The following is a 576,716-nucleotide window of genomic DNA, read 5'->3' as shown; positions in this document are numbered from 1 at the left end:
GTGTTAGACTTCACCGCCGGCTCCAGGGACCGGTCTGGGGACAGCAGCGATGACCAGACCGGCGACGACGACGACAGCTTCGACCCCACAAAGAGCAGCCCAACCTATGACAACGAGGGCAAACTTACCGCCAAGAAACCCAAGGAACAGCGCTCCCTGAGACTGAGCATCAATGCCAGGGAGAGGAGGAGGATGCACGACCTCAATGATGCCCTGGATGGACTCAGGTCGGTTATCCCTTATGCCCACAGCCCTTCAGTCAGAAAACTGTCCAAAATTGCCACCCTGCTCCTTGCCAAGAACTACATCCTCATGCAGGCCCAAGCCCTGGAGGAGATGAGGAGGCTGGTGGCCTATCTGAACCAAGGACAGACTCTCAGCAGTAACCTCACCACTTCCTTGCCTCCCTTTGGACAATCTTCAGTGTACCCCTACCCTGGAACCAATGTGCCCAGCACCCCCGACAAATGCTCAGCCTTCCCTGCTGGCACCTCCAACCTGTGCAAACACTGCACAGACAAACCTTGATGGACCTTCTCATGCCTAGGACTACTCCAACCCCCATCATTGTCCCATCATCTTCTCAGGACTCTCGGTAATATTTCTCCCTACACCAGGGTTTTCCCAACCAGTGTGCCTGCAGCAGTTGCAAAACTACAACTACCAGCATGCCTGGAGTCGTAGTTTTGCAACAGCTGGAGGCACACTGGTTGGGAAATACTGCCCTACACTAAGCTGTGACTGGATGGAGATTTGGGGTTGGGGGGATGGGGGGTCATCATCATCATGATCATCATCATCATCATCAGGACCACAATCCATGTGCAGAGATGTTCATACATTGTAGGTGTGGAATCATTTACTCGGGTTAACATCAAGCGACATTTTCTTATACGATTGGGGCAACGAATCGGTAATAAATCGGATGTCAATGAAAGAAAAAGTTTGGAGTTTTGCTTTCTTCTATGGCTTATTGCATTGAGGGGTGTTTCAGTAGAGCAGTGTTTCCCAACCAGGGTGCCTCCAGCTGTTGCAAAACTAAAACTCCCAGCATGCCCAGACAGCCTTCGGCTGTCTGGGCATGCTGGGAGTTTTAGTTTTGCAACAGCTGGAGGCATCCTGGTTGGGAAACACTGCAGTAGACCATTAGGCTGTCTGGGCATGCTGGGAGTTGTAGTTTTGCAACAGCTGGAGGCACCCTGGTTGGGAAACACTGCAGTAGACCATTAGCTTCCATTATGTTTATGTAAGCTTTATGATAAGGATGATGGTGGTGATGATCATTGTCATGATGAGGGTAATAATGAGGTTGATACTAACAAAAGGTGGGATAAGGAATACATAGACCAAAGCTTATTCTTCTAATATATTTACTCATTCTACTACCTGTGGCTGATACCAGAGAACACTAGCAGACTTTCATGATTTTCTTCTGTATGGTAACTTTTTGAGAACAAGTCAGATTGCTTACTGTCCAGGATATCTGAATATATATATATATATATATATATATATATATATAGCAACAAGAGAATACAGCAGCACACTGCTAGCACAAAGATATAGACATATATTTGTGCTAGCAGTGTGCTGCTGTATTCTCCTGTTGCTGTATATTTAGCCCTGCAAGCCAGGTTTTTACAATAGTTTGGATCAATAGTGCTGGCCAATTTATCCTTTGGTTTTATATATATATATATATATATATATATATATATATATATATATAAATATATATATATATATATATATATATATATATATATATATATATTTATATTTATAGTGTTAATATGCATATTAAATAGCAATTATTTCTAAGGGTGTTCTCACACTACAACATTGAATGCAGTTTTGGATGCAGATTTAAAAAAAAATTAATTAAATTAAATAAAGTTGTAAATTGTTCCTTTCTACCTTCTATCCCCTTTATGACCCACTCCTGGCATTGGTTTTTAAAACTGCAAGTGTGAATGTACCCTAATAGGCATTATTACCCTAATAGGCAAAAATTATATTACCAGGTATTATAAGTAGCATTAAATCTGCGAAGAGCTTTATAATTGTACTGTCTATATTAGACATAAATATGTAGCAGTGCTGAGTTTGTCATTTGATAGGTGTCCTGACATCACTATGTGCAATCTGCAGTTTTCCATAGAAATAACTGCTCAAAAATACATCTGTACATAACAAATCCAGCTCTGCTATCTCTGTGGCTAAAGGCACAATGTTATGGCAGCCTATATTATTATATTTCATCAGTAGTTTCCTATAATGGACCAGTATGTGTATCCTATTATTATAACTCTTGGGTTAGCAAAAAGAAATATATATATATATATAAGCACTTTGACTCTGCTTAGTTGTAGTTGTACTGTAAAACAGTGTCTTTATGTTACTTGGAGCAGTAAGCGTTACTTCTGTATGACGTATGTGGCAAATTCATCTCTGCTACATCTGTAATGTTCATAGATGAATAGAGAACGAGAAAATGTTATTATAATTAGTAAACATTAAAATGGGCCACGCTTGTGTTTTCAGAACGCAGGGCTCTCCATGAAACTCATTGGGGTTTAGTGCAGTAGAGCTGTCTTTGTCATTTGGCACTTTTCATTATAGCATTGTGATTTGGTAAAGTGGAACAGAAAAAAAAAAAAAAAAATATATATATATATATATATATATATATATATATAAGAGATTCGACCTCTGTGCTTGTGTCTACCCAGGCCGCCAGCCCAGGAAAATTGTACACAAAATCCAAGGAACACAGCACCAGTCAGGTGGTCCTGGATCTTTAAAAAGCTGGGTTGTCTTTATTAACAGCTTTTTAAAGATCCGTGACCTGACTGGTGCTGTGTTCCTAGGATTTTGTATGTATATATATATATATATATATATATATATATATATATCACAGATCAAGCTTTGCAATATCTGTGTATAGACATGGCAGAGATGAAGCAGTATTGGGTTTTCAGAAGTAGTGCAGGGGAGTTTGCCAAATATAGTAAAGCCAAGTTTGTCAGCCATATTCATCTGGGTACAATAGGTTCACAAGGGCTTTAATACAATGTTTATGCCCTGTGCACAGGCTATGTAGACAGATTTAGAAGAGGTAAGTTTATTATCTGGCATGGTGACATTGCTGTCTGTGCTTCTCATAGAAATGCAGGTAATTCTACTGCATTTTCTTACATTATTGACTTATGGCGCACAAAAGGAACAACCTTTATTTAACTCTAACGCTATATTATAGATATATTATGTATATAGTATAAACTATATGCACCTTCCGGAGCATAGAACATGTCTCATATCAGTTAATATGGGGCGGAAATGATGGGAGAGAATCATTGGTCCACATGAGTGCAAGTACCATACTGGGTGACCATAAGTAGCATTCCTGCAAAAACTGGGCGAACATACACAAGTTGACTGCATTATCGGAAGAAAGAAAGAAAAGAAAATAGATATTAGGTAAATAAATAGACAGACATACAGGCAGATAGATAAATAAGATAGAAAGTAACATTTAATAGATATGAGATAGATGATAGATAGATTGATGATAGATATGAGATAGATAGATATGATATAGATAGATACATAGATATGAGATAGATAGATATGAGATAGATAGATATGATATAGATAGATACATAGATATGAGATACATAGATAGATATGAGATAGATAGATGATAGATAGATGATAGATATGAGATAGATAAATAGATAGATATGAGATAGATACATGGATATGAGATAGATAGATATGAGATAGATAGATGATAGATATGAGATAGATAGGTATGAGATAGATATATAGATAGATAGATATGAGATAGATAGATAATAGATAGATATGAGATAGATAGATATGAGATAGATAGATAATAGATATGAGATAGATAGATATGAGATAGATAGATAGATATGAGATAGATATGAGATAGATAGATAGATATGAGATAGATAGATAATAGATAGATATGAGATAGATAGATAGATATGAGATAGATAGATATGAGATAGATAGAAGATAGATATGAGATAGATAGATATGCAATAGATAGCTAGATATGAGATAGATAGATATGAGATAGATAGATAGATATGAGATAGATAGATAGATATGATATAGATAGATATGAGATATAGATATGAGATAGATATGAGATATAGATATGAGATATAGATATGAGCTAGATAGATAGATAGATAGATATGAGATAGATAGATATGAGATAGATAGATAGACATGCAATAGATAGCTAGATATATATGAGAGATAGATAGATATGAGATAGATAGATATGATATAGATAGATATGAGATATAGATATGAGATAGATAGATAGATAGAAACAAACAGAGAAGCACAACCACTAAAACATCAAGTCAAGGAGAGTAAGGTGCACGCAGTGTTATGAGCCCTGGTGAGAGGCTTAGATATTCAGAAAATCCAAGAAGTCCGCAGCAAACAACTATGCTGTAAAATACGGTGTGTTTATTCCATTTTCAGTGCAGATAACAAGTGCTACGTTTCAGCAGCCTAACGCCGTCATTCTGAAGCAATGCTAGAGAATGGCGGCGTGAGGCTGCTGAAACGTAGCACTTGTTATCTGTACTGGAAACTGAATAAACACACCGTATTTTACAGCATAGTTGTTTGCTGCGGACTTCTTGGATTTTCTAGATAGAAAGATAGATAAATAGATATAGATAAAAGGAGATCCAAGAAAAGGGAGATGAATCGCGCTGCCACAAGAAGTAAATATGGGTAAATGTATTGCACACAAAGGATCCACGCAACGCGTTTACGTGGATCCTTTGTGTGCAATAAATTTACCCATATATACTTCTTGTGGCAGCGCGATTCATCTCCCTTTTCTTGGATCTCCTTTTATCTATATTTGCGCCTGGACGCTGGGAGCCGCAGCAGCCGCGATGACAGGATTCCTGATCAAGCGCATTGAGTGTTGTACCTCCATTCGCACAACTCGCATAGGTGAGTGCGTTTTGATTGGGCTCCTCACTATCTCATCCATCAGCTTCCATCCAGGGGTGCCCACCCTGTTCTCTTTTGTAGATAAATAGATATGAGATAGGTTTTAAAAAAAAAGTCCAGAAAAGCAGCACATCCGCCCATCTAATATAAGTATATGGTGCACGCCATGATGGGGTTCTTGGTCAGGGAATACATCTATCCATAGGAAAGGATCGCAACACACACAGGAATTTCAATAAAGTGCGGAATTGAATCCATCCTCCTCAAACAAAAGTACTTATTGAAATTCCTGTGTGTGCTGCGATCCTTTCCTATGGATAGATAGATAGAGCAAGAGATGGTAGCACTCCTCAGTCAATGGTGCACGGGTGCCTTCCCTCTGTCGGTCCTGGTAAGGGACCCCACAAAATATTGGAAGAAAAGTCTGTGGCACTCCAGTATAGGTGAAAAAATGACGTGTTTATACACTCCCAAAAAAAAGAGCTACGTTTCGGCAATCTCACGCCGCCATTCTCAAGCGCTTGAGAATGGCGGCGTGAGGTTGCCGAAACTTAGCTCTTTTTTTTTCACCTATACTGGAGTGCCACAGACTTTTCTTCCAATAGATAGATAGATAGATAGATAGATAGATAGATAGATAGATAGATATGAGAGAATGAAACTGAGATAGATTGAGGTAAACAGAAAGAATGGCGGATGGACCCATAGATGTTAGATAGATAGACAGGTATGAGATAGAAGTTGTGTATGAAGAACCAGAGCAGCATTACACACCACATACTTGTGTCACCAGAACTTACACACCACATACTTGTGTCACCAGAACTTACACACCACATACTTGTGTCACCAGAACTTACACACCACATACTTGTGTCACCAGAACTTACACACCACATACTTGTGTCACCAGAACTTACACACCACATACTTGTGTCACCAGAACTTACACACCACATACTTGTGTCACCAGAACTTACACACCACATACTTGTGTCACCAGAACTTACACACCACATACTTGTGTCACCAGAACTTACACACCACATACTTGTGTCACCAGAACTTACACACCACATACTTGTGTCACCAGAACTTACACACCACATACTTGTGTCACCAGAACTTACACACCACATACTTGTGTCACCAGAACTTTCCAGAAGAACCATTTGTATGAATGTAGAGCCACCGCTTTCCTGTTTGTCATTGAAGTAAGAAGTTCATATTTGTTATAACATTTTTACCTCAAGAGTTAGGTAGTACAAAATGTTCTAGTGCTAAGTTTGTCATTTGGCAGTATTTTTGGCAGTTTCTCCAGCGTGGCTCATGAATCCAGCTCTGCTACATCTCTATACGACCTGCTGCTTCCTCCAAGAGACTTCTAGTGCCCCTTGAGATGAAATCCCAGACACAGAGGGGTCTCCGGAGCTCACTATGTGTTCATTAGCAGCTCCCTGGTTGTGTAGAAGGCCCAGGGCAGGGACATGTCTCTCTGGATCTGTCACACACCCAGGGTGGGACTAGTTAAGGTTATTAAATTGATTTCCAGAGCTGTCTTCCACCCGGTGCTAATTGGAATAAGAAGGATTTTGTCCTGGGACCTGATTCTTTTCTGGTATTTAATGACTAATCAAGACGTTAGTGAAGCGTCTAGTGCCAACGAAGGAGACAACAGTCATTCTTATCATTCCTGACATCTTCCAAGCCTTGTTCTTTGACCTTCTATACATCGGAAACCATGAAATGAGGCACCTAAAAACAAAAACTGTATAGTTATTATCCTAATTTTATTCATTTCTACACTAGTTTAATGCTACAATCATTCTAATTTTTTATGTTATGGGCATTCCTGTGTTATTTGCTATGGCACAGGTTCTGAAAGAAAGGAACCAAATTCTGGTTTCTATAGGGTAATCTTCAATATTGGTTTATTCTTTATTCCACCGAATAGTTTTGAGCACATTCACACCCTTTATCATGAATGACAATGTTAATCACACTTTTTAGTACAAGCTTTTATGTGTGTGCATTGGGAATAGCACCATCTTTGGCCGTTATATAACTTGTATATGTCACTTTTTAGCAATCTGCCCCTCTGCAGGCTTGTACCCAATTTGGTGAGTGTAGACTATCTGCTATGATGTCTCCATACACTACACACACACACAAGAGGGATACTGCTCCTATATATCTCTATAGCGCACCCTCAGAAGCAAGAGACCAGCTTCTATGATGTCATAGATGTCCCATACACTGCACACACAGAACAAGGGATCCTGCTCCCCTATATCTCTGCAGCACACTCTCGGGAGCAGGAGACTAGCTGCTATGTTGTCTCTCTACACTGCACACATAGAAGAGATAAGGGTAACACAGGCAAGGATTTCTATGTACTCTAAGGCTGCCTTCAAATCACGATTTCTCCATCCGACCTGAGTACACGATTTTTATAGCTTAAAATGGTATGAAATCGTATATAAAGTCGGATCCATTGACCTCCATTAAAAAACCGGATCCATTACACACATCTGATTTGATCCGCATCCGATTTGACACGATTTTTGTTTGGGTCTGAAATCAGGGTTGACCACGATTTCAGACCTGAACAAAAATCGTGTGAAATCGGATGCGGATCAAATCGGATGTATGTAATGGATCCGTTTCTTTAATGGAGGTCAATGGATCCGACTTTATATACGATTTCATACGATTTTAAGCTATAAAAATCGTGTACTCAAGTCGGATGGAGAAATCGTGATGTGAATGCAGACTAACTTTTATTATTCCTTTTTCTCCTCTCTCTTTCTTACTTTCTTATATTCTTCATTCTCAACACCATTTACTGCCTACTCCTATTCATTCTCTTTTCATTACTTTTTGTTATAAAGTTCTCGCTCTTTCTCAGTCTTACACGACATCATGATTCAAGATGTTATATCTGAATTCTGAGTATAGGTTATGACAAAGACCTAAAGTTTATACTACTTATAGTTTCACTAACCAGATAATGTTGATATTATTTATACCACTGCATATTACACATCCCACTCTTACTGTCATGAGCCACTACCTTTTTAATGGGATTGTTCCCTTGAAAAACCAGACGGAATATCCATGAACATAGTTATGTATACTATTGAAATGTTTGGGTTTAACTTATGACCTGCCATATTATCTCCATTATGTTTCTTATTTGTCTTTCATTATCTTTGTTCTGTAATGTGTTGTAAAATGAAAAATGTCTAATGAAAACTCCTATGTCATTTTAGCACATTCTCACAAGCTGCTATGATGTCTCTCATATCCTGCACAAACAGATAAGGAGTATTTGCACCTTTTATCAATATAGAACACCATCAGAAGCATACCTTACACACACAGGAGGGCATCATTATGCTATAATGTCTCCCGTATACTGCACATATACAGAAGAGGGGATCCTGCTCCTCTATATCCCTTTAGCACACCCTCAGAAGCGAGACACTATGAGGTCTCCCATATACTACACATGCATAAAAGAAGGGATCCTGCTCCTCTATATCTCTATAGCACACTCTTAGAAACAGTATACTGTCTGCAATAATGTCTCTAATACACACAGAGAAGAGCGAGTACTGCTCACCAGTAGACATGAGCGAACTTACAGTAAATTCGATTCGTCACGAACTTCTCGGCTCGGCAGTTGATGACTTATCCTGCATAAATTAGTTCAGCTTTCAGGTGCTCCCGTTTGCTGGAAAAGGTGGATACAGTCCTAGGAGACTCTTTCCTAGGAATGTATCCACCTTTTCCAGCCCACCGGAGCACCTGAAAGCTGAACTCATTTATGCAGGATAAGCCATCAACTGCCGAGCCGAGAAGTTCGTGACGAATCGAATTTACTGTAAGTTCGCTCATCTCTACTCACCAGCATCTTTTAGCACACCCTCAGAAGCTACAGACTGCTGCTATGATGTCATACACTGCACACACACAGAAGCCGAAACCCTGCTCCCCTATATCTCTATAGCACACCCTTAGAAGCAGCAGCATGGAAGACATTTTAGAGCACTGCTAAGCTGTTTAAACTCTGAATCCAGAACTGGGTATAGTTACTCCGTGTTTCTGCGTCTGTTTCCGCGCAATACTCCCTCCTTCCTCTCTATACACTTTTATGGGCAGCTCTAATCTGATACTTCCCTAGATAGAATTGAGCAGTTTAGATTTTTGGAGTGTATGAAGAGTTAAGGAGGAGGAGCAGGAAAGATTCATAAGTAGAGGAAAAGGCATTTTCTCTTAAGAGCTACTGTATTTTAACAAATGACTGTATATGTCCTTGTACTAAATGTTTGTCATGATAATTTAGGTTTATTTCTCTTTCCTCCTTAAAGTGTTAGTTCCCATTCTCTTTCTTCTAGCCTTCCTGATTCTACAGCTTCTTTCTACGTATTTCTTCTGTTGCTTCCTTAAGTCTACAATTGTACTAATCCTCATTTCTGTGTTACCTTACCCGGTATTTTTCTTTTGTTATCTCATGTGGTCTACATCTTACTTCCTTCTTCTTTACCAGTTACCTTCTTGTGTTCCATGGTTTTAGCTTTCATCCTCTTTTAGCTTTTGTTGTCCACCATGCTTTTTACAAGCACTATTTGCTTCCTTCAGTTGGTTTCTAAAAAATAAAGTCTTATTTAAAGGGGTATTCCAAATTTAGACATCATATTCCTTATCCAAAGAATAGGGGATAAGATGTCTAAGATTGTAATTAGAGATGAGCGAACTTACAGTAAATTCGATTCGTCACGAACTTCTCGGCTCGGCAGTTGATGACTTTTCCTGCATAAATTAGTTCAGCTTTCCGGTGCTCCCGTGGGCTGGAAAAGGTGGATACAGTCCTAGGAGACTCTTTCCTAGGAATGTATCCACCTTTTCCAGCCCACCGGAGCACCTGAAGGCTGAACTAATTTACGCAGGGTAAGTCATCAACTGCCGAGCCGAGAAGTTCGTGACGAATCGAATTTACTGTAAGTTCGCTCATCTCTAATTGTAATACCCCATTAAAGTAAAGAAATACCAACACTTCTTGTTATATGGGTGTTTATGTACAGTGATCCCTCAACTTACAATGGCCTCAACATACAATAGTTTCAACATACAATGGTCTTTTCTGGATCATTGTAACTTGAAACCAGACTCAACATACAATGTACAGACAGTCCAGATCTGTGAAACGTGTCACAACTGGAAGAACTGACCAATGGGCATTTTACTGGGCATTTTACTGGTAAATCACCTCTATTACTGAAGTGTATGTACTGAATGGCTGTCTGGTAGCGCCCCCTGCAGTACAGGGAGGAACTACAAGTTCTGTACTACGCCTTACCTGTGCCAGGCTTAGTTGCTCCTTTGGACACCAAGTAAGGGTAGCTTCATTTAAGACACTGTGTGTACTGTGTAGGACCCCGAAGAAGCTCCTGTCCTCTACATAAACCATTGTTTCCCAACCAGGGTGCCTCCAGCTGTTGCAAAACTACAACTCCCAGCATGCCCGGACAGCCAGCGGCTGTCCGGGCATGCTGGAAGTTGTAGTTTTGCAACAGCTGGAGGCACCCTGGTTGGGAAACACTAACATAGACAGTGATTACGGCTCCCAGCAGATCTTTATTACTTTTATATGTAAGGATTTGCTTTATCTATATTAGTCATCTACTTATTTTTCTTTAATCCTCACTTTTTTCCTATTTTTGGATGACATGTTGGTGGCTTCAGAACCAATTACCAGGTTTCCATAGAGTTCTGGTCTCAACATACAATGGTCTCAACATACAATGGTCGTCCTGGAACCAATTAATATTGTAACTTGAGGGACCACTGTATATGTATGTGTGGAAAGATGTTAACATGACTGTATTCCAGACATTACTCCTAATCACCATTTCAGTGACTCTAGGTCCCTATAAAACTCTAAATTTATTTCAGTAGAACCATGAAAATATGAGTGTTTCAAATATTAATGCAGGAATATATTCTGTTTTCCATTATTTTATTATCATCATTATTATTATTAATATTATTATATTACAGTATTTGTAAATATATATATATTTATAGGCTGCAATACTACTACTTATTCTTATTATTTGTTGATGTAGTTGTATTTTGTCTATTATTGTTAACATATTATTTGTCAATTAACGTTATTTCTACTACAGCATGGCAATGATTTTTCTATGTGTTATTTTGTATTATTATAAGTATGAATATTGCTATAATTCGTAATTATATGATTCTATTATTAATACATTACTATTGTTTACACTTTAGTTTTAATGCACTAATCATTTTTGTCTATTATTTTTATTACATGATTATTATGTCTTAGTATCTTATTGTTAATTTGGATCATTGTGTTGTTATTATTATTATTATTATTATAATTGTGGTTATTATGGTTTTACAGTCAGTGTCTGCAGTTGGTTCTGTACACATTGCCCGGAGACGTCTTCCTCGTATTGCGCCTCAATCTGTGGCGTTCGCCGATGAGCAGCATGACATGTGGGTGGGTGAAATCCACAGCTCCAGGGCCGCGAGCATGTGAGGAATATCAGTGCGTTCGCACAAATCTGCACAGTATCTTTATGATGGGGAACAGAGCAACCCCTATAGAGAAGCAACTTACAGCACAAGACATTATACACTTCACTACAGGCTAATATAACGAAAAAACTGGATGTCCAGCACCAAGGTTCGTGCAAAACAGATTCTTTAATGCTTAAAATGCCATAGCAGGGGGTCATGCAGTGACGCGTTTCAGGTGCGTTTCAGGTGCGTAATCAGGTACGATTAAGGGTGCTAACGCACCTGAAACGCGTCACTGCATGACCCCTGCTATGGCATTTTAAGCATTAAAGAATCTGTTTTGCACGAACCTTGGCGCTGGACATCCAGTTTTTTCGTTTTGCAAAGTCCGTGCGCCTGGGGCCCTGGAGGGTGAGCTGAGAATTCCATTACATCCTCTAGGCTAATATAATATATAAACCTTCTGCCTCCACCCTGTGGCTCTAAATCTGTCACAAAACTACAAGTCCCAGCATGGCTGGGATCTGTCGTTTTGCAACAGCTGAACATAAAATGTGTATCTAAAATTAATAGAAGACAGTCCTGCCCTTAGGAGCTTACAATCTAAAACATTTCTTTTTAACTCTCTGCTCTCTAACAGTTGGGAACTACACCTTACCCTGATCATAGTTCTTATTTCACAACAGCTGGAAAGCCACAGGTTGGAGACCAATCTAAATAGAAAGGGAATGTAGACAAGGGTGGGAGGGGGTAAAATGGATTCATGATCATCATCACTGGGCAGTGGAAATAATGGAGGTGGTTTTTCCAGGAATGGAGTTCATTTAAATGGGTTTTCTTAAGGTTATCTTTCAGACCTTTGCCTGTGCAGACAAAAACCCTTGCACCAGCCCTATATAGAAATGAGAGAAGAAGGGGATTGTGCTATTTCTCTTTCTGTCCATTTCAGGGGTTGGTATTAGAGTTGGGCTGTTTGCCAGTAGTACACACACAGGCATTTCCTTTCCCTTACTTCTATACCCCCTACTCTTCTTTTCTATGCCATGACATAGTGCTGGTGAAAGAAACTATAGCAAGGAAGGGGTTATAACAAAAAACTAAGTACTGCATAGAGATGGGAGGGAAGCCTTGATTTACCTTTCAAGGAATGTCTAAAAAGTTTTCTTGAGGACAGAGTCAAGCCCAGCTTGCATGCACACAGTGCACAGTGGCTCCCTCCCTGTCTCCTGCATGTAGTGCTGGCTAAGCTCTTTCCTGGTGTCTGTTACTAGACAGATTTCTCATTAAAGGGATATTGCAGGAATTTTTTTTTTACTATGCTACAGGGTCTGTAAAGTTAGTGTAGTTCATAATATAGTGTCTGTACCTGTGTGTAACGGTTTTCTTACAATTCTTCTGTGATTTTCCCCCCAATATTTATTTTTAACAGCATACAAAATGACTGTTGTCTCAGATTTTTCCCAGCTTGCAATGCGGCCGAGACCGGACTCACTAGTCAGCTGATGACAGGGAGCCTGTCTGCTTCAATGGGTGGAGCGATCATTGGTGGGAGAGAAATCAATCTGCCACTAATGCAACAGCTGTAGGCACCCTGAAAACCCCTTTTGAATGGATGCAGCTCATTTATGTTTCAATGGGTGGGGTGGCTGATGTGTGGGAGGGAGGAAAATGGAATTATGGGATTTGTAGTCAAAAAGAGAAAACTGAAACAGGAACCAGTTCACAAAAAGCTAGCCACAGTGTTATGGTAATCTCACAACATAGCCATTACACTTATGAGCGCACTGGTCCTTTAAATCATAACCCCTTGGGGACAGAGCCCATTATAACCCTAAGGATGGGAGCATTTTTTTTTATTCTGACCACTGTCACTTTAAGCATTAATAACTCTGGGATACTTTTACTTTTCATTCTGATTCCGAGAATGTTTATTCGTGACATATTCTGCTTTATGTTAGTGGTACATTTTTGCGGATACTTGCATCATTTCTTGGTGAAAAATTCCAAAATTTGATGAAAAAATTGAAAATGTTGCATTTTTCTAACTTTGAAGTTCTTTGCTTGTAAGGAAAATGGATATTCCAAATAAATTATATATTTATTCACAAATACAATATGTCTACTTTGTGTTTGCATCATAAAATTTACGTTTTTACTTTTGAAAGACATCAGAGGGCTTCAAAATTCAGCAGCAATTTTCCACAAAATTTTCAAAATCTGAATTTTTCAGGGACCAGTTCAGTTTTGAACTGGATTTGAAGGGTCTTCATATTAGAAATACCCCATAAATTACCCCATTATAAAAACTGCACCCCTCAAAGTATTCAAAATTACATTCAGAAAGTTTGTTAACCCTTTAGGTGTTTCACAGGAATAGCAGCAAAGTGAAGGAGAAAATTCAAAATCTTAATTTTTTACACTCGCATGTTCTTGTAGACCCAGTTTTTGCATTTTTTACAAGGGGTAATAGGAGAAAAAGCCCCCCAAAATTTGTAACCCAATTTCTCTCATGTAAGGAAATACCTCATATGTGTATGTCAAGTGTTCGGCAGACGCAGTAGAGGGCTCAGAAGGAAAGGAGCAACAATGGGATTTTGGAGAGTGAATTTTTCTAAAATGGCTTTTGAGGGGCATGTCACATTTAGGAAGCCCCCATGGTGCCAGAACAGCAAAAAAAAAAAAAAAAAAAAACCACATGGCATACTATTTTGGAAACTACACCCCTCAAGGTACGTATACAGGGGGTCCAGTGAGCCTTAAAGGGGTAGTCCGGTGGTTAATTTTTTTTACTATATGGCATCTTTGTAAGTTTAGTTTTTTTTCAATATACATGTGTTATATGTTTTGGCAGCATGTATGTGTTTTTCTTACCTGTTTGTTGGGCAGGAAGTTCTGTAGTTCAGAGGGATTTCTTTTACTGTTGTCCACAGTTCTGAGTCTGTTCTGGACAAGATGACACAGCTTTTTTTTTTTTTCTCTGTCTGCATGAGAGATAAGCCACGCCCCCTCATCTCATCCAGCTGAGTACACAGCTCCTCACCTCCCCCTGCTCTGTATTATAAGGATGCAGGTCTGCACAGGAGAAGGAACACAGAGAAGATAAGTGTTATCTGAAGGGGAGGATGAGACGGTGCACAGGCTGGGGATGTATGGACTGCAGGGAAATAAATCTCATACTGGGAATGATGTCTATATGTGAAGGGGGAGGGGAGTGAATGACACATGCTGGGAGTTGTAGTCCCTGTTGTGTGTGTGTATGCTAGTGTTTACAAACCAGTGTGCCTCCAGCTTGTTACGCCTAGCGCTCCGGGTCCCCGCTCCTCCCCGGAGCGCTCACGGCGTCTTTCTCCCTGCAGCGCCCCGGTCAGTCCCGCTGACCGGGAGCGCTGCACTGTTTTGGCCGTTGGGGATGCGATTCGCACAGCGGGACGCGCCCGCTCGCGAATCGCATCCCAGGTCACTTACCCGTCCCGGTCCCCTGCTGTCATGTGCTGGCGCGCGCGGCTCCGCTCTCTAGGGCGCGCGCGCGCCAGCTCTCTGAGACTTAAAGGGCCAGTGCACCAATGATTGGTGCCTGGCCCAATTAGCTTAATTGGCTTCCACCTGCTCCCTGCCTTTATCTAGTCTCCTCCCTTGCACTCCCTTGCCGGATCTTGTTGCCTTGTGCCAGTGAAAGCGTTTAGTGTGTCCAAAGCCTGTGTACCTGAACTTCTGCTACCCATCCTGACTACGAACCTTGCCGCCTGCCCCCGACCTTCTGCTACGTCTGACCTTGCTTCTGCCTACTCCCTTGTACCGCGCCTATCTTCAGCAGCCAGAGAGGTGAGCCGTTGCTAGTGGATACGACCTGGTCACTACCGCCGCAGCAAGACCATCCCGCTTTGCGGCGGGCTCTGGTGAAAACCAGTAGTGGCTTAGAACCGGTCCACTAGCACGGTCCACGCCAATCCCTCTCTGGCACAGAGGATCCACTACCTGGAAGCCGAATCGTGACAGTAGATCCGGCCATGGATCCCGCTGAGGTGCCGCTGCCAAGTCTCGCTGATCTTCCCACGGTGGTCGCTCAGCAATCGCAGCAGATTGCCCAACAAGGACAGCAGCTGTCGCAGTTGACCGCCATGTTACAGCAAATTCTGCCTCTGCTACAGCAGCAACCATCTCCTCCGCCAGCTCCTGCACCTCCTCCGCAGCGAGTGGCCGCTCCTAACCTCCGCTTGTCCCTGCCGGACAAATTTGATGGGGACTCCAGACTCTGCCGTGGATTTTTGTCTCAGTGTTCCCTGCATATGGAGATGTTGTCAGACTTGTTTCCTACAGAACGGTCTAAGGTGGCGTTCGTAGTAAGTCTTCTTTCAGGAAAGGCCTTGTCTTGGGCCACACCGCTCTGGGACCGCAATGATCCTGCCACAGCCACAGTCCAGTCCTTCTTTGCTGAAGTCCGAAGTGTCTTTGAGGAACCTGCCCGAGCCTCTTCTGCTGAGACTGCCTTGCTGAACCTGGTCCAGGGTAATTCTTCCGTTGGCGAGTACGCCATACAATTCCGTACTTTTGCTTCTGAACTATCCTGGAATAATGAGGCTCTCTGCGCGACCTTTAAAAAAGGCCTATCCAGTCGCATCAAGGATGTGCTGGCCGCACGAGAGATTCCTGCCAACCTCCAAGAACTCATCCATTTGGCTACCCGCATTGACATGCGTTTTTCTGAGCGACACCAAGAGCTCCGCCAGGAAAAAGACTTAGATCTCTGGGCACCTCTCCCACAGCATCCTTTGCAGTCTCCGCCTGGGCCTCCCGCCGAGGAGGCCATGCAAGTGGATCGGTCTCGCCTGACCCAGGAAGAGAGGAATCGCCGTAGAGAAGAAAATCTCTGTCTGTACTGTGCCAGTACTGAGCATTTCTTGGTGGATTGCCCTATCCGTCCTCCACGCCTGGGAAACGCACGCACGCACCCAGCTCACGTGGGTGTGGCATCTTTTGCTTCTAAGTCTTCTTCTCCACGTCTCACGGTGCCCGTGCGGATTTCCCCTACAGCCAACTCCTCCATCTCAGCCGTGGCCTGCTTGGACTCTGGTGCCTCCGGGAATTTTATGTTGGAGTCCTTTGTTAATAGATTCAGCATCCCGGTGACCCGTCTCGTCAAACCGCTCTACATTTCCGCGGTCAACGGAGCCAGATTGGACTGCACCGTGCGTTACCGCACAGAACCCCTCCTGATGTCTATCGGACCCCACCACGAAAGGATTGAGTTCTTCATTCTCCCCAACTGTACCTCTGAAGTCCTCCTCGGTCTGCCTTGGCTCCGGCTTCATTCCCCCACCATTGATTGGACCACCGGGGAGATCAGGAACTGGGACTCTGCCTGCCACAGGAAGTGCCTCTCCCCCCCTCCCAGTCCCATCAGGCAAGCCTCTGTGCCTCCCCATGGCCCCCGTCCTGGTGTCACACTGCCCCGTGCCAGGCCTCGCCCTCTGCCCTCCCTCCCCATTCCCACTCCTGCTGTACTGCCTGCCGTTGAGGAAACCCTCCATTCTTTCCCGGTGTCCTCATCCCAGGGGAGGCAGTTACCGGACAAAGAGAAGGGGAGACCTAAGGGGGGGGGTACTGTTACGCCTAGCGCTCCGGGTCCCCGCTCCTCCCCGGAGCGCTCACGGCGTCTTTCTCCCTGCAGCGCCCCGGTCAGTCCCGCTGACCGGGAGCGCTGCACTGTTTTGGCCGTTGGGGATGCGATTCGCACAGCGGGACGCGCCCGCTCGCGAATCGCATCCCAGGTCACTTACCCGTCCCGGTCCCCTGCTGTCATGTGCTGGCGCGCGCGGCTCCGCTCTCTAGGGCGCGCGCGCGCCAGCTCTCTGAGACTTAAAGGGCCAGTGCACCAATGATTGGTGCCTGGCCCAATTAGCTTAATTGGCTTCCACCTGCTCCCTGCCTTTATCTAGTCTCCTCCCTTGCACTCCCTTGCCGGATCTTGTTGCCTTGTGCCAGTGAAAGCGTTTAGTGTGTCCAAAGCCTGTGTACCTGAACTTCTGCTACCCATCCTGACTACGAACCTTGCCGCCTGCCCCCGACCTTCTGCTACGTCTGACCTTGCTTCTGCCTACTCCCTTGTACCGCGCCTATCTTCAGCAGCCAGAGAGGTGAGCCGTTGCTAGTGGATACGACCTGGTCACTACCGCCGCAGCAAGACCATCCCGCTTTGCGGCGGGCTCTGGTGAAAACCAGTAGTGGCTTAGAACCGGTCCACTAGCACGGTCCACGCCAATCCCTCTCTGGCACAGAGGATCCACTACCTGGAAGCCGAATCGTGACACAGCTGTTGCAAAACTACAACTCCCAGCATGACCTGACAGACTTTGGGCATGCTGGGAGTTGTAGTTTTGCAAGACCTGGAGGCACCCTGGTTTGGAAACACTGGTGTATGCCCTACAGAGGTGTGGTGAACTACAACCCCCAGGACACTACAGAGGCAGCATGCTGGTGTTATACCACAGACTGAAGACTCCTGAATGACACATGCTGGGAGTTGTAGTCCCTTTTGTGTGTGTATGCCAGTGTATCCCAACCAAGGCTGATTATATTAGTGTGCTGTGTATAAGGGGGCTGACCCGGGAAAATAGTAGGGTGGGTAAAGTGCGGAACAAACAAACAAAAAAAAGGAGCCGCCCCAAACCAGCAAAGCATGTGGCATGCTGGAATTTGTAGTTTTCAGCACAGCAAGAAACAGGAAATAGAAGCAAAGATGGGAAAACAAAGTGGGGGATAAAAAGACAACAAAGAACGGAAATAGAGTAGGCTAAACAACAAGAATAGAAATGAAACAAAACAAATAGGGTAAGTCAAAAACAGAAAAACACATTGACCACCGGAGTACCCCTTTAACACCCCACAGGTGTTTGACAACTTTTCGTTAAAGTCGGATGTGTAAATGAAAAAAAAAAATTTCACTAAAGTGCAGTTTTTTCCCCCAAATTTACAATGGGGAAAATGGCCACCAAAATTTGTAACCCCATCTCTTCTGAGTATGGAAATACCCCATGTTAGGACGTAAAATTCTCTGCGAGAGAACTACAATGCTCAGAAGAGAAGTAGTCACATTTGGCTTTTGGAAAGCAAATTTTGCTGAAATGGTTTTTGGGGGGCATGTCGCATTTAGGAAGCCCCTATGGTGCCAGAACAGCACAAAAAAAAAAAACACCATGCATACTATTTTGGAAACTACACCCCTCAAGGCATGTAACAAGGGGTACAGTGAGCCTTAACACCCCACAGGTGTTTGACGACTTTTCGTTAAAGTCGGATGTGTGAATGAAAAATTTTATTTTTAACACTAAAATGCTGGTGTAATAGGAGAAAATTACGCACAAAATTTGTAACCCCATTTCTCTCGAGTAAGGAAATACCTCATATGTGGATGTAAAATGATCTGCGGGTGCACTAGAGGGCTCAGAAGGGAAGGAGTGACATTGGGCTTTTGGAGAGCAAATTTTGCTGAAATGGTTTTTGGGAGCATGTCGCATTTAGGAAGCCCCCATGATGTCAGAGCAGTAAAAAAGAAAAACACATGGCATACTATTTTGGAAACTACACCCCTCACAGAATTTAATAAAGGGTGCATTTACACCCCACTGGCATTTGACAGATCTTTGGAACAGTGGGCTGTGCAAATGAAAAATTACATTTTTCATTTTTAAATTTTTACGGACGACTGTTCAAAAAATCTGTCAGACACCTGTGAGGCATCAATGCTCACTGCACCCCTTGTTACATTCCATGTGGGGTGTAGTTTCCAAAATGGGGTCACATGTGGAGGGGGTCCACTGTTCTGGCACCATGGGGGGTTTGTAAACGCACATGGCCTTCAATTCCAGCCTAATTCTCTCTCAAAAAGCCCAATTGCTCTCCTTCTCTTCTGAGCATTGTAGTTCGCCTGCAGAGCACTTTACATCCACATATGGGGTTACAAATTTGGGGGGCTTTTTTCCTATTGCCCCTTGTGAAAATGAAAAATTTGGGGTAACACCAGCATTTCAGGGGGAAAAAACAAATTTTTAATTTTCATGTCCCACTTTAACGAAAATTTGTCAAAGGCATGTGGGTTGTTAAGGCTCACTATACCCCTTACGTTCCGTGAGGGGTGTATTTCCAAAATGGGGTCACATGTGGATGTTTTTTTTGCGTTCATGTCAGAACCGCTCTAACGATCGGCCACCCCTGTGCAAATCACCAATTTAGGCCTCAAATGTACATGGTGCTCTCTCACTCCTGAGCCATGTAGTTCATCCGCAGAGCATTTTACGTACACATATGGGGTATTTTACGTACACATATGGGGTATTTCCGAAATTGTGTTAGAAATTTTGGGAGTTTTTTTCTCCTTTTACCTCTTGTGAAAATGAAAAGTATGGGGCACCACCAGCATGTTAGTGTAAAATTGTAATTTTTTTTACACTAACATACTGGTGTAGCCCCCAACTTTTCCTTTTTATAAGGGGTAAAAGTAGAAAAATCCCCCCAAAATTTGTAACGCAATTTCTCCCGAGTGCGGAAATATCCCATATGTGGCCCTAAACTGTTGCTTTGAAATACGACAGGGCTCTGAAGTGCGCATTTGAGGCCCCTGAATAAGGAATTTGCAATAGGGGTGGACCCGGTTACAAGGATGGCGCTTGTCTCCACCAAAACCCTACAGCAGTGTTTCCCAAACAGAGTGCCTCCAGCTGTTGCAAGACTCCCAGCCAGCCAGGACAGTCTATGGCTGTCCGGCAATAATGGGAGTTGTGGTTTTCAACAGCTGGAGGCTCCGTTTAGGAAACACTGCCATATGAGATGTTTTTTAATTTGTATTGGGGAGGCATGTAAGGGGGTGTATATGTAGTGTTTTACTTTTTATTATTTGTTAGTGTATTTAGTGTTTTTAGGGTACATTCACACAGGTGGGGGTTCACAGTAAGTTTTCCGCTGGGAGTTTGAGCTGCGGCGGAAAATTTGCCACAGCTCAAACTTGTAGAAGGAAATCCCCTGTAAAACCGCCCATGTGAATCTACCCTGTACATTCACATGGGGGGGGGGGGGGGGGGGCGCCCCGGGGGGGGGCACCCCAAACCTTCAGCTGTGGTAAAATGACAACTCCCAGAACTCCCACTGACAGACCCAACATGCTGGGAGCTGTAATTTTACAACAGCTGTAGGCACACTGATGGGGAACCACTGAGTTAGAAAACAGACTCTAGCTCAGTGATTCCAACCCGTGTGCCTTCAGCTGTTGCAAAACTACAACTTCCAGCATGTACGGTCTGTCAGTGCATTCTGGGAGTTGTAGTTTTGCAACAGCTTGAAGCACACGGATTGGAATCACTGAATTAGGAAACAGACTCTAGCTCAGTGTTTCCCAACCAGTGTGCCTACAGCTGTTGCAAAACTACAATTCCCAGCATGGCCAGACAGTCAGGGATGCTGGGCGTGTAGTTCTGCAATATCTGGTCCTTCAGATGTTGCAGAACTACAACTCCCAGCATGCCTGGACAGTCTGGGCAAGCTAGGAGTTGTAGTTATGTAACAACTGGGGAAGAACAGTTTGGAGACCGCTAAGTAGTGGTCTCCAAATTGTAGCCTTCCAGATGTTGCAAAACTACAACTCCAAGCATGCCCAGACTGTCCAGGCATGCTGGGAGTTGTAGTTCTGCAACATATGAAGGGCCAGATATTGCATAACTACACGCCCAGCATCCCTGACTATCTGGCCATGCTGGGAGTTGTACTTTTGCTAAATCTGGAGGGCTACAGTTTGGAGACCACCGTATAGTGGTCTCCAAACTGTGCCACTTCAGATGTTGCAAAACTACAACTCCCAGCATGCCCAGACAGTCAGAGCATGCTGAAAGTTGTAGTTTTGCCACAACTGGAGGACCACAGTTTAGAGACCACTAGACAGTGGTCTTCAAACTGTGACCCTCCAGATGTTACAAAACTACAACTCCCAGTATGCCCAGACAGCCTTTGGCTGTGTGGGCATGCTGGGAGTTGAAGTTTTGCAGCTTTTAGAAGGCCACAGTGAAGATCACGCCATGCCGCACTTCCCCCCGCACTCCACCTGCTGCCGTCGATGCTGCCGATGCTCCAGGATGCCGCTTCCGCCGGTCCGGTAAGCCGGCCATGCTCCCCACCTCACCGCCCGTCGTGTCCCCCCCCCCCCCTCGCTCTGCCCTGAACGGCGAGTGGCGCTGATCGGAAATGCGGAGGGCGTATCCATACGGGGACACGCACGCCGGAGCAGAGAGGCAGAGGCTGGGGCAGGAGAAGTACCAGGTGAGTGACGGATGCGAGTCCCAGCCCCGTCGGCAGCAGCAGTTAACGGGACCATGCGCTCATGGCCAGTGTGTGCGGCCGGAACGTATAACGGAACAACGTGAATACAGACATAAAGAAGGTGCTGCAGATCTGCTGCCCGAGTCCATACTGACCACCTGCCGTCCACATAACTCTCCAGGTTGTCAATCTTACAAGCAGAAAAGGGATTAAAATGAAACATGGCTGAAAGCACAATACACAAATGTACATGATTAAATGCCCACTAATCCTGTAACATTGACTCTTCTGAAAGTACCAATCACATGGTGCGGATAAGCCGCCTGCCGGACCTGTGATTACAGAAAGTGCGCAGACCTGATACAATTATATGGCGGATTTGTATTGTCTGAAGATTAAGGCCTGTAATGTGCCCAGCACTGGGTATGGTACAATCACAGAGACAGCTTCTAGTCTATATACAACGGGGACAGATAGATAGATAGATAGATAGATAGATAGATAGATAGATAGATAGGAGATAGATATGAGATAGATAGATAGATAGATATGAGATAGATAGATAGATAGATAAATAGATAGATAGATAGATAGATAGGAGATAGATATGAGATAGATAGATAGATAGGAGATAGATAGATAGATAGATAGATAGATAGGAGATAGATAGATAGATAAATAGATAGATAGGAGATAGATAGATAGATAGATATGAGATAGATAGATAGATAGGAGATAGATATGAGATAGATAGATAGATAGGAGATAGATAGATAGATAGGAGATAGATAGATAGATAGGAGATAGATATGAGATAGATAGATAGATATGAGATAGATAGATAGATAAATAGATAGATAGGAGATAGATAGATAGATATGAGATAGATAGATAGATAGATAGATAGGAGATAGATATGAGATAGATAGATAGATAGGAGATAGATAGATAGATAGATAGATAGATAGATAGATAGATAGATAGGAGATAGATAGATAGATAGATAGATAGATATGAGATAGATAGATAGATAGGAGATAGATATGAGATAGATAGATAGATAGATAGATAGATAGGAGATAGATAGATGGGAGATAGATAGATAGACAGATAGATAGATATGAGATAGATAGATAGGAGATAGATATGAGATAGATAGGAGATAGATAGATAGATAGATAGGAGATAGATAGATAGATAGATAGATAGATAGATAGATAGATAGATATGAGATAGATAGATAGATAGGAGATAGATAGATAGGAGATAGATAGATAGATATGAGATAGATATGAGATAGATAGGAGATAGATAGATAGATAGATAGGAGATAGATAGATAGGAGATAGATAGATAGATAGATAGATAGATAGATAGGAAATAGATAGATAGATAGATAGATAGATATGAGATAAATAGATAGATAGGAGATAGATAGATAGATATGAGATAGATATGAGATAGATAGATAGATAGATAGATAGATAGGAGATAGATAGATAGATAGATATGGCCATTTCTGTGATGAAATAAAGCTACATTCCTTGCTTTTTTCATATTCATGAGTGCTGCAGTGGTTCTTCCATTGACTATCTACATTGGGACCCTTGAATCTGGGGCCCTCACTGGTCATCCATTTCTATTGGTGTGCTGCTCTTCTTTGGTTTTTATATAGATTGATAGATATTAGAGAGAGAAAGAAAGAGAGCGAAGGCATGAGATAGATAGTAAGATAGATAGATAATAGATCATTAGAAAGAAAGATAGATAAATAATTAGATAGATAATTAGAAAGATAGATAGATAAATATGAGAGAGATAGCTATGTGGTGGCCCAGTAGGGGAGGTGTTACCCCGTGCCCTTGCTTCCCTGTCAGTGTCCCCCCCCCCCCCCCTTGCATCTGTTCTACTGTAATTGTATATTATCCCCTATGTTATGTTTATAAGAATGTTGTATCTTTAAGAAAGGTTAACATGTGATCACCAGTTGTCATGTGAGTTGTCATGTGATTGTTACCCAGGAGGTATCAGTGACCAGGTGACTTAAGGGGGACCAATGGGACCCCACCAGAGTCTCCCACATAAAAGCCCTGGGAGGAGTCTCTTCTCTCTCTTAGTTCCTGAATCTTTTCTGAGGTGCAGTCGAGCCTAAGAGTCTGGAGTCATAGGAGCCTCAAGTCACGTCTGCAGCCACAAGCTACAAGTCTACAAGTAAGATAAAGTCACAGCTTAGTCTGTCTCCAGTCAAGTCAGTCACTGTCATCTATTGTCAAGTCAGCGTGTCCTGCACTAAATTGTCCAAAACCACTGCAAGCCCCAGCAAGCCCTTAAGGTCTCTGAAGTCACTGGTCAACTCCTGGCTGAACTTTATAGAATGTACCATCTGTTACTCAGTAAAGCTACCTTTTTCTGTAACTTGGCGTCAGAGTCATTATTGCCGCTGTGCCTAGCCCAGGATCCAGCCCTTCGGGTGGCATTGAGGATGAACCATGCCCTGGCGTCACGATTACAAGGAGTTAATGTCATCTGCCCTGCATCACACCCCATACCACAGATAGATAGATATGGAATAAATAGATAGATAGATGCATAGATAGATACATAGAATAATAGATAGAAATGAGATAGATAGATAGATAGATAGATAGATAGACACATAGATTTTTTTACATTCATGTTTATATTCGGTTTCTCCACTTTTTCAGTGTCATAAACTTCACAATTCTTCCTCGGCTGAGATGCACAGCACACAGTTACCTTCACATCCCATCATGGAGCTGGCGGGCAGCCAGAGTCTATCTGTGTGTGTGATGCGCCCTGCGTTCTGCCGGAGACATTCTTGGAAAGTCATCTATCTCATCTCCACTTTTAAGTGTTTGTAATATTCATTGGATTGAATTTATTTATGACCATGTTTGTTGGCTGTCATTTCTGATCTGCCAAGCTGCCACATGTCCAGTCTCTGGTGGTCACAAAAGCTGAGAGATTGGTGACCCCCCAAAATCAATGGCAATGAAAGAACAACTCCAGACACAACAGATATTAACATCACTGCAGCCAAACTTACCTCCAGAGACACAGTATAATATAGGGTTTAGTAAAGACCTTATATAGGCTAAATGTCCCTCCTATCATGCCTCAGAATAGAAAACAGATTTTGTATTTTGTAGATTTTGTATATTCTTGTACATGGAAGGCAGTATTACAGTCTCTATATTGTTGTACATAGGGGGCAGTATTATAGTAGCTATATTCTTGTACATAGGGGCAGTATTATAGTAGCTATATTCTTGTACATAGGGGCAGTATTACAGTCTCTATATTGTTGTACATAGGGGGCAGTATTATAGTAGTTATATTCTTGTACATAGGAGCAGTATTATAGTAGTTGTATTCTTGTATATAGGGGGCAGTATTGTAATAGTTATATTCTTGTACATAGGAGGCAGTATTATAGTAGTTTTATTCTCGTACATAGGAGGCAGTATTATAGTAGTTATATTCTTGTACATAGGAGCAGTATTATAGTAGTTATATTCTTGTACATAGGGGCAGTATTATAGTAGTTATATTATTGTACATAGGAGCAGTATTATAGTAGTTATATTCTTGTACATAGGGGCAGTATTATAGTAGTTATATTCTTGTACATAGGAGCAGTATTATGGTAGTTATATTCTTGTACATAGGAGACAGTATTATAGTAGCCATATTCTTGTACATAGGAGACAGTATTATAGTAGTTATATTCTTGTACATAGGGGCAGTATTATAGTAGTTATATTCTTGTACATAGGAGCAGTATAATAGTAGTTATATTCTTGTACATAGGAGACAGTATTGCAGTAGTTATATTCTTGTACATAGGAGCAGTATTATAGTAGTTATATTCTTGTACATAGGGGGCAGTATTATAGTAGTTATATTCTTGTACATAGGGGCAGTATAATAGTAGTTATATTCTTGTACATAGGAGACAGTATTGCAGTAGTTATATTCTTGTACATAGGAGCAGTATTATAGTAGTTATATTCTTGTACATAGGGGGCAGTATTATAGTAGTTATATTCTTGTACATAGGGGCAGTATAATAGTAGTTATATTCTTGTACATAGGAGACAGTATTGCAGTAGTTATATTCTTGTACATAGGAGCAGTATTATAGTAGTTATATTCTTGTACATAGGGGCAGTATTATAGTAGTTATATTCTTGTACATATGAGACAGTATTACAGTAGTTATATTCTTGTACATAGGGGAGCAGTATTAAAATAGTTATATTTTTGTACATAGGAGACAGTATTATAGTAGTTATATTCTTGTACATAGGGGAGCAGTATTATAGTAGTTATATAAGTAATCCAAACAGAAGAAGGAGTGGCACTGTTGTGTGGAATCCCACCGGGTACTGGTATACAGGTATGTGTGAGACCGGGCTACAGAGAGACTGCTGGATTCATGTGCAAATACTGGGAAGTACTGGTATTAGAAAGTGAATTGTAAGTCCATAGAGGTATCAGAAAAAAACACGCTCACCCACTGTAGATGCTGAAAACTTGTACTTTTATTCCAAGATCTTCTGTATGATCAGGGCAGGTGGGGGACACTGAGGAGCAAAAAAGAGGATGCAACTCAAGCTAATACACCTGTGACAGCTTGACAAAGCGCCTTATGGCGTGAAACTAGTTGCATCCTCTTTTTTGCTCCTCCACGTCCCCCACCTGCCCTGATCATACGGGAGATCATGGAATAAAAGTACAAGTTTTCAGCATCTACAGTGGGTGAGTGCGTTTTTTCCCCTGATACTTCTATGGACTTATAGTGGTTATATTCGTGTACATAGAGGGCAGTATTATAGTAGTTACATTCTTGTACATAGGAGGCAGCATTATCATTTTTATAACACTGCCCCTATGTAGGAGAATAGAAGTGCTATCTTCTCAGCAAGAGCAGAGCTGAGAGACACACAAGCAGTTTTGGCAAAACCCAGGCCTCAACAATTGACTAGCAGATTTTGATCAAACTGCGATTCAACTGTGTACATTAAAGGCAAAGAATATACATTAAGCAAAACTCTCATACTTGATATACACATTATACATCATACAAATCTTTTAGTCTCAGCCACCCGACAACTCTCTAGTGCATTGGTCTCTAAATTGAGGGCCTCCATGTTGTCAGTTGTAGTTTTGCAACATCTGGATGTCCACAGTTTAGAGACCGCCGCTCTAGTGTATGATAGCTGGCTCATCTGTACAGGGACACTACAGCAACATTATAGAATGTACCAGTATTTATTCCTATAGGTTCTCATCCTGGTATATTCCTCTTGGTGTCCTCTCCAGTTAGCTTTGCACCTCCATGTAGACCTCTTCCTTTGCTGGATGCATTTAATTCTAGACCCCTTATGAGCACAAGTCCAGCGGCTATTGAGCTCCTCCTAGACACCGAACGCTTTATGACCCTATGGGCAAAACCCAGGGCAGAGCAGAGGACAGCAGACCAGCTAACCACAATGCTCAGAACTGACTGCTGCTGCCTCAATGGCAAATCCACCTAGTGATATGGGAGCCAGCGGGCATCACTACATTACTGTTGTCATTGTCATTTCCCTGGTAGATAAATGGTGCCTGGTAGACACTTCTCTCCTCTTCTCTATCAAAAGTACAATTAAATAATTGAAAAAAAGTGGGGTGGAGCCCAAACTAAACACAGTGGCCACTGCCTTGCACTTGACAATAAGCAAATTTCATCTAAATACATGCTACGTAAATACAAGGCCGCCGCACACAGTCATCCACATGCCTGCAGTCAGTTGTTCGCACAGAGCTGGTGCACCCCCTCCCCCAATAACTACACTGATCCATTGTGACGCTCAGCAGCCTTGTCGCTCTTTATAACACTCTCTTTGGGGAAGGGGGGGTCATAATCATCTCTGCTGCTTGCACTTTAAATGGTGGGATTGGGTGATACCCCTGCAAACCTTCACACAAGGCTCCTGGCATATCATGAACTAACCCCCCCCCCTCACACACACACACTATGCTCCATTCGGAGGCCCACTACCCTGCATGAGACTGGTCTACAAAATGCTGCCTTAGCTTATGACAATCTCACCTAAGGATATAAATGCTGTGATACAAATAGGGATCATGGAGGCAGGGAAGTTTCTGGACATTATGTGACTTACCCCACAAAAGTATACCGTCAGGTTCTCCTAAGCCTATGATGGCTGATAACAGAGACTAATAGATAGTTTCAAGCTCCAATGCCAATGATAAGAAAGTTTAATACCATTGTATGCTGTAAGTTCTGAATCTTTGTAGTTCATGTAATTTTAGTTCCTCGTGATTCCTAAGATCTCTGCATGTGGTCAGCAAGGAAAGGAATCTGTAAGCTGTAGATCATGCTCAGAGTTTGAGTGTCATGGAGACTCTGTGAGCCACCGAATACACGCCAGTATATGCCAGTGCTAGTATTTCTGCAACAGCCACACTTGTTGGTTGTTCCTGAAGCAAGGTATCAAGAGTGCACAAAGACTGGATGAACCATATGCAGACATTGAACAGGAGATAAGACAAAGGCAACTTATTGTTGATCCAAGAGGTGAGCATCAGGTGGAAAGTTTGGTATCTCAGCAGCAACGTACCACAACCAACAAACCCAGCAGTACAACAGAGGTCAAGTAAGAAAAACTTCCACAATAAGAATGTGGCATGGATTGGGGTATCTCTGGCCCTTGGACGCATGGCAGAAGGTCATCTGGAGTGGCAAGTCTTGTTTCCTGCTAAACCATATGGATCTTCTGGTCCACAACTGGCATCAACAGCATGAAGCCGTATCCTGTGGGTGCACTGTTGGGGTTCAATAGGTTGGTGGTGGTTTCATTGTTCAGCGAGCATTTTCTTGGCATGCCCTAGGAACATTGGTCATCATACCACAATCCTAGAATGGTGACCACAATAGGAAACTGTTAGTTGACCATCTGCTTCCGTATCTTTAGGAGGACAATGCTCCATATCATCAGACTCAGATCACTAGGGAGTGGTTGGAATGTGACAATGAATTCTCCACACTGCCCCACTTGACTAACACAATTGAATATGTTTGGACTAAAATAAAAGTGCCTTGGTAAGAGAGGTGACTAAGAACCCAATGGTCACTCTGAGCTCCATAGATCTTTTGTGCAGATGGAGGAAATTTCCAGATGGTTAACATCACTGCAGCACTCCCCCTGTAGTTTGCAATAAAGGACCTGAAGGACTCTCACACTGTGAGAAACAAGACCCTCTGGTCTGATCAAACCAAGATTGAACTTCTTGGCCTCAATTCTAAGAGTCATATCTAAAAGAGACCAGGCACTGCTCCTAACCTGCCAAATACCATCCCCTACAGTGAAGCATGGTGGTGGCAGCATTATGCTGTGGGGGAGTTTTTCAGCAGCTGAAATAGTTGAATAGAGTACAGAGTACAGAGTTATTCTTAATGAAAACCTGATCCAGAGAGCTCAGAGAGAGAATGGGGCATAAAGAACTGTCAGAGAGAAAAGGACATGAGGAGCAGAAGTTCGTTAAGAAGCCCTTTGAAGAACTGTCCACTTGGAGAACCATCCAGAGTGACAGTCGAATCTTGGGTGAACCAAGTGACTACCTCACAGAGGGGAGAGTACCCATACGACTACGCCAGGCTTCGCCAGACATTGAGCTCCATTGACTTTGGCGACAGAGGAAGCAACTGTTTGATCAGAAAGCGATGTTGTATCACTACACTCTAGACCCTGTCTCTGGCAAGAGGCTATAACAAATTCTGATCCCCAGGAGGGATGCCAGTATGGTCCTTGATGCATATCATGACCAGTCAGGACACTTCAGGGTCCACAAGACAGAAGCCATCATCAGAAGACTGTTCACTTGGATCGGAATGCGAGGGACTATAGACCGTTGGTGCAACGAGTGATCCATCCTCAATGTCCCGAAAAATGGGCGAAAGAATGGCAGAGCACCACTCCATCCCATCTACAGTCAGAGACCGAACCAGCTTGTGGTGTTGGAGCATGTGAAGTTATCTCCTACCCATGCAGGGTACACCCATTCTTTGACGATAGTCAGGGCCGCCATCAGGGGGGTACAGCCAGTACCCTCTTGTTGTGTCCCTTCAGTGTAGCCCTGAGGTGTTCTCAATGTTCTTCAGTGGTGGAGAGAGGATGCTATAAGCCAATGGGCCCTGTGGCACAGTCTCATTTTTGTGAAAATGTGCACAACCAAAGGAAGAGCTTCAAGAATTGTTACATGTGTGTCCGTCTCATGTTGGTATGTCTTAAGGTATGTCCATTATTTCAGAGCCAATAAAAAGAATGGTAAGTAGCAGTGTGAAGTAGTAAATTCTAATCTCAGGTAAAAATCTATGGCATTTAAAGGAAAACTGTCAGCAAGCTCACCCACACTAAACCCACACTAATACAGGGGTCACTTACATTTGTTGGGATGCCGCTGAGTTTTCGTCCTGTAAAGTCCCGTAATTCACCCCCTTAGTTGAGCGGGGAAGGTGCCTAAGCCTGCCCACTTATTTGCATATGCATATTCTTCAACTCCACGTCCTCGTGACGTGGCATCACACACACCCTGATCGCTGAGCTCTGTATGCAGAGTGCATGCGCTGAAGATTTTATGCAGCTCTCACGTCCTGATCACGTGAGAGGTGTGCGTCCCTGGAGAGTACTCTGCGTAGTGGAACTGCGCATGTGCTGTCCCTTTGATACTCCCGAAGCCGGGCCCGGCGCATGCGCAGTTATACTGTACAGAGCACTCTCTGGGGATGCACAGCTCTCACGTGATCAGGACATGAGAGCTGCGTAAAATCTTCAGCGCATGCACTCTGCATACAGAGTGTAGAACTCAGGGGGTGTGTGACTCCACGTCACTAGAACGTGGAGTTGAAGTAAATGCATATGCGAATAAGAGAGGCGGGCTTAGGCACCTTCCTCCGGGACCCAAAGTATGACTGCTAGCGGGGGACACGCCTGCAGAGCACAACTAAGGGGGTGAATTACGGGACTTTACAGGACAAAATTTTGGCGGCAACCGAACAAAAAAAATTTAAGTGACCCCTGTATAGACTCCTGTTCACCCACACTATAACCCAGTGTATTGGCTTTAGCGTGGGTGAACTTGCTGACAGTTCTCCTTTAAACAACATGCGAGTGATCAACATCAAAGGCACCAACCACACAGTGTTATCTCTCAGGAAGGAATTTTTTGCACTTTCTACAAACCTGTACTACTTCAAAGAACTTTGTTTTACCCCTGTGAAGGACTGCATCTAGATAAGGTTCCAGAGACTGTATGCACTAATGTCTATATCTTTGCACCTTTAGCAATATTCACCCTCCAGGACTGGCCGCCGAGGGCAGCTGGTTTTAAGAGGTGGAGTTTGTGGTATTCCAGTACCGGAGTGCGTCCTGTCAGGCGGGGCCAGATTAAGGCTGCCTGGAAGATGGAGCACTACATTATGATGGGGCCCCCCGACAGTTCCCCCACATTAGGTGCAGTATAGTTCCCCCGCATTAGGTTGTAGTTCCCCCACATTAGGTGCATGATAGTTCCCCATATTAGGTGCAGTATAAGTCCCTGCACATTAGGGGTACAGTACAGTTCCCCCACATTAGGGGTGCAGTACAGTTCCCCCACATTAGGGGTGAAGTACAGTTTCCCCACATTAGGGGTGAAGTACAGTTCCCCCACATTAGGGGTGCAGTGCAGTACAGTTCCCCCCCATTAGGGGTGCAGTACAGCCCCCCCCCCATTAGGGGTGCAGTACAGTTCTCCCCATTAGGGGTGCAGTACAGTTCACCCCCATTAGGTGCAGTACAGTCCCCCCCATTAGGTGCAGTACAGTTTCCCCCCATTAGGTGCAGTACAGTTCCCCCCCCCCACCACCATTAGGTGCAGTATAGTTCCCCCACATTAGGTGCAGTATAGTTCCCCTATTAGGTGCAGTATAGTTCCTCCCTTCCCCCCACATAAGGTGCAGTATAGTTCCCCACATTAGGTGCAGTACAGTTCCCCTCATTAGGTGCAGTATAGTTTCCCCCACATTAGGTGCAGTATAGTTTCCCAAATTAGGTGCAGTATAGTTCCCCACATTAGGTGCAGTATAGTTCCCCCACATTACATGGAGTACAGTTCCCCCACAGACATACAGCCTTCAGCCATATAAAGTGTATGGCTGGAGGCTGGAGGCCTGTTTACTGCCCTACTTCAGTGTTCCGACCACCACTCCTCCGGTCCGGGGTCACAATCTACTGCTATAGCCATAGCAGTAGGTCCCGTGACCAGAGAGAAGCGGTGGTCGGAACATTGAAGATGACGTGCTGGTGAGTGGTGACTTACCATGTGCGTGTCCTCCTCACTGCTCCGCTCTTCTATGGGCGCACGCACGGGACGTCAGTGACGTCCCTATGTGCACTACCTCCTGGCGGCCCCTGCATTTTTTAAAGTTAACGCGGGGCCGCAGAGAGGTAACCGGGGTATCCTTGTGTCCTGAAAATATTTTTCGGGACACAGGGATGTCCCGAATGTGACGGCGTCCCCCTGCGGGCCCAGGGCCCCGGAGCAGGCGCACCAGGAGTGCCAATGATGATCCGGCCCTGCTGTCAGGTAAACATTTCTTCAGGTGCCTGCGCTAGGCCCTGCTGCTCAGGTGATGCTTTGATATTCATTGTAGTCTTTGATTGTTAATTTATGTAGTTTTGCACTGTACGTTTAAGAAATGTAAAGGATATCTGTACGGAGGCATGATAAACCTGATGGGAGGCCCCCTAGCTAAGCAATATATAGTGTAGGGGAGGAGAGCTATTCAGTTTATTGTGTGTGCAGGGCCCATTGTGAGCTGCAGTATAGAGAAGAGACAGCAGGAGTGTGAGGTGATTCCAGGCAAGCCTAAAATAAATCTTCAAGTAAGCGACCGTGCCATTCTGTAAGTGTTCCCCACCCTGGTGGATTCAGAAATTCCTAGTTGTGAGCATAATACCCAGTCAGTCGACAGAGATGGGGACATAAGGAGCAGAGATGGGGATATAAGAAGCAGTCTGTGAAAGATGAGTGCATATAGAGCAGTCTGTGAGAGATGGGGACATAAGGAGCCGAGATGGGGACATAAGGAGCAGTCTGTGAGAGATGAGTGCATATAGAGCAGTCTGTGAGAGATGGGGACATAAGGAGCAAAGATGGGGACATAAGGAGCAGTCTGTGAGAGATGAGTGCATATAGAGCAGTCTGTGAGAGATGGGGACATAAGGAGCAGAGATGGGGACATAAGGAGCAGTGTGTGAGAGATGAGTGAATATATAGCAGTCTGTGAGAGATGGGGACATAAGGAGCAGAGATGGGGATATAAGAAGCAGTCTGTGAGAGATGAGTGCATATAGAGCAGTCTGTGAGAGATGGGGACATAAGGAGCAAAGATGGGGACATAAGGAGCAGTCTGTGAGAGATGAGTGCATATAGAGCAGTCTGTGAGAGATGAGTGTATATAGAGCAGTCTGTGAGAGATGAGTGCATATAGAGCAGTCTGTGAGAGATGGGGACATAAGGAGCAGAGATGGGGACATAAGGAGCAGTCTGTGAGAGATGAGTGCATATAGAGCAGTCTGTGAGAGATGGGGACATAAGGAGCAGAGATGAGGACATAAGGAGCAGTCTGTGAGAGATGAGTGCATATAGAGCAGTCTGTGAGAGATGGGGACATAAGGAGCCGAGATGGGGATATAAGGAGCAGTCTGTGAGAGATGAGTGCATATAGAGCAGTCTGTGAGAGATGGGGACATAAGGAGCAGCCCATAAGAGACTAGTGCATATGAAGTTGTCTGTGAGAGAAGGGGAAATAAAACACAGGAAATATAAGGAGCAGTCTATGAGAAATGAAGCATAAGGAGCAGTCTGAGAGATAAGGCATAAGGAGCAGTCTGTGAGAGATTGAGCATGAGGAGCAGTCTGCACTGCCTGCTTATGGTACTATTTATTTTTATTTTTTACTGAAAATTCTAGTTATGCCACCCATATTTCTCAATTAGAGTATAATTGGGCATACAGCAATTACAGTTATAGATAGAGATGCAGGGGAAACAGCCACAGAACCGTCCATATCCACAGGATAAGAAATTAGGAGTAAAGGTTAGGAATAAATAGGTAAAAGTGACGAGGCTGAGAAGTCTGGGCATCAAACTCTACAGACAGTTTGTAGCTGAAAAAAAATCATGGCAATCTGAACTAAATAGATGGAAAAAGTGAATTACTCCAGTCAGAGAAGACCTCACCTGTAATTACTGGATGTTAACTGCACTGTAATCACTTATACATTGTGTAGTAGTATTGATACTTGTCCAACAGTATAAAAGAGGAGTAAAGCTGGCACTGTGTTCCAATAGTCTGGACCCCTCTGAATGCTCTAGCCACCAGGTTCCTAAGTGTGTAACACAGCTAATGAAGCGCCCAGCGTACCTCGTGTGTGGTACTTGTCATGGTGCACTGTATAGCGGTAATAATGGTAACAGCTGTCTTTATATAGTGCATTTTGTTCAGTAACAGTAGGGGTGTGATGATGTAAATATCATAGCATGTAGCTCATTTATCTCATATTTGGAGTTTGCCTGAAGTTGGTAGAGATCCTGTGTCAGTTGAAGGGCTCTTATAGGTTAACAGCTTCATAACCTAGACAAGCGTTTCCCAACCAGGGTGCCTCCAGCTGTTGCAAAACTACAACTCCCAGCATTCCCCCGACAGCTGAAGGCAAGTTGGGAGTTGTAGTTTTTCAACAGCTGGAGGCACCCTGGTTGGGAAACGCTGACCTAGACTCTTGATCTGGCTCTGGGCAAAAACCGCAGCAGTATGAGTGAGCTTTATCAAAACCTGTGCAGAGGAAGAGTGGTGCAGTTGCCCATAGCAACTGATCAGATTGCTTCTTTCATTTTTAAAGAGGTCTGGGAAAAATGAAAGAAGCGATCTGACTGGTTGCTATGGGCAACTGCGCCACTCTTCCTCTGAAAAGGTTAAGATAAATCTACCCTATGTGGCTAAATTTTTAGGTGAGACACAGGGAAACATTTTTGCCCAAAGCAAGCTCTATAGGGAACAACATACCCACCTGAAATGAAAGGTCCTACATACTGTAACTGCTGGACTTTCCATGGTGTCTCAATCGTGTAATCAGTTACATGCCTGGGAGAACTCACACAGCAACTTCAAGTTACTAAATACCAAGGGTAATAAGTGGTAGGTCCAGCTTCCAAGCGAATATTCTGTTAAAATTCAAATGTTAATGATTCCTATTAAAACATGGTAGGATCCAAGGGATAAAAACATACATGCCGACGCGTTTCGGGCTTAATGCAAGCCCTTAGTCATGGCTAAGCCATGACTAAGGGCTTGCATTAAGCCCGAAACGCCTCGGCATGTATGTTTTTTTTCCCTAGGATCCTACCATGTTTTAATTGGAATCAGGAAAGTTTGAATTTTAACAGAATTTAAAAAAAATACACCCCAACGAGTTTCGGGCTTAATGCAAGCCCTTAGTCATGGCTAAGCCATGACTAAGGGCTTGTATTAAGCCCAAAACACGTCAGCATGTATGTTTTTATCCCTTGGATCTTGCCATGTTTTAATAGGAGTGATTACAGTTTGAATTTTAACAGAATATTCGCTTGGAAGCTAGACCTATCACTTTTTGCTCTATATTTTACACGGGGAGGCAGCCCGCTTTGTCCGAGCTCCAGCGCTGCACAAATTGAGGAAGTCCATCTACATCTGGTTAAAATGGTGAGTGAGCTGAGTTGCAATCCATACTATTTTGCCCTAAATACCAAGGGACTTAATTAAAATGAATGTGTGCATGTATGTATATGTTAATGCAGTCAGTACTGTGTGAGTATGTGGTTGCAGCAGAGCTTTGTGTTTTTTGTGTTTAGCAGAGCTGTGTGTATGTGGATGCAGCAAAAATGTGTGTAGCAAATATGTGTATGTGTACTGAGCTGTGTATATGTATAGCTGAGCTGTGTATGTGGATCCAGAAGACCTGTGTGTATAAATAATGTGCATGTAGCAATCCGGTGTGTGTGTGTGTGTGTGTATAATGTGTGTGCAGCAAATCTCTGTATGTGTGGTTATATCGTAGTTAACTGCTGTGATTTCAGAATGCTGCTGGCAATAATGGTGCCAATCATTAAAGGGTCACTCTCATTAAAACTAATTTTTGCTATTGCACTCCTTATGGTAAATGAAAAAGATTTCTAATATAATTTTTTTTTAAATGAAGTTTTCTATGTTTTATTTGTGCTTAAAAAAGCTCAAGAGCACATTTTCCCCCAACTCATACACAGACTTTGGACCAAAGTCCAAACACAGGAAGTGCTGAGGGGGGGGGGTGTCCAGCCTCATCCAATCATAGCTCCTCTCACACATAACTGCCATAGGCTGTTGGTTGGACCCCCCCCCCCCCCCAGCACTCCAGACGGCACTTCCTGTGTTTGGACTTTGGTCCAAAGTCTGTGTATGAGTTGGGGGAAAATGTGCTCTTGAGCTTTTTTAAGCACAAATAAAACATAGAAAACTTCATTTTTTTTAAACAAAGTATATTAGAAATATTTTTCATTTACCATAAGGAGTGCAATAGCAATTTTTTTTTTAATGAGAGTGACCCTTTAATAAATGAGCAGCACACCATGTCCATCCATCACATTTTTTTTTTACTTTTTATGCCATTCTTGATTTTTATTTTAATATTCATCATTTAAATTTTCTGTATGTAATGTAAATATTACCATAGTTAGTTAAAAAATAACAAATTTTACCCTTCAAGCTGGCTTTTTCAACAATGGCCCTCATTTACTATGAGTGGAGGGTTGTTTTCTTAGTTTTTTTTCCCAACAAGTATTTTTCCATGATATTTACTAATGTTTCTTGTATTTGGTGGTTTTTGATATTATCAGGAATTCCAGAACTGTCTGTGCATTTCCCTTTCGTGTTTTCGTTTTTCACGGTCATGAGTAAGATGGTGGCTGCTGACATCCTGGAGGGGGCACATTACATAGAACAATGGGGAAAATAAGAACCACAGAGGTGAAGGTAAAAGGTCAGGCAGCCTATTGAGACAGAAGCAGTTCTGCATGATGAGGTATTGGAGCAATGATCCAACCTGCTAACAGAATGCAGCCACAGACATCTCTATATGGCCAACGCCTCCTCTGTCATCTTATGTTCTCTGTTCACCTTTAAACAGTTTCTATATAAAATTGATCAACATTATATTACTGAGAAACAGAGTTCATCAGCTCACCCCCAATTACGTTCAGTGTCCGCACCCGGACAGGTGCAGCCCGGCACCAAGGCAAACCAGAATTAGAAAGATGAATCCAGCGCGGGCTTCGTGCAAATAATAGCTTCTTTATTCAGGTACCAACCAAAAGTATCCTGTTGTCGTTGGTAACTGAATAAAGAAGCTATCATTTGCACGAAGCCCACGCTCGATTCATCTTTCTAAAATTATATTACTACCTCACACATATCTTCAATTATTTGCTGTAAATCTTTGATTAAAATTTAAACATAATACATAATTACAGAAAGAAACATAGCATATCTGACGGAATATAACAATATAATGAATCATAAAACCAACACCATAGCATCAAATACAACACTGGTCCACCCCACACTCATTCCTCCACACAAATATATACAACATTTACAAGACATTTTCCTATAATACCCATAACATATTAATACACTATATACACTAAAAGGAAACATTAATTCTCTGGCCCAGGTGCAATATCAAATACCAAATAAATATGCAAAACCCAATACCAGAATGAATAATAATAATAATAATAATAATAATAATACAAACCAAGACAAACTTAATAACACCACTTTTTTGGCCCTGAACTGGTCTCGCATCTCATGCCCCTGGTACAATAGTATTATTTCCTGTATTATATTTCAGAGCTGTACTCACTATTCTGCTGGTGAGGTCACTGTGTACATACATTACATTACTTATCCTGTACTGATCCTGAGTTATATCCTGTATTATATCCCAGAGCTGCACTCACTATTCTGCTGGTGGAGTCACTGTGTACATACATAACAATACTTATCCTGTACTGATCCTGAGTTATATCCTGTACTATATCCCAGAGCTGCACTCACTATTCTGCTGGTGGAGTCACTGTGTACATACATAACATTTCTTATCCTGTACTGATCCTGAGTTATATCCTGTATTATATCCCAGAGCTGCACTCACTATTCTGCTGGTGGAGTCACTGTGTACATACATAACAATACTTATCCTGTACTGATCCTGAGTTATATCCTGTATTATACTCCAGAGCTGTACTCACTATTCTGCTGGTGGGGTCACTGTGTACATACATTACATAACTTATCCTGTACTGATCCTGAGTTATATCCTGTATTATACTCCAGAGCTGTACTCACTATTCTGCTAGTGGAGTCACTATGTACATATATTACATTAGCAAACCTGTGGTGTACGTATTACTGACTGGGTACAACTAATGTCTGTGGCATACCAGGAATTTGATTGAATCACACTGAAATCAATCAGCTTGTATTTTAAAAACTATGGGTGAAAACCACACTGTTGTGCAGGCAGTATTTTCAGGAGGTTTATTCACCTGTTTTTTGTTAATCGTGGGAACGTACCATTAGATGTCTGGCTAGAAAATTGTAGACAAATTGAGACTAGAAGAAGTCATTATGCTAGTCTGGGCCGGTGTGGTAAAGTTTCCTGCGAGTTTTAGTAAACCCAGAGGGTATGCGCAGTTTACTATGGACACCACAGTTAGCGTAAGGGCTAGCGTAGTCAGCAAGTCCATAGTAAACTGCGAGTACATGTGCAGTTTACTACTACCTAATTAGAGTAGGTAGCGTAAAAGAGCAGGCGGGAAGGGAGGGAGACAAGTGTAGTGTAGCGTAGGGTTAGCGTAGTTTAACATCAATGTAGCATAGCTAGCTTAGATTGCTGTCCAAGGATGAGAGTTGCAGTTTTGCAACTGGAGACAAGTGTAGTTAGCGTAGCGTAGGGTTAGCGTAGTTAGCTCAGCTTTACAGGCAGATGGGGCGTAGTTTAGAGAGCGTAGCATAGGGTGTAGCATAGCTTAGTCTTACATTGAAGGGACTACAACTCTCAGCATGCCCAGACAGCCAAACGCTGTCCAGGCAAGATGGGAGTTTTAGTTTTGCAACAGCAGTAGAGGGCATCGCACTCTGCTACATTAATGCAGAAGAGGCCATTGCGCTCTGCTATGTTAAAGTAGCAGAGGCCATTGTTCTCAGCTACATTAACATAGCAAAGGCAAGTACGTCCTTCTACGTTAATGTAGCAGAGGCCATTGGGCTTGACTATGTTAATGTAGCAGAGGTAAGTGCGCCCTGAACTGTGCTAGTTAATTCATTAGGGGTATACATACAGCCATCTACACAGATGGCTGTATACAGTGATCAGAAGACCACTTACCCACCTCCGTTCCTGCTCCGTTACTAGATGTGGAGCAACACATCTTCCTGTTGGAACGGGGGTGGAACGGGGGTGGTAAGTTAGGCTCTCCGGGGGGTACCCAAAAATTTACTAACCAATTTTTTGGTGTATAAAATGGTGTGGGGGAATGTTTTAATAAAATGCTTTAACTTGTGTTTTTTTTTATTTTTTTATTACTTTTCAGGCTTAGTAGTGGAAGCTGTTTTATAGAGTCCATTACTAATCCAGGGCTTAGTGTTAGCCCCAAAAATAGCTAGTTCTTATCCCAGTACCCACCACCACAGGGTATTGGGAAAAGCCAATACCAACACGCCCAGAGCGTCAAACTTGGCGCTCTTGGGCCTAGGCAGTAACAGGCTGCATTATTTGGGGGGGGGGGGGCAGTAACAATGGTCCTCGCCCACCCTGGTCAGACTGTTGCTGCTTGGTTGGTATCTGGCTGAGAATGAAAATTTGGAAAACCCCACACATATTTTCTTTCATAAATGAATGAATACATGAAAAAAAACATGGGATTCCCCGTATTTTCCATCTCAGCCAGATACCAACCAAGCAGCAACATTTACAGCAGCAACATTTACAAAACTACAACTTCCATCTTGCCATGACAGCCTTTGGCTGTCTGGGCATGCTGGGAGTTGTAGTCCATACACTTTAAGACTAAGCTACTCTACACCCTATGCTACTTTCCCTAATCTACACTTCATCTGCCTGTAAAACTAAGCTAGCTATGCTACATGCGTAAAACTACACTAACCCTAACTACCCTTGTCTCCAGTTGCAAAACTACAACAGCAATACCCGCGAATAGACCACAAGCAGCTGGGAGGCGTTCACCCCTATGAAGACGGACATAGCTCCGAAACGATCATAGGGGTGGACGCCTCCCAGCTGCTTGTGGTCTATACATGGGTATTGCTGCTGTTTTGCTGCTCTATATTACTATTGCACTTTTTTGTTTGGCAGTTGCCATATGCACTTTATTGTTATGTAAGATGTATTGACTCCGCATGCATGCCCTTTACTCATTGCACTTTGCTTTGTATTTTATGGGATCAATCTTGTACCACCTATATAGCATTCTGGGGATGTCCATTTCAGTTGCTCTCATCTCTGTTTTTATCCTTTTTTATTATGTCACATTATCGCCATGTCTAAATAAAGGTTTTGTTTTTTTGCATACGTAATGTCTGCTGCAGTGTTTTTTGTAGGTTTTGTATGTTTCTTACTGCGGATGGCAGATTTCCGATAGGTCCTATATACTTAAATTAAGGGTTACAATAGGTGTTAATTTAACCCGCCCTACGCTACTGTCTTCTTTATAGCTTGTTTTTTTCATATACATCAACATTTTATTATATATCCTTATTATACTTCTTCTATCCATGTGTTTGGTTTTGTACTTTAAGACTAAGCTACGCTACACCCTATGCTACCCTCCCTAAACTACGCTCCATCTGCCTGTAAAACTAAGCTAGCTATGCTTCACCTGTTTAAAATCTACACTAACCCTACCCTACCCTAACTACACTTGTCTCCAATTGTAAAACTGCAATTTCCATCCTGCTTGAACAGCCTTTGGCTGTCTGGGCATGCTGGGAGTTGTAGTTCATTCACTGTAAGGCTAAGCTATGCTATACCCTATGCTATGTTCCCTAACTTATGCTCCATTTGCCTGTAAAATTAAGCTAGCTATGTTACACATGTGTAAAGCTACGCTAACGACGCTACACTGGTGTAAAACTATGCTATATGCTAATGTGGTGCCGGGAGAATAACGGTGACTGGTGTGTTGCAGTGGTAGTGTAGGGTCTGGTGGTATTAACCCTTGAATGTCGTGACGCCAGGGAGTGGTTTCCTCAATAGTAATGTTCCTACCGCCAACCGTCCCACAAACGGCAGGGAGAAATAACAGAATGTCCAAGGCAGATTTTATGAAGTAAACTGAAGAAACTTTACTTGCAGATTTTATGCAACGGTATTGAAGATAACAGTCTTTTCAAGAGTGAACCGGGATACAGGTTCCTCACAGGTTTGCTGGGACTTGGAAGCAATGAGCTTTTGATGCTAGCCACTGTGCTACTATTTTAGAATATTTGAGCTGATAGTAGTCACACAGGATTCCATAGTTTGAGCTTTGAGTAACTCACATTTTGTGGCTGCAGGTTCTTAGGCTTTGGGCCTAGATGAATTGATGACGCTGAGATGTTTGTGCTTGCTTTGTAGTCCGGCAGGAAGAGAGAGAGTTGATTGACTACAGCCCTTTATATAATAAAGCTAACGACTAAGCTCATTGGTCAGCAAACCTATAAGTTATGAACCCAGTGAACTCTGGGTACATCACAAGACCTTCAAAGGTCCTTAAGCATTTTATGCATTACAACTGTGTATCACGTGACCACTAAGGTCCTATACATATATGTCCTATACATTAAATTAATATGTACACACTTTACTTAAGATGACTAAGGGTAAGCCCTACAGGAGAGCCCTATAGACATGGAGGGACTCTAGCTGCGGGGACCTTAGACAAGGGACAGGACCAGGTCCTGTACCGGGACACCTCAAACCCCCTTACTTGACATAAGTCATCCTCGATGTACGTCCCCTAGGATAGAGGAACGGAATGGCCATAGGGCTGGATGCAGTCCTGAGCATTAATACAAATGTCCATATTCAGGCTGTAGATGAGTAACAGTATAGAGTCTTTGTGCATAGTTAAATGTCCATACAAGCACCAAAAGTCCCATGAAAATGAGTTATAAGCAAGAAATAATACTATATAAAGATAAATAATACTATATAGAGATGAAACAATACTAGTACTATTTTCACTAATAGGATTCCATAAACAGGATTATATTACCTTGCGTTTTTTTTTCTTGGTTTAGCATATAAGACTATGCATTATTCACTATGCATAACATTAAAGGGGTATGCCAGGCAAAACCTTTTTTATATATATCAACTGGCTCCGGAAAGTTACAGATTTGTAAATTACTTCTATTAAAAAATCTTAATCCTTCCAATAGTTATTAGCTTCTGAAGTTTTCTGTCTAACTGTTCTCTGATCACTCACGTCCGGGAGCTGTGCAGTTCCTATGGGGATATTCTCCCATCATGCACAGCTCCCGGGATGTGGCATCCTCATTGAGCAGTTAGCCAGAAAACTTCAGAAGCTAATAACTATTGGAAGGATTCAGATTTTTTAATAGAAGTAATTTACAAATCTGTTTAACTTTCCGGAGCCAGTTGATATATAAAAAAAAGTTTGGGCCTGGAATACCCCTTTAAGGATATATGACTCTTGATATTTGACTGACAGATTTTTTACTGTTTAATCACTGACTATGAAGTATGTACAGCGACAGCAAGGCTTCTACACAATTTAACAGATCTCACTATTTTTTTCTTTTTCCTTTGACAGATAGCAAATATTAGACCAAATATTTAATATACCACATATTTATTTTCTAGAGTGATACACTGGTTGCGGATTGGGTTGCCTGAGGCTTTTTTGCCCAATGCCTTGGTTACTAGGGTCTATAGGTATTACACACTTACCCCTAGAACTCTCTGAACTAGATAACAATGACATAATGTTACCTTACGGGATACGTGCATTTTTTTATTGAGCTACAGGAGCACCTTCTGGCCAGGAAGAGCATCCTGAACACGCAAGAGACAAAAGAACATACTATTGCATAAACAGTGGTATAGAACTGAGATATAGCATGTTACAGTTCCTAAGAAATATGTTGTTGTGTGTGAGATATATACAGGGTGGGCCATTTATATGGATACACCTTAATAAAATGGGAATGTTTAGTGATATTAACTTCCTGTTTGTGACACATTAGTATATGTGGGGGGACTTTTCAAGATGGGTGGTGACCATGGTGGCCATTTTGAAGTTGGCCATTTTGAATCCAACTTTTGTTTTTTCAATAGGAAGAGGGTCATGTGACACATCAAACTTATTGGGAATTTCACAAAAAAAACAATGATGTGCTTGGTTTTAACGTAACTTTATTCTTTCATGAGATATTTACAAGTTTCTGACCACTTATAAAATGTGTTCAATGTGCTGCCCATTGTGTTGGATTGTCAATGCAACCCTCTTCTCCCACTCTTCTGGCGGCACTGGGACATATTGAGAATGGACCCGGATTTGAGGGAAGTGGTAGGCCCGAGACCATTAATTACATATCGGAAGGGACCAAGTGTGGGCGACAAACTAGTCCACAGTCATCTTCAAAATACAATCCCACAAACATGGTTGAGGGCGGGAAGCACGAAGGGTTGCTTTCAATGCGGCCACTGTCGTGCGTGTTCTCATATACTTAAAACTAAATTCTTTGAGGACACGGTATCAGGTACTAATATCTCTATTATGCATTTTATAAACTGTAGTTCTTGAGGGGTCATTTACCTAGCCCTATGCAAGTGTGGAAAGAGATACATTGGCAAGACGATACAAGAATTTCGTCGTAGAGTGCTGGACGTAGGAGACGTTCGAAATGCTAGAAATACTCCAGTTGCAGTACATATAAACACCATGCACAATAGTGATATATCTCAAATTAAATTTATCGGCATTGATCTTGTAAAGCCATCACAAAGGGGCGGAGATTGGGATAGATCCATCTTACAACAAGAGTGTAGATGGATCTATATATTGCAAACCATGGCCCCAAGAGCCCTTAATGAACAATTATCGTTCACCTGTTTTATATAAAGTGTATGGGAAGGTATGACTAACCCTAGGGTGGCTGGGTTAGGTAGTCAGGGCAGATCCCAGTGGATCTGTCGATCTAGGCACCACATCTATAGTTAGGGTGAATTAGGGCATTAATAGGAGGTTCCTGAAATCCGGTACCGCCCTTATTAGGGCGTCCATGCCGCTTAGGTTGAGGTGACACACGTTAGGATTTAATAGGGCCAAAGTAGGTATCCCTAGGCCCATATCATGTCTCCCCTGCCGCCTCCCCCCACAAATTTCTCTATAGGGTCATCCATTCCCATATACCTAATCCCTGTGGGCCCCCCTCTCCCCCCCCCCCCATACATTTAATATATTCCATCTTTATACACCTAATATTAATGTTGTTCATTAACACTTGTGTAGGTCTCTTTGTCCCACAAATTTATTGACATGAACTATTCATTGACACTTTGCAGGGTTTTTAGTGTCTATTGACAAAATTGATCCTATGTTTCTAAATCCGATTGGGACATTAATTGCCCCTAAAGAGAGGATCTCTGACCTTATCTCCGCCCCTTTTCTTGCGTTCGAGACTATCATGCATTATATCTTATATACTTCTTTGCCAATAATGGAGAAATTAATATTTACTGCTGCAGCATTTCTTAAGCGTCACTATGTCTTCCAGCAATAATCTCTGAGAATCATACAGAATATGGGTATCCTGCATAAACGCTGATTCATTTTTAACAGTGGGGTTAAGATTTATGCATGCTTAATACTTACCTACTTTTGGTCAGCTTAAGTCTGACCCTCAGTGGGCCATTGTGTGATGACTTCTTATGCACAGACCCACTGACAGCCAGTGTTTGATTAAGAGAGACGGCTACAACGTAGTGCAGACCTACTGACAGCTATGACTGGACTATGAGAGACGGCTATAACATTGCGCAGACTAGGGAACAATAGACCTGGTACTGGGCAAATTGTCTAATGTTTAAGTTTTAACCTTCCAATACCTGTCACCTTACTTAGCCTAAATCAGTGATTGATCTTATACTTTGTTACACTCAAGCCGGTACCGCATCAGACGTATGAATGATACCAAGCCCGACTTACCCTGTCCTCGGGATTCCGGGACTTGAGTGGAGGTCACGCCCCAATGTGCGGCGTCATGGGGACGGGCCTCCGATGACGTAAATAGGATGCGCGCCGGCTTCATGGAGACGCCGGCGTGTTTACCTGACACACAGATACTCCGGACACCGCTCCGGCACTCGCTGCCACTGCAGCGATTCATGCATACTTCTTTCTGAACGGCTGTATGTAAGTAAACTACATAACATACTACTGCCTAGTTTTTGTTTGTTTGTTATTATGCGACTATCTTGTCTATATGCTCCATGTATCCTGCTTGAATAAGGTATTAAGTATGGGCATATTGTTGTGGCAGTGCCCGGTGCTCTCCCACTATACTTGATTCAGCAAACAGTGAGTACCCACTTGCCAATGCATGATAAACAGCTAAAGGGGTAAGTTATTCACTGGTTGCTAAGGGAGACGCCTATGATTTTTTGTTGTTACAGTTTTTTTTGTCTCTACTGATCTCTGGACACAGTTGCTATTTGGAGAGCCGGGTGTTTACTGACGCTGGTTGTTTGATGTTGGTTCTTTATTTGGGTGTCACTGTTTGTAATCAGCCCATTTAAAAGGGGATATATACAGTGACATCTACTAGTGTGATATATGACTCCGGAGCATTTATTAATTGTATACCTAAATCCCCTGAAGAAGTGTGGGGGGCAACTTTATATACCATACCCCTACATGGAAACGCGTTGGGATAAGGGAATTGTTGTTTATACTATATGAAAGTGATAATATCTTCTACTAAGGAGCATACAATCACAGAATGGTGATGGTTTCATAACCACTGCTGTAATAATTAGTTTTTCCGCATCATTGATTGCTTGAATATCTTTCAAAAGTCGCAGGTTACGTGTAAACGCACGACCTTTTTATTAATGAATTTTTTCTTTTTCTTTCATATTGATTGTTGTTGGACTAATATTTTAACCAATATAATTAAAAGCTATATTTTATAAGGCACCTCAGTCCTTGGTAGGGACAACTTAATTTTCTTCAATAATTGCCGAGAGGTAGTGTGTACTAATATCTGGGCACGTGTATGGCCTATATTCTTCATACATTTACATTTCCACACTGATAGCAACACCGCAGGAGAAATGCTAGCACAGGCTTCCAGTATCCGTATACACTGCTATATACTACTATATACACCGCAGGAGAAATGCTAGCACAGGCTTCCAGTATCCGTAGTTTCAGGTGCTGCAGAATGGGCAAAGCAAAAATTGGAACAGGACCCTCAGTTTACGCAGAAGATTTTGTTCAGTGATGAGGAAAACTTTTATGTGAATGGTGAAGTTAACAAACAAAACCACCGCTATTGGTCTGACACTAACCCACATTGGATAGATCCCTCCAAGACTGTAGGAACACAAAAATGTATGGTATGGTGTGGTATATGGGGTTCAAAGATAGTGGGCCCATTCTTCATCAATGGAAACCTCAAGGCCACTGGATATGTGAAATTGCTACATGATGATGTGTTTCCCTCTTTATGCACTGAAGCTGGCACGTTCCCTGAGTTTTTCCAGCACGATGGTGCCCCACCACATTATGGGTGTCAGGTCCGAGCATTCCTAGATGAACAGTTTCCTGGAAAGTGAATTGGTCGTCGTGGGCCAGTCAATGCCCCCCCCCCCCCCCCCCCAAGGTCTCCCAATCTGACCCACTGAGACTTTTATCTTTGGGGTCATCTGAAGGCAATTGTCTATGCTGTGAAGATACGAGATGTGCAGCGCCTGAAACTATGGATACTGGAAGCCTGTGCTAGCATTTCTCCTGTGGTGTATATAGTAGTATATAGCAGTGGATACGGATACTGGAAGCCTGTGCTTGCATTTCTCCTTGCGGTGTTGCTATTAGTGTGTGAAGAGTGGGAGAAGAGGGTTGCATTGACAGTCCAACACAATGGGCAGCACATTGAACACATTTTATAAGTGGTCAGAAACTTGTAAATAACTCATGAAAGAATAAAGTTATGTTAAAACCAAGCACATCATTGTTTTTCTTGTGAAATTCCCAATAAGTTTGATGTGTCACATGACCCTCTTCCTATTGAAAAAACAAAAAAGTTGGATTCAAAATGTCCGACTTCAAAATGGCCACCATGGTCACCACCCATCTTGAAAAGTTTCCCCCTCACATATACTAATGTGCCACAAACAGGAAGTTAATATCACCAAACATTTCCATTTTATTAAGGTGTATCCATATAAATGGCCCACCCTGTATTTCTAAGTTATATGTACTGGATTCTGAATGTACACTAATGAATTTTGTATAATTTACTATGTGTACATTGTAGTGAATGAATAGTGTCAGTCTTGGTACCTGATGGAAGCTGGAAGGGCACCTTTAAGTAAACACTATAACACCTGAAAGAAAATAAGTATTTTGTGTACAGGAATTGATACTTCTGTACAATAACCACGGCCATTGGTTTGACATTTTATGATAACAGACATTTTATTTATGTGAACACAAAGGATACTTGATAGCAGCACAACGTTTGATGCATTCAGGTACATTAACCTGTTGTATATGTGCAACATTTAGTGCACAAAAATATATTACTGTATGGATATGTACAACAAACAGGCACGTAAGGATCAGCAGTCCACCTACGTTACGAGTCCAAAAACATCATGGCTGTACGGGAGCCGGGCATAAACTTACAAGAATCTCCTCGGGCAAGGAGTCTCTCGGCCAAAGGCCGGGCACAAGCTTAGGTGGTTATGTTACTGAACAGGTGAATGAACTTCTTGGCATAGTCCTGCCAGGCACTTCTTCTTGAACAGGTTACAACTGGAACAGAACAGTCTGTAGAGAAACAAAGGTACTGGCGTACCACAGAATTAATGGTAAGCAAACAAAAGAAATTAATGACTTTAAACGGGATATCTTCTTGACTCCCAACCTCGCCGGTCAGTGTGCTTCCTGCTCTGGGACCTGTAGTGAGGAGCACGAGGTTGGGACTCTCTCAGGGGATGAATAGCAGTGTCCCATGAGACATTAGTGAGCTTTGATTGTGAAACAGAGGGGTTAACACTCACTACAAAATTAATAGCAGCTGCTGAGGCCACTGGTACCCCCGTTTGTGCCGGTTGATCCGGCACACCTCCTTGGGTGGAGCAGGCCGTGGCACTTCTGTTGGTGCCTGTTGTTTATGCCACACCTCCGGGCATGGAGTAGGCCAAGGCACATCTGTTGGTGCCGTTGTTTATGCCTCACCTCCTCAGAGGGAGTAGGCCTGGGCACATCCTATGCTAGAGCTGCTGCAGAAAGATAGGACTTTGGCAAATACTTGGGGTGCATGACAGGTGCTCTGAATCCTTCTTCATCGGCTGTGTTGGGTAGCCTCAATGGAAAATAGGGGATCTGCGTCGGGTTCTTGGGCCTGGTGACTACGGCAGCCCATTCACCCCGCAGATTCTGCACTGGGGTGTATTCAACGATCTCCCCTCACTCCAGGGAGAGGTAACTTTTGGGCATATAGTCCCGTTGCATGGCCCTTCTGTTGACTAAAATTGTCCCACCGTGTTGGCAGTCCAGGAGGGTCCCGAAGCCTCTGGACTTGTCAAACTTGACCTCCGTGGCACGTCGGCGCTCCAAGGGTGCTTCACCCTCTCGTGGGTAGTCCAACATTCTTAGGTACAGAGCCTCCAACCTTTTGGTATCACTCTGCTGTTACACCCTGTCTTCATATGAGAAGCGTTTCGGCCCATATCGCTCTCTGTGTTCAGCCTTCAGCTGCTCAATTATGCTGTTAATTTCAGCCTCCCTGCGGACCATTTCTATATGAGTTGTGGGGACCGGTGGATGGGACTTCGCCGGGTTGGGGAAGAACATGGTCCCACATTTACTGAATCAGCTCAGGCTCGTCGCCGAACACCCATTTCTGGAGAGGGGTGAGCGCAAGCGTGCGCTAGGCAGGGTAACTTGGGACAAGGGGACCTCTCTCTCCGGGCTGGATGAGGAAATCGGCTTCCGCCGGGGTATTCACATCCGAGTCTGCCGTTGGGATCTCGGCTCAGGACCCCCATGTCCGGTGGTGAGGGGACAGTCTCACCGGTGATGCCGTCTCCGATGTCCCCGGTGATGCCCCTTCCGGGGTAGCCAGCCACTCATCGTCTTCCGGTAGTGGGGCTAGGTTGTAGGCCTCCTCGGCCCTAAAGGACAACTGCTGCAAGCGGTCAGCAAGATCTTGAAAAAATTGCGCTGCGGCCGTGGCAACTTTTCTCTGAGTCAGCGCCATCTTAGGACTCTCTTCACGTGTAGCAATGGGCTCTGCCATGTCTGTGCACCTCGCTGCCATCTCCAGACTTTAGAGGTCTGGCCGCATGGCTTCTTTTATAGTGGACTTCCACAAGATGGCCGCCAGCAGGAAGGGCATCATCAGTGCAGCTCTGAATTCCTGTCCCCCGGCAAACACAAGCAAAAAATTACAGTTCCACTGTCGCAGACCAGCGCGGGACATTTTCGCGCGCTTCTCTGGTACATTTTTAACCCTTTCAGGTACTCGTTGCAGTGGAGAGTGCAGCATGGCTTCTCTGCGAATTGTACACATGGCAACAGAAAGACAAACTTCACCTCCCCCCTTACTTTTTCGTTTGCCCCAGTTAAGCACAATCTCAACAGCAAAGTCCCGTACACTTCTGGGCTTAATTTTAATCACTACATGCGATACTTCCGGACAGTTCATATATAGCACATTTCTGTATAGGGAGGAGCTGTCAGGGTAACAAAGTTCTTTAAGGCACACATCCCTATCCTGTTCGTGAGACGCCAAAAGATTTGTGGGGCCGGGAGAGTAACGGTGACTGGGGTGTTGCAGTGGTAGTGTAGGGTCTGGTGGTATTAACCCTTGAATGTTGTGATGCCAGGGTGCGGTTTCCTCAAAAGTAATGTTCCTACCGCCAACTGTCCCACAAACGGCAGGGAGAAATAACGGAATGTCCACAGCAGATTTTATGAAGTAAACTGAAGAAACTTTACTTGCAGATTTTATGTAACGGTATTGAAGATAACAGTCTTTTCAAGAGTGAACCGGGATACAGGTTCCTCACAGGTTTGCTGGGACTTGGAAGCAATGAGCTTTTGATGCTAGCCACTGTGCTACTATTTTAGAATATTTGAGCTGAAAGTAGTCACACAGGATTCAGTAGTTTGAGCTTTGAGTAACTCACGTTTTGTGGCTACAGGTTCTTAGGCTTTGGGCCTAGATGAATTGATGAAGCTGAGATGTTTGTGCTTGCTTTGTAGTCCGGCAGGAAGAGAGAGAGTTGATTGACTACAGCCCTTTATATAATAAGGGGCTGGACTAAGCTCATTGGTCAGCAAATCTCTAAGTTGTGAACCCAGGGAACTCTGGGTACGTCACAAGACCTCCAAAGGTCCTTAAGCATTTTATACATTACAACTGTGTATCACGTGACCACTAAGGTCCTATTCATATATTTCCTATACATTAAATTAATATGTACACACTTTACTTAAGACGCCTAGGGGTAAGCCCTACAGGAGAGCCCTATAGACATGGAGGGACTCTAGCTGCGGGGACCTTAGACAAGGGATAGGACCAGGTCCTGTACCGGGACACCACACTAACTACGCTACACCTGTGTAAGGCTACGCTACCCGACTATACACTAACTACACTTGTCTCCTGTTGCAAAACGACAACACCAATCCTACCTGGACAGCCTTTGGCTGCCTGGGCATGCTAGGAGTTAGTCCCTCCACTTTAAAGAGTACCTGTCATAAAAAAAAATGTTTCATCTGTGATAGATCATTACATATTAAACAACTTTTTAATATGATTTTATAAAAAAAAATGCTTACTTGTATGTCTTTTTACATTTTTGAAAATGTGGCCCTGGCCCAGGGCTGGATCATCATTGGCGCTCGTGGAGCGCCTTCTCCGGGCCCCGGGCCTGCAGGGGGCCCCTGTCACATTCGGGACATCCCTATGTCCCGAAAAATCTTTTCAGGACACAAGGATGTCCCGGCGGTTACCTCTCTGCCGTGGCCCACACGTTAACTTTAAAAACGCAGCGGCCGCCGGGAGGTGGCGCACGCAGGGACGTCACTGACGTCCCGTGCGTGCAGCCATAGATGAAATGTAGAGCGGAGCATAGAGGAGGATGCGCTCGCATGGAAAGTGACCTGCGGCACGTCATCTTCAGTGTTACGACCTCCGCTCTTACGGTCCTGGGACCTACTGCTATGGCCCATAGGCCATAGCAGTAGATCGTGACCCTGGTCCCCGGGGTCCCTGGACCGGTGGAGCGGTGGCCGGAACACTGAAGTGGGGGCAGTAAACAGGCATACAGCCTCCAGCCATACACTGTATATGGCTGAAGGCTATATGTCTGTAGGGGAACTGTACTGCACCTAATGTGGGGGAACTATACTGCACCTACTGGGGGGAACTATACTGCACCTAATGTGGGGGAATTAAACTGCACCTAATGTGGGGGAACTATACTGCCAATCTAATGTGGGGAGAACTATACTGCACTTAATGTGGGGAACTGTTCTACACCTAATGTGGGGGAACTATACTGCACCTAATGTGGAGGAACTATACTGCCAACCTAATGTGGGGAACTATACTGCACCTAATGTGGGGAACTATACTGCACCTAATGTGGGGGAACTATACTGCACCTAATGTGGGGGAACTATACTGCACCTAATGTGTGGAATTATACTGGACCTAATGTGGAGGAACTATACTGCACCTAATGTGGGGGAACTATACTGCACCTAATGTGGAGGACTATACTGCACCTAATGTGGAGAACTATACTGCACCTAATGTGGAGAACTGTACTGCACCTAATGTGGGGGAACTATACTGCACCTAATGTGGAGGACTATACTGCACCTAATGTGGAGAACTATACTGCACCTAATGTGGAGAACTGTACTGCACCTAATGTGGGGGAACTATACCATCACGTTCAACCTATATCCCTAATGAGTCCCTACTGAGTTAATCCAGAGGAAGGCAAAAAAAAAAAAAAACTCATACTAGAGGTAAAAAAAAATTCTTCCCAACTCCAAATATGGCAGTCAGAATAAATCCCTGGATCAACGTTCTGTCCCTATAATTCTAATTTACATAACCAGCAATGTTCTTACTCTCCAATAATGCATCCAGAGCCCTTTTAAATTCTTTTACAGAGTTCACCATGACCCCCTCCTCCGGGAGAGAATTCCACAGTCTCACTGCTCTTACATACAACCCCCATCTGTGCTGGTGGAGAAACCTTCTTTCCTCTAGATGTAGAGGATGCCCCCTTGTTATAGATACAGTCCTGGGTATAAATAGATCATGGGAGAGATCTCTGTACTGTCCCCTGATATATTTATAGTTATTAGGTCTCCCCTAAGACTTCTTTTTTCTAAACTAAATAACCCTAATTCTACCTAATGACTGGGGAACTGTACTGCACCTAATGACGGGGGAACTGTACTGCACCTAATGTGGGGGAACTGTACCGCACCTAATGTGGGGAAACTGTACCTCACCTAATGTGGGGGAATTATACCTCACCTAATGTGGGGGAACTGTACAGCACCTAATGTTGGGGAACTGTACTGCACCTAATGTGGGGGAACTGTACTGCACCTAATGACGGGGGAACTGTACAGCACCTAATGTGGGGGAACTGAACTGCACCTAATGTGGGGGAACTGTACCTCACATAATGTGGGGGAACTATACCTCACCTAATGTGGGGGAACTGTACAGCACCTAATGTGGGGGAACTGTACTGCACCTAATGTGGGGGGGAACTGTACTGCACCTAATGTGGGGGAACTGTACTGCGCCTAATGTGGGGGAACTGTACTGCGCCTAATGTGGGGGAACTGTACTGCACCTAATGTGGGGGAACTGTACTGCACCTAATGTGGGGGAACTGTGCTGCCCCTAATGTGGGGGAACTATACTGCACCTAATGTGGGGGAACTATACTGCACCTAATGTGGGGGAACTGTCGGGGGAGGGGGGGGCCATCATAATGAAGTGCTCCGTCTTCTAGGCAGCCTTTATCTGGCCCTGCCCTGGCCGCAAGCTTTTGCATTGATTTCGGACTCACACCGGCCTGGCAGGAAGTCCGTAATCACGGACCGCTGGCTGAGCACGTGATCAACGCAGCGCAGCTCCCTGCCTGTCAATCAGACAGGCGGGAGCGCTGTGCTCACTCACATACCCCGCAGGGCTCTGAGGACAAGCAGGGCTCTGTGCAGTGAGGACAAGCAACGACCTGTGCTGTGAGGACAAGGGGAGCTCTGTGCTGTGAGGACAAGGGGAGCTCTGTGCTGTGAGGACAAGCGGCGATCTGTGCTGTGAGGACAAGCAGGGCTCTGTGCTGTGAAAAGAAGGTACATATACCTAGTTACAGTGTTCCTCCTCTGTTCAGTTCAGCTGTAATCCTGTGTCCTGTCCAGTCAGATCCTGCTACAAGCAAGTCTCAAATCCTGTTCCAGTCCTATATCACTAGAGTCCTGATCTAGGTTTTTATTGAGTAACAATATTGAGTATTATTGAGTCACTATATGGCGGTAATGTAATGGACAGGGTGTGGTTTTCTTCATCAGGCATCATATAGTGGTATAATTAATATTATTCAGTTACAGATTGGAAGTACTATTTGGTCCTGGTATAGCGGTATTATTTTAATTTGTACTCTGAATATACTATTTCAATATTTATTTAATGGGGAGGGGGGGGGGGGGGATATGCTGGTGGCCCCAAGGCTTTGCAGATAACAGCAGTGTCCCAGAGCTCTAGATCCGCTTTTGCATTGCCTTATGAATTGCCTGAATGTGACTGTGTTGTTGGCACAATATTTCAGTGCTTCAGGCCCCACTTTTTCTAAAACCAGCCTTAGATCTGAAGAGATGGAGACCGAGGACTACACAGAGTTGTCCTAAGTAAATAGATATAATCCTCTCCCATGTATCCTGGTGCAGCACACCCCAATAATTCATGCAGCTAGTAAAAACAGGTTCCCTCCCCCTAATAAAGATTCTTGGGGGGTGATCGGTCGGTGCAGACAGGACACTAATCTCTTCATGTATGTGATGAGCGGTTTGCTAATTAAAGATGTTGGCACGCGGGAGCGGCCGGGGATCGCTGCCTCTTAATGAGGATGTTGTAGGGTGATTTAGGTCTAATTTTCTGCTTAATAAGGCTGGTATAAAAAGCTATTTTCCTGGCACGGGAGCCCTGGAAGCTCGTTCATTAGGGGTGACAGTCGCCCTCCCCCTCCCCGCACAGCCAAATCTTCAGTTTAATTAATATTTTGTTGGGCAGCTTCGGTGATAGACGAGGGACGAGGGATGAAGACATTTCAAGGACATTAAGTTCATTAAGCGCCTCGGTTCGCTATAAGGTTTCCTTTCAACCCAATGCATTTCTTAAGGTGTCATCCCAAGGTTCCCTCCGCCGTCTCCTCTGAACTCAATAAATTATCACTAATGGTCGTTAATGATGATTTGCGCAGCTTCCATCTATCATTTGCTAAATACATTGTATGGATGTATGTCAAAGGAAGGAAAAGCAAGGGAGCAAATCAGGGGTGTAAACTTTAGGAGAGGAGGAGCCTATTGGCATTTCTTCCTCCTTTTTCCTCTAACACTGGCAATCTTGGTACTCATACACATATGTCAGGTTTTCCCAGTTACCCCATGCTGGTTATTTCAAGAAACCCCTACAGTCATAATGTTTCTTATACAGTGATCCCCTGACATACGGTCATTTCAACATATCATGGCCTCTCAGAGGCCATCGCATGTTGAATGCAGCATCAACATACGATGCTTTTGCATGTCGGGGCCATCGCATAAATGGCTATCCGGCAGTGCAGACTGCTTCAGCTGCCGCAGGATAGCCGTTTAATGTTCCCTGTGTGCTCTGGTGAGTGTCACTCACCTGTCCCAGCGTTCTGGACAATCTTCTTCATGCTCCGCTGCATGGCCGTTGCTCTCCTTTGTTGTCATCATGTCGTTGCGCACGCCGTCCCATAATCCAATAGGAGTGGCGTGCGCAGCGACATGATGACGGCGATGGAGAGCGACGATCCAGGGCAGCGGTGATGGTCCAGAGCAGTGGGGACACGTGAGTATAACATTCTATATTATTATTGCACGAATCCCTCAACAAACGATGGATTCAAGTAACAATAGTTCATTTGGAACGAATTACCATCATATGTTGAGGGATCACTGTATTTATATAATTTGCTAAGTAACTTGTATAGTTGTCTTAGGAAGGAAGAGCAAGAGAAAAAAGGCGGGGATGTAATTCAAGGAGGAAAGAGCCTGTGTAGATGCTTCTTCCCCTTCTCTGGGAAGATGATGTTGGGAGATAGTTGTGGAAACAATGGGGGAGAGTTATCAAAACCTGTCTAGAGGAAAAGTTGCCCAGTTGCTAATAGCAACCAATCAGATTGCTTCTTTCATTTTACACAGGCCTTTTCAAAAATGAAAGAAGTGATCTGATTGGTTGCTATGGGCAACTTTTCCTCTGGACAGGTTTTGATAAATCTCCCCTAATGTGTAGGTCATTTAACATTGCTGCAATGCTCTACAGTGCTCTAGGTGGTGTGGTGGCCCAGTACAGGAGTTTATACCCCGTACCCTTGCTGCCCTGTCAGGCAGCCTCCGTGCAGTGTCCCCCTCCCCCCCCACCTTGCATCTGTTCTACTGTAATTGTATATTATCCCCTATGTTATGTATATAAGAATGTTGTATCTTTAAGAAAGGTTAACATGTGATCACCAGTTGTCATATGAGTTGTCATGTGATTTTTACCCAGGAGGTTTCAGTGACCAGGTGACTTAAGGGTGACCAATGGGACCCCACCAGAGTGTCCCGCATAAAAGCCCCAGGAGGAGTCTATTCTCGCTCTTAGGCTTGACTGCATCTCAGCAAAGACTCAGGAACTAAGAGTGTGTCTGGAGTCATAGGAGCCTCAAGTCAAGTCTGCAGCCACAAGCTACAAGTCTACAAGTAAGCTAAAGTCACAGCTTAGTCTGTCTCCAGTCAAGTCAAGTCAGTCACTGTCATCTATTGTCAAGTCAACGTGGCCTGTACTAAATTGTCCAAAACCACTGCAAGTCCCAGCAAGCACTTAAGGTCTCTGAAGTCACCTCCGTGGGCCCGGCTATACTGTATAGACTGTACATCTGTCACTCAGTAAAGCTACTGTTGTCCGTAACTTGGCGTCGGAGTCATTATTGACCCCGTGCCTAGCCCAGGATCCAGCGGTATACCTTTGGGTGGTATTGAGGATAAACCACGCCCTGGCATCACAAATACAAGGGGTTAATGCCATCTGCCCATATGCCCTGCATTTCACACCCCATACCACAACTTTTGGCATCCTAGGAACAGGATACAGGTGTGTGCCTAATGCGACAAGTCCTCCCCCAGTCTGAACTGTGTCCACTATTGTCAGAAAATCGCATGCCGATGCGAATAAAATTTGCGCCAGAAAGTGTACAGGACTCTGTCAGTAGAAAGTTTTTTACCTGAGGTGCTTGTGAAATAGAGGGAGAGGTGAAGAAAAGACTGTTGTCCGAAATTGTGAAGTGTTCAAGTATTGTCAACCATGTGTAAGATCAGGTCTGAAGCTATGTTGCGTTACAAAGTGTTGCCTGTACCTGCAAGGGTTAGAGATGTGCCAGAGATGCGCGCGAAAATGTCCCGCACTGGTCAGCGTCCCGCCCCTGGGCATGAAAACCGTTTTGCTGTATTGATGCCGAAGTGGAACTGTAAAGATCCGCCCCTTGTTGCCAGGGGAACGGAAGTCAGGGCTGACACACTTCCGATCCTCTCAGTTTGCCGGAAGTCAGTGAGTGGAGCAACATGGCAGAACAGGCAAGCACGAGGTCGGAGAGTCCCAAGATGGCACCGGAGGCCCGTAAAGTAGCTGCGGCGCACATGTTTCAAGAGTTAGCTGACTGTCTCCAGAGGATCTCCATTGGGACTGAGGAGGCCTGCTAACAAGTCCTGCTGCCCAAGGACAATGGAGAGTGGCCAGCAACCCCGGCGGAGGGAATGCCAAGATCTTCAAGAGGATCGTCACAGGTGAGGCTGTCCCCTCACTACCGGACCTGAGGGTCCAGGGCCAAAATCCACACCGAGGAGTCAGAATTGAGTACCCCGGCTGAGGCCGCTTTCTCTACCCCTCCTTCTAGCCGTAGCCCAGAGCAAACCCCCCCCCCCCGGTCCAGAAGTCTGCTGTATGTCCCCGGTCACCACCATTACCTAAGTGGTTGAGCGTTGACTGATACAATAAATGAGGAAGCACCGTCTTCCCCTGCCAGGGAAGTCCCATCCCCGAGTTCCGATGGCCCAGTCCGAGAGGGTCAAAAGAGAAGCCAGGTGGCAGAGAATGTATAAGGGCTGAGTTCCGAAAAAGTGGAAAGATATGGGTCAAAGCTGCTGCCATATGAGGTGCTACAGACGCAGCAACAGGACACTAAAGCATTAGAGGCCCTGTACATTAGAAAGCTGGAACATCCCTGACAGGGAGAGCCACCCCTGGAATGCTGCCGAGCCACAGTCGTGAAATTTGACAAAGTGCAGGGGTTTAGCACCCTCATGGACTGTCGTAATGGTGGGACCATCTTGGTCAATCATCGGGCATTGCAGTGTGACTATCTCCGTCAATCATTGCATTCTCTAGAGAGTGGGGAGATCGTGGAGTACACTCCTGTACAGAGCATGAGAGGAGAGTGGGCAGCTGCGGTGACCGTCCAAAGAATACCACTCAAGTTCTGTTTGCCTTCTTCCCATCGGACGACTGGGAGGCAGATCCCTTTGGTTTGCTGCCACCTAAAGTCAGAGGTACCGTCCAGGAGGAAGAGATCTACATGCCAGAAGTGCCTGTCGTGGCATCAAAGTATCTACCACAGTCGTCTGTGAATGTGCATAGGCCTACTCCTGTGGTCGAGGAGGTTTGGCCTAACAAGCAGGCACCAACCAAAGTGCCTCAGCCTACTTCTGCAGAGGAGGTTTGGCCAGCCCAACAGGCACAAACTGCTGTTCCCCCAGTGGTGCAAACTGCTGCGGTGAAAATGGTGGTCACCATCAGCCACACCATTACAGAGTCTACCTTGTCCCGGGTGAACAGGAACACCCGAGTGAGTCCATTAGAGGGGCACAGTCCCGTGAACCCCGTTACATGTCCCAGCCTCAGAAACAGTCCGGCAGGCGAGGTTGGGATGGCAAATATCCAGTCTGAAGAAGTCTACCACTGATAATTCTGCTATCGGTCACTAACTTTGCTTTGTAGAGTACTTATGTTGTTACAGGTTATGCAACGTTAAAAAAGTGCCTTGCAAACTTGTCAAGAAGCTTATTTATAACAATATACATAAGCATGTGCTTGATTCTTTACTGAGAACTCAGAACATACCAGAACTGTGGAAAAACATGTATATACTGTCAGAGTAATATATTTTCATTTATATTTTTGCACCAGTGAATGCACATGGTGGTGCACTATAATGTTTATGGTGTGCTGTAATAAAATGTATATAATGTGTTTGTACAAAAAAGTTTAAAGGGGTTATCCATCATAAGGTGATTTTAGTATGTACCTGGCAGGCAGTAATGGACATGCTTAGGAAGGATCTGTGCTTGTCTTTGGGTTAAATGGCTATGTTGTGAGATTACCATAATACTGTGGCTAGATTTTTGTGAACTGGTATTTCCTGTTTGACTTTTCTTTTTTGGACTCACAATTCCATTTTCCTCCCTCCACACATCAGCCACCCCACCCATTGAAACATAAATGAGCTGCATCCATCCAAAGACCTGTGGTTTTCAATCAGGGTGCCTACAGCTGTTGCATTAGTTGCAGATTGATCTCTCTCCCACCAAGCGATCCCTCCCCCCATTGAAGCAGACAGGCTCCCTGTCATCAGCTGACTAGTGAGTCAGGTCTCGGCCGCATTGCAACCTGGGAAAAATCTGAGACAACAGTCATTTTGTATGCTGTTAAAAATAAATATTGGGGTGAAAATCACCTAAGAATTGTGAGAAAACCGTCACACACAGGTATAGACACTATATTATGAACTACACTAACTTTACAGCCCCTGTAGCATAGTAAAATAAAAAAATTCTTGGAATACCCCTTTAAGTATACAGTGTCTTTTGCTCATGACAATTTATATAGGAGGTATCCTGACCAGATAAGGAGAAGCGTAGCCACTACCTCACCGCCATGATAACTACCAGCTAGGTATATGGAATAATGGTAGTGCTGTATACAAAGTTGTCAGTATAACACATAGTCTAATTCAGTCAGCTTACATAATGTATTATATAAGCTAGTCAAATGCCTAGTTAGGACTGTATCTAACATGTACATTTCCAGTCCATAATTTACCTGTCTAACATTTTTCCTGTCCATGTGTACAGGGTACTCTCCTGGCCAGAGGGTTCACCTGAAAATATAAATAAAGCACGTAGAGTTGCTGTATATAAAGGTAACACAGGTGTGTTATATAAAAACATGTATAGAGTTCTGGGGAGAAGTGGTTAGTGCTGATTTGCCCCTGTAGCTAAGGCATCAGGTAGAGAGCCTCAGGCAGCCTGATCCGACTCAAGTATATTAAATGTGATAAAAGTTTAGTTTTAAAGGTAAATAATCCCATTATTGTACCATTATTGAAAGGAAAATGTATGGACGTTTTCATAAAAATGCTACATGGACTTGTCTCAGTTCTTTTTATTCAGACCTGTGAAGGACATTCGACAATAATGCCCCAGGAACTGTCAGTCTAGACCCCAGTGGCCACTTCCAGTCGTCCGCCCTCCAGGACTGGGCACTGAGGATGTCTGTGTTTAAGAGGGGGAGTTTGTGGTGGCCCATTATGGGAGTTGTTACCCCTTACCCTTGCTGCCCCCAATGGGACCCCACCAGAGTCTCCCCCATAAAAGCTCTGGGAGGAGTCTATTCTCGCTCTTAGTTCCTGAGTCTTTGCTGAGGTACAGTCTAAACTAAGAGTGTGTCTGGAGTCATAGAAGCCTCAAGTCAAGTCTGCAGCCACAAGCTACAAGTCTACAAGTAAGCTAAAGTCACAGCTTAGTCTGTCTCCAGTCAAGTCAAGTCAGTCACTGTCATCTATTGTCAAGTCAACGTGGCCTGCACTAAATTGTCCAAAACCACTGCAAGTCCCAGCAAGCCCTTAAGGTCTCTGAAGTCACTGGTCACCTCCGTGGGCCCGGCTACACTGTATAGACTGTACAATCTGTCACTCAGTAAAGCTACCATTGTCCGTAACTAGGCGTCGGAGTCATTATTGCCCCCCGTGCCTAGCCCACGATCCAGCGGTATACCTTCAGGTGGTACTGAGGATAAACTACGCGCTGGCGTTATAAAGACAAGGGGTTAATGCCATCTGCCCCTAGGGTAATTCCATCTGCCCTGCATCTCACACCCCATACCACCGTGGGAAATGGGACTGGTTGCAGCATATTGTTGGGCACCATTCTACTCTTCTCAGACCTCTACTCCTATGGCTGGTACAATCCTGGAGCCAATTGATGGACAATACAGGACAGCCAAATACTGCTTTCTAATTTATTACCATGCTTTTTTATTCAACTTCTAAGCAAGTGTTCCCAAACCTGTGGCTTTTCAGTTGTTTTTATACAGATAATTGAAAAACCAAAATTATATATTAAATGGATGTGTTTATTAAGAGATCACACATACAATCTTTTCTGTTCTGAACAAGACCCTTTGTCAGGTAAGGTGCAATTTGTATGATGAAGGGTCTTGTTCAGACCAGAAACAAGTTGTATGTGCAATCTTTAATAAACATATCCATTTACTTTTTTATTGTTACCCTATTTACGGTAGTTTTTTCATTGATCTACATTTTACAGACAGTCTATATGCACCCAGCACGGATCAGGAGGCTGCCATCCCTTGCTTACTTACATGTTTATAGAAACATTGCACTCTTGGCACATCGACAGTTGATGAGTGTATTACTTGTTTACCCTGCCCTTCGGTTGCTGGCTTCATTGGGGCACAGAATACCTGTAACATGGGTCTCTTTATCCATTCACTGCATGCTGCCCGTAACCCCCTCCTCTCTGTTTTCAGACCGGAGTCTGATAGACAGGACAGGAGTGAGCACAGTGCTAGTCCCACACTCAATTCCTCTACTTTGTTCCTGCCTGTGGTTCAGCTGGGACAAAGATGATGCTGCTGCCAGACAGGATTATGTTCTGGATGGTATGAGGACCCATAGTGGTCTTTTTATAAGTCACAATTTCTATAAAAAGATTTAGATATAGATTTTTTATAATGTATATTAAAAATGTTTATGTTTTGCCAAGATGAACAACATGTAAAAAGTTTTTGATTCTAACAGTGCTCATTTAAATATGACATCTCTCATAATGCCAAGTACATTGCATGAATAACAAAGAAAGGGAAAGCAAGAGAACAAAGTAGGGGCATAAACCTTTATTAGGGGAGGAACCTATTGCCTTCCCCTCCCCCCTTTCTCTTCTAAAATTGGGGCTAATACACATATGCCAACTGTCAGGTCTTCTCAGTTACCCCATGGGGGTAAGCAGCTAGACCCATGATGCTGCTGGGAGGAGCCTTTTTTCCCCTTATCTCCTCTATCATCGGCATGTAGGGCTGATATACATAAGCTGTAAGGTTTTACCAGCTACCCCATGGGGATAAGCAGCCACCACCCATGATGCCTCTTATCTTTATAGAAATGCAACCAGTCCCGTCAATCATCATGTTGGGCCACAGATGTCGAAATAAATGTATCAATCTGCATGTGACAAAAATGCTTCTGCTTTGCCTATAGCAACCAATCACAGCTCAGGTTTCATTTTACCAGCGCAATCTGAGAAATAAAAGCTCAGCTGTGATTGGTTGCTATTAGCAAAACAGACCCATTTTTGTCACATGCAGATTGATAAATTGGAGCCAATGTGAACAGGCATGTAACACAGTGCTATAGTGCTCTGCCAAGTGGGAAATGAGTATCAGTGATCGGTGGCAGCACCTTTTTTAGCCCCCCCTCCTGGTAAAGCCATTTAGCACAAATCCTGTTTTCTAATTTCTCTCTTTGCCTTCTATCCGCCATCTAAGGGAGTGTTCCCCAACCTGTGGTTTTCCAGCTGTTATAAAACTATCTTCATGCTAAATATATTGAATAAGTGCCAACAAAAGGGAAAGCAAGAGCAAAGCAGAGGTGGAAACCTAGAAGATGGTGCATATAGCCACTTATTTCCCAATCTCTTCTAGTATATGGCAGTACTGGGGCTCACACATGTATGACGTCTGTCGTGTTCCCAACTTAACCCATGCAGGTTGTTTCAATTGTGATACACATATGATGCCAGCATATTACTAAATAGACGGGAACAAATCATGAGACAAACAAGAGGGGAACATTACAGCAAGAAAATTCAAGCTACTGGTTAGTTGGTGGGTGGAGCCTAAGGTGGATTAAAGTTGCGGGTGGGTGCAGTTGAGCCATCTGTGTATTTTATTGATCGCACCTCATACCAACAGACTGCAGTTAGATGTGACATTTACATTCCCCTGTATTTCTCCCCCACTGCTCTGTCTTATAGAAGACCTGTGCCCCCCCCCCCACCCCAAAATTAGATTGTCACTAATGACAATAAGATTGCTATTTAATGAAATTATCATTAAATACCTTAGGCTGTTCTGCTCACACAACTTTTTACAGATTCTTCAGTTCCTGAGATATGAGGGTTTATAGTTTGTCTGATAATTCAAGGAATCAGTCAGATAGGCGTGAACTTAATTTTAATAATATGAGTGAGCATCAGGTGATGGGTGGAATTATACAGTCAGGGGGTGTGTGTTAGGCATACACCCCCCTCAATGTACACCTCCCGACTGTATAATCCCACCCATCACCTGATATTCTCTTTTTTTTATTTTTTTTAACCTCTTCAGGACATAGGGCGTATGGATATTCCGTGGGAATTCCGGCCCCCACCGCTAGCCGGTTGGGGACCGGAGCCGGATGCCTGCTGAAATCGTTCAGCAGGCATCCCGGCATATCGCCCAGGGGGGTCATTATGCCCCCCCATGTCGGCGATCGCCGCAGATCGCTGGACAATTCAGTCCAGCGATCTGCGGCGATTCCGGGTCAATGGGGTCTCCAGTGACCCGATGACCCGGAATAACAGGCTGTTCGGGGCCATCTCTGACGGCCCCGAACAGCCAGAGCCTGCAGGGGTGAGGTGGCACTGGTGCCACCTCACGATCGCCCTGATTCGTCGGCCGGATTACCGGACGACCAATCAGGGCGCTTGCTGCGGGTGTCACTCCCGCACCCGCTCCGCCCCTCTTCTGGAGGACGTGAGCGGGTGCAGGACGTGCACCCCGGGTGCTGGGGACCCCGATCCCCGGCGCCCCTGTTGGGATCGGGGCCCCAGGAGCAGCTGCGGCGGCGGGACTGACCTGCAGCGTCTGGATCGTTGGAGGTGAGTGACAGCCTCCTGCTGTTGCTTAGCAACAGCTCCCAGCATGCAAAAAGGGCATGCTGGGAGCTGTAGTTATGCAACAGCAGGAGGCAGACCACCACAACTCCCAGCATTCCCTTATGGGCATGCTGGGATTTATGGTTTTGCAACAGCTGGAGGCACATTCTTTCTATGGAAAAGTGTACCTTCAGCTGTTGTATAACTACAACTCCCAGCTTGCACAAACAGCTAAAGTGCATGCTGGGAGTTGTACTGGTGCATCTGCTGGTTGCATAACTACAACTCCCAGCATGCCCGTTGGCTGTCGGTGACTGCTGAGAGTTGTAGTTTTGCAACAGCTGAAGGCACACTGGTTGTGAAACTCAGAGTTTTTTTTTACCTAACTCAGTGTTTCACGACCGGTGTGCCTCCAGCTGTTGCAAACTACAACTCTCAGCAGTCACCGTACACCATGCACCGTACATGCTGGGAGTTGTAGTTTTGCAACAGCTGGAGGCACACTGGTTGTGAAACACTGAGTTAGGTCACAAACTCAGTGATACATAACCAGTGTGCCTACAGTTGTTGCAAAACTGCAACTCTCAGCAGTCACCGACAGCCAACGGGCATGCTGGGAGTTGTAGTTATGCAACAGCTGGATGTCCCCCCCAATGTGAACGTACAGGGTACACTCACATGGGCGGAGGATTACAGTAAGTATCTGGCTGCAAATTTGAGCTGCTGCAAACTTTCTGCTGCAGCTCAAATTGCCAGCGAGAAACTACTGTGAACCCCCGCCCGTGCGACTGTACCCTAAAAACACTACACTGCACTAACACAAAAAATAAAATAAAAAGTAAAAAACACTAAAAAACACTACGTATACACATACCCCTACACAGCCCCCCTCCCCTCCCCAATAAAAATGAAAAACGTCTGGTACGCCACTGTTTCCAGAACGGAGCCTCCAGCTGTTGCAAAACAACTCCCAGTATTGTCGGACAGCCGTTGACTGTCCAGGCATGCTGGGAGTTTTGCAACAGCTGGAGGCACCCTGTTTGGGAATCACTGGCGTAGAATACCCCTATGTCCACCCCTATGCAATCCCTAATTTAGCCCTCAAATGCGCATGGCGCTCTCACTTTGGAGCCCTGTCGTATTTCAAGGCAACAGTTTAGGGTCACATATGGGGTATCGCCGTACTCGGGAGAAATTGTGTTACAAATTTTGGGGGGTATTTTCTGCTTTTACCCTTTTTAAAAATGTAAAATTTTTGGGAAAACAAGCATTTTAGGTAAAAAAAAATTTTTTTTTTACATATGCAAAAGTCGTGAAACACCTGTGGGGTATAAAGGTTCACTTAACCCCTTGTTACGTTCCCCGAGGGGTCTAGTTTCCAAAATGGTATGCCATGTGGGTTTTTTTTTGCTGTCCTGGCACCATAGGGGCTTCCTAAATGCGGCATGCCCCCAGAGAAAAATTTGCGTTCAACAAGCCAAATGTGACTCCTTCTCTTCCGAGACCTGTAGTGCGCCAGCAGAGCACTTTTCACCCCCATATGGGGTGTTTTCTGAATCGGGAGAAATTGGGCTTCAAATTTTTAGGGGTATTTTCTGCTATTACCCTTTTTAAAAATAAAAAATTTTTGGGAAAACAAGCATTTTAGGTAAATTTTTTTTTTTTTTTACATTTGCAAAAGTCGTGAAACACCTGTGGGGTATTAAGGTTCACTTTATCCCATGTTACATTCCCCGAGGGGTCTAGTTTCCAAAATGGTATGCCATATGTTTTTTTTGCTGTTCTGGCACCATAAGGGCTTCCTAAAGGTAACATGCCCCCAAAAACCATTTCAGAAAAACGTACTCTCCAAAATCCCCTTGTCGCTCCTTCCCTTCTGAGCCCTCTACTGCGCCCGCCGAACACTTTACATAGACATATGAGGTATGTCCTTACTCGAGAGAAATTGGGCTACAAATACAAGTAAAAATTTTGTCCTTTTACCCCTTGTAAAAATTCAAAAATTGGGTCTATAAGAACATGTGAGTGTAAAAAATGAAGATTGTGAATTTTCTCCTTCACTTTGCTGCTATTCGTGTGAAACACCTAAAGGGTTAAAATGCTGACTGAATGTCATTTTGAATACTTTGGGGGGTGTAGTTTTTATAATGGGGTCATTTATGGGGTATTTCTAATATGAAGACCCTTCAAATCCACTTCAAACCTGAACTGGTCCCTGAAAAATACTGAGTTTGAAAATTTTGTGAAAAATCGGAAAATTGCTGCTGACCGTTGAAGCCCTCTGGTGTCTTCCAAAAGTAAAAACACGTCAATTTTATGATGCAAACATAAAGTAGACATATTGTATATGTGAACCAAAAAAAAATGTATTCGTAATATCCATTTTCCTTACAAGCAGAGAGCTTCAAAGTTAGAAAAATGCAACATTTTCAAATTTTTCATCAAATTTACGGATTTTTCACCAAGAAAGGATGCAAGTATCGACAAAAATTTACCACTATGTTAAAGTAGAATATATCACGAAAAAACAATCTCGGAATCAGAATGATAACTAAAAGCATTCCAGAGTTATTAATGTTTAAAGTGACAGTGGTCAGATGTGCAAAAAACGCTCCGGTCCTTAAGGCCAAAATGGGCTCCGTCCTGAAGGGGTTAAGCTCACGCCCATCTGACCGATTCCCTGAATTGTCAGACAAACCATAAACACTCATATCTCAGGAACGGAGGAATATAACTATTGAAAGGTGTTTGATCAGGGCTCAATAAGCTATTTACTGACAGTAACATCTAAATGTTGTTGTGTTGGTCTTCTTTAAGTGTCAGTCTTCAGTGTACATATTGCATTCTATTTACTAACCAGAGAACTTAAGAATTAGGCACTATGGAGCCCACTTGGTGTATTCAGGGTCAACGTGATTGAGTCTCCCCATACTGGACATTAATGCATGAACATAATCAGCAATCATATACAAAGACCTTAGATCAGTGTTTCCTTAGTCTTTCACAGATGATATAATTATGATCCGTGAATCAGGCATCACCACAGTTATATCACCTGTGAAAGACCAAGGAAATCCAGAAAACATGACTTGATGGGGGGTCTTGAGGACCGCGCTTGAGAAACACTGCCATAGAGGATAAATTGCACCAAATAAGTAAAGTTTAGTGCCTACCTTGGATAGTTTAGGAAACCCACCTTTCTCTTATAACCAACAGCCTATCCATATATACTATGTAGCTTATTTCTCTAAGATCTGTTTATTCTGATCCTCAATGGGCTTGAACAGAATTCTATTTCAATGAAGACTGGCACATTAGCTGAAAATCAGATAATAGAAAGTAGGGACAATGCAGGTTGAAAGTGCAAGTGCAGAAAGCTTGGTGACAACCACATCATCATTGGAAAGCCCTTAACCCTTTAAGGACCAAACCCATTTTTACCTTAAAGGGGTACTCCGCCCCTAGACATATTATCCCCTATCCAAAGGATAGGGGATAAGATGTCAGATTGCCGCGGTCCCGCTGCTGGGGACCCCCGGGATTGCCGCTGTGGCACCGCGCTATCATTACTGCACAAAGCGAGTTCGCTCTACACGTACTGACGGGCAGTACAGGGGCTGGAGCATCGTTACGTAACGGCCCCGCCCCTCGTGACGTCACGGCCCGCCCCCCTCAATACGAGTCTATGGGAGGGGGCGTGGCGGCCGTCACGCCCCTGCCATAGACTTGTATTAAGGGGGCGGGGCGTGATGTCATGAGGGGCGGAGCCATGATGTCACATTGCTCCGTCCCCTGTATCGCCCGTCATTACGCACAGAGCGAACTCGCTCTGTGCAGTAATGATAGCGGGGTGCCCAGCAGCGGGAATGCGGCAATCTGACATCTTATCCCCTATCCTTTGGATAGGGGATAAGATGTCTAGGGGCAGAGTACCCCTTTAAGGACCAGAGCATTTTTTTTTTCAAATCTGACCACTGTCACTTCAATCCCTTGCCTCAAAATTCCGTTTGATGCTGAGCTCGCATCATACCCGCACGGTCCCGGCTGCTATCAGCAGCCAGGACCCGTGGCTAATGCCAGACATTGCCATTCAGGCAGATGTCCGGCATTAACTCTTGAGACGCGGTGATCAAAGTCACCACCGATAACACTGATCAATGCATTGCAATGCAATGGCATTGATCAGTGTATTGAATCAATGTACTGCATGTTATTGTCCCCTATGGAGGCTGTAAAATTGCAAAAAAAAAAGAAAAAAAGTGAAAAAAAAAGTTAATAAAGATGATTTAACCCCTTCCTTAATAAAAGTTTGACCCCCCCCCCTTTTCCCATAAAAAAAAACTATGTAAAGAAAAAAAGAAAAAAACATATGTGATATCGCCTCGTGCGTAAATGTCTGAACTATAAAAATATATTGTTAATTAAACCACACGGTCAATTGCGTACACGTAATAAAATTCCAAAGTCCAAAATAGTGTATTTTTGGTAACTTTTTATACCATAAAAAAATGAATAAAAAGCGATCAAAAAGTCTGATCAAAACAAAAATCGTACCGATAAAAAAAACAGAGATCAGATCACGGCGCAAAAAATGAGCCCTCATACCGCCCCATACGTGGAAAAATAAAAAAGTTATAGGGGTCAGAAGATGACAATTTTAAACATATAAATTTTCATGCATGTAGTTGTAATTTTTTTCAGAAGTGCGACAAAATCAAACCTATATAAGTAGGGTATCATTTTAATCGTATGGACCTACAGAATAAATAGAAGTGTAATTTTTACTGAAAAATGTACTGTGATAAAACGGAAGCCCCCAAAAGTTACAAAATGATGTTTTTTTTCTTCCATTTTGTTGCACAATTATTTTTTTTCTGTTTCGCTGTAGATTTTTGGGTGAAATAACTGATGTCATTACAAAGTAGAATTGGTGGCGCAAAAAATAAGTCATCACATGGATTTTTAGGTGCAAAATCTAAAGGGTTATGATTTTTAAAAGGTAAGGAGGAAAAAACGAAAGTGCAAAAACGGAAAAACGCAATGTCTTCAAGGGGTTAAGCAGTAATAACTCTGGAATACTTTTACTTTTCATTCTGATTCTGAGATAATTTTTTCGGGACATATTCTACTTTATGTTATTGGTAAATTTTCGTCCATACTTGCATCATTTCTTGGTGAAAAAGTCCCAAATTTGATGAACATTTTTGCTTTTTTTTACTTTGAAACTCTCTGCTTATAAAGAAAATAGACATCTCAAATAAATTATATATTGATTCACAAATACAATATGTCTACTTTATGTTGACATCAGAAAGTTGACATGTTTTTACTTTTGGAAGACATCAGAGGGCTTCAAAGTTCAGCAGCTATTTTCTAATTTTTCACAAAAATTAAAAAATCATAATTTTTCAGGGACCAGTTCAGTTTAAAGTGGATTTGAAGGGCCTTCATATTAGAAATACCCCACAAATGACCCCATTATAAAAACTGCACCCCTCAAAATATTCAAAATGACATTCAGAAAGTTTGTTAACCCTTTAGGTGTATCACAGGAATAGCAGCAAAGTAAAGGAGAAAATTCAAAATCTTCATTTTATTACACTAACATGTTCTTACCCATTGAAAAAACATTTCAAGTGGTAAAAGGAAAAAAAAGCCCCCAAAAATTTGTAACCCATTTATCTCATATGTGTATGTCAAGTGTTCTACTGGTGCACTACAAGGCTCAGAAGGGAAGGAGCGACAATGGGATTTTGGAGAGTGAATTTTGCTGAATTGGTTTTTGGGGGGCATGCCGCATTTAGGAAGCCCCTATGGTGCCAGAAAAGTAAAAAAAAAAAAAAACCCCACATGGCATACTATTTTGGAAACTACACCTCTCAAGGAACATAACAAGGGGTACAGTGAGCCTTAACACCCCACAGGTGTTTGACGACTTTCCGTTAAAGTCGGATGTGTAAATGAAATACATTTTTTTCACTAAAATGCTGGTTTTTCTCCAAATTTTTTTTTTTACAAGGGGTAATAGGAGAAAACGCCCCCCAAAATTTGTGACCCCATTTCTTCTGAGTATGGAAATACCCCATGTGTGGATATCAAGTGCTCTGCTGGCGCACTACAATGCTCAGAAAAGAAGGAGTCACATTTGGCTTTTGGAAAGCAAATTTAGCTGAAATGGTTTTTGGGGGTCATGTCACATATAGGAAGACCCTATGGTGCCAGAACAGCATTAAAAAAATGCTGGTTTTCCCCCAAATTTTAACATTTTACAAGGGGTAATAGAAGAAAATGCCCCCGAAAATTTATAACACCATTTCTTCTGAGTAAAGAAATACCCCATATGTGGATGTAAAGTGTTCTGCGTGCGAACTACAATGCTCAGAAGAGGAGGAGCTCCATTAAGCTTTTGTAGAGAGAATTAGTTTGGAATGGGATCGGGGGCCATATGCACAAAGCCCCCATGGTGCCAGGACAGTGGACCCCCCCACATGTGACCCCATTTTGCAAACTACACCCCTCACAGAATTTAATAAGGGGTGCAGTGAGCATTTACACCCCACTGGCGTTTGACAGATCTTTGGAACAGTGGGCTGTGCAAAACTGAATTTTATATTTTCACGGACCACTGATCCAAAAATCTGTCAGACACCTGTGGGGTGTAAATGCTCACTGCACCCCTTATTACATTCCGTGAGGGGTGTAGTTTCCAACATGGGGTTACATATGAGGGGGGGGGGTGCACTGTTCTGGCACCATGGGGGCTTTGTAATCACACCTGGCCTTCAGTTCCGGACAAATTCTCTCTCTCCAGAAGCCCAATGGAGCACTTTCTCTTCTGAGCATTGTAGTGCACCCACAGACCACTTTATGTCCACATATGGGTTATTTCCATACTGAGAAGAAATGGGGTTACAAATTTTGGGGGGCTTTTTTCTCCTATTTTCCGTTGTGAAAATGAAAAACTTTAGGGTAACACCGGCATTTTAGAGAAATTTTTTTTTTTTTCATTTTCACATCCAACTTTAACGAAAATTCGTCAAACTACTGTGGGGTGTTAAGGCTCACTATTCCCCTTGTTACATTCCGTGAGGGGTGAAGTTTCCAAAATGGGGTCACATGTGGGTATTTATTTGTTTGTGTTTATGTCATAACCGCTGTAAAATCAGCCACCCCTTTGCAAATCACTAATTTAGGCCTCAAATGTACATACTGAGCTCTCACTCCTGAGCCCTGTTGTGTGCCGCAGAGCATTTACATAGAGCGTCCACATATGGGTTATTTCTGTACTCAGGAGAAACAGGCTGGTGTAGACCCCAACTTTTCCTTTTCATAAAGGGTAAAAGGAAAAAAAGCCCCCCAAAATTTGTAACGCAATTGCTCCCGAGTACGGAAATACCCCATATGTGGCCCTAAACTGTTTCCTTGAAATATGACAGGGCTCCGAATTGAGAGAGCGCCATGCACATTTGAGGCCTAAATTAGGGATTTGCATAGGGGTGGACTCGGATGCAAGTGTTACAATTGCCTCCGCTACCAAAAATATTCTACGCCAGTGATTCCCAAACAGGGTGCCTCCAGCTGTTGCTAAACTCCCAGCATGCCTGGACAGTCAGTGGCTGTCCAGCAATGCTGGGAGTTGTTGTTTTGCAACAGCTGGAGGCTCTGTTTTGGAAAAACTGCCGTACGATACGTTTTTCATTTTTATTGGGTGGGGACAGTGTAAGGGTGCTATTTATTTTGTGTTAGTGTATTGTAGTGTAGTGTTTTTAGGGTACATTCACACTGGCGGAAGTTTACGGTGAGTATCCCGCTAAGAGTGTGAGCTGTGGCGGAAATTTGCTGCAACCAGACTTGAAGCAGGAAACTCACTGTAAACCCCCGCCCATGTGAATGCACCCTTTACATTCACATGGGGGGGGGGGCAAACCTCCAGCTGTTGCAAAACTACAACTCCCAGCATGCACTGATCGCCGAAGGGCATGCTCGGAGTTGTAGTTATGCAACAGCTGGAAGCACGCAACTACAACTCCCAGCATGCCGAGACAGCAGTTTGCTGTTTGGGCATGATGGGAGTTGTAGTTTTGCAAGATTAAAGGGCCCCGGTTTAGAGACCACCGCATAATGATCTCTCAACTGTGGCCCTCCAGATGTTACAAAACTACAAATCCCAGTATGCCCAGGCAGCAAACTGCTGTCTGGACATGCTGGGAGTTGTAGTTTTGCAACATCTGGAGGGCTACAGTTTAGAGACTGTATGGTAAAATCGCCACACCAGGGAGCTGCACCTCATTGTCGCTGGCGCACCAGGGAGAGGATTACCGCCCACCACCGATCGTCGCTGCTGGTAAGGGACCTCCGTCGTTGCCGCTTACAGGACAGTTCCCCTGCTCTGCCCAGACTACCGTGGGTGGGCAGAGCGGGGGAACCGAACTTTAACCCCCCCCGCCCCTGATCTGCTTTTGGTCGGTTGCTTCTGACTGACCAATAGCAGGGGTCTGACTATCCCATCAGGGGGATCAGGGCTGTCTTGGACAGCCCCGATCCTCCTTATTTTCTGGGTCACCGGAGACCCGTATGACCCGGAATCGCCACAGATTCTGAATTGACCGGCAACATGTGGTGATCGCTGACATGGGGGGGGGGTCTCAGGACCACCCAGGCATTGGCAGGGGATGCCTGCTGAATGATCCGCATGCACCGTTCCGTTCACCGCCCGGTTACCGGTGGTGAACGGAAACGCTGAGGGCATACAGGTACGCCCTTGGTCCTTAAGTCACAGGACGCGAGGGTGTACAGAGGAAATTCTTTTCTTTTGAGATTTATTTTCTGTCATGACCACAGTACTGACACCTCTGTCCATTTTAGGAACTGTCAAGAGCAGCATTTGTTTGCTATGCTCTGCTCTGGACAGTTCCTGACAGTTCCTCTCAGCAGAGAGCATTGTGGTCGTGACAGAAATGAAATCGAAAAATAAAAGAATTTCCTCTGTTGCATACAGCTGCTAATAAGTACTGGAAGGATTTAAAAGAAGTAATTTACAAATCTGTTTAACTTTCTGGCATCAGTTGATTTAAGGGCCCATTCATAGTCTGTATTTTCCAAGGGAGGAGATTCCGTAGTGTGAATGAGCCCTTACCCTGCACTTGCAAGGAGTATCTGATAGGTGAACATCCTCTAATCTAGAAGATATTTTTGTTCGGTTATTTATAATCTCTCGGATGGCATTTCAATTACGAGAGTCGTTGCCATCATAACAGAGCTGGGATTGGGCGGGGGGGTGGGGAGGGCGAACATTATGGACGAGGCTATGATTAATTTTCCCAGTATAATGACCCTAGGTAAATCTTTACAATTTTCATTTTGTTCAGATTTAATATTAGATGTGCTCAGGTTTTTTTTTAGCTGACCCCCCTTCCTGCCCCTGCCGCCCCCCTCACTCATACAGCTTAATCCCAAACCACTCTGCAGAGTAAACATCTCGTGATGAGGGGTGAGGCCAGAAAGATGAATTTAACATATTAATTCCTGCCATCCAGATGGAAGGCGGCATCTGTTCTCATTATGAATATTGGTGTTAATCTCAGATTGCTACGACCATTACACATATTAAAAATCATAGGTCACCCAGCTTACACACCGAGAAAACCCCAATGTTCAGGGGTCTGTGTCTGGAAGAAGGGTCTAGGACCTTTCAAGAGTAAAACTGAAACACCAGCATATAAGTAAATAAACCACGATACAAACAAAAGGGAGAAAAACCAACAGCAGGATAATTCCAACTCTTGATTGGTTGGAAGGCGCAAGGCAGATTCAAGTCGCAGGTGGGGGCACGAGAGCCACCAGTGAATTTTGTTTAGTCACCTGTTAGTCTTTATGTAAAGGTTTATTACATTGTTTTTCTAAACCATGGAAAAATCCCATCCTTTTGTCTGTTTTGGAAAAAATAATGGGAAGCATAATAATAGTGAATAAACCCTTATTTACCCCATGGGTGTTAACGCCAAAATGGGCCCTAGTGAGGGGTCCATCATTGGGGGCCGTCTGACAATAGGGTCAGTTCCTATTGGTCAGTGCAGCTTGTAGGCCGAAGCCTAGCTGAGCACAACAGGTAGCTGTCAGGTCAGAATTGCACATAATTGGGGCGAAGAGAGAGTCCACCAAATATGGATGGGTACTATGACTGGCACCAAGGCCTAAACACAATGGGGGGACATTTACTAATCTAGTCTATTCTGGTTATGCTTATAGACCAGCGTATGTGGTAGTCTCCTGTCTATTGTGCTCCTAATTTATCAAAGGTCTCACAGCCCTTGATAAATTCTGTGCTCAGACTTCAGGGTCTACAGCTTAAACTGCATTTAGACCTGCTCCAACATGGTCTGACATTTCAGCGTATTTTGGGCAGATGCGACTTGTCGCACAAAAGTCGCACTTGATAAATTCAGCACCAATGCATTTTCCAATGCATTTCCGTCTAAAATAGACTTGCATGCATCATGTTCTAAAAATCCTCTACAGCAAAAGTCTCAGAAAAGTCGCACATATTTAGACTGCGACTTTCTGTGCGACAAATTTAGACAGGAAAAACCAGTCTAAATCCTTTGATAAATCTCCCCCAATGTGTAAATACAGCTCATAAGGGCCCACCACATTTGCCTTAATTCCCTGGGTTTGGAATTTATGCTGCACCCTATTTATAGTTTTTTTTCATCCTGAGCACCCTGATTCATGTATATTAAGAGAGATTTATCAAAACCGGTGCAGAGGAAACATTGACCAGTTGCTCATAGCAACCAATCAGATCGCTTCTTTCATTTCTCAGAGGCCTTTTCAAGAGAGATGAATGAGAGAAGCGATCTGATTGGTTGCTATGGGCAACTGGGCAACTTTCCCTATGCACAAGTTTTGATAAATCTCCACCATTGTATTTTCAAGTAAGCATGAAAGTGGCATGAGGTGGAATAAAAATCTGTTGGATAACATTAGGGTTGCCACCCTGCCGGTATTTTACCGGCACAGCCGGTATTTTCATCTACATTCCGGGCTGTGCCGGTAAGTTTGGATGAAAAATACCGGCCATGCAATGGCCGGTATTTTTCATTCACTGACAGGGGCGGACGGAGCAGCATCCCCAGAAGAGCACTTCTTTCATGCCGTACAATGCCCAGGTCTGACACCACCAGCCTGTGACAGGGAGAGCTCCGTGCGATGACAGGAAGAGACTGTACAGTGCTGGGGAGGGGGCTGCACCTCCTGTCTACTCTCTCCCCCTCCCCCGCCTTCTCTCTGCCCCGTGCATTCTTACAACCCTCCATAGGCAGAGCAGGGAGGGGAGAGGCCGTGTATCCTGTCTCCCTCTGCTGCGCAGGGCGGGTGAGTGTCTGTGTATATATGTGTGTGTGTATATATGTGTCTGTGTGTATATATGTGTCTGTGTGTATATATGTGTCTGTGTATATGTGTCTGTGTCTGTGTCTCTATGTGTCTGTGTATATATGTGTCTGTGTATATATGTGTCTGTGTATGTGTCTCTATGTGTCTGTGTATATATGTGTGTGTGTGTGTGTGTGTGTGTAGGGGGGGGGGGGGGTAAACTGCCTAATCTGGGGGACAACTATGCTGCCTAATCTGGGGGACAACTATGCTGCCTAATCTGGGGGACAACTATGCTGCCTAATCTGGGGGACAACTATGCTCCTAATCTGGGGGACAACTATGCTGCCTAATCTGGGGGACAACTATGCTGCCTAATCTGGGGGACAACTATGCTGCCTAATCTGGGGGACAACTATGCTCCTAATCTGGGGGACAACTATGCTGCCTAATCTGGGGGACAACTGGGGGACAACTATGCTCCTAATCTGGGGGACAACTGGGGGACAACTATGCTCCTAATCTGGGGGACAACTGGGGGACAACTATGCTCCTAATCTGGGGGACAACTGGGGTACAACTATGCTCCTAATCTGGGGGACAACTGGGGTACAACTATGCTCCTAACCTGGGGGACAACTATGCTCCTAATCTGGGGGACAACTATGCTCCTAATCTGGGGGACAACTATGCTCCTAATCTGGGGGACAACTATGCTGCCTAATCTGGGGGACAACTATGCTCCTAATCTGGGGGACAACTATGCTCCTAATCTGGGGGACAACTATGCTCCTAATCTGGGGGACAACTATGCTCCTAATCTGGGGGACAACTATGCTCCTAATCTGGGGGACAACTATGCTCCTAATCTGGGGGACAACTATGCTCCTAATCTGGGGGACAACTATGCTGCCTAATCTGGGGGACAACTATGCTCCTAATCTGGGGGACAACTATGCTCCTAATCTGGGGGACAACTATGCTCCTAATCTGGGGGACAACTATGCTCCTAATCTGGGGGACAACTATGCTCCTAATCTGGGGGACAACTATGCTCCTAATCTGGGGGACAACTATGCTGCCTAATCTGGGGAAAAACTACCCGGCCCTCCACAATATTTTTAGTTTCTCATGTGGCCCCATGGGATAAATAATTGCCCCCCCCCATTCCTCCTCAACCCCGGACATTCCTTAACCTGGAGCCGCCCGGGGAAAGGAGAAAGTGAATACAAGAGACTGGTGAGACCTCTCTGCAAAATTGTGTATTTAATGCAGTGTTTCCCAACCAGGGTGCCTCCAGCTGTTGCAAAACTATTACTCCCAGCATGCCCAGACAGCCTTTGGCTGTCCGGGCATGCTGGGAGTTGTAGTTTTGCAATAGCTGGATGCACCCTGGTTGGGAAACACTGATTTAATGTTTTAATGTGTGAAACTATCTGCTGCGCTCTGTATGTAATCCTGTCATGTGCGATACTGTCTGCTGAGCCTGTGTATCTAATTCTGTCATGTGTGATACTGTGAGCTGAGCCTGTATATCCAAATCTGTCATGTGGGATACTATCTGCTGAGCCTGTGCATCTAAATCTGTCATGTGTGATACTGTCTGCTGAGCCTGTGTATCTAATCCTGTTATGTGGGATACTGTCTGCTGAGCCTGTGCATCTAAATCTGTCATGTGTGATACTGTCTGATTAGCCTGTTTATCTGACGTTGCGCAGGGGGACGTCACTCGTCATCAGAGAGAGCCAGCGTTGCTGTCGCGCACCACCACTACCGCCGCTGCTGGCATAAATAGGGTTTTGGTAGGTATTCTCTAAATGTAATTTTTTTTGTGCGATATAGGAAAATTCCCCCCACATATATATTGTATCCCTCCAATCCCCTATGCCATTTCTTAAACCCCCCTCCCATCCCCCATGCCATTTCTTAAACCCCTGATCCCTCAGCCCCTGTGCAATCTGGCCCCTCCCCTTTTGTAGCTCCACCCCCACATAGCCACACCCATGACCGGTATTTTTCTGAGGGAAAGGTGGCAACCCTAGATAACATGGGTATATTTGTTGTTCAGGGTCTGTGGAAAGCAGGGTGACAACCGTTAATGAAGACCACTACAGTGGAGTTAACCAGTCTTCCATAGACATGGAATGACAGGTAGTCCGGTCTACATTGTTCCAAGTCCAACAGCTCTGTGAGCAGCAGGGCCGGCGTTAGGGCGGGGCAACCTAGGCTATTGCCTAGGGCCCCCATCTCCAAAGGGCCCCGTGTCAGGAGCGGACTCCATCTTCATAAGGGCCCCTGTGTCACGACGCCTTTGCTGCCTGTCCTCATTGAAAGCAAGCTGTCAAGCACGGCACAGCAGCAGTGATAGGAGGCAGAGGCTAAAGTGTGCAGAAACAACTGCAGCAGGGACACCTCGCACTGTCAGTGTCTTCTTTCTCCCCTCCCCATCCCCCTTCAATCCCTACATACTTTCTCTGACTGCTTCTCACTCTGCTGATGTTCTGGCTCCTCCTCCTCCAGATGATGACGTCCCCTGAGCTGCGTCCTGTCACCACAGCACAGACTCAGTAGTGTAAAGCAGACGCAGTGCAGCCTCAGGGAGCATCAGTCAGCAGAGCCAGGTCAGGCTGGTGGTCCAGCAGTACCAGGAAGCCAATGGCAGCCAGAGTCAGTTCAGGGACATTACAAGGTAAGTGTTACAGTAAAAAAAAAAAAACACTATACACTAATACACACACACTGATAACCTAGGTGTCCAATCTGCGTCCCTCCAGCTGTTTGTAAAACTACAATTACCAGCATGCCCAAACAGTTTTTGGCTGTCTTGGCATGCTGGGAGTTGTAGTTTTGCACTAGCTGGAGGGCTACAGACTGGTCACCTTGGATGTATAATAGGGTGCATTCACATGCTGGTAACTAGCAGTGGGTCTCCCGCTGTGGATAATCCACTGCGAGTTACACTACCATTCATTTCAATGGGTCTGCCAGCAGCCTGCAAATCTGCCACTATTGCGTTGAAAGGTAGTGTAACTCATACTCGTACGATTTTCCACAGCTGGAAACCCACTGCTTGTTACCAGCATGTGAACGCACCCCGATACATGTAAGATAAAGTCTTAATTACCCCTGATAGTAGTTCCAGTTCCACATATTAATGGCCTATCCCCAGGATGAGCCATCAATATCTTATTGTTGGGGTTCTGAGACTGATCAGCTGTTCTGCGGAGCTGCCGCAGCTGGATCTGCGCTGTGAACGGGGCCGGAATCAGATGGCGCCATCCACTGTGTAGTGCCCGTGCTGAGTTACTGCAGCTCTGCTCCCATTCACTGGATCTACATCTGTTTCTGGCCCCATTGACAGCGTAGATCCCGCTGCGGCAGCTCCGTAGAACAGCTGATCAGTTTCAGAACCCCACCCATCAGATATTGATGGCCTATCCTGCGGATGTTTTAAGATAATGAAAATTCAAATCACACCCCCCCCCCCCTTCCCTTTTTTTCAAATAAAATAATGTAAGCAAAAATAAACATAACCACATGTTATGCGTGCAGAAATTTCCAAACAATGAAAATATAACATTAATGAAACCGCACGGTCAATGGCATAAACGTAAAAAAAATACCATAGTCCAGATTTGCATATTTTTGGTCACTTCATATACCAGAAAAAAAGAAAAAAATGATTTAAAAAATCCCAGCAAAACAAAAATTGTACCAATAAAAACTACAGATCACAGCGCAAAAAAGAAACCCTCATACAGCCCTGTTTACCTAAAAATAATAGGTTATAGGGGTCAGAAGGACAATTTTATGCATTCTAATTTTCTCACAAAAAGTTATCATTTTAACTTAACGACAACGAATGTAAATGTACGTCCTGATGCGCTGGTACTTAAAGGGGTATTCCAGGCAAAAAAATATTTTTATGTATCAACTGGCTCCAGAAAGTTAAACAGATTTGTAAATTAAAACTTAAAATTAGGTGCAGCTCACAACAGAAGGACCGAGGTAATCAAAGCTAAAGCCGGACCCCACCGGCGACACGAATAAATTACAAATAGAATATATAGCTTATACCTCTAGGACCTCACCAAATTGGTGCATAATGATAAGGGTATAAATGGAATATGGCAGCGTTAGTCAAAAATTATTTTACATTTTAATTCAGTATAATAAAATATAAATGAATAAAACAATGACAAAGAAACACATTAAACTGGCATTATCTAGTGATAATCCCACTGGGCCCTAGTGGGATATCAAAAATATAAAATATAAAAATAATGTCCTACGTACTAGTGTTCCGATATATGTAGAATATGGTCCATTGATCTGCAAACAAAAAATGAAATCCGCAAAAAATTGAATAAGTGAATATTCAGTTTTGTAGCAGAGTGTGCTTGTAACATAAAGTCAATGATCAAATAAATGATACAAAGTATCTCTCACCACTGCTTCTGGCGGCTTGATGGATTTTTGCTATAGATCGCAGCCTTATGTTCCTCGCATGCACCAATATGGAGAAGGGGGGCACTAGTTCTCCCGTCTCCCTAGCAGCCCCGATGGCAGGGGGGATCAAAATGATGTTCCGTACCGTTGGCTCCGATGTCAGAGGAGCGTGCAGCGATGTTCTGTGCTGAAGACTACACTTGCTACCCGGCTTGCTGTAGATGGCACTATTCTGACACTCCGGCAAGAGTGTCAGCTCGGGAGCGACAATGGGTCTGGCGGTGATGGTACGTTCGGGAGCGGTGGATGATCCGGGGATGGCGTCCCACGTGGAAGCTTGAGTAGCGTGAAGTATAGGCTGTGCGAGCTGGTTGAAAGTGTGGTTGCGGCCAGGCAGGGCGGAATGTAGCTGAATTAACACCTCTGTTGCCGGAACATATAGGTTTGCAGATGGACACTAGTACTGACTGTGTGAACAGTGCCAGACTTCTAAACGCATTTCGGGGTGCTGGGAACTGTGGACCTCCAACCCCTTCCTCAGTAGAAATGTGTACATTACTTCTATTAAATCCTTCCAATAATTATCAGCTGCTGAAGTTGAGTTGTTCTTTTCTGTCTGTCAACAGTGCTCTCTGCTGACATCTCTGCTTTCTTCGGGAACTGCACAGAGTAGAAGAGGTTTGCTATAGGGATTTGCTTCTACTCTGGACAGTTCCCGATACAGGTGTCATCAGAAAGCACTTAGACAGAAAAGAACAACTCAACTACAGCAGCTCATAAGTACTGAAAGAATTAAGATTTTTTTTATATTTTTTTAATAATTTAAGTAATTAAATTAATAAGTAATTTACAAATCTGTTTAACTTTCTGGAGCAAGTTGATACATAATGTTTTTTCCTGGATAACCCCTTTAACGCACCAGGACGTACATTTACATCCTGTACAAGAAGCGAGCACCAGATCATGCATGCTCGCTATATGCATGGTGGGTCGCAGCTGGTATCAGCAGCCAGGGACTCGTCGGTAATGGGGGACATCAGTGATCGTGCTGATGCCCGCCATTATCCCCTCAGATGTCGTGATCAATACAGATCACAGCATCTGCAGTGCTGCACTTTGAAGAGCTGATTGGATCGCCCACAGCGCTGCTGCGGGGATCCTATCAGCTAAGATGGAGGTCCCCTCACCTGCCTCCGCTGCCTTCCCGGGGTTTTCTGCTCGAGGCGATTGCACTAATCAGTGTTATGCCTATGCATAGCACTGATCTGTATTAGCAATCAAGTTATTGCTATAAATAGTCCCCTAAGGGGACTATATATAAGTGTAAAAAAAGTAAAAAAAAAATGAATAAGCCCCTTTTTTTTTTTTTTTACAAAAAAGGTTTAAATGAAATAAATAAACATATGTGGTATTGCCGCGTGCGTTAATGTCCTAACTTTTAAAATATAATGTTAAAGATCCCTTGCGGTGAACATCGAAAACATAAAAAAAAAAATATATATATATATAGCCAAGATTGCTGCTTTTTGTCACATCACATAAAAATTTATTAAAAAGTGATCAAAAAGTCACATATACGCGTATATATAAGTGGAACAAAAAACCTTTTCAGACCAAGTTATAGGGGTCAGAATCGGGTGATTTGAAACATTTCAACAATTCAACACTATTTTTGTTGAAAAAGTTCGATTTTTTTTTTTAAGTGGTAAAACATGTAAACATGGGTAACATTTTAATCATATTGAACCACAGAATAAAGAGAACATGTAAAATGTAAGTGTAAAGTGTACTGCATCAAAGCGAAATCCTCCAAAAAGTGCAAAATTTTGTTTTTCTTTTCAATTTCCCCACAAAATAATATTTTTTTGGGTTGCGCTGTACATTTATGGTAAAATAAAAGGTGTCATCACAAAGTACAACTGGTCACGCAGAAAACAAGCCCTCATATGGGTCTGTAGATGGAAAAATTGAAAAATGGAAAAAGTTATGGATTTTAGAAGGCGAGGAGGAAAAAACGGAAAAAAAAAACGTTAAAATGAAACTGGGAACATTCTTAAAGGTCAAAATGGGCTTAATCCTTAAGGGGTTAAATGTAAAATAAAACAAAACCTATATAAATCGGGTATCGTTGTAATCGTATGGGCCACATTTTTAATTGGTTGAATATTAATATTTGGGGCCCCATTTTTAGGTTTGTCTAGGGCCACACTTTGTCTAAAACCGGCCCTGGTGAGCAGGATTGGAGCCTCCAAATGTGCATTTAGATTTTTTCATTCACTAACAGCAAACAGTGATCTTAAAAATAATTAGAAATTGAAATTTAAATATTGAGATTCAACAAACATTGTGCAACCAATTAGATTCAATTTTTCAGAGGCCCTTTTTAAAAATGGAATCTGATTGGTTGCTATGGGCAATTGCTTCACTGTTTCTCTGCACAATATTTGATCAATCTCCCCAAAGTCTTTTCGAAAGTTGCAGACTATATAGCAGAGTTAACTATGTTGACTATGTTGACTATGCTACTATGGCTGTAAAGTTAGTGTAGTTCATAATATTATTAGAGATGAGCGAATTTTTGAAAAAATTTGGTTCGGTCACTATTAAAAACGGCTATTTCTTGCCTGCAGAAAGGCTCAATAGGGTTGTAGAACACTTTGCCATGTCCTAACATGCATATGGAGTGTGGTGGGGTAGTGAAATAATACTGTTATTCAGTATGACAAGCAGATTACAGGCATCGCTTTTAGAATCACTGCCGTAGAGTGTCTGGATGTTGCAGATTTTTTTGTAATTTTTATTTTATTTAATTTGAATTTATTTAAATTTTTTGATTACCCATTCTGGTGAGCATCGAGCTGGCGGTCCTCCGCCAGGCAAGAGACCACCAGTTCCAGCCTCTGACTCTCGGCGACCCCCTGACTGTGAAAGTGCAAATGTTTCATTTAATCAGTTATCGTTCATTGTTATCGCTCCAAGCTGTTTAAATGGATTCTTGTGATAATTCCACAGGTAATATGACGTAGACGACCATAGGGCCTCAGTCTTGAAAAGATTACATCGATTTTTTTAAATTTAAGATTTATATTAGATTACCAAGTTTAATGTCCCAGCCTTTAATTTGAACTAATACTGTATGACCACAAAACCCAATCTATCAAGAAGTCACATGGCGGCACAATGACAATGCCTAGAGGTGGCAGCAGCATGAGGAGACCATAATCTGGCAGAATGACACAGCCTGGAGTTGGTGGCAGCATGAAGAGAACATATAGTGGCTGAATGACACAGCGTGGAGGAGGTGGCAGCATGAGGAGACCATATAGTGGCTAAATGGCACAGCCTGGAGTTGGCGGCAGCATGAGAAGAACATATAGTGGCTGAATGACACAGCCTGGATGTGGCGGAGGCATGAGGAGACCATAGAGTGGCTGAATGGCACCGCCTGTAGTTGGCGGCAGCATGAGGAGAACATAGAGTGACTGAAAGACACAGCGTGGAGGTGGTGTCAGCATGAGGAGAACATATGGTGGCAGAATGAGACAGCCTGTAGGTGGCAGCAACAGCATCAGGAGTCCTGAGAGTGACCCGGTGACAGAGTGGTGCGGTGGGTGGCAATACCAGTACCCGGTGACGAAGGTGGGGGAAAAAAGGTCTGATGCGGAGGAATGTTTGTAACTGGGGAGCAGCACCTTAAATCTGTTTGGCACTATCCATATTTGTGACGTGCTGGTGTGGCACCATGGTCAATCTACTCTTATGCATCAGGCATTGGTGGGTGGAAATCCTTGCTGATCCATGCCTGATTCATCTTCACAAAGCTGCGATTAGAAGACAGAACAAGCGGCAACTCTCCGGTGAATACAAACAGAAATTCTTTATTCTTGAAAGATCAGACAGACATTTCTAAAATCAGGAGAAGGCAGAGGCTGTGATACTTCATGCAGTGAGAACAGGTAATGCCATTTCACACAACTCATATGCTTCTACAGGTCTGTAGAAGCACACGAACTGTGTGAAATGGCATTACCTGTTATCACTGCATGAAGTATCACAGCCTCTGCCTTCTCCTGATTTTAGAAATGTCTTTCTGATGTTTTAAGAATAAAGAATTTCGGTTTGCATCCACCAGAGAATTGCCGCTTGTTCTGTCTTCTAATCGCATTTATTGGACTTCTCCTGTTTCCAAGCTGAGCGCCACCAGAGGACCTGCAGCTGTTGCTAGGACTGCATCGCTCTGCACCAAGGGGTTAAGGTAGTGCCGACATTTTCTTTTTATGCTTATCATCTTCACAAAGGTCAGTCTCTCCACATTTTTCGTGGACAGACGAGTTACCCTTGGGGTGACCATGGCCATCACCGCACTAAACACCCGCTCTGATGCCACACTACTGGCTGGGCAGGACAACTTTTCCAGGGCAAACTCTGCTAGTTGCGGCCACAAATTGAGTTTGGTTGCCCAGAAGACCAGCAGATCTTCAAGGTGTGTTGGCATGCTTATGTCAAGGTATGCCACCACCTTCTGGTTCAGGTCCTGATCCAGGTCTACCTGCTGCCGATGAGTTGCTTCACTATGCGGGTGAAGAAAGGTACTGTTCAGCGACTGTAGACTCAGGCTGCTGCTGATGGTGATGGTACTGCTTCTGCCACCCCACCCCTCCCCAGCAGCCATGGCAGTGGAAGGTGAGCGCAGAGGGCCTCCCGAGTCAGACTTGCGAAAGGATGGACGATGGCGCCGATAGGCATCGGCCAACTGACTACGTAGGATGTCTCTGTAGTAGGTCAGTTTGTCCTCCCTCTCAATGGGTGTAAATAAGGCCACCATTTTGAGCCGGAATAAAGGGTCCAATAAGGTGGAGAGCCAGAAGTCATCCCGATGACGAATTGTGACAATTCGTCTGTCACTACGCAAGCAACTGAGCATGCATCGTGCCATTTGTACAAGTGACTCAGATGGACTCCCTGCCTCCATCTCCACTGCATACTGCCATGGTGTGTCTGGGTCCTCTGTCTTGCCTTCCTCATAACTCTCTAGCTCCTCTGGCTGCTCCTGCTCCTCCTCTCATGTCAGATGACTAGAAAAAACGCCCATTTTGCAAAACCTAAACTGTGCTTCACTGTGCCCCTCCCCTCCAGTTCAGCCCCCACAGGGCTCATGTGGCCGTAAGATGCAGGTGCCACATCTCTGCCATTGTGTCAAGTGCCCTCACCAGCCATTGTTTCCCACATGTGTTGTAGGAAATGAAGCAGTGGAATGACATCGTTCATCCCTTAATCCTGGAGACTGACTAATAATGTGGCTCCCTCAAAGGGTCTGAGCAAACGGCAGGTGTCACATATGAGCTGGCACTGGTTGACATTGAAGTTATACAGGGGAGTCCCCCTATTCTCTTGGATCATCAATAAATCGGTGATGGCTTTTCTCTGTTCGTATAGGTCCAACATATTGAGGGTGGTATTCCAACGTCTGGCAACATCGCAAATCAGACTCTGTTGGGGGATACCGTTCTGACGCTGCAGCTCAAGGAGGGTGTGCTTTGCGACGTACGAGTGGCTGAAGTGCATGCAAAGTTTCCTTCCCATTGTTATGATGTCTTGTAAATGGTGGGAACACTTCAAGGGTTACTCAATGTTCCGGACGCTGGGTAGCGGAGTAACCATTTCAAGAACCACTTGACAACCACATTGAACACGTGTGCCATGCAGGGCGCATGGCTCAGCCTTCCTTGTCACAGAGCAGACAAGATGTTCTTCCTGTTCCAGTTTTCGTGGAGTAAGCCATGCTCCGATTTCTTTATGAATTACTTTTAGCAGTTCCTCCCCTGTGTGACTCCGTTCACCATGGCAAACCATGTGAAGAACAGCGTGACACCACTGTGCCCTGCACACATGGGGCACTGAGACTTGTCCTTGCAGTGAAGGCTGAGGACACGGTGGAGGATGAGGAGGCGGAGTTGCACACTTTCAGAGGACCCGAGAGCGTGGAGGAGGAAGCGGCGTGACCTGTCCAAACTGGTGTTGCGGCTGTGCAGGAACCACATTCACCCAGTGGGCCGTAAAGAACATGTATTGCCCCTGACCATAGTTACAGCTCCAGATGTCGGCACTGCCATGCACTTTGGTACACACCGACAGGCTAAAGGACTGGCCCACCTTCTCTTCCACAAAATTGTGTAGGGCTGGTACTGCCTTCTTCGCAAAGAAATTATGGCTTGGGACTGTCGACCTCAGCTCAGCACAAGCCACCAGTTCTCTGAAAGATGCAGAGTCCACCACTTGAAAAGGGAGGAACTGCAGCACCAGCAACTTGGACAGGAGCACATTCAGCTTCGGCGCTGTCACTGGGAGATGCAGCAAGCTGGACCACCACATCAGAGCCACAGTTCTCCCAGGCCGCTTTATGGTGGCATAGCATATGTTGACGCAGGGCCGTGGTGCCAACATTGGGACCCTGGCCACGCTTCACCTTCTGCCGACACATATTGCATGTGGCTGTGTTGACCTCCTCCGGATGCTTTATGAAAAACTGCCACACCGCCGAGTAGCTGATTTTCCCACCAACAGTTCGCACTAATTGACTGCTACTGCTGCCTTCTCCAGGAACCCCTGTTCCACTACCTCCCAGGAAGGTAGGCTGCCACGAAGCAGGTGGTCTCCCCCGGGCACATTTGGGTCCAGAATTTCCACTTCTGCCACCAGGCTGACTGCCAACCATGCTACCACCATGCTGGCTTAGCTGCTGCCTCACAGGCAACCTGCAACCCTCTTCTCCTGATGATAATGAAGACCCTTCTACACCCGGCTCCTAATTTCAATCGGCTTCATCATCATCAACAAGTGTTTGCACGTCACTGATGTTCTCCTCAGGTCCCTCAACAGTGTCTGCTTCAGGACCCTGAACGCTGGCAACACCACCTCACACGTCACTCTCCTCATCACTACTTGCCCGCCTAGCAGAGGAAGCGGCGGGTATCTCCTCCACTTCTTGGCTGGGCAGTAGCTGCTGACTGAACCCACAGCATAAGATACTTCTGTAGGGGAGGGAACAGCAGGGGACAGAGGGATTGGGAGGACAGGGATTGCTCCCAGGCCATGCTAACTGAGGGTTGTGTCTAAGGAACCCAGCGACTGTTGACTGGGGGTATCAGATGTCACTTGTGATGAAGTGGATGACCGTGTTAACCAATCAATGACGGCAGATGGGTTGCTGGTCAAGACACGACCGTTAGCTGATACCGGAAGATCAGGCCTCTCGTTGCGACTCCTGCTAAGGCTCGCCCCTAGTCTGCTGTGACCTCTGCCTGATGAATTTAGGCCTCTGCCACTCCTCTGTGCATGTCCTGGCACTTCTCTGCCTGACATACTTAGCGCGTATATGAGGGGAGTACAATACGCTTCACTACGCTTAAAACAGTATTTGTCTAGAACAGCAGCAGGTGTGTACTTCTGGCTGGCCTTTTACGGTAACTAGGTCCTTAAGACTTTATCAGGATGGTAAAACACTTAGTGGTACAACACTTAGATGTACGTATGTGGTATACACTTATGAGGGCAGAAAAATGCGCTACAAATTGCATTGATTCTCAATCTCACTCCCTTCCCTATCAGTGCTTCTATGCAGGATTTGTGCTTGAGATGAATCGCTGCTGTTCTTCTGTGCAACACACCACTCTCTGATCCTCTCTATAATAGAACACTGTAGACAGTGACTGGGAGGTGAATCGCTGCAGTAAGAATGCTTTTCTGTGAAAAACAAACTGCTCTCTGTCAACAGAATCCTGACTTGACTAGGAGGTAAATCGCTGCTGGAAAAAGCTTTTCTGTGTAACACACAGGGCTGTCTGTCCTGAAATGACTGACCGCAATAGGACTGCCGATTATATCGGGCTGTGACATCACAGGGGTGACTGGCTGCTGATAGGCTGCATCCTGCATGTAAATTCAGGGTCATCCCGTCTACCCTTCTTCCCGCCTTCCCAGGATTCCATGCCCCATGTACTCACATGTGGATCTGCCATTTTAGATGCCCTGGAGCTTGGACCGCACTAAATGGAGTTTAATGAAGCGATTTGCGTGATAGAATCGCGTTGATATTCGCATTCATTGCGAATCAAATTTTTCCTGAAATTCGTAACAAATTCGGATTTGTCAGATTCGATTCGCTCATCTCTAAATATAGTGTTTGTACCTGTGTGTGACAGTGATCTCCCAATTCTTCTGTGATTATCGCCCCAATATTTATTTTTAATAGCATACAAAATTACTCATGTCTCGGGATTTCAGAGGATGCAGTGCGGCCGAGACATGATGTCACTAGTCAGGTAATCAGAGGGAGCCTGTCCTGCTTTAATTTAGCAACAACTGATTAGAAAACACTGTGTTTCAATGGGTGGGGTGGCTGATGTGTGGGAGGAAGGAAAGTGACCTCAAACTTTCAAGCATGGAACTTTGGAATTTTTAGTTTAGAAAATAAAATCCAACAGGAAATACCCAGTTCTGGCAGGTAAGTACTAAAATTACCTTATGGTGGATAACCTCTTTAAGTGTCTTAGTGGTAGCAGGGCTGAGCTTCCCCACAACGCAAGTTAGTTTAACATACAACAATTTAAAATAGTGCATTCAGCTCTGCTACATCTGTATATATCAAATATCTATGATTCAGAGGATCCACCAGTATGCCCATTGACTTGTGTGCTGTCCAGCTTCCATCGTGCATGAAATCGCCGCTTTTGCCTTATTAGGAGTAAGTCCGGCAGACAAAGGGTTATGTTCTTGCTTTATTTAAAGGAAACAGATGGATGATTCTTTTAAAAGCCCAACGTATGCAAATCTCCATACTAAAGTGTGCGGGATGTATTTAATAAGAGACCACAGCCTGGGGCCATGATTTACATCCATCTCACCGAGGCTCTGAGCTTTTTATCAGTCAGATGCCTTGAGCGCACAGTCAGTGCGGACATCTGGGGGTCTTTCTATGCTCTTCCCTCACATGCTGCCAGAAACTGGAACTGGAACAATGTCTTTAAAGCAAACATGGCGTTTGCATTTCCTCGCCCTTCCAACCCAAACACTCAAAGAATCTTTGGAGGTTTGCATTAAAGGGTTAACGGTTTCAACAAGAATTGGCAGAATGCAAGCTAGCAAGAGGGGTTGCAGTGGTTGTAATAGGGCAGCCGGAATGATGTTTTTCTGATACAAAGCTGCAAATCCCCTGCATAGATATCAATGGGTTTTTCCTCCTTTATGGCTGTAGACCATTGATTCCCAACTTATGGCTCTCCAGCTGTTGCAAAAACTACAATTCCCAGCATTGTCGCTTTCACTACATGCTAAGAGTTGCCATTTTACAACCTAAACAGTACTTATTGGTTTGAAAAATGTCTGGGGGTCAAAATCTAGATGTGATCCTAAATTCTGGAAGCCTTTCTGGCTCACACATGATGACATCCAAACCTCCAGGCCCCCAATCTATGGCCCCTCTATAATTTGGCACTTGACATCATCAGATAAAAATGATGTAATTGATAGGGCTCTTGTTCCCCAAAGCCCTAAGCTATAAACCCCCCTAAAAGTCAGGGAAGGGCAATGGTGACTTATACATGTATCCATTATCAGCAAAGAAGTCATATTGAAAGCTATCCACACCTGTTCTCTATTTCTAAGCAAAATTAATTTCAAATTTCATCTAAATGTTATAATTTTTACATTGAATGAAAACAGTCAACAAGATCCTATTAACAAATTCTGCGTACTTATGTTTCTATGTTAAACACTGCTCCTCCTATTTTCACCATAAAGCTTCCAGGCAACCCCTAGGAGAATTTACATTCCTTAACAAAATAAACTTTTAACATTTTCAAATTTTTCTTCAAATGTTCTTAAACTTTTATGTAAAATAGAAACAGTCAAAAAGATGCTTTTGACGGATCCTCCATTATTGCATTTTTTTTATTAGCATTGATGGCCTGTAGATCTGGTTGTAATGTTATTATTAGCAGAAAGGTCATGTTAAAGGCTGCCCCCTCATGTTGTAAAGAAATATAAAGGGGTACCACATTGATACTATGGGTAACATACAATAAGTGTATATATTTTCATATTGTATTGTGAAATGGAAACAATAACAAGATAATGTTGACAGATTCTCTATTAGGCTGGGTTCACATATGTCCGGCATAATTTATCTAATTCTCGATGCAACTGATGCCATAACTGATGACAACAAACATCAGTTGTCACCCCTGTCCGGTGCCGTCCGGTGTGTCCAACCACCTGGTTTCGAAATTGAGATTGATTGTGAACTGTCGCATTCAAATGATTAGGGGGAGTGGCACCCACTCTAGCCGTGCACCCCTCCCCTTTTTCACAGGAGGTTTTTAAATTGATAGTGGATCCAGCATGTCACCCAGTCAGAGGGTCATTATACAAGTCCCTTGGCAAACTCAAGCATTTCTGAGCAAAATGTTTCTGGTCAAAAAGAAAGATGGCGGTCACAGACCGGTCATAAACCTCAGATCTGTCAACCATTTCGTTATTTACCACCATATCAGCATCAATATAAGCCATATTTCTTGCACCCCTACACTACAGAGCTCTTCAGAGATTGAAGACTCGCCATTTGCAGGAGGTTCTACTTTATTCAGACGAAGTAGCATTAACCCCGGACACCAAGGAAGAACTCCTATGGTGGTTACAACATATCCAGTCCTGGAACGGCAAAGCCATCTTCCATTCCATACCAGATATGATTATACAAGGACGGTAGGATCCAGCTCAAATGCAAATAAAATCCAATTTATTTAGGACACAGACAGGAACAAGAAGGTAGTTACGCGTTTCAAGCGTCAAACGCTCTTAGTCATACAACACATAAAAGATGACAATGATATATATAGGTGGGGTAATCCCAGCTGAGTGCAGGAACTGCAATCACGTGGTATTTTAACCCCTTACAAACTTCTTCAAATTGCAGAAGATGTGTAAATAGACAATACATTAGTCAGGTTAAAAACCAATAAGAGGTGGTAGATTAAAACAGAAAGAAAGAATGAATGGAGGCACATAGTGTCACTTTAAATGCCAAAAAACATGCTGATAAAAATGAATTCAATTATCCATATACAGATCAATATAAAAACAACAATAATGATATTTACAATGTACATGAGTTGGCATAAGGAAACGTATATCACTGGTAAGGAACCCACAGGATCGAACAAAGAACCTGTTCAGGGTAGTAATAAAACCCAATATGTGAATCCATGTTCACATATTGGGTTTTATTACTACCCTGAACAGGTTCTTTGTTCGATCCTGTGGGTTCCTTACCAGTGATATACGTTTCCCTATGCCAACTCATGTACATTGTAAATATCATTATTGTTGTATTTATATTGATCTGTATATGGATAATTGAATTAATTTTTTTCAACATGTTTTTTGGCATTTAAAGTGACACTATGTGCCTCCATTCATTCTTTCTTTCTGTTTTAATCTACTACGTCTTATTGGTTTTTAACCTGACTAATGTCTTGTCTATTTACACATCTTCTGCAATTTGAAGACGTTTGTAAGGGGTTAAAATACCACCTGATTGCAGTTCCTGCACTCAGCTGGGATTACCCCACCTATATATATCATTGTCATCCTTTATGTGTTGTATGACTAAGAGCGTTTGACGCTTGAAACGCGCAACTACCTTCTTGTTCCTGTCCGTGTCCTAAATAAATTGGATTTTATTTGCATTTGAGCTGGATCCTACTGTCCTTGTTTTCTCCATTGTGTGGTGTTGTCCAGCACCTGGATCCGTGCTCCTTCTGTTCCGGGTGGGGTGAGCTGGCTGGAGTTTTCTCCTTCCTTTCTTCCAGATATGATTATAGAATCAGACGCCAGTCTCTTAGGCTGGGGAGCTCGTTTCGGATCACTTTCCACAGGAGAGAAGTGGTCTGCAGAAGAATCTTCTTTCCATATCAACTGCCTCAAACTATTGGCCAGATTTTTTGCCCTCAAGAGCTTTGCGAGGGACAAATCACACTGTTGCATTCTGCTGAGGATGGACAACATCTTGGCAGTGCAGTATGTCAATTGTCTTGGAGACACCAAATCGGAATGTCTTCCCACCATTGCCAAAGAATTTGGGCATCATTCTCAAGACATCATTCTCAAGGAAGAACAGTATGGGAACTTTATGGGGGACTATTGGTTCTACTGGTCTTTGCAGTATATCCAGTATATGTGGAGAGATTATTTGGCCCTTATATAGTGCTATTAGAAAGTGCAGAACTGTATTATGCAGAGATACACTGTTGTAACTGTATAAACATTATTTATGGATAGAGCTGACATATCTATGGGTACAGGATTCATAATTTAAAAAAATTTATAATTTTTTTTTTTGGGGGGGGGGGGGGGGAGGCAATATTCATGTGCACCCTAGGTCAGGTATACTAGTATCAATCCACTTTTCTGGCTGCTTTTTTTCAAAAACAGCACCACCCTGTCCACAGATTGTGTGTGTATTGCAGCTTAGGCTGCATTCACATCTCGTTTTTGCAATACGGTTCCCGTATCAGGTTTTTTGTAAAAAAGAAACATATGTCTGAAAACCGAACCGTATACAACTGTGTACAACAGTATATACCTCTATATGGTTTTAATACGTTTTATGTTTGTCCTTAAAAAAATAAGTTTTTCTGTGGGAAGAACTTTCGGCGTGCACTGCGCATGTGCAAACTGCAAAACCGTATTGTGCAAACCAGATGGAACCGTACACATATACAGTTCAGTACGGTTCCCATAGACCACCATTAAAAAAAAAAAAAAACGTATACCAGTTGTATACGGTTTTTCACCTGGACATAAAACGGTAGTAGACAGATAAAACCGTAAATGATGCAAAACGTACACAACCGGATGCCACGGTTGGCATTTAGTTTTCTATGAAATGTCTATACATACGGTTTGCAATACGGTTCCATATGTTTTTTTCACTAAAACCGGATACGGGAACCGTATTGCAAAAACGAGATGTGAATGCAGCCTTTGCCCTATTTACTTTAAGTGACGCTTTTCTCAAATGAAGCAGCCATGTTTTTCTAATTCTGAATAACTCTTTTAAGGCTAGATTAACACAGCTGTTCTCTTCCGTCTCGCTTTTCTCCCGCTATTGAGGTTTACCGACCTTTCTTTAAGGGTTCACTGACCTTTCTTTCAACAGACAAACAAACTGAAGTAAACGGATTCAAGCGGATGTTATCCGTTTGTATCCATTTGAATCTGTTATACAGGGTGGGCCATTTATATGGATACACCTTAATAAAATGGGAATTGTTGGTGATATTAACTTCCTGTTTGTGGCACATTAGTATATGTGAGGGGGGCTTTCAAATGTGATTGACCGGGCTGCTATACACTTTTCCAAGTGTCGACACAAAAAGATATACACCACACAGGATATGTTGGTATACACTCTTTCTTGGCAGGAAGCTCTGCTGCTCCCAAAAGAGTTCTCTTTTATTCAGGAAGAAACAGTTGGTTTTAACATTGTGCAAAGTAGGAGGATTAATTATAACATCACAATTAATATGTTACAGTTTGATTGGTTGTTCAAATATTGCGTCTGTATATATTATCATATCTAGTGTCCATTAATTTCTTGGAAAAAGTTCTCTGCTCATCAGATGTTTAGTCTTTGCATGGTGTCATGACAAGGCCTCGGTCCAGAGTCACAAGCAGATAACATTCTGAGTATATGGGTTGAAGGATAAAACTATGCGTCATTCTATATGCTGATTAGTTATTTGTGGCGTAGCATAAGTCTTTATCTTGCAAGACTTCTAGCTTGAGATTTCGTCATCTTTCCACGAAGTCCAATGTTTAAACATCCTGTATTCAGAGTCTCCATCCCAAGGTTTCTTAGTTACAGGCAAAGCGATAAGATGAAATGTTTTGTATTTAGCATTCTGATGTATCTGGGTTAAAGGGTAAGGGAACAGATATTTTTACAGCAGCAATGGCATTTTAATATTAATGTATTGATCAGTCATTAGAAAAATAAGGGTCATCCCTATCAACCATGGTGGCCATTTTGAAGTCGGCCATTTTGAATCCAACTTTTGTTTTTTCAATAGGAAGAGGGTCATGGGACACATCAAACTTATTGGGAATTTCACAAGAAAAACAATGATGGTGCTTGGTTTTAATGTAACTTCATTCTTTCATGAGTTATTTACGAGTTTCTCTTTGTTTACAGCCATTGACATGTCGTCGAGGTTAACACGTGAGGAGCGGATAAAAATTGTGTTGATGTCTGGTGAACAGAGTAACCGGGTCATTGCAGCAGATTTCAATGCAAGACACCCTACGAGACCACCCATCTCCCATGCTACAGTTAGGAAACTGCTTGCTAAGTTTCGTGAAACTGGTTCAGCTTTGGATATGCCAAAATGTGGACGCATGAAATCTGTCACTAATGAAGAAACATCAGTGGCTGTCCTAGCTTCATTCAGCAAGAGCCCACAGCGTAGCACTCGCCGCATGTCACTGGAGAGTGGCATTAGTCGAACATCCCTTCGGCGTATATTAGCTACTCACAAATGACACCCTTACAAACTCCAGCTACTGCAGCATCTCAACGAGGATGACCCAGATCGGCGCACTGAATTTGCAGAATGGGCAAAACTAAAATTGTAACAGGACCCTCAGTTTACGCAGAAGATTTTGTTCAGTGATGAGGCAAACTTTTATGTGAATGGTGAAGTTAACGAACAAAACCACCGCTTTTGGTCTGACACCAACCCACATTGGATAGATCCCTCCAAGACTGTTGGAACACAAAAATTTATGGTATCGTGTGGTATATGGGTTACAAAGATAGTGGGGCCATTCTTCATCAATGGAAACCTCAAGGCCACAGGATATGCAAAATTGCTACATGATGAGTGTTTCCCTCTTTATGCACTGAAGCTGGCACGTTCCCTGAGTTTTTCCAGCAAGATGGTGCACCACCACATTATGGGTGTCAGGTCCGAGCATTAATAGATGAACAGTTTCCTGGAAAGTGGATTGGTCGTCGTGGGACAGTTGAATGGCCCCCAAGGTTTCCCGATCTGATCCCCTTAGACTTTTATCTTTGGGGTCATCTGAAGGCAATTGTCTATGCTGTGAAGATACAAGATGTGCAGCGCCTGAAACTACGGATACTGGAAGTCTGAGCTAGCATTTCTCCTGCGATGTGTGTGAAGAGTGGGAGAAGAGGGTTGCATTGACAATCCAACACAATGGGAAGCACATTGAACACATTTTATAAGTGGTCAGAAACTTGTAAATAACTCATGAAAGAATAAAGTTACGTTAAAAACAAGCACATCATTGTTTTTCTTGTGAAATTCCCAATACGTTTGAGTCACATCACCCTCTTCCTATTGAAAAAACAAAAGTTGGATTCAAAATGGCCGACTTCAAAATGGCTGCCATGACCACCACCCATCTTGAAAAGTTTCCCCCCCAACATATAATAATGTGCCACAAACAGGAAGTTAATATCACCAACCATTCCCATTTTAATAAGGTGTATCCATATAAATGGCCCACCCTGTAGTTCATTTAAACAACAACAACATTTTTTTTTTGTTCTGAGCATGCTCAGAAATAAAAAACAGATAAAAAAGGGATTGAAAAAAAAATGGAAGTCTTGTGCAATCAATGCCAAGGTCAATACATGTGTGTGTGGGGGGGGAGGGGCTTTACAGGTTGTCAAATTCTTCAGGTTGATAGACTACTCCCCTAACTCTAGGTTGAATTAACCCTTTCCTCCCTAGCTGCCCCCCACAACGACTTTGTGTCGTTTATTTAACTATAGCATTCATGGTGGCAATATTTTCCTGTAACTTCAGATGGCGGGCAGCAGGGAAAGTTATTTTTTATTTAAAACTAATTTGGGTCTCTCTCTCTCCGAGGAGCTTATAATCAGCGCAAAGAGCCCGAGGCGGAATCCTGATTGACAGGGCAACTTTACCGCTTCTGAAAAGCAAATTGGCTATTGACAGAACAGTGTACAAAAGGAAAATGCTAAGCGTGTGTTATTTAGAAGCTATTAGGGAAATGCTGGGAGCATCTGTTCTACACATGTGCCAGAACACCTGTCATCCAGCTCCACATCACATACAAAGCGCTCCCCTCTGAAGCTCCCTCCCCCCCCCCCTCCAGTCTTTTAAGCAGCGGCTTTGTTGAAAAGTTATTAAAAATTGAATGTCATCTTAAAACAAACTTTGCAGATCAGTGGGACCCCCCTACAACCAGCATCGCCTTTCATCTCCATCTTCAGTTGTAGTGTTTGCTTTAAGGACACGTTCTTGTGGCGAAAAGACAATATTTACAGTGTTTACAGAGTTAAAGGTGCGTGACCCAATGTGTCAATGTTCCTGAATGCATAGTCAAAATACTTAGCTCAGTAAGTTTGACACCATGGCAGATGAGTTGTAGTGCCCCAGTGCTAGGCTGGTGACCTTTGACCTTCTTGGTGCAGAGATCATTGATGATCCTTCAAAGATCGCATAGAAACATTGTTCTGTCAATAGTCAAAAAGTTCTTGTCAAAGTATCACCTAGATTTTTTTTTTAAGCAAATAACTTACCCAATGGGCTGGTATTTGGAATGTCCAATCAAGGTGTGTGACCCAATGTGTCAATGTTCCTGAATGCATAGTCAAAATACTTGGCTCAGTAAGTTTGACACTATGGCAGATGAGTTGTAGTGCCCCAGTGCTAGGCTGGTGACCATTGACCTTCTTGGTGCAGAGATCATTGATGATCCTTCAAAGATCTCATAGGAACATTGTTCTGTCAATAGTCAAAAAGTTCTTGTCAAAGTATCACCTAGATTTTTTTTTTAAGCAAATAACTTACCCAATGGGCTGGTATTTGGAATGTCCAATCAAGGTGCTTGACCCAATGTGTCAATGTTCCTGAATGCATAGTCAAAATACTTGGTTCAGTAAGTTTAACACCATGACAGATGAGTTGTAGTGCCCCAGTGCTAGGCTGGTGACCATTGACCTTCTTGGTACAGAGATCATTGATGATCCTTCAAAGATCGCATAGGAACATTGGGGGGAATTTATCACTGGTTTTACCCTGGTTTTGTGGTGTACATTTGTCTCACAGTTTGTCTCAGATGCTGTTTTGAGACTTTTCATTGCGACTTTTGCTTTAGAAGGTTTTTCTAAAGGAACATAGCAAGTCATGGTTTCAGTTGAAATCATGCAGTGGTCAGGAATTCATGAAATGCGGCTTTTCAGTTTGTCGCATCTTTTGTCGCAACTGTGCTCAGTTAGGCGCAAATCTACACCAGCCCTGACCTGGCTTACAAAACTGACTGTTGACAGCATTATTAAAAAGTCACACATTTTGTCGCACAGGATAAAAAGTTGCACAAAAAGTCGCAGAGGAATCATCCTACAAAGTGGTGTACTGAAGTAAGAAATATGATCAGCACCAGATTTATCACATGTCCTGCACCATGTAGTACATTTGGTGCAAGTACACAGTTTCCTCCACATGAATTAATGGGGTAAAAAGACGTTCACCTACACTACTCTTGATGAATAACCCCCATTGTTCTGTCAATAGTCAAAAAGCTCTTCTGAAAGGCAAAATATCCCCTAGATTTTTTCCTGATTAAATAAAGATACTGAAACATGTTCTTTTTTCTAATCTGTTTCATTTTCTGTTTGTAACTTTTTAATTTAATTTTTGGGCAGCCATCTCGCCTGAGCTGTTTGTAACAGCATTTAGAGATATGCTTTACAGCAGGCACCATGGACATAGGCAACAATAAACTAAAGCTGTCCAATTGATATGAATAGGAAAGGTGTCTGGGCATGCTCAGTTACTTATGACACCAAAAAGAGAACCACACCACAAATTAAACAGAAAAGTAATAGAATGTAAAAAATAAACTTTATTAATGCAATTTAGTAATAAAAAATAGATAGTAGAATTAAAACAAAAAAAGTAGTAGCAATAAATAGGCACTAGTAGACATACAAAGATATAGGACAATGGTAGGACCCAAATACATCAAAATATACAAGTATAAAGAGTAAATGCCGCAGTAGCTTGTAGGATACAAGAATAATACCTGCCAAAAGTATAAAATAAAGGGTGCCAAACCATACCTACACCTGAACCCCAACGATCGTTTCGCTATCATGCCGCTTCTTCAGGGGGCGTGACTAACCTGAGAGAGTCTGTAACCTTTATATCCTGCCCTAACCAATGGGATCCTCCATATTATGATCGGCATCTATATACACCAATTGTAGCATAGCCCATAGTTTACAAACAGGTGCTTCCTCTAACCTCACTTCACCATGGACATAGGCAACAATAAACTAAAGCTGTCCAATTGATATGAATAGGAAAGGTGTCTGGGCATGCTCAGTTACTTATGCCAGGGTCATTCTAAAGGAAGAGACTGAGCTGTGAGCAGCAGCTATTGTGTTTACCTGTTATCTATACCTTCGTGCTTGAGTGTACAGTCAAGATCCTGGACTAAGTAGGTTTTTTATTTTTTATTTTTTTTTAGACAGTCAAAAGGTTGACCCAATAGGTTTCTTTTTGTAATCCCTACAGAAAAATCTTGGCCCAGAAGGACAATTTTTAAGCAAATAACTTACCTAATGGGCTGGTATTTGGAATGTCCAATCAAGGTGCGTGACCCAATGTGTCAATGTTCCTGAATGCATAGTCAAAATATTTGGCTCAGTAAGTTTGTGTTTCCAAATGACTAGTTAAGATGGGTCTATCTATCAATGTCCAGTCAAAAAGCTATTAGTCCCAAAAGGACTATTTTGTAATGTCAAATTAAGGCTAGAGTTACATATATCCAGCGTCCGGCTCCGGCGAACTGGGCAAAAATTGCCACAACTGATTGCTTCATTTTTCCTCCGGTGCATTTTCTGCAGTGCCGGAGGGAAAAAAAACGCATATATGTAAGTCTAAGCAGACAAGAAACCTGACCCAATAGATTGGTGTTTGGAGTAACCATTCAAAACTGTTGGTGTTTTTTGAATGACCAATCAATGTACTTGGCTCAATACATCTGTGTTTGGAATGTCCAGTCAAGGTGCTTGACCCAATAAATATGTCTGAAATGTTCAGTCATGATGTCTGACCCAATAGGTCAGTGATTTTAATGGAAAACCAAGATGCATGACTTAATAGGTTGACCATTCAAGGTGCTTGAAATAAGCCCATGTTTTTAATGCTCAGTGAAGGAGCTTGACCCAATAGAACTGTTTTTCAATATGCCCGGTGAAACTTGATTCAATACATCGGTGTTCAGAACGCCCAATTAAGGTATTTGACCCAATAGGTTGGTGTTTAGAAGGCCTACAGACCCAGATGGCAAGAGGCTTGACATCGTAGGTCAAGTGCTTGTATTAAGGTTCCTTTTAGCCATTACGAGTCTGGCACAATCAAAATACTTGTCCCAACCTGTAGCAACTGTATTTTTGAGACAATCTATTTACTTTATCCAACAAGGGTTTACTTGAAGTACTTGATCAGGTAGATTGGTGTTTTTGAATGGACAATATTGGCCCAGTAGGTTTATTTGTGCAATGTTCAATCAAGTTTTGACCTACTAGCTGAGTGTTTGGAATGCCCAGTAAAGAGGTAAACCCAATAGATCAGTGTTATGATCTGTGCTCCGGCTGCACACGCTCGCCTTGAGCGCATGACCCCGTCTCCTTCTGCTGCCGGCGGGTCTGGGATTCGCAACGCGGGACGTGCCCGCATGCGAATTTTAGTCCGTCACTCACCTCCTGCTTCCTCCTCTGCTTCTCTGCTCCGGTGCGTGTGTCCCTGTCCCCTAGGGCACGCGCGTGCCTTAGCTCTGAGATTTAAAGGGCCAGTGCGCCCATTAATTAAGTAACACCTGTGGCTCAGTTAATAAATTCCTCTACTTCCCACACTTCCCTGCTGGATCTTTGTTGCCCTAGTGCCTGAGAGAAAGCATTTTTGAGTATTGCATACCCTTTGCTCTTTGTCCTGACCTTGCTCCTTTCCCCCCTGCCTGCTGACTACCTGCTACGTTCTTGATTACGCTACTGTGCCGCCTGCCCTGACCTTCTGCTATCCTGACCACGAGTTGCCATATACTACCTGTGCCTCGAATTTCCTCCGCCGCCTGTGTGGTCAAGCCGTGCCAGAGGTAGCGACCTGTGTGCCACCTGCCTCAGCAAGTTCATCCCGCTTTGCAGCGGGCTCTGGTGAAAACCAGCAGCACCTTAGGCTCCACTCCCTGGTGTGGTCCATGTCATTTGCCACACAGGTCCAGCAGATCCACTACCACTAGTGTTCCAGTCTACTGAAACGTGAGTGTTACAAGAAGCTTTTCGAACGTTCACTCAAGGGGCTTAGTTCTATAGGTTACTATTTTGAAAGTTCATACAAGGTGCTTGACACAATGGGGGAGATTTATCAAAATCTGAGCAGAGGAAAAGTTGACCAGTTACCCATAGGAACCAATCAGATTGCTTCTGGTCAACTTTTCATGTGCATTTTATAAAATCTCCCCCCATAAGTCTGGGTTGTTTTGACCAGACAACAGCTCCTCCATTTCAATACACAACCAAAATAATCAATTTCTTTTTTGCTAGTTTTTGATTTGGTAGTTTTTTTGTTTTTGCTTTGGCTTTTCCCTTTTTTGCCTTCTAAGAGCCGTTCATTTTTCTATAAAAAAAAAACATATAAGAGCTTGTTTCTTGTTGGACCAAATTCACTTTATACCAACACCCTTCATTTCACCCTAAAATGTACTGCAAAAAAACAATAAAAATTTGAAACCACCAAAAATGTATTTGTTATGTGTATTCCTCCCCCCTACCATGTCCTCTCACTACTTTCTGGTTGAGTGGCAGCTCAGTACTACAATTTCTAGAATGCATTGCTTTCCTTCAACTCTTTGTCACAGTCTTCCTACCCTGCCTACTCCTCTTCCACAGCACTTCTGCCAGTTCCCGCCCAGAGCGGCTGCAGAACATTGCATAACTCAGCACAACAGTCTGCAGCAGCTGCCTTCATTCTCTGCCAGCTCTTCTGTGGCATTGGTCAGCGCAAGGCAGCATGCTGTAAACACAAATCATTCTTCCTAAATTTCCTAATAAAAATACACTGCTCAAAAAAATAAAGGGAACACAAACACAATGTAATTCCAAGTCAATCACACTTCTGTGAAATCCCACTGTCCACTCAGGAAGCAACACTGATTGACAATCCATTTCACATGCTGTTAAGCAAATGGAACAGACAACAAGTGGAAATTATAGGCAATTAGCAAGACACCCCCCAATAAAGGAGTGGTTCTGCAGGTGGGGAACACAGACCACTTCACAGTTCCTATGCTTCCTGGCTGATGTTTTTGGTCACTTTTGAATGCTGGCGGTGCTTTCACTCTAGTGGTAGCATGAGACGGAGTCTACAACTGACACAAGTGGCTCAGGTAGTACAGCTCATCCAGGATTGCACATCTATGCGAGCTGTGGCAAGAAGGTTTGCTGTGTCCAGAGCATGGAGGCACTACCAGGAGACAGGCCAGTATATCAGGAGATGTGGAGGAGGCCGTAGGAGGGCAACAACCCAGCAGCAGGGCCGCTACTTCCGCCTTTCTGCAAGGACAAGCAAAAGGAGCACTGCCGGAGCCCTGCAAAATGATCTTCAGCAGGCCACAAATGTGCATGTGTCCACTCAAACGGTCAGAAACAGACTCCATGAGGGTGGTATGAGGGCCCGGCGTCCACAGATGGGGGTTGTGCTTACAGACCAACACCGTGTAGGAAGTCTGGCATTTGCCAGAGAACACTAAGATTGGCAAATTCGCCACTGGCGCCCTGTGCTCTTCACAGATGAAAGCAGGTTTACACTGAGCACATGTGACAAACATGACAGTCTGGAGACGCAGTGGAGAATGTTCTTCTGCCTACAATATCCTCCAGTATGACAAGTTTGGCGGTGTCTCAGTAATGGTGTGGGGTGGCATTTCATTTGGGACCTCCATGTGCTTGCCAGAGGTAGCCTTACTGCCATTAGGTACCGATCCTCAGACCCCTCAGACCATATGCTGGTGCGGTTGGCCCTGGATTCCTCCTAACGCAAGACAATGCTAGAACTCATGGGGCTGGAGTATGTCAGCAGTTCCTGCAAGAGGAAGGCATTGATGCTATGTACTGGCCCGCCCATTCCCCAGACCTAAATCCAATTGAGCTCATCTGGGACATCATGTCTCGCTCCATCCATCAACACCACAGACTGTCCAGGAGTTGGCGGATGCTTTGTTCCAGGTCTGGGAGGGCAATGCTCAGGAGACCATTCACCACCTCATCAGGAGCATGCCCAGGCATTGTAGGGAGGTCATACAGGCACGTTGAGGCCACCACACTACTGAGCCTCATTTTGACTTGTTTTAAGGACATTACATCAAAGTTGGATCAGCCTGTAGTGTGGTTTTTCACTTTGATTTTGAGTGTGACTCCATATCCAGACCTACATGGATTGATAAATTTGATTTCTATTGATAGTTTGTGTGATTTTGTTGTCAGCACATTCAACTATGTAAAGACGAAAGTATTTCATTCAATTAGTCCATTCATTCAGATCTAGGATATGTTTTCTTAGTGTTCCCTTTATTTTTTTGAGCAGTGTATATACACACTGACGGTTCAGTAGACAGGAACACTTGTGGCAATGGATCCGCTGGACCTTTGTGGCAGATGACTCAGGCCCTACCAGGGAATACCAGGAGTCTAAGGTGCCGCTGGTTTTCCCCAGAGGCCTACGCAAAGCGGGATGGACTTGCTGCGGCAGGCAGCACCCAGGTCGCTACCCCTGGAAACGGCTCAACCACAGGAGGAGATTCGAGGCACAGGTAGGATACAGCAACTCGTGGTCAGGATAGCAGGAGGTCAGGGCAGGTGGCACAGAAGCGTAGTCAGCGATGTAGGAGAAGGTCAGTAGGCAGGCGGCAAAGGAACAAGGTCAGGTCACAGAACAAGGGTCAGAAACACGGCAAGGCAACTCTCTGGAACACTTTCTCTCAGGCACAAGGCAACAAAGATCCGGCAGGGAAGTGTGGGAGGTGCAGGAACTTATAGAAGAGGCACAGGTGTTTCACTTAATTATGAGCATACTGGCCCTTTAAATCTCAGAGCTCCAGCGCATGCACTCTAGGAGATGGGGACACACGCCCCGGAGCCAAGAGATAGGAGAGGAGGCAGCAGAGGAATGAGGTAAGTGACGGGCTGGGATTCTCATGCGGGCAAATCCCAGCCCCGCCGGCAGCAGGGGAGAGGGGGACAATGCGCTCATGGCTAGTGCGTGCGGCCTTAGCGCAAGGCATTACAGTACCCCCGCCCCCTTTGGTCTCTCCTCCTTTTCCAGTTTAAACATTTCTTGAGAATGTCACGGTCCAGGATTTTCTCCTCTGGCTCCCAAGATCTTTCCTCAGGACCATAACCCTTCCAGTCCACTAGGAAGACCACTCACAATTTTTGTGGCAAGAATCTCTTTGACCTTATAAACATCAGAAGAGACAGGCGTGGGAGCAAGATTCCTTTGAGAAAACCTGTTGATGACAAGAGGCTTAAGAAGGGAGATGTGAAATGAATTAGGAATACGTAAAGTGGCATTCAAACAGAGTTTGTAGGAAACAGGATTAATCTTTTGCAACACCTGAAAAGGACCAAGGTGTGGGGGGGGGGGGGGGTGAGGGCAAGCTTGTAGCAGGGAATCTGGAAATGAATATATTTGGAGGAATGCCAAACCTTGTCACCAGGAGAGATGGACGGAGGAGGTTTTCTACTCTTATCTGCCTGTTTCTTCATACGTGAGGAAGTTCGAGATAAAGACTGTCACGTTTGTTGCCAAATGGAAGCGAAGTCATGGATAAGCTCAACAACAGCTGGCACACCAGAAGAAACAGGCAATGGAAGAGGGGAACGGAGATGGAGTCCGTAAACAAACAAAAAAAAGGGAGAAGACCTCATAGACTCAGAATCTTTATGGTTATATGAGAATTCTGCCCAAGGGAGAAGGTCGACCCAATCATCCTGGCGAGCTGAAGCAAAATTATGAAGATAAGTCTCCAGAATTTGATTAACCCTCTCCACCTCACTGTTGGACTGAGGGTGGTAGGCAGAGAAGTCCAGATTAATGTCGAAACGGGTACAAAGAGCTCGCCAGAACTTAGAAACAAACTGGACTCCGCCATCCGAAACAATATGCTGTGGAAGACGATGTAGACAAAAGATATGTAGCAAGAAGTACTTCGCCCAGCTGTGGAGTGGATGGAAGACCAGGTAGAGGGATGGAATGAGCCATCTTGGAGAAGCAATCAACTACGACCCAAATGACCGTGTTATTATGGGATGGTAGCAGATCGGTGATAAAATCCACAGCAATGTGGGACCAGGGAGTCTACGGAATGGGCAAAGGTTGTAAGAGTCCAGCAGGTCTCTGCCAAGCGATTTTGTCACGGGTGTCACAGGAACGAACAAAATCAGAATCACATTCAAGATGCGGCCACCAGTAATGCCGAGAGATTAGGAGTAAAGTCTTACGTACTCCAGGATGACCTGCCAGCAAAGAATAATGACCACATTTCAGTACCTTGCGTCTCAATCTGGAGGGCACAATGGATTTTCCAGGAGGAGCTTGCTGAATATCGGCAGGAGCGACAGAAAACAAGCGATCAGGAGGAATGATGTGCCTTGGCGTGGAGTCCAAACCTAAGATGTCAGAGGACTGGGAGAGAGCATCAGCTCTGATGTTCCTGTTAGCTGTACGGAAATTAATATAGAAATTGAATCGAGAGAAGAATAATGACCACCTTGCCTGGCAAAGATTCAGTCGCTGAGCAGTCTGAAGGTACAGAAGATTTGTGTGGTCTGTGTAGATGCTGACCGGATGCGATGACCCTTCTAATAAATGTCACCATTCCTCCAAAGCAAGCCTAATAGCGAGGAGTTCTCAATCACCAATGGAGTCTTTTCTTTCAGCTGGCGAGAAAGTCCTGGAAAAGAAACCACAAGTTACAGTTTTGCCCATGGCGTTTTTTGGGGTAAGAACGGCTCCGGCTTCAACAGAAGAGGCATCAACCTCCAAAATAAAAGATTTCTCCGGATCAGGTCTAAAAAGCACTGGAGCAGAGGCAAACGCAGACTTTATACAAAAGAAGGCTTGTTCGGCCTCAGGAGGCCATGTCTTAGGATTAGTGCCCTTTTTAGTCAGAGCCACAATCAGAGCAACCAAGGTGGAGAAATGTGGGATCAATTGACGATAATAGTTTTGCGAATCCCAGAAAGCATTGAATAGCCCGTAGGCCCGAAGGACGAGGCCAATCCAATACCGCAGACAACTTTTCTGGATCCTTCTGCAGGCCTTGATGGGAAACAATATAGCCAAGAAATGGGAGACTAGTTTTCTCAAATAGACATTTCTCCAGTTTGGCATAGAGATGATTCTTCTGAAGGCATTGTAGAACCAGACAAACATAAGTACGATGCTCCTCTAAGTTGCTAGAGAAGATCAAGATGTCATCTAGGAACACAACAACACAGGTGTAGAGAATATCTCGGAATATATCCTCAACAAATTCTTGAAAAATGTCAGGAGCATTGCAAAGACCAAAAGGCATCATGAGATTTTCAAAATGTTCATCACGAGTATTAAAGGCCGTTTTCCATTCATCTCCCTCGCGGATACGAAAAAGATTATATGCACCCCACAAGTCCAACTTGGAGAAGACCTTGGCTCCACGGAAACGGTCAAAAAGTTCGCAGATAAGAGGAAATGGATAACGATTTTTGACCGTGATTTTGTTAAGTCCCCTGTAGTCAATACATGGGCAGAGAGAACCATCCTTTTTCCCCACAGAGAAAAAACCTGCTCCGGCAGGAGAAGAGGACTTACAGATGAATCCCTTTTGAAGGTTCTCCTGGTGAAGGCAGACCAGGCAAAGGAGGAGGACAAGAAACAACTTTAGGCTGGACTGACCTGAGACAAAGAATTTGACAGAACTGTCCCCAGCGTAAAATTTCTCCAGTTCTACAATCTAGTTGCGGAGAATGACGTCGGAGCCAAGGAAGGCTAAGAAGAAGCTCTGAAGTACAGTGAGGCAGCACATAGAATTCAATCTTTTCTTTATGCAAGACTCCCACTTGCTTGATGAGAGGCACAGTACGGAAAAGCACCTTACAGTCCAGGTTTTGTCCGTTAACAGAGGAGATGAACAAAGGCTTGGCTAGCCAAGTAACAGGAAGATGATGTTTATGGACCAAAGAAGCGGAACCGGAGTCCAAAAGTGCTGTAGCGCTGAAGGAAGACTTGGCAGAAGTGGAGACTTGTACTGTAATGGTCAAGCGAGGAGAGGTAGTATTCACACCTAGGGACGCCTTTCCCACGTGCCCTAGGTGCGTGTGTTTTGCGGCTGCTGAGGACAAACAGTACGGTCTTTGAGGAAGTGCTCCGGGCTAGCACAATACACGCACAAATTCTCTCTGCGACATCAAGATCTCTCCTGTTGCGTCAGGCAAGAACGATCCACTTGCATAGCCTCTTCAGCAAGAGGCACAGGGGACTGTAGAGGAGGACATTGGAACAAAGGCACCAAGCGAGGATATCGCCATGTTTGGACAGGTTCTCTCTCCAAATGAAGCTCCTCCTGTCGCTCAGCAAAACGCACATCAATACGTGTAGCCAGGTGGATACGTTCAGTCAAGGAGGAAGGAGGATCACGTGCAGCCAGAGCATCTTTTATCCTGCTAGACAGTCCTTTTTTGAAAGTATCGCACAAGGCCTCGTCATGCCAGTTCAGAGGCTAGAGTGCAGAATTGAACTGCATAGTCACCAACTGAGGAATTCCCTTGACAGAGATTTAATAAAGCTGTCTGTGCCGAAGAAGCACGTGCGGGTTCCTCAAAGACACTGCGGAATTCAGCAAGAAAGGCCATCAGATTGGAGGAGATCGGGTCCCAAAGAGGCGTAGCCTAGGCCAGGGCTTTCCCGGACAGAAGACTGAGGACAAAGGCCACCTTAGCTCGTTCCATCGGGAACTGGTCAGACATGAGCTGCAGATGCAAGGAGCACTGTGTAATGAAGCCTCTACACAACTTTGGATCTCCATCGTACTTCGAGGGTAAAGGTAACTGTAACTTGGACCCAGAAGACGTTGCAGGAGTAGGTGGAGAAACTTGAACTGGTTGCAGCTGCTGCTGCTGTTGTATGGCCAATAACTGCTGCATCATTGTAGACAACTGAGTGAGCTGCTGTGCCTGTCGTGCCAACTTCTGAGACTGTTGCACAACAATGGAGGGAAGATCTGCAACTTCAGGCTTGGGTACCTCATCGGCATCCATGACCGGATCTTACTGTAACACTCACGGTTCAGTAGACAGGAACACTTGTGGTAGTGGATCCGTACCGTACCAGGGAGCGGAGTCTAAGGTGCCGCTGGTTTTCACCAGAGCCTACATCAAAGTGGGAAGGACTTGCTGCAACCCTGCAGGGCTACCCCTGGCACGGCTCGACCACACAGGTGGCTGAGGAGATTCGAGGCACAAGTAGGATACGGCAACTCATGGTCAGGATAGCAGAAGGTCAGGGCAGGTGGCAAAGAAGCGTAGTCAGGGACGTAGCAGGAGGTTAGTAGGCAGGCGGCAAAGGAACAAGGTCAGGCCACAGGACAAGGGTCAGAAACACAGCAAGGCAACTCTCTTGAACGTTTTCTCTCAGGCACAAGGCAACTAAGATCCGGCAGGGAAATTTCAAATAATTATGGGTGTACTGGCCCTTTAAATCTCAGAGCTTCGGCGTGTGTGCACCCTAGGAGACTGGGACATGCACGCAGGAGCTGAGAAACAGGAGTGGAGGCAGCAGAGGAATGAGGGAAGTGACAGTCTGGGATTCGCATGCAGGCGCATCCCCCGATGCAAATCCCAGCCCAGCCGGAAGCAGGGGAGAGGGGGACAATGCACTCACGGCCAGCGCTTGCGGCCGGAGCGCAAGGCGTGACAATATGACAGGGAGAGGGTGATGTAGTCTGTTTGGGCAGGTCAAAAGTGGTAACAGGGGGCTCATTTTAAGCTCAGAGACAACATCCAGCCAAGTCTCCTGAGACAGCAGATAATAATGCATCATCTCATGAGGGAGGAGCTGATGAGACACCACCACACTGAAAATGAAAGGCCTACGCAACTTCTTGTCTTTTGTATTTTAAACAAAAACATGCAAAGCCAGTGCCATTTGTGATAACACTATATTTGTAAGTTATATATCATGGGGTAGTTGGGATTGTTGTATTTAAATACAATTTTCTGTTATCGGAATAATCCATTGAATCTGACCCCAAAAAATTGTGTCTGCATCATTGGTCACTCAAAGTATTTGACCCAACCCCTGTAGTCACTGTATTTTTGGGACCATTCACATACTTGATCCAATAATAAGGTGAGAATTTAATTTACTTTTCATGTTGTTGGTCAGTTTACTTTCCCAATAAGTGAGCATTAAGGAGTCATTATTAAGGAGTACCTCTCATTAACTTCATGAATTTTATAATCCTCCCAGGTCACTGCCCCCATCATGGTAAACCACCCCCTGCCTTTATTTTTTATTATTTATTAGTTTTCTACCTTGATATTGCTCTATTTTTTCTTCTCAGCCTCAAGTTCTGGTTCACAGACTTGGAAGGGGCATTACCCAGCAGGCGTGACATCATCTTAAGCCATACAGGGGAGAACTTCCTCCCTTACTCTGCAACCAAAAGCAAACAGCAATTTAAGTGTGAGAGGAGCTCACTTCTGCCATGCCAGCAGGAGTCCAAAGTCTGTGCAAAAGATGGGGGGAAATGTGCTCTGGACAAGTAGGGAGACACCTAGTGGCAGCTTTTTTAAACACAAATAAAACATAGAAAACATCATTTTTTTTTTTTAAAACAAAGTATATATAAAAGTATATATAACAAAGTGCATGTTACGCCGAGCGCTCCGGGTCCCCGCTCCTCCCCGGAGCGCTCGCAGCATCCTCGCATTCGCAGCGCCCCGGTCAGACCTGCTGACCGGGTGCGCTGCAATATCTCTCTCAGCCGGGATGCGATTCGCGATGCGGGAGTCGCCCGCTCGCGATGCGCATCCCGGCTCCCGTACCTGACTCGTTCCCCGTCTGTCTTGTCCCGACGCGCGCGGCCCCGCTCCTTAGGGCGCGCGCGCGCCGGGTCTCTGCAGTTTAAAGGGCCACTGTGCCACTGATTGGCGCAGCAGGCTTAATCAGTGTGTTCACCTGTGCACTCCGTACTTATACCTCACTTCCCCTGCACTCCCTCGCCGGATCTTGTTGCCATTGTGCCAGTGAAAGCATTTCCTTGTGTGTTCCTAGCCTGTGTTCCAGACCTCCTGCCGTTGCCCCTGACTACGATCCTTGCTGCCTGCCCTGACCTTCTACTACGTCCGACCTTGCTCTTGTCTACTCCCTTGTACCGCGCCTGTCTTCAGCAGTCAGAGAGGTTGAGCCGTTGCTGGTGGATACGACCTGGTTGCTACCGCCGCTGCAAGACCATCCCGCTTTGCGGCGGGCTCTGGTGAATACCAGTAGCAACTTAGAACCGGTCCACCAACACGGTCCACGCCAATCCCTCTCTGGCACAGAGGATCCACCTCCAGCCAGCCGAATCGTGACAGTGCAATAGCAATAATTAGTTGTAATGAGAGTGCCCATTTAAAAGGTGAGTGTATAGATTGATGTGAATTGCAATAAAAATGTTAAGATACATAAAAAAAATTAAGCAGAACTACAAAGAAAGGCCAGATCACACTGAAGGCAAGTGTAAATTACGGTATGTCCAATATACCAACATTATATACCAAGCACAATGTGCATAACAGTTCATCATTAAAATAAATGCAGGGACAAAAACAGCCCACAAAAACATTCGAATACATCAAAAACACATTATACATAGCCCCCAGAAAACTTACATTCAGTCATCCCTGCCTTCAGTGTGATCTGCCCTTTCTTTGTAGTTCTGCCTAAACTTTTTTATGTATGTTAATATTTTCATTGCAATTTGTTTCTTCAATAAAGATGATGTACTCTTATAAGTATGGTGTGCTCCCTATTGGTGTTTAGGTTCTGAAAGTGGCACTACATAGATTGTGTGTATTAGGCTTTTTTAGGAGTTATTATATTTAAAAGAAGAAAAACTACCACAAGGGGACAAAGTTTTTGTTACGCCGAGCGCTCCGGGTCCCCGCTCCTCCCCGGAGCGCTCGCTACACTCTCGCTACTGCAGCGCTCCGGTCAGATCCACTGACCCGGTGCGCTGCGATACCGCCTCCAGCCGGGATGCGATTCGCGATGCGGGTGGCGCCCGCTCGCGATGCGCACCCCGGCTCCCGTACCTGACTCGCTCTCCGTCGGTCCTGTCCCAGCGCGCGCGGCCCCGCTCCCTAGGGCGCGCGCGCGCCGGGTCTCTGCGATTTAAAGGGCCACTGCGCCGCTGATTGGCGCAAGTGGTTCTAATTAGTGTGTTCACCTGTGCACTCCCTACTTATACCTCACTTCCCCTGCACTCCCTCGCCGGATCTTGTTGCCATTGTGCCAGTGAAAGCGTTTCCTTGTGTGTTCCTAGCCTGTGTTCCAGACCTCCTGCCGTTGCCCCTGACTACGATCCTTGCTGCCTGCCCCGACCTTCTGCTACGTCCGACCTTGCTTCTGTCTACTCCCTTGTACCGCGCCTATCTTCAGCAGTCAGAGAGGTTGAGCCGTTGCTAGTGGATACGACCTGGTCACTACCGCCGCAGCAAGACCATCCCGCTTTGCGGCGGGCTCTGGTGAAAACCAGTAGTGACTTAGAACCGGTCCACTAGCACGGTCCACGCCAATCCCTCTCTGGCACAGAGGATCCACCTCCTGCCAGCCGGCATCGTGACAGTAGATCCGGCCATGGATCCCGCTGAAGTCCCTCTGCCAGTTGTCGCCGACCTCACCACGGTGGTCGCCCAGCAGTCACAACAGATAGCGCAACAAGGCCACCAGCTGTCTCAACTGACCGTGATGCTACAGCAGCTACTACCACAGCTTCAGCAATCATCTCCTCCGCCAGCTCCTGCACCTCCTCCGCAGCGAGTGGCCGCTTCAGGCCTACGACTATCCTTGCCGGATAAATTTGATGGGGACTCTAAATTTTGCCGTGGCTTTCTTTCTCAATGTTCCCTGCACTTGGAGATGATGTCGGACCAGTTTCCTACTGAAAGGTCTAAGGTGGCTTTCGTAGTCAGCCTTCTGTCTGGAAAAGCTCTGTCATGGGCCACACCGCTCTGGGACCGCAATGACTCCGTCACTGCCTCTATACACTCCTTCTTCTCGGAAATTCGAAGTGTCTTTGAGGAACCTGCCCGAGCCTCTTCTGCTGAGACTGCCCTGTTGAACCTGGTCCAGGGTAATTCTTCCGTTGGCGAGTACGCCGTACAATTCCGTACTCTTGCTTCTGAACTATCCTGGAATAATGAGGCCCTCTGCGCGACCTTTAAAAAAGGCCTATCCAGCAACATTAAAGATGTTCTGGCCGCACGAGAAATCCCTGCTAACCTACATGAACTCATTCATCTAGCCACTCGCATTGACATGCGTTTTTCCGAAAGGCGTCAGGAGCTCCGCCAGGATATGGACTTTGTTCGCACGAGGCGTTTTTTCTCCCCGGCTCCTCTCTCCTCTGGTCCCCTGCAATCCGTTCCTGTGCCTCCCGCCGTGGAGGCTATGCAGGTCGACCGGTCTCGCCTGACACCTCAAGAGAGGACACGACGCCGCATGGAGAATCTCTGCCTGTACTGTGCCGGTACCGAACACTTCCTGAAGGATTGTCCTATCCGTCCTCCCCGCCTGGAAAGACGTACGCTGACTCCGCACAAAGGTGAGACAGTCCTTGATGTCAACTCTGCTTCTCCACGTCTTACTGTGCCTGTGCGGATATCTGCCTCTACCTTCTCCTTCTCTACTATGGCCTTCTTGGATTCCGGATCTGCAGGAAATTTTATTTTGGCCTCTCTCATCAACAGGTTCAACATCCCGGTGACCAGTCTCGCCAGACCCCTCTACATCAATTGTGTTAACAATGAAAGATTGGACTGTACCATACGTTTCCGCACGGAGCCCCTCCTAATGTGCATCGGACCTCATCACGAGAAAATTGAGTTTTTGGTCCTCCCCAATTGCACTTCCGAAATTCTCCTCGGACTACCCTGGCTTCAACACCATTCCCCAACCCTGGATTGGTCCACTGGGGAGATCAAGAGTTGGGGTTCCTCTTGTTTCAAGGACTGCCTTAAACCGGTTCCCAGTTCTCCTTGCCGTGACCCTGTGGTTCCCCCTGTAACCGGTCTCCCTAAGGCCTATATGGACTTTGCGGATGTTTTTTGCAAAAAACAAGCTGAGACTCTACCTCCTCACAGGCCTTATGACTGTCCTATTGACCTCCTCCCGGGCACTACTCCACCCCGGGGCAGAATTTATCCTCTCTCTGCCCCAGAGACTCTTGCTATGTCTGAGTACATCCAGGAAAATTTAAAAAAGGGCTTTATCCGCAAATCCTCCTCTCCTGCCGGAGCCGGATTTTTCTTTGTGTCTAAAAAAGATGGCTCCCTACGTCCTTGCATTGACTACCGCGGTCTTAATAAAATCACGATAAAGAACCGCTACCCCCTACCTCTCATCTCTGAACTCTTTGATCGCCTCCAAGGTGCCCACATCTTTACCAAACTGGACTTAAGAGGTGCTTATAATCTCATCCGCATCAGAGAGGGGGATGAATGGAAAACGGCATTTAACACTAGAGATGGACACTTTGAGTATCTGGTCATGCCCTTTGGCCTGTGCAACGCCCCTGCCGTCTTCCAAGACTTTGTTAATGAAATTTTTCGTGATCTCTTATATTCCTGTGTTGTTGTGTATCTGGACGATATCCTGATTTTTTCTGCCAACCTAGAAGAACACCGCCAGCATGTCCGCATGGTTCTTCAGAGACTTCGTGACAATCAACTTTATGCCAAAATGGAGAAATGTCTGTTTGAATGTCAATCTCTTCCTTTCCTAGGATACTTGGTCTCTGGCCAGGGATTACAAATGGACCCGGATAAACTCTCTGCCGTCTTGGATTGGCCACGCCCCTCCGGACTCCGTGCTATCCAACGTTTTTTGGGGTTCGCCAATTATTACAGACAATTTATTCCACATTTTTCTACCATTGTGGCTCCTATCGTGGCTTTAACCAAAAAGAATGCCAATCCTAAGTCATGGCCTCCTCAAGCGGAAGACGCCTTTAAACAGCTCAAGTCTGCCTTTTCTTCGGCTCCCGTGCTCTCCAGACCTGACCCATCTAAACCCTTCCTATTGGAGGTTGATGCCTCCTCAGTAGGAGCTGGAGCGGTCCTTCTACAAAAAAATTCTTCCGGGCATGCTGTTACTTGTGGGTTTTTTTCTAGGACCTTCTCTCCGGCGGAGAGGAACTACTCCATCGGGGATCGAGAGCTACTAGCCATTAAATTAGCACTTGAGGAATGGAGGCATCTGCTGGAGGGATCAAGATTTCCAGTTATTATTTACACCGATCACAAGAACCTCTCCTATCTCCAGTCTGCCCAACGGCTGAATCCTCGCCAGGCCAGGTGGTCTCTGTTCTTTGCCCGATTTAATTTTGAAATTCACTTTCGGCCTGCCGATAAGAACATTAGGGCCGATGCTCTCTCTCGTTCCTCGGATGCCTCGGAAGTAGAGCTCTCTCCGCAACACATCATTCCTCCTGACTGCCTGATCTCCACTTCTCCAGCCTCCATCAGGCAAACTCCTCCAGGGAAGACCTTCGTCTCTCCACGCCAACGCCTCGGAATCCTCAAATGGGGTCACTCCTCCCATCTCGCAGGTCATGCGGGCATCAAGAAATCCGTGCAACTCATCTCTCGTTTCTATTGGTGGCCGACTCTGGAGACGGATGTTGTGGATTTTGTGCGAGCCTGCACTGTCTGTGCCCGGGATAAGACTCCTCGCCAGAAGCCCGCTGGTCTTCTTCATCCTCTGCCTGTCCCCGAACAGCCTTGGTCTCTGATTGGTATGGACTTTATTACAGACTTACCCCCATCCCGTGGCAACACTGTTGTTTGGGTGGTCGTTGATCGATTCTCCAAGATGGCACATTTCATCGCTCTTCCTGGTCTCCCTTCAGCGCCTCAGTTGGCAAAACAATTTTTTGTACACATTTTTCGTCTTCACGGGTTGCCCACGCAGATCGTCTCGGACAGAGGCATCCAATTCGTGTCAAAATTCTGGAGGGCTCTCTGTAAACAACTCAAGATTAAATTAAACTTTTCTTCTGCCTATCATCCTCAATCCAATGGGCAAGTAGAAAGAATTAACCAGGTCCTGGGTGATTATTTACGGCATTTTGTTTCCTCCCGCCAGGATGACTGGGCAGATCTTCTACCATGGGCCGAATTCTCGTATAACTTCAGAGTCTCTGAATCTTCCTCCAAATCCCCATTTTTCGTGGTGTACGGCCGTCACCCTCTTCCCCCCCTCCCTACTCCCTTGCCCTCTGGTTTGCCCGCTGTGGATGAAATATCTCGTGATCTTTCCACCATATGGAAAGAGACCCAAAATTCTCTCTTACAGGCTTCATCACGCATGAAGAAGTTTGCTGATAAGAAAAGAAGAGCTCCCCCCATTTTTTCTCCTGGAGACAAGGTATGGCTCTCCGCTAAATATGTCCGCTTCCGTGTCCCTAGCTACAAATTGGGACCACGCTATCTTGGTCCTTTCAAAATTTTGTGCCAGATTAATCCTGTCTCTTACAAACTTCTTCTTCCTCCTTCTCTTCGTATTCCTAATGCCTTTCACGTTTCTCTTCTTAAACCACTCATCATCAACCGTTTCTCTCCCAAACTTGTTTCTCCCACTCCTGTTTCCGGCTCCTCGGACATCTTCTCCGTAAAGGAGATACTGGCCTCCAAGAAGGTCAGAGGGAAAACTTTTTTTTTGGTCGATTGGGAGGGTTGTGGTCCTGAAGAGAGATCCTGGGAACCTGAGGACAATATCCTAGACAAAAGTCTGCTCCTCAGGTTCTCAGGCTCTAAGAAGAGGGGGAGACCCAAGGGGGGGGGTACTGTTACGCCGAGCGCTCCGGGTCCCCGCTCCTCCCCGGAGCGCTCGCTACACTCTCGCTACTGCAGTGCTCCGGTCAGATCCACTGACCCGGTGCGCTGCGATACCGCCTCCAGCCGGGATGCGATTCGCGATGCGGGTGGCGCCCGCTCGCGATGCGCACCCCGGCTCCCGTACCTGACTCGCTCTCCGTCGGTCCTGTCCCGGCGCGCGCGGCCCCGCTCCCTAGGGCGCGCGCGCGCCGGGTCTCTGCGATTTAAAGGGCCACTGCGCCGCTGATTGGCGCAAGTGGTTCTAATTAGTGTGTTCACCTGTGCACTCCCTATGTATACCTCACTTCCCCTGCACTCCCTCGCCGGATCTTGTTGCCATTGTGCCAGTGAAAGCGTTTCCTTGTGTGTTCCTAGCCTGTGTTCCAGACCTCCTGCCGTTGCCCCTGACTACGATCCTTGCTGCCTGCCCCGACCTTCTGCTACATCCGACCTTGCTTCTGTCTACTCCCTTGTACCGCGCCTATCTTCAGCAGTCAGAGAGGTTGAGCCGTTGCTAGTGGATACGACCTGGTCACTACCGCCGCAGCAAGACCATCCCGCTTTGCGGCGGGCTCTGGTGAAAACCAGTAGTGACTTAGAACCGGTCCACTAGCACGGTCCACGCCAATCCCTCTCTGGCACAGAGGATCCACCTCCTGCCAGCCGGCATCGTGACAGTTTTATATTAGAGGACAAAGGTTTGTGCAGTAATATCAGGAAGTATTACTTTACTCAGAGAGTAGTGGATGCATGGAGTAGCTGCAAATACAGTGAAAGAGTTTAAGCATGCATGGGATAGGCATAAGGCTATCCTTTATATAAGATAGGGATAGGCATAAGGCTATCCTTCATATAAACTAGGGCCAGGAACCATAGGGCCAACGGGTGACACCAGCCTGATGGAGTGACACCATGATGCTCAAATCCCCCCCCCCCGTCTTCAGATAGCTCCGTTCATGCTACAAACACGACCCCCCCCCCCCCCCGTTTTCAGCTGCGCTCGGCCACCCGTCCGATAGCAAACAACCGCCCAACCCCCCCCCCCCCCCGTCTTCTTGAGCTGTGCCCTGCCGCCCCACCGTGTGTCTGTGTGTCGGGGGGGGGGGGGTACGCTACCTAATGTGGGGAAACTGCTACCTAATGTGGGAAAACTGATACCTAATGTGGATAATCTATGCTACCTAATGTGGGAAAACTGTTGCCTAATGAGAGGAGACTGCTACCTAATAAAGGGAAACTGCTACCTAATGTGGGGAAACTGCTACCTAATGTGGGGAATCTATGATCCTGCCAATGGATGATGGGGTGCTACTGCCAGGGGGTGGGGGGCAGTAGCACCCTTATCTTCCACCAGCAACACCCCCCCCCAGCAGTAGCACCACCATCATCCATCAGCTACACCACCAATCTGCCCCCTCCCGTGGTACAAGCATCAGCTAATGGATGATGAGGGGGTGCTACTGCTGTTGTGGTATTGTATTCAGAGGGTGCACTGTATGGCAAGGTTATATTCAGAGGGCACAGTGTGTTGTAGTATATTCAGAGGGTGCAGTGTATGGTAGTATTGTATTTAGAGGGTATGGTGTGTGGCAGGTTTATATTCAGAGAGTGCAGTGTGTGTTGGTGTTATATTCAGAATGTATGTATGGAGGTAGTCCGGCACTGCGAGGATATTATGGAGACTGTAGGTAGGGATAGATTTACTGCTAGCTGCGGATGAGTGCCGGTGCTCAGGTAGATAAAGAGATGTATAAACTTTGTGTAAATGCGAGGGAAAAGGAATAATGGCAACTCACCAACTGCTTTCAATCCGACTTCTTTATTGAAGCATATACTCACATATCTTCATATGGAGGGGACATAGGACAGGGGGGAACCACAGGCGACAAGCTCCGTTTCGTACTTAACTAGTACTTCATATTCAGAATGTACAGTGTGTGGTAGTATTATATTCAGAATTTACAGTGTGTGGTAGTATTATATTCAGAGGGTACAGTGTGTCATAGTATTATATTCAGTTCGCACAGTGTGTGGTATTAAATTCAGTGGGTACAGTGTGTGGTAGTATTATATTCAGAGGGTACGGTGTATGACAGTATTATATTTAGAGGGTACAGTATGTGGCAGATTTATATTCAGAGGGTACAGTGTGTGGAACGTTTATAATAATTATTATTTTCATTTAGAGGATCAGAATCCGCTGACATAGTGAGGAGCCAATGCCCTTTGGGCATCACATTCTGCAGAGAGAAGATTTAGCTGGAACAAGTCATGGCAGTATGTTCCATCTGAATTAGATAAGGAAAGACTATAGAGAAGACGACACCTGTAGTCACTGATATTATTGTGTATTCTCCTCACAATGTCCTATCAGAGCTGTAGTCACTTGTAAGTTCTGCAGTTATGATGAGTGAAACTACAACTCCCAGCATAACCTTACCACTGCTCTGTGATTTTAGTACGCACCTGCCAGACAGTAATGGACATGGTTAGGAAAGATCTGCGCTTGTCTTGGGTCTAAATGGCCATGTTGTGAGTCCACCATAATGCTATGTCTCGCTTTTTGTGAACTGGTATTTCCTGCTTGACTTTCCTTCTTTGCCTACAAATCCCATAAAAATTTAATTTTCATCCCTCCCACACAACAGCCACCCCACCCATTTAAACATAAATGAGCTGCATCCATTCAAAAGACCTGTGTTTTTAAATCAGGGTGCCTACAGCTGTTGGAAAAATACAATTAGTTGCAGATTGATCCCTTTCCCACCAAGCGATCGCTCCACCCATTGAAGCAGACAGGCTCCCTGTCATCAGCTGACTAGTAATGTCAGCTCTCAGCTGCATTGCAACCTGGGAAAAATCTGAGACAACAGTCATTTTATATGCTGTTAAAAATAAACATTGGGGTGAAAATCACAGAAAACCACCGTCACACACAGGTACAGACACTATATTATGAACTACACTAACTTTACAGCCCCTGTAGCATAGTCAAATAAAAAGGGGTACTCCGCTGGAAAAAAAAAAATTCAATCAACTGGTTCCAGAAAGTTAAACAGATTTGTAAATTACTTCTATTAAAAAATCTTAACCCTTCCAGTGCTTATTAGCTGCTGTATACTACTGAGGAAATTCTTCCCTTTTAGAATTTCTTTTCTGTCTGACCACAGTGCTCTCTGCTGGCACCTCTGTCCATTTTAGGAGCTGTCCATAGTAGGGGAAAATCCCCATAGCAAACCTATCCTGCTCAGGATGTGGTCAGACAGAAAGGAAATTCAAAAAGAAAATAACTTCCTGTAGAGCATACAGAAGCTGATAAGTACTGGAAGGATTAAGATTTTAAAATAGAAGTAATAACAAATCTGTTTAACTTTCTGGCACCAGTTGATTTAAAAGAAAATGTTTTCCAGTGGAGTACCCCTTTAAGTCATTCTGGGAACTTTAGTTTTAAATGGTGAAAACTTCTTCAGCGCTTTCCCGTTCTGTGACAATTGGTATATTTGATTATTATACTGGAATTTTTCACAATGTGCTACACCAGTGGCATCTGTCACAACAGGCTAAATACTTACTTTGGGGGGGGGGTTTAGATATGGGGTGACACCATCTTCTACCGCAGGGGTGACACCAACCCAAGCAACACCACTGTTTGTAACCATGGAGACCCAAAGACCTGCAATGGGGCTGTATTTGTAAAACGCATTTTGTCAGACTTGCTTCCGATATTAATCTGCAAAAACTAAATATATTCCGTGAATAGATTTTGAAAATGTATAAAACCTTATCTTGTAATGCAGCTGTTATCTTATTATTGTTATAGTTATTATTACATGCAGAATTAATGAAGAACATCTCTGTTTCTCCACGTTTTGTTATCAGATCCATTATAGATGTTACTTCTTGTGTATTGAGCCATAAGGTCTCCACTCATTACACAATGGGAGGAACCGCTCATTAGGGAACCAGACCAGAATCACTGTACAACCTCAGATACTGATCATTACATGGACAAAGAACATCCCACAGCCAAAGAGCTGAGGGGATAAAGAGGGAGTCCAGATTATAGGACACAACTATTGCATGAAATAAGTATACAGGTGCACGGTGCAGTAGCTGTATACTAATTTCATAAAATAGGTACCACCAGGTACGTGTATATCAACCAGTACCTTTAAATTTGTGTTACCTAAGGTAACGGCACAAGACAGCGCCGCCTCTGTCTGTTTTTCTCTCCTGCATGCAATCTTCTATTTCATACAATAGTGTATTAGGATGCGCTGACCAATTTTTGCTTTTTATGTTACATAGTGCTAGCCTAGGAGGCATATTAAAGAGGTACTCGGGCGCTTAGACATCTTATCCCCTATCCAAAGGATAGGGGATAAGATGACTGATTGTGGGGGTCCCGCCGCTGGGGACCCCAGTGATCTTGCAAGCCGCAGCCCGTTAAAATCAGTCCCAGGAGCGTGTTCACTCCGGGTCTGATTACTGTCGATCACGGGGCCGGAGCATTGTGACGTCAAGGCTCCGCCCCGCGTGACATCACGCCCCGCCCCCCTGAATGCAAGCCTATGGGAGGGGGCGTGATAGATGCCATGCCCCCTCCCATAGGCTTGCATTGAGGGGGCGGAGCGTGACGTCACACGGGGTGGAGCCTTGACGTCACAACGCTCCGGCCCCGTGATCGACAGTAATCAGACTCGGAGCGAACACGCTCCAGGGACTGATTTTAATAGGGTGCGGCGTGAAAGATCACGGGGGTCCCCAACAGTGGGACCCCTGCGATCGGGCATCTTATCCCCTATCCTTTGGATAGGGGATAAGATGTCTAAGCGCCGGAGTACCCCTTTAATAGTGTAGGGTCCATCCCAAAGAAGTCACCTTATGGTGGTGGGGTGGTACGCACTATTTGGCCAAATGGTAATCTAAAAACCTCTTTTTTTCATGAGAGCAGTGTTGCAAAGTAAAACATGTGGGGGTAAATTATTAAAAACTGCTCAGAGAAAAAGTTGCTAAGTAGCCTATAGCAACCAATCAGATTGCTTCTTTCATTTTTGAAATAGCCTGTGAAAAATGAAAGAAGTGATCTGATTGGTTGCTATGGGCAACCCAGCAACTTTTCCTCTGCACAGTTTTTGATAAATCTCCCCATTCATATTTTACCTATAGCTTAGTGCTTGCAGTATGCTGCTGTTATCCTCTTGGATAGATGGATGGACGGATAGATAGATTCAAAGAAAGCAGCACTCCCAAACACGATATGCACGGGTGCCTCCTGTTGTTGATCCGGCTCAGGGATACAAATAGCTACAACTTGAAGAAGCAGTGGCACTCCATATAGTGCAAAATGTGGTCTTTATTCACTCCTTAGTGAGCTACATTTTGGCAACCTCTAGCTGCCATTGTCAAGCAAGGCTTGAGCAGCGTGAGGGTGCCAAAATGTAAATCACGAAGGAGTGAATAAAGACCACATTTTGCACTATATGGAGTGCCACTGCTTCTTCAAGTTGTAGATAGATAGATAGATATGAGATAGATATGAGAGATATATAGATAGATAGATATACAGCAACAGAAGAATGCAGCAGCACACTGCCAGCACAAAGATATAGTTGAAACATGAATATGCAGTTAAAACATGGAGAGCTATACAGCTATGGTGTAATAGATGCAAATGTGAAACTATGAAATAGTGAGGCACTTAGCTCGCAAATTTGTCTCCGCCAGCGGTCAAATAGCTTGGACCGTCCCACCGCGATAAGGTGGCCTCATTGGCACTGTGAATATGCCTCTGTGTGAACAGTTCAGTAAGCATGGCAGTGTCTGGAACATCCAGTTCATTGTTCACACAGAGGCATATTCACAGTGTAGGGTCCGTCCCAATGAGGCCACCTTATCGCGGTGGGACGGTCCAAGCTATTTGACCGCTGGCGGAGACAAATTTGCGAGCTAAGTGCCTCACTATTTCATAGTTTCACATTTGCATCTATTACACCATAGCTGTATAGCTCTCCATGTTTTAACTGCATATTCATGTTGCACCTATATCCTTGTGCTGGCAGTGTGCTGCTGCATTCTTCTGTTGCTGTATATCTAGCCTAGTAGTGTGCACCTGTAGGCCAGGTCCATATAATAGTTTGGTATCAACTAAAGTGCTGGCTGACTTATTCTTTGTCTGTAGATAGATAGATAGATAGGAGAAAGATATGAGAGATAGATAGATAGATAGATAGATAGATAGATAGATAGATAGATAGATAGATAGAGAGATATGAGATAGATGATTGATTGATTGATAGATAGATAGATAGATAGATAGATAGATATGAGATAGATAGATAGATAGATAGATAAATATGACTTCTTGGCAGATGGTGCACGCGGTTTCTGGAGCCCGGATCAGTGGCTCACCCTTTCAGACAGCAAAAATAAATCTCTCCGCAGCACACAGGATATTTGTGAAAAAATACTTGTGTTTTTATTCCATGGCACAAAAAAGTGTTAACTCTCACAGCAAGCTTGCTGTGAGAGTTAACACTTTTTTGTGCCATGGAATAAAAACGTAGATAGATAGATAGATATGAGATAGATAGATAGATAGATAGATAGATAGATAGATATGAGATAGATTGATAGATAGATATGAGATAGATAGATAGATATGAGATAGATAGATATGAGATAGATAGATATGAGATAGATAGATAGATAGATAGATAGATAGATAGATAGATATGAGATAGATAGATAGATATGAGATACCAAATAGAAGAAAGGGAAGACGGCATTCCGGTATTGGTGTCCAAAATCAAGAAAGGTGGTTTATTGATCCCAATACATACAAAGTGATGCAACGTTTCAACCTAACAATAAGGTCTTTATCAAGGTGCTTGATAAAGACCTTATTGTTAGGTCGAAACGTTGCATCACTTTGTATGTATTGGGATCAATAAACCACCTTTCTTGATTTTGGACAACACTACCGGAGTGCCGTCTTCCCTTTCTTCTATTTGGTACGTTTTTGCCTTGGTCAAGCCTGAGGTCGGGCACCCACCAACCCTTGTAAGGGTTTGAACACTGTGCATCTCCCATCTTTTGCATTGGATAGATAGAGATAGATAGATACAAAATGCAAAAAATACTGCAGCACTCCAGTAGATAGGTGAAAAAAACTTGCAGAAGTGATTTATTCCATCATGGTGCAATAGGCAACGTTTCAGCTGCAGGCATGCAGCCTTTTTCAAGCAATTTACAAAGTGCAATACAAGAGGTATACATATGGTGGATAGGTGACATCATTGCTTACATCACAAATTTACATAATTACAATAACAAACAAAGTGCATCAATACAGTGCATGATCAAAACCAGATCTAAAGTGCTGCATGGTGTGTTACTAATACATATCAGGAATACATAATATACAGATAGAAAGCCTGACATGATTGGGGATATATAAAAAAAGAGATTAAAAGTCATAAACTTATAGAGGCGGGGCTTCATGGCTGACCCGGCATGTAAAGGAAGTTCACGTTGGCAGTGCTGTCATAATTAGACGCGCGCAAGCCGGCGTTCCCGGATGTAAACACAAGACACGAGGGCCGGCCGGAAACACACGTCAGCGCATGCGCCCAGAAATACCGGGTGCAGCGCAGACCTAATGGATGTCGGCGCATGCGCACAGAAATCTGAAGCACAGCGCGGACATAATAGGTGTCATCACACAGAGACCAGAATGTATTCGCAAGCGCATAACAGAAAATGAAACAAGTGAGGGCAACAAGAAAGGGCAGAGCTATATTATAGCAAAAACATGCCCTACAATGGTGTTAAACCAGCAAGGAAGGTACTCCATTAAGTGCACAATGGGCATGTAGTGATGGGGCATAAATTTATAACCATTTGGCACGGTTCCGGCGATTCACTTTTGCAATTCCACAGTTTTCTCAACAGCATTAACACCAATAGTCAGTTTACTCTCAATTATTCACACACATCAGTGCAGTTTTTAGACACCTTGGTTTCTATTAAAGATAACAAATGATCTACCAGCTTGTTCACTAAATCAACGGATTGCAATTCCCTTTTACACTATACCAGCAGACATCCTCGGCCCATGATTCAATCTCTACCACGGAGCCAAATGCTCCGTGCTAGACGTATTGTAAGTGATGAATCCCAGATTTCCAATACTCTTGACACCATGGCCTCCAACTTTACTCAGAGGGGCTATCAACGTTCACTCATCTCACGTTGCAAGAACGAAGTACTAGCCACCAATAGAAAAGATCTGATCTATAAATCTTCGGTTAAGTCACATGATAAGAGGGTGGCATTTGTATCACAGTTCCATGATCAATCCCCTGCTGTTGCACGCGTTCTTAGGCAACATTGGCATTTACTACACTCTGCTTTTCCGGAAATACCTGAATTTTCCTCACCACCTTTAATGTCTTACAAGCGTTCTCCTAATTTGCGCAATAAAATAGTTAAAGCTGATTGTTCCACAAAAACTTCAGGACAAAGATATTTAACTGTCAAAAATAAAGGGTGCTTCCGCTGCTGCAACTGCATTAATTGCTCTAAGATGATTAAAGGACCTTCTTTTATTCACCCTGGCACTGGTAGAGTGTATAACATTAAACACTATCTAACATGCACCTCCAGTTTTGTCATTTACATTCTCTTATGTCCATGCAATTTGTTATACGTGGGCGAGACTACAAGTGAATTTCGAGTCCGGTTCAATCAACACCGGTACACGATAAGAAAAGGTCGGCCTCCCTGTCCCTAAACATTTCGTCGAGGCCGGCCATTCCGAATGTGATCTTAGATTTGTTATTTTTGATCACATTCCACCACTCAAGCGAGGCGGTAACAGTGTTGCGGCTCTACACCGCTGTGAGATGCGATGGATTTTTGAAAACACTCAAACCTCATGGCCTTAATGCTGAATTCCCTATTATGAATATTTCTTAATTCTCTATCCTCTACTTGCACGCAATCCTGTAGATTGTCCGATCTGTATTGCTGAGATTTATATTGTGTATTGTTCTTAATGATTTTATTGCACTTAATATGAGCACTTTAAGTCTCAATTGTTTTTTCTTTCTTTTTTCTTCAGAGACGGCGAGACGGACCCGACATGTTCAGATTCATCTGTATACATGTTGTATATCTTTTTATTCTCTACATTGGGGACCAGCTGAAAACAGTGAAAGAAGCGATCAAATTACGATTTTTCCTTTCTGTGACTTGTCAACTTAACTCTACTATATGGGCATGCTATAGCTATTTTTGCATATATTGTGAGCATGTTTTAGTGATCCTTGTGGGCACGCTCTTTTTCTGTTAATCTTTTATTAAATGCAGGTGGGTACTGTTAGCAACGGGTCGATGTGAGTGTTCTCCATGTATGTGACACTTGTGGTTTAGGCTCATTTTGCCACCCCCAATTATGGGCTTTATGGCATGCCCAACTGTTTTGCCCGGATGGGTATTCCAGTTGCGCTGCCAATTAGCCACCAACCGGGTTTACCCACTGGTGATGGCTATATTTCCCTAGGGGGTTCCAGATTGCTGTGTCCCGGTTACGTGTGTACTGTGTATCTGTGACTCTTTTTGCTTCCTTGCCCCTGCTTTTATTTTCATTTATAAATTTATGCCCCATCACTACATGCCCATTGTGCACTTAATGGAGTACCTTCCTTGCTGGTTTAACACCATTTTAGGGTATGTTTTTGCTATAATATAGCTCTGCCCTTTCTTGTTGCCCTCACCTACATTCTGGTCTCTGTGCGATGACACATATTATGTCCGCGCTGTGCTTCAGATTTCTGTGCGCATGCGCCGACATCCATTAGGTCTGCGCTGCACCCGGTATTCCTGGGCGCATGCGCTGACGTGTGTTTCCGGCCGGCCCTCATGTCTTGTGCTTACATCCGGGAACGCCGGCTTGCGCGCGTCTAATTATGACAGCGCTGCCGACGTGAACTTCCTTTACATGCCGGGTCCGCCATGAAGCCCCGCCTCTGTAAGTTTATGACTTTTAATCTCTTTTTTTATATATCACCAATCATGTCAGGCTTTCTATCTGTATATTATGTATTCCTGATATGTATTATTAACACACCATGCAGCACTTTAGATCTTGTTTTGATCATGCACTGTATTGATGCACTTTGTTTGTTATTGTAATTATGTAAATTTGTGATGTAAGCAATGATGTCACCTATCCACCATATTTATACCTCTTGTATTGCACTTTGTAAATTGCTTGAAAAAGGCTGCATGCCTGCAGCTGAAACGTTGCCTATTGTACCATGATGGAATAAATCACTTCTGCAAGTTTTTTTCCCCTATCTACTGGAGTGCTGCAGTATGTTTTGCATTTTGTATCGTTCGGGGCCCTGTGACCTAGGACTCCTACTGAATTGCACCCACCTTCTACCTCCACCAACGGTGTGCGGCTACCTTCTGTGTTTTCTAGATAGATAGATAGATATGACATAGATAGATAGGAGATAGATAGATAGATATATAGATAGATATGAGATAGATAGATAGATAGATAGATATGAAATGGATAGGTGATAGATAGATAGATATGAGATAGATAGATAGATGCATATGAGATAGATAGATAGATAGATAGATAGATAGATAGATAGGAGATAGATAGATAGATATGAGATAGAGAGATAGATAGATATGAGATCGATAGATATGAGATAGATAGATAGATAGATAGATAGATAGATATGAGATAGATGGATATAGATAGATATGAGATAGATAGATGATAGATAGATATGAGATAGATAGATACTGTAGATAGATAGATAGATAGATAGATAGATAGATAGATAGATAGATAGATAGATAGATATTAGTCCTGTTGACTGCAATGCAGTTCCAGGCAGTATCCAGCAAAACAATGAACATGTTCATTATTTCAGAAGAATTGGTATCCACCTTGTAAGTTCAGAACAGAACTTCTGCAGGGTACACAGAGCAGCAGAACCCTATTGAAAACAAGAGAGGCTGCAAGTGGAATTCCATTTAAAATAGTGGAATAGTGGAATTTCTGCAGTGTACGTGGGCCCCATCTCTTCTTATTTCTTTAGGTTGGGTTGTGTATCCCCTACAAAAAAATAAAAATAAAAAATGGTTCTTTATCATTCTTCTTCCTTTGACAACCAAGACTTCAAATTGATACATTTTATTTGGACTGATATATTGTAGTAAACTATGAGGATAGGGGGAGATTTATGCTGATTGGTCACATTTATCATTGTTGTGTAAGTGAAGCATTTTTTTTTACACTTTTTTGTGTGCCGGTAATGTGTAGGAGCACCAAATTTATTAAATGACCACAGAGCATTTGATACATTTTGTGCAGGTCACATTTTCTGAAATCTCTCTCTTCACGTACACCAAAAAGCAAAGTCTGGGCTGGTGTAGTTTTAGAGACTTTTCAGTGGCTTTGCCCCTTTTTTGCTCCTTTTCATTGCAACTCAAAATCAGCAGAAATGTGTAAATAAAAAGGGGCAAAAAAAGGCACAAAAAACCCTGCTTGCTCCTTTTTTTGCCCCTTTTTTAGACACAAAAGACAGTCTAAAGACAACGATAAATGTGGGCTATTATGTCTTTAGCTAACAGAGGATGTCTAGACCAGTGGTCTCCAAACTGTGGACCTCCATATTTTACAAACTACAACTCCCAGCATGCCCCCACAGGCAATGGCAGTAAAAATAAACAGAACCCATACTCACCTGCCCCATTTTCCACAGCTGCCATCCTCACAGCTGGTCCCCATGTACAATACCTACAGGGAATACAACAGAAACTGCAGGATTGGGGCAATAGAGTATCATTTCTTCTTTATGACTTTTACAGTTCCCTAAGCCAAATATAAAAAGAAAGTGTGCCTGAACCCTTAGGTTACATTCATACGTGCATATTTTGCTGCAGGTTTTCCGCTGCTGAAATAGCTGCAGCAAAATCTGCAGATAAACACGTAATTAAAAGTACTTTTGAAATAATAAAAAAAAAGTCTATTAGGAAGTTGCAGAGCTGGTTATTGTTGGTTCTCACTACTCGCGCACTCTCTGTCCTTGGCCAAGAAGGAATCAAAGTCACATGACGGGCAGCTCTGCGATTCACCATCTCCTCCTCATCTGGCTGGTCCCTGAGGGCCTGCTCCAATAGAACCCCAATCATATGAGTTCCCCGTGGGCACAAAACCGCTGCGTCCCTTTCAAATGCAAATGTGTTTAGATCAAAATAAAATACAAAAACCGCTAACCTGATTTACTTCCCTGCTTTCTTTATCTTAGAATTTCAATCAAAGTTATGTCTCCTTCCCCCACATCCGAGGACACTTCGCTAGGGATTCAGCAGACATAGGGTTAAGGGAAAAACACAGGGAGTAAAGAATGGTGCATTGCAGCTCATACCTCAGCTGCACATAGTGTAAGGTGGGCATTGTCATGCCAGGAATTAGGCTAACCCAACCATTCACACCACATGTAGCAATGCCAATTAGATTTTTAAAAAAATTGTGAATAAAAGTATGGGAAAAAAATGGATAGGAACCACTATGGATCAGAGGACCTGTGTGGACAACCAGTAGCCTATTAAATCTACATGACAAGCTCTGTGGATGCCCCTTTCAGATAGTTCCCTTTGTTTTGTCACCAAAACTCATGGGGAGCAGCTAACAGAGCTTTCTGTATTACCAGTATTAGGCTGCATTCACACCACAATTGCCAGATCTGGCTGGGGGTGGGGAAAACCGGGCGCTCCCGTACCCTAGCCGGACCGGCGCTGAAATCCATTCACTTTAATGAGCCGACTGGAGTCAAACAGTGACTCCGGTCGGCTCATTTCTTCCCCGTATCCAGTTTTCAGGTCCGGTCACAAAACCTGATACGGGTTCCCTGATCCCCCGATCCCTGGAACAGAGACAGTGGCGGCGGTGGCAAGAGGTGGCGTTTGTGCAGCAGCAGGAGGTAAGGCTGGCCTCCTGCTGTTGCTTAGCAACAACTCCCAGCATGCACAAAAGGGCATGCTGGGAGTTGTTGTTATGCAACAGCAGAATGCACTACTACAACTCCCAGCATGCCCGTTGGTAGTTTGTGCATGCAGGGGGTTGTAGTTATGCAACAGCTGGAGGCACAGTTTTTTCTATGAAAAAGTGTGCCTCCAGCAATTGCATAACTGCAACCCCCAGCATGCAGAAACTACCAACGGGCATGCTGGGAGTTGTAGTAGTGCATTCTGCAAATTAAATTTTTCATTTGCACAGCCCACTGTTCCAAAGATCTGTCAAATGCCAAGGGGGTGTAAATGCTCACTGCACCCCTTATTAAATTCTGTGAGGGGTGTGTTTTCCAAAATGGGGTCACATGTGGGGGTCCACTGTTCTGGCACCACGGAGCTTTGTAAATGCACATGGCCCCCAACATCTATTCCAACCAAATTCTCTCTCCAAAAACTCAATGGCGCTCCTTCTCTTCTGAGTATTGTAGTTCACCCACAGAGCACTTTACATCCACATATGGGGTATTTCCATACTCTGGAGAAAAAGCCTCCCAAAATTTCTAACCCCATTTCTTCTATTACCCATTGTGAAAATGAAAAATTTTAAAAATTTCAAATCGAATTTTTCATTTTCACGTCCAACTTTAGTGGAAATTTGTCAAACACCTTTGGGGTGTTAAGGCTCACTGTACCCCTTGTTACGTTCCTTGAGGGTTGTAGTTTCCAAAATAGTAGGCCATGTGTGTTTTTTTTTTTTTTTTTTTGCTGTTCTGGCACCATAGGAGCTTCCTAAATACAACATGCCCCCCCAGACCAAACCCCCCCCCCCCCCCCCCCAGAAACCATTTCAGCAAAATTTGCTTTCCAAAACCCAAATGTGATTCCTTTTCTTCTGAGCATTGGAGTGTGCCCGCAGTGCACTTGACATCCACACATGGGGTATTTCCATACTCAGAAGAGGTGGGGTTACAAATTTTAGGGGGCATTTTTTCCTATTACTGCATTTTAGTGAAAAAAAAGAATTCATTTACACATCAGATTTTAACGAAAAGTCATCAAACACCTGTGGGGTGTTAAGGCTCACTGTACCCCTTGTTACGTTCCTTGAGGGGTGTAGTTTCCAAAATATTATGCCATGTTGATTTTTTGTTTTTGTTTTTTTGCTGTTCTGGCACCATGGGAGCTTCCTAAATGTGACATGCCCACCAAAAACCATTTCAGAAAAACTCACTCTCCAAAATCCCATTGTCGCTCCTTCCCTTCTGAGCCCTCTAGTGCACCCACAGAGCACTTTACGTTCACATATGAGGTATTTCCATACTTGAGAGAAATTGGGTTACATTTTGGGGTCTTTTTCTCCTTTTACCCCTTGTAAAAATTCAAAAACTGGGTCTACAAGAACATGTTAGTGTGAAAAATGTTGATTTTAAATTTTCTCCTTCACTTTGCTGCTATTGTGAAACACCTAAAGGGTTAACAAACTTTCTGAATGTCATTTTGAATACTTTGAGGGGTACAGTTTTTATAATGGGGTCACGTATGGGATATTTCTAATACAAAGGACCTCAAATTCACTTCAAAACTGGACTAGTTCCTGAAAAATTCAGATTTAGAAAATGTTGTGAAAAATTGTAAAATTGCTGCTAAACTTTGAAGCCCTCTGATTTCTTCCAAAAGTAAAAACATGTCAACTTTATGATGCAAACACAAAGTAGACATATTGTATATGTGAATCAATATATCATTTATTTGGCATGTCTATTTTCCTTACAGGCAGAGAGATTCAAAGTTAGAAAAATGCTAAATTTTCATATTTTTCTTGAAATTTGGGAATTTTTCACCAAGAAATGATGCAAGTATCGACAAAAAACAATCTCGGAATCAAATTCATAAGTAAAAGCATCCCAGATTTATTAATGCTTAAAGTGACAGTGGTCAGATGCTCTGGTCCTTAAGGTGAAAATGGGCTTGGTCCTTAAGGGGTTAAAAATTCTTAATCCTTCCAGCGGCTGTATAGTACAGAGGAAATTCTTTTCTTTTGGGATTTCTTTTCTGTCATGACCACAATGCTCTCTGCTGACACCTCTATCCATTTTAGGAACTGTCCAGAGCAGCATATGTTTGGTATGGGGATTTTCTCCTGCTCTGGACAGTTCCTGACATTGACAGAGGTGTCAGCAGAGAGCACTGTGGTTGTGACAGAAAATAAATCTAAAAAGAAAAAAATTTCCTATGTAGTATACAGCCGCTAATAAGTACTAGAAGGATTAAGATTTTTTAATAGAAGTAATTTACAAATCTGTTTAACTTTCTGGCAAAGTAGAGATTCTATTGAGTGACTGCTCTTGCAATAAAGACTTCATATTGTGACTACTCATTAGTAGTGACTTTTTTCAGTAGAGCCTCCATATGGTGATTGCTCTTACTGTAGAGACTCCATATTGCGGCTGCGCTTACAGTATAGACTCCACAGTGTGACTGATCTTAAAGTAGAGATTCTATAGATTGACTGCTCTTATGGTAAAGGCTTCATAGTGTTACTGTGTGGTGCCGGTGGAGCAACAGTGACTAGGGTGTTGCAGTGGTAGTGTAGGGTCTGGTGATATTAACCCTTGAATGTCGTGACACCAGGGTGAGGTTTCCTCAATAGTAATGTTCCTACCACCAACCGTCCCACAAACGGCAGGGAGAAATAACGGAATGTCCACAGCAGATTTTATGAAGTAAACTGAAGAAACTTTACTTGCAGATTTTATGCAATGGTATTGAACATGACAGTCTTTTCAAGAGTGAACCGGGATACAGGTTCCTCACAGGTTTGCTGGGACTTGGAAGCAATGAGCTTTTGATGCTAGCCACTGTGCTACTATTTTAGAATATTCGTGGATTTCGAGGTGTTTTTAGGATCATTATGCATTTGTAGAAGCCATCCTCTCTTTAACTTCAGCTTTTTCACAGATGGCATCAAGTTAGCATCCAAAATTTGCTGAAATTTTATTGAATCAATTTTTCCTTCTACTCGTGAGATGTTCCTTGTGCCACTGGCTTCAATGCAACCCCAAAGCATGATTGATCCACCCCCATGCTTAACAGTTGGACAGAGGTTCTTTTCATTAAATTCTGTTCCCCTTCTTCTCCAAACGTACCTTTGCTCATTCCGGCCAAAAAGTTCAATTTTAACCTCATCGGTCCACAGAACTTGTTTCTAAAATGCATCAGGCTTGTCTATATGTTCATTTGCAAAGTTCAAATGCTGATTTTTGTGGTGAGGACGTAGAAGAAGTTTTCTTGTGATGACTCTTCCATGAAGACCATATTTGTACAATTATCTCTTTATAGAGGAATCACAACTCCAGTGTCTGCCAGATCTTTCTGGAGGGATTGTGCAGTCAAACGTGGGTTTTGAATAGTTTTTCTCACAATCCTGCGAGCGGTTCTGTCTGATATTTTTCTTGGTCTTCCAGATCTTGCTTTAACTTCCACTGTTTCTGATGACTGCCATTTCTTAATTACATTCCGAACAGAGGATACTGACATCTTAAAATGTTTTGCTTTCTTCTTATAGCCTTCTCCAGCTCTGTGAGCGTCAACTATTTTCCGTTTCAGATTTCTAGACAACTGCTTAGAAGAACCCATGGTGCTGATTGTTGGGGCAAGGTCAGATGAGACTGGGCATTTAAAACCTTTGAGATTGACATCACCTGGTCTTCCCAGATGATGATTGAGAACAATCCATGACACTGGCAGGTCTCAGTTTTGCAAAGGAGGCAGTGCATGCTATAAATTCTGCAGGGTGCCCAAATTTTTGCAGACGCCATTTTTTTGTTTTCTGTTTTGAAAGTGTAAATGATGGAAATAAAATCTAACTTTTGTTGACATATTATAAGAATGTCTAATCTGTAATTCGATGCCTTTTGGAAAGTTTTCCATCTTTTCTTGGCTTCTTTATGCACATTAATACAAATTTTTACCTGGGGTGCCCAAACTTTTGATCCCCACTGTGTATATATATATATATATATATATATATATATTAGCCCAGGGGGATCGGAGGTTGGGGGGGGATGAGGGAGAGGGATAATGGCAAAAGGGAATTAATATGGGGGGGGGGGTGATGATTATCCCCCGCCCCACTGCATCTTAATCCCCTTGTGCCACTATCCCTCTCCCCCCCCTCCATCTTAATGCCTTTGTGCTATTATTCCCCCCTCCCTCTGATCCCATTGTGTCATTATTCTGCCCCCCCCCCTCTGATCCCTGTGTGCCATATTGGATAATAATGGCACAAGGGGATTAAGATGGGGGTTGTGGCAAGTAATGACTATCCCTCCCCCCCCCCCCCATCTTAATCCCCTTGTGCTATTATTCCCCCCTCCCTCTGATCCTCTTGTGCCATTATTCCCCCCTCCCTCTGATCCTTTTGTACCATTATCCCCCCCCCCTCCCTCTGATCCCCTTGTGCCATTATTCCTCGCTCCCTCTGATCCCCTTTTACCAGTATTCCCCACTCTATAACCCCTAATGTTCATGACGCCAGAGTGTTTTTTGGGTACCAGAACCACACGAACGGTATCTCCGCTATCCCAATGGCCAGGCAGTGAAAAGAGAGTCCACAACCAAGTTAACTCAGTAAAGCCTCCGTTAAACCATAAGACAAGTGTTATTGTCTTCACAGCTAGGCCAGAATCCCAGAGAGGTGGCCAGGAACACAGAAGGACCTTGCAGCTTGCTGGGACCAATTATACTTGAAATAGACTTTAGATAATTGACTTGAGGCTTGACTAGGCGGTAGGTAGTGACAGCAGACATAGACTTGACTTACTGGAATGACTGTAGATTCAAGGCCTTCCAGGTGCTGGACACTATAGCACTGAAACATCTGGTCTCTACTGTTCCTCAGCAAAAGCATGAGAGATAAGTGTAATGGCCACTCCCTTATATAGAGGGGGGCTGAGCCAAGGCCCATTGGTCAAGCTGCGGGTCATGTGTTTATCTGGTGCCCTCTGGGTAACATGTGATAACATAAACATAACGTGACCTCTCACAGGTCCTTTATACTAACTATACATTAATACACTGACTACAATTCTATTACAATAAATGACAGTATAGTAACAGCAGGGGATACACTGCAGGAGAGCCCTAGGTCACTGAGGGACTCAACCTGACAGGGCCTAAGTGTAGTGCAGGACCATGTCCTGTACTGGGACATCACAACTGCTCTTACAGTAGAGGCTTCATAGTGTTACTGCTCTAACAGTAGAGGATCCATAGTGTGACTTCTCTTACAGAAGAGCACTCCGCAATGTGACTGCTCTTACAGAAGAGAGCTCCACAATGTTACTGCCCTTACAGTAGAGGATCCATAGTGTGACTTCTCTTACAGTAGAGGACTTACGGTTTGACTGCTCTTACAGTAAAGAGCTCCATAGTGTGACTGTTCTTACAGTAGAGAGCTCCACAATGTGATTGCTCTTACAGTAGAGACACTATAGTTTGACTGATTTTATAGTGAAGGCTCCATAGTGTTATTACTCATTAGTAGGGACTTTTTTTCCGAAGAGGCTCCATATTGTGATTGCTCTTACTGTAGAGACTCCATATTGTGGCTGCACCTACAGTTTAGGCTCCACAGTGTGACTGATCTTTAAGTAGAGCTTCTATAGAGTGACTGCTCTTACAGTAGAGGGTCCATAGTGTAACTGCTCTTACAGTAGAGGGTCCATAGTGTAACTGCTCTTACAGTAGAGGGTCCATAGTGTTACTGCTCTTACAGTAGAGGGTCCATAGTGTAACTGCTATTACAGTAGAGAGCTCTATAGTGTTACTGCTCTTACAGTCAGGGCCGATTTTAGGCTTAGCGTGGCTAAGGCACAATCAAAAGAGGGGCCCCAAAAGTTGTAATAGTGCACTAACCAGATTTGCACATTTTTGGTCACTTCAAATACCATAAAAAAATATCTAAAAAGCAATTGAAAAGTCCCATCAAAACAAAAATGGTACCGATAAAAACTACAAATCACAGTGCAAAAAAAACAACCCTCATACATCCCCATATACAGAAAAATAAGAGTTATGGGAATCAGAATAGTACAATTTTATATTTTTGTATAGTTCCCCCACATTAGGTTGGCAGTATAGTTCCCCCCACATTAGGTTGGCAGTATAGTTCCCCCACATTAGGTTGCCAGTATAGCTTCCCAAGATTAGGTTGGCTGTATAGTTCCCCCACATTAGGTTGTAGTTCTCCCACATTAGGTTCGCTGTATAGTTCCCCCACATTAGGTAGGCAGTATAGTTCCCACACATTAGGTACAGTACAGTCCCCCACATTAGTTGCAGTACAGTTCCCCCATGTGGGGGAACTGTACTGTACCTAATGTGGGGGAACTGTACTGCACCTAATGTGGGAGAACTGTACAGCACCTAATGTGGGGGGACTATACTGCACCTAATGTGGGAGAACTATACAGCGAACCTAATGTGGGGGAACTATACTGCACCTAATTTGGGGGAACTATATTTCACCTAATGTGGGGGAACTATACTGCACCTAATGTGGGGGAACTATACTGCCAACCTAATGTGGGGGAACTGTACTGCACCTACCTAATGTAGGGGAACTGTACTGGTGCAGTCTCCTACAGTAGTGGCTTTATAGTGTGACAGTTCTTACAGTAGAGGATACATAGTGTGACTGCTCTTACTGTAAAGGCACTATAGTGTGACTGCTCTTACAGTAGAGGATCCATAGTGTGACTGCTCTTACAGTAGAGGATCCATAGTGTGACTGCTCTTACAGTAGAGGGTCCATAGTGTGACTGCACTTACAGTAGAGGGTCCATAGTGTGACTGCTCTTACACTAGATAGCCCCATAGTGTGACAGCTCTTACAGTAGAGAACTCTACATTGTGACAGCGCTTACATAAGAGAGCCCCATTTGATCCGATTGTCTTCAAATTGCCCACTATTAACATCTTTCATGGCTAGTTTGCATATCTCTAATCCAAACCCAATGACCAAATTACATGATATTTAACCCTTTAACGACGCAGGACGTATATTTACGTCCTGCGCCGGCTCCCGCGATATGAAGCGGGGTCACGTTGCGACCCCGCATCACATCGCGTCGGTCCCGGCGCTCATCAACGGCCGGGACCCGCGGCTAATACCACACATCGCCGATCGCGGCAATGTGCAGTATTAACCCTTTAGAAGCGGCGGTCAAAGCTGACCGCAGCTTCTAAAGTGAAAGTGAAAGTATCCCGGCTAGTCAGTCGGGCTGTTCGGGACCGCCGCGGCGTCCCGAACAGCTTACAGGACACCGGGAGGGCCCTTACCTGCCTCCTCGGTGTCCGATCGACGAATGACTGCTCCGTGCCTGAGATCCAGGCAGGAGCAGTCAAGCGCTGATAACACTTATCACAGGCGTGTTAATACACGCCAGTGATCAGCATAGGAGATCAGTGTGTGCAGTGTTATAGGTCCCTATGGGACCTATAACACTGCAAAAAAAAAAGTTTTAAAAAAAGGTGTTAATAAAGGTCATTTAACCCCTTCCCTAATAAAAGTTTGAATCACCCCCCTTTTCCCATAAAAAAAAAATAAAACAGTGTAAATAAAAATAAACATATGTGGTATCGCCGCGTGCGTAAATGTCCGTGCATTAATTAAACCGCACGGTCAATGGCGTACACGTAAAAAAATTCCTAAGTCCAAAAAAGCGTATTTTGGTCGCTTTTTATACCATTAAAAAATGAATAAAGAGTGATCAAAAAGTCTGATCAAAACAAAAATTGTACCGATAAAAACTTCAGATAACGGCACAAAAAATGAGTCCTCATACCGCACTTTATGTGGAAAAATAAAAATGTTATAGGGGTCAGAAGATGACATTTTTTAAACGTATAAATTTTCCTGCATGTAGTTATGATTTTTTTTCCAGAAGTACGACAAAATCAAACCTATATAAGTAGGGGATCATTTTAATCGTATGGACCTACAGAATAAAGATAAGGTGTCATTTTTACCGATATATGCACTGCGTAGAAACGGAAGCCCCCAAAAGTTACAAAATGGCGTTTTTTCTTCGATTTTGTCGCACAATGATTTTTTTTTCCGTTTTGCCGTGAATTTTTGGGTAAAATGACTAATGTCACTACAAAGTAGAATTGGTGACGCAAAAAATAAGCCATAATATGGATTTTTAGGTGGAAAATTGAAAGGGTTTTGATTTTTAAAAGGTAAGGAGGAAAAAACGAAAGTGCAAAAACGGAAAAACCCTGAGTCCTTAAGGGGTTAAAGTAGATCTTGATTTAATATATCATTATTAAAGCAAATTATAAAACCGTTGCCGCTTTCTTCCACAAACCCGTGACTTGACAGGTTGAGTGGTATTGCCACTCACATTAAACTGATTTCAACTAAGCCAAGTTGCAGTACCAGACACAACTTGTGCTTGGTGTAGCGCAGTTTTTGTAAGAGAACAGCAGTGTATTTTCCTAATGTTGGTCAACCCTGTTCATCCGAACTATGGCCCTGTCGGCAAACTTCTTCCCCCCCCCCCCCCCCCATTTGCAGCCTTTGTGGAGGCCACAGGCCAACCTTGGCATTTTAATTAAAATGCATATTCTTTAATTACAGGCGGTATAACACATGAAGGGCACTCGGCGGATGGGACGTGCGACACACTCATTACCCGCTGTTAATTACTAATTAATGAAGCTATTTCAATTAATAGCCTTCCTGCTGTCATTCCAAGTCTGACAGGCCTCCTAGCTGTGAGTCAGAAAGGAATCACAGAACATCAGGGTAGCTGGAATGCCACCAAACGGGACCGCATTGAATATTCATGCTCCGAGTCTGCACTTCTTTTCAATTAAACATAATAGAGACAACCCCTTTGTCAAATGCGCAAATCAAACGAATGTCAGGACAGGGGCCTTTGTAACAACAAGAAAAATAGAGCCCGAGGCTTTCTTCTCAAACTCCCAGACAGGAGAAGAGCGAGGGCGGCTGCCGACTGCAAGCTCTTTGGTTGAGTTAACACTTTAAGTGACTAGTATTGACCTGCAATGTATGACTCCTCTGTTACTATGGAACTAAATATCCTGTATCTACTGTTCCCCTTTGCCAGGATTTGGAGGTCCTTATAGCTACTGGGCCAAAGGTTACAGTGCCATTCAAAAGTACTCAACCCATTTGGTGTTTTTTCTGTTTTTACCACTGAGACTCCCAGTCATGACAGCTGAGGTCAATGGAGCAGCAGTTTGTATGGTCGACCCACACCCCATTCATTCTCGATTAAGAGTTCTGAACATTGCTGAACTTAGTTATGTACCGAAGTGTCAGACACTGTATGGAGAGGTATCTGAGCATGGATACTGCCTCTTCATTCACTTGGGAGTCATAACCTTCATTCTCATGATAAGTAAGGGCTAGTTGTCACAGATCCTATTGACAGTGGATCATTTTCAATCTTGGGATAACCCATTTAGGGTAAGTGCAGACTAAACAGGTATGCTGCGAATATCTGCATCAAATCCAAAAGGAAGAGAAAACGTTGTGGGTTTGGTGCAGAAATGCTGCCGTTTTCGTGCAGATTTGACCTTTCCTATTGATCTCTGTATTGAAAATCCACAACAAATCATGACATAAATTGACATGCTGCAGATTTTAAATGGGCACCATAGCCAGGGGTGGACTGGGCCAGTCCCCCAGTAGATATGGGGGTCACAGCTGCCAAGTACACCCTCTGCACTCACAACCACCATTCCCATGGCTTCGGTGGCGCCTAGGTGGACCTAATATATTGAGACATAGAAGTGGGTTTAACTACTATATTGGGGCACAGAGGGGGTCCTAACTAGGGGCTCAAAGTGGGTCTCAAAGTGGGTACTATTATTGTGTAGGGCAGTACAGATAGAGGGTTTTCATAGAGAAGAAGGTGTACAGGAGTGAGAAGTTTGTCTGGCAGAGTTTGCAGAGAAGAGTCATGGCCAGGAGAAGTCTTCATGATCGCCCATACCGGATGGAGAAAAAAAAAAAACTAGAATAAGGCTGGATTCCATTACGTTTTTGCAATACAGTTTCCGTATCAGGTTTTTGATGAAAAACAGATTCCTCAAAACTCGACTGTATCGAAACGTGTGTACAAATTTTTAAAAAATTATATCCGGTTGCTTCCGTTTTTAAGAAAAAAAAAGTGTATGTTTCAATACTGTTTTTCACCTGGACCAAAAACCGTGGTAGGCTATGGTTTTCAGTACAGGAAAAAAACTGACAAAACGGACACAACCTGATGCATCTTTTGGCATTCGGTTTTCAATACGGTTCCGTTTGGTTTTCAAATTGAAAACGTATACGGGAATTGTACTGAAAAAATGTGGTGTGAACCCAGCCTTTTACTCTGATCAGCAAAGATTTCACCTGTGAGTCACTACGTATAACTTGATATGTATGGTGATAACATTGGCTCCCTATATACTGGTGTTATTTGGTAACTGATTTATTATATTTAGAGGTATATAGTAACATACATGGGGGTATGGGGAGGTGACATTTACTATGAAGCCCAAAAAGAGCTGACTGTGGCCCCAGTTTGTGATCAAAATATCACTTGACCTGTCACATGATGACAGTATAAATCCATCAGCCCCCGAGTCTGCACCACCACTGAGCAAACAACATAAAGACCAAGGAGCCTCCAAACAAAGACACAAAGTGGTGGAAAAGCAGATATAAAACATATCCCAAACTTTACCATTCATCATAACAAATTGAAAGAATATAGCAAAACTACAACATTTACAAGAGATGGCCCCAGGAGATCTCGCAGAGCAGGAAAGGAGGGCATCACCCAGAGATTCACCAAATACACCAATGATAACACTGAGGTATCCACATATGGACAACAGGGATGGAACGATCTGTCCATAGGACATTATAAGCTGTACACTTCACCGAGTGGGAGCAGCCAGAGGTCAGACATTGCTTCAAGTAGCTGGAATTCTCCAAACATCATGAGGCCAACTCTCCAAACACTTAGAAGACTCTTCTCTGCTAAGAGGAGACTAGAAATTAACTTTTTGCCAATTATCAGGCACCACTTTGTGTGGCACAAACCCAACACTTTCTATTACTGTAAGAACGTGATTCCCACAATACAGCATGGTGGTAACTGGGAGAAAGGACTGGAAAACAGCTCAGCTTTCACTTTACCAGAGCTCGTTAGCTGAGCTGTGATTGGTTGCTATGGAAAAATCACTCAATTTTTTTCTCACAGTGTCTGATAAATCTGGGCCAATGACTCTAAGACTATGTTCACACCTCAGCATTTCCATGCGGAATTCCGCATTGGAATTTCGCAGGGAGATTCTGCAGCAGCAGAGTCCCATTGTATTCAATTGGATTCTGCTGAGCTGTGCACACAGCGGAATTTTCGCCCCAGATGTTTCTCGTGCAGAAATTCTGTTTTCCATGTCCACAGAAAGAATTAACATGCCATTCTTTCTGCAGACTCTGCACAAAATGCATGGCTGTCTATGAAACTGTGCATTCCCATGTAGTCCTAGCTCCGGCATGTTATTCCGGCACCCGCAGTCTGCGTATGTCCCCATGGAGATTTTCCGTGCGGACATTCCTAAGGTGTGAACATAGCTTAAACATACAATGGAGGGGAGAGGGTAACTGTCTTAGAATGACCCAAGACAGCCCAGACCTCAATCCAATGGAGACGCTCTTGCATATACTAAAAAATATACTAAGACGACTCTTAATGCTAAGGTCCCAACCTTTCTCAGTCTCCAAGGAAAAGCTGTTATACTCAGAGACTGTTGTATTATTGAAGCTTGCAGAAAATCTTCAGTAAACATTAATGCTGTTTCAGAAACTCTCCGGTTGTGGACAATCTATTCTTCTTATTTACCTCCCTATCGCTCTTGGGAAGGGTGGCAGTAGGAAAAGCGTTATTGAGGAACCCCCACCCTGGCGTCACGAACAGCAAGAGTTAACACGCACCCTTTAATTGCTGCACAGCTACACTCCCCATACCCTACACCCCCAGGCTATCACAATAAACACCAATTGAAATAAATGTAACTGATCTAATGCTGGGTTCACATTACAATTGTGCAATACATCAAACATGTACCTTTCAACGCATAAAAGTGTATTGAAACATATTGCTTGACATACCTATAGACTTCTATTGGCAAAACGTTGTGAAAAAGTGACTACTTTTGAATATATTTTGCCTTCCTTAAGTTGTTTTTTATTTTTATTTAGAGGAAATAGTGTAACATACCATGCTTTTCTATCCGACTTAAAGAGAATCTCACAGCAATTTCACCCGCACAAAACCCAATATATTGGGTTATAGTGCAGGCGAATAGTTGTACAAAGAAGGGTCACTTATGGTTTTACTTTAGGTATAGTCATGGCTGTGCCCGTTAGAAGCTCTTTGTCATTGGACATTCTTGGACTCCTCCTTAACTCTTGCAGTTACAATTCGCAATGGAGTGCGTAGCATTGCTTTGGCCAGAATCTTACACATGGTAGCCTCAGCGGTCACAGACTTAAGCACCATATACAGTGTTCTTCACCTCCCCCCTTACTTTTTTTCAGCACCCCGGCAAAGCACAATCTCACAGACAATGTAGGCGCAAGCTTGCGACAATTCCAGACAATTCCTTGAGTACAGTTCTGACTAGGGGGAGGACTAGTGGCTTTGTGGCAATGGCACACACCCGTATCCTGTTCGTGACGCCAAATAAGGTTCTGGTACCTGGGTGGCGTAGTGCAGGTAGTACTAGGGGCAGGTGGTAATGGCCCAGGCACAGATGGTAGTATAATCCCTTATAGTGTTCATGACGCCAGGATGTGGTTGTATGGTGTACGGCACCGCCGACAACCAACCCAGAAATGGCATATATTAAATGAGAGTCTAAAGCAGGTTTTGATGCAACTGGAACTTTACTGAAGAAGGCAGTATAACATTTCTTACAGATAGCCAACTTCCACAGAGGGGACCTGGACACAGGGAACCTCTCAGGCTTGCTTGGACTTGTAGTAGTAATAATGATGACGCAGGCCACTGTACTACTGTTATGACTTTGGTAGGGACAGTAGAGACTCCACTTGTAGACATAGATGAGACTTACAGATTAGATGTGGCTGCAGCCTTGTAGACATTGTCCTAGCTTTGCACATAGCTTATATTTACTGTACAGTACCGATAATAAACATACATAATTAATGTACAATCATAATGACCTAGGGGGATCCTGAAGGAGAGCCCTGTGGACTTGAGGGACTCTACCTGAGGGGACTTTAGGAACCGTGCAGAACCACGTTCTGTACCAGGACACGACATCTGTTTTCAGGCTTGAATTTGTATTAAATGAATCGTTAATTTCTAACGATAATTTGTTTTCCCTTAGTCCTAACAGTGGCACAGATGCGGGGTATTCCGCCCCCCGTGGACTGGTTAGGACCGGTGGAAATTTATTGACAACCTAATAAATCAAAGCAATAGACCCTCCCACCCCCCCCCCCCCCTATAAGTAGGGGAAAGGAACCCCAAACTCTTGTGTAATTACAAGTAGAAGAAGTAAAGAATAGTCAGTAAGGGAGGGATTGTTGCGCCACTGTTAGGACTAAGGGAAAACAAATTATCGTTAGAAATGAACGATTCCCTTACGTCCTAACCAGTGGCACAGATGGGGATTAAGCAAGTAGATACCCCCATGGGAGGGCACTCATGCCTGGCGGAGGATAATACCGACCGCCCAAATGAGGAACAGCTAGCTATTCTGGAATCAACTCTATAGTGAGAGATGAAAGTGGAGTGAGAACTCCAAGAAGCAGATTTACAGATGAGTTCCAAAGGAATCGAGCTTCTTTCTGCAAAAGATGTAGCTACTGTTCTAGTAGAGTGAGCTTTAACAAATTCAGGGGGCTCCAGACCCTGGGAAATATGAGACTCCCAAATGACTTCCTTAATCCAGCGACTAATAGTTGGTTTGGAAGCCCTGTGTCCCTTATGGACCCTAGAAAAAAGGATTAGAAGGTTTTCATCCTTACGGACTTCCTTGGATCGATCCAGGTAGATTCTGAGACATCTCAACAGGTCGAGGGTGCGAAGGCCTCTAGTATCTTCTGAGGAGTGGAGCAGAGCTAACACAGAAAGAGAAATAACCTGGTTGATATTAGTAAATGTTGGCACTTTGGGAATAAAAGTGGGCAAAAACTTAGAAGAACCCTATCCGGAAGGAACTGAATATAAGGCTGAAAGGCAGAAAAAGCCTAGAGTTCACGACTCATTTTGCAGAAGTTATGGCCAACAAAAATGTAACCTTGAGTGTAAGGAATTTTAAATCCACCTCCTCTAAGGGCTCAAAGGGGGGAGATGATAATCCCCTGAGCACGACCGATAAATCCCAAGCAGGGATGGGTCGAATTATAGTAGGCTAAAGGCTCCTTTCAGGAACTTTCTAATTAGGGGGTCTTGAGAAAGAGACTTATTGAGGAAAGCCGAGGTAGCTGATACTTGCACTCGTAAGGTGGAAGGAGATAGTCCTTTGTCTAATCCATCTTGCAGGAATTGTAGAACAGTAGGAATGGTAGGATCCTTTGGAGACAGTTGGCGTAGCCGACACCAGGATGAGAATGTGCTCCATATTCTTCCATAAGATCTAGTTGTAGCCTCAGATCTGGAGTGCGACAATGTTCTCAAGACCGACCCTGAGAGCCCTTCTACTCTTGGAAGGGACCGATCAACCTCCAGGCTGTCAGGTTGAACATTTGTATGTTGGAGCCGCTGTGAGTGTCCCCTGACACTATTGCTTGCTCTGGGGGAAGCCTCCAAAATTGACCCTGACTCATCTGAATGAGTTGAGTGAACCAAGCTTTTTTGGGCCAATATGGAATGATGGCTATCACAGAGGCTTGGTTCTGCCTGATTTTCATCAATACCCTCGGGATCAAGGAAATAGGAGGGAAGATGTAGGCCAGCCTGAACATCCAAGGGATTGACAGAGCATCTACCGCCAAGGGATTGTCCTCTCTGTAGATGGAACAGAATCTGTCTACCTTGGCGTTGAACCTCGTTGCCATGAGATCGATCTCTGGCATGCCCCACCTGAGCGTGATCTGATGGAAGATCTTTGGATGGAGAGACCACTCTCCGGTTGGAAGGCCTCTGCTCAGGCAATCTGCTATTTCGTTGTGAGTACCCCGGATATGAACGGCGGATAAGTGGGTGAGGTTCAATTCTGCCCAATCCAGAATCACACCCATCTCTCTCAGGAGACTTTGTGACTTCGTGCCGCCCTGTTTGTTGATATAAAGTACAGCTGTCATGCTGTCTGACTGGACTCTCACAGCCTTGCCCTGAATATGAGGAGCAAAGTGAAAGAGGGCTAGTCTGATGGCCTGGATCTGTAGGAGATTCGAGGATAATAACGTTTCCTGAGGAGACCAAGTCCCTTGGACCGTCATGTCCAGAAGATGCGCTCCCCAACCTACAAGGGACGCGTCTGTGGTAAATATGATCCAGACAGGTTGGATCAGAGATTTTCCGTCCTGGAGGTGAGCCCAACAACGTAGAGAGGACCGGACTTGAGGAGACAGGGAGTGCCCGGAATTTAGTCCCCTTGGACTGTGATCCCACTTGGCTAGTACCTCCGACTGAAGCGTGCGTAGGTGCCACAAAGCCCAGGCTACCGCTTCCGCGGTTGCAGACATTAGTCCCAACATTTTCATTAGATAGCGGAGAGTTACCGCTTGGAAACTAAGAGAGATTGGGCTGTGTCCTGTACCCGTAGCTTACTTTCGGGAGTTAGATGAATAGTCATCGCTACAGAATCTATCATAAAACCCAGGAATCTCACAGATGTGGCTGGTTGGGGGTTGGATTTGTTCCAATTGATTATCCAACCTAGTTGATGGAGAAAGGACACAGCGGTCTGAATATGTTGGGAAAGGATTGCTTGGGAGGAGGCTTTGAGAAGCCACTCGTCTAGGTAAGGGACTATACACAGTCCCTGGAGTCTTAGAGCGGCTACCACAGAAACTACTACCTTGGTAAAGGTATGAGGTGCAGAAGAGATCCCAAATGGGAGGGCGACAAACTGATAGTGTCTTAGAACTCCCTGAATTTGCACAGCGATCCTAAAGAATCTTCTGGACCCAGGATGGATGGGGATATTGAGATAAGCATCCTTGAGGTCCAAGGTTGCCAGGAAGTCCCCTGGCATAAGAAGATTGATAACTGACTGAATGGTTTCCATTTGGAAACGCTTCCGTCTGACAGACTGTTGAAGAACCTTAAGTCTATGATCATCCTCAAATCTCCTGTGGCTTTGGGAACCAGAAACACTGGAGAATAGATGCCCGCCCCTTGCTCTTGAGAGGGAACTCCCTCCAAGGCACCCTTCTGGAGATATTCCAGAATATAGGCTTCCAAAATCTTTTGTTTGCTGGAAGGAAGAAGTCTCGTTCTTGCGAATTTGTCTGGAGGAGTATCCTCCAGATCCACTTTGTACCCTTACGAAATAATTCGGAGGACCCAGGGATCTTGGATATGTGTCCTCCAAGCATCTAAGAAATGGTGGAGACGTCCACCTACAGGAAGAGAAGGGAAGGGAAGTGGGGATAGAATGGGAGCACTGGCTGGAATCCAAGAGCCTCGAGGAGGCCCGTAGTCAGGGCGCCGAGGATCTTCCACCCTTGGAACCCCTGGGGCATCTACCGCCCCTTTGCTTTTGGGACCCCCAATCTTTTTGGGGTTTAGCTTGGGAGCCAAATCTGGCTCCATACCTTTTACCTCGACCACGAAAGGACTGCTGAGGAAGGGATTTCCCCTTCCGATCAGACAGTCCCTCCATAATGCGGTCGAGCTCAGTCCCAAAAAGAATGCCAGGTTCGTATGTCATGGCACACAAGGTGTGCTTAGAGGAGGTATCCAACCTCCATGGCTTCAACCATAAGGGGCGACACCCCGCAGAGGAAAGGGCCATGGTTTTAGTGGCCAACTTAAGTTGTTGAGGGGCAGCATCAGTGAGGAAATTGATGGCTAAACTAGCCGTCTTACAAGAAGCCAAAATGTCATCCCTAGAGACCCCCTGGTCTAGGTCAGACTGAATCTGAGAATATCTGTTTCTCAGAAATTTAGCCACCTCAGAAGAGGCTATCGCCGGACGCCGAGGTGGAGGAGTAAGAGCGCCGTAAAGCGCAATCGGCCTTACGGTCCATGGCATCCTGGAGGCTGGAGCCATCGTCAGAGGGCACCAAGGTCTGTTTGAATAGCTCGGAGATGGCCAAATCCACCTTGGGCACAGGTCCCCAGGAAAATACATGGTCTTCCTGCATAGGGAACATGCTCTTAAAGCGCTTAGTAAGCACGGGACCCTTCTCGGGCTTTTTCCATTCTGTCTTCATTAAAGACAGCAGGGACTCATCCGCTTTAAAGGTCCTAGGCCCCTTAGAGGCGGAGGTAGAGGCTTCACCCCCTTCGGCATCACGGTCCCACGACCTGATAGACCTCAGCAGCCATTGTGTTTTCTCCGGAAAGAAGAAGTACTGGAACTTGTCTCCTTACTTATCTGAAGAGGACTGGGAGTCATCAAGGGCTGCTTCCCCAGACACTTCCATCGATCTTGAAGGCGAAGATGGTCTTGAACGCTTCGCGGACATCATATGTTTTAATTCGTCGATGGAAGCTCCCATGGTGTTCATGTTAGAGGACACGAAATCTTTGACCCAGACCACCATGTCCTGGATAGTGGGTTCTTGTTGGGTCTGGTATCTGTCACGGCATGAGGGACAGCTAGAAAATTGATAGTTGTCCTCTAGCAAGGCCTGACAGTCGTAGCACTGCAAATGCTTCCTCTTGGAGGACGTTTTCTTTGAAGAAACCTCCCGGGAACCGTCAGTCGACGACATGCTCTGTAAGCTGTAAGATAAGAGCAGTTAAAAAATGGGAAGGAAAAAAAAAGGAGAAAACTGTGCTAATCCAGTGATTAAAGCTTTACCAGAAGGAAAGCAGGAAAAGCAGCGGAAGAAATCGCAGGTAGCAAGCTAAGAAGCCGCAAGGCTAGATAGCAATTCTCAAGATAGTAGGCTGTTGAAACAAGCAAGCACTACCGCTCTAGGAGGCTGCCTAGACCTTCTGAGAAGGTTTATATAGGGCCCAGCACTAATTGGGCCATAAGCCCCTCCCAATGGGAGGATTCAACATAAATTTCTATATGGCAAGATAAATATAATAATAATAATAATAGAGGCTTACCAGCCTCAGTAGATATGAAGGGGTTAAAAAAACCCATCACAGAAATTCAAAAACAAAAATAGCCTTATTATAGAAACAAAACTAAAGGGCCGAAGGGGACGTCAGACGCCACCTCCGAACCGCCCCCTACCTGAATAGAGCGCGCAGAGCGCACACAGAAGGAGGCAGAATTCAACTCCTGGAGACGGAGGTGACGTCAGACGCCACCTCCGACCCACCTCTTCCCCGAAGTGACGCGTGTGAACGTGCCCAGAGGAGGAGAGACGGCGTAACCCACGCCAAGCTGGAGGCGACGGGAACGCCGAGCACAGAAGAAATGCGGCACCGAGAAGGGAGCCGACACCAAGGTAGGCAGAAAAAAACATCTGCAGAAAAAAAGAGGGGCTAGGAGAAAAAAAGCCCCAGGCTGTCAAAATACAAAAAAGGGGGCCTGGAGTAAAGCTCAGACAGGACCCCACCACCAGTCCAACCTCTGTTCGGGAGGACAGAAAAGAACACAAGGGGGTGGGGTTCCTTTCCCCTACTTATAGGGTGGGTGGGAGGGTCTATTGCTTTGATTTATTGGGTTGTCAATAAATTTCCACCAGTCCTAACCAGTCCACGGGGGGGGGGGGGGGGGGGGGGGGAATACCCCGCATCTGTGCCACTGGTTAGGACGTAAGGGAAAGGCAGGTTGGTATGGGCTCTTTCATTCCCTTCCTGGCCAGTCCAGGTTTTCAGTGTGGCCAAAATCAGCACATGTGCTTTAAAGTAATTTGTAACTAAGTAACTCAGTCTGCAGGATACAACTTTATAGAGCCACAGAGACAGAGGGGGCAGCTATATATGAGGGCACTACTACTGTGTGGGGCAATAGAGATGGAGAGTATGTAAAGAGGTGGGCATTGTTCTTAAGAAAGGAATCTGCCCTCTAGCTACATTCCTGGCTACATATGATCCAGCCCATGTAGACTTGCTGGTACTGTGGTGTCCATAGAAAATGGCTTATGTGGGAGAGGAGGGGGCAAATGTTGGTGCATCTGATCAAGCTTTCTGAAGGAGAGCCCTATTAGAGTTTTTCTATGGGGCCCAGAGTCTTTGATGTATGCCCCTGCTTAAAAGGAGAAGTCTCAATGTTACTAAAAAAACGTATCCCCTATCTGCAGTGTAAGGGATACGTTTTAGATTGTGGGGAGCTCTATGGGAACGGCTCTCCCACAGAGAATGTTGGCACCCCTGAAATTTTTCAAGAAAATGAAGTATTTCTCGCAGAAAAGGATTGCAGTAACACATGTTTTGCTGTACACATGTTTATTCCCTTTGTGTGTATTGGAACTAAACCAAAAAAGGAGGGGAAAAAAGCAAATTGGACATAATGTCACCAAACTCCAAAAATGGGCTGGACAAAATTATTGGCACCCTTAACTTAATATTTGCTTGTACACCCTTTGGAAAAAATAACTGAAATCAGTCGCTTCCTATAACCATCAATAAGCTTCTTACACCTCTCAGCCGGAATGTTGGGCCACTCTTCCTTTGCAAACTGCTCCAGGTCTCTCTTATTAGAAGGGCGCCTTTTCCCAACAGCAATTTTAAGATCTCTCCACAGGTATTCAAGGGGATTTAGATCTGGACTCATTTCTGGCCACTTCAGGACTCTCCAGCACTTTGTTGCCATCTATTTCTGTGTGCTTTTTGACGTATGTTTGGGGTCATTGTTCTGCTGGAAGACATAGAAGACAAGCGTATATAGATCCATAGTGAAAATAGCAAAATTTTTAATTGACATATAAATACCAATTCAATTACATACATTTAAAATCAAGTAAAACACAAATATATGTTGCAGAAGCAGCTGCATATCCACAGAAGCCCAGAAAATGAAGGGTGGTCAGGAGGGACTGTGTTGCTACCGTAATTGAGACTATAATAAGAAATATACAAACACCTACACAAAAACCCAGGGGAGAGGAATTTTTAAGAGGAGTGTGTAGGGGTGGAGATAACCAACCCCCCAATAAACCTAGTGGTCAAAGCAATATGAGAGGTAGGTGTGTGTAAAGTGTGCAAGTCTAGCAAAACAGTACCATGCACAAATAATACATTAGATAGTTACCAGTATACAGAGTGACACACGTGCACCAGACCACCCTCACCCAACATTTCACCAATAAGGCTTCTTCCGGGGCGCTTCTGAAATCGTATCTGTGCAGCGGACACTCAACTTGTGGTGTAAATGAGATGCCAAAGTATACTGTGGTGAAGAGAAGCGGTTGCCATTTCAAATTAATTACCCGAATAGCGTCCCCTAGTGACTCAGTTCTGGCCATATATGCCTTTTTAATTGGAGAGCGCAGCAGACTGCGCATTTAGGTCTGGTAAAATGACATATACAGCCAGATTGGAGTCACATGGTAACCCTGTTCAGGCAATTGAAGTAAATGGCACCCACTGCTTTCCACCACAGTATATGTCAGTATTCAGTTCTTGGCTGCATGCTGACAGATACTTGTGACATGGATTCAAAGAAAAGATAAAGTGAGCAAAAAGGGTTAATTAAGTGACATGAGGCCTGAGCACATGGTCTGCCCACCCAATACAGCATTGTCTGGTCTGCTGGTCAGTCAGTAAATCCCCTTCAGTAATTAATCAGATAGTATGGGGGGGGATGTCACTGTTACAACTATTTACTGACCTGCACTGCAGCCCCAGGATTTCATGTGTTAATTTGCCTGTGATACCTGGAAGAGGAGGAACAGAAAACTTCCCCTCACACCTCTGTCCGACTCTGAGACCTCCACTGAGGAGTTTCCACTGACGTTCCAGCAGTGAGCAGTCTGACAGGGGGGTGGGCAGTACTTCCTCAGCGGAGCTCCCTGTCAGTGTTCAGGCTGAGGGATGTTATTAGGGGGAGAAGCCTGCAGACTGCCGCTCCACACCACAAAAGAGGGGGAGGTTCAACACTTGTTTCCCTCACTACCTCTCTGTTGTACCGACCGTACTCATAGTGATCTATCCCGGCAGTTTTTCCAGACAGCCACTGCTGCACTCTGGCTGCCCCGAGGAATGACCTCTCTCCTGCTTCGTGTAGAAATAAAACAATAAGCGCAGCAGACGACCCTGACTGTATGCGCAGAAGCAGGAGACCACTGGTTATACATCTGTCTTCTGCTTCTGTGCTCGGGTGCTGCAGGGGGGGGGGGTGCAGCAGGGGCCCAGGCCCCTTACTGGGGTACTGACTGTACCCCCCTGATGGCGGCCCTGTCCTCAGATTTCATGATGCCTTGTACACATTCAAGGCACCCAGTGCCAGAGGCAGCAAAACAATCCCAAAACATCATTGAACCTCCACCATATTTCACTGTAGGTACTGTGTTCTTTTCTTTGTAGGCCTCATTCCATTTTCGGTAAACAGTAGAATGATGTGCTTTACCAAGAAGCTCTATCTTGGTCTCATCTGTCCACAAGATGTTTTCCCAGAAGGATTTTGGCTTACTCAAGTTCACTTGGGCAAAATGTAGTCTTGCTTTTTCATGTCTCTGTGTCAGCAGTGGGGTCTTCCTGGGTCTCCTGCCATAGCGTTTCATTTCATTTAAATGTCAGCGGATAGTTTGCGCTGACACTGATGCTCCCTGAGCTTGCAGGACAGCTTGAATATCTTTGGAACTTGTTTGGGGCTGATTATCCACCATCCGTACTATCCTGTGTTGACACCTTTCATCAATTTTTCTCTTCCGTCCACGCCCAGGGAGATTAGCTACCGTGCCATAGGTTGCAAACTTCTTGATAATGCTGCACACTGTGCACAAAGACAAATCTAGATCTCTGGAGATGGACTTGTAACCTTGAGATTGTTGATATTTTTCCACAATTTTGGTTCTCAAGTCCTCATACAGTTCTCTTCTCCTCTTTCTGTTGTCCATGCTTAGTGTGGCACACAGACACACAATGCAAAGACTAAGTGAACTTTTCTCCTTTTTATCTGCTTTCAGGTGTGCTTTTTATATTGCCCACACCTGTTACTTGCCCCAGGTGAGTTTAAAGGAGCATCACATGCTTGAAACAATCTTACGTTTCCACAATTTTGAAAGGGTGCCAATAATTTTGTCCAGACCATTTTTGGAGTTTGGTGTGACATTATGTCCAATTTGCTTTTTTCCCCCCCTTTTTTGGTTTAGTTCCAATACACATAAAGGGAATAAACATGTGTATAGCAAAACACGTGTTACTGCAATCCTTTTCTGTGAGAAATACTTCATTATCTTAACCCCTTCACGACGAGCGACGTACATGTACGGCGCCGCAAAGTGTCACTTGGCGCGCGGCGACGTACATGTACGTCGCGGGGTTCCGGGAGCGCCGCGTCACCGGTAGCGGTGATCGGGCCGGGATGACTGCTGTTATCTAACAGCAGGCATCCCGGCACATCGCCGAGGGGGGTCCTGAGACCCCCCCATGACCGCGATGCGCGCAAATCGCAGGTCAATTCAGACCTGCGATCTGCGCGATTCCGGGTCATACGGGTCACTGGTGACCCGGTGACCCGGAAAATAAGAGGGATCGTAGGTGTCCGAGACACCCTAGATCCCCCTAAAGGGATAGGAGTTTTGTGGCAGGGTTGCCACCCCTCCTATCCCTGCTATTGGTCGGCCGAGCGACCGACCGATAGCAGACCGGGGGAGGGGGGGTTAAAGTTCGGTTCCCCCGCTTTGCCCACCTATCGGTGTCCGGGCAAAACGGGGGAACCGTCCAGGGAGGGTCGGCGCCGAAGGTCCCTACCTGGATCCCGGATCGCGATCCTCCATGCGGGGATCCCCCACGTGCGGCGGCGGCTTCCGGGTCCTGCTAGGTGAGTTGTTGCCTAGCAACATCCGGAGGGCCACAGTTTACAGTGGTCTCTAAACCGTGGCCCTCCAGATGTTGCAAAACTACAACTCCCAGCATGCCCAGACAGCTGTTTGCTGTGTGGGCATGCTGGGACTTGTAGTTTTGCAATATTTAGAGGGGTTCAGGTTGTAGATCACTAAGTGGTCTCAAACTGTAGCCCTCCAGATGTTGCAAAACTACAACTCTCAGCATGCCCAGACAGCAGTTTGCTGGCTGGGCATGCTGAGAGTTGTAGTTTTGCAACATCTGGAGGGCCACAGTTTTGAGACCACTGGACAGTGATTTACAACTTGAACCCCTCTAAATCTTGCAAAACTACAACTCCCAGCATTCAGGAACAGCATAAGGCTGTCTTGGCATGCTGGGAGTTGTACTTGCGTGCCTCCAGCCATTGCATAACTACATCTCCCAGCATGCCCTTCCGCAATCAGTACATGCTGGGAGTTGCAGTTTTGCAACAGCTGGAGGCACACTGGTTGGAAAATACTGAGTTAGGTCATAGAACCTAACTCAAGGTTTTCCAGCCAGTGTGCCTCCAGCTGTTGCAATACTACAACTCCCAGCATGCATGGTCTGTCAGTGCATGCTGGGAGTTGTAGTTTTGACCCCCCTCCCGTGTACAGGCTACATTCACACTGGCGGCAGATTACAGTGAGTTCCCCGCTGCAAATTTGAGATGCGGCAAATTTTCCGCCGCAGCTCAAACTCCTAGCGGGAGACTCAGTGTAATCTGCCGCCAGTGTGAATGTAACCTAAAAACACTACACTAACATAAAATAAAGAGTAAAACACTACATATACACACGTACACTGCCCCCCCCCCCCCCACCCCCCATCTCCAATAAAAATGAAAAACGTATTGTACGGCAGTGTTTCTAAGATGGAGCCTCCAGCTGTTGCAAAACAAAAACTCCCAGCATTTCTGGACAGCAATTGACTGTCCAAGCATGCTGGGAGTTTAGCAACAGCTGGAGGCGCCCTGTTTGGGAATCACTGGCATAGAATACCCCTATGTCCACCCCTATGCAAGTCCCTAATTCAGGCCTCAAATGCACATGGCGCTCTCACTTTGGAGCCCTGTCGTATTTCAAGGCAACAGAATAGGGTCACATATGGGGTATCGCCGTACTCGGGAGAAATTGCCTAACAAATTTTGGGGGGCTTTTTCTCCTTTTACCCCTTATGAAAAGGAACAGTTGGGGTCTACACCAGCATGTTAGTGTAAAAAAATAAAAATTTTTACACTAACATGCTGGTGTTGCCCTATACTTTTCATTTTCACAAGAGGTAAAAGGGAAAAACGCCCCCCAAAATTTGTAACACAATTTCTCCCGAGTACGGAGATACCCCATATGTGGGCGCAAAGTGCTCTGGGGGCGCACAACAAGGCCCAGGAGGGAGAGTGCGCCATGTACATTTGAGGTGATTTGCACAGAGGTGGCTGATTGTTACAGCGGTTCTGACAAACGCAAAAAAAAAAAAACCACATGTGACCCCATTTTGAAAACTACACCCCTCACGGAATGTAATAAGGGGTGCAGTGAGAATTTACACCCCACAGGTGTCTGACGGATCTTTGGAACAGTGGTCCGTGAAAATGAAAAATTTTGCACAGCCCACTGTTCCAAAGATCTGTCAGACACCAGTGGGGGGTACATGCTCACTGTACCCCTCATTACATTCTGTGAGGGGTCTAGTTTCCAAAATGGTATGCCATGTGGGGGTTATTTTGCTGTTCTGGCACCATAGGGGCTTCCTAAATGCGACATGCCCCCCGAGCAAAATTTGCTCTCAAAAGCCAAATATGACGCCTTCCCTTCTGAGCATTGTAGTTCGCCCGTAGTGCACTTCAGGTCCACTTATGGGGTACCTCCATACTCAGAAGAGATGGGGTTACAAATTTTGGGGGGTCTTTTCTGCTATTAACCCTTGCAAAAATGTGAAATTTGGGGGGAAACCCACATTTTAGTGAAATTATTTTTTTTTTTTTACATATGCAAAAGTCGTGAAACACCTGTGGGGTATTAAGGCTCACTTTATCCCTTGTTACGTTCCTCAAGGGGTCTAGTTTCCAAAATGGTATGCCATGTGTTTTTTTTTTTGCTGTTCTGGCACCATAGGGGCTTCCTAAAGGTGACATGCCCCCCAAAAACCATTTCAGAAAAACGTACTCTCTAAAATCCCCTTGTCGCTCCTTCCCTTCTGAGCCTTCTACTGCGCCCGCCGAACAATTTACATAGACATATGAGGTATGTGCTTACTCGAGAGAAATTGGGCTACAAATATAAGTATACATTTTCTCCTTTTACCCCTTGTAAAAATTCAAAAATTGGGTCTACAAGAACATGCGAGTGTAAAAAATGAAGATTTTGAATTTTCTCCTTCACTTTGCTGCTTTTCCTGTGAAACACCTAAAGGGTTAAAACATTTACTGAATGTCATTTTGAATACTTTGGGGGGTGCAGTTTTTATAATGGGGTCATTTATGGGGTATTTCTAATATGAAGACCCTTCAAATCCACTTCAAACCTGAACTGGTCCCTGAAAAATTGCGAGTTTGAAAATTTTGTGAAAAATTGGAAAATTGCTGCTGAACTTTGAAGCCCTCTGGTGTCTTCCAAAAGTAAAAACTCGTCAATTTTATGATGCAAACATAAAGTAGACATATTGTATATGTGAACCCAAAAAAAAATATTTGGAATATCCATTTTCCTTACAAGCAGAGAGCTTCAAAGTTAGAAAAATGCAAAATTTTTAATTTTTTCATCAAATTTTGGAATTTTTCACCAAGAAAGGATGCAAGTTACCACAAAATTTTACCACTAAGTTAAAGTAGAATATGTCACGAAAAAACAATCTCAGAATCAGATTGATAACTAAAAGCATTCCAGAGTTATTAATGTTTAAAGTGACAGTGGTCAGATTTGCAAAAAAGGGCTTCGTCCTAGAGTTGAAAATGGGCTCCGTCCTTAAGGGGTTAAAGAATTTCAGGGGTGCCAACATTTACGGCCATGACTGTATATGGAGGGGGTGTGGTGGCTCCCGCTTTGGGCAGGGGTCATGATGCGTGGCTCTGGGGAAGAGCCAGGGCTCCATACGATTGTACGGGGGGGGGGGGGGGGGGTCACAGTTATCCTGCAGATAGGGGATAAGTTTTTTAGTAACATTGAGCATGAGACTACTTCTCCTTTAATAGGGTTTTAGGTATAACAGGTAATGCTTAATGATTGCATAATAAAAATGCATGCAACTTTACTAGCTATTTTAGTTCTTAACAGTTTTAAAGATCTCTGACTCTTGTCAGCAAATGGAACAGTTTTAAAGATCTCTGACTGTTGTCAGCAAATGGAAACATTTTTTTTTCTACATGAAAAGACTGAATCTGTCCGGTTTGCTGTCAGTGAATGGGAATAGGACTTTTTATATCCAGAGATTGCATTTGTCCATTTCGGACACATTGTAACAAATGATGCATATGCGTTAGAGATGATCAAGTTCTTACCCTCTATAACAATGTTTGCAATCACTAACAGCAAGCAGAGATTTTGACAATAGCAATAATCTGAAACACCAAGTATATATTAGAACATTTCAGAATATTTTAGGATGCCAGGATTAAGCTTTATGTGCATGAAATCTTGTGCTGTATAAGGTTTGCATTATAATCTAGAACTTTCTGTAATATACAAAAACTTAGAAGAAGAAACATCAGGTCATAGGCAGACAGTAGTAATAGAAATGCCCTGGGGCCGAGTGAAGAGCTATTTCTGGCTGATCTAGATGTTTACACCTGACTGTAGTCTCAAGGTCAGGCGGCAGCAGTGATCCCCCTGCAAAAGTAACAGAAACAAGAGTGTGATTGGACGCGAGGGACAAAGCTGCAACCAGATCTGAGCAGAGTGCACAGAATATTACAAGTGGGGAGTGGGGACCCTCCATCAGGCCGGTCGCGGCTGTGCAACATCTGTTCAGCAGAGCTGGCCACTTACTTGCACAACAGCTTGACCTTCCACACTCTGGTTTGCAAATATACAATGTGTATTCACAGTATTGGTATCCCCCCACCTCCTGGCATCACACTGGGCAGGACATAGCTGTATATATATCACAGGAGATGACCATTCACTCTGTCAGTGTCCAAATAGCAGGACAGAGTTGTGCGAGTGAATGGCCCGGCACCATCTGTCCACTTGGCACAGAGCAGAGGCCTCTGGGATAGCGCCATTGGCTTACATTAGCTCATCCACAGTGCCACTAACACTTCCATACGGCAGACAGGAGCCTGGCCATATGGGCTCAGCTCTTAGTGGGAACTGAGGGAAAAATCATGCAGGTCTATCAATAATGTCCAATCACCGGGGCATAAAGGAGTGCAAGGCTTATGTCTGTAACAATGTGCAGCCCCCGCTCTCCGCCGCCGCAGGAGCCAACACGGGCACATTACCTCAGTCCAGTGACTCCAGATTTTATCCAGAAATGGCTGCAGCCCATGTCAAACAATAGTGTTACTGACGCATTGCCCTATCCAGTTGTACACGTTGGGAAAGGAAATATAGACTGGAGCACTGTATAGAAACAGTACAAAGATATAGTATAGAAGTACTGTATATAGTTGTTAGTGCAGAGATACATTGCATTCAGAAAGTATTCTGACCCTTTCACTTTTTTGTACATTTTGTTATGTTGAGGCCTTTTGCGAAAATAATAAAAGTCTATTTTTTCTTCCATGATTTTTTTTTTTTGCTAATTTATTAAAAAAGACAAACTAAGATAAACATATAGGGGGATATTTATCAAAACCTGTCCAGAGGAAAAGTTGCTGAGTTGTTCATAGCAACCAATCAGATCACTTCTTTCATTTTTGAAAAGGCCTCTGAAAAATGAAAGAAGCGATCTGATTGGTTGCTATGGGCAACTCAGCAACTTTTCCTCTGGACAGGTTTTGATAAATCTCCCCCATAGACCCAATACTATGACACTTTAGCTCTGGCTCCTCCCATTTCTCTTGATGTTTCTTCACCTTGATTGGACTCACCTTTGGTAAATTCAGAGGATTGGACCGGATTTGAAAAGACACAGCCCTGTGTATATATAGGGTCTCACAGCTGACAATGCATATCAGAGCACAAACCAAGCCATAAGTTGGAAAGAACTGCCTGTAGAGCTCAGAGACAGGATTGTGTAGAGCCACAGATCTGGAGAAGGGTACAAAAAATGTCTGCTGCACTGAGAACTTCCAAGAGCACAGTGGCCTCTATTATTCCTAAATGGAAGAAGTTTGGAACAACCAGGACTAAGCCACACCACTAACCATGCCCTTAGTCCCACCCCTAACCACACCCTCATCCACACCCACACAGCCTCCTTCTTCAGTACACTCACTACTACCAGTGGGCAACTGTACAGCATGGTTTCAGTAATCACACTCCTATCACTTTCAATCAGTGCATACATGCTGATATCTAAGAGTGATAGGAGTGTGATTGCTGCAACCATACTATCACCCTCCACAAGCTGTACATACTTTGTACATGCTGAGATCTCAAAGATAGTTTAAAAAAAAAAAAAAAATGCTTGCTTTATAAGTAAAAAGAAAAGTAAGGAAATATATGTAACAGTAACATAGTACCAGGGCCGGCGTTAAGGTGGGGCAAACCGGCAATTGCCCAGGGACCCCATCCCACAGGGGGCCCCCTGCGGGCTGCTTAGTGGCAGATCCAGGGGGGGGATCCGCCACTGAGCAGCCCGCAGGGGGCCCCCTGTCACATTCGGGACATCCCTGTATCCCGAAAGATCTTTTCGGGACACAAGGATGTCCCGGTTACCTTTCCACGTTAACTTTAAAAGCGCAGGGGCCGCTGGGAGGTAGGAACGGCAGAGCAAAGCATTGGAGCATCGAGGAGGAGGACGAGCGCTGGCATGGTAAGTTACCAGCGCCGTGTCATCTTTGGTGCTCCGACCAACGCTCCTCCTGTCCCAGGACCTACTGCTATGGCCTATAGGCCATAGCAGTAGATCATGACCCCTGACAGGAGGAGTTGAGGATGGAGCACTGGAAGGAGGTAGTACACAGACATACAGTTATACACTGTATATGGCTGAAGGCTGTATGTCTGTGGGGGAACTATACTTCCAACCTAATGTGAGGGAACTATACTGCCAACCTAATGTGGGGAGGAACTATACTGCCAACCTAATGTTGGGGAACTACAACCTGATGTGGAGGGAACGATACTGCCAACCTAATGTGGGGGAACGATACTGCCAACCTAATAAGGGAGACATATACTGCCAGCCTAATGAGGGGGAACTATACTGCCAACCTAATGTGGTGAGACCTATACTGCCAGCCTAATGTGGGGGAACTATACTGCCAGCCTAATGTGGGGGAATTGCAACCTAATGTGGGAGAACTATACTGCCAGCCTACTGTGGGGGAACTACAACCTAATGTGGGGGAACTATACTGCCTACCTAATGTGGGGGACTACAACCTAATTTGGGGGAACTATGCTGCCAACCTAATGTGGGGGAACTACAACCTAATGTGGGGGAACTATGCTGCCAACCTAATGTGGGGGAACTATGCTGTCAACCCAATGTGGGGGAACTATACAAAAATATAAAATTGTACTATTCTGATCCCTATAACTCTTTTATTTTTCTGTATATGGGGATGTATGTGGGTCATTTTTTGCGCTGTGATTTGTAGTTGTTTATCAGTACTATTTTTGTTTTGATGGGACTTTTCAATTGCTTTTTAGATTTTTTTTTAATGGTATTTGAAGTGACCAAAAATGTGCAAATCTGGTTAGTGCACTATTACGACTTTTGGGGCCCCACATTTGATTTTGCCCAGGGCCACGCCAAGCCTAAAACCGGCCCTGCATAGTACCCCTAAAAGATAGTCACACGGTTACAAAATAAATAGGATATACAAAGAGCAAATATCACCATATACATTACTTGATACTGTTTCTGACCAGATCCTGTATACTGAGACCATTATTACCAATAATATCAGTACACAAGGAATATTATCACCATATATATTACCATCAAACTTTTACAGACCAAATACTGTACATTGACCAATATTACTAATAATACCAGTAAACAAGGAGGAATATTATCAGAATACATATTACCATCATATAGTTACTGACCAAATCTGACCAAAACTGACAAATAAAGCTAATATTACTAGTACAAAAGACAAAAATGGTTATTGCCTCCAAACAAAATAAAATACGTGCACAGTGCTAGATTTGTTTGTTACCAGTAAGGGAAAAATAATACCATACCACCACACCATAATCACCACCACCATTACCACTGACTAATACTGCCACACCATAACTACCACTTCCATTACCATTGACTAATACCATTATACCATTACTAAATAAAATCCTCACATTTCCCATATAGAGGTATATCCAAGCGTTACACAGAATCTGTATACCATATAAGTGATTATATAGAGGACCAAATAGGAGGTAGATACCAGCTATACACAGGATCTGAATACCATATAAATGATTATATACAGGACCCTATAGTGGCAGATACCAGCTGTACACAGGATCTGTAAACCATATAATTGATTATATACAGGACCATATAGAGGTAGATACTAGCTGTACACAGGATCTGTATCCAATATAGGTGATTATATACAGGACCATATAGAGATATATCAGCAATACACAGGATCTGTATACCATATAAGTGATTACAGTAATATGTAGCGACTTCTTCTCCTAGCCAAAATGCATTTCTTCAGCATCGTCAGGACAAACATCTTAGACTCCACATTTTTTCAGTGCCCTCCCTACCTCTACACAATTTCCCAATCTATAGGCCCTAAACTGTTACAATGCCCCGCTTGGTGTCCCACACAATTAAAGGGCAGGTAGTCAGGTAGGTAGCTAGCTAGGTAGTTCAGTAGCCAGTTATGTAGGTGGATAACTTGCTAGGAAGTTAGGTAGCCTGGTATGTAGGTAGGCAACAAGCTAGGTAGTTAGGTAGCAAGGTATGTAGGTATATAGGTAACTAGCTGGGTAGTTAGGCATGCAGGTAAATAACTAGCTAGGTAGTTAGGTAGTCAGGCATGTAGGTAGGTAGCTAGCTAGGTAATTAGGTAGCCATGGATGTGAGTAGGTAACTAGCTAAATAGTATGGTGGCAGCACATAAAGGTATGTAGCTAGCTAGGTAGTTAGATAGCCAGGTATGTAGATAGCTAGGTAATAAGGTAGTCTTGTATATAGGTAGTTAGCTAGGTAGTAAGGTATCCAGGCATGTAGGTGGGTAGCTAGCTAGGTAGTCAAGTATGTAGGCTGTTAGCTAGGAAGTTGGGTAGCCAGGTATGTAGGTAGGTCCTTTAGATAGCCAGGTATGTAGGTAGGTAGTTAGGTAAACCACCCCTGTTACGCCGAGCGCTCCGGGTCCCCGCTCCTCCCCGGAGCGCTCGCTTCACTCCCTCCGCTGCAGCGCTCCGGTCACGTCCTCTGACCCGGGGCGCTGCGATCCTGCTGCCAGCCGGGATGCGATTCGCGATGCGGGTAGCGCCCGCTCGCGATGCGCACCCCGGCTCCCCTACCTGACTCGCTCCCCGTCTGTTCTGTCCCGGCGCGCGCGGCCCCGCTCCCTAGGGCGCGCGCGCGCCGGGTCTCTGCGATTTAAAGGGCCACTGCGCCGCTGATTGGCGCAGTGGTTCCAATTAGGGTTTTCACCTGTGCACTTCCCTATATTACCTCACTTCCCTTGCACTCCCTTGCCGGATCTTGTTGCCTTAGTGCCAGTGAAAGCGTTCCTTGTGTGTTCCTTGCCTGTGTTTCCAGACCTTCTGCCGTTGCCCCTGACTACGATCCTTGCTGCCTGCCCCGACCTTCTGCTACGTCCGACCTTGCTTCTGCCTACTCCCTTGTACCGCGCCTATCTTCAGCAGCCAGAGAGGTGAGCCGTTGCTAGTGGATACGACCTGGTCACTACCGCCGCAGCAAGACCATCCCGCTTTGCGGCGGGCTCTGGTGAAAACCAGTAGTGGCTTAGAACCGGTCCACTAGCACGGTCCACGCCAATCCCTCTCTGGCACAGAGGGTCCACTACCTGCCAGCCGGCATCGTGACAGTAGATCCGGCCATGGATCCCGCTGAAGTTCCTCTGCCAGTTGTCGCTGACCTCACCACGGTGGTCGCCCAGCAGTCACAACAGATAGCGCAACAAGGCCAACAGCTGTCTCAACTGACCGTTATGCTACAACAGTTGCTACCACAGCTTCAGCAGTCATCTCCTCCGCCAGCTCCTGCACCTCCTCCGCAGCGAGTGGCCGCTCCTGGGATACGCTTATCCTTGCCGGATAAATTTGATGGGGACTCTAAGTTTTGCCGTGGCTTTCTTTCCCAATGTTCCCTGCATCTGGAGATGATGTCGGACCTGTTTCCCACTGAAAGGTCTAAGGTGGCTTTCGTAGTCAGTCTCCTGTCCGGAAAAGCCCTGTCATGGGCCACACCGCTCTGGGACCGCAATGACCCCGTCACTGCCTCTGTACACTCCTTCTTCTCGGAAATCCGAAGTGTCTTTGAGGAACCTGCCCGAGCCTCTTCTGCTGAGACTGCCCTGTTGAACCTGGTCCAGGGTAATTCTTCCGTTGGCGAGTATGCCGTACAATTCCGTACACTTGCTTCAGAATTGTCCTGGAATAATGAGGCCCTCTGCGCGACCTTCAAAAAAGGCCTATCCAGCAACATTAAAGATGTTCTGGCCGCACGAGAAATTCCTGCTAATCTACATGAACTTATTCACCTAGCCACTCGCATTGACATGCGTTTTTCTGAAAGGCGTCAGGAACTCCGCCAAGATATGGACTCTGTTCGCACGAGGCGTTTCGTCTCCTCGGCTCCTCTCTCCTCTGGTCCCCTGCAATCTGTTCCTGTGCCTCCCGCCGTGGAGGCTATGCAGGTCGACCGGTCTCGCCTGACACCTCAAGAGAGGACACGACGCCGTATGGAGAACCTCTGCCTGTACTGTGCTAGTACCGAACACTTCCTGAGGGATTGTCCTATCCGTCCTCCCCGCCTGGAAAAACGTACGCTGACTCCGCACAAAGGTGAGACAGTCCTTGATGTCTACTCTGCTTCTCCACGTCTTACTGTGCCTGTGCGGATGTCTGCCTCTGCCTTCTCCTTCTCTACAGTGGCCTTCTTGGACTCTGGATCTGCAGGAAATTTTATTTTGGCCTCTCTCGTCAACAGGTTCAACATCCCAGTGACCAGTCTCGCCAGACCCCTCTACATCAATTGTGTAAATAATGAAAGATTGGACTGTACCATACGTTTCCGCACGGAGCCCCTTCTTATGAGCATCGGATCTCATCATGAGAGGATTGAACTTTTGGTCCTCCCCAATTGCACCTCGGAGATTCTCCTTGGACTTCCCTGGCTTCAACTTCATTCCCCAACCCTGGATTGGTCCACTGGGGAGATCAAGAGTTGGGGGTCCTCTTGTTCCAAGAACTGTCTAAAACCGGTTCCCAGTAACCCTTGCCGTAACTCTGTGGTTCCTCCAGTAACCGGTCTCCCTAAGGCCTATATGGACTTCGCGGATGTTTTCTGCAAAAAACAAGCTGAGACTCTACCTCCTCACAGGCCTTATGATTGCCCTATCGACCTCCTCCCGGGTACTACTCCACCCCGGGGCAGAATTTATCCTCTCTCTGCCCCAGAGACTCTTGCCATGTCCGAATACGTCCAGGAGAATCTAAAAAAGGGCTTTATCCGTAAATCCTCCTCTCCTGCCGGAGCCGGATTTTTCTTTGTGTCCAAAAAAGATGGCTCCCTACGTCCTTGCATTGACTACCGCGGTCTTAATAAAATCACGGTTAAGAACCGCTACCCCTTACCCCTCATCTCTGAACTCTTTGATCGCCTCCAAGGTGCCCACATCTTCACTAAATTGGACTTAAGAGGCGCCTATAACCTCATCCGCATCAGAGAGGGGGACGAGTGGAAAACGGCATTTAACACCAGAGATGGACACTTTGAGTATCTGGTCATGCCCTTTGGACTGTGCAATGCCCCTGCCGTCTTCCAAGACTTTGTCAATGAAATTTTTCGTGATCTGTTATACTCCTGTGTTGTGGTATATCTGGACGATATCCTAATTTTTTCTGCCAATCTAGAAGAACACCGCCAGCATGTCCGTATGGTTCTTCAGAGACTTCGTGACAACCAACTCTATGCCAAAATTGAGAAATGTCTGTTTGAATGCCAATCTCTTCCTTTTCTAGGATATTTGGTCTCTGGCCAGGGACTACAGATGGATCCAGACAAACTCTCTGCCGTCTTAAATTGGCCACGCCCCTCCGGACTCCGTGCTATCCAACGCTTTTTGGGGTTCGCCAATTATTACAGGCAATTTATTCCACATTTTTCTACCATTGTGGCTCCTATCGTGGCTTTAACCAAGAAAAATGCTGATCCCAAGTCCTGGCCTCCTCAAGCAGAAGACTCCTTTAAACGACTCAAGTCTGCCTTTTCTTCGGCTCCCGTGCTCTCCAGACCTGACCCTTCCAAACCCTTCCTATTGGAGGTTGATGCCTCCTCAGTAGGAGCTGGAGCTGTTCTTCTACAAAAAAATCCTTCCGGGCATGCGGTCACTTGTGGTTTTTTCTCTAGGACCTTCTCTCCAGCGGAGAGGAACTACTCCATCGGGGATCGAGAGCTTCTAGCCATTAAATTAGCACTTGAGGAATGGAGGCATCTGCTGGAGGGATCAAGATTTCCTGTTATTATCTACACCGACCACAAGAACCTCTCCTACCTCCAGTCGGCCCAACGGCTAAATCCTCGCCAGGCCCGGTGGTCTCTGTTCTTTGCCCGATTTAATTTTGAGATTCACTTTCGTCCTGCCGATAAGAACATTAGGGCCGATGCTCTCTCTCGTTCCTCGGATGCCTCAGAAGTTGATCTCCCTCCGCAACACATCATTCCACCTGACTGCCTGATCTCCACTTCTCCTGCCTCCATCAGGCAGACTCCTCCAGGAAAGACCTTTGTTTCTCCACGCCAACGCCTCGGAATCCTCAAATGGGGTCACTCCTCCCATCTCGCAGGTCATGCGGGCATCAAGAAATCTGTGCAACTCATCTCCCGCTTCTATTGGTGGCCGACTCTGGAGACGGATGTTGGGGACTTTGTGCGAGCCTGCACTATCTGTGCCCGGGATAAGACTCCTCGCCAGAAGCCCGCTGGTTTTCTTCATCCTCTGCCTGTCCCCGAACAGCCTTGGTCTCTGATTGGTATGGATTTTATTACTGATTTACCCCCTTCCCGTGGCAACACCGTTATTTGGGTGGTCGTTGATCGATTCTCCAAAATGGCACATTTCATCCCTCTTCCTGGTCTTCCTTCTGCGCCTCAGTTGGCTAAACAATTTTTTGTACACATTTTTCGTCTTCACGGGTTGCCTACGCAGATTGTCTCGGATAGAGGGGTCCAATTCGTGTCTAAATTCTGGAGGGCTCTCTGTAAACAACTCAAGATTAAATTAAATTTTTCCTCTGCATATCATCCCCAGTCCAATGGACAAGTAGAAAGAATTAACCAGATCCTGGGTGATTATTTGCGACATTTTGTTTCCTCCCGCCAGGATGACTGGGCAGATCTCCTTCCATGGGCCGAATTTTCGTATAACTTCAGGGTCTCTGAATCTTCCTCCAAATCCCCATTTTTCGTGGTGTACGGCCGTCACCCTCTTCCCCCCCTCCCTACCCCCTTGCCCTCTGGTCTGCCCGCTGTGGATGAAATTTCTCGTGACCTTTCCATTATATGGAGAGAGACCCAAAATTCTCTCTTACAGGCTTCTTCACGCATGAAGAGGTTCGCGGATAAGAAAAGAAGAGCTCCCCCCGTTTTTTCCCCTGGAGACAAGGTATGGCTCTCCGCTAAATATGTCCGCTTCCGTGTCCCTAGCTACAAGTTGGGACCACGCTATCTTGGTCCTTTCAAAATTTTGTGTCAAATTAATCCTGTCTCTTATAAACTTCTTCTTCCTCCTTCTCTTCGTATCCCTAATGCCTTTCACGTCTCTCTTCTCAAACCACTCATCCTCAACCGTTTTTCTCCCAAATCTGTTCCTCCCACTCCTGTTTCCGGCTCCTCGGACGTCTTCTCGGTCAAGGAAATTTTGGCTGCCAAAAAGGTCAGAGGGAAAAATTTTTTTTTAGTAGACTGGGAGGGTTGTGGTCCTGAAGAGAGATCCTGGGAACCTGAGGACAACATCCTTGACAAAAGTCTGCTCCTCAGGTTCTCAGGCTCCAAGAAGAGGGGGAGACCCAAGGGGGGGGGTACTGTTACGCCGAGCGCTCCGGGTCCCCGCTCCTCCCCGGAGCGCTCGCTTCACTCCCTCCGCTGCAGCGCTCCGGTCACGTCCTCTGACCCGGGGCGCTGCGATCCTGCTGCCAGCCGGGATGCGATTCGCGATGCGGGTAGCGCCCGCTCGCGATGCGCACCCCGGCTCCCCTACCTGACTCGCTCCCCGTCTGTTCTGTCCCGGCGCGCGCGGCCCCGCTCCCTAGGGCGCGCGCGCGCCGGGTCTCTGCGATTTAAAGGGCCACTGCGCCGCTGATTGGCGCAGTGGTTCCAATTAGGGTTTTCACCTGTGCACTTCCCTATATTACCTCACTTCCCTTGCACTCCCTTGCCGGATCTTGTTGCCTTAGTGCCAGTGAAAGCGTTCCTTGTGTGTTCCTTGCCTGTGTTTCCAGACCTTCTGCCGTTGCCCCTGACTACGATCCTTGCTGCCTGCCCCGACCTTCTGCTACGTCCGACCTTGCTTCTGCCTACTCCCTTGTACCGCGCCTATCTTCAGCAGCCAGAGAGGTGAGCCGTTGCTAGTGGATACGACCTGGTCACTACCGCCGCAGCAAGACCATCCCGCTTTGCGGCGGGCTCTGGTGAAAACCAGTAGTGGCTTAGAACCGGTCCACTAGCACGGTCCACGCCAATCCCTCTCTGGCACAGAGGGTCCACTACCTGCCAGCCGGCATCGTGACAACCCCCCTTTATGCTAGATTGAAAAAAAAAGCACATAAACAAAACAAAAACATATATTCACCTCCTGTCCAACACAGCGATCAGCATAACAGCCTGCCCGCATCCTTCTTCCTCCACAGAGCAGGTGCTGATGAGTGACATCATTGCGCCAGCACTGCGCTGGATAAGAGGTCACAGTCTCTTTGCATTGTAAAGCACAGATTTGTGGCTTACACCTACAGGCAGCTTTCACCTGTGTGCGCACATATGTGAAAGTGGTGCTTGCTTGCCTGGGGATCCAGTACAAGTATCCTGCCAGACATGAGGTTACAGACCACTTATCCCCAGTGGTGACGCAACTGCTTCTTGGTCTCAATTCTCAGCGTCATGTATGGTTGAAACCAGGCACTGCTCATCACATGGCCAATAGCATCCCTACAGTGAAGCATGGTGGGGGCAGCATCATGCTGTGGGGGGTGATTTTATGCACCTAGGATGTGGAGACTGGTCAGGGCTGAAGGAAAGCTTAATGATGCAAAGTACAGAGATATTCTTAAAGGGACCTTTTTTCCAACACTTCTAACTTGGTGAAAATGAGAATTGGTGAATGTACAAAACTTTCTCCTGCCCGCTCTGGACAATAACTCTGCCCCTCCATAAATATTCATCCCCTCTTCCTCAGAATGTCCCTGACAGAGGCAGAGTTATAGAGAGAAAGGGGCAGAGTTATCATATTTATCAAACCTGTGCAGAGGAAAAGTTAAACAGTTGCCCATAGCAACCAATCAGATCCCTTCTTTCATTTATCAGAGGCCTTTTGTTAAATGTTCCCTGACCATAAGCACACAGCCAGGACAGCACAGGAGTGGCTGAGGGCATGGCCGAATTAAAGGAAAATGGCACCCTGATCACCCACACTAAACCCAATACACTAGGTTATAGTGTGGGTGACCAGGAATCCAAAGAGGGGTCACTTACTATAATCGGTGCTGTGGTTCGGCTGGCGAAGTTCCCCTTCTGAATTCAGCAAGTTGCGTGCAGGAGGCGGGGCCCCACCGGCTGGCCGCCCCTGCTTCTTTCCGTCTTCTCAATCAGCCATCCCCTTAGTTAGCATATTCTGCGACTACATGTCCTAGTGACGCGAGTCGCATGTTATGTGAGCGCTGCGCTCTGTCGGTAGAACGCATGTGCCGGCAACTCAAGAGCTCTCACATGACTGCTTTCAGCAGTCAGAGCTCAGGACATGAGAGCTGTATTTTAACTGCTGGCACATGCGCTCTATAGACAGAGCGCAGCGCTCACGTGACATGCGACTCACGTCACTAGGACGTGGAGTCGCAGAATATGAATATGCTAACTAATGGGACGGCTGATTGAGAAGACGGAAAGAAGCAGGGGTGGCCAGCCGGTGGGGCCCCGCCTCCTGCGCACGACTCCCTGAATTCAGAAGGGGAATTTGTCAGCAAATATTTCAGGAACCACAGCACCGATTATAGTAAGTGACCCCTCTTTGGATTCCTGGTCACCCACACTATAACCCAGTGTATTGGGTTTAGTGTGGGTGATCAGCGTGTCAGTTTTCCTTTAAGAGCATCATGGGCTTGGTGCTGAAGATTTTGATGGGCCTTTTTATCGAAGTATATAAAATGAAAGTGCAACACAAAGAAATTTTGTTTAACATAAATAAAGCGCATCTGTCGTATGTTTTATGCACATTAAATTACCAGGATAGCTGAATATGTTAGTGTACGGAAACTTTGCATATTTTTATAGAATCTGTTCTTTAGCTAAAAAAAAAAAAAAAACTCACTCATGGGGGCCCAGAGTGTCAAAGAGGTGTGGTAGAGGGGCTGCTATGCCCCCCAGACTGTAGCACCAATCTGATGTGACATCACACCCACTGCTTCTTTGGTCGACACGCAAGGCTTGCTTGCCAGTGACGTGTTGGCATCCTGTGCATGTGCTGTGAATGGGGATTGTGGTTCACAAGTGGTAAATCTGAGATAAAACCTGTCAGACTCCTCATGCATCACATATTTTTGTTTAGCAAAATAAAAGGAACAAACAACATCTATGAAGATATGCAAAGTATCCATGCACCAACATATTTTTTGGCTATGCATAAAACGTACGACAGATGCACTTCAAACAATTTTAATTTTCAGAAGTGTGAACCCCGCCTATCTATAGTGCCCAAATGGTAATGCCATTTCTTTGTGGGACTCACAGACAATATCTTCTCTCATTAAAGTCGTCCTCTTTTATTTTCCATCTAGCTCGGACCGCTGTGACGATTCCTTCCAGACGTATATCGTTTCTGCAGAATTGGGAGCGAAACTGTTTAGGCCCAGCAATTACCCAGCACCACATAAAGTAGTACAGCTATAAGAAGATATGTCATTCAGAAACAAGGAAAAGCTCATCACACCTAGCTTTTTCATGCTCCTGAATGGCAATATCTATTTATAATAGCTGAGCTGATATAAGTAGATACGCCATTGAGGAGCATGAAAAAGCTAGACATTGTGAGAAATTGTCACCAAGCTTTTCTGTGTTCCTGAATTGCATATCTGTCTTATAGAAAATCTATTATGAGCAGATATGCCATTCAGGAGCATGGAAAAGCCACATGAGAAATTGTCACCAAGCTTTTTCATGCTTCTAAATGCCATTGCTGCTTATAGCCTTTAACCCTTTCAGGATCGTGGTTTTGTTTTTTCCTCTTGGCCTTCTAATAGACATAACTCTTATTTTTCCACCTACAGACTCATAAAAGGGCTTGTTTGTTGCATTACCAATTGTACTTTGCAATGGCATCACTTATTTTACCATGAAATCTACAATGAAACTCACAAAAAAAATATTAGTGGGACAAAATAGAAATTTTTTTTTTGCATTTTTGCTAATTGTAAGGGCTTTCTACACAGTGCACTTTTTGCAAACAGTGACACATTGGGGGAGATTTATCAAAACCTGTGTCGAAGAATAGAGGTGCAGTTGCCTATAGCAACCAATCAGGTCGCTTCTTTCATGTTTCAGAGGCCTTTTAAAAAAAAAAATGAAAGAAATGATCTGATTGGTTGCTATAAGCAACTGCACCTCTCTTCTACACAGGTTTTGATAAATCTCCCCCATTAGCTTTTTTTTTTTTTTGCATTTTTAATTGGGAACATGAGAAGGGGGATTCAAACTTTTATTAGCGAAGGGGTTAATTCAATTGTATTACTTGTTTTATTTTTATTAATTTTTTTAACACTTTTTTGCAGGAAGGGGTTAAGCATGAGGTTAAGATGAGCTATTATACGCAGATATGCCATTCAGGAGCATGAAAAAGCTAGGCGAGAAATTATCCCCTAGCTTTTCTGTGCTCCTGAATGCCATTACTGCTTATAGCCTAAGTGGGGTAACCTTGATGCTTCAACTAAGTCCTGAGAAAAGGGTCTGAATACTTATGTAAACACACGATTTTAGTTTCTTTTTCTTTCCAATAAATTAGCAAAGAATTCTAACACTTTGTCCTTCTGATGTATTGTGTGCAGAATGATGGTGAAAAACTGGGATTTTTTTAAAATTTATTTTGGCACAAGACAGCAACATTACAAAATGTGAAAGGGTCTGAAAACGTTCCAAATGCACGGTCCATAGTAAATTCCATGAACATGTACACAGAAAATAGGAGACCCCTGAGGTGTGTATATCTCTATACATGGAGGAGACCCATGAGGTGTATATATCTCTATACATGGAGGACACCCATGAGGTTTATATATCTCTATACATGGAGGAGACCCATGAGGTGTGTATATCTTTGTACATGGAGGAGACCCATGAGGTGTATATATCTCTATACATGGAGGAGACCCATGAGATGTGTATATCTCTAAACATGGAGAAGACCCATGAGGTGTATATATCTCTGTACACGGAGGAGACCCATGAGGTGTATATATCTCTGTACATGGAGGAGACCCATGAGGTGTGTATATCTCTGTACATGAAGAAAACCCATGAGGGATGTATATCTCTGTACATGAAGAAGACCCATGAAGGGTTGAGGGGTGTATATCTCTACATGGCGAAGACTCATGAGGTGTATATATCTCTATACATGGAGGAGATCCATGAGGTGTATATATCTGTACATGAAGGAGACCCATGAGGTGTATATATCCATGTACAGATATATACACACCTCATGGGTCTCCTCTATGTATAGAGATATACACACCTCATGGGTCTCCTCCATGTACAGAGATATATACACCTCATGGATCTCCTCCCATGAGGAGTGTATATCTCTATACATGGAGGAGACCCATGAGGTGTGTATATCTCTGTACATGGAGGAGACCCATGAGGTGTGTATATCTCTATATATGGAGGAGACCCATGAGGTGTATATATCTCTGTACATGGAGGAGACCAATGAGGTGTGTATATCTATACATGGAGGAGACCCATGAGGTGTATATATCTCTATATATGGAGGAGACACATGAGGTGTGTATATCTATACATGGAGGAGACTCATGAGGTGTATATATCTCTGTACATGGAGGAGACCCATGAGGTGTGTATATATCTATATATGGAGGAGACCCATGAGGTGTATATATCTCTGTACATGGAGGAAACCCATGAGGTGTGTATATCTCTGTACAAGGAGGAGACCTGTAAGGTGTGTATATCTCTGTACATGGAGGAGACCCATGAGGTGTGTATATATCTATACATGGAGGAGACCCATGAGGTATATATATCTCTGTACATGGAGGAGACCCATGAGGTGTATATATCTCTGTACATGGAGGAGACCCATGAGGAGTGTATATCTCTGTACATGGAGGAGACTCATGAGGTGTATATATCTGTACATGGAGGAGACCCATAAGGTGTGTGTATATCTCTGTACATGGAGGGGACACATGAGGTGTATATATCTCTGTACATGGAGGAGATCCATGAGGTGTATATATCTCTGTACATGGAGGAGACTCATGAGGTGTATATATATCTGTACATTGAGGAGACCCATGAGGTGTGTATATCTATACATGGAGGAGATCCATGAGGTGTATAGATCTCTATACATGGAGGAGACCCATGAGGTGTGTATATCTATACATGGAGGAGACTCATGAGGTGTATATATCTCTGTACATGGAGGAGACCCATGAGGTGTGTATATATCTATACATGGAGGAGACCCATGAGGTGTGTATATCTCTGTACAAGGAGAAGACCCATGAGGTGTGTATATCTCTGTACATGGAGGAGACCCATGAGGTGTGTATATATCTATACATGGAGGAGACCCATGAGGTATATATATCTCTGTACATGGAGGAGACCCATGAGGTGTGTATATCTCTGTACATGGAGGAGACCCATGAGGTGTATATCTCTGTACATGGAGGAGACCCATGAGGTGTATATATCTCTGTACATGGAGGAGAACTGTAAGGTGTGTATATCACTGCATATACTATACACAGCTCCACCACTGCATAGAAATAATCCAGAACAAACCCATAACAATGCAACATTATTAAGAAACATTTATTCACCTGACAAAATGTGTTGAGTCCTGACAGGATTTCCACTTGTATGATGTAATGTGTGTGTGTATTCACAGTGTCGGCTTCCATTGGGTGTCATGTCAGTCATGTACACTTATACAATTTTAATATCAAGTCCTTTGTGTATAAAATAAATTAAAAACATCTTTAAAAACAAAACAAAAAAACTCTGCCCTCCTGAGTTCTCCTTTATATCTTTCATGGAGTCATTGTGCGATTGTACCTTCCCGTTCGCATCTTTATCGGTTTATGGCCAATGTAACCCATCTGCCAGTTGTGGTGCTATAATCCAGGCTGCTTCATTGACTTCGCTGTTTTGGTGTCCCCAGGAGCTGGCAGAGACCAAGAGGGCAATCCTGATACCACAAATGTTCTGGAGTTCCCCTCACTCCCAGGCCACCATGGTTTCTCCATCTCATCTCGCCCCTTTACATATGGATTATGTCCACATCCATTCGCTCAGATTTGGCAAACTCCAGAAATACAATTAAACCTAAAATGTTAACAGAAACCACAAGGTGGAACATGGGTCCCCAGGAGCCGGTGCTTTCAATGAGGTAACCGGAGAGATAGACCCAGACTACACCTAAGGCCAAAAAGAAAAATAATTTAGTACATATCTGCCAAACCTTCTGTAGCTGGTACAATGGATGTCCCGGTCCTCATACCATGTGACCACCACAAATGTTATTAATTATATAGCAGTATTGGTAAGACTTGTATTAATATGCTTGTGCACTATATGGCACTATTATTTAAGCACCATATTAGATTACAGTATTTCTACAGAAGTAAAAAAAAAAAAAAACATGGCTGCTTTCTTCCAGAAACAGCACCACTCCTCCTATTGCGTCTGGTATTGCAACAGCTACACTATAATGAATGTGGCCGAATAGGAACACCTGTTACAGCTTGTGGAAGAAAAAAAGCTATGCCCCCCCCATGACCAGTATCAGGAGGAACACCGATCCACACCGCATGCCCAGTACAGTGCCATGTGGAGATCACTTGTCATGTTATGGAGACATCTAGTGGTCATAGAGAGTATATATCCTGACGCGTGCACCATAAATCCAGGATCAGAAATATACACAGACCTAATACTATTGTCTCCAGTCTAGATAATCCGTTGTGATCTACAGTCTATACTCCAGGAAGATACACTGTAAATATATCAGAAGAGAAGAGATATTGGGGTTGTTGATATGTTTATCTCACAGAGTATTGTCTACACCAGTGGTCTACAACCTGCGGACCTCCAGATGTTGCAAAACTACAACACCCAGCATGCCCGGACAGCCGTTGGCTGTCCGGGCATGCTGGGTGTTGTAGTTTTGCAACATCTGGAGGTCCGTAGGTTGAAGACCACTGGTCTATACTGTATGCAAGTGCAAAAAGTATGTGGTGACTAAGGTTCGTGCACAGAGGACCAGAGAACCCCTTTAAGATTTCTATTACAGATTGTTGACAACTAGTGAATGGCTTACCAAGTAATGCTCCTCCTGTGTTGGCCACACCTAAGATTAGAAGAGAAAAGAGGGAGAAATAATACAATCTGGATGGATGAAGTAGATATAAAAAAATGGAGATCTGGAGTAGGGCTGCACGATATCGATATGCAATGCGATATAATAAATAAATGGTGAAATCCCATCATTTCATGTCCAATCTCCTCCTATTTAAAACTATCCACACCGCCCATTTCACATCTCCACCCCACATCTTTCCCCTATGTCACATTCCCCCCGTCACATTCCCCCCCTCACATCCCCCCCCCCCCCCGTTGTCAAACCCCCCCTTGTCACATTCCCGCCCCTCCCACCCGTCACATTCCTCCCCCACTGTCACATCCCCCCCCCTGTCACATTTCCCCCCCCCATGTCACATTCCTCCCCCCCTGTCACATTCCTCCCCCTGTCTAATTTCCACCCACCACCCCGTCACATTCCCCCCCCTGTCACATTCCTCCCCCCCCCCGTCACATTCCTCCCCCCCCGTCACATTCCACCCCCCCTGTCACATTCCACCCCCCCTGTCACATTCCACCCCCCCTGTCACATTCCACCCCCCCTGTCTAATTTCCACCCACCACCCCCTTGTCACATTCCCCCTAGGGCTGCACGATATATGGCAAAAGCAGAGGGGGGGGGGGGGGGAATGTGACAAGGGGGGGAATGTGACATAGGGGAAAGTTGTGATGGGAGAAGATGTGAACATGAGGGGAGAATGTGACGGGGGGGGATAGAAATTAAATGGGGAGATGTGAAATGGGCGGTGTGCATAAAATGTGTGGATAGTTGTAAAATGGAGAAGATTGGTCAGGAAAGAATTTCACCATTTATTTATTATTATATCGCATCGCATATCGATATCGCAATATTTAGGCCCATAATCGCAATCGCTAATTTACCCCATATCATGCACCCCTAGTATGTACACAGTGGCCCAGATTTATCAAACTTTGTGAGTGAAAAACTGGAGTGATTTTCCCACAGCAACCAATCACAGCTCAGCTAACAAGCTTTGGTAAATTGAAAGCTGAGCTGTGATTGGTCGCTGTGGGAAAATCACTCCAGTTTTTTCTCTTACAAAGTTTGATAAATCTGGGCCAGTGACTCCACCAGAATAGTGAGTACAGCTCTGGAGTATAATACAGTATGTAACTTAGGATCAGTACAGGATAAGTAATGTAATGTATGTACACATTGACTACACCAGCAGAATAGTGAGTACAACTCTGGAGTATAATACAGGATATACCTCATGATCAGTACAGGATAAGTAATGTAATGTATGTACACATTGACTACACCAGCAGAATAGTGAGTACAGCTCTGGAGTATAATACAGGATATACCTCAGGATCAGTACAGGATAAGTAATGTAATGTATGTACACAGTGACTCCACCAGCAGAATAGTGAGTACAGCTCTGGAGTATAATACAGGATATAACTCAGGATCAGTACAGGATAAGTACAGGATAAGTAATGTAATGTATGTACACAGTGACTACACCAGCAGAATAGTGAGTACAGCTCTGGAGTATAATACAGGATATACCTCAGGATCAGTACAAGATAAGTAATGTAATGCATGTACACAGTGACTCCACCAGCAGAATAGTGAGTACAGCTCTGGCGTATAATACAGGATATAACTCAGGATCAGTACAGGATAAGTAATGTAATGTATGTACACAGTGACCACACCAGCAGAATAGTGAGTACAGCTCTGGAGTATACTACAAGATATAACTCAGGATCAGTACAGGATAAGTAATGTAATGTATTTACACAGTGACTACACCAGCAGAATAGTGATTACAGCTCTGGAGTATAATACAGGATATAACTCAGGATCAGTACAGGATAAGTAATGTTATGTATGTACACAGTGACCCCTCCAGCAGAATAGTGAGTACAGCTCTGGAGTATAATACAGGATATAACTCAGGATCAGTTACAGGATAAGTAATGTATGTATACAGTGATCTCACCAGCAGAATAGTGAGTACAGCTCTGGAGTATAATACAGGATATAACTCAGGATCAGTACAGGATAAGTAATGTAATGTATGTACACAGTGACTACACCAGCAGAATAGTGAGTACAGCTCTGGAGTATAATACAGGATATAACTCTGGATCAGTACAGGATAAATAATGTAATGTATGTACACAGTGACCTCACCAGCATAATAGTGAGTGCAGCTCTGGAGTATAATACAGGATATAACTCAGGATCAGTACAGGATAAATAATGTAATGTATGTACACAGCCACTACACCAGCAGAATAGTGAGTCCAGCTCTGAAGTAAAATACAGAAGTAACTCAGGATCAGTACAGGACAAGTAATGTGATTTATGCACACAGTGTAGGACATATTCAAAAAGTACTGTAAATTCTGCTTCAGCAATATCAATCACACTTTTTTTTTCCTCCTCACAATTTTAAAGGTCCCTTGTGCTGCTTTAAAAATATGCAAGGGTAAATTTTTTGGGCGCCATTCTTGTTTTTTTGGCAAGTTTGGTGGCAATTTTTTTGTTGTTGCCGCCACAATTGCCAAGTTTGGCAGCCAAAAATTTTTTGGGATCATTCTCATATAAAACACTCTGAATATCTGATGGAAACTTGTCTGCGCCAAAATGTTGGTGCAAACTGCATCATTTTTTATGTGAACAGTATTGAATTTGTCCTCCAGTGACTGCACTTTAACCTGGGGGACCTGCAGAGTCCTGATAATACACAACAAATATACATACCAAAAAGGAAGCCAGCACATGAGGGAGCGAGGTCCTGAACATTGACTGTTATACCACTGTAAGGAGATAAAGCCTATTACCCAATGTATGCAATTAGGGACCATGTCATTGACAGTATAGGTGCCATGTCTTACCTGTGATTAAAGGTTTGCAGTCCTACTGCCACGGATGCAAACACAATAGCCTGACAATAACTGTTTGTGTGAGCCAAGCAGAGGATGAAGACGCTGGAGATCCCCATTCCAAAAATCTGTGGACATTATATAAAAGCTTTTATGAGAATGCAGCATAAGTACACTATACACCAGTGGTCTTCAACCTGCGGATAGAGATGAGCGAACTTACAGTAAATTTGATTCGTCACGAACTTCTCGGCTCGGCAGTTGATGACATTTCCTGCATAAGTTAGTTCAGCTTTCAGGTGCTCCGGTGGGCTGGAAAAGGTGGATACAGTCCTAGGAGACTCTTTCCTAGCACTATATCCACCTTTTCCAGCCCACCGGAGCACCTGAAGGCTGAACTAATTTACGCTGGAAAAGTCATCAACTGCCGAGCCGAGAAGTTTGTGACGAATCGAATTTACTGTAAGTTCGCTCATCTCTACCTGCGGACTTCCAGATGCTGCAAAACTACAACTCCCAGCATGCCCGGACAGCCGTTGGCTGTCCGGCCATGCTGGGAGTTGTAGTTTTGCAACATCTGGAGGTCCGCAGGTTGAAGACCACTGCTATACACCAAGGGGACAGATCTAGCAGAGCTCAACTTACTTTTTTTTTGTGTCCAAAAGCGATAACTATCTGAATTAGTAAAGAAAGTTTATTTGTCTACACATTTTGAGTGAATAATTTTCCTTGTAAGTCTCATTCAGAGAAGCTGAACTGCTAAAGGGGTACTCCACCCCTAGACATGTTATCCCCTATCCAAAGGATAGGGCATAACATGTCTGAACACAGGGGGGGCCGGCCGCGGCGACCCCCCGCTATTTCCTGGAATGCGCTGCGGTGCTACGGTCACAGAAGCTTGAGGCTTCGGTGATCGTGATGTCATGTCTCGACCCCTCCATTCATGTCTATGGAAGGGGGTGTGACGGCCAGTACCCAGCTGCCACGCCTCCTCCCATAGACATGAATGGAGGGGGCGTGGCAGCTGTGTTCGCCAGCCATCTAGCACGGAGCAGAGTTTGCTCTGCGCACCGGATGACTGGGGTGCCACAGCAGAGATTGCGGGAGTCCGGCCACTGGGGATAACCTTAGGATAGGGAATAACATGTCTAGCAGCGGAGTACCCCTTTAAAGAAATTCCTGCTGTGTGTGAATATACCCTAGAAAGGCCATCACATAATGCTACTGCACCTGACAAGCTCAGGGTTCAGACTGAGAAATATCCTGGAATAATTCCACTTGGGAATTGCGTTTGGAAATTTTGATGCAGAAGACGCCCATTGCCGTCTATGGGATTCCGCTGCACAGTGCACACTACAGAATTTCAGTGAATTCCACTGCTGAAGTTCCACCACCAATAGGATGATCTTGCTCCTTCTTTTGGGGGAATCCATGTGGAATACATTTCCACTGAAATTCTGCCATCAAAAGAGCTCGCTTATTATTTAGGCTGAATCTGCGCCGAAGACATTGCTGTCTATGGGGCGGCGTGGTCCAAGAACCAACTAATTTAGTCGACGCTGGATGGAGTGTCTCCGCCTGGAACCTAGATTTAGAGTTTTCACATAGCAGTCACAATGTCCTCAGCCCTGCTACACCCCATGGACTTTGCTTTTAGTTTAGCTGCATCTGACAAACTCAGCTTAGCTGCACCTGTCAAGTTCAGCTATGTGCACTAGGTAGGTGGTACTGTAGGTAAGCATGTCTGATCCAGCAGAGCTTGAAGGGGTCCGCTGGAAAAAACAACAAATAAGTTAAACAGATTTGTAAATTACTTCTATTTAAAAATCTGAATCCTTCCAGTACTTATCAGCTGCTGTATACTACAGAGAAAGTTCTTTTCTTTTTGAATTTCTTTTCTGTCTGACCACAGTGCTCCCTGCTGACACCTCTGTCCATGTCAGGAACTGTCTAGAGCAGGAGAGGTTTGCTATGGGGATTTGCTCCTGCTCTGGACAGTTCCTGACATGGACAGAGGTGTCAGCAGAGAGCACTGTGGTCAGACAGAAAGGAAATTGAAAAAGAAAAGAACTCCCTCTGTAGTATACAGCAGCTGACAAGTACTGGAAGGGTTAAGATTTTTAAACAGAAGTAATTTACAAATCTGTTTAACTTTCTGGCACTAGTTGATTGACATTTTTTTCCAGTGGAGTACCCCTTTAAAGCCATCTCTCTTAGCTTTGCTGCTTTCAACAAATACAACCTCACTAAACCGTACATGCTCTGCTGCGTGTGACAAATGTTGTTTTCAGCTATGCTGAATCTAAAAGGCTTATTACTGCTGAAGAAAGAAATGGCTGACTAAGCGCTGACATTACCTGCATGAGCTTCCGCACCCAGATCGTTTTGTAACCTGGAAAGAAAAAGAGATGGAAATTTTTATAACCATTAGAGGAGAACCACCAGCAATGAACCCCACCAGGAACATTGCAATAACAACAGCACCACCTACAGGGCAAGACGTGATGTTCTATTTACTCACATAATATATTGCTTTTACAACCCTATCTGGCCAAATGGTTAGATCAGTGTTTCCCAAGCAGGGTGCCTCCAGCTGTTGCAAGACTACAACTCCCCGCATGCCCGGACAGCCTTTGGCTGTCCGGGCATGCGGGGAATTGTAGTTTTGCAACAGCGGGAGGCACCCTGCTTGGAAAACTTTGTGTTAGATAAACCATGATTATTTAACCACTAAAGGTCCTAATTTTTTTCACCACTTAAAGGGGTACTCCGGTGAAAACCTTTTTTCTTTTAAATCAACTGGTGGCAGAAAGTTAAACATATTTGTAAATTACTTCTATTAAAAAATCTTAATCCTTCTTGTACTTATTAGCTGCTGAATACTACAGAGGAAATTATTTTCTTTTTGGAATGCTCTCTGATGACATCACGAGCACATTTCTCTCTGCTGACGTTATTATAATAATAATAATAATAATAACGCTTTATTTATTGTTGTCCTTAGTGGGGTTTGAACCCAAGTCCCCAGCGCTGCAAGGCAGCAGTGCTAACCACTGAGCCACCATGCTGCCCTTAGCATACATCTGCTATGCATGGTTGCTAAAATGGACAGAGATGTCAGCAGAGAGCACTTTGCTCGTGATGTCATCAGTGTTTCAAAAAGAAAGGAATTTCCTCTGTAGCATTCAGCAGCTAATAAGTACTGGAAGGATTAAGATTTTTTTAATAGAAGTAATTTACAAATATGTTTAACTTTCTGCCACCAGTTGATTTAAAAGAAAAAAGGTTTTCACCGGAGTACCCCTTTAAGGACTAGTTTTTTGCAGGACATAATTTTCGTTTTAATGGCCTCTGTTTGACCATACAGTGCACTGTGAAAAATTATTATTATTTTTAGTTTTTTTTTAATGAGGTTTGGTTTTTACAGTGTTTACACCGCAGTAAAAACGGCATTACATTTAGTTCACAATAGAGGTAGTGCGGCACTGCTTGTGGGGTCCTGGGGTGTAAGACGGCAGATGGGTGCTAGTGTAGCTGTGTTGCTGCAGGTGGTGCTCAGATATGGCAAGCAATTTTCTAAATCGGTCCGTAAGAAACAGAAAATATCGGCACTCACCAATTCAGCTTGCAGGTCTTCTTTATTGAAGCATACTTACAAATAGGGTACAGAAGAGAAGGGTAGTGGGGGGACAGTGGATGGCGACCGAGCTCCTGTTTCGCAGGCTTGGCGTGCTTCGTCCGGCCATATCTGTAAGTACCTGTGACTGCTATTTATATGAGTGAACCAAGTGATTCCCGTACCTGCAGACCTCTCACGTGTGCAGGTGACGTGAAAGGTGGGGGAGTGCACTAAAAACAAGGTTTTAGAAGCACGCCGAGAGCTCCGTCCTGTCGTTTAACCCAATATTGCCTGTGGCATTAGTTTTTACTATCCATAGTGTTTCTATGCGCAGTAATTCTTGCTCTATCCGCTCATATTTGTTACTAATGATTTTTTTCTATGCCTACAAAATGTAGAACTTCTGGATTATTATTATGGACCTCTTTTACATGGGTTTGCAGACGAGACGCCCCTGGTCTTCCAGTGCGTATGGTATAGAAGTGTTCCCTGATTCGCATCTGGAGCTGGTGTTTGGTCTGCCCTATGTAAAAGAAGTCGCATGGACACATAATGGCATATACTACGTTTTTGGTGTGGCAGGTGATCAAATCTTTTATGGTGTGAAACACCGGACCCAGTCTAATACGTTTTGTTTCCCAGCAGTATTTACATTGATTGCAGTTTTTACACTTGAAATTGCCTTTAGGTGTAATATCATGTAGCCAAGTTTCATTTCCTTTTTCTGTGTTGTTTCTCTTACTATTTTTAAGTTTATCACCTATGGTGGCATTTTTTTCTATAGGTTATACGAGGTTTCATTATTGCTCTTTTTTTTTTTTTTTTTTTTTTAAAGAGCAATAATAAAAAGAGCAATAATGAAACCTCGTATAACCTATAGAAAAAATGCCACCATAGGTGATAAACTTAAAAATAGTGAGAGAAACAACACAGAAAAAGGAAATGAAACTTGGCTACATGATATTACACCTAAAGGCAATTTCAAGTGTAAAAACTGCAATCAATGTAAATACTGCTGGGAAACAAAACATATTAGACTGGGCCCGGTGTTTCACACCATAAAAGATTTGATCACCTGCCACACCAAAAACGTAGTATATGCCATTATGTGTCCATGCGACTTCTTTTACATAGGGCAGACCAAACGCCCGCTCCAGATGCGAATCAGGGAACACTTCTATACCATTAGCACTGGAAGACCAGGAGCGTCTCATCTGCAAACCCATGTAAAAGAGGTCCATAATAATAATCCTGTAGGCATAGAAAAAATCATTAGTAACAAATATGAGAAGATAGAGCAAAAATGACTGCGCATAGAAACACTATGGATAGTAAAAACTAATGCCACAGGCAATATGGGGTTAAACGACAGGACGGAGCTCTCGGCGTGCTTCTAAAACCTTGTTTTTAGTGCAGTCCCCCACCTTTCACATCACCTGCACACGTGAGAGGTGTGCAGGTACGGGATAGGTGAATCACTTGGTTCACTCATATAAATAGCAGTCACAGGTACTTACAGATATGGCCGGACGAAGCACGCCAAGCCTGCGAAACAGGAGCTCGGTCGCCATCCACTGTCCCCCCACTACCCTTCTCTTCTGTACCCTATTTGTAAGTATGCTTCAATAAAGAAGACTTGCAAGCTGAATTGGTGAGGGCCGATATTTTCTGTTTCTTACGGACTGGCATTACATTTAGGCCACTGCATAGTATAAATACAGCGATACCAGATGTAGAGTTTTTGTAATGTTTGACTAAAGTTTTAGCGGTCAGAATATTTTCTTTTATTTTTTAAGGAGATCTGTAGTGCAATATAACATCCCCTATCCAAAGGATAGGGGATAAGTTATAGATCGCGGGGGGTCCGAGTGCTGGGGCCCGCCGGGATCTCCTGGACAGGGCCGCAGCAGTATGCTGGAAAGGAGGCGTCCGTCCCCGCACGACGCGGAGGCTGACACACCCCCTCCATGTACCCCATAGAGATACATGGAGGGGGCGTGTCTGCCGCGGCTTTCTGCTGGGGACGAAACTTCACTTCCTGCTGACTGCCGCGGCCCCGTCCAGGAGATCCCGAGGGGCCCCAGCGCCCGATCTACAACTTATCTCCTTTCCTTTGGATAGAGGAGAAATTATTTTTTGCTGGAATACTTCTTTAACTTTTCCATCTACTGAGCTGCTGGAGTGCTCTTTTTTTTGTTTGGTGAGCTGTATTTTTGCAGTAGATGGGACTTTTTGGTTACATTGTAGTCCTTTTAAAAAAATATATTTATAAAAAAAATTTTAAGGGGAAAGTAACAGGTAGAGCAAGATGTGCTGCACATCAGGAAGTATGCTGCGCATTCTGTAATGGGCATACACACACGTCTGGGTTTGGGTGCGGGGCCGCGTGCCGGGTGACAAAAATAAATAAATAAAAAGAAAATCAATGTTTATGGCGTTTACCAATTCATACATGACATTATATTTTAATTAGTTCTGTCATTTCCGGATACAGTGAATTTTTTTTTATATGATAAATATGGAAAATAATTTTTTCAAGATATAGATCTTTAAAAAAAATTAAATAAAATGATATGTGTGTGTTTACCTTTTTATACCACTTACACTTTTAATCTTCCCTGGGAACTTAAACAAGCACTTCCTTGATGACTTGTACAGTAAACTGCAATAATAATGTATGTATACTAACATATTGCAGTATACTAACATATTGCAGTATACTTTGCTATTACTATATACTCTGTCTATGGTAGACTGTAATTGAGGCATAATCATGGCTGGTCTGGAGACCCTCACCAAATCCTTGGTCTCCGTGACAACCTTATGGTACCCTGCAATCACGTTGCATGGGAACAGATTGGATGACAGAGCAGGTCCACCACTTTTTCTCTCCGCCTAGATGCCATGGCCATCAATCAGGAGGTTAAACATCTAGAATCAGAGTTCTCTCCAATCCTGGTGCCTGTAAGTGGGTGTTCGCTGTAATACACGGCCTTAAGACACATATTCAGCTCCTACTCCATATTTGCCCAGAGCACTTCAGTTGTACACACACTGCGGACTACATTCAGGAGGAAACCATCAGTAGGTGTAGGTCTACTCGCAGACTATACAAATGTGTGAGTAAACAAGAACTGCTAAGCATGTGTATTTTATTTAATGGGACAGCAATGGTTTTTTTAATGGTCAAAATGGCCTAGTATTCATAATAGTACTGCCTATATTTGTCAGCTTACATTAGTAAACAATACACTGGTCATTTTTCCCCCCAGTTCAGTCAATCATGAAATTTTTAGTCAATAAGTCTGGTCCCTTTAAGGAAGGCTTCCCCTTACCTTGTGTGATGAGGTAGTCAGACAGGAACCCACTAAAAACACCGGATGGGATGGCAACAAGCCAGGGCACAACATTAAATACCCAACCCTGGAAGACAAGAAATAGGTCAAGAATAAAATAAAAGGACTTCTGAGAACTAAGAAACATATGGGGAATTATGGTAGAATTAAAGGGGTACTCCGGTGGAAAACTTTTATATATATTTTTTTTTTATCAAAAAGTTAAACAGATTTGTAAATTACTATTAAAAAATCTTAAACCTTCCAGTACTTATTAGCTGCTGAATACTACAGAATAAATTATTTTCTTTTTGGAACACAGAGCTCTCTGCTGACATCACGAGCACAGTGCTCTCTGATGACATCTGTAGTATTCAGCAGCTAAGTACTGGATTTTTTGATCCGATCATTCATTGAAATCGCGCACTGCCGCAGATGCCGGGATCTGTATTGATCCCGGCACCTGAGGGGCTAATGGCGGACGCCCGTGAGATCGCGGGCGTCGGCCATTGCCGGCGGGTCCCTGGCTGCGATCAGCAGCCGTGATCAGCCACGCATGACACGGGCATCGCTCCGATGCTCGCGGTTATGCACAGGACGTAAATGTACGTCCTGGTGCGTTAAGTACCACCGCACCAGGACGTACATTTACGTCCTGCGTCCTTAAGGGGTTAAGCCATTAACCCCTGTTTTTCCATTTTCATTTTTTCCTCATCACATTCTAAAAATCATAACGCTTTCAATTTTGCACCTAAAAATCCATATCATGGCTTATTTTTTGCGCCACCAAGTCTACTTTGCAGTGACATTAGTAATTTTATCAAAAAATCCACGGTGAAACGGAAAGAAAAATCAATGTGCAACAAAATTGAAGAAAAAATTTCATTTTGTAACTTTTGGGGGCTTCCGTTTTTACGCAGTGCATTGTTCGGTAAAAATGACACCTTATCTTTATTCTGTAGGTCCATAAGGTTAAAATGATACCCTACTTATATAGGTTGGATATTGTCGTACTTCGGAAAAAAATCATAACTACATGCAGGAAAATTTATATGTTAAAAATTCTCATCTTCTAACTTTTTTATTTTTCCGCGTACGGGCCGGTATGAGGACTCATTTTTTGCGCCGTGTTCTGAAGTTTTTATCGGTATCATTTTTGTATTGATCTGACTTTTTGATCGCTTTTTATTCATTTTTTCATGATATAAAAAGTGACCAAAAAGACACTATTTTGGACTTTGGAATTTTTTTTGCGCGTACGCCATTGACCGTGCAATTTAATTAACGATATATTTTTATAGTTCGGACATTTTCGCACGCGGCAATACCACATATTTATTTTTATTTACAGTTTTTTTTTATGGGAAAAGGGGGGTGATTCAAACTTTTAATAGGGTTAAATGATCTTTATTCACTTTTTTTCCCACTTTTTTTTTTGCAGTGTTATAGCTCCCATAAGGACCTATAACACTGCACACACTGATCTCCTATGCTGATCCCTGCAAAGCCATAGCTTTGCACGGAACAGTCAGATAGGGGCTCGAATGCTCAAGCCTGTAGCTCAGGCTTGGAGCAATCAATCGACAATCGGACGCTGCAGAGAGAGGCAAGGAGACCTCCGCCTGCGTCCCAGCTGATCGGAACATCGCGATTTTATCGCGATGTCCCGATCAGCCCGACTGAGCTGCCGGGAACCGTTTACTTTCGTTTTCAGACGCGGCAGTCAACTTTGATCGCCGCGTCTGAAGGGTTAACAGCATGCGGCACAACGATCGGTGCCGCACGCTGTTAGCCCAGGGTTCCGGCTATCATTTCACACCGGGACCGGGATTAGGCCGTACAGGTATGCCTTAAGTGGTTAAATAAAGCCAGAGCTACTTGACAACGCTTTGTTCCCTGTATTGCAGCGGCAAGACTAACACAAGACTGAAATCTCACAATGCAACTTGTACTTCAATAGAGGTAACTGGAAAACGATATCCCCTTAGCCCCCATTTACTTCTACTGGATGTTGATTTGCCATTGCAGTTTTCAGAGTTTACCAACAGGTGGCACAAGATAACCATATCCCGAGCTGAAGAATTCTTTTGGGTCACATGACTCTCACCTTGGCATCTGGGAATTGCTCCTTGAAGAATGTTGGAACCCAGGAAAACAGGGTGAAGGACGTGCTGGCAACGCAGAACTGGGCGATGATTACTGCCCTAAAATTATAAAGGGTTATATTGTTGTAGACAAGATTTAAAGAGACAGTGATAGTGTCTAGTACAGTCTATGTGCCCTAACCTGTGGCTGATGATGGTAGTTGTAATTTTGCAAAAGATATATCGACCTGTCAGACTGGGCATATAAGTTGTCAGGACATGATAGGAGTTGTAGTTTTGCAACAGCTGGAGAGCCACAGGTTGGGAAACACAGGTTTAAAGGGATTAGTGAGCATAGGGGTCTGCGTGGTCATAATATGCATGTGCAACTAGTGGTGCCAGACACTACTAAACTCTCTTAACACCTTTTCCCCACAGCAGTTTTTGGTGACTTTTTGTTGTGTTGTACTGATAAGGCCAGACGCGTTTCGGGGGGGGGGGGGGGGGGTTGTCAGTCCCCCTTTACCGATGCCTCTTCTTTTATACTGTGACATACTAATTGGCACTCCATTCCAGATGATTGAAATACATGGTGTAGATCCTGTTAGTTAGGACTGGGAGTTATTTGTTGGTATAAAAAACAGGGTTTATACTGAATGTGGCATCCTATCGATAATTAGTTAAAACGAATAAGGATATATGATATAACTAATGTTACAGGCTAAATCCTATATATCCCTAAAATATCAGAGAGAGAGATGCAGTGTTTATGTCAATTATTCAGCTAAAGAGAACAAATAATATAACTACATGAAAAAGTAGGAATGAAGTAAAGCGAACATCGATATAAATATAAAGTGAAAAATGAGAATAAAGCAAAATAAAAATAAATCAAATCAAATCATTTTTTTATATTTATATCGATGTTTGCTTTACTTCATTCCTACTTTTTCATGTAGTTATATATTTTTTTTCTCTTTAGCTGAATAATAGCTGCACAAATGGTAGGCAAACAAGCGGAATGTTGGTGCAAAAACAAAAAGGTTTTTTTTAAAAAACAAACCAGCAGGAACATAATAGTTCAGCAAAAGGCTTAAGATCAGTCATTAAACTCAGAACAAACAAAAATGTGACTCCAGCTTAAAGAGGCACTGTCATTATGAAAAACCTTTTATAATTTGTAGTACTACTCATAAGATGACTTTTTTAAATATACATTTACTTAAAAAAATGTAAATTTTACAAAAAAATCTAAAAGGAAAATAGCCACCACTAGGAGTCATCTATCTTTATGCAGACAGACTACTCTGTATTTTGCAGCATACTGGATACCGGCAGTAAAATGTGTTGGTATCCAGTATAGGAGATCACCATTGCACCACTACAGCCTTCAGCTATTCCTAAACTACAACTCCCCTGATGGGAGATGAAGTTTAGCAACAACTGGGGGTACATTCTTTGTAAAACTCCGTTAGAGCTGTGTATTCTCCAGCTGTGTGCACCCAGCTCTTGCAAAACTACAGACAAAGGATGTGTGAACATGCTGGGAGTTGTAGTTTTGCAACAGCTAAAGGCAACACTGCTCTAACACAGTGCTTTACAAACTCTGCAGCTCCAGCTGTTGCAACGCAAAACTACACCTCCCAGCATGCTTTTACAGCCAAAGCTTTCTCTGACTCTTGAATGACAAATAAGCTGATCAGACATTCAGGAGTCTGTGAAAGCTGAATGACACACATAGTGACAGCTATGTTGATTAGCATCCAGCTTTACTAGGAACAGATAGAAAATGTATGCATAAAAACTACTGTACAGTGATTTGCAGACTGCCTAGAGAGGAAAGGGTTACAGAGTGCAGTGATTTGCAGACAGTCATCCACAGTGAGGGAGAGAGATGGACACGCCCCCTCCAGAAGGCAAGAACACAAAGCAAGTGAACAACATATAAATGCTATTTGTTAGGGATATATACTGTAGGTCCTAGACACATAAAAATAGTAACATTTAATTTAATTAATTTTTTTTTTTTTGCACTATGACAGGTACGCTTTAAAGTCCTTATACAACCATGTAGTGGTGGTTGTTCCTGGTGCAGAGATGCCAGTCTATCCTAGTCCTGATTCCCGGGGCAGCTTTGTGTGCTCCAGCTTGTAGCACAATGTGGAAGAAAATGGCAAACAACTCCTCAGGCTCACACTCTCCTCGTCTGAGGTCTAAGAGCCGCAGACTTTAAAGGCCTCAAGAGGTCCAGTAAAGTCTGGACTGTGGGAACGGCCTCTCACCCACACTACAGCCGTTCCAGAAAAAGAGCCCATTTAAGCTGCATGGCGGCTATCCTAACTATGCACAGGTCAGTAACCTACTGCTACTGACTAAAAATGCTCTTTTCCCCACCGAACCACAGTGGCATATATACAATAGCGTGTGATGATTCTGAGGATGGGGAATCACTGTGGGTAGAATTACAAAAGGAAGGAAACACTGAAAATAATTTTTGGTGTAATCTATAGATCCCCTAACACCACTGAGGAGATAGAATGTAGGCTGCATACACAAATAGAGAGGGCTGCCCAGGCAGGTACAGTGATAATAAGGGGAGATTTTAACTATACAGATATAGATTGGGGTCGGGGGGGTTGGCTAAAACTACAAAGGAGAGACAATTCCTAAATTTATTAGAGGATAATTTTATGGGACAGTTTGTGGAAGCCCCAACAAGAAGTGATGCCTTGATGGATCTGGTCATTTTCAACAATGTAGAGCTGGTTGGGAATTTAAAGGGGTATTCCAGGAATTTTTTTTTATTTGACTATGCTACAGGGGCTGTAAAGTTAGTGTAGTTCATAATATAGTGTCTGTACCTGTGTGTGACGGTTTTCTCAAAATTCTTCTGTGATTTTCACCCCACTATTTATTTTTAGCAGCATACAGAATGACTGTTGTCTCAGATTTTTTCCAGGTTGCAATGCGGCAGCTAGTCAGCTGATGACAGGGAGCCTGTCTGCTTCAATGGGTGGAGTGATCGCTTGGTGGGAGAGAGATCAATCTGCAACTAGAGATGTCGCGAATTGTTTGCCCGCAAACAGTTCCCGGCGAACTTAGCATGTTCGCATCGCCAGGCGAACATATGTGAAGTTCGATCCGCCCCCTATACTTTAACATTGCGGTAAACTTTGACCCTGTGAGTCAGAGTGAGCAGACACATTACAGCCAATCAGCAGCAGTCCCTCCCTTCCAGACCCTCCTACCTCCTGCACGGACGCCATTTTACCTTCATTCAGCAAGCTGCAGGCTTAGAAAGTGGAGGGACAGAAGCTGCTCCTGCTGTAATAGGGAAAGCGATAGCTAGGTTGCTGCTAGGTGGTGTATTCAGGGTCCACTCTACTCCTAAAGCACTAGTCTAACATCTGCTTTAAGGACAGCACCCAAAAAAGCCCTTTTTAGGGCTCAAATATCAGTCCGTGTGTCTTGCAACAGCTGGAGGCACCCTGGTTGGGAGGGAACCGCTGGTTAAAAGGGGTACTCCAATGTAAAGCTTAATTTCCTTCAAGCAACTAACTACAGTATTAAAAGGGCTATAAGTTCAGTCCGTGTGTCTTGCAACTGCTGGAGGCACCCTGGTTGGGGACCTCTACTTAAAAGGGGAACTCCGCTGGCAACCTTTTTTGCTCATTGTCACCCTAGTGCAAATCACATTTGGTGTGACACTTGTGCAAATAAAAAAATATATATACCTTTTTTGGCTGTGAAATAAAACCAGTCAGTTCAAGTCACAGTTGTGACTTTTTTTTTGCCTGCAGGGCTAATTGTGTCACCCTAGTGCAAATCATATTTGGTGTGACACTTGTGCAAATTTAACCCCCAAAAAATGACAGGCAGAGGCAGGCCACCCCGCAGGGGGCCGTCGTGGTGCTGGGATTCCCTTTGGCCCTAGAATAATGGCCAGTGTTCAGAGGCCACGTACCCTGAACCCCCAAAGTTCTGAGGACATAGTTGACTGGCTATCACAAGATACCCAATCTACTACAGCTTCCGCTCGGAACCTTGACGCACCATCCTTCTCCTCTAGCTTAGCTTCGGGCACCTCTCATGCTACCACTTACCCGCCTGCCACCACCACCAACACTAGCACCACAGCAGCTTTACTTTATACGTCAGAGGAGTTATTTACACATCAGTTTGAAGACATGAGTGATGCGCAACCATTATTGCCAGAGGATGTAGTTAACAGGGATATGTCTCAGTCAGGCAGCATTACACACATGGACGTACGGTGTGATGATGATGTTGTACCCGCTGCTGCTTCCTTTCTTGAGGTGTCAGATAGCAGTGAAGGTGTTGATGATGACGATGTGTCCGTGGATGCCACGTGGGTGCCCGCTAGAAGAAGAAGAAGAACAGGAGGAAAGTTCAGATGGGAAGACAGAGAGGAGGAGGAGACGAGTTGGAAGCAGGGGGAGGTCGTCGCAAGGAGCTAGTGGCACAGTCAGACAGCATGCATCGGCACCCGGGGTCAGCCAGATGGGACGCCAATCAACGCATGCTGTTGCCACCACCAGAATGCCATCATCGCAGAGCTCAGCAGTGTGGCATTTTTTTTATGTGTCTGCCTCTGACAACAGTGAGGCCATTTGCAACCTGTGCCAGAAGAAACTGAGTCGTGGGAAGTCCAACACTCACCTAGGTACAACTGCTTTGCGAAGGCACATGATGTCATATCACAAACGCCTATGGGATCAACACATCAGTACAAGCAGCACACAAACTCAAAGCCGCCATCCTCCTCCTGGTCCAGCATCTTCAGCCAGGTCAACCACTGCTGCCCTCCTTGCCCCCTCTCAACCATCCGCCTCTCCATCTCTCGCCTTGAGCAGTTCCTGCTCATCTGCCCACAGTCAGGTGTCTGTCAAGGAGATGTTTGAGTGCAAGAAGCCAATGTCTCAAAGTCACCCCCTAGCCCGGCGTCTGACAGCTGGCTTATCTGAACTGCTAGCCCGCCAGCTTTTACCATACAAGCTGGTGGAGTCGGAGGCCTTTAAAAAATGTGTAGCCATTGGAACACCACACCACCCGGACAAAAAATTTTTTGCACAAAAGGCAATCCCTAACCTTTACTCCATTGTGCAAAAGGAAATTATGGCATGTTTGGCACACAGTGTAGGGGCAAGGGTCCATCTGACCACTGCTACCTGGTCTGCAAAGCATGGTCCGGGCAGGTATATTACCTACACTGCACATTGGGTAAGCATGGCTAGGCAGAGGAGTTGGTGACACCGCCACGACTTGCAGGCAGGCCTGCTGCCACCTCCTCTACTCCTCCTACCCCATCCTCTTCCATAACCTCCTCGGCCGAGTCCTCTTCCACTGCTGCATCTTGCTCCACATCACCGCCCCCAGCTCCCCAGGTGCTATTCCACATCCCGGATACGGCAGTGTCACGCCATCTTGGGGTTGACTTGCCTCAAAGCAGAGCGTCACACCACACCAGCGCTCCTGTCAGCCCTGAACGCACAGGTGGATCAGTGGCTGACTCCGCACCAACTGGAGATTTGCAAGGTGGTTTGTGACAACGGAACAAATTTGTTGGCGGCATTGAGGTTGGGCAAGTTGACACATGTGTGTAATCTGATTGTACAACGCTTTGTGCATAAGTACCCAGGCTTACAGGATGTCCTGAAGCAGTCCAGGAAGGTGTTTGGCCATTTCAGGCATTCCTACACTGCCATGGCGCACTTGTCAGATATCCAGCGGCGAAACATGCCAGTGAGGCGCTTGATTTGTGACAGCCCGACACGTTAGAATTCAGCACTCCTAATGTTCGACCGCCTGCTCCAACAAGAAAAAGCAGTCAATGAATATTTGTATGACTGGGGTGCTAGGACATCATCTGCGAAGCTGGGAATTTTTTTGCCATGTTACTGGACGCTCATGCGCAATGCCTGTAGGCTCATGCGTCCTTTTGAGGAGGTGACAAACCTGGTCTGTCGCACCGAAGGCACCATCAGCGACATCATACCGTTTGTTTTCTTCCTGGAGCGTGCCCTGCGAAGAGTGCTGGATCAGGCAGTAGATGAGCGTGAAGAGGAAGAGTAGTGGTCACCATCACCACCAGAAACAGCCTTATCAGCTTCGCTTGCTGGAGCTGCGGCAACGCTGGAAGAGGATTGTGAGGAAGAGGAGTCAGAGAAGGAATGTGGCTTTGAAGAGGAGGAGGAAGACCAACCACAACAGGCATCCCAGGGTGCTCCTTGTCACCTCAGTTCCCGTGGTGTTGCACGTGGCTGGGGGGGAAGAAGATTATACCTTCCCTGACATCACTGAGGACGAGGAACGGGACATGAGTAGCTCGGCATCCAACCTTGTGCAAATGGGGTCTTTCATGCTGTCGCGCCTGTTGAGGAACCCTTGTATAAAAAGGCTGAAGGAGAACGACCTGTACTGAGTATCCACGCTACTAGAACCCCGGTATAAACATAAAGTGCCTGAGATGTTACCGCATTACTGCAATGCGGAAAGGATTCAGCAGGTCCAAAATAAATTAAGAAGTATCCTGTACACAGCGTATAGGGTCATGTCACAGCACACCAGAAATCTAACAGGGGAAGAGGTGAAAGTAATCCTCCTCCTGTAGCAGCGGCTGCGACAATACCAAATTTTCCAGCCATGTGTACATGCCTAATTTTTCTGGCCTCTGGTGCTGCATTTTTTCTGCTCCTGCAATTTTTCCGGCCACTGCTTTCATCTTGATTTGATAAAAAAAATTTATTTTGAAAAGGATTTGTCTGTGATTTTCACCGTCCTGCATCATAGAGTCTTCTGGACTTTCTGAAAATTTAAACTTGAATTTTCCAGAGTACTAACCATTACACAAAGGAACGCTTGTTGCGTGTGATTTTTTAACTTAAATTTTCAAAAATAAAATACAGAGAGGGATGAACTCTGTTTCTTTATTTGATGAAAAATTTTATTTAGAAAAGAATTTCTGTGTCTGTTCCTCCGTCCTGCATTATAGAGAGTTCTGGACTCTTGGATATGCGCTTGTTCTTATTTTTCAGCCATGTGTACATGCCTAATTTTTCTGGTACTCTCTGCTGACATCTCTGTCCATTTTAGCAACCGTGAATATTAGATGTATGGTAAGGGTAGCATGGTGGCTCAGAGGTTAGCACTGCTGACTTGCAGCGCTGGGGCCTTGGGTTAAAATCCCACTATGTGACATCACTATCTGCAACTAATACAACAGCTGTAGGCACCCTGATTAAAAACCACAGGCCTTTTGTTTCAATGGGTGGGGTGGCTCATGTGTGAGAGGGAGGAAAATGGAATTGTGGGATTTGTACTAAAAAAAAAAAGAAAAGTGAAACAGGAAATACAAGTTAACAAAAAGCTAGCCACTGTGGTTATGGTAATCTCCTGACATAGCCATTTAGCCCCAAGACAGGCGCAGATCCTTCCTAAGCATGTCCCTTACTGTCTGCCAGGTACGTACTAAAATCATCTTATGGTGGAGAACCCCTTTAACTGTGTGTGAAAACCTTGGTAATAGCGACCACAATTTACTTACTTTTGACTTAAAGTGTAGAAAACAAAGACAGGCTGGGAGGGCAAAAACTTATAACTTTTAAAACTTCCCTGGGCTGAGAGCTGCACTACAGGACATAGACTGGGGGGAGGTGTTCTCAAATACTGATACAGAAGGTAAATGGGAAATTTTCAAACCAACTCTGAATAACTATACAGCTAAATTTATTCCTAAGGGAAACAAATATAAATGATTAAAACTAAATCCTACATGGCTGACAAATGATGTTAAAAGAGCAATAAACGACCAAAAAATAGCCTTCAAAAAATACAAATCTGAGAGGTCAGCTATAGCATTTAAACATTACAAAGAGCTTAATAAAATCTGTAAAAATTTAATAAAAACAGCAAAAATTTAAAATGAGAGAGAAAAAGAAAGCAAAACAAATCCTAAATATATTTTTAGATATATAAATGCAAAAAAAAAAAAAAAACAACACACAAGGACAGAGCATGTAGGACCGCTTAATAATGATAATGGGAAGGTGATCACTGGTGATCAAGAGAAGGCGGAGCTACTGAATGGGTTCATTAGTTCTGTATATACCAAGGAAGAGGAAGGAGCTGACGTAGGCCGGATCAGTGCTGGTAACACATCAAGTAATGTACTGAACTGGCTTAGTGTAGATATGGTCCAAGGTAAATTAAGTAACGTAAAGGTAAGCAAATCTCCAGGACCAGATGGATTACACCCAAGAGTTCTAAGAGAACTAAGTTCAGTCATTTCTGTACTCTTGTTCATGATATTTAGAGATTCTCTGGTGTCTGGTATTGTGTAGAGGGACTGGCGCAAGGCGATTGTGGTACCAATCTTCAAAAGAGCTCTAGGTCTTCCCCAGATAATTATAGACCAGTAAGCTTAACACCTTAAGGACGCAGGATTTTTCAGTTTTTTCACCATTTTTGTTTTGATCTGACTTGAATAACTTTTTATTCATTTTTTAATGGTATAAAAAGCGACCAAAAATAAGCTATTTTGGACTTTGGAATTTTTTTACGTGTACGCCATTGATCGTGCGGTTTAATTAATTATATATTTTTATAGTTCGGACATTTACGCATGCGGCCATACCACATATGTTTATTTACACTTTTATTTTTTAATGGGAAAAGGGGGGGGAGGGGAATTCAAACTTTTATTAGGGAAGGGGTTAAATGATCTTTATTAACACTTTTTTTTTTTACTTTTTTTGCAATGTTATAGCTCCCAAAGGGACCTATAACACTGCACACACTGATCTTTTACACAGATCACCGGCGTGTATTAACACGCCTGTGATCAGTGTTATCGGTGCTTGACTGCTCCTGCCTGGATCTCAGGAGGCTCCTGCCTCAAGGAGGCAGGTAAGGTCCCTCCCGGTGTCCTGTAAGCTGTTCAGGAAGCTACGATTTCACCGCGGCGGTCCCGAACAGCCCGACTGAGCAGCCGGGATACTTTCGCTTGAGACGCGGCGGTCAGCTTTGATCACCGCGTCTGAAGGGTTAATACAGGGCATCACCACGATCGGTGATGTCCTGTATTAGAAGCGGGTCCCGGCCGTTGATGGCCGCCGGGACCGACCCGATATGACGCGGGGTCACCGCGTGACCCCGCGGCATATCCCGGGAGCCGGCAGAGGACGTAAATATACGTCCTTCGTCGTTAAGGAGTTAAATGGGTACTCAAATCAACTGGTACCAGAAAGTTAAAACAGATTTCTAAATTAGAAAAAATAGGAGTACGCGCTAGGAAAAATAGCAATAGTGAGATGAATTAAATGGAACCGTGTCCTACCTTGCAATGAGTAGTGTGGTACTGAACTGAAGCAGCGGTCCTCTGGAATATGAGCACAACAGAGTTGTTTTAGCAAATAAACGAGTGGTTATAATAAAATGGATAGTAGCAGTGCAAGTACCTATATTAGAATATATGGCATATTATTGTAGAATGTAATTGGATTGCGGCACTTTCTAGGAGTACAAGATGATAAGTCCTTCCACAGTGGGCCCGTTTGGAGGGTACTCCAGCGCTGCAAATTGTAATAAAAAAAAGAAAAAAAGAGAGAGGTTCCTCCGGTTCAGGTAAAATAAAAGCGTTTTAATAGAAATAGGTACCTGATGTCCGTTGCTAGTCAGGGACGTCGCTTTTTCGGGGTGATGGTCCTCAAAACAGGGATAGCGGGAGAACGCTCCGGCCGGTAGCGTCTCAACCTGCTTCCGTCCTCGTGGTAAGTGACTCAATATTGTAAGTAACTGATAGTGACGTCACTATGGGGGCACGGAGAGTCCACAAAACTATCGACGCATTTCGGAAACTTTCGAATTTCTTTCGTCGGGATACGTGATGTGGATGGAATGGCCTATTCTTATAGGAGGACGTGGATCTGATGTTTAACCCTTTGTTTACTCCCCTGGATAGGCAAGTCCTTTGATTTGTATATGGTTCAGCGCTGGAGTTTCATGTTAAAGATATGGGTACTACGATATTTATTATTGCAATGTTTTTGTTACGATAAAAAGCCGAACAGTTCCATTTCTTCATTAAGACCAAATGGGGCTATAGAATTTAGGATAAAAATCCATTTGCTTTCTGATCTGGATAATTGTGCAATAAAATTTCCCCCTCGCCAGTGTGGGGCAATTTTTTCCAGGCCAAAAAAACGGGATCCTATAACTGATTGTTGGTGGAATCGTTTATAGTGTGCTGATAGAGGGTGTCCCTCGAATCCCCGTTGTATATTGTATATGGATATGGCTGCAAATTTTGTATTTGGTCTTATCACTCCCATTTTCCACCTCCATTGTTGGGTTAGTGTTTTTCGTAGCCTTGCAGGCGCTGCATGTTTTACATGGAAAAAAATCCTTTTTTGATGGATAAAAAAATTATTGCTATTATTTTTGGCTGTGTTATTAATTGATTTGACAGTCGGTGCTTTTTTGTATACAAATGAAGGGAATTTTGGCAGAATAACTCCCAATATTTTATCGCTGCACAGAATGTTCCAATAGCGCTTTACTATTTTCTGAAAGGCAAAGCTTTGATTATTGAATTGTGTTATGATAGGTATTTTTATTCTTCTATATTGTTGGGTTTTTCTTGCTTTTCTTTAAGTATTATAGATGATCTCTCCATTTCTTGAATTTGTGCCTGTGTTGTCTCCAGAGGTGCTTCTTCATATCCCTTTTCTATAAATTTATCCTTTAATGTCTCTGCTTCCTTGTCATATTGGACCAAATCTGTGCAATTCCTGCCCAGTCTAAGGAACTGGCTTTTGGGTATATTAGTTAACCATATAGGGAGATGACAACGGTCTATTCCAATAAAGCTATTACTGTCAGTGGGTTTATGATAAGTGGAAGAGAAGATCTGGTTATCTAAAATGGAAATGGTAAGATCAAGGAAGTTGACAGTGGTCTGGCTGTGTGTGGCTGTAAAATTTAAAAAATATTCATTTAAAAACATTTCCAGACTATCTGCTCCCCCTTTCCAAATAAAAATGACGTCGTCGATGGACCTTCGCCAGAGGACGAGGTCCGCACCAAGCTGGCCCTCCGGGAACATGGCGGATTTCTCCAAGAGACCCACGTAGAGATTAGAATAGCTTGATGCGAACCTCGTCCCCATCGCTGTGCCCCATGTCTGATTATAAAAGGAATCCTCATATTTAAAATAATTGTGGTTTAAAATAAAATTAATACAATCTCCAATAAAATAAATTTGATCATCAGGCATGTTTCCCAATGTTTTTTTTTAAATATTCAGATGCCACTCGTCCCTTAGAGTGTTCTATAACTGTATATAAAGATGTTATATCAAGAGTACCGATAATATAATCATTGTTCCATACAGTTTCCTGTAAAAGTTGTAGTATATGTGCCGTGTCCTTTAAATAAGCAGGAAGTTTTTCCACACACGGCTGTAAGTGCGGGTCTATATATTTCGATAAATTTGAGGTAAGACAGCCAATGCCGGAGACAATAGGTCTCCCAGGGGGATTCTGAGCATCCTTGTGGATTTTAGGAATTTGATAGAATACTGGTATTATAGAATCACGTATCAAAATGAAATCTCTTTCCTTATTAAGGAGTATTCCCGCTTGGGTACCCTCCTCTATTAGTTTTATCAGTTCTTTAAATTTAGATGTTGGGTCCCCTCTTAATTTTTCGTATGTCTTTGAATCATTAAGAAGGCGCATACATTCCTTATGGTACATGTCTCGATTGAGGATAACAATGCTACCCCCCTTATCTGCCAGGCGTATTATGATTTCATGATTGGTTTGAAGTGATACAATGGCCTTCTGTTCTTTCATAGTTAAATTATGTTTTTGATATTTCTGATTTATTTTCAATTTTCTCAGATCTGATGTCACCATGTTTTCAAAAGAGTACATGCCATTATATATATATATATATATATATATATATATATATATATATATATACACACACAGCCTGTGCAGAGTTATACACAGCACACTAATATAACTCAGCCCTGGTTGGGATACACTGGCATACACACACAAAAGGGACTACAACTCCCAGCTGCCTCTGTAGTCTCCTGGGGGTTGTAGTTCACCAACACCTCTATTGTATCTCAGTGGTCTCCTGGGAGTTGTAGTTCATCAACACCTCTATTGTATCTTAGTAGTCTCCTGGGAGTTGTAGTTCACCAACACCTATATTGTATCTCAGTGGTCTCCTGGGAGTTGTAGTTCACCAACACCTATATTGTATCTCAGTAGTCTCCTGGGAGTTGTAGTTCACCAACACCTCTATTGTATCTCAGTAGTCTCCTGGGAGTTGTAGTTCATCAACACCTCTATTGTATCTCAGTAGTCTCCTGGGAGTTGTAGTTCATCAACACCTCTATTGTATCTTAGTAGTCTCCTGGGAGTTGTAGTTCACCAACACCTCTATTGTATCTCAGTAGTCTCCTGGGAGTTGTAGTTCACCAACACCTCTATTGTATCTCAGTAGTCTCCTGGGAGTTGTAGTTCACCAACACCTCTATTGTATCTCAGTAGTCTCCTGGGAGTTGTAGTTCACCAACACCTCTATTGTATCTCAGTAGTCTCCTGGGAGTTGTAGTTCACCAACACCTATATTGTATCTTAGTAGTCTCCTGGGAGTTGTAGTTCACCAACATCTATATTGTATCTCAGTAGTCTCCTGGGAGTTGTAGTTCACCAACACCTATATTGTATCTCAGTAGTCTCCTGGGAGTTGTAGTTCACCAACACCTATATTGTATCTCAGTAGTCTTCTGGGGGTTGTAGTTCAACAACACCTCTATTGTATCTTAGTAGTCTCCTGGGAGTTGTAGTTCACCAACACCTCTATTGTATCTCTGTAGTCTCCTGGGAGTTGTAGTTCACCAACATCTCTATTGTATCTTAGTAGTCTCCTGGGAGTTGTATTTCACCAACACCTATATTGTATCTCAGTAGCCTCCTGGGAGTTGTAGTTCACCAACACCTGTATTGTATCTCAGTAGTCTCCTGGGGGTTGTAGTTCACCAACACCTATATTGTATCTCAGTAGTCTCCAGGGGGTTGTAGTCCATACACCAGTGTTTCCCAACCAGGGTGCCTCCAGATTTTGCAAAACTACTACTCCCAGCATTCCCTGGTTGGGAAACACTGGCATACACACACATAACAGGGACTACAACTCCCAGCATGTGTCATTCAGTAGCCCCCCTCACACATATAAATCACCCCCAGTATGATATTTATTCCCCTGCAGTCTGTATGGTAACATTAGGTATACTATATATCATTATTCATTTTAACTAATTATCGATAGGATGCCACATTCAGTATAAACCCTGTTTTTTATACCAACAAGTAACTCCCAATCCTAACTAACAGGATCTACACCATGTATTTCAATCATCTGGAATGGAGTCCCAATTAGTATGGCACACTATAAAAAAGACCATCATGCCGTGGAGACCTATATCTAGCCATTGATAAAGGGGGACTCGCCCAAAACGCATCTGGCCTCATCAGTACACCATATGGTTGAGTACTGTCACCTTATTGCCACTGCATATCAACATTCATACTTCCTTACAAGCGTTGCAGTCCCTCCAATAGGAGACCACCATCAAGTGCGAAACGTGCTTTACAGCCTCCTACCGCACGAGGATGCCACATCTGAAGGCTTTACCTATGACTCCTGCTGCCTGGACATCGCAGCAGTGAGCCGGACGCAGATCCATGCCTTATCACCGTGGAGACAGCCGACAATCCCTCGCATAGCGGAGTCAGCACATCCCAATGTCACACACCACCAAAGCTGCGATCTTCATCTTTCATACAGGTATTTTTGTATCTGCAGCCTGTGCCATCCTGTATAGTTTATCCAGCGGGACAGACTATATCGCCACTATACTGCTACTCTGCTATCTCTGGTTATTTAATTCAGTTATCCTGGTTATCGCTGTATATTGGAGCCAACATAACCCACACTAATATTTGACTTTCATCATAACATCAGAGATAATTCATAAAGGTGGCATATTCTAATCCCTATGTACTTATTTTGTTTTATTTTATACCTATATTTGTTTTCTTAATCCTATCAATATTTAATACATTTTTTATCAACTATTTATTACTGGATCTGGAGCAAGGGCCCTGCCCAGATACCAGTCTATGTATTTAAATAATAAATGACGGTATTTTATATGAAACGTGCTACATCATATTTCTCTAGTTACATTTTCAATTAATTACACAGCATAATATCAGATCATTCCTTGAGGTCTGATTTCCATTATTATTGCTTTTACTTTCTTTTCAGCACTTTGGGTATAGTGCAACTCAGTACCATGGTCTGAACTTAGCATAATTTTTTTTGGGGGGGTAGCCACCCATTTTCTGTTTTATTTTATTAATCTCAATCAGTTTCTGAGACTTCGTAACTGGAACTAAAGCTGAATGCTACCTGTAAAGGTGGTGTGATGAGCTGCTTTGCATATTCCATATACGGTATATATATATTTTTTATCTATCCACTAATATATAAATATATCTATGCATTGGTTGCATACCACACAGGCAATTTCCTAAATAAGCATCTCCAGGGCACACTGGTCTGGGCGGACATTGAGTATACCTTCCCCAGGTCTTCAAAGGTGAGAAATATCTCTAGAAAAAAAATACAGAGCACAATAAGACACATATCCCATCTTAAGAATATCACATATAAAACAAGGTGTTTTTTTCTTTGAGTAGAGATGAAAAGGGTCTGGAATTGGATTTTGGGTTGTGAGGTGCAGGCATGGGATTGGGTTGGGGGTCATTGCAATGACAGCAGATATGAAAACCCTGTTCTCTCTTACCACCATTAATCCAATATGGCTTCGGAAGTGGGAGGATAACCTCACTGACGTTCATACTAGAAGTTTCCCTTTATGAAGCAGTCTCAGTGGTTCTCCTTAGACTTTGACTATACAGCTCACACTCTGAAGGGTCCAGGAGGAGTGTCCTGAAGAGATTGCAGAACTGTACAGAAATTGTCACATCCTGACTGGGAGAAGAGCTGAGACCTGACAACTTCATTTCCGACTCTACTAATACACAAGGAAGACAGCTAGGGGGAGAAGGGATCTTGAAGATCCAAGGCAGACATTGACAGCCGTGGGCGGCATTACACTAAGTTTTGAAAACTTACCTCCTTTCTTCAGTAGGTAGGTGCTAAGGCAATATCCCCAGGTTAGGGTGAGAAACCCAGCAAAATAGAAGACAGACTCCCAGCCGTACCACTCCAGCAACACTGACCCAACCCCACCAATGAGTAATGTCCTGAAACATGGATATAAAAGGACGGGGGTTAGCTGACCACATCAAGCAACCACATAAGTCTTCACAGCCTAGATATGCAGTCATTTCCATATATCTATGCAGGCAGAGATGCCCGGGAAATCTGGATGACAACAAATAATTTGCCGACCCTTAAAATCATTGGTGCATACCCAAACTGGGAGCCACAGCCCACAATACTGCAGATGAACGCTCGCTCGTTTTCCCGCACTCGCTGAGAGAACAGACTTGCCAGAGCAGGAAAGTGCACACCTTACAGAGAAAAAAAAAAAAAAAAGACAAGGGTTAAAAGGGTTGATCACCTAAATTTCCCTGCCACAATTATGCTTGAAGCGTCAGATCCCACAAAAAAACAAAACTGTTTTTATTACCTAATCCTGATCTTGTACATATAATTTTTGTCTCTATTGGCCATATTTCACAAAAAAATAGCATATGAAAGCTGCTCACTGTCTTTTCAATCCTCTCTTGTGGAGGGGAGGGTCCCTTTCTTTTCCACACTATGCATAACTTCTCTTTCTACCTCACTCTGCTCTGATTTATTGGTCTCAGGAGCAAGCCTGGCAGTTAACCAATCACTGCACTTTGCTCTGTAACCCTTTCCTCTCTGGTATTATGCTGCACGTGTTACGCAGAGAGGAGGAATGATTATTGGAGATTGCCTGTACTCTACCACAAAAGACAATATGGTGAGTATATAACGAAGGCTTCATTCACATTACATTTTAAGCGTATGGCTGCCAGATCCGGCTGGGGGAGGGGAAAACCGTGCGCTCCCGTACCACAGCCTGACTCCACTGACATTAACCCCTTAAGGACGCAGGACGTATGTCACGATTCGGCTGGCAGGAGGTGGATCCTCTGTGCCAGAGAGGGATTGGCGTGGACCGTGCTAGTGGACCGGTTCTAAGCTGCTACTGGTTTTCACCAGAGCCCGCCGCAAAGCGGGATGGTCTTGCAGCGGCGGTAGCAACCAGGTCGTATCCACTAGCAACGGCTCAACCTCTCTGACTGCTGAAGATAGGCGCGGTACAAGGGAGTAGACAAGAGCAAGGTCGGACGTAGCAGAAGGTCGCGGCAGGCAGCAAGGATCGTAGTCAGGGGCAACGGCAGGAGGTCTGGAACACAGGCTAGGAACACACTGGGAAACGCTTTCACTGGCACGATGGCAACAAGATCCGGCAAGGAAGGGAAGGGGAAGTGAGGTTATATAGGGAAGTGCACAGGTGAATACACTAATTAAGCCAACTGCGCCAATCAGCGGCGCAGTGGCCCTTTAAATGGTAGAGACCCGGCGCGCGCGCGCCCTAAGGAGCGGGGCCGCGCGCGCCGGGACAGGACCGACGGAGAGCGAGTCAGGTACGGGAGCCGGGGTGCGCATCGCGAGCGGGCGCCACGCGCATCGCGAATCGCATCCCGGCTGGAAGAGGTATCGCAGCGCACCCGGTCAGCAGGTCTGACCGGGGCGCTGCGATTGCGAGGATGTTGCGAGCGCTCCGGGGAGGAGCGCCATTAACCCCTCAGATGCCGGGATCAATACACATCCCGGTATCTGTGGCAGTACGCGATTTCAATGAATGATCGGATTGCCCGCAGCGCTGCTGCGGGGATCCGATCATTCAGAACGCCGCACGGAGGTCCCCTCACCTGCCTCTGTCCGGCTCCCAGCGTCTTCTGCTCTGGTCTGAGATCGAGCAGACCAGAGCAGAAGATGACCGATAACACTAATCTGTTCTATGTCCTATACATAGAACAGATCAGTATTAGCAATCATGGTATTGCTATGAATAGTCCCCTATGGGGACTATTCAAGTGTAAAAAAAAAATGTCAAAAAATGTAAAAGTAAAAAAAAAGTGAAAAATCCCCTCCCCCAATAAAAAAGTAAATGTCAGTTTTTTCCTATTTTACCCCCAAAAAGCGTAAAAAATAAATTTAATAGACATATTTGGTATCGCCGCGTGCGTAAATGTCCGAACTATTAAAATAAAGTGTTAATGATCCCGTACGGTGAACGTCGTGAACGTAAAAAAAAAAAGTCCAAAATTGCTACTTTTTGAATACATTTTATTAAAAAAAATTATAAAAAATGTATTAAAAGTTTTTTATATGCAAATGTGGTATCAAAAAAAGTACAGATCATGGCACAAAAAATGTGCCATCATACCGCTGCTTATACGGAAAAATAAAAAAGTTATAGGTCATCAAAATAAAGGGATTATAAACGTACTAATTTGGTTAAAAAGTTTGTGATTTTTTTTAAGCACAACAATAATATAAAAGTATGTAATAATGGGTATCATTTTAATCGTATTGACCCTCAGAATAAAGAAAACATGTAATTTTTACCGTAAATTGTACGGCGTGAAAACGAAACCTTCCAAAATTAGCAAAATCGCGTTTTTCTTTTTAATTTCCCCACAAAAATAGTGTATTTTGGTTGCGCCATACATTTTATGATATAATGAGTGATGTCATTACAAAGGACAACTGGTCATGCAAAAAACAAGCCCTCATACTAGTCTGGCGATGAAAATATAAAAGAGTTATGATTTTTAGAAGGCGAGGAGGAAAAAACAAAAACGTAAAAATTTAATTGTCTGAGTCCTCAAGGCCAAAATGGGCTGAGTTCTTAAGGGGTTAATGAGCAGACCGGAGTCAAACAGTGACTCAAATCGGCTCATTTCTGCTCCGTCGGTTTTAGGTCCGGTCACAAACCTTAAAGTCAATGGAGTTTGGCGCCGGTACGGCTGGGGTAGGGGAGCGCAGTTTTCCCCTCCCCCAGCCGGATCCGGCAGCCGTATGCTGCAACCGTAATGTGAATGTAGCCTCAGTAAAAGGTGTAAAAATATTAAATTAATCATCTAAATTAGTGAAAAGGTTTAGTGCTAAAAGTACAGTAGTTTTTTATGCATACATTTTCTGTTTTATATGTTCCTATGTCATTCTTGTGTGTCATCCTTTGGCAGTCCTGTAATACTGGGATTTGTAGTTTCGGAATAGTTGGAGTACAAGTGTATGAATAACTTTTTTCTGCAGCAGTGCTGCCTTGAGCTGTGTGACTACAGCTTTAGCAAAACTACAACTTCCAGCACGTACAGACACTGGTTGGCTGTCAAGGCAAACAGTTTTCCTCCTGCAGCCTTGTCCATCAGTCATCTCCTATTCATGACCCATGGACAAGCTGATGCTGCTGTGGGACTCATCAGTGTTCCGGTGGTAGGGTATATACAAGATGTACAACATATAAAAAGTTTTTGCATCTAACAGTGCCCATTTCATTCCACAAATTTTCTGGACCCTACTAGTCATAGTATACAAACACCTGTAGAACAGCCAATGGAAGTCAAAATTAATGTGAATTTACATTTGAGGTCCCGCCCCTGAAAATTACCTTGTAGAAGTCCCTTTAGAAAGCGTAGAAGACTGACCAGGAGGAGGGGGTCTCTGGTCACATGGGCAAGCAGGGGGGTGACTGCCGTAATGAAGCCCCAGGACAGGGCTGATAAGAGAATAACCTTCTCTCCTCCAACCCTAAAAAACAGATCATTTCAGATATTACAGAACAACCAACATTTAAAAACCTTCCCTTAAAAATATGAATATGTCATTGGGATCTGTCAAAAGGCACCATCAGCGTCTTTGATCTGGGGACCAAAGGGTTCTAAGAGGGCATGTGCTCCTCTGTGAGCTACCAGATTGTTATCAGGGGCAGTTAATATAAGCTAAAAATCGGAGGAGAACTTAATATATAGAGGTGCTTTGTGCCACCTTATGCCTTTCAATGAGATGCTCTTTATACTTACTTGTCACTCAGATGTCCCCCTGCTACCTGGGTAATGCAGTACCCCCAGAAGAAGCTACCCAGGACGAATCCAGACTGCCGCTTGTCCCAGCCAAAGTATCCGCTCATTGACACCACACTGATGGGCAGGCAGGTCCGGGCACAGTAGAGGAGACATGTTCCCATCAGAAGGGTCACAGACCAGACACGAGTCTCTAGCCTGTAACAGAGAATTGATTCAAGTAGAGAAAAAACAGACATGGTCGCACATCCACAACATGCACAGTGATCTAAGACTTCTCAGCAAAATGTATTAAACTAACAAGTCGTTAGTGTACTTAAAGATCATGAAGTGCAAGCCCACTAGCCACGTCATGGTCACCTGTAAGTATTGAGTCCTTAACATCCCTAGCATAAAATGGCGTTGCAATGAGTGGCAACCACCACCGCCACAACACCAGTGCCCACAAGGGGGAATGACCCACTGCCAGAGCAGCCCCAATGCTACCCGAACCAGTCCCTGGGTCGCGCCTCCCCACAGACATGGCACCGTGGCAGCAAGGTGGAACGATTCGTTTTTATAGGACATGCTTTGAACTGGCTTAGAGGATTAAAAAAAGCATGACTGATTTCTTTCAAAAACAGCGCCACATCTATTCTCAGGTTGTATGGGGCATTGCAGATCAGCCGCATTCACTTTAATGGAGTTAGTTGTGCTGCAATTCAACACACAACCTGTGGACAGGTGTGGTGCTGTTTTTGGAAGAAACCATCTCTGCTTTTCTACTCATTAGAACCCCATTAAGATCTACTAAATTGCTCTTAGATGGTATTTTAAAACAGAATCCCCAGCTTGGCTAACCCCTTTTGTATATTGTGTAACTGAGGATGGGGGGCCCAATGCTTTCTATTTTAGGTTAGAAGCAGTCCTTTTAAAGGGGAATTACAGTCAGTGAAAATTGTATTTAAATAAGACTATCATCCCAAAATAAATAACTTGGGATGATAGCGATTAAAGGAGTTACAATTGTTTAGTCTTGAGAAGAGACGTTTAAGGGGGGATATGATAAACGTATATAAGTATATTAATGGCCCATACAAAAAATATGGAGAAAAACTGTTCCAGGTTAAACCCCCCCAAAGGACGAGGGGGCACTCCCTCCGTCTGGAGAAAAAAAAGTTTAGTCTCAAGGGGCGACACGCCTTCTTTACCGTGAGGACTGTGAATTTATGGAACGGTCTACCTCAGGAACTGGTCACAGCAGGAACAATTAACAGCTTTAAAACAGGATTAGATACATTCCTGGAACAAAATAAGATTAATGCTTATGAAGAAATATAAAATCTCATCCCTTCCCCAATATCGCGCCACACCCCTACCCCTTAATTCCCTGGTTGAACTTGATGGACATATGTCTTTTTTCGACCGTACTAACTATGTAACTATGTAACTATGTAACTATGTAACTTTCTAAAAAAAAGTGTTCTCACAAATATTACTGCTATACTTTTGCATTATTTATCCATTCATTTTCAGTTGGGTGTTGTCACCAGCTCCCCAGCCCCTACCTCTCCCAAGACAATACATCATCCTCTGCTGTTCTAGAGGTGTGCCTGGATCTGGTCTCTGAGCTCTAGCTCTGCCCTCTGAGTGATGTCATCACCTTCAATCAACCCCTCCAGCCTACATCACCATCTCCCTGTCATATACACTTAAATGTTTATTGAAAAGGTTATCTTTAGGGAAGAATGAGGTGCATTTATAGCGTGCCGCCTTGTTCTGAACAATGCCGCAGGCAGGGAATGAATAGTAGGTGCTGCAACTGGCACGAGTGATGTGGCAGGGGAGAAGGCAAGGTGGGAGGACTGTGATGAAGAGCTGAGGGAAAGAAATGCATTCTGGGAATTGTAGTGCTGAGCAACTACTTAACCAGGAAGTACAGGGCTGAAACACCACACACAAATAGATTTTGATGGGGCAGACAGGTAAGCAATGCTATATGCGTCCACATCATTTTTCATTTTTTACCTTATGTCGGAGTACCCCTTTAATTCTCATTATTGCTATGTCCATGGCTAGGGGATATCTTCTGCTCTTAGAGGATTCCCTTATAGGAAAAATTTAATTTAAAGGGATTCTCTATACCCCTTCAAAGCTCCAACATATCAGTATACACGTATCCATATGAATGTAACAATCAAAGTTCTACTCAAGCTCTTCTCAGTCTTGGAGAGCTGAGTGATGATCAATCTGGCTGATATTACAACTCCCACAAGTGATATACCCACCTTTCCTAGACTCCTAAATGGCAAATATGAATAGTGATACAAGTGGAGAATTTGACACATCACTCAGCAGGTTTTCCATTCAAGAATCTTGGGTGACAATCCCTGTGGAGATTATAGCACTGGCCACATTTGCTGTCATCCAGCTTTCCAAAAGTTAAAAGCTAAACATGGTGTATATGGAGCATTTTCCAGCATCAGAAAGTGTCACTAGACAGGAAGAGAAAGACTGGTATTTTGGCCACCCTGCCGGTATTTATCCAACCAATCCACCAACTCCCAGAGAGTTTCCCAAGCAGAGCACCTCCAGCTGTTGAAAAACTACAACTCCCAGCATGCCTGGACAGCCAACGGCTGACCGGGCATGCTGGGAGTTGTACTTTTGCAACAGCTGGAGGCACCCCTGGTTGGGAAACACTGACCTATACAGTACTATATACTACTATATAGTCTGACATGCTGGGAGTTGTAGTCTTCGTTTGGGGCAGCTGCCAAGCCACAGGCTGTATCAGGGGATGCTAGGATTTGTAGTTAGTAACTAACTGCAACTCCTGAATTTTATTTAAAAAAAGCAATCAAAAAGTCACATCAAAACAGAAATGGTACTGTTAAAAACCAGATCGGGGTGCAAAAAATGATCCCTCATACAGGCCCCTATAAGGAGAAATAAAAAAAAGGTATAGGGGTCAGAATAGGACAAATTTCCCCCGCATATTTGTATCCTGTGATGTTACTCATATATAATTAATTATGCAAATTAGCATGGCTGGTATTTTTTATTTTTTTTTGCAGGAAAGGTGGCAACCCTAGTCCTGTCAGGGTGCCTAGAGTTAGAGGGGGAGCCATGATTGAATCAGGAATGAGAGCGGGAGCCATGTTGGGGGCCAAGAGGCCAGGACTGAGATAGCAGCTATGCTGAGGGCCAGAACTCATATGGGGAGCCATTCTATAGACGCAAAATGACATTTCTAGCCATGTTGGGCTCTAGAAAGGAGATGAAAGCCATGCTGGGGAACAGTAATAAGATCGAGAGCTATGCTTACAATGAGAAGGGAAGCCATGCTGGGGGCCAGGAACCAAATAATGAGCTGAGCTGGGGAGCCATTGTATGGACTCAAAATGAAATGTTGAGCCATGTTGGGGTCTAGGGATGAGACATGAGTCATGCTAAGGAACAGCTATGACAAGGGGGCAAGGAATAAGACAGGTAGCCTTGCTGGGGACAAGGAATAAGACAGGTAGCCTTGCTGGGGACAAGGAATAAGACAGGTAGCCTGGCTGGGGACAAGGAATAAGACAGGTAGCCTTGCTGGGGACAAGGAATAAGACAGGTAGCCTTGCTGGGGACAAGGAATAAGACAGGTAGCTTTACTGGGGACAAGGAATAAGACAGGTAGCCTTGCTGGGGACAAGGAATAAGACAGGTAGCCTTGCTGGGGACAAGGAATAAGACAGGTAGCCTGGCTGGGGACAAGGAATAAGACAGGTAGCCTTGCTGGGGACAAGGAATAAGACAGGTAGCCTTGCTGGGGACAAGGAATAAGACAGGTAGCCTTGCTGGGGACAAGGAATAAGACAGGTAGCCTGGCTGGGGACAAGGAATAAGACAGGTAGCCTTGCTGGGGGCAAGGAATAAGACAGGTAGCCTTGCTGGGGGCAAGGAATAAGACAGGTAGCCTTGCTGGGGGCAAGGAAAAAGACAGGTAGCCTTGCTGGGGGCAAGGAAAAAGACAGGTAGCCTTGCTGGGGGCAAGGAATAAGACAGGTAGCCTTGCTGGGGACAAGGAATAAGACAGGTAGCCTTGCTGGGGACAAGGAATAAGACAGGTAGCCTAGCTGGGGACAAGGAATAAGACAGGTAGCCTAGCTGGGGACAAGGAATAAGACAGGTAACCATGCTAAGGAACAGTAATGAGACACGTAGCCTTGCTGGGGTCCAGGAAAAGGACATGTAGCCTTGCTGGTATAACATGCTGGAGACCCGTAATTCAGCACATGATAAAAAATATGGGCCCAGATCCATTAAAGTTGTCTGAAGTAAAAATGTGTCTGACAGAAAGCAACCAATCACAGTTCATCTATTATTCTCCCAGAGCAATTTCATAGATGAAAGCTGAGCTGTGACTAGTTGTCATCTGTCAGACACATTTTGTCTCAGACAGATTGGTATATCGGGCCATGAATATTTGGCTCTTTTATCATTATTTGTGTTTGTATGCTGCACATGATGCTAACATCAGACAATTTAAACACACATTGAGGGGTATTTATCATTGTATTTAAAGCTTTTTTTTGTGTGTATTTTTTAACAAAAAAATTTGCGCGAGTTTTTTTAATTTTTTTTAGCAAAATCTGATAGAATTCTTCATAGCCATGTCTACGGTTACGTTTACCATAGAACACTTTCTACTGTAAAATCGAATTTATTAACTACGTTTTTTTTAATGCAAAAAAAAATGCGTAAAAGCACTTTTCTTGCGCAAATATACACCACCTCGGAGGACACTAGGGGTGTGAATCGCCAAGAATTTGGCGATTCGATTCGCGATACCAGTGTGGCGATTCGATATATCCCGATATATCGCGATACCGTCTAGGTGACGATACATCGCGATATATCCCGATACATCGCCCACCTGGAAGCATTCATAGATCCCAATAGACGCCGCTGTCAGCTTTGACAGCGGCAATCTAGTACTCCGGTGCTCACTTTTCTCATGTTATCCCGTCCGGGCTGCAAAATAAAAGAAAACGCACTTTATCTTACCTGCCAACGAGCCCCCGGAGCTCCGGTACAGGTGTTCGGTCCCCGGGCTGTATTCTTCTTACTTCCTGTTAGCCCGGCACGTCACATGGAGCTTCAGCCTATCACCAGCAGAGGCGGGACATCACTGCGGCCAGTGATAGGCTGAAGCTCCGTGTGACGTGCCGGGCTAACAGGAAGTAAGAAGAATACAGCCCGGGGACCGAACACCTGTACCGGAGCTCCAGGGGCTCGTTGGCAGGTAAGATAAAGTGCGTTTTCTTTTATTTTGCAGCCCGGACGGGATAACATGAGAAAAGTGTGCACCGGAGTACTCCTTTAATAGTACGGAGCGGGCACGAGTCGGAGCCCGCTCCATACACCCAGAGCGACGCCGTGTCAGATCCGGCCTGCCCGGCTCCACAAATGTGGAACTTTTATCTCCTGATGCCCAGGACATGCTGTTCCGGGCGTCAGGAGATAAAAATTCCACATCCCTAAAAGAATCGATTCAAAAATATTTTGAATCGATTCAGTATCGGCAAATGAAAAAAATCGCGATTATCGTGAGAATCGATTTTTTCTTACATCCCTAGAGGACACGTACCAAAGTGTCAGAAAGCATCTGAGAATGTGAAACTTGTGTTCCCCTTTGTATTTTGGAAACACAATATATTAACTATTTTGGGACAGTTCGGACTACTACTCCCATCATGGACAGACTCTGCCCATGATGGGCGTTATAGTCCAGGGGCTGAGGAACAGATCGCACCAGGTAATTCTCCAGAGACCCTCTGCGATCCGCATTTATTAACTGTAAAAGCCGGCAGCACATGCAGCTACACTGCGCTCCCGCCGGGAAATACTGTATACAGCTCTCATAATTCATAATCCCCGCCGCCGGCGATTATAATATGTGAGAGATGTATACAAGAGCCGGCGCGGAGTGCAGTGTAGCCTCGTGTGCCGCCAACTTGTTAACTTAATAAATGCGGATCGCAGAGGGTCTCAGCAGAATGACCTGCTGCAATCTGCACCTCAGCCCCTGGACTATAACTCCCATCATGGATGGAGTCTGTCCATGATGGGAGTAGTAGTCCTAAAAGTCCCGCAGCCGGGGGATGTGAACGTGCCAACCCTCAGCGCTGTGGTACTACAACTACTCCCATCATGGGACAGATTCTGTAGTCCTCCGCATTCACGTATCTAAAATAAGAAGAAAAAAGAAACTAAAAAAACAAAACGACAACAATTTCTGTGATTTCTACAAAAAACTGGTGTGAATTTTTTTATGTAAACTGGACTCTCACCCCTTTGAAAATATCATGTAAAGCAGACAATATACGTGGACACGCCTACTTTTACAAAACTGACGTGAACAATGTAAACCTCTGCACAAAGCTCTTTGAAAATGTGGTCAATACTTTTCGCGCCAAAATGTTTTTTTGTTTTTTTTTCGGTGCAAACTTCTTTGAGAATCTCCCCCTCTGTGGACTTTATAAAGATTTATGATATTACTATTGTGCAGAGTCTTGTTGGGCACACACTGCTGCTCCAGCACTTCTAGATATGTGAGCGGTGTACTGCGGGGAAATGCCCCAGCTCTGTGAAGTGTGAGGTAGAGAAGGAGTGCACGGTAGAGCGAGGGGGGGGGGGGGGGGGGCTTTTCTATACTTGCACAAAATTTATCAAAAGGACGTGCACAACTTTTGTAAATCTTGAGCAAGAGTGTAAATTAGACAGGCAGTGTAAAAGGGTAGATCTGTGTCTACAATAGACCCGTAATGATAAATCTCCCCCATTCTGTATATATTTTCTCTTTGAGAGGACCACTCCCATAAAAGACCAAATTCCGGGTGGTCAGGTCAAAGAGGTTTCACTGTATGTAACAGAGGTGAACACTATGGCCCAGATTTATCAAACTGTGTGAGAGAAAGAGTAATTTTCCCACATCAACCAATCACAGCTCAGCTAACGTGCTCTGGTAAAGTGAAAGCTGAGCTGTGATTGGTTGATGTGGGAAAATTACTCTCTCTCTCACACAGTTTGATAAATCTGGGCCTATGAATTCAGTAATTCCTTGTAAATGATCTGGTACCACTGGTTTTACAGGCAGCTTCCTTGTAGATGATCTGGTACCACTGGTTTTACAGGCATCTTCCTTGTAGATGATCTGGTACCACTAGTTTTACAGGCATCTTCCTTGTAGATGATCTGGTACCACTGGTTTTACAGGCAGCTTCCTTGTAGATGATCTGGTACCACTGGTTTTACAGGCAGCTGATAGAATGTGGGAAAATGTTAGAGATAAATACTGTAAACCACTTCTCCAATCTGTGGCTCGACAGCTGTTTCAAAACTACAATGACAACCGGCTGTCCAGGTATGCTGAAAGTTGTAGTTTTGCAAGAGCTGGAGAGTTACAAGTTGGGGAACACCCCTCCTCAAAATATGGACTGGGGATAAAAAGGGTCTTCCTACTGCTAACATTTAGTTCACATCCCGTTTTTCCCCATACGTAGTCAACCACGGTTTTAGGTCCGGTAGAAAACCGCATACAGGGAAAAATGAGCTGACCGGTTCAATCCGGTCGGCTCATTGAAATTAATTACATACGGGACCGCATACACAGGGATATGGGAGCTCAAGTTTTTAGCTCCCCCCTGCCGTATGCGCTCCCGTATGGGGAAAAACGTGATGTGAACCCAGCCTAAGGGTGGGTTCACACTACGATTGCTCACCCCAACCGGAGCCGGTTGGGGTGAGTGATAACCGGGCGCTACCATATCCAAGCTGGACCCGGACAGTATCTATTGCATTTTAATGAGCTGACCGGAGTTAAATGGCGAGTCCGGTGGGCACATTTTAGCCCTGTATCCGGTTTTCTGACCGGACCTAAAACCGCGGCAACCATGGTTTTAGGTTCGGTCAGAAAACCGGATACGGGGCAAAATTGTGCCGACCGGAGTCATCGTTTGACTCCGGTCGGCTCATTGAAATGCATTAGATACGGGCCGGGTCCGGCTGGGATATGGGAGCGTCCGGTTTTCGCTCCCCCCCAACCAGATCCGGCATCCGTACAGTGCAATCGTAGTGTGAACCGACCCTAAATCTGGGGACCTTGAGCAACATTGGGTCTCTGTTTACTCAATTGGCTTGACAAGTATAGAGTGTGACTACTCATAGAACATTCAATAAACTGCACTGCTGATCCTATGGTTGTAGTCAGCAAGCAGCCATCTAATAGTTAACTAACCCCCTGTGTATTACAGCCTGGAGGTCATCCAGATTAAACATCTACTACAGCTGACCTAAAACTGGTGACAGCAAGAGAACACGTAACCCAAGTAAAAGACAAACAACAGTGAAAAGCTGCATTCACAATTGTCACCAGGGTTGGCTGCGCTGCAAAAATAAGGACGTTTCCTACAGTGGGTTGTGAAGATCGCACATCAAACATGCAAATGAATAGCGCACATCCTGGACACGTAAGATTAAGCAGAGAGCTGGGAGATTTCAGCTCTGAAGCCTGCAGATACAGGACATCATGTAATGTCCACACATTTACTGACAGATGGATAATTACCTATAGGTATTTTACTGTCACAGACGGTATTTTGGCCACCCTGCCGGTACTTTTAATATAAAAATGCAATGGCGGGTATTTATCCAACCAATCCTCCAACTCCCAGAATGTTGCAACATAACCTATACCAGTGTTTCCCAACCAGAGCGCCTCCAGCTGTTGCAAAACTACAACTCCCAGCATGCCCGGACAGTCAACACTGTCTGGCCGGGCATGCTGGGAGTTGCAGTTCTGCAACAGCTGAAGGCACCCCTGGTTGGGAAACACTGATCTATACTATATACTAGGGATCAACAGATTATCGGTTTGGCCGATATTATCGGCCGATATTCACGATTTTGGACATTATCGGTATCGGCAATTACCTTGTGGTTGGACAAGGGAGGACCCCAGGACAGGCAGGGGGAGAGAAGCGGGTGGCGGCGGCGGTCTCTGGCCCCACAAAAGCCGCTGCAGTTCAATGATTTAAAGCACCCGATTTAAATCGTTGATCTGCAGCGGCTTCTGCGGGGGGTGGGAAGGGGGATATAGCCGATAACTTATACCGATATTCCGGTATAACTTATCACCTATCGGCCTCAAAGTTCACATGTTATAGGTATCGGCCCTAAAAAATCAATATCGGTCGATCCCTAATAAAAATGCAATGGCGGGTATTTATCCAACCAATCCCCCAAATCCCAGAATGTTGCACCATAACCTATCCCAGTGTTTCCCAACAAGAGCGCCTCCAGCTGTTGCAAAACTACAACTCCCAGCATACCCGGACAGCCGTTGGCTGTCCGGGCATGCTGGGAGTGGCAGTTCTGTAACAGCTGGAGGCACCCCTGGTTGGGAAACACTGACCTATCCTATATACTAATATATAGTCCAACATGCTGGGAGTTGTAGTTTTTGTTTGGGGCAGCTGCTGAGCCACAGGCTGTATCAGGGCATGCTGGGAGTTGTAGTTAGTAACAAACTGCAACTCTCAAATTTAAAAAAAAAAAAGCAATCAAAACAAAAATGATACTGTTAAAAACTTCAGATCTGGGTGCAAAAAAATTTTGCCCTCATACAGTCCCATATAAGGAGAAATTAAAAAGTTAGATGGGTCAGAATATATAATTATGCAAATTAGCATGGACAGTTTTTTTTTTTTTTTTTAAAGAAAAGTGGCAACCCTACCTATAGGCAATAGAGAGGGGATCCTAGGTAGAGATGAGCGAACTTACAGTAAATTCGATTCGTCACAAACTTCTCGGCTCGGCAGTTGATGACTTTTCCTGCATAAATTAGTTCAGCTTTCAGGTGCTCCAGTGGGCTGGAAAAGGTGGATACAGTCCTAGGAGACTCTTTCCTAGGACTGTATCCACCTTTTCCAGCCCACAGGAGCAACTGAAAGCTGAACTAATTTATGCAGGATAAGTCATCAACTGCCGAGCCGAGAAGTTTGTGACGAATCGAATTTACTGTAAGTTCGCTCATCTCTAATCCTAGGCATAAGGCAACGCCATTCTTCAGGCGGAAATTTTCAAGTGGATTTTCCGTTCACAAATTCCGCTTCACAGATTCCGAAGTGTGAATTTGTGAACGGAAAACCCCTTCACTACACTAGACATTATAATAAGCGGAATTTCTGCCTGCAATTTCAAAGCGGAATTTCAGGCGGAAATTCCGTAGTGTGAACCTAGCCTAAAGGGGACTTGTCACTGGTTTATGCTGCCCATAAGTCAGGCAGCATGAAGACAGGTACAGGGAGCATGATCTTGACACAGTATATCATTTATCCTGAACTGCTTGAGCATTTCAGAGAAATCACTCACCATCATAGTTGTACTGCGCCATTTGTTTAAACCTAGCACAGCTACATCTATGCGTTTCATTACTTAAAAGTGGTCATGTGATCACCAGTCTGACCCCCCAGAAAGTTCATGGCTTAAAGGGGTACTCCGCTGAAAAACTATTTTTTTTTTAAATCAACTGGTGCCAGAAAGTTAAAAAGATTTGTAAATTACTTCTATTTAAAAATGTTAATCCTTCCAGTACTTATCAGCTGCTGTATGCTCCACAGGAAGTTGTGTTTCTTTCTGGAGTTCTTTTCTATCTGACCACAGTGCTCTCTGCTGACACCTCTGTCCATGTCAGGAACTGTCCAGAGTACAAGCAAAACCCCATAGCAAACCTATCCTGCTCTGGACAGTTTCTGATACGGACAGAGGTGTCAGCAAAGAGCACTGTGGTCAAAAGGAAATTCAAAAAGAAAAGAACTTCCTGTGGAGCATACAGCAGCTGATAAGTACTGGAAGGATTAAGATTTTTAAATAGAAGTAATTTACAAATCTGTTTAACTTTCTGACACCAGTTGATTTAAAAAAAAAAAATGTTTTCCAGGGGAGTACCCCTTTAAGGACTCAGGGTTTTTCCGTTTTTGCACTCATTTTTTCCTCCTCACCTTTTAAAGATCACGACGATTTGAGTTTTTCACCTACAGACCCATATGAGGGCTTGTTTTATGCCCTACCAATTTTACTTTGTAATGACATCAGTCATTTTACAAAAAAAAATCTACCCCAAAACCAGAAAAAAAATATTTGTGGGACAAAGTTTAAAAAAAAAAACACCATTTTGTAAGTTTTTGGGGCTTCCATTTCTGGTAAAAATGATACCTTATCTTTATTCTGTAGGTCCTTACGATTAAAATGATATCCTACTCATATAGGTTTGATTTTGTTTTACTACTGTTAAAAAATACGGGGTGAGGACAAATTTTTTGCGCCGTTCTCTGAAGTTTTTAAGGCTACAGTTTTTGTTTTGATAGGACTTTTTGATCTCTTTTTATAAAAATTTTTAGGAAATACAAAGTTTTATTTATTTTAGTAAATCTTTGCAGAAACAGACAAAACGCGGTAAAACTACAGTAAAAATTCAAGATGCAAACACAGTTTAAGACTTCAAATCTTAATAGAACACCTGAATTGTGATTATGGGTCATATCACTTTCACTTTATGCCTATATGTCTCTAAAAAAAATAAAAAATAAAAATACTATGAATAAAAAATGCCTTGAAACTGTACATTATGTGAAATAACCTCAACCCTCTTATGATTCTAATTATGGTAGTTCACCAGGATGACCATGAAGCAGCCTAATGAGATGACCTGGTGCAATAATCAAACGCCAAAGCCAGAGGATTCATGAAGGTAGGAAAGGTAGGCAGCATTATCAAGTCATTTCAGTGATGGATCCAAAATGGCTGAAAACCCATGAATGCCACATCAGCTTAAACAGGTGAGCACAATGCATACACGAGAACCTCTACTTTATTCACCAAAAAGCCTTTGCTGCAATATCTAAGCAGAAGAAAAAAAAAATAAGGTTGTGCATCAGAATTTGTGGTGCAATGTGCCACAATAAACCTACAAACCCGTAAAGGGGGCGTGGTCAGCCAGAAAATAATAAATTAATAATAAAATTAATAATAGAAACCCAACACTCGTAAAGGGACATTTATCATTGTTGCTTTGGTAAGAGAGTTCTGTAGTCATTTTATTTTATTTTATTTTGCTTATGTGTGACATTTATTATACTATCACAGGGGGTTGATAAAGTCGCAGCTGTAAAAAAAAGATGTGCGATAGATATAGATATGTGTGTGTATTTATTTATTACTTTTTTTTCCCCCCTAAATGTACTAACCCATTTTTTTTTTGTTTGCTTCCTTCTCATTTTCGATCTGCATATGCAGAGGACTTTTCAGCATTAGGTGGACTACGATGACCAGCTTTTTTACTTTTATTTTTTTTTTATTTTTTTAAATATTAATAAGTGTAATGAGTGTTTTTTTTGGAATAAAAGTTTTTTAAATGTGTTTTTTTTTTAATTTTTTTTATTTCCTTTACAGGCCTTTAGTAGTGGAAGCTGTCTAATAGACGGAGTCCATTACTAAGCCGGGAGATGTGCGCAGGCAGGTGACAAGCTTGTCACCTTCCCGCACATCGCCCACGCCGCATAACTACAACTCCCAGCATGTCCTTACTGTAAAGGCATGCTGGGAGTTGTAGTCATGCGGCGCGGGCAGATGAAAAGCAAACCAGGGAAGCGCACAGTATTGTGCTCCGCTCCCTGGTTTCCAGGTGGGTAAAATGAAGTTAAGGCACTGTAAATTCATATTTTCTGCCGGCAGCTGTGATTGGCCAGTTAGTCCGGGCCAATTACGGCTCCGCCTGAGAAATATGAAATTAGTGCTGTAATTTCATATTCCTGTCAGCCAGCCGGCTCCGCTCCCTGGCCACCTGCCCAGAAGCTGTTGGAACTACAACTCCAAGCATATCCTCACTGTAAGGGCATGCTGGGAGTTGTAGTTCTGCAATAATTAGCAGCTGTGTGGTAGATGCGCGCGGGTGGCTGGGGAGCAGAGCTTTAGAAAAAAAAACAGTTGTGTCTTTTTGTGTGACTTTTGAAAAATTCTATCAAAGGCATGTCTGTAAAGGTCTGACCTGACTTAGGCTGGGTTCACACCACGTTTTGTTAAATACGGCTCCCGTATACGGTTGGGAGGAGGGGAGCGGGGCTTAATCGCGGAGCCCGTATTCGGGAACCGTATTTAATGTATGTCTATGAGCCGACCGGAGTGAACCGCAGCCTCCGGTCGGCTTCGTTTTCGGCCGTATGCTGGGTTCACACCACGTTTTTCAAATACGGTTACCGTATACGGTTTTCCTCTAAAAAACGTATGGCAAAAACAGTATGCAACCGTATACAACCGTATGACTCCAAATTAAAACGTATACGGTTTTTCCCCGTACGGTTCGATCCGTTTGCATCAGTTTTTGCCAACGGTTTTGCTATTTTGTTGGAATTAGTTTTCCAGCAATTTAATAAAGTTACTATTGTTCTATTGAAATTCCAATCTGCGCATGTGTCAACTCCAAAAACGGATTAGAAAAACAGTGTGCAACCGTATTCTGAAATTCTGTGTACGGTTCTCATAGACAACAATGTAAAAAAACGCATACGGTTCGCATACGGTTTTCCAACCGGAGGCAAAAACGTGGTCGACAGCGTTTTTGCCTACGGTAGAAAAATCGGCAAAACCGTATCCGAGGCAAAACGGATGCAACCGTACACAAGATTTGGAATACGGTTTACAATGCATTCTCTATGCATATGGTTTCGGATACAGTCGTATACGTTTTTTTTGTGGAAAAGGTTACCGTATTTGAAAAACGTGGTGTGAACCCAGCCTTACACTTGCAACTTTTTAAGGGGGTTTGCAACTCTTTTTTTGCCTAGGTGCGACATTCGCACTTGATAAATTCCCGACTGAAAGTTACTCAGGTAGAGCTATTTGCAACTTTATGCTTACCCACAAACGTCGCACAAAAATGTCCTTAGGCGCATGTGTGACTTTTTATAAGCATAAAGAAAAAGAGCTCTAAATCCCTATGGGGAGAGATCTATCAAAACCTGTGCAGAGGAAAACTTGCTCAGTTGCCCATAGCAACCAATCATATTGCTTCTTTCATTTTTCACAGGCCTTCATAAAAATGAAAGAAGCAAGCTGATTGGTTGCTATGGGCAACTGGGCAAGTTTTCCTCTGCACAGGTTTTGATAAATCTCCCCCTATGTTCTTTTTAAAAAGTCTTCTAAAGCAAAAGTCGCAGTGAAAAGTCTCTAAACTGCATATGAGAAAAACCGTGTGACAAATGTGCACCACAAAACCAGGGTAAAACAATGATAAATTCACCCTCTGTCTCTCTAAATCCCCTATACACATGTATGCTCATTAGAGATGAGCGAATTTACAGTAAATTCGATTCGTCACGAACTTCTCGGCTCGGCAGTTTCTGACTTATCCTGCATAAATTAGTTCAGCTTTCAGGTGCTCCCGTTTGCTGGAAAAGGTGGATACAGTCCTAGGAGACTCTTTCCTAGGGATGTATCCACCTTTTCCAGTCCACCGGAGCACCAGAAAGCTGAACTCATTTATGCAGGAAAAGTAATCAACTGCCGAGCCGAGAAGTTCGTGACGAATCGAATTTACTGTATATTCGCTCATCTCTAATGCTCATCTGAACTGAGAGTGCATGTGTTTCCAATGAATAGATATGAGTAAGAAGCTGTCACGCTATGTGTCCTCTAGACCAGTGTTCTTCAACCTGTGGATCTCCAGATGTTGCAACACTACAACTCCCAGCATGCCCGGACAGCCGTTGGCTGTCTGGGCATGCTGGGAGTTGTAGTGTTGCAACATCTGGAGGTCCGCAGGTTGAAGACCACTGCTCTTGACAATGCTTTTAGTGGTCTGTGACTGGATCACATCAGTCCTGAATTCACTATAAGGTCTTCAGCGAGATGATGGGTGATACCATACAACTCCCAGCATAACCTTACTATGGTACATGTGATGCCGGCAGTTGGAGTTTCCCCATAACCAAATATTCTACAACTATTAGGGTATTAAATTACTGGGGTAACTGGCACGACAATCCACAGGCATCCATCATGCAAAATAGGAAACCTGTTAAAATGTTGGATCCGAATATTAAAGGGGTAGTCCAGTGGTGAAAAACTTATCCCCTATCCTAAGGATAGGGGATAAGTTGCAGATCGCGGGGGGTCCGACCCCTAGGGCCCCCCCGCGATCTCCTGTACGGAGCCCCGACAGCCCGCGGGAAGTGGGCGTGTCGACCTCCGCACGAGGCGGCGGCCGACACGCCCCCTCAATACATCTCAATGGCAGAGCCGGAGATTGCCGAAGGCAGCGCTTCGGCTCTGCCATAGAGTTGTATTGAGGGGGCGTGTCGGCCGCCGCCTCGTGCGGAGGTCGACACGCCCACTTCCCGCGGGCTGTCGGGGCTCCGTACAGGAGATCGCGGGGGGCCCTAGGGGTCGGACCCCCCGCGATCTGCAACTTATCCCCTATCCTTAAGATAGGGGATAAGTTGTAAACCACTGAATCACCACTGGACTACTCCTTTAAGTCCTAAGTTACCAGTTTGTTCTTACACCATCACCGGTCTTATCGCCAGGCGGATCTATCCGGGTGCGGTCAATAAAACAAAACAAGATTTATTATCTCATTTTACACTGTGTATTTTGCACTACTAGATGAGATAAAGGGGTAATTAACTCTGAGATTGCTTTTACTTTGGAATAAAACTGAAAAGGTCACGCTGGAGGGTTTAGCCACATGTAAGTGGGGCCCAGATGGCTAGATACGACATGACATAGATAGATAAATAGATAGATATGAGAGATAGATATGACATAGATATGAGAGAGAGAGAGAGATATGAGAGAGAGAGAGAGAGATATGAGAGAGAGAGAGAGATATGAGAGAGAGAGAGAGATATGAGAGAGAGAGAGAGAGATATGAGAGAGAGAGAGAGAGATATGAGAGAGAGAGAGAGAGAGATATGAGAGAGAGAGAGAGAGAGAGAGAGATATGAGAGAGAGAGAGAGAGAGAGAGATGAGAGAGAGAGAGAGAGAGATAGATATGAGAGAGAGAGATAGATATGAGAGAGAGAGAGATAGATATGAGAGAGATAGATATGAGAGAGAGAGAGAGATATGAGAGAGAGAGAGATAGATATGAGAGAGAGAGAGAGAGAGATATGAGAGAGAGAGAGAGAGATATGAGAGAGAGAGAGATATGAGAGAGAGAGAGAGATAGATATGAGAGAGAGAGAGAGATATATATATATATATGAGAGAGAGATATGAGAGAGAGAGATATGAGAGAGAGAGAGAGATATGAGAGAGAGAGATATGAGAGAGAGAGAGAGAGAGAGAGAGAGAGATATGAGAGAGATAGATATGAGAGAGAGAGAGATAGATATGAGAGAGAGATATGAGAGAGAGATATGAGAGAGAGAGATAGATATGAGAGAGAGAGATAGATATGAGAGAGAGAGAGATAGATATGAAAGAGAGAGAGATATGAGAGAGAGAGATAGATATGAGAGAGAGAGAGAGAGAGAGAGAGAGATAGATATGAAAGAGAGAGAGATATGAGAGAGAGAGAGAGAGAGAGAGATGAGAGAGAGATAGATATGAGAGAGAGAGAGAGAGAGAGATAGATATGAGAGAGAGAGAGAGGAGAGATAGATATGAGAGAGAGAGAGAGATAGATATGAGAGAGAGAGAGATAGATATGAGAGAGAGAGAGATAGATATGAGAGAGAGAGAGAGAGATATGAGAGAGAGAGAGAGAGATATGAGAGAGAGAGAGATATGAGAGAGAGATATGAGAGAGAGATATGAGAGAGAGAGAGAGAGAGAGAGAGAGATATGAGAGAGAGAGAGATAGATATGAGAGAGAGAGATAGATATGAAAGAGAGAGAGAGATAGATATGAGAGAGAGAGAGAGAGATAGATATGAAAGAGAGAGAGAGATAGATATGAGAGAGAGAGAGATAGATATGAGAGAGAGAGAGAGATGAGAGAGAGAGAGATGAGAGAGAGAGAGATGAGAGAGAGAGAGAGAGAGATAGATATGAGAGAGAGAGAGAGAGATAGATTTGAGAGAGAGAGAGATAGATATGAGAGAGAGATAGATATGAGAGAGAGAGATAGATATGAGAGAGAGAGAGATAGATATGAGAGAGAGAGAGAGATAGATATGAGAGAGAGAGAGATAGATATGAGAGAGAGTGAGATAGATATGAGAGAGAGAGAGATAGATATGAGAGAGAGAGAGATATGAGAGAGAGAGATATGAGAGAGAGAGAGATATGAGAGAGAGAGAGAGATATGAGAGAGAGAGAGAGTATGAGAGAGAGAGAGAGATATGAGAGAGGACATGAGAGAGAGATCAGAGAGAGAGAGAGAGTTATGAGAGAGAGAGAGATATGAGAGAGAGAGATATGAGAGAGAGAGAGAGAGATATGAGAGAGAGAGAGATATGAGAGAGAGAGATATGAGAGAGAGAGAGATATGAGAGAGAGAGAGATAGAGAGATATGAGAGAGAGAGAGATAGATAGATATGAGAGAGAGAGATATGAGAGAGAGAGAGAGAGATGAGAGAGAGAGAGAGAGATGAGAGAGAGAGATAGATATGAGAGAGAGAGAGAGATATGAGAGAGAGAGAGAGAGAGAGAGAGATATGAGAGAGAGAGAGAGAGAGATAGATAGAGAGAGAGAGATATGAGAGAGAGAGAGATAGATATGATAGAGAGAGAGAGAGAGAGATATGAGAGAGAGAGAGAGATATGAGAGAGAGAGATGAGAGAGAGAGATAGATATGATAGAGAGAGAGATATGAGATAGATATGAGATAGATATGAGAGAGAGAGAGAGAGATATATGAGAGAGAGAGAGAGAGATATGAGAGAGAGAGATATATGAGAGAGAGAGAGAGAGAGAGATATGAGAGAGAGAGAGAGATATGAGAGAGAGAGAGAGAGATATGAGATAGATATGAGAGAGAGAGAGAGAGAGAGAGAGATATATGAGAGAGAGAGAGAGAGAGAGATATGAGAGAGAGAGAGATATGAGAGAGAGAGATATGAGAGAGAGAGAGAGATATGAGAGAGAGAGAGATATGAGAGAGAGAGAGATAGAGATAGATATGAGAGAGAGAGAGATAGATATGAGAGAGAGAGAGATATATGATAGAGAGAGAGAGATATGACATAGATAGATAGATATGAGATAGATAGATAGATATGAGATAGATAGATAGATATGAGATAGATAGATAGATATGAGATAGATAGATAGATATGAGATAGATAGATAGATAGATATGAGATAGATAGATATGAGATAGATAGATATGAGATAGATAGATATGAGATAGATAGATATGAGATAGATAGATATGAGATAAGATGATAGATAGATAGATAGATATGAGATAGATAGATATGAGATAGATAGATATGAGATAGATAGATAGATATGAGATAGATAGATATGAGATAGATGATAGATATGAGATGATAGATATGAGATAGATAGATATGAGATAGATAGATATGAGATAGATGATAGATATGAGATGATAGATATGAGATAGATAGATAGATAGATAGATATGAGATAGATAGATAGATATGAGATAGATAGATAGATATGAGATAGATATATAATAAATAGATATATGAAATAGATAGATAGATAGATATGAGATAGATAGATAGATATGAGATAGATATATAATAAATAGATATATGAAATTGATAGATAGATATGAGATAGATAGATATGAGATAGATAGATATGAGATAGATAGATATGAGATAGATAGATATGAGATAGATGATAGATAGATAGATATGAGATAGATAGATAGATAGATATGAGATAGATAGATATGAGATAGATGATAGATATGAGATGATAGATATGAGATAGATAGATATGAGATAGATAGATATGAGATAGATGATAGATATGAGATGATAGATATGAGATAGATAGATAGATATGAGATAGATAGATAGATAGATATGAGATAGATAGATAGATATGAGATAGATATATAATAAATAGATATATGAAATAGATAGATAGATAGATATGAGATAGATAGATATGAAAGAGAAAGATAGATAGATATATAATAAATAGATATATGAAATTGATAGATAGATATGAGATAGGTAGATAAGATAGATAGATATATATGAAATTGATAGATAGATATGAGATAGATAGAATGTGCTTTTATCACTGGCTTGTTACACTAGCAGGTGGGAGGTTGGCGTGACCCAGGCATTATGGTGACAGGGAATTCCTGCCTTTGCACGAGTCCTTTGTTGAAAAAAGAAAAGAAAAAAACCACCATGGTGTCGCCATGAGTTGTACCAAAAGACAAACTCCTCAGTACTTGAGTACTGTTACGATTGGTACACTTACCTATGCTGCGTCTGACACAGTTAGCACTGCTACACCAGATATTGATACAAAACAAGCAATACTCCACCTGACAAACACAACTGCGCAGTATCTTAACACAATGAGCACTGCTGCATCTGATAACCTGGTTCTGGCTGCCTATGAAAACATATTGCTCTAGTGCAGTGGTCTCCAAACTGTGGACCTCCAGCTGCTGCAAAACTACAACTCCCTGCATGCTCGGACAGCCAACGGCTGTCCGAGCATGCTGGGAGTTGTAGTTTTGCAACAGCTGGAGGTCTACAGTTTGGAGACCACTGCACTAGAGCATCTAACAAACTCTGATCCACTACATGTAACAAAATAAGCTCTTCATGTAGAAAAAACTGATTGTGCGCTAAAGGCAATATGTGAACAAAGCCATAGACAGAATAAACACCTTTTTATTGTTATAGACAAAATCGTGGTCAACCGTACTGCAACTTTTTTTTTTTTTTTTTTAACATGGACGTCAATGGGAAACTCACATGTATACGGTTTTTCATTTTTGCACATGCACATTTGCATCCTGAAGTTCCCACCCAACACCCCTCCCATTAAAAAATTTTTATAAAAACGGACGGAACCGTATGCACATTTAAAAACAGTATCCGGTTTTAAAACACATACGGTATACTTATACTACAGTTCCATCAGTTTTTTTTCCTTACGGTTTTCTTTAGAAAAACTGATTGAAAACAGTATGGCAAAAATGTGATGTGAACCCAGCTAGAGATGAGCGAACTTACAGTAAATCACTTCTCGGCTCAGCGGTTGATGACTTTTCCCGCATAAATGTGTTCAGCTTTTTGGTACTCCGGTGGGCTGGAAAAGGTGGATACAGTCCTAGGAAAGAGTCTCCTAGGACTGTATCCACCTTTTCCAGCCCACGGAGCACCTGAAAGCTGAACTAATTTATGCAGGAAAAGTCATTAACTGCCGAGCCGAGAAGTTCGTGACGAATCGAATTTACTGTAAGTTCGCTCATCTCTAAACCCAGCCATTAGGCTGCATTCACATCTCGTTTTTGCAATACGGTTCCCGTATCCGGTTTCAGTGAAAAAAACGTATTGCAAACCGTATGTATAGACATTTCATAGAAAACTATATGTCAACCGTAGCATCCGGTTGTGTACGTTTTGCATTATTTGCGGTTTTATCAGTTTTTTTTCCCCGTCTCCAAAACCGTAGCCTACTACAGTTTTATGTCCAGGTGAAAAACCAGATACAGCACACATAAGTTTTTTTTTTTTTTTTAAATAGTGGTCAATGGGAACCGTACTGAACCGTAGGTGCGTATGGTTCCATCCGGTTTGCCCAATACGGTTTTGCAGTTTGCACATGTGCAGTGCACGCCGAAAGTTCTTCCCACAAATACAACAAGAAGAACTTTATTTCATTAAGGACTAACAGAAAACGGTAAAAAAACGTATTAAACCGTATGCAACCGGATATCCGTTTTCAAACTGTAGAGAGGTCTATACCAGTGGTCTTCAACCTGCGGACCTCCAGATGTTGCAAAACTACAACTCCCAACATGCCCGGACAGCCGTTGGCTGTCCGGGCATGCTGGGAGTTGTAGTTTTGCAACATCTGGAGGTCCGCAGGTTGAAGACCACTGATCTATACGGTTCGGTCCGGTTTTGAGACATACGTTTTTTCAACAACAACAACAAAAAACTGATACGGGAACCGTATTGCAAAAATGTGATGTGAACCCAGGTTCACATCACGTTTTTGCCATACGGTTTTCAATCCAGTTTTTCTAAAGAAAACCGTATGGCAAAAAAACCGATGGAACAGTATGGAAAAAAGTAAACCAAATGCATACGGTTCCGTCCGTTTTTGTCTCCGGTTTAAAGACCGTACCGCAACCGCATCTTTTTATTTTTTATTTTACATGGACGTCAATGGGAAACCCTATACGGTTTTTATTTTGCACATGCGCATCTGCATCCTAAAGTTCCCACCCAACACCCCTCCCATTAAAAATGGACAAAATTTTAAAAAACTTTTTTTTTTAATTTAATTTTTTTTATAAAAATGGACGGAACTGTATGCACTTTTAAAAACCGTATACGGTTTATAAACGCATACGGTTTACTTTTTGCCCATACTGTTCCATCCGTTTTTTTTTGTTTTTTTTTACCATACAGTTTTCTTTAGAAAAACTGATTGAAAACAGAATGGCAAAAACGTGATGTGAACCCTACACGGTCTTGTCTACTATCTCAAAACCGTATACGTTTTTTTGTTTTACAGTACTCAGAGAAGCAAAAACTGTGTTTGTTCATATGGTTGTAATACCCCTATGCACAGCCCGTCTACATGGTCACATATAGGGCAGGTAGAGTTGTACCCCATTAGATTGTAAGCTCTGTGGGTTCACTGACCTGGACCAGTAGAGGTCTCCGCTGCTCCTCTTTATCCGCTCCACATGCTGGGGGGGCTGTAATGGGTCATCTTGTAGCAGTCGTGCTAGGTCGCTCCTATGGGCATGTTTGCCCCCAATAGATGCCATTCAGTAAAAGAGTGGGAATTGTATTAACCCAGTGTGGCACCTAGAAGCATGGCACACCAAGCTGCACATTGACTCCCTGTACACAGACCCCCTACAGATGAGTGGAGAGACCTCCTAACTCTCTCCCCATTGACTCTCAGCACTGAGTCCTATGTGTTAGCGCAGGGACTTCTCTCTAGTAGGAGGGACTAGATTTTTTTTCTGCATCACATTGAAACTTTTCTCCACGTTGTCAGTGCTGGCTTCCTGTTCCTGGAGCAGCAGCCCTATAGACAGGCAGGAGGCCAGCCCTGACAATACTGCATTCCAGGTGTGGGAGTCACATAGTCAGCAACATGGGGGGGACCCACTCCCCAAAAGTGACATCTGGGTCAGGGCAGGGCCACCTAACCAAGTGTGTCATGAAGACAATCCAGTGTTACATTGTAGCTCAGCTCTGCTACACTCCACTATGCAGCATCTGACACAGATAGCACTGCTGCACCAGATATTAATACAGATACAATGAGAACTGTTGTTTCTGACAAACTCAGCTCTGCTACACTCCACTATGCAGCATCTGACACAGATAGCACTGCTGCACCAGATATTAATACAGATACAATGAGTACTATTGTCCCTGACAAACTCATCTCTGCTACACTCCACTATGCAGCATCTGACACAGATAGCACTGCTGCACCAGATATTAATACAGATACAATGAGTACTATTGTCCCTGACAAACTCAGCTCTACTACACTCCACTATGCAGCATCTGACACAGATAGCACTGCTGCACCAGATATTAATACAGATACAATGAGTACTATTGTCCCTGACAAACTCAGCTCTGCTACACTCCACTATGCAGCATCTGACACAGATAGCACTGCTGCACCAGATATTAATACAGACACAATGAGAACTGTTGTTTCTGACAAACTCAGCTCTGCTACACTCCACTATGCAGCATCTGACACAGATAGCACTGCAGCACCAGATATTAATACAGATACAATGAGAACTGTTGTTTCTGACAAACTCAGCACTGCTACACTCCACTATGCAGCATCTGACACAGATAGCACTGCTGCACCAGATATTAATACAGATACAATGAGAACTGTTGTTCCTGACAAACTCAGCTCTGCTACACTCCACTATGCAGCATCTGACACAGATAGCACTGCTGCACCAGATATTAATACAAATACAATGAGAACTGTTGTTTCTGACAAACTCAGCCCTGCTACACTCCACTATGCAGCATCTGACACAGATAGCACTGCTGCACCAGATATTAATACAAATACAATGAGAACTGTTGTTTCTGACAAACTCAGCTCTGCTACACTTCACTATGCAGCATCTGACACAGATAGCACTGCTGCACCAGCTATTAATACAAATACAATGAGTACTGTTGTTCCTGACAAACTCAGCTCTGCTACACTCAACTATGCAGCATCTGACACAGATAGCACTGCTGCACCAGATATTAATACAAATACAATGAGAACTGTTGTTCCTGACAAACTCAGCTCTGATACACTTCACTATGCAGCATCTGACACAGATAGCACTGCTGCACCAGATATTAATACAAATACAATGAGAACTGTTGTTCCTGACAAACTCAGCTCTGCTACACTCCACTATGCAGCATCTGACACAGATAGCACTGCTGCACCAGATATTAATACAAATACAATGAGTTCTGTTGTTCCTGACAAACTCAGCTCTGCTACACTCAACTATGCAGCATCTGACACAGATAGCACTGCTGCACCAGATATTAATACAAATACAATGAGAACTGTTGTTGTTGACAAACTCAGCACTGCTACACTCCACTATGCAGCATCTGACACAGATAGCACTGCTGCACCAGATATTAATACAAATACAATGAGAACTGTTGTTGTTGACAAACTCAGCACTGCTACACTCCACTATGCAGCATCTGACACAGATAGCACTGCTGCACCAGATATTAGTACAAATACAATGAGAACTGTTGTTGTTGACAAACTCAACTCTGCTACACTCCACTATGCAGCATCTGACACAGAAAACACTGCTGCACCAGATATTAATACAAGTACAATGAGTACTGTTGTTTCTGACAAACTCAGTTCTGCTACACTCCACTATGCAGCATCTGACAGAGATAGCACTGCTGCACCAGATATTAATACAAATACAATGAAAACTGTTGTTCCTGACAAACTCAGCTCTGCTACACTCCACTATACAGCATCTGACACAGATAGCACTGCTGCACCAGATATTAATACAAATACAATGAGTACTGTTGTTCCTGACAAACTCAGCTCTGCTACACTCCACTATGCAGCATCTGACACAGATAGCACTGCTGCACCAGATATTAATACAAATACAATGAGAACCGTTGTTTCTGACAAACTCATCTCTGCTACACTCCACTATGCAGCATCTGACACAGATAGCACTGCTGCACCAGATATTAATATAGATACAATGAGTACTGTTGTTCCTGACAAACTCAGCTCTGCTACACTCCACTATGCAGCATCTGACACAGATAGCACTGCTGCACCAGATATTAATATAGATACAATGAGTACTGTTGTTCCTGACAAACTCAGCTCTGCTACACTCCACTATGCAGCATCTGACACAGATAGCACTACTGCACCAGATATTAATACAATGAGAACTGTTGCTCCTGACAAAATCAGCTCTACTACACTCCACTATGCAGCATCTGACACAGATAGCACTGCTGCACCAGATATTAATACAAATACAATGAGTACTGTTGTTCTTGACAAACTCAGCTCTGCTACACTCCACTATCCACCATCTGACACAGATAGCACTGCTGCACCAGATATTAATACAGATACAATGAGAACTGTTGTTCCTGACAAACTCAGCACTGCTACACTCAACTATGCAGCATCTGACACAGATAACACTGCTGCACCAGATATTAATACAGATACAATGAGTACTGTTGTTGTTGGCAAACTCAGCTCTGCTACACTCCACTATGCAGCATCTGACACAGATAGCACTGCTGCACCAGATATTAATACAGATACAATGAGTACTGTTGTTCCTGACAAACTCAGCTCTGCTACACTCCACTATGCAGCATCTGACACAGATAGCACTGCTGCACCAGCTTTAATACAAATACAATGAGAACTGTTGTTCCTGACAAACTCAGCTCTGCTACACTCCACTATGCAGCATCTGACACAGATAGCACTGCTGCACCAGATATTAATATAGATACAATGAGTACTGTTGTTCCTGACAAACTCAGCTCTGCTACACTCCACTATCCACCATCTGACACAGATAGCACTGCTGCACCAGATATTAATACAAATGCAATGAGTACTGTTGTTCCTGACAAACTCAGCTCTGCTACACTCAACTATGCAGCATCTGACACAGATAACACTGCTGCACCAGATATTAATACAAATACAATGAGTACTGTTGTTCTTGACAAACTCAGGTCTGCTACATTCCACTATGCAGCATCTGACACAGATAGCACTGCTGCACCAGATATTAATACAAATACAATGAGTACTGTTGTTCCTGACAAACTCAGCTCTGCTACACTCCACTATGCAGCATCTGACACAGATAGCACTGCTGCACCAGATATTAATACAAATACAATGAGTACTGTTGTTCCTGACAAACTCAGCTCTGCTACACTCAACTATGCAGCATCTGACACAGATAACACTGCTGCACCAGATATTAATACAAATACAATGAGTACTGTTGTTCTTGACAAACTCAGGTCTGCTACATTCCACTATGCAGCATCTGACACAGATAGCACTGCTGCACCAGATATTAATACAAATACAATGAGTACTGTTGTTCCTGACAAACTCAGCTCTGCTACACTCCACTATGCAGCATCTGACACAGATAGCACTGCTGCACCAGATATGAATACAAATACAATGAGTACTGTTGTTCCTGACAATCTCAGCTCTGCTACACTCAATTATGCAGCATCTGACACAGATAGCACTGCTGCACCAGATATTAATACAATGAGTACTGTTGCTCTTGACAAACTCAACTCTGCTACACTCCACTATACAGCATCTGGCACAGATAGCACTGCTGCACCAGATATTAATACAAATACAATGAGTACTGTTGCTTTTGACAAACTCAACTCTGCTACACTCCACTATACAGCATCTGACACAGATAGCACTGCTGCACCAGATATTAATACAGATACAATGAGTACTGTTGCTCTTGACAAACTCAACTCTGCTACACTCCACTATACAGCATCTGACACAGATAGCACTGCTGCACCAGCTTTAATACAAGGAGCACTGCTGCACCTGACAAACTCAGCTGCACTGTATCTTGATACAACAAGCACTGCTGCATCTGATAAACATGATTCTGGCTGCCTATGGGGAAAAAAATGTGCTCTAGTGCAGTGGTCTCCAAACTGTGGTCCTCCAGCCATTGCAAAACTACAACTTCCAACATACCCAGACAGCCAACGGCTGTCTGGGCATGCTGGGAGTTGTAGTTTCGCAAAAAATGGAGGTCCAGAGTTTGGAGACCACTGCACTAGAGCATCTAACAAACTCTGATCAACTACATATAACAAAATAATAAATGAGCACGTCTTCATCTAGAAAACCTGAGTGCGCTAAAGACTCTTTTCACAATATGTGAACAAAGCCTTAGACAGAATGAACACCTTGGGGGAGGAAAAGTTGACCAGTTGCCCATAGCAACCAATCAGATTGCTTCTTTCATTTTTCAGATGCCTTCTTAAAAATTTAAAACGTACCCATCAGATCCAACAAAAAAAAACATTTTTTATATATATATACATCGCTCAGAACCTATCCTGTTCGGGATCGCCACGGCGAAATCGCGGCATCCCGAACAGCTTACAGGACAGCGGGAGGGCCCCTTCCTGCCTCCTCGCTGTCCGATCGCAGAATGACTGCTCAGTGCCTGAGATCCAGGCATGAGCAGTCAAGCGGCAGAATCATTGATCAATGGTTTCCTATGAGAAACCACTGATCAATGTAATAGATCAGTGTGTGCAGTGTTATAGGTCCCTATGGGAGCTATAACACTGCAAAAAAAAAGTGAATAAAGATCATTTAACCCCTCCCCTTATAAAAGTTTGAATCACCCCCTTTTCCCATAAAAAAAAAACACAGTGTAAATAAAAATAAACATATATGGTATCACCGCATGCGGAAATGTCCGATTTATAAAAATATATCACTAATTAAACCGCACGGTCAATGGCGTACGCGCCAAAAAATTCCAAAATCCAAAATAGTGCATTTTTTGTCACTTTTTATATCATGAAAAAATTATCAATAAGTCCTAACAATGCAAAAATGGTACCGCTAAAACCTCAGATCAAAAAATTAGCCCACATACCGCCCCATACGCGGAAAAATAAAAAAAGTTAGAGGGGTCAGAATATGACAATTTTAAACGTATTAATTTTCCTGAATGTAGTTATGATTTTTTCCAGAAGTACAATAAAAACAAACCTATATAAGTAGGGTATCATTTTAACCCCTTAAGGACCAAGGGCGTATAGGTACGCCTTTGCTCCCTGGTACTTAAGGACCAAGGGCGTACCTGTACGCCCGTGGGAATTTCGCGCCGATATCTATCAGCAGGCACCCCGCGCAAATGCCCAGGGGGGTCATTAGACCCCCCCCATGTCGGCGATCGGCGCAAATCGCAAGTGAACTCACACTTGCGATTTGCGCCGATTCCGGGTCATACGGGTCTATGGTGACCCGGTGACCCGGAATAGAAGGGGGATCGCAGGTGTCCTAGACACCCACGATCCCCCTGTAGCGATAGGAGTGAGGTGGCAGGGTTGCCACCCCTCCTATCTCTGCTATTGGTGGTCTAGACGCGACCACCAATAGCAGATCAGGGGCGGAGGGGTTTACTTTCGGTTTCCCCGTCCTGCCCACCCACAATAGGCGGGCAGGACGGGGAAACCGACAGGGACCGGCGCCGAAGATCCACTTACCCATCGGCGACGGCAGCGGCGACGATCAGCGGCAGCAGCGGGCGACGATCGGCGGAAGAAGAGGATCCAACGGAAGCCGGTGAGTTACTTAGCAACATCTGAAGGGCTACAGTCTGAGACCACTATAGTGGTCTCTAAACTGTAACCCTCCAGATGTTGCAAAACTACAACTCCCAGCATGCCCAGAGAGCTGTTTAGGCTTGCTGGGAGTTGCAGTTTTGCAACAGCTGGAGGTCTACAGTTTGAGACCACTGCAAAGTGATCTCTGTACTGTGCACCTCCAGATCTTGCAAAACTACAACTCCCAGCATGCCCAGACAGCAGTTTGCTGTCTGGGCATGCTGGGAGTTGTAGTTTTGCAACATCTGGAGGTCCACAGTTTTGAGACCACTATGCAGTGGTCTCTAAACTATAGCTCTACAGATGTTGCAAAACTGCAACTCCCAGCATGCCTAAAAAGCTAACAGCTGTCTCTGCATGCTGGGAGTTGTAGTTGCGATCCCTCCAGCTGTTGCATAACTACATCTCCCAGCATGCCTTTCGGCGATCAGTACATGCTGGGAGTTGAAGTTTTGCAACAGCTGGAGGCACACTGGTTGGAAAATACTGAGTTAGGTAGCAGAACCTAACTGAAGGTTTTCCAACCAGTGTGCCTCCAGCTGTTGCAAAAGTACAACTCCCAGCATGCACGGTCTGTCAGTACATGTTAGGAGTTGTAGTTTTGAAACAGCTGGAGGTTTGCCCCCCCATGTGAACGTACAGGGTACATTCACACTGGCGGGTTTACAGTAAGTTTTCTGCTTCAAGTTTGGGCTGTGGCAAATTTTTCACCGCAGCGCAAACTTCTAGCGGTAAATTCAATGTAAACCCGCCAGTGTGACTGTACCCTAAAAACACTACATTACACTAAACTAACACCTAATAAAGGGTAAAACACTACACATACACCCCCTTACACTGTCCCCCCAATAAAAATGAAAAATGTATTGTACGGCAGTGTTTCCAAAACAGAGCCTCCAGCTGTTGCAAAACAACAACTCCCAGCATTTCCGGACAGCCACTGACTGTCCAGGCATGCTGGGAGTTTAGCAACAGCTGGAGGCACCCTGTTTGGGAATCACTGGCGTAGAATACCCCTATGTCCACCCCTGTGCAATCCCTAATTTAGTCCTCAAATGCGCATGGCGCTCTCTCACTTCGGAGCCCTGTCGTATTTCAAGGAAACAGTTTAGTGCCACATATGGGGTATTTCCGTACTCGGGAGAAATTGCGTTACTAACTTTGGGGGCTTTTTTTCCTTTTACCCCTTATGAAAAAGAAAAGTTGGGGTCTACACCAGCCTGTTAGTGTAAAAAAAATTTTTTTTTACACTAACATGCTGGTGTTGTCCTTTACTTTTTATTTTCACGGGAGGTAAAAGGAAAAAAAGACCCCCAAAATTTGTAACGCAATTTCTCCTGAGTACGGAGATACCGCATATGTGGGCGTAAAATGCTCTGCGGACGCACAACAAGGCTCAGAAGTGAGAGTGCACTATGTATATTTGAGGCCTAAATTAGTGATTTGCATAGGGGTGGCTGATTTTACAGTGGTTCTGACATAAACACAAAACAATAAATACAGACATGTGACCCCATTTTGGAAACGACACCCCTCACGGAATGTAACAAGGGGTATAGTGAGCCTGAACACCCCACAGGTGTTTGACAAATTTTCATTAAAGTTGGATGGGAAAGTGAAAAAAAAAAATTTTCACTAAAATGCTGGTGTCACCCTAAATTTTTCATTTTCACAAGGGAAAATAAAAAAAAGCCCCCCCAAAATTTGTAACCCCATCTCTTCTGAGTAAGAACATACCCCATATGTGGATGTAAAGTGCTCTATGGGTGCACTACAATGCTCAGAAGAGAAGGAGCGCCATTGGGATTTTGAAGAGAAAATTCGTCCGGAATTGAAGGCCACTTGTGGAAGCTACACCCCTCACGTAATGTAATAAGGGGTACAGTGAGCATTTACGCCCCACAGGTGTCTGACAGATTTTTGGAACAGTGATCCGTGAAAATGAAAAATGTAATTTTCCATTTGCACAGCCCACTGTCCCAAAGATCTGTCAAACGTCAGTGGGGTGTAAATGCTCACTGCACCACTTATTAAATTCTGTGAGGGGTGTAGTTTCCAAAATGGGGTCACATGTGGGGGGGGGTCCACTGTTCTGGCACCACGGGGGGCTTTGTAAATGCACATGGCCCCTGACTACCATTCCAAACGAATTCTCTTTCCAAAAGCTCAATGGTGCTCCTCCTCTTCTGAGCATTGTAGTTCGCACATAGTGCACTTCAGTTCCACTTATGGGGTACCTCCATACTCAGAAGAGATGGGTTACAAATTTTGGGGGGTATTTTCTGCTATTAACCCTTGCAAAAATGTGAAATTTGGGGGGAAACACATTTTAGTAAAAAAAAATAATATTTTTTTTTTACATATGCAAAAGTCGTGAAACCCGTGTGGGGTATTAAGGCTCACTTTATTCCTTGCTACGTTCCTCAAGGGGTCTAGTTTCCAAAATGGTATGCCATGTGTTTTTTTTTTTTTGCTCTTCTGGCACCATAGGGGCTTCCTAAATGCGACATGCCCCCCGAGCAAAATTTGCTCTCAAAAAGTCAAATATCACTCCTTCTCTTCGGAGCATTGTAGTTCGCCCGTAATGCACTTCATGTCAACTTATGGGGTACCTCCATACTCAGAAGAGATGGGGTTACAAATTTTGGGGGGTATTTTCTGCTATTAACCCTTGCAAAAATGTGAAATTTGGGGGGAAACACACATTTTAGTGAAAAAAAAATTTTTTTTTTACATATGCAAAAAGTCGTGAAACACCTGTGGGGTATTAAGGCTCACTTTATTCCTTGTTACGTTCCCCAAGGGGTCTAGTTTCCAAAATGGTATGCCATGTGGGTTATTTTTGCTGTTCTGGCACCATAGGGGCTTCCTAAATGCAACATGCCCCCCAAAAACCATTTCTGAAAAACGTACTCTCCAAAATCCCCTTGTTGCTCCTTCGCTTCTGAGCCCTCTACTGTGCCCGCCGAACACTTTACATAGACATATGAGGTATGTGCTTACTCGAGAGAAATTGGGCTACAAATATAAGTATAAATTTTCTCCTTTTACCCCTTGTAAAAATTCAAAAATTGGGTTTACAAGAACATGCGAGTGTAAAAAATGAAGATTGTGAATTTTCTCCTTCACTTTGCTGCTATTCCTGTGAAACACCTAAAGGGTTAAAACACTTACTGAATGTCATTTTGAATACTTTGGGGGGTGTAGTTTTTATAATGGGGTCATTTGTGGGGTATTTCTAATGGGAAGACCCTTCAAATCCACTTCAAACCTGAACTGGTCTCTGAAAAAAAGCGAGGTTCAAAATTTTGTGAAAAATTGGAAAATTGCTGCTGAACTTTAAAGCCCTCTGGTGTCTTCCAAAAGTAAAAACACGTCAATTTTATGATGCAAACATAAAGTAGACATATTGGAAATGTGAATAAAATAAAAAAATATTTTGAATATCCATTTTCCTTACAAGCAGAGAGCTTCAAAGTTAGAAAAATGCAAAATTTTCAAATTTTTCATCAAATTTTGGGATTTTTCACCAAGAAAGGATGCAAGTTACCATAAAATTTTACCACTATGTTAAAGTAGAATATGTCACAAAAAAACAATCTCGGAATCAGAATGATAACTAAAAGCATTCCAGAGTTATTAATGTTTAAAGTGACAGTGGTCAGATGTGCAAAAAACGCTCTGGTCCTGAGGTGTAAAATGGCCTGGTCCTTAAGGGGTTAATTGTATGGACCTACAGAATAAATATCAGGTGTCATTTTTACCGAAATATGCACTATGTAGAAACGGAAGCCCCCAAAAGGTACAAAACAGCGTTTTTTTTCAATTTTGTCTCACAATGATTTTTTTTTTTCCGTTTTGCCATAAATTTGTGGGCAAAATGACTGACGTCATTACAAAGTATAATTGGTGGCGCAAAAAATAAGCAATCATATGGATTTTTAGGTGCAAAATTGAAAGAGTTATGGTTTTTTAAAGGCAAGGAGGAAAAAACGAAAATGCAAAGACGGAAAAACCCCGGTCCTTAAGGGGTTAAGGATGCAGCAATTTTATATTTGTGTTTTAGTTTTTCCCCCCTCGCATTTTAATAGCCGTAACTCTTAAAACTTTCTTCAAATGGTCATGTTCATGAAAAGGCGGCGGGGGGGGGGGGGGGGGGTAAATGGTGCGTGTATGTGGGCATTTTTTCCGGAATTTTTCCACCAATTCTTTAATAGAAATCCTTGACTCACATGATAAAAGTAGCACATGACTAATGAGAGAAACACGGGGGGGGGGGGGGGGGTAACATAAAAACACCTTTACTAATACACACTATTTAAACACCACAGTTTTTGTGGCATTTTTTTTATTTTAGGACAAAGAAATGTCAAATATGATTTGTGTCCAAAGAAATCCTACAGTCATGTTCACACAGCCAAACACCACAGAAGCAGCTCTGTTTTCTACCTCACAAACCCATCTCCCATTTATTTCAGTGAGAAGTGGAACCTGGCAGAAAAAGAACTTACATGTCCCACTGAAATCAATGGGAGAGGACCCTGCCATGTTGACAACAGGGGGTCTTGGGCAAGTAGGGCCCTTAAAGGGATACTAAAAAGCTTGGGGAATAAAAACAAGGCACATCCATCTCCGTTAGGGCATGTTTAAATGGGCACTGTCATTAAACATGATTTTTAATATTTTATTCCTTATGTCAAATAAATAACTTTTGTTATTGGCTTCCATTAAAAAAAATTTAAAAAAAGTTTTAGGTTAGTTTTTATGCTTTATACTTCTGGCCACCAGGGGTCTCCCTTCTTGGCCAGAACACGTTCGCTCTGGTCAAAATCTCCGATTTTGGTCTACCTGCTTGTAATGGCAGGAGACCAAACTCAGGAAGTGTTTCTCAGTGCAGCTTGATTGACAGCTGCAAAGAGCCTCACTGAAAGATACACAGATTTAAAGGGGTACTCAGCCCCTAGACATCTTATTCCCTATCCAAAGGATAGGGGATAAGACGTCTGATCACGGGGGTCCCACAGCTGGTCCCGCGATTTCTGTGCAGCATCCGGCGTTTGTTTAGAAAGCTGAGTGCGGGCGACAGTGGTTGTGACGTTACAGCCACGCCCCTCATGACATCACACCATGCCCCCTCAATGCAAGTGTATGGGAGTGGCTTGGCTGTGACATCACGACCCCCGCTGTCCACTTCAGGCATTCGGAACAGAATGTTCCCAACGCTGGGGCAGCAGAGTACCCCTTTAAAGCTGCTGCACAGACCTTGAGGTTTTCTGTTCATCACAGCACTGCAACCATGAACGTTTCAGTGATGTCGTGCCTGCTGGGAAACACCCACTTTCTCCTGCTGGGAGATTGCACTATGTGAGCAAGAATAAAGGTAAACTGAATAAAAATAAAGGGAACGCTAAGAGAACACATCCTAGATCTGACTGAACTAATAGTATGAAATACTTTCGTCTTTACATAGTTGAATGTGCTGACAACAAAATCACACAAATTATCAATGAAAATCAAATTTATCAACCCATGGAGGTCTGGATATGGAGTCACACTCAAAATCAAAGTGGAAAACCACACTACAGGCTGATCCAACTTTATATAATGTCCTTAAAACAAGTCAAAATGAGGCTCAGTAGTGTGTGTGGCCTCCACGTGCCCGTATGACCTCCCTACAATGCCTGGGCATGCTCCTGATGAGGTGGAGGATGGTCTCCTGAGGGAAGTCCTCCCAGACCTGGACTAAAGCATCCGCCAACTCCTGGCGCAACGTGACGTTGGTGGATGGAGCGAGACATGATGTCCCAGATGTGCTCAATCGGATTCAGATCTGGGGGACGGGCGGGCCAGTCCATAGCATCAATGCCTTCCTCTTGCAGGAACTGCTGACACACTCCAGCCACATGAGGTCTAGCATTGTCTTGCATTAGGAGGAACCCAGGGTCAACTGCACCAGCATATGGTCTCACAAGGGGTCTGAGGATCTCATCTTGGTATTTAATGGCAGTCAGGCTACCTCTGGCAAGCACATGGAGGGCTGTGCGGCCCCCCAAAGAAATGCCACCCCACGCCATTACTGACCCACCGCCAAACCGGTCATGGAGGATGTTTCAGGCAGCAGAACGTTCTCCACGGCATCTCCAGACTCTGTCACGTCTGTCACATGTGCTCAGTGTGAACCTGTTTTCATCTGTGAATAGCACCGGGCGCCAGTGGCGAATTTGCCAATCTTGGTGTTCTCGGGCAAATGGCAAACATCCTGCACGGTGTTGAGCTGTAAGCACAACCCCCACCTGTGGACGTCGGGCCCTCATACCACCCTCATGGAGTCTGTTTCTGACCGTTTGAGTGGATACATGCACATTTGTGGCCTGCTGAAGGTCATTTTGCAGGGCTCTGGCAGTGCTCCTCCTGCTCCTCCTTGCACAAAGGTGGAGGTAGCGGTCCTGCTGCTGGGTCGTTTCCCTCCTACAGCCTTCTGATGTACTGGCCTGTCTCCTGGTAGCGCCTCTATGCTCTGGACACTATACTGACAGACATAGCAGACCTTCTTGCCACAGCTCGCATTGATGTGCCATCCTGGATGAGCTGCACTACCTGAGCCACTTGTGTGGGTTGTAGACTCCATCTCATGCTACCACTAGAGTGAAAGCATCGCCAGCATTCAAAAGTGACCAAAACATCAGCCAGGAAGCATAGGAACCGAGAAGTGGTCTGTAGTCACCACCTGCAGAACCACTCCTTTATTGGGGGTACTTGCTAATTGCCTATAATTTCCACATGTTGTCTGCTCCATTTGCACAACAGCATGTGAAATTGATTGTCAATCAGTGTTGCTTCCTGAGTGGACAGTGTGATTTCACAGAAGTGTCATTGACTTGGAGTTACATTGTGTTGTTTAAGTGTTCCCTTTATTTATTTATTTATTTATTTTTTTTTGAGCAGTGTATGATAAAGAGCTTTTTAAAGCTGTAAAAAAAATTTCAGGGCAGGAGGGGTGTTAGGGAACATAGCCTGAGGTAGTTTAGAAAAGTTTATTTGGTGACAGGTACTCTTTAAATGTCTAAAATTCTGCACCAATTTCCACATCCAAATCAGCTCGATTTTGAATGAAAAACCATCTCCTATTGATTTTAATGGGAAATTCCACAATAAACTAAGAAATCTGCAGCTTTATAAAAAAATACTTTGATACTTATTCAGCAAAAAAAAAAAAAAGGTGACATCACTTTTAACGTCTTTGGGATCCATGTTGAAATCCACACAGGTTTTGAAGCAGCATTTTCCACATCTCTATGTCACATAAATGTCACATTACTGTGCGTTTCCACAAGAAATTGCTGTAGATTTCTCCCTTTGTAAATAAATCCGCAGGTAAATTTGCATCTAAGGGTACATATTTTGCTGCAGATCCGCTGGTGAAGGCCCGCTCTATGCTGTCTTTACATGTGCCTGCTCGTAGCGGCAATACGCCACTAGGAGCAGACACACTGCTTAGCTCAGAGCTGGGAGAGTGGCCACGATGTAAGAGTGCGCCGCGCACATTGCTGCAGTGTGTCTGCTCATCACGGCGTATTGCCGCTATGAGCAGGCACATGTAAAGACAGCATAGAGCGGGGCCTTCACCAGCGGATCCGCAGCGTAAAATACGCTGTAAATCCGCTTGTGTGAACGTACCCTACGTACAGATCTGCAACAGAAAATACGCACCAGTGAAGTACCCTAAAACCACACAGATTAAAGACGTGGATCCTGATTTTGCCATGTGAACAAGCACTTGATGGCTGTGTGGACACGCTGGGAGATTGAGTTTTGTGACAGCTGCAGATTCACAAGGTTGGGAACACCACAGTAGAGGATCCTCAAGGCTGTCAGAGCATGCTGGGAGTGGTAGTTTTGCAACAGATGGAGAGTTAGGCCTTGTCCACACTTCCAAATCTCCAACTGGGTGGAGATCCTGTCTGGAGCATGCGCAGCCAAAATCCTCATCGGTGGGACTGCGCGTATGCGCACATGTACATTCTTTGGGCAGACTCTGGTGGCTAAATTTAATCAGTATGGACGAGGCCTTACAGGTTGCAGACCACACAAAGTGTTGTGATATGATCTGCAGCACCCTGACCTCTTTAAAGAGTACCTGTCATGATCTTGTTAAATTGAGAAACCACCCCCTGCCTTTATTTATTTTATTTTAGTTTTCTACCTTGATATTGCTCTGTATTTTCTGCTCAGCCTCAGACAGATTCACAGACTGGGAAGGGGCGTTCCCCAGCAGGCGTGACATCATCTGAAGCCATGCAGGGGAGAACTTCCTCCCTCACTCTGCTACATACAGCCCAGAGCAGTGTGAGATGAGCTATGATTGGATAAGGCTGCAGATACACACCCTCAGCATTTCCTGATTTTGGACTTCTGCCAGGCCAGCAGGAGACCAAAGTCTGTGCAAGAGATGGGGGGGGGGGGGGGGAAGTGCTCTGGACAAGTAGGGGGACACCTAGTGGCAGCTTATTAAAACACAAATAAAACATAGAAAACTACTTTTTTTTTTTTTTAAAGCAAAGTACATTAGAAAGATTTTTTTACTTACCATCAGAGTGCAATAGCAAAAAATAGTTTTAATGAGAGTGCCCATTTAACATCCTACAATGCCAGGTCTTATCGTCCTAAATCAGCCTCAACCTTCTCGCCAAATGGATACAAATCCCAGTGGTCACGCTCCAAAATGTAGTGGAAAAAGCTTCCTCGGATCCAGTTATAATTCCATATAAAGAAATATTATTGATTAATATAAGTAAATTGTTCAGTGGTTTACACATTTTCTACCACCTGCGGTGGAGAAACAATAAGTGAGACATATTGTTCCGTATTGCGGCTTTCCTGCTCCAGGACCATTGTTTATTCTCCGGCACACTATTGACACTACATGTGTTCACTATGTAATCTGTACGGTCAATATTTACCTAAGAATCCCCAAGGTTTGTAAAGAGAATGTAGCAGAGCTGAGTGAGGAAATCACAGTGTGACGTCACAGGATGGGACTACAATGCATCTTGCCCCCATTATTCTGCACCCAGTACCCCATAATGACAAAGTAATAACAGAACGTTAGAAATTTTTGCTAATTTATTGAAAAGGAAAAGCTGAAATCTTGCAGTGACATAAGTATTCAGACCCTTTACTCAGGACTTAGATGAAGAATCTTCGGCAGAGATTACAGCCTCCAGTCTTCTTGGGGATGAGGCCAGAAGGTTTGTACACCTGAATTTGGGGATTTTCTGGCATTCTTCTCTGCAGATCCTCTCAAGCTGTCAGGTTAGATGAGGCCCATCCGTGGAAGCCATTTTCAGGTCTTTCCAGAGATCTGGGTTGAGGTCAGGACTGAAACACCACCATGCATGCCTGCAGGGATGGTATTAGGTAAGTGATGAGCAGGGCCTGGTTTCCTGATCAGAACCTAAGGGTCTATTCTCACGCCAGAATTTCCGTTTGCGGAATTCCTGCCCAAATTGAAGCCTATAGACTTCTATGGGATTCCACACTCCCATTCACACTTCTAAATTTCCACTTGCGGAATTCCATAGAAGTCCATGGGCTTTAATTTGAGGTAGAATTCTGCAAGCGGAAATTCTGCCGTGTGAATAGATCCTAAGGCAGTCATGGCGAACCTTTTTCAGTCCGAGTGCTCAAACCGTAATGCACGCCAACTTTTTTTCCCTCAAAGTGCCAGCACAGCAATTAAATCAGAATACTGAGGTTTAAGTTTAAAAAAAACAACTCATACAGTTGCCATAACTAATTAACATCTTTTGTTTTAAAAGAAGAACACAACAAAGGTGTTCAATGATCCAAACTTATTTTTTTTTTATTGATAGTTTATAGTTCCCCCACATTAGGATGTAGTTCCCCCACATTAGATTGGCAGCACAGTTCCCCCACATTAGGTTGGCAGTATAAGTCCCCCCACATTAGGCTGGCAGTATAGTTCCCCCACATTAGGTGCAGTATAGTTCCCCCCACATTAGGTTGGCAGTATAGTTCCCCCACATTAGGTTGGCAGTATAGTTCCCCCACATTAGGTGCAGTATAGTTCCCCCCACATTAGGTGCACTTATAGTTCCCCCACAATAGGTGCAGTATAGTTCCCCCTACATCAGGTGCAGTATAGTTCCCCCACATTAGGTTGGCAGTATAGTTCCCCCACACTAGGTGCAGTATAGTTCCCCCCCCCCCCAATTAGGTGCAGTACAGTTCCCCCACAGACATACAGCCTTCAGCCATATACAGTGTATGGCTGGAGGCTGTATGCCTGTTTACTGCCCCACTTCAGTGCTCCGTCCACCGCTCCAGAGCGGTGGTCGGAACACTAAAGATGACATACAGGTAACTTACCATGCCCGCGCGTCTTCCTCCTCACTGCTCCGCTCCGCTGTTGCTATGGGCGCACACACGGGATGTCAGTGACGTCCCTGTGTGCGCTACTTCCTGGCAGCCCCTGCGTTTTTAAAGTTAACACAGGGCCGCAGAAAGGTATCAGGGACATCCTTGTGTCCCAAAAAGATCTCGAAAAGATGGCGAACTATGGCCGCGTGCCCACAGAGGGGTCTCGGCGTGCCACCGGTTCGTCATCACTTTCCTTAGGAGATAGAGCATTACACAGATCTTTACAGAGAATCTGACAACTAGTTCACCTGCACTAAACCCAGTATACTGGCTTATAGCGCAGGTGAAAAGCTGTGAAATGAGGGGTTACTCACTGAAATCTGTTAATCCTGCTTTATGCTTGTAAATTGGTTTATTCCTAATGCGCCCTAGCGTGCATTGGAGGCAGGGAGCTCCTGTCTCCTCTGCTGGCTACGCCCCCCAAATTATTATGCTAACAAAGGCAGCGGGTGAGAGTTCTGCTCTCTGTGCACTCACCCAGAGCCTTTATTAGCATAATAATGAAGGGGCGGGGACACCTAATAGAGTGTTCCTTGAATCTCTTCTTTCCTTCATCAAGATTTTTAACAAGATAAAGATAACTTCATATACACGGCTCAAAAAATATAAAGGGAACACTTAAACAACACAATGTAACTCCAAGTCAATGACACTTCTGTGAAATCACACTGTCCACTCAGGAAGAACACTGATTGACAATCAATTTCACATGATGTTGTGCAAATGGAACAGACAACAGGTGGAAATTATAGGCAATTAGCAAGACACCCCCAATAAAGGAGTGGTGCTGCAGGTGGTGGCCACAGACCACTTCTCAGTTCCAATGCTTCCTGGCTGATGTTTTGGTCACTTTTGAATGCTGGCAGTGCTTTCACTTTAGTGGTAGCATGAGATGGAGTCTACACGCAACACAAGTGGCTCAGGTAGTGCAGCTCATCCAGGATGGCACATAAATGCGAGCTGTGGCAAGAAGGTCTGCTGTGTCTGTCAGTATAGTGTCCAGAACATGGAGGCACTACCAGGAGACAGGCCAGTACATCAGAAGGCTGTAGGAGGGAAACGACCCAGCAGCAGGACCGCTACCTCCACCTTTGTGCAAGGAGGAGCACTGCCAGAGCCCTGCAAAATGACCTTCAGCAGGCCACAAATGTTCATGTGTCCACTCAAACGGTCAGAAACAGACTCCATGAGGGTGGTATGAGGGCCAGACGTCCACAGGTGGGGGTTGTGCTTACAGCCCAACACCGTGCAGGATGTTTGGCATTTGCCAGGGAACACCAAGATTCTCAAATTGGCAGTGGGTCAGTAATGGTGTGGGGTGGCATTTTTTTTTGGGGGGGGGGGGGGGCGCACAGCCCTCCATGTGCTTGCCAGAGGTAGCCTGACTGCCATTAGGTACCGAGATGAGATCCTCAGACCCCTTGTGAGACCATATGCTGGTGCGGTTGGCCCGGGGTTCCGCCTAATGCAAGACAATGCTAGACCTCATGTGGCTGGAGTGTGTCAGCAGTTCCTGCAAGAGGAAGGCATTGATGCTATGGACTGGCCCGCCCGTTCCCCAGACCTGAATCCAATTGAGCACATCTGGGACATCATGTCTCGCTCCATCCACCAACACCATGTTGCACCACAGACTGTCCACCTCATCAGGTGCATGCCCAGGCATTGTAGGGAGGTCATACGGGCACGTGGAGGCCACACACACTAGTGAGCCTCATTTTGACTTGTTTTAAGGACATTACATCAGCCTGTAGTGTGGTTTACCACTTTGATTTTGAGTGTGACTATCCAGACCTCCATGGGATGATAAATTTGATTTCCATTAATAATTGTGTGTGATTTTGTTGTCAGCACATTCAACTATGTAAAGACGAAAGTATTTCATATGATTAGTTCATTCATTCAGATCTAGGATGTGTTATCTTAGTGTTCCCTTAATTTTTTTGAGCAGTGTAGTTGAATGTGCTGATAACAAAATCACACAAAAAATATCAATGGAAATCAAATTTATCAACCCCTGGAGGTCTGGATATGGAGTCACACTCAAAATCAGTGGAAAACCACACTACAGGCTGATCCAACTTTGATGTAATGTCCTTAAAACAAGTCACAATGAGGCTCAGTAGTGTGTGTGTGGCCTTCATGTGCCTGTATGACCTCCCTACAATGCCTGGGCATGCTCCTGATGAGGTGGCGGATGGTCTCCTGAGGGATGTCCTCCCAGACCTGGACTAAAGCATCCACCAACTCCTGTACAGTCTGTGGCGCAACGTGGCATTGGTAGATGAAGCGAGACATGATGTCCCAGATGTGCTCAATCTGATTCAGGTCTGGGGAATGGGCGGGCCAGTCCATAGCATTAATGCCTTCCTCTTGCAGGAACTTCTGACACACTCCAGCCACATGAGGTCTAGCATTGTGTTGCATTAGGCGGAACCCAGGGCCAACCGCACCAGCATATGGTCTCACAAGGGGTCTGAGGATCTCATCTGGGTACCTAATGGCAGTCAGGCTACCTCTGGCAAGCACATGGAGGGCTGTGTGGCCCCCCAAAGAAATGCCACCCCACACCATTACTGACCCACCACCAAACCGGTCATGCTGGAGTATGTTGCAGGCAGCAGAATGTTCTCCACGGCGTCTCCAGATTCGGTCATGTCTGTCACATGTGCTCAGTGTGAACCTGCTTTCATCTGTGAAGAGCACAGGGTGCCAGTGGCAAATGCCAAACGTCCTGCACGGTGTTGGGCTGTAAGCACAACCCCCACCTGTGGACATTGGGCGCTCATACCACCCTCATGGAGTCTGTTTCTTACCGTTTGAGTGGACATATGCACATTTGTGGCCTGCTGGAGGTCATTTTGCAGGGCTCTGGCAGTGCTCCTCCTTGCACAAAGGCGGAGGTAGCAGTCCTGCTGCTGGATTGTTACCCTCCTACGGCCTCCTCCACGTCTCCTAATGTACTGGCCTGTCTCCTGGTAGCGCCTCCATGCTCTGGACACTACACTGACAGACACAGCAAACCTTCTTGCCACAGCTCGCATTGATGTGCCATCCTGGAAGTGCTGCACTACCTGAGCCACTTGTGTGGGTTGTAGACTCCGTCTCATGCTACCACTAGAGTGAAAGCACAGTCAGCTTTAAAAAGTGACCAAAGCATCAACCAGGAAGCATAGGAACTGAGAAGTGGTCTGTGGTCATCACCTGCAGAACCACTTCTTTATTGGGTGTGTCTTGCTAATTGCCTATAATTTCCACCTGTTGTCTGTTCCATTTGCACAACAGCATGTGAAATTGATTGTCAATCAGTGTTGCTTCCTGAGTGGACAGTGTGATTTCACAGAAGTGTCATTGACTTGGAGTTACATTTAGGGAGATTTATCAAAACCTGTCCAGAGGAAAAGTTTCTGAGTTGCCCATAGCAACTAATCAAATTGCTTCCTTCATCTTTCAGAGGCCTTTTCAAAAATGAAAGAAGCTATCTGATTGGTTGCTATGGGCAACTGCACAACTCTTCCTCTACACTGGTTTTGATGAATCTCCCCCATTGTGTTGTTTAAGTATTCCTTTATTTTTTTTGACCAGTGTATTTCTTCAGCTCTTGTAGTGTTTACCTGGGCACATTTCCCACATTTATTATTTTTAATAATAATAATTATAATAACTGTTATGGTCATGGCAGGTGGTGGATCCTTTGTAGATGATGACATGAGCCGCCAGGGAATAGAGTCTAAGGTGCCGCTGGTTTTCACCAGAGCCCACTGCAAAGCTGGATGCATGCGGCACGCAGGTTGCTACCCCTGGCACGACTCACAGGTAGCTGGGAGGTGGTGTGGTACAGAAAGAGACTGGCAGGACGTGGCAAGATGGCAGTAGGTCAGGGCAGGAACACAGGTGCAGGGTAAGAAGGTAGCAAGGCACCGTAATACATTAACTTTAACACAGAACTTTCACTATGGCAATAGACAACCAAAGATCCGGCAGGGAACCAAGGGAGGAGCTGATATTTAAGGACCAGGGTGCAGGTGAAGACACTTAATTAAATGAGCACTGGCCCTTTAAGAGTGAGAGCTCCGGCGCTCGTGCGCCCTAGGAGGCGGGGGTACGCGCGCTGGGGCTACGAGGACATGGAGAGGTGGGAGGTGAGTGACGGGCTGGGATTCGCATGCAGGTGCGTCCCGCGATGCGAATCCCAGCCTCGCCGGCAGCAGGCACATGAGCAGAGAACGCTCACAGGCGGCGTGTCTGGCCAGAGCGCAGGTGTTACAATAACTAGTGTTGATTCTGGAAGTATGATACGTTTCTTAAAACCTCCAGTTATTACGACCTGCTATATTATACTACTAATATTGCACCCCAGTGATTAAAATATTTGTTTAAATGGGCACTGTCAGAAACAAAAACTTTTGATATGTTGTAAAGCCTGTATAACCAATAGGTTTTGCAATTGCTTTCATTAGAAAATTTTCAGTATTTCATACTGAAAAGGCCAGTCAAACAACTGCCCCCCCCCCCCCCCCTGCCTGCTTGGACACATACTAGTCCTGCTGTGTCCATGCGTCATCACCTATGTCATGGACACACTTCCTTGATTGACAGCTGCGAGCACAGGGCTCACAGCTGGAGAAAAAATCCTCCCGCTGTCAGCTTGTGTCCCGCTACTGTCAGTGAGGACAAGCTGGGAGTTGTAGTTTTGCTAATGCTAGGGGAGATGTGAGCAGACAGCATCCTGAGGGAGGGGGCGGAGACCTGCACAGTGAGGCCACGCCCCCTCCCTTTGAGAGGAATTCAGACTAGTGAGCTAAATTAAAAGTGTAATAATAAATAAAGGTGCTAGACACATAAAAATTAGATGTACATGGTCAGGATTAGATACTGAGTGATATATTTTTAAAAAAAAATTGTTGGATCTGACGGGTACACTTTAAAGGGCTACTCCACTGGAAAACATTTTTTTTAATCAACTGGTGGAAGAGATTTAAACAGATTTGTAAATTACTTCTATTACCCATTGCAAGTACAAGGTCCGGTGACCTCATGGGCCAATCAGCAGCCATGACAGTCTGCATATTTAATGAAGAGGTGCCCCGTGTGTGGGTCCATAAGTCCCATAGACTTCAATGTAGACACTGGTAACCACATTGCAGGACTATCACCAATATGACATATCCTGTGCATGATGGGAAGACAGAAAAATAAAGAGTCAGCAGAACAAGTTTCCGGTCTCAGGTTTTTTAATTGCAAAACATTAGACTAACCTCTCTCGGGTTGGATGCACATCTTATACAGCTCACGCACACACGTCAATCAATCGAGGGGTAAAACCTGCGAGAATGTAAAACTATATACAAAGGCAGACTGCTATATACAATGTAATGCACACCTCTCCACCCGCATGGAGGCGTACCACCCCTGCAACTCCTCGCTGACCTGTCCGATGAGGAAAGAAAAGAAGGAGGTAAATGGTTTTAACCATAACCAGACAGGATCCATCTTTACATCCCTTCCACATAGATATTGGGGGGGGGGGGGGGGGGGGGGGGGGAGGGTAATCATTTAGTGACAAACACCTTACGGCAGAGGCCTCAAAGCTGTGGGATGGCAGTGCAGGCGAAACTACAACTCCCAGCATGTCCTGACAGACTTTGGCCAACAGGACATGTTGTGAGTTGTAGCATCACCCATGCTGGAGTCCAACAGCTACTGATTAAAAGGCAATACTACTATACTACTAGGAAAAATGCTCTATGAATCTGCTCTACAACTCTGATAAAAAAAAAGTCCATCAAGCTTTACTCTATTTTTTATTTATTTTTTTAAAGCTGGGTGACCACACCAATGTGAGCTGTAATGGTGGTCAGGTTTCCAAGAAACACACATAACTATAAAATAGTAGCACCTCATACAACATGGCCGTTTCCACCGTTATATAGCTTTCCTTCACCAAAGTAAGCTACACATATAACCCAGCTTTCCCATAATCCAGCTAGCTATGATTACGTATGGCACCGGGGTGATTGCCTATTCGGTTCTATAATTTACAGTAACATGAACGTCCTCTCTGTAGAAAAACAGGATGATGAATGTTGCAAACCTGGCACTTCCCTGCTGGGTACATAATTGCCATCAGCACAATGGGACAATCGCTCCATAGGGAGTGCCTGCTCTGTGTGCCAGTCTGATGCAACACATACCATGTTTAATTGTCGCATAATATGGGAACAATATTGTGGGTGAGGACTGATTGAGAACCTATATAAATTCTCTAAACTTGTTACACAATATAACGGTCTCATCCACGAGAATCCAAAGGGGCTGCAGGAGGGAGGAGATGGTACCTGGTTTCTCTCCTGTTGCCTCCCTGACATACTAAATGATGGCAGCTATTCCCTTATGTTGTCTAAAAATTTCCTCCAAATAAGCATTTAGGGGGTTGTCCAATTTATAAAACCATATTCATATAGCCCACTAGGGATTTCTGACACAATAATGAGGAGCAGGATCGTCATCTTTTGGCCACAACAATTACAAAGGGCATCTTTCTACCTGGAGGACCTGTCCTGTCCTTTATTACACAGACCCCCCCCCCCATAGATGTGAATGGGTCTTGTGTAATGCTCCATTTCTCCTGGAGAGGGGCTGCAGGGAAATTGAACACTTAGGCTAGGTTCACACTGCGGAATCTCCGGGCAGAAAATTTCTGGCCAGAGATTCAGAGTGCATCCAGCGCCGATTGAATCAGTCAGCGCTTGTACCACGCGGACACTGCAGTCTCCAATAGGCTTCAATGTGTTCCGCGAGTATTTCCGCCTGAAGAATGAGGAACGCCTTTCTTCAGGTGGAAATTTCCAAGCGGATTTTCCGTTAACAAATTCCGCTTCACAAATTCCGAAGTGTGAATTTGTGAACGGAAACCCATTCACTATACAATACATTTGAGTAAGCGGAATTTCTGCCTGCAATATCAAATCGGAATTGCAGGCGGAAATTCCATAGTGTGAATCTAGCCTAAGGGTACGTTCATACAAGCGGATCCCCAGCACGTATTACACTGCGGTTCTGCCGAAGAAGGACCGCTGTATGCTGCCTTTACAGGTGCCTGCTCAGAGCGGAAATACGCTTCTACAAGTAGACACACTGAAGACTTGCACACATCACGGCCGCTCCCCCTGATCTACGAGTAAAGCCGAGAGCTGCTGCGATGTGCGAGTATACTGCGCATGCGCACATCAACTTGCACATTGTGTCTGCTTGTAGCGGCGGATTTTCGTTCCAAGCAGGCACCTGTAAAAACAGCATACAGCGGTCCTTCAGTGGCGAAACCGCAGCTGGTGAACGTACCCTTAGGGTCTATTCACAAGGGAGAATTTCCGCATCAAATTAAAGGGGTACTCCGGTGGAAAACTTATAATTTTATTTATTTTTTTTTAAATCAACTGGTGCCAGAAAGTTAAAACAGATTTGTAAATTACTTCTATTAAAAAATCTTCCAGTATTTATTAGCTGCAGAATACTACAAAGGAAATTATTTTCTTTTTGAAACACTGTGCTCTCTGCTGACATCTCTGCCCATTTTAGGAACTGTCCAGAGCAGCATATGTTTGCTATGGGGATTTTCTCCTACTCTGGACAGTTCTAAAAATGGACAGAGATGTCAGCAGAGAGCACTGTGCTCCTGATTCAGCAGAGAGCTCTGTGTTCCAAAAAGAAAAGAATTGCCTCTGTAGTATTCAGCAGCTAATAAGTACTGGAAGGATTAAGATTTTTTAATAGTAATAATTTACAAATCTGTTTAACTTTCTGGCACCAGTTGATTAAAAAAAATAAAAAATTAAAAGTTTTCCACCAGAGTAACCCTTTAAAGCCCATAGACTTCTATGGGATTCCGCACTTACATTCACATGCGTGATTGGGAGTTTGGAATCCCATAGAAGGCTATGGGCTTTAATTTCAGTTGGAATTCCGCAAGCGGAAATTCTGCCATGTAAATAAACCCTTACTTTGGTCTACAGCAAAACACTACTTAGTTATATGCATATTTTCCATGCAGCACACCCTTCAGGAAATGTACAGTACTACAGTTTATTCATTGGCAGTCAGTAAGGCTCTATACTTTATTATTGAAGGACTCTATAGACTGTCAAGCAAAGTGAAAGGGGTTAGAGCTGCAATATTAAGGAATAATGTGGCCTGAAAGAACCCTCAAAGGGCAGCTCACAATCTCCACTTGTCTACAAATAGGTCAGAATCTAAAGACAATGTTTATGTAGTGCCAACATACGTCTGCAATATACACAACCCTAATCACTCACAACAGTAACAGCTATATATGGATCAGACCTCCAGGAGTTAAATACGGGCCACCAAGACTAACAACTGTGTGATCTCAGCTCAGTAACAAACAGATGGAACCCCTAAAAACGCAGCTAGAATAAGGTTTAGTCTTCAATTAGTAAAAGTAACCAAAGAGTCTGATACAAAGTATCTGTACCCCCAAGTTATAGCTGATATATAGATATAACCTACCTAAAAGTTACTTACTGTGTACATACATTACATTGCTTATCCTGTACTGATTCTGTGTTACATTGTGAATTATATATACTTCAGAGCTGTAATCACTATTTCACTGGTGAGGTCACTGTGTACATACATTACATTTACTTATCCTGTACTGATCCTGAGTTATATCCTGTATTATACTCCAGAGCTGTACTCACTATTTCGCTGGTGGGGTCACTGTGTACATACATTACATTACATTACTTATCCTGTACTGATCCTGAGTTATATATCCTGTATTATACGCCAGAGCTGTACTCACTATTCTGCTGGTGGGGTCACTGTGTACATAAAATTACATTACTTATACTGTACTGATCCCGAGTTATATCCTGTATTATACTCCAGAGCTGTACTCACTATCCTGCTGGTGGGGTCACTGTGTACATACATTACATTACTTATCCTGTACTGATCCTGAGTTATATCCTGTATTATACTCCAGAGCTGTACTCACTATCCTGCTGGTGGGGTCACTGTGTACATACATTACTTATCCTGTACTGATCCTGAGTTATATCCTGTATTATACTCCAGAGCTGCACTCACTATTCTGCTGGTGGAGTCACTGTGTACATACATTACTTATCCTGTACTGATCCTGAGTTATATTCTATATTATACTCCAGAGCTGCACTCACTATTCTGCTGGTGGAGTCACCGTGTACATACATTACTTATCCTGTACTGATCCTCAGTTCCTAATCTGAAGTTGCATTTCCCAACTGTCCTCTACATAGAAGCTCAGATGTCTTATAAATCAATACATATAGTAGGGTCAGGATGAACAACATATTGTAAACTATATGGACAAAAGTTTTGAGACACCTACACATTCCACCTACAGAAGATTTTAGGCCATCCCATTCTAATATAAAATGGGAGTTGGCCCCCCCCCCCCCCTGTGCACATGTAACAGAGTTCACTGTTCTGGGAAGACGTTTTACAAGATTTTGGAGGTGTGGGAATTTCTGCTCAATTATCAAGAAGAGCATCTGTAAGGTCAGACACTGATATTGAAAATTTTATTCTACATCACCCCAAATATATGTTGGATGGGGTTTAAGTCAGGATTCTGTTCAGGCCAGTCACATTCTTCTACCTGAAACCCCCAAAACCCATACTTAAAAGGAGTACTCCACCGGAAAAGATTTTTTTTTCAACTGTTGCCAGAAAATTATACAGATTTGTAAATTACTTCTATTAAAAAACCTTAATCCCTCCAGTACTTAGCTGCTGTATGATGCAGTTGAGTTGTTCTTTTCTGTCTGACCACTGTGCTCTCTGCTGACACCTCTGTCTGTATCAGGAACTGTCCAGAGCAGAAGCAAATCCCCATAGAAAACCTCTCCTGCTCTGGATAGTTCCTGACATTGACAGAGGTGTCAACAGAAAACTCAACTTCCTCTGTAATATACAGCAGCTGATAAGTACTGGAAGGATTAAGATTTTTTTTTATAGAAGTAAATTTACAAATCTGTTACGGCACCAGTTGATTAAAATAAAAAAAAATATATATATATATATATATTTATTCCACTGGAGTACCCCTTTGACCCCTTAAGGACATGCGCCAAAAATGTACAGCGCTGCATAGCACCTCTTAGCGCACAGCGCCGTACATTTACAGCATGGCTGTGATATGGAGCGGGAGCTGCGCTCGCTTTATTCCCGGTGGGTCCCAGCTGCTGTCAGCAGCCACAGACCAGCCGGTAATGGCGGACATCAGCGATCGTGCTGATGTCTGCCATTAACCCCTCTGGTGCCGTGATCAATATTACATCTGCAGCACTTATAATGGCTGATCTGATCGCCCGCGGCACTGCCGCTGGGATCAGATCAGCCAAGATGGTGGGCAGAGGTCCCCTCACCTGCCTCTGTCCGTCTCCCGGGGTTTTCTGCACTGATCTGCCTTTCAGCAGACCAGAGCAGAAGATCACCGATAATATTGATCAGTGCTATGCCCTATGCATAGCACTGAACAGTATTAGCAATCTAATGATTGCTATAAATAGTCCCCTATGGGGACTAAAAAAGTCTAAAATAAATGTAAAAAAAAGAAGTAAAAAAATAAAAAAAATAAAAAAGTGAAAAAAGTGAAAAATCCCCTCCCCCAAGTTTTAAATCACCCTTTTCCCCCATATTAATACATAAAAAGCGTTAAAAAAAATACAATAAAATGAACATTTGGTATCACTGCAAGCGTAAATGTTCGAACTATAAAAATATATTGTTAATGATCCCCTACAGTGAACGGCGTAAACGTAAAAAAAAAAAAGTAAGAAAATTTGGTTCCAAAACAAACTAGAGATGATGGCGCAAAAAAATGAGCCTCACACATCCCTGAATACGGAAAAATGAGAAAGTTAGGTTTTTGTAAAAAAAAAGTTTGAGATTTTTCAAAAGAAGTACCATAAGAGAAATGTATGTAACCCTGGGTATCATTTTAATTGTATTGAGAATAAAGAAAACATGTATTTTTTACTGTACAGCACGAAAGTGTACAGCGCGAAAACGAAACCCCACAAATGTGCACAATTATTATTTTCGTTTACATTTCCTTACACAAAATTTTTTTTTGGGGGGGGGGGGGGTTTACTATACATTTTAGGGTATAATGAGTGATGTCATTACAAAGTACAACTGGTCACACAAAAATCAAGCCCTTATATGGGTCTGGGAATGGAAATATAAAAGAGTTATGAATTTTAGAAGGCGAGGAGGAAAAAACGAGGGGTTAAATGGACCTTGCTTTGTGCACTGGGGCACAGCATGCTGGAACAGAAAAGGGCTGAACCCACACTGTTCCCCACAAAAGTTAGAAGCGTACAATTGTCCAAAATATTTTGGTATGCTGAAGCATTAAGATTTCCCTTTACTGGAATGCAGTGCACTAGGCCAACCCCTAAACAGTAGCGCTATAGCATTATCCCTCCTCCACCAAACGTTACAGATGGCACTAAGCAGTCAGGCAGGTAATGTCCTCCTGGCAATTACCAAACCCAGACTTGCCCCTCAGATGCCAGATAGAGAAGCGGATTCTTCACTCCACAGAACACGTTTCCCCTGCTCTATAGTCCAGTGGTGGTGTACTTTACACTCTATATGATGCTTAGCACTGTGCTTGGTGATGTAAGGCTTATGTGCAGCTGCTCAGCCATGGAGACCCATGCCACCAAGGCCCTGACGGGGCAGTGTTTGTGATGATATACTAAATGGAAAAGGATTTAGGCAAACTAGAAGAATGGTCAGAACTCTGACAACTGAAATTTAATGTGGATAAGTGCAAGATAATGCACCTTGGGCGTAAAAACCCTCAGGCAGAATATAGATTATTTGACACAGCCCTGACCTCAGTATCTGAGGAGAGGGATTTAGGAGTAATTATTTCAGAAGACTTAAAGGTAGGCAGACAGTGTAATAGAGCAGCAGGAAATGCTAGCAGAATGCTTGGATGTATAGGGAGAGGTAGAAGCAGTAGAAAGAGAGAAGTGCTCATGCCGCTGTACACAACACTGGTGAGACCTCAATTGGAGTATTGTGCGCAGTACTGGAGGCCGTATCTCCAGAAGGATATAGATACTCTAGAGAGAGTTCAGAGAAGAGCTACTAAACTAGTACATGGATTGCAGGATACAACTTACCAGGAAAGGTTAAAGGACCTTAACATGTATAGAAGAAAGAAGAGACAGAGGGGATATGATAGAGACTTTTAAATACATAAAGGGAATCAACACGGTAAAGGAGGAGAACAAATTTTAAAAGAAGAAAAACTACCACAAGAGGACATAGTTTTATATTATAGGGTTTAAAGGTTTCTGCAGTAATATCAGGAAGTATTACTTTACTGAGAGAGTAGTGGATGGATGGAATAGCCTTCCTGCAGAAGTGGTCGCTGCAAATACAGTGGAGTTTAAACATGCATGGGATAAGCATAAGGCTATCCTTCATATAAGATAGGGCCAGGGGCTATTCATAGTATTCAGATTATTGGGCAGACTAGATGGGCCAAATGATTTTTATCTGCCGACACATTCTATGTTTCTATGATATTAATGCCAGATGACGATTGGCTTCTGCAGTTATCAAGTAGTTGGCATTATCATGCACTATGTGTCTCAGCACCATGTGACCCTGCTCTGTAACTTTACGTGGTTTCCACATCATGGCTGAAGTTACAAAATGTTTGCACTTCTCAATCACTTCTCACAGCAGAAAATGAAATATCAAGGAGGGAAGAAACTTCAGGAACTGACTTGTGGCAGTGGTGGCTCCTGTTACAGGACCACATTGGATTCCAGAGAGCCCTATAGAGCGACTCATTCTATCACTAATGTTTATACAGGCGACTTCATTGGTAGCTACTGGATTTTATACACGTGGCTATGGATAACTCAAGTATATACACAGTAACTTCAACAGGAGAATAGTGAGTACAACTCTGGGGTATAATACAGGATATAACTCAGGATCAGTACAGGATAAGTAATGTATGTACACGGTGACCTCACCAGCAGAATAGGGAGTACAGCTCTGGGGTATAATACAGGATATAACTCTGGATCAGTACAGGATCAGTAATGTAATGTATGTACACAGTGACCTCACCAGCAGAAAAGTGAGTACAGCTCTGGAGTATAATACAGGATATAACTCAGGATCAGTACAGGATCAGTAATGTAATGTATGTACAGTGACCTCACCAGCAGAATAGCGAGTACAGCTCTGGGGTATAATACAGGATATAACTCAGGATCAGTACAGGATCAGTAATGTAATGTATGTACAGTGACCTCACCAGCAGAATAGCGAGTACAGCTCTGGGTATAATACAGGATATAACTCAGGATCAGTACAGGATAAGTAATGTATGTACACAGTGACTCCACCAGCAGAATAGTGAGTACAGCTATGGAGTATAATACAGGATATAACTCAGGATCAGTACAGGATAAGTAATGTAATGTATGTACACAGTGACCTCACCAGAATAGTGAGTACAGCTCTGGAGTATAATACAGGATATATAACTCAGGATCAGTACAGGATAAGTAATGTAATGTATGTACACAGTGACTCCACCAGCAGAATAGTGCGTACATCTCTGGAGTATAATACAGGATATATAACTCAGGATCAGTACAGGATAAGTAATGTAATGTATGTACACAGTGACTCCACCAGCAGGATAGTGAGTACAGCTCTGGAGTATAATACAGGATATAACTCAGGATCAGTACAAGATAAATAATGTGTGTGAACAGTGAATCAACTAACTATGTAGATTAACTCTATATACAAACTGTAAAAACTGACAACCCCTTTAAACTAAAAACTCTTTGGACAGTCTGATACATACACATTAGCTAACTCAGTCACTTAAAACATAAAAATAATCTAGATAATAACTTTGGAGAAGAACAAGGCCACAGCAAATATATCTGATACAATGTTTCTACTATAATTATCACAATGTTACAAAAAAAATATGATATTACAGGGGCCAAATTACTAATAGAGATTATAAATTAAATTTTGTCATATAGTCAGTAGAAGAATATAGTAAAAATGGGCTTCATAAATAGACAGGCCACAGATCATTGTACTGTGGCTTAAATACTCTGTACTCCTGTGGTAAAATGCATAGACTACTACTTTCCTCCTATATCTCCTCTGAAGGGGATAAATCACTGTGATCATATACTGGACAGCCAAGAAGCCATAAAGGGAAAAAAAACTAGACAATATTTATTTATTTTTAACCCTATGGGGCTGTGCTTGGCATGGATAGACCCTAGTCTCCTGTACAGGTCAGTGCCCCATGAGGAACCGCCTCGGTGAAGGAAGTTTCCAGGTTGAATGCTGGTACGAAAAAAAAATGTCTCAGTCACAGACTGGTAATGCAGGAGGTCGCACACGTTCTCGGTATCCCACCCCTTTGGCAGAGGCTTTACTTGGGGTCTTCCACTGTGCCTTTACTGAGGTCAGCCATCTTGGGGTATTTGACTTTCTTCTGGTCGAGCTCATTCTGAGCCCACAGGAGCAGTTTAAGGAGTTTTGCCAGTTTGGGTGTGGATTCTCGGTTCTCGTAGTCTAAGACAGCTTGGTTGACTTCACTCCATACCTGTAAGGACACAATAGTTCAGGTACATAGAGATCCTGGGGACAAGCAATATTGGCAAATAAAGTTGTGGCAACAGTTTGTGTTCTTGGCAAAAGAATGGTGTAAATGCAAGACTATGAATTTAAAGGACCAATGTAGAGCAATTTCCGCAAAAAAGGTTAACCCAGCGGCACAGAGCACCACAGAGCTGTTTTTATTCTTGTTAGGGTATTCCTACCTGGTACAGGGACATCACTTCACTTAAAAATGGTGGGACTCTAACCTCTTGGATCCCCTCTGATTAAGGGGGTCTAACTTTGCTGTATCACTCTCAGTCACTGGTTTTCCCTGCTCAGCCATCAATTCACGTAGATAGGGTAGGAGCAGCGGTACTCTGTACAGTTGGTGGGTAGGAGTGCCGCCGTGCAGGGAAAAAAAAGTTACAAAAAAAAAAAAGCTAATCTCTACACCATTGCTGCATCCCATTCTCAGGGTCGGTGGAGGTCTCAAAGGTCTGACCCACAGTGTTTACAAATATTGCCTTCACTATAACAAAGTGGGATCAGCCTGCAAAGCAAACCTGTCAGCAGAATTTAGCATCTATAACCACTGGAACCGCATTATAGTTATTATTAGCGGTGTTAGGAAAAAATTTGATTCTGTGAAATATCTCGATATTTCATTAGACGATATTAGTATCGATTCAAAATATGTTCGAATTGATCTTTTCAGGGATGTGGAATTCCTATATCCCGACGCCCGGGACATGCAGTTCCGGGCACCGAGCAGGTGAATTTTTCAGATCCCTAGCCCTGCTTCGGGCAAGCAAGGCCGGACCTCAAAGCCCCTGACAAGCGCAGCGGCGCTCAGCAGTCTGTATGGAGCGGGCTCCTGACTCCTGCCCGCTCCATACTCTGCAGCCCGCGGCTGTTTTCAGTAGCTGGGGGCCGCTGATCACAGCCAGCATACGGCGATCGTCGCGGCTGACTATTAACCCATTAGATCGCCCCCCCTGATGGGCTAGTGGGGTGGATCGCCCCCCCCCGCAGTGCGATCACGGGGGGGGGGGGAGGGGGGGGGGGGTTGTGCTCATCCACAACAGAGGTAATCGGAGGGCTTACCTCTGCTTCCCTGGTGTGGCTCTGTCATTGATAGAGCCTGACTGGACTAGGCTCTATCAATGGAGCGTAGAGCACTCAATGGAGTTCAATAGAACTCTATTGATCTGTATGAGGAATCTAATGATTCCTCCTAAAAGTCCCCTAAGGAACTAATAAAGTGTAAAAAAAAGAAAAAATAATAATGATTTAATAAAAGTTTAAAAGACACACATCAACCCTTTCCATATTAAAAGTTCAAATCACCCCCTATTCCTAAATAAAAACATGTAAACATAATAAAAATAAACATTTAGTATCACTGCATGCGTAATTGTATGACCTATTAAAATATAACATTATGTATCCTGTACGGTGAATGACGTAAATATAAAAAAAGAAAAACAAATCACAGAACTACAATTTTTATAACAGCCCAGAAAAAAAGTTAAAAAGTCAGATCAATACCAAAATGGTACTGATAAAAAATAAATAAATAAAATAAAAAAATAAAAAAAAGATTATGGCAAAAAAATTAGCCCTCAAACAGCCTCATGCGGGAAAAAAAAAAAATCGCAATATATCGTCTTTGAGACAGAATCAGGACATATGGTATCGCCGTATTTTTTACCAATTCACACCCCTAGTTATTATAAGCTTCCCCACCATGTCGTAGAGCAGTGTTTCAAAATCATGGGTACGTCCAGCTGTTGCGAAACTACAACTCCCAGCATGCCCGGACAGCCTTCGGCTGTCCGAGCATGCTGGGAGTTTTAGTTTCGCAACAGCTGGAGGCACCCCGGTATGGAAACACTGTCTTAGGGTGCATTCACACAACGTTTTTGCAATACAGTTCCCGTATACGTTTTCTATGTGAAAACCGTATGAAACCGTATTGAAAACCGTATGCTTTGACTCTCCATTGAAAACCGTATGCCAAAAGATGCATCAGGTTGTGTCCGTTTTGCATCCTGTATGGTTTTGTCAGTTTTTTTCCTGTACCCAAAACCGTAGTCTACCACGGTTTTTGGTCGGGGTGAAAAACTGTATCAAACCGTATACGTTTTTTATCTGTATAAGGGTTGAAATTTGTACACACGTTTTGATACAGTTTAGTCAGGGTTTGAGGAATCCGTTTTTCATCAAAAACCTGATACGGGAACTGTATTGCTAAAACGTGGTGTGGATGCACCCTTAGAGTGTAGTTTCAGTTTTCCAAAATGCCAGAAATTATAGTTTTATTTACAAACACGCTGCATGATGAAAACTAGCCCCAAGTAGTCATAGGGGCTACAAGCAGGGCACAGCTTGTCACCACTCTATGCCTGTCAGGCCCACCTGCAGAGCATGATTACAGGCCCTGCTCCCGGCCTCAATGACTACTTTTACATACATTGTGCATGTGAATAAAACTAGAATTTCTGGCATTTTGGATAACAAACTACATTCCAAGACATGGTAGGGAAGCTTGTAATAAGGGTTATTATGTGGTCCCAGTGCTTATAGAAGCTAAATTTAACTGGTACTCTTCAACCGCAGCACACCTACCTTGTGCAGGTCCCTAAACACAAATGTTCTTTTCACGATTAACACAGTTTAGCTACACTTTAGAGGAACCTATCATATAGGGAACAAGATCTTCCAACCATTTAGGGTCACATCAAAAATGCAATACATTCTGGAGCTGGAATATTACAAAGAAAAAGGAGCTGAATTATTTATACTTTTTGGGGAAAGGTTCAGCGTAACCTCTCCTCTTTCTATGTTTAGAAGTCCAGTGGGTGGACCTACTTGGTGACTGACAGCTGTTTCTTGCAGGGGAATATACCTTCTGTCGCTGCATCATGTTCAGCAAATCACCAAATGGAGATTCTTCTGGGTTGTCGAAGGCCAACAGTGCCAGCGTCCGCTCCATTTCTGTCAGACACTCTCGGCTCTCCTCCCCCTGCTCGGCTAGCTGTGTTTGGGCAAACTCCAGGGCGGCTTCAGTCTCCCTCTGTCTAATCAGCTCTATGAGATGTTGTTGCTGAGAAAACAGAAAAAGAGATGATCTCTGAACTATAGTCCCAGTATGCATATCTTTCCTGTAAGGAAGCTGAAATATAGGTTGCTGTTTGCTGGGGTCCTCACACACACATATATATATATATATATATATATATATATATATATATATATATTAAAATATCTCAGGACACAGCATTCTTTTTCCCAAAAGAAGAGCAGCTCTGCGGGTCAAACACTAGTACAAAGGGGTACTCCACAGAAAACATGTTTTGAAATCAAGTGGTGCAAGAACATTATACAGATTTGTAAATATTAACCGTTGTAATACTTATCAGCTGCTGTATGCTCCAGATGGAGTTGTGTAGTTTTTTTCCAGTCTGACCACAGTGCTCTCTGCTGACACCTCTGTCCGTGTCAGGAACTGTCCAGAGTAGGAGAGGTTTGCTATTGAGATTTGCTCCTGCTCTAGACAGTTCCTGACATGGACAAAGGTGGCAGTAGAGAGCAGTGTGGTAAGACTGGAAAGAACTACACAACATTCTCTGGAGCATGCAGCATCTGATAAGTACTGGAAGGCTTAAAGGAGTACTGTAGTGGAATATAACTTATCCCCTATCTGCGGGGACCCCCCGAGATCTCCTGTACAGGGCCCTGGCAGTCCAAAGGAAGGGGGTGTTAAGACCCCCGCATGACGCGGGAGCCGAAACACCCCCTCCATATATCCCATAGAGATACATGGAGGGGGAGTCTCTGCTGCGGCTTCCTGCGGGGCTCGGCACTGCACTTCGTGCTTACTTACATGGTCCCATACAGGAGATCGTCGCGGGGGGTCTCAGCGGTTGGTCTAAGATTTTTAAGATTTATATACATAAGTCACAAGTCTGTACAACTTTTTGGCATCAGTTGATTTCAAAAGATTTTTTTTTTTTCTTACCCCTTTAAGGATTTAGAAAGTCCCGAGTGACCACCATGTAATATTTGACACTGTAATCAGACAGCGGGCCGCACCACAGCTTCCTAGACCCATATGAGTTTGACATATCGGAAAGGAGATGCAGCTTTATATGCAGTGACACTCTAACCATGCACCCCCCTGGTCTCACCAGCAGATGGAAATACAGGTAACGGTGAGTGTCCAGTAACTCTGGATGCAAGGAGTTTATCAGGGCAATAGCTTCCTGGATCTGTCCTTTAAGAATCATTTCCCGGATCTTAATCCTTTCATCTAGGCTCTCCAGGTCTACGCTAGGCTCAATACCAGACTCCATCCGAAACTTTTCTGCCGCCTCCTTGAAGCCCTCTGTAAAGAAAAAAAGAAAACATTATTTGGGTTGATGTGGGAAGTATAAATACTAAGACTGTACACAGTGTACTGCAGAAGAATTGTATTCCTCATAGTGACCAAGTTTTTATTTTATTTATTTATTTATTTATTATTTTTGCATTCCCCTACTGTTTTATTTTTTTTTATTTTTTTATACTTACATAGCCATAAGAGGGCTTTTTTCTTCTGGGCCATAGAATTATTTTTATTTTTTTCACTTTTTTTTTGAGAGGAAGTAAAACAGCAATTGTACTGCTGTTTCAGAGGTGTTTTCAATGTTGTATAAGGTAGAATTAGGGTATGTTCACAGGGGATTGAACTGTTGCAGATTTGACACGAATATTGACTTATTAACACAATGTTTATCGGGTAATTCCAAAATAAATCTACAGCATTTTACTCCTGTGTGCACATACCCTATCATGCAGTATATGGCTGCACCAAGTCCCCCAGAGCAGTCGGAGAAGCTGATTTTTGACACCTACAAATACCGTATATTAAAACGTCTACACAGCACAGAACGATACACGAGTTATAGACAGAAACTGTGATACCCTATAGTTCTGTTTTTCTGTATAATATATGTAATGACCCAAATTGACTACAGCTCTTACACACACCCATACAGGGTGTTACAGGATCTAAAAATAACACAGAAAACAAAAATGCAGCTCAGGAATCCAGACCAAGTGATGTCACTGGGGCAGTAAACATTCTTCTTAGATGTGATCTATGATACTGGGTAATCAATCAATGGAGCAGTGTTCAAACATCCAAAGCCTATGGGACAGAGGAACCAGTTCTTAAAAGAGGTTACCTGATGTTTTGCAAAAATTCAAATAAAATAAAAATATTCTGCTGAGGCCGGAAAAAAATAGAAAACAAATCTTTACTTACCTGACCACGGTTCTCCTCAGTTCCCATTTAGTTCCGCCCAGTCCGAGCGCTCATCGCAGGACCTGCCCGCTCAGCAAATCACTGGCCAAGATGAGAAATTGAGTCGGCAGGCCCTGTTCTGAGCACTCGGCAGATTACCCTTTTAACTTATTACTGTCAGTCTCATAAGCGTTAACCCCTTAACGACGAAGGACGTAAATGTACGTCCTGGTGACGTGGTACTTAACGCACCAGGACGTACATTTACGCCCTAAGCATAACCGCGAGCATCGGAGCGATGCCCGGATCATGTGCGGTAGGGCCCGGCTGCTGATCGCAGCCAGGGACCCGCCCGTAATGGCGGACACCCGCAATCCCGCGGATGTCCGCCATTAACCCCTCAGATGCCGTGATCAATACAGATCACGGCATCTGCAGCATCGCAGTCACTAAAATGAATGATCTGATCGCCCGCAGCGCTGCCGCGGCGATCCGATCATCCTGCACGGTAGGCGGAGGTCCCCTCACCTTGCTCCGCTGCCTTCCCGGCGTCTTCTGCTCTGATCTGCCTTCCCGCAGACCAGAGCAGAAGATGACCGATAACCCTGATCAGTGCTATGTCCTATACATAGCACTGAACAGGATTAGCAATCGAATGATTGCTATAAATAGTCTTCTATAGTCTTCTTAAAGTGTAAAAAAAATAAAAGGAAAAAAAAAAGTTTAAAAAAAGGAAAAAAAAAGTTTAAAAAAAAAAACATGTGAAAAACCCCCTCCCCTCCCCCAATAAAAACGTAAATTGTCCCATTTTCCCTATTTCACCCCCAAAAAGTGTTAAAAAAATATTTTATATACATATTTGGTATCGCTGAACTATTAAAATAAAATGTTAATGATACCGTACGCTGAACAGCGAACGTAAAAATAAAAAAAAAAGTACAAAATAGACGCTTTTTTATAACATTTTATTCTTAAAAATTAATAAAAAAGGGATTAAAAGTTCTATATAAGCAAATATGGTATCAATAAAAAGTACAGATCACGGCGCAAAAAAAATGCGCCCTCATACTGCCGCTTATACGGAAAAATGAAAAAGTTATAGGTCTTCAAAATAGGGGGATTTTAAAAGGGGTACTCCGGTGCTTACACATCTTATTCCCTATCCAAAGGATAGGGGGATAAGATGCCTGATCGTGGGAGTCCCACAGCTGGGGCCCCCCGTGATCATGCACGCGGCACCCCGTTTGTAATCAGTCCCCGGAGTGTGTTCGCTCCGGGACTGATTACGGTCGACCGCAGGGTCGGCGGCGTGTGACATCATGCCCCCGCCCCCGTGTGACGTCACGCCCCCTCCCGTAGGCTTGCATTGAGGGGCGGAGCATGACGTCACACGGGGCGGAGGCGTGACGTCACGTGCCGCCGGCCCTGCGGTCGACCATTACAAACGGGGTGCCGCGTGCATGATCACGGGGGTCCCCAGCTGCAGGACTCCCGCAATCAGGCATCTTATCCCCTATCCTTTGGATAGGGGATAAGATGTGTAAGCACCGGAGTACCCCTTTAAACGTACTAATTTGGTTAAAAAGTTTGCGATTTTTTTTAAGCGCAACAGTAATAGAAAAGTATGTTATCATGGGTATCATTTTAATTGTATTGACCCAAAGAATAAAGAAAACGTCATTTTTACCGTAAATTGTACGGCGTGAAAACAAAACCTTCCAAAATTAGCAAAATTGCGGTTTTCTTTTTAATTTCACCACACACAGTATTTTTTTGGTTGCGCCATACATTTTATGGTAAAGTGAGTGATGGCATTACAACGGACAACTGGTCGCACAAAAAATAAGCCCTCATCCTAGTCTGTGGATGAAAATATAAAAGTTATGATTTTTTGAAGGCGAGGAGGAAAAAACGAAAACATAAAAATTTAATTGTCTGCGTCCTTAAGGCCCAAATGTGCCGCGTCCTTAAGGGGTTAAATGGTAGGAATGTTCCAATACCGATACTGTATATTAGCACGAGTACTTGCACTCGTGCAAATGTCCCAGATACCTAATCTGATACCTGCCGGCGGGAGCCCCGCTGGTAGGTATCACGGAGGTGCGGTAAGCCGCCTGCACTCTCCGCTCTTGAGCTATGCAGGACCCGCATTAACTCTTTAGATGCCGCGATCAAAGTTCAATGCGGCGTCTAAAAGTCCTGAGATGGACTGTCTGTTAGCTCAGGGATGCTGATCGGGGTCACAGCGGTGTAATCTTGGTGTCCCGATCAGCTGTGAGGACGTCCGGAGGTTCCTTACCCTGCTCCGTGCATCCGATCGTTACTCCTTTACTGTTGCCAGCCATGGCAGACATTAGTAAACAAGCGCCGATAACACTGATCACGGCTATGCTATACATTGATCAGTGTGTGCAATCTACAGATTGCATGTAATAGTCCCCAAATGGGGACTAAAAAATTTAAAAACAAACAATAATAAATGTGAATTAACCCCTTCCCAATAAAAAATTTGAATCACCCCCCTTTTCAAAAAAGTTTAAATAAAATAATATTTTTTTAATATAAAAAAGCCCTTTCTCTTAAAAAAAAAAAAAAAACACACCCCTTTTTCCCCATTAAGGGAACGTTCACATGGAACGTTCACGCTGCGGATCGTTCATGCTGCCTTTGGATGTGCCTGCTCGGAGCGTCAATACGCCGCTATGAGCAGACACACTAAAGTGATGTGTGAGTTGCTGTGCAAGCGCAGTGTACTCGCACACATTGCGGCCTCTCCCCCTGCTCCATTAGCTAGGCCAAGAGTTGTTGCGATGTGCGAGTATACTGTGCATGCACGCTGTGACTCGCACATCATAGTGTGTCTGCTCGTAGCCTCGTATTGCCGCTCCGAGAAGGCACATCTAAAGGCAGCATGTAGAGGTCCTTCAGTGGAGGATCCAAAGCATAAAATACGCTGTGCAGGGGGTGTGGAAATTGAAAAAAAAAAATACTTGTCCAAGGGACTAAAACAGAGCACAATCCACTTGTCCTGGTACATAACATAATTTAAACCAAAATAGTCGGTAAATAAGATCTTTATTAACATAAACTTAATAGGCAGATCAGTATGTCAGCCCATTAGGTGGACAGGGCCCCTGATAAGTCCGCCCCATTAAGTAGGTAGTCCCCCCTTCAAGTAGGTATGTCCCTTTATCAGGTAGGTACGTCCCCTCATCAGTTAGGCAGGCATGTAGGGCTCCCCTAGTATGTAAATAAGGCCTCAGATATATATGTCCCCCAGTTGGTAAAAAGGTAGGGCTTCCAGACAGAGTCCCAGATAGAAATGACCCCCATTAGGTAGAGCTCCCCCAGTAGGTAAACAGGCTCCCCAGATAGAAATGACCACCATTAGGTAGAGCTCCCCCAGTAGGTAAACAGGCTCCCCAGATAGAAATGATCACCATTAGGTAGAGCTCCCCCAGTAGGTAAACAGGCTCCCCAGATAGAAATGACCACCATTAGGTAGAGCTCCCCCAGTAGGTAAACAGGCTCCCCAGATAGAAATGATCACCATTAGGTAGAGCTCCCCCAGTAGGTAAACAGGCTCCCCAGATAGAAATGACCACCATTGGGTAGAGCTCCCCCAGTAGGTAAACAGGCTCCCCAGATAGAAATGATCACCATTAGGTAGAGCTCCCCCAGTAGGTAGACAGGCCCCAGATAGAAATGACCCCCATTAGGTAGAGCTCCCCCAGTAGGTAGACAGGCCCCCAGATAGATATGACCCCCCATCAGGTAGGGCTTCCATTCAAACAATTATACCCCCTAAGTCAGAGCTTTCCAAACTTTTCATGGTGACGCCCTTGCATAGTTTGGAGACACACTCCTTGCTATCCTGCCAATTGCATGCGTTGCACGTCGACAACGCACAACATAGTATCAGCATTAGAAATGTGGCTGCTACCATCCTGTGCCAGTTCATCCCCCCCCCTTTATTACGCCCTGTGCCATATCTTTCCCCCCCTTGATAATCTCCTGTGCCATTAGATTTCAGCCCCCCCCCGGTGCCATTAGATTTCAGCCCCCCTCCCCTCCTGTGCCATTAGAGTTCAGCCCCCCTCCCCTCGCCTCCTCCCTGTGCCATTAAATTTAAGCCCCCTTCCCCTGTGCCATTATACTTCAGCCCCCCCCCCTGTGCCATTATATTTCAGCCCCACCTCCCCTATGCCATTATACTTCAGCCCCCCCTCCCCTGTGCCATTATATTTCAGCCCCCTCCCCGTGCCATTATATTTCAGCCCCCTCCCCGTGCCATTATATTTCATCCCCCCCCCCTCCCCCTTTGCCTGTCTGCCTTGCCTGTATATGGGGAATTATGTTACATTTCTAAAACCTATGTTTTTATGGGCTTCACATTGGATTTACAGTGGAATAACGGCTAGATCCATAAAGGTACACGCAATACCCTTTCTATTGAGTACAAACATGCCCCAGTTGTACCTATAGATCCAGCTGTATGCTCCTCTGTCTTTGAATAACACTAGCCCCTTACGCTTCCTGTTGAAGTGTTCTCTTGGACATGGCGGTATAAATGATGGAATCCTATATGTAATATCTTCTGTGCACGGTGGAAGTTTTATAAAATGTAAATGTTATAATCCTTCCTGTGGGCTGACCAAGAAAAAGACACAAATTCCCATCAACCCACCCCTTGCTGGACGGCATTAAAATCGTAGTCCCGCACCAAAACTGGGTCTCGAGGGGGAACTCCAACTAAATTTGCAGGAAGCCATGGCCGGCACACCCCCTCCATTTATCTCTATGGGGTACATGGAGGGGCGTGTCGGCCAGCGCTCCGTGCAGGGGTCTCTTATTTTAATACTGTTTTGCACAATTTTGTATGTCTTGTTTTTTCTTTTATCCCTTTATCTCTTTTTGTAAACTACATATTGTACCTTCGTGATAACCCCTAACAACCCATGGCGTGTCATGGGCAGATGTACCATGATGGGTATACATGTCCTGATAATCTCATGGGTACTGCTCAGGAACTTAGCTGTAACACACAGCTGGGCCCCCTGCTGAACTGCCGGGACCAAAGTAAACTGCTCTGACTGCAGTTGTTAGTCATGCTCCCCACTCCCTGTGCATTGCTCTCCGCTATCTTCAGCTGCATGTACAGATAAGAATACATCTCCCAGCATGTCCTGACTGTAAGGACATGCTGGGCGAAGAAAAAAAACATACTTAGACGGGGTTCACATCCCGTTTTTGACATACTGTATTCAATCCGTTTTTCTAAAGAAAACCGTATGGCAAAAAAAACGGATGGAACAGTATGGAAAAAAGTAATCCGTATGCGTTTTTAAACAGTATACTGTTTTTAAAGGTGCTTACAGTTCCGTCAGTTTTTATAGAAAAAAAACACATAAGTTTTTGAAAATTTTGTCCATTTTTAATGGGAGGGTCTTGGGTGGGGACTTTAGGATGCAAATGCGCATGTGCAAAGTAAAAACCGTATACGTTTTCCCGTATGGAACCATGTACATGTGCGTTTCCCATTGACGTCCATGTTAAAAAAAAAAACATATGCAGTTGCAGTACGGTTGACCACGATTTTGTCTCCGGTTTAAAAACCGTACTGCAACCGCATACTTTTTTTTTTTTTTTTTTTTTTTAACATGGACGTCAATGGGAAACACACATGTACACTGTTCCATACGGGAAAACGTATACGGTTTTTACTTTAAACATGCGCATTTGCATCCTAAAGACCCCACCCAAGACCCTTCCCATTAAAAATGGACAACATTTTCAAAAACGTATGGGGTTTTTTTTCTATAAAAACTGACGGAACTGTATGCACTTTTAAAAACAGTATACTGTTTACTTTTTCCCATACTGTTCCATCCGTTTTTTTGCCATACGGTTTTCTTTAGAAAAACAGTATAGCAAAAATGTGATGCGAACCCAGCCTAGTGCTGGTTCACACTACGTTTTGTCCCATACGGAGCGCATACGGCAGGGGGAGCTGAAAACTTGCGTTCCAGTATCCCTGCCGTATGCGGTCCTGTATGTAATTCATTTCAATGAGCCGACCGGAGTGAAACGCTGACTGTGGTCGGCTCATTTTTGCCCCGTATGCGGTTTTCCACCGGACCTAAAATCGTAGTCGACCACGATTTTAGGTGCGGTGGGAAAACTGCATACGGGACAAAAATGAGCCGACCGGAGTCAGCGTTTCACTCCAGGTCAGCTCATTGAAATTAATTACATAAGGGACCGCATATGAAGGCATACTGGAGTGCAAGTTTTCAGCTCCCCCTGCCGTATGCGGTCCCATATGGGACAAAACGTAGTGTGAACCCAGCCCTAGGCTGGGTTCACATCACGTTTTTGCCATACTGTTTTCAATCAGTTTTTCTAAAAAAAAAAAAAAAAAACATATGCCAAAAAAACTGCCGGAACAGTAAACCGCATAAGTGTTTTTTAACATGGACGTCAATGGGAAACGCACATGTATTCGGTTCTATACGGGAAACCATATACGGTTTTTACTTTGCACATGCACATTTGCATCCTAAAGTCCCCACCCAACACCCCTCCCATTAAAAATGGACAAAATTTTCAAAAACGTATGGGTTTTTTAAAGAGATAAAAACGGACGGAACTGTATGCACTTTTAAAAACAGTATCCAGTTTAAAAACGCATACAGATTACTTTTTCCCATACTGTTCCATCCGTTTTTTGCCATACGGTTTTCTTTAGAAAAACTGATTGAAAACAGTATGGCAAAAACGTAATGTGAACCCAGCCTTATTTTGCTAAAAAAAAAATGTGACTTTTTTTAAACCGGTACAATAATAGAAAAGCATGTAACCATAGGTAACCTTTAAATCGTATTGACCAATAGAAAAAAAGAGAACATGTCGGTTTTAACATAAAGGCCAAAAATAGTCTGCTTCCTCCAGGGGTTTAATGTCAAAACACTTTAAATACGCTGCTTGTGGCTGTAAAGACTCTAGGTCCCTTAGAATATAAGTTGTGGCTTATGTATGTTACCATTTTAATGCTAGAGAGGACATGGTGTGAGAACATTTGCATTGGCACAGTGTCTCCTGTAAGTCATGGGTGGTGGCAGCGTTTTGTGTGTGAGTGTGGACTGGTTTTGGGGTGTGCATAACTCATTTGGGGCCTATTGCCTAAGGTCACATGTGCAGAAAAAAACAACACACGGGGTCAAGACACATGGAGCTACAAACAGTGGTTTATGACCACCATTAGTGGCACATGCTAAGGAAAGCAGCGAACGTAAAAAAAATAGCTGGCAGCACTATTAATTCCTTAAGGACGGAGCCCATTTTCACTTCTATGACGAAGCCCTTTTTTGCAAATCTGACCACTGTCACTTTAAGCATTAATAACTCTGGAATGCTTTTACTTATCATTCTGAGGTTGTTTTTTCGTGACATATTCTACTTTAACATAGTGGTAAATTTTTGTGGTACCTTGCATCCTTGGTGAAAAATCCCCAAATTTGATGAAAAAAATTTAACATTTTGCATTTTTCTAACTTTGAAGCTCTCTGCTTGTAAGGAAAATGGATATTCCAAATCATTTTTTTTTGGGATTCACATATAAAATATGTCTACTTTATGTTTGCATCATAAAATTGACAAGTTTTTACTTTTGGAAGACACCAGAGGGCTTCAAAGTTCAGCAGCAATTTTCCAATTTTTCACAAAATTTTCAAACTCACAATTTTTCAGGGACCAGTTCAGGTTTGAAGTGGATTTGAAGGGTCTTCATATTAGAAATACCCCATAAATTACCCCATTATAAAAACTGCACCCCCCCCCAAAGTATTCAAAATGACATTCAGTGAGTGTTTTAACCCTTTACTTGTTTCACAGGAAAAGCAGCAAATGTTGCATTTTGGAAGCCCCTATGGTGCCAGGACAGCATATAAAAAAAACAAATAAAAAAAAACATGTCATACTATTTTGGAAACTAGACCCCTTGAGGAATGTAACAAGGGATAAAGTGAGCCTTAATACCCCACAGGTGTTTCACGACTTTTGCATATGTAAAAAAAATTTTTTTTTTTTTTTTACTAAAATGTGGGTTTCCCCCCAAATTTCTAATTTTTGCAAGGGTTCATAGCAGAAATGTGTAACCCCATCTCTTCTGAGTATGGAGGTACCCCATAAGTGGACCTGAAGTGCACTGCGGGCGAACTACAATGCTCAGAAGAGAAGGCGTCATCTTTGGCTTTTTGAGAGCAAATTTTGCTCGGGGGGCATGTCGCATTTAGGAAGCCCCTATGGTGCCAGGACAGCAAAATAACCCCCGTATGGCATACCATTTTGGAAACTAGACCCCTCACAGAATGTAATGAGGGGTACAGTGAGCTGTGCAAAATTTTTCATTTTCTCGGACCACTGTTCCAAAGATCCGTCAGACACCTGTAGGGTGTAAATTCTCACTGCACCCCTCATTACATTCCATGAGGGGTTGTAGTTTCCAAAATGGGGTCACATGTGGGTGTGTTTTTTTTTTTAGTTTGTCAGAACCGCTGTAACAATCAGCCACCCCTGTGCAAATCACCTCAAATGTACATGGCGCACTCTCCCTTCTGGGCCTTGTTGTGCGCCCCCAGAGCACTTTGCGCCCACATATGGGGTATCTCTGTACTCGGGAGAAATTGAGTTACAAATTTTGGGGGCGTTTTTCCCTTTTACCTCTTGTGAAAATGAAAAGTATAGGGCAACACCAGCATGTTAGTGTAAAAATGTTTATTTTTTTTACACTAACATGCTGGTGTAGACCACAATTGTTCCTTTTCATAAGGGGTAAAAGGAGAAAAAAATAATAAAAATTTGTTAGGCAATTTCTCCCGAGTACGGCGATACCCCATATGTGACCCTATACTGTTGCCTTGAAATATGACAGGGCTCCAAAGTGAGAGCGCCATGTGCATTTGAGGTCTGAATTAGGGACTTGCATAGGGGTGGACATAGGGGTATTCTATGCCAGTGATTCCCAAGCAGGGTGCCTCCAGCTGTTGTAATACTCCCAGCATGCTTGGACAGTCAATTGCTGTCCAGAAATGCTGGGAGTTTTTGTTTTGCAACAGCTGGAGGCTCCACCTTAGAAACACTGCCGTATAATACGCTTTTCATTTTTATTGGGGAAGGGGGGTGGTAGGGGGGGCAGTGTACGTGTGTATATGTAGTGTCTTACTCTTTATTTTATGTTAGTGTAGTGTAGTGTTTTTAGGTTACATTCACACTGGAGGCAGATTACACTGAGTCTCCCGCTAGGAGTTTGAGCTGCGGCGGAAAATTTGCCGCAGCTCAAATTTGAAGCGGGGAACTCACTGTAATCTGCCGCCAGTGTGAATGTAGCCTGTACATTCACATGGGAGGGGGGGGGGGGGTCAAAACTACAACTCCCAGCATGCACTGACAGACCATGCATGCTGGAAGTTGTAGTTTTACAACAGCTGGAGGCACACTGGTTGGAAAACCTTGAGTTAGGTTCTATGACCTAACTCAGTATTTTCCAACCAGTGTGCCTCCAGCTGTTGCAAAACTACAACTCCCAGCATGTACTGATTGCTGGGGGATGTAGTTATGCAACGGCTGGAGGCACGCAAGTACAACTCCCAGCATGCCAAGAGAGCCTTATGCTGTTCCTGAATGCTGGGAGTTGTAGTTTTGAGATTTATAGGGTTTCAGGTTGTAAATCACTGTCCAGTGGTCTCAAAACTGTGGCCCTCCAGATGTTGCAAAACCACAACTCGCAGCATGCCCAGACAGCAAACAGCTGTCTGGGCATGCTGAGAGTTGTAGTTTTGCAACATCTGGAGGGCTACAGTTTGAGACCACTTAGTGATCTACAACCTGAACCCCTCTAAATACTGCAAAACTACAAGTCCCAGCATGCCCACACAGCAAACAGCTGTCTGGGCATGCTGGGAGTTGTAGTTTTGCAACATCTGGAGGGCCACGGTTTAGAGACCACTGTAAACTGTGGCCCTCCGGATGTTGCTAGGCAACAACTCACCTAGCAGGACCCGGATGTATTGCTGCCGCCGCATGTGGTGGATCGCGCTCAGGGATCCAGGTAAGGGACCTTCGGTGCCGACCTTCCCTGGACAGTTCCCTGTTTTGCCCGGACACCGATAGGTGGGCAAAGCGGTGGAACCGAACTTTAACCCCCCCCCCCCCCCCCTCCGCCGGTCTGCTATCGGTCGGTCGCTCGGCCGACCAATAGCAGGGATAGGAGGGGTGGCACCCCTGCCACCAAACTCCTATCCCTTCAGGGGGATCGAGGGTGTTTCGGACACCCCCGATCCCTCTTATTTTCCAGGTCACCGGGTCACCAGTGACCCGTATGACCCGGAATCGTGCAGATCGCAGGTCTGAATTGACCTGCTATTTGCGCCCATCGCGGTCATGGGGGGGTCTCAGGACCCCCCTCGGCGATGTGCCGGGATGCCTGCTGTTAGATAACAGCAGTCATCCCGGCCCGATCACCGCTATCGGTGACGCGGCGCTCCCGGAACCCTGCGACGTACATGTACGTCGCCGCGCGCCAAGTGACACTTCGCGGCGCCGTACATGTACGTCACTCGTCATAAAGGGGTTAAAGGGGTATTCCAGGCCAAAACTTTTTTTTATATATCAACTGGCTCCGGAAAGTCAAACAGATTTGTAAATTACTTCTATTAAAAAATCTTAATCCTTCCAAAAGTTATTAGCTTCTGAAGTTGAGTTGTTGTTTTCTGTCTAACTGCTCTCTGATGACTCACGTCCCGGGAGCTGTGCAGTTCCTATGGGGATATTCTCCCATCATGCACAGCTCCCGGGACGTGACATCATCATTGGGCAGTTAGCCAGAAAACTTCAGAAGCTAATAACTATTGGAAGGATTAAGATTTTTTAATAGAAGTAATTTACAAATCTGTTTAACTTTCCGGAGTTGATATATATAAAAAAAAAAAGGTTTTGCCTGGAATACCCCTTTAAGTTTAGAAGAATTGTGTGGTGTATAAGCAGGACGGTAGTCATTATTTTCTGATCTAGTGCTCAGATACTGGTTGCAATTGCTATCACCACCAAAACAACAAGAGCATGCTTGACGTTAGGCAAGTTTATGGCACCATGTGTGCCCTATCACCACTCCATCCAAACATGGGGACAGAGGACTCTTGTTCTAGTAATCAGTTGGGGTTCCAGCTATTGGATCCTCCACCAATCCACCAGTTTATAGGCAACAACCTTTTACTGGCTGAAAACCCCCTTTAGTTCCCAGGGCATTCGGAAACTTAAAAGAGTAGTTTCCCAGCTTTAGCAAAACTACAACTCCTAGTAACCCTTAATAGCCTCCGTTGATAGGGTATATGGCAGTTATGCTGTAAAGGCTATAGTTCTGGATCCATCTATTACATAGATAACATCTAGTTGCAAGCAGCTAGAGATTCCGGACCCTTGATGATCAGCTAGTCGGAGACCCGGTGAGCAGCAGGGGTCGAGCACCATTGGGAAGGCAGTGACAGAGGATAATGGCAGGAGCAGCGTTTGTAGCCCAGCCTAGCCACTTTTAAATGGAATGTGTCACCTAAATGTTTTTTATTTTACGCTTTCGATGTAGATGGGAAAAATCCACAGTAAAATACACTGTGGTTTTGTGGTGAAGACCCTAAACAGATTTTCCACCGTTTGCACACTTATCCCTATAAGCCACAGACACAGATTTACTGGCCCTTTCCTTGCACACACACTTAGCACTGACCGGTTACCAGGTAGTTCATGATCAGTCTGTTCATATCAGCCCTCTGGATGTGCAGGTTGTTCAGCTTTTCCATCCATTCATCCTTAGTGATCTCCTCGGGTTTCTCTGAATAGCTCATGGTTGCTGTGAAAGGTAAGGAAATATATTAGGATACATTAGGATTAAAATAAAATAAAATAAAAAAAAACACAACAACCTAATCTTAAAAGGGGTTATTGAGGATTAGAAAAACAGATCAGGTTTTGTAAACAATAATAAAAAATAAAAAAATGGTATTGCAGCCCAGTTTCACTGAAGAGACAAATTGTATGACCACACACAACCTGAGGACAGGTGTGGAGCTGTTTTTTTGAAGAAATTATCTCTGGTTGGATATTCCTGGATAACCCTTTAAAGGGGTTATCCAGGAAAAAACTTTTTTTTATATATCAACTGGCTCCAGAAAGTTAAACAGATTTGTAAATTACTTCTATTAAAAAATCTTAATCCTTTCAGTACTTATGAGCTTCTGAAGTTAAGGTTGTTCTTTTCTGTCTAAGTGCTCTCTGATGACACGTGTCTCGGGAACCGCCCAGTTTAGAAGAGGTTTGCTATGGGGATTTGCTTCTAAACTGAGCGGTTCCCGAGACACGTGTCATCAGAGAGCACTTAGACAGAAAAGAACAACCTTAACTTCAGAAGCTCATAAGTACTGAAAGGATTAAGATTTTTTAATAGAAGTAATTTACAAATCTGTTTAACTTTCTGGAGCCAGTTGATATAAATAAAAAAGTTTTTTCCTGGAATACCCCTTTAATGGGAACAGAAGCCACTTCACTGAGGTCTAGTCAATGCACAGGCCTGGAGAGGATAGGTAAGACATGGTGGCGTAGAACCAGATCAACCAGGAAACATATTTTGTCACTTTTTCCAGGTATGGCTGCTTTTACATGATACAATGACCTGAAGCTTACAGAATAACTTACTTAAAGGACTACTCCGGGATAAGTTTCAGATCGTGGGGGTCCGACCGCTGGGGCCAGGGGGCCTGACCAAACTCAATACTTCTCTATGGGAGAGCCAGAGCGCTGCATTCGCCAGTCTCCGCCTCTGCCATAGAAATGTATTGAGGGGGCGTGTCAGCCGCCGCGTCATGCAGTGGCCGAAATGCGCTATTTCTGCAAAGAACCGAGGGCCCTGTATGGGAGAACACGGGGGGCCCCAGCGGTCGGTTCGCCTGCGATCTGAAACTTATCCCCTATCCTTAGGGTAGGGGATAAGTTTCATATCCCTGAGTACTCCTTTAAGTCAGGGCAGAGGAGGGTATAGCTAACCATACACATTAGATACATGTTGACTGAGGACAGGCTGATGTATATTATTGGGGTCACCAGTCTCTTAAAAATGGTAAATGTCAAAAGTAAGTCGGATGACACATTGGATTTTGAATGCCCGATCCTTTTGTCCTCAGGGGAAATAGGTTGTTGTCAGACCCCACTAGACCCTTCTGGGAGTAGCTTATCTCTCAAGAACAAAAGCGTATTCTCTTCTTCCTACTGGAAACACCCTGTTGAGCCAATATATATATATATTGTACCCCTAAAAACACAAATACAATACCAACAATACCAAAGAATACCAACTCCTGTCGGCTGTGAACACTGTTCCAGGAGGTCACTGAACCGTACAGCAGACATCTGCTTCCTATAGAGCAGTGTTTCCCAACCAGGGTGCCTCCAACTGTTGCAAAACTACAACTCCCAGCATGCCCAGACAGCCGAAGGCTGTCTGGGCATGCTGGGAGTTGTAGTTTTGCAACAGCTGGAGGCATCCTGGTTGGGAAACACTGCTATAGAGGTTATTGACCTACTGGACATGAAGGATGAAATCCCACAACTCCTGCAACTGTTCCATCTACCCGACTGCAAAAATCCTTGTGCTAACCAAAAAAACTGATCCCATTCCGATAGGCCTAAGACCACCAGGGCACAAGGAACTAGACCTACAAATAAACATATAGGCCTGAGACCACCAGGATGTAAGGAACTAGACTTCTACATGGCACACAGAGAACAACCTACATAAGTAGAACCATATTCCCACACCATGAATAAGTCACAAAAAGAAAAAAGGTAAGCACACCAAAATGCTAATAATACCCAACAACGTCTCACCAAAATTAAAGGGCTTATCCATCATAAAGGTGATTTTAGTACATACCTGTCAGGCTCTCTTTTTGTGAGCTGGGTATGGGTTTATGTTGGCGTTCGTTCTCTTAAACTACACATCCCATAGTTCTATGTTTGTAAGTGTGAAGTTCACCCCATCCATTGCAGCACAAATGAGCTGCATCCATTCAAACCAGGGTGCCTACAGCTGTTGCAAGATAATTCCCCCCCCCCCCATCCAGCGGTTGCTCCACCCATTGAAGCAGGACTGGCTCCCTTTGCACACCAGACTAGTGATTTAATGTCTCGACGCACTGCAACCTGGGAAAGCCCGAGACCCGAGTCATTTTGTATGCCGTTTAAAATAAATATTGGGGCGAAAATCACATAAGAATTGCGAGACCACGTCACACACAGGTACAGACACTATATTATGAACTACACTAACTTTACAGCCACTGTAGCATAGTCAAATAAAATAAAAAAAATCCTGGAATACCCCTTTAATCATAAAGTCATCATGCAGCAAAATAGTATACATTTTGAGATACAGTGAATTCATTGAAAAAAGTAACCACCCCTAAAAACACAAATACAATGGACACTTTAAAAACATAGTGGTGGGGGAACACCTTGGTATTACACAGTATACATAGATGTAAATATACCAGTATAACAAAATGCAACTTAGTACGCCTAGATCCCTGTTAGGATTAGGAAGGTAACAAAGAATATCAGTAACACCAAGGCTGCTTTCACACTATAAAAATACCTCCGTTATAAACACCCGTTATAGTCAATGGGATTTTTTCAATAGCCGTTTTAACCCGTTATCACCAGTTATTAAAGGGGTACTCCGGTGGAAAACTTTTTTTTTTTTTTAAATCAACTGGTGCTAGAAAGTTAAAAAGATTTGTAAATTACTTCTATTAACACATCTTAATCCTTCCAGTACTTATTAGCTGCTGAATACTACAGAAGAAATGTTTTTCTTTTTGGAACACAGAGCTCTCTGCTGACATCACGAGCACAGTGCTCTCTGCTGACATCTCTGTCGATTTTAAGAACTGTCCAGAGTAGGAGAAAATCCCCATAACAAACATATGCTGCTCTGGACAGTTCCTAAAATGGACAGAGATGTCAGCAGAGAGCACTGTGCTCGTGATGTCAGCAGAGAGCACTGTGTTCCAAAAAGAAAAGAATTTCCTCTGTAGTATTCAGCAGCTAATAAGTACTGGAAGGATTAAGATTTTTTTTAATAGAAGTAATTTACAAATCTGTTTAACTTTCTGGCACCAGTTGATTTAAAAAATAAATAAATAACGTTTTCCACCGGAGTACCCCTTTAATAATGGCTGTTATTTTGCTGACGGGCGAATGAACGGAAGAAATAGTGCATGCACTATTTCTCCCGTTACTGTCGCCCTTCACAAAATAACGGGCGATAACGGATTAAAATGGCTATTGGAAAAATCCCATAGATTATAATGGGATTTTCTAATGGTCGATTTCCAGGGTTTTTATAACAGAAGTATTTTTATAGTGTGAAAGCAGCCTAATATGGCAGAATAGTTAATATGAAATTATGGTCATAACCCCTTATGACTGTGTCACAATAGCACACACAACCATGGCTGCTCAATGCTGATTATAATAGATAGCAGTAGTGCCCAATGCAATGCATATAATCCTTTTTGTAGCTGCACCGATGTTATCAATGAGCCAAACAAGATAATGCAACCCAATGACCATGTAATCTACTAAAAACACTGGCAATACAAAAATACATGGCTGACGTCTAAGAATTTGGGCACATTTACACCAAAAGCTGTCAGCCAGCCTATTTAAACTTGGTATACACAGCATTAAAAAAAATTGGTAAAATTTATAAAACACCTTGATTAGGTACTTTTTGTCAGTGCGATGTGCTTTCAGTCCAAAATAACAGGTTGAATGAAAAGTGGCACAAATATTGCACATCATGTACAGCACAGCCCATGCGGCAAAATTGTGGTGCAAAACAAGCCATAAAAATGACAGTTTCATTAATTCCCCCCCCCCCCAGTATGTATGGGGACCAAGGAAGCAAAAGCTAGGGCTACACAGCAACATGTGTCACATGACAGCAAATAGCATCTACGTCGCACAACTTTATTACAGTTGCAATGAGAAAGTATTTTGGGCCGTAAAAAAATAAAATAAAAAAGGAACATGACACTTAAAGGGTTATTTTCAGCTCATAAATTCACTTTCCTGGCCTATATTCTGCAATTGGAGATGGTCAGGAAAGCAGATTGAAAACTTTTTTTTTTTTTTTAATTAACTGGTCCCAGAAAGTTAAACAGATTTGTAAATTACTAATATTTAAAAATCTTAATCCTTCCAGTACTTAGCTGCCGCTGTATTTCCCCGCTTTGGCTGTTTTCAGCCACCTCTGGCGGCTGCAAACTAAACATGTCTGTACCACATTATTGATTTTACAACCATAACAACTATATCCGTGTCAAACAGCTGATCAGTGGGGCTGGGTATCGGCACTCTGCCGATAAGAGTCTGTTGGCCATCGGTGACTTTTGTCCAGAAAACCCTTTTAAAGTGTTCGCCATATAGAAAAAACTATTGACATGTCACAGATTGTTTTAATAGCGCTATGTATGTATATATATATAGCTAAGTACACATAGTATTTTAGCAGTCAGCGATATCCGTCTGCATCCTGCCAAAGACAGCATTGCCAATGTGTACTGTAATAGAGGGCAGAGGATGCCATTCATTTCAATGGCCCAAACTGATGACTGCTTAGGCACATTGGCCCAATTTTAAGCAAACTGCAGTTTTAATGGAGATATCCAGTCCTGAAAAACTCATCCTCTATCCTAAGGATAGGGGATAAGTTTCAGATCGCAGGGGGTCCGACCGCTGGTGCCCCCCGCGTTCTCCTGTTCGGGGCCCTGGCAGCCCGCGGGAAGGGGGTGTGTTGACCACCGCACGAAGCGGCGTCTGACACGCCCCCTTAATACAACTCTATCGCAGAGCCGGTGTGAGGTGGTTTTTTGCGCCCCCGTAGATCCATGCGTCCGCTCCTCCCCCAGCTCTCCGAACATTTCCGAAGCTAGAACTGGGGGAGGGCAGAGCAAGGGGAGGGAGGAGGTTCACGCCCCCTCCCTCATCTCCCCGAGCTGAGGATGTAAATCTCCACGGCAGGTCCCCTCCCTCACCTTCCCGAGCTGAGGACGTAGAGCAGTGCTCCCAATGAGCTCTATGTGTAAAGGGGGACATACTGCAGGAGCTAAAGGGGGGACATACTGCAGGAGCTAAAGGGGGGACATACTGCAGGAGCTAAAGGGGGGACATACTGCACGAGCTAAAGGGGGGACATACTGCACGAGCTAAAGGGGGGACATACTGCACGAGCTAAAGGGGGGACATACTGCACGAGCTAAAGGGGGGACATACTGCACGGGCTAAAGGGGGACATACTGCACGGGCTAAAGGGGGACATACTGCACGGGCTAAAGGGGGACATACTGCACGGGCTACAGGGGGACATTTAGCCCCTGCAGTATGTCCCCCTTTAGCTCCTGCAGTATTTCCCCCTTTACACATAGAGCTCATTGGGAGCACTGCTCTATGTCCTCAGCTCGGGGAGATGGGGGAGGGACCTGCCGTGGAGATCTATGTCCTCAGGGAGGGGGCGTGCCGTAGAGATCTGCGTCCAGCCGAGATGAGGGAGGGGGCGTGAACCTCCTCCCTCCCCTTGCTCTGCCCTCCCCGAGCTCTAGCTTCGGAAATGTTCGGAGAGCTGGGGGAGGAGCGGACGCATGGATCTACGGGGGCGCAAAAAACCACCTCACACTGGAATGCTGCCTTCGGCAATCCCCCGCTCTGCCATAGCGCAGTATTGAGGGGGTGTGTCAGATTCGTGCGGTGTTCATCATGCCCCCTTTCCACGGGCTGCCGGGGCCCTGAACAGGACATCACGGGGGGCCCCTTGTGGTCGGACCCCCCGCGATCTGAAACTTATCCCCTATCCTTAGGATAGGGGGATAAGTTTTTCAGGACTGGACTACCCCTTTAAGTCCGCTTAAAATATTGTATATATCCTGAACGCAGTAAAGAGGTGATTCCATTAGGGCCATTGAAATGAATGACCTCCACCTCTGACGGACCGCTAAAACACAGTGTGGACCTAGCCTAACCCAATAGTTCATGTCTAGATAGTGTTTTGGCACATCATGATAATATTTGGCTAATCTTGATCCATTGTATAAACACCTGGTGTTACCGGTGTATAGAGCAGTGCTCACCACCCTGTGGCTCTCCAGCCATATTGCAAAACTATCACTACCAGCATGCCTTGATCATCCCCTAATGATCTGCGGACTCCCTCCTGTACTACATGCATTGTTGCTACCCAAAAGTGTCCCTGTCATTTAGTGGGATCTCAGTGCTGAACCTCCACCAAGTGTAGAGAACTGCATATTTAAAGGGGTACTCCGGTGGAATTTTTTTTATTTTTTTTTTTATTCAACTGGTGCCAGAAAGTTAAACAGATTTGTAAATTACTAATATTAAAAAAAAAATCTTAATCCTTCCAGTACTTATTAGCTGCTGAATACTACAGAGGAAATTATTTTCTTTTTAGAACACAGAGCTCTCTGCTGACATTATGAGCACAGTGCTCTCTGCTGACATCTCTGTCCATTTTAAGAACTGTCCAGAGTAGGAGGAAATCCCCATAGCAAACATATGCTGCTCTGGTCAGTTCCTAAAATGGACAGAGATGTCAGCAGTGAGCTCTGTGGTCGTGATGTCAGCATAGAGCTCTGTGTTCCAAAAAGAAAAGACCTTCCTCTGTAGTACTCAGCAGCTAATAAGTACTGGAAGGATTAAGATTTTTTTAATAGGACGGTTCCATTATATGTCTATGGGCCGTCTAATTAAGATGGACAGAGATCACTGGGAGACGGGAAGCACATGCTTTTCTATGCTTGTTCTAATAATAGCTGGAGGTCTCCAAACAATCAAAACTTTTGACATGGCAGAGAAACTTTAAAGTAAGCAACAATGCATACAGTACAAGAGGGATTCCGGGATCAATAGTGTTAAAGGGGTACTGCAGCCAAAATTAACTTATCCCCCATCCACAGGATAGGGGATAAGTAGCTGATTGCGGAGGGTCTGTCCGCTGGAGCCCCCCCCCCCCCCTCCGTGATCTCCTGAATCCCAGTCCAGCTCAGTCAGGAGTAGTGTTGAGCACAAATATTCATAATGCAAATTTTTATTGCGAATATCGTCGATTTCGCTAATATTTACAATATAATACTATATATTTGTAATGACTAATATAGTTGTTTTTTTCACATGCGAATTTTCACATGGAAAAAAGTGAACAAACATAGCGAAAATGCGAATTTTGCGAACGTAGGATGAATATTCGTCAATATATTCACGAAATCGAATATGGCCCTTGCTGCTCATCACTAGTCAGGAGCGTGTGTTGTCTACCTCTAGACCAGGTTTCCCAACTGGGGTGCCTCCAGCTGTTGCAAAACTACAACTCCTAGCATGCCCGGACAGCCAAAGGCTGTCCGGGCATGCTAAGAGTTGTAGTTTTGCAACAGCTGGAGGCACTCCAGTTGGGAAACAGGTCTAGACGGCATGCACTACTTATCCCCTATCCTGTAGGTTGCGGATAAGTGAATTCTACTCCTTTAAGGTCGTCAGGGCATAGTGGGAGTTGTAGTCTTGCAACGGCTGCAGAGCCACAGGATAGGAAACACTGCAATCAAGGGTCTTCCCAAACTGTCAGGGCATGAAGGGAGTTGTAGTTGTGTCCCAGCTGTAGAGCCACAGGATGGTAAACACTACACTCGAGGGCTGTCAGTGCATGATGGGAGTTGTAGTTGTGTCCCAGCTGCAGAGCCACAGGATGGTAAACACTGCAATCGAGGGCTGTGGGTGCATGATGGGAGTTGTAGTGTTGCCCCAGCTGTAGAGTCACTGCAATCAGTGGTCTTCAAGGCTGTCTGGGCATGATGGGAGTTGTAGTTATGCTGTAAAGCTACAGGTGGTGAGCACTGCTCTATACAGTGCTAACACTAGGTGTTTATACAATGTAATATCAGAATGTGACTAGAGACAGTCTAGACATGAACCAATGTATAATATATAAAACAATAGGTTATTGGTGAATCCTGCAGATAAATACCATAACCGTATGTAGTCCCTGCAGAAAACAGACGAGACACGACCTGCAAATACCGAGGAGACAGAGGCACAGACAGCAGAGTGAATGGAGGAGGTCCCCGGATGTAAACAGGCCACTGACACCCCGGGCACTGCTACCTTGGGCCCCGCTCTCCTACAACGACCGGAGGTGAGTACAGAATCACCGGACGACAGCACCATTGGATAACGGCCAGTCCACAATGAGCCCCCGGTAAACAGATACTTACCGAACTTCCGGCGCTGACGTCACTCAGGCACCGAGCTCTCAGAGTGTGTCACGTGACGCGACAACATCGCGAGGTGTAGTCATGTGATCGGGAGGTTAGTGATGACTGCTGCACAAGCGCAGCGCGGTCCATTATTTTTTTTTTCACTGGTTGCTATAGGCAACTGGTGGAGAGATAAAAGGTCAGGGTATTGCATTACAGCTATGGCAAAACTACTTTTTTAATTCTTTAACCTCTTGGGGACCGAGCCCATTTTGACCCTAAGGACCAGAGCATTTTTTTTGCAATTCTGACCACTGTCACTTTAAGCATTAATTACTCTGATATGCTTTTACTTTTGAATTTGATTCCTAGAGTGTTTTTTTCGTGACATATTCTACTTGTTAAATATTTGTCCATTCTTGCATAATTTCTTGGTGAAAAATGTAAAAATGTCATGAAAATTTCGAAAATTTAACATTTTTATAACTTTGAAGCTCTCTGCTTACAAGGAAAATGGACATTCCAAATAAATTATATATTCATTCACGTAGCTATAGAGGTCGCAAGGGTCGCAATGCTATACTATGCTGCAGCAACAGGTCCCGGGCCCGCCGCTGCCAGAAAGTCGCTCGGGCCCGCCGCTGCAAGTCGCTCTGCCTCCGGCTCTCATTCATTGTGCCGACCTGGCGTCCCCAGTCCGTTTGCATCAGAGCATGAAATACCTTTCACTACTGTGCAGAGGCTCCTCCCCCAGCTTACGAGCGGTGCGCGACCGTGCAGATACGGTACAGATACGGTGGCCGCGTTATGACGTTCCCAAAATCACAGCAAGGGTGCGTCACTACACTCTACATCATTACGCGGCCGCCGTTTCTGTATGGCCGCACACCGCTCGTCATCTGCCCAGCTGCGTAAGGTATCTCAACTCCAATGCGAATGGGCCGGGGACACCGAGTCGGAGCAATGAATGAAAGCCAGAGGCGGTACAACTTTAGCTTTTGCCTCCGACTCCTACAGCAGCAGCATCTTCCTCGATTAAATTTGGTGCACTGCTGGCTGCAGCCACATGGTAAGTGAAGGGGACTGTCTACTGGAGGGGAGGGGGGTCTAATATAAAAATCTGAGGGGAAGAACCCGAAGCGGCAGACTCCTCTGACTACATGTATCTATTTTTTTTTGTAACTTCTTCCTAATCTTTTCTACTTGTTGGTTTTGCTGTGTTAATTTATGCAAAATTGAAATAAAATTTGTTTAAAAAAAATAAAATAAAAATCTGAGGGGACTACCTGACTACTGGGGAGGGAGTTTAATCTGAGGAGACTACCTGACTACTGAGGGGGGTGTCTAATCTGAGGGGGGGTGATATGAGATTTGGGGTCCAGAGGGTTGGGGGGGGTGATATGAGATTTGGGGTCCAGAGGAGGGGGGGGGGGGATTTGGGCTCTGGAGGCAGCGTGTGTATGAATGATGTGTGTGTATGTACTGTATGTATGAATGATAGATGTTGTGTAAGCAAGATATATGTATGTATCATGTGTGTAAGCTAGAAGGATATATGTATGATGTGTGGACATGTATTATGTTGGAGGATCTGGAGGCGGCGGGTGTATGTATGATATGTGTTTATGTATGTGTATGTATTATGCATGTGTGGGGGGTCCAGAGGCAGCGTATGAATGAATGGTGTATGTGTACTGTATGTATGATGTGTGAATGATGTGTGTGTATAAATGATAGATGTCTGTAAGCAAGATGTATATGTATGATGTGTGGAGATGTGTGTAAACTAGAAGGATGTATATATGATGTGTAGAGATGAATTATGCAGAGGAATCTGGAGGCAGCGGGTGTATGTACGATGTATGTGTATGTAAGATGTGTGTGTGTATGTATGTATTATGCATGTGTTGGGGGGGTCCGGAGGTGGCGTGTGTATGAATGATGCGTGTATGTACTGTATGTATGATGACTGTATGAATATTGTGTGTATGAATGATAGATGTGTGTAAGCAAGATGTATGTATGTATGATGTGTGGGAGGGTACAGCGTATAGCATGGTTATTTTTGAGGGTTTATATTCAGTTGGTACAGTGTGTGGCAGGACTATATTCAGTGGGTACAGTGTGTGGCAGTATTATATTCAGGGGCACAGTGTGTGGTAGCATTATATTCAGGGACACACTGGATGGTAGTTTTATATTCAGGGGGTACAGTATTTAGCAGAATAATAATGATTATTGTCCTTATACAGAGGATGAGGATCTACTGACAAAGTGAGGAGCCTATGATGTCCGGGCGTCAGACTCTGCAGAGAAGATGGAGCTAGAAGACGTCCTGACGTCTGGACCAGATGGAGAAGAAAAGATAACAGAGAAGACGTCACTCAGGTCACTGATATCATTGTGTATTCTCCTGACTGTCCCATCAGAGCTGGAGTCACTTGTACCCTAATCTATGGCTCTCCAGCTGTTGAAAAGCTACAACTCCTATAATAATGTCTGAGGCTCTCCAGACATGATGGGAGTTATAGCTTTACAACAGCTGATTGGGTGATTGGTAAGGGTCCCAGCAGTTGGACCCCCACCAGAAAAATGGGCTTCTTATTCTTCAATGCCTGTTTTGTCTGTCTGGCCCTGCCTGTTAGTCACTTATATAGTTGTGTATTCCCCTGACTGTGTGCCATCAGTGCCGTAGTCACTGATATCTTCGTGCAACCGAGTAAGGGGTCGTCCAGGATTGGGGAAGAGGGTCGTCAGGTGGTAGGGGGGCCCAGGGCAATTTTTCGCACCAGGGCCCTGTGGTTTCTAGCTATGCCCCTGGATTCACATATACAATATATCTACTTTATGTTGGCATCATAAAGTTGACATGTTTTAACTTTTTGAAGACATCAGAGGACTTCAAAGTATAGCAGCAATTTTTAAAGTAAATAGGTGTTTCACAGGAATAGCAGCAAATTTTTTACACTAACATGTTCTTGTAGACCCATATTTTTTATTTTTACAAGGGGTAAAAAGGAGAAAAAGACCCCCAAAATTTGTAACCCAATTTCTCTCGAGTAAGGAGATACCTCATACGTGGATGTAAAGTGCTTTGTGGGCGCACTAGAGGGCTCAGAAGGGAAACAGCGACAATGGTATTTTGGAGAGCGAATTCATAGGGTTGTACCCGGATACAAGCGTTACACTTGCCTCCTCCGCCAAAAATACTGTATGTCAGTTTTCCCCAAACAGGGTGCCTCCAGCTGTTGCAAAACTCCCAACATGCCTGGACAGTAAAATGCTTTCCGTTAATACTGGGAATTGTTATTTTCCAGCAGCTGGAGGCTCCGTTTTGGAAAAGCTGACGTACAAGACATTTACATTTTTATTGTGTGTGTGTGGGGGGGGGGGGGGGGTGACAGTCTAAGGGTGTGTATATGTAGTGTTTAACTTTTTATTTAGGGGTTAGTGTAGTGTAGTGTTTTTAGGGTACATTCACACGGGCGGGGGTTTACAGTAGGTTTCCCGCTGCAGCGGAAAATTTGCCGCATCTCAAACTTGAAGCGGTAAACTTGCTGTAAACCCCTGCCCATGTGAATGTACCCTATACATTCAGATGGGGAAGGGGGGGGGCAAAACTACAACTCCCAGCATGCATGGTCTGTCAGTGCATGCTGTGAGTTACAGTTTTGCAACAGCAGGAGGTACACAGGTTGGGAACCACTGAGTTAGGAAACAGACAATGTTTCCCAACCAGTGTGCCTCCAGTTGTTGCAATACTACAACTCCCAGCATGCCCAGACAGCTGAATGGCATGGAGTTGTAGTTATGCAACAACTGGAGGAGAACAGTTTGGAGACCACTGTGTAGTGGTCTCCAAACTGTAGCCCTCTACATGTTGCAAAACTTCAACTCCAAGCATGCCCAGACTGCCCAGGCATGCTGGGGGTTGTAGTTTGGCAACATCTGAAGGGCCAGATGCTGCTGAACTACAACTCCCAGCATGCCTGGACAGTCCCGGCATGCTTTGAATTGACATCTGGAGCGCTACAGTTTGGCCTCCAATGTACAGTAGTCTCCAAACAGTGCCCTTCCAGATGTTGCAAAACTACAACTCCCAGCATACCGAGACTGTCCAGGCATGCTGGGAGTTGTAGTTCTGCAACATCTGAAGGGCCAGTGGTCTCCAAACTGTGGCCCTCCAGATGTTGCAAAACTACAACTCCCAGCATGCCCAGACAGCCAAATGCTGTCTGGGCATGCTGGGAGTTGTAGTTTTGAAACTCCTAGAAGCAGCAGTGAAGATCACTTTACGGCGATCTTCACTGCTGCCTCACCATCCCTGTACCGCATCAGTCAAAGTGATTGTCCTGATGTTTGGATCCGATGATCCTACAATAAAGTACCTGGTTTTACTGCACCAAGCGCTGGACATCCATTTCTGCTATGACAAATTTACTATAAAAGTGCACAGCTTTAATAAATATGGCACCTTTGCTGTCTCCAGCCACAATGAAAAGGTTGCCTTGACATGGAATGTATTAACACACTGCCCCCCAAAGATGCATAAGCACGGCATAAACACAATAGTAATTATCCCCCATATTGCCAGTATTTTCCACCAGTGCCCACTATTTTCAGAATGTCTGCCACTGATCAGCTATCAGGACAATCTGCACACGGGGTATGGTCTGGCCACAAAGTGCAGAACAGTCGCTGGTGGCATGGACCGCAAATGCTCCCCAAAAAGTGCAGGAAAGAAAAAAAACCTGCACTGCAAAAAAAAACGGCCAGTAAACTTAAAAAGCACTACACTGCATATCTAAATAAAGTGAAAACACAACACATTTACACACTTGCACCCCACCCCCCAATCAAATATAAATACCCCGAAGGCTTTTCGGTGAAGGAGTCATATGCCATGCACTTGCCTCCTACACCGTAACCGACAGTGAGGGAGAGGAAAAACACATTGCTTTCTCCTCCCCCTCGTCATCATCCAGTAATGATGAAAGCGGCGCCGCAGGGCAATCCCAGAGTCCGCAGTAAGCATAGACATGTCTATTCTTTCTGCGGAGTCCACACAGAAGTGTATTGCCATCTATGAGACAGGGCAATTTCCAGCACTCATAGCACTCCGCTGTCTGTAGAAAGTATGCACAGAAATTTTCCGTCCGGACATTCCACCGTCTAAACATCGCCTCAGCCGCCCTTATGTAAATCATTCATTTAGGCCTCAAATGCGCATGGCGCTCTCTCACTTTGGAGCCCTGTCGTATTTCAAGCCAACAGTTTAGGGTCACATATGGGGTATTTCTGTAGTTAAGAGAATCTGTGTTACTTATTTTATGGGGCTTTTTCTCCTTTTACCACTTCTACAAATGAAAAAATTGGGGCTACATCAGCATGTTCGTTAAAATATTGTTTTTTAAACGAACATGCTGATGTAGCCCCAATTTTTTCATTTTTTACAAGTGGTAAAAGGAGAAAAAGCCCTACAAAATAAGTAACCCAATTTCTCCCGAGTACAGAAATACCTCATATGTGGGCGTAAATTGCTCTGGGGGCAGACAACATTTCTCAAGATTGAGAGCGCACTATATGCATTCGAGGTCTAAATTGGGGATTTGCACAGGTGTGGCTGATCGTACCAGAGGTTCTGACATAAACGCAAAAAAAACAAATCCTACATGTGACCCCATTTCGAAAACTACACCCCTCACAGAATGTAACAAGGAGTACAGTGAGCAAAGGTGCCTCAGAGATTTCTTGAACAGTGGTCTGTAAAAAAGAAAAATTTTATTTTTCATTTGCACAGCCCACTGTTCCAAAAATCTGTCAAACGCAAGTGGGGTTTAAATGCTCACTGCACCCCTTGTTACATTCCGTGAGGTGTGTAGTTTCCGAAATGGGGTCACATGTGGGGGGGTTCACTGTTCTGGCACCATGGGGGTTTTGTAAATGCACATGGCCACCGACTTCAATTCCAGCCAAATTCTCTATCCAAAAGCCTAATGGCGCTCCTTCTCTTCTGAGCCCTGTAGTGTACCCGCAGAGCACTTTACATGCAGATATGGGGTATTTCCATATGTGCATGTAAAGAAATGGGGTTACAAATTTTGGGGGGCTTTTTCTCCTATTACCCCTTGTGAAGATTAAAAATGTGGGGTAACACCGTTTTAGTTAAAATTTTTCATTTTCACGTCCAACTTTAATGGAAATTCGTCAAACACCTGTGGGGTGTTAAGGCTCACCGTACCCCTTAGTATGTTTTCTGCTGTCTGGCAACATAGGGGCTTCCTAAATGCGACATGCCCCCCAAAAGCCAAATTTTGTTCCTTCTCTTCTGAGCCCTGTAGTGCGCTTGAAGAGCACTTTACGTCCACATATGCGGTATTTCCATACTCAGAAGAAATGGGGTTAAAAATGTTGGAGGCTTTTTCTCCTATTATCTCTTGTAAAAATGAAAAATTTGGGATAACACCAAAATTTTTGTGAAAAAAATTCTAATTTTTCATTTTCACTCCTAACTTTAACGAAAAGTTGTCAAACACATGTGGGGTGTTAAGGCTCACTGTACCCCTTTTTACGTTCCTTGAGGGGTGTTTCCCAAATAATATGCCATGTGGGAGTGTTTGTGCTTTTCTGGCACCATGGGGCTTCCTAAGTGTGACATGCCCCCCAAAAACCATTTCAGCAAAATTCTCTTTCCAAAATCCCAAAGTTGTATGCACGCAAAACACTTTACATCCAAATATGAGGTATTTCCTTACTCGAGAGAAATTGGGTTACAAATTTTAACCCTTGTAAAAATGAACAAAATAGGGTTACATGAACATGTTACTGCAAAAAATTTAGATTTTGATTTTTCTCCTCCACTTTGCTGCTATTCATGTGAAACACCTAAAGGTTTAACACATTTTCTGAATGTAATTTTGAATACTTTGAGGGGTTCAGTTTTTATAATGGGGTAATTTATGGGGGTATTTCTCACTGAAAGGCCCCTCAAATGCATTTCAAACTAAACTGGTCCAAGAAAAATTCAGATTTTTAATTTTTTTAAAAATTTAGAAAATTGCTGATATAATTTAAAGCCCTCTAATGGCTTCACAAAGTAAAAACATGTCAACTTTATGATGCAAACATAAAGTAGACATATTGTATATGTGAATCAATATAAAAATTATTTGGCATGTCTATTTTCCTTACAAGCAGAGAGTTTCAAAGTAAGAAAAATGCTAAATTTTCATGAAATCTTGGAATTTTTGACCAAGAAATTATGCAAGTAAAGACGAAAATTTACCACTATCTTAAGGTAGAATATATCACGAAAAAAATATCCTGGAATCAAATTAATTAGTAAAACCAACTCACAGTTATTAATGCTCAAAGTGAAGGTGGTCAGATTTACAAAAAATGGCTGTGTCCTTAAGGTCAAAATGGGCTATGTCCTTAAGGGTTTAAAAATGAGACAATGTGATTTTATGGATTTTTCTTTTCTCATTTTGTCTCTTATAGTTGAGGTATACCTATGATGAAAATGACAGGCCTCTCATCTTTATAAGTGGGATAACTTGCACAATTGGTGGCTGACTAAATACTTTTTTGCCCCATTGTAAATACAATGATGAATACAAAATAAATAACTTCATCTAAAAATCCTCATAGGAAAAACACTTAACGGTGTGTCTAGGATCCAACAATGATCAATATCAAAAACACAATGCAGAACAACATAAAACCACACACACAGAAGTTTTCTGACAAATGGAAAGTTTTTATTGTTTCCAACTATACAGGGACAGAAATAGCAGACATAGTTAGGCCTTTCAGCCAAATGGAATGGTATTGTCTGGGTGTCCAGGGAGACACACTGGAGGCCTTGAGACTCCTTACCTAGAAGACTTGGTAGAGTTCTGATATTATGCTTTCTTTCTCTTTCCTGGTTTCATAACCATTTTTCCTACAGTTTCTGTCATTACATTGTTGTTCACTATTCATGATCTGAATAGTTGTCTTAAAGAGTACCTGTCATGATCTTGTTAAATTTTATAATCCTCTCAGTTCACTGACCCCCTCTTGATAAACCACCCCCTGCCTTTATTTTTATTATTTTTAGTTTTCTACTGTGAAATTGCTCTGTATTTTCTGCTCAGTCTCAATCAGATTTACAGACTGGGAAGGGGTGTTCCTCAGCAGGCATGACATCATCAGCTGTGTGCACCTGTCTGGTGTGTCCCTTTAATGCTCCAGACGTCCACACAGAGAGAAACAGCATTTTCCATCAGCCTTTCCCTCGGGTGTGGCAGACTCCTGGGGAGGGCTTTCCTGCATGGAGCCCCGGGAGTCCCGGACCTCCACTTCCTGTTCCAGGCTGGTGGGGGGTGGAGAGAAGCCATCTACAGCCAGTCTTCCGGCCTGTGGAAGAAAATCTAGCAGGGATCTCAGTAATGTGGGCCCTGCTCCCCAGGTAATGGCGAGTAGTGAAAAGGCCACTAGAGGCAAGAAGGCCAAGAAAAGCCTGCAGACAGGGGAGATGTGTGGCAACCGAGACCCGAAAGAGTCTGGAAATATATTGCTCCAGGATGACGGCTCGGTTTGTGAAAGAGCGCTGTGGGAAAGAGCTAAGGGCAGCCAGGGAGGATTTGCGTCTGGCCCGAAACATGGCTGACAGGGGTCCCAAGAAGAAAGCTGGACCTGAGCTGAGGGTGAGAATACAAGCCCGCAAAGCAGAGATCGAGGCATTCGAAGAGATTAGGAAGGTCCTCTTGGAAGGCAGTGGATTGTTCCGGGAAAAACTGCTAAATGAGGACAGATTCACCGCCATGAAATCCCCAGGTAAGGAGGTGGTGGATGAATGGGAGAGTAGTGGCGGTGAGGAGTTGGTGGAGGAGCAGTCGGAGGTTGTCGGAAAGGCTGAGGTGAGGGTGGAGAGTATGGTGTTGGATGCTGGGGCCCCTGCTCCCTTTGTCACCTCTGACTACCACCCCCCCCAGTGAAGGCCACCTTGCTGCTGCCCAAATGGTGGCCTTGCCTGTGACATCTGATGAGAGCGAGGAGGACAGTGTTGGCAGGATGCTCCGGGCCATCATCCTGCAAGAATCCCCCACTCACTTCCAGAACTTTTCCTTCGGTGAGGATCTGGGCCCTGAGAGGGAGGAAGAAAGGGCAGAGGAGCAAAAGAAGAGGAAAGTGGGAGAAGTCACCCAATTTGTGTTTAGTCCTTTCCAGCAGTCTGGGCTGGCTGTGAAGTCGCTTCAGGCTGCTGGGCCCCCCACTCTGCAAGACCATGCTTCTGAGGTGGAGCGGGGCCAGCACGGAGGGTACAGTGTTAAATCCAAGATGGTGGAGGGAGATGCTGAGAAGCCCTCCTGTCGGTAGGGAAGGGCAGGACAGGTCTGAAGTGGATGGTGGTCACCTGGGCATTGCTGGTGCTGCAGGGCACTCCCCTGTGAGGGGGGGAGTGTCCGGGCATCAGCTGGACAGTCCGTGCGGTTGGGCGGTGCAAGTGTTGACATCATGGAAACTTCCCCTGAGAGGGAGGGGATTTCCTGCACATCACATGGTGTAGGAGGAGGGGCGGCCCTGCTTACGGAAGTGACATCAGGAAACAGAGCTAGTGACATCAGTGGCAGAGATGTGATGACAGAGGCGGAGTTAGTGACATCGGCACCAGCAGTCTGTCTCAAGCCAGCAACTTTACAATATATTGAGGCCAGCTCAGTCAAAAGTAAGAGTGTAAGAGCTACTGCACTAAACGGGTTTAGTAATACCTTTGTGAATGTTGAGAGTAGTAGTGCTGTGGATGAGAAGTGTGGTAGTGCTGTGAATGGGAGGAGTGGTAGTGCTGTGGATGAGAGGAGTGGTAGTGCCGTGGATGGGAGGAGTGGGAGTGGTGTGGATTGGAGGAGTGGTAGTAGTGTGGATGAGAGGAGTGGTAGTGCTGTGGATGAGAGGGGTGGTAGTGCTGTGAATGGGAGGAGCAGTAGTGCTGTGAATGGGAGGAGTGGTAGTGGAACGGATGAGAGGAGTGGTAGTGCTGTGAATGGGATGAGTGGTAGTGCTGTGAATGGGAGGAACAGTAGTGCTGTGAATGGGAGGAGTGGTAGTGGAACAGATGAGAGGAGTGTTAGTGCTGTGAATGGGAGGAGTGATAGTGCTGCTGATGAGAGGAGTGGTAGTGCTGTGAATGGGAGGAGTGGTAGTTCTGTGAATGGTGGGTGTGGTAGTTGTGTGAATGAGAGGAGTTGTAGTGGTGTGGATAAGAGGAGTGGTAGTTCTGTGAATGGGAGGAGTGATATTGGTGCAGATGAGAGGAGTGGAAGTGCTGTGGATGAGAGGAGTGGTTGTGGTATGAATAGGAGGAGTGTTATGGATGGGAGGAATGATTGTGGTGTAAATGCTGGTGGCTCTGGTGTGTCGGGGTCTGGTCCGGCTGCCCACCCCAGTCGCCAGGAGTTATGCAAGTGTGGCGGCTGGGGGTTCGGGAGGTTCAGCGAGTTCTTTACCTTTGGAATCTGGAAATGGCCACCTGCAACGGCACCTCCTGGAGGCGCTTAGGAGAGGAGAGAGGATGCTCCAGGTAGAGGGGAAGGAGGTGGACCTGTCTTTTTGGGGGGAGAGACATTGTCTTGGTGCATTCCGAGAAAAAGATGGGGAGATCGTATGGTCCCTCGATACACCCAGGCAGGAGGCAGGCCCGTCTGGTGTGGACTGTCAATGATTCGTGCCCCCAAAGGGGCAAGGTGGTGGAGCTTCTTCTCTAGATGGGTTTCAGGGCTAGGGACATCTTTGCCCTGATCCACCTGTTTGGCTCCTCTGAGTTTGACATCAGCTTTGTTAGGCCGGAGGGACTTGATCTTTTCTGGTCTAATTATGAGCTGATGAAGAACGAGCCCGGATGGCGGGATTTTGCTGTAAAAGCGGTCTCCCGCCAAAGCATGCTGAAGAAGGTGACCGTATTAACCCGTAATGAGTCACTTTCATGCTACGATATCATGAACTGGCTGGGCAGGTATGGGGAGGTGACGGACGTCCCCCAAAAGAATTTTGATGAACATGGGATCTGGTCTGGGGCCTGGACCTTTTCTGGCCGTCTCAGGCGTTCAGGGAACATAGTCACCCACTTCCCTTCGGCCACCTTCCTTGGACACGACAGGATTCAGGTCTTCTACCAAGGGCAGCCGAAGCTGTGTCACAGGTTTGGTGACCCAAACCATTTCAGTGCAAACTGCACTCAGCAGATATGCACCCTTTGCTGTGGTGTGGGTCACCTGGCAGCCACCTGTGGGCAGATTAGGTGTAACTTTCAGCCGGTGTCCACGCTCCTTTTCCGACACTGCGATCGCTCCTGCTGGGGAGAGCCTGTCGGTTGCCTCAGTGGGGGAGGGGACCAGCCATGGAGAAGGGGCACCAAAACCAGTGAGGGAGAAGCACAAGACCCCCTCTCAGCTTAGGCGAGAGGAGAAGCGCAGGTTGGAGAGGGTCCAGGAGAATTCCCAGGTGCCAGGGGTATCTCTGGGTCCCTCTCCAGGCATGGGCTCGGTTAGTCAGCAATCTGAGGTTTTGGGTGAGACCGAGCTGGATGAGGAGATCGGGGGAATTTGCAGAGAGGAAAGTGAGATTGCCCTCTCCTCCAGTTCTTCCCAATAAGAAACAGTGGATCAGGAGGAGGAGGGAGGGCAGAAACTTAATGGTGACCGTAAAAAGAAGAGGAGGAGGAAAAAGGGAAAAAGTAAGGAGGCTCTGTCCTCCTCCTGTGTTACAGCCCCAGGTCTCTGAAAGGGGTACTTGCTGTCCTTGGATCAGGCCAAAGCATTTGATCGGGTGAACCATGAGTACCTCTGGTCCGTCCTCCTGAAATATGGCTTACCGAGTACTTATGTTAATTGGCTTAAGATCTTGTATACAGGGCCAGAGAGTTTTCCGCTGGTGAACTGGTGGTCTGGCCGCTCTTTTGAGGTGGGGTCCGGAGTCCGTCAGGGTTGTTCTTTGAGCCCGCTCTTACATGTGTTCGCGATCGATTCCTTCCTTAGGAGGGTGAGTCGCGGACCATTGGCGGGAGTCGGGATGAGTCTGGCGGAGCCGGCTGTCACCCAGAGAGTGGTGGTGTACGCTGACGATGTCACTATTTTCGTTGAAAGAGAGAGGAGGTCGATGTGGTGATGTCGGAGGTGGACCGCTACTCGGAGGCATCCGGGTCTAAGATCAACCAGGATAAGTGTGAGAGTCTCTGGCTGGGAGGGGTATCCCACGTTTGATCTCCCGGACACCTTTCCAGGGCCCCAAGAATTAGCAAAAGTCTTTGGTCAGAGAGGGCACCTCCGTGGGTACTCTCCTGCAGGGAATGGTTTTGGCCTTTCTTCCAGGAATGGAAGAGAGGAAGGTGAGTGAAAGACCTCCGTACGCCCCATGGGCATCTTCCGGCTTACGCTACACCGACTCTGAAGGCGATATGTCGGTGGGGTCTGGGAGTGTGGGAGATCAGGACCCAGTCAAGGCAGTTCCTTGACAAACGGGTTCTGTTGACCCACTTCCAGAAGCCTCTGGTGCTCAGGGACTGCCCAGGTCAGGATCTGAGGGTGGGGTTGTGTCACGGTGCCGGCTGGCAGGTGGTGGATCCTCTGTGCCAGAGAGGGATTGGCGTGGACCGTGCTAGAGGATCGGTTCTAAGTCACTACTGGTTTTCACCAGAGCCCGCCGCAAAGCGGGATGGTCTTGCTGCGGCGGTAGTGACCAGGTCGTATCCCCTAGCAACGGCTCAACCTCTCTGGCTGCTGAAGATAGGCGCGGTACAAGGGAGTAGACAGAAGCAAGGTCGGACGTAGCAGAAGGTCGGGGCAGGCAGCAAGGATCGTAGTCAGGGGCAACGGCAGAAGGTCTGGAATCACAGGCAAGGAACACACAAGGAACGCTTTCACTGGCACTAGGGCAACAAGATCCGGCGAGGGAGTGAAGGGGAAGTGAGGTGATATAGGGAAGTGCACAGGTGTAAACACTAATTGGAACCACTGCACCAATCAGCGGTGCAGTGGCCCTTTAAATCGCAAAGACCCGGCGCGCGCGCGCCCTAGGGAGCGGGGCCGCGCGCGCCGGGACAGAACTGACGGGGAGCGAGTCAGGTACGGGAGCCGGGGTGCGCATCGCGAGCGGGCGCTACCCGCATCGCGAATCGCATCCCGGCCGGAGGTGGTAACGCAGCGCCCCGGGTCCGTGGAACCGACCGGGGTGCTGCAGTGAGGGAAGTGTAGCGAGCGCTCCGGGGAGGAGCGGGGACCCGGAGCGCTCGGCGTAACAGTACCCCCCCCCTTGGGTCTCCCCCTCTTCTTGGGGCCTGAGAACCTGAGGATCAGACTTTTGTCCAGGATATTGTCCTCAGGTTCCCAGGACCTCTCTTCTGGACCACAACCCTCCCAATCCACTAAAAAAAAAGTTTTTCCTCTGACCTTTTTTGAGGCTAAGATCTCTTTGACAGAGAAGATGTCCGAGGAGCCGGAGACAGGAGTGGGAGGAACAGATTTAGGAGAAAAACGGTTGAGGATGAGAGGTTTAAGAAGAGAGACGTGAAAGGCATTAGGGATACGAAGAGAAGGAGGAAGAAGAAGTTTGTAAGAGACAGGATTAATTTGACACAAAACTTTAAAAGGACCAAGATAGCGTGGTCCCAACTTATAGCTCGGGACACGGAAACGGACATATTTAGCGGAGAGCCATACCTTGTCTCCAGGGGAAAAAATGGGAGGAGCTCTTCTTTTCTTATCTGCGAATCTCTTCATGCGAGAAGAAGCCTGTAAGAGAGAATTTTGGGTCTCTTTCCATATGGTGGAAAGATCACGAGAAATTTCATCCACAGCGGGCAGACCAGAGGGCAAGGGGGTAGGGAGGGGGGGAAGAGGGTGACGGCCGTACACCACGAAAAACGGAGATTTGGAGGAAGATTCAGAGATTCTGAAATTATACGAGAATTCGGCCCAAGGTAGAAGATCTGCCCAGTCATCCTGGCGGGAGGAAACAAAATGTCGTAAATAGTCACCCAAGATCTGGTTAATTCTCTCTACTTGTCCATTGGATTGAGGATGGTATGCAGAAGAAAAATTTAATTTAATCTTGAGTTGTTTACAGAGAGCCCTCCAGAATTTAGACACAAATTGGACGCCTCTATCCGAGACGATCTGTGTAGGCAACCCGTGAAGACGAAAAATGTGTACAAAAAATTGTTTAGCCAACTGAGGCGCTGAAGGAAGACCAGGAAGAGGGATGAAATGTGCCATTTTGGAGAATCGATCAACGACCACCCAAATAACAGTGTTGCCATGGGATGGGGGTAAGTCAGTAATAAAATCCATACCAATCAGAGACCAAGGTTGTTCGGGGACAGGTAGAGGATGAAGAAAACCAGCGGGCTTCTGGCGAGGAGTCTTATCCCGGGCACAGATAGTGCAGGCTCGCACAAAGTCCACCACATCAGTCTCTAGAGTCGGCCACCAATAGAAGCGAGAGATGAGTTGCACAGATTTCTTAATGCCCGCATGACCTGCGAGATGGGAGGAGTGACCCCATTTGAGGATCCCAAGGCGTTGGCGTGGAGAAACAAAGGTCTTTCCTGGAGGAGTTTGCCTGATGGAGGCTGGAGAAGTGGAAATCAGGCAGTCAGGAGGAATGATGTGTTGAGGAGAGAGTTCAATTTCAGAGGCATCTGAGGAACGAGAGAGAGCATCGGCCCTAATGTTCTTATCAGCAGGCCGAAAGTGAATTTCAAAATTAAATCGGGCAAAGAACAGAGACCACCTGGCCTGACGAGGATTCAGCCGTTGGGCAGACTGGAGGTAGGAGAGGTTCTTGTGATCGGTGTAAATAATAACTGGAAATCTTGATCCCTCCAGCAGATGCCTCCATTCCTCAAGTGCTAATTTAATGGCTAGAAGCTCTCGATCCCCGATGGAGTAGTTCTTCTCCGCCGGAGAGAAGGTCCTGGAAAAAAAACCACAAGTAACAGCATGCCCGGAAGAGTTTTTTTGTAGAAGGACAGCTCCAGCTCCCACTGAGGAGGCATCAACCTCCAATAGGAAGGGTTTAGATGGGTCAGGTCTGGAGAGCACGGGAGCCGAAGAAAAGGCAGACTTGAGTCGTTTAAAGGCGTCTTCCGCTTGAGGAGGCCAAGACTTGGGATCGGCATTTTTTTTTGTTAAAGCCACAATAGGAGCCACAATGGTAGAAAAATGTGGAATAAATTGCCTGTAATAATTGGCGAACCCCAAAAAACGTTGGATGGCACGGAGTCCGGAGGGGCGTGGCCAATCTAAGACGGCAGAGAGTTTATCTGGGTCCATTTGTAGTCCCTGGCCAGAGACCAAGTATCCTAGAAAAGGAAGAGATTGGCATTCAAACAGACATTTCTCTATTTTGGCATAGAGTTGATTATCACGAAGTCTCTGAAGAACCATACGGACATGCTGGCGGTGTTCTTCAAGATTGGCAGAAAAAATCAGGATATCGTCCAGATATACAACAACACAGGAGTATAGGAGATCACGAAAAATTTCATTAACAAAGTCTTGGAAGACGGCAGGGGCGTTGCATAGACCAAAGGGCATGACCAGATACTCAAAGTGTCCATCTCTGGTGTTAAATGCCGTTTTCCATTCATCCCCCTCTCTGATGCGGATGAGATTATAAGCACCTCTTAAGTCCAGTTTGGTAAAAATATGGGCACCTTGGAGACGATCAAAGAGTTCAGAGATGAGGGGTAGGGGGTAGCGGTTCTTAACCGTGATTTTATTAAGACCGCGGTAGTCAATGCAAGGACGTAGAGAGCCATCTTTTTTGGACACAAAGAAAAATCCGGCTCCGGCAGGAGAGGAGGATTTACGGATAAAGCCCTTTTTTAAATTTTCTTGGACGTATTCAGACATGGCAAGAGTCTCTGGGACGGACAGAGGATAGATTCTGCCCCGGGGTGGAGTAGTGCCCGGGAGGAGGTCAATGGGACAATCATAAGGCCTGTGAGGAGGTAGAGTCTCAGCTTGTTTTTTGCAAAAAACGTCCGCAAAGTCCATATAGGCCTTAGGGAGACCGGTTACATGAGGAAGCACAGGGACACGGCAAGGTTTACTGGGAACCGGTTTTAAGCAGTCCTTGGAACAAGAGGGCCCCCAACTCTTGATCTCCCCAGTGGACCAATCCAGGATTGGGGAATGGAGTTGAAGCCAGGGAAGTCCAAGAAGGATTTCAGAAGTGCAATTGGGGAGGACCAACAGTTCAATCCTCTCATGATGAGATCCGATGCACATTAGAAGGGGCTCCGTGCGGAAACGTATAGTACAGTCCAATCTTTCATTGTTTACACAATTGATGTAGAGGGGTCTGGCGAGACTGGTCACCGGGATGTTGAACCTGTTGACGAGAGAGGCCAAGATAAAATTTCCTGCAGATCCAGAGTCCAAGAAGGCCACAGCAGAGAAGGAGAAGGCAGAGGCAGACATCCGCACAGGCACAGTAAGACGTGGAGAAGCAGAGTAGACATCAAGGACTGTCTCACCTTTGTGCGGAGTCAGCGGACGTTTTTCCAGGCGGGGAGGACGGATAGGACAATCCCTCAGGAAGTGTTCGGTACTAGCACAGTACAGGCAGAGATTCTCCATGCGGCGTCGTGTCCTCTCTTGGGGTGTCAGGCGAGACCGGTCGACCTGCATAGCCTCCACGGCGGGAGGCACAGGAACAGGTTGCAGGGGACCAGAGGAGAGAGGAGCCGGGGAGAAGAAACGCCTCGTGCGAACAGAGTCCATATCCTGGCGGAGCTCCTGACGCCGTTCGGAAAAACGCATGTCAATGCGAGTGGCAAGATGGATGAGTTCATGTAGGTTAGCAGGGATTTCTCGTGCGGCCAGAACATCTTTAATGTTGCTGGATAGGCCTTTTTTAAAGGTCGCGCAGAGTGCCTCATTATTCCAGGATAATTCTGAAGCAAGGGTACGGAACTGTACGGCATACTCGCCAACGGAAGAATTACCCTGGACCAGGTTCAACAGGGCAGTCTCAGCAGAAGAGGCTCGGGCAGGTTCCTCAAAGACACTTCGAATTTCCGAGAAGAAGGAGTGTACAGAGGCAGTGACGGGGTCATTGCGGTCCCAGAGCGGTGTGGCCCAAGCCAGGGCTTTTCCAGACAGCAGGCTGACTACGAAAGCCACTTTAGACCTTTCGGTGGGGAACTGGTCCGACATCATCTCCAAGTGTAATGAACATTGGGAAAGAAAGCCACGGCAAAACTTTGAGTCCCCATCAAATTTATCCGGCAAGGATAGTCGTATTCCAGAAGCGGCCACTCGCTGCGGAGGAGGTACAGGAGCTGGCGGAGGAGATGATTGCTGGAGCTGTGGTAGTAACTGTTGTAGCATAACAGTCAGTTGAGACAGCTGTTGGCCTTGTTGCGCAATCTGTTGTGACTGCTGGGCGACCACCGTGGTGAGGTCAGCGACAACTGGCAGAGGAACTTCAGCGGGATCCATGGCCGGATCTACTGTCACGGTGCCGGCTGGCAGGTGGTGGATCCTCTGTGCCAGAGAGGGATTGGCGTGGACCGTGCTAGAGGATCGGTTCTAAGTCACTACTGGTTTTCACCAGAGCCCGCCGCAAAGCGGGATGGTCTTGCTGCGGCGGTAGTGACCAGGTCGTATCCCCTAGCAACGGCTCAACCTCTCTGGCTGCTGAAGATAGGCGCGGTACAAGGGAGTAGACAGAAGCAAGGTCGGACGTAGCAGAAGGTCGGGGCAGGCAGCAAGGATCGTAGTCAGGGGCAACGGCAGAAGGTCTGGAATCACAGGCAAGGAACACACAAGGAACGCTTTCACTGGCACTAGGGCAACAAGATCCGGCGAGGGAGTGAAGGGGAAGTGAGGTGATATAGGGAAGTGCACAGGTGTAAACACTAATTGGAACCACTGCACCAATCAGCGGTGCAGTGGCCCTTTAAATCGCAAAGACCCGGCGCGCGCGCGCCCTAGGGAGCGGGGCCGCGCGCGCCGGGACAGAACTGACGGGGAGCGAGTCAGGTACGGGAGCCGGGGTGCGCATCGCGAGCGGGCGCTACCCGCATCGCGAATCGCATCCCGGCCGGAGGTGGTAACGCAGCGCCCCGGGTCCGTGGAACCGACCGGGGTGCTGCAGTGAGGGAAGTGTAGCGAGCGCTCCGGGGAGGAGCGGGGACCCGGAGCGCTCGGCGTAACAGGTTGTACCTTTTAAACATGAAAAGAATCCCCCAGAAGTTTTGGGACTTGGCCTGGTGCTGCTTTCAGGGGAAGCTATATGTAAGGGACAACTTGAAGTACAAGAACTCTAATGACCGGGGATGTCCCCTAGAAGAGTGCGGGGACACGCTGGAAAGTATGGACCACTTCCTGCTTCATTGTCCCTTTAATATAGGGGTTTACAACAGGGTGGGTGCTTCCATCGGCTGCAGTCAACTTGCCAGCCTTACCTATCCGGATTGGGCTCATGGGGCATTCAGGTCCCTGGGTGGACGAGACCGGGCACTTTATTCTCAGTTAGTTTAGTGGTTAGGGACTACACGTGGAACGCACGGTGTTTAGTGTCGACCCAACAGAGGTGGAGGTCTGTAGGAATATCAACGGTGACCTTGGGAAGATCAGGTCTTTGGAGTATGGCAGTCTTGATACCAGTAGGGATTCTCTCCTATGGAGAGGTTTTTCTTTTGATGTGCCCTAGGTACTAGGCCCTTAAAGGGGTAGTCCAGTGGTGAAAAACTTATCCTCTATCCTAAGGATAGGGGATAAGTTTGAGATCGCGGGGGGTCCGACCGCTGGGGCCCCCCGCGATCTCTCTGTACGGGGCCCCGGCTCTCCGCTGAGATAGCGGGTGTCGACCCCCGCACGAGGCGGCGGCCGACACGCCCCCTCAATACATCTCAATGGCAGAGCCGGAGATTGCCGAAGGCAGCGCTTCGGCTCTGCCATAGAGTTGTATTGAGGGGGCGTGTCGGCCGCCGCTTCGTGCGGAGGTCGACACGCCCCCTTCCCGCGGGCTGTCGGGGCTCCGTACAGGAGATCGCGGGGGGCCCCAGGGGTCGGACCCCCCGCGATCTGCAACTTATCCCCTATCCTTAAGATAGGGGATAAGTTGTAAACCACTGAGTCACCACTGGACTACTCCTTTAAGGTGAAGTACCTTAATTTTGGCCAGGGATAGTGTATATATGTTAGGGTGAATATAGGGTCAGTTTCATGAAGGGATAGCGATAGGGTTAGAGGTTGAAAGGGAGAGGAATTTAAATTTAAATTTAATTTTATCAGGAGTGCCATCCTTTTTCCTGGTGGGGGGCTATGCATGTCACCTTAGCCTTTTGTTTTGTTTTCTATGGATACATTGTAAAGGGCTTGCAGGCAACCAAACATGGGCCTTGTGGGTTTCTGGTGTATTGTATTGTTAATATTGTTTTGTTGTAGAGTATGTATATATTGTTTTGTATATATTGTTTTGTTTACATTAGGTGGGTAAGGGTGTATTTTAGGTTGGGTGGGGGATTTTGGGGGGTGGTGGTGGTGTGCACCCAGGACTGGACGCTTTGCTGTGATTACTATTTTTGGGGTCTGGTATGGGTCAGTTGTGGACAACAAGTGGACAAAACTGTGACCTATGTCCAGAGGGGGTGGTGGGTGATGGGATAGCTTAGTGTAGGTTGGTTTTCTGTGTTCGTGTGTTATTCTGTTATGTATATTCTGTATAATTTTTTTTTGTTTTGTTTTCTATAAAGTCATAGTTATTTTGGGAGAAAGGCATTCAGACCAGTTTTCAGTTATTATAGTATAGTGTATAGTGTATAGAGTATTTATTACCTTAGTTACATGTGTAATTCCCTTGTGCGTGATTTTCTTTGGTATTTTTATGTTGGTGTCCTAGTGTGGATTAGTTAAAAAAAAATATATATTGTTTTCCAAGTTGGATTATTTTAGTTACAGCAGCTAGCAATATTTTTGTTTTGTTATGGGGAGTAAGGGAAAAAATAAATAAAAATAAAAAATAAATTTTGTGTGAGGTTATGTTTTTCAGTTTGGATATTTTTAGTTTTGATCACAGCGAGGAAAGCTTTATTTATGTTCATTAGGTATGTGTGTGTGTGTGTATATGTGTTGGATTGTAGGTAATATTTACTTTATTTATTTTTTATTTATATTTTTTTATTTTTTTTAGATAATCTGGGCTGACCAGTTAGGAAAGTTTAAGTTGTTATTTTGAGACTGATAGTTTGTTTTTATGTTCAGTTTTGTTAATTTTGTTACAGTGAATTGAACTTGTTTTTGTGCTTTGTAAAGTTTAGTACTTTTATAATAAAAGAGTTTCAGTGTGTGAGATGAGCTCTGATTGGCTAAGGCTGCACCCAAACACCCCCCCCCCCCTCAGCACTCCAGACTGCATTTCCTGATTTTGGACTTCTGCCAGGCCAGCAGGAGCCCAAAGTTTGTGCAAGTGATGGGGAAAATGTGCTCTGGACAAGTAGGGAGACACCTAGAGCCAGGTTTTTTAAACACAAATAAAACATAGAAAACATAATTTTTTTAAACATAGTACATTAGAAAGATTATTTCTTTACCATAAGGAGTGCAATAGTAAAAATTTGTTTTATTGTTAGTAAAAAGGTAGATAAGATACAGCTCACCGTCTCCTATAGATACGTTTTTACCCGGACTGTCAGCTTCTATGCACGGGAAAGCACGTAGCCATAATACGTTAGAAGGAAAACGTAGAAATCCAACTCATAGGAAAATCCTCATGTCGATAAGATCCAGCACTCCAAAGTGATAAAAAATCACATCTTTATTATAATATCATAGAGATAAAAGAGCAAAATACAAAAATGGTATAAGATAAACACTGACTCGTTTCGTTAAATTGTTTGTCAAGGAACGAGTACTATACACCTTTGGAAACTCAAGTAACTCATCCTCATCAAGTACCATCAAGTACCTCCTCATCAAGTAACCACCTGGACACAAATCCCAACCTGTCATTAACTCCAAAAGTGCCAAGAAAAAGTTGTTTAAATGGAATTCCTGTAAGGGTCACGGCAGGTGGTTGTATCCTCTGGGCCTGTGTGGATGATGACGTGAGCCATGCCAGGGAGTGGAGTCTAAGGTGCAGCTGGTTTTCACCAGAGCCCAACGCAAAGCAGGATGGTCTTGCTGCAGCAGGCAGCACCCAGGTTGCTATCCCTCGCACGTCTCGTCCACACAGGTTGCTGGGATGTGGCGTGGCACAAAAGGAAACTGGCAAAACGAGGTCAAGGTAGCAGTAGGTCAGGGCAGGTGGCACAGGAACAGGGTCAGGTAACGGAACAAGGAACAGAAACAAGGATATCAGGAACACAGTATGCTTTCACTAGGGCACAAGGCAACAAAGATCCGGCAAGGATACAAGGGAGGAGCAAGTACTTATAACAAGAGCACAGGTGAATACACTTTTTAGGGAAGAACTGGCCCTTTAAATGAAAGAGCTCCGGAGCACGGGCGCCTAGGAGGCGGGGGCACGCGTACCAGGGCTGCAAGAACAGGAAGACCAGGGAGGTGAGTGATGGACTGGGATTCGCATGCGGGCGCATCCCGCGATGCAAATCCCAGCCCCGCCGGCAGCGGGGACATGTCACGAGAGCGCTCACGGCCAGCGTGTCTGGCCGAGCACTAATGTTACAGTTCCTTATAACATCTTCAAACAATATCATTAATATAGAGATGTCTCAGAATAATCAATATTTCAAAATACGGTGTAATACAAGACAGCAAATATATATGACATCATCAATATATCAGAAATCATATACCATACATAATATGCATATTTAGTTGATCCACAAAAAAACGCATGATCGAGATAACAATATGAACAGGGCTCAAAGAAGGAAGAAAAAACTATACAAAATCAATAATAAATAAAACAATAATAACACAACATAGTGTCTGAACGAAAGTTCATGACTTTAGGGATCCTAATATCCAAATTCAGGATCTAGAAAACTTCTTGAGCCAATTACCACCCCGAATGGGTTTAGATACATGTTCAATATCGGTTACCTGCAAAGACGCAACTGACCCCTGATGAACCTCCCTAAAATGTTTAGAGGCTCCAGAAGACGCTCTAGTATTAACAGCATTGCGGGCTCCTGCTATATGCTCAGAGATGCGTTTCTTGAGGGTCCTGCAAGTGGATCCTACATATTGTTTGGAACATGTGTGATACAGTATACCACGTGTGTCGTCACTCAGGAAATGTGTTGTAGGGTTACAGTGGACGTGACAGTTTGAGTCTGTTGCATGAATTTACAGGTAACGCATCTATAACGACTGCACGGAACATTGCGGGGGAGATGTGACAAAGAGTGGGAGATGTGTCAAAGAGGCGAAGATGTGGCAAAGGGGGGGGGGGAGATGTGACATAGCCGGAGATGTAACAAAGGGGGAAATGTGACATGGGGGGGTGGAGAATGTGACAAGGGGGGGAGGGAATGTGACAGGGGTGAGGGGAGAATGTGACTGGGGGGATAAAAATTAAATGGGGGAAATGTGAAACGGGGGGAATGTGAAATGGGCGGTGGACATGAAATGGCGGGGGTTTCACCATTTGTTTATTATATTGCAATCACAATATTTACCTCGAATCACGATTTTTGCTTTTTGTGATATAACGATACGGCCCCCCAGGAAAACTTGCGATTATTTGCTCAGGCCGGTTCCCGTGTGCTACTGCAGGCGGGAGCCAGCCAGAGCAGGTAAAAACAAATTGAAATACTAAAAGCCAGTGTTTCCAAACCAGGGTGCTTCTAGTTGTTGCAAAACTACAACTCCCAGCATGCCAGGACCGGCAAAGGCTGTCCGGGCATGCTGGTAGTTGTAGTTTTGCAACAGCTGAAGGCACACTGGTAGAAAAACACTGAGCTAAGTAAAAGGGCGCAGGGAGACTGTGACAAGGGGGGGGGGAGATTGTGACGGGGGGGGGAGAATGTGACAGCGGGGGATGTGACATGGAGGGAGAATGTGACGGGGAATGTGATGGGGGCAATGTGACCGGGGGAATGTGACAGGGGGGAGAATGTAGAATGTGACATGGGGGGGGAGGATGTGACATGGGGGAGAATGTGACAAAGGGGGGAGAATGCTACAAGGGGGCGGGGAATGTGACAAGGGGGCGGGGAATGTGACATCGGGGGAATGTGACATGGGGGGGAATGTGACAGGGGTGAGATGTGATATGGGGGGAGAATGTGACAAGGAGGAGAGAATGTGACGGGGGGAGAGTGTGACAAGGGGTGGGGGAGAATGTGACATGGTGGGAGAATGTGACATGGGGGTGAGATGGCATGGGGGGAGTATGTGACATGGGGGGGAATGTGACATGGGGGGCGGAATAGGACAGGGAGTGAGATATGATATGGGGGGGAGAATGTGACGGGGGTGAGATGTGACAAGGGGGAGAGAATGTAACAAGGGGGAGAGAATGTGACAAGGGAGGGGAATGTGACAAGGGGAGAATATAACAAGGGGGGGGGGGAGAATGTGACATGGGGGAATGTGACGGGGGTGAGATGTGATATGGGGGGAGAATGAGACGGGGGGGGAATGTGACGGGGGGGGGGAGTGACATAGGGGGAAAATGTGATGGGGAAGATGTGACCATTTTGTAAGACAATGAAAAATGAGACAAATAGGATCCTTTACATATAAATAATCTCTTTGTTTCTCATTCAAAATGCCCAGAGAAACACCTTCCTCCAAAATCGCACAAAGTTTGCTCTGAAGTTTAATAGTGGGGTCACTCTGCAAAAAAGATAAGTATGATCATCCTGCAAGAGATTGAGTACTTCTTTCTTGTATAGTCCGTATCTAGGAATACTACCAAACTCCACCTTGTCAGAGGGTCGGATAGTAATCTATTGATTATCTTGCAATTCTATCATAGCTGTATATTCTGCTCGTATCATGTTGGATGGACAATGATGTTTGGTGACCATGTCCCTTTTTAATTGTGAAAGATCTCTCTCCACCAACTGTTAAAAATTATCCATACAGGGAACCCAAGAAACGATTGGATACAAATTCTCATTAGGTATATAAGAACATCCAAAAGTGGATGTAATCTTATCTTGAAGTTCAGAGCTTTCATACTGTAAGTCCATTAATTCCATGAGCCAAAAATAAGAGCGGCTCCTCTTTTATTCAGATCCTGATGTTTTCTTGATGTTTGTTCCTTATTACTGTCAGTCATCAACAAGAAATACCGTTTTACTGTTAGGAGCCTGATAAATCTGTTAATGTCCCAAAGTGTTTGATAAAAATCGAAATGGGCTTCAGGAACAAAGCTTATACCCTTTGTCACTATATTGATTTGATCTTTGGTAAGAATGAATGCTGACATGTTAATGACCGTAAACTCTTCATTGTTTATGTCCTGGTATTCTCATTTTCTTGTTTTTTTGACCTCTTGTGCTTACGCCCTGTGCATCTTGTTTTTTTTTGGGGGGGGGGTTTCCCTTTCGGTTTGCATGTTTTCCCATGCACCTTGTTCACAATTGTTAAGGCCTCGCATTGGCACATGTTCTTGGGTAGATCTTTCGTCCCCCAACTCTTCGGTTTCACACTCCGATGAAGAGAAAGTGACTCTTTGTTCTTTATGTTTAGTACGTGAATTTTGGGGATAGATTTCAATCTTCCGCCCCTATATTTGTTCTCATTCATCCATGTATAGACTTCGTTGTTTCTATAGTCTGCTAAATCTCAAGCAAATTTTGCTTTATTAGTGCTGGTAATACTTGATTCAAGTTTTTGTATGTTAGCTTTTATAGCTTCATTTAAAGCATCATACTCGTTGATGCGTTTTTTGGGGCTCTTTTTCTAAATCCTCTATTTTAATTTGCAAGGTTTGAAAGTCACTGGGTTAGGCTTTTACACAAGGGTAATATGGTTGAATTTTTTAAATCCGATTACAGCCTAAGCAAATGGGGTCTACAGACCTAAACTGACAGCATAGTTTACTGTAATGTTCTTATTTTGGGTCATCAGACGATCGGACCAGGACTTGCGGCCATAATGCAGACACTAAAATGCAACAGTTTTACGCTTGTGTGAAATTGACCTTTGTCTACAAACCAACTTTTTATTTTACTTTTAGTGGTGTTGAGACATGTTAGAAGTTTTGATCATGAGTTTGCAGGTGCTCAGACCCTCACCGATCGCCCAGCTAAGCCCTGTGCCCCTTAATTTCTGATCAACTCTAATTGGCTTTTCTTGGAGAGCTGAGAAACTTATAGACGCCCATATTATGGCGGAAGTCCTGGCCTGATGGTGGGTCTGATGACCTGAACTGACAGGTGACAGTTTGGATCATCAGATCCACGATCATGCCAGAATTTGTGAGCACAATATGGACATGTAACATAAAGCTGTAATACACTCATGTGAAGCTTTCACCCAAGTGTATTTAAAGTCTGTATTAGTGTATGAGGTCTGTTTTTTACAGGACTATTGACACGGTCATATAAAATATGTGTGTATTTTAAAAACAAAGCATGTGCTACTTTATTTCATTTTGTGGATGGAATACACCCACTGTAGTCTATGGAGAGGGATTAAAATGCACAGGTATCTGTCGTGATACTAATTGCACCAGTATTTCATCAAAATGTTCCTTTATTTTATTAAAACATCTGACACGTCATTATGAGAAGTCAGAAGATTGTAAAGATTCTAGGTATCCATTAAATGGTCAGTAGTATTTTAGCAATCTTTACATAAATCAAAAGTACAAAAGAACATAAGAAAGATTGTAATGTATCTTATTAGAGAAAAAATACTTCTTTCTTAGGCCATGTTCACACATCCGGAATTTGTGCGGAATTCCATATGGGAATTCCGCCGGAGATTCTGCAGCAGTATTCTATGGGAATCTGCTGCGCTGTGCATATGGCGGACTTTCCGATTTCCGTGTCAGCAGAAAGAATTAAAGGAGTACTCCGGTGCACACTTTTTTCATGTTATCCCGTCCGGGCTGCAAAATAAAGGAAAACGCACTTTATCTTACCTGCCAACGAGCCCCCGGAGCTCCGGTACAGGTGTTCAGTCCCCGGGCTGTATTCTTCTTACTTCCGGTTAGCCCGGCACGTCACACGGAGCTTCAGCCTATCACCGGCCGAGGCGGGACATCTATGAGTCGGGGCATTCCCGTGTGGTCCTAGCGCCGGCATATTATGCTGGAGCCCACAGTCTGCGGACTGTCCGCAGAGAGATTTGCGGACATTCTGGACATATGAACATGGCCTTAGAAAGCTTTTTCTCTGCCGTTATGTTGCACAACGGCAAAGTATTAGGGTCTATTCACACGGGCGGAACTTCCGCTTGTTGAATTCTGCCTCAAATGAAAGCCCAATAGACTTCTATGGGCTTCCACAATTTCCACATGAATTCCGCCCCAATTCCACAAAAAATCCGCACAAGCCAGAAACAACCCAAGGAAGCAGAAGCGGAATTGGTGTGGAAATTACGCCCATGTGAATAGACCCTTAAACAGCAACCATAGTGCTACACACTTTGCAAGCCCATATTATTCCAATCAAAAACTATCCATAAACTTAATGCAGACAGCTTTTTTCCAAAACTATACATAACACTTTACTTAGGCTATGTGAAGCCCATTATTTTAGGATTAAGAAAAGCCAGAGAAAAAACAGTGCTTGCACCGTCTTTTTCTCTGAAAATTATGGCGGCTATAGAATACAATGGGGTCCATCGGGACCCGTTATTTGCCGGTATGCTCCGGCAAAATTACAGTCGGCAAACTGCAAAAAAATAAAAAGGGAGTTTGACGGCCGAATTTGCTGGAGCATACCGACAGTGTGAAAGGGACCTAAAATGGGCAATGTCACTTTAAAAAACTCATGACTTCTTGTAGAGACATGTCAAAAGTTTTCATCAGTCAGGGTCTGAGTGTTCAGATCATGATCAATAGCTAGAAGTACCTGGGAGAAGAGCATGCAAAGCAAGACAAACTTACAATGTAGGTCTATGAGATTGTCTCGGTCAGCTGCACTTTTCTCCCGACTAGTTCTAACAATTGGTCAAGGTATAAACACTCAGACCACCACCCCTAGACCCTCTCTAGGACATGCCAAAAGTGTTTTTTTAAAGTAACAGGTACACATTAACAAAATCAGTGGCCCAGATTTACCAAGGCTTTAAACAGGATTCACCAAATTTTTGGTCCACCTCACTGAGTTACCACAGTCTCCACTACTCAGAGGGGATTTGGAGGGCTTCTTGCTGGGGACTATGAAGCACCTGAAGATGTGTGCTCCAGTGTATGTGCCTCTGCACTTCTGCCCACACTTTGTGGCGGTGGCCTCGGTCCGGTCGGCGCTAGTACAACTGCTCCCATTGCTAATAAGGGGTCGTCCTTTCCTGCTACTGCTAAATGACCCTCTTCTCCTGCTGGCCCCAAAAGATATTTGGAAAGAGATTTGGAGGAAAATGCCTGGAAAACTCTTATAAACAGGAGTTGAGCTCTGAGATTGGACCTACAGGAGATGGAAACTAAATTGACTGATTTGGTGACTGATCATGCTGCCCTGGTGGCTACTCTGGAGAATGTGCAGTCTACTGTCACCTCCCATGATCACCATATACACATGTTGTATTACCTTCATAATGACGTAGAAAATAGGAGTCAGCAAAACAATATTAGGATCCAGGGCTTCCTTAAAGCGTACCTGTCATATCACAGAAAAAAATTATGCATATATATGTAACTCACAACTACATGTTCTGCAGGTTCTTCACATGTCTTTTTATGTGTATAGCTTCTGTATTTGTTCACAAATCCCTCTGTACTGCTGCACACTGATTCTGACATCCACTGCTTATCAAGGGGCATGTTGCTGAGTCTGCCATGCTGTGCTGGTTCTCTTTATCCAATAATTGCAGGCTGCTCTGTAAGCCTCTCCTCTCTGTTTTTAGACAGTAGTCTAATAGACAGCACAGAGGAGTGCTAGTCCCACCCTCATTTACTGGACTTTGTCTCAGCGTGTGCTTCAACTGGGACAAAGATGATGCTGTAGCCAGACAGGATTATGTTCTGGATGGTATGGGGACCCCTAGTGGACTTTTTTTTTTATTTTTTTTTTTATAGACAAAGAATTTTATAAAAAGAAGATAGATTTTTTTATGAGGTATATTAGAAAGGTTAGTGTTTTGCCAAGATGTACAACATATAAAAAGTTTTTGATTCAGACAGTGCCCAATAAATCTACTAAGCCTGTTGATCATATTCTAACTCTCCACTGCGAATCTGAGAGACGGCTGAGTCTCCAGCAGCACTCTCTCTGCCAAGAGAGCCGGAACGTGGATTAAGACTTACGTGCATATCAAGGTACCATTTACCTACCTGTATAACTGATGTTTAATATCGCAGTGCAGATAGGAAAGAATATTTAACAGAGATTCTGCTGTATCTCATACCCCCGGATTGGGGAGTCCCAGACTTGTCACTATATTTAACTGGACAATATCAGCACATTGAACTGAGCTGCATATAAAGAGTGATCACTGAAACAGAGTAAAGGCACAACGTAATATACTGAACAGTATCATATCCAGGTCGGACTCATTATAGTGTGTGGCCACTTTTTACCATTTTATTAGTACTATTTATATTATAATTTTTAGTCATCTTATTTTTATATATTTTTCTCATATATTTTATGTCATTCTTTCTCCCTGCTGACCCATAAGGGCCCTGTGAATCACAGGACACAACGCATAATTTTATTTCTAATAACAATAAATTACATTTGGTTCACTATTCACGACCGTGAGCTCCAATTTCTTCTTCTATTTTGTCTATTGTTCGACACCGTGGGTATAGGTGTCATTTGGGTAGCTTGGGTCTATAGGTTGCTAGCTTGATGAGAGCCTCTCCAACAACTTTTCTTGTATATTCTAACTCTCCATGGACTTTTTATCTCTCTCTTGACAAATGAATAGCTCTGGTTCCTATGAGTGGCACAGCCCAGAGCTCTTTACCTAATTTTGGATGTTCCTTATACCTGGGGGATCCCTTTCCAACTGACTGTATGCCACAATGGGGAGTGGTATAATCTCAGGGATCGTGGAGACTTGCCAAACTTCCTAGCAGACTTGGAGCTTACTTCTGTGTCTTTGTCCGACTGGTCCTACACTCCTCTGGCCCATGCTCCTTGCCCACCTAGATGGAGGCCTCATGCACCATCGGGTTTAGAAGGCTGACTGGTGGTTTTCTGCTCCACTATATCCTGGGACGCTCTGCAGATGTTGTGATCCTCCTTATGATTTGTATCCTCTAATTTTGCACTGGTTTTATGTTTGCTATATCATTGGGAATTGTATTTGTTTATCTCTTGCTTGACCTCTCTTACTTTATCTCTTGTTTTATGTTTTTCTGGTGAGAGGTGGTTGGAACAGAGGGGGCCCCAAGATGAGGTTGTACCTGGTATCTTTTGGGATTTGTTACCTCACCGGGTGGGACCGGCAGGGGAATTTTGTTTCTATGAGCAAAACTGATTTTACTGTTTGAAGTGTCCTGCCATGGATTCTTTATTCCCTTTTTAGTGTGAACGCCAGGTGTGGTGTTTGTTACTGCCTGTGTCAGTCCACGGTCAGTTGCAGCAGCTCTTTCTTTAGATAACCTGCTTTTTTCTTTCGTCGGTTCTTTTTTGTTTCTTTTTTCCTTTTTTTGCTTCCTTTTCTTTCCTTCTCTTCTCCCCCCCTCCATTCACTTCTCTGCTTCAAGTACTTGTTGAAATAAATAGAAAGAAAAAAGACCGGGGAACGGCGCCTCGTGTATTACCCTTAAACACAAACAGCAAGTGTAAATGTGGGAGAAACCCACGGCACTTATAGGTGGCTGCTCACCAGATGTAAATAGAAGTAACGCATATCACCCCAAATAGGGGTACTCACTGATGTCCAAAGGAGGGCTGCAAGCCGGAGGTCACAGGCACATACGTCCTGACGTAGTCATCAAACGGAAAATGGAAAAGGACCTCATTCATCCAGGCGCTGCCGGTTAGGTCATCAGGTGCACAAAATGATGCAATGTATACCTTGGAATATTGTATACATGAAAGTTTATTAAAAAATAATAAACAACATACAGATTACGCGTTTCGAGGGTGACTCCCCTCTTCCTCAGATCAGGTACTTGTTGACATAGTTACATAGTTAGTATGGTTGAAAAAAGACATACGTCCAACCAGGGAATTGAAGTGAAGGGTGTATGGGGATAAGGGGAAGGGATGTAGTTTTATAATTCTGCATAAGCATTAATGTTATTTTGTTCCAGGAATCTAACCCTGTTTTAAAGCTGTTAATTGTTCCTGCTGTGACCAGTTCCTGAGGTAGACCGTTCCACAAATTCACAGTCCTCACGGTAAAGAAGGCGTGTCTCCCCTTTAGACTAAACCTTTTCTTCTCCAGACGGAGGGAGTGCCCCCTCGTCCTTTGGGGGGGGTTTAACCTGGAACAGTTTTTCTCCATATTTTCTGTATGGGCCATTTATATACTTATATACGTTTATCATATCCCCCCTTAAACGTCTCTTCTCAAGACTAAACAATTGTAACTTCTTTAATCGCTCCTCAACATGCCTGAGTTTTTGTTGAAGGTTGGTTCCCTCAAAAAAGGGTTGTCTAGCAAAAATAAATGTATCACCTATCCACAGAATGGGGGGGGGGGTAAGCAGCTGATTGTGGAGGTCCAACTGCTGGGACCCCCCCCCCCCCCCATGATTTCCAGAACAGGACCCCTGCTCTCAATGAAGAACATGCGCGGTAGACAACGATCATTTCTTTCTATGGGAGTGCGGAAGAGACCCAAATACAGCTTCTCCTTGAGAACTGGGGTCCTGTTCCAGAGATCGTGGGGGTGCCACCCCCATTCCCCCACCCCTCCCAAGATCGGCTACATAACTCCTATCTTGTGTATAGAGGATAATTTTGTTTTTGTTAGACAACCCCTTTAATGTGAGGGACTTTAATATGCTACCTATGCTATGCAAATAAAAGGGTCCATATTCTGCTCTATAAATACTAGCTGCATAGTACCAGGGCAGACTCAAAATCTAGGGGTGCCTGAATTGTGTTGCATAATTCCCTCCCACATACAATGTTGGATTCTATTGTTAGTTCTGTAGGTAGATACATCTTTTGAAATTCTGAGTTTTTAACAAAGTTTATTCCATTGGTAATGGGTACTTAATGCCTAGTTGCCGCTCAGGGTCAGGCTCTGTCAAATATCTTGCTTCAGGTGTATTTATTCTTGGAAGGCACATTAATTCTAGGGGGGGGGGGGGTGATTTTAACATGGCCATGAACCCTCCTGTGGACACCTCTGGTGGTAGGTCTTCGATCCCATGTTCACAGCTCTCCTTGGCTCGTTCTGCTCAAGGATCCCATAGGCTGGTGGATGTTTGGCGCATATTACATCCTTCTGTTAAAGATTTCCCTTATTACTCCCCAGCGCACGAACCTTACAAAAGACTTTACACGTTTTTTACCTCACACCACGCTTTGATGTTCCAACCCTCCACTTCCATTGGAATGGCAGCTTGGTCTGATCATGCGCCTGATTTTCTTCTCTGGCGACTAAACAAAGCACTCTGTGAAGATTGAACAGTCTATCCGCAATTTTCTGACAAACCATGACCTAGATGCGCTACATCTGCAATGGGAGGCCCTGAAATGTGTTGTGCGAAGGGTTCTTATTCAACAAGGCTCTAAAAGAGAGAGAAAGGGCACACAAGATGAAGGGGTTGTTGTCTAGAACAGTGGTCTCCAACCTGCGGACCTCCAGATGTTGCAAAACTACCGTGTTTCCCCCCGAAAATAGTACCTACCCCGAAAATAGGCCCTAGCCGGATTATCGGGGTGGGCTGCAATATAAGCCCTACCCCGATAATAAGACCTAGACCAGTGATCTCCAACCTGCGGACCTCCAGATGTTGCAAATGTTTGCAACATCTGGAGGTCTGCAGGTTGAAGACCACTGACCTAGACAATGCCCGGGCTGCAAATATTAAAAAGCAATCTTTAACTTACCTTCGTCCTCCGTTCCCCCGTTGCTAAGGAACCGGCCTCGCTGTCCTCCGCTGTTCTCGCCCGCCGGCCGCCTTCTTACATGACAGTCGGCTCAGCCTATCATCAGCCAAGGTGGGGAGAGAAGCTGCGCTCGCGGGTGACAAATGATCAGTACCCCGATGTGGGGATTGTGGGGTGCAGCGCTGGGCTGATAAACCGGCGGGGGTGGGTCGGGGTTAGGGACATTGGGGGGCATTTACACCTCCATTATCATCATGTGATATGCGCAGCTCGCGCATATCACATGATGATAATGGGGGGGGGGGGGTAAATACCGTGGAACCGCCATGTTGTTCAATGTGCATAAATAAATAAGCCCTACCCTGAAAATTAGCCCTAGTGTGTTTTTTGGGGCTAAAATTTATATAAGACCTGGTCCTATTTTCGGAGAAACACGGTACAACTCCTAGCATGCCCGGACAGCCGTTGGCTGTCCAGGCATGCTGGGAATAGTAGTTTTGCAACATATGGAGGTCCGCAGGTTGGAGACCACTGGTCTAGAGGAGCTGGAGGCTGTCTGGGTATGCTGAGAGTTGTAGTTTTGCAACAGCTGGAGGCACACTGGTTTGGAAACATTGCCGTATGTCATATATCTACCATAGGCTACCATACCCCATATGTCACTGTTCTTAAACCTGCATCTCTCCAGCTGTTGCAAAAATACAACTCCCAGCATGCCCTGCAACAGCTGGGGAATCACTTTTTGGAGATAACTGTCTCATCTACTTGAGATGCATATATTGCTTCCATTCTCTTGCACATTTGTCATTCAGTAGGCAAGTTGCTCCAATGTCACCCAGTTTATCTAAAAACAGAGCCATCGCTAAAACAGCAAATATATATATATATATATATATATATACATACACACATATATATATGTTTTGCTATTATCGTATTGTAGGTGCCAAAATATAATAACACCCTCGACAATAAAGGAATTCACTCTGCGCATGCGTAAAAAGAAGTGTCCGCCATTTGCCCTGTACAGTTTTCCCAGCAGCCCTCACATGCACAGGCACACGAAAGCGTTGTTGCGCATGCGCAGTGCAGTCACCAGCAGGGGGAGTCCGTCAGCACTTCCTCTAGCAGCCCGTGCTGTGTAGATGCAGAGACCCCGCAGTTTAAGCAGCTAATGGAGGCGGCGGCCGGTGTCGTCGTGTGAGGGATTCCGCTTCGTCAGGTGAGCTGGTTGTATGCGGGATTGGGATTGGAAAACGGAGACCCAAAGACACCTTGGCGGTAAATTGGGAATCTTTTGGGGTGGAAAGGGTGACATGTTCGGCCATGGAGGAAGGCCGAGGCCTGGAAGGTGATGTTGGGCGGGTAATGGCGGACGGAAAATGGACGGCTGTCTTCTGAGGCGTCGGTCAGGAAAACGTTGTAGAAAGATGGCGCAGACCTACGAAGGATTATCAGGGCATGAAGGGAGTTAATGGGTGAATATTGAGCTGCTGGGTGGAGATCAGCCCCCCGAAATTCTAAACGGGAGAGGGGGGGGGGGAATGGGGCAACAGTTGGCGAGTGGATTATATGGGGGCATTTTGGCGGTATTAGAGGATCCTCTGGATGGGGGTTCAGCATGAAGTATTGGGGTGTAACATGACACCCTAATAGTGGATATTTATTGGGTGTCTTGTCACTAACGTTGTGAAAAAACTGCTGACTACTTGTAAATTGGGAAATGGGAAAATGGAACCAACTGATCTTTACTCTGTGACGTTTTTTGCCAAGGCTTTGGACCTAGATCAGGCACATGGCTTATCTTTGTCTTGGCCACCTGAAATGGTTTTCCATGACTGGCAATCAGTGCTGGAGGTCCCTCTCCTTGTACCCACTGATCAGGTTGTGGTATTAAAAATAATGGGGTCGACACAACTACATTTAAAGGAAAGCGGTCAGCTTATTCACCCACACTAAACCCAATTCACTGTGTTATAGTGCGGGTGAACAGGAGTCCGATGAGGGGGCCCTGACTAAAATACATACCTCAGGTCCGGAGGTGTCCCACCGAAAATCTGCTGCTATATTCTCTAAATTGCATGCAGGAGGTGGGCCCCGCTTACTCAAATTACATATTTATTGTCTGTGACTCCGTGTCCTAGTGATGTGGATTTGTTGGTCATGACAATAAATATGTAAATTCAGCTGACGTGGCCCCGCCTCCAGCACGCAATTCATACAACATAGCAGCAGATTTTCAAAGGCACATCTCCGGGCCTAATGTTTGTACTTTAGTCAGTGACACCTCATCGGACTCCGGTTCACCCACACTATAACCCAGTGTATTGGGGGTTAGGTGGGGGTGAACAGGCTGACAGTTTAAACTTAATGCAGTGTTTCTCAAGCATGGTCCTCCCGAAACACCCCCCCCCCCCCCCCCAACAGGTCATGTTTTCAGGATTTCCTTAGTCTTTCACGATGATATAATTATGGACAGTGAATCTGGTATCACCTGTGAAAGGCTAAGCAAATCCTAAAAACATGACCTGTTGGGGGGGTTCTTGCTCAGTCTTACCCCTGCTGATCTAATATTAATGGCCAAACCTGTTGATGGGTAAAAAAAATGTATTCCATAAACCTTGTTCTGGCTACCGATACACAGCAACTTAGGCCATAACACAAGTCGTAGCCAATGGTTGCAGTTTTGTATGCCTTCAGGTTACAGTGCAACCGAATGAATGTGGTTGTCAAGCATATCAAAAAAGAATTTAAAGGGCCCCAAATGAGAATCACCTCTCCGATCACCCATTCAGGCTCTAGTTGGCACCCTGATCTTCCTTAGACCAGATGACACATAACTATTGCAGCCAGTCAGTGGTCATGTGCTGTACTTCTGGCATGATGGGTCTATCACTGGGCATTGATGCCACGAGGACGGCATGTGACTGGAAGCCACTGACTGCAGTGGTCATGTGTCGACCGCTCCAAAAGAGAGACTGCAAGATCAGAGGCGAGTAACTTGGAGTATTTAATTTTGTTCAGTACTAGAGATGAGCAAACTTAAAGTAAATTCGATTCGTCACAAGCTTCTCGGCTCGGCAGTTGATGGCTTTTCCTGCATAAATTAGTTCAGCTTTCAGGTGCTCCGGAGGGCTGGAAAAGGTGGATACAGTCCTAGGAGAGAGTCTCCTAGGACTGTATCCACCTTTTCCAGCCCACGGGAGCACCGGAAAGCTGAACTAATTTATGCAGGAAAAGTCATCAACTGCCGAGCCGAGAAGCTTGTGACGAATCGAATTTACTGTAAGTTCGCTCATCTCTATTCAGGACCTCTGAAAGATTGTTATATAAATTTTTATGCAGCCATGTGACCAAGTAATATTACTGTGTAATATGCTTTTGTTACTTCCATGCGCCACTTTTTCATGCACTGAACCCACACCTGAAAGTTCTGTGGTGCTATTGTCTCTGACCTTTCCCAGCATTCCATGCAGCCAGAAACAATGTCATAAGTCACATGGTCTCCAGGGAAGTATGGCTATGCTGCAGTGGGTAGATAATAAATTTACTGAAGTAATGCTGTCCACCCACTGGAGCATAGATCCATGCAGAACAGCATTGAAAATTGTTTTTTTTTTCTTCGCTGAAAAATAACATTTGTTTCACCTATGTGTGGGTTTTACCTATGTTAAAGAAGCACTCCAGATTGATTTATTTATTTTTGCCCATATCTAGAGATGAGCGAACTTACAGTAAAAAAAAAAAAAAACACTTTCAAATGAACCGGGGATAAGTTGCTGTAAGACACCTGTCATACAGCTTATCTGAGGAACTAGGATAAAAATGGTTGAATTTAGTTAATCTTTGTTTCTCTAAATGTGAGGAGTAGAGATGAGCGAACTTACAGTAAATTCAATTCGGCAGTTGATGACTCGTCTCCTAGGAATGTATCCACCTTTTCCAGCCCACTGGAGCACCTGAAAGCTGAACTAATTTATGCAGGATAAGTCATCAACTGCCGAGTCGAGAAGTTCGTGACGAATCGAGTCTACTGTAAGTTCGCTCATCTCTACCCATATCATGCACACTCACCATCACTAGTCATACAGTAACATTTGTGGAGTTTTTCTTCAGTGCAGCTGCATCCATGTGTTTTATTAGGCTGGGTTCACATCATGTTTCTACCAATACGGGGCAGCATATGGCTGGGATGAGCTAAAACCTTGCGCTCCCGCATCACTGCTGTATGCCGCCTGTATGTAATTCATTTCATGCCGACCGGAGTGAAACACCAGACCTCAAACCGTGGTCGACTACGATTTTAGGTGCAGTGGGAAAACCGCATACTCTGGTCGGCTCATTGAAATGAATTGCATACGGTAGGGATACGGGAGTGCAAGGTTTTAGCTCCCCCAGCCGTATGCGGTCCCGTATTGGTAAAAACGTGATGTGGACCCAGCCTTACTCTTATTTGGTTGTGATCACCAGTCTGGCTCTCACAAAGTTAGTTTTTTAGGGGAGATTTATCAAAACCTGTCCAGAGGAAAAGTTGCTGTCAGATTGCTTCTTTTTTTTTTTTTCTTTGCTTCTTTAGTTTGTTGAAAAAAAACAAAAAACCGTTGCTATGGGCAATTGGTCAGTCTTTACTTTGCACAGATTTTGAGAAATCTACCCAATTTCTTTAATGTTTTTATCAGAAATGTGGCAGAATTGATTTTACAGCAATAGTGCAAATCACGTCATGTCATTTTTACTAAACTTTTGGAACGAAAAACAGCCAAAATGCAATGTGTGAAAATGCTGTAAGAATTTAACATGTGAACACGCCTATAGACTATTTTCCTATCACCTCAATTGTGATTAAAAGTTAAATCACTTTCGTCCTCATGGCAATATTTCTGTAAAAAATGCTTGTTGTAAAAGAGCGCATCCAAACTGCGCATGTCAACCTACTTGTGAGTTCACCTGGGTAACCTTCAGCAACAGCAGCTTGGTGAGATGACCAGGTGCAATGATAATCTTACCTCAGCCAGAGGATTTATGGGAAATGTAGGCAGTATTACCACTTCAGTTATGGATTATGCTCCATGTTTGCAATTGGTAAGGTAACAGGTAAGAAAGCGAAAGGCATACACAATAACCTCTACATTATTATCTAATAGTCTATGCTGCACTATATAAGCAAAAAAGGATGATTTGCCTGTTTCTCTTGTTGAGAGGAAAGATTTTATCAATACAAAATGAATCCTTTCCAAATATTCTCAATAAAGTGGTATCAATGATTGGATCAGACTATATATAGGATACATTAGTTACTTTTTGCTCTGTTCACATCTGCATTCATCTGTTGTTTAGCTTCATCATAGGAGCAACTAAATTAACAAGAGTGCCAGAACCTTTGTATGACTGAACCCATTGACTTATAATAGGGTCTGTCTTTCTGTCTTATGTCATTTTACCATAAAATAATTGTTTTGGCAAATATGACAGAATCTGTGAAAGGGGCTCCAAACAGATGCGAACACATGCATGTGGGTGATTTCATGCTTATTCACATTTTTATGTGTGTATGTCTCAACTTTTTGCCACAAATTTTTAAAATTGTGGCAAAAAAAGCCATGTGAACAAAATCTTCTACCTCCCAAACCACGGAAATGCTGCACTGTAGAGGTTGGTGAAGGAGCAATCTGTTAAGTCTTGGGGGTACCCCCCCCCCTCTTCGGCATCTAGCAGCACTTCCCTCCGAAGCTGTAGAAATAGTGCCGGAGAGAAACAGTTGGGAGAACTGATCCCATTAATTTATCCAGCGCCCTAGCCGCCAGATAGCTGGACATACTGCATGATGGTAAAATGTATCTTTGTGTTCCCTTGTCCGGCACTCAGAAATGGTGGGTACTGCATCCTAAACAACTGATGCACTTTGTCATCAGTTGCAGGAAGTTTTATGCTGGGTATACTGAGCTGGCCACAGATATATATGAACCCAGCCTTACCTGTTCTGCTCTTCGTCTCTTCCTTCCACCCTCTGCATGTCTCTGAAGTACACCTTCTCAGGTGAAGAGGGCAAGTGCCAGTTGCAATCATTAGCTGTGTGTGCTTTCACATGGACACTATGATCGCGGCTAGCACCCATCCATTTGTATCTTAAAAGGTATACTTCGGAGACATGCAGAGGACAGAAATGAGCACTAGGGAGCAAACTGGTAAGACTTTTCTGCTCCTCAAACAACCCCTTTAAGAAACCAATTGGCCATGTAGTTATAAATGTTGGTACTTTTGGGTGTTTAAAAAAAAAAAATATATATATATATATATTATGTAAGAATGTGGGGAGCTTTGGACTATCAAATACCACATGGATGTCAATGGCAAGAGGTAGTCTTGGATACCCCCCCTCATAATTTTATATTTATAAGGGAATTCCTTACAAAATATAATTGGCTGACCATGCATCTGTTATGAATGAGGGGAATGAGCTGCTGTATAGGGGAGTTGGAAGATGTAGCTGTCAGCTGTACAGGCTTTTGGTGGTTAGATTTTTATGGTCTATTCGCACGTACAGTATTCTGTGCAGATTTGATGTGCAGAATTTTCTGCTGCAGATTTAATTGTAAACTGAACACAGCTTGATGCTGTATGCTGCCTTTACATGTGCCTGCTTGGAGCGGCAATACGACGCTACAAGCAGACACACTGAAGCGGTGTTCGAGTTGCTGCGCATGCGCGGTGTACTCGCACACATCACGGACGCGCCCCCTGCTCTGAGTGCAGTGTGTCTGCTCATATCGACGTATTGCCGCTCCGAGCCGGCACCTGAAAAGGCAGCATACAGCGGTCCTTCAGTGGCGGATCCGCAGCGTAATACATGCTGGGGATCCGCACGTGTGAACGTACCCTAAGGCTATGTTCACTCGACGGAATGTATACATGAAGAATCTCTGTGCAGACACTAGGATTGCACAGGTATATGCAGCTTCATAGAACGTGTTCATTCTTTGTGTGGATATGTAAAATTGAATTTGCTGGAAACATCTGACACAGAAATTCTGCCGTGTACACAATGCAGCAGAATCCTGTTGAATTCAACGGGACTCTCGCGGAATCTCCATACTGGATTCCAGTGTGGAATCCGGCACAGAAATTCTGACGTGTGAACATGGCCTAATTCTTCAAACTGTTTGCTCTATAGTATGAAGCTGACCATACACAGCTCAAACAATTAAAGGGGTACTCCGACGCTTAGATATCTTATCCCCTATCCAAAGGATAGCGGATAAGATGCTTGATCGCTGGGGACCCTCGTGATCTTGCACGCATCACCCCAGTTAAAATCAGTTCCCGAAGCATGGTCGTTCCGGGTCTGATTACTGGCGACCACAGGGCCGGCGGCGTGTGATGTCACACTCCGCACCTCAATGCAAGCCTATGGCCTTCACGCCCCCTCCCATAGGCTTGCATTGAGGGGCAAATCGTGACATCACACGGGGGCGGAGGCGTGAAGTCACACGCCACCGGCCCTGTGGTCGCCGGTAATCAGACCTGGAGCAAACGTGCTCCGGGACTGATTTTAACTGGGGTGCTGCGTGCAAGATCACGGGTGTCCCCAGCGGCGGGACCCCCGCGATCAGGCATCTTATCCCCTATCCTTTGGATAGGGGATAAGATGTCTAAGCACCGGAGTACCCCTTTAAGCGAACGGCTGTCTCCTCCAACCATACACATGCACCCTTGACTTGGCTTAGCTTGCATGTGTGTTCATTGTGGAGGGGTGTCAGGCAGCAGATTATCTCAAGAACAAAAGTGTCAGGCTTGTTAAGATCCAGCTGCCCAGTTCTCATTATCATCTAGAAAGAGATGGGTACATCAAATGGCCTACCTAAAGCTGTCCGTATACATTACATTAAAGGAGATGTCTGGTACGGACTATTCCTATTCCATCCTGCCTGGGCTGCAAAAGAAGAGAAAACAAACTTTCATTTACCTTCTTACGTTCCCCCCCGGAGCTCTGCAACAGCTGATCGGTCGTCCTGGCTGTCTACTTCCTATTTCCCTTAGCCCAGGATGTCACACGGCACTTCAGCCTGTTACCGGTCGAGGCGGGACATCGTTGCAGCCGGTGAGAGGCTGAAGCGCCTTGTGATGTACGGGCTTAGGGAAGTAGGAAGTAGACACCCCGGCCAACCGATTAGCTGTTGCACAGCTTCGGGGGGAACGTAGGAAGGTAATTGAAATTTTTACTTTTTCTTTTTTTTTTTTTGGATGCCCGGGCTGGATGGAATAGAAATAGTCCATACCGGACATCTCCTTTAAAGTTGGCAGAACTTACTGACCGTGCACTGATGGTAGATTTTGGGAATGAGACCACTCAGGCATGTTTGATTTTAATACACCTGATTCTGTTGTTTTTAGGGAGATACATTGCTGCTGGAGGTGTTTGGTAGCAACTTACTTGTCTCTATTTCGAAATACATGCATGCTCAGCAAGCAAAGTGTACTCTTGTGGGGATCTGAAGAAATAGTCGCCTAATAAAAGTTTACAGCTATGTAAAATGTTTTGTCCAGTGTAAGTGTGGTGAAATCCTTTTTTAGTATAATTTTTTTCTTGCTGCTCCTGGTTCAGAATTTTTAGCTTTGTCTATTACTTATGGTCTAGTAGTAGAGAAAGTAGTCTGCCTGTTTGTCTGTATTGCAAAAGGCAGATCCTATATTGATCCAGCCACTGGCTGCTTGCCTAGTTCTGTTTGCATTGTTGGTAACAGTTGTCATGGTGGAATGTGCATCACAATAAGCTTACATGCTCATTGTACACAGGCTTGTTGGGATTACAGACTATTATTGTCACTTCCAATTAAGTGTTAACCCCTTAAGGACATAGCCCATTTTGGCCTTAAAGGAGAACTACGGGATTGAAAATTTTATCCCCTATCCTAAGGATAGGGGATAAGTTTCAGATCGCGGGGGGTCCGACCGCTGGGGCCCCTCACTATCTCCCGTACGGGGCCGCGGCTCTCTGCATAGAGAGCGCGTGCCGACCACCGCACGAGGCCGCGGCTGACACGCGCCCTCCATTTAATGCTATGGGAGAGCCGAAGCACTGCCTTCGGCAATATCCGGCTCTCCCATAGCAGTGTATGGAGGGGGCGTGTCGGCCACTGCTTCGTGCGGTGGTCAACACGCCCTCTCTTACCAGAGAGCCGGGGCCCCGTACGGGAGATCGCTGGGGGGCCTCAGCGATCGGACCCACCGCGATCTGAAACTTATCCCCTATCCTTAGGATAGGGGATACATTTTTCAATCCCGTAGTTCTCCTTTAAAGGGGTACTCCACAGGAAACCTTTTTAGGAACTGTCCAGAGTAGGAAAGGTGTTCTGTGGGGATTTGCTCCTACTCTGGACAGTTCCTAAAATGGACAGAGGTGTCAGCAGAGAGCACTGTGGACAGACAGAAAGGAAATTCAAAAAGAAAAGAACTTACTAAAGATCATAACAGCAGCTAAGTACTGGAAGGATTAAGATTTTTAATAGAAATAATTTACAAATCTGTTTAACTTTATGGCACCAGTTGATTTGGAGAAAAAAAATTACATTCGAGTGGAGTGTGGTAAAGCCACAGCCAAACTTTCATTTTTGCATTTTCATATTTTCCTTCTTCCCTTTTAAAATCATAACTTTTATTTTTCCACCTACAGACCCACATGAGGGCTTGTTTTTTACATGACCAATTGTACTTTGTAATGACATCTTTAATTTTACCATAACATTTACCTCAAAACCAAAAAAAAAAATTTTAACCGCAAATTTATAAGGAAATTTTGGGGGTTTGGTATTTACGCAGTGCACTTTATGGTAAAATGGTACATTATCTTTATTCTGTAGCTCAATGCACTTAAAATGATACCTAATAGTTTTTCTATTGGACTTTTTTTCTCACAGAATTGGTATGCATAAAGGTGTCAGTTTCTGACCCCTCTAACTTTTGTTGTCCCTGTATATAGGAATGCATGAGGGCTCATTTTTTAGTCTTTAGTTATTACCACTACCATTTCTTTTTTGATCACTTTTTATATTAAAAAAAATTCTGATGTGATTAAAAATCTGTATTTTTTGGTACATTGCCTTTTATTATTTTTTTTAACCGTTTAGGATCACAAACACTATGTTAATAGTTTGCACAATTACGCACACAGCGATATATTATGTTTTTAACACTTTTGTTGTGTTTTGTGAAGTAGGGAAATAAGGGTGATGGCATAGCATTATACAGTATGATCGGCGATCCACTATTATAACCTGGCTAAACCAAGCTACATCTGTGGATCGGCGGAAGGACCGTCCTGCCACTTTAGCTCACTGAGCCCCTGCAATCTCGACTGAGCTACCGGCAACCTTCATTTTCTATTCAGGCACCGTAATCGGCATTGATCACTGTGTCTAAATGTTTAATTGACAGGCAGCACCCTTTGTTTATTTGAGAACACATGCACATCCTTTTGGGAGTGGGAGAGAGCCGTCTGGTCACCTTTTTAAAATTGCAGCTGGAGGCACACTATGGGTCGAGTCACTGGAGAATCTGCAGCATAAAATACGCTGCAGATTCGTTGGGTGACCCTACCCTTTAGGAATTAAAAAAAAAAAAAAAAGTAATTTCACTTTGTGATTATATCTTTATTCTGTAGGTCAAAACGATTACAGCGATACCCAATTTATATAGGTTTTTTACAACTTTTTAAAAAGTGTACTTTTTTTATTAATAAAACGAATAAGCTTAAAATTGTCCTTCTGACCCCTAGAACACTTTCATTTTTCCGTATATGGGGCTGTAGTTTTTATTGGTACCATTTCTCTTTTAATTTGACTTTTTAAGTAGTCATATTGTATTTGTGAATCAATATAAAATTTATTTGGAATATCAATTTTCCTTACAAGCAGAAAGTTTCAAAGTTAGAAAAATTCAAAATTTTCATGACATTTTGTGATTTTTTTTCCACCAAGAAAGGATGCAAGTAACGACAAAAATTTACCGCTATGATAAAGTAGAATATGTCACGAAAAAACTGTCTTGGAATCGGAATAATCATTAAAAGCGACAGTGGCCAGAATTGCAAAAAAGGGCTCAGTCCTTAACCCCTTAAGGACGCAGGACGTAAATGTACGTCCTGGTGAGGTGGTACTTAACGCACCAGGACGTACATTTACGTCCTAAGCATAACCGCGGGCATCGGAGCGATGCCCGTGTCATGCGCGGCTGATCCCGGCTGCTGATCGCAGCCAGGGACCCGCCGGCAATGGCCGACGCCCGCGATCTCGCGGGCGTCCGCCATTAACCCCTCAGGTGCCGGGATCAATACAGATCCCGGCATCTGCGGCAGTTCGCGATTAAAATGAACGATCGGATCGCCCGCAGCGCTGCTGCGGGGATCCGATCATTCATAACGCCGCACGGAGGTCCCCTCTCCTGCCTCCGTGCGGCTCCCGGCGTCTCCTGCTCTGGTCTGTGATCGAGCAGACCAGAGCAGGAGATGACCGATAATACTGATCTGTTCTATGTCCTATACATAGAACAGATCAGTATTAGCAATCATGGTATTGCTATGAATAGTCCCCTATGGGGACTATTCAAGTGTAAAAAAAAGTAAAAAAAAATGTAAAAGTAAAAAAAAAGTGAAAAATCCCCTCCCCCAATAAAAAAGTAAAACGTCCGTTTTTTCCTATTTTACCCCCAAAAAGCGTAAAAAACATTTTTTATAGACATATTTGGTATCGCCGCGTGCGTAAATGTCCGAACTATTAAAATAAAATGTTAATGATCCCGTACGGTGAACGGCGTGAACGAAAAAAAATTAAAAAAGTCCAAAATTCCTACTTTTTTAATACATTTTATTAAAAAAAAAATTATAAAAAATGTATTAAGTTTTTTATATACAAATGTGGTATCAAAAAAAAGTACAGATCATGGCGCAAAAAATGAGCCCCCATACCGCCGCTTATACGGAAAAATAAAAAAGTTATAGGTCATCAAAATAAAGGGATTATAAACGTACTAATTTGGTTAAAAAGTTTGTAATTTTTTTTAAGCGCAACAATAATATAAAAGTATATAATAATGGGTATCATTTTAATCGTATTGACCCTCAGAATAAAGAACACATGTAATTTTTACCAGAAATTGTACGGCGTGAAAACAAAACCTTCCAAAATTTGCAAAATTGCGTTTTTCGTTTTAATTTCCCCACAAAAATAATGTTTTTTGGTTGCGCCATACATTTTATGATATAATGAGTGATGTCATTACAAAGGACAACTGGTCGCGCAAAAAACAAGCCCTCATACTAGTCTGTGGATGAAAATATAAAAGAGTTATGATTTTTAGAAGGCGAGGAGGAAAAAATGAAAACGTAAAAATTAAATTGTCTGAGTCCTTAAGGCCAAAATGGGCTGAGTCCTTAAGGGGTTAAAGGACAAGTCTCACAGTAAAAAATTGTTCAGCTTTAAGAGCAGAAGGAGAAGTTATATAGGTTTGTAAATCACTTCCATTACCAATGCTGCTTAGAAACCATCTTTATCTGCATTCTTCTGTCTGACAGGAAATTCAGCTGTTCCAGGTTTTCATGACTTGCGACCCCCTATTCAGGATGTTAGCAGCAGCATCCCAGGGCCGTGACGTGACAATTACCCAGAAAGCCCCTGTGCTGCAGAGAGCTCCCTGTGCTCGGCCTTAGCCACTCCCATCTGATGAATATTCACACTGTCCTCCCTCTGTTCTGCAGTGATTGGCTGAGCAGCACTGCCTATATGCCGGCTGATTCAGATCATAGCAGCCCCAGCAAACGGGCTGATTCTCTCCCCTCTCCTTGCTAATGTTTTTACACTGAGAACAGAGGAGAGGGGGGAGGTGAGGGAGCTGCCACACTGAGAGCTGGGGAGAGAGGGATTTACGGGGCTAGAGCTGAGGAGGAGAGGAGTGCAGAGCAGGGGGGAGGTGATTGTGCCAGTGTAAACCTGTTTCACTGAGAGAAGCAGAGGGGAGGGAGTGATTTTACAGTGTAAAACTGCAGCTTCAACTCCAGGGTCCCTCTCTCTGAGCACTTAGATTACATTTTGTTTCCTCGTGGCCACCCTGCTGTATAGGGCCATGATTGGAGCTCAGTGTTATGTGGGAGTGACTAACAAGTTAGGGGTGGTAACAAGCTGTCTGCTCAGGCAGCTGAGAGCAGGAAATGAGAGCAGTGCATGCAGGGAAATGTCTTTGAGATCACAGGCATAGCCACCATAACCAGGAAGTAACTGGAATTTATGAGCTGAATAGCGGGTAAATGGTGGCAGAAAAAAAATCAGTCACAGTGTGACCTCACGCTCCGCCCCTCAATGCAAGTCTATGGGAGGGGGCGTGACAGCTATCACGCCCCCTCCCTTAGGCTTGCATTGAGGGGCAGAGGCGTGACGTCACACGCCGCCGGCCTTGTGGTCGCGGGTAATCGGACCCGGAGCGAACACGCTCCGGGGAGTGATTACAAACGGGGTGCCGCTTGCAAGATCACGGGGGTCCCCAGCGGCGGGACACCCGCGATCAGGCATCTTATCCCCTATCCTTTGTCTAAGCACCGGAGAACCCCTTTAAAGGGGTTTTCAAAGTTGTACAACAGCCATAGAGTTGTATAAGGAAAACACTTTGCACTGAAAGACTTGTTCTTTCATTCTAGAAAGTACTGAATTACAGTCTTTTTAGTGATAGATATTTAGTATACGGAGAGATGTATCAAGCTGTCCTATAGCTCAGCTTTACTTTTCCAGAGCAATATGTAAAATGAAAGCTGAGCTCATTAGGTGTTATTGGCAACAATAAGAATCTCATAAGACAGCTTGATAAAACTCCCCCATAGGTTTGGTCATGCTTGTGCAGTACGAAGGTCTGGGGCCCGCCAGTCTCACTGAATGGGTGGGTCTGGCTGACGTGTGTAAATAAGCTTTAAACTCAGTGGGTGAAATTTATTGTTATAGTAAGAGTCTCCCAGAGTAACCAAAGTTCATCTGCTTTAATATATTAATGAACTAAAATGAAAGCTGAGCTGTGATTGGTTGCTATGGACAACAGTCATTCTTGCTAAAAGACAAATTGATGGATCTTACCCCCCCCCCCTAATCTGCGTACAGCACTACAGGATATAATACCAGTGAAAAGGTTGGACACTTTAACTAAATGGTTTCTCTTGTCGAGTATGTTCTGTGCTACTCTGTTTGTTTATGGGGCTGCCAAAGATGGTCAAGCTTTGTACTCTGCTATACTTAGCAGTGAGTTTTTGTTCTAAGTAGGGCTGGGCGGTATGGCCCAATATGTGTATCACAGTATTTTTGTAACTTATGGCAGTTTCACGGTGTATAACGGTATTCTCCCCCCCAATTATCAGCCCAGCGCTGTCCCCATCGGGGTAAATACTACATATCACCTGGAAGCGCTGCCCTCCTTGTCATTCTGTTTGTTGCGGGCCACCGGCGCTGACACTCTATACCAGTGGTCTTCGACCTGCGGACCTCCAGATGTTGCAAGCCTGCAACTCCCAGCATGCCCGGACAGTTGTAGTTCAGGCAACATCTGAAGGTTCGCAGGTTGAAGACCACTGCTCTATACTGTATGCTATGCCCGGGCTGCAAAAGAGCTGCGCTGTCCCCATCGGGGTAAATACTCGCATATCACCCGCAATTGCTGCCCTCCTTGTCCTCCTGTTTGTTGCGGCCGCCGGCGCAGACACTCTACTTTATGCTATGCCCGGGCTTCAAAATGTAAATATAATAAACTTTAACGCATGTTCCGACGTCGGCCTTACGCTGGGCACGTGAGCGTCGGACAGCTGTCAGCCTATCAAGGCCGCAGCGATGTCCGCCTCGGCCGGTGATAGGCTGAGCCCACTGTCCTGTAAGAAGCCGGCTTCTTACATGACAGTGCGCTCAACCTATCACCGGTCAAGGCGGGACATTGCTGCGGCCGGTCATAGGCTGACGGCTGTCCGATGTTCCTTTGGAAGCTGGTCCGGACCAATGGGGAAGGGGCGTTTATTTTTGTTTACCTTTACCAGCTCGGGCATAGCGTACAGTATAGAGCAGTGGTCTTCAACTTGCGGACCTCCAGATGTTGCCTGAACTACAACTCTCAGCATGCCCAGACAGCCTTTGGCTGTCCGGGCTTGCTGGGAGTTGTAGGTTTGCAACATCTGGAGGTCCGCAGGTTGAAGACCACTGGTATAGTGTCAGCGCCGGCAGCCCACAACAAACAGGATGACAAGGAGGGCAGCTCTTGCTGGTGATATGTAGCATTTACCCTGATGGGGCCAGCGCTAGGCTAATAATTGGGGGGGGGGGGGAGAAGCAGAACAGTGCTCGCGGGTCACATATGATTAGTTCCAATGTGGGGACAGCGCAGCAGGCTGATAATTCATTCCCGAGGGGGAGGGGCCAAACCGCTATGGCAGTATGGGGAAAAATTAATATCGTGCAGGACAAAAATTTCGGTATTCGGTATGAACCGGTATACCTCCCAGCCCTAGTTTTAAGTTTCACTAAATTCCCCATGTGTAGCTATTTTAGCTGTGGATTTAACCCATTGTAATGTCATTGTAGAGATCAACTGCCAGCGTGTGTTTATATCAAAGGGGAGAGCTGAAGAGCCTCTGCTAGGTACTGAATCCTGTCATTTGTACTGTGCTGCTAAAGTGCGATATACAGAATTGATGCATTGCAAGTCTATGGGACTTTTGGCAGTTCTATACCTGTATAGCTGATGTTTTAGCAGATAAGAGATGACAGGATTAATTTATTAGAGCTGGATGCCTGGATAAAATGAAAGGTACCCTTTTAAATGTAGAATCTCCTGTAGCCTAATCACTGTTGCCCCTGGAAGTCCTGACTTGTACAATCTGCCTTCACATAAGCCAGATTGTACAAATATTTTAAAGAGAAACTGACAGTTCACTCATGCTAAAACCAGTGTATTGTATTTTAGTGCAAGTGATGGGTCACTTAAATCCGATCGGGCGGTGCAGTCATGGGTGTGGAAATTTAATAAAAAATGACTTGTCTACGGCACTAAAACTGAGCAAAATATACTTGTCCCTCATGACGATCCACTTGTCTGGACCAATTATCGCTTTTACACTAATTTTTTCATCCTCGTCCTATAATAGCCATAAATAACTACTATAATGATACCTTTTTAATTTTTAACATATTCTCCGATCTAAAAAAAAAAAAAAAATCGGTGAATTGAAATAGTAAAAGATAATTTTGCAGATTTGGTGGTTTTTCTTTTCTATCCATTTACCTTGTGGTTGAGCTAACATGTTGTTTTGATACTTTAGACTGGCTGGATTACAGCAGTGCCAGATCTGTATAGTTTCCATCGTGTTTTGCTAATTTAAAAGAATTCAGAGCTTTTTCGAATTTTTTTTAATTGCCAGTTTTTTTTTGACCCTGTAGCTTTAAAAAAAAAAAAAAAAAAACAGGCTGTATGAGGGCTCCTTTTCTGTTTTTTGTATCGGTACCATTTTGGTATTGACCTGACTTTTGCTTTTTAACTTTTTTTTTCTGGGATGATATAAAAATAGCAATGCTGTAGTTTGGTAATTTTTTTTTACATTTACGTCATTTAATATTTAATAATACCGTAATTATATTTGTTATATTTTAATAGTTCGTACAATTACGCACGCAGCTATACTAAATGTTTATTTTATGTTTACATGTTTTTTTTCTTACATACAGACTGCTGAGCGCCTCCGCGCTAGTCAGGTCCGGCGCCTGGAATTGCATGCTCTGGGCGTCGGGCGATAGGAATTCCACATCACTGAGTTATGTTGGTAAGTACCTTTTTATTCCATATACACCCCAGCGCGCATTGGAGCCAGGGAGCTGGCTGTACAGGCTCCCCTGCCTCATTTATATTCTGCCCGCCCCCAGCTTCATTATTTAAATTGTTTACTTACATCACTAGGATGTGAGAGCCAGTGAAGGGAGACAAGTGCTTTGCTCGGAGCAGAGGGCAGGCGCCAAAGCCCTGCTACACCTGAGCAGAGTGCTCTTCTTCCCCGCCAGTTCTCTTGTCCTAGTGACGTGAGCTTGAACAATTTGAATAATAATAATAATCGGGAGTGGGACGTTGGCGGAATATAGTTAAAGGGGTACTCCTGTGGAAAACTTTTTATTTATTTATTTTTTATTTTTTAAATCAACTGGTGCCAGTAAGTTAAACAGATTTGTAAATTACTTCTATTTAAAAAAAAGTCTTAATCCTTCCAGTACTTATTAGCTGCTGAATACTACAGAGGAAATGTATTTTCTTTTTGGAACACAGAGCTTTCTGCTGACATCACGAGCACAGTGCTCTCTGCTGACATCTCTGTCCATTTTAGCAACTGACCAGAGCAGCATATGTTTGCTATGGGGATTTTCTCCTACTCTGGGCAGTTCTTAAAATGGACAGAGGCGTCAGCATAAAGCACTGTGTTCCAAAAACAAAATCATTTCCTCTGTAATATTCAGCAGCTAATAAGTACTGGAAGAATTAAGATTAAGTAATTTACAAATCTGTTTAACTTTCTGGTACCATTTGATTAAAAAATAAATAAATAAATTAAAATCCACCGGAGTAGCCCTTTAAGGCAGGGGAGCCCAGCAAGCTGGCTCCCTGCCTCCAATGTGTGCTGGGGAACATTAGAAATAAAGGTACATACCAAAATAACTTTGCACCTCCCGAACGGATTCAAGTCAGTGACTTAGCATTTTAAAGCTGTTCACCCTCACTATAATCCAGTATACTGGTTTTAGTGCAGGTGAACTTTGTCAGTTTCTCTTTAAACACTATATGGCTCTTTTGGTTGAAATTGTGCCCTTTTGCAAGATCATTAATGGGGTATCCCAAATTAATGGACGGTGTGCCATCTACTGCATGTGCTCCTCACTTAGAGCTGGGTCCCGTTCCGGAGATGGTGGGGTCCCAACGGTCAGTCCCCCCTGTGATCAGCTATTATCCGCTATGATGTGGATAGGGAATAAGTTAATTTTGGCTGCAGTACCCCTTTAACCCCTTAAGGACGCAGGACGTAAATGTACGTCCTGGTGAGGTGGTACTTAACGCACCAGGACGTACATTTACGTCCTGTGCATAACCGCGGGCATCGGAGCGATGCCCGTCTCACGCACGGCTGATCCCGGCTGCTGATCGCAGCCAGGGACCCGCTGGCAATGGCCAACGCCCGCGATCTCGCGGGCGTCTGCCATTAACCCCTCAGGTGCCGGGATCAATACAGATCCCGGCATCTGCGGCAGTGCGCGATTTGAATGAATGATCGGATCGCCCGCAGCGCTGCTGCGGGGGATCCGATCATTCAGAACGCCGCACGGAGGTCCCCTCTCCTTCCTCCGTCCGGCTCCCGGCGTCTCCTGCTCTGGTCTGTGATCGAGCAGACCAGAGCAGAAGATCACAGAAAACACTGATCTGTTCTATGTCCTATACATAGAACAGATCAGTATTAGCAATCATGGTATTGCTATGAATAGTCCCCTATGGGGACTATTCAAGTGTAAAAAAAAAATGTAAAAGTAAAAAAGGAAAAATCCCTCCCCCAATAAAAAAGTAAAACGTCCGTTTTTTCCTATTTTACCCCCAAAAAGCGTCAATTTTTTTTTAATAGACATATTTGGTATCGCCGCGTGCGTAAATGTCCGAACTATTAAAATAAAATGTTAATGATCCCGTACGGTGAACGGCGTGAACGAAAAAAAAAGAAAAAAAAGTCCAAAATTCCTACTTTTTTAATACATTTTATTAAAAAAAAATTATAAAAAATTTATTAAAAGTTTTTTATATGCAAATATGGTATCAAAAAAAAGTACAGATCATGGCGCAAAAAATGAGCCCCCATACCGCCGCTTATACGGAAAAATAAAAGTTAAAGGTCATCAAAATAAAGGGTTTATAAACGTACTAATTTGGTTAAAAAGTTTGATTTTTTTAAGCGCAACAATAGAAAAGTATATACTAATGGGTATCATTTTAATCGTATTGCCCCTTAGAATAAAGAACACACGTCATTTTTACCATAAATTGTACGGCGTGAAAACGAAACCTTCCAAAATTAGCAAAATTGCGTTTTTTGTTTTAATTTCCCCACAAAAATAGTGTTTTTTGGTTGCGCCATACATTTTATGATATGAGTGATGTCATTACAAAGGACAACTGGTCGCACAAAAAACAAGCCCTCATACTAGTCTGTGGATGAAAATATAAAAGTTATGATTTTTAGAACGCGAGGAGGAAAAAATGAAAACGTAAAAATTCAATTGTCTGTGTCCTTAAGGGGTTAATCAAGTCACAAAACCCTATTTTATAATCTTCCAGAGAAATTATTGTTTTATTCATTACATCTGTTCAGTGTCAATAAGTTTGTTCCCCCCCCCCTTTTTTTTTTTCTTCCAGTACAACACCCTTTGTGCGAAGTGTTAACTCTTAAGAGAAAAGCTTACATGCCATTACTGTGATCTTCAGGATGGATCAAGGCTAATGTCTCTATGAAGTCCAGGTAAAGCTTGTATCTGTGTGATGCTTACATATACTTTATTGGGCTTGCTTTTTGTTAGTCAGTTTATTTTCTTGCAATGTAGTACATTTAAAAAAAAAAATCATTTAAAGGGGTATTACAGTGAAAAACAATTTTAAAAAAATCAACTGGTGCCAGAAAGTTAAACATATTTGTGAATTACAAAGAGACCAAAATAACCCAACCTGTGCTCTGCTCACTAAGATGAAAAAGTGGTGGTGGGATTTTGGGAAACCAAATAACACCTATATGTGCAAGACGTGCACGAACAATAACCCCAAGAAATTAGATGTGTGAATAAATAGATAACTTAATGTGAAAATTTTTTATTCAATTCATGGTTATAACAACATATTACACTTAAGGAGATTTTTTTTTACACTTACCGTAAAAACCACGGCCTTCAACACCGCGTTTTCAACCGCTACACCGTCAAACGTTGCGGCATGAATTGGGGTGGCAAAGTGGGCCCTGAGAGTCTGTCCAGTAGCCGAAAGGGAACGTCTGCCACGAGCCGAACCACGTCAGCGTACCAATAGCGTCGGGGCCAATCCGAAGCCACCAGAATTGCCGAGACTCCTTCCGCCTTGTTTCCTCAGCACTTGGGAGATAAGGGAGAGTGAACAGAGACCAGGGAATGACAAGAGCGTCCTCCGCGGCTTGTGCCTGAGGATCTCGCGACTTTGCCACGAAGGCCGTAACCTGTCGGTTCAGGCAGGACGCAAAGAGGTCCACGTATGGAATCCCCCAGCGATCGCAGATGGACTCGAACACCTCCGGCTGAAGAGACCACTCCCTGGGGTCGGGGGAGGAGCGACTTAGAAAGTCTGCTTCCCAATTTTCCACCCCTGGGATGTGGATCGCCGATATGGAGGGAACCAGAAGTTACTCCCAGTGCAGGAGACAAAGGAAGATGGCCCGGATCTCTAGGACATTGATGGAAAGACGGGTTTCCCGAGGGGACAAGCGGCCCTGGACCGTCCGGTCCAGAAGAACGCGCCCCCCCAACCGAGGAGACTCGCGTCCGTCATCAGGACCGGCCAGTTCAACGGAAGGAACGAGCGACTGCCCAGGAGGAGAGGAGAGCAGAGCCACCAAAGAAGCAACTGGCGAGTCGAAGTGGACAGACGGATCCATCCCAGGGGAGATCCGTCCCAGGGAGACAGAATGGCCCACTGAAGCGGGCGGCAATGAAACTGAGCGAACGAACCGCCGCCATGGCCGCCACCATTTTGCACAGCACTGCCATGCAGGAGCGATTGGACGTCTCAAGAGGCGGACACCGGACAGAAGAGCATTCTTGTCCGGAGGGAGGAAAACCCGGGAACGAACCGAAGGCCTAGAAAAACCAGAGACTGGGAGGGAGTGATTGGATTTCTCCTCGTTGATCCCCTAGTCAGTCTGCAGGGTGATGTGGACACTCTCCTCGTTCTGGACCAGGGACGGGGCCTTGATAAGTAAGTCGTCCAGGTAAGGGAGGACAGACACCCCTTGAGAGCGGAGGATGGCAATGACAGCCGCCAGGACCTTGTTAAAGACCCTGGGGGCTGTGGCCAGGCAGACCTGTGCCTAATTAGAGAGGAGCAATGTGACAGTGATTCAATTCGTCACGAACCTCGCGGCTCGGCGTTTGCTGACTTTAGCCTGCATAAATTAGTTCAGCTTTCAGGTGCTCCGGTGGGCTGGAAAAGGTGGATGCAGTCCTAAGAGATGCTTTCCTAGGACTGTAGACACCTTTTCCAGCCCACAGGAGCACCTGAAAGCTGAACTAATTCATGCAGGCTAAAGTCAGCAACTGCCGAGCTGAGAAGTACGTGACTAATCGAATTATTGTAACTTCGCTCATCTCTATGCCTAATAAAAAGAGGGGGCAAATAAACCTCTATGCTGAGGACACTGCTGTATTAAAAAGGGGGATAAAAACATGTGAAAAATAAATGTTAATACACACTGTGGTACAAGTGAAGTCAGCCTATATAGCAGTTTGACAACCTTGACAAAGCCCTCGAGCGAAACGTGTTGGAGATACGGAGTGGTGTGGCTGTTTAGTTCTTAGACATCAGGTTTGCCAGCTTTATTACAGGTTGTTTAAATCTGGCAAACCTGATCTGTAAACTGCCTAGTTGAAATTTTCAGTAGATTAAAGGGGTACTCTGGGGGAAAAGAATGTTTTCAAGTCAGCTGTTGTCAGATAGTTATACAGATTTGTATATGACTTTAATTTAAAAATGTAATCACTCAAGTACTTATCTGCTGCTGTACACTACAAAGGAAGTTGTGTATTTCTTTCCAGTCTTACCACAGTGTCGCAGCGTGACGTGATGCAGGTGACTAAAAAGCTGAGTATATGCAGATGGACGGGTGAGTATGTCTCCTCCCGGCACAAGATTTAAGGGGTTAATATCTCTTTTGGCTATGGGCAATTTCAGGGGTAATTGGCCTATCTTTATTGGGGTTTTAACTAGGGATCGGCTGATATTCACGATTTTTGACGTTATCGGTATCTGCAATTACCTTGCCGATAATCCGATAATGTCCCGCCCCCACCGCACGCCGCCCCCATTGCCTCCCCTATCCCTGGTTTTATAATTACCTGTTGGGAATTGGGAAGGCAATGGGGCAGCGGGGGGGGGATGGCTGGGGGGCAGTGGCGGTGTGCGGTGCGGGGGATGGCTGGGGGGCTGCAGCGGTGGTTGGGAGGACCCCCGGACAGGCAGGGGGAGAGAAACGGGTGGTGGCGGTGGTCTCTGATTCAGCCAAAGCCGCTGCAGTTCATTAATTTAAAGCGCCTGCTTTAAATCAATGATCTGCAGCGGCGGCTTGGGGGGTGGAGAAATAGCCGATAACTTATACCGATATTCCGGTATAAGTTATCGGCTATCGTCCTGAAAGGCCACAGATTATCTGTTTCGGCCCTAAAATAACGATATCGGTCGATCCCTAGTTTGGACTCCCACTGGTAGTCTGACCAGCTCCCTGTACTTATTTTCCCACAGTCATGGCTCTCTGCTCCTCCGGCACTGTGCCGACCGGCGGGAGCCATAATGGCGGTAGGTAGCTCCGCCTCTCTTCTTCCCTACTTCAGAGCGGGATTCTGAGGGTCAACGGTGGGCTGATTCTCTCCCTGCTCTGGCGGCGCTGCCTTCGGAGCACCTGACAGGGAAGGGTCTGTGCCTCTACTACGGAGCTTAGCTCCGCTCCTCTCCGTAGCGAGGCCTCCGGACTCGGCACGATGCAGGGGTCATTGGTGTTATTTGGGATGTCAGAGGCTGTTTCCTCTGACTCCCTGATTTTTTGGACCGTAGTCCTAGTCCTCTAGCCCGCTGGCCCCTTCCCAGCCGGGCACCGTTTTCCCTCTCCCGTCGCTGGAGAGACACTGACTCGGAGCATAGCTCCGCCCCCATCCTCTCTCCTTTTATAGTGGGACCCGGCAGTTTCCCTGTATCTCCTCATCCAGTGAACAGGTCACTCTCAAAGGGCCAATCTTCTGCTGATTTCTCAGACCATTTTAGTGGCTTTTGTGCCCTCTTGTCTATAATTGCATTTTGAATTATTTTCCATGCACACTTGTGATCTCGGGGAACACAAAATGACAGCCTTCGCCTGTACAGCTCCACTCTGGTGTACTGTCTGCTCTTCCGAGTTTTATCTCGGATATGCCCCTACCTGGGGACCATAAATTAAATGGATAATTTTTTATTTTTTGAGAACTGGGGCAGATTTCGAAGTATGCTTCCATCGCCCCATGCATTCACCCAGCAGAGCAGTATCTTCGGGGAACAGTACACCCAAAAAATAATAAATAGTAAAAAGTCTGCTAGAAGTCATGCCTCTGCTTTCGCCAAGGTTCTCACTCTGTCGGACATATGTGACTCTCTGTGGTGGGTCGTGCCAGGGATTTCATGATCCTTTGGAAGTTACCGGGGTTACAGTCTGGACTGTTTTTTCTTTCTCCTACTGGTTGTCATGTCATGTTTGCCAGGTCCGCAGGTGTTTTTGATGTGTACGTACGTTATTCCCTCTTCCACAGGCTGCCACAAGGCTCCTAAACCTCCCCGATCTCCCAGGATGATGGGGATTCTATTCATGGCTTCTAGGCTTCACTGTCATTCCACATGTGTCAAAGGGGCACAGTTATGGTCTGTCTGACTGATGTCCCCTTATCACCAGCGCCTGGAGGGTCACTCATTATGCCAGACTGTTGTCTGCACAGTTTCCGCTGCTGTCAGTCTTCCATTTCTGGGCTGCCGTGTGTATAGCTGTGGCTTCCCGTACCTCACAGTTGGTGTAAGGGCTCTATCAGAGGGTTCCTGCAGGCACATGGGTCTGCTGCCAGTCATTAGTCTGCATGGTCTCCTACACCACTGGGTCACCCATAAGTTGGCTGCACTCCTGTGCTCCACTGGCTATGGAAGGGTTTGAAGGAGCATCCCTTTGTGCTCAGGAATCCTCCACTTGGCACCTGGGCGGCTGTCTCTGTAGTTTACTGCTATGTCGAATCAACTACCATACACTTCCCACTGTGTGCGGACGTGCAGGTAACCCACTGCCTGGATGTAGTTCTGAGTGGGTCTCCCCATGTGGCTCCATAACCCACTTTGTGTGTGGGTCTGAAGACAGGAACCAGGTGTGGCCATGTTCCTATGCCAGATAGCCACTCTGTGTCTGTATGGCTTTCTTCTTTCCAGGTCTCCTCCCCCATTCCTGCCACTCCCGCTACTGCAATCCGGTGACTCGCTTCCATGTGAAGCTCCAAGTGGGGTCTCTCGGTGGCCCACCCTGCGTGTGTATAGCCCACTTTCCCCTCTGTCAGTGAGGTGTGCCACGGGCCTTCCTGTGATCTTATTTCCGTAGGTCTGCAGCGGTTGAGCACCTTTCTGCTGGCATGGGCCTTATGCCCCCCCCAAATGTCTGAGTTCCTGTGCAGGGTGGCTCAGGCGCCTGCTCTGTTGCCTTAGACTTGACTGGGTTGACTCCTCTCAATGCTGTTGGTCGCTTTGTATCTGTGTGTGCTTCTTCCTTGCATTTGTAGTCACATCTTTGTATCTTTGCCCAGCACCAGGCCTCAATACCTCATGGTGTTCTAGCGGAGTTCCCGGGGGCTCTGCACACCCAGTACTTTCTTCCGTTGCTGTAGAGGCAGTATTTTCTCTGCTTCTGCAGTGCCTGGCGCACTTTTTTTCCCATCTCCCTTCCTCAGGGGGTACAGAGATCAAGGAGCTTGGCGGTTCAGGGCATGGTTTTCCTCTCGACCACCCCTCTTTTTCTCCTCATCTAGGGGGACTATTTCGCTGAGCATTTTATACTAACAGGATGGAGCCTTTTCTCTTCCCACTGTCTAGGTGGGGTATTGAGTTGGGCCCTTGTTTTTCTTCTGTGAGCATTCAGATGAGCTTTTGGCTGTCTCTACTTGTATGCTTTTGCCCACTATTGCAGCCTGGCTCTCTTCTGGTTTCTTGGTTGTCTTCTGCTGCTCGTGTAGCCTTTTACACTCCCCTCAGTTGGCAGAGTTTATGCATTCGTTCATGGCTCGACGACAGCCGGTCTAGCCACGGTCTGTTGTTGGGGTCCTTCAGTTGCTCTCCTCCTTCCTCGGCGCAATCTCCATGGAGGCTGTTTTTATCTTCCCCTTAGACAATGTCAGTTGTCCTACACTCACACCTCTCTCTCTGGACTAACCTTCCTGTGCCCTGCTAGGTTCCCTGTCGTTCCCCCTCTGTTACCGTCCTGGCGGGTTGCCGTCTTAGATTGCTCTGGACCACTGGGGTCCTAGGCCGGTTAGTCCCCTTGTCTTTGACACTATCCCAGTAAGCAGTGGTGTGCCTTCTTTTCTAGGTCTCCTGGTTCTTGGGCCTTAGTGATGGTTCAGGTCTCGGGCACGTGTAGCAATCCTGCCCAGATTTCTTCGCGATCCCAATTGTGGGGCGGTTTTTCTGTTCCGCTTTTCTTCTGTCTCGTAACGGAAGTTTGTCACCCAGAGCATTTTGCGAACCCTGGGTTTCCTTACCTTGCGGTGTAAGTCTTTCAGGAGACTCGGGAACCTCCACTTCCCTTGTCTGTCGCATGGGTGTTCCGGGATGCCTTTTTCAGGGCGTTCCACTACTTTTTTGTCCTTCCTTCTGTCCATGTACACCCGAGATGAATGGTGTTCCGGTCATCCGGAGTCTGCCAGTTAAGCTCATTTTGCCTCCCTGGTGCTCGCTTCAGGTCCCTGGGATAGGGGTTTTTAGGTCTGCAGAAGTTCAGGTTATTGATCTTATCTGCCAGACCTCGCTAGAGCCGGTTTCGTCTTTCTTTTTTTTTTTTCTGTGTTTTTCTGGTCTCCGCCTTCTGTGCTCGCATTTTGTTCAGGCGTTGGCTGCTCTCCCTGGTGTTTTTATTGCTGTGTTCTCGTGTATCTGTTGACTCTGGGGCTCTCTGGTTGTTCCATTTTCCCTTTTTGTTTTCCAGCCGGGCTAGCCCTATGTTCGGTGCTGTGTTCCTACTTTCAGGGTCGTTCCTGCCCATTTGGGTTCCTAGTCGACCTTTTTTCTTGTCTCTTTTTATATGGACGTAGGTTTAGTGTCTAAGCATGGTCCCTTCCTTGATATCCTAGCCCATATGCATGGATGGGGGATCTTCGGGAGCTCAGTTTCTGGGCCTCGGTTGTCATTGGCCTGGGGTCTTGTCCACATGGTTGTTTTTTTTCCCACCCTAGGGGACTGCTTTTGGTCCGTTTTTTTTTTAATTTTATTTTATTTATTTATTTTTTGTACTGGCCGTAAAATCTCTCGTAGCCTTCATTGGGGGACACCGCACCCACCCATTTTTTTCCTTTTTTGTCTGGATAGTCTATTCCGGTTATTGGGTGTTTATCCGGGATTCTTTTCTAGGGTCCTTTGGACGTATTTCTATGTTGGGTTCTCCTACTGCTTTGTGACAAAACGGATTACCGCACTAGTGCCGACGTCTCCTAGTGGCAAGAGCATATACCCATCAGTGTAGGTGTCCCCCAATGAAGGCTACAAGAGAGATTTTACAGGGAGTACAAAATTTTTTTTTTTTCAACTGGTGCCAGAAAGTTCAATGGACTTGTAAATTCTATTGAAAAATCTTAATCCTTCCTATACTTATTAGCTGTTGTATGCTCCTGAGGAAGTTCTTTTCTTTTTGAATTTCCTTTGTCTGATAACAGTGCTCTCTGCGGACACCTCTGTCCATTTTAGGAACTGTCTGGAGCTGGATAGGTTTGCTATGGGGATTTGCTTGTACTCTGGACAGTTCCTAAAATGGACAGTCATGTCAGCAGAGAGCACTGTGGTCAGACAGAAAAATTCAAAAATATGAAAAGCACTTCCTCTGGAACATACAGAAGCTAAGTACTGGAAGTACTGGTTAAGATTTTTACATCTACAAATCTGTTATTTTTCTGGTATCAATTGATAAAAAGGGGGGGGGGGGTACCCCTTTAAACAGGCACTGTCAGATCCCAAAACTTTTTATGTTGTTAAAGATTAAAGACCTTTTGTAATATGGTATTACATTTATTTTTTTATTTTTAATTATTTACTGAAAAAAGCTCATGAAAATCCCAACTTTAGGGTGTCACCATACCTACTGGGACACTAACCAGCCCATCAGCAGCATTAGGTTTGTCCATGAGACTTGTTATGGACATGGCTTTGACCCACCAATCGCCTCCCACCTCAAGGGAGGAACATGCCCCTTCCCCCTGAGAGGATTTCTAAGATACTGAATTAATGAAAAGAGGGATTTTTATAGGTGATGGAGGCATAAAAATTAGATATACATGGTATAGGTACTTTTTATTTTATTTTTTGTGTGCCTGATCTGACAGATACGCTTTAAGATTTTTAAATAGAAGAAATGTACAAATCTGTATATCTTTCTGGCACAAGTTGATTTAAAAACTTTTTTTTTTCTCCCAGAGTACCTCTTTAAATGTGCGCAAACTGTTGCTTTATATTAGGGAATGTCAAAGGGGTACTCCCCTGGAAATTTTTTTTTTATTTTTTTTAGATCACCTGGTACCAGAAAGTTACAGATTTGTGAATAACTTCAGTTTAAAAATCTTAATCCATCTAGTACTTATCAGCTGCTATATGCGCCACAGGAAGTTCTTTCCTTTGTCTGACCACAGTGCTCTCTGCTGACACCTCTGTCCATTTTAGGAATTGTCCCGAGCAGGATAGGTTGGCTATGGGGATTTGGACAATTCCTAATATCGACAGAGGTGTCAGCAGAGAGCACTGTGGTCAGACAGAAAGGAAATTCCAAAAGAACTTCCTCTGGAACCTAAAGCAGCTAAGTACTGTAAGGGTTAAGATTTTTTTTTTTTTTTTTTTTAATAGAAGTAATTTACAAATCTGTTTTTAACTTTCTGGCACCAGTTGGTTTAGGGTGCGTTGCCACAGGGCGTATACGCAGCGCATTTGACGCTGCACAAATTTTACGGCAGAAGCGGGAAATACGCTACGTATCCCTTGCTCACTACACACAGGGCTTTCTGGCGGCAGCCCTATGCGTGTAGTGAGTTTTGGAGGCGGGGCCATGTGCTGGCATGTCTGTGACACGCGGCCCCGCCTCCAAAACTCACTACACGCATAGGGCTACCGCCGGAAAGCCCTGTGTGTATAGGGAGCAAGGGATACGCAGTGTATTTCCCGCTGCTGCCGTAAAATTTGCGCAGCGTCAAATACGCTGCGTATACGCCCTGTGGGAACGAAGCCTAAGAAAAAAGTTTTCCAGTGGAGTACCCCTTTAATGTCACAAAGTTCTGGTTCATATTTGGCCCATAGTTTTTTAAGCCATGTGTTTTCCTGATAAACCACAACCTTTTCTTAAACCATTCCCACCTTTTTCCTAATAAGCAATAGCATCTTGTCAGGCGAGATGCATTTTCATTTTTTTCTTCTTCTGTGGGCCACAGTTTTGGTGCATTGTCAGTCAAAATTGTGGTGCAACAGCCATGGTATATGTGGGCAACTGTGTTCCGCAGATGTTGGCTTAACGCTTGCTCTAAAAGATTTGGCTACTGCTTCTTACAAACATACATATTTGTTTTCAGAGTTGCAGTGTGGCAGCAAAAGTATCACCTGCAATGGAGGAAGTGACAAGTTCTCTGTCTTCAGGGACTTTTGAAACTGAACTCAACCTTGAAATCATGGAGAGCAGTTCTCCTGGTATGGTGTAGTTTATGTACTTTTCATAGGATCAGCATAGATGTATATTTATGTATAAGCATTTTAATCCTTAAAATCGTTAAGGGGTGAATTTATCAAGACCAGCATATCATACACACTTTGAAAAGTGCACTGCAGCCAAACATTCACTGTCTGTACACAACACCTTTGAAATCTATGTTGTAATTTGTGACTTAAAAGGTCATAACACCAGGGTTAAATGTGTTTTTTACTGAGGCTTGTCCAAAATTTGACATCTCACATCTTGATAAATTCTCACCTTAATAGGGGAGATTTATAAAAACCTTTCTGGAGGAAAAGTTGCTGAGTTGCCCATAGTAACCAATCAGATCACAATTTTTCAGAGGCCTTTTCAAAAATGAAAGAAGCAATCTGGTTGCTATGGGCAACTCAGCAACTTATCCTCTGGGCAGGTTTTGATAAATCTCCTTCAATTTGTTTACTGAATGTACATGCACAATGTTATAAGTTAGGCAAAGATGTGACCTCCTGTTTTGTGCTGATCAAAATTAGTGGTTTTCCAGTGAAGGTTAAAAAAAAGTGTTATCTGACAGTCAGACTTTTTTTTTTTTTTTTGTTTGCCAAAATAATCTCTGTTCTCCTAACTAGTAGACACATTCCTCCATTCTAAATAAATTTTTACTTAGTGGGTTACATCATGGATATGCACCTTTCTGGTTTCTTACTTGAGCAAAATGAGTGGTTGTGCATGTTATATCATGCAGATGATACCTGAAGAACTACAGTTTCCCATCAGCACCATTCATCTGTACACTGTCCACATTGTTTCTCAGATAAAAGTTCCTCTGCTAAGTAAGGGAGTAGTGCACAGGAGACATACTAACATGTGCTTACCAATACTTATTTATTTTACTTGCGAAAACTACCATTACCAGTGGGCATTTCATAGCTGAGTGCTGCCCCCAGGGGGAGGCGAGCTGCTGCCTCATTGCTGACCTGTGCAGTCAGGGCATTCACCTTTTGTATAGAAAGTGGAGAATGCCACCTATAGAATAGTGGGCAATCTACCACATGTGCTGAAAGAAGTTTTAGAAAACAAATACCTGGGAAACCGGGTTTAAAGGGATCTTGTCACCTAGATAGCTTTTCCTGATTAGGGATATATACTGAAACATGTTAACCCCCCTCCTAATCTGCTTTATTTCTTGAATAAAAAAAAAAATGTTGTGCATTTTCTTGGGGGCTGTCATCTTGCCTGAACAAATTTAGTATTTAGTAATATAGATTTTAGTAATGTGCCTCATGGCAAGACTCGTGGACAGGAACGGTTCTATTTAAATGAATTGTGAGCTTTTTAGAGGTCATTCTACAGGTCGGGGTATGCTGTTTTTTGAGCAAAAAGCGATTGTGTTCTTACTGGTGTCTCTCTTCACTGTACTCGTCTCTTCTCTGAAGGGCATTACTGGGAAATGATTTGTACTGAACAGGAAGTCTTAGCTTAGTTTTAGCCCTAGCGGCCAGAATGAAAATGGCAAGAATTCATGATGATTATAAAATATTAATATAAAAGTGAAAAATCAATTTTTTTTTACTAAATGTTTGACATATAAACCTGATTTGGGTAATTTTTGTAGGTAAACAGGTTAATTTTTGAGAAATTTCCTTTAAACATACTTGAACCCTGTGGATTTTTAGTCGAAAACTTGCGTTTATTTTGCGTTTATTCTAACTGTGGATGACTGTGTGCCAGAAACGGTTGTGGAAATAGTCCTTTTGTGACGGAAAACCCGTTTTAAGTGTAAATATTTCGGTTGTGTTGGCAAATGTTCCTCTCCATGTTTTGCCTTCATCCATACCTACACAGTTAAGTATTGTTTGCATATTTGTACAGGACATTATTAGGCATAATATAAGCTGTCCCTTTAAAAGTGTTGATGCTAGCCAAATGGAAGCTGAATTTGGAGTATGTAACTGTACCTAAAGTATTTCTAAGAATGCTCTATTTATAAATAAAGCAACCAATATAGGGCATTGCCAACATCGCCACACCTCATGTATTGTAATAAGCATTTGCACATGTGAAGAGTATTAATAGGCATGGATACATGTATTTGCACATGTAAAAAATGTTAGTAGGGAGTGACTTTTTTGGTTTTACAAATGCTAAATATGGTAGTTTGGTTTAGCACTACTGTTTGTTCTGCTATTTGGTGGTACTGGCAAAAAGTAGATTTTGATTAGTTTATAGCCACAATTTGTTTTATGCAGCCCATACACATTTAGATTAATTCCAGTAGGGATGTCCCGATACTACTATCGGTATCTGGGCCGATACTTAGCATTTGCATGGTATCGGGGACTCGTTTAATGTCCCCGATACCTGCTGCTGCACGGCCTGTCTCCTCTGTCCCGTTCTCCCGATCGCATCATGGCGTCTTATGGAGGAGCATGTGACGTCACTCCACCTCCTCCCCTGCGCCCAGCATAACGCTACGGAGGAAGCAGAGTGACGTGTATGTCACATGCTCCTCCATAGGACACCATGATGCGATCGGGAGAACGGGACAGCGGAGTGGCAACACCCGAGGACAGCCGCAGGTGAGCTGTCTACAAGACTAAGGACTGCTGTCTGCAAGGAGGACAAGAGGGAGCACTGTCTACAAGGGGGGGGGGGTTGCTGTCTGTAAGGGGGACAAGATGGAGCACTGTCTATAGGGGGGACAGGGGGGGGCGTTTTTACAAGGGGGACAAGAGGGGGGGGGGCTGCGGTCTACAGGGGGGCTGCTACTGTCTGCAACCATCGATCTATACTACCTACTATTAAAGGCAATCTTACAGCAGAGTCACCTGCACTAACTTGAATTAATGGGGGTTAGCCAAGAATAGAATAACCGAGTGGATTTCTACCACAAACAGCACCACAGTCATCAGGTTGTGTGCAGTATTGCTGCTCAGTTCCATTGAAGTAAATGGAGCCAATTTGTAATCAGGTTCCAATTTTGTGCACACAAAGGTACAACTCTATGCAGAAGCTTTGTCTAAAGTGAATTATATGGATTAGATCCTATCTTCTGCAATAAGATATTCTTAAGGAACTTTTTACTTTTTCAAAGTAGCTGCTATAGCAGTATACTTTGTCTTACCTTAAAGGACCAGAATTTGTTTACTGTGTAGGATAACTTTCGAAAACGTTGGTTGATTCTTCTTTCTTGAAATGTATTCTATTAGAAAGAGTTGTAAGGAGTTTAGTTTACGTAACAATTGTAGATGTTGTGTGGGCTATAGTGAAAGCTAGGCCATATTATGTAGCAAACAGCCCCAAGAAAACTATATACAGGCTAACTAAGCTAGTTCCTAGCAGTCATCTGGGTCCCTGAGTGAGAGTCAGGAAATGAAAGCTGGCACAGCCAGCTCAGAGACACATCCCCTGCTAGGGAGAGGAATGCAGGGGAAGGGAGGCAAGGTACTGTTGGTTGTTTCTTCTGGTGAAAGGTTTGCTTTTAAATGGGCACTGTCAGATCCAAACACTTTTATGTTACTGGTGAAAATGTAAGACCTTTTTTACTTATTTAAAAATAAAACCACTTATAAAAATCCCATTACTAGGGGTCCCCATACCTGCTGGGTCACTAACCAGATTTGCAGCAGCATCAGACTTGTCCATGAGTCATGGACAAGAGATGACTCATGGAAAAGGCTGCATGTGCAGTCTAATCACCTGTCAGTCTAATCACCTGCTAACACTGAGCTAATGAAAGGAGGTATTTTTATAATATAGTTGATAGAGGCATAAAAATTAGATGTACATGGTCAGGATTAGGTACTGAGTAACACACACACACATATATATATGTGCCATTATTGGTTAGGCTTCTTTCACATACAAAATTCTCAGTTTTTAAACTTCCGCATGAAGCTCTGTCTGAAAATCAGCTGAAAACGGCAGTAACAAACTCCTATACGTCCGTTAGTCTATGGGATATTCTAATAGCCGTTTGAACCCGTTATAGTTCGTTATTGATAACTGACGTTATTTTGTGACGGAAATGAACTTTTTCTCCCGTTACTGTCTTCCGTCACAAAATATTGTCCGTTATCAATAACGGACTATAACTGGTTCAAACGGCTATTACAAAATCCCATAGACTATAATGGGATTTTCTAACGGACGTATAGGATTTTGTTACTGCAGTTTTCAGATGGAACTTCATATGGATGTTTAAAAACGGAGAAGTTTGCAGTGTGAAAGAAGCCTTAATTGGTTGTGATGTCAGAACACAAACCAAACTCATCACCACATTGCTAGGGTATGCCATATCTGGGTTATATTCACAGGGGCTCATTTACAACACGTTTTAGGGATACGGCAGCAGGATTTATTGGGAGATTTTAAAAATCGGACGCTGATGTACCCCATTCATTTAATTTAGCCGGCGCCAGATAGTATAGTATATGGGTTTTGTTGCTGGACTGAAAACCTTTGTGGGCCACTATTTTTAGTGCGGCAAGAAGAGTGATTTAGAAGAAAAAAAATCAGCCGACCGCAGTCACTATCTGACTACATCCGGCTCATTCAAAATAATGGTTGTGCACGGGTCCAACAGGGATACAGTAGCTGCCTGTTTTTAAAGTGTAGCTGAACTTCTTATAATCCTATTGTGACCGGGCTGCAAAAAGTGAAAATCCAAACTGTAACTTGCCTTCCGCCGTTGCGCCGTTAGCGATCTTCAGTCCTCTGGTCCTGGTCGTCTTCCTCCTTCCGTGTGCACGGACAATCACACTGTGGTCAGTGTACGGCCGGTGATAGGCAGAGCGCAGTGTCATGGAACAGGCCCGGATAGCAGGGAGAAGGCAGTGCCCAGACTCCTTGCATGACAACGCGCTCAGCCTATCACTGCCTGAGGCGGGACATCACTGAGGCTGGCGAATATGCTGACCACAGTGTTCCGTTCACACGGAAGCAGAAAGAGGACTGAAGACTGATAGCGACGCAACAGGGTAAGGGCAAAGGAAGAGTGAGGTGTTTTTATTTATTTATTTATTTATTTTTACTGCCTGGGCACAATAGGATCATAAGTTTGCTACATTACTCCTTTTAAAAGGAATAGTCCAGTCCTGAAAAACCATCCCCTATCCTAAGGATAGGGGATAAGTTTCAGATCGCTTGGTGTCGGACCGCTGGGATAGGGGATACATTTTTCAGCACTGGACTACTCTTTTAAACTCTCCTGCCATTTCTTGCTGCTGTATCCCCCAAAAGGTTGTGTGAATGCACCCTAATTTGAACAGTAGTATTTAAAGTTGGCAGGGGCAAAACTGTACATGACAAAATTGCAGACTAGTGGAAGTTCTGCCAATCATAATCCTAATCAATTCTTTATTAATGAAAAATTAGTGATGGAGTGCTTAAAACACCATAGACGTTAGGAACTTTTTCGCATGTGTAGGGATGTGCGCGTTGAGGAGATGCACAAACAGACTGGCTAGTTATTAAAGAGAGCAGGAATCTTGCCTAATAAGTGTTTAAACATTGATCACTTAAGAGTATTTTGTCTATTTTACTGTTCATAACAGCCTCCTTTTCTGATGACAAGGAACAGATTAGTGAAGATGTGCTCAGATCTGTGAACCCAACAAGCAAAGAGTTCAAGAAAACTTGGGGATTTCGTAAAACAACAATTGCCAAACGTGAAATAATCAGTGACACAGATATGGAGACTTCTGACTCCACTCGGCAACAAACTCCTTCTCTGCGACGCAGTGGGCGCCAACCAAAGCCTACAGAGAGGGTGGAAGAGTTCCTTACAACGGTCCGAAGAAATAGAGGGAGGAAAATCAACAATGTGGAAGAGTCTGGTGAGAGGTCGTGTCCAATAACTGATGCTGAAACTACATCAGAGGGGAGTATAGAGAGCACTCCTGAAATAAAGCACGATTCCAAGGTGAAAGTAGTATCTTCTAAGGTTCAGGTTAAAGAGGAGGATGACAGTTCTGATGACAGTGATGGAATAACTCTTAAAGAGCTTCAGAACAAATTAAGAAGCCAACGTATTAACAACTCTGAGGCTGAAACTGTTAATGTGCATGCCATGAGCACTGCAAATACAAACACTTCGGAGTCCACTGTCCGCACTAGAAGTGCAAACCGTGCTGCCCTGCTTCAGCAGCACACTCAGGCAACCCCCATAAAACAGGAACCCCATTGCCCAGACAACCTACAAGATCAGAAACTGGAAAAAAGTGTTTCGCCCAAGAAAAGACCTGAAGCCGAGATCTATGACCCAAATGCGCTATACTGTATATGCCGTCAACCGCACAACAACAGGTATGGTCTGTCTATAAGAATTTACTTTTGGGGGAAAAATTTTATATATATATATTTTATATATATATATATATATATATATATATATATATATATATATATATATATATTCTATATATATAATATTTATTATAGATTAAAGGGACACTCCGGTGGAAAACATTTATTTTTTTTATTAACTGGTGCCCGCATCATATCGCGTCGGTCTCAGCGCTCATCAACAGCCGAGACCCGCGGCTAATACCACACATCGCCGATCGCGGCGGTGTGCGGTATTAACCCTTTAGAAGCGGTGGTTAAAGCTGACCGCCGCTTCTAAAGTGAAAGTGACCCGGCTGCTCAGTCGGGCTGTTCGGGACCGCCGCGGTGAAATCGCGGCGTCCCGAACAGCTGACAGGACACCGGGAGAGGGCCCTTACCTGCCTCCTCGGTGTCCGATCGGCGAATGACTGCTCCGTGCCTGAGATCTAGGCAGGAGCAGTCAAGCGCCGATAACACTGATTACAGGCGTGTTAATACACGCTTGTGATCTGTGTAAAAGATCAGTGTGTTCAGTGTTATAGGTCCCTATGGGACCTATAACACTGCAAAAAAAAATAATGTTAATAAAGGTCATTTAACCCCTTCCCTAATAAAAGTTTGAATCACCCCCCTTTTCCCATAAAAAAATAAAACTGTGTAAAAAATAAACATATGTGGTATCGCAGTGTGCGTAAATGTCCGAACTATAAAAATATATCATTAATTAAACCGTACGGTCAATGGCGTACGCGCAAAAAAATTCCAAAGTAAAAAAAAAAAACGCATTTTTGGTCACTTTTTATACCATTAAAAAATGGATAAAAAGTGATCAAAAAGTCCGATCAAAACAAAAATTCCGATAAAAACTTCAGATCACGGCGTAAAAAATGAGTCCTCATACCGCCCTGTACGTGGAAAAAAGTTATAGGGGTCAGAAGATGACATTTTTAAACGTATAAATTTTCCTGCATGTAGTTATGATTTTTTCCAGAAGTACGACAAAATCAAACCTATATAAGTAGGGGATCATTTTAACCGTATGGACCTACAGAATAATGTGTAATTTTTACCGAAATATGCACTGCGTAGAAACGGAAGCCCCCAAAAGTTACAAAATGGCGTTTTTTCTTCGTTTTTGTCGCACAATGATTTTTTTTCCGTTTTTAGCCGTGCATTTTTGGGTAAAATGACTGTCACTGCAAAGTAGAATTGGTGATGCAAAAAATAAGCCATAATATGGATTTTTAGGTGGTAAATTGAAAGGGTTATGATTTTTAAAAGGTAAGGAGGAAAAAACAAAAGTGCAAAAACGGAAAAACCCTGAGTTCTTAAGGGGTTAAATCTATTAAAAAACTTTACCTTCCAGTACGTCTTAGCAACTGTGTGCTACAGAGGAAAATCTTTTTTTCTTTTTGAATTTCTTTTGTCTTGTCCAGTGCTGAAACCTTATGCCCTTATCAGGAACTGTCCAGAGCAGGAGAAAATCCCCATAGCAAACCTATGCTGCTCTAGACGGTTCCTGACACAAGACAGAGGTGTCAGCAGAGAGCACTGTGGACAAGACAAAAAAGAAAATAATTTCCTCTGTAGCATACAGCTGCTAAAAAGTACTGGAAGGGTAAAGATTTTTTAATAGAAGTCATTTACAAATCTGTTTAACTTTCTGGCATCAGTTAATTGAAAAAAATGTTTTCCACCGGAGTTCCCCTTTAACAAGTTGCTCTGGGAATAGATGCTACAGAAATACAGCTGCAATAGGAGAAATTACACTTGAGATAGTTAGCAGCATTTTGTTTGCCTAATGAACACCTTTTAAAATAACTATCTGCATGACAATCGGTTGGAGGGCACGTGGAAACTTGTCTTCATTCTGTAAAATCTTTGATTGGAATAAGAACAGATGGTATAAATGACCATTATGACTTAGAGACTGGATACAAATTTAGAGTATATTCCTACCTATGACTGCATGATACTTCATTTAAAACAATGAATGGTCATTAATGACTGTTTATCCAATTAAATCCAGAAATTCCTTTTTACAGTCATGTATAGGACATAAATGTACGTCCTGGTGCGTTAAGTACCAGGGCACAAGGACGTACATGTATATCCTGTGTCGTTAAGGGGTTAAATGTAAGTAATTGTAAATATGTGCATTCATTTAACTTTATATATGTTATACAAAAACACAAGTGCAGTGTGAACCTAACCAACCTTCTTTTTGTGCCTTTTTTTTTTTTTCTTTCCCATTTTATCTTTGTTGCTTTTGGAATACAGATTCATGATTTGCTGTGACAGATGTGAAGAGTGGTTTCACGGAGATTGCGTTGGAATCTCTGAAGGCCGTGGTCGACTTCTGGAGAAGGATGGGGAGGATTATATTTGTCCCAACTGCACCATTTTGCAGGAAGAAAATGCAACAGATAATGAGCATAAAGATACAGCTACTCAAAAAGCTTCTGAAGTTACTAGTGTGGGGACTATGGATCACTGTGCACCCAGTCAAGGTATCAAAGGCAGAATTGAGAAGGCTGCAAACCCCAGTGGAAAAAAGAAGTTGAAGATTTTTCATCCTGTAAGTATTTGAGTCTGGAATCTTATTCAAAAGTTTCCCTAAACATATGCAGCAATAAGCATGTGTATACGTATATCTTTCTTTTTAATACAAGATAAAAGCTTTGACTCCCCATGTACTCAACAAAGAAAACACTTTTAGGGTAGGGTCACACATGTCATATTTTGTTGCGTATTTGCTGCTGCATATTTTCCTAGCCATTGAAGTCAATGGATAGCAAAATATGGCACATGTGACCCTACCCCTAGGGTTTATTCATGCACTCTGGATCCACAGTTGCGGATCAGCAGCTGTGAATTTTACAAATTACTCTAAAGTACATAATTGCCTTGTAAAATCCGTAGTTGCAAATTGCAACTTCATTTTACAACTTCAGATCTGCAGCGAATTCTGTGTTTGACTGCATCCATATAGTGGTAAATCACTCAAGTGATATTATCCTGCCACTGAGGTGTTGCCTATTAAGGAGCTGCCAGCTCAACCAAACTGAGGAGAGATGACACTGCGGTAAGGGATTGGCTCAGCGGGCATTTTTTTTTTTTCTTCCTTAAATATAACCCCCAGCTATAGATTGATAATGTTGTAGTGATCTCTAGCCCCTTTAGGACTCTTAAGGAATTTTTCATTGTTTTTTTTTTTTCCCCTCCACACCATCCAAAAATCATAACTGTTTCAATCCTGTACCTACAGACTTATACGAGGGCTTGTTTTTTGCGCCATCACTTTGTATTGACCTCAATAGTTTCACCACAAAATCTGACAACTCTAAATAAATTACGTTTGGTGGCTTCCGTTTCTAAGCAGTGCACTTTTTGGTAAAATGACACACAATCTTCATTCTGTAGGTCCATACGAATTACGATACCCAAATTATATAGGTTTTATTTTGTTATACTTTTAACTGGTTAACGACCATGGACGTCTATACTTGTCCTTGTGCCGTTAACTGGGTATGACACGGGCTCCCAACTCGAACCCGCGTCATGATGGTCCCCAGCTGATTCCTGTAGCTGGGGACCGGCGTTAATAGCAGACATGTGACCAGCTATTAACCCTTTAGATCGCCGCTGTCAAAGCGAACAGCGGCATCTAAAGGTGCCTTTATCCTGTCCCTGGTGGTCCAGTGGGACCAGGCTTTATTAATCGAGCTCAGAACACACAGATCAGTGGGGTTCTGTGGAACCCCATTGATCTGTAGGAGGAATCAAATGATTCCTCCTAAGAGGACGAAGTGTTAAAAAATTTTTTTAAATTAAAGACACACACATTAACCCCTTCCTTATTAAAAGTTTAAATCTCCCCCCTTTTCCCAAATTCCACATAAAAAATATATAAGCATATGTGGTATCGCCACGTGCGTAAATGTCCGAACTATAACAATATATTTTTAATTAAACTGCACGGTCAATGGCGTAGGCGCAAAAAAATCCAAAATGGCGTATTTTTGGTCACTTTTTTATACCATAAAAAATTAGCCCTCATACAGCCCCGTATGCGAAAAGCAATAGGGGTCAGAAGAGGACAATTTTAAATGTATTAATTTTCGTGCATGTAGTTATGATTTTTTTCCAGAATTAAGACAAAAATGATACCCTACTTATATAGGTTTGATTTTATCATATGGACCTACAGAATAAAGTAATTTTTACCCAAAAAAATGTACTGCGTAGAAACAAAAAAAAACAAAATTTACAAAATGGTGTTTTCTTCAATTTTATCGTACAATGATTTTTTTTTCCGTTTCACCGTACATTTTTGGATAAAATGACTGATGTCATTACAAAGTAGAATTGGTGGCGCAAAAAAAGCCCTCTGGATTTTTAGGTGCAAAATTGAAAGAGTTATGATTTTTAAAAGGTAAGGAGGAAAAAATGAAAGTGCAAAAACAGAAAAATGCTTGGTCCTTAAAGGGGTACTCTGCGCCCTAGCATCTTATCCCCCATCCAAAGTCATATCGCCGGGGTCCCGCTGCTGGGGACCCCCGGGATCTCCGCTGTGGCACCCCACTATCATTACTGCTCAGAGCAAACTCGCTCTGTGCGTAATGACGGGCAATACAGTGGCCGGAGTATCGTTAAGTCACGGTTCCACCCCCTCGTGCCGTTACGGCCCGCCCCCTCAATACAAGTCTATGGGTGGGGGCGTGGCGGCTATCTCGCCGTTTCCCATAGACTTGCATTAACCTCTTGGGGACGAAGGGCGTACAGGTACGCCCTTGCTCCCTGGTACTTGGGGACCAAGAGCGTACCTGTACGCCCGTGGGAATTTCGGTCAGACCGCCCCGATCATCGTAGATCATCCTATCACCTGCAATTGGCCAATCGGCGGACTGATCGGCGAATCACATGTCATGCGCGGGGGGGGGGGGGGGTGTAGAGTTGAAGTTTTGCAACATCTGGAGGGCTACTGTCAAAACTGTTCTCCATTTGTTGCATAACTACAACTCCCAACATGTCCTACGGCTGTCTGGGCATGCTGGCAGTTGTGGTATTGCAACAACTGGAGGCACACTGGTTGGGAAAACACTGAGTTAGGAAACAGACAGTGGTGCAGAAACACTGCGGTAGTCTGTTACCTAACTCAGTGTTTCCCAGTCCCAACCAGTGTGGCTCCAGCTTTTGCATAACTACAACTCCCAGCATGCACGGTCTGTCAGTACATGCTGGGAGTTGTAGTTTTGTCCCCAGTCCCTCCCCCACGTGAATGTACAGGGTATATTCACACGGGCGGGGGTTTACAGCAAGTTTCCGCTTCAAGTTTGAGATGCGGCAACACACACTGGAAACCTCCGCCCGTGTGAATGTACCCTAAAAACACTACTCTACACTAACTCTAAATAAAGAGTGAAACACTAAATATACACCCACTTACAGTCTCTCCCCCCACCCCCCCACAATAAAAATAAAAAGACTTCTTGCACGTCAGTTTTTCCCAAAATGGAGCCTCCAGCTGTTGCAAAATATAAACTCCCAGTATTGCCGGACAGCCATTGACTGTAACACTTGCATCTGGGTACACCCCTATGAAAATCCCTAATTTAGGCCTTAAATGCACATGGCGCTCTCTCACTTCGGAGCCCTGTCTTATTTCAAGGCAAAAGTTTAGGGCCACATATTGGGGGGGGGGGGGGGGGGGGGTGGTATCTCCGTACTCGGGAGAAATTGCACTACAATTTTTTTGTGGCCTTTTTCTCTTTTTTATTTTTTTTATTTTTTAAACTGTCTTTATTTACAAAGTATATGCAGTAAAAAAAACTGTAACCGTATAAAATAAGGCAATTGTGGATATAGTGCAAAAGCCCGACCGGCACGTCAGGTAAGGTCATACAGTACACATTAAATGTACAGCATATACATCATATAAGATAAATAATAACGACATGTAAACCAACCCCAATAAGTGGGAACCGGAACACAGACAACGTTCGCAAGACATGACAAGAGACAACAGGTAAGACAAACAGACCTAAAAACATGTGGGTTCATCCACCCTGGACAGAGATAAAGGATGGAAAGGAAGGGGGAGAAGGTGGGGGAGAGAGAGCCAAGGAAGGAGGGAAAGAGGTAACTCATATCAGTTAGACCACGTCTCACAAAGAGAGCAGAACCAGAGGTGTAGAGAGGTTTAAGAGGTAGAGCCAAACTGACCTCTGATGACTGGGAATCTAGATACGGTAAAGTTTGCCTTCGTAAAAGCACACTATGCCGACCAAATTTGATGAAATTTAGAGGAGTTCTTGCGGTGTGTGTAAATTAAATATTCATAATTCACAGTGAGGTTCACCAAGGCCTTCCACCCGGCTAAAGTGGGTGTCCTAGTATCCATCGAACGTAAGGCTATGGACTAGCGAGCTAAGAAGTGTCTCCCTATGGAAGGTGATCTCATAAGGGGTCCACTGTTCCTCCTCTAGCAGACCCATAAGACAAACCTTGATGTCAGCAGTTACAGGGCGGTGCAGTAGTAGTCAAAAAGCTAACCGTGCGAACTACTGAATTACCGAGCAGGAGCACATCAGGTGCATGAAGTCCGCTCCAACAGTTCTGCAGGGGTGGCAGTTTGTAGATGTAAACCTACCCATTTTAACTAAGCGAACAGGTGTCAGATAGGATTGGTGAAACATATACAACTGAATAAGCTTATTATTGACGGCGGGTGAGACATGCAAGTGAGAGGACTGAGCCTCCTCCCACTCCTCCTTGGTTAAACCCGGCAAAAGGGCCTTCCACCGTGATTCAACCGAAAGAGGATCCCCACCATCTTGGCATTTAAGAGGGTAGTGTACAGTGCAGAATTGAGACCCCGAGGGCCCTGTGACTTGAAAACCCCTATTATTGGGAATTTGGAGAACTGTGCTGCGGACGTGGGAAACTGTGTGGTGAATGTATGTCTGAGCTGGAGATATTTGTAGAAGAACTGTCGAGGGACCCTGCAACTGTCTAAGAAATACTGTAAGTCCCTGAAGCTAATATCATCGTGCATGTCACCCATAGTATGTACCCCATGAGATATCCAAAAAGGAGGGTCAAGCAGGTCGGACAGGTGTGGAAGTAAAGGGTCGGACCAGAGCTGTCTAACATATTGTCCATGTAGGTAAGAAGTTTCTTGGAGGCCGACCATACCTGACAAGCTAGCTTATGTATAGGTAACCAGGGAGCCCCAGTGCTGGATCGACCCTCTAGCACCGGCCATAACTCAGTGAAGTGGAGATAGTGGGCAAGATGATGGCCCACCATTAGGGAGAGGGGTCAGGGACACCCAATGGCTAAGATATCGGAGCTGGCCAGCAAGATAATATAAATTATACGTCAGGTAGCGACATGCCCCCTTAAGTTTTTGAATGTTGTAGAACAGACAATTTCAGCTTGGATCTATTCCAACCCCACACAAATGAGGGGAATAAAGCATGTAGCTGTTTAAAAATGGATATCTGCACTGGGGCACACGCATGCTCGAGCACATACAGGCATTTGGGGAGGACCACCATCTTAACCAGGTTAATGCGCCCTGCCACAGACCCGAAACTTGTCACTCACAAAAGAAAGTAGCGGTTGCTTGTTCATCAAGTGGTCATCACCAAATGCACGACAGACATGAATACCAAGGTATTTGAAATAGGAGACCACCCGTAGCCCATGAAAGCACTCCTCCCATTCAACAGGTCCCAGGGGCATAAAGGTCGACTTGTCCCAGTTTATCCGGAGTCCCGAGAAGTGCCCAAACCTATCAATAAGTGCGATCCCTATGGGGAGAGACTTCCTGGGTTGGGACATAAAAAGTATCATGTCATCCGCATACAGACCCACCCTAGCCTTCCGAGAGCCAATACAGATGCCCCCATAATCCGGGCACTGATGAATTTGCAGTGCCAAAGGCTTGGTGGCGATGGCAAAAAGGAGGGGAGAGAGATCGCATCCCTGTCGCGTTCCCCTGGCCAGGGCAAATAAGGGGAAAGTACACCGTTCAGACAATCTAGCCTTCGGGGAGAAATACAGCAGTGAGATCCACTTAATAAAGTTAGGGCCAAACCCAAATATACTAAGACTGCCAGAAGGAAGGGCCACTCTACAGAGTCGAAAGCCTTAACAGCATCTAAAGAAGCCATAGCCCAGTCCTCCAGCACGCACCCCCCCTATCTATGTCAAGATTTGGGCCCTGCGAATATTATCTGAAGTGGAACAACCGGGCATAAAATCCGATTGGTCTGCGTGTGGAAGTTCAAGAATTACCCGGTTGAGTCTAGAAGCTAGCATTTTGGTAAGTAGTTTATGGTCTAGATTTAGAAGAGATCTAGGTCGATATGAACCACAGTCCAAGGGGTCCTTGTCCGGCTTTAAAATAACCACGATGGAGGCATCATACAGAGAATCGGGAAGTTGATCGGCATTAAATTGCGCCTGAAACATTTTCACCAGCTGCTCCTCATACTGCTGATACACCTCAAGCGGTAGGCCATCTGGGCCTGGCGACTTACCTCTCGCCAAGGCATCTGACAATTCCTCCATGGTGAAGTATGACTCCCAACGAATCCCTACTGTCTGGGGAATACTATAGAGTCCAGGTAGGTAGGCAGAGCAATCGGGGAGTAGGTGGCCTGTGAGGTGTACAAATCACTGTAAAAGGAGGCAAATCCAGCCGAGATATCGGCACTAGAAGTCGGGATAGACCTGTCCGAGGCTCTAATTTGGAGCACCGTTGGGGACAGCGAGTTTACTAGAGTGGTTGCCCAGCTCGAAGGCCACCTGCCTATTAAAAAAATAATTTCCGGACAGCTTTCTCCTGCAAACAGTGTAAATATTAGCGTCCTGCCTGCAGCCAGTCATCCCGGTTAGTCAGTTGGGTCAGTCACGTAGTCCAGCTCATGTTCCTCCTGCACAGACTCCCTTTTTAAGAAAGGAGATGGCGGACTGAAGGCAACCGCGCAAGAAAGCCTTAGCAGTCTCCCATACCAGTAGCACGGGTGAGTGATCTGACACTCCTCTAGTGAAGTAGGCCACATCCCTCACCAAAGTGGTCACCAGAGAGTTGCCCAGTATGTGGTCAATACGTGAGAGAGAGGCGTAGCCTGCTGCCTGACAGGAGAATGAACGAGCAGTGGGGTATAAATGTCTATTGATGTCCAACCACACCAATTCCCCAAGCAATGCAGCAATGGGTGGCCGATGCCAAACCCGCCCTATCGAGCGTGGGGTCAAGCAGTGTTAAAATCTCCCATGCAGAGCACCCTAGCCCCGGGAAAGGTCGTAGCTAACACAGCTGCTTGGTGGAGAAGCTCCAAAGAGCCATGTGGGGGGACGTAGATGCCCATCACTAAATAAGTAATGTTGTCAATGAGAGAGGAAAGGAAGACAAATCAGTGAATCAGTATGAACACCCCCGCGTGAGTGTTAGGTATGACATGAATGTGCCATGTACTGAACCCAGGGGCGGGATAACCAGCGGGTGGTGGCAGATGTTAGGTGTGTCTCCTGCAGGCAAACAATCAGCGGGTTGTACTTACGGATAATAGCATAAACCAGGCAATCCTTTCGAGGACACCCAAGGCCTCTCACGTTCCACGATATGTATTTCAGGGTGGCCATAACTTCTGGTTTAACATGAGGAGAGAGGATAAGTAAAACTCATAATTAGGGCAGGCACAGGAGAGAAATGGAGGACAAAGAGAGGGGCACAATTGCATCAGGGCGGATAGGACGAACACACAAGGACAGACAAACCACACGTGACATACACAGAACATAGAGAAAAGAGAAAACAGTAGTATCGCAGGAGTATCCACAAAACCAGAAAGGCCAATGGTAATCGGAGATACGGGGGAGAGTCTATACATAGGGGACAGCATAGAGGCCGTGGGCCCCAGTCCGCGGGCCCTAACCGGTGCGGCCACCCCTGGCCCAGAGGGCCCCCAATAGACTAGAAAGAACAAAAGTGGGACAGTTTGAAACGGGTAGAGGAGAGGGAAGAGGGCGGAGTAGAAAGAGGAGCGGGTAAAGGACAGAAAGAGAGGAGAAATGAATGGGAGACAGTGGGAAGGAGGTAGGGGCAGACATGATAGGTAAGACGGGGAAACAGGAAGAGAGGGAGAGATATTAAAATGCAATAAGAAAACAATGCAGAACAACCACAGATGTACAGGAATACAAACAGAGCAAGCATCAATGTCAAGGAGAGGAACATCAGCAACATCTGCACTCGACATCCGTATATCAGAGAAACGCTGGCAGGGAGAGTGCCGGATAAAAAAGACCAGTCCATCCACGAATAGGCACAGGAGATGGTAGTCCAGCCAGGAGGGCGTCACTGAGGGGTGAACAGGCCGTAGCACAGATGGTAGAGCACATGCAAGGAGAGCAGGGGGAGTCCAACTGAAGGTCCAGGGTTATCTGCAGTGGGCAAGGCGGGGGGGGGGGGGGAGGGGATGGAGAACAGCGGCAGGGCAGTCCAAAACAGCAATGGTATCGGGGGTAGTCCAGGACAGTCCATATCAGAGTACAGAAATGTGGCAGGGAAGGCACCTAGGGGGACAGGGGGCAGTGTATGTAGGAGTAGAAACAGCGGCAGGGCAGTCCAGAACAGCAATTGTATCGGGGGGTAGTCCAGGACAGTCCATATCAGGGTCCAGAAATGGGGCAAGGAAGGCACCTAGGGGGAGAGGGGGCAGTGTATGCAGGAGTAGTCACAGCAGGGGGAGTTTAGGGCCAGGGGGCGGCATAGACAGTACTCACAGCAAGGATCACGTCACACACAAGTAGCAGGTAGTAGCAACAGACAAAGTCAGCAGAGTCTCTCGAAGCAACGCAGGACACGGACAGCGTCCCGAGAACCGAACCTCATCAGCGAGCGTGGCGATGGGAGGCCCATTCATCCGCCTCTTGGGGTGTGAGAAAGAACAGCCGGGCCGGGTATACCATCGAGAATGGGACCGCCATTTCACGTAGCTTGCGCTTGACAGCCTGAAAAGTCGCCCGCTTCTTCTTAAGGTCCGGGGAGAAATCCAGGAAGATGGAAACCGGAGAGCCGTTATAGGTAATTTTGGGCAGATGGCGGAGAAGTTGCAGGGCCAGGTCCCAGTCGTTGCAATTCAGCTTCCTGGCGAGGAGGCGCTCCGTGCGCGTGTGGGTGCGTTGCTTCTCTGTGGGCACGCTCCACCGCTAAGGCTGCAGAGAAGGGAGCATTGGGGAGCAGCTCCCTCAGTCACCTCCACGAATGGACTCTGATCCTGGCCTTCTGAGCGCTCCGGGAGTCCCACTATGCGGAGGTTGTTCCTTCTCAGCCGGTTCTCCAGATCGTCTGCCTTCTCCCTCCACTGCAAAGCTGTCCGCTCCAGCGCTGTGACAGAGGCGGATAAGGGCGCCACTCTGTCTTCCATTGTAGCTATACGGCCCTCCGCATGTCGGACCCTGTCTCTCAAATTATGCAGGTCTTGGCGGAGCAGGCCCAAATCCACCCTTACCACCTCCAGTTTGCCAGTCAGGGAGGTCTTGCAGGCGGTGATTGCGGTCAGCAGCTGAGTGGAGACCTCGCTGAGGGTTAGTTCGGGCCGGCACAGGCTGCGAGGTGGTCGCCGGAGCATTCGCAGCTTCAGGGTCCTGTTGGAGAGGCTGTGAGGAGCCGGCGCCATCTTGAGTGTCCGGGTGCGTGAACTGTTGCAGCTTAGCCATGGCCGCCGAGGTGTTCTTATGCTGCGGCCTAATGATCCAGCTCGGTTCCGAAGCTTGTAGGGAAGGATCAGGGAGTCCAGGGTGATGGCAGGATAAAGGTATGCACGGGCTCAATGCGAAGACTGACATACCCTGCGAGGGAGAACAATCTGACGATCGAGGGACAGAGGAGACCTGTTCCATCGAGTATTGTCAGTTGAAGGGGGCGGTAATGAAACTGGGCAAAGGGTACGGCCTCCATAGTTGCCACCATCCGACCCAGGACTTCCATATAAGTGCGGATGGAGGTTGAGACCTGGGTCCGAAGGTAGCGGACCCCCGACCGAAGCGCCAGACGTTTGTCTGGCAGAAGACCGTTTCGGGCAGAGGCCGTGTCTAATCGAAGTCTCAGGAAGGTTAGAGACTGGGTAGGATGGAGGACTGACTTGTCCCGTTTGACCATCCACCCGAAGCGATCCAGAGTGTGGAGAGTGACGTCCAGATTCTCCAGAGTCTGGGCTCTGGTTGGAGCCTTGATGAGAAGGTTGTCCAGATAGGGTATCACGTGATTCCTTTCGACCGTAACGGGCCCATCATTGGCGCAAGGATCTTTGTAAAGACCCGAGGAGCCGTGGCTAGACCAAAGGGGAGGGCTACGAATTGAAAGTGCCCCTCCGGAACCGCAAAGCAGAGGTACCAATGATGGCCTGGAAATATTGGCACATAGAGGTAGGCATCCTTGATGTCCACCGATGAAAGGAACTCCCCTTGTTCTAAGGACGCCACCACCGAACGGAGAGATTCCATTTGGAAGTGGCGGATAAGAAGGTGACGGTTTAGACTCTTGAGGTCTAGGATTGGTCGCACTGAACTGTCCTTCTTGGGGACCACAAAAAGATTTGAATAGAAACCCCGAAACCGTTCCCCTGGAGGAAGAGGAACAATAACTTCGCCAGAGGTGGAGACCGGGGGGCCTGGGATAGAAAAAAGCGATCCCTCGGAAGGGAGGCGGATTTGATTCGGTAACCGTTGAACACCACGTCCCTGACCTAGGAGTCCTGAATGTGTGAGGTCCAGATGTCTCGAAAAAGCAAGAGACTACCTCCCACCCGAGAAGAAACCGCGGGTGGGGGCCTCAATTCATGCAGAAGTGGGTTTGCGGTTGCCTGATTTGGGCCCAAAACGGCCGGACCGGTTGGAGTCAGACTTCCAAGACGGGCGTGCCCGGAACGAGGGAGCCTTCTTGTCCCGCTAGGGCGCCTGCCCGGACCCTTTGCTGGAGGCAGAAGTCCGAAAGGAAAAGGACTTCCTTTGGGAAGTAGGGCAAGCCTTATTTTGAGGTAACAAGGAACTCTTACCTCCCGTTGCCTCAGAGATAATCTCATCAAGGCGTTTGCCAAAAAGATGGCCACCCGTAAAGGGAAGCTCAGTGAGAGACCTTTGGAAGCGGCATCCGTATTCCAAGCTTTAAGCCACATAGAGCGGCGGAGAGCTGCTAGGTGACCCACAGCAAAGGCAGAACGGGCTGACTGCATGGAAGCTGCGCACAGGAAGTCCCCAGCTTTAGAGCATTGGAGGGCCAGAGCAGATAGATCCTCTGGGGGGGATCCTGCTAAGATATCATGATGAAGCTTTTTGCACCACTCTGACAGGGCTTTGGATACCCATGTTGAGGTGAAGATGGGAAGAAGAGAAGAGCCAGCTGCTTCAGAGGCAAACTTTGCTAAGGATTCTACCATCTTGTCCGTGGGATCCTTGAAGGCAGGGGCATCAGCCAGAGGCAGTGTAGTCGCCTTAGAGATCCAGGAGATTGGTGGATCCACTGAGGGAGGGGAAACCACCTTAGTGACAAAGTCCTTGTCAAATGGATAACGTTCTTGAATCATCTTGATTCCCGGGAACCTCTTGTCTGGATGTTTCCATGAAGATTCCAGAATGTTGTCAAAGTCAGCGTGAGAGCTGAACCTTTTGAGGTGCTGGCTTAGCATGATGAACGGATATTCCTGGATTGACATCCGAAGATCCTAGGTCCTCTAAGTGAAAGGTGTCTCTTATGGCTATCGCAAATGAGTTCACCGTTTCAATTGAGTCCGAGCGGTCCTCTGAGTCAGATGCCGGCTCGGAAGCCTCGTCCGCCAGTTCACCAGGAGAATGTGAATGAGTAGAGGCAGTCCTGGAGGGGGGCGACCCTGACCGGGTACGCGGCTCTGGCGTGGCAGAGCGGCGACACCGAGAACGTCCTCTGGAGGAGCGACGTTTGTGCCCAGATGACGGGGGGGACCACGAGGGGAACGCTCACGTCTATCTGAAGACTCAATGGAAGAGTCAGACGAGGCACCCCTAGTACGCTTGTGAGAGCGTGAAGTATGTGGGGACGAGGAGCGGGCCCTCTGAGGCCCTGTGGAGGGAAGACCCCTTCAAAGCGGACACCACTTCCCGGGAGGCCTCAGCCACCTAACCGGAGACTTGGGTCAAGTAAGCCATATACTGGGTCAGGGAAGAAACCCAGGCTGGTGGAGCTGCTGAACCCACCGGAACCGAAAGGGCATCAGGGGGTCTGGGGGAGCAGTGGAGCAGGCAGGGCAAGTGGGCTCAGCAGAGCTAGACATCTTGGTATTACAGTGCTTACAGAAAAAATAAGTCACTGAAGCTTCAGGTTTCTGTTTAGAGGGAGGAACAGCTCTGGGTACGGACATAATGAGAAAAAAGACAGGAACTTTCTCACCCTAGTCTGTGTCCCCTGGTAGCTGCAGTGTGGAGAACTCTGCTCCGTGCAGCTAGAGTGAAGGAACAGGAGGCCAATAGGAAGAGAAGGGCACGCCTGAAGCAAGGCACTAACTAATTGGCCCCTTCTTACTGAAAATCGCGCCCATGGCGCTGATTGGAGGCTGCTTCGTGCCTCTGAGAGCTCCCAGCGCTGTGGGCGGAGCTATAGACTGCCGAGAAGAAACTGTAATGGCGCCCGCTCCTTGTCTCGAGCGCACATGTCAGCCGCATATGCGCTCTGGGGAATAGAGCGGGCAGCCTATACGCCGGCAGAGACTGCCGGAGAAAGTGAAAGTAAGCCGGTGCTAAAAGCGCCTGGCCCGTACCAGCGTCGCGGTGGTCAGCCACGTATAAGGCGATGCCGGCGAAGTGAAAGCAAGCCGGTGCTGAGAGCGCCCGGCCCGTATCAGCGCCGCGGCTGACAGCCGCATATAAGGCGCTGTGGACATAGTCGCACTAAAACACACACAGTGAAGTGCCCAATTTAAGACCTATATTACATGCATCCTCAGGTGCCACTGCTCCCCCAGAATAAAAGTTCAGCCCCTATAAGCCAGCCCCAAAACCTGAAAGGTGGGCCAAAAACAGGGGGTCTCCATAGGTTGCAAGTCCGTACCTATGGAGAAAAAGGGGGGGGGGGAAGTACTTACCTCAGTCAGAAGAACTTGCCTAATGGAGTCTTCAGTGAAGTCTTCAGTCAGCTTTAGTTACCTGCATCATGCCTGGCTGCTATGCACGAGCGAGGCGAGCAAGGTAATAGGGGGACCCGGACCCATGAGGTTACTGACCCAGGCGCTGACCGTTAGCGAGGGGGGGGGGGGGGAACAGTGCATATACGCAATGTCTGTGCCCCCTTACTTGCAATGGGGAAACAGGGAACCGGAGTCCTTGAGTCCCCACCTGAAAACGGAAAAGAAAAGGGAATAAAAAAAACTAACACGTCCCTATAGAAATTATGTTTAAAATTGTCTTATGACCCCCATAACTTTTGCATTTTTCTGTATACATGGATTTGGGCTCATTTTTTGTGCTGTGATCTGTAATATTTATTGGTACCATTTCTGTTTTGATGGGCCTTTTATGATTGCGTTTTATACATTTTTTTTTTTTTAATCTTATACAAAGTTACCAAAATTACGCAGTTCTGGACTTTTTGTCTTTTTTCTACGTATATGTCATTGACCTTTGTGGTTGAATTAACATTAAATTTTTATAATTCGGACCTTTACTGATTTCTTCTGATTGCATATACTGTTCATTGCTACTCCATGGAGCAATATTGATCAATGTTATTGGTGCTCCATTGCTCCAGCCTGCCATGGCTGACTGGGGCATTGGACCACCGATGGGGCGGCAAGGGTGCAGGAAAGGATCCCCCTACCGTCCTCTTAGCTGATTGAGACACTGTGGTTTCACCGCGGTGGTCCTGATGAGCACTGCTGAGCAGCCCAGATGTAATTTTTTTTACATTTTTAATGTCTAGATCAGCTTTGATCTTTATTGTTCCTTATGTTACATAGTTAGTATGGTTGAAAAAAGACATACGTCGATCAAGTCCAACTTGGAGTCTAAAGGGTTAATGCTGGGCATCACAAATTGCATTAGCCACGGTTTCTTGCAGCTGATGGCTCCTGAGCATGCGTCATAGAAGGGGAGCGGGCGCAGGGTGTACAGGTACTCTGTCTGCATCCTTAGGGTGCTAGACAACCACTTTAATTGCTTTGCTAACAATATTCAGTTTTGTTTATATTCGATTAAACTGTTGCTACTGTCAGATTATTTCAAACCTTATTCAATGTATAAGAGATTTTTGCCCCATGAATTATGTTGTGTATAAAGAACAATCTTATTGCAGGTGGTGGTTCCAGAGTCTGTTGTGCAACCTCAAGAAGTGTCTGAAACTGCAAAAATTTCCCATGAAGCTACTTCTAGTACAGAGATGTTGGACTCTCCAGATGTAGCCAGGTGCATTGGCCCAGGTTGTGCAAGCAATGCCCTTCCTGACTCTGTGTATTGCAGTCATGATTGTATATTGAAGCACGCTGCAGCCACAATGAAATCCCTCAGCTCAGGTAAAGAAGGCAAGCCTAAGGAGAAGGTGAAGGTAAAATCAGAGAAGAAGCAGACAGTCAAGACCCAGGTAAGATAGATGCATATCTTTGTAAATACACTGAGGTTCCTCATTTGTTCTGCTGATGGCATTCCTAAGGCTAATTTTACACAGTCATAACACACAAACCTCTTACACTCAGTATTGTAACTTTTGTGCACCCGTAATAGTTTTATTACTGTATAAATCTAGTCAGACTACATGTAAAATAGTGTGCAGTTCTGGGAATCAATTTATATGAAAGACATGGTGAAACTGTAGATGGAGAACTAGAATAAGAAGGGGGGGGGGGGGGGGGGGGCTACATTACCTAGTAAAAATGGGTCTGAATGCATTTATGGAGAGTAATAATATTTTAATCATGGATACTAGATTTATGGGGATAGAAAATTGTTCCAGGGATTTATGCCCCACCCGGATGTGGGGCAATTGGCATCAGCCTTATATATATTTTTTCTTCATCTAGATCACTGTTGGTGTGTAGGTTGGACTTAATGGACTTTTGAACCACAGCCTTATGAACTATTTAATTATGTAACTTTTTACATGTCAAAGTTTGAGATCACACTAGGTTTTCCTGAGAACCGCATCAGTGAATAGGTGGTTTGACTGGCCTTGGACTGGAACATGCTGCTTAGCTGGTCTCAGGAGTGAGACCCAGTGTGATTGCAACTTTTGATGTGTCTGGTCATCATGCAAAAAGTTGTTTAAATTAACATTGACGCTTTAAAAGTGTACCATTTGGTGCAATTTTTTTTACACACCTAAAGTAACACTTGACTGTTTAGATACAATTGCCACAAAATCTAGCTAATTTGCAGTGGTGAGTCTGGGGTACTCCGGTGAAAACCTTTTTACTTTTAAATCAACTGGTGGCAGAAAGTTAAACATATTTGTAAATGACTTCTATTAAAAAATCTTAATCCTTCCAGTACTTATTAGCTGCTGAATGCTACAGAGGAAATTCCTTTCTTTTTGGAACACTGATGACATCACGAGCACAGTGCTCTCTGCTGACATCTGTCCATTTTAGCAACCATGCATAGCAGATGTATGCTAAGGGCAGCATGGTGGCTCAGTGGTTAGCACTGCTGCCTTGCAGTGCTGAGGACTTGGGTTCAAATCCCACTAAGGACAACAATGAATAAAGCGTTATTATTATAATGACGTCAGCTCAGAGAACTGTGCTCGTGGTGTCATCGGAGAGCATTCCAAAAAGAAAAGAATTTCCTCTGTAGTATTCAGCAGCTAATAAGTACAGGAAGGATTAAGATTTTTTAATAGAAGTAATTTACAAATATGTTTAACTTTCTGCCACCAGTTGATTTAAAAGAAAAAAGGTTTTCACCGGAGTACCCCTTTAATGTCCAATTGGTGGGAATGTAATCACTGACACTTCCGTCAGCTGTAACATCCAAGTTAGTGTTTCCATTGCTCCTAAAATAGACAATATCACAAAAAAAAATCACAATTTTACCATCCTGATTTTTTACCTTCAAATTGTACAAAACTGTATCCCAAGTCGTATCCATTGACTTGCATTGAGTAATCATGTCCAACACATGTATCAATTTTGATCTGCATCTAATATTGCACGATTTTATTGTGGGGGTAAAAACGTGATTGACAACTATTTATTTTTTAATTTTTTTCTCCAGATTCAAAATCAATGGAAATTGTGTGTGATTTTTAGATTATGATCTATGTAAATCATAATGAATTGTGTGAGTGCGCAATTTCATCAGATTTATCGCACACAATTTATTATTTTTTTTAACATGTGCAGTAGCCTCGGAATACTCTGGAAAGTGCTAGAAACTTTAAAAGGGTACTTCGGTGGAAAATTTTTCTTTTTATTTTTGTAAATCACCGGGTGCCAGAAAGTTAAACAGATTTATAAATGACTTCTTCTATTTAAAAAACTTTACCCTTTCAGTACTTTTAAGCGGCTGTATGCTACAAAGAAAATTATTTTATTTTTTTAATTTCTTTTGTCTTGTCCACAGTGCTCTTTGCTGACACCTGATGCCCGTATCAGGAACTGTCAAGTGCAGGAGAAAATTCCCATTGCAAACCTATGCTGCTCTGGACAGTTCCTGACACGGACAGAGGTGTCAGCAGAGAGCACTGTGGACAAGACAAAAAAGAAATTGAAAAAATTTTCTCTGTAGCATACAGCTGCTAAACAGTACTGGAAAGGTAAAGATTTTATTAATAGAAGTAATTTACAAATCTGTTTAACTTTTTGGCATCAGTTAATTGGGGGGAAAAAAAAAGTTTTCCACAGTACCCCTTTAAGATTCTTTATCCTGCTACATACAAATAGTGTAAAAATTGGATGAAAAAGCTTTACATTTACTACCATACAATTTATTTTGTTCGATTTTTAAATCTGATGCTAAACAATTTAGAATACCATTGTATATGATTTCAGGGAATCAGTTTTTGTTCGGTTTTACTGTCTGTCAATCTGACAGTAAAATCGTGATGTGAACCAAGCCTAAGTGACAGTAACACTTTAAATGTGCTTTGCTATACACATGTATAAACGTTACTAGCGTGTAAGAACACCCTTATTTAACGGGAATCTGTTTGTGACTCCTTATATTAAGATTTTGTCACTGACTAATGAACTGGTCATTCTAATATACCTTTCGATTGCAATGGTTGTATAGATTTTTAATCTTTTCATGAAATTATATTTTATTATATAGTCAACAAAGAGTAGGTGTCAGCTTCACTCGTCCCAAGCGCACGGTAATCTCCACAGGAACCAGCGCTGGAATGTCTTCAGATTTATTGGAAGTTAAAAACACAGGAAAGGATGAGCACACATACCGACACGCGGGGATGGCAGTAACGCGTTTCAGGTCACAGGACCCTTCGTCTGATGAAGGGTCATGTGACCTGAAATGCGTTACTGCCATCCCCGCGTGTTGGTATGTGTGCTCATCCTTTCCTGTGTTTTTAACTTCCAATAAATCTGAAGACATTCCAGCGCTGGTTCCTGCTCTTTCATGGTTTATTATAAAGTATAGAAAGTGAAAATAAAATATTACGATATGCTGTTAATTAGAACAGTATAAAATGTATGAAATTGGGCCTGCAAAGCTTCCGTATTTGTCAAATACTTTAGCATTTCTTTATTCCAGCCATTAACATCCATCATGTTTTTAAGGCATTGGTGATACAGGTTACATTGGCATAAAATATCCCTCTTGTAGGAAAGCTTTAGGATCGCATTTCTCAATTTTAATTTTTCAATTCTCAAGCTTTATTTTCAAATTGCTTACATTTTCAGGACAGTAAAGCAAAAAATTTGCGACAAGACATGTTAATGGATTTATGCTTAAAGGCTATGGGCACCATTTTGAAAATCATTTAAAGAGGGAACTCCAGTGGGGAGAAAAGTTTTCAAATCAACTGGTACAAGAAAGTTAAACAGATTTGTAAATCACTTCTATTTAAAAATCTTAACCCTTCTAGTACTTATAAGCTGCGGTATGCTCCAGATATACCACAGAATAATTTATGAAGATTTTCTGTCTTTCTCTCAACAGTGCTCTCTATGGACACCTCTGTCCATGTCAGGAACTAGCAGGAGTGGTTTTCTATGGGGATATGATTCTAATCTGGACAGTTCCTGACACGGACAGGGGTGTAAGCAGAGAGCACTGTTGTCAGACAGAAAAGAAACTCACAAATGTCTGTTTTATACAGCAGCTCATAAGTACTGGAAGGATTAAGATTTTTTTTAATAGAAGTAATTTACAAATCTGTTTAACTTTCAGGCACCAGTTGATTTGAAAACATTTTTCTACTTGTTTCCACCGGAGTTCCCCTTTATGGGGTTATCCATGTTTTAAAAGGCCCCAAATGCATTAGAATATCCAATTGCTACTTACCACCTCCCACCCTCTGCTGATCTCCTATTCAGTTCTTTGGTCTTTCTTTGCCAGCTGACATTGCATGACTGACACAGCCGTCAGTGGCTTCAGTGCTCACGCTTCGTACTCCTGGCATCACCGCTGAGTGATGGGAGCCATGATGCCAGCAGTACAGAGTGCAATTCTTTTAAAGCATTTGAAGTATTCTTGCTTGGTATTTGGGATAAAAAATAAAATCCCTAGTTTTGTTTTATTTGCTTGTACAGCCTCTTCAGTGTGCTGTGAGTTATATTTTCTCTCTTCCTCTACTGGAACAGGAAGTGGGAAAAATATTTTTCTGCTTATCAGGTACAAATGTTAGCAATTTGTAGTAATATATCATCCATAGCATGTTATGCATTTTCTGATTTAAAAAAATCTAGTTGCGACCCATATTGTTTTTTTGCTTATTGGACAGACTACTCCTTCAAACCCTCCAGTTATACAGAAATCTGCAGCTCCTGAGAAGACAGATGCTGTAATGAAGAAAGTCCTAGTGATGATACCAAGAATAGAAGCTGAAGTTAGCAACGAGTTGAAAATGGAAACGGGTAGCACACCTTCCTGGGAGAGCGACCATAATTATATTGCAGTAAAGCCAGAAAAGACTGCTGCCATTTCATCTACACAATTTTACAAATGTATGTATCACATAGGAATTCTCCCTTAGCACACCACCAATATCTTGACCACATGCACATATTTCTGAACATGGTTTTAAAACACTAGTAAATTTACACAACATAAACCCAATTAACATAACACAATTGTTTCCATCCGGTATATAAACTTGTTAATTTCAGGTAGCTACATATAGGGATATTAAACAGACACAAGGTAAGTATTGCACAGGTGTAGGCTGAATGTCAAGATAACCTTATTAGCCAGCTTGGTTAACTACTTGCTTTTAAGTTTTTGCAAAGATAACCATACCGTGCTGAGCAAAGGGTTTAACTGACTTGGTCAAGGATCTGCATTCCTTTCTATTCCTGAGGAGATCTGCAACTATTTCAACGGATAGCAAGAATGAGCAATATCTTAGTTTGTTACAAGGCAGCATAAGTTAACGTCCAAGTTGTCTCTCAAATTACTATTTTTATTTATCTATTTGGGGGGGGGGGGGGGGGGGGGAGATTTTGATTTCCTTGCCCATAACAAAAACAACTTAGACTGTACTAGCATCAGAACCACCTAGCTGCCACTGCACCAAATCCTGACGTACAACTGACTTCTAGACGACTATAGTATTGTTTATTATCCATCAGACTTTCCTATAGTTTTGTTTAGGCCTCATTCAGATAGCCATAATGTGGGGTACATTAGAAAATCCACATTATGGCAATACTTCGGTCTGATTGTAGGCAACCAGACTAACAGCATCATAAAAAAATCTAATATGTGGACATATTATGGCTGCTTGAATGAGACCTTACTCTTTAAGGTTTGACTGCTTTGCCACCCAGGTTAGCGAAGCTCTTTGCAATGCTTGTTATTTTAATATTTTATGAAATGTTTGTTCAATGCAAGCCAAGTGAAGATCTCTTCTAATGTCAACATGGACTACAGTACAGGTAAGTGATGATGAACCTATGGTATTTTTAATATATTTTGAGGAAGAAAAAAAATTAAAACCATTTATTGCACCTTCATGTGAATTTTTATTTTTTTTATACATATTTTTTTTTAATGCAGGTTTGGCAATCATAATTGTATTGACTTTTTTTCATAGGCACAGCACTTGCTAAATTGTAGTAATCGATCGGTGATCTTGGTTTGAAATATACTTAAGTGATTTATAATATAGGATATAATCTATAGATATTTGTCACTAGTTGTGCAGAGTGTTATTTCTGCATGTCTCTCTGTAGAGAGAGTTTGTCCTTTTTGCTTTACCCAACAATCCACATATACTTTAAAATGAGATTTTTGCTGACATGGGAATGTACAAGAGAGGAATCTGAGTTATTTTTAAACATTTTTTAATTTCTCCATTCTTCCTGGGCTGCAAAAAGAAAAATGACAAACTTTAACCTATTTTCTGCTCCCGATTCCGATATTGTTCTTTGGCCCTGGTTTTCCACATTCTAGGTGATGTCCTTCCTTGGTTGGTAATCCGCAGTGTGATTGAACAGGCTCAGGCACCAGGAAGAAGACTGGGCCCATTATATGACACTGCTGCTCCGCATATAACCAGCTGACGCGGGACATCGCTGTGGCTGGCGATAAGCTCAGTGTCGTCTGACGTGCTGTGCCCCCAGAATACGGGAGATCAGGAGGAGGAGAGTTTATTTTTCTTAGCAGCATGTGCAAAATGGAGAAATAAAAAAATTGACTTGGATGTACTAAACAAGAGATAAGAAGGTACCTGGGTCTGCTTTAGTAAGGAAACCAAATGAAATCATTTATTAATCCAAAGGACCATTTTTCACATAAGTGTCCTGTTATTGCCATTTACATGAAGGTGTGGTAATAGTTATTTTATTGTCATCTGTACTATGCTATAGTTGTTTTAGAACACAGAGGAAGTGACAAAAAAATCTCATGAGTATTTTTGTGCAACATTATACTGAACACATGTAAGATCTTTTGCTGACAAGTACTTCTACAGCACAGATTTGCAATTTGTTTTAACTTTCTACCTGAACTTATGGAGTTGCCTGACAATCTGAGACCTTGATAGTCTCGTTTTTTTGTTACGCTGTATGACCGTGAAGAGCATTTTTTTTTTTGAGTATTTTCATGTCGTGAACACTGCTCTCCTCAGCCCAAGCAAGAAAATCTGGAGAAAAATGGGGTCTTCTCTAGTGTTAAATTGAAGAGAAATCCTGATATCTATGGATAAGTAAAAAGGCATTGAAACGTAAAGAGGTGGTACACTTCAATCTTTATAATCATAAAGCATTGACAGGCAGTTGCACATCTGGGCTTGCCAGTGATTCCCTTCATCCAAAGGTATAATTCTGAAACTTAAGTTGAACATGAGGATTCGTGAGTCAATAGGGGAGATTTATCAAAGCTGTCTATGTCCCGCATCAGTATGGACCAAACTACAGAGGGTTAGGTTGGTCTCTTGTGCGCCTAATTTATCAAGTCGCACTGCTCTTGATAAATTCTGCACACGTCGCAGAAAAGTCGTTTTTAATAAATTCAGCACCGTCTAAAATAGACTAGAATGCATCATGTTCTAAAAATCCTCTAAAGCAAAAAAGTTGCACATATTTAGACTGCGACTTTCTGTGCGACAAATTTAGACAGGAAAAACCAGTCTAAATACTTTGATAAATCTCCCCCAATGTTTCCTGGCCATTTTTTTTCTGTAAACTGAGGGACAGGGCTTTTTATTTACCGTATAAAGATTTAATTAAACTAAGACAATGTAAGTTAAGATCTTTTGGTTGCAAATAGGAGGGATTGTTAGCCCTTTAAGGTCCACTAACTAGCATGAGCACACATCCCTACATGTAATGGTTACCAAAAAGAAAAAAATTCACTGTATTGAATAATAGTTATAGGAGGATACTTTACACCATGGGGCAAATGATAACCTATTAGCTCCTTCATAAAACCATGTATAGCAAAATATAAAGCCTTAGGTCATGGACATTAGATTTTGCTCAGAGTTCTGGTCATCAGTATTTATCAGAAGAACCTTATTTATAGGTAGTCTAGAGTTCCATAATAACAAAAATTGGCAGACCTGAAGGCACATGTAAAGGAGCATTACCTTCTGATTTTTATGGCATATCCACAGTATATGCTCTAAATACATATTTGATGTAATTCCCATGTCTAGCACCCACACCTAGCTAATCACCGGGTGTTAGTGAATATAAGCGGGCCCTCACTGCTGAAGGTCGGTGTTGGAGCACTCAGGGGAGAAGCAGGTGACTGGTAAGTGAAATGGAGTGTGGCGAGCCCTGTACAGGAGATTGCAGGGGGGTCCCAGCAGTTGGACCTACCACGATTAGACATGTATCTTTTATCCTGTGGATGAGGGATACATTTTTTTTTTTTCTCTGCTGGCTAAACACTTTTAACCCCTTAACAACATAGATCGTAAATGTACATCTTGGTGCCCTGGTTTAATGCACCAGGACATTTACGTCCTATACATGACGCTCGCACAGGACCAGTGCTCTCATCATGCACGGCAGGTCTCGGCTACTATCAGCAGCCAGGGACCTGCTGGTAATGGCGGACATCAGCGATCGCTCTACTGTCCACCATTAACCATTCAGATGCCGTGATCAATACAGATCCGATCATCCATAATGGTGGATGAGGTCCCCTCACCTGCCTCCGTCTGTCTCCAGGGGTCTTCTGCTCTGGTTGAGCTCAGGTGATCAGAAGATTGCCGATGATACTGATCACTGCTATGCCTATGCATAGCACTGTTCAGTATATGCAATCTAATGGTTGCAGTAAATAGTCCCCTATGGATGGACATTGAAAAACCCCCTCCCTCATTAAAATTGTAAATTATCCCTTTTTCCTATTTTACCCCCAAAAGCTTTAAAAAAAAAAAAAGAAAAAAAAAGAGGATAAACCTATTTGGTATCTCCGCATGCATGAATGTCCAAACTATGAAAATGATGATAATCCCGTACAGGGAACTGCTTAAACATTTTAAAAAAAGTCCAAAATTGTAGCTTTTTTTGGTCGCATTATTTTCCCCAAAAAAATTTATACATTACATACGCCAACTTGGTACGGAAAAGAAAACTACAGATCAGTGCAAAAAAGTATCCCTCGTACTGCCTCGTATACGAAATTAAAGCAGTACAATAATAGGAAAGTATGTAATCATGGGTATCATTTTAATCTTATTGACCCAGAGAATAAAGAAAACATGTAATTTTTTCTGTAAAGTGTACAATGGAAAAGCGAAACCTCCCAAATATGAATTGCAGTTTTCATTTCGATTTCCCCACACAAATTTTGTTTTGCCATATATTTTATGGCAAAATAAAAGGTGTCATTACAAAGTACAATTGGTCACACAAAAAATAAGCCCTCATATGGGTCTGTAGGTGGATAGGAGTGTTATGATTTTTAGAATGTAAGGACGAAAAAAACAAAAAATGCAAAAGTAAAATTTCCTGTGTCCTTAAAGGATAAGTTTCATGCTAGAAAACATATCCCTTATCCTTCAGATAAGAAATAAGTTTTAGATTGCAGTGGGTCCGAGCGCTGGGGCTCCCCCCGCGATCTCTTGTATGTACGGAGCCCCTGTGCTTAAAGGGGTACTCCGGTGCTCTAGCGTTCTGAATTTGACGTCACGGCCACGCCCCCTCTTTTCAGGTCTATGGAAAGGAGGCGTGTCTACAGACACCCCCCCTCCCATAGACATGAATAGAGGGGGCGTGACGTGACGAGCGGCATGGTCGTGATGTCGCAACCACTGCCGCAGGAACCTGCTGTTTGTTTAGAATGCCAGGTGCTGCGGGAGATTGCGGGGGGCCCAAGCAGCGGGACTCCTGCCATCAGAATTCTTATCCCCTATCCCTTGCATAGGGGATAAGATGTCTAGCAGTGGAGTAGACCCTTTAAGCACAGGAGCGTGTCACGACTCGCCTTCAGCTCTCCCTTACAGCTTTATGGGGGGGGGTGGTAGCCTCCGCTTCGGGCTGGGGTCTAGATGTGTCCCTGTGCTTAAAGGGGTACTCCCCTGCTAGACATCTTAATCCCCTTCGGGTAGGGGATAAGTTTTCTAGCATGAGACTTGCTCTTTAAGGCCAAAATGGGCTGTGTCCTTTAAAGGGGTACTACCGTGCTGACAACTTATCCCCTATCTAAAGGATATGGGATAAGTTGCCTGATCGCGCGGGGTCCCGCCGCTGGGTCCCCCCACCCCCATCTCGCACGCAGCACCCCGCTCTCATCAGGCCCTGGAGCGAACATCCGGGTCTGATGACTGGGCCGGTGATTGTGACGTCACAGCACGGTAGTACCCCTTTAAGGGGACTGCAAGCATTTCCCAGATAATAATACCCCTTTAAAGGTGGAGAGAATTGCTGTCACAGTGCTTAGTTCAACCGTTGTCTTATGTCTATGGCAAGCTTTGGTTAGTTTTTCCCATTACATAACTGCATCCTGTTTTTAACTTGCAAGCCCATTGTCATGTGAAGCTCGCAAGTTAGAGGGAAACATTACCTAAACATAGAAGAGTAGTGATGAGCTAGCAATACATATTATGCAGCTGGTAGTTAAATGCCTTTATGGCTGGCAGCTGTCTCTTCTGTTCCCCAAATGTACATACACCTTCTGCATGACAAAGTGTGCATGTGTTCTCAAGGTGGAGAGAGGAAAAAACACTGCCAGACACCTGGCATCTGCTTTTCTCCATGAGAACTCCTTTCCTATTTTTCTCCTCTCCCAACGTCGGCAGGTTCTAAGCCTGCTGTACACCTTAGATGGTAGGTCTTGCCAAGCTTTAGAAAGCTGGTAAAGTTTTTCCACTGAGACTTCTCCACTAAAACAGGTTACTCCTTCAGCTCCTCACCAGAAGTGTGATTGGCTTCTGTATCACGCATAGACTTTGTTGACCGAATATGTATATTTAGTTTTTTTTCCAGTAGTCTGACTGCAGCTATCCTGATGAGACAGGAAGACAGTCCTCCACTCTTGCAGAACTGACATTACTGATCTTTATATCATCCTTAGTAATGTGGGGATGCAACTAGAACCAAAAAATTGACCTACAGAGGCATGTCGGAACCTTTCACTGGTTGGGCGTGTGGTGCTACCATGCTATGCAAAAGAAAGTGCTATTTTGAGGTTTGAAGACCAGTCTTGGGCTGGAACAAGAGTCTGGGGCCCATTTTATCTCTCTCCCCAGAGTCTGAACACCTCTCATGGAAGCCTGAGTGCCTGGACCTTCATGGATGAAAACTTCTGGAATGTCTGAAATGACAAATTGGACCTTTCAGCTGTCCTAAGTGCTGCAGTTCTCACTTTTATTGGTCTGACTGCCACTGATTCATAGCATAGCCTAAAAATATGGCCTACATTAATGTTTTTAAAAACCCCATTATGTCCCTATATCTAGAATGTGTTTTTATGGCGTAGTCGAAGGGTGAGTTTTCTAGCTGTGGGTATTGATGTGCATTCTGCAAAAAAAAATAATTATCGACGTGCAGGGGAAAAAATCCAAACAACTAAGGGCATTCTGCAGACTTTGTAGTCTGTAGTATGTCAGTTCTAAAGCATTTGCAAGGTGAATTTTACAACAAAACTTTATTAAAGGCTGTCTTCACTCCACATTTCTGTTTCCGTTAGACATACACATCTGCAGAGCATACAGACCCCTGTCACTTATCTGTTTAATAGATGCTTAGGGTTCTATTCTTAAGTGTCCATAATGTCTTTCAATAGTTTTTTTTTTTTCCTTCTCAGCTGGATAGGATAACGGACATTCATGCTCCTTCCCCCCCCCCCCCCCCCCCCAGCTACAAACTGTTGGTTTCTGTCTGAATCCAGCAAAAAAAGTATAGCAGGGAAGATTGTGCTGTATTGCAACAAAATAATGCCTGTGTTTGCTGTACATTTTGTGTGTGTATTGTCCAGTGGAACTTTATAACTTGCTATTGTTTCCAGCCTGCCTGAAAAAATGATACACTTAAACTCTCTTTCCTCGTAGCTCTGGTATCTGGGTGCCCTCTCCACAGCCAGTTTCTATGCTTTCCCTTGAATTGCAGAGCGTAAGGTCTACAGCCGGGGGAACTGACAGTGCCACTCGCCAATCACTGGCTGAGGGCAAGAAACTGCAGAGGCTGAAAAGAAGTTCTCTGGGGGCAGCGTGCCTATTCTGTGCTGCGTGAAACAGTAACTACACAAAACGTCACATCCTTTAGAACACCGTGAAAAGCATTGATGCTAAAGTATGCAATAAAATGGCAGCAAGCTGCAGGTCGATGTCGTCCTCCTGTGAACACCATTGTGGCCAAGCTGGATGGGTGTGTGGGATACCAGCCTTAAAAACTGGTGCAGTGCTTAATTACACAGTGTGTCTGCAACATAAACATCTTCCTCAGCAAAGGTTATTGGTAGAGGTGTCCTTAAAAGAAAAACCTTTAACAACTGGTATCATAAATATTGGCTGTGGAGCAGACACGGACCATGGTAGATTATCAGCTTCCTGTGCTATTGCATAACCTCTGGTCAGTCTTAAAATCAAATTGATGAATTTATTTTATTTTTTTAATGCAAACACATGCATTAATTACCTTAAAGGGGTACTTCTGTGGAAAACTTTTTTTTTTTTAAATCAACTGGTGCCAGAAAGTTTAACAGATTTGTAAATTACTTCTATTAAAAATCTGAATTCTTCCAGTACTTTTTAGGGGCTATATACTACAGAATAAATGCTTTTCTTTTTGGATTTCTCTGATGTCACAAGCACAGTGACCTCTGCTGTCCATTTTAGGAACTGTCCAGAGCATCATATGTTTGCTATGGGAATTTTCTCCTGCTCTGGACAGTTCCAAAAATGGACAGCAGAGGTCAACAGAGAGCACTGTGGTTGTGACATCAGAGAAATCCAAAAGGGAAAAGCATTTCTTCTGTAGTTTATAGCCCCTAAAAAGTACTGGAAGAATTAAGATTTTTTAATAGAAGTCATTTACAAATCTGTTTAACTTTCTGGCACTAGTTGATTTTAAAAAAAAGTTTTCCACGGGTGTACCCCTTTAATATATACTCTTGTCCTTTCATGCCTTTCCTTACTACCCTTGAGGAATTTCTTTCATGTTCCCTCAGTGGAATAAATTGGCGAAATATGCAGCCATCTTGAATATGCCACCAGGCCAAATGAGCTTTGACTCCACTATTAAAGGGGGTTTTCCCAAGATGACAAATTATCACTAAGCCATAGAAAGGAAAATTAAATAATTGCTGAGAACCTCACTGATCACAAAAAAACCTATTTATTTTAATGGCGCAGCAGTTGAGTTTTCGCCATGGCTCCATTAATTGTCAATGGGACTGCTAAACAATGCAGTGCTCTAATTTTCAAGTTCAGAGCAGCAGTGGGTATATTTGCCCTCAGGTCTATTCAAACAGGCACTCTGAACCTGTCATTGTGTCCTAGCACTAGGACTGGTTAGATAAATCATTTAAAGGGAAACTGACAGGTGGCTAGTATGGGTAATCCTATGTAAAATGATGTATTCCTTACCCCAATTTGAGTAGCTTTTCCTGAGACATAGCACAATCTTACAAACAATATGCAAATGAACTCATAACAAATCCTCATAACTGATCTGCACCTCTGACTCCGTTCCGTTTGTGCCGACCAACTTATCACGGAGGAGATGGATATTGCATAATTTTACTCAGGAGCACCCTTACTAGCCACCTGTACAGGGTGGGTGGGCCATTTATATGGCTACACCTTAATAAAATGGGAATGGTTGGTGATACTAACTTCTTATTTGTGGCACATTAGTATATGTGAGGGGGGGAACTTTTCAAGATGGGTGGTGGCCATTTTGAATCCAACTTTAATTTTTTTCAATACGAAGAGGGTCATGTGACAAATCAAACTTATTGGGAATTTCACAAGAAAAACAATGATGTGCTTGGTTTTAACGTAACTTTATTCTTTCATGAGTTATTTACAAGTTTCTGACCACTTATAAAATGTGTTCAATGTGCTGCCCCTTGTGTTGGATTGTCAATGCAACCCTCTTCTCCCACTCTTCACACACTGATAGTAACACCGCAGGAGAAATGCTAGCACAGGCTTCCAGTATCCTTAGTTTCAGGTGCTACACATCTCGTATCTTCACAGCATAGACAATTGCCTTCAGATGACCCCAAAGATAAAAGTCTAAGGGGGTCAAATCGGGAGACCTTGGGAGCCATTCAACTGGCCCATGACGACCAATCCACTTTCCAGGAAACTGTTCATCTAGGAATGCTCGGACCTGGCAAGTTCCCTGAGTTTTTCCAGCAAGATGGTGCACCACCACATTATGGGTGTCAGGTCCGAGCATTCCTAGATGAAGTTTCCTGGAAAGTGGATTGGTCGGTGTTGCCATTAGTGTGTGAAGAGCGGGAGAAGAAGGTTGCATTGACAATCCAACACAATGGGCAGTACATTGAACACATTTTATAAATGGTCAGAAACTTGTAAATAACTTATGAAAGAATAAAGTTATGTTAAAACCAAGCACATCATTGTTTTTCTTGTGAAATTCCCAATTAGTTTGATGTCACATGACCCTCTTCCAATTGAAAAAACAAGTTGGATTCAAAATGGCCGCCATGGACACCACCCATCTTGAAAAATTTTCCCCCTCACATACACTAATGTGCCACAAACAGGAAGTTGATATCACCAACCATTCCCATTTTATTAAGGTGTATCCATATAAATGGCCCACCCTGTATATTCAAGTTAGTGGGGTTGATCGATCTGTCAGTTTCCGTTTTTAACCGGTAGATAGGTAAGAAGTTATCTTAAGGCTGGGTTCACACTGGGGAATCTCCAGACAGAATTCTGCTGCAGATCTTGCAACCGGCATTAGGACCATGCAAAATACATCGCTGTCCCTATAAAGCGGCAATTTCTGAGCAGATCTATCAGCCGTCTTGGCACTGCCCGTGGGATCTCCAGCCAAAATTTTGTCAAGAGATTCCACAGTGTGAACCTGGCTTTAAGAGAGCACCTTTTTCACCCTGATTAGTTTAGCATTTAGCTGCCTTGTTAGGCCCCCTTCACATATCTGGCATCATCTGTCCAGCAATGTTTCCCTCCGTTGTGCACTGGAGGAAAACTGATTGAACTGTCCTCTATTTAAATGAATAGGATCAGTTCTACCATCATCCGGCGTCTCAGTATCGACACCGGATGGTTGGACATCCCGGAACGTCACCAGCAGGGGAACGCATCTTGCTGCTTTCACCTGTCCGGCATTCAGCACTAATTCATGCTAAACAATTGATGCTCGTTGGCATCAGTGGCGTTGAGTTATAGGCTGGGTTCAGCCGGACATATGTGAACCAGCCTTAAAGGGGTACTCTGGTGGAAAACTTTTAAAAAAAATATTTTTTAAATGGACTGGTGCCAGAAAGTTAAACATTTGTAAATTAACAGCCAAAAGATAGTCTGGCACTGCTGTAACACGGCAAATGGGCAGCCACAGGTGTAAGAGTATGAAGCAAAACCAATCCGTATGGTGCTCAGTCAGAAACAATGAAGTAAATCCAAATATACGTAATGAAGAAAATGTAGACAGCACTCTTTTTCTGTCTGACCACAGTTCTCTCTGCTAACACCTGATGCCCGTATCAGGAACTGTCCAGAGCAGGAGAAAATCATCATAGCAAACCTACACTACTCTGGACAGTTCCTGACACGGACAGAGGTGTCAGCAGAGAGCACTGTGGACAAGACAAAATAAGAAATTCAAAAAGAAAAGAATTTCCTCTGTAGCATACAGCTGCTAATAAGTATTGGGAGGCTAAAGATTTTTGAATAGAAGTAATTTACAAATCTAAATATACGTAATGAAGAAAATGTAGAAGATACTCACCCAGGTGGAAGCTTCAGATTATTCTTTATTAAGCAAACAGTGTCAGACAGGTGGAGAAACAGGAACGCCTGTCTGACACCTCCACTCTGTTTGCTTAATAAAGAATAATCTGAAACTTCCCCCCCCCCCCCCCCCCCCCCTGGATGAGTGCCTTCTACATCTTCATTACGAATATTTAGATTTGTAAATTACTTCTATATTAATAAAATCTTTATCCTCTCAGTACTTATTAGCAGCTGTATGCTACAGAGGAAATTCTTTTCTTTTTGAATTTCTTATTTTATCTTGTCCACAGTGCTCTCTGCTGACACCTCTGTCCGTGTCAGGAACTGTCCAGAGTAGTGTAGGTTTGCTATGATGATTTTCTCCTGCTCTGGACAGTTCCTGATACGGGCATCAGGTGTCAGCAGAGAGCACTGTGGTCAGACAGAAAAAGAAATTCAAAAATATAAGAATTTCCTCTGTAGCATACAGCTGCTAATAACTACTGGAAGGATAAACATTTTTTAATAGAAGTAATTTACAAATCTGTTAAACTTTCTGGCACCAGTTGATAAATGAAAAAAAAAAAAAAACACTTTAAAATGAACCGGGGATAAGTTGCTGTAGGACACCTGTCATACAGCTTATCTGAGGAACTAGGATAAAAATGGTTGAATTAAGTTAATCTTTGTTTCTCTAAATGTGAGGCGTAGAGATGAGCGAACTTACAGTAAATTCGATTCATCACAAACTTCTCGGCTCGGCAGTTTATAACTCGTCTCCTACAACTGTATCCATCTTTTCCAGCCCACGAGAGCACCTGACAACTGAATTAATTTATGCAGGAAAAGTCATCAACTGCCGAGCCGAGAAGTTTGTGACAAATCGAATTTACTGTAAGTTCATCTCTAGTGAGGAGCTATTTACCTGTACCCATAGATATTTTCCTAGGATCTTTACTACTTGGGAATGGGAAGTTTTAATATCCACTGGTTAATCACTGATATGTTAGGTAGCTTAATAATTTGACAGTAGTATTCAAACATTATTAAGCCGTGTACCCACTACTAAATGTACAACTATGTACCCCCAAGGCTATGGCCATACATTGTGAAGCTTATTGAAAGCCTCACAAGGACTGATGTATTTAGGAAGGCATGGCCAAGTACCATCTCAGGTTATGTTACTGAAGCACAGGGGTCACAAGCAGTTTATGGTGTGTTTACATGGTGAGAGTGGACTGGTGAATTGCCGTAGAAGATTTTTTTGTGGCAGATTCTTAACTGGGAGGAACAAATCTCAACACACAGGTCAGAATATTTAGTAAAAAAATAATAATTCTTTCAGCAGCCTTTGTCCTCGCATCTTTTAACCAACTCAATCTAATAAAGTACAAACCAGACCCTACCACTCATCAGATTCGAGATGTGATAATCATCTTTAAACTAATTTCAGTGGAATTGAGAGCAAGACGTCTATGGAAATCAAGAAGACAGATGCTGCCCTTACTTTGCATGTGGATGTAAGACTAAAATAATCTGGTCATAACCAAAAGACATTAAGTGCAGTGCCAAATAATTACCAAAGGATTCACTTTAAGGAATGTCTTCTGCCAAATCTAAATGGCAATCCAACAAAGTAGGAAAACTACCATAAGAAGAAGCGGTGGTGAATTTGTGAAGATTTGACAGTTTACATCAATGACTGGCTTTGCTACATGTTTAACGGGAGTTTTGGATTGTTTCACATAGTGCAACTAATCACACTGGCAGGCAGGTGTTATTAGAACCTTCAGATTCATATTTGAGAGATACAGATTCACGGGCACCTCAATGGCTGCCTTTGTGCTTATGGGAATGGAAATTCTGGGCTCTTCAGAGGATTGGCCGTGGACTGCCAGCACTTGCTGCAAGTTGCTTTGCGTACAAGACCTTTTTAAATCTATAGGTATACCTGGCAAGGTGCTTTTTAACCCTCACTCTGCACTGTGATTTAGTTAAACAGTAAAACCATGCAGCAGATCCCCTTTTAATGTAGAAAGCAGTGGCTGTTGACCTCCATAGGAAAGTTACACACTTTCATAAATTGACCTCTGCTTTCGAATAGGCTTTTTATGAGCAGGCTTACAGTAGAAAGCAGATAAATACTGAGCAACCCTAAGATTAAAATCACCCTGAAAGTGGAGATGCACAGTTATGACACCTTTCTATGTCAAGGCAAAAATGACTGCTATTTGTAGAATTAGATTAGACAGGCTTGTCTTCACTCCCCACCCACTTGAATGATCCTTGTGTTGCAAAGACCTTGTTTCTGTGTTCCCCTTTATTCTTCTTTAGACCCATTTAGATAGTAGTCACTACATATTGGGAACACCCCACAAGACTTGCCATTGTGAAGATGCTCTGACTCATCATTAACATCACGGTTGCTCAGATCCTTTTATACCTGCCTATTTGACTGCTTCCAGTGCATCAACATCAAAAACTGCTTGGTCTGCCTAAAATATGCCACAAGATAATCTTTTATCGTGGTATTGTATATAAATTCTATGTAAACTAGTTTATCTTAATCAAATTAAGTTGCTTTGAGATCAAGTAGCATTCTCCTGGGTTCCTTTTAAGGGAATCTGTGAACGGAATTGCCAGAGGGTGAAAGGTTTAAAGGGGAATTTTCATCACTGCATGTGATCACCTTTTTACAGTATAAAGGGATAACCTGTTGATTGTCGGGGCTCCAACAGCTGGGACCCCATCGATCTGGAGAGCAGAGGTGATATGTCCCTTGGAATGAATGGAGCGCATGCGCTGCTAACACTCCTTGTGCAGCACTGAGCCCCTTTTGGTTTTTACTTTGACATTGGTATCCACTGAAGATAGTCGCTGATAAATAATGCATGCCCCTTTTCTTTGTGTTGCTTTCTTTGTTTTAGTAAATGGCTGGATTGTGTTCTGAGAACTTTCACATGTAAGACCAAGTCAAAAATGAAGTAAGGCTAAAAATGCACCTGCCTTGGTGTTGCCTGTAAAAGTTCTCAAGTAAAAAAAAAAGTAAGGCTGGAAACCATTATTTTTTTTGTGTGTGTGTGTGCGCAACACTGCCAATGCAGTTTTTAAGCTGAACACAAGTCATTTCAAAAGAAATGGGAAATATAAAGGAAGGACTTACACTTCTCCTTCATACTGGATCCATTTCTGGCTTGCAGTGGCAGTTTGGCAAAAAAAAAAAAAGCCATGCTCAAAAAACTGCTGTTTCCAGCCTTCTGAAGATTTATACCAGAATTTTAAGAGCACCTTTCACCAAATAAACTTTTCTAAACTAACTCAGGCTATGTTTCCTAACACTCCTCCCACCCTTCAAAAAAATTTCAGAGCTTTAAAAAGCTGTGTATCATACCTCTCTATTCTCGCTCACAGTGCATTCTCCCAGCAGGATTAAGTGGGTTTTTTCCAGCAGGCATGACATCACTGAAGCCTGCTTGGGGGATCACTTCCACCCTCACATCATTGCAGTGCTGTGATGAATGGAAGACCTCTAGCTTTGTGCAGCAGCTTTAAGTCTGTGTAACTTTTAGTGAGGCTCTTTTGCAGCTTTGTCTGTGCAACGTTTAATCTGTGCAGCTGTCAGTAAGGTCTTTGCAGCTATCAATCATGCAGATACACTTCCTGACTTTGGTCTCCTGCCATTACAAGCAGGAGCCCAAAATCTGAAATTTTGATCAATGTGTTCTGGCCAAGAAGGGAGACCCCTGGTGGCCAGAAGTATAAAGCAGAAAAACTGACATTAAAACTTATTTTTTTTTTTCATGGAAGCCAATTACAAAAGTTATTTAGCATAAGGAAACAAATATTAAAAATCATGTTTAATGACTGCCCATTTCAGGAAAACTGACACTGTTCATACACAATATGCTAGGTTATAGTGCAGGTGAACAGCATTGAAAAAATGTGGTCACTTACTTAAATCCTTGGTGTAGTGACAGTTATGCCCATCCATGGCTATTGTGGTCCTGTGCGCATTGGAGGCGGGGAGCCAACTTAACACCTGTATCGAGATCCCGGTCAACTGAGAGGACAGCAGGAGGGCGCTTACCTGCCTTTATTGCAGTTTTGTTTTTGGTTTTTTTTTTGGGGGGGGGGGGTCACTTCATATACCATAAAGTAAAAAGCAACAAAAAGTTCCATCAAGACAAAATAGTACTGCCAAAAACTACAGATAACTGCGCAAAAAATTAGCCCTCATATAGCACTACATACAGAAAACATTAAAGGGATCAGAAGAGGACAATATTTTTTTGTAAAATAAAACCTGTGTAAATATGGGTGATGTAATCTGTATGGAACTACAGAATAAATGTTTTTATTGAAAAGTACACTGCGTAGAAACGGAAGCCCCCAAAAGTTACAAAACTGCTTTTTTTTTTTTCCCACTTTCACCCCACAAATAATTTGGGATTTCACTGTACATTTTATGAAATTATGTCATTACATAGTACAATTGGTGGCGCGAAAAAAAAAAAAGCCCTCAAATGGGTCTGAAGGTGGAAAATTTAAAGTGTTATGATCATTTGAAAGGGAGAAGGGGAAAAAAACAAAAGTACATAAATGAAAATTAGCCCGATCCTTAAAGCAGTGTTTCAAGCATGGTCCTCAAGACCCTGACCCCCCCCCCCCCCCCCAAACAGGTCATGTTTTCTGGATTTCCTTATTCTTTCACAGGTGATACAATTGTCAGTGTATCAGGCCACAGCTCACCACAATTACCGTATATCACCTGTGAAAGACTAAGGAAATCCTGAAAACATGACCTCTTGGGGGTAGTCTAAACCTTTTCTTCTCCAGACGGAAGGAGTGCCCCCTTGTCCTCCAGGTTAAACCCCCCCCCCCCCCCCCCTAAAGGACGAGAAGAAAAGGTTTAGTCTCAAGGGGCGACACGCCTTCTTTACCATAAGAACTGTGAACTTATGGAACAATCTACCTCAGGAACTGGTCACAGCAGGAAAAATTAACAGCTTTAAAACAGGGTTAGATACATTCCTGGAACAAAATAACATTAATGCTTATGAAGAAATATAAAATCCCATCCCTTCCCCAATATCGCGCCACACCCCTACCCTTCAATTCCCTGATTGAACTTGATGGACGTATGTCTTTTTTCAACCGTACTAACTATGTACTTGAGGACCAGAAACGCTGCCTTAAAGGTCATCTGTGTGCAGTATAGGGGAAAAGTGTTTGATCGCAGGGGTCCGAACCCTTGGACCCACCCCGTGCTTCCCCGCATCTCCCATAGAACTATGCAGGGAGGGGGCGTACAGTCTACCTCTCTAGGGGCCCCATTTAGGAGATCTCAAGGGGTCAGACCCCCCCGCGATCAAGCTCTGGGATAAGTGTTAAAATGCTGCAGTTGTCCTTTAAGGGGTTAAAGAGACCAATTTTCAAAATGCTGTTCACCTGCACTGTAACCAAGTATATTGGTGAACAGCCTGTTGTTTTCCTTTTAAATACATTTTACTGATTTAATTAACACCCCGCCATTAAATCAGTGTATATAATCTTTATTTAACATATAAGAAACATTGTGTTTATAATATGTTGCGAATGAGCCCTCCATAACACAACCTCTAAATATGACAGTATGTTAAAGGAGTAGTCCGGGATGTAAAAATAGTTATACTGCTGGCAGTAAAAAAAAAAAAATAAAAATAGGGATACGTACCTGCCGCCGCTCCTCTGGTTTAGGCCTCTGCCGCTATCCTCTTCCTGGTTGCTGGTGAGAAATACTGCACTCAGCCAATCACCGGCCGCAGTGATGTCCCGCCTCGGCCGGCGATAGGCTGAGTAGCAGTGTGACGTTTTTGGCACCGGCACTGGTCTCCTTCCTGGTGCAGGGACTCGAAACCTCACACTGCCGCTCAGCCTATCGCCGGCTGAGGCGGGACATGGCTGTGGCTGGTGATTGGCTGAGCTCGGAAGAGGATAGTGGCAGAGGCCAAAACGGGTTACTGGGGGAGCGGCGGCAGGTATGTATCCCTTTTTTTTTTCTCTCCTCTGTCAGCCTGAGGAGTACTCCTTTAACATGACCCAAGTAAGCCCGACAGCAACTTACCGTATTTATTGGCGTATAACACGCATTTTTTAGGCTAAAATTTTTAGCCTAAAGTCTATCTGCGTGTTATACGCCGATAAGCCGCTGCAGTTCAATGATTTAAAGCAGGCGCCTTAAATCAATGAACTGCAGCGGCTTTTACAGGTGCAGAGACCTGCCGTCGCTGCCGGCTTCTCTGCTCCTGCCTGTCCTGGGGTCTAGAGCCCTACTGCCGCCGCTTCTCTCCCCCTGCTATCTGCGCCGCTCCGCGTTCTCTCCCCCTGGCTATCGGTGCCGCTGCCCCATTGCAGTGATGTCACTCATCATTGTGCAGTGCATAGCAACGACGCAGGGGATGCACACCGGAGGCCTGAAGCAGCGCGGACCCGGCAACAGGTAATTATACAACCGGGGATGGGGGGCAGCGGCGCCCGCAATGGGTGCCGCTGCCCGTTCTCTCCCTCTGGCTATCAGTGCCGCTGCCCCATTGCCGCCTCCGCTTCTCTCCCCCTGGCTATCGGCACCGGCAATGGAGGAGCGGCAGCGATAGCCAGGGGGACAGAACAAGCAACGGCGCAGATAGCCAGCGGGAGAGAAGCAGCAGCAGGGCTCTAGACCCCCAGGAAAGGCAGGGGGAGAGAAGGCGACGGCCTCTCTCCCCCTGCCTTTCCTGGGGGCTTCTGCGTGGTCAGAAACAGTGTATCGTGGTATACGCATGCACACACACACGCACCCTCATTTTACCAAGGATATTTGGGTAAAAAACTTTTTTTACCCAAATATCCTTGGTAAAATGAGAGTGCGTGTTATAGGCCAGTGCGTGGTATACCCCGATAAGTACGGTATTTCCCTTTCCCCATACAGAGCACTTGGCTAATAGTTACTGAATGTGTATGACCACTTAAGGAGTCAAGGACACTCCATTAGTAATGACAATGCGTTCGTAAAGTTTTCAAACCCTTTCATTTTTATCACATTTTTGGTTGAGGCTTGTGCTAAAATTAAGTTTTCCTGCAATAATCTGCTCTCGGTACCCCGATGACGAAGTGAAAACAAAATGTTAAAAATCTTTGCAAATTTATTAAAAGGTAAAATCAAAAATATTACATGAACTTAAGTATTCAGACCCTTTACTTAGTACCTAATTGAAGCACCTTTGGCAGTGCTTACAGCCTCCAGTCTTCTTGGGGATGATCCCACAAGGTTTGCGCACCTGGATTAGGGGATTTTCTGCCATCAGATCCTCTCTAGCGCTGTCAGGTTGGATGAGGACTGTCGGTGGAAGCCATTTTCAGGTCACTCTGACTGGACTACCCAAGGACATTTACAGTGTTTGTCCCTAAGCAATTCCTGTTTTGGTTTGGCTGTGTGCTTAAGGTCGTGGGGGAAGTTTATCAAGGGTGATGTAGGTGAATTATTTTTCCACACCTTTTTTAATTTGTGTTCGTAATGTGTGTGCGCACAAAATGTGGTTGCATGGCATGTGATAAATATGGTGCTAGTGCACATTTTGAAATTACACTTGAGCACCACAGTGCGCCGCTTTCAGTTGTTTCTCCTGCGATCTTTTAACCCGTTTTCAACAATTTGTGCGTTTTTTTTTTGGTAATATACAAATTCTGTCCACTGCCAGTTCTGTAAGTCCAGGGCTGGTGTAGAACTTTTTATCTGTCACACATGATAAATTCATGACTACTGCAAAGAAACAAATTGATTTTGACCCCTACACAATCATAAGGAAATTGCCTACTTGAAAAGTCGCACAAATATAGTCTACAATTATAAATTCCTCTATTGTCTTGTTGAAATGTAAACCTTTGGCCTAGAGAACTCTGGATCAGGTTTTCATTACGAATAGCTCTGTCCTTTGGTCAGGGTTAACTGAAACTTAATGGAGTAGTCGTCTTGTCCCAGCTGCTGAAAAATATCACCAAACCATGATTCTGCCACCACCATGCTTCATTGGAGGGATTGTATTGGGAAGATGATGTGCAGTGCCTACATGATGCTTAAAATTGAGGCCAAATATTAGGTCAGAAAATAGTTTTAGGTGCTTTTTATTTTTGCAAACTCCAGTCAGGTTTTCATGTGTCTTAGGTCATGTTCACACTGCGGAATTCCATGGAAACATTCTGCTGCAGCAGAGTCACATTGATTTTAATTTAATATACAAGAAGAAAATATAAGGTGGGGAGGGTGGGATAGAGATGGCCCTATATAGTGCCAATTATCATAGGTGAGGTTAGTTGTCACAAAGAACAGTGATGGAACTGCTCACCTTAGCAGGTTGCGCTTGCAGGCACAACACTGATGGAGGGGATCCCTCACAAACATGTTGTCCAAACCTACATCTCTGTAAATGTATATGTTAATATTAATAAACATGGACTTTACATCTGACTACCGTGTCATTCAATCGGTGAAGCGCCTTGGCCAAAAGTCAGACCTTTTGAAGGATGGGAACCCCTGCTGGGATACCCACACCTCCGCACCTATTCTCCTACATTGATTTTAATTGAATTCTGCTGCACAGTGCACACTTATCTATTCTTTCTGCGTATTCTGCTCAGAAATGCATTGCAGTCCTGAGACAGAACATTTACAAGATGTCCTTGCACCGGCATGTTCTACCAACACCAACTGTACGCACAATGTCCGCCTGGAAATTTCACAGCCCGCCGTGTGAGCACAGACTTACTGTAAGTCCTCTTTCTAGCTGCTATCCGACAAGGCCCAGATTTGTGACGTGCTGCAGTGATGGTTGACCTTCTGGAAATTCCTTTCTACACATCTTTGGAGCTCATTCAAAATGTCCATTGGCCTCTTAGTTATCTGACTAAGGGCGTTCTCCCCTGATTACTTTGGTGGACCAGCAGTAGAAATGTTCTTGTACGCCTCTTCAGTTTTGTGGTTCCACACAATAGTCTGAGACCTACAGACACTTTTTTCTGCCTTTTTATGGGTTGGTTCTGTTCTGATATGCATTGTCAGCTGTGAGACCATTATATAGACAGGGCTGTTCCACATGGTTTTGCCACAGGTGAAGAAACCCCTCAGAGATGATCTAGAGAAATTGGAGGCCACTCAGAGCTAGATTTTAAGTGTCATAGCATAGGGTCTGAATACTTGTGTACATGGGAAAGTTTTTTTTGTTTTTCCTGTTTTAATAAATTTTAGCAAAAATGTATATAATTTTTTTTTTCTTTTTCGCATTCCTATTATGGTGTATTGCGTGCAGAATGATGGGAGAGGGTGGAATATTTGCCTAAGGTTGCAACGTAACAAAATTATAAAAAAAATAAAATAATGTGAAAGGGTCTGAAAACGTTCTAATGTGTCAGAAGACCACTTTGGTGGTGGTTCTAGTTTGCTCTATAATTTCTAGAATGAAAGACTTTTGGATTTAAGCTTGGAGATTCACTCATCAGGAAAAACAGAGAACATGGGTGGACATTCTGCAAATAGTGGGCGCTGGCTGGAACATACTGACACTAGGACCACTAGGGGCATTGATAGCAATGCATTTCCGATCAGATGCCGCAAAAAAATTGACATGTCAATTCTTCCACCTGAGGCCAGAATCGGGATTTCTGTGGCAGATGTTTTTGATACAGAAATTTTTCTTTGTGCACAGTGCAGCAGCATCCCGTTAAAAGCAATGGGATTCTGCTGCAACAAAACTTCGGAGCGGAATTTTTTCCACCTGATTCCGTTGTGTGAACATATACCAGCTGTGCCTCATGCAGTGGTGATGGTGGGGAGTAACCTGCTGTCAGAATCCTAGGAAAGGATTGTTTGGCCATGTCAACATCTATTTTTCTGGCAGTTTTTTCTTTTCCGAACATCCGGGTAGAGTCAGGGAACCCCTATACATGTTAGATCGTTGGCTGATCCCACTGTGGATGCAGCAAACTTGTGTGTGCCCAGCCTAAGGGAGGGTGTGCTTACACTTCAGCGGAGATACGTTTGTGATCTGCTTTACTATTCTTGTCATCAGAAATAACAAAACCATTATAAACCAGTTTGGTTCATATTCATTGTATCTTATGGTTTTGTTAAAGGGATCGTCTCATCCGGAACAAACCTTTTTCATGTTGCAGCTGTGGTCCGGCACCTAGCAAACGGCTGGTTTTGCTGAGAGCTTTTCTAGCCTGATGTGTACTACTACATGGTGGCAATTCAGTTGACTGCATGGCTTTTTTAATGTTGGCTTATAGAGTGGGGGACCCCAATCTATAATATCTGTATGACGTAATAGGATATATCGACAAGCGTTTTCTTTAAGAACATAGGCCGACATTTATCATTGTCTTTAGACTGTTTTTCTGTGTCTACAAAAGGCGCAAGCCCAGACTTAGCTTAGCTTTTTGGTGTATGTGAAGAGAAATTTCTGAAAATGTGACCTGCACAAAATTTATCAAATTCTCTGTGGCCATTTAATAAATTTGGGGCTCCTACACATTACCAGCATTAAAAAAAGAGTAGAAAAATTCTTCACTTAGACCTACAATGATAAATGCCGACCATAGTCTTTTGACAGTAGTGTGAACAGCGCCTGATGTTTGCAGTGTACCAATGAGACTGTGGCAAAATAGCGGTAGAAATAATACACATTGCCCCGTCTTTTTCTCCTGCTATTCTCACTGAAAAACAGCGGGTCCCGATGGACCACATTGACTATACTGGGGTCCATCGGGACCCACTGTTGCCCATTGAGCCCCGTCAAAATGACGGCCGTCAAACTCGGGAGGAGGCGTGGGGGAGAGTTTTATGGCAGTTTTTGACCGGACGCAATGGCAGTGTGAAAGAAGCCTTAGCTGGTCAGATTGCAGTAACCTTTAATATTGTTTTACAGACCTCAAATGTTTATGGATACTGTTACTGCAATGAATTTTTCTTACACACACCACACATCCACTTTCCATGAAAGACAACCTCACACAGCATAAATAAACTAATCTCTCTCCACTTTAATAATTGATTTTAGTTTTTGTATTAACTTTTTTCTTTTTTCCCCACTTGCAGCGGAAGAAAAAGTTGAAGAACCAGCAAAGAAAGTGGAGACTCCAGCACCACCTGCTAGAAAGCCACCTCTTTCCCCTACATCCTTGGCAATGAAGCCGATCTCTGCTCTACCAAGAATTCCAATGTTAAAGAAGATTTCACCACCTTTGGCTCCCATTAAACAGGCACCAGCTGTAACCAAGAGCAAGACCTTAATATCTATCAAACCCAAACCTAGTTTTAGTCCCAGTTTTTCTGCGATTAGTAAATTACCACCAATCCCCAAGAAGACTCAGCCATCCTCCTCAGAAGCCACTGTGAAGAAAACCACTTCCAACACTCTACCCAAAAAACCATCTGCTGCTTCCTTCAATGCAACTGCCACCTCCATTCCCAATGCAAACTCAGCACCAGCATCAAATGTATCCACCAAGCCAACATCAAACGTCTCAAAACAGGGTCCTAATGTTCAGATGCGGCAGAACATTCGGAGATCGCTGAGGGATATTCTCTGTAAAAGGTGTGAGAGCTTAGATTTCTTTACTAATCTCAAGATGTCAGCTGAGAAGCTACTTTTCCTGATCTCCACATATACGTAGTAGAAATTCATTGGGGGAGATTTATCAAAAGTTTGAGTTGCCCATAGCAACCAATCAGATCGCTTCTTTCATTTTCTAGAGGCTTTTTTAAAAATGAAAGAAGCGATCTGGTTGCTATAGGCAACTTTTCTTCTGGACAGGTTTTGATAAATCTTCCCCGTTATGTCTAAACCCTTCTCTTGCCAGACACCTATGGTGGGTAAGCCCCTATACACTTAAGATGGTTGACAAAGTCTGCCATCATTTCGGTGGGGGGGGTAAAACCTGAGCATATTTAAACAAAATCTTTAAGGTAAATTATGAACAAAGATCAATCCACATTATAATAGCAATTTATTGCCAATTAATATATGGGGACTGTTATATCTGAGATAGTCACCAGAGTGTAAGCGCAGATTCTTTAGTGGTGTGTTACAGCAATCTCTGAAGTGGATGCCGGCATGGGCCTGCAACGACCCATGCATTTTGCTGCAGAACCCATTTAGATTATTAAAACTGATTTTCAGGCATAGAAATATATGCAACAAATCTGCCACATAGGTACATAGCTGTATGAGTGGTAGCAGGAAAGTAATAGTGTAAATTCCCAACTTACCTTTAAGCTGAATATTAGATGCAGGTTGATTCACAACCTGCTGATCTGTTGACAAGAATACATCTGGTAGACCTGTGTTCTTTACTTTCCCACATTTCTCTAAGTTTAAATGTTGATTTCCCCCAACCCACAAATGATGCTAGACTCCGTTCTATCACTTCTTTTCAGGCAAAGCTTGAACTGAATTTTAGTGTAGTAAAACCGGTTAATGGCCTTCTATAATAATTTATCAACCTCAACATTGCAAGAAATCAAATTTTATTTTCTCCCTGCACAGGATGAATGATAGCGATGACTTGGTGATGTCAGAGAACGAAGTCTCAAGGATTGCCGTAGACATTGAAAAAGAAATATTTAATCTTTTTAAGGATACGGATAACCGCTACAAGAGCAAGTACCGAAATCTGATGTTCAGCCTGAAAGATCCAAAAAATCAGGTACAACCTTGTACATTTTATATTATGGTTTTATATATGTGATTGTTTTGAATTATCACTATAAGGCTACTTTTACACAGGTCAGATATGCAGTGATATTTTGAATGCAATCCTCAGTGTTTTACACTAACAATAATATCAGTCATTTTAAATCCTTCTGTCGATTTTCTTCATTGACTATATTATGTATTGTTTGTTACTGTTATTATTAAGTGGCACTTCTGCAACAAATTAGCACAATTTGATGTGATCTTGCTGGTGAATATTTGTATGCTTCTGCATGTAAATGTTCACCAGCAAATTCATATCAAATTATGCCAGTTTGCTATGGAAGTGCAACTTTTCTTTTTTTCTGCTGTACTTGCAAGTGTCTATTCACACATACAGTGTCCTGCATATTTGATGCACAGGATTTAAATCTGTGTTCATTCATTTAGTTTTCATTGAAATCTGTAGCATAAAATCCTGCGCGGATACTGTAGTTGTGAATAGACCCTTAATTAGGGTTTCAGGATTTAGTTTTTTTTCTAATCCACTATAGACTGTAATGGCGAATTACAGATTGTCAAGTAGTAGATAAATACAGCTGCTATGGCAGACCCTCCGTAAAAATGCATATGTTGCGTATGATGCCTACTACATAGTACTTTGAGTAATTGAATTGCATCTAGGTCATAAACGTAACAACATATTTTATTTTCAGGGACTGTTCCAACGAGTCCTGCGTGAACAAATTCCATTGACTAAATTGGTGCGTCTGAAGCCTGAAGACCTTGTATCAAAGAAAATATCCTCCTGGAAAGAAACTGGGTCTAAATCTGTACGTAGTTTTAAATTTTTTTTTGATTATCATGTTAGGACATAATATTAATACATATAGCCTATAAAGCATACCTGCATTGAAAGATACAGACCCTCATAGAAAAGCAGGCTTTGTTTCCTGTAGAATGATAAACTATATTTAATTGTTCATTAATATATGAACATAAACACCTGCTTTAACTTTTTTATTTTTTTTTCTCCCATCCTTGTTCCAATAGAATGTGGTTTTGAAGCTCAAGTCTCGAGGGGAAAACAAACTTTCTCCCAGGAATACAGTCGACATGGAAGAATCCCCTCCTATGTCAGATACTGATACGGTGGGTAATCGTTTTAAATAGAATACAAAAAGCCTCACTGTAGATTTAAATAAATAAAAAATAAAAAAAACATTCCTGATAATTACTGTTTATTGGGATTGTTACATCAGGACAACAATTTCTTAGGTGCCCTTTTACAACATATATAAAACGAACATCATGGGTACCCTTGTAACAGTATTTTTGTCTGTAATATGATGGCCTAGGAAATGGCAAGCATAACTTGCAGAGTCAGCTGATAATTGGAGTGGCTGTAATATAACAAAAGGTTGTCATGATCCTATGGAATTATTGGAGGAGATTTAACAAAACTTGGGTAGAGAGAAAGTCGACTAGTTGCTCATAACAACCAATCAGATGGCTTCTTTCATTTTTAAAAAGGCCTCTGAAAAATAAAAGTAGCAATCTGGCTGATTGCTATGGGCATCTGGTCAACTTTTCCTCAATACAGGTCATGATGAATCTCCCCTATTGTTTTTCTTTGTAATTCTTTGGTTACTATTTGCTTGAAAATGAATTGACCCAAAGCCATAGTTGTAATATATTTTGTCTCTGCTTTAGGAGCAGCAAGAATTAACTCGGGGTCCGGAGAAGAGTACCTCTGTTCTACCCGATGTATTTACCAGTATGCTCAATGACACCACAAGCCAGCACCGTGCCCATCTTTTTGATCTGAACTGTAAAATATGTACAGGTGAGACATTTCTCTCATTTCCAGTCTAGAAAAGGAATAAGTAAAAGTCTAAAAAGCTAGTCCTATAGAAATGATGTTCTCAAGCAGGCTGGTATGGATTATGGGTTGACTTATTCTTTATTTTTTATCCCCCCTCTGCAGGTCAGATGTCAGCTGATGATGAGCCCTCAAACAGGCGTCCAAAAACCACTTCCTCAACTGTTGTTAAGAAGGCTGAATTGAATACAGTACCAGAGATTGTAGATGAGCCACCTCCACCCCCTGATGAAGAACCTGAAACACCTATGGATATTACTGAAGATGATAATGTTCCTGAAACAAACACAGACAAAATGCCTGTACCCATTCCTTCCCCCACATGCCCTGAGCCAGTTTTACCTAATCCACAGCCCCCCTTCATCCCTGTCACCACCACAGTCACTGTATCAGGTAGAGATCCCCGAAGAGCAATCAACCGGCCCCCTCCATCTGCAATGTCTGCTGCTCCAAATGAGAGCCCTAAACCTAATCGAGATGAGGAACCTCCAGCGCAGCTTCCGCCACCTACCGTCGTCACCACCCCAAAGTCTATTTTGATGAAGCCAACAACTTCCGACATTCGATATTTAACATCACCAAATGTCAAGTGCGTAGTCCAGAAATTATTATGGAACATATACAGTGCATGTCTTTACCATTGGATTTCTGACCCTTTTCATTGTACTCCTAACTAGGCCAGATACATGTAGAGCAGTATCTTGCGTAAGGTGTTCAAAGGTTAAATATGCATGTGCATACCTAAGTGCTGTCAGGTAGCACAACCAAGACCAAACCTGTCACCACAGTGCCCACAACCGTTTAGTTGTTTTCATACCCTTATGGTAGGGTATCTGATCAAAGCACATGGGGGGGGGAGGGTGCAGTTGCCCATAGCAACAAATCAAATAGTTTCCTTCATTTTGGACAGTACTATTTAAAAATGAAAGGGATCTGATTGGTTACTATGGGCACCTGCACCACTTTTCCTCTACACAGGTTTTGGTAAATCTTCCCTATAGTTCCCTTTGCAAATAGTTCTTACTTTACTTTCCTTACTTTTTCTAAAAATATATGGAAAGCAGCTTAGGATTTTCTTCATCCTGGAACCAGTCTTGTTTTTAGCAGGAAATATACAACCTGACATGAACTGGGAATATTTTGCCATTTGTAAATGCTGCATAAAAGCTGATAGATGAAATACCTGGACCTCCTCTGGTACTTCATCACTAAAGGTCTATGTAGTAGAACCACAAGGGGAACAGTCCATAAGATACAGTTGCAGTAAGCCTGTATGTGCCTTTTAAGTTGCAATTAGATTTCCTTAAAGTGTACCTGTTAATGAAAACTTTTCAAATAACGTAGGTAATATAATTTTATGTATATTTGTAATATACATTGATTAACACCTTAAGGACTCAGGGTTTTCCTGTTTTTTGCACTTTCGTTTTTTCTTCCTCGCCTTCTAAAAATCATAACGCTTTGTTTTCCATCTGCAAACCTATATGAGGGTTTGTTTTATGCACTTTTTGAATTTTACATTTTAATGACATCAGTCATTTCACCACAAAATCTATGGCGAAACAAAGAAAAATTTGTGGGACAATATTTAAAAAAAAAACGCCAGTTTGTAATTTTTAGCCACTTCTGTTTCTACGCAGTGCACTTTTCAGGAAAAAAATGACACCAAATCTTTATTCTGTAGGTCTATATGGTTACAAGGATACCCAATTCATGTAGGTTTTATTTTATTTTACAACTTCAATTTTTTTTTTATAACTACATGCACCAAAATAAGTATGATTTAAAATGGTCATCTCCTGACCCCTATAACTTTTCTTTATTTTTCTGCATACGGGGCTATATGAAGGCTAATTTTTTTGCCGTGGTCTGTAGTTTTTATTGGTACCATTTTTGTTTTGATGGGACTTTTTGATCGCTTTTTGTAGTTTTGTGTACAAAATTACCTGAAATATGCAAATTTGGACTTTGGAATTTTTTACGTATACACCATGCGGTTAAATGTAATGTTATTTTTAGAGTTTGGACATTTACGCACATTTAATTTTATTATGTTTACATATTTTTTATATGGAATTTGGGTAAAGGGGGGGGGGTTTAAACTTTTTGTATGTAAGGGGTTAATTCACATTTTTAAGGTGACTATTACATGCAATCTTCTGATTGCATACACAGTTCAATGCTATGCCATGATCAGTGTTATCTGCACTTGATTGCTTCAGCCTGCTGAGCCAGCCTGGAGCATCACAAAAAAGATCGGACGGAAGGTAAGGGCCCTCCTGCCGTCCTCTAAGCTGATTGGGACCACAGCGGTGATCCCGATCAGCCTGACTCAGCTGCCGGAATGCTTTTATTTTCCATTTTAGATGTGGCGATCAACTAAGGGGTTAATGCCGGGCATCACCGTGAGCGATAATGTCCGGCATTAAACACGGGTCCCGGCAGTTGATAGCCGTCTGGACCACCCAGCTATGACGTGGCATCAGCTCGTGACCACGTGTCATAGCAGGGGAGCGGGTGCAGGGCGTACAAGTATGTAAGTACCTGCTTCCTGGAGAGGTTAAAAAAATGTGTATATTTTTGTCCCTGCAGCTGTTGTCTGTGTGTCTCTGTGAGGAGTCTAAATACAGGAAGTGTGGGTGTTGACAAGCAGGGCTCTGTGCAGTGAGGCTCTATGATATGCTCCAGGCTCACACAGCAGGATGATTGACAAGCCAGGGGCCTGCACAGAGCCCTGCTTCTCCTGCCATGACTTCCTGAATTTGGACTCCTTACAGACACACACACAGGCAGTAGCTGCAGGGACAGCATTTTTTTTTCACCCAAAATTTTTTAATCAATGTATACTAATGTGAATATACATTTAATAGTATTCTCTACATTATATCAAAAGTATTGTTTAATGACAGGTACACTTTAAAGCCAGCAGTGATTGTGTCTGTATTGCTAAACCTGAACTAAAATGCAGCTGTCTAAAGAAAGCTTGGGCTACATGTAAACAGGGCTGTATTATTATTCTATGAATATTCCTTGCCAAAAACTGGTCCATACATTTCTTGCCAAACATAGGAGTGGACTCATCAAAGATGAGCAGGAAAACATTTTCTTAAGAGATCATGGCCCAGTTTTAGCAAACTGTGAGAGAAAAACTAGAGATTTACCATAGCAACCAATCACAGCTCAGCTTTACTCTTAACAAGCTCTGGTAAAGTTAAAGCTGAGCTTTGGTTGGGAAAATCTCCTTTAATTTTTCTCACAGTTCTATAAATCTGAGCTTATGTCTTCTGACCCGATCAAATCCCATGTCTGCCTGCAGATCACAGGAGAAAACCACTTGTAATAAATATACATCCTAACTTCCAAATAAAAGGATATTTAACTAGACTGAGGCACACATCTGCAATAAGGCACAGTTGACATAATGGTATACAGTGCACTAGTATAGGATTGTTTTGTATCTGAATGCTGTATAGATGTGTGTGATGCAATGCTTTTCCAATGGACCAGGAAGACCTACAATGTCATATTGCAACCCAAGTCTGCAGTGTTCCTAGAAGACACCTAGCTGGATGTGAACAGTAACGTACACATTGCAGATCTTCAAAACCTATTTAAGTTATTTGGTGGTTGAACAAAAGATGCATACATCTATAGGAAACAATCCAAGCTTATCTTAACATGAACAGAGAGGGGGTGCCCTTAGGTTTCCCACATTGCTTTTAAAATAACTTATTGTGGCCTGAATGTATGTAAAATAGTGACCATACTTCCTTTTGGCCTATCACTCTCCAATAGGATATTATGATATAAGTATGTATCTGCCTGCTGACCTTTTCTATGGTTACATCTTTGCAGTTTACCGGATATCCGGTCACCTCAAGACGGAGACACGTCTCTTTTCCTCTCACGCCTGAGTCCAATATGGAAGGGGTTCATAAACATGCAATCTGTGGCCAAGTTTGTCACAAAGGCATACCCAGTCTCTGGCTCTATTGAATATCTAAATGAGGTTTGTGTCTAGTTTCCTGTATGTAGAACAGGCTTTTAGTAAACCACTGTTCTTTAAATATTGGTATTAAATGTTTTTATGTCGGTCTCATGTAGGACTTGCCAGACACAATCCATATTGGTGGTAGAATCTCTCCAAAGACTGTATGGGATTATGTGGGAAAACTTAAGTCATCTTTGTCAAAGGTAGGTTTGCTGAACACAGGATATCACACGTTTTAAAAAAAATTATAAATATATTGAAATTCCTTTTTAAACCCGTTTTTTCAGGTTTTGCATTTTAGTTTTTTCCTCCTTACCTTTTAAAAATCATAACCCTTTCAATTTTCCACCTAAAAATCCATATTATGGCCAACTTTTTGCACCACCAATTCAACTTTGCAGTGACATTAGTCATTTTACCCAAAAATCCACGGCGTAACGGAAAAAAAAAATCATTGTGCGACAAAATTGAAGAAAAAACGCCATTTTGCTAATTTTTGGGGCTTCCATTTCTACGCAGTGCACTTTTTGGTAAAAATAACACCTTAACATTATTCTGTAGGTCCATACGGTTAAAATGATACCCTACTTATATAGGTTTGATTTTGTCGTACTTCTGGGAAAAATCATAACTACATGCAGGAAAATGTATACATTTAAAAATGTCCATCTGACCCCTATAACTTTATTTTTCCGCATATGGGGATGTATGAAGTTTTTATCTGTACCATTTTTATTTTGGTTGGACTTTTTGATCACTTTAAAAAAAATAATAATTTTTTAATGGTATAAAAAGTGACCAAGAATACGCTCTTTTGGAATTTATAATTTTTTTTTGTGTACGCCATTGACCGTGCAATTTAATTAATGATCTATTTTTATAGTTTGGACATTTATGCACACGGCTATACCACATATGTTTTTTATTTTTATTTACATAGTTTTTTTTATGGGAAAAGGGGGGTGATTCTGACTTTTATTAGGGAAGGGATTAGATCACATTTTACTTTTTTTTTGCAGTGTTATAGCCCCCATAGGTGGCTATAACATTGCACACACTAATTTCCTACACTGATCACTGCCATGCATTAACATGGCATTGATCAGTGTTATCGCCGCTTGACTGCTGCTGCCTGGATCTCAGGCACGGAGCAGTCATGCAGGAGGCAGGTAGGATTCCTCCACGTATCCTGCATTTTCAACGCAGCGGTCCCGAACAGCCCGACTGAGCTACCAGGATGCTTTCGGTTTCACTTCAGACGCAGCGGTCAATTTTGATTGCCGCTTCTGAAGGGTTAATACCGGGCATCACCACGATCAGTGATGTCCGGCTATTAGCCGTGGGTCCCAGCCGTTGATGGCTGCTGGGACCAACCCAATATGACTATTGCGGGAGTCGGCGCAGGACTTAAATATATGTCCTGTGTCGTTAAGGAGTTAATTAGGTTACCCAGCAATCTGATGAACCTAGAATAAAACTGCTGTTGTGGAATTTCACAAAACTGTTTTTATGTACATTTTATGGCCATCAAGTAATTCAATATATCCAATAATCTGTCACCTATCCAGTCCCATTAATGCCAGGTTAAATGGGTTGTGCGCTGCCCTGCAGTTCGGAGCTCCGCTCACAGCGTCCGGAAGTTCATTACTCCGAACGCTGTGTGCGGGCTTCCGTGTTCGCGGCCGCCGGGCGTGACGTCATACCAGGCCCCGGGCGAGACGTCGCGAGGGGCCGGGCGTGACTTCACGCCCGGTGGCTGCGAACACGGAAGCCCGCACACAGCGTTTGGAGTAATGAACTTCCGGACGATGTGAGAAGAGCTCCGAACTGCAGGGCAGCGCACAACCCCTTTAAAGGATTTTTAAAAGCTATCTTGCCAATATTGCTTTCTTGGTTTTCAGGAACTGTCCTTGATCCGTTTTCACCCCGCCACAGAAGAGGAAGAGGTGGCATACATCTCCCTCTACTCATACTTCAGCAGCCGTGGTCGTTTTGGGGTCGTCGCCAACAATAACAGACACATCAAGGATCTTTATCTCATCCCACTAAGTGCAAAGGACCCAATTCCATCAAAACTCTTGCCCTTTGAGGGACCAGGTAAGAAGCTTCTGCTAAAAAGAAATTTATTTAATTCACATGCTGTTGTCATATAGACAAAAGGTTGCGGTAAGTATCGGACCAGTGCGGCCATTAAAACGAGATGAACGTGACCAGGAATGTGTTCTTTGATGTCTCCTTTCGTACTAAAAAATGAAATAAACAACTTTTATAAAACATGGTCATTGTGTGGTTAACTTTAATATGTTCCATCCACTTGCCTACACATAAGTGTAAATGTTGCTTAGTGTTCTAAGAATAACTAAAGAATAACTAACTAAATGGGTCTTCTTGATGAGCCTCCCCGCAACATGGATGTTTGGAACAGTCCTTCATGAGAGAAGTTTTAGAAGACTCAACTTCACTAGATTCATCTGGTAAAATCATCCTGTACAACATAAAGTCTGAAAACAGTCATAGGATAAAAGCTACTTAATACACATTCAATGAACCTGAAGATTTTAAGGAACAGTATATTAACACTTCATGCCTACGCTACTGTTTTACACCGAGATACATTGGGATAGGCAGACTCATAAATAGCTACATGTTACAGATTACCACTCTATGGTAGATGACCTTAAAGGGAACCAATCATCAGATTTTACCCTATATAATGCTTGGCAAAGCGTTATATAGGGTAAAATTGTTGTCCTCACCATCCCCGGGGGATGCTCCTGCCCCAAGGGATGGTGAAGATATAAAGTTATAAACTAGTCGCCGTTGTAAGTAGTCACCTGGGCGGGGAGCTCTTCTCCCCTACTCCCGTTCTTCGGCCGGCAGCGACGCCCCCTCCGCTTGATTGATGGGCAGCGTCATCACTCTGCTCCGTCTGTTCAGTGAGCGGAACAATGATGCAGCCCATCAATCAAGCGGAGGGGGCATCGCTGCCGGCCGAAGAACGGGAGTAGGTGAGAAAAGCTCCCCGCCCAGGTGACTACTTGCGGCGGCGGTGACTATATTATAACTTCTTATCTTCACCATCCCTGGGGGCAGGAGCATCCCCCGGGAATGGTGAAAATAAAGAGTTTACCCTATATAAAGCTTTTTCAAGCGTTCCATAGGGTAAAATCTGATGATTGGTTCCCTTTAAACACTGGTGACTAAGTGAAGACTCCTTTTATACACACAAGCGCTGTATACCAGATTCCACTAGTTAGCCTTGGTAGACATGTCAGTGTAGCCTTTACTTCATTTTAGAGAACTGTGTATCGGATACCATTTTCTTATTTAGCTTGAGAATCAACAAGTCTTGTAAAGATGTATGCACACAATGCAGAATTTTCTGCAACCCCTCCATTCATTGCAACGGACTGGCAAAAATCTGTACCTGGCACCAAAACATCTCCGTTCACAGGTATAGGACAGATTTTGAGTTGCAGTATATAAAACAGATCTGCAGTCTTCATTCTCACATTTCACTAGCTTCTGTACCATAATCCAAGTTATGAAAGCATTTAAAGGAAATCCCACATATAAAAGAATAGCACAACTGAGTCTCCAGCAGGGTATCTTAAGGCTTCGACTAAGCAACTGAAGAAGACATGATGGGTAACTGAATTAAATGTACTCCATACAGCTGCCTAGCCAATGAGTAATCAGCATTAATACTGCCCTCTAAATCTTTTTCACACTTTGTTTAACCCTATGTGCTGGCTAGGATAACTGTAGAAATGATCTAGCCAAGGGATGCATTGTGTTCAGGCCTTTTAAGAGGACAACTTTTTTTTGTGTATAATGCAATTGGCCCATGGGAAAATGCATCTTGTGTGTAATGTTCTTTTTATTTGTTGTCTTGTTTGTAGGTCTTGAATCATCACGTCCAAACTTAATTCTGGGATTGGTCATTTGTCAGAGAAACAAGCGGCCAGCCCCATCGGAACCTGATAAAGTGGAAGAAAAGCGAATTAAAGCTCCGACCCAAGAAGAGATGGATATCTTAAATTTTTCAAAAACGCCTGTCCCATCTCAGGTTGAAAAGAAACCCCACAAATACCAGCCATACTCAAGTGATGTCGTTCAAAGTACCACACCACCAGGATCTCCCCCTCCTGTTGCAGAATATGTTGCTAAGGTGGCAACTTCCTCTCTTCCTTTACTAAGTTCAAAGGTTGAAACCATAGCTGCAGCAAACACCGGCCGCAACTCTCCACCAGCAGCTGAACAATCTACATCAACATCTAAGACTGCCACTCCCCTAGAGCACATTCTGAAGACACTTTTTGGAAAAGCATCTGATAAGAAAGTGGAAACCTCAAGTTCTACTGCTGTTACTTCCATCACCACCACTACTGTAGAACCTGTGGTGGAGAAGGGGTTTGTGGATCCCATTGTGCAGCAGTTTGGTCAGTTGACAAAGGAAAAAGCTTTAGAAGAGGAGGATAATGAAAGGCCATATGATCCAGAAGAAGAGTATGATCCAGAAAAAGCATTTGATACTTCAGTAGTTGATGAAAATAATGAAATGCCCTACGAACCAGAGCAGCCTTGTGAAAACTTGTATGATGATGAGGCCTATGACCCAGAGGATGAAACAATCTTAGAAGAAGCTAAAGTTCCAGTAGACGATTTGCCCAATAGTATGAATGTTGCAAGTAAACTCAAGCCTGGGGAAGTAGATGCAGAGTTTTTAAGCAATGTTCCTGATTCTTCCACACTGTTTGAACAACAACAAATGTTGGAGGAACTTAACAAACAGATAGAGGAGCAAAAAAGACAACTTGAAGAACAGGAAGAAGCTCTTAGGCAGCAAAGAGCAGCTGTCGGGGTGTCTATGGCTCATTTTTCAGTCTCTGATGCATTGATGTCACCTCCTCCAAAATCTTCTATAGCAAAGAATGAATTTTTCCAGCGGGAGCCAAGTACAATTAAGCCTACCATGACTGGGCCTCCAGAACAGCTTCTTAGTACTATCAGAGATCCTAGGCAAGCCAGGGATCCTCGACAAGCATCAGCAAAAAAAATGCATTCAGAAACTGGAGATGTTATCAGCAAACACCTGTCATGTGAGAGAGAACTTGAACCTTTATCTGAACACAATATGTCTATCCCTGTAGTAAACTCGTTTTCCAACTTGAAGGAAGAGGTAAAGCCTTTACTTAGTGTGGATATCACTATGCAGACCAATGAAATAATCCCTGATAAAGTTGAGAAAGACCTGGAGCGAGAGGATGAACCTTGGAATACTGTAAAGGATGCAGATACTATGCCTGAAAGTTCACTAGTTATACCTAAACCCCCACGCAAAGTTCTTTTACCAACACCTGAAGGCATTCCACCACTACTTCAGACCGCCCCATTTACGAGAAGTTGTCCTTCAGCACAGGAGCCAACATGGGCTATAAAGTCCCAGAATTTTGACAGCCATATTCATTCTCAAGGAAATTTGCCTGATAACTTTGATCCTCCAAGGGAAATAATGTTTGCACAGAATAATAGCCAACCAGCCTCTTTTCGAGAGGAGGGGGATAATAGGCATCTTGTTGTGAACAATTCATTATTGGGGACACTACAACATGATATCCCATCACAGTTTGGTGAACAAAGACCACTGTCTTTGTCCAATGCAGGATTAAGACCACCCCCCATGTTTTCTGATGACAACTTTCCAGCTAATTTAGAAAGATATGGTGGCCTTCAGACTGAAAAAAACCTTGAGCAAAAAGGACTTGGGTCTGTTATGCCTGAACACTTTGGTCATCAACCTTCTCATTTATTTAGAGACAGAATACCTCATAATACTTTTCCCATTCAAAAGGGTCATTCCCCTCCTAGTTTTGACAGACCAAACAGTCCACATTTAGAATTAGAAGATTCTCGTTTTGGTGGTACAGGTGATGCACCTCTAAGGTTTGATAATCCAGCTACATATGATGGGCCTCTAAGATTTGATGGCCCTAGAGCACCTGTACCAGCGCCATTTACAGAAGGACTATTGCAACCTTTTGATGGTCCACCTAGAAGTGCACAGATTCAGTCAACATTTGGAGGGCCTAGAGGAGGCCCTACATCCTCACAGTTTCCTCCACGAGGACAGTATCCAAATGAATTTGAAGAGTTACGGGGCTCTGGTAACTATCCTGGACCTAGGGTCCCTTCACCTCATCTGTTGGACAACCCCAATAACAACTCCCCAACATTATTTCCTAATCAGAGAGTTTCTGTTTCTGGCCCATATAGTGGACAGCGGGGTCCAGCAGTTACTAGATTTTCAGAGCAGCCTCAACAAATGAGACCTCGTCCTCTGCTTGAGCTTCCAACTCTAATGCCTCCATCCAGAAGTGAAAACTGGACCAAGCCAGGCCCAGATTCCCATCAGGATTTTACAGAACATAGGCAAGATCCAGATCACTGGACATCTAACCACTTCAGACACAATAAAGACACACGTAGTCAAGGTTTTGAGGGAAGACCTCGAAATTTGGAGGGACCTAATGAACCAGAACAATCAGAACATGCATCAAGTCAAGGGTTTGATGAGCGACGAAGAGAAAATGATGTACAACGGGACAGAGACCGTGGTAGAAACTGGAATAGAGAGAGAAATTTTGAAAGAAATAGAGATTTTGATCAGCCACGAGCAAGAGAGTCAGATCGAGACTGGGACAGAAACAGAGATGGAGACAAAGACTTAGAAAAGAGGGAATGGGACAGAAACAGGGAAAGAGACCGAAACAGAGACCGGGACAGAGGAAGAGATAGGGTCAGAGAGCGTGAGCGAGACAGAGAGCGAGATAGAGATCGAGATAGAGACAGTGATAGAGATAAAGACAGAGAGAGGGAACGGGAGAGGGACAGAGATCGGGACAGAGAAAGGCATAGAGACCGTGACAGAGACTTGTATAGACGAAGAGATCGTTCCAGGAGTAGGGACAGGAATAGGTCTCGAAGTAGGGATCGTGATAGAGACAGGGACAGAGACCGCGAAAGAGAAAGAGATCGTGACCGAACAAGAGAGCGAGATAGAGGACGAGATCGTACAGTCCGCAGCAAAAGCAACGAGAACAACAAAGACTCTAAATCTGAGAGGTCAAAAGACTCTTCCAAAAGCACGACAAATGAGCCAGCGCCTTCAAGTCACACGTGATGGACTTTTTTTTTTTTTAAAGGGTGAAAAACAAGACTCTTATGTACATATGTATATACATAGAATTTTATATATATATAAATCCATAGAACACCCCAAGCAAGAGGGGTGCAAGCTTTTGTGGCTATAGCTCCTGGAAAAGCCACATGATGTCCCTCCTATCACTATCTCACCCAGACGTTACACCTTTTTTATGTGTTCCTCTACTTTTACCCACTTGTTCTGGAAAATTTGGGTAGTACCTTTCTACTTCCGTTTTTCAGCAGTTTGATAACACTGTTTTTTGTTATTTTAAGAATTTTGTGGCTTGAAGTAACGGAGCCCTGCACTGAATATGTGTGTGCAAACCAATAGTTAACTGTAAATAATTACAAATGAGGTTTATAGAATCCTGAAAGAAAACATCAGGAGAATTTCTTTGTTGATACACAATGGATTAATTTGTAAACAAAAAAAAAACTACCACCAAGCTCAGATAATTTAATTCAGAGATTTGCGCTATTAAATACGTGACGGTTCTTTCATTCTACTCGTAATGCTGCTATTTAGAGGATAAATTGACTGATGGGCAATACCTTTTTTTTTTCCCCCAAATAGTCAACAATAGTCCTGGTGGCCATTTTTCCCCAATTGCCCAGTTATTTAGACAGCTTATAAAAATATTACCTTGGAAAGTGGGCAAAGATATGCCGATTTAGAAGGGGTTGTCCAGCATATGTCAGTGTTGTGTTGCATCTCTGCCTTATTGTAGTAAATGGGGCTGTGCTGCAATACTAATACACTGTTTGTGTACTGTATGGTGTGGTTTTTGGAATACAGCAGCCATTTTTCTTTCAATCCTGGATTTTACTCCTAGATTCCCCTGCACTCTATTCCCATACATGACATACAGTACAGTCATGTACCTATCCCAGAAAGGTATTCTACTGCGTATTTATTGTATAGACATTTTGAGTTAATGAATGTGGGGAACGTAATGAGTGCCTGTGTCTGTGTACATTAGTGTTTTATATGGGAGACTATCACTGTACATTACAAATGTAAATGTTAATTTTTGTAAGTAGAATAAATATCTACAATGGTTAATTTTCACTAATGGTTTGTACCTTTTCTGACATATATTTTAGTGCATTAGTGATTACAGATTTTACCCATATAAAATGTGTGAAGTTTAACCAAAAAGTAAACAATTGCAAGTTCTGTGTTTTTTATTCAAAGGAGCACACTACTGTATCTTGTTTAATTTAAAGGGGAGTTCCACTTTAAATATTCTAAGAAGGAGTCCTTCTAAACCAGTGTTTCCCAACCCAGTCCTCAAGGCACACCAACAGTCCAGGATTTAAATTTTTCCCTGTTTTATTTCAATGGAGTAACTGAAAAAACCCGGAATGTTGGTGTGCCTTGAGGACTGGGTTGGGAAACACTTCTAGACGATACCTAAAACAAAGAGACTATTGTGCCAAATAAAAACTGCACAGCTTATATGTAGTAGACATGACTGGTGTCCAGCTGATACCAGGACATACAGAGGGAATTGCCATTTAACCAATAATCATATGCCAGGGCCACCAGTAAATATAATTCAATGGGTTCAAATCGGCATATTGGGGGAGATTTATCAAAACCTGTCCAGAGGAAAAGTTGCTGAGTTACCCATAGCAACCAATGAGATCGCTTCTTTTATTTTTAGAGGCCTTTTCAAAAATAAAAGAAGCGATCTGATTGGTTGCTATGGGCAACTCGTTAACTTTTCCTCTGGACAGGTTTTGATAAATTTCCCCCATTGATTCTTCTACACGGATCAACCAGGGATTCGATCTATTCCCCCCACATTAAAGGAGTTGTACAAATGGAATGGTAATCGGCAAGGTCCAGGAATTTTATCTCCTAGATTTATTGCCACCAGCTATGTAAATGCCTGACTCCTTACGTTTGTGTTCATAGGAGATGATGGGAGTTGTGATTTTGGATAAGCTGGAGAATTCAATCTTGCAAATATTGTCACTTGTTTAAGGCTCTATTTATGGAATTGTACATATAGTTTCATATCTTAGAGACAAAAAAAAATGATGTCCAATGTTTTTTACAATACAAGGGGTACATTCACCTGTTCTTATTATCTGCTGCAGATCTATTTCTGCAGATTTTGTTGCCTATTGACTTCAATGGGTAACCAAATCTGCTACAGCAGACCTGCAACACAAAATACGCACGTGTGAACGTTTATTTGATTCTGCACAGTAGATGTTTTCGGGGAAAAATTACCTAATGCCAGAATTGCAGTCACCTATCTGGCCCAAAAATACATATTAAGGGTCTATTAACACATACAGTATACTATGCATAGTTGATGCACAGGATTTAAAGCTCTAGATTTTAATGTAAACCAAATTACTGAACACAGCTTCAAATCTGCAACCGTAGACCAGACTACAACTCCCAGCATGCCTGGACAGCCTGCTGTCTGGGCATGCTGGGAGTTGTAGTTTTGCAACAGCTGGAGGCACCCTGTTTGTGAAACCGTACTGGAGACAGAACAGAAAGATTATATGGGATGAACAGAAAAGGAGGAGCCAGGAACAGGTTAGAAGAGTTTCCCTCAAATATTATCCCGGTGAATTATATGCTCCCAAGCTGTGGCTCTACACCTATTAAAACTACAACTCCAATGGTGCTCTAACGGCTCCATAGCTTCTGGACCAATGCAGTAGAGAATCCTCAAAGCTGTCGGGCATGCTGAGAGTTGTAGTTTTGCAAAAGCCGGAGAGGCACAAGTTGGAGAACATATACACTGCACAAAAAAATAAAGGGAACACTAAGATAACACATCCTAGATCTGAATGAATGAACTAATCGTATGAAATACTTTCGTCTTTACATAGTTGAATGTGCAGACAACAAAATCACACAAAAATTATCAATGGAAATCAAATTTATCAACCCATGGAGGTCTGGATATGGATTCACTCTACACACTACAGGCTGATCCAACTTTGATGTGATGTCCTTAAAACAAGTCAAATGAGGCTCAGTAGTGTGTGTGGCCTCCACGTGCCCGTATGACCTCCCTACAACACCTGGGCATACTCCTGATGAAATGGCGGATGGTCTCCTGAGGAATGTCCTCCCAGACCTGGAATAAAGCATCCACCAACTCCTGGACAGTCTGTGGTGGCGTTGGTGGATGGAGCGAGACATGATGCTCCAGATATGCTCAAGCGGATTCAGGTCTGGGGAACGGGCGGGCCAGTCCATAGCATCAATGCCTTCCTCATGCAGGAACTGCTGACACACTCCAGCCACAGGTTTAGCATTGTCTTGCATTAGGAGGAACCCAGGGCCAACCGCACCAGCATATGGTCTCATAAAGGGTCTGAGGACCTCATCTCGGTACCTAAAGGCAGTCAGGCTACCTCTGGCAAGCACATGGAGGGCTGTGCGGCCCCCCAAAAAATGCCACCCAACACCATTATGACTCACCACCATGCTGGAGGATGTTGCAGACAGCAGAATGTTCTCCACGGCGTCTCCAGACTGTCATGTCTGTCACATGTGCTCAGTGTGAACCTGCTTTCATCTGTGAAGAGCACAGGGCGCCAGTGGCAGATTTGCCAATCTTGGTGTTCTCTGGCAAATGCCAAATGTCCTGCACGGTGATGGGCTGTAAGCACAACCCCCACCTGTGGACGTCGGACCCTCATACCACCCTCATGGGAGTGGACACATGCACATTTGTGGCCTGCTGGAGGTCATTTTTGCAGGGCTCTGTCAGTGCTCCTTGCACAAAGGCGGATGATAGCGGTCCTACTGCTGGGTTGTTGCCCTCCTATGGCCTCCTCCACATCTCCTGATGTACTGGCCTGTCTCCTGGTAGCGCCTCCATCCTCTGCACACAACATTGACAGACAGCAAACCTTCTTTCCACAGCTTGCATTGATGTCCCATCCTGGATGAGCTGCACTACCTGAGCCACTTGTGTGGGTTGTAGACTCTGTCTCATGCTACCACTAGAGTGAAAGCACCGCCAGCATTCAAAAGTGACCAAAACATCAGCCAGGAAGCATAGGAACTGAGAAGAGCAGAACCACTCCTTTATTGGGGGTGTCGGGTCCATCGCATAAACGGCTGTCCGGCAGCGCAGACTGTTTCAGCTGCCACCGGATAGCCGTTTAATGTGTGTCACTCACCTGTCCCCGCCGCTCTGAACCGTCCTCTTCAGGCTCCGCTGCATAGTCGTTGCTCTCCGTCGTCATCACGTCGCCGTGCACTCGTCTTGTCATCCAATAGGAGCGGCGTGTGCAGCGACGTGATGATGGCGATGGAGAGCGACGATCTAGGGCATCGTTGATGGTCCGGAGTGGCGGGGACACCCTGCGGACGTGATGACTGCGATGGGGAGCGACGGTTCAGGGCAGCGGTCACGGTCCGGAGTGGTGGGGACACACGAGTATAACATTCTATATTACTATTGCATGGATCACTCAACATACGATGGATTCAAGTAACAATGGTTCATTTGGAACGAATTACCATCGTATGTTGAGGGATCACTGTAATTTCCACCTGTTGTCTGTTCCATTTGCACAACAGCATGTGAAATTGATTGTCAATAAGTGTTGCTTCCTGAGTGGACAGTGTGATTTCACAGAAGTGTGATTGACTTGGAGTTACATTTTGTTGTTTTCGTGTTCCCTTTATTTTTTTGAGCAGTGTACATATACAAACCAGTTGTGAATTTGAACTCATTAAAAATATTGTGTCTTTTGAGATGTATGTTCGCATTTACCATAAGTTGCCACTTTATTTGTACAGCGTACGTGTCCTGGTATTGAATCTGACCATAAAGCTCTACATTGTTTATGGTGGCACATCAAGATACTGACCATAGATTCTGTTAGTGTCTGATGAAGACACTTTTTCTAGTCCTGGCTGAAGCCCATAGGAAAGGCTGAGCATGCCCACTAGAAGAAACCACCATCAGAGTCTGACTATAGCAGCTCAGTCTGTGAGGCCGTATCTGGCCCGATGCACCGTCACTACTACAAAGCTTGGGCGTTTTCTCTACACACGTGGGACACTTCAGGGGAAATCTATTAAAGGGGTACTCGTGGAAAACATTTTTTTTTTTTTTTTAAATCGACTGGTGCCAGAATGTTAAACAGATTTTTAAATTACTTCTATTAAAAAATCTTAATCCTTCCTGTACTTATCAGCTGCTGTATGCTCCACAGGAAGTTCTTTTCTTTTTGAATTTCCTTTCTGTCTGACCACAGTGCTCTCTGCTGACACCTCTGTCCATTTTAGGAACTGTCCAGAGTAGGAGCAAAGCCCCATAGCAAGCCTCTCCTGCTCTGGACAGTTCCTAAAATGGACAGAGGTGTCAGCAGAGAGCACTGTGGTCAGACAGAAAGGAAATTCCTGTGGAGCATATACAGCAGCTGATAAGTACAGGGAGGATTAAGATTTTTTAAAAGAAGTAATATACAAATATGTTTAACTTTCTGGCACCAGTGGATTAAAAAAATATGTTTTCCATGGGAGTACCCCTTTCAACAATCAGCTTAGCTTTCATTTAGGGCTGCAGCTAACTATTATTTTTAAAGTAGATTAGATTAATTGGAAAAACAACAAAATGACACAGGATTATTTTGGTTTTAACTTTAATAACTGTACATAAGGCAAATAAAACAAGTTAAAAACCATCTTTCTAAAAAATTAGAACAAGGCAGACATCTACAAAGTGTGCAAAGCAGAGCTTACGCTGCTGGAATATATCCCATGACAAATCCTTGTGCCTGTTGGTTAGCCATGCAGAAGCCACAATAGTCCATTGTCTATATAGTCAATGCATTGGCAGCAGGACCGCAGGAAGTACGAGGAGGCTTTTCAGAATGTGAAGGCTACCATTAGTGCTAATAAGAGCAGATTTGTCTTCACTCAAGACATATGGAGCAGTGTAGCAATTTGCTACTAGCAAACATCCTGGAGGAGAAACATGGATGGTCCAGTATCCACTGCATTGGTCACACTTTGCTGCTGGTTATGATGGTGCATTGAAGATTCCAGGAATTGAAAGAAACAACTGTTAGGCTAGGTTCACACTACGGAATTTCCGCCTGCAATTCTGCTTTGAAATTGCAGCCAGAAATTCCGCTTACTTAAATGTATTGTGTAGTGAATGGGTTTCCGTTCACAAATTCACACTTCGGAATTTGTGAACGGAAAATCTGCTTGAAAATTTCCGCCTGAAGAATAGCTTTGCTCATTCCTCAGGCGGAAATACTCGCGGAACACATTGCAGTCTATTGGAGACTGCAGTGTCCGCGCGGTCCTAGCGACGAATCTCTGGGCGAAAATTTTCTGCCCGGAGATTCCGTACTGTGAAACTAGCCTTAGTGGCAGGGACTAGTTGAACACTTTAGAAAAAGGAAAGGCATCAAGTTGAAGGAGGAGCAGATGGAGATGGGTACGTTGGAACATAAACTGCTACAAGATGTCAGCACCAGACGTGGCCAGTAACAGAAACCCTGTCAGACCCATCAGAACCTAAAGCCAGAAAAATGGAGTGTTCTTGAGGCACCTTCTACTGTGAGGTCCAGTGAGTCTCTATCTTTTGAATATTTGGCCATGAGGTGCTTCCAATCCACTGCAACCCAAGATTTAGAAAATTAAAGTTTTTGACAGGCAAAAGTGCAGACAGCTGCTTCCTCCAAGAAATCAGATAATGGAAACCAAACCAAACCGCTTCACTTGTAGTTTCTAGTTCTAGCCAATCCTTTGTTTTTCTGTATTTTAGCACCCAAAAAAAGAAAATACATATTTTTTGCACTGCAGCCATATACATTTGCATATACTTACTCTCTACTACTAATACTAGCCATAGTATAAGTACTATTTGGCACAAGGTCCCTTTAACCTGTTGGACCACGGGCGTATGGATACGCCCTTGCGTCCTGGTACCTAAGGACCAAAGGCGTACCTGTACGCCCGTGGGAATTTCGATCCCCGCTGCTAGCCGAACTGGGATCGGAACGGGATGCCTGCTGAAATCAGTAGGCATCTCGTGCAAATGCCTGGGGGGTCCTGAGACCCCCCCCTCATGTCTGCGAACATCGCAAATCTCTGATCAATTCAGGTCGTCGATTCGCAACTTTTTCGGGCTGATCGGGTCTCTGATGACCCAATAGCCCGGAAAATAGGGATGATCGGAGCTGTCAGAGACAGCCCCGATCATCCTAGAGGATAGGAGCGAGGTGGCAGGGGTGCCACCTCTTCCTATCCCCTGCGATTGGCCTATGTGGCCAATCTGCGAATCGCAGGGCAGGGGCGGGGGGAACGTTAATTTCCCCTGCTCTGCCCGCCCCTGGATGTCCGGGCAGAGAAGGGGAAGATGGCGGCGAAGTGCGGGGGGGGGGGGCGTTGTGGGGACCGCCGGTTACCTGGGCTCACGCAGCGACCGAGGACCAGGCACCGGCTGACAGGAGGCGCAGGCAAGTGGAGGCGGCAGCGGTTTCCTAGCTACAGCTGTGAAGATCGCCATAAATTGATCTTCACTGCTGTATCTGGGAGTTTCAAAACTACAACTTCCAGCATGCCCAGACAGCCAGCCTTTGGCTGTCTGGGCATGCTGGGAGTTGTAGTTTTGCAACATCTGGAGGGCCACAGTTTGGAGACCACTGTCCTACCAGTTGTTGCAAAACTGCAACTCTCAGCATGCCCAGACTGTCCAGGCATGCTGGGAGTTTTAGTTCTGTAACATCTGGCCCTCCAGATGTTGCAGAACTATAACTCCCAGCATGCCTGGACAGTCTCAGTATGATGGAAGTTGTAGTTTTGCAACATCTGGAAAGGCTCAGTTTGGAGACCACTATACAGTGGTGTCCAAACTGTAGCACTCCAGATGTCAATTCAAAGCATGCCGAGACTGTCCAGGCATGCTGGGAGTTGTAGTTCGGCAACATTTGGCCCTTCAGATGTTGCTGAACTACAACTCCCAGCATGCCTGGGCAGTCTGGGCATGCTTGGAGTTGAAGTCTTGCAACATCTGTAGGGCTACAGTTTGGAGACCACTACACAGTGGTCTCCAAACTGTTCTCCTCCAGTTTTTGCATAAGTACAACTCCCAACATGCCCTTGGGCTGTCTGGGCATGCTGGGAGTTGTAGTATTGCAACAACTGGAGGCGCACTAGTTGAGAAACAGTCTGTTGCCTAACTCAGTGTTTCCCAACCTGTGTGCCTCCTGCTGTTGCAAAACTATAACTCCCAGCATGCGCTGACAGACCATGCAGTTGTAATATTGCAACAGCTGGAGGCACATGGGTTGGGAAACACTGAGTTTAGGAAACAGACAGTGGTGCAGAAACACTGCGGTAGTCTGTTACCTAACTGTGTTTCCAATCCCAACCAGTGTGCCTCCAGCTGTTGCATAACTACAACTCCCAGCCTGCATGGTCTGTCAGTGCATGCTGGGCGTTGTCATTTTGCCCCCCCCCCTTCCCCACATGAATGTACAGGGTACATTCATGCGTGCGGGTTTACAGCAAGTTTCCCGCTTCAAGTTTGAGATGCGGCTAATTTTCCGCTGCAGCGGGAAACTCACTGTAACTCTCCGCCCGTGTGAATGTACCATAAAAACACTACACTACACTAACCCTAAATATAGAGTAAAACACTACATATACACTACACCCTTACACTGTCGACCCCCCCCCCCCCCCCCCAATAAAAATAAAAAACATCTTGTACGCCAGTTTTTCCAAAACAGATCCTCCAGCTGTTGCAAAATAACAACTCCCAGTATTGCCGGACAGCCATTGACTGTCCAGGCATGTTGGGAGTTTTGCAACAGCTGGAGGCACCCTGTTTGGGGAAAACTGACGTACAGTATTTTTGGTGGAGAAGGCAAGTGTAACGCTTGTATCCGGGTCCACCCCTATGAAAATCCCCAATTTAGGCCTCAAATGCGCATGGCTCTCTATCACTTCAGAGCCCTGTTGTGTTTCAAGGCAACAGTTTAGGGCCACATATGGGGTATCTCCGCACTCGGGAAAAATTGTGCTACAAATTTTGGGGGGCTTTTCTCCTTTTACCCCTATGAAAAGGTAAAGTTGGGGTCTACACGAGCATGTTAGTGTACAAAAAAATTTTTTACTCTAACATGCTGGTGTTGCCTCATACTTTTTATTTTCACAAGCGGTAAATGGAAAAAAAAGACCCTCAAAATATGTAACACAATTTCTCCCAAGTAGGGAAATACCCCCTATGTGTACGTAAAAAGCTCTGCGGGCGCACAACAAGGCTCAGGAGTGAGAGAGCTCCATGTACATTTGAGGCCTAAATTTGCACAAGGGTGGTTGATATTACAGCGGTTCTGACATAAACGCAAAATAAATACCCACATGTGACCCCATTTTGGAAACTACACCCCTCACAGAACGTAACAAGGGGTATAGTGAGCCTTATCAACCCACAGGTGACTGACAGATTTTTGGAACAGTGGTCCGTGAAAATGAAGAATGTAATTGCACAGCCCACTGTTACAAAGATCTATCAAACGCCAGTGGGGTGTAAATACTCACTGCACCCCTTGTTACGTTCCTTGAGGGGGTAGTTTCCCAAATAGTGTGTCATGTGGGGTGTTATTTTGCTGTTCTGGCACCATGGGGGCTTCCTAAATGAGACATGCCCCCCAAAAACCGTTTCACCAAAATTTGTTTTCCAAAAGCCCAATGTCGCTCCTTCCCTTCTGAGCCATCTAATGCACTCGCAGATCACTTTACATCCACAAATGATATATTTCCTTACTCGAGAGAAATGATGTTTAAAATTTTGGGGGACATTTTCACCTATTACCCATTGTGAAAATGACAAATTTGGGGTAACATCAGCATTTTAGTGAAAAAAATAAAAATTTTCATTTTCACATCCAACTTTATTGAAAATTCGTCAAACACCTGTGAGGTGTAAATGCTCACTGTACCCCTTGTTACGTGCCTTGAGGGGTGTAGTTTCCCAAATAGTATGCCAAGTAGGGTGTTTTTTGCTGTTCTGGCACCATGGGGGCTTCCTAAATGCGACATGCCCCCCAAAACCCATTTCAGCAAAATTTGCTCTCCAAAATCCCATTACACTCCTTCTCTTCTGAGCCCTCTAGTGCACCCACAGTGCACTTTACATCTACATATGAGGTATTTCCTTACTCGAGAGAAATTGGGTTACACATTTTGGGGAGATTTTTCTCCTTTTGCCCCTTGTAAAAATAAAAATATGGGTCTACAAGAACATGTAAAAAAATGAAGATTTTGAATTATCGCCTCCACTTTGCTGCTATTCCTGTGAAACACCTAAAGGGTTAACAAACTTTCTGAATGTCATTTTGTCATGAATATGTTGAGGGGTGCAGTTTTCATAATGGTGTCCTTTATGGGGTATTTCTAACATTAAGACCCTCAAATTCACTTCAAAACTGAACTGGTCCCTGAAAAATTCAGATTTTGAAATTTACTTGGAAAATTGGAAAATTGCTGCTGAACTTTGATGTCTTCCAAAAGTAAAAACCTGGCAACTTAATGATGCAAATATAAAGTAGACATATTGTATATGGGAATCAATATATAATTTATTTGGTATGTCTATTTTTCTTACAAGCAGAGAGCTTCAAGGTTATAAAAATGCTAAATTTTCATGACATTTTTGAATTTTTCACCAAGAAATGATGCAAGTATCGACAAAAATTTACCACTTCGATAAAGTAGAATATGTCACGAAAAAACAATCTCTGAATCAAATTCATAAGTAAAAGCATCCCAGAGTTATTAATGTTTAAAGTGACAGTGGTCAGAATTGCAAAAAATGCTCTGGTCCTTAGGGTCAAAATGGGCTCGGTCCCCAAGGGGTTAAATCAACTTCCCATTAACCCCTTTAGGCTAGGGTTCTACTGAGGTTTTTTTTGTCTCGCGTTTTTTTAAGCTTAAAAACACCAGGAAATCTGCCATTGATATATTTTGTATAATTTTTTTAAATTTTTTTATTAGTAATGTATTTTAATAATGTGTGTAACCCCTTAACCCAAAAACACAAACTGAAAAACACCAAGTGGATCTGGCATTTTGCAGTTTACCATTGACTTGCAGCAAAAATCTGGCTGCGGCATTTTTTCCCAGAAAAATCTCAGTGGAATCCTAGCCTTACTCCTTAGCCTGTTTTGACCTTAACCCCTTCAGGACGGAGCCCATTTTGGCCTTAAGGACCGGAGCGTTTTTTGCACATCTGACCACTGTCACTTTAAACATTAATAACTCTGGAATGCTTTTAGTTATCATTCTGATTCCGAGATTGTTTTTTCGTGACATATTCTACTTTAACATAGTGGTAAATTTTTGTCGATACTTGCATCATTTCTTGGTGAAAAATCCGTAAATTTGATGAAAAATTTGAAAATTTTGCATTTTTCTAACTTTGAAGCTCTCTGCTTGTAAGGAAAATGGATATTACGAATACATTTTTTTTTGGTTCACATATACAATATGTCTACTTTATGTTTGCATCATAAAATTGACGTGTTTTTACTTTTGGAAGACACCAGAGGGCTTCAACGGTCAGCAGCAATTTTCCGATTTTTCACAAAATTTTCAAACTCAGTATTTTTCAGGGACCAGTTCAGGTTTGAAGTGGATTTGAAGGGTCTTCATATTAGAAATACCCCATAAATGACCCCATTATAAAAACTACACCCCCAAAAGTATTCAAAATGACATTCAGTCAGCGTTTTAACCCTTTAGGTGTTTCACAGGAATAGAAGCAAAGTGAAGGAGAAAATTCACAATCTTCATTTTTTACACTCACATGTTCTTGCAGACCCAATTTTTGAATTTTTACAAGGGGTAAAAGGACAAAATTTTTACTTGTATTTGTAGCCCAATTTCTCTCGAGTAAGCACATACCTCATATGTCTATGTAAAGTGTTCGGCGGGCGCAGTAGAGGGCTCAGAAGGGAAGGAGCGACAAGGGGATTTTGGAGAGTACGTTTTTCTGAAATGGTTTTTGGGGGGCATGTTACCTTTAGGAAGCCCTTATGGTGCCAGAACAGCAAAAAAAAAACCACATGGCATACCATTTTGGAAACTAGACCGCTCGGGGAATGTAACATGGGATAAAGTGAACCTTAATACCCCACAGGTGTTTCACGACTTTTGCAAATGTAAAAAAAAAAAAAAAAATTTTTACCTAAAATGCTTGTTTTCCCAAAAATGTTTTATTTTTAAAAAGGGTAATAGCAGAAAATACCCCTAAAAATTTGAAGCCCAATTTCTCCCGATTCAGAAAACACCCCATATGGGGGTGAAAAGTGCTCTGCTGGCGCACTACAGGTCTCGGAAGAGAAGGAGTCACATTTGGCTTTTTGAACGCAAATTTTTCTCTGGGGGCATGCCGCATTTAGGAAGCCCCTATGGTGCCAGGACAGCAAAAAAAACCCCACATGGCATACCATTTTGGAAACTAGACCCCTCGGGGAACGTAACAAGGGGTTAAGTGAACCTTTATACCCCACAGGTGTTTCACGACTTTTGCATATGTAAAAAAAAAATTTTTCTTTTTACCTAAAATGCTTGTTTTCCCAAAAATTTTACATTTTTAAAAAGGGTAAAAGCAGAAAATACCCCCCAAAATTTGTAACACAATTTCTCCCGAGTACGGCGATACCCCATATGTGGCCCTAAACTGTTGCCTTGAAATACGACAGGGCTCCAAAGTGAGAGCGCCATGCGCATTTGAGGCCTAAATTAGGGATTGCATAGGGGTGGACATAGGGGTATTCTACGCCAGTGATTCCCAAACAGGGTGCCTCCAGCTGTTGCAAAACTCCCAGCATGCCTGGACAGTCAACGGCTGTCCGACAATACTGGGAGTTGTTTTGCAACAGCTGGAGGCTCCGTTCTGGAAACAGTGGCGTACCAGACGTTTTTCATTTTTATTGGGGAGGGGAGGGGGGCTGTGTAGGGTTATGTGTATATGTAGTGTTTTTTACTTTTTATTTTATTTTTTGTGGTAGTGTAGTGTAGTGTTTTTAGGGTACAGTCGCACGGGCGGGGGTTCACAGTAGTTTCTCGCTGGCAATTTGAGCTGCAGCAGAAAGTTTGCGGCAGCTCAAACTTGCAGCCAGATACTTACTGTAATCCTCCGCCCATGTGAGTGTACCCTGTACGTTCACATTGGGGGGGACATCCAGCTGTTGCATAACTACAACTCCCAGCATGCCCGTTGGCTGTCGGTGACTGCTGAGAGTTGCAGTTTTGCAACAGCTGTAGGCACACTGGTTATGTATCACTGAGTTTGTGACCTAACTCAGTGTTTCACAACCAGTGTGCCTCCAGCTGTTGCAAAACTACAACTCCCAGCATGTACGGTGCATGGTGTACGGTGACTGCTGAGAGTTGTAGTTTGCAACAGCTGGAGGCACACCGGTCGTGAAACACTGAGTTAGGTAAAAAAAAAACTCTGAGTTTCACAACCAGTGTGCCTTCAGCTGTTGCAAAACTACAACTCTCAGCAGTCACCGACAGCCAACGGGCATGCTGGGAGTTGTAGTTATGCAACCAGCAGATGCACCACTACAACTCCCAGCATGCACTTTAGCTGTTTGTGCAAGCTGGGAGTTGTAGTTATACAACAGCTGAAGGTACACTTTTCCATAGAAAGAATGTGCCTCCAGCTGTTGCAAAACCATAAGTCCCAGCATGCCCATAAGGGAATGCTGGGAGTTGTGGTGGTCTGCCTCCTGCTGTTGCATAACTACAGCTCCCAGCATGCCCTTTTTGCATGCTGGGAGCTGTTGCTAAGCAACAGCAGGAGGCTGTCACTCACCTCCAACGATCCTCGCCGCACAGGTCAGTCCCTCGTCGTCTCCGCCGCCGCAGCTGCTCCTGGGGCCCCGATCCCAACAGGGGCGCCGGGGATCGGGGTCCCCAGCACCCGGGGTGCACGTCCCGCACCCGCTCACGTCCTCCGGAAGAGGGGCGGAGCGGGTGCGGGAGTGACACCCGCAGCAGGCGCCCTGATTGGTCGGCCGGTAATCCGGCCGACGAATCAGGGCGATCGTGAGGTGGCACCAGTGCCACCTCACCCCTGCAGGCTCTGGCTGTTCGGGACCGTCAGAGACGGCCCCGAACAGCCAGTAATTCCGGGTCACCGGGTCACTGGAGACCCGATTGACCCAGAATCGCCGCAGATCGCTGGACTGAATTGTCCAGCGATCTGCGGCGATCGCCGACATGGGGGGACATAATGACCCCCCTGGGCGATATGCCGGGATGCCTGCTGAACGATTTCAGCAGGCATCCGGCTCCGGTCCCCAACCGGCTAGCGGTGGGGGCCAGAATTCCCACGGGCGTATGGATACGCCCTCGGTCCTTAAGGACTCGGCATGCAGGGCGTATCCATACGCCCTATGTCCTGAAGAGGTTAATGACCAAGGCAAATTTTCAAAATCTGACGTGTCCGCTTTTGTGGTAATAACTTTGAAACGCTTTTACTTATGAAAGCTATTCTGAGATAGTTTTTTCGTGACTTATTGTACTATACATTAGTGGTAAATTTTGATTGATATATTTAGCCGTTTTTGTAAAAAAGAAACAAAAATTTAGCAAAAAAATAATGAAAAATTTGCATTTTTCTAGATTTTACATTTTCTGCCCGTTTGATAAATATTCTGATTCCGAGATTTTTTCGTGACATATTCTACTTTAACACAGTGGTAAATTTTCATCGTTACTTGAATCCTTTCTTGGTGAGAAATCCCAAAATTTCATGAAAATTTAGCATTTTTCTAACTTTGAAACTCTCTGCTTGTAAGGAAAATGGATAATCCAAATAAATCATATATTGATTCACATACACAATATGTCTACTTTATATCTGCATCATAAAGTTTACATGTTTTTATTTTTGGAAGACATCAGAGGGCTTCAAAGTTCGGCAGAAATTTTCCAATTTTTCACCAAATTTTCTAAATTGGAATTTTTCAGGGACTAGTTTAGTTTTGAAGTGGATTTGAAGGGCCTTCATATTAGAAATACCCCATAAATGACCCCATTATAAAAACTGCACCCCCAAAGTATTCAAAATGACATTCAGAAAGCGTGTTAACCCTTTAGGTGTTTCATAGGAATAGCAGCAAAATGAAGGAGAAAATTCAAAATCTTCATTTTTTACACTCTCATGTCCTTGTAGAGCCAGTTTTTGAAATTTTACAAGGGGTAAAAGGAGAAAAAGACCCCCAAAATTTGTAACCAAATTTCTCTTGAGTAAGGAAATACCTCATAGGTGGATGTCAAGTGCTCTGTGGGTGCACTACAAGGCTCAGAAGGGAAGGAGCGACAATGGGATTTTGGAGAGTAAGTTTTTCTAAAATGTTTTTTGGGGGGCATGTCACATTTAGGAAGCCCCTATGGTGCCAGAACAGCAATAAAAAACAACTTGGCATACTATTTTGGAAACTACACCCCTCAAGGAACGTAACAAGGGGTCCAGTGAGCCTTAACACCCCACAGGTGTTAAAGTCGGATGTGTAAATAATTATTTTTTTTTCACTAAAATGCTGGTTTTCCCCAAAATTTTACATTTTTGCAAGGGGTTATAGCAGAAAATGCCACCCAAAATTTGTAACCCCATCTCTTCTGAGTATGGAAATACTCCATGTGTGGACATCAAGTGCACTACGGGTGCACTACAATGCTCAGAAGAGCAGAAGTCACATTTGGCTTTTGGAAAGCAAATTTAGCTGAAATGGTTTTTGGGGGGCATGTCGCATTTAGGAAGCCCCTATGGTGCCAGAACAGCAAAAAAAAAAAAAAAAAACACATGGCATACTATTTTGGAAACTACACCCCTCAAGGCACGTAACAAGGGGTACAGTGAGCCTTAACACCTCACAGGAAAATGAAAAATTAGATTTTTTTCACTAAAATGCTGACGTTACCCGGAATCTTTCATTTTCACAAGGGGCTATTGGAGAAAAAGCCTCCCAAAATGTGTAACCGCATTTCTTATGAGTATGGAAATACCCCATATGTGGATGTAAAGTGCTCTGCGGGCGAACTACAATGCTCATAAGAGAAGTATAAGTACTCTGTGGGTGCACAAGAGGGCTCAGAAGGGAAGAGCGACAATGGGCTTTTGGAAAGCAAATTTTGCTGAAATGGTTTTTGGGGGGCATGTCTCATTTAGGAAGCCCCCATGATGTCAGAACAGCAAAAAACACCCCACATGGCACACTATTTGGTAAACTACACCCCTCAAGGAATGTAACAAGGCATACAGTGAGCCTTAACACCCCACAGGTGTTTGACGAATTTTCAATAAAGTTGGACATGAAAATGAAAATTTATTTTTTTTTTTTCACAAAAATGCTGGTGTTACCCCCAATTTTTCATTTTTACAAGGGGTAATAGGAGAAAATGTCCCCCAAATATGTAACCCTCATTTCTCTCGAGTAAGGAAATATATCATATGTGGATGTAAAGTGCTCTGTGGGTGCACTAGAGGGCTCAGAAGGGAAGGAGAGACAATGGGATTTTGGAGAGAGTATTTGGTTGGAATAGAAGTCAAGGGCCATGTGCGTTTACAAAGCCCCCATGGTGCCAGAACAGTGGACCCCCCCCCCCCCCACACACACACACACACACACACACACACGTGACCCCATTTCGGAAACTACAACCCTAACGGAACGTAACAAGGGGTGCAGTGAGCTTTTATACCAGTTTAGGCCTCAAATATGCATAGTGCGCTCTCACTCCTGAGCCTTGTTGTGTGTCTGCAGAGCATTTTACACCCACATTTGGGGTATTTCCGTATTCAGGAGAAATTGCCTTACTAATTTTGGGGGTCTTTTTTTTCCTTTTACCTCTTATGAAAATGAAAAGAATGGGGCAACACCAGAATGTTAGTGTAAAAAAAATTTTTTTTTTTTTTACACTAACATGTTGGTGTAGACCCCAACTTTACCTTTTCATAAGGGGCAAAAGCAGAAAAAGCCCCCCAAAATTTGTAGCGCAATTTCTCCCGAGTACGAAAATACCCCATATGTGGCACTAAACTGTTGTCTTGAAATACGACAGGGCTCAGGAGTGAGAGCGCCATGCACATTTGAGGTCTAAATTAAAGATTTGCATAGGGACCTCCGCCACCAAAAAATACTCTATTGCAATGTTCCCCAAACAGGGTGCCTCCAGCTGCTGCAAAACTCTCAGCATGCCTGGACAGTCAATTGCTGTCTGGCAGTAATGGGAGTTGTTGTTTTGCAACAGCTGTAGGCTCCATTTAGGAAACAGTGCTGTATGAGACGTTTTTCTATTTTATTGGGGAGTTTTTTTTTGGGTAACTGTGTTAGGGGTATGTGTATACGTAGTGTTTTACTCTTTATTTTATGTTAGTGTAGTGTTTTTAGGGTACATTCACATGGGCGGGGGTTCACAGCGAGTTTCCCGCTGGGAGTTTAAACTGCAGCGGAAACTCACTGTAAACCTCCGCCCGTGTGAATGCACCCTGTACATTCACATTAGGAGGGGGGGGGGAACCTCCAGCTGTTGCATAACTACAACTCCCAGCATGCACTGACAGACCATCCATGCTGGGAGTTGTAGTTTTACAACAGCTGGAGACACACTGAAGAGTTAGGGTCTGTTACCTAACTGGTGTTTCTGCACCAGTGTAGCTCCAACTGTTGCAAAACCACATACTCCCAGCATACATGGTCTGTCAGTGCATGTTGGGAGTTTTAGTTTTGCAACAGCTGGAGGCACAAGGGTTGGGAAACACTGAGTTAGGTAACAGACTCTAACTTAGTATTTCCCCATTAGTGTGTCTCCAGCTGTTGCAAAACTACAACTCTTCTACAAGCCGTCAGTGCATGCTCGGAGTTGTAGTTATGCAACAGCTGGAGGGGCACAGTTTGGAGAGCACTGTGTAGTGGTCTCCAAATTATCGTCCTACAGATGTTTCAAAACTACAAATCCTACTATGCCTAGACTGTCCCGGCATCTAAAGTGCCAGATGTAGCAGAACTACAACACCCAGCATGCCTGTACAGTCTGGGAATGCTGAGAATTGTAGTTTTGCAGCATCTGGAGGGCTACAGTTTGGAGACCACTGTATAGTGGTCTCCAAACTATGGCCTTCAGATGTTGCAAAACTACAACTCCCAGCATGCCCAGACTGTCCAGGCATGCCCGGAAGTTGTAGTTCTGCAACATCTGGAGAGCCAGATGTTACAGAACTATAACTCCCAGCATGCCTGGACAGTCCGGGCATGCTGGGTGTTGTAGTTTTGCAACATCTGGAGAATCACAGTTTGTAGCCCTCCATGCTGGGAATTGTAGTTTTGAAACTTCTAGGGGGCCACAGTTGAAGATCATTCACCTCGATCTTCAGACTGTGGCCCGCCTGCGCCGTCCCCGCCGGTCACCTGCGCCACTGCCTGTCACCTGCGCCGCTGCCGCCGCTCCCGCCGCTGCCATCGCCGCAGCCAGGTAGCCCCGCAGCCAGCCATCACCATGGCGAGCACGCTCTGCCCAGACTACCCGGGGCAGGCAGAGCAGGGGGACTATGAATTTTGACCCCCCCCCCCCCCGACCCTCCTGCCATTGGTCGGTTAGTCCTGACCGACTTATGGCAGGAGATAGGAGGAGGTGGCACCCCTGCCACCTCGCTCCTATCCTCCAGGAGGAGTGACCCGATCGGACGGAAACAGCTGTGATTCGCCGGTCAGAATTGACCGGCAAATCATTGCGATCGCTGACAAGGAGGGGTCACCCCCCTGGGCGATGTACTGGGATGGCTGCTGTTAGGTATCAGCAGTCATCCCGTTCTGATCACCACCCCGTGCGTGGCGGGGACTGGAATTCCCACGGGCGTACAGGTATGCCCTTGGTCCTTAAGTACCAGGGAGCAAGTGCGTACTTGTACCTGGCAACAAAGCGCTGGAGAGTTCTGAAGTGGCCAGCAATGAGTCCAGATCTAAATCCTATTGAACACCTGTTGAGAGATCTTAGAATTGCTGTTGGGAAAAGGCGCCTTCCAATAAGAGAGACCTGGAGCAGTTTGCAAAGGAAGAGTGGTCCAACATTCCGGCTGAGAGGTGTAAGAAGCTTATTGATGGTTATAGGAAGCGACTGATTTCAGTTATTTTTTCCAGAGGGTGTGCAATCAAATATTACGTTAAGGGTGCCAATAATTTTGTCCAGCCCATTTTTGGAGTTTGGTGTGACATTATGTCCAATTTGCTTTTTTTCCTCCCTTTTTTGGTTTAGTTCCAATACACACAAAGGGGGACATGTATCATTTCCAGTGTATAATAGAAGTTTTTTACCCCTCTGCCTGTTGTGTAAATTTGGCGCAGCTGCGTTAAATTTATCATTCTTGTGCAGCTACTTTCTTGAATTGCGTTTAAATTTAGAATTCTCCTCAGAGCATAAATTTACACTGCAGCTCTATTTAGTAGGAGCTTTGTCTGCAGCGTATCTGCACCTAAACAGTAAATGTGTCCTCGTTATTAGTTTTAGAATTTTTTTTCTTCATTATGTAGAGTTTTAATCTCACAATAATACCACTTTTTGCACCCAATTATAACACATCAATTATACCAATGTCCTTATTCTTCATTTAACATCTGTGACACCCCTGTGCAAATCACCTCAAATGTACATGGTGCACTCTACCTTATGGGCCTTGTTGTGCGCCCGCAGAGCACTTTGCGCCCACATATGTGGTATCTCCGTACTCTGGCTAAATTGTGTCCCAAAAAATGGGTTGTTTTTTTCCCATTTACCTCTTGTGAAAATGTAAAGTATGCGGCAACACCTGCATGTCATTGTAAATAATTTTATTTTTATACACTAACATACTGGTGTAGACTCCAACTGTTCCTTTTCATAATGGGTAAAAGGAGAAAAAGCCCCCCAAAATCTGTAAGGCAATTTCTCCCGAGTACAGCGATACCCCATATGTGACCCTAAAATGTTGCCTTGAAATACGACAGGGCTCCAAAGTGAGAGCGCCATGCGCATTTGAGGCCTAAATTAGGGTTTTGCATAGGGGTGAACATAGGGGTATTCTATGCCAGTGTTTCCCAAACAGGGTGCCTCCAGCTGTTGCAAAACTCCCAACATGCCTGGACAGTCAATGGCTGTTCGGCAATACTGGGAGTTGTTGTTTTGCAACAGCTGGAGGCTCCATTTTGGAAACAGTGCCGTACCAGACGTTGTTCATATTTATTGGGGAGGGGAGGGGGGCTGTGTAGCGGTATGTGTATATATAGTGTTTTTTACTTATTTTATTTAAGTGTAGTGTAGTGTTTTTAGGGTACAGTCACACGGGTGGGGGTTGACAGCGAGTTTGCTGCATCTCAATCTTGCAGTACTCCCTGTAAACCTCCGCCCATGTGAGTATACCCTGTCCATTCACATTGGAGGGAGGGGGGTGGGGGAAACATCCAGCTGTTGCAAAACTACAACTCCGAGCATGCCCTTTGGCTGTACGTGCATGCTGGGAGTTGTAGTTTGGCAACAGCTGGAGGCACACTGGTTGCGAAACACGGAAACAGACTCAGTGTTTCACAACCAGTGTGCCTTCAGCTGTTGCAAAAACTTCAAATCTCAGCATGCAGTGACAGCAGAAGGACATGCTGGAACTTGTAGTTATGCAACAGCTGGAGGCATACTACTACAACTCCCAGCATGCCCTTTGGCAGTCCGTGCATGCTGAGGGTTGTAGTTAAGCAACAGCTGAAGGCACACTGGTTGCAAAACACTTGAAAGTTTTTTACTTAACTTAGTGTTTCCAAACCAGTGTTCCTCCAGCTGTTGCACAACTTCAATTCCCAGCATGCATGGTCTGTCAGTACATGCTGGGCGTTATAGTTTGGAGGCACAGCTGGAGGCACACGGGTTGGGAAAAAGAGTTAGGAAACCAACAATGTTTCCCAACTAGTGTGCCTCCAGCTGTTGCAAAACTATAATTCCCAGCATGGCCAGACATGCTAGAAGTTGTATTTCAGCAATATCTGAAGGGTCAGATGTTGACGAACTACAACTCCCAGCATGCTTGGGCAGTCTGGGCATGCTGGGAGTTGTAGTTTTGCAACAGCTGGAGGTCCACAGTTTGTAGACCACTGTATAATGGTCTCCAATCTGTGGTCTTCCAGATGTTACAGAACTACAACTCCCAGCATGCCTCGACAGAGTGGGCATGCTTAGATTTGTAATTTTGGAACATCTGGAAGACCACAGATTGGAGACCATTATACAGTGGTCTCCAAACTGTGGCCCTCCAGATGTGGCAAAACTACAACTCCCAGCATGCCCAGATGGTCAAATGGTAAGATGGCTGGCTATCAGTGATAGCCACCATCTTACCGGCCGCTGGCGAAAAGTATAACGGAAAGCAGTAAATTTTAAAAATAAAAGGAGAATGATCTACAGTGTTAAGTGGATTACAAAGCTATTTTAATGTGACGGAACTTGTTCAATGATAAGTAAGATATCAAACATTTCCTAAGTAAATGTATTAAATTATTGGATCATAAAATAACAAAACCAATATACAAGTGATCTAATGAATAACTGAACTGTAAACAAATATTCTATATGCAAATTATTTTAAAAGTGCTTTGGAATAACCAAGGAGTAAAAAGCAATATAAACCAAATGAGGAATTGAGATAGGAAAGTAAAAACATTCCGGTGGTTCCTTAGTAGAACTTTCCTTCAGAAATAGAAAGGATCGCTACGTGCAGTTAAAGTTCGCAAGACGCACTTGCGTCAAAATTTTTGGTGCAAAGGAAAAGAACGCAGGTAATAAATCCATGTGTACTATAGATGTCACTCCAAGGTACCCTGATTCAGCCACATCTGGAGGACATGCTCTACCAAAACGTGCGCAAAAAAATGGGAAAAAACAAGCGCTTGCGCAAAATTTTGCGCAAAAAAATACACACAAAACAGGGGTAAAATCTTTTATACATGTCCCCCAAAGAGAATAAACATGTGTTACTGCAATCCTTTTCTGTGAGAAATACTTCATTTTCTTGAAAAAGGGTGCCAACATTTACCATAACGGCCATAACTATATATATATATATATATATATATATATATATATATATATACAGTTGCAAGAAAAAGTATGTGAACCCTTTGAAATTATATGGATTTCTGCACAGATTGGTTATAAAATGTGATCTGATCTTCATCTAAGTCACAACAATAGACAATCACAGTCTGCTTAAACTAATAACACACAAAGAATTAAATGTTACCATGTTTTATTGAACACACCATGTAAACATTCACAGTGCAAGTGGAAAAAGTATGAGAACCCTTGGATTTAATAACTGGTTGAACCTCCTTTGGCAGCAATAACTTCAACCAAACATTTCCTGTAGTTGCAGATCGGATGTGCACAACTGTCAGGAGTCATTTTTGACCATTCCTCTTTACAGAACAGTTTCAGTTCAGCAGTATTCTTGGGATGTCTGGTGTGAATCGCTTTCTTGAGGTCATGCCACAGCATCTCAATCAGGTTGAGGTCAGGGCCAATCCAGAAGGCGTATTTCCTTCTGTTTAAGCCATTCTGTTGTTAATTTACTTCTATGCTTTGGGTCGTTGTCCTGTTGCAACACCCACCTTCTGTTGAGCTTCAGCTGGTGGACAGATGGCCTTAAGTTCTCCTGCAAAATGTCTTAATAAACTTGGGAATTAATTTTTCCTTCGATGATAGCAATCTGTCCAGGCCCTGATGCAGCAAAGCAACCATGATGCCCCCACCACCATACTTCACAGTTGGGATGAGGTTTTGATGTTGGTGTGCTGTGCCTCTTTTTCTCCACATATGTATTCCTCCCAAACAACTCAACTTTGGTTTCATCTGTCCACAGAATATTTTGCCAGTACTGCTGTGGAACATCCAGGTGCTCATGTGCAAACTGTAAACAAGCAGCAATGTTTTTTTGGACAGCAGTGGCTTCCTCTGTGGTGTTCTCCCATGAAATCCATTCTTGTTTAGTGTTTTACGTATCGTAGATTCGCTAACAGGGATGTTAGCATATGCCAGAGACTTTTGTAAGTCTTTAGCAGACACTCTAGGATTCTTCTTCACCTCATTCAGCAGTCTGCGCTGTGCTCTTGCAGTCATCTTTACAGGACTGCCACTCCTAGGGAGAGAAGCAGCAGTGCTGAACTTTCTCCATTTATAGACAATTTGTCTTATCATGGACTGATGAACAGCAAGGCTTTTGGAGATACATTTATAACCCTTTCCAGCTTTATGCAAGTCAACAATTCTTAATCGTAGGTCTTCTGAGCACTCCTTTGTGCGACGCATCACTCACATCAGGCAATGCTTCTTGTGAAAAGCAAACCCAGAACTGGTGGGTGTTTTTTATATGTAACCAACACCTCCAATCTCATCTTATTGATTGGACTCCAGTTGGATGACACCTCACTCCAATTAGTTCTTGGAAATTTCATTAGTGTCATTAATGGCAGTGTTTCCCAACCTTTTTTGGGTCGGGGCACACCTCGGAAAAAAAAAATTTCCGCGGGGCACCGCTACCGAGGTTAACGAGCAAAAAATAAAAAAAGGGGGGAAAGATGGTAAAAAACGCAATGCACTATATCTATTTATCAGTGGGTATGTAGTTTAAAGTGCTGCTTTATACAGCAACTCACCAATGACGTCTTCTATAATTTGCATCATTGCCTTCTCTTCTCCATCTAGTCCGGGCCATCACCACGATTTCTTCCACACACAATTCTTCACCGTTAAACCTGCAAAACAAACCTATTAGGCTCCGCATTTTTTTTCTTTTTTTTTTACATTGGTGACAGAGGGGTGTAGAAGAGTGTACATGGGTGAAAGAAGTGTAGAGGGGTGTAGAGGAGTGTACAGAGGGGTGTAGAGGAGCGTACATGGGTGACAGGGGTGTAGTGGAATGTACAGAGGGGTGTAGAAAAGTGTACATGGGTGACAGATGGGTGTAGTTGAGTGTACATGGGTGACAGAGGGGTGTAGAGAAGTGTACATGGGTGACAGAGGGGTGTAGAGGAGTGTACATGGATGAAAGAGGGGTGTAGAGGAGTGTACATGGGTGACATAGGGGTGTAGAGGAGTAAAAATGGGTGACAGGGGTGTAGAGAAGTGTACAGGGGTGTACAGGAGCGGACAGAGGGAGGGGTGTAGAGGAGCGGACAGAGGGGTGTAGAGAAGCGGACAGAGGGGTGTAGAGTAGCGGACAAAGGGGTGTAGAGAAGTGTACATGGGTGACAGGGGTGTAGAGGAGTGTACAGAGGGGTCTAGAGGAGTGGACATGGGTGACAGATGGGTGTAGTTGAGTGTACATGGATGACAGAGGGGTGTAGAGAAGTGTACATGGATGAAAGAGGGGTGTACATGGGTGACAAAGGGGTGTAGAGGAGCGTACATGGGTGACAGGGGTGTAGAGAAGTGTAGAGGGGTGACAGGGGTGTAGAGGAGTGGACAGAGGGGTGTAGAAAAGTGTACATGGGTGACAGATAGGTGTAGTTGAGTGTACATAGGTGACAGATGGGAGTAGAGGAGTGTACATGGGTGACAGGGGTGTAGAGGAGTGTACATGGGTGACAAAGGGGTGTAGAGGAGTGTAGATGGATGACAGAGGGGTGTAGAGGCGCGTACATGGATGACAGGGGTGCAGAGGAGTGTACAGAGGGTTGTAGAGGAGTGTACAGAGGGATGCAGAAAAGTGTACATGGTTGACAAAGGGGTGTACGTGGGTGATAGATGGGTGTAGTTGAGTGTACATGGGTGACAGATGGATGTAGTGGAGTGTACATGGGTGACAGAGGGGTGTAGAGGAGTGTACATGGATGACAGGGGTGTAGAGGAGTGTACATGGGTGACAGGGGTGTAGAGGAGTGTACATGGATGACAGGGGTGTAGAGGAGTGGACAGGGGTGACCGGGGTGTAGAGGAGTGGACAGAGGGGTGTGGAGGAGTGTACATGGTTGACAGAGGGGTGTACATGGTTGACAGAGGGGTGTAGTTGAGTGAACATGGGTGACAGAGGAGTGTACATGGATGAAAGAGGGGTGAAGATGGGTGTATATGGTTGACAGAGGGGTGTAGAGGAGTTGACAGAGGGGTGTAGGGAGGTGTACAAGGGTGACAGATGGGTGTAGAAGAGTGAACATGGGTGACAGAGGGGTGTAGAAGAGTGTACATGGGTGACAGAGGGATATAGAGGAGTGTACATGGGTGACAGATGGGTGTAGAGAAGTGTACATGGGTGACAGATGGCTCTACATGGGTGACAGAGGGGTATAGAGGAGTGTACATGGGTGACAGTGGGGTGTAGGGAAGTGTACTTGGGTGACAGAGGGGTGTAGAGACATGTACATGGGTGACAGAGGGGTGAAGGGAGGTGTACAAGGGTGACAGATGGGTGTAGAAGAGTGAACATGGGTGACGGGTGCATAGGGGTGACAGAGGGGTGGACAGGGGTGACAGAGGGGTGAATAGGATGGACATGGGTGACAAGGATGTGGGCAGAGGGGTGGACAATGGAGGGTGTACATGGGTGACAGGGATGGACAGGGGTGACAGAGGGTTGGATGGGGGGGTGGACATGGATGACAGGAGGGTGGACATGGAAAGACGGGGGTCAGAGGGGTGGACAAGGGTGACAAGGGGGTAAAAGAGGGACAGGAGTGACAGAGGGGTGGACTGGGGTGACAAAGGGACAGATAGGTGAACAGGAGGGTGGACATGGGTGACAGGGTAGACTACGGGGGTAGACGGGGAGTAAACATGAGTGACAGGGATGGACATGGGGAGTGGACAAGGCAGACATGGATGACAGGAGGGTGGACATGAGTGACGGGGGGGTGGACATGGGTGACAGGAAGGTGAACAGGGGAGGGTGTGGACATGGGTGACAGGGGGGTGGACATGGGTGATGGGGGGGTGGACATGGGTGACGGGGGGAGGGTGGACATGGGTGATGGGGGAGGTGGACAAGGGTGACGGTGGGGGGGTTTGGACAGGGTTGAGAAGGGGTAACAGGGGTGGAAAGGGTACAGTACCTTAAGCAAGCCGGCTCGCGCAGCTTGCAATTCCACGGAAGGCACGGGAGTCCAGCCAGATGCAGCTCGTTCCACCCCAGGGGACCATTTTCGTCTCACTGCGCGTAAGGGAGAGGGGAACGGAGGGGGGCGCAAGAGACGCAGGGGGACGCTGTGTGCGCACGCAGACTTCCCTTCCCCCTGCGCCGTCAGGCCGGGGCGGGACATTTAAAAAAATAAAATAAAATCACGGCAAAATCTAGCGGCACCGCGGTTGGGAATCACTGGTCTAGGGGTTCACATACTTTTTTCACCTGCACTGTGAATGTTTACATGGTGTGTTCAATAAAAACATGGTAACATTTAATTCTTTGTGTGTTATTAGTTTAAGCAAACTGTGATTGTCTATTGTTGTGACTCCATATAATTCCAAAGGGTTCACATACTTTTTCTTGCAACAGTGTATGTATATTCAGGGATGTGGAAATCCTATCGCCCGACGCCCCGGTGTGAGGTGAGATTTCCGGGACATGTAGTTCCGGGCACCGGGCAGGTGAATTTGTCATAGATTTAGCCCTGTATCGGGCAAGCAGGGACAGACTGACTTCCCCCTTATTTTTCTTTAATGCCGGTGTGAGACGCAGAAGCGGATGCAAGTCTGCACCTCACACCGGCGCTCAGAGTGTATGGAGGGGGCGGTGGCCCCCAGCTGATTTCAGGTTTTGATAAATCTCCCCCAATGTGTATATATGAATATGTGTATATATTGTGAGAAGTTGAAAGGCATTGTGGTGGATGGGCAATATGTGTCACCATGGCTCCTCGCTTTGGTGAAGTAAGAGCCGGTATTATTCAGTGTCTGTGCTGCGATGCAGACTGACACTGTGGCCGTAGTATGGTTGGAAGGCCAATCCGGGACGGCTCTTACAGGGAATAACCAAGTGCAGGGTTCCCCACAATCCAGGCCGCCTTTTGTTGGCCTTAAAGGCAACCTGTTTCACCAGCTGAGGGGGATTTGCGAGTTGCAGCTTACACTGCCAGAGAGCTGAGAGGGGAGTTCTTCCCTACATTTGCTCCAAGGTTGGAACCTGGTGAACAGTCTGCCTGGAGGCCTGGAAAAGACTTACTTGATGCCGTATGGCATGGTCTGAGGTGTGAACAAACACCTAACGAATACAGGTGGACTTTTGTTACATTTTCCTTGGTTCTGCATTTAACCCCTTAAGGACGCAGCCCTTTTTCACCTTAAGGACTGAGCCCTTTTTCGCAATTCTGACCACCGTCACTTTACGAATTAATAACGCAAAAACCCTTTTACCGAATATTCTGATTCTGAGAAAGTTTTTTCGTGACATTCTACTTTATTTTGGTGGTAAATTTTCGGCGTTAATTGCATCCTTTTTTGGTGAAAAATCCCAAAATGTCATGAAAATTTAGAAAATTTGGCATTTTTCTAACTTTAAAGCTCTCTACTTGTAAGGAAAATGGATATTCACAATAAATTTTATTTTTCTTCACAAATACAATATGTCCACTTTATGTTGGCATCATAAAATGGAAATATTTTAACTTTTTGAAAAAATTAGAGGGCTTCAAAATAGAGCAGCAATTTTCAAAAATGTCATGAAAATTGCTAAATCTGAAGCGACAGATGTTACAGAACTACAACTCCCAGCATGTCTGGGCAGTCCAGGCATGCTGAGAGTTGTAGTTTGGCAACATCTGGAGGGCTACCGTTTGGGCACCACTGTAACAGTGGTCTCCAAACTGTGACCCTCCAGATGTTGCAAAACTACAACTCCCAGCATGCCCAGACAGCCAAAGGCTGGGAGTTGCAGTTTGGCCTTCCTAATGGTTGCCACAGTAAAGAACACCTTACTTTCACTTTCAATTCCCCCCCCCCCCCCCCCCACCGTAGTTTTCCTACCTGAGCCAGGATCCAGCAGTCTCCAGCGAAGATCGGGGGGTCCCCAGGCATCTTCTCCTTCAGGTACCGGCCTCCATCTTCTGTCCATGTTCCCCTCGACATCCATGGGTGGACAGAACGGGGGGTTGCCATGGCAACCCACTGTCCTGCTCTGCCATTGGTCAGAATCAGTTCTGACCAATGGCAGGGGATAGGAGGAGATCGCAGCACTGCAACTTCACTCCTAGCCCTCAGGATGATCGGGGCTGTCCCTGACAGCTCCGATCATCGTTATTTTCCGGGTCATCGGGTCACCAGAGACTCGATCAGCCCGGAATAGCAGAAAATCGCCGACATGGGGGGGTCTCAGGACCCCCCTGGGCGATGTGCCGGGATGCCTGCTGAACGATTTCAGAAGGCATTCTGGTCCGTCCCCAACCGTCTAGCGGCCGGGACCGGAATTCCCACGGGTGTATGCATACGCCCCACGTCCTTAAGGACTCGGGATGCAGGGCGTATGCATATGCCTGGCGTCCTGAACAGGTTAAAGACTGTTTGCTGTGTGATAAGTGTGAATAAAACACTGAACTTTGATTTGGAAAATACTGCTTCCTTGCCTCTATACTGCAATCGCACCTATTTTCGAGAGCGAGTCATCACACTATATAATGTGTATGTATATATATATATATATATATATATATATATTAGGTATGCATTAACCTCTTTCCTAATAAAAGTTTAAATCGGAAGTGGACAAACTTAGAATTTTTTCAACGTAGAAAAATACAACAAACCCTATATGAATTTGGTATAATTTAAATCATATGGACCTACAGAATAAAGATAATGTGTCATTGTTACCATAAGGTGCACTGGGTGGAAACGGAAGCCCCCAATATTTGCAATATGGTGTTTTTTTTTTTTTTGTTTCCCTGTACTTTTGGAAAAAACAAGACCTTACTCCCCTCTCCCACTAACACCACCACCATACACCACCATCTCTCAGAATAGCCGCCACAGCCAAAGAGAACCCTTGGTTACACTCAGTGCTACTGGCATCAGCACTTATTAATGGCAGACACCAAAGTGACGAACGTAGGCTGAACGGGGAATTAGTGCAGGATCGGAGGGGGAGGTAAGTAACAGTTTGATGTTTTACTGCATTTGGGGCCTTCAAAAAAGAAAAAGAAACCTGATTAACCCTAAGGATGCAGGACATTATATGATATCAGCTAAGCGCTTTACACTCGGTGGGTCCCAATTGCTATCAGCAACTAGGACCCATGTAAAATTGCAGGGTCCCGATCAGCTTAGAGGACGCAAGGCAGCCCTTACCTGTCTCATGAATGTTAATTAAACCGCATGGTAAATGGCGTAAATAAATATGTATTTTTGGTCACTTCATACACCAGAAAAAAATTATAGAAAATTATATCAAAAAGTCTTATCAAAACATAAAATAGTAACAATAAAAAAATACAGATCACGTTGCAAAAAATGAGCTCTTATACATCCCTGTATACGGAAAAATTATATATTATAGGCTATAATGGTCAGAAAAGAAGACAATTTTAAGAATACTCATTTATATATATTTTTTTTTAAAGTGGTAAAAAAAGACAAAACCTCTATAAGTTAAATATCATTTTTATTCTATGGACCTACAGAACAAAGATAATGTGTCATTTGTACTGAAAAGTACACTGCATAGAAATGGAAGCCCACAAAAGTTGTTTTTTTCTTTCAATTTTACCCACAAATATTTTTGTGGGTAAAATTTTTTTTGTTGTACTGTAGATTTTGTAGTAAAATTAGTGACGTCATTACAAAGTATATTTAGTGGTACAAAAAAACAAGCTTTCATATGGTTCTGTAAGTAAAAAATTTTAAGCGTTAAATTAAAATTTTTTATTTTAAAAGGTGAAGAGGAAAAACAAGTGCAAAAATGAAAAATCTTTAAGGGGGTTAATAGAAGAATAAAAAGAAATAAAATATGCTTAGATTTCTATGAGTGGAAGGGGCTAGTATTGGTTTGTGCAAAATTTATCATTGTAAGGCTATGTTCACATGGTGGAATATCCGCACGGAAAGTCTCAGTGTGGACATTCCCCAGACAGTGGAGCTCTAGGACCGCTTGGAAATGCGATGTCTCACAGACGGCAATGCATTTCGGAACGGAATCTGCAAAAACACTGAACAGGTTCAATGTTTTTGAGGATACAAGAATCAGGATTTCTGCTACAGATGTTGCAGCGGAAATTCTGCCGTGTGAACAGAGCAGCAGAATCCCATTGAAAACAATACATATTCATACGTAATTCCTCACAGACATTTTACCATGTGAACATACCCTACGTGCGACTTTGTGATAAATTTGTCGTACATGCACCTAACCATTGCCCAGAAAAATGTGGGAAAAATAATTTCTGCCAAGCAATCATAGATGACTTCCCCCCTTTTACTCTATAGTTTGTGGGAAACCCTTTCAGGCTATGTTCACCTGGAGGAATTTCTGTGTCCCATTGTGTTGAATGTGATTCTGCTAAAATAAACCAAACAAGTCCATTCTTCCTGCAGACTCGGCACAGCATGCATTGCCGTCTATGAGATGGCGTATTCCCATGTGCCGGCATGGTATACCGGTGCTCGCAGTTTGCAGAATGTCCGCACTGAGAGTTTCCATGCAGACATTCTGCCGTGTGAACATAGCCTTAGCCTTATCACGTGTCGATAACTGCCAGCAGGTTTCCCTTCAAATTACTACTTCCATAGGTCCGCCGGCAATTTGCAAATCTGCCACTAGGGTGGATTTTTGGGGGAACCATTGAAGTGTATGGTAATGAAAAGTGTAAAAGAACCCTTGGGTCAGGATTAGAGATGAGCGAATTTACAGTAAATTTGATTCGTCGCGAACTTCTCGGCTCGGCAGTTGATGACTTATCCTGCATAAATTAGTTCAGCTTTCAGGTGCTCCGGTGGGCTGGAAAAGGTGGATACAGTCCTAGGAAAGAGTCTCCTAGGACTGTATCCACCTTTTCCAGCCCTCCAGAGCACTGGAAAGCTGAACTAATTTATGCAGGATAAGTCATCAACTGCCGAGCCGAGAAGTTTGTGACAAATCGAATTAACTGTAAGTTCGCTCATCTCTAGTCAGGATGTACGAACCAAAGTTCCTACAGCTGTTGCAAAACTACAACTCCCAGCATGCCCAGATGCCTTTGTCTGTCTGGGCATGCTGGCAGTTGTAGTTTTGCAACAGCTGGAGGCACCCTGGTTGAGAAACTCTGCCTAAGGCTGGGTTCACATCACGTTTTTGCCATACTGTTTTCAATCCGTTTTTCTAAAGAAAACCGTATGGGGAAAAACAGATGGAACAGTATGGAAAAAAATAAACCGTATGCGTTTTTAAACAGTATACTGTTTTTAAAAGTGCTTACAGTACCGTATGCGGTTTTGACTCCGGTTTAAAAACCGTACTGTAACCGCATACATTTTTTTTAACATGGATGTCAATGGGAAACGCACATGTATACGGTTCTATACGGGAAAAAACGTATACATTTTTACTTTGCACATGCGCATTTGCATCCTAAATTCCCCACCCAAGACCCCTCCCATTAAAAATGGACAAAATTTTCAAAAACCTATGTTTTTTTTTCTATAAAAACGGACGGAACTGTATGCACTTTTAAAAACAGTATACAGTTTAAAAACGCATACGGTTTACTTTTTCCCATACTGTTCCATCCGTTTTTTTGCCATACAGTTTTCTTTAGAAAAACGGATTGAAAACAGTATGGCCAAAACGTAGTGTGAACCCAGCCTTAGGCTGGGTTCACACCACGTTTTTCAAATACGGTTACCGTACACGGTTTTCCGCTAAAAAAACGTATGGCAAAAACCGTATGCAACCTTATATAACCGTATGACTACAAATTAAAACGTATACGGTTTTTCCCCGTAGGGTTCTATCCGTTTGCATCAGTTTTTGCGCGCGGTTTTGCTATTTTGTTGGAATCAGTTTTCCAGCAATATAATAAAGTTACTATTGTTCTATTGAAATTCCAATCTGCGCATGTGTCAACTCCAAAAATGGATTAGAAAAACCGTATATAACCGTATTCTGAAATTCTGTGTACGGTTCTCATAGACAGCAATGTTAAAAGAACCGCATACGGTTCGCATACGGTTTTCCAACCGGAGGCAAAAACGTGGTCGACAGCGTTTTCTGCCTACGGTAGAAAAATCGGCAAAACCGTATCCGAGGCAAAACGGATGCAACCGTACACAACATTTGGAATACGGTTTACAATGCATTCTCTATGCATACGGTTTCGGATAAGGTCGTATACGTTTTTTTGCCGAAAACCGTATACGGTTACCACATTTGAAAAACGTGGTGTGAACCCAGCCTTAGAGTGTTCACACACGTACAGGATCTAGTGCATATTTTAAGTTGTTCAATCAATACAAATAAAGGCTTGAACGCAGCAGCGAATTCTGTAAGTTTGAACATACCCTTAAAGGGTTAGCTCCCCCCAAAACATCTTATCTCCTATCCAAAAGATATGGGATAATATGTCTGATTGTGGGGGTCTGGCCGATCTCTGGTAAAGTACCCCTTTAACACAGTTCTCCACTGGGATCTGCCTTTTTACGTACAGGTAAATTTACACAATTCATGTTCCATCACTTTTCTTATGTAACATGGATGGCAAAAATCCCATTAAATTAAAAAGGAAGATTTTCCCTTGGATTCAGATACAGAATAAACATGAAAAAAAAAAACTTTCTATAATGGTCATTGTGGAGATTTAACAAAACCTGTCAGAGGAAGAAGCAGGCATACCTTGCAGAGTCAGCTGATAATTGGAGTGGCTCTACTATAACAAAAGGTTGTCATGATCCCTTGGACATAATGGGGGAGATTTATCAAAACTTGTGTAGAGGAAAAGTCGACTAGTTGCCCATAGCAACCAATCAGATCTCCTCTTTCATTTTTGAAAAGGCCTGTGAAAAGTAAAAGAAGCAATCTGATTTGTTGCTATGGGCAACTAGTCGACTCTTCCTCTGGACAGGTTTTGAGAGATATCTCCCATTATCTTTTTATTATGGCAGCTTCCTTTCAAAAATAGTGCCACACCTGTTCACATGTGGTATTGCAATTTGGCTCCATTGACAAGGATGGCTTGAGCTGCAGTACTATGCCAAGTTTGTTGACAGGTATGGCGCTCTTCTTGAAATAACTTGATTTATGTTTTGTACAGTGCCCCCTACAGACTCCGAGTAGAAACTGCAGCCTCTCCTATTCTTGGTATGCATCCTGTCAGAGAGAAGGAAAAGCATAGGGCAAGACCAAAGAACCTACGCTTAGTATCACCTACCAACAAAATGGCGCTTGCACTCCTTTCCGAGCGACGGATGTGAATGAGTCACGTGGGATGACGTCTAACACGTCAGGTAAGTTTCTGACCTGACGTTGTCTATGCCTTATTGTGCGTCCGAAACATATTTAGCGAGGGGTGAAGCTGCGGGATATCGGCTTCATCTCCATACACCGATCACCGGAGTGTCATAGACGTGGGGGTACACCGATCACCGGAGTGTGATAGACGTGGGGGCGGGCGCTTAGGTGTGGGCGGGATTTGCGCGCGAGTTGCCGCATCTATTAAGGGATGTCGTCACAGGGAGGCGGTTAAGGACGTTGCTCCTCCCCCGCGCATCCTCACTGCCGTCTGACCCCTCTGCCGTATGAAGTCCTAATCTCTGATGTAATGATAGAATAATGCGCAGCTCTTGTGAGGATCTATTCATGCCACATCCTCTATATAGTTTACTTTCTATTATTTCATAGAAGGGCTTCGGGCTCCAATGGACCCTGAACATTGTTTGTTCCTCCTTTCCTGCTTTTAGCCTTTGCTATATTGGAGCCATTTTTATACTTTTACCCCTTGATAATATTTAGCTGCCTTCAGTACTGTCTTAGATATTTCTTGTATGATAGATAAGTTGTTCCCTGAATGGCTGACATAGGTTAATAATTGTAAGTTGGTATTTTATGACCCATTCACTCGGACTGCATTATGTCTGAGCCGACTCAAGCACATCCTACGACTTCTGTCTGTCCCGCAGGACTTTCAGACTTTTCCACCCCCGCCGGTGAGGGTGTGGTTAATGAACAAGCCACAAACTTAAGCATAGTTGAGTTGACTGATATTGAATACACACAACTGCAGCAGCTCCTGTTTTCACACATAGATTCCCAGAGTAATGAGTTGGATGCAGATACAAGGATGAGCCCTTTCTTTACATCCAATGCTCCTCAGTATCAGTCTACCAGCCTCACAACTAGCAGCGTTGAAGGACACAATGTCCACCAGGTCAAATGTCCGTCTGCGGTGTCCACTGACAATAACATTGTGCATGCCAACCAAACTTTAGGACACGTTGACTTTCAGCAACTGAGGATGATGATGGTTAGTGAAACCATCTTCCCTCCCCCAAGTTGTAACTTGGCTGAACAACAACCAATTCACATTAGTGGTGACTCCTCGGGGGCAGTTCCAATGCAATTGGGGCCAACTTGTGGTGTCATTGAGCTTAATAAGGAAAATATGAATATAGGTGACATATCTGAACCCAGAAAGTCTTCGGTTCGTGTTCGTTTGGAGGACAGATTTAGCAGTTTACCGACAGATGTACCCAGGTGTACAGAAGTGCCGAAGGCCAGTGTAACCATGAACAAGTGTGTATTTTGTATTTTTTTTTTATATATTTTTTTTTAGTTATTGTAATGTAGTTGACCTACTTGGTTCCCACCAATATGCACATTTTACTTATGTGTAGAACAGCTTAAAGGGGTACAATTTTTTTTTTAAATCAACTAGTGTCAAAAAGTTATACAGATTAGTAAATTACTCTATATAAAATCTTAATCCTTCCAGTACTTATCAACTGCTGTAAACTACAGAGGAAGTTGTATAGTTCTTTTTTGTCTGACCACAGTGCTTTCTGCTGACACATCTGTCCATGTCAGGAACTGTCCAGAGCAGTAGAGGTTTGCTATGGGGATTTGTTCCTGCTCTGGACAGTTCCTGATACAGACAGATGTGTCAGCAGGGAGCACTGTGGTCAGACAGAAAATAACTATACAACATCATCTGTATTATACAGCAGCTGATAAGTACTGGATGGATTAAGATTTTGAAATAGAAGTAATTTACAAATCTGTTTAACTTTCTTGGACCAGTTGATTGGAAAAATTTGCTTTCCACTGGAGTGTTGCCCTTTAAGTTGGGCACTAGAGAACTTCTTTAATCTTTTTTTAGAGAAATAACCGTGGCCCCACACCATGTAAATATATCTGAACAGGACCCCTCCAGATGTTGCAAAACTACAACTCCCAGCATGCTCGGATAGCCGACAGCTCACCATTTTTAATTTTTCGTTTTTTTTACACAATGCCCTAAAGATAATAGGAAAACCAAGTACTGGTGTGCTCCCTGAAGTTCAAAAAGTCATATTCAATAACTCTAGATAGGTTGCACTGTTTAAAGGGGTACTCCCGTGGAAAACTGGTACAAGAAAGTTAAACAGATTTGTAAATTAAATCTTAATCTTTCCAGTACTTTTTAGGGGCTTTATACTACAGAGAAAATGCTTTACTTTTTAGATTTCTCTGATGATATGACCACAGTGCTCTCTGCTGACATCTCTGTCCATTTTAGGAACTGTCCAGAGCAGGAGAAAATCCCCATAGCAAACATATGCTGCTCTGGACCGTTCCTAAAATGGACAGAGATGTCAGCAGAAAGCACTGTGGTCATGACATCAGAGAAATCTAAAAAGTAAAGCATTTCCTCTGTAGTATATAGCCCCTAAAGAATACAGGAAAGATTAACATTTTTTAATAAAAGTAATTTACAAATCTGTTAAACTTTCTGGCACCAGTAGATTTAAAAAAAAAAAAAAAAAAAGTTTTCCACGGGAGTACCCTTTTAACCCCTTAAGGACGCAGCTCATTTTCACCTTAAGGACGCAGCCCTTTTTTGCAAATCTGACCACTGTAACTTTAAGCATTAATAACTCTGGGATGCTTTTACTTTTCATTCAGATTCCAAGATAGTTTTTCCATGACATATTCTACTTTATGTTAGTGGTAAATTTTCGTCGATACTTGCATCATTTCTTGGTGAAAAATTCCCAAATTTGATGAAAATCTTTTACATTTTGCATTTTTTTTTTTACTTTGAAACTCTCTGCTGATGAGGAAAATGGACATCCCAAATAAATTATATATTGATTCCCATATACAATATGTCTTCTTTATGTTTGCATCATAAAGTTGACATGTTTATACTTTTGGAAGACACCAGAGGGCTTCAAAGTTCAGCAGCAATTTTCCAATTTTTCACAAAATTTTCAAAATCTGAATTTTTTAGAGACCAGTTTAGTTTTGAAGTGGATTTGAAGGGCCTTCTTATTAAAAAATACCCCATAAATGACCCCATTATAAAAACTGCACCCCTCAAAGTATCCAAAATGACATACAGTAAGTGTGTTAACCCTTTAGGTGTTTCACAGGAATAGCAGCAAGATGAAGGAGAAAATTCAAAATCTTCATTTTTTTTTACACTTGCATGTTCCTGTAGACCCAGTTTTTTCAATTTTTACGAGGGGTAAAAGGAGAGAAATCTTGCTAAAATTTGTAACCCAATTTCTCTCGAGTAAGGAAATACATCATATGTGTATGTCAAGTGCTCTGTGGGTGCACTAGAGGGCTCAGAAGGGAAGGAGGGACAACAGGATTTTGGAGAGTGAGTTTTTCTGAAATGGTTTTTGGGGGACATGTCACATTTAGGAAGCCCCTATGATTCCAGAACAGCAAAAAAAAAAAAAAACACAGGGCATAATTTTGGAAACTTCACCCCTCAAGGAACGTAACAGGGGGTCCAGTGAGCCTTAACACCCCACAGGTGTTTGATGACTTTTCGTTAAAGTTGGATGTGTAAATTACAATTTTTTTCACTAAAATGCAGTTTTTTCCCCAAATTTTACATTTTTACTAGGGGAAATAGGAGAAAATGTCCCCCAAAATTTGTAACCCCATCTCATCTGAGTATGGAAATACCCCATGTGTGGTCGTCAAGTGCTCTGCTGGCGCAATGCTCAGAAGAGAAGGAGCGCCATTGAGCTTTTGGGGAGAGAATTTAGTTGGAATAGAAGTCGGGGGCCTTGTGTGTTTACAAAGCCCACATGTGACCCCATTTTGGAAACGAAACCCCTCACAGAATTTAATAAGGGGTGCAGTGAGCATTTACACCTCGCTGGCGTTTGACAGATCTTTGGAACAGTGGGCTGTGCAAATGAAAAATGAAATTTTTCATTTTCACGGCCTACTGTTCCAAAATCTGTCAGACACCTTTGGGGCGTAAATGCTCACTGTACCCCTTATTACATTACGTGAGGGGTGTAGTTTCCAAAATTGGGTTCTGGCACTATGGGGGCTTTTAAAACACATGTGGCCTTCTATGCAGGACAAATTTTCTCTCCAAAGCCCAATGGCGCTCCTTCTCTTCTGAGCATTGTAGTGCACCCGCACATCCACATATGTGGTATGAGCATTGTAGTGCACCCGCACATCCACATATGGGGTATGTTCTTACTCAGAAGAAATGGAGTTACAAATTTTTTTTTTTGGGGGGGGGGTTCCCTATTTTCCCATGTGAAAACGAAAAACTTAGGATAACACCAGCATTTTAGTTAAGAATTTTTTTTTTTCATTTTCCCATCCAACTTTAACGAAAATTTGTAAAACACCTGTGGGGTGTTAAGGCTCACTATACCCCTTGTTACGTCTTGTGAGGGGTGTAGTTTCCAAAATGTGGTCACACGTGGTTCTTAATTCTTTTACGTTTATGTAAGAACCGCTGTAAAATCATCCACCCCTGTGCAAATCACCAATTTACATAGTGCGCTCTCACTCCTGAGCCTTGTGCGTCCACAGAGCATTTTACGCCCACATGTGGGGTATTTCCGTACTCAGGAGAAATTGCGTTCCAAATTTTGGGGGGTCTTTTTTGCTTTTACCTCTTGTTAAAATAAAAAGTATGGGGCAACACCAGCATGTTAGTGTAAAATGTTTTATTTTTTTACACTAACAGGCTGGTGTAGACGCCAACTTTTCCTTTTCATAAGGAGAAAAAGCCACCCAAAATTTTTAAGGCAATTGCTCCCGAATACGGAAATACCCCATATGTGGCCCTAATACCCCTTGAAATACGACAGGGCTCTCCGAAATGAGAGAGGGCAATGCGCATTTGAGGACTAAATTAGGGATTGCATAGGGGTGGACATAGGGGTTTTCTATGCCAGTGATTCCTAAACAGGGTGCCTCCAGCTGTTGCTAAACTCCCAGCATGCCTGGACAGTCATTAGCTGTCCGAAAATGCTGAGAGTTGTTGTTTTGCAACAGCTGGAGGCCCCGTTTTGGAAACACTGCCGTATGATACGTTTTTCATTTTTATTGGGGGGGGGGGGGGACAGTAAGGGGGTGTATATGTAGTGTTTTACCCTTTATTTTGTGCTAGTGTAGTGTAGTGTTTTTAGGGTACATTCACACGGGCGGGGGTTTACCGCAGCTCAAACTTGAAGCAGGAAACTCACTGTAAACCCGCCCGTGTGAATGTACTCTGTGCATTCACATGGGGGGGGGGGGGGGCGCAAACCTCCAGCTGTTGCAAAACTACAACTCTTAGCATGCACTGACAGACCGTGCATGCTTAGAGTTGTACTTTTGCAACAGCTGGAGGCACACTGGTTGGAAAACCTTCAGTTAGGTTCTGTTACCTAACTCAGTATTTTCCAACCAGTGTGCCTCCAGCTGTTGCACAACTACAACTCCCAGCATGTAGTTATACAACAGCTAGAGGTACGCAACTACAACTCCCAGCATGGCGACATAGCCATTTGCTGTTCATGCATGCTGGGAGTTGTAGTTTTGCAAGATCTAGAGGGCCACGGTTTAGAGACCACTGCACAGTGATCTCCAAACTTTGGCCCTCCAGATGTTGCAAAACTACAAATCCCAGCATTCCCAGACAACAAACAGCTGTCTGGGCATGCTGGGAGTTGTAGTTTTGCAACATCTGGAGGGCTACAGTTTAGAGACCACGGTATAGTGGTCTCCAAACTGTAGCCCTCCAGATGTCGCTAGGCAACAACTCACCGGCTTCCGTAGTTAGCAGGATCGCCGCACCAGGGAGAGGATTGCCGCCCGCCACCGGTAAGGGACCACTGCCCCCGTTCACACCACAGTTCTGCCCTGACTACTGTGGGTGGGCAGAACAGGGGAACCGAACTTTAACCCCCTTCCCCCCGATCTGCTAATGGTCGGTCGCTTCTGACCGACCAATAGCAGGGATAGGACGGGTGGCACCCCTGCCACCTCACTCCTATGCCTTCAGGGGGATCGGGGGGTGTCTTTGACACCCCTAATCCCCCTTATTTTCCGGGTCACCGGACACCCGTATGACCCGGAATCGCTGCAGATCGCCGGTCTGATTTGCGGTGATCGCCGATATGGGGTCGGGGGTCGGGATGTGCCGGAATGCCGGCTGAATAATTTTAGCAGGCATCCCAGTCCGGTCCACGACCTGCTAGCGGGGGGACCGGAATTCCTACACCCTACTTCCTTAAGGACTCAGGATGCAAGGCGTATTCATACGCCCTGTCTCCTGAAGAAGTTAAAGGGAAACTGACAGCCTGTTTTCCCACACCAAACCCAATATACTGGGTTATAGTTCGGGTGAACAGCATTAAAAATAGTGGTCACTTACTTCATTTGGTGGAGTAGTTGCAGAGTCATGCCTGTTTCCTCATCTATTGCTTTTGCGGTGCTGTGCACAATGAAGGCGGGAGCTACCATAAAACATCTTATCCCCTAACCAAAGGATAGGGTATAAGATGTCTGATCCCAGCGGCAGGACCCCCGCGATCTCAGGCGTTGTACTCCAGTCATCTATGCACAAAGCGAACTCTGCTCCTTGCCGGATGACTAGTGACTAAAGCTGCCACACCTCCTCCATTCATGTCTATGGGAGGAGGCGTGATGGCTACATTATCCCCCTCCCATAGACATGAATATAGGGGGCATGGTATGACGTCACAAATACGGAAGCTCCAAGTTTCTGTGTTCCGGACGCCTCCGCTGCCAGCCTAGAGACCCTTTGGATAGGGGATAAGATGTTTTTCAGTGGAGTACCCCTTTAATATTCTCCTCTTGATGAATATGCAAATGTATTCTTTCTCATGTCACTAGGATGTGAGAGCCTGCAGGAGGTGAGTGCTCTGCTCTCTGAGCAGAGAGGAGGTGCGGGCATAGCAAGGCAGCAGTGCCTGTGAGAGAGCAGAGCGCTCACCCCTAGGCAGGTTCTCATGTCCAAGTGATGTGAGAATGAGTTTATTTGCATATTCTTTATGGGGCATGGCCGGCGGTGAACATTATAGAGCCGTCTCCATTGTGCACAGCACCACAATAGCAATAGATGAGGAAATGGGATAACTCTCCAACTACTCCACCAAATAAAGTAAGTGACCACTGTTTTTAATGATGTTCACCCGCACTACAACTCAGAATATTGGATTTAGTGCAGGTGAACAGGCTGTCAGTTTCCCTTTAAAGCGCACCTGTCATATCAAAGAAAAAATAGTGCTTATATTTGTTACTTACTAGGTTATGCAGATGCTTTACCTGTCTTTTTTATGTGTCTAGCTTCTGTATTTGGCTCACAAATCCTTCTGTTCTGCTGTTTACTCATTCTGACATCCATTGCTCAGAAAGGGGATTGTCTGAAGCAAGCACTGAGCCCACCCTCACTCATCATGCATTCACTTCCTTTCTGCACTATTCTATTTGTACCTGCTGGTAATGTAGGTGACATTATTGATACTTACCTTTTCCCGATCCGTGGTTCCGTTCGTCCAATATCCTCCTTGATCAGGCGGCAGGTTTGGTGCATGGCTGGATCTCCAGATGTAGACTGATGTCACTGCTGCTGCTTCTTGGGGAGCAGTAGCAGTGACATCAGCATGCCGTCAGTGCATCAAGCCTATAGCCTGAATAAGGAATATAACAACGGGACCACGGATCATAGATAAGTAAGTATCATTATCATTAGTGTCCCCTGCCCTACAGGCCTGTAATAACAGGTTAGTGTAGGTGACACTGATGACAGATTTCCTTTAATACCATGTCAAGATGTACAAAACATAAAACGTTTTTGATTCTTCACAACATTGTGAAATTGTGAATCTCTTATGCACATTTAAAGATTTGTTAAGACTTTATTTTTCTGTGAGATCTAGATGGCTAAGACACTTGATCATGCTTCTTTATTTTTACTTTGCAGTTTGATGACCATTATCCATCACCCCTCACAAATCACAGGCACTCTGCCACCAGGCAACTGCACCCCCATAGTGAAAAACCACACTGCCCAATCGTCACTTCAGACGGCCTGTTCTGGCAACAACCTACAAAATACAACTTTAGTCGGAAACACTGATTCGTCCCTTAAACAGGTGATTTTAAGTCCCTGGGAAGTGTCACATATAGCACAATATGGTGATCTGTCTACTTACTTTGTGTTATTTTCCAGACTCGTTCCTCTCTCAACTGTGGAGCATCCTGTCCCTTATTGGAGGCAGCAAGGAACCAGGAGATCTCTCTATCCCGAGGACTTTCCTTTTGCTGTCAGCAGGACATTCAGTCATTTAAACAGGACTTGGGACTTCGAAATACATTTTTGCCCGAGGAGATCTTGATAAAAGTGGAAGGTGAGATTGCTGACTGGTCATCTGATGAAGCTTATACTTAATGCAATTATACTGTCAAACAAAGGTTTAGATGTTTTTTTTTTATGTCAGAGGTTATTACTCAGATGTTGGAATTTTAGTTCCCAATTTTTCTCCCTCCCTTCCCATATTCTGGAGAACCCCACTTTCAGCTGGACAGCCACAAGGGAAGCCTGCACTGGCCCATATCATGCTTTGCCATAAGTACTCCAACTTCTAACCACTTCAGTGTTCACTGTACTGTTTCACAAGGTAATGGTGTTGGGTTGCCATGGACAGCACAGACTTACAGTCTACTTTAGGGAAAGGGGCATGTATAGAGAAAAGGGGCCTTATATCATAAATCAAAATTAACCCTTAATAAGGTGCCTTGTTATGCCACTCCGAGTGCCACTGACCTGGGGGTGCCAAGTCACCTTAGGCCTCCCGACATGGCAGATAATCTAGGTGGTCCAAACCGCTCACATAATAGTCTGCTCATTAATCAGGGAATCCAGGGCACTTGTCCTGGATCCCCAGGTCAGCGATTTCGATCTTAAGGTATATCCTGAAGGCAGCTTTAGGCTGCAGCTGACATTGGGAGTGGAGCATGACCTTTGCCCTGGTGTAGGTGGGGATTTCACACCTCATCGCCGCCTGCACCAAAACGGAGGAGGAAGGAGGCAGTTCAGTTGCGGCGGCTTTGCACGGCAAAAGAGCCAAGTATATATCTTTTTTGTTTTTATTACTTGCTACTGGGGAATTACTGTCTATTTGGGGGGATTACTGCTTATTAGCGGGAACTACTGCCTAGTGGGGGAGATAACTGTCTACAGAGGGAGGCATGTATCCTTCTGGGGGGATACTGCCTACTAGGGGGCATTACTGCTTACTAAGGGCAAATTTCTGCCCATTGGGGAGGGAGGTTACTGCCTATTTGGTGAGGGAATTACTGCCTATTGGGAAGGAATTACTGGCTACTGGGGGGAATACTGACTGCAGGGGTAGCTACTTGCTTACTCAGTGGACTACCTACCTAACAGGGAGATGACATTCCTAATGGGGGAACTGCTTGCCTACTAGGGGAGCTACCTGGCTATTTGGCAAGATTGTCTGCTTACTGGGGGGGGCTTACTTGCCTACTGAGGAAGCTACCTGCACTGGTAAGGGGGGGGGGGGACGACGACTACCTAACCACTGTGGGAACAAATTTAAAGGGGTTGTCAGATTATAAAGATCTTATCCCTATCCACAGGATAGAAAACAAGTTACTGAGTGTCTTGGCGTTCAGACCCCCCCCCCCCCCCCCCCGCCCACACACACACACACACACACACAATCTCCAGAACAGGGCGCCGTCTTTTAGTGAAAAGGGGATTACTGTCTTCTAGTGGAAAATTACTGCATATTAGGCGAGTTTCTGCCTATTGGAGGGATTACTGCCTATTGGCTACTGTGGGAAGGGAGTTACTGGCTGTTAGGGAAGCTACCTGCTTACGAGGGGACTATCTACCTAATAGGTAGATTACTTGCCTACTGGGGGACCTACCTCACTATATGGGGGGATTGCCTGCTTACTGGAGGGGGGGCTTACTTGCCTACTGAGGAGGCTACCTTACTGCTATGGGAGACAACCTTAAAGGGGTTGTCCAATGAAATGATAGGGCATCTTCCAACGCTACCATACAAATGGGAGCACTGTCACTGAGAGCCGGGGCTTCATGGATAGACTGTAAACTCATTTTCAATGGACAACCTTTTAAATGCAGGACCTACTTACCTACCTACTTTTACTGTTTGGGGCACCAAGGGGGACATTTGGGGGATTTAAGATGGTATAGAGGTGGGATGCATGTTGGAAAAGTAAGGAGTTGAAGATGTTTTTCTGGCACATTCTGTAGAAAACAAAATAATGGCTGGAAGAAGTTTGATGGCTGGTCGAAGAAGAAAAAGGAAACATAACAACTCAGAGAAGACGTCACCTGTAAGACACTGCTGTAATCTACTGCTGTATGGTCACTATATATGTATTTTTATTCTGTCCCAATAGACAATGTCACTGAATGCAAGTGTATTTTAAACATGCTTTTGTGTCCCAAGTGCTTTAGCTTTTCACGCTATGCTAAAGCGTTAATAAACGCAAAACACGTCTGGTGTTTTCTGTGCTCTATTTTTCTTTTGTCTATCACTTTAGATTTTCAGTAAAGCAAGAACTGTTATCCTTTTTTTCTAAAGCTGGACAAGTCATTTTTTCATACCTTGTATATGAAGCTGGAGGTGTTGCTAGCGGGTCCGCTGCACAGGAGGGGTGAAGGTAAGTTGTTACCCACAGTTTGGGATGTTTGCAGCATGAACTGAAGCTTTAAGTTTGAGACTGCTTATCTAATACAAAAGGATATTACTATATGGAGCAAGATGGAGAGTCTGGTCCAGCTGCTGGGGTTAACCCAAGAATTAACAGAGCATCCCGTCTTGATATAGGTAAGTCTGTCTTTTGAGGATGACCCAGAGTTACCGATTAATCTGGCTCCGCAAGACATGATTTTATTGGGGCAACAGGAGAACATGCTTGTGAAAGAACTTAAAGGGGTACTCCGTCACTAGAAAGGTTATGATCGTGGGGGTACCCAGCAGCGAGGGTCCCCAGCAATCTCTGCAGTGGCACCCCAGTCATCCATGCAAGGAGCGAACTCCGTTCTGTCTATGGGAGGAGGCATGACGGCTGTGTACTAACTGTCAGGCCCTATCCCATAGACATTAATGGGGGGGAGGGGGGGCGTGGTGTGATGTCACGATCACGGAAGCCACAGGGTTAGCTCCGCAGCGCCGGCCTGGAGACCTCGGGGGGTCCCTGCAACCGGACTCCCCGCAATCAGACATTTTATCCACTATCCTTTGGATAGGGGATAACATGTTTAGTGGCGGAGTACCCCTTTAACCGGTTGCCGTCTAAGGACGAGTCAGCTCGTCTTGAGACGGCAACGGTTGTATGGCGTGGGCTTCCGACTCGAGCCTGCGTCATAACGGCCGGCCCTCAGCTGGGGGGTAGCTGGGGCCGGCGTTAATAGCTGACATGCGGCCAATGGGGGCCGGTTATTAATCCTTTAGATTTAAAGGGGTTCTCCAGTGTCCTGTCTTCCGGAGCTCCGCTCGGAAGACAGGAAATTTATTACTCCGGACGCTGTGTGCGGGCTTCCGTGCACGAGGCCGCCCCCTCGGGACGTCACGCCCGCCCCCTCGTGACGTCACGCCTGCCCCCTCAACGAAAGTCTATGGGAAGGGGGCGCGACCGCGCGTGTTCGAGGGGGCGGTCTCGAACACGGAAGCCCGCACACAGTGTCCGGAGTAATACATTTCCGGATGCTGCGAGAGCTCCGGAAGACAGGGCAGTGGAGAACCCCTTTAAAGTTGACAGGGGGGGGGGGGTGGCGATCCACTGCTGTGGTAGCCGGAGGGCTTACCTCTCCTCCTGTGGCTGCTGCTCTGTGAATGATAAAGCCTGGCAGGACCAGGCTTTATCAATCGAGCACATAGATCAATGTGGTTCTATGAAACCACGTTGATCTGTATGAGGAATCTAATGATTCCTCCTAAAAGTGTAAAAAAAAAACACCCATTTTATATCACCCCCCTTTTACCAAATTCCATATAAAAAATATGTAACAATAATAAAAATAAACATATGAGGTATCGCCGCATGTGTAAATGTCCAAACTATAAAAATATATAATTAATTAAACCGCACGGTAAATGGAGTAAGCGCAAAAAAATTCCAAAGTCCAAAATAGCGTATTTTTGGTCACTTTTTATATAATGAAAAAATAAATAAAAAGCAATCAAATTCCGATCAATACAAACATGATACCTCTAAAAACTTCAGATCACGGTGCAAAAAATGAGCCCTCATATCACCCCATATGCTGAAAAATAAAAAAGTTATAGGGGTCAGAAGATGACAATTTTAAACATATAAATTTTCATGCATGTAGTTATGATTTTTTCCAGAAGTAAGACAAAATCAAACCTATATAAGTAGGGTATCATTTTAATCATATGGACCTACGGAATAAAGAGAAGGTGTCATTTTTACCGAAAAATGTACTGCATAGAAATGGAAGCCCCCAAAATTTACAAAATAGTGTTTTTTCATCAATTTTGTCATACAATTATAATTTTTTTGTTTCGCCGTAGATTGTTTGGGTAAATTGACTTACGTCATTACAAAGTAAAATTGGTGGCTCAAAAATTAAGCCATCATATGGACTTTTAGGTGCAAAATTGAAAGAGTTATTTTCATTTTTAAATGTAAGGTGGAAGAAATGAAAGTGCAAAAAAACAGAAAAACGCTCGGTCCTGAAGAGGTTAAAGTTTGGTGGTACTATAAAACACTGTTTAGAAAACCTGCCAAAGAGGGCTAAGTCTTAAAAAATGCTTTTAGAATGTGGGATGCCGCATTGTCTAAATGCTACTGCAAGTTGATGAGATGATATAGTAGAAAAGGAATAAACCAAGTTGCTTACACTCCAACAGGAGATGGATTCTTGGAAATCTTCCGATACCATTACAGGAACATAATCTAGAGGATAAAATCTTAAAAAAAGGACACTTTGGGAAAAAGATATTATGGAGCTAAAGAAAAGCAAATTCCACCAAGACACCACAGACTGTTAAAGGGGTTATCCACCATAAGGGGATTTTAGTGCGTACCTGGCAGGCAGTAATGGACATGCTTAGGAAGGATCTGTGCTTGTCTTGGGGCTAATTGGCTATGTTGTGAGATTACCATAACACTGTGACTAGTTGTTTGTGAACTGGTATTTCCTGTTTGACTTCTCTTTTTGACTACAAATCCCATAATTCCAATAATCTAATTTTCCTCCCTCCCACACATCAGCCACCCCACCCATTAATACATAAATGAGCTGCATCCATTCAAAAGACCTGTGGTTTTCAATCAGGGTGCCTACAGCTGTTGCATTAGTTGCAGATTAATCTCTCTCACCAAGCGATCACTCCACCCATTGAAGCAGACAGGCTCCCTGTCATCAGCTGACTAGTGAGTCAGGTCTCGGCCGCATTGCATCGTGGGAAAAATCTGAGACAACAGTCATTTTGTATGCTGTTAAAAATTAATATTGGGGTGAAAATCACATAAGAATTGTGAGAAAACCGTCACATACAGGTAAAGACACTATATTATGAACTGCACTACCTTTACAGCCCCGTAGCATAGTCAAATAAAAAAATATCCTGGAATACCCCTTTAACCCCTTAAGGACCAAGGACGTACAGGTACGTCCTTGGTCCTGCTCTCCTGATATAACGCGGGGTTACACAGTAACCCTGCGTCATATCACGGCGGGCCCGGCATCATAGTGAAGCCGGGACCCGCCTCTAATACCGCGCAGCGAAAAGCGAAAGTGAAAGTTGCCGGCTAACTCAGTCAGGCTGTTCAGGATAGCCGCGGCTAATCGCGGCATCCCGACAGCGGGAGGGCCCCTACCTGCCTCTTCGCTGTCCGATCGCCGAATGACTGCTCAGTGCCTAAGACCCAGGCATGAGCAGTCATGCGGCAGAATCGTCGATCACTGGTTTCCTATGAGAAACCAGTGATCAATGATAAAGATCAGTGTGTGCAGGGTTATAGGTCCCTATGGGAGCTATAACACTGCAAAAAAAAAGTGAAAAAAAAAAGTGAATAAAGATCATTTAACTCCTCCCTTATTAAAAGTTTGAATCACCCCCCTTTTCCAAAAAAAAACAAAAAACACAGTGTAAATAAAAATAAAAATAAACATATATGGTATCACCGCGTGCGGAAATGTCCAAATTATAAAAATATATCATTAATTAAACCACTCGGTCAATGGCGTGCACGCAAAAAATTCCAAAGTCCAAAATAGTGCATTTTTGGTCACTTTTTATATTATTTAAAAATGAATAAAAAGGATCAATAAGTCCTATCAATGCAAAAATGGTACCGTTAAAAACTTCAGATCACGGCGCAAAAAATGAGCCCTCATACCGGCCCATACACGGAAAAATAAAAAAGTTATAGGGGTCAGAAGATGACAATTTTAAACGTATTAATTTTCCTGCATGTAGTTATGATTTTTTCCAGAAGTCCGACAAAATCAAACCTATATAAGTAGGGTATCATTTTAATCGTATGGACCTACAGAATAAAGATAAGGTGTCATTTTTACCAAAAAATTTACTACGTAGAAACGGAAGCCCCCAAAATTTACAAAACTGCATTTTTTTTTCAATTTTGTCGCACAATGATTTTTTTTTCCGTTTCACCGTAGATTTTTGGGCAAAATGACTGATGTCATTACAAAGTAGAATTGGTGGCGCAAAAAATAAGCCATCATATGGATTTTTAGGTGCAAAATTGAAAGAGTTATGATTTTTTAAAGGCAAGGAGCAAAAAACGAAAATGCAAAAACGGAAAAAAAACCGGTCCTTAAGGGGTTAAAGAGATAAATTTTTAACATGGCGTACAAACAGAAAAACCCACACTGCAGCAATTACACCCTAAATTTTAAGATGATTGATTCAGCCTAAAAATTAAAAAACAAGTTAAAAAAGGCACAAACACAAAACAACAGGTTAGCTTTTCAGATATGGAAAGCTCACTAGAAGGAGAAAGCAGTGGTCCGTCTGATGCATCATCTCAAGAATATTTGGACTTTGAGGTTGATTATTGATAGTCCAGCAACACCTCGATCCCCAAACAAAGGCTTAGAGGTGCTGGCTGTAAGCACAGAAGACAAAAGCTACAATTTGAGATCACTTCTAGCAAGCAATTGAGTCTGGTCTTGAATCTTTTTTTTTTCAGTATCACAGTTGTCCCTGTATCAAAGGACTGAACTTTGTACCTCCTTGCAACTTTAATCTCTTTTCCAAAATCTTGGACATACATAGATTTGCCCACAATATTACTCAATAGAGACATTGCTTTTTGAAATTGATACTGTAGTAGAGACACAACAAGAGTCCAATACCACAGTGTTGGAAGGCCAAAAGTGTTTAAGACAGTCAGTAAGAAGAATGAGAATGTTTTTGTGATGTTATAGGTCCTGCTTTCTGTACAGCCAAGCCTGATTTGTATATAGTGGACTTCCGTTTAGCATTCCTGGATACATTTTAGGAGTTGGTCGAGCGAGATTTAGTACTGTTAACCCCTTAAGGACCGAGGGTTTTTCCGTTTTTGCATTTTCGTTTTTTCCTTCTTGCCTTTAAAAAATCATAAATCTTTCAATTTTGCACCTAAAAATCCATATGATGGCTTATTTTTTGCGCCACCAATTCTACTTTGTAAGGACATCAGTCATTTTGCCCAAAAATCATTGTGAGACAAAATTGAAAAAAACAACAACGCTGTTTTGTAAATTTTGGGGGCTTCCGTTTCTACATAGTAAATTTTTCGGTAAAAATGACACCTTATCTTTATTCTGTAGGTCCATAAGATTAAAATGATACCCTATTTATATAGGTTTGATTTTGTCGGACTTCTGGAAAAAATCATAACTACATGCAGGAAAATTAATACGTTTAAAATTGTCATTTCTGACCCCTATAACTTTTTTATTTTTCCGTGTATGGGGCTGTATGAGGGCTCATTTTTTGCGCCGTGATCTGAAGTTTTTAGAGGTACCATTTTTGCATTGTTAGGACTTATTGATCGTTGATAAATTTTTTCATGATATAGAAAGTGACCAAAAATGCACTATTTTGGACTTTGGAATTTTTTTGCTCGTACGCCATTGACCGTGCGGTTTAATTAACGATATATTTTTATAATTCGGACATTTCCGGACGCGGTGATACCATATATGTTTATTTTTATTTTTATTTACAATGTGTTTTTTTTTTATGGGAAAAGGGGGGTGATTCAAACTTTTAATAGGGGAGGGGTTAAATGATCTTTATTCACTTTTTTTCACTTTTTTTTTTGCAGTGTTATAGCTCCCATAGGGACCTATAACACTGCACACACTGATCTTTCACATTGATCACTGGTTTCTCATAGGAAACCAGTAATCGATGATTCTGCCGCTTGACTGCTCATGCCTGGATCTCAGGCACTGAGCAGTCATTCAGCGATCGGACAGCGAGGAGGCAGGTAGGGACCCTCCTGCTGTCCTGTAAGCTGTTCGGGATGCCGGGATTTCGCCGTGGCTATCCTGAACAGCCCACTGAGGTAACCGGCATATTTTCACTTTCAAAGTTGAACGTCGCGTCTAAAGGGTTAATAGCGCGTGGCACCGCGATCAATGCCGCGCGCTATTAGCCACGGGTCCCGGCCGTTGTTAGAGGCCGGGCCCGACCCGCTATGATGCGGGGCCACGCCGTGGCCCCGCGTTATAGATCGGGAGCGGACACATGACGTTCCAGTACGTCATGTGTCCTTAAGGGGTTAAATAAACATATTAAATTCTATTTCTGCTAATTTAAAGGAGATGTCCGGTGCAGACTTTTCCTATTCCATCCTGCCCGGGCTGCAAAAGAAAAGAAAACAAACTTTCACTTGAGCTCCGCTACAGCTGATCGGTTGGCCGGGCTGTCTACTTACTACTTTCCTTAGCCCGGTACATCACACGGCACTTCAGCCTATCACCGGTCGAGGCGGGACATCGCTGCGGCCGATGATAGGCTGAAGCACCGTCTGACGTACCAGGCTAAGGGAAGTAGGAAGTAGACAGTCCGGCCGAACGTAGGAAGGTAAGTGAAAGTTTGTTTTCTCCTCTTTTGCAGCCCTGGCAGGATGGAATAGGAAAAGTCTGCACCGGACGTCTCCTTTAAAACAGAACAAAAAACATTAAAAGAATTGAAGCCTAATTCTAACGTGGTTATCCATAATGCAGACAATGGCAGATCTATAGTTGGTTTAAACTAAAAGCAAACTAAACCCCTTTGGGACGGAGCCCATTATAACCCTAAGGATGGGAGAATTTTTTTCAAATCTGACCTCTATCACTTTATGCATTAATAACTCTGGGATGCTTTTACTTATAAATTTGATCGTGGCATAGTCTACTTTATGTTATTGGTAAATTTTCATCGATACTTGCATCATTTCTTGAAAATTTGAAAATTTTGCATTTTTCTAACTTAGAAGATCTGTGCTAGTAAGGAAAAGGGACATGTCAAATAAATTACATATTGATTCACATATACAATATGTTAACTTTATGTTTCCATCATAAAGTTGACATGTTTTTACTTTTTGAAGACATCAGGGGGCTTCAAAGTATAGCAGCAATTTTCCAATTTTTCACGAAAATTTCAAAATAAGAATTTTTCAGGGACCAGTTAAGTTTAGAAGTGAATTGGAGGGTCTTTATGTTGCAAATCCCTTATGATGGACCCCGTTATGAAAACTTCACCCCTCAAAGTATTCAAAATGACATTCAAAAAGTTTGTTAACCCTTTAGGAATAGCAGCAAAATGGAGGAGAAAAGCCCCCATGATGTCAGAACAGTAAAAAAAACAAAAAAAAACACATGTACTATTTTAGAAACTACACCCCTCAAGGAACGTAACAAGGGGTAAATTGAGACGTTATACCCCACAGGTGATTGACGAACTTTCGGACGGACGTGAAAATGAAAAATTAAATTTTTAACACTAAAATGCTGGTGTTACCCCAAACTTTTCATGTTCACTAGGAGTAATAGGAGAAAATGTCCCCCAAAATTTGTAACCCCATTTCTCTTGAGTAAGGAAATATCTCATGCGGATGTTAAGTGCTCTGTGGGTGCACTAGAGGACTCAGAAGGAAAGGAGCGACATTTGGCTTTTGGAGAGTGAATTTTGCTGAAATGGTTTTTGGGGGGCATTTCACATTTAGGAAGCCACCATGATGCCAGAACAGTAAAAAAAAATAAAAATAAAAAATAAATAAAAAAAACATGGCATACTATTTTGGAAGCTACACCCCTCAAGGAAGGTAACAAAGGGTAACGTGAGCCTTACCTGGGGGGGGGGGGGGGGGTAACTGTGTAGGGATATATGTAGCGTTTTACTTTTTATTATGTGTTAGTGTAGTGTAGTGTTTTTAGGGTACATTCACACGGGCGGGGGTTCACAGTAAATTTTCCGCTGGTAGTTTTAGCTGCGGCAAATTTTCCGCCGCAGCTCAAATTTGTAGAAGGAAACCTACTGTAAACCCCCGCCTGTGTGAATGTACCCTGTACATTCTCATGGGGGGGGGGGGGCGGCACCCCAAACCTTCAGCTGTTGCAAAACTACAACTCCTAGAATGCACTGACAGACCGTACATGCTGGGAGTTGTAGTTTTGCAACAGCTGTAGGCAACTGGTGGGGAACCACTGAGTTAGGAAACAGACTCTAGCTCAGTGATTCCAACTCGTGTGCCTCCAGCTGTTGAAAAACAACAACTCCCAGCATGTACGGTCTGTCAGTGCATTCTGGGAGTTGTAGTCTTGCAACAGCTGAAGGCACACGGGTTGGAATCACTGAGTTAGGAAACAGACTCTAGCTCAGTGTTTCCCCACCAGTGTGCCTACAGCTGTTGCAAAACTACAATTCCCAGCATACCCAGACAGTCAGGGATGCTAAGCGATGTAGTTCTGCAATGTCTGGCCCTTCAAATGTTGCAGAACTACAACTCCCAACATACCTGGACAGTCTGGGTATGCTAGAAGTTGTAGTTATGCAACAACTGGGGAAGAACAGTTTGGAGACCGCTAAGTAGTGGTCTCCAAAGTGTAGCCCTCCAGATGTTGCAAAACTACAACTCCAAGCATGCCCAGACTGCCCAGGCATTCTGGGAGTTGTAGTTCTGCAACATCTGAAGGGCCAGATATTGCAGAACTACACTGCCCAGCATCCCTGACTGTCTGGGCATGCTGGGAATTGTAGTTTTGCAACATCTGGGGGCTACAGTTTAGAGACCACCGTATAGTGGTCTCCAAACTGTGCCACTTCAGATGTTGCAAAACTACAACTCCCAGCATGCCCAGACAGTCAGTGCATGCTGAAAGTTATAGTTTTGCAACATCTGGAGGACCACAGTTTGGAGACCACTACACAGTGGTCTCCAAACTGTGGCCTTCCAGATATTGCAAATGTTGCAAAACTACAACTCCCAGCATGCCCAGATAGCCTTTGGCTAGTTTTGCAACTCTTAGAAGGCCACAGTGAAGATCACTTACCGGCGATCTTCACTGCAGCCTCCTCTGCCGGCCGCACTCTCCGCCGGTCGCACCACTTTCCGGCCGCACTCCTGGTGTCTCCGCCGCCGCCTATGCCGATCCGGTAAGTCCGTGCCGGTAAATCCCCCCCCCCCCCTTGTTTCTCCCTCGCTCTGCCCGAACTTCGAGCGGTGGGCAGAGCAGGGGAAATGAACTTTAACCCTCCTGCCCCCAACTGCCATTGGTCGTCAGCCTGATCGACCAACAGCAGGGGATAGGAGGAGGTCGCAGCACCACCTCGCTCCTATCCTTTAGCTAGTTGTGCAACTTTTAGAAAGCCACAGTGAAGATCACTTACCGACGATCTTCACTGCAGCCTCCTCTGCCGGCCGCACCACTAGTCAGACCACATATGGAGTATTGTGTCCAATTCTGGGCACCTGTATATAAGGAGGACATGGCCGAGCTAGAGAGGGTGCAGAGGAGGATGACAAAGATAATTGATGGTATGGGAAGATTACAGGACCAAGACAGGATATCAAGCTTGGCGTTATTTAGTTTAGAGAAAAGATGTCTTAGGGGCGATCTGATTACAATGTACAAATATATGAATGGACAATACAGAGATCTTTCTAGTGATCTTTATACCTAGGCCGGTAACCATGACAAGGGGGCATCCTCTTCTGAAAAAATATAAAATTACAGCTTATGGATACTAGATTTATATGGGTAGCATGTTGATCCAGAGACTTGATTGCTATATTGGAGTCAGAAAGGAATTTTTCCTCTGTCATGGGTCAATTGGCTTCAACCTCCTGTTTTTTTTTTTTGCCTTTCTTTGGTTCAACACTGTAGGGTTTCAGGTTGAACTGGAAGGACTCAACTTATTTCAACTTTACAAACTATATTACTTTGTTACTATTTCGGTATTATGTTATTTGCAGAGCATATACAAGTTTTGGCTCGGACTGAGAAACATGGCTTTCAGCACTTTTAATCTGAAATAAAACTCAAATATGTTGGGAAAATTACCCGAATGTAGTCCCCTGCCATTGAAATGAATGGGGCCAGTGCCTGTCCGAGCATGGATATGCCAGCATGTCATTTTGACAGTTTCCCGATATATCTGTACCCAGTGGCGTTGCTAGGGTTGGTGTCACCCGGTGCGGTAGAAAATGGTGTCACCCCCATACCTCCCCCCTCCCCCCAGTAAGTTTTTAGCCTGTTGTGACAGACACCACTGTTGTAGCGCATTGTGAGAAATTCCAGTATAATAATCAGATATACCAGTTGCCACAGAATAGGAAAGTGTTAAAGAAGTTTTCACCATTTAAATATACAGCTCCCAGAATTACTTAAAGGGGTACTCCACTGGAAAACATTTACTTTTATATCAAATGGTGCCAGAAAGTTAAACAGATTTTTTAATTACTTCTATTTAAAATCTTAATCCTTACAGTACATATCAGCTGCTGTATGCTCCACAGGAAGTTGTGTAGTTCTTTCCAGTCTGACCACAGTGCTATTTGCTGACACCTCTGTCCATGTCAGGAACTGTCCAGAGCAGGATAGGTTTGCTATGGGGATTTGCTCCTACTATGGACAGTTCTTGACATGGACAAAGGTGTCAGCACAGAGCACTGTGGTCAGACAGAAAATACATTAAAAAAAGAAAAGAACTTCCTGTGAATCACTTATACAGCAGCCAAAAAGTACTTGAAGGATTAAGATTTTTAAATAGAAGTAATTTACAAATCTGTTTAACTTTGTAGCACCAATTGATAAAAAAAATGTTTTCCAGTAGAGTACCCCTTTGAGCAGTGGTGAGGTTATGCTGGGAGTTGTAGTTTCACTCACCATAACTGTAGAACTGACAAGCGACTACAGCTCTGATAGGACATAGAGAGGAGAATGTACAATGATATCAGTGACTACAGGTGACGTCTTCTCTATAGTGAGGAGAATACACAATGATATCAGTGACTACAGGTGACGTCTTCTCTATAGTGAGGAGAATACACAATGATATCAGTGACTACAGGTGACGTCTTCTCTATAGTGAGGAGAATACACAATGATATCAGTGATTACAGGTGACGTCTTCTCTATAGTGAGGAGAATACATAATGATATCAGTAACTACAGGTGATGTCTTCTCTATAGTGAGGAGAATACACAATGATATCAGTGACTACAGGTGACATCTTCTCTATAGTGAGGAGAATACACAATGATATCAGTGACTACAGGTGACATCTTCTCTATAGTGAGGAGAATACACAATGATATCAGTGATTACAGGTGACGTCTTCTCTATAGTCTTCCCTTATCTAATTCAGATGGTACATACCGCCTGGTCCAGCTAAAACTTCTGTCTGTAGAATGTGACGCCCAGACGTCTTCTCACTATGTCAGCGCATTCTCATCCTCTATATGAAAACAAGTATTATTATAAACCTGCCAGACACTGTATCCTCTAAATATAATACTACTATACACTATACTCTTTGATTATAATCCTTCCATACACCATACCCACTGAATATAATACTACCACACACTGTACATTCTGAATATAATACCAACACATACTGTACACTCTGAATATAAATCTGCCAAATATTGTACCCCTGAATATAATACCGCCACACACTGTACCCTCTGAATATAATACTACCACACACTGTACATTCTGAATATTATACCATCACATACTGTACCATCTGAATATAAATCTACCACATACTGTACCCCTGAATATAATACCTCCACACACTGTACCGCTGAATATAATACTACCACCCACTGTACCCTCTGAATATAATACTACCACAAACTGCGCCCTCTGAATATAACGTTGCCATACAGTGCACCCTCTGAATATGATACCACAACCGCAGTAACACCCCTCAACATCCGTTAGCTGATGCTATTACCACGGGAGGTTTTTTTTGGTGGTGTTGCTAGTGGATGATGGGGGTGCTACTACTGGGGGGGGTGTTGCTGGAGGATGATGAGGGTGCAACTGGCCATCCCCCCTGGCAGTATCACCCCCATCATCCATCCGCAGGATCATCCTCCCGGCAGGAGCACTGCCATCATCCACCATCAGGATCTGCTGATGGAGGTGCTACTGCTGGGGGTGGGGGGTGTTGCTGGTGGATGATGAGGGTGCTACTGCCAGGGGGGACCATTAGGTAGGGAGCAGTTCCCCCACTTTAGGTTGGCAGCAGTTCCCCCACATTAGGTAGCATATTTTCCCCACATTAGGCAGCATAGATTCCCCTCATTTGGTACATGTTCCCCCACATTAGGTAGCAATTTCCCCACATTAGGTAGCACATATTCCCCACATTAGGTTGCAGTTTCCCCACATTAGGTAGCATAGATTCCCCACATTAGGCAGCATAGATTCCCCTCATTTGGTACATGTTCCCCCACATTAGGTAGCAATTTCCCCACATTAGGTAGCACATATTCCCCACATTAGGTTGCAGTTTCCCCACATTAGGTAGCATAGATTCCCCACATTCGGTAGCACAGATTCCCCACATTAGGTAGCATAGACCCCCCACATTTGGTAGCACAGATTCCCCACATTAGGTAGCAGTTTCCCCACATTAGGTAGCATAGACTCCCCACATTAGGTAGCATAGAATCCCCACATTAGGTAGCAGTTTCCCCACATTAGGTAGCACATATTCCCCACATTAGGTTGCAGTTTCCCCACATTAGGTAGCATAGATTCCCCACATTCGGTAGCACAGATTCCCCACATTAGGTAGCATAGACCTCCCACATTTGGTAGCACAGATTCCCCACATTAGGTAGCAGTTTCCCCACATTAGGTAGCATAGACTCCCCACATTAGGTAGCATAGAATCCCCACATTAGGTAGCATAGACTCCGCACATTTGGTAGTAGTTACCCCACATTAGGCCGCAGGTTCCCTTGCAGGTTCCCCACAATGGGTCAAAGACTCCCCACATTAGATTGCTGTTTACCCCCCCCCCCACAAAAAAAAAACACATACAACACAGAGAGACACACACACAAACACACACAGTCAGAGAGACACACTCGCAGACAGACACACACACAGAGTCACAGTCACACACACAGAGTCACACACACAGAGTCACACACACACAGTCACACACACACAGTCACATACACAGAGTCACACACACAGTCACACAGTCACACACACACAGAGTCACACACACACAGTCACACACACACAGTCACATACACAGAGTCACACACACACAGTCACACAGTCACACACACACAGAGTAACACACACACACAGTCACTCACACACACAGAGTCACAGTCACACACACAGAGTCACACACACACAGAGTCACACAGTCACACACACACAGAAAATAAGGCATACTTGGCACACTAGAAGGCCTCCTACATAATTCCAATACAAGAAATGATTGTGGGCAGGGGTGTAGCGCTCCTGGGTCCCCCTGCAACACACACACACACAGTCACATACACTAACACACAGAGTCACACACAGTCACATACATACACACACACAGAGTCACACACAGTCACATACATACACACACACAGAGTCACACACAGTCACATACATACACACACACAGAGTCACACACAGTCACATACATACACACATACACAGAGTCACACACAGACAGTCACACACAGACAGAGATAGCGACAGACAGAGAGACAGACGCACACACTCACCCATCCAGCGCAGCGATCCTTCTCTCCGGGCACCCTGCGAGTGACGTCACTGACGTCCCATGCGGTGGTGCTGACGGACTGGCGCACAGCGGCGATGAAGGCCAGGGGGACAGCTGACGGACGGGCGCACAGCGGCGATGAAGGGTGGGGTTTATGTGCTGACGGGCGCACAGCGCAGGTGAATGCCGGGGGGGGGGGGTGCTGTTGGACGGGCGCACAGCGCAGGTGAATGCCGGGGGGGGGGGGGGGGATTGCTGTTGGATGGGCGCACAGCGCTGGTGAATGCGGGGGGGGGGGGGTGCTGCCGGTCGGGTACTGACGGGGGGTGTCGGTGTAGCCGGGGAGGGGGGGGGGGGGTTGTGCTGCCGGTCGGGTACTGACGGGGGGTGTCGGTGTAGCTGGGGAGGGGGGGGGGGTGCTGCGGAGCGTCTTGGTGTCACCCCATTAGGTTGGTGTCACCCGGTGCGGGCCGCACCCCCCGCACCCGGGTCGCAACGCCACTGTCTGTACCTTGGAGGCACGAATCGTGGCGTGAACCTAGCCTTGGAAGAAATTGCATGAATTATGCTGTTAGAAAAACTTATGTGGTAATAGGGTGTGATGAGGGCAGATGTTGTTACCCTAGGGGCAGATGGCATTAACCCCTTGTATTCATGACACCAGGACGTGGTTTAGCCTCGATACCACCCGAAGTTATACCACTAGATCCTGGGTTAGGCACAGGGGCAATAATGACTCCGACGCCAAGTTACGGATAACAGTAGCTTTACTGAGGGTAGACAGATGGTAAAGTCTATACAGTTCAGCCAGGGCCCACAGAGGTGACCAGTGACTCAGAGACCTAAAGGGCTTGCTGGGACTTTTAGTAGGACTGGACAATGTAATGCAGGTCACGCTGTCTCGACAGATGACAGGGACTGACTTGACTGAAGTCTGGCAAAGCTATGACTGACTTACATTTGATGGTGGCTGCAGGACTTGACTTTGAGGCCTCCAACACTTTGGGCACACACTAGGCACGACTGACCTCAGCAAAGACTTATCTCCAAAGAGGGTGAGCTAGCTCCACCGAGGGCTTATATGGGAGAGACTAGCAGGGAGCCCATAGGTCACCTTTGGGATCACCTGGTCACTGGTACCTCCTGGGTAACAATCACATGACATATCACAGGGTACAACTCTTAAAGCTACAAGACATTTTATAATACATTACAATGCAGAACATATGTACAGGGGGAAACAAGTAAAAGGGAGCCCAGGGGAGACTGAAGGGAGGCTGCCGGACAGGGCAGCAAGGGTACAGGGTAACACCTCCCGTACTGGGCAACCACACTTACACAGAGAGATTACCTAGATAGGATCCTGTCTCCTGCTTGTGATAAAACATATAATTTGAATCTATCAGAATTAGTCTCATGTACTAAAATAAGGAGCGGAGGTGACTGACACACTGGAGCTGAAACCCCCATGTGTTACAGTGTACAGCAGGCAATTTTAAAGCGTACCTGTCATATCACAGAAAAAACAACTATGCTTAGATATGTTATTTACTAGGTAATTCAGATGCTTTTCAAGTCTTTTTTATGTGTCTAGCTTTTTTTATGAAGCACATTAGAAAGGTTAATTGTTTTGCCAAGATGTACAACATATAAAAGGTTTTTGATTCTGTGCCCATTTAAGAAAATTGTTCAGAGGTTGATTTCTATATTAAAACAATTCTGAAGGACGTACTAGCACCAGGTGTGGACATGGTGCTGTGGCCCAGTACAGGAGTTGGTCTCCTGTACCTTTTCTTTCCTGTGTGGCGGACTCTATTTCAGTGTCCCCTAAGTCCACCTTCATTATGTGTATCCTAAATCGTTAACAGTGTCCTATGTTATTTATTCATTTGTTTTTATTTTTATTTTTTTTAACTGTAATTTATATTAAAGGACAACTGCAGCGGAATTACACTTATCCCCTATCCACAGGATAGGGGATAAGTGTTTGATCGCGGGGCGTCCGACCGCTGGGACCCCCGTCGATCTCCATAACGGAGCGCCGGCATTAGCGCCCATGGTGACGTAACGTCGACCTAGAGGTCGACAGTGACGCCCCGTCTCCTCCCCGTCCCCATACAGTTCTATGAGGGATGCGGGGAGGCACGAATGCTGCCTCCCTGCCTCTCCCATAGAGATGTATGGAGGAGGCGTGCCGGCCGCAACGTCATGCTGCGGCTCGCACGCCCCCTGCACGGGAGAGCCGCGGCCCCGTACAGGAGATCGCCGGGGGCTCCAGCGTTCGGACCCCCCGCGATCAAACACTTATCCCCTATCTTGAGGATAGGGGATAAGTGTTTGTGCCGCTGCAGATGTCCTTTAAAGGTTTTTGTCTAACAAAGAAAATACAATAAGGATAAGGCAAGTGACTGTTAAGTGCAAAATAGCACAGGTCGGGAGGTCCCAAAATATAAAGCAAATATACAAAATATAAAGCAAATATACAATATCCAAGCTCAAACCAAAATAAAAGGGTAGGGTAACATGATTACAAATTAAAAACTAAGAGAATATATAGAGGCATACACAAAAAACACAAGACAGACAAAAAGACAACACAAGTTAAACAAATACACACAAGATGACAAAAATAGGGAAGAACACTAGGAGAGAAAAAGGGGGAGCCACTCAAGGAGGTTGACGATCAGTAAAGCAATCCCATGGATCCCAGACAGACAGAAACAACGGCACAGTATTATTCAGCGAGACAGTCAAAGACTCTAGGGATCGGTTCTCACGAACATGGGCCAATAGGTCGCTCTCCAACGGGGGAAGCGTTCGCTTCCAATATTTAGCAATCAATGTTTTTGCGGCCAAAACAATATGCAGAAACAATTTAATTGGTTTCTTGGACAAGGCTTTATGAGACAAATGCAGGAGATACATAAGAGGATCAAGGGTGACAGTAACCTCTAGAACCGAGCTAATTAAACGGGCCACCACCCTCCAAAATCCCAGTATGAGCGGACAGGACCAGAAGATATGAAATTTAGACCCAATTCCCACCCCACAATGTCAGCACTGTGGAGGAATGGAAGGGTTCAATCTGTTGAGGAGTTCAGGAGTGTGATACCAACCCATAAGCACCTTGAACTGGGTTTCCTTATAAGCCGTACAAATCGACTCCTTAGAGGCCCTCTCTAAAATCACCCTCCATTGAGGAACAGCAATACAGGTATTCAAAACCTCCTCCCAGTGGCTCATATAACAATGATTAGGTGCAGCCCCTCCAATGGGAGAGTTGAGAATAGAGTAAATAGCCGAAAGAAGGCCCTTCACCTGCGGTCCCTGACGGAACAATTGTTCAAAGCTCATGGGCAAAGAAACCACCAGGGAGCTCAAGGAAGAGGACATATAATGACTAAGTTGGAGATAATGAAACCGCTCAGAGGAGGGAAGACGATTCCGAGACATCAGCTGGTCAAATGGCAAAAGGGTGTGTGAACGGAAGTGCACTACATCAGCCCAACAAAAGAGTCCTCTAGAACCTCATTCCTGCACCATAGCAGAAGTTAAGCCTATCGGGAAGATAGGATGGTAAATAAACAACCTCATAGGGGAAGACAAGGAGGCCAGTTTAAACGTAACCGAACAATAAATCCAAACATACTGAGAGAAGGCCATCGGACCTAAAAGAGGGCCTAAGGAGGAAGAGGAAAGAGGGAGAGTCCAAAGAAGAGAGTCAGGATGAATAGGGGTCAGCCAAAGCTTCTTCAGCTCCATCCATCTGCTGTAGGCATGATAGGAGGACCAATCTGCCAGGTGGCACAAATGGGCAGCCCAATAATACTTGGTCACATCCGGTACCGCTAGACCTCCAAAAGAACGGCCAGCCATCATTACAGACATAGGGACGCGATACCTCTTGGCATCCCAAATAAAACAAAAGATAGCAGACTGAAAGGAGCGAAGAGCAGAAAGGGGAAGCCGTACGGGAAGGTCTTGAAAAAAAATACAGCAATTTAGGGAAGATCGTCATTTTAACAGCAGCTATGCGCCCAAAAACGAGATATATTGGGGCCTCCATTTCTCCAAAAGAACCCAAAGTTCCTGGAACAAAGAAGGAAAGTTAGCAGAATAAAGAAAGCATAGGGAAGCATAGGAAGAAGTCAAGAAAACCCCAAGATATTTAAGCTTAGAGGGAGACCACCTGAAAGAAAAGTTAGCCTGGAGAAGAGAGGACAGAGAAGGGGGGAGATTCAAAGGCATAGCCTCAGTCTTAGAGAGGTTTACTTTATAACCCAAAACAAGCTCATAGGAAGGCAGGGTCCGGTATAAAGCAGGGAGAGAAAGTAGAGGACGAGTAAGAGTCAGGAAAACATCATCCGCAAACAGGCAAATCTTAAAATCCCTATCATGCAGACGAACCCCTGAGAGGTCCGGATCACCTCGGATCAAGGCAGCCAGAGGTTCAATACAAAGGGCAAAGATCATGGGCAACAACCGACACCCCTGCCTAGTTCCATTAAATAGGGGGAAGCTCGGAGAAGTAACATGAGGAAATTTGATAGAGGCAGTGGTGGAAGAGTAGAGGCCCCGCAAAGCAGTCAGAAAAGGTCCTGAGATCCCGAATTTCTGGAGGGAAGCAAAAATAAATGGCCAACTCAGCCTGTCAAAGGCCTTTTCGGCATTAAGGCTAAGAACTAGGGCCTGCTCTGAGTGCCGATTAATTAAGTCTATCAGATCCACAACCCGTCTAGTGTTATCCCCACCCTGGTGACAGGGGATAAAGCCAACCTGGTCTTTATGGATAAGGGAGGGAAGAAAGCCACAAAGGCGAGCCACCAAGACTTAAGTAAACAACTTCAGGTCAGAATTAAGAAGAGCATTGGATCTGTAGCTGGCACAGCCATGTGGCTCCTTACCGGGCTTAGGGATAAAAGTCACCAAAGAGTGAAGAAAAGACTGCAGGATCCTTCCCCCCCCAGAAAAGAATTGAATAGAGAAACCATTCTAGGCAGCAAGCTAGAAGCAAAAGTTTTATAGTAAAGGTAAGTAAAGGCATCCGGACCAGGGGAACACCCCGCAAGGAGAGACTTAAGGACCTACGACAATTCCTCGGGAGTGATCGTAGCATTCAGAACAGCTCAATCAGAAGCCAAGAGAGTCGGTATATGGCATTGCGACAAAAAAGAGCTTAAGACAGCGTCACACTCCCCCGGGTCAGACGGAAGCTGCGAAGGAAGGGAATAAAGCTTAGAGTAATAGTCCAGGAAGAGGCAAGAAATAGCTTCAGGGTGGTAGTAAAGAGTACCCGCAGCATCCTTCAGGGCCGAGGGAGGTTGGGCAGCGGCCCGGTCACATAGGAGCCCAGCTAACATGGTATGTGCTTTATTGCCCTTTTCATAAAAACTTTGCTTAGCATACAGAAGAAGGCGATCGACCTTATGTAAGGCCAAATCTCCCAGACGAGTAGAGACGCAACCAATAGCCTCAGTACCAATAGGGACAGAGAAAGCAAAAGAGAAGCCTCTACCTGAGAAATCTCAGCCCAAAGCGCCCGGACACGAGCCAAGACATCCTTCTTCACCCGGGTTCCTAGGGCAATACAATGCCCCTGGACTACTGATTTGTGAGCTTCCCACAAAATAGCCTGTGAAGAGACAAAGCCATCATTGGTAGCGAAATAATCAGAAATGCAAGCCTGGATCGAGTCCCAGGAGGGCGAAGAGTTGAGCATAGAATCATTAAGATGCCAGTGACAGCGATGGGGAGGGGTAGACTGAGGAGAAAAGGAAAGCAAGACCGGACTATGGCCCGACCAAGAAATCGTCTCTAAGGACGCGTAAGTAAGCATGCGCACCATGGGGAGGTTACCGAAAAAATAATCGATATGTGTATGTAATCGATGAGGGTGAGAATAAAAAAAAGACTGATCCATCAGGTAAGTTATACGCCAGAGATCGTATAAAGAGGAGGAACGAATCACCCGCCTAAAAACCGATGCCAAGTGCAAATGAGCAGGGGAGAGAGGGGAACCCGTCAAGGAATGCCGGTCCATAGAAGGAGAAAACAGCTAATTAAAATAACCCCCAGCAGCCACGCAGATGGAGGATATTTGTGAAGCTTAGAGAGGACCCTGCGTAGAAAAGGGATCTGAGAAGAGTTGGGGGGGGCATAAATATTACAAAGAAATAAAGGCCAACCCCCCAGAGAACCCTCAACAATAACATAATGCCCCCCAGGATCTACAGTAGAGGAGGTTACCTGCACAGAACAGGACCTGGAGATTTAAATAGCCACCCCCGCAACCTTCCTGCCCGAGGTAGCCGAAAAGACTTGGGAATAGAAATGGTGTAAAAACTGAAAGGAGCCAGTATGGTCAAAGTGCATCTCCTGAAGATATGCGTCAATGATTCCCGCTGTAGAAGGCGCCTCTTAGGTGGGGCATTGAGGCCCTTTATGTTCAAAGAGACACACAGAAAAATGCTAGGAAACAAGAGCACTCACCAAATCCCCAAGAGCAAGCAAGAAGCCAGAGGACCTACAGCAGCATCCAGGAGAGTAGAGTCTGATCCCAAGGAGAGGAAGTGAGAGAACGACTAACCAGAAGAAGACCAAAGAAGCGAGCACCTCCACCCCCTAAAGCCATGCCAAGCAGAGTACTAAAAAGCAAAAAAGTTACCGTAAATAGCAAATACCATGTCTATAATAAAGGCAAATTTAAAAAACAAAGCAGTAAAACTTAGACAGTGGTAAAGACATAGCAAATAAGAATCAATAACAGTTCAACTCAGGGGAGAACCGAGCACCGCCGAGTACATCATCACAGGAAGAGGATCGGCACTAGAACTCAAGCCAGTGGAGCAGAACATCTTCAAGTAGGAGCAGCTGGCAGGTTTCGCTGAGCAGGAGAAGCACCCTTCAGTCCCGAACCCGACTGCGGACCGGCTGCCACACTGGGGATAGTGGAGGGGGAGTAAGACCCCAGTGCACTACAGAGGGGACAGGGAGATCAAGTGTGGCACTCATTTGTCTTTCTACTGTTCATATACCTTTAAATGTTGTTACCAAGTCCTGTGTAACCAGGGAAGGTGTCAGTGACCAGGTGACTTGTGGGTGACCTATAGGACCCCTCCAAATTGCTCCCTTATAAACCAAGGGAGGAGCTAGCTAGTTCAGTTGTTGCTGAGGAGCAGTACAGTAAAGACCTGAGAGTGTCTGGTGCTCTTAGATGTCTGGTGCTCTTAGATGTCTGGTGCTCTTAGAGAGACCTAGGCCTAACCACACAGCCATTCTTCAATCACCAAGTGCCCTTTCTGATTAACGTCAAAGCCTGGTAAGCAATCACAGGGGTGAAGTCTAGTCAGTCATAGTCAAGTCAGTCAAGTCTACTTGATAGTCAAGTCAGCATGGGTCTGCATAATTCAGGCCAAGTCCACTACAAGTCCCAGCAAGCCCCCTAAAGTCACTGGTCATCTCCTTGGGCCTAACTTAGCTGTAAAGACTATTCCATCTGTCTGCCTCAGTAAAGCTGCGTAACTTTGCATCAGAGTGATTATTTGCCCCCCCCCCCCCCCGCCTAGCCCAGGAACCAGCAGCCATACCTCGGGTGGTGTAGAGGATAACCTCGCCCTGGCATCACAAACACAAGGGGTTAATGCCATCTGCCCTTAGTATAATGACATCTGCCCTTCATCACACCCTCACCACAACTGTCTAAAGGAAAAGGTTGTATTTAGGTTCTACTTTATCTCCAAGTCTCCTTGAACTTGTTACTGAGAGAAAGTTTTTGTGGCTTAAGAGTGTGCAAAATTGGCGATACGGCCATAGTAGGTGTGTAACATGTATGAATGTAAAGAAAAGCTTTACCTCCTACGTTATGGAGAGAGTGTATAAACTTAAATGTTATATTACCTGTCACACCACTTTAATTATGGTTCTGGCATCTTGTGAAATTTGCAGATGTCGGTACATAGGCTGCACTATCAATTCCTTCTAAGGGTACGTTCACATGTACACAGATTTGATGCGCAGGATTTGATGCACAGGATTTTCTGCTGCAGATTTCAATGTACAAATTATAAGATCACCAAATAAAGTGTCTTGGGTGTGCATAAAACATAGCTTTTATTCTAAGTTACTTAATAAAATAATGAGAAAAGAAATGTGTGTATCAATCACCAAGAAATTATAACATAGGAATCACTGACGTACATCAGGTGGTCAGATATGTGCTCTGCTTGGCCCAGCCAGCACAACCCGGTGCACCCTCAGGTCAGATATTCCCAAAATAATTCACCAAATTACCGCCGACACGTTTCTACCAGTTATTGCACTGGTGTCATCAGGGAGATAGAATGACTATCATAGAGTTATCATATTAATATTCCATATAAAGAGACAATTTCATATAGATAGGGCAGAGCTGATATAAACAGGCTGTGCCTATGATCCTGTAAGGAAAAGTAAAAGTCGCCTATAGAGAAAAAACACAGCTCTCTCCCCAAAGAAATCATCAAAAGTCCTGGATAACCGATTTGGTCACGGTTTCCTATGGCTGTACAAGGGTCGCGCACACCCTGCTGTATCGCAGGGAGCTGCAAGTCCACAGCTCTGCTCGCTCTGTGTAGCGAGGTGCCGGCGTCTCAGGTGCCGGCAGATTTCAATGTAAGCTAAATGACTGAGCACAGCTTCTAATCCTGCGCATCAAATCTACACAGGATCCTGTATGTGTGAATGTACCCTAAAAATAGAATTAGGAGACTTATGTAGCATGAAGCCAATGCTAAAATTTTGTGGGGATCTCCGCATTGTTACACATTGATGATACCTCCTCCCTCACAGCTACACATATTAAAAGGTTTAAAAACCAGAACTCCGTCTGTCCAATAGAAAATATTACTGAATGTTTGTTTTTAACTAGTGTTGAACGATCTGAATATGTAGAACCCGGGTTCAGTCAGGACTTTAGAAAATGATTGGCGAAAGCAGTGCTTTTTATACAGGGTGATTCACACATGGGCGTATTCACATTTATTAACAATTTTTTAACACATTTTTTTTTACTGTTTTTATTTTAATAATGCACATACTGAACAATGCTATGCTATTCCTGCATTGAAGAAGCACCAATTGGATGGGACAAGGCTGTTAGGGACCCTCTGCCTGTGTTCTCAGCTGAATTTTTGAATTTGAAGTATTCCATCTGTTCTTCTTCCTGTGTAAACATATACACACACACACACACACAAAAACACAACTCCCATCATGCCTTTGTCTCCCCAGGCATGATGTGAGTAGTAGTTGTGCAACATGCTGGCCGAGCTTACAGCATAGCAGAGCCGAGCAGGAGTACAGGGCTTTGTTGGGCTCTGCAATTCTGTAAGCTCCACCTCCCATGTTGCTTAAATAGGTATGATGGGTGTTTTAATATTTAGATTTTTTTTTGTGTTTTTTTTCTTCTATAAGAAGACTCAGATTACTTCAGGATAAAGAAAGAAAATAGAGGCAGCCAAGTGGTCTGCCTCTAGAATATGTATTTCTATGTTTATAAGTATATTACCTCTGTAACTCGCAATGACAGATGCTTTTATGACTCTAAACATCCCTTACAGATACATCGTGTAAGGAATCGGTAAAGAAGAGAAGTCGAATACATCTAACATATGCCAACATGGAGAGGAGAGTCCTGAGTGACATTAGCAACACTTGCCAGAGGGTAAACTGGGCACCTACACAGGGTAAAGCGGCAGAGCAGGGGAGTGATAGCAAGCAGACCGGTTTGTCACAACGCAGGGAAAGACACAATCGAATGGAGAGGGACCGCAGGTGAGGCTAGTGGTTCTATTTGACACTGTTTTTAATAAAATATAAAAAAAATTTTTAAACAAAGGCTCCTCCCCTGAATTAAATTATCAGAGGATCTGGGAGATCAGAGCCATGGAATCTTTCCTGCTTCAAGCAGAATTCTGCTTGCAGCATGCGGCACCGAAATCATTGGCAGTAGGACTGTGCGGACATGTGCCGTCTCAGAGAGCAATGCAGTCTGGTGGAATTCCGCCAAAAGAATGAATATGTTCATTCTTTGGCCTGATGTCCATCCTGCCAACTGAATTCCACTGCAAAATATTACCAGTATGCACGGTATTCAGAATCCCATTAAGAACAATGGGACTGCAAGTGGAATGTCTGCAGTGTGGATGAGCCCTAAGGCTCCTGCAGGGAAGAATTAGTCGCTTCAATCTCACCTATAAAACGTATATACAACCCCAACATATGCTGTACATGTCTATATCATTGGGGACATGGAATTAGCTATAGGTGTAAAAAATTAGCAGTCACACCTGGGCCTTTGAATATAAGGGGGCCCTAATGTATTTCTGCCTCATAATCTTCTTCCTCTTTTTACAGGCGTAGAATTCGGGTATCCTGCGATGAGTTAAACAACTTAGTTCCATTTTGTTCGATTGAGACAGATAAGGCAACCACACTACATTGGACTGTGGCCTACCTGAAATACATCCAAGAGAGACACGGGGACACTATAAAAAAGGTCAGACATCCTAGTCATGGGTATAACCTAATTTCCAAAGCAGATGTCTATTTGATAGGTTCACCCTAATAACTTAAAGGGGTACCCTGCCCCCAGACATCCCTTATCCAAAGATTAGGGGATAAGTTGTCTGATCGTGGGGGTCCGCCACTGGGGACCCCCGTGATCTCTGCTGCGGCACCCCGCCATCATCACTACAGAGCACTTGTGTGTGTGATGACGGGGCGATGCAGGGGACGGAGCATCGTGATGCCACGGCTCTGCCCCCATGACATCACACCCCGCCCCCTTTTTTACAAGTCAATGGGAGGGGCGTGATGATCACCACGCACCCTCCCATAGACTTGTATTTAGTGGGCGGGGTGTGATGTCATGGGGGCAGAGCCGTGGCATCACGATGCTCCGTCCCCTGCATCGCCCCGTCATCACGCACAGAGCCAGTGTGCTCTGTAGTGATGACAGAGGGGTGCCGCAGCAGAGATCACGGGAGTCCCCAGCGGCGGGACCCCTGCAATCAGACATCTTATCCCCTATCCTTTGGATAGGGGATAAGATATCTGGGGCCGAGTACCCCTTTAAGACTGGAACTAAAATTAAAACACATTTCAACTATTTACAATGGAAGCAAAATATCCAGTTGTTTGGGGGATTTTTCTCTCTTGGTGAATAACTAATGTTGCTTTGCGGCTGTGATTTTCTAACCATGTAGCTCTAACATACAAACAAGTACATTTTGAGATTTTTCTGTATATTTTCCCCTCAATTTTTTTTTTACAGTATTGGGGGATAATTTTGAGTTTTGGAGAATTTCTTGCTACAGCGAGTAGTGTAATTTTATTGCATCCCCTGTATTTTGAAGTTATTCATGAATTTTTGTGTTTCAGGAGTTTGAAGCCGTTTCCGTTGCACGAACAGAAAGTGAACTGAAAGTCACCACAAGATCTGCCTCAGCCCTGGAGGCAACGGTGGGAAGCCGCTCACTCCAGGATGTCAAGTAACAGGGTGTAGGACTCATGAGGTGCTCCAGAGGACAGAGGACATTTAACCAAACACTTTGATTTGTGATCTATTTTACATAATATAGATGATTTCTACTAAAATGTAAAAAAAATCCCAAAAACATAACCTGGAGTTATCATTCCCAGTGTTTCCTCCTTTTATATCCTCTTTAACATTTTTGGGGTTATCATGCTCTTCTAAAAGGGTGATGGCCTTTAAGTGAACCCAATAAGGGGCCCATAGACATTTTCACCTGCTTTCCCCACACTCTGAGAGGCATTTTTTATGTTATTATATCTGCCTTCACATAACATAAACTTAACATAACATAAATTACATTCAGGCTTTGTAAAAAGTAGGGTGACAACCTCTAAGGGCACTGCCATGGGTTCTTCTACTATCACTCAATATCCATCATCTGTTTAAGAGACTAAGATAATTTAGTAATGCCTAATAAGTATATTATTATATTATAAGTATTAAGTGTTTATACAACTCAAGGTCTGACATCTCCAGGTTTATTATGTTATTTTAGGCAGAATATAGATGTAGTGTAAGTTATAAAGCAGTTTTTTTTTCTCATATTATATATAATAGTTAGTTAGTTTAAAACTAAAATGGTAAAACACTGCCCGGCACTTTGTGGAGTCTGAATCTCTTGTGCCTTGGGCAGTAATAGTCACAATAGTAGTTTTAAGATATTTCTAGATAGGGGGGAGTCCAAGCCTTAACTCAAAGGGGTTGTATGGTTCAGAAAAATTTATCCTCTATCCAAAGTGTCAGATCACAGGGGGTACCGACCTCTGGGACCCTCCATGATCTCCTGCCCGGTGCCCTGGTGCTCTCAATGCACTGAGCTGTGTTGACCACCACCCCCTCCATGCACCTCTATAAGAGAGCGGTATATACACAAGTACAGCGCCTTGGCTCCCCCATAGAGATGCATAGAGGGCACATGCCAACCCCCACTCACACCCCCGTGCACAAGGAGAGCCGAGGCCCCAGGCAGGAGATCGCGGGGAGGGGGGTCCCAGTGGTCGGACCCCCGCCATCAGACACTTAACCCCCATCCTTTGGATAGGGGATACATTTTTACTTAACCAGACTACCCCTTTAATTTAGAGCAGGGGTCTGCATAAAAGGCTCACAAACTGTCATGAAACCACAACTCCCACCACAAAATGGGATTCGTAGTTTAAAAAGAGACAATGCGGGAAATTTATCAACACCTGTGCAGAGGAAAAGTTGCCAATCAGATTGCTTCTTTTATTTTTAACAAGGCCTCTGCAAGATGAAATAATCGATATGATTGGTTGCTATGGGCAACTGGGCAACTTTTCCTCTAGACAGGTTTTCATAAATCTCCCCCAATTTCTACAAACTTTACATCCTGTAGCTTAGTCATATACAGGGTGGACCATTTCTATGGATACACCTTAATAAAATGGGAATGGTTGGTGATATTAACTTCCTGTTTGTGGCACATAAGTATATGTGAGGGGGGAAACTTTTCAAGATGGGTGGTGACCATGGCAGCAATTTTGAAGTTTGCCATTTTGAATCCAACTTTTGTTTTTTCAATAGGAAGAGGGTCATGTGACACATCAAACTTATTGGGAATTTCACAAGAAAAAACAATGATGTGCTTGGTTTTAATGTAACTTTATTCTTTCAAGAGTTATTTACAAGTTTCTGACCACTTATAAAATGTGTTCAATGTGCTGCCCATTGTGTTGGATTGTCAATGCAACCCTCTTCTCCCACTCTTCACACACTGATAGCAACACCGCAGGAGAAATGCTAGCACAGGCTTTCAGTATCCGTAGTTTCAGGTGCTGCACATCTCGTATCTTCACAGCATAGACAATTGCCTTCAGATGACCCCAAAGATAAAAGTGTAAGGGGGCCATATCGGGAGACCTTGGGGGCCATTCAACTGGCCCACAATGACCAATCCACTTTCCAAGAAACTGTTCATCTAGGAATGCTCGGACCTGACATCCGTAATGTGGTGGTCACCATCTTGCTGGAAAAACACAGGGAACGTGCCAGCTTCAGTGCTTAAAGAGGGAAACATATCATCATGTAGCAATTTTGCATATCCAGTGGCCTTGAGGTTTCCATTGATGAAGAATGGCCCCACTATCTTTGTACCCCATATACCACACCATACCATCAATTTTTGTGTTCCAACAGTCTTAGAGGGATCTATCCAATGTGGGTTAGTGTCAGACCAATAGCGGTGGTTTTGTTTGTTAACTTCACCATTCACATAAAAGTTTTCCTCAGCACTGAACAAAATCTTCTGTGTAAACTGAGGGTCCTGTTCCAATTTTTGTTTTGCCCATTCTGCAGCACCTGAAACTAAGGATACTGGAAGCCTGTGCTAGCATTTCTCCTACGGTGTTGCTATCAGTGTGTGAAGAGTGGGAGAAGAGGGTTGCATTGACAATCCAACACAATGGGCAGCACATTGAACACATTTTATAAGTGGTCAGAAACTTGTAAATAACTCTTTTTTTTTCTTATGAAATTCCCAATAAGTTTGATGTGTCACATGACCCTCTTCCAATTGAAAAAACAAAAGTTGGATTCAAAATGGCCGACTTCAAAATGGCCACCATGGTCACCACCCATCTTGAAAAGTTTCCCCCCTCACATATACTAATGTGCCACAAACAGGAAGTTAATATCACCAACCATTCCTATTTTATTAAGGTGTATCCATATAAATGGCCCACCCTGTAGATCTACTATTAGCAGAAATCAGGCTTTGTTTTGCAGTTCTAATGGAGCATTAAGCATTGATGAGAAGTGGTGCTGCAATTGCCCTATATGGTAAATTTAGGGGCACAGTCACTGGGTCAAGTCTATAGTTATTCCACGGTAGACTGTATATGATAGATTAAATAAGCAAATGCAACTTTTTTTTGTGGGTACTAACCTCCTCAAGAGGGGCACAGTGTTCTCTTCCTGTGGGGGGTTTGACATCTGTTTTTGATGAGCTGGGCTCAATAGGCAGTGTACAAACCCAAACATAGGGCTTATTCTTAAAAAAAACATTGCTAAGGAAACTTGGAGTTTTTTCACAAAGCAACCACAGAATTTCACCATTAATTTGCTTAATTTGACAGAATGTAATGGAGGTTTACAGGGAGTACAAGTGCTGCTCCTGGTTTGCTCTACCTGGAACTGCCATGGGTACATTTCAGACCCTAGTCTAAAGAAGCTGATCAATATAGACAATTAGGGCAGTTGTAAACCTCTGAAGTAGTAGTCTACAACATAGGAACTGCCTTGGGTACTTTTTTTAAGCCCCTATATATAGAACTCGAGCAATATATACATTTAGGGCAATTGTAATCCTCAATGTAATGTAATAGTCTCCATCCTGAGGAGACATAGGAACAGCTAGGGGTACTTTCCACATCTCAGTTTATAGAAGCTGATCATTATAGAAGTTTAGACAAACTGTAATGCTCAGGGATAGTGGTCTCCAACCTGAGGTGAAAAAGTGAACTGCCATGGGTACCTTTCACATCCATATGTACATAAGCTGAGCAATATAGATGTTTAAGGCCGCTGTAATTCTTCGGGATAGTAGTCTCTTTCAACTTCAGGTGGAAAAAGAACTGCCACGTGTACTGTACACACCTCTATAATAGGGCAGTTCACTTACCACTATTCACATCTCACATCTAAAAGTCTTGCCAGGAATATTGTTAGAAAGGATAGTTTAGGCTGTACAAGTGTTAAACAGTAGTATTAGTAGTAGTGGTATCTTTATATAAGTATTAAACTGCCTCTGTGTATCCAACAATGTGTTGTTAATAAATTGCAAATGGCTTGACCAGTTATTTTCCGGGTGGTGAAAGTGGCTTTATTCAGTCATTACATCAGATGAAGCAACAGGCTTTATTGTACATATAAATCACCAAAATAAATACTAATTGTCTTTGAATCGCTGATATTCACAAAGTTTGCAGCCATTTTATTTTGTCCAGTACGTGAAGGCAGTGCGCTAAAACAGGACATCATATGCACATGACTTAAAAAATGGACTCTTTATTTTTACAACACATCATACAGTACTTGTCTAGGTTTCGGAGGTGGGTAGATTACAACATGTTTCAGTCACACTGCAGCTGGTGGAGCAGGGTTCTCAAGATGGAAAAATGGAACCAATCGGTCTCCTGTGGAATTTTCTATGTACACTTACCTCCAGCAAGGATAGACTGCAAGAAAGATGGGTTTCCTTGGTCTTGGGTGGGCAGCTTGGAACCTGACATAAAGGACGAGGAGTGTGCCAAGGAAACATGGCCAAAAGGAAGGATGAGTAAGAAGGGGAGGGGGTGGGTCCAAAGAGGTACGAAAGGGTATTAGTGAACTTAATATATTGTCTAGAATACTTTAATTTAGATGTTCTCCAGTTTTGGTGGAACTGGTGCACAATTCCATTCTTGTTTGCTTTTTTTTTTTCCGTGAAGTTCTACCTCCCTGAAGGTCTTCTATGGGAAGGGCTTCCATACAACAGAATGCTGTATTTAATAGACAGTTCCTTCTCTATGTTCATTGCAGTCTTTAAGACTTTTTGAAACCAGATTTTCCTGCAGAAACTGCACCTTGGCAAGCAGATGTGTCACATATTCCAGGAGTTCCTTGAGCTCCTATTGTACCGGCTCTTCCAGGTTCACCAGGGTAACCAGGCTCACCATAGGAGCCATCCCGGCCATCTCTGCTTATTCCAAGTACTCCTTGTGGACCTAAGAAAATAGTAAAGGGCTTTGTAGAAATCATTCTATGTACAACCTAGAGACTTGGCTAAAGAAAGGATGTACCACATTACTCCCCACAAATGGTATGAATTTACCTGGCTCCCCTTGATCACCAGGTGGTCCATCAATGCCTCTTCCAACCTGTCCTTTGTCTCCTTTGTCACCTTGATTACCTAAAACAAGAGAAGAAATCAGTCAGTAAAGGTGAGCATACATCTTTCATATTCCCCCTGATTACCCAAATCCAGCACTTTTTTCCCCCTGATGTTTGCCACTGGGACACCAGCATGCACATTATATGCTCAGCTAAGCTGGTCACAGAGACTTCAATAGTTCTGAATTAATTGGGTGCGAGTTCTCATATCCCCATCGATCATTGCAACGAGTGGTGAAAAGAAAAAGCCTGTGTAATGTTCTCTGATTCTCCTAGATAACAATGGCCTACATAGACGGGGAAACTGACCAGTGGAAAAAATGAAGGAAAAAAAATACCATGTTGTAGTCTTTTACCCAGCTTGCCCAACCTCAGGAGCAGCCTCGACACTTATCATTACTGAGTGGAAACTCAACTTTCCTAGTCTCAGCAGCAGACTCAGAATGTATTTTGTAACCTAACTTTCTTGGTGAAGCTGACTTTTAGAGACTGCTGAGACTGGGAAAGCTGGATAAGGCTGGATTTAGATGATATGTGCTCAGATACAGAATGGTAAGCAAATCCTCTCTGCCATACTAAAAGTGCATACAGACTGGACATATGTACACATAAGATATATGTTGGCCAAATTCTCACTCAGCCAATGGTTATCTCTTCTAATGCACATGCATACTTGACCTGACAGGAAGTAGTTTACATGGAGTGACATTGAAAAGGTTATACCATGAAATGAAGCCATGTATAAGTTTTCTACATATAATAGTCACATATTTCTTGTAGAAATAAAAAAAAATATTCATGGAAGTGTCCCTAAAGAACACTTTGGCTTTTTAGGAATAAACCCCCTCCACTTTTGAGTCTTTTGTCTCAATCAATATTGACCACTATGGAAGACAATCATGATTTTTTTGAAGATAAGTAGCCTGCCCTTACCTCTTGGACCTGGAGAGCCCAAATCTCCCGTCGGTCCTCTGTATCCTGGGGGTCCACGACTACCTTGATGCCCTGGACGTCCTGGAGCACCTTGTACACCAGGTTGTCCAGCAGGACCTGGTCGACCAACCAACCCTGGAGCCAGAGGTCTTCTTAGATTAGCTGCTAGTTGTGCAATTTGATCTGCAAGGGCAAAGAGTAAGGAAGGATGAAACACATCATCTCTAGATAAAGATAAAGAACAAAGCAGTTCCAGCTCACCCGAAGGTAGATGGCCGGAGCACGGATTCCAATGCTGGACAGCATAACAGTAGTAAGAGGAAGAGGGATCCAGCACTGAAGATGCATAAAATTGTGGATTTATTTCCAAACAGACACACACATGAACAGCACGTAGACAGATGACGCATTTCAAGCGCAGATGCACTCTTAGTTGTACCACTAGAGTCGTATGACTAAGAGCACACCTGCGCTTGAAACGCGTCATCTGTCTACGTGCTGTTCATGTATTTGTCTGTTTGAAAATAAATCCACAATTTTATGCATCTTCAGAGCTGGACCCCTCTTCCTTTCTTAGATAAAGATACATTTGTGGATAGCACCCTCCATGGGCCATCTCCATTCTCTTCAGTGGCTCATTCTTATGTGGTTAACCAAGGAGCATCCTGTTATTACTATCATCACATTTATCTCAGTTCCAGCCCTAACATCCCAGTTTTTCCATATATATATATATGCTCAGACATAGTTGAATTCCAGAAGACAGCTTGAAACTCCTGAAAAACAAAAAGGGACTTGTGCCAAGAAGCAGTTGTCCATACTGTTCATGGTGACCAATTACTTTCACGCTATCCTTCTCCTCCAGCCCAGAGTGGAATATGTAACCTTCATTTATTAGGGTACTAAGGCCTCTGCTAAGAACCCAGAAACTACATATACACAGCAAAACATAGTCCCAGCCTGGGCTGTCGCAGCCATGTCTGGCATTACTCACTGCAGCCTGACATTGGGCACATGCTTTGGAGAAGTATTTAAGGTGCAGAAACACTCACCGTTGATCATTCCACCGCACAACTCCCGAATATGCTGCTCACTTGCCAGCTTGCCCTAAATGACAGAAAACATCAACTGTAAATAGAATATAAGCTTAGACAGATCAATGGCAATAACAGGAACCTACATATACATTTACACTGCTCAAAAAAATAAAGGGAACATTAAGATAACACATCCTAGATCTGAATGAATGAACTAATCGTATAAAATACTTTCGTCTTTACATAGTTGAATGTGCGGACAACAAAATCACACAAAAATGATCAATGGAAATCAAATTTTTTGGAGGAAGGGGGCAGAGTTAGTTGACATTTGATTTGCTATAAGGACATATTACATAGACTACAATGGGGAAGCCATACTGCAGTGGTGATAAAGAGCTGTCGTGGCAGGCATATTGGTGCCCCCCCCCCCTCCAGAATTTCTAGAAACACAGATGGCTACAAGAAGGTACTTACAGGGACGCCAGGTTTTCCAGTGATTCCAGGGACTCCTTGTTCTCCTTGGAAGCCCATTGGACCTGGTGGGCCGGGGACTCCTGGGACACCAGATGTACCATTGGGTCCGGCAATACCTTTAGGACCGGGTTCACCTCTCACTCCTGACTATATAGGAAGACAAGGAATGAAACAAGAGTTAGGCTATGATGCGGGGTCACTCTGTGAGCCTGCGTCATAGCAGGGGAGCAGGCGCAGGGTATACAGGTATGCCCTACGTCCTTATAAGGTTAATAAACTTGCAACACTCTTGGCATGCTATATCTTTAATTAAAGGCATACTCCGGTGCTCAGCTTTTGGAACAAACTGTTCCGAACACTGGAGCAGGGAGCTCGTGACATCATAGCACTGCCCCTCATGACATCACGCCTTGCTCCCGGAATGCAAATCTATGGGAGGAGGCGTGACGGCTGTCACGCCCCCTCCCATAGACTTGAATTGAGGGGGCGGGGCATGATGTCACACGGGGCGGAGTCGTGACATCACGATCTTCCGTCCCCGTGGTCGGGAGCCAGAACCTCCAGCGCTTCCGGAGCAGTAACAGGTGGGTGCTGCATGCTATATTGCGGGGGTCCCAAGTGGAGGGACCCCCGAGATCAGACATTGTATCCCCTATCCTTTGGATAGGGGATAAGATGTCTAGGGGTGGAGTGCCCCTTTAATGTTGTAAAACCAAATAAATTCAAAGAGGGTATATTTTCTTGGTACTACTTTATGGCGGCAACTGCTACTGTTATTACTATGTTGGCACTATTGATGGTTCTAAAGAGAAAGGAAATTCCACAAATGTTCCTTAGTATATGCAACATGCTTCATAGCAAGACCCACTGAGCATCTCTACGGTGGCTAATTTAAAGTGGGGCATTAACCTTTTAACAACCCAGGACTTATGTACTCATCCTGGCATCGTTATGGGGGTATGGAGCAGGTTCGGGACGCAAACCTGCTCCATACCCGGCAGCTCCTGGCTGCTTTCAGGAGCTGTATTAATACACAGACACAAACTGATCTCTATTTTAACTGTTTAGATGCTGTCAAAACTGACATTGGCCTTAAACAGTAACACCACACGTCATTGGCGGTGCAAATGTCAGGACAAATCTGATCTTACAGCCTACTAGGAGATCACAGACTGCATTTCATTGAATAAGCATTCAAATGATTGCATATAGAAGTCTTCTAGTAAAAAAAAAAAAAATGAAAAAAAAAAATCCCCTCCATAATAGAAATTCAGATCACCCCCATTTTTTTAATAAATCGATGATTCTGAATGGATGAGTAATTCTCTTTTTTAAAGTTCTTAATTTTTTTAAATTGAAAAAAAAAATACCCAATTTGTACAGGTAATGTTTTTACTAATTTAATCTTACAAATTGTTTTTTTCTGTATTACAGTATATTTCATGGTAATATGAAAAAAACAAGCCCTCATATAGCTCTGTGGATGAAAAAAATATGTCTCTTAGAAGGAGAAAAATATCAAATAAAAATCCTGCATAATTTAAGGAGTTAAATGACTATGCCTTAAGCCTTAAGTTGCAGCTCTACTAGATTTCTCAAAGGTAATGTATAAAATTATTCATAAATTTCTCTTACCTCTCCTTTCTGTCCAACTGGGCCAAATGGTCCCTACAAAACACATAAAGGAGAAAGAAATGAGCAGCCTCTGATTTCCATGGATGATAGAATTGTCCCTCACAATATAGAGGATACCATTGGCTGTATTGAACAGTTCAATAGGAACTAATAACATTTCAGAGCTAAGAGGTACAAGGCGCCTTGTGCCCCCATGAGCTCTTCAGCAAATATAGAATTGAAAATGTGATAACGGTGATTGTACACATTATATCATGTGCATATTGTATACCAGATCCATTTACCCTACCGCTGCTGTGGGAGGACATGGTCTTTGGTGGAGTTTACTCTGGACTTACCATCTCACCCTTGTCTCCTGGAAGTCCATCAGATCCAGCAATACCCTGAAAATAAGTGATAAAAATTAGAACAAAAGGCACTCGCTAGTCAGCTGATCACAACCAATACTGGAGCTATTCACTGGGGGGGGGGGGGGGGTATGACTGTGATTGATTAGGGGAACTATTATAGAGTCACTTAGATGCTGGTATAGTAGGACTGTAATGAAAGCAGTGGCTGGCACTGTTATGAGATCTGTCTGTCTGGCCCTGTTGGAGTGTGAAAGTTCAGACCACTACCGATCACTAGAACAAGCCAGGAGAAGAGCATGTGACTGAGAGCTCCTCCCCCTGCTCTCTGTGCACGTGACCGACACAAACCCAGGAACCTGTGTGGTATGGGGTGTGATATGCAGAGACCTTAAGGGCTTGCTGGGACTTCAAGTGGTTTTGGACAATTTAGTGCAGGCCACGTTGACTTGACAATAGATGACAGTGACTGACTTGACTTGACTGGAGACTGACTAAGCTGTGACTTTAGCTTACTTGTAGACTTGTAGCTTGAGGCCTCCTATGACTACAGACACACTCTTAGGCTCGACTGCACCTCAGCAAAGACTCAGGAACTAAGAGCGAGAAGAGACTCCTCCCAGGGCTTTTATGGGGGAGACTCTAGTGGAGTCCCATTGGTCACACTTAAGTCACCTGTCACTGATACCTCCTGGGTAACAATCACATGACAACTGGTGATCACATGTTAACCTTTCTTAAAAATGCAACATTCCTATATACATAACATGGGGGATAATACACAATTACAGTAGAACAGATGCAGGGGGGGCCCATGGGACACGGCAGGGAGGCTGCCTGACAGGGAAGCAAGGGCACGGGGTAACAACTGCAGTACTGGGCTACCACACCTGCATTGCAAGTTTGTTTGGGGACTTGTTCTTGCTCGTTCTTCTGATTGGTAGGGGACTGAACACTAAGACCCCAACTGATCAAAACCTTTGACACGACCCTAGGACATTTCAAGTGACATTGCCCATTTAAGCACTGTAATGCCATTATGGTGATATGTGCTGACACTGTTGGGCTAAGTTTCCACACAGTTTTTTTTTTTTGGAAAACTGCCACTGCCAAAGCCAGAAGTGGATCCAGCAGGAAGGAGAAGTATAAGTCCTTCCTTTATATTTCCCATTACTTTTGAATCCACTTCTGGCTTTGGCTCAAAAACTTCAAGGCTTCCAAAAAAACACTAGAAAAAAAATCTGTGTGGAAACTTAGCCTTATGTGTATCTCTGGCTGCTTCTATTCATGGAGGTACTTGACAGTACGTAAGTATTGGGACTTCCTTATTGCAGCAATCTGAATGTCATTGTTACACAGCACCCTGATGTGGTTATGGGGGCACCGTAACGGTGTCAGTCTGCTTTGCACTGTTATTAAGCCCTCTGATGCTATGGGAACACAGTAATGTTTGGATGCACTCTAATGGAGGCACAATGTTGTTACGTTGCATGTTAGTATGGGGTATAGTCTGTGGGGTGGGGCTTATGTATATAGAGATCTGCATGAATTTAGAATGTCCCTGAAATCTATTTTTGATGGTAATTATGGTTATCAATCATGTTCCCCATTAATTGTCTATAGAAGAGGCCAAATCATGTGTTTTGCGGTTATGCAGTAATATTGCGGCATCTTGCTTGACTCACCTGGTTGCCTTTGGGGCCAGCAGCTCCCACGGGACCCTAGAAGACAAAAAATAATAAGGTTAAGCCAAGGCTTCCTTAAGACATTCCTGCACAGTGTGTGCCCACTAAATAAATGAGGGATTAGAGTTCAGGGTCTCCAGATGTCAGGGCCGATCACTCTGGATGGTTGGATCAGGGAACAGTCTGCTGCTCGGCTCCTGACAGAGAGAACTAATAAATGTCTACACAGACGATGAGTAAGATTGTAGGGCCAAAGAGGAGCTCATATCTATCTATCTATCTATCTGTCAATTTAAAGAGGACTGCAGCACATCATTATGTCAAATAATATATAACCAGCTGACCAATATAAGTACTGGGTGCAAGAGGTGCCTAAAATATAACTTTTAATAATCCATTTAAAAGTTTAAAGCAATTAAAGTGTATAATGTGCTTTTATTTTATGTATTTTAAGAAAAATAGGTCAAGGGTGCTATATTAGTGGCAAAAAGCACTCCTAGACCCCCTCAGAGCACCTATTAAGAATTGCTCTTTGGGTAATACTCCCTTGATCACTTTTTCTACTGATCAAGTTACCCTCACCCGACGCGTTTCTATCAATTGTTATTCAGTGAAGTCATCAGGGGTGCTAAACAGAGTTACTTATATTGGTCAGCTGGTTATATATTATTTGTCTTATGCCTAGAGGACATATTGTAGGTCGTGTACAGGACCGAAATTTCATATTGTGCAAAGTTTCTTGTACATCATTATGTCCAAATATATTTTATTCAGCAAAAGGCAAAGCACATAATATGTGGCATAAAGTTTTGGCCTCCTCACAAGACCATGTTGGTGCTATTCATACATCAATTTTATATATAATCCATAAAGTGTATAACAATTTAATCATATTACAATACAAGGCAGGACAGAAATTTTTCAGGGGGGGCATTACTTTGGGTTTAATAGGGTACTTCGACCACTGAGCCTGGAGACATACAGGCCCGGTGAGGTATAGGCAGCACTAGACTGCCAGCAGGCAAAAGGGGCGGGGTCACAGGGGGGATAAGAGGGGAGGAAATGGACATGGCACAGGGGGGGGGGGGGGGGGGATTGTGCCATCTCATTCCCCTCTTTTATCCCCTGGTGCCATTTCAATCCCCTGCATGTGTATTGTATCTCTTCTATCACTTCCTGTAATGTCACGCATATATAATTAATTAGGAAAAATTTGACTGCATTTTTTTGCAAGAGAGAGGAGGCAATCCTAATCTCTCATATCTATATATCTATTATCTATCGACCTATTATCTATTTATCTCATATCTATCTATCTATCTATCTCATATCTATCTATCTATCTCATATCTATCTAATATCTATCTATCTCATATCTATCTATGTCATATCTATCTACCTCATATCTATCTATCTCATATCTATCTATCTCATATCTATCTATCTCATATCTATTTATTTATCTAAATACCAAACAAATTGCTCCAGTGGCACTCCAAGTAATTTAAAGCAAAAGCAGTGTTTATTGACCCATGGTCAGCAGTGGATGCGACGTTTCAGCGGCATCTCGCTGGCTTTCTCAAGCATAAACTAGTGCTCAACAGTGTTACAATTTATCAGGTGCACAATCACAAAATTCAATAAAACAATTACATCAAATACAGAAGAAAAACGTGATAAAAACATCATAAAAAGTGCATATGCAATAACCACTGGTGGGAACATTTTCATTACAGTCATATCCATGATACATGGTGACATAATTCTATGTCTTTACTGTACAGACATTGAGTGTATTAATAAATGGTGACAGGTGCACAGATTAATAACAATTAAAAAGCAGTGATGAGGGGGAGTGGAAAACATACCTTCCCAGCCTGTGTATATGCATCAGTGTGCTCATACGCCATTAAGATTATCCATGATGGATATCCCGGCGTTAAACGCTGAATCACATGATCAGTCACGTGTGTATGTCTGTATGTACAACTATGCGCAAGCGCAGTCACACTGGCGTTGGATGCCGTGGATGCGCATAGATATGCGCATGCGCATGTGCAAAAGCGTACCTATCTATAAGATATCTAAAATACAAGTGTGTCAATGTGTATAGTAGTGTGTATGTATGTGCGATATGGCTTGCTGGAATGGTGAGAATCAGTATATGTAAAATCGTGGTGATGTGTGTGAATGTGTGAGATACAAAAAACGCATGTATATAGGTGAACAAGTACCAATAAAATATTAATGGGTGAGCAGGCACGATCGCATTAGTGCAATCAATGCAAACCTGCATGCATGTGTGGCCAAATGCGGTTCAACCCGCACCTGACCGCATGTAATGTATGTAAATATGTGAAAAACGCATATGTGTGTGAACAAGTGCTGATAAAGTGTTGGTGGATGAACAAGCACGATCACATTAATGCAATCAATGTGAAGGTGCATGAATATGTGGCCAAATGTGGTTTAACCCGCACATGACCAGTGCATCAGTATAGATGTATCTATAATTATATAAATACTTATGAGCTTCAGAAGTTAAGGTTGTTCTTTTCTGCCTAAGTGCTCTCTGATGACACCTGTCTCGGGAAACGCCCAGTTTAGAAGCAAATCCCCATAGTAAACCTCTTCTAAACTGGGCGGTTCCCAAGACACATGTCATCAGAGAGGACTTAGACAGAAAAGAACAACCTTAACTTCAGAAGCTCATAAGTACTGAAAGGATTAAGATTTTTTAATAGAAGTAATTTACAAATCTGTTTAACTTTCTGGAGCCAGTTGATATATAAAAAAAAGTTTTTTCCTGGATAACCCCTTTAAGGGCAAATTTGCCCATGCTGTTGTAAAGCACCAACCATCAAAGATATAATATTATCGGCGGACGTCACGTGTTCAGAGGCACGGGTATATGCAGACAGAGCTGGCATGGCTCCCCTACTTTTACAGATCAGTACGACGTATACCATTCATCACTACTTACAGTGAATATTCACAACATATTTCATCTATTGTGAGAACACATTGGCATCTGGTTCGTGACAGTTTTCCACAGGTTCCAGAATTTAAAGAGTTCCCACTCATGTCTTTTTGCCGGGCCTCTAATCTTAGGGACAAAATAGTTCTAACTGATGTATCTACTGCCACAAAGGGTCAAAAATACTTTGGGGCTAAAAGTACAGGTTGCTTTCCTTGCTTAAATTGTGTTAATTGCAGCTACATGAGTAAGGGCACCTAATTTGTACACCCAGATGCCAAACGTGAGTATGACATCAGACATTATTTGAATTGTAATTCTGACTTTGTAGTTTACGTTCCTATGGTGTCCATGTAAAAAGCTATATGTTGGTGAGACGAGCCTTGATGTCAAGACTCACCTCAACCAACATAGATATTCCATACGAAAACAGAGACTAGATTTACCAGTCTCAAAGCACTTCTTTGAGGCGAATCACAAAGAGAGAGATTTAAAATTTAGGATTCTGGACCATATACTACCACCCAAAAGAGGTGGCGATAGGGTCACATCCTTAAAAAGATGTGAACTTAGATGGATTTTCACCATTAACACCATGAAACCTCATGGCCTCAACGTAGAGTTCAAAACTACCTCTAAAATGATTAAATGAAGCCCCCCCCCCCCAAAGTAGCCCTGTTATGCTGTGTAACCTCATGAATATGTATTCTGTATATATGGATCCTATGCACAATAGTAAAAACTATTTTTTCTTTTGTATTACAGATGGATTGAAATACAAGGCCATCAGCAGAGCTACTGTACCACCAAGCACACTTAGAGCAACTGTATACTGACTATTACTTTTGCGCGAATGGGCCTATATTATTTTTTTCCACTTTATTTATTTATTTATACTCTATATTGGTTGGATTGGTCTAAATTGTTCTGTGGGTAGCAGCATACCCTATACAGCAGTTGTGAGAGGTGGTAGGTATGTGGTGAGGATGCCTGTCTCTGATAGAGATCCAATCACCATGACACCCCACAGGAGGCTCCCCAGGTTCATTCATGGGGAAACCCCTTGTGATCACCCATGACCCACGTACTGATCTGTAAAAGTAGGGGAGCCATGCCAGCTCTGTCTGCATATACCCGTGCCTCTGAACACGTGACGTCCGCCGATAATATTATATCTTTGATGGTTGATGCTTTACAACAGCATGGGCAAATTTGCCCTTTACTAAGATGGCCCCTGATGCCTTATATCACACACACGCTTCCTATTGGTCACCGTGCCGCAGTTGCACAGTTCTACAACCCCACGCTACAGTAAACACACGTGCATCCCCAGTATGCTCTGCCGGGTAAGCGCCTTAATAGTGTATATTATTTAATTACTTGTAATCCGAAACTGTTCTCAAGCAGATCGCTGCACTACTGTCACTTACACAGCTGGAGATCACTGAAGTCACGGCACTAATTCTTTATTGTAATTACATTACTGTATTATGCCTTAACACTGTATTGTATTGATGGTACACATGCTTTTGTTTATATTTACATTGTACTTGATTGGTTAATGATGTAATCACTGAGTGTATTTAACACCCACATGGGATCATGCACTTGAGCTTGAAAACGGTGACGAGAGGTCATAGAAACGTTGCTCTTATCTGTTACACTGGATATATGGAAAAACTTCCACTTTTTTGACACTATTTTTGTGTGCTGCTGTGTTCTGTATTTTTTATGTGAGTGGAACCACTGACCAGGGTTCCCATACAGCCTGCACCTGCCTCTAACTTACTACTAATTTGGTTGAGCTGCTCTCCTGGGATTTTTATCTATCTATTTATCCATCCATCATTTATTTCATGTAAGACATCTTTGAATTGGGAATTTCCACTGCTGGTCTCCGAGACTCATGGGATCTGTAGTTTATTTCCTCTCTCTGGGCTTATGGGCGCCCCTCTGTGATGTTTCGTTCATGGGATGTTGCTTAGAGCAGAAAAGACACTGCAGGGGGCGCTGCAGACAGAGGAGGGCTTGTCACATGATGCGAAGAACAGAGTTGTGGTCAGTGTCAAAGCTGAGGAGCACACATGACCAGAATACAACATGTCATGTAGCCGAAATCCAGAATGTCAGATGGGGCATCTCCATAGCAGACATAATAGTAGTATGTAATATATATATATATATATATATATATATGTGATTTAGCAAAGACACTTCAAACCAGGAATCCTCTTACCCGTTCTCCAAATCCACCACGGATTCCAGTAGGTCCAGGTAAACCGGGGTCACCAATGTTGCCTTTTGGACCCTGAACAAAATATAGAAAAAAAAACACATAATTGTTATTATAACTATTTTAATGACTCAATGTGAAGTGCTATAGCTACATTCTTGATGCAACCCTACTGCTTCAATGTCCAATCATATCATGGACACCACATTACATTGGTAGTGTGGCTCATGCTGAGGTGACAGAGTGGTGTATCCATGCCATCATGTAACCCTAAACAATGACAGTGGTGATATCCAGGGCCCATATCTGGCTCACTTCAGGGTTCATACAATGCATAATACACATTCTGGCTGTCTCCCCTTTCTGCTCCGAGGTCAATATGATAGGAAGTCAACATTGTACTGTTATATTGTGAAGAGGTGAATTACTGACCTGGAAACCACGCACGCCGGGAGCCCCAATAGGTCCTTGCAGACCAACACCACCCTGTGAAGATAAATAAAATAAACTTTACTTAGAGAGCGATGGTCTAGTTCAGCCTCACCACATATGACACAGAACATAAAGGAGTTTTGACCTCTTTTGTATATGTGCCTGATTTAGCCTATAAAGTCATAGAAGAAGTGACTGCAGCCTCTATGAGAGCACCACTGAGCCTTGGGACATGAAACTATTGTGAACCCTAATTGCTTAGGGGCAGTTTCACCCCATTAAACACATTGCCCTTACATACTAAATGACAGTGTGACAGCTTGTGGTTTTGCAATAGACTCTACAGCATTTGTGAAGGCCTGAAGGATATCTCTGGGAGCTTCATTGAGATTATAACTAAATAACTCATGAGTCTCATTGCGCTTCGGCTAAGGAACAATTTGTTGACTGCAAGTTTGGTTAGACAATTTATTTAGTCATCATTAGTCAGTTAAATGACTATGGGCACTGGAAGTCCCTGGAGTTAAAGCTCTCCAGAGAACCTAATGGTGAGTCTATTTTTCAAGTTTTATGTGGAGCCAATTACATACAAATCTCCTAAACTATAGCCCATTGTTTTGCAGTCTTGCATCCAGTGAAGTCATCAGGCACTCCAGTCCATCCCTATTGACCATCCTGCCAACTTGTCACCCAACCCATCCTACAACCATATTGTATCCAGATCAAGTTCTCCTCAGATCGAGTCCATAGCTGCGCCACTACATGACAATGTAACAGACAGATCAAAAATAGGTTGCACCCACTTACATGTCCTCCTCTGGGTCCAGCCTCTCCTCTCTCTCCTGGAGGTCCAGCTTCACCCTGGAACACAAGACAAACCTCATGACTTAGCTTGGAGAAACACAAGATGTTATGATAACTTAACGGCATAGGACTTGAACTCTATTACTTGAGTCCTCCTTGACGCCAAATGACCCCTTGTGTCAGTTATGGAGCTACAGATTGTTGGAATGATGGAGGTTATCCTAGTTTGGACCTATTTACTGTCTTGTAGGAGTGTGGACAGATGCATTGCCATTGGGTGTTGGTGGATACATACGGGAATACCTGGCTCTCCAGAGGGTCCGGCTTCTCCTAATTCTCCATGGCTGCCCTGAAAGAGGAATAACAGTCAAGAATCTAATGTCTATGCAGAATATAACTATTCTAGTCAAACGCGATACTATACATGAGATGACCAGAGATTATCCATACAGTCACTTACCAGTTGACCCTTCTCTCCCTTAGTTCCAGCCTTACCAGGAAGTCCCTAGTGGAATAGAAACATAGAAGATAAGAGACAGGTTGGAACTCTATGAGTAATGATACTTGAGTGGCCCATTGTATTCTTTTTTGGGCCATCACAGTTTGTGATTTTAAGCTTCTTCAATTACCAATTTCTCTGCCATGATGCTCCCCTGCTTATGCTTTCTCCTTTAGACATTGTGGACCATTGGCTGGTTTCTTACTACATATAGAAATTTTGGACTATTGGAGTTTCTAACTATAGTATATGTTTCCCCACCACCATCTACTGAAATCTGTAGGCTAACAATGTTTAGCACCAAATGTCAAGTAGCTTTTCAACTTCTACTACCCTACAAAGAGTCAAAGGAACCTAAACTACTTACCGGGAGTCCATTTGGTCCTTTCTCACCAGGAACTCCTGGTCTTCCACGATCTCCCTAAAGACACAAGAGGCAAAAACTTATGGCTCCAAGTCATGATTGATAATTTTTTTCAATTTTGATCCCGTATAAATTAGATCTCTCTCCATATCACTTAATATCTTTCCCAGCAGTACAAACCTTCTCACCGTCCAGGCCAGAGGTCCCATCACGTCCATCCTTTCCGGGCATTCCCTGTATAAAGACAATTTGCCAAGATCAATAATGCTCTAAGGCAAATTTGTAATACATTCATCCATGTTGATCATAGGCAGCCATTGCACTCAACCCAAAGCAGCCACAATGGGTCACTAACCGGCTCTCCTATGGGACCTGGACCGCCCGGCATTCCCTTGGGACCAGCTTTGCCCTATACAAATTGCAAACAAATGGCATTAAAGAATCTTGCATTTGTCAGAGAGACCACATATTTACACATATGTTAAACATGGCCCTGTAAACACACTGTTGGCCATAAACACAGTATAACGTGTCCCTTATGTTACAGGACAACAAAATTAACCTCTAAAGGGTCAATATATGGGCTTGTCTTAGACCAATGTGATGGTTTTCAATAGCATTAGGGTCTTTTCACTATGTACAGTATATACAGTACATGTCTTTGGAGGTTGAGAGTTGAACACAAATTTGTATACGTTTAGGAGTGTATAATGAAGTGCACATTACTTACAGTGTCACCTTTAGGCCCAAAATATCCCTGAGGTCCTCTTACTCCTTGATCCCCCTGAAATGACAGACAGTTTGATCGATGATTTATGCTTTCTCAGGAACTTTGAAATCAGAAATGTAAGCAGTGTAACTCTGCTGAACAAATAAGGAATCACTAGCTGAACGACTTCTTTAAGCTGGGTTTCTTCATATAGGGCAACATATCTAATGGGAAAAATAAGCAGTCAGAGGATGGGGAACATGCCTCAAGTTCATACGTACAGCTTTCCCGGGGGGTCCTGGGCGACCAGGGGGTCCTCTAAATCCAGTCGGTCCCTAAAAATAAAATAAAAACAGCACATTTTTTAGTTTTAAGAAAAAAAGTAAATATCAGTAATATATAGTAACCCATAAAATAATATATGTATTGTATATTGTATGAAGCACTCACCCTGTCTCCTGCTGGTCCCACGGGTCCAGTCAGGCCTCTTGCACCTCTTGGGCCCTGCAAAGACAAAACACATCAGGTGAAAAAACGGTTCCATGATATGACATTGATTACAGCTGAGGCTGGGGCTTGTAGTTCCTCAAGATGCTGCTGCATGCACTTCTCAGCTTATGATTTAGTGTATTTTACCTGTAAGCCTACACTTCCAGGGATTCCTGGAGACCCAGGAGGACCGGCCTCACCCTGTGAAAAAGAACACAAAGTCAGCCGTTTGGAGGAACTGTAAAAAATTAAATAGAAGCAAATTAGTTGTAATGTGAATACAAAGGAAAACTGAAGAAATAAAAGGGCTTTCCCGGTAATTATGGGCTGCTTAATGATCTCCTTAATAGGTTTATGTTTCTGCCATCTCCACATGTGGTTAACAAATGTCTAACACAGCATCAAAACGTAGTAAACCCCAGTTAGGGGGCAAAGGTCCTGAGAACTATCACTCATTATGGGAAACTGCAGGGCCCAATGAGGCTGGACTTTAATGTGATAGCCTTGGGGAGTAGGGTATATGGGATGTAGCTGTGCGGTGACTAAAGGGTGTTTGGTTAACCCTTTCTATTCGTGGCGCCAGGGTGAGGGCCCCTCTGTAATGCTTGTCCTACCACCACCCTTCCCAAGAGCGATAGGGAGGTATAGAATAATTGAATGTCCACAACCGGAGAGTTTTGCTGAAAACAGTTAGAGTCCTTAGACTGATATGCACTGTTCCACTAGATTTAGGGGGTTTAGTTGCGGTCCAGTAGTCACGCTAGTTTTAGCGGTGATTAGTTTAGAACTCACGGTTTAGTTTAGGCTGAGGCTGGTAGGTTTTCTGGCCTAGTGTGTCTTTGAAAGTTGCGGAGATCCGTCCTGCTAGTCCGGCATCCACGAGAGCAGCAACCCAAGAGAGCGATAATTGGCTACAGCCCCTTTATATGGGCAGGGGCTGGACTAGAGCTAATTGGTCCAATATTTCTGTCAATCACCTTCACATAGAATTATGGGTAAACATGTGACCCAAGGACCCCCAAAAGTCCTCTAACATACCATAGAAGAATTAACATAGTCACATGACCAAAGGTCCTGCGACGCTAACAAGGTAAGTATACTATACATTATATTAAATATACATTATTATTAAATATGTACATATAGAAACACTATAGCATTAGAGTAGAAGAGAGGCGACTAGGTGCTGTCCCACCTGGGGGACCCTACCTGAACGTAGTTACTCTGACTTTGGGGACCACCATACAAGGTACGGTATGCAATACATTACGCACGTTTAGAAGCGCACGTTTAAAAGCTTTCCTTCTCAGCTCACAGAAATCTCTATCCTGCTTCCCTGGATAGCCCCATGTACTTACAATAGGCCGTGCAGTGAATCAGGAGGGAGATCAATGTGATCTGGGGAGTAAAGTGCGCTAGCATTACCATGCTTCTTCTCGCTCGTTCTACTGATCAGCAGTGCTGAGACCCAGACTGATCAAAACGTTTGACATGTCTCTGTGATATGTGGAATGTTTTTTGAAAAGACAGGGTGACTAAAAATACAGCAAAGATTTACCACCTATTTTACTGCAAAATTTAGATCCTTCACACACTGAGTTCTGGTCTGCTCTATGTATCGTCTTGATGCATGACTAATTTGAGTGTTATCACAGGTAACAAATAAACATTGATAGCTATAGGGCAAAACCTGCCATTGGAGCCCATTGTGAATTGTCCATGCCTGTTCTAGAAAATTCTGAACACCCTAGCATTACCTTTTGACCGTCCTTTCCAACTTCTCCTCGTTCTCCCTTGTGTCCTGTGTGTCCCTGTAAAGAACAGAATGGGACAGTTAATACCCAGATGTGATAAATCCATTCTAACCATTTAAGTAACAGATCAGCAAGAAATCCAACATAGTGGAATCCAGTGCATTAATAATATGAAAGATTAAAACCATGAAGAGCTATAAATGTGTTACTAGTGTGGCAAGTGAAGCATTGTGGTGGGGGATGAAGTGCACTGACAGTGTGTCATGCTTTAGTTGACATTGCTGTGACTTATAGAAGGGGGTCAAAAGTGGTGGACTTCCCGTAAGCTCAAAAGGTGCCACATGTAAACAGGGCTGGTGCAAGGATTTTTGCTACCCTAGGTGAAAGCTAATTCTGCCACTCCTTGACCCCACCTATTAGCTCCACCCTTTGACACACCCCACCTTGCTACTGGGGTGACACACTGTAACAAACTTCCTCCTCATGTAATCTCCTTACTACTGGGGTGACACACTGTAACAAACCCCTCTCATGTAATCTCATTACTACTGGGGTGACACACTGTAACAAACCTCCTCCTCATGTAATCTCCTTACTACTGGGGTGACACACTGTAAAAGACCTCCTCCTCATGTAATCTCATTACTACTGGGGTGACACATTGTAACAAACCTCCTCCACATGTAATCTCCTTACTACTGGGGTGACACACTGTAACAAACCTCCTCCTCATGTTATCTCCATACTGCTGGGGTGACACACTGTAACAAACCTCCTCCTCATGTTATCTCCTTACTACTGGGGTTACACACTGTAACAAACCTCCTCCTCATGTAATCTCCTTACTACTGTGGTGACACACTGTAACAAACCTCCTCCTCATTGAATGTCCTTACTACTGGGGTGACACACTGTAACAAACCTCCTCCTCGTGTAATCACCTTACTACTGGGGTGACACACTGTAATAAACCTCCTCCTCATAATCTCCTTACTACTGAGGTGACACACTGTAACAAACCTCCTCCTCATGTTATCTCCATACTGCTGGGGTGACACACTGTAACAGACCTCCTCCTCCTCATGTTATCTCCTTACTACTGGGGTTACACACTATAACAAACCTCCTCCTCATTGAATGTCCTTACTACTGGGGTGACACACTGTAACAAACCTCCTCCTCATGTAATCAACTTACTACTGGAGTGACACACTAACAAACCTCCTCCTCATGTAATCTCCTTACTACTGGGGTGACACACTGTAACAAACTCCCTCCTCACAGGACGGTGGTTCTGGCTGAGCGGGTGCTTCGGATGCTGACTGGTTACTAACTTTCTTGCAGCGGGTAGAGCAGCACCCCCATCAAGAGGGCGCTGTAGGCAGCTGCCTATTTTGCCTATAGGCAGAACCGGCCTGCATGTAAATGATCTGGAATGGCTCTTTAATGTTGCGAAGAGAAGGCCACATTCCAGGATGAAATTCAGGAGATGGGTACACAAGATAATACTGTATACATTGTTTATGAGGACCAAAGAGGCTATTGACTAATTTATCGAGATCCAATTAATTCCGTAAATTACCTTAAATCCTGGCATTCCAGGTGGGCCGGGGGGTCCTGGTGGGCAAACAGCTGGACACTGATGAAGAAATAGACATGGTTGAGTGCAAAGGCCACTTTAACTGCTTTCAGGTCAATCATTGTATACGGTTAATTGCAGATAAGAAAGAATATGTAAATAATTTCACTAATTCTGCAGGATAAAGAAGAATCTACTACAACTCAATCAGCCTTCATATATAAAACATGCCCTAAATTGATCATAAAGTATAATGACAAGACTAGGAAAACTCTGATCCATTTACATGGCAACATAAAGCAATGGTGACAACCACATTAAGTGTTTACTGTATTCTGGAGCCAAGTGCTTACTGTATCCTAGACCCAAGTTATTAGAACTAGTCACTAATAGGATCCAGTTACTGCATCTGGTCAGGATCCAGTCACTGAATGAAAGCATAGACAGGATATATTTATTGGTATCTAGTTATGGAGTCTAGTTATTGATGAGATCCGGTCACTGACAACCTATTCTTTGACTGAATCCAGTCACTGACAATATCAAGTCGATGACCTAGTCTTTGATACAGTCTATCCATTAAATCTAGTTATTGACAATACCTGACATTACTGTTGAATTATTGATGATATCTTCATGAGATTCATAGGACTGAGTATTGGATTCTGTCATGGTATCTAATGATTAATAACATCTAGTCAATAATTGGAACCAGTCATAGATAAGGTCTTGACTCTTGATCTAGTTATTGATGAGATCAAGGCATTGACTAAATAGAATAATTGATTAGATCCATTCATTGACTAGATTAAGTCTATAGTCATAGATAGGGTCTAGTCATTTGACCTAGTAATTGATAGGGTCTGTTTAATAGACTTAGTCATTAATAGGATCTATGTATAGAAATAAATAATGATGGCACTCACCACACACGGGGTGACAGCTGTACTTTATTCAGAAACCAGCAGACTACAGCATGGAGAGGAGGGACGCCAGGAGCATTATAGCATTAACAGGTTCTAGTCGTTGGATTCTAGTAATTGCATCCACTTGATAGGGTCTGGTCATTGGTAGGGTCTAGTCATTATATATGGTCATTGGTAGGGTCTAGTCTGGTCAATGGTCTGGACTAGGTCTGGTCAATGGTCTGGTTATTGATAGGGTCTGGTTATTAGAGCTGATCACTGACAGGGTTTGGTAAGTAGATCTGGTCATTGATAGGGTCTAGTCATTAGATCTGGTCACTGATAGGGTCTGGTCATTGATAGGGTCTAGTTATTGGATTTAGTTATTTAGAGGATTATGCTGTGGGAGCTAATCATTTCAATAATCTAGTAATTAATCCAGTTATTATATGGAGAAGAAGATGCTGACTATAATAGGATATTTTCAACATATGATAAGACAAATGAGAAATAAATCTATAGATTCAATCTGCAAAATGTTAGAACTGCCAAATTGGCAACTTGGAAATTGTGTTTTTTTTCCACAATCAGACACTATTTTTTGGGGGGGATTTCTTAAACAACGAGACACCCCCCCCCCCCCCCCAAAAAAAATAAAAAAAAATAAATAAAAAACAACAAGCAAGCCAAGCTCTAGAAAATAAGGAAATACTTACCTGTAGGTCTCCATTTCCATCAGGAACAACTCCAGGAAGACCCTACAGTAAGAGAGAGCAAAGACTGTATGATGAATAGACAAAGCGTGACCATACACAGATAATGTTACACTTGAAATCCTGCATGTTAAGATATCTAACGACATTAGACAAACGTTGACTGGCCCTTTGTTCCTTCAGAAGATAAAACAATGCACAATATTTCTAGAAAAGTCTTTTTCCCTTTTCCCCAATTTCTCCCCAATTAGAACACATTTAAACAGAACCAAACCGAATGTGCATGTGTATGGTTGAGTCTAAAGTAATAGTTGTCAGCGTTTGGCTGTCGACTATTGTGTATGATAAACATGAATCCTGTCCTATCATCAGTGTAGAGTAAAAGATGTACTGTTAGTATGACTTACCGGAGGGCCTGGTGGTCCTGCAGGTCCAGGAAGTCCTGGTGGGCCAGCGGGTCCCTGTAAAACACAACAAATATCAACTAGATCCAAACAATATGGTTTAATACCCAGAATAAAGCTAACCTGAACAATGTCAACCATCAAAATGTTTTTATTATATGTTTTTGCATGAATTGTTGTGGAATGATATAATGGATGTATTCTGCCCTAAGTGGTGGTTATTTTTTTCAAATGACTAACTTTAGGGTCAAATTATAAAAGAGGGGGGAAAAAAACAAAGTCTTTACCATATCAGGTACATGTGTATTTCCAACTGTGGTTAACTTATTGGGATGTATTTTTATCAAGGCATTCTTCCACTGACAGACCTTTTAAAAAGCATTGTCATGGAGTACACGCATATTGGAAAGAGGAGATTTTTGGACCCAACAGGGATTCCCCTGGTTCTCTGGTAGGCCTGTGCAATTCTTATCTCAAGTAAGGCCTTGGATATTTTTCCTTTAGTACCTTCATCTGTACAACAACACTAATACTAAGCCACCAGCCAGATAAAGGAAGAAACCGATCTTTAGGTCATTAGTATTGGGCATTATCCTCCTTGCAATAGCATTATTTTTGAATTTCCTGAAGATCATACATATAGCTATAGATAAAGACTTACCGCGGGACCTTGGGGCCCTTTACCTCCAGGTAAACCACTTGGTCCAGCAAGACCCTGTGACATGGGAAAAATAAGAAGAATAACCAATTAAGATTGATAAGTTGAAGAAAGAAAGGAGAATCCTTCAAGGAGGTGACCAAGGAAAGACAAAGGCTAGTTATAAGCCCTACAGACCAAGGAAGTCAGAAACAGAGTCCGGAGCAGAAAGGAAGGAAAAACAGGTGGGTCAAGCATGAGAAAGGTAAGCATATTTTGTGAGTTAGAAAATTGTTCTATAGTGATAAAATACAGTACATATAGAGTCAGGTATCACACTTACAGGGGGTCCAGGTGGTCCTCTTCCCTGCAAAGAAAAGCAGGAATATGATTATGGAAAAAAACAAACAGTTCTACGAAAGTGGTCCAGTGTTGAGGTGTGCCATAGACAAGGCATACATCCATAGAGGTGCCATGAGAATGGAGCGGCTCAACTTAGGAAATGGCAGAGAATAAATATAGAAAGATGGGTGGGGGGCCTTCAAGCTCTGGGCCTTCCTGTACATGGTAGGATATGATGCCATGAGCAGCACCAGCAGAGGGCCCAATTTTGTGTCTACTTTACATAAGTCACTGGCCGCAGAAAATGGCAACTGGAGACTGTTGGCCAGCACTTGTCACACTTGATCCCTGCCATAACTAAATGGTCCCATTAGTTTATTTTGAGAAAGTTAGGAGGAGAGTCTTTTGGGTGACTCCTTTCGACTATGAAACTTATAGAGGAATGGCTCCAAAAATCCAACATGGCAGATCCTCTTTAACTAAGAAACTACAAAATGTTTTGCTGCCCTCTGCGAGAAGCTTTGTCTTTGACTGTGGTGGTGGTGAGATCTGTTGACTTGGAGATCATCATTATTTACTAGAGATGAGACTGGATCCTACAGGTAAGGGATCTCTAACTTTTGTCATAGGAATTTTACCTTTGTTGCTGGAATCCATTCCATGATGGATAATGAAGAATGCAGGGGTGTACAGGGGGTGTTCAAGGTTTTAACGGCCCTTTTGTTTCCTATTGTGCTGCCTACCTACAGGGGGACCCACCTTCCTACTAGGTGCACCTACCTTCCTACTGGTAAACCTACCTTTGTAATGGGGGAACTACCTACCCCTCCCCAACATACTTACCTACCCACTCTTTCTGTGTAGGCCACCAATATGGGCATTATAACTGTTTGGGGCATTATGGGTGGGAGGGTACTGGAAGCCTAAGATGTTTGGTAGAGATAAGTCATGGATGGGAGAAGTCTTTATGGCAGTCTGGGCCAAATGGAATTGGAAAGTAAATGACTCTGATCAAATATGATGTGCCCTGTGAGTCACTAGGAGTAACTACACTGTCTTCACTTATATGGTCTTCAGAGCCTGTGTATTGCTGGTATCCACCACTGTATGGTGGTAAAATTGTTCTTTCTTTTAGTCATTGTTTTTTTTTAGTCATTGTTGCCCCCCACCCCCTCCCTTTGGAAAATGTATATCCTCAATGCTATTGTGAAGCCTCAGAAGCCTCAAAATGTATTGAATACAAGGAAGTTGCTTGGTTAACCAGGCCTAAAGTGTTCAAAGGTCCTGGTCAAGTCCCACGCATACTCATGAAAAATATGGACTAACTTTGTAGACAAGGGGTTGTGTGGTTTAGATCATTAGTATCTCAAATGTATATCAATACTCACTGGAGCTCCATCAGGTCCGGGTGGTCCTAAATCTCCCTAAAACAAGATGCACAAGTCAAAGGGTAGTTAAATCTGATTGGCTTTCACAGAAGATATGCACTTATCTCATCTACTGATGATCATACATGTAAACACACAAAATACCAAACAGCCAACCCAACATAAGCCAATACGAACGATCCTAATCACCCATCTTACTCTGTGGCTTCCCCTTCTTCTTTATATGCATCGGCCTGACCTAATATGCACACAGTAACACATAATATAGTTTTCCACTAGTGGGATTCTGGGGTTCCCCAAGAAGAGTCACACTGCTTTATGGGGGTACCTTGTGGTCAGTCATCTACATGACCATTAATACCTGGGGGATATCACTTTCTGTTGTTGCATGCATTCTGCCAAATAGACAATGTGTATTCTCCTATTGTTGTGGAGTCAAATTATGTTACTTGATTAAATAGAATGATGACAAAGTAATGGATGATGCATCATCAGATGAAGGAAAAAGAAGACTGAATGATTGTATGAAGAAGAAAAAAGAGATGAAGAAAAACTGGATGACGTAAGAGGAAGATGATGATCATAGAGGGATAGAAGAAAGACAAGTAGGAGATGGCAGATTAAAATGGGTGGATGATGATGATAGGACTGATGTTGCTTAATATGAATGACAGCAGTTGTAAATGATGGTGTAAAGAAGTTGGATGATTTTATGATAAAGGTGATAACAATCTTAATGTTGATCATGATGGATAATGGAACTGTGATTTAAACAATAGATGGAAATGCGATGATGATGAGAATCTTGATGTAGATATAATAAATGTTGTTAGGTTAAAGGGTTATCCAGGAAAAAACTTTTTTTTATATATCAACTGGCTCCAGAAAGTTAAACAGATTTATAAATTACTTCTATTAAAAATCTTAATCCTTTCAGTACTTATGAGCTTCTGAAGTTAAGGTTGTTCTTTTCTTTCTAAGTGCTCTCTGATGACACGTGTTTCGGGAACCACCCAGTTTAGAAGCAAATACCCATAGTAAACCTCTTCTAAACTGGGCGGTTCCCGAGACACGTGTCATCAGAGAGGACTTAGACAGAAAAGAACAAGCTTAACTTCAGATGCTCATAAGTACTGAATGGTTTAAGATTTTTTTTAATAGAAGTAATTTACAAATCTGTTTAACTTTCTGGAGCCAGTTGATATATAAAAAAAGTTTTTCCTGGATGTGATAATGATGACAGATAATAAAGAGAAGAAGGTGAGGAGATGATGAAAGTGATGTATGAAAACTGAATATGACAGAATTAGAAAAATCCAATGATAGAGCTGGACTGGATGATAAGGTAAATTTAACAATGATAGTTACATAGTTACATAGTTAGTACAGTCGAAAAAAGACATATGTCCATAAAAAAGGTAGAAGTTCATGATGGATAAAGAGTGGTGAAACAATGACAGAAAGTGGTGTGTAAATGACAGAAGAAAAAACATGAAGACAGAAAACAGGTAAAGGCAGAAAGAAGAACAAGATGATGGATCTAAATGGCAGATCATAGCTATGATATGAATGACAGAGGAGAGTGGGTGATGATAGGTGAATGTAGATGGGAAGAGGAGAATGATAATAATGCATGATAAAAGTAAGAGGATGTGGATTTATGGAACTTGATGATGATGGAGATGATGATGATGATGATGGTAGTGATGATGATGATGATGAAGATGGTAATGATGATGATGATGGTAGTGATGATGACAGCCTCGATAATGACAAAAGAAAAGAACAGATAATCATAGAAGGAAGAAGTAGATGATTGGAGATGATGGCATCACTTTATATTGGTGGAAATGGAGTTTGATTAAAAGAAAAGAAGGATGACATAGAGGTGAGAAGAAAAAGAATAACAAAAGGTTTGTTCAGGATTAGTAGTAAGACATGACTGCCTTTTCTTTCAGTAATAGCGCTACACAGGTGCACAGGTGGTTTCTGGCACAGCAGCTCAGATCCAATGAAGAGAGTGAGTCTGAGCTGCAATACCACCCCAAGCCTGTGGACAGATGTGGTGCTGTTTTGGGAGAAAACATCCATGCTTTTTTTATTTTTTTTTTATTGCTCCTGTTGAACAACTGGGAACATTATCAGCCAAATAATCTAGATCTCATTTTGATGAGGAACCCCTTGATACCACTTTCATGTTAGACTTCACAGAGTGCACCTACCCGTTCTCCTGGTGGTCCGTCAGGGCCAGGTTTCCCATCAGGCCCAGTTAGTCCCTAGAAAATAAAAAGAAATGTTATCAATGACATGTATCTAGGACTTAGCTGTAGGTGATATAAGGGCAGCAGTAATATCTGAGCCCTGGTGCTTGAAGGGCCCCATAAGAAGACACCAGTGTTAGAGTATATTCACACAGGCAAGAAATGCTGTTTTAAACATGGAAAAAGCACAGATTTCTGCATCCAAAACAGAGGGGTTTCACTGCACAAAACCCAATACAATTGACTTCAATGGGAGCAAGAAAAACCCACTGAGAAGAAGTGACATGTCTTCTTTTCCGTGTGGTTCAGTGCCAAAGTTCCCAAGGAGCAGTGAAGTGAATGGGAGCTTCAGGGAAGCCGTCCCCACTCCCCCATCCCCACTGCCCCGTCCCCACTCCCCCATCCCCACTCCCCCATCCCCACTCCCCCATTCCCACTCCCCCATCCCCACTCCCCCATCCCCACTGCCCATGGCTCGTAGAGAGCTGTGCAGAAGGCACATGATGTACCCTTATTAACATACCCTTAGGCTATGTTCACTTATTGTATGTTAAGTCATATTTGTAGTTGTAAAAAATGGGACAGTTTTTTCTAAAAAAGCAAAGTTATAAAAAATGAATGCCGGTTATTTCACCTTTTATGGGCGTTTTTTTTTTTTTTTTACCATTTTACGTTCGGATTTTAATATTTCAACTGTTACTTCTCAATAACGGACGCAAATAATGAATATGCTCATTATTTTTATACAATGTATGAACTAACAGACGCTTTTATATAGACTAATAGAACACATCAGTTTCCAAAAATACTGGCATTTTTCATACTCTGTTTTATGGTTCATATTACAATGTGTGAACGTGGCCTTATGTTTAGCCCAGGAACTATATTGCAGTCGAGCAGATGGGTAATAATATGCTACTACAAAGCATGCTCTTGCAGCATTAGTTCTAGGTAGCGCCCATGCGTACATGACACTTAGAAGATGCCTGTCTGCTAACCCCCTTGACATTTTGCAGATTTGATAAATGAAAATGAATTACTTACATCAATACCTGGCAGTCCAGACAGTCCGGGTTTTCCAGGTTCTCCTGGTTTTCCAGGGGCTCCTTTTGGACCCTTTTGTATTAGAAAGACAAAGATATATTAGACAATTCTGGTCTAAAGCGTCCAATGTGTTGCAGGTGCAGTGATGCCCAATGTTCTGTATACCATCCCAATAACTCTTCCCAATAATTACTGAACCAACTGTAGCCGAATAGTGGCCCATAGCAGGCCATAAGGGCACAGCTGGAACCAAACTACAGCTTAGGTGCAATGTCTGTAAATGTCTGAAATTCACTTCTTGTCCCTTCTTTCTCATTCTTTACACTGCAGCTCTGTTTGGTTTTATTGGCTATTGTGTACTAGAAAGAGCCCACCAAAATGATATGGGTTTATACTTACTGGGGTTCCAGGTAAACCAGGGGGGCCAAGTTCACCCTGTAAGTTAAATAAAAGAAAGATATTAGTGGGGGGAAAAAAACAAAAGTCTGATAAAGTTACCATGAATGCATTATCAGTGATTATAACCCTTATAGCCCTCATAGAGGTGTTACTGTTTGGAAGCCATGTTTTTTTTTGGTTTTTTTTTAGCAGGAATGTGACTGAAAATAGGGGCTCCTGCTCCGGAGTGCCACCATATATTGCATGGTAAAGGGAATGTTTGGTCAGAAAATTACCTGTTTAACTAAATCAGATTTTTTTAAACATATTTTTAAGAATTTTTTTTGATTTTTTTTCTAATTTTCTATTTTTATATCTATATTTTATCATTCTAAAATCTTGCAGTTCCCATTCTGGCCAATAGGGATAAAACTAAGCTGAGACTCCCTGTTCTGTACAGATAGTTTTCCAGTAACTTTCTTCTCAAAGCAGTGAAAGGTGACACTAGTATAAAAGACACACACAATAGACTTTGCTTAAAGAACAGCAGCCTCCTCCCTATAGAATGACCTCTGAAAAGGACACAATTCGTCTGAATGGGACAGGTCCAGTCTATTACGGTCTATGGTCCATGGGTCCTGCTGTAAAGCAAATCACTATTGGGGAGATTTATCAAAACCTGTCCAGGAGGAAACGTTGCCCATAGCAACCAATCAGAGCGTGTATTACATTTTTAACAAGGCCTCTGCAAAATAAAAGAAGCAATCTGATTGGTTGCTATGGGCAACTTTTACTTTGCGCAGGTTTTGATAAATCTCCCCTTAAAGGGGAACTCCGGAGGAAACAAGTGGAAAATAAATGTTTTCAAATCAACCAGTGCCAGAAAGTTAAACAGATTTGTAAATGACTTCTATTTCAAAATCTGAAGCCTTCCAGTACTTCTCAGTTGCTGTACACTACAGAGAAATTTGTTAAGTTCTTTCCAGTATAACAACAGTGCTCTCTGCTGACACCTCTGTCCGTATCAGGAACTGTCCAGATTAGAAGCATATCCCCATAGAAAACCTATCCTGCTCTGGACAGTTCCTGACACGGACAGAGGTATCAGCCGAGAGCAGTGTGGTCAGACTGGAAAGAACTTCACAAAAGTATATCTGTAGTATACAGCAGCTGATAAGTACTAGAAGGGTTAAGATTTTTTAATAGAAGTAATTTATAAATCTGTTTAACTTTATGGAGCCAGTTGATTTGAACACATTTTTTCCCACCGGAGTTCCCCTTTAAATGCTGTTAAAACAGTTTAGGCAAAGTTGCAGCCCCCATAATAATGCACAAAAATAATTTAAAAAAATAACAAGAATAAAAAAAAGAAACGTATAAGAAAAAAAGAATATGCTTTAATGTATCTGACTCTAATAATAAAAAAAAAATCTAGGAGGTGACACATTCCCTTTAATTGGAAAGGATGTAATACCACATTTCATGCTGCAGATTTTATGTTGTAAATTATCATTGATTTACAAGCATAAAATCTGCAACAGGAAATCCTTAGCATACACAGTACATGTGAACATACCCGTAAGCTGTGCTGTTTATGTTAGGGTCTATTCCGCCGTGTGAATAGACCCTTATTCCAGGATTTATGTAAACAGAGTAGCTCAAGGGAGTCAATGGGAGTTACACAAATTGTGAAAGTTCTGCGCTTCGGCTGCTTTAAGCTTTCCCGACCACATCCGGCGGTACTAACAGGCTGCAAAAGTAAACTGACAAGATCGGACAACTCCTTTAAGGAGTTATTCAACCAGGAAGAACACTGACTTTTGACATTGGCTGAAAGGAGGTACAGACCCACAAAAAGTGGATTTTGCATTTCAATACTGGGCCAGACAGGTAAGCAGTGTTAAATGCTTTTACAGCATTTTTTTTTTTTTTTACCCGACATTGCAGTTCTCCTTTAAGAGTATGTTCACACTGCGGAATCTCCGCTCACGGAATTATGCAAGCGGAGATTCCGTCAGGCGGCCGGCGCCTAAAATACTTTGGTGGTAGAACCGTGGGGCACTGCGCCGTCACCATTGATGGCTATGCAGTACTCGCGGAATTCCATGCAAAGAATGAAAAGAATGAATATGTTATTTCTTTGTGCGGAACAATTTCAGTGGCAGAGTGGTCCGCTGCTGAAATTCCGCAATGTGAACAGGTCTTGCGGAAGACCCATTCACACTGACGGTACTGTTCACTGCGTGGAATTCTACTAAAGGAATTCCGCTCGAGGAATTCTGTGGGAATTCCGCAATGTGAACATAACCATAGAGTCCAACTCAAGAGAGAATTTCCAGGCTGTGTTCACACGCTGCATTTTTTATTCATTTTTTTTGTAGTAACATTGCGTTACGATTTTTTTTTTTTCCAGAGACTTGGGCCTGGTTTACACAAAACTTGTGCGGAATGTCTGCACGGAGTATTCCACACGGACATTCCGCTGCAGCAGAGTCCCATTGATTTCAATGGTCTTGTCCATAAGGAGTTAAAGGAGTTCACTTAGTCTTTGCATTGTGTGTCTGTGTGTGCCACACTAAGCATGGACAACAGAAAGAGGAGAAGAGAACTGTCTGAGGACTTGAGTACCAAAATTGTGTCAAAATATCAACAATCTCAAGGTTACAAGTCCATCTCCAGAGATCTAGATTTGCCTTTGTCCACAGTGCGCAACATTATCAAGAAGTTTGCAACCCATGACACTGTAGCTAATCTCCCTGGGTGTGGACGGAAGAGAAAAATTGATGAAATGTGTCAACGCAGGATAGTCTGGATGGTGGATAAGCAGCCCCAAACAAGTTCCAAAGATATTCAAGCTGTCCTGCAGGCTCAGGGAGCATCAGTGTCGCCATTGAAATGAAACGCTATGGCAGGAGACCCAGGAGGACCCCGCTACACAGACATAAAAAGGCAAGACTACATTTTGCCAAAATGAACTTAACCAAAATCCTTCTAGAAAAACATCTTGTGGACAGATGAGACAATGATAGAGCTTTTTGGTAAAGCACATCATTCTACTGTTTACTGAAAATGGAATGAGGCCTACAATGAAAAGAACACAGTAACTACAGTGAAATATGGTGAAGATTCAATGATGTTTTGGGGTTGTCTTGCTGCCTCTGGCACTGGGCGCCTTGAATGTGTGCAAGGTATCATGAAATCTGAGGATTACCAATGGATTTTGGGCCGCACTGTACAGCCCAGTGTCAGAAAGCTGGGTTTGTGTCCGAGATCTTGGGTCTTCCAGCAGGACAATGACCCCAAACATACATCAAAAAGCACCCAGAAATGGGCAACAAAGAACACAAAGTGGCCAGCAATGAGTCTAGATCTAAATCCCATGGGACACCTGTAAAGAGATCTTAAAATTGCTGTTGGGAAAAGGAGCCCTTCCAAAAAGAGAAACCTTGGGCAGTTTGCAAAAGAAGGCTGAGAGGTGTAAGAAGCTTATTGGTGGTTATAGGAAGCGACTGATTTCAGTTATTTTTTCCAAAGGATGCGCAACCAAATATTAAATTAAGGGTGCAAATAATTTTGTCCAGCCCATTTTTGGAGTTTGGTGACATTATGTCCAATTTGCTTTTTTTCCTCCATTTTTAGTTTAGTTTCAATACACACAAAGGGAATAAACATGTGTATAGCAAAACATGAGCAGTGAGACTATGGAAGTCTCTGCCAGAGGAGGTGGTCATGGGGAACTCTGAAAAAGAATCAAATATGGGGTCTGGATCCATTTTTGGAGAATAATAACATCGCTGGTTATGTATAATAGATTTATAGGGACAACTGGAGGTTGATCAAGGGATTTATTCTGATGCCATAATTGGAGTTGGGAAGGAATTTTTACCTCTAGTATGGAGTTTTTTTGCTTTGTTTTTTACTTCCTCTGGATCAACTCAGTAGGGACTCAGTAGGGATATTGGTTGAGCTTGATGGTCTTTTTTTTTAACCTTATTAACTATGTTACTATGTATTACTGCAATCCTTTTCTGTGAGAAATACTTAATTTTCTTGAAATATTTTAGGGGTGCCAACATTTCTTCTTGATCAGAAGGAAAAACTTGATGCTGGATTGACGCTCTTCTGTGGCAAGGACGATAAAAAAAATCTATATAATGGATAACATAACAAAATGATGAAAGTAAGGCTTTATTGCCAAAGTATATAGTGAAACATACAATCGGACAATACGTTTTGAGGGGAGGACTCCCCTCTTCGTCAGGTCCTACAGTTGGTATTACACAGCCATTTTTATAATGAAAAAAGCCCACAAAACTACGAGAGCTGACATCACTCGTGCACATGAGCAATGCAAAATACACAATATCTGTTAATAAAATTAAATAATGATACAAAGTGGTGATACTGTATATATACATATAAGGATTGAAACATATAAATTCAAGACATTAGCAGAGGTAATAAAATTGCGGCTGCAATGGACCATGTCACTAATAGCTTTTTGTTCCCCGTCTTGACAGGAACTTTATACATCGCAAGACTTCATTGCGGCCGCAATTTTATTACCTCCGCTAATGTCTTGAATTTATAATAGCCTTACTTTTATTATTTTGTTATTCGTTTTCGGTTATATTGATTTATCATCCTTGCCACGGGGGAGCGCCATTCCAGCATCAAGTTTTTTCTTCTAATTAAGAAGAATTGCCTTCACTACATGTTCTGCAACCGTCCCTGCGACTGAAGAGACGGGATTTATGCCGGCAGCCCCCGAGTAAATCACCACCTATTATGGTCTATGGCGTATAACGGTCTATGGCATATAACGGTGTTGTGCTCGCAGTACAATGCAGAGAGGTGAGTGCATCGCTATCTACATATTCCCCTGTTGTCATTTTAATGCCGGCACATGTCTGTGCATTCTCTTTTTTTATCCAATTCCTCTACATGTATAACCCTGTATTGACCGGTGCAGATGGCTTTTCTGTGCGTTAAAATCCAGGGGGGTCATTTTGTGGCCAGAGAGAGGGCATTTTAATCCTGGTGTATTGTTTACACTAGGATTTATCATGTGCATAACATTACATAACAGTCAGGAACCCAGATGATTGTGATAAAGTGATGCACTGATTTTTTTTTTAAGGCATGTTAAACATGTTATGTGTGAACACAGCCACCATAACTTTGTGGACATACATGATGCGTGTATCCTGTAGTCTATTTTTAATTAGGTGCACTACATTGATGACCGTCATGTTTTTTTGTTTTAGTTTTTTTTTTAAAGCTAAGGAGGGTTGTGTGGGGTGCATTTTTTGCAATAAATTAGTTTTTTTTAATGGTGTTAAGTTTTGTTTTTTAACTTTACTCTACAGGCTTATTAGTGGAAACTGATAGATACCAGGAAAAGCTGGGTACCAACAGACCTGGAGTGTCAAAAATGTCGCTCCAATGCCTAGTCCGTAGCAGGCTTACATTATTTAGGGCTAATAACAATGGTCCTCGCCAACCCTGGTAATGTCAGGCTGGTGCTGCTTTGTTTGTATTTGGCGGATTTTAAAAATATGCATTTTATGTATTTATAAAAAAATAAAAAAGGTTTTGGGTTTTTCCCCTTATTTTGATATCAACCAGAGCAGCAGTAGCTGTGTGCCTCCCACCCCCACCGTACTAAGTTGTGAAAACTGTGGCAAGGGGTGGGGGAGGTTTCTGGGTTGTGAGGGCATCAGCACTCAAAGTGCCCAGGACAGCAGGAATTCAAAATACGGTCCTGACAGTAACCTCTACAGTATTCCAGGACCCAAGATTTCCAGGAGAACACTGCCCATCACACTCCTTCTGCCATTTCATTTAACAGGTGCAATGTCCTGTGTGATCTGACACCTTTGTATCACAGAGTCCGTAGGAAATTTTTGCTGTCCACCAGAGACGCCACCTGCCCACAAAGCCAGCTGATTTAAATGTCAAAAGGCTGGTGAAAGTGTCCATCAACCCCTTCATACATCAGATCTAGAGATGAGCGAATTTTTGAAAAAATGTGGTTCGTTCAGAATTCATTTGCGGCGAATCTCTATTAAAAACGGCTATTCCCGTACTACAGAGAGCCTCAGTAGGGGTGTAGAACGTTTTGCCTTGCTGTAACATGCATAGGGTGTGCTGGGTTAGTGAAATAATACTGTTATTCAGTATGACATGCAGATTCTTTTGAAAATGGCCTTCATGCCATGAGAATGTAGTGACAAGAGTTACCTTCCATTCTGGACTTCTTACCTGGCTTTTATGGATCAAAATTATTTATTTAAATTCTATAAAATTTTATTTCAAAATTTACAAGTCACTTTTCATAAATTATAAAAAGTCTTTAAACAAAGTCTGCAAACTACAAGGCGATCAGATAAGTGCTAAACATTGTTACATGCTGTCACGCCCCCTCCATAGGCTTGCATTGAGGGGGCGGAGCGTGACATCACACGGGGGCGGAGTAGTGACGTCACTATTCTCCGTCCCTGTGATCGCTAGTAATCAGACCCGGAGCGAGCACGCTCCGGGGGCTGATTCTAACGGGGTGCGGCGTGGAAGATCACGGGGGTCTCCAGTGGTGGGACCCCCGCGGTCAGGCTTCTTATCCCCTATCCCTTGGATAGGGGATAAGATGTTTTAGCGCCGGAGTACCCCTTTAACCCTTAATGATAATGATGCTAACTGCTTATGCAATAGCAACCCCTAGTGGATGGGTAGGTGACATTACACCACAGGAAAGGCATTATGGGTGATATGCTCAATGCATTCTGGGTAGTAAAGTGATGTCATAGTCATTACCATATGTACACGCCTAACCTACATTCATTGGGGAATTTCAATTTAGGAGGGTGTGTCTAACTAATTAAAAAGTCTGGTAAACCAGATGTTAGTAGCTGATACTGGAGTCTGAACTGCTCTAACTGAAAACTGGAGACTCTGATCTGAACTGTAGACTGTAGGCTGAAAAGGACAGACAAAGAGGTCTTCTACTAAAAGAGGTCCACCAGATGGAAGCCATGAAAGCCATGTGAGATCCCTGCCAACCAGACTGATTACATGGTACCGACCTAATGGCTGTCCATGATGGACCGTTCAGTGTTCCTCAGAGCAGAAGTAAGGTTCTTCCAAAGTTTTGGTAAGAGACACAAAAATGGTATTCCATTTAATTAAGACTAATTGGGATAATGTGGATGGGGTTATACCATTTAGATTGGTGAATAAATTAATAAAAAAAAATAATTAATAATCTTGATATTGAGATGATAGTTTTAGGATATTGTGAGACTTCATTCTACCTGCAGAAGAATCAAGACTCATAATCTATCAAAGCATTATATAATTGCTTAGACATTGATAGAATTCCTACTCGCCAAACTGGGTGTTATAAGTATATTTCCCACACAGGAAACTCGTTTCAAGTTCTTCCTAAAATATAGAGCAAGATCATATATCTCTGCTAATTGTCTTACCAAGATCATGTATAGAAAATAGTACAGAATGGGGTGGAGGTATATCATAGTTCTTCCATGTATATATATTCTTAGATGGATTTTCCCATTCATGGAGTCATGTGATTTGTAGTGGTTAGAAGGGGGCGGGGAGTGAATTTACCATTCCATATTGATGTCTATGATTAGATATTGCCTATCTTAACATCATGAGGTTCCTCTGAATAGAGTGATATGTAACCTTTTTCTTATATATTTCTAACCAAGTAGCTTTTGTTTTATTTTAACAAGTTACTACTCACATGTATTGTTCTACTTATATGTAGTCAATTAACAAGCTTACACTGTTTACTAATATCTAATTGATATTCATTTGCATATATCATTGAGTTTGTTACTCATTTATGTTTATAATCATATAACCAATAAATCTGCATACTTTATAATACCTGTGTATTATTGTATATTGCAAAACTATGTCATCCCGTCATAAAAAGAACTTGTTAATATCTGAGGAAATAGTCGGACTCAAATGTGAATTGTGTTGATTAGCTTTGTCTACAATTCACTAGGTCATAATTTAGAGATTTTGATAATTTTTAATTTTTCATAATTAATAATTTTTATGACCATAATTCATAATTGAGTTATTACCGCACCACAAGTGGAACCAATGTAGGCCGCCACCAGCAGCATTTGAAAGAGGGCAAACCCAGTGGAAAGCATGAGAGACATGAACATAATACTGTGGGCATGTGAAGTTGCCAACTGTCCAAATTTCTGGACAGTCCGCTTTTTATCCAGCATCCTTGAAATTTAAATGGGACGCTTTTTATATTTTGTACATCTTGGCAAAACATGAAACTTTCTAATATACTTCATAAGAGAATTTTATTTCCTTTTACAGAAATCATGGCTTTGTCCAAGCTGAAGCACAGGCATTGACAAAGACCAGTAAGTGAGGGTGGGCTAGGACTCCTCTGTCTGATAGGACAAGAGAGAGCCCAGAGGAGTGCTATCAGACAGGAAAAAGCACAGAGGATTGCTATCAGACAAGAGAAAGCACAGAGGAGTACTATCAGACAGGAGAGAGCACAGAGGAGCGCTATCAGACAGGAGAGAGCACAGAGGAGCTCTATCAGACAGGAGAGAGCACAGAGTGCTATCAGACAGAAGAAAGCACAGAGGAGTGCTATCAGACGAGAGAGTACAGAGGAGTCCTATCAGACAGGAGAGAGCACAGAGGAGTGCTATCAGACAGGAGAGAGCACAGAGGAGTGCTATCAGACAGGAGAGAGCACAGAGGAGTACTGTCAGACAGGAGAGAGCACAGAGGAGTGCTATCAGACAGGAGAGAGCACAGGAGTGCTATCAGACAGGATAGCGCACAGAGGAGTACTATCAGACAAGAGAGAGCACAGAGGAGTGCTATCAGACAGGAGAAAGAACAGAGGAGTACTATCAGAGAGGAGAGAGCACAGAGGAGTGCTATCAGACAAGAGAGAGCACAGAGGACTGCTAGCCCACCCTCACTTACTGGACTTTGTCCATGCCTGTGCTTCAGCTTGGACAAAGCCAAGATTTTATAAACCATAATTTCTATAAAAGGAAATTTTCTTATGAAGTATATTAGAAAGGTTAATGCTTTGCCAAGATGTCCGCAAAGCAATAATTTCGAGACTGTTGGTACTTCAGCACAGTATTATGAATGAAATTATTGTTGGAATTATTTTTATTTTATAGCTAATATAATGACTTTATCTGTATATAGAGCTGTATAGATGTATATCTTTTAATTTTATGATTCCTTATGGTTTTCCAATTTATCAATAAAAACAATGATTGTCAGTGATTTTTGAAGATTTAAAATATAAAAAAAATATTTATTTGCAAGTTTATTAAACATGAACAACTAATATTTTGATATGATACTTTTAGCTCTGGCTCCTCCCATTTCTCTTAGATGTTTCTACATCTTGATTGGAGTCACCTGTGGTAAATTCAGCTGATCGCACATGATTACAAAAGACACAGCCCTGTATATATAGGGTCTTACAGCGGACAATGTATATCAGAGCAAAAACCAATCCATGAAGTGAAAAGAACTGCCTGTAGAGCTCAGAGACAGGATTGTGTTGAGCCACAGATCTGGAGATGGGGACAAAAAATGTCTGCTGCACTGACAGCACAGTGGCCTCTATATTTTATAAATGGAAGATGTTTAAAACAATTAGGATTTTTCCTTGAGCTGGTCACCCCACCAAACTATGTAATTTGAGGGAGAAGGGCTTTGGTAGGAGAGTTGACCAGCAAACCAGTGGTCCCTCTGACTAAGCTTCAAAAATCATTAGATGGAAGAAACTTCCAGAAGGTGAACCATCACTGCACCAAGCTTATTGCAGTGTGGCGGCCCAGTACGGGAGGTGTTACCCAGTACCCTTGCTGCCCTGTCAGGCAGCCTCCTTGCAGTGCCCCCCCCTGCATCTGTTTATTGTAATTGTATATAATCCCTATTTTATATATGTAAGAGTGTTATACCTTTAAGAAGGTTTATGATGTGATTTGTCATGTGATTGTTACCCAGGAGGTATCAGTGACTAGGTGACCTAGGAGTGACCAATGGGACCCCACCAGAGCCTCCCCCATATAAGCCCTGGGTGGAGCCTCTGCTCACTCTCTTAGTCTTTGCTGAGATCCAGTCAAATCGTGCCTAAGTGTGTATCCAGAGTCATAGGAGGCCTCAAGTCCAGTCTGCAGCCACAAGCTACAAACCTGCAAGTAAGCCACAGTCACAAGTCAAAGTCATCTGTCTAGTCAACGTGGCCTGCACTAAATTGTCGACCTCTACTACAAGTCCCAGCAAGCCCTTAAGGTCTCTGAAGTCACTGGTCACCCTGTGGGCCTGGCTGAACTGTATAGACTTTTCCACCTGTCTAACCTCAGTAAAGCTACCATTGTCCGTAACTTTGCATCGGAGTCGTGCCTATCCCAGGATTCAACGGATTACCTTTGGGTGGTATTGAGGATAAACCATGCCCTGGCTTCACGAATACAAGGGGTTAATGCCATCTGCCCCTAGGGTAATTCCATCTGACCTTTGCATCACACCCTCTACCACAGCAGAGTGAATAGAAATAAGCATCTACTCAGTAAAAGACACATAAAAGTCACCTGAAGTTTGCAAAAAAGACTCTTGGACTGTCATAAACAAGATTCTCTAGTCTGTTGAAACTAGGAATGAACTTTTAGGCAGTGGCATACTAAGGGGGGGGGGGGGGCGGGGGGTTTGCGGCCCGCCCCGGGCGCCGCTCACAAGGGGGGTGCCAGGGGCGGACTGACCCGCCGCCGCCACCACTACACCGCCGCCTACACTTGTCCCAGATCCCCAGCAGACAGCTTCTCCTGTATGCGCGATACAGGCACATACAGGAGAAGGCGTCCCCTCTGTGTGAGCCGCATCTGCAGCTACACAGAGGAGACGTGACCTCCACCCCCACGCAGCACGCAGTACAGGCGCCGGTGACGTCACTCATCCGGCGCCTGTACTGTGGAGGGGAGAAGACGCGGCCCTGCAGCTGAGGAAATCGCTGCGTGGGATATCAGGTGAGCATCCTTTTTTTAATTTTTTTTCTCAACTCTGCCTATACCTATAGGGAAGGGGGGGGGTTACTCTACATATACCTATGGGTGAGGGGGGGGGGGGGTTACTCTACATATACCAATGGGGAAGGGGAGGGGGGGTTACTCTACATATACCTATAGGGGAGGGGGGGTTACTCTACATATACCTATGGGGAAGGGGAGGGGGGGTTACTCTACATATACCTATGGGGAAGGGGAGGGGGGTTACTCTACATATACCTATAGGGGAGGGGGGGTTACTCTACATATACCTATGGGGAAGGGGAGGGGGGGGTTACTCTACATATACCTATAGGGGAGGGGGGGTTACTCTACATATACCTATGGGGAAGGGGAGGGGGGGGGGTTACTCTGCATATACCTATAGGGAAGAGGGGGGGGGTGTAGCTGCATATACCTATGGGAAAGAGGGGGTGTAACTGCATATACCTATGGGGAGGGGGGGTTACTCTACATATACCTATGGGGAAGAGGGGGGGGGGTGTAGCTGCATATACATATGGGAAAGAGGCGTACCTATGGGAAAGGGGGGTGTATCTGCATATACCTATGGGAATGAGGGGGAGTGTAACTGCACATACCTATGGGAAAGAGGGGGGTGTAACTGCATATACCTATGGGGAAGGGGAGGGGGGGTTACTCTACATATACCTATGGGGAAGAGGGGGGGGTGTAGCTGCATATACCTATGGGAAAGAGGGGGGAGTAACTGCATATACCTATGGGAAAGGGGGGGTGTAACTGCATATACCTATGGGAATGAGGGGGGGGTGTAACTGCATATATCTATGGGAAAGAGGGGGGGTGTAACTGCATATACCTATGGGAAAGAGGGGGGTGTACCTGCCTATACCTATGGGAAAGAGTGGGGGGAGGTAACTCTGCCTATACCTATGGGGAAGGGGGGGGTAACTGCCTATACCAATGGGGAAGAGGGGAGTAACTCTGCCTATACCAATGGGGAAGAGGGGGGTAACTCTGCCTATACCAATGGGGAAGAGGGGGGTAACTCTGCCTATACCAATTGGGGAGGGGGGAATCTGCCTATACCTATGGGAAAAAAGGGGTTAAACTCTGCCTATACCTAAGGAGAAAGGGGGTTTAACTCTGTTCCTATACCTATTGGGAAGGGGTTTAACTCTGCTGCCTATACCTACAGGGAAGGGGGGCTACCTAACTTTATACCTGGATGACTAACTACTTACCTACATACCCAGCTACCTAACTATGTACATATCTGGCCTTCATACATGGCTGTCTAACTACCTAGCTAGCCCCCTACCTACCTAACTTGTCACCTACCTACCTATCTTGCTTCCTGATCTACCTACCTAGTTACCTATTTACCTGGCTACCTACCTACCTGCCCGTTTACTGTGCAGGACACCAAGGAGGGCATTATTACAGTTTGTGGGCCTATAGATGGAAAGATTGTAGAGGAGGGGAGGGCACTGAAAAAATGCTGAGTCTGACATGTTTTTCCTGCAGATGTTAAGAGATCCACATGGAGAAGAAAAGGAAAGAGGACGCCGCTGATCAGAAAATACGTAATTGTGAGTCCCAAAATGTAACTGTAATCACTTATATGGTATACAGATCCTGTGTACAGCTGATATCTACCGCCATATGGTCCTGTATATAATCACTTATATTGTATAAAGATCCTTTATAGTATAATGGTCTGTGTATAGTGGTTTTATTCAGTACATTATGGCGGTATTATCCAGTTATTGTGTGGTGGTATATATTTACTCCTTGTATACCAGTATTATTGGCCATGGAAATTTACCTATGTTAAAGTGTTTCTTATATATATAAATTTTAGTTTATTGTGTGTGGGATTTAGGTGGAATAGGGGCGTGGCAGAAGATTGACGAGCTGCAGAGCCTAGTAGGGGCCCTTGCTTTTTTTTGGTCCGTGGGCCCTGAGTGTTGTCAGTCCGCTCCTGGGAAGGGGTTTAATTAAGGGGGGGGGAGTAGGGTTGTAAATAAAGGGGGGGGGGAGGGGGTGTAATTAAGGGGGGGTGAGGGTGTGGGGGGATGCCAAACAAAGGGTCCGCCCCAGGTGCCAAATGCTCTAGGTATGCCTCTGCTTTTCGGCCTCAATCCTAAGCATCATGTCTGGAGGCGACCAGACACTGCTCATCACCTGCCTCCTACTATCTTTACAGCGAAGCATGGCAGTGATTGCATCATGCTGTGGGGGTGTTTTTCAGTGGCTGGGACAGGGAGACTGGTCAGGGTTTAGGGAAAGCTGTATTGAGTGGACCTCAGAGTGGGCCAAAGGTTCACCTTTCAACAAGACAATGACCCTAAACACACAACCAAGATAACAAAGGAGTGAATGTCTTTGAGTGGCCCAGCCATAGCCCTGACTGAACCCAATAAAACATCTCTGTAGAAACTTGAAAATGGCTTCCACTGATGGTCCCCATTCAACCTGACAGAGAGTGAGAGGATCTGCAGAGAAAAATGGCAATAAATCCCCAAATCCAGGTGGGTAACCCTTGTGGTCTCATCCCCAAGAAGTAATCGCTGCCAAAGGGGCTTTAAATAAATACTGAGTAAAGTACCAATTGTTGGAAACTTTGGCTTATAAAACTGAGTGCGTAGCCATATTACTTCCCATTTTTTGTATTACGCTAGCCATAGAAGTGATGCCAGTCTGGTAAAATATTTTAGGGCCAAGTGATATTGGAAGCAGAAAAAATGATCAAATGCAAGGGATCTGAGAGGCTGTGACAAGGGCCAAATTGTGATGTCTAGACGACTGGATCAGAGGCAGAGCATCTCCAGAATGTGCCATTATTTTACTGCATATATTTTACCTCCTGGGTATGAAATGGTGACCCACTAACATGGCTGCCAAAATACCTTCTTGATGTTTAAGTTGCTATGCTTCCATCTAAAGAGTTTCTAGTCAGTATTTTTTGTTGGAAAAGGAGGTAGCCCAACTCTGCATTCACATGACATGCCCAAGACCCTGTTGCTGTTTCACTGTCCTTCTTTGCAGCACTTTGGATAGGTGCTAACTCCATACCAAAAAACACCTCTGAGCTTCTCCGGCTGTTCTGGAGAAGCTCAGACTTAGTTGTCTCATCACAATTTGGCCCTTGTCACAGTCACTCAGATCCAGAGCTGCACTCAATATTCTGCTGGTGAAGTCACTGTGTACAGTGATCCCTCAACTTGCAATGGCCTCAACATACAATAGTTTCAACATACAAAGGTTGAAACCAGACTCAACATACAATGCTATGGACAGTCCAGATCTGCGAAACATGTCAATGGCTGGAAGAACTGACCAATTAGAATGGGCATTCACTGGTAAAACCCCTGTATTACTGAAGTGCATGCACTGACTGGCTGTCTGGTAGCACCTCCATACAGTACAGGGTGGTACTACATGTTCAGTACTACTCTTTACCTGTACCGCAGTTAGCTGCTCCTTTGGACAACAGGTGAGGGCAGCTCCATGTTACTTTTTAAGGACACTGCGTGTACTGTACAGGACCCTGAAGAAGCCCCTTTCCTCTACATAGACAGTGATTACAGCTCCCAGCAGCTCTTTCTTTCTTTTATATGTAAGGACTTGCTTTTTCTATATTAGTCATCTACTTATTTTCGTTTAATCTTTTTTCCTATTTTTCGATGACATTTTGGTGGCTTCAGAACCAATTACCAGTTCTCCATAGAGTTATGGTTTCAACATATAATGGTCTCAACATACAATGGTTGTCCTTGAACCAATTAATATTGTAACTTGAGGGACCACAGAACATACATTACATTACTCATTCTGAACTGATTATAAGTCACACCCTGTATTATACTTCAGAGCTGCACTCACTATTCTGCTGGTGCAGTCATTGGGGAAGATTTATGAAAACCTGTCCAGAGGAAAAGTTGCTAAGTTGCCCATAGCAACCAACCAGATCGCTTCTTTCATTTTTCAGAGGCCTCTTCAAAAATGAAAAAAAGCAATCTGATCGGCCATTATAGATCTACATGAATTGTATGTGTTTTTTTTTCTAGTGATTACCATAAAATTGTGGCTGAATGGAACTGATTTGCTGCATTTTTACAGAAAAAAATAAATGTTTTTCTGATGCATTTTTGCATTCATTTCAGCAATAAACTTTGACTGCTATGTCTGAATGTACCCCAAGGGGGGCATAATTAATGCTACGGCCATCAGGTGGCAGTTTAAAACTCTAAGGCCATCTTCACACGTCCGGAATATCTGTTGAAGAATTATGCATTGGAATTCCAACCAAAGATTCCAGGGCAGCAGACTGGAATTCTGCTGCACTGTGCACACAACGGAATTTCCTTCTGGCACGAAAATTCAATTTTCTGGGTCTGCAGAAAGAATGAACCTGTGCATTCTTTCTGTGGACTCTGCAAGGAATGCATTGCCATCTATGAGATGGCACACTCCCGTGCAGTCCTAGCTCCAGAATATTATGCCGGCACCCGCAGTCTCCAAAATGTCTGCGCAGAGATGTATATTAGCGGAGAGGCGCTGTATGTTAGCGGACATGTGTCTGAGCTATTTACTTGGGAGATGTGTGATGTTTACCTAAGTTAGGCCATTGAGGGACCCATGGCTGAGGCTGTTGTCTTTGTGGGGCATGTTGTAGTCTGTTTTTTTTGTGGTTACATATGGCTGTATCATTTTTTTTTTAGGAGATCTTTGCCTGCACTATTTATCGGGGGCCATAGGCTACATCGATTCCTGGGTACCAGTGGGTGTATAGTTAATTAGAGACATGTGGCTGTGCTATTCATTGGAGGCCAAGTGCTGTGCTGTTAATTAGTGGGCTCATGGGTTTGCTGTCTATTAGGGGCCTGTGGCTACACCATTCCACAGGGATATGTGGTTTTAAAGGGGTACTCTGGTGGAAATCTATTTTCAAATCAACTGGTGCCAGAAAGTTAAAGAGATTTGTAAATTACTTACTATTTAAAAATCTTTATCCTTACAGTACTTATCAGCTGCTGTATGTTCCACAGGAAGTTGTATAGCTCTTTTCTGTCTGACCACAGTGCTCTCTGCTTTCTGACACCCCTGTCCATGTCAAGAACTGTCTAGAGTACAAGAAAATCCTCATAGCAAACTTCTCCTGCTCTGGACAGTTCGTAAAACGTACAGAGGTGGTAGCAGAGAGCACTGTGTCAGACCGAAAAGAAATACAACTTCGTGTGGAGAATACAACAGATTTTTAAATAGAAGTAATTTACAAATCTGGTGCTTTCTGGCACATGTTGATTTTTTTGGGGGGCATGTGGTTACACTGTTTATAGGCGCATGGGCTTGAGGTTGTGTCATATATAATGAGGATAGGGCCTGCGGCTGTGACATATATAGTGGAGATAGGGCCTGTATCTTTTTATTTGGGTGGGGGTCTGTGTCTTTTACAGGGTCTGTGGCTGTACAATTTGCCTGGGGACCTACGTTTGTGCTAGTTATTCTGGAGCTTGCGTCTGCAATGCTTATTTGTGTATACATGGCTCCTAATGTGGGGTACATGTGGGGTCCATTGCTTCTTGGCATATGTATGGTTGTGCTGTTTTTTTTTTTTGGGGGGGGGGGTGTGGCTGTACTATTTATTGGGATACATGTGACTGCATTATGGAATTAGAAGTTCTGCAATTGCCCTGTATATTCTTGAATCCATCCTTACTATGAAGATAAATGCAAGTCTGCTGGATGCAGGAGCAGTGCGGAAGGTGCTGTGTAGTGGAGAGGTAGTGGTAGGACACTGAAGGCTCTGTGAGGACCGGACCCTCCTAGCAGGAGGTGGGGGGGGGGCGGAGGGGTGCACAGAGCCTCCTTTATACTCCTCTGTATAAACACTCTCCTCTCTCCAGCACAGGAATGCTATTAACCACTTCTCGGCCACATCGCCCCACCTCACAATGGAAACCCATCTATTTGCTGACACCCCTACAGTGAGGATAGGGTTAATGCCCATTGCTTGTGTGCATAGTGATCCAGCTTTCCCATTAGTCCTGTTACTTACATCTATTCCATCCTTGCCCGGTGTTCCAGGGGGTCCCTGTGGACCTGGGGGTCCTGGTAGTCCAACTCTCTGTAAAAAAAAAAGAATAGACAACTAGTAAGTAGAGTATACAGAAGAGTTGGGCTTCAATGTGGTGGGGTGAGCTGGGGTCAGTAGGGTGGATACAGGATATCTGGAAATGTAACATTATTAAAAAAGGTCACAGTACACTACTTAAGGCTAAAGTGCAAGCTCTTGGTCTATGGGAGGCTCCAGTCTATGGGAGGCTGTGGATACAGGAAGACTGTGGGATCACATGAAGATATCCACACGTATAGAGCAGCCTCAGTGTGACATGCCCTGGGCAGGTAGTGTGACGTTCTGGATACATGTGCCCATCACCCAGTTTATAGCCCTCTCCCATCATCTATCAATAACCAGCATTGAGTATACAGTCAGCACTGTGCATACAGATGGCACTGGGTATATAACCAGCATCGAGTATACAGTCAGCACTGTGCCTACAGATGGCACTGGGTATATAACCGGCATTGAGTATACAGTCTGCACTGTGCATACAGATGGAACTGGGTATATAACCAGCATTGAGTATACAGCCTGCACTGTGCATACAGATGGCACTGGGTATGTAACCGGCATCGAGTATACAGTCAGCACTGTGCATACAGATGGCACTGGGTATATAACCGGCATCGAGTATACAGTCAGCACTGTCCATACAGATGGCACTGAGTATATAACCAGCATTGAGTATACAGTCAGCACTGTGCATACAAATGGCACTGGGTATATAACCGGCATTGAGTATACAGTCTGCACTGTGCATACTTGGCACTGGGTATATAACCGGCATTGAGAATACAGTCAGCACTGTCCATACAGATGGCACTGAGTATATAACCAGCATTGAGTATACAGTCAGCACTGTGCATACAGATGGCACTGAGTATATAACCAGCATTGAGTATACAGTCAGCATTGTCCATACAGATGGCACTGAATATATAACCAGCATTGAGTATACAGTCAGCATTGTCCATACAGATGGCACTGAGTATATAACCAGCATTGAGTATACAGTCAGCACTGTGAATACAGATGGCACTGAGTATATAACTGGCATTGAGTACACAGTCTGCACTGTGCATACAGATGGCACTGGGTATATAACCGGAATTGAGTATACAGTCTGCACTGTGCATACAGATGGCACTGGGTATATAACCGGCATTGAGTATACAGTCTGCACTGTGCATACAGATGGCAAAGGGTATATAACCGGCATTGAGTATACAGTCAGCACTGTGCATACAGATGACACTGGGTATATAACCGGCATTGAGTATACAGTCAGCACTGTGCATACAGATGGCACTGAGTATATAACCAGCATTGAGTATACAGTCAGCATTGTCCATACAGATGGCACTGAGTATATAACTGTCATTGAGTACACAGTCTGCACTGTGCATACAGATGGCACTGGGTATATAACCGGCATTGAGTATACAGTCTGCACTGTGCATACAGATGGCAAAGGGTATATAACCGGCATTGAGTATATAGTCAGCACTGTGCATACAGATGACACTGGGTATATAACCGGCATTGAGCATACAGTCTGCACTGTGCATACAGATGGCACTGGGTATATAACCGGCATTGAGTATACAGTCAGCACTGTGCATACAGATGGCACTGAGTATATAACCAGCATTGAGTATACAGTCAGCATTGTTCATACAGATGGCACTGAGTATATAACTGTCATTGAGTACACAGTCTGCACTGTGCATACAGATGGCACTGGGTATATAACCGGCATTGAGTATACAGTCTGCACTGTGCATACAGAAGGCACTGGGTATATAACCGGCATTGAGTATAAAGTCAGCACTGTGCATACAGATGGCACTGGGTATATAACTGGCATTGATTATACAGTCTGCACTGTACATACAGATGGCACTGAGTATATAACCGGCATTGAGTATACAGTCTGCACTGTGCATACAGATGGCACTGGGTATATAACCGGCATTGAGTATACAGTCTGCACTGTGCATACAGATGGCACTGAGTATATAACCGGCATTGAGTATACATCCAGCATTGTTCTGTGCATACAAATGGCACTGAGTATATAACTGGCATTGAGTATACAGTCAGCACTAGGTATATAACTGGCATTGAGTATACAGTCTGCATTGTGCATACAGATGCCATTGTGTATACAGCAAGCATTGTACTGTGCATACAGATTGCACCAGGTATATAGCTAGCATTGAGTATACTGTACAGTCAACAATGTATGTGTATATTGCCGGTAGTAAGTATACAGTCAGCACTGTGCATACAGGAAGCACCAGGTATATAGTCAGCACAAAGTATATGGTTAGCAATGTACAGTATGGGGGACACTTATCAAAACCTGTCCAGAGGAAAAGTTGCCCAGTTGCCTATAGCAACCATTCTTTCATTTTGTAGAGGCCTTGTTAAAAATGAAAGAGAGCTGATTGGTTGCTATGGGCAACTTTTCCTCTGGACAGGTTTTGATAAATCTCCCCCTATGTGTATAGAGACAGTACCAGGTATACAGACAGCACTGTGTATAAAGCAAGCACCAAGTATACGGTTAGCAATGGCAATACCATTGGCACTATCGATATATATATATATATATATATATATATAGATAGAGAGAGAGAGAGAAATAGATATAACACATCAGGTATACAGTCAGCACTATACATACAGCTAGCACCAGGTATACAGCCAGCACAGAGTATACAGCAAGAACCTGGTATATAGCTGAAAGCGAGTATACTGTCAGCATTGTGTACACAGTTAGCACCAAGTATGCAGTCAGTATTGTTCATTATGCGTATATGGCCAGAATTGTATTAAGACAGTGTTGTGCATACAGCAAGCTCCAGGTATATAGCCAGCACCAAGTATACAGTCATCAATGTATGTGTCTTATATAATGGAGACCACTTGGTATTTCTGAGCCCTATGTGACCCATGCGCCCCAGGCTGCATTGCAGCACTGTAGGTTCTGTTGAAGCTGCAGACTAGATTAGGACCTGTTCGCCTGGTGGTTGAGGCCAGTGATAGGGCCCCATTATGGTCCCTAAGCAACAGCCGCCACCCCAAGAATAGAAGTAATAACAGGGGCTCTTTATCCTGTCAGATCCTGGGAAAACATATTCCTGGCCAAATAATTTCATGTATTTGTGATGTTGTTGAAACAAATATAAATCAGCTAATCTAAACTATACTACTAATGCTAATATAATCCTTGCCCCAGGAGCGAGCAATCTACCTCAGGGCTGTGCGTAAGTGCCATACAAATAAACCTAACATGTCCAGTGGTGTCACAGGGGAGTCAGAAATTCCAGAATACACTAAAGAGAGTGTGTAGAGCAGACAAATAGCGCAGTGTCTGCACAGACAGGAAAGCACAGGGCACCATGTGTAGGACCTGTTTACACAGCAGCTACTGAGGAGCAGTCTATAGGCAAGAATACAAGAGGGGCTTTGTTATCAGCGCAGGGATAATGCTTCCAGGAACTGACATGAGCTCTGGATCAAAAGGTAGAGATGTAGTCGAGGTGACTTTGTCATTTAACACCATTCGCTATAGCAATTTTGCACAGTAGTGCATGCAAATCTACTGTGTTAGCTAAGTTATAGGTGAATGCAGCAACCTTAAAGAGTGAAAAAACGATTCAGCTCTGCTACATCTGTATAACATATAAGAGGCAATATCATAGTAAACAGCATTAAATTGTCTCCATATCCAGTGTTTTATTTACTTAAAAGTTACATTTTAGACATACTTGAATTTCTATCTAGATGCAGCAAAGCTGAATAAGCTCTTTTTTTTGAGGGGGGGGGGGCTGCTTAGTTGTTCATATTAATGCAGAAGTAGCAGAGCTGAGAAGGTCATTAGCAAACTATTCTGTGATATCTATGAGAAATTCACTACTGCTACATCTGTAACTTTCTAAGGATGATGCTGTAGATCTACCTGCAGGTTGTGATATTTGGGAACATTGTGCCAAATGGCAATCTCGACACCACTATATCTGTGACCCAACCAAGCATAGATGTTGCAGAATTTCTTGCAGTCCACTGTGAAAGTCCATATAAAACATGGTTCTGTCAGGGCAAACAAACTCTACAACATCTGTACCTATAAATCGAAATCTAGGAAGCTTAACATTGTATTAGGTTCTCAAGCTGCTTTTCAGTTAGCACGTAGAACGTCTACAATCTGCAGCAACACCCACCATGCCATGAGATGCTGGGAGTTGTAGTGTCAAAAAAGCTGGAGAGCTGCAGGTTGCAGACAATCAATGCAGAGGGCAATGAAACAGAGGTGCTGAATTCACATGGCCCTGACAGGCTGCTGTCATATATGGGTATCCTGGCATGGCAAAGAAGACAATGGCACCGAACCTAATTTTTATATTGAGTCTCCCTGATCCCATAATACAATGAGCCACACACCCTTTATGCAGGTAATGCAGACTTGTGGGGCTTTAGAGGATAAAGTTCAGCTTACCTGCCCTTGCGATGCCACTAGGTGGATTATTAAAAGGAACCCAATAGCTGGGAACCTTGCCATGGTCACCCAAGAAGCTTCGCCCCACCGCAGGCTCTACAACGTCCTAATGTGTCCCCCTCTTTGCTGGTTTGGAGCCCCTAAGTGAGGGATGTCTGACTCCAGATAGAGTTTGTTCTGCTGGTCCCAGAGATGTGCAGAGCCAGGGGGCTTCAGAGTGCTGGAGGTGGAGAGAGTGCGGGCAAAGGGAGGAGGAAAACCTGAAACCCACCTATGAATGAGGGCACTGATGATTGGCAGCTGCATTCCCTGGAATGCCTGGATTAACCGGAGAAAGGGAGAGAGGTGGGAAGCTAGAAGGATACAGAGCCCACCTACTCACAGTTTACAGACACATATGGGAGAGAACGCCAAGACCCTCACACCAGGTGACTCCCATGCCCAAGCTCCACCCAAAAGCCTAAAATAGAAACATTTCTATAAGAAATATGCAAATCACTTTCAAAAGTGAAATAAAGAAGACCCACTAATCTGTGCCTAATACTATTTTAACACAACATTAATTTTAAAATGTTGTGGGTATGCCAGCATGTACATGTTCTAAAATTAACAAGGTGTGCAGTGTGTATTTTCAACCTTAAAATGAATAGTTATTAGCTCTATAATTATTTGTTTCTATAATTAACATTCATGTAGTAGCTTTGTTTCATGATGCAGAACAAGAACAGTTTTTAAAGGGGTACTCCACCCCTAGACATCTTATCCCCTCTATCCAAAGGATAGGGGATAAGATGTCTGATCGCGGGGGTCACGCTGCTGGGGACGTCATGAACTTCCATTCCCGTGGTCGGGACCCAGACCCTGCAGCGCGTCCGCACAAGAAACAGGTGGGTGCCGCATGCTATATTGCGGGGGTCCCCAGCGGCAGGATCCGCGCGATAAGACATCTTATCCCCTATCCTTTGGATAGGGGAAAAGATGTCTAGGGGTGGAGTACCCCTTTAACCCCTTAAGGACCGAGCCCTTTTTCACCTTAAGGACCGGAGCGTTTTTTGCAATTCTGACCACTGTCACTTTAAACATTAATAACTCTGGAATGCTTTTAGTTATCATTCTGATTCCGAGATTGTTTTTTCGTGACATATTCTACTTTAACTTAGTGGTAAAATTTTATGGTAACTTGCATCCTTTCTTGGTGAAAAATCCCAAAATTTGATGAAAAAAATGAAAATTTTGCATTTTTCTAACTTTGAAGCTCTCTGCTTGTAAGGAAAATGGATATTCAAAATATTTTTTTTTTGGGTTCACATATACAATATGTCTACTTTATGTTTGCATCATAAAATTTATGAGTTTTTACTTTTGGAAGACACCAGAGGGCTTTAAAGTTCAGCAGCAATTTTGAAATTTTTCACAAAATTTTCAAACTCGCTATTTTTCATGGACCAGTTCAGGTTTGAAGTGGATTTGAAGGGCCTTCATATTAGAAATGCCCCATAAAAGACCCCATTATAAAAACTACACCCCCCAAAGTATTCAAAATGACATTCAGTAAGTGTATTAACCCTTTAGGTGTTTCACAGGAATAGCAGCAAAGTGAAGGAGAAAATTCAAAATCTTCATTTTTTACACTCGCATGTTCTTGTAGACCCAATTTTTGAATTTTTGCAAGGGGTAAAAAGGAGAAAATTTTTACTTGTAATTGAAACCCAATTTCTCTCGAGTAAGCACATACCTCATATGTCTATGTTAATTGTTCGGCGGGCGCAGTAGAGGGCTCAGAAGGGAAGGAGCGTCAAATGGTTTTTGGGGGGCATGTCACCTTTAGGAAGCCCCTATGGTGCCAGAACAGCAAAAAAACACACATGGCATACCATTTTGGAAACTAGACCCCTCAGGGAACGTAACAAGGGGTAAAGTGAACCTTAATACCCCACAGGTGTTTCACGACTTTTGCATATGTAAAAATTTTTTTATTTTTTTTACCTAAAATGCTTGGTTTTCCAAAAATTTTACATTTTTAAAAAGTGTAATAGCAGAAAATACCCCCCAAAATTTGAAACCCAATTTCTCCCGATTCAGAAAACACCCCATATGGGGGTGAAAATTGCTCTGCTGGCGCACTACAGGTCTCAGAAGAGAAGGAGTCACATTTGGCTTTTTGAAAGCAAATTTTGCTCTGGGGGCATGCCGCATTTAGGAAGCCCCTATGGTGCCAGAACAGCAAAAAAAAAAACACATGGCATACCATTTTGGAAACTAGACCCCTCGGGGAAAGTAACAAGGGGTAATGTGAATCTTAATACCCTACAGGTGTTTCACGACTTTTGCATATGTAAAAAAAAATTTTTATTTTTTACCTAATATGCTTGGTTTCCCAAAATTTTAACATTTTTAAAAAGGGTAATAGCAGGAAATACCCCCCAAAATTTGAAGCCCAATTTCTCCCGATTCAGAAAACACCCCATATGGGGGTGAAAAGTGCTCTGCTGGCGCACTACAGGTCTCAGAAGAGAAGGAGTCACATTTGGCTTTTTGAAAGCAAATTTTGCTCTGGGGGCATGCCGCATTTAGGAAGCCCCTATGGTGCCAGAACAGCAAAAAAAAAAACACATGGCATACCATTTTGGAAACTAGACCCCTCGGGGAACGTAACAAGGGATAATGTGAACCTTAATACCCTACAGGTGTTTCACGACTTTTGCATATGTGAACATTTTTTATTTTTTTTTACCTAAAATGCTTGGTTTCCCAAAATTTTTACATTTTTAAAAAGGGTAATAGCAGAAAACACCCCCCAAAATTTGAAGCCCAATTTCTCCCGATTCAGAAAACACCCCATATGGGGGTGAAAAGTGCTCTGCTGGCGCACTACAGGTCTCAGAAGAGAAGGAGTCACGTTTGGCTTTTTGAAAGCAAATTTTGCTCTGGGGGCATGCCGCATTTCGGAAGCCCCTATGGTGCCAGGACAGCAAAAAAAAAACACATGGCATACCATTTTGGAAACTAGACCCCTCGGGGAACGTAACAAGGGGTTGAGTGAACCTTTATACCCCACAGGTGTTTCATGACTTTTGTATATGTAAAAAAAACATCCAGCTGTTGCAAAACTACAACTCCCAGCATGTACGGTCTATCAGTGCATGCTGGGAGTTGTAGTTTTGCAACCGCTGGAGGCTCCGTTTTGGAAACAGTGACGTACCAGACGTTTTTCATTTTTATTGGGGAGGGGGGCTGTGTAGGGGTATGTGTATATGTAGTGTTTTTTACTTTTTATTATATTTTGTGTTAGTGTAGTGTAGTGTTTTTAGGGTACAGTCGCACGGGCGGGGGTTCACAGTCGTTTCTCGCTGGCAGTTTGAGCTGCGACAGAAAATTTGCCGCAGCTCAAACTTGCAGCCGGATACTTACTGTAATCCTCCGCCCATGTGAGTGTACCCTGTACGTTCACATTGGGGGGGGGGGGGGGGGGGGAGAAACATCCAGCTGTTGCAAAACTACAACTCCAAGCATGTACGGTCTATCAGTGCATGCTGGGAGTTGTAGTTTTGCAACAGCTGGAGACACACAGGTTGTGAAACACCGAGTTTGGTAACAAACTCAGTGTTTTGCAACCAGTGTGCCTTCAGCTGTTGCAAAAGCTACAACCCCCAGCATGTACGGACAGCGGAAGGGCATGCTGGGTCTTGTAGTTATGCAAAAGCCGGAGGCATACTACATTGGCTGGGGATGCTGGGGATTGTAGTTATGCAACAGCTGGAGACACACTGGTTTACTACTTAACTCAGTGTGCCTTCAGCTGTTGCAAAACTACAACTCTCAGCAGTCACCGACAGCCAACGGGCATGCTGGGAGTTGTAGTTATGCAACCACCAGATGCACCACTACAACTCCCAGCATGCACTTTAGCTGATTGTGCAAGCTGGGAGTTGTAGTTACACAACAGCTGAAGGTACACTTTTACATAGAAAGAATGTGCCTTCAGCTGTTGCAAAACTACAAGTCCCAGCATGCCCATAAGGGCATGCTGGGAGTTGTGGTGGTCTGCCTCCTGCTGTTGCATAACTACAGCTCCCAGCATGCCCTTGTTGCATGCTGGGAGCTGTTGCTAAGCAACAGCAGGAGGCTGTCACTCACCTCCTGCTGCTGCTGATCGCCGCACAGGTCAGTCCCTCGCCGCCGCCGTCGTCGCTCCTGGGGCCCCGATCCCAACAGGGACGCCGGGGATCGGGGTCCCCAGCACCGGGGGTCGTCTTCCCGCACCCGCTCACGTCCTCCGGAAGAGGGGCGGAGCGGGTTGCGGGAGTGACACCCGCAGCAGGCGCCCTGATTGGTCGGCCGGTAATCCGGCCGACGAATCAGGGCGATCGTGAGGTGGCACCAGTGCCAACTCACCCCTGCTGGTAATGGCTGTTCGGGGCCGTCTCTGACGGCCCCGATCAGCCAGTAATTCCGGGTCATCGGGTCACTGGAGACCCGATTGACCCGGAATCTGCCGCAGATCGCTGGACTGAATTGTCCAGCGATCTGCGGCAATCGCCGACATGGGGGGACATAATGACCCCCCTGGGCGATATGCCGGGATGCCTGCTGAACGATTTCAGCAGGCATCCGGCTCCGGCTCCCCTCCGGCTAGCGGTGGGGGCCGGAAATGCTCAGGGCGTATCCATACGCCCTCGGTCCTTAAGGACTTGGAAACGGGGGCGTATGGATACGCCCTATGTCCTTAAGGGGTTAAAGTGGGTGTTAATGTACTTTTCTGCGGACGTATGCACTTTCTGTAAGCCAGGTTGGACCTGGAATACATATGCGACTTTTAAATGAAGATGCAACTTTTTTTCTTCATAAATAGCGACTATCGCATTTGATTAATTCATGACCACTGCAAAGTAAAAAAATTACAACATGAGCAGATTTCAGAAATGTGCTTTCGAATAAGCAAAAATCAAAAAGTCGTGGTATTTTTGGAAAAGTCGCCCGTGCGCAAATACGTGCAACTTTTTTTACGCAAAAAAAATCTACTACGGAGCTTAATAAATCTCCTTCTTAGAGCTTTTAGAGATAGTAGTACCCTCCGTGCCATTTAATTCCTCCAGTGCCATTTTCACCCCCTTCTGCCATTCTATCACCCCCTTCTGCCATTTTATAGGTTTGCAGGACTGCGCAGGATTTTGTGGGACTTACTTTATGTTCTGTGACTGCTTGCTCACATACACAACAACCTCATAACCGACCACAACCGCAAGTATTTTATTGGATCCGGCAGGTTCTGTGGGATCCCAATTCTGATGCAGGGCTCTACCTCACAGTTCAGGCATTGGTAAAGAAGTTCATCCTTCCTGGGCAATGACTTCACACTGGATCACTGTTCGTTTTATCCTTTTGTAGCTATTAAACAGCCAGCTATACAGAACCACATTGATCTCCAGGAATAAAGTATTAAACAGCATCCAGGGCACTATCATTCTTGTGCAGCTACTTTCTTGAATTGCGTTTAAATTTAGAATTCTCCTCAGAGCATAAATTTACACCGCAGCTCTATTTAGTAGGAGCTTTGTCTGCAGCGTATCTGCACCTAAACAGTAAATGTGTCCTCGTTATTAGTTTTAGAATTTTTTTTCTTCATTATGTAGAGTTTTAATCTCACAATAAAACCACTTTTTGCACCCAATTATAACACATCAATTATACCAATGTCCTTATTCTTCATTTAACATCTGTGACACCCCTGTGCAAATCACCTCAAATGTACATGGTGCACTCTACCTTATGGGCCTTGTTGTGCGCCCGCAGAGCACTTTGCGCCCACATATGTGGTATCTCCGTACTCTGGCTAAATTGTGTCCCAAAAAATGGGGATCTTTTTTTCCCATTTACCTCTTGTGAAAATGTAAAGTATGCGGCAACACCTGCATGTCAGTGTAAATAATTTTATTTTTATACACTAACATACTGGTGTAGACTCCAACTGTTCCCTTTCATAATGGGTAAAAGGAGAAAAAGCCCCCCAAAATCTGTAAGGCAATTTCTCCCGAGTACAGCGATACCCCATATGTGACCCTAAAATGTTGCCTTGAAATACGACAGGGCTCCAAAGTGAGAGACCGCCATGTGCATTTGAGGCCTAAATTAGGGTTTTGCATAGGGGTGGACATAGGGGTATTCTATGCCAGTGTTTCCCAAACAGGGTGCCTCCAGCTGTTGCAAAACTCCCAACATGCCTGGACAGTCAATGGCTGTCCGGCAATACTGGGAGTTGTTGTTTTGCAACAGCTGGAGGCTCCATTTTGGAAACAGTGCCGTACCAGACGTTGTTCATATTTATTGGGGAGGGGAGGGGAGGGGGGCTGTGTAGCGGTATGTGTATATATAGTGTTTTTTACTTATTTTATTTAAGTGTAGTGTAGTGTTTTTAGGGTACAGTCACACGGGCGGGGGTTCACAGCGAGTTTGCTGCATCTCAATCTTGCAGCACTCCCTGTAAACCTCCGCCCATGTGAGTGTACCCTGTCCATTCACATTGGGGGGAGGGGGGGGGAAACATCCAGCTGTTGCAAAACTACAACTCCGAGCATGCCCTTTGGCTGTCCGTGCATGCTGGGAGTTGTAGTTTTGCAACAGCTGGAGGCACACTGGTTGCGAAACACGGAAACAGACTCAGTGTTTTGCAACCAGTGTGCCTTCAGCTGTTGCCAAAACTTCAAATCTCAGCATGCAGTGACAGCAGAAGGACATGCTGGAGCTTGTAGTTATGCAACAGCTGGAGGCATACTGCTACAACTCCCAGCATGCCATTTGGCAGTCCGTGCATGCTGAGGGTTGTAGTTATGCAACAGCTGAAGGCACACTGGTTGCAAAACACTTGAAAGTTTTTTACTTAACTTAGTGTTTCCAAACCAGTGTGCCTCCAGCTGTTGCACAACTTCAATTCCCAGCATGCATGGTCTGTCAGTGCATGCTGGGTGTTATAGTTTGGAGGCACAGCTGGAGGCACACGGGTTGGGAAAAAGAGTTAGGAAACGAACAATGTTTCCCAACTAGTGTGCCTCCAGCTGTTGCAAAACTATAATTCCCAGCATGGCCAGACATGCTGGAAGTTGTATTTTGGCAATATCTGAAGGGTCAGATGTTGACGAACTACAACTCCCAGCATGCTTGGGCAGTCTGGGCATGCTGGGAGTTGTAGTTTTGCAACAGCTGGAGGTCCACAGTTTGTAGACCACTGTATAATGGTCTCCAATCTGTGGTCTTCCAGATGTTACAGAACTACAACTCCCAGCATGCCTCGACAGAGTGGGCATGCTGAGATTTGTAATTTTGGAACATCTGGAAGAGCACAGATTGGAGACCATTATACAGTGGTCTCCAAACTGTGGCCCTTCAGATGTTGCAAAACTACAACTCCCAGCATGCCCAGAAAGCCAAAGGCTGTCTGGGCATGCTGGGAGTTGCAGTTTTGAAACTCCCAGAGGCAGCAGTGAGATCGCTTTACGGCGATCTCACTGCTGCCAATGAAGATGCTGCCCTGCTGCTGCAAACTCACTGCGGGGACGCACCATCCCCGGGACCGCCTGGAGGACGCCGCTCGCACCGGGACCGCTCGGGACACCGCATGGCCGGGTAAGTGACGCCGGGGGACGGGTAAGGGACACTTAGAAGAGCGGTGTGTGTCCCGATCCCCGTGATCCGGACTCACACACCGCGCTGCTAAGTATTCTCATAGCGAAACGCTGCTATCAGCTAGTCAGATTTGACTAGCTGATAGCAGCAATCGCTTGGGGGGGGGGGGGGGGGTGGATGAAACCCCCCCATGGTCACATGGTAAGATGGATGGCTATCAGTGATAGCCACCATCTTACCGGGCGCTGGGGATAGGTAGAACGGAAAGCAGTAAATTTTAAAAATAAAAGGAGAATGATCTACAGTGTTAAGTGGATTACAAAGCTATTTTAATGTGATGGAGCTTGTTCAATGATAAGTTATCAAACATTTCCTATGTAAATGTATTAAATTGTTGGATCATAAAATAACAATATACAAGTGATCTAGTGAATAACTGAACTGTAAACAAATATTCTATATGCAAATAATTTTAAAAGTAATTTTTAAAATTATTTGGAATAACCAAGGAGTAAAAAGCAATATAAAGCAAACCAAAGGAGGAATTGAGATAGGAAAGTAAAAACATTCCGGTGGTTCCTTAGTAGAACTTTCCTTCAGAAATAGAAAGGATTTCGCTACGTGCAGTTAAAGTTGGCTTATATTTATGGGGAAAAAGACGCACTTGGGTCAAAATTTTGTTTTGGTGCAAAGGAAAAGTACGCAGGTAATAAATCCATGTGTACTATATATGCAGCTCCAAGGTACCCTGATTAGGCCACATCTGGAGGACATGCTCTACCAAAACGTGCGCAAAAAAATGCGCAAAAAAAGGGCTTGCGCAAAATTTTGCGCAAAAAAATACACACAAAACAGGGGTAAAATCTTTGATACATGTCCCCCATAGAGTATAAAACAGGTGGTCTTGGACAGTGAATACTTTATTGCCTGTATCCCTTGTGGTCTTAGACTGTAAAGGTGTTCATATAAGGATCCCTGCTGGTCTAGGGTCTTTTCCTCTGCACAGGTTTTAACCTCTTTACTCAACAGCCTGTTTTGACCTTAAAGGGGTTCTCCGGTGCTTACACAACTTATCCCCTATCCAAAGGATAGGGGATAAGATGCCTGATCGCGGGAGTCCCGCAGCTGGAGACGCCCGCGATCATGCATGCGGCACCCCGTTTGTAATCAATCCCCGGAGCGTGTTCGCTCCGGGTCCGATTACGGTCGACCACAGGGCCGGCGTCGTGTGACATCACGCTCGACCCCTCAATGCAAGCCTAGCTATCACACCCCCTCCCGTAGGCTTGCATTGAGGGGCGGAGCATGATGTCACACAGGGGCGGGGGCGTGACGTCACACGCCGCCGGCCATGCGGTCGACCTTAATCAGACCCGGAGCGAACACGCTCCGGGGACTGATTACTAACGGGGTGCCGCATGCATGATCGCGGGCGTCCCCAGCTGCGGGACTCCCGCGATCAGGCATCTTATCCCCTATCCTTTGGATAGGGGATAAGATGTGTAAGCACCGGAGTACCCCTTTAAGGCCAAGGCAAATTTTCTAAATCTAACATGCGTCCACTTATTTGGTAATAACTTTGGAACGCTTTTACTTATGAAAGCGATTCTGAGATTGTTTTTTAGTGACATATTGTACTTTACATTAGTGGTAAATTTTGATTGATATATTTAGCGTTTTTTGTGAAAAAAAACTAAAATTAGCATTTTTTCCAGATTTGATATTTTCTGCTCGTACAATAAATAGTCATGCCGCACCAAATTAATGATTAATTCACATCTACAATATGTCTACTTTATGTTCCCATTATATGATAAACATTCTTTTACTTTTTTAGAATGTTAGAGGGTTTAAAAGTTTATGCACAAAATGGCCCAAACCTCAAGGATACTGGAATATAATAAAAAAAAAAAAAAAAACTAATATATTTAAGAGACCGTGCTTCAATTAAACAAAGTTTTTTTATTTAGATAGGAAAAATTTAGATTGCATAGATTATTTATATATGGTGCATTTGTGTTTTTTTGCTTGCGGTTTCTGCCTTCCAATGTGAACTGAGATTGATACAAAGCGAATCTGTCTCCATGTATTCACCCCTCCCTTGGCTATCTCCTAATTATGACATCATTATCACCTGTTGAATCAAGACCGTACTACTATTTATAAGATGGAACTTTCATTTGTGGATACAGCTACTGAGGAAGGGGTCGAGAGTAATTTATCTAGTTATTTTCTCTGTAATACTTTGCCTATTTATATTGCTGCTCAGAGGAGAGAGGGAAGGAGGAGACCCACACCAGATCCCTGCTATTGGTCCCTCTGTACTGACAGACCAATAGCAGCGATCGTCAGCCAGGACTGCTGCGATTGGTCCCTGGCCAGCTTCAGGGAAGCTCGGCTGTGCAGCTGTATATAGTGATATGGATCATGCTGGTATAACCTGGTATACAATTATATATGTACAGCTGGTATAAGTTATATATCTTCTGTATATAGTGATATGGACCATGCTGGTATAACCTGCGTATATACTGTATATAATTATATATGTACAGCTGGTACAAGTTATATAGCTTCTGGATATAGTGATATGGACCATGCTGGTATAACCTGGGCATATACTGTATATAATGAAGTATTTCTCACAGAAAAGGATTGCAGTAACACACGTTTTGCTATACACATGTTTATTCCCTTTGTGTGTATTGGAACTAAACCTAAAAAGGGAGGAAAAAAGGAAATTGGACATAATGTCACACCAAACTCCAAAAATGGGCTGGACAAAATTGTTGGCACCCTTAACTTAATATTTGGTTGCACACCCTTTGGAAAAAATTACTGAAATCAGTCGCTTCCTATAACCATCAATAAGCTTCTTACACCTCTCAGCCGGAATGTTGGACCACTCTTCCTTTGCAAACTGCTCCAGATCTCTCTTATTGGAAGGGCGCCTTTTCCCAACAGCAATTTTAAGATCTCTCCTCAGGTGTTCAATGGGATTTAGATGTGGACTCATTGCTGCCACTTCAGAACTCTCCAGCGCTTTGTTGCCATCCATTTCTGGGTGCTTTTTGATGTATGTTTGGGGTCATTGTCCTGCTGGAAGACCCAAGATCTCGGACGCAAACCCAGCTTTCTGACACTGGGCTATACAGTACAACCCAAAATCCAATGGTAATCCGCAGATTTCATGATGCCTTGCACACATTCAAGGCACCCAGTGCCAAAGGCAGCAAAGCAACCCTAAAACATCATTGAACCTCCACCATATTTCACTGTAGGCACTTCATTTCTTTGTAGGACTCATATCGTTTTCGGTAAACAGTAGAATGATGTGCTTTACTAAAAAGCTCTATCTTGGTCTCATCTGTCCACAAGACGTTTTCTCAGAAGGATTTTGGCAAAATGTAGTCTTGCTTTTATATGTGTCTGTGTCAGCAGTGGGGTCCTCCTGGGTCTCCTGCCATAACGTTTCATTTCATTTAAATGTTGACGGATAGTTTGCACCGACACTTATGCCCCCTGAGCCTGCAGAACAGCTTGAATATCTTCGGAACTTGTTTGGGGCTGCTTATCCACCATCCGGTCTATCCTGCATTTTGTCCATGCCCAGGGAGATTAGCTACAGTGCCATGGGTTGCAAACTTCTTGATAATATTGAGTACTGTGGACAAAGGCAAATCTAGATCTCTGGAGATGGACTTGTAACCTTGAGATTGTTGATATTTTTCCATAATTTTGGTTCTCAAGTCCTCAGACAGTTCTCTCCTCTTACTGTTGTCCATGCTTAGTGTGGCACACACAGACACACAATGCAAAGACTAAGTGAACTTCTCTCCTTTTTCTCTGCTTTCAGGTGTGATTTTTATATTGCCCCTTCCTGTTACTTGCCCCAGGTGAGTTTAAAGGAGCATCACATGCTTGAAACAATCTTATTTATCCACAATTTTGAAAGGGTGCCAATAATTTTGTCCATACCATTTTTGGAGTTTGGTGTGACGTTATGTCCAATTAGCTTTTTTTGGTTTAGTTCCAATACAAACAAAGGGAATATACATGTGTATAGCAAAACATGTTTTACTGCAATCCTTTTCTGTGAGAAATACTTCAGGGGTGCCAACATTTACGGACATGACTGTACAGTGATATGGACCATGCTGGTATAACCTGGGTATATACTGTATATAATTATATATGTACAGCTGGTATGTCATATCTTCTGTATATAATGATATGGACCATGCTGGTATAACCTGGGTATATACTGTATATAATTATATATGTACAGCTGGTATAAGTTATATATCTCCTGTATATAGTGATATGGACCATGCTGGTATAACCTGGGTATATACTGTATATAATTATATATGTACAGCTGGTATAAGTTATATATCTTCTGTATATAGTGATATGGACCATGCTGGTATAACCTGGGTGTATACTGTATATAATTATATATGTACAGCTGGTATAAGTTATATATCTTCTTGTATATAGTGATATAAACCATTCTAGTATATACAATTCTTGATCTAGGTACAAATTTTCCCCTATATTCGAACACTGGAAAAACTATTCTTGTTTCAGATTGTTCGCAACGACCCTGACAGGCTTACAAATTTGGATTACAATGTAGAGTTAAATTACTCTTCATAAGTCTCTTCATAAACCAGGAGGCTCAGGATGAACAATGCTACAGATCTTGCCCAGATAGAGTGCTAGTAGTTGTACTTTAGAGCAGGGACTTGCAGGAGAAATGAAGTGAAGTTACATGATGACAGTCACACTGTGGTATACAGTAGTTTGTTTCTAAGCTTTGTAGCTGAGGAGTGACCTGCTGTGTGAAATGTGACAGCTCCGCGCTAATGAAGAGATGGCTTCACATTCTTTACATCAAGTGCCCGGTGTCATACAAAAGGGTTTTTACCAGTGTTCTCCCAATCTGTGGTCTCCAGCTGTTGCACAACTACAACTCCAATCACACCCTGACAGCCTTTTTTTTTGTCAGGGCATGATGGGAGTTTTTGTTTTGCAACAGATGGAGACCACAGGTTGGGGGAACACCGGGGTTAATCTGTATCAGTGCGGGTAAAAGTTCACAGACGATTGTCTAGACTGGATGTAACAGTAACAAACCCTCAGTTATGCAAAGTATTAGGCCTATAGGTTCTAACTGATGGTTAACTTAGCTGCCAATTACCTTTATATGCCCGCTTTATCCTTGACAACAGTACGGACACTTACATTAGGATGTAGAGAAGTGTTTTCCATACAGTGTGCCTCCACCTGGCCAATGCAGGCATGCTGGGAGTTTTGTAACTGCTGGAGGCACATTTGGTTGGGAAAGCAAGGTCCTTGCAGTTTTTGTCAAGTAACCATGGACAAGTCACTGTACTCATGTGCTCTTTAGGATAGCAAGAACAATGCTTGTTGTAAGTACAGACTCATTGCTTTCTGAGGCAGTGACATTATCAGAGATGAGGGATACAAAGCCAAATCGACCCCATCATCACAGGATCCCATTCACTGGACTGAGAAAGAACCTATAACCTCGCCCAGCTCCATGGTTCACACATGTGGCCACCATGTGCCCTCCCACTGTCTACATGATGTCCCATACAACGTAAATTTCACAACCCCCAGACACATTCCTGCAGAAACAAATGACACGGACCCCAAATGCTTGTTTTAGTATTTTTTTTTTCTTCTTTTCATCAATTTACAAACAATAAACAAAAGTCGAACAGAATCCCGTCCACAGAAAGATATCATACAAATCATTAAAAAGTCCCCGCCCCTACCCCCACAATTCACTTATGTACCAGGCAATACCTGAATATCTACTGAGCCCCTGTGACTACTAACTCCAACTATTAATGGGATTTCTGCTCAATGCATTTCCCCCCCCCCCCCCCCCCCCATTCTCCTGGTCAACTGGAAAAGCGAAAAACCCCTCCATACAGAGAATGTCCACCAATTTTTTTTTTTATTATTATTATTTTAGCGTTACAAAGAAGCAGGAAAATAATCGGCAACTCACCGCAGCCAGCTGAGTAAATCTTCTTTTATTTCTTACTCACAAATGTATTACATGGGAAGAGGGTAGTGGGGGGACACAGCATGGCGACCAAGCTCCGTTTCGCACGATGATCGTGCTTCCTCCGGCCATTGGCCGGAGGAAGCACGATCATCGTGCGAAACAGAGCTTGGTCGCCATCCTGTGTCCCACCACTACCCTCTTCCCATGTAATACATTTGTGAGTAAGAAATAAAATAAAATTTACTCAGCTGGCTGCGGTGAGTTGCCGATTATTTTCCTGCTTCTTTGTAACGTTTCCATGCACTACTGCCAATCAGAGCACCACCTCCAGCATTCCTAGTCCACGTCTGCCATTTCATCACTGTTCTATACCTAAATGGGGAAGTAGTGCCGTGCTGGCTATCTACAAACTGTGTCTATTATTTTAGATCCAACCTCCTGTGCCAATTCTTTAACACATTTTCATAGAGGTTGGAGTTCTGTTTGTCTAATACATTGCTCCAAATACCTATAGACTGAGGTAAGAGAGAACATGCTGTTACCTGCATCTACCGCTAGTGGCAGTAAGCTCCTAGTAATGGCTGGAGTCAGCCAGAACTTTGTCACTGCACGTGCACAGAATTTACAGCTCTGTATAAATAAAATAAAAAAATCACAACAGAATTTTGAATTTAGATAGAACCTAAAGATAAGCTGCAGACATTCACTTTGGTGGGGTGCATATGCTCTTGTCAAACTTAACGTGCCGACGTTTCTGGGAGAGCTGGGTAACAGCTAATATACTTTCCACCTAGTTTTCCCAGAAAGCCCATATTGGTTGTCACCCAGCAGCTTTTCCCACAAACATCAAAAATCTAACCATGACATTTTTTTTTTTTTATTTTAGGTCAAAAAAGCACACTATGGCTGCCGTCAGACAAGCGAGCAGTGGACTGCTCGAGTTCACGCCACGGAAACTGGCAAAACAAGAAAAACAAGTTATCTGCTGTCACGATACTATATACAATGCATTTAGAAAGCTTCAAACCCTTTTACTTTTTCAGGTTTTGTTATGTTGAGACCTTGTACGAATGTTAAAATAGAATTTAAGATTTTTTTTGATTACTTTTGATTTTTGATAAATTTTGCATGGACATAAGTATTTATACCCTTTACGATGACAAGTGATAGGCTCCTTCCCATTTCTCTCTGAGATATTTCTACACCTCAAAATCACCTGTGGAAAAATAAGGTGATTGGACAGGATTTGGAAAGACGCAGCCCTGTCTATATAAGGTCTCACAGCTGACAATGCATATCAGAGCAAAAAACCAAGCCATGAGGGGAAACAACTGCCTACAGAGCTCAGAGACAGGACTGTGTGAAGCCAAAGACCTGGAGAAGGTGACAAATACATTTCTGCTGCACTGAAAGTTCAGTGGCCTCCATAAATTTTTAATGATAGAGGTTTGGAACAATCAGGACTCTTCCAAGAGAACCCAATTGTCTCTCTGTCTGAGCTCCAAAGATCCTGTGTGCAGATGGGAAAAGCTTCCAGAAGGTCAACCATCACTGCTTATCACCTGCCTAATACCCATCCCTGCAGTGAAGCATGGTGGTGACAGCATCATGCTGCGGGGGTGTTTTTCAGTGGCTGGGACAAGGAGACTGGTCAGGTTTGAAGGAAAGCTGAGCAAAGTACAGTCATTTTCTTAATGAAAAATGAGCCAGTGTTTTGGACCTCCAGAATGGGCTGAAGATTTACCATCTAAATCAGTGTCTAAGCACACAGCCAAGACAACACAGGAGTGGTTTATGGACAACTCTGTGAATGTCCTTGTGTGGCCCAGCCAAAACGCTGGACTTAAACCCAAAAGAACATCTTTGAACAGACCCATAAATGGCTTCCACCAATGGTCCCCATCCAACCTGGATCTGCAAAGAAAAGTGTTTGAATACTCATGTCAATGCTTTTTCAGTTATTAGCAAGGATTTCTAACAATCTGTTTTCACTTTATGGGGTACTGCATGTAGAATGCATGAATGATGAAAGTAGAAAAAAAATTATTTTAATCTACATGCCAAAAACACATTAAAATGTGAAAAAAATGAAAAGGTCTGAAAACCTTCTGAATGTGTTGTATATCTAGCTAGAAATTCGTTTTTTCCCCCAATAAAATGAAACGTTTCATTGTTTAGCAAGTCACTGAAAAAAGACTGCAAAATTACCTACTAGCACCGATAGAGAAATAAAACGATTCCACATTGTCTCTGCTGTCAGAAAAGTGAGGAGCAAGCGGGTCATAAAAGTTGCTAGCTCTTCAGTCTAGAAACATGGATCATACTGGGGAAAAAAAAAAAAAACTTTTTTGTTGCCGCCGTCTGTCCTGTCGGGATGTGCTGTTAAGGCGGCAGAGAAGACGGACAGGAGCCTGACTCTCTTAGCACTTCCCCTGTCAGGTGACAGGATGGGACGGGACTATGGATAACATTACGGAACCTGAAGATCTTCCACGAACCTGGACAATTGCTGGTCTACATTAGGGGTAGAAAATGTCGGCTGTACCCCTAGCAGAGGCTCACCCGCCTCTGTCCCACAACCCAGCCCTGAATTGATTCTAATCTAGAACCTATAAGAGATCCCGTCTCACTACTCGTCTGTGTGAAGATCCTGGGAATGGTCATTTAAAGGTAAATTCTATGTTTGGAAAAGAAAGATTCTCGCCCTTCTCTCCTGAACTGGCATCATCGAGGGGGTTGTCCTCTTCTGTTCCATAAGGATGATCATTTGCGTTCCGCTTTTCTTTCAGCTTGAGCTTCTTCACCTTGTCTTCTACACCATCTACTTGACCTCCCTCTTCTTCTGATAGACATGGACTGGCACAATGATATGACTGGGTGCAGTCTGCAGCCGTAGAGTCGTCAGCTGTAAGGTTTACGGTACTACTGTCAGGCATCTTTCTTTTCCGGTGATCTCCTTGGATACGCTTGTTGTCAATGTTTTGGCTGGAGGGTCCATTGACCTCTAACCCACCTTCTTGGTCTTGCTTGCTCTTCCTAATGACTTCTTCCTTATGGACTTTACTGGAGTCTTCTTTGGCATTTTCATACTCAACTTCTTTCTTTGCATCATTCTTCTCCTCAGTGTTGTCTTCCTTTTGACCCATGATGGAGTTAACATCTTTAAAAAGTGGAGTGCTTTGGTTAGGTCTGGTATCTGTGTTATGATTTGGACTGTTCTCTGGTAAGACTCCTCTGTCTTCCATAGGGATCAACTCACTAGCAGTAACATTTTCCATCTTGGAGTCACATTGACTCACCATAACCTTTTCATCTCTGACTCTGCCACCATGGACGCTGAGAGACTGCTTTCCCTTATCATAGTTTTTGTAAGGCTTGGAATCTAGATTCTTTCCTACACCATCTTGTGGCCCCTCAGAGCTATTGTTTACTTCATTCTCTTCCCAGGGGTGGAAATGTTTGAGCTTCTCCACTGGCCCCCAGATAAACCTTTCTTGGTGATTATTTTGTTTGTAGTTCTCCCAGGCAAAGTGCACTAGTTTCCTGCGCTCGTACTTGTTCTTCACGGCAAACATGAAATAGTCTAATACGCTCCTTTTTACATTGGGTAATCTGTTTTGCACTAAAGTCTCCTCCAGGAAAAACTTGACCAGAGGGGCCTGGAAGTGATCATAGCCCATCTCCCCTAAACACTTCAGGATCCGAGTGATCCGCAGATTGTTGTGGCTGTGACTGTAAGGAAGATAGAGACTTAGGTTAGAAGAGGTATGTTAATATTCCTATATAGTCTGACCCTTTCCTTTACTGTTTAAATCCCAAGACTATTTCTGTATGTATGTGTCTATACAGTACATGGACATTTATGGGGACCAGGTTTTCTAAATACTGTACATTGTTATTATAGGGAAATCTGGTGGCAACAAATATAGCCACCCATGACCCCTGAGTTTTGAAGACACATTTGTCTCTTAAAGAGTTTTCCATCCTACTTACATACAGGACAGTCCTCATAAGTCATTTACTTCCTATAGGCCCTATAAAAGCAAATTAAGGTAATAGAGTAGCCAGATCAGCTACAGTATAGACGATGGTTAGGAGATTATTCAGATTCATTTATTAAGTTTACCCTTTCAATGCTGCACAAATCAGGCTTTTATCTGAACCGTAAATTGTTTTTTGGCTCACCCCCTTGGCAGTGGCTTATCTGCTCAGGAGGCTGGAACTTGCCCACCTGGAAACCAGTGTCACCACTTTTTCCTGAGTGCCCACTGGTTGTTTTCGCACCACAAACCACTCCGTTTTTCTTCATCTTATGCTCTGCCAGAAGAGCACTGCAGAAAATGAGGAAGCAGTGCAAAGCTGTGAGGGTATCAAGTGTGCAAGGCACCAGTCATGGCCTGTCCTGAATAATGTGAGGTTGAGGCTGTTAAAGGACAACTGCAGCGCAATATACACTTATCCCCTATAAACAAGATAGGGGATAAGTGTTTGATCGCGGGGGTCAGACCGCTGGGACCCCCCCCCCCCGAGATCTCCCTAACGGGGCGCCGTCGTTAGCGCTCATAGTGAGCGCTAAGGCGCGTAGTGTCGACCTAGAGGTCGACGGTGACGCCCCGTCTCCTCCCCGTCCCCATACAGTTCTATGGGGGAGCCGGGGAGGCACGAACACTGCCTCCCCGCCTCTGCCATAGAGATGCATGGAGGAGGCGTGCCGTCCGCAACGTCATGCTGCGGCAGGCACGCCCCCTGCATGGGAGAGCCACGGCACAGCCGCGGCCCCGTACAGGAGATCGTGGGGGGCCTAGCAGTCGGACCCCCCACGATCAAACACTTATCCCCTATCTTGTAGATAGTTGATAAGTGTATATTGCGCTGCAGTTGTCCTTTAAATGTTAATTCAGGATGGCGCTTGTAGGCATTTAATGGAGGCTGTGGGTATGAAAAGGGAAAGCTGTAATGATTGAGGGGAGGGGATAGTTTATGTGTGTATATAGCAGAGTCTCATTCTTTAACAGGGGACTGCATTCACAGCATTTCCTTAAAATTTTTATCTCAGACCTTACAATTCAAAAAACTGATATGCATGTAATTTCTATATATACAAAAACAATCTTGCTTATATATACAAAAACATTTTGCTTCTATATATACAAAAACATTTTGCTTAAGTTTGGAAAAAATGAAAATAAATCAAATAGATTTTATTTTAAAACATATCAGTACCAGTCCATCCATTCAGAGGGAGAACAAAATGACTAAGAATGGTGGCAAGACAGAGAAGCCATTTGCGACTAGTCTCGCTGCGTGTTGTTTCTTTCAGAATAAATAAAAACAAAAAACACAAACATACTGGAAACGTCTGCTAAAAGACCCTCCTTGGGCACTGTCCACTATATGGGAGTGGGAGATTGAGCAGGGAAGTCCTCTGTTGTGGCGCTCCTATGTCCTGTCACCATGGGACTTCATGCATCACTTCAGGGGTCAGGGGATCAGCTATATATGCTATGTATAATATATATAGTAAATTAACTTTAGAAGGGGCTCTGCATTATTATGTGGGGGGAGGGAGAGGACTTCCAGGATGTGATAATACCGAGATGGAACAGCTCTGCATATAATTATCCTATTGGGCAGCTCTTCCTGTAATTAGATCTATGGGGGAGCTCTGCATGAAATCAGACTATGGGGTGTACTAGGGTACACCCTGGGGTGTAGCTAATACTGGTGTGTAGCTAATACTGAGGGGAGACAGGCATCTTACTGGCTGAATAGATTATTATACTGGGAGAAAAGCATTACTTTGGATGATCTATGTAGGTTTTACTGGGGGAGGGGAGCATTTTGGATGTGTTTAAGTAGTTTACACTAACAAAGGCACTGAAACACTTCATGAATCAAACTGACAACAACATTGGTCTTCACCAAGCTTTCTTAGAAACAGAGATGTGACACAGGGAGCCTTAAAAGGTTTCATATTTAACCCCCAGGAATATTTTAAGAACAAAATCACTTACTAATTCAGGTTCTTAAATCTCTCCTCCCAATTTGCTTCCTTCTTCACTTCTCCTGTCTCTTCATTTATGAGTTTAATACCATAGAAGTGCAGCATGAGTCTGTATGCTTTGAGGAACCTTGCCATGACAGCCTTATCCTTCTTCATCATCTAGAACAGGCGAACAAAAATGACACAGGTCAAATACAAAAAAAAAACAGTTATCAGTAAACTATAATATTTATGCATAAAGTTCCTTCTACCGCAATCTCATTCAGTGTCAGGGGCTTGGCATATGAGTTCATCCCGTATTCTCGCAATGGAAACAGCCTGCAAAAGAAGATTCGATCATTTTAGGGAAGTCTGCCCTCTCCTGAACAGCCAGTAACCCTCCCATCGGGAATCAGATTTTTATTGCTGCTTGTTGTGTCACACTTGTTGCATGCTTTTGCTTATTGTGTCAGCACATAAGGGACCCTCGTCCATGTCTGTAAGAATTCATGGAAGTCCTTGACAATTCATTGCATTATCATCCCTCTTACCAATGAGAGAGTATAAGTACCCTCTGTCATACATGATGAACAACGACTATCATGGTAACAAGCTGATTCTTTAATATCTATCTATGTTGGTGGTTGGGAGTTACATATCCTTACCAGACCCCATTCTATTTTTCTACTAATGTCTGCACAAACTTTTTTGCTTTAAGCTGTTATTTAGACTTAATGTTCTTTCCTCGTATGTGTGACTGTCTCTACTACTATTAACAAAAAGTTATACATGTAAGGTTGCTTTCACACTAGGAGCATTCATCCGTTATTAAATGTCTGTTTTCTGTGTGAAAACGGATGTATAATAACGGATGAAATAACGGGTGCTAACTGATAAATAAATATTCATCCGTTAAGACCTGTTATAACATCCCTCATGTATGGCCGTAACACCTCTGCCTACAGACTCCCACAGCCGGGACTACTACTACTTCCATCATGGAACAGACTTATTTACAGACTTAATTCCCTGGCTGCGCGAGTCTGCTGGTGGCTGGGAAGGCTACACTAGTGTTTATACTACTACCCCCATCATGGAACAGAGTCTGTTCTATGATGGGGGTTGTAGTACAGGGGCTGAGGGACTGATTGCACCAGCGGGTTTCACTGCTGAGACCCCATGCGATCAGAAGTTATTAAGCAGGGGAGCGGGCGGCATGGTCCGCAACCCTGCGATGTATCGATTGTTTTAACTTTCATCACTTTAAATTAGTGACCAGCGGCGGCTCCTCCCTGCTGTGCTTTTAATTTTCCTTACCTCCCCCCTCCCTCATCATTCCCCCTTTTCCCCTGCTTTTTATAGCTTTTTTTTCCTTACTTGGCTGTGCTTCGGCAGGCCAGGTCAGACGGCGGGTCTTGCGGGCTGTGTGGTCATAAAGCAGATGAGTGACGTCCTCTGCCGAATTCTCTGCGCGGCATCAGTGACGTCACTTTTCATTTCCTGCAGCCGCCGCGAGTGAGAGTTTGTCGACTGCAGGAAATGAAAAGTTACGTCACTGATGCCGCGCAGAGAAGCCGGCAGGGGATGTCATTCATCTGTTTCACTGACCACAGCAAACTGACTAGGTTTCCCGCGGAAGATTTGAAAACCACCCGGGAAACCTAGTGTTATTGCTGCAGTACAAGAATGTGACAAGGGGGAAGAGAATGTGACGGGGGGGGGGGAAGAATGTGACAAGGGGGAGATGTGAAATGGGTGGAGGGCATAAAATGGGGGAGATTGGACATGAAATGGGGGGGGATTTCACAATTTATTTTATTATATCGCATTGCAGCCCCTGTACTACAACCCCCATCATGGAAAAGACTCTGTGCCATGCTGGGGGTGGTAGTACAAACTCTAATGTAGCCTCCCTAGCTGTCTGCAGTCCATGATGGGAGTAGTAGTAGTCCCTCAGCACTGCAGGAGTCTGCTGATGTCACCTCTTCTGAGCATGCTCAGAAGTAATAACAGATATTATAAACCAGGTGCAAACAGATGACATAAAGGCTCATCCTTTTGCCATAGACTTCAATCTTAAAAATAACGGCCATTAATTTATCAGTTTCTTGTGACGGGCGGAAAATTTGTGCATGTCCCGTTATTTCTCCCGACACAACTAACGGCAGTTATTCATGACGGACTATAACGGGTAATAAAAAAATCCCATAGACTTGAATGGGATTGTTTAACGGCCATTTAACATGGGTTTACTGATTGACGTTTGTAACGGATGAATTTTTATAGTGTGAAAGCAGCCTTATCTGCACTTTGTACTACAGTAAAGGGCCTTTTACATTGGGCAATTATCAGCCAAACCGGCCCAGAGCCAGCAGTCACTTGATGAATAAGCAATCGCTTGTTCATTGGATGATCTCTGGAATTTTGTGGCCCTTAAAGATATTGTTGGTAGACCGTACATTTCCCTATGTAAAAAGGTGATGTGTCGCTGACAATGATTCAGGGGTTTAGAGGTCGAACAATCCAGCGATTGTTCATATGACTCTGGTTGCCCAATCATTCACACGTTCAGGTTCTTAATTGCAATTATTAATTATAAAGCTAGAAACAAATCAAACATAGGGAACATATGTATAGGAAAGACTAAGAAGACTTTCTTTCAAACCCATTCCTGGCCTTTTATTGCATAATCGCAAATAAAAACCTGAACATATGAACACACCCTAAAAGGCTCAGTTAACAAGAATCCATCTGCTAGGCTGGAGCTGATATCAAGCATGGGTCTGGAATACTTATCATAGGAAATGGATAATTAGCTGATCGGTCGAGGTCTGATCGATCACTAGAAAAGAGGTCCCTTGAGCCTGAAGTAAATAGAGAGGCAAGGCACATATTTGAACATTGCTCCATATCTATGGGACTTCTGAAAATACCATACCACAAGGAGCGTTTTACTAAACTATCTCAGTCAGTCCCATAGTAAGAGGATAGAAATGCGGCTGTACATGAGGGGTCCCAGCTGTACTACACCCACCGATCATACATCTATCACCAGTCCTGTTGACAGGAATCTAACTCTTTGGAGTAGTCACTGGGCCAGTGATCATTTTTTCAGTATTTCTTGCTTATATTTTGTTTTCTGGCATATTAATCTGATTGGCTAATACTTTTAGTCACAAGCATGCATTTTATACAAACTGGTAAGCTTTGATTCAAAATTGAAAGTGCCCATGAGAGCAAAATGCTGGGTGGTGTTTTTGGTGTGTCAGATGTTTTCATAATTTATTTTGTTTGTCAAAAACGTTAAACTTGTCCTGGTAGTAGAAAGGTTAACCTGGACATTACAGGCTGCAGTACATAAAACACTTACCACTGAATGTAAGAATGGTTCCGCTCTAGTGTGGGGTAATCCTCCTTCCAGTCGCTGAGCAGATCATCAATGCACAATCCTGCAGGAGAGATAGATACTCATGTAAAATATGAAATATAAAAGTATAAAAATGTATGATGCTCAAAGTTAGATGGAATTAATTTCTCAAATAGTGGATTTATTATATGAATAAACACAGTAAAAAGCCTTCAGATAAGCCACAGGGGCCCTTGTAGTTTACTTCAGGCTAAACAATTAGAATATTAAAATGTAATATCTAACATACCATAAACATACACAGTGTTGTCTGATTTTTAAAGAATTTATTTGCAAATTATGGTGGAAAATAAGTATTTGGTCACCTACAAACAAGCAAGATTTCTGGCTCTCATAGACCTGTAACAACTTCTTTAAGAGTCTCCTCTGTCCTCCACGCGTTACCTGTATTAAAGGGGTACTCTGGCGCTAAGACTTCTTATCCAGTATCCTTTGGATAGGGGATAAGATGTCTTAGCGCCGGAGTACCCCTTTAATGGCACCTGTTTGAACTTATCAGTATAAAAGACACCTTTCCACAACCTCAAACAGTCACACTCCAAACTCCACTGTTTTTTTAGCCGAAGAATGTGCTCTCAAATCCCCCAAAGTGAAAGAAAAAGTGAAAGTGTGTTACACTAAAAGAAGTGCAGAAAGGATGCGGTCTATCGCAAGCCCTTCTCCGACAGGAGGAAGGCCCACCAACAAACCATACCCTTCTCCTCCGGACCAAAAGGTACCTTTGAGTTTCCAGGTTCGATGTCCCTTTTTGCCAAAGCTACTAAGAGACCACAAATGCTGTTGGCAACCCCTTGGCGTTAGCCAAGGTATCAGCCCGCAGAGCCGTTAACGGTCGGTACCCTACCCATGAAGGAGTACCCGGGTTTTTTGCAGGGAGGTGTGGAACCTAAAGGCCACACGCACACACACACACACACACACACACACACACACCTCCCCTAGACTGCTAGGAGGGACACCCAAAAGGGTTACCACATCCTAACAATTCTGTGGACACACAACACGCAAAAAGTAACACAGTGAATAAAAATAAATAAATAAGTGAATGTGTGCAGGTACACTGCTCGGACATCTGGACGGATCTATAAAAATTTCTCTGATCCTAGCCAGAAGGCCGGGAATCAAGAGGTGAGTACGACTAAGGTGAAGAGATCATGGTGCCAGTGCTTCAGCTCAGTGAGTTTCGGCACCTCGGGTCACCACTCCCCAGGGCACTAAAGTACCTCGGCTCTAGACCCTGTTGACCACATGGCGAGACCCGGAGGAAACAGGTCACATCAGGGCAGCCGTTGAGCTGGTTTTGTGGTACCAGCCCCGGAACACCCCGGTACACCTGCTCCTCCATGTAGCCATCCATTCCCACCAGTGGACTACCTGATAAGAACAGATACTACACTTGATCTTAGCCAAAAGGCCGAGAAGCAACTTCATTATGGCCAAGACCATAGAACTGTCGAAGGACACCAGAAACAAAATTGCAGACCTGCACCAGGCTGGGAAGATTGAATCTGCAATAGGCAATAGAAATTATTAGAAAATGGAAGACATACAAGACTACTGATAATCTCCCTCGATCTGGGGCTCCACGCAAGATCTCACCACGTGGTGTCAAAATTATCACAAGAATGGTAAGCAAAAATCCCAGAACCACACGGGGAGACCTAGTGAATGACCTGCAGATAGCTGGCACCAAAGTAACAAAGGCTACCATCAGTAACACACTATACCACCAGGGACTCAAATCATGCAGGGCCAGACATGTCCCCCTGCTTAAGCCAGTACATGTCTGGGCCTGTCTAAAGTTTGCTAGAGAGGTGTCATATGTGAGATGAAAGCAAAAGTAGAACTTTTTGGTAAAAACTCAACTCGTCGTGTAGGAGGAGGAAGAATGCATCCAAAGAATACCATACCTACTGTGAAGCATTATGGTGGAAACATCATGCTTTGGGCTGTTTTTCTACCAAGGGACTAGGACGACTGATCCGTGTAAAGGAAAGAATGAATGGGGCCATGTATCGTGAGATTTTGAGTGAAAACCTTCTTCCATCGGCAAGGGAATTGAATATGAAACATGGCTGGGTCTTTCAGCATGACAACGATCCCAAAAAGCCCGTGCAATGAAGGAGTGGCTTCGTAAAAAGTATTTCAAGGTCCTGGAGTGGCCTAGCCAGTCTCCAGATCTCAACCCCATAGAAAACCTTTGAAGGGAATTGAAAGTCCATGTTGCCCAGCAACAGCCCCAAAACATCACTGCTCTAGTGGAGATCTGAATCGAGGAATGGGCCAAAATACCAGCAACAGTGTGTAAAAACCTTGAAGACTCACAGAAAACATTTGACCTCTGTCATTGCCAACAAAGGGTAAATAAAGTATTGAGATGAACTTTTGTTATTGACCAAATACTTATTGTCCACCATAATTTGCAAATAAATTCTTTAAAAATCAGACAATGTGATTTTATGGATTTTTTTCTCATTATGTCTCTCATAGATGAGGTATACCTATAATGAAAATGCAGGCCTCTCTCATCTTTTTAAGTGGGAGAACTTGCACAATACTTTTTTCCCCCACTGTGTATAACAGTGGTTCCCGCCTGGGGTGCCGCAGGATTTTGGCATCAATTTTTTTATTTTATTTATAAATTTTCCGCCCCGGCCTTCCCTGGCACCACAAGTGCAGGGAAGTTTGTGTGCGCTTTGCTGTGCATGCCTCCCCCAGTGTCCCACTCTCCCCTGCGGCCCAGTGAATGCCCTGCCAGAGAGGGGAAGAACGCAGAAGCTGCACCTAGCCGGTGTAGTGACCCGTGCCCCAGCGTCCCCCTGCGGCGCAGTGAATGAGTGCCCTGCCGGGGCCATGAGTCTGTGCCCTGCCAGGGGAGGAACGGGGAAGAAAAATGGTTTGCGGTTTGCTTAAGGTACTGTACCATGTCCATCCCCCCCCTCTCACCCACGTCCATCCCCCCTCACCCACGTCCATCCCCCTCTCACCCACGTCCACCCTTCTGACCCCGTCTCCCATGTCCACCCTCCTGTCATCCATGTCCACCCCTCCGACCACATCCTTGTCACCCATGTTCACCCCTCTGTCCCTTTGTCATCCGTTACCACCTTGTCACTCCTGTCCACCCGTCACACATGTACACTCTTCTACACCCCTCTGCCACTCATCTGTCACTCCTCTACACCCCTCTCTGTTACCCCACCGCTCTGTTACCCCATTACACCTATACGCCCTTGTATTCCTCTTCATTTGTAAAAGGGGAAGCTGGAGGCTGATGCTGGTAAAGTGCGGAGCCTAATTGATTTGTTTTGCAGGTTTAATGGTGAAGAGTTGTGGCTGGAAAAAATGGTCAGGACGGTCCGGACCAGACGGAGAAGAACAGGGAACGACACTGATTAGAGAAGACGTTATTTGTGAGTTGCTGTATAAAGCAGCATTTTAAACTACATACTCACTGATAAATAAATATTGGATATTGTGCACTGTGGCCCCCCCCCCCCTTTTTTTTGCCCATCAACATCAGTAGGGGTACCCCGTGATTTATAATTTTTTTGCGGGGTGCCCCGAGCCGAAAAAGGTTGGGAAACACTGGTATATAAGAATAAAGTAGAAATACTGCTGTGATTGTACAAAGTACATTTCAGTCGCCATATAGTAACTAGAAAGGCATTATGCGACTTTTAGTCCTTGAGGTTGGAATTATCCTCTTTGTGGGCAGTAGTTAGAGATGAGTGAAGTTACAGTGATTCGATTTGACACAAACTTCTCAGCTCAGCGTTTGCTGACTTTATCCTGCATAAATTAGTTCAGCTTTCAGGTGCTCCGGTGGACTGGAAAAGGTGGATCCAGACCTAGGAGAGAGTCTCCAGCCCACTGGGGCACCTGAAAGCTGAACTCATTTATGCAGGATAAAGTCAGCAAACGCTGAGCTGAGAAGTTTGTGGCAAATCAAATCACTGTAACTTTGCTCATCTCTAGCAGTAGTCTTAGAGAATGTTAATATCTTTGCCCATCAACGATCCTTATTATGTAATAATAATAAAAATAATAATAATAATAATAATGATAATAGTGCACATTGCTTCCTCTCTGAGAGTAGGCTGAACTGCAGGCCCACCGTAGGTCGTGAAATGCATTCAGCCTGCTTATATACTCCTATACACTGAGACCTATATACTGCTGCTCATAGTATTGACTGTGACTGCTACTTTCCAGAACCATTTTCAGACAGTGCCTTATCGATCAAACATTCTGGTGCCCGAAGACACGAGGATGCTACTACTATCCACCCCCCACGTTTTTGCCTGCGGTCAGGAAAACGCATACGGCCGAAAACGCAGCCGACCAGCGGTTCACTCCGGTCGGCTCATAGACATACATTAACTACGGTTCCCGAATACAGCTGAGTGCGGGCGCCGTGATTAAGCCCCGCCCACCCCTCCTCCCAGCCGTATACGGGAACCATAGTTACAAACCGTAGTGTGAACCCAGTTTAAGACTACAGCCCACAAAAAGTATAATTCCAACCTCAAGGACTACAAGTCGCATAATGCCTTTTTAACTACAAGTGACATAATGCCTTTCTAGTTACTATATGGCGACTGATAAGCACTTTATTCTTATATATGTTTATGATATTTTAGATATTATTACATTTTAAGATTTTATTCTAATTGTTACTCCGGTGCTCCAGCGTTCTGAACATTTTATTCCGAACGCTCGGAGCCTGTGATCGTGACGTCGCGGCCATGCCACCTCGTGAATTCATGCCATGCACCCTCCCATAGACATGAATGGTGGGGACATGGCGTGACATCACGAGGGGGCGTGGCTGTGATCTCATGACCACTGCTGCAAGAACGCCACAATTTGAGAAATTGATTCCATCTTACTTTGAGCCCTGTACCTTAATTATACTTTATATTTCATATTTTACTTTGTGAGGATATAAGGGTTTCAACAGTTTGCTCAGTTAAAGGTATTTAACCAGTGCAAAAGAACATATCTCCAAATCTATCACAGCAAGGATGCCATTCATCCAACATATTTCCCTCTGGTGTGTAGGTGTCAGATAATAAAAAAAAATTAAATAAAAAGACCTGTATGCAGGGTTTTGTGATTCAACAAATTCACTCTGGATGTTAAATGTGCCAGATAAGCCATAGGTTATGTGGAGTTACTGATTTCAGCCTATGGGGCAACAGATGGGATGTTGGGTGTAAAAGATCCAGCTAATGGCATCCATGGATGGATGTTCCCATCTGTAACTGTGCAGGATGACTGGTGTTATAAGTACAGCTAACAGATGTCTGTTCTACTGGCTGATACTCCTTTAATTGTACAGAATAGAGTATCTGGTTTCTCTGTGTTTTCTGGTCCAGTTAATAGATAAGCAGATTGTTGCTTTTCTCTGCTCCCCAAAATAACAGGAAGCTGAGCCGAATGGTCAATATTAACTGCACCCAAATAGAAACCAGCCTAAACCGTGTGTGTGATCCACAGTCCAATGATGGAACAGGCATTCACTTTATAATGCCCCTCTCACTGAGCAGTAGTTTTGACACATTTATTAGACAAAACACTACTATAAACCAGACATACATGGATTACAAGTATGTACAACAGCCTTAGGAGAGAATAAACATACACGTGGACAATGTTTGGCATTGATAAATAAGATTGCACTTGTGATCCCAGCCAGCAGCAGACCTTTTGTTCACTGTAAATGGGGCTTAACAGCATTATTTTTTGGTCTCTTTCTCTGCTGTCTCTGTGGTACTGGCTGAAATGCTTGAAGAATAAAATGTTAGTGACATCAGTTTAGACACATGTCACACAGTAACAATATGTGAGTACTGTACAGCAGACATATTGCAAGTGATTAGATACACCAAAAAAGTGGTATAATAGTTTACAAAGGATCTTACTCTGTCTATCGCACCACCTGTAAACAGACATGAAACTATCTGTAGTCCTTAAGTATTTACACCCACTATATACTCTATGGGGGAGATTTATCAAAACCTGTGCAGAGGAAAAGTTGCCCAGTTGCCCATAGCAACCAATCAGATTGCTTATTTCATTTTGCAGAGGCCTTGTTAAAAATGAAAGAAGCGATCTGATTGGTTGCTATGGGCAACTGGGCAAGTTTTCCTCTGGACAGGTTTTGATAAATCTCCCCCTATGGCCACATCTTTTTACTGATAACCACTTTTTCCCCAATATATAGACATAGTTCAAAAAGCTGGTGAGAGATGCTGGCTAATAGTTCTAGACATTTTTGGCATCACTTTAAACTCTTGTTGTAATGTCGTTAAAAAAATAAAATAAAAAAAGTCTTTTCAGAAAGATACTTCAGAATGTGTTCAATTCGATACTATAAGGGAGCGTTCCCCAGACTGTGACTGGGAGTCAAAACATGCTGGGAGTTGTAGTTTTGCAACATCTGGTGAGCTGAACCTGGGGTACCCCAGAGCTCAGACCACGTCTGGTCAAATGTTTATGGCTAACTAGCCAATAGGTCATAGAAGTCTATGGAAAATGCCTCTGAAAACAACAATGTATACAATCTTCCAAAAAGTCCCAAAGAGAGTGCACAGAGCAGGGTGACGAAACATGCGCGCTGCAGCTCTATTCACTTGGGAGACAAGTGGTCTCCGTTCCTGTGATCTGTCCTAGCGGCTGGACCCCCCCAATTAGGTACTTATCTCCTATCTTTGGACAGGGAATAAGTTTTAATCTTGGAAGAAACCCCTTAAAGCAATACTGGACAAATAAACAAACAAGAAGAAAGGAAAATGTTATAATACAAGGGCATACAACAAATATGCTGCTTATCCTACTGACCATTTGGCTCAAAGCGCTCCTTGTTCTGGTAGAAGTCCAGGTTGGGCATTGTTTTAGAGTTTTCTTCCTGGGGGGAAAAGAAAAGGGAGATATATAAAAAAATAAAAATACAAACACTGTAGCTCTGCTTGTACAGATTGGCTACTGTTCCTCACACAAGCTCACCAGATTGTGCACCTTGATTGTAGAAACACAAACTTCATATCAATAACTCTGCATAGGTCTGGTTGTTCATAGCGACCTACATAGCTATTTTATTTAAAGCCCTGAACAGCTGGTTTGCCAGACAGGCATCTCTATAGTGCAACCCCAGGCTTTGGGCCAATTTTGGAGACCCAAGAAGACAGATTTCCAAAATGTGCAGTGTGTTTCCCCACTGCCCAGCGGATTTACGCAGCATGAAATACACTGCGTATGTGCTATGTGTGAACCTACCCTAAAAAATCCTCCCCTTCCAAAAATACAGATATGTTCAGGGTATGTTCACACTGTTATATAAACCACTTGTATGAACCCCCTTGGAAAATCAAACTGCAAAACAGCTTGCAAATCATGGTTTTTACAAGTTTTTTTTTTTCTGGTATTTTTCTCAAACTCCTATTGGTTTCAATGTGAGCCTCCAAGCAGAACCGCCCTGAAAGTTTTTTCACCTTTGTTTTCATGCTGTATTGAGAGTTTTCTGGGACATTTTTGAGGTATTTTTAGCCTGTGTGAACAAAGATCTAAAAAACTATTAAAAATAAATAAATAGAAAAAATAAAATCATATGGCCCCCATATAGTATTAAAAAGTATTCAGCGCTGCAGAATCTGTAGGCGCTATATAAATAAATAAATAAAAACCAATGCTCACCATGCAACAAAAAAAAAATGAGTCCTCCGCTCTAGCGCCCCAACCAAGAGACTGCCAAAGCTGTGAAAATTAGATGAGAGGAGAGCAATAAAAGGAGCTCTGTACAAATAAACTCAGTGTTTCACAGCCAGGGTGCCTCCAGCTGTTGCAAAACTACAACTTCCAGCATGCCCGGACAGCCTTTAGCTGTTCGGGCATGCTTGGAGTTGTAATTTTGCTGCACCCTGGTTGGGAAACACTGACCTTACCAGAAGAGTCAACCTCCTAGGAACGTACCAAGGTGGTGGCCAGGACATTAGACACCAGGTATTGTTCTACCCCTAACACATAAAAAAATTACCGTGCAAGACTGATCGCTGGCGTTTTCCCCCCTGTAGCCATGCCTATAGCACTGCAGGTCTCTGGCCGCTCTGTTCCGCCACCGTCGAGAATACGTAGGCTGTAAGTAAAACAGAAATCAGATTTAGTAAATCGCAACAGCTCAGTAAACTTGCTAGGGACTGCAATGTTTGGCGAATACACATTTGTTGCTGCCACTATCTCTAGGCCACTACTGTGTGCACAATGAAGTGGCTTTGTCACTATGTTTCCTTACATTGTGGTTTCTAACCACAAACTGAATATTGGGGATAAGGAACACCAAGGTTAAAATATCTTGATAGTCCATAAGGGCCCCTTCAGTGGATCATAGCTCCATCATAAGCTATCCTTGTGATGAAAACCTGCCCTAACACCACAATCCTCCCCAACTATAGCACAGAAGCTACCTTGCCACTGGGCACAAGTGGTGCATCAACAAGACCCTCCTGCACCTATATATAGTGGTGACCACTCTGATCTCTGTGAGTGCACAGCAGAGTTCACCAAACAAAACTACAACTCCGATCATGGGTGATGTTCTAGTTTTGCAACAACTGCAGAGCCACTAGGTGAGAAACATTACAGTCTAGAATCCACAAAGCCGTCAGGGCACAATGGGGGTTCTAGATTTGCAAGAGCTGCAGAGCCACAGTGAGGATTGCTGCAAGAAAGGATTCTTAAAGAGTACCTCTCATCAACATTTATTTTTATATTTTATAGTTTAATATAAATAGATTTTTTTTTTTTTTAAATAGAATCCAATTAGAAAATTTATGTATCCTTTAATGTGTTTTATGTGATTGAACATTTGGCCAGTCGGGGTCTCCCTTTTAGTGATTTCGGACTCACGCCGGCCTGGCAGCTGAGTCCGAAATCGCACAGTAAGCACAGCCCCCCGCTTGTCAATCAGACAGGCAGGAGCGAGCGCTGTGCGCGCATCCCTGCACAGTGCGCTCCTGACTCTGCCGGCCAGTGGTGTCTTCAGGCTACTCCCGTCGGACAAGGAGAGCCGGTGTGTGCTGGCCCAGAGTCAGTGGAGCGCAGCTCTTCATGGTAGAATCATCCCTGCCCCATACTCAGCATGTAAGGGCAGAAGTCGGGCCAGGCTTCTGATGAAGTCGCACCTGCTGGGCCTTGCCCACTTCCTGCCCTCATACAGAGGTCGAAACTGAGCTACCGAGGAAAGAATAAATGAGGTATTTAGAGTCAGGGGCAGATGGGGAGGGGAATTAGGGAAAGTTTAGTTGATGATAGGTACTCTTTAAAGGGGTATTCTGGTGGAAAACTATTTTAAATCAACTGGTGCCAGAAAGTTAAACAGATTTGTAAATTACTTCTATTAAAAAAATCTTAATCCTTCCAGTACTTATCAGCTGCTGTCCAGAGCAGGAGAGGTTTGCTATGGGGATTTACTCATGCTCTGGACAGTTCCTGACACGGACAGAGGTGTTAGCAGAGAGCACTGTGGTCAGACAGAACAGAAATTCAAAAAGAAAAGAACTTTCTCTGTAGTATACAGCAGATGATTAAGATGTTTTAATAGAAGTAATTTACAAACCTGTATAACTTTCTAGCACCAGATGATTTAAAATACATTGTTTTCCACCGGAGTACCCCTTTAAGACTGTCAGAGCATGATGGGAGTTGTAGTTTGGCAACAGCTGGTGCCTTCAGTTGGCAACACTGGTATACAGAGATTGAGTGTAATGGCCTGTTGCTTGGCAGCAGTTGGCACCATCCAGGTGCTGGAGTTTCTACCACCTATGACATCCAGATAAGTGGCACCTGATCTGTGTGATCCCAGATACAGTATTTGTGGATTTGCTCCCCCTACATCCCAGCACGGACCCCTCACCTACCGGCTCTGCAGTCACCAAGGCCTAAGGGTCTTTTCTGCAGCGTATACGGTTCTGCCCCATCTCCCCTCCCCCACCGCACCCCCAGGAGAAGCCCCCGTGCCCAGTACCCGGCGCTGAGTCCTCCGCTCCCGACCTTCTTCCTCCCCTCTTCCGTTCTCCTCCTCGTCCTCCCAGGTAGAGTCATACTCGGACGTCCACCCGTCCTCACCACCGTCCCGGGACATGCTGTTGGTAGCGGGGCCGCGGAGCCAGGGCCCGGGCAGCACCAAGCAGGGGAGCACGGTGCCGGCTAACGTTCTGGAGGCCACAAGTCTGGAGCCTCCGCTAACTGACAGTTGAGAACCGAAACTGAAACCCGGCGCCGGCCAGTGACGTCACACGAACGGCGGCGCGGGCTAAGCACGTCACGTAGTTAGAGCGCAGGCGTTGCTGGGAATCGTAGTTCGACATCCGGAAGCAGTAATTGACGTAATGGTATCCAAGTATGGTTCCGATAAAAGAGTTTTCCTAGAGTCATGAGCCTAGACCAATTTTCCATGTGTCTGTCAGCAGTGTTTTCCAACCGGGGGGCCTCCAGCTGTTGCAAAACTTCAAATCCCAGCATGTTAGGACAGCCTTTGGCCAAATCCTGAATACAGGGGCCAGTGACCCCCTGTATACTTGGCAACGTTCTAAGGTTTCTATATATATATATAATCCTACATTAGAAAAAAGTAAAAAAAAAGTTGATAAAATAAATATTAGTACATGCAGTAATCCATAAAATTACGTTAAAAATCCACAAAAGGGCAGGGAAGTAGATACTACTGGGGTATAAAAACTAACAATAATGCATATAGTCTGTATGATTATAATACGGAATGTCTGTGTGGAATTCCACCGGAAAATTCTGCACAGACATTCTGCTGCAGCAGAGTCCTATTTATTTAAATGGGATTCTGTTGCATTATACACATGACCACTTGTCTATTGTTTTTGTGGATTCCTCTAAAAATTGCATTGCTGTCTTTAAGATGGCGCATTTCCAAGTGGTCCTAGCGCCTGTTGGATCGTGCAAATGTGTGGAATGTCTGCTGGTGTTTTCCGCATTCTGCACAATTTCAGTCCTGTGAACCCAGCCTTAGGGTATTGTTGGAGTCGGGAAGACATTTTCCTCTGGTATGGGTTAATTGACATAAGCCTCATAAGGGTTTTGCCTTCCTCTAGATTAAAGGAGTACTGCAGCCATAGACACTTATCCCTTATCCGCGGGATAGGGGACAAGTGTCTGATCACGGGGACCCCCGCAATCACTTGTACAGGGACCCGAAATTACCATAGCTCTGCACGGCTAAATCGCGTGTAGTTGACCTCATTGAGGTCAACCCCACGCCCCCTCCATACAGCTCTATGGGAGAGGTGAGGAACGCTGTATCTCCGCCTCTCTCATAGAAATACATGGAGGGAGCTTGTTGGCTGCGGCCAACACGCCTCCTGCACTGGAGAGCCGTGGCACACCCGAGGCCCCCTACAGGAGATGGCAGGGGGTCCCAGCGTTCGGACCCTCCAGCAATCAGACACTTATCCCCCATCTTGTGGATAGGGGATAAGTGTCAATGGCTGCAGATCTACTTTAAAACGGTAGGGATATTGGTTGAACTTGATGAACTCTTGTCTTTTTTCAACCTTATGAACTATGTTAGGCTGGGTTCACACTACGTTTTCCCCCATACGGGAGCGCATACGGCAGGGGGGAGCTAAAACCTCGCGCTCCCGTATGCCTTCGTATGCGCTCCCGTATGTCATTCATTTCAATGAGCCGGCCGGAGTGAAACGTTCGGTCCGGTCGGCTCATTTTTGCGCCGTATGCGCTTTTACAACCGGACCTAAAACTGTGGTCAACCACGGTTTTAGGTCCGGTTGTAAAAGCGCATACGGCGCAAAAATGAGCCAACCGGACCGAACGTTTCACTCCGGCCGGCTCATTGAAATGAATGACATACGGGAGCGCATACGAAGGCATACGGGAGCGCGAGGTTTTAGCTCCCCCCTGCCGTATGCGCTCCCGTATGGGGGAAAACGTAGTGTGAACCCACCCTTACTATGAACTATGTATGTTACACTATGCAAATTCAGCAGGGATTCCAATTAGAGCACCTTACTATTGCTTTTTAACCCCTTAAGGACGCAGGACATAAATGTACGTCCTGGTGAGGTGGTACTTAACGCACCAGGACGTACATTTACGTCCTGTGCATAACCGCGGGCATCGGAGCGATGCCCGTGTCATGCGTGGCTGATCCCGGCTGCTGATCGCAGCCAGGGACCCGCCGGCAATGGCCGACGCCCGCGATCTCGCGGGCGTCCGCCATTAACCCCTCAGGTGCCGGGATCAATACAGATCCCGGCATCTGCGGCAGTGCGCGATTTGAATGAATGATCGGATCGCCCGCAGCGCTGCTGCGGGGATCCGATCATTCATAACGCCGGGCGGAGGTCCCCTCTCCTTCCTCCGTCCAGCTCCCGGCGTCCCCTGCTCTGGTCTGTGATCGAGCAGACCAGAGCAGGAGATGACCGAAAACACTGATCTGTTCTATGTCCTATACATAGAACAGATCAGTATTAGCAATCATGGGGCTATTCAAGTGTAAAAAAAAAATGTAAAAGTAAAAGTAAAAAAAAAGTGAAAAATCCCCTCCCCCAATAAAAAAAATAAAACGTCAGTTTTTTTCCTATTTTACCCCCAAAAAGCGTAAAAATTTTTTATAGACATATTTGGTATCGCCGCGTGCGTAAATGTCCGAACTATTAAAATAAAATGTTAATGATCCCGTACGGTGAACGGCGTGAACGTAAAAAAAAAAAAGTCCAAAATTCCTACTTTTTAAATACATTTTATTTAAAAAAAATTATAAAAAATGTATTAAAAGTTTTTTATATGCAAATGTGGTATCAAAAAAAAGTACAGGTCATGGCGCAAAAAATGAGCCCCCATACCGCCGCTTATATGGAAAAATAAAAAAGTTAGAGGTCATCAAAATAAAGGGATTATAAACGTACTAATTTGGTTAAAAAGTTTGTGATTTTTTTTAAGTGGAACAATAATATAAAAGTATGTAATAATGGGTATAATTTTAATCGTATTGACCCTCAGAATAAAGAACACATGCCATTTTTACCATAAATTGTACAGCGTGAAAATGAAACCTTCCAAAATTAGCAAAATTGCGTTTTTCGTTTTAATTTCCCCACAAAAAAAGTGTTTTTTGGTTGCGCCATACATTTTATGATATAATGAGTGATGTCATTACAAAGGACAACTGGTTGCGCAAAAAACAAGCCCTCATACTAGTCTGTGGATGAAAATATAAAAGAGTTATGATTTTTAGAAGGCGAGGAGGAAAAAATGAAAACGTAAAAATTAAATTGTCTGAGTCCTTAAGGCCAAAATGGGCTGAGTCTTAAAGGGAGGCTTGTTCATTATTTAGGTGTGTTCACTCACTCAGTGGCATCCGCAAGCAAAGTCCCATTAAGCAATGGAATGTTGATTTCTGATGTTTTATTTCAGGAAATTTCACACAAAAGAAGCACCACTATGAATGGCACAGGTCCACTATGGAAATACCTCAATGTAAACATACCTTATCGAAAAATGGCAAGACTTACCCTACTAAGCAACGCCCCTTTAAAAAAATTAAAATGCAATGTTGGCAACTATGCATTCAGGAATATGGCAAAGATGGATGTTTACTCATGTTAGAGTTGTAATATTGACTTATATGTAATGTTGGTTACAGTGATTGCCACTTGAGATTCCTTAAGTCAAGAATAGCAAATGGGCCTTGTTATGGAATGATGGGAGGGGAGGGGGCTAACACTATTTATAGTTACATATATTATGACCGGAATAGTTATCAGGATTCACTAAATTTCCCCAAGATATTAGTCATATGTGGCTACCAGGTTTTAGGAGGTGCATACAGTATGTCATCCAGAAAAAAGTTAAATCCCTGGCTCGGCTTAGTTTGATAGGGACTTTGTAAGTCCCTAATGGGGCTTGGATTTTATGGAATAAATGGCAGGGTTGGTTGTGGGATTTTTCAACCATTTCCTGGGCCACTCCAGTTTTTTTTTTAGACAAGCCCAGAGCAGCACAGGTGCTGAAGACACTGGGCTTTAAAGGAGTAGTCCAGTGGTGACTCAGTGGTGAGCAACTTATTCCCTATCCTAAGGATAGGGGATAAGTTGCAGATCGCGGGGGGTCCGACTGCTGGGGCCCCCTGCGATCTCCTGTACGGGGCCCCGACAGCCCGCGGGAAGGGGGCGTGTTGACCTCCGCACGAGGCGGCGGCCGACACGCCCCCTCAATACAACTCTATGGCAGAGCCGAAGCGCTGCCTTCGGCAATCTCCAGCTCTGCCATTGAGATGTATTGAGGGGGCGTGTCGGCCGCCGCTTCGTGCGGGGGTCGACACCCGCTATCTGGGTGGAGAGCCGGGGCCCCGTACAGAGAGATCGCAGGGGGCCCCAGCGGTCGGACGCCCCGCGATCTCAAACTTATCCCCTATCCTTAGGATAGGGGATAAGTTTTTCACCACTGGACTGCCCCTTTAAGAATAGGTGCAAGTCAGTATGCAAAGAGAGCCTGTGAGAGAAACTTGCACCCAGCAACTAGGGCACTTGCTTCACTGGTGGATTACCATTCAGGGGTCTGAAAAACAAAAGTTATCACCCATTAACTCCTATTAGAGTTGTACTTTCCAAGGAACAGAGCAGAATATCATGATAAAGATAGCAGTACTCCGAAGGGTAAAGAAACAAACTGAGAAACTTTAAAAAGGTCCTGTTGAGGGATTGCAACATTACTGTATCAAACTTGATAGATGAATAAATCTGTTTGTTTTCTCACTGAAGCCTTTACATTCTTTTGGATCAGCCTTTCTGGACCCCGAATCTTGTCTCTAGATGCTATTTTGGATGCGTTCCAAATGACCGATTTAGGATGATGTCCTGAGCCAAATTATTTAATATGTGCACGGAGAAAACAGGCTGACTCTCTCATTGGGTCAAACAGTTCTCTAGTTTATTGTGTTGTGTACACACAAGATATATCCTTCAGTAGGGCGTAGCACATTGTGTAAGCATTCTAATTGGTTAGCAGACTACTTTACATAGCATTGCATCTTATTCTCTCTGTGCCAAAAGGGGATGGCCACACACGGCATGATATAGGATGTAACCGCCATTTTAGAAGATTGATCTTCACTTTATATCTATTACCCATAAGGGTGCGTTCACACGGAGTAAATGAAGAGTAATTCACGCCGAAAAATTTACGGGCGTAAAAAAGAATTAGATTTTCGCGCAAAATTCTTGGAAATTCATGCACAATCCGAGCGCAATTTGCGCTGAATTGCGCACAGAATTGTGCGCGGACATGGGGGAGAAAGAAGGGTTTTTCAGCCATTTCTGTGCGAATTCCATTGACTTCAATTGATTTCTGCTAGCGGATTCCGTTTAAAGAATGAACATGTTCTTTCTTCAAGCGGAACGGAATTCAGCGTCGGAATTCTGGTAGCAGAATTTCCGCAGTGTGAACAGGCCAGCAGAAATAACATTAAAGTCAATGGGCAGAGGACATGTGCATTAGTTTGTAGCGGAGAATTCAAGAGGAATTACTCAAGTAAATTCCTCTTGAATTACTCCGTGTGAACGCACCCTAACAGTCCCCCCTTGGAGATCATTATTCATTTCCTATTCCTAACAAATCCTCCAGTATACCCTTCGCAATCCTCTTCTCCTGTCGTGGCAATGGCACATTTCTTATGTATGTTCCCCTGGTCACAGGATTTTGGTATACTAGAGGATTTACCTGTCCCTACCTAAGTTTAACCCCTTAAGGACCAGGCCATTTTATACCTTAAGGACCGGAGCGTTTTTTGCAATTCTGACCACTGTCACTTTAAACATTAATAACTCTGGAATGCTTTTAGTTATCATTCTGATTCCGAGATTGTTTTTTCGTGACATATTCTACTTTAACTTAGTGGTAAAATTTAATGGTAACTTGCATCCTTTCTTGGTGAAAAATCCCAAAATTTGATGAAAAAAATGAAAATTTTGCATTTTTCTAACTTTGAAGCTCTCTGCTTGTAAGGAAAATGGATATTCAAAATATATTTTTTTTGGGTTCACATATACAATATGTCTACTTTATGTTTGCATCATAAAATTTATGAGTTTTTACTTTTGGAAGACACCATAGGGCTTCAAAGTTCAGTAGCAATTTTGAAAATTTTCACAAAATTTTCAAACTCACTATTTTTCAGGGACCAGTTCAGTTTTGAAGTGGATTTGAAGGGTCTTCATATTAGAAATACCCCATAAAAGACCCCATTATAAAAACTACACCCCCTAAAGTATTCAAAAAAACATTCAGTAAGTGTATTAACCCTTTAGGTGTTTCACAGGAATAGCAGCAAAGTGAAGGAGAAAATTCAAAATCTTCATTTTTTACACTCGCATGTTCTAGTAGACCCAATTTTTGAATTTTTGCAAGGGATAAAAAGGAGAAAATTTTTACTTGTATTTGAAACCCAATTTCTCTCGAGTAAGCACATACCTCATATGTCTATGTTAATTGTTCGGCGGGCGCAGTAGAGGGCTCAGAAGGGAAGGAGCGACAAATGGTTTTTGGGGGGCATGCCGCATTTAGGAAGCCCCTATGGTGCCAGGACAGCAAAAAAAAAACACATGGCATACCATTTTGGAAACTAGACCCCTCAGGGAACGTAACAAGGGGTAAAGTGAACCTTAATACCCCACAGGTGATTCACGACTTTTGCATATGTAAAAAAAATATATATTTTTTTTACCTAAAATGCTTGGTTTCCCAAAAATTTTACATTTTTAAAAAGGGTAATAGCAGAAAATACCCCCCAAAATTTGAAGCCCAATTTCTCTCGATACAGAAAACACCTCGCATGGGGGTGAAAAGTGCTCTGCTGGTGCACTACAGGTCTCAGAAGAGGAGGAGTCACATTTGGCTTTTTGAAAGCAAATTTTGCTCTGGGGGCATGCCGCATTTAGGAAGCCCCTATGGTGCCAGAACAGCAAAAAAAAAACACATGGCATACCATTTTGGAAACTAGACCCCTCAGGGAACGTAACAAGGTGTAACGTGAACCTTAATGCCCTACAGGTGTTTCACGACTTTTGCATATGTAAAAAAAAAATTTTTTTTTTACCTAAAATGCTTGTTTTCCCAAAATGTTTACATTTTTAAAAAGGGTAATAGCGGAAAATACCCCCCAAAATTTGAAGCCCAATTTCTCCCGATTCAGAAAACACCCCATATGGGGGTGAAAAGTGCTCTGCTGGCGCACTACAGGTCTCAGAACAGAAGGAGTAACATTTGGCTTTTTGAAAGCAAATTTTGCTCTGGGGGCATGCCGCATTTAGGAAGCCCCTATGGTGCCAGAACAGCAAAAAAAAAACACATGGCATACCATTTTGGAAACTAGACCCCTCGGGGAACGTAACAAGGGGTAATGTGAACCTTAATACCCTACAGGTGTTTCACGACTTTTGCATATGTAAAAAAATATATATTTTTTTTACCTAAAATGCTTGGTTTCCCAAAATTTTTACAATTTTAAAAAGGGTAATAGCAGAAAATACCCACCAAAATTTGAAGCCCAATTTCTCCCGATTCAGAAAACACCCCATATGGGTGTGAAAAGTGCTCTGCTGGCGCACTACAGGTCTCAGAAGAGAAGGAGTCACATTTGGCTTTTTGAAAGCGAATTTTGCTCTGGGGGCATGCCGCATTTAGGAACCCCCTATGGTGCCAGGACAGCAAAAAAAAACCACATGGCATACCATTTTGGAAACTAGACCCCTTGGGGAACGTAACAAGGGGTAATTTGAACCTTAATACCCTACAGGTGTTTCACGACTTTTGCATATGTAAAAAAATATATATTTTTTTTACCTAAAATGCTTGTTTTCCCAAAAATTTTACATTTTTTAAAAGGGTAATAGCAGAAAATACCCCCCAAAATTTGAAGCCCAATTTCTCCCGAGTACGGCGATACCCCATATGTGGCCCTAAACTGTTGCCTTGAAATACGACAGGGCTCCAAAGTGAGAGCGCCATGCGCATTTGAGGCCTAAATTAGGGACTTGCATAGGGGTGGACATAGGGGTATTCTACGCCAGTGATTCCCAAACAGGGTGCCTCCAGCTGTTGTAAAACTCCCAGCATGCCTGGACAGTCAACGGCTATCTGGCAATACTGGGAGTAGTTGTTTTGCAACAGCTGGAGGCTCCGTTTTGGAAACAGTGGCGTACCAGACGTTTTTCATTTTTATTGGGGAGGGGGGTTGTGTAGGGGTATGTGTATATGTAGTGTTTTTTACTTTTTATTTTATTTTGTGTTAGTGTAGTGTAGTGTTTTTAGGGTACAGTCGCACGGGCGGGGGTTCACAGTAGTTTCTCGCTGGCAGTTTGAGCTACGGCAGAAAATTTGACGCAGCTCAAACTTGCAGCCGGATACTTACTGTAATCCTCCGCCCATGTGAGTGTACCCTGTACGTTCACATTGGGGGGGGGGAACATCCAGCTGTTGCAAAACTACAACTCCCAGCATGTACGGTCTATCAGTGGATGCTGAGAGTTGTAGTTTTGCAACCGCTGGAGGCTCCGTTTTGGAAACAGTGGCGTACCAGACATTTTCATTTTTATTGGGGAGGGGAGGGGGGCTGTGTAGGGGTATGTGTATATGTAGTGTTTTTTACTTTTTATTTTATTGTGTGTTAGTGTAGTGTAGTGTTTTTAGGGTACAGTCACACGGGCGGGGGGTTCACAGTAGTTTCTCGCTGGCAGTTTGAGCTGCTGCAGAAATTTTGCCGCACCTCAAACTTGCAGCCGGATACTAACCGTAATCCTCCGCCCATGTGAGTGTACCCTGTACGTTCACATTGGGGGGGGAACATCCAGCTGTTGCAAAACTACAACTCCCAGCATGTACGGTCTATCAGTGCATGCTGGGAGTTGTAGTTTTGCAACAGCTGGAGGCACACTGGTTGTGAAACACCGAGTTTGGTAACAAACTCAGTGTTTTGCAACCAGTGTGCCTTCAGCTGTTGCAAAAGCTACAACCCCCAGCATGTACGGACAGCGGAAGGGCATGCTGGGTGTTGTAGTTATGCAACAGCTGGAGGCATACTACTTTGGCTGGGGATGCTGGGGATTGTAGTTATGCAATAGCTGGAGACACACTGGTTTACTACTTAACTCAGTGTGCCTTCAGCTGTTGCAAAACTACAACTCTCAGCAGTCACCGACAGCCAACGGGCATGCTGGGAGTTGTAGTTATGCAACCACCAGATGCACTACTACAACTCCCAGCATGCACTTTAGCTGATTGTGCAAGCTGGGAGTTGTAGTTACACAACAGCTGAAGGTACACTTTTCCATAGAAAGAATGTGCCTCCAGCTGTTGCAAAACTACAAGTCCCAGCATGCCCATAAGGGCATGCTGGGAGTTGTGGTGGTCTGCCTCCTGCTGTTGCATAACTACATGCAAAAAGGGCATGCTGGGAGCTGTTGCTAAGCAACACCAGGAGGCTGTCACTCACCTCCAACGATCCTCGCCGCATCAGGTCAATCCCTCGTCGTCTCCGCCGCCGCCGCTGCTCCTGGGGCCCCGATCCCAACAGGGGCGCCGGGGATCGGGGTCCCCAGCACCCGGGGTGCACGTCCCGCACCCGCTCACGTCCTCCGGAAGAGGGGCGGAGCGGGTTGCGGGAGTGACACCCGCAGCAGGCGCCCTGATTGGTCGGCCGGTAATCCGGCCGACGAATCAGGGCGATCGTGAGGTGGCACCAGTGCCACCTCACCCCTGCTGGCTATGGCTGTTCGGGGCCGTCTCTGACGGCCCCGATCAGCCAATAATTCCGGGTCACCGGGTCACTGGAGACCCGATTGACCCGGAATCCGCCGCAGATCGCTGGACTGAATTGTCCAGCGATCTGCGGCCATCGCCGACATGGGGGGTCATAATGACCCCCCTGGGCGATATGCCCCGATGCCTGCTGAACGATTTCAGCAGGCATTGGGGACCGGCTCCGCTCCAGATGGTTGCGGGGGGCCGGTAAAACACATGACGTTCTCATACGTCATGTGTCCTTAAGGACTCGGAAATGGAGACGTATGAGAACGTCATGTGTCCTTAAGGGGTTAAGGAACTGGAATTATAGGAAAGATGGATTCAAACCCCGCCTTTACCTGTTCGTGGTCTGTAAACTCATCGGGGACCCCCTTCGGGACTCCTATCGCATCTCTCTCTCTCTCTCTCTCTCTCTCTCTCTCTCTCTCTCTCTCTCTCTATATATATATATATATATATATATATACATGTGTGTGTGGATTGAAAGAACCCGGAATTGACCTCTTGGCCCACACATATAGTACACAGACCACTTATATGTAGCGGTACCGTTAGGACAGGTCATGACATGACATACATCAAAATCCCAGGTGGCTATGGGAGAGGAGGTATTTACCCAGAAAACATAGGGTCAGGACTGTACTATGGCTACCAGCTGTAACCCCAGTAACCACACAAATTACATGGTGAATTTATTGATCTGGAACCAGGCTACTCTTGAACTTCTTGCAATGAGATGCATGGATCCAGGTGGGCTTCCCTTCTAACTTGACTGAGGTGGGCGTGGTTAACACAACCTGGTACGGACCATCATATCTGGGTTCAAGAGTGTTCCTGATGTTTCTTTGTCAAGACCCAGTCACCAGGCTTGAGGGCATATGAGCCTTCGATGAGATCAGGATCTGGAAGGGAAGCAAAGACTTGACCATGTATGTTAGACAATTGTTTGTTAATTTCAGCTACATATTTGGCCATTGACTCATATTTCAACTGCATTTGTTGTGGGTAATAGACACCTTGTCTAGGACTGGACCAGAACAGTATCTCATATGGAGTTTACTTGTGTGGGGACTTTGGGGCGTGCCTTACACTGAACAGGGCTATTTGTAGACTCTGCACCCAATTCATGCCTGTCTCTCTTGTCATTTTGAGCAGTTTTGATTTTAGAATTCCATTTAGTCTTTCCACCCTGCCACTGCTCTGAGGTCTGTAGGGAGTATGGAAGGCTAAGTGAGACCATAGTATTTTCTATACTTCTTGGGTGAGTTTGTCTGTAAATGCTGGCCCTTGATCCCTTTTAATGACCTCTAGTACTCTGTATCTGCAGACCACCTTTTTGAATTAGCTTTTTGGCGGTAGTTGTTGCTGTTTGATTTTTGACCAGGTATGCTTCTGGACAGCTGGAGAACAAGTTAACTTCAACCAGGACATATTGCATTCCTTGGCAGATGGGAATCTGGATGTGGTTAATTTGTATCCTTTGGAAGGGGTACAGTACTTTGGGTAGGCACTTGGTGGGAGTTGGCTCAGTCCTTCCTGGGTTGCATTCTGCACAGATGAAACAGGCTTCTGCACAGATGAATCAAGCTTGACAGTAATTGACCAGAGCTGATGTGATTCCTGGAGCAATCCACAATTTGCTTATCAGATCTTTCATGATGGTTTTGGACTGATGAGTGGATCAATGAGCAAAGGCTGCAATCATTGAATACAATGCTCGGGGTAGGCACACCACCTTCTCTTGATTTCAGAGTCCAGATCCTTCCTGAGATGCTCCTCTCTTCTTCCACATTTCCTTCTCCTCCTGACTTGCTTGTTCTTGCATCTTCTGCAATAGGTCTCATGAGACTTGCTGTGGATCCTCTTGTTGGGTTGCCATCCAGCAGACAGCAGTCTCTTTCTTTCCTTCACCTCCCACTTCTTTTTCTCCCACTGCCGCCTTCTTTGCTGCTTGATCCACCAGTGCATTCCCTCTCACCTCAGTTGTGTTTGCTCTGGTATGTTTAGATCACCGCTACCTATTTTGGCAGTAGTACTGCTGACTTTAATTCCACTACCGCTTGCATGCATCCTGCACCATGATGCAAGCTTGTGTCAAAGCCCGTAATTCAGCCTCATGGGCAGAATGATATAGCCATAACTGTTCCATGTGCCACACTTGGTGCTCAGATGTTACTGCAAAGCCAGAATGGTGCTTGCCCTTGTCATCAGCAAACCTGGAGCCATCCACAAACAGCACGTGGTCTGGGTTGTCCAAGGGTGTATCTTACAGGGATGGAATGGTCCCACTTCGGCGTCCATCAATGTGAGGCAGTCATGTGGTTCCCCACCATAAAGGGATTCTGTGGAAGCTCAGATGTCTTGTTCTTGAAGTATTTCTTCTGCCGTGAGGTCAGTTTTGTTTTCTCCATCTTTCTGCTCATACTCTCCCTTTGGGAGAGGAAGAAGTGCAGCTGGGTCAAGGATGTGACAGCATTGAATGTTGATGTTGTCTGGGAGCAGTAAGCTGCACTTGAGCTATAGGTGACTGGCAGCAGTGAGGTGCCGTGGTTGAGTCTGTTGGAGAATTGCTGAGATGTCATGAGGAACCAGAACTGTAAATGGGTGTCCAAGCACTATGTCAGAGGTGACATCCAGGAGGGAACTGGCCACGTGCACAGCTCTAACACAAAAGGGGGGTGCTCGGGCCACAGGGTCCAAACGTTTGAAGTAGTATCCCAAGGGCATATTCTGGCCTCCATGAGCTTGGGTGAGGACACCTTTGGCATGGCCTTGTTTTTCCATGACATAGAGCCTGAAGGGGAGGGCATAATTTGGAATGCCCAGTGCGGGTGCAGAGAAGATGGAGGCCTTGAGTGAGTGGAAGGAGCGAACAGCATCTGTGGTGAGGCAGAAGGGTGTTTGAGGATCCCTGGGAATGCAGTTATACAGGGGTTGCATGAGTAGTGAGGCATGATGTATCCATGGGCGACAGTAGGAGACGAGGCCCAAGTAAGTTTGAAGCTGGTGTGGAGTGTCCGGTACCTGATTATCCGAGATGGCCTTACGCCTTTGGTCCGTAAAGTGTTTGGCTCCTTGGCTGATGCAGTGACCTAAGAAAACCACTTTAGGAAGACAAAGTTGGAGTTTCTGCTGCGATACCTTGCAACCAAAATCCACCAGGAAAGTCAAGAGTGAAGTGGTGTTGTCGAGACAAACTGCTTGGTTGGGAGTATAGAGTAGCAGGTCATCCAAGTATTGTAGGACCTCCACTTCTGGGTGTTGGGCTTGCCATGGTTGGAGTACAGAGGCCATGGCCTTGATGAAGAATAAAGGGCTATTTTGGGCCCCTTTTGGCATCACTGTCTAAGTGTATTGGCCTTCATCATGGGTAAAGGCAAAGAGAAACTGTCTGTCTTTTGCCTGAGAGACTGAGAAGTAGGCGTGGACCAAATTGATCACAGTGAAGAAGGCTGCTGTAGAAGGAAAGCTTGCTAGCAAGGTATGAGGGTTGGGCACTATTGGGGTCCTATCACAGTAACCTCATTTACTACCTGTAGGTCTTGCACCATGCCGTATTCTACAAGTTTTCTTTTTCTCAAGCTTCTTCAGAACTGGGTACACAGGTTTATTACATGAGGATGTTGTCGGTATGATTGCTCCACTGTCAAGTATAGACTTGACTTGCTTAGAGATGGCCGTAAGTTGTTGGACAGACAGCTGGTACTGTGGCTTGTAAGGTAGGATATTTGAATCTTTGTCACATGGACTGGTGGTACCTTCATGTGGCCAATGTCATGTGGACCGGTAGTCCACAGGTGGGCTGGAACAGTTGAGATGACATGTTGGAGCCACTCCTCAAGGGTGACAAAGCCATCTTCTTGGAATTGTATGCCAGCCCAGGCTTTTTACAAGAGATCAGTACCTAGCAGGTTGAAAGAAAAGATGCGGCTGATTATCAAACTGTGATAGAATACTAGAGGGTAGGTGAAGCTGCGGCAATGTAACCGGGTGCGTAATAGAGTTGTGCTGAACAGTCCCTTCAAGCCCTATGCAAGGAAGCTGCATATCAGTAAACCAGGAGGGAGGTATGGCCTGATTACGTAGAACGCTGCAGGCTGCACCAGTGTTGACCAGGAAGGGAAGTTCCCACCCTCCCACTGTAAGTGTTACTTGTGGGGTTGGGCCGGCAGGAGAAGTTTTTAGGTCCATACACACAGTTTCCCCCTTCTATCACTGGCTTCCAATGCTGTTGTGGAGTGAGGTATCTGTTTGCTGGACTCATCCTGTGCAGCTTTGTGGGTGGCCCAAAGGTGATGACTGCAGCAGTTCCTCTTTATATGGCCAGTTTTGCCACATCCATAACCGCATCTGGCTGGGGTGGATCCACAGGACTTTCAGTCATGACTGCCAGCACAGCCATCTTTTGCTTCATAATGGAGACTTCCAATCCCTTTGGTATCTGAACCAGGGCTTGCATATCTAGCATTCTCCATTCAGGGCAGCACGTGGTCAGGATTTATTACAGGGTAGAGAGAGATTGGATTGACGGGGGGTTTGGCCCAAGGAAGATTAAGGTACCAGCCTGGGGCGCTGGCTGGGGAATAGATGGCACCGTGCCAGGGACAGGGGTAGTACTCATTATAGATTGGCGATGTGGGCATGGAGCACCACAGAAGAAACAAGTCTCTCGGAGGG

The 576,716-nt window shown here is 44.0% G+C and overlaps 7 protein-coding genes, 2 long non-coding RNA genes and 1 pseudogene across 28 annotated transcripts in view; 4 read left to right on the top strand and 6 right to left on the bottom strand.

Moving 5' to 3' along the window:
* BHLHE23 (basic helix-loop-helix family member e23) overlaps positions 1–932 on the top strand; it is a 1,782-nt gene extending 850 nt beyond the window's left edge. Inside the window, exon 1 of the mRNA XM_056549314.1 lies at positions 1–932. This exon is cut by the window's left edge and continues 850 nt beyond it. Coding sequence (XP_056405289.1) covers positions 1–528 — 528 coding nt within the window. The 3' untranslated portion in view covers positions 529–932.
* Positions 933–170,521: 169,589 nt separating this feature from the next.
* On the bottom strand, positions 170,522–225,440 carry SLC17A9 (solute carrier family 17 member 9). Of its 7 annotated transcripts, XM_056547818.1 has the most exons (14): positions 217,246–217,324; positions 215,209–215,230; positions 203,305–203,502; positions 202,893–203,032; positions 199,653–199,752; positions 199,352–199,482; positions 198,729–198,825; positions 184,132–184,228; positions 182,025–182,112; positions 177,428–177,462; positions 175,083–175,198; positions 174,949–175,004; positions 172,171–172,200; positions 170,524–171,269 (listed from the first exon to the last, which is right to left on the bottom strand). In XM_056547818.1, the coding sequence occupies exons 3-14, from the start codon at positions 203,466–203,468 to the stop codon at positions 171,112–171,114; spliced, it is 1,212 nt and encodes a 403-aa protein (XP_056403793.1). In that variant the 5' UTR covers positions 203,469–203,502; positions 215,209–215,230; positions 217,246–217,324; the 3' UTR covers positions 170,524–171,111. The 7 variants fall into 7 exon arrangements, with proteins under 7 accessions (XP_056403788.1, XP_056403789.1, XP_056403793.1 ...); XM_056547813.1 differs by lacking the exons at positions 215,209–215,230; positions 217,246–217,324 and adding an exon at positions 225,159–225,440 and having other exon boundaries at positions 170,522–171,269; XM_056547814.1 differs by lacking the exons at positions 215,209–215,230; positions 217,246–217,324 and adding an exon at positions 218,040–218,086 and having other exon boundaries at positions 170,523–171,269.
* Positions 225,441–256,192: 30,752 nt separating this feature from the next.
* On the bottom strand, positions 256,193–282,373 carry GID8 (GID complex subunit 8 homolog). Of its 5 annotated transcripts, none has more exons than XM_056547837.1 (5): positions 282,249–282,373; positions 273,644–273,766; positions 260,768–260,964; positions 259,486–259,683; positions 256,193–256,581 (listed from the first exon to the last, which is right to left on the bottom strand). In XM_056547837.1, exons 2-5 carry the CDS (start codon positions 273,759–273,761, stop codon positions 256,408–256,410), a joined length of 687 nt encoding a protein of 228 aa, XP_056403812.1. In that variant the 5' UTR covers positions 273,762–273,766; positions 282,249–282,373; the 3' UTR covers positions 256,193–256,407. The 5 variants fall into 5 exon arrangements, with proteins under 5 accessions (XP_056403812.1, XP_056403813.1, XP_056403810.1 ...); XM_056547838.1 differs by having other exon boundaries at positions 282,139–282,253; XM_056547835.1 differs by lacking the exon at positions 282,249–282,373 and adding an exon at positions 282,045–282,232.
* Positions 282,374–315,360: 32,987 nt separating this feature from the next.
* Positions 315,361–408,320, top strand: DIDO1 (death inducer-obliterator 1). 6 transcript variants are annotated; one of them, XM_056547828.1, is made up of 18 exons: positions 315,363–315,553; positions 331,065–331,159; positions 333,778–333,880; positions 342,966–343,080; positions 348,637–349,387; positions 351,689–351,986; positions 365,745–366,029; positions 370,344–370,566; positions 392,554–393,052; positions 394,004–394,163; positions 394,867–394,983; positions 395,204–395,302; positions 395,864–395,996; positions 396,138–396,621; positions 399,888–400,041; positions 400,137–400,226; positions 401,925–402,120; positions 403,926–408,320. In XM_056547828.1, exons 4-18 carry the CDS (start codon positions 342,999–343,001, stop codon positions 407,204–407,206), a joined length of 6,852 nt encoding a protein of 2,283 aa, XP_056403803.1. In that variant the 5' UTR covers positions 315,363–315,553; positions 331,065–331,159; positions 333,778–333,880; positions 342,966–342,998; the 3' UTR covers positions 407,207–408,320. The 6 variants fall into 6 exon arrangements, with proteins under 6 accessions (XP_056403806.1, XP_056403807.1, XP_056403803.1 ...); XM_056547831.1 differs by lacking the exon at positions 342,966–343,080 and having other exon boundaries at positions 315,361–315,553; XM_056547829.1 differs by lacking the exon at positions 331,065–331,159.
* Positions 402,178–440,719, bottom strand: LOC130296375 (uncharacterized). The gene is made up of 3 exons (XR_008849197.1): positions 440,593–440,719; positions 409,314–409,399; positions 402,178–402,508 (listed from the first exon to the last, which is right to left on the bottom strand). It is a non-coding gene; the product is annotated as an uncharacterized LOC130296375 (long non-coding RNA).
* A 131-nt stretch (positions 440,720–440,850) lies between these two features.
* Positions 440,851–476,550, top strand: TCFL5 (transcription factor like 5). Its single transcript, XM_056547834.1, has 6 exons — positions 440,851–441,953; positions 448,618–448,789; positions 448,867–449,044; positions 474,527–474,740; positions 475,323–475,464; positions 476,349–476,550. Exons 1-6 carry the CDS (start codon positions 441,292–441,294, stop codon positions 476,460–476,462), a joined length of 1,482 nt encoding a protein of 493 aa, XP_056403809.1. The 5' UTR covers positions 440,851–441,291; the 3' UTR covers positions 476,463–476,550.
* A 2,630-nt stretch (positions 476,551–479,180) lies between these two features.
* On the bottom strand, positions 479,181–529,340 carry COL9A3 (collagen type IX alpha 3 chain). Of its 3 annotated transcripts, none has more exons than XM_056548463.1 (32): positions 529,119–529,340; positions 524,549–524,617; positions 507,440–507,475; positions 507,041–507,112; positions 505,958–506,011; positions 503,736–503,771; positions 502,349–502,372; positions 502,030–502,083; positions 501,372–501,425; positions 500,968–501,009; positions 499,350–499,406; positions 497,771–497,824; positions 496,161–496,214; positions 495,975–496,028; positions 495,806–495,859; positions 495,546–495,599; positions 495,171–495,224; positions 494,996–495,049; positions 494,819–494,872; positions 494,413–494,457; positions 494,248–494,301; positions 493,956–494,009; positions 493,149–493,202; positions 492,720–492,791; positions 487,507–487,542; positions 485,813–485,857; positions 485,475–485,507; positions 483,840–483,986; positions 483,378–483,432; positions 482,326–482,508; positions 481,334–481,411; positions 479,181–481,226 (listed from the first exon to the last, which is right to left on the bottom strand). In XM_056548463.1, the coding sequence occupies exons 1-32, from the start codon at positions 529,179–529,181 to the stop codon at positions 481,045–481,047; spliced, it is 2,031 nt and encodes a 676-aa protein (XP_056404438.1). In that variant the 5' UTR covers positions 529,182–529,340; the 3' UTR covers positions 479,181–481,044. The 3 variants fall into 3 exon arrangements, with proteins under 3 accessions (XP_056404438.1, XP_056404439.1, XP_056404437.1); XM_056548464.1 differs by lacking the exon at positions 529,119–529,340 and adding an exon at positions 527,874–528,278; XM_056548462.1 differs by lacking the exon at positions 529,119–529,340 and adding an exon at positions 527,304–527,449.
* LOC130296673 (uncharacterized) lies at positions 481,345–492,492 on the top strand. Its single transcript, XR_008849255.1, has 3 exons — positions 481,345–481,442; positions 485,274–485,440; positions 491,249–492,492. It is a non-coding gene; the product is annotated as an uncharacterized LOC130296673 (long non-coding RNA).
* Positions 529,341–543,589: 14,249 nt separating the features above from the next.
* LOC130297060 (opioid growth factor receptor-like protein 1) lies at positions 543,590–562,493 on the bottom strand. 3 transcript variants are annotated; one of them, XM_056549266.1, is made up of 7 exons: positions 562,216–562,493; positions 560,230–560,328; positions 559,038–559,104; positions 552,135–552,213; positions 549,037–549,103; positions 548,796–548,944; positions 543,590–546,513 (listed from the first exon to the last, which is right to left on the bottom strand). In XM_056549266.1, exons 1-7 carry the CDS (start codon positions 562,330–562,332, stop codon positions 545,442–545,444), a joined length of 1,650 nt encoding a protein of 549 aa, XP_056405241.1. In that variant the 5' UTR covers positions 562,333–562,493; the 3' UTR covers positions 543,590–545,441. The 3 variants fall into 3 exon arrangements, with proteins under 3 accessions (XP_056405241.1, XP_056405242.1, XP_056405243.1); XM_056549267.1 differs by having other exon boundaries at positions 562,242–562,477; XM_056549268.1 differs by having other exon boundaries at positions 562,317–562,473.
* LOC130297183 (U2 spliceosomal RNA) lies at positions 553,492–553,617 on the bottom strand (annotated as a pseudogene).
* Positions 562,494–576,716: the final 14,223 nt, after the last annotated feature.

The sequence above is a fragment of the Hyla sarda genome, chromosome 12, assembly GCF_029499605.1.
Source record: "Hyla sarda isolate aHylSar1 chromosome 12, aHylSar1.hap1, whole genome shotgun sequence".
Lineage (NCBI taxonomy): Eukaryota > Metazoa > Chordata > Amphibia > Anura > Hylidae > Hyla > Hyla sarda.
Note: the sequence above shows the minus strand (reverse complement) of the source record. Positions and strands in the feature narration are given on the sequence as shown.

Coding starts and splice junctions, on each gene's coding strand:
- GID8 (XM_056547835.1), bottom strand. CDS start 282,201: ATGGTGCTGTCGTCCGGTGATTCTGTACTCACCTCCGGTCGTTGTAGG. Junction 260,965..273,643: donor CATGAACTACCTGGTAACCG/GTCAGTGCTAAG, acceptor TTTTCTTTACAG/AGGGCTTCAAGGAGGCGGCA. Junction 256,582..259,485: donor ACATGATGCAGCGACAGAAG/GTATATTCCCCT, acceptor GTGTCCTTACAG/GTATGGAGTGAAGTCAACCA.
- DIDO1 (XM_056547829.1), top strand. CDS start 342,999: ATGGAGGAAGTGACAAGTTCTCTGTCTTCAGGGACTTTTGAAACTGAA. Junction 351,987..365,744: donor AGTTGAAGATTTTTCATCCT/GTAAGTATTTGA, acceptor ATCTTATTGCAG/GTGGTGGTTCCAGAGTCTGT. Junction 400,227..401,924: donor TTAAGTCATCTTTGTCAAAG/GTAGGTTTGCTG, acceptor CTTGGTTTTCAG/GAACTGTCCTTGATCCGTTT.
- LOC130297060 (XM_056549266.1), bottom strand. CDS start 562,332: ATGTCCCGGGACGGTGGTGAGGACGGGTGGACGTCCGAGTATGACTCT. Junction 548,945..549,036: donor TGACACTGAATGAGATTGCG/GTAGAAGGAACT, acceptor CGCCTGTTCTAG/ATGATGAAGAAGGATAAGGC. Junction 546,514..548,795: donor AGATTTAAGAACCTGAATTA/GTAAGTGATTTT, acceptor TCTTCCTTACAG/TCACAGCCACAACAATCTGC.
- SLC17A9 (XM_056547813.1), bottom strand. CDS start 225,286: ATGGCATCTATTGGGGGCAAACATGCCCATAGGAGCGACCTAGCACGA. Junction 203,503..225,158: donor GGAGACCTCTACTGGTCCAG/GTCAGTGAACCC, acceptor TCTCTGTTACAG/GCTAGAGACTCGTGTCTGGT. Junction 182,113..184,131: donor AGCAATTCCCAGATGCCAAG/GTGAGAGTCATG, acceptor CTTGTCTTCCAG/GGTTGGGTATTTAATGTTGT.
- COL9A3 (XM_056548462.1), bottom strand. CDS start 527,384: ATGCTGACAGTATACTCGCTTTCAGCTATATACCAGGTTCTTGCTGTA. Junction 502,373..503,735: donor CCGGACCTGATGGAGCTCCA/GTGAGTATTGAT, acceptor TTTTCTTTGCAG/GGAAGAGGACCACCTGGACC. Junction 495,225..495,545: donor TTGGGCCTAAAGGTGACACT/GTAAGTAATGTG, acceptor CAATTTGTATAG/GGCAAAGCTGGTCCCAAGGG.
- TCFL5 (XM_056547834.1), top strand. CDS start 441,292: ATGTCTGAGCCGACTCAAGCACATCCTACGACTTCTGTCTGTCCCGCA. Junction 448,790..448,866: donor CTGATTCGTCCCTTAAACAG/GTGATTTTAAGT, acceptor GTTATTTTCCAG/ACTCGTTCCTCTCTCAACTG. Junction 449,045..474,526: donor GATCTTGATAAAAGTGGAAG/GTGAGATTGCTG, acceptor CATCCCTTACAG/ATACATCGTGTAAGGAATCG.